The following is a 562,159-nucleotide window of genomic DNA, read 5'->3' on the forward strand; positions in this document are numbered from 1 at the left end:
GGGAGTATACATGGATACCCTGCTCTATTCAGCACTGGTGCAGCCTCACCTTGAATACTGTGCATGGTTCTGGGCTTCATAATTTAAGAAGGATATGAAGGTCCTTGAATGTGTCCAGAGCATGGCAGCAAAGTTGGTGAAGGGGCTGGAATGTCCTGAGGAACAGCTGAGTATTTAGGGCTTATCTAGTTTGGAGAGGAAGAGGTCAAAGGGCAACAGAATTGCTCTCTACAGCTTCCTGAGGAAGGGACAGAGAGGGAGGTGCTGAACTCCTCTCCCTGTGATGCAGAGACAGGGACATGTGGGAATGGCTCAAAGCTGCACCAGAGGAGGTCCAGACTGAACATTAGAAAACACTGATTTACCAAGAGAGTTTGGTCAAACCCTGGAACAGGCTTCCTAAAGAGGTGTTCAATTCCAAAGTCTGACAGTGTTCAAAAGGCCTTTGGACAATGCCCTTAATAACCTGCTTTACTTTGGCCAGCCCTGAATTGATTGGGAAATTGGATTACTCTGTTCTGTTCTAAACAGCAGAATGCACAGGTCACAAAAGCTCAAAGCAAGCCCTTCAGCTTTGCTGTGCCACCTCAGCTCTGAGACAAGAAGTTTCCTCTAGACAAGTCGGCTTGGCTGGCATAATATCCCCAGATGACTCAGAAACTCTGACTAATGTACAATACCACCAGCTATATTTTCATTTTGTGTACTTGGCTTCCTTCTCCACCCACTTCTTCAGAAAGGACTGATTTGCTGCTACATTTCACTATGAACTCCTGTATCCCTTTTCACTGCTGGAGCCGACCAAGTCCTTCAAACAAGGCTGTTGCATTTGACCTTCAGAATCCATGAGTCAAACAGTATGGTGTGCCATTCATGGGCACGTCAGTTATAAGGTTACTCAGACTGCCAGCCAGCCATATAACTGCAGCATCCTAAATAGCTTCCAAATCCAATCAAGACTTGTAATATATTGGTGACTTGACAGAGAAAAGCCCTTTGTTTCTGAACAAATTTACTTCTCTCTGAAATTAAGACCTGATTTCAATTTCATCTTCTCTGCTGCTGCTAAAAGCAAAGATGATGCAAAGCAATGTCTTTTTTGGGCTAGGCAAAACTTCACAATATACTGATGGAAAAACTTGGCACAGCTCATTCATTGGACACTGAGAAATAGGAGAGGATTTTCTTCTGTCCGTTTTCTCCTGTCTCAGATAATATCTGCCACAGACACCTTTCCCTGCTGCAGGCCAAACAGGCTCTTGACAGGAACCACAGGAGTACACACTTCTGAGCTATCAAGCTGCACAACAGAGAGTGTGCCTTTGAGGGCAATATGGAAATCATATGGGCACATGTAAAGGTGTATGGAAGAAGGTGGGCATCAGTTGGCCACAGCACATAAACAATCAAGTATGAGCTGGGTCCCAACTTTGTGTCTGCTATAAAGGAAAAAACAGGCTACACTACATATCATATCCTGAGAATAGTTGGGAAGGAGAGCTTCTTTAATCTCCTCACACATGCCTTTTCGGAGTGCAGCTACTGTGCAGAAAGATTTTGCTTATATGATAACTAGAGGGTTTTTAACATGGGTACACAAGCACACCAAATCCAGTTACCTGTGATATGCTTAAAGCAGGACTGGCATGGTCTACATATTCCTGCTACATTTATACAGTTTGCTGTGGCTGCAGTTTTACAGTAAGGGGGAATGAGGGGTTTCACAAGAGAGGTGGCCATGTAGGCAGAAAGATGAACTGATCCAGAAAAGAACTGTATTCCCTCCTGAACAACCCAGAAACTAACTAATTTTCTGCACAGATCAGTAAGCAGTTCTGTGCACAGTACAGCAAATGACACATACAAACTGCAGAATATTATTTGCAGCCTCATTTTGGCCTGCCATGAAAAGGGAAAAACAAAGCAAGACAATATTTCATAATAAAAACTTGTTAGAAACCTCCTCAGGCAAGGAACTGAGCAAGGACTAAAAGCTTTGACGGCATTTAGACTCCTGGCTACACAAATCTCTTAAATAAAGTAGTCTCTAGAACAGATAGTCAGATCAGACAGTGACAGATCAGTAGTTTTAAGTTCATGGTCTTTCAGATGAGACATAAAACTGGGTCCTGACCTTGTATGATCATTAAAGGCCTCATAACACTTTCTGCAAAAAGCAGGTTCTTAATCCCACTGGCCTGGAGACAATCCAATTTATGTAACTACTGAAATCAATCTTACAGATTTATCTAAATACAGCACTCTGCTCTCCAGGATAAAATAGTTTGTGGCATTTCTGTGTGCTGTAATATACTAAAAGAGTCCTTCCTATCTAAGCATTAGGTAAAGTGTTCTTTTTATATGCACTCACTGCCACTCCTACATGGGGGTTATGAACCTTAATATGTGTTAAGGAAACTGGACATGCAAAGTGCAGTGGCGTCCTAGTTTCAGCCAGAACAGGGTTAATTTTTTTACAGTAGCCAGGAGCGTGGTGTGGCCAGACCTTAATATTATTTTATACCACCTCACATCATTAGCAGGGTGGAGAAAGGGACTCTGGGTAGTAGGGAAAAGCCAGTTGGTATTTGCCATCTCTTTGTCCTATACCTCTTGTTATTAATATTGCTGCTCTTCCTCTTTGTTTTCTTATCTCATGTCTGTTTCCAGCATTGCTCTTGTCTCAAACCATGATCTCTGCCTTTTGTGCTTTCAATCAGAGTGGGGAGAAAAGGGAATAAGCAGCATCTGGTTTGGGAGAGTCTCAGTGGAAACACTAAATGTTGGAGTACCATTCCTAAATCACAACAAATGGAAAAGGCATTTATTACCATGTTCACCACAACTCAGTTTCCATTAAACCCTTTCCACACTAAAATACCTAGAAACTGGATGTTCCAAAATTTTGAAAGTTAACAAGTAAATGAAAAAAGCAGAAGAACAGAATGTTTATATTCCTGTGCTACTGAAGAAGCCTATAGAACAAGATTCAAAAGGGTAAGACTGAGACAGTTGGATATTGCCTCAATTATGGCCACTGGACACATCAATGCTCAGCAGGTGAAACTATAGGAGGTCCAAACCACTAGATTTTCAAAACATAAGGATAGGGTTCTTTGACAGGCATTTAAGGGAAACACAAGGCCTTCCCAAGTAGAGCTTCCAGCTTCCACCCAGGCAGATTCATAACATGCCCTGTTTTCAAAAGTTCTTTACATGCAGCACCACAAGATGTCCCAAAACTTCTCAGAGCGCATTCCATATGGAAATCCACAAGAGTGGATGAGAGAGCAGACAAAACCACACACATCAATTGTGCTATTCAGTATGGAGGTAGTCACCCAAACCAGTCAATAATTATCTCTTAGAGGAATAAAGCAGCAATAAAATCCTGAAGGCACACAGCTCAAGCTACAGAAGACTTGAAATATGGATGTAGTAAAATAGTGTGGATTTTTACTATAATAAAAATGTAAGAGGGCAATCACATCTGTCACCAGAAAGATTAAGATTTGAGAGACAGTGTCTTAACACAAGCATGCCTGCATACATATAAGAGTGCCTGTGTCAGGGTGCCTCAGTCAAGGTTTATTTTGAATTGAGCTCTCTGTTCACACCTATCTGTCAAGGCAAGTATGTTATTATTTTGCAAATGAAAATGAAAGGTTGTTATCAAAGCATCAGTCAATTATGTTACTTACAGCAGGCATCTCGCACCATCCCCTGGTTTACTAAACAGAGGCCATGATTCCATTCCCACTAAGATCTAAGACTGGATTCCCTGGGAAAAATATCAAGGTTTATATGCACAGCATTACAGAGATGTTCTCACCTGCATTTTGCCAAAGAAAAACCAAGGTTTCTTCACCAGAAAGGCCTCCTAAGTTACCATTTACCTGATCTTCACTATCTATTTTCCTCAGCAGTCTGACTATGTAATCAAAAGCCAAGAACATTTTATCCAAAAGGATCCAAGAACAAGTAATTTCTCATGGTGATACTTGCTTCTTTGATGAGATTACAGAACAGGAGCACACAACAGCTTTTTTTAATGCATGCAATGTTTTTCTGGTAAAACACTGTGCACTGGAGTCAAGAGAACACCACCCCAGTAGGATTCTCATGCTCACACTTTCTGGTTCCTCTCACACTGGGGAAAAGCTCACAAGCTGAAAAAGCACTGGTAACACTTAGCTTATAGTGTGCCATTATGAGTCTGTGGGGATATTCTCCAGTTACTGATTCAGTACAATTTGTTGGAAGAGTATGTGGTTAATAAAAGATAAGCCTGAACTAAGCCACAAAATATATTTATCACACTCTGAGGATATTTTCCTATAACAATTAATTTTTCATATATAGTCTGGTGAGGATGAAGCAGGAAATAAGAATTCCATTTTAGATACAATTTTGTCAGTGACGTGAAAATTGGAAACCTCAGAAAATCTGGAAAAGCTTTCACATTAGAAGAGCTGTTGACACAGTAATTGGGGTCTCCCATATAATGAAAAATTACCTTAACCTCAGGCTATTTGTCTTTCTGGAGTTTGTCATATTTTCTCCATGACCATCCAGGCAATTCCTTATCCACCAAATGGTCCATCCATCAAATCCATGTCTCTCCAGTTTAGAGACAAGATAATCTGGGACAGTGTCAAATGCTTTGCACAAGTCCAAGTGCATAATGTCAGTGCTCTTCCCTTAATCCACCAATGCCATAACCCCATCGTAGATCTCCAAATCCATCAGGCACCATCTGCCTTTAGTGAAGATGTGCTAGCTGTCACTTATCACCTACTTATATCTCACATACCTTAACATTGTTCCCAGGAGGATCTGTTCATGGCAAGGGTTTAGTCTGACTATAAAATTGCATTTTCTGTTTAAATAGAAGCAAGAACCACATGCTAGCGGTAGACTTATTGCTTCTTTCTTCCATTTGCAGTTAGCATAGGAATCACCAAAATAACTAACTACAGAAAGCAGAAGTTGTTTGTTCAAAGGGAAAGTTAGGTTGCAAAATTGAAAGTTAAGTTTCATAATCACACAAGTATCCTGGTAGCAGAAGAGACTCATACAAGAAGAAAATTTTTTGTCCCTAAAACAATATTGGCAAAAACATACTAACTCTAGAGAAGCTCTCCAAAACGCAGGTGGGCAGCTGCTAACTTTTCCAGCAATGTAATGGTTGGCCTTCATGGCACCAGTGTACACTGAAATGTAAACCTCTGACTTGCATTGCACAGGAGAAGTTATTTAGCCACTGCTGAATACAAATAGCCAAAGTTCTGCATCCTAACTTTAACTTGCAAATTGTACTGCTACAAAAAAATATAAGCCCAGAGAAGACTATAAAATATAAAACTTGCTGATAAGAGCTCATTACAAGGAAGCATGATCAGCAAGCCCACACTCTCCTCCATAAATATTTTCAGTGTTAATAGAAAAGTACCAAAGAAAGAAAGACACTAAAAAGTATATTTTGCATCCCCTTTCCTCCCACTTATTTTAACAGTGGACAGACAGGAGGAGAGCAATGGCAGCTCCTGCCCAAATAATTTCATCAATCCAAACATGATCAATCTTACAGCAGACAAGAGGAACAAAAATGAGCCACCATCTGTGGTGTCTTCTGGGTGGCAGCATAACTAGCATTTTCTGAGTGAGCTGACACTCATGTCAGAGACAAGAGATGCATGATGGTTTTAAAAAACTTTTGTATCATTCTAAATTTGTTTTTTATAATCTATATTGAAAGATACATTGATGCCAGGACTGACAAGCTGCTTTTTTTGTGAAAGATGCTAACAACATACCTTCTCAGTGGCTGTCATTGTATCATCATGGTGCGTTACACCCCTCTGAAAGTAAAATTCACTGCCAGCAATGTGATACCTGAATTTAATTCAGAGCTCTTTGCACTTCCTGTTACTTGGAAGATATTAAAGACCCTCCCCAGACATGCATTGTGCTGAAAGCTGCTAAGAAAAGTCCACATGCACTGAGGAAACCTGGAATACTGTTTTGGAAATACTCATTTTTTGAGGAAAAAGTTTATAATGCTTGAGTAAGTATCAGAAAATAGTCACTTGATACACAAGCATCAGTCTCCCTTTCAGAAGATAGATCCAATACATTAATTGCTGAAGTGTCATCAAATATCTGACAGATCAGACCCAAATGGTGTGGTGTGCTTACACCAGACGGCAATTTGAGTCTTCAAAGTAAAGCTACATACTTCTTTGCTGTAAGGTTTCCAAATGGGCATGTTTTGCATGTTATTTATGGACATCTGCCCAGACCTTCAGATGAACAACTCAAGAGATGTGAGCTTCCACTTCAAACTCAGTAACAACATCTCAGTTCTCCAGTTTAACTGTTGAATTACTGATCGCTTCTGCAAACAGCCAAAAGAGTGAGAAAAGTCAAGAGGGAACTAGAAGTTACTATAATGGTGGAAAATTAAAAATAAAAAGGCAAGCAGAGGGAAGGAGAGTCTAGTGAAGGACAAGAAAGACACAGAACACCTGAGAGTACTGAAAGAAAGGGACACTGAAAAGAAGAACCACAAAACTCCTCTCAACCTGAGAGACCCAGAAGCAAAAGCCAAGCCATGCTCCAAGGCCAGCAGCTCACTCCTTCTCTTTGTCTCTTCCCAAAGCTTCAGACTGGTCACTAAGGTCAGGGAACAGGGCTGTGCTGTGGCAGGACCTCCAGCACCTGCACTCCTGTCCCCTCAGTTACCACAAGGATTGGGCTTCTCCTGCCTCCTTTTTCCATAGCAAACAATCCAGCCAGAGCCCCCCCATTGCAGCCAGGGCCCGCAGACCTCTCCAGAGAGCCCTTGCTGAGGGCAGGATGCTCAGGAGGCTCGGGACTCGGGCAGCCCTCCCTCCTTCCTTGGGGGAAACGTGCGGCAGCACAGACCCAGAAAGACAATAACCACATCAGCCCCAGCACAACACACACAGTTTAACTTTAGCAACCTGATCCACGTTCTCCACAGCCCTTAGCCAGGTACCCACACTCCAGAGAAGCAGATAAGAGGCACGGAACACAGCATTTTCCTCCCGCGGACGCTGCCGCCGGCCCCTCCCGCGCCCGAGGGCCGGTGCTGGGCCCAGGTGTTCCCTGTTACCTGCCCGGCCCCGCAGCTGCTGCCCTCGGGACAGGCTCCCGGCAAAAACTTCCCACAAAACTGTCCTCCAGCCCGAGTCATCAACTAAAACCCCAGATTTCAGCACACATTGTCGTGTACGTGGCTGTGCTTTGACATCGGTGGCACTTTTACATCACAAACCCCGTTTCTGTTGTGGCCAGGACAAGCCGCTGCTTTGCGACGAGGAGTAACAGCGCTGCTCTGGCTTGTCATCCATGCTGGATTAGGGCAGGGGTGAGTGCATCGAGCCTTCCCCCTACGCCTTAGACTTGGTTCTAATGTCCATACCCAGTACTCCCTGGGAATATTTGCCACCCTGACTGGGCTTATGAGCTGGTTGCTCAACAGTCAGCAACGTACTGCAGCAAGCTGCGCAGAGTAAAGGACATTCATCTGCTCTCTGGAGCCGTAAGTGTCTGCTGGTTACACCTCACCTACAGATAAAGAACTGAAGATGGGCCAGGTGTTTTGGTCTAAAATGTTCTCTGATCATTAAACCTTTACAGAACTATTATTGCTGGGGCCAGGGGCAACTGGACTCACAATACAGCTGGTGCAGTGCCTGCTCCTTTAGCACCGTTCCCCAGCTGAGCTGGAGCTCTTGGTGCTGCAGCTGGCCAGAAACCTAAACACAGCATTGTAGAGCTGGCTTGAGACTCAAGATTATCACAATAAAGCCAGGGATGGAAGCACACTGTGGCAAACTTATCTCTGCTTACAGCGACCATGCAAAACACAGCAGTTATGAGAGCAGGGCTTCTCTGCACATTCTCGATTCAAAGGAAGAGGGGAAGCCAGTTTTAAAAACTAGGGCAAAGGCCAGTAAATTATCACAAAATTATTTAAACAACGAACACCAGAAAATCAGCTTTGTGAATGTAAAGTTTGTATGAGCTTCTCTAAGATGAGGGGAATAAACTTGTTTTGCCTCCCAAATATGATCATCAGCTGAAGGCAGCACCACTTCATCAGTGAGAAATTTCCAAGAACTTTGCAGAACTAGGAAGAAGTAAAAGCAATAATTAACATGACTTTCTACTCTACTTTATGTCTGACACTAAGAGTAATGTGCTTGTCTAACCCACAGTGTATTTATAATCCACATCTTATGCCTTGCTCTGTCCATAATTTCATTGGCAAAAGGTGTTTAGGGTTTTCCTGGCATTAAGTGGCCAGACAGAATGCATTAGTCTACAAATAGATTATTAAATTCCACTGTCAGACTGAAGTGGTCAATAAATACAGTAGAATGAAAGTTCTTCAATTACATAAAGCTTTATGTGTACTGTTAAAAAATTTCCACACAGTATGGTTTCAGTCCTGCTTTGATTTCTTTCTTGCCTAACCCTTTACTTTCTTCTGTCAGGCCTTGTCCTTCCTCAGTGTGTAGTACTGCCAGCTAGCAAGTTGCTTACATGTTTTTGGGAACCATCCCTACTCAGCAAAGTGAGCCAAGTCACCACATATGGATTCTAAACTCTAGGACTTCAAACCACTCACATAGTTGAAGAATCACAAATCAACTCCATTTCTTCTAGGCACAAAAGGATGTGCTTCCAAGCTGATGGAAGAACTCTTTCTTCCCTTTCAAAATGCAAAGGAAAATTCAGTAAAATGCTATTAAAGTCATAGGCTGCAAACCTGTGACAGCCCCACCCTCTTACTTGCCTACTCAGCAGCAATGCTAAAAGGATTATCTTCAACTCATCTTCAGTCCAATCAAGCACTTGTTTTTAAAACCACATTGCTGTTGCCTTTCAGCACATGATAAATTTGTACCAATAGAGATTCCACTGTTATCCACATGGTACACCATAAGTAGCTTAGATGAAACCAAGCATTCAAGCCACAAAGGACCAGAAAATGGGATGCCCTTTTTAGGAATTAAGACAGGCAAGAATTTTTATAGTTGTTGTTGCTGGTTTTGTTGACTTCTGATGAGAGATACTAGACAACATACGTTCTTCTGAGCTAGAACCATGTCAACACAAGAAATTTATTTGTGGGTCCTATTTCAGCAGAATTACTTTCTTCTCAAAGAAATTTTAAGCCTTCAGTAAGGAGTCCAGAAATCACAGCCATTTTTTTTTGACAGTTTTAATTGTTTCACCTCCTCACTTACCATGACCAGGATTAAACTGGATGAACAGAATGGGCATGTTCTGGTCCTGTCTCAGACTGCATTCAGCTTAAGTTTACATCTTACATTCAATGTACCATGGTTTTTCAAAAACGCTCCTGCTGTCAAAGCACTGTACGGTTCTCAGCAGCCCACCACATAAAATATTTAATTCTCCACACTTGCTCCAAAAGTATATGCAAAAATAAAAAATGCAGAAAATTCAAACAATGCACAAGGGTGGCTGGTTTTATTTCAGGTCCCAGAATCACTGAGGCTGAGAAATCTTGCATTTAAACCAGATAAAACAATGCCCTCTAGTGTTCTGTGGGGAAATCCCATACAAAATTGCCAAAAGCCTTAAAAACAAAATGTACTATTTCAGGTGACAGTAGACATTTCGAAAGTTTACAGCTCAATTGCAGCACCCTTGGAATTTTCTGTGTATCACTGTGGCCTGCAGAACTATTTGGGATCTGTTATTTTCCTTATCTCCCCTGCTGATACTTTCATCATAATTTGAAATACCATCTGTGGACAGTCTTCCCACCTGGGGCATGTATCAAATCACATCATACCACCCTGCACCTTCCCCAGGTACACACAGAATTTGGTACACTGTGTTACTGACCCATCACACAAGCAGGATGTAATTTTTGGCTTGAAGAGCTTTCTTACAGAGCTCCAAAGTTTAGTAGAATTCTTTAAGGCAGCAGCTGTCTTAAGATAAACTGCAAGCAGAACTATCCAAATTCAAGACTTGAGCAAAGTATTCTCATAGTTAACAAAAACTCCTACAGAGCTATCAAAATATTTATTTACATCCTGTACACATTACAAAATTCAACTTTGCATCCAAAAAGGACTGGAAGAGATTGATAACTGAAGGTCTGAAAAGCAAAAGTCCTTGATGAAGGCTGCTCTTAAATAGACAGCTAGGAGTCCTTCAATTTTACCATCCATTGCTCTGAAAGACAACTACTGGGCTCTCACCATCTAGACAGATTAAAACTTGAATGACTTTGATTAAACCTTTAATCACATCAAATACTTTAAAAATCATTAACAACAATAAAAAGTCCTGTTAGACCACTGTGCTTTTGTTATTTTACATGACATTGACCTGCTGCAGATAGAAACCACAGATCAAAAGGGAAGCCAAAAGAAGAAAGGGATTGGAAAGAAAAACCAGTTTTGTAAATTTCCTACCTGAAATACAGGGGAAAAAAGATGAAACTGGCTATTTTCTAACTGGCTATTTTCCACTTCCCTAAGGAGGGGACTGGTACACTTAGAAAACTGCCAATACAAAGACAGCATCAGTCACAGATGCCCTAAGCCCTATGTGATTATGCAGGCATTTGAGGGGGCAGCAACACGACTGTCAGGTGAAAGAAAATGCTGTAATATGGTTGGACACAAGGCCTTTTCTTTTCCAAACTCAATGATTCTTTGATTCTATTAAGCTGGAATTTGTTTCTTGTACAAACTATTTCAGTCACACAAGTGGGCCTATTAACAGTGATTCTCACTCCTCTTGGGACATCCACTGGAGTAACGTTAACACAGGCCTGGTTTTTCTTCAGAGGGAAGCTAGCTTGGCCTCTTTGATAGGTAGACAGAGGCTGATCTCTTCAGACCAGGTATCACTTTGCACCTTCCAGAGGAATTTATTCATAAGAACAGAACATCAGAAATCTCTTTAAGAAATTTTGTTCATAAAAGTCAAGTTCTGAAAACAAAAGCTTGCCAGAGTGACCATGCAAAAATATAAAGAGAACACCCAGTGAGAGCATACACCCAGAGGAAATTCTGGACGTGATGTGGCATTTGTAATAAGCCTTCTGTCTGAGGCTGCAATTCAGAATTTGGATGTAGAAGTGGGATCAAATTTGACATTTTTGAAATTAGGTTTGAGCTAGGAAATTCCAAAATTTAAATTGCTTTCTTCTCAGAGGGCAACCAAAACATATTCTAACGAAACAAGCAGATACTTTTTTTTTTTCATCTAATGAGGGGTGGTTACTGCCAAGCATTCTGGCCTGCAAAGAAATTATTTTTGATCTTATTATACACATAACCAAATTAAGGGAGAAAAGGAAGCAGTTTAGAGACCATCCGAAAGACAGCCAAAGGAGGATATTCAGTGTTTGTACCACTGCACTAGGAACTCATATTTCTTAGAGGTCTGACGCAATACATCTCTGAGTATATGCACAGAACATTACCTTGGAGAAATTGCTTGTATGCATATGTTAAGAAAAACCCTCTCAGGATCAGATTCCTCCCTGTCATACTGTCATTCTGTTTGCAAGGAATAGTGTGAGAAAAGGACCATTCAAAATCCAAGGTACAAAAAAAGCAATGGAAGGATCTGGGGAAAACAGACATTATCTCGAGAACCCGGTTTCCAGCCTGAGTGAACAAAACAGCTTTTTTCCAGGTCCTTCAGTTTATTCAACAGTCCAGTGCCTTTCAGACACATTCTCACCTCCTCTGGGAAGAAGCAGAATGACTTGAAAAAGAATGGAGGAAAATGCTCCAACATCCATCACAGAGAGGTCACACACATACATGCTCTCATATCTTGACAGCATGTATGTTCTACAGGGCTGGGAGCATTCTACTAGTGCTTCACCAGGCAAAGATGCCAAAAGTGTCCAGGTAAAACACTAAAACCATCTGAACTGAAAGTAGTTTCATCAGTGAAGTATAAATTGAGCTTTTCCATTCTTCACCTTAGCCCTCTTCTTGCACAAGTGCTTTGCTATGAGTCTAGTGCTGGTGCATTTTCTGTCATTTCTTTCTGCGTCACTCTCTGCAGGTACCCCAGTCGCATGGGAGGGAGCTGCTCATAAAGGTCAAATCCTAAAGGACTCTCTGCATTCACCAGTCTGTAGTACAGCAGGTGTTTTTTCAAGTTCTGAAAAACAAAACAGAAAGGTATCTAATCTTTTCCACTATCTCCAACACAACACAGCAAAACTGCAAATAGTACAATTCCATCATGCCCAAGATATTTAATTACATCATCTTCAATAGAAGAGCTATAAAAGGCAAGTTTCTTCCACTAAAATTCGCCTTTTTTTGCATAAGAATTCCTCTTCTAAACACAACTCCAGTCTCCTCAACAGCCCTTTACAATGACTTCTTGCCAGAAATCCAAGTGGATTTTTGAGTGTGATCTAATAATTTACCCTGGACACAAATCACGAGGGCCAAATGACCCAGCTCTGTGCCACAAAGGATAGATTTTGGCAAGCTCCTTGAAAAAAAGAGAAACCTTAATCTGTCCTGTTCTTTTCATGGGAAGCATCCAAGCAAGAGTTAAGAAAGATCACTGCTGGCCACCTATTCATAACTGTGCTACAATCATCCTTCTAATCCCTCTATCTATCCAGATATTACGCTGCTTGGACAAAAAGCATGGAAATACAGTATAGGAGATTCATCTAGGTTCCAACAGACTCAGCGTTTTGAGGTCAGTTACTAAAAGAACTAGTTAAGTGTATTTACAGATATTGCAGGCCAAAATCCTGCTGCAAATCTCCTCTCATTGTCAAATTAGAAATATAATTAAACACAAATTTCAAAGCCAAATATAAGTCTGAAAGAGTACCACAAATGGAAAACTTAATTCCCAGCAGCACAAGCTGAATCTGACAAATCCTACCTCATCCACCAACAGCCATGTCTTTCGCAGCATGCTTTTCCGAGCAGCATCTGTCTCCTGGGAACAAAACACATACTTTCCTTAATATGGTGCAGTAACACCTTTGCCCAGGGGCACACAGCACTCCAGGATGACTTGTTCATTATAATGATGAGTAACTTGTTCCAGCAGAAAGTGCTTGAGATGTCATCACTTAAATCCTGCCTCTCTGCTCCTTTCCCTGATCTGAATCTCAGCTGACTTCTCAACCTTCAGGTAGAATTGCAGATCAGAGATGAAGTCTTGCTGGCACAACGAATCATTGCTAGAAGCCTCAAGGCCATGGGAGGGCTTCTGCTTGGTTACTTAAACAAAGTCAAAGAAAAGAGTACTTTGCACCTTAAGACTGCTAAGGCAGAGGCCCAATCTATTACAAGCTCTCTCTGTCTGATCACCTCCCTTATTCCTTCTGCTTATTCTTCCCCCCAGACCACAGAACACGTAATTGCTGACCTCAAATATTTAGGTAGGACTAGCTACCATTAATGCAAGTGCATTAGGGTATAATGAAGAAAAGCTGCTGCCTTGTATGTGGATCCTCAAACAGCTGATGAGTCCTCAATGTATTTGCTTATAGTCTTTGTTTTCAAGTCCCAAAGGTCAGCGACTCATTGCAAGGCACACTGGACTTACAGGGAGAGCAGATGCAAAACCCAAAGACAGTAGTCCCGAAGCTCTGCTATCCATTACCCACCTGTGTTGTGCTTTCTTGGGAGAAAATAAAACTGTTCACATGAGCCACGGCCACCACGTACAGAACAGGGCACCAGGTGTGGCGCAGTGCACCAGTGACCAGCGTTCGGAAGTAGAGTCGCAGGAGGTTCAGGTTATCCTCAGGAGGGGAAGTGTAGCTCTCAAGAGGCACAGGAAACTGCAACAAACCCATCCAGAGGCAACATCACAATTTTTGTCAGGGTCTAAGTGGTAAGAGGAAGTTCATGACTTCTAGAGTGCCCTTCCTTGTGCATGCCCTCCTGTAACACAATGTTACCCCAGCAGCATGACCCCCATTTGCAGCAGAGCTGCTATGGCTCACCCTGACTGATGTGATGTGCCTTGACAAAGCGTTGTCAAACTTCTTCAGCTTTATGGATAGATGTTTTACTGGTCCTATCACTGCAGCTGATTTTTGGCACAGATAAGATAAGCACTTATAAAGTAAGAAGACAGAGTATTTTTGACAGCACTGCTAAATTCTATCTCTTGTGCTCTGCTCATTCAAAAGAAACGCAGTCCTACACTTGACAGACCAAATTTTCTTGCTGTTACCCAGAAGAGCACAACTCCAGTATAACTATATGTGGAAAGATGGTTGAGAGGGAAAATTACTATTTGTCTATGCATGGGCAAGGAAAACGTTCTCACCAAGGTGTGAAAACACTTATATAAGGGAAAGGTAATTGCTAGCAGAACATAGGGTGCAACAAGCCTTTCATACATACAACCTAAAAATTAGATGGTTCTCAATGGTTAAACCAAGCAAGGTTTGGGACAGTTTCCAGTGAAGACTGAGCAATTTCACAGCTCCTGCCCTCCACACATACACATAAATCAAGGTTGGAGAATCACAGGCAAGTGCCCAGTAACACAGAAATACATAGTGACAGGCAATTACCATAAACCAGAATTACCTGCTGTAATGGCACTCCCAGCGCCCGCAGGATATTTGTGTGCTCCCCAAAAACAGAGAGACGCAGATGAACACTGAAACGCTTCTGCAGAGGTAGAAGAACAAAGACTCCAAAGAGTGGATCTCCAAAGGAGACACCCTCAAATTGCTCCAGGAGACTTATATAGAGATCATGGAAGGATGCCAAACCAGGGAGAGGAGCATCCAAGTTCAGGGAGTCCAGGGCCTTGGGTTGGCAATACACAGAGAGAAGGGCAGCTGTGTAGCGGTGGATTGGTGCTTCTAGAAAGAGGTCACTGCCAGTGAGGAAGACACACATAAGCCGTGCAAGTTTGGCAGCAGTTGGGATGCTCTGAAGGATTTTAGAACGCCAGGTCTCCAGCAACAAGACCCATTGCAGGTTCCAGGTCACAGTGTTGATGAGATCAAGTGGGAGAGAGTTCAATATGGCCCCACGTGTCTCTGCATTAGTCACTTTGTTGTAGAGGCTAATTAGTGGAAAGAATGGCCAGTCTGAAGGCAGGATGGGCCCTCTGACCTCAGGAAGCAGCATGGACTGGATGAGATAATTCCGCCCTTGGTAGGACGCCTGAGAACGCATAAGGGTGGGCTGCAAGTGGACAAAGTGGGAGAGGTAGCAGGAACGAATGGAAGGCAGATTCTGGTATGATTCTCTCAGCAGGGCACCCCGAGTAACCTTTGGAAGAAATGCTGCTGCAGAGCCAGGCTGTGCCAGTTTGGCACTGGTGCCCAGATGCAGAATATCAGAGAAGTCAGCTGCTTCTGGCCCACCAGCTTTCCCTTCACTGTAAGATAAAGACAACAGTTTAAGAAACAAACAAAAAACCAAAAAAAAAAAAATCCTGAAATGCCAAACAAATAACACATCACACTAATTCATCTCTGTAGTCTTCCTGGAACTGGAACCGGAAGAGTAGCATAGGTAGAGCACTCAGCACTTTCTACACCATTGAGCTATTCTAATAGAGAGCCTGTAAAGTATCAGCTACCTTGGTATTTAGAGGGAATTCACAGAACCACATTTGGAGTCAGCAACACTGAGGCTGTGCCATGAAGATCTTCCACACAATGCCAGTCCAGTGTGGAGTCTGAAACCCCTTGTCCAGAGAGGCAGCCTACTTACCAAGACAGATATGAGAGTGCTGAGATTATATACTGCATATCAGATAAGGCCTACACAAACCAGTAAAACAATTCTCAAAACAAGAGCTTTGCAGCTGGCAGTGGCAGCTGCAAAGCTCTTGTTTTGAGAATTGTTTTACTGGCAGTGGCAGGGTCAGGGGAGCCATACAGACTGATAGAAACTGTGCATGTGGAGGGTGTTTGTCAAATCCATATGCCACAATTTCAGACCAAAGACTCACCATTTTGTTGAACCAACAAAAAAACCAAAACACCACCACACAAACAAATGCACTAACAAATTCTCCCTCTTTCTGAAAAAACATAGTACTTCCTTGCAGCACTCTGGTTCAACCTCCTACAGGGATACACCATGGTTAATTTCAAACAGATTGAGATGAACTACATAAACTGCCCACAGGGATCATGTCCTTTCTCCCAGAGGAATGGTACATATGCAAAACTTTCTGTGAAACCACAGGGCAAAGGTTTACTTCATATTTGCATTGCCTTTTTCTAGGTGAGAACTGGCATCGAGCTCAAATCCTACACTAACAGCTTCCGATTTTGTCACATCACTGCTGAACCAGGAAGTATGAGTAGATTATTATTTCTGTTTATTTTTTTTAATAAAGGAAATTTAAGTGATGTTTCATGTTGCTTAATTGCGGTAAAAGTCTGCTCAGTTCTTTTTTTATTCCAGCATCTCAGGAGCTTCTTGCCCAGATATGAGAGGATTCATATTTGAGATGCTCATGAGGTCTTCCAGTGTAAAGTGGAAGACATGACATTTGTCAAATCAGCAAACTTGATTAATATGGGTTTGAGGAAGATCCATTAAGCTTTTATGCTTTTTATGTCAAATTCTCATTTATTTTCTAGCCTCCCTACTCTCAGGATGGAAGATGCTAGACCTAAGGGATGATCAGTTCTATCAGAATAACACAAGCCTTGTCACAGAGAAAAGAAACTGGTCACATTTTGCAACAGCAGTACATCAGAGAAAAATATGCAACCACCGTGCTTGCCTGATTAGAAGGCTCCATGCCAGAAGAATATGCCAGTGAGTAAGTAAAATGTAACTACAGGCCCTGCTAAAGGCCAAAAATTATGACAAAATTGCAGAGCCAACATGTTTTTTCCATTTTCCCCATGTTTTCCCACATACCAGACTAGAAAAAGGAAAAAGTGCAAAGCTTACGGAAGAAACTCTGGATTAAAGGCAAGATCCAGCAGGACCTCGTGAGCCAGATGCTCGCTCCCTGGCAACAGACGGCTTAGCAATGCCATGGCAACACAGTGATGAAGTGAGGCATGCTGGGTGTAATCCGGACAAGTGCCTGCCTGTACAGGAAACAAAACCACAGATAAAAGCAGCTGTCAACAAAACAATCAACAAGGACAAGAGGGTCAAACAACACACAGATCTTGCTGCAAAGTGAAAGATTTAGGTAGACTGCAAGACCTGTCAGTATTCATACCTAGAGGTATTTGTGCTTCTCTGACTGCCTTAGATAGTCAGAATTTTTTTTAGCAACACAGTTGAAAACTTTGTTCTTACTTTATCCCTAAGAAAGCAAAAATATAATTTTTCCATTCAAAGTATTTTAGAACTAAATCCCCACATCAGTAACTGGAAAGACATTATTTGCTAATGGGTCATAAAAGTCAGCAGAAGAGTTGCCAGACCTAAGTCAGATATAAGAAAGAACAAGGACATGAAGACCAGCTGCCAGGGAAGTCAGTTCCTCGGGGGAAAGAAATGAAAGGACCAGTAACGATACCATTCTCCGAGCCAACGCTAACACAAAGTACTGCAGGTGATACTCATGGCGCAGGATCCACGCAGATGAAGGAGTCACAGAAGGAGGTCCACTCTGCCAGCTTTGATGCAGATAATCCTTCAAGCCTCTGAAGCCCAGCACAGAGCTGTACTATAAAGGAATCGCAAGTGGAGACAAGTAATATTAAGATTTGCTTTGGAAGAAAGAAAAACACAGGCCTATCCAAGGCCCACCCGCTACCGCCTCTCACATGACAATTCCTGCTGGCTACTCCAAAAGCTATATTTAAGAATAGCCTAATGAATATCTGCTTTTCTTCCTCAGGGCTCACCTGCATCCATCATGACAATCCCCATCACAGATAACCAACAGTCACTGTCTTACAGTGTTCTGTAAGGCAGAAATCTGACCAGTGGCTTAAAATGTTTTTCCTTCATCTGGCCAGATAGTTCTATTAGTAGCCAATCAGCTAATTCAACACAGGAAGGCTTTAAGAAACCTTATGCTACATATTTAATATTTCTAGGACATTTGCTCTTTACAGTCTGAAATCTTCCATAACTCATTCATTCTAAAAATTCAGAACAAACCAAAGGAAGTATCCTCATTAGTAGCACTCATTCTCTTCTTTAATATCACCCCATTTTTCTTTGTTATATATGCTTCAACCATGCTTTTCCTCCACTGACACTCAAGTTTTATATTTTGCTTAGCCAAAACACAGCTATTCAACTCTTCTCAGCATTCTTTATAAATACTTCCTTTAAGCATCACGTGCTCTGTAATTCCAGCTTCTTAGTGTCAACTGAATATTGGAATTCAAAGACAAGATATTTTTCTGATCCTCATCCCATTTTTTCTGAAAGTCTGGCTGTTTCTCTCTATAATGCTTTAATAATTTTAAAATAAAAGTGCACAACAATTTGCTTTCAACAGTCCTTCTAACATCTCTTTTATGCCAGGGAAGATACAAATACTAACTTCTCTCACAAGTATATCATCATTCACTTAGAATTTACAGTGAAAAGGTTTATTCTCACCTTGCTGGTCAGGCCCTTATGAATGTGAGTGATGTTATTGATGAGAAATAAGAAGGCAGTGAGGAAGGGGAAAGGTGACTTGGAGCCAACCAGGCTCAAAGGAGGTTTGCCTCCAGTGCAACTCAGAGATGCAATGCTGCTGACAGATTCTGGTGCAGGGGAACAGGACAGAGGGTTGCACAAAGCAGAACATGGCCTATGTGAAGAAATAAATGGAGAGAGGTTAGGTCAAAAGCATTCATAGTGCTGAGGAATTATCTTGTTGAAATGTTGCTATCTGTCTGAACTGTACCACACATTGCAGTAAAATGGAAGCCCTGAATACAGTGAAAGCCAAAAGCCAGTGTCTCAGCTGGTACACCAAGCAATACTGCCATACAAGCTCACACTAGTGAGCTGTCAGGAACTCTTCAGCTAAATTGGTCATGATGAGCAGAAATACTGATGTAGTGACGCATTTCTGATGTCAAATACTTGAAAGTGTTGGACCTTTGATTTAAAAAAATACGCTATTCCTTGCATACATACGCACACCAGGCTAATAAGGCTGCCCACCCACTCAAGACATTTCCATAATAAACTTGTAGGCAAAACCAAAAAGACAGATTATATCAAAAATTGACATTGCAAAAATGCTGCCCTTTATGTACTAATGAAATGCATCTTTTTAAACTGTACTGTGAAATAACGTAGCTTTAACGTACATGGACATGACTGTACAGACCACTCTCGGTGTGTGTGTGTGTGTGTTCTCTGCAGGTGAAACTACAAATTCCCACACCAGCAGTGCTTGCAGGGCCTAGAGTAGATACATCATGTCTGTAAAGGTAAACCACCACAAAGAGGAGTGATCACAAGCAAGCTGCTCAATGGTAATGGGGTAATAGGGCAAACCCTGTCAAAGATCTGTATCATTATTCTATGGCAGAAAACTAATTGCTTAAATGCATTGCTCTTTCTACCACTAGTATTACATGTAGGAGATGCATAAATACATGCGGGGCTCACAATGTACACTGAACTCTTGGACCTAAACTGCCCAGAAAGTTCAGACAAAATTGTAAAAATATTAGGGCAGAGATCAGCTGACACTGGTTTTTACCAGCATGTTAAGAACAGCTAGAATTCTTGTGGATGACCTTTTATAGCCCGACCAAATCCATTGTCTTCAGACCACCAGGACAGGCAGAAAAGGAGTGCTCTTGTGTTGGAAGCTTTGGTGCAAGGAGCTTCAGAGCTCAGTTTCAGTCACAAAAGAACATGGACCAAACTTTTTGGTGGCCATTAAAACACCACTTGAAAACAGAAGTTCCAAGTGCCCTTTATATCAGATATTCTCAGAGGTGGATGGATGCCTCTCTGACTGTAAGTCAGGCCTTTTAGATTCCCCACTCCAGAAGATTATCACAGCCTAGTAAGAAGGCTCCCTCTACAGCAGAAAGACAGAATATCTGCAGTGCTTAACTGTTCCCAGAGCCAGAGCTTATGTTACCCAAATGGAAGAACAGTTTGGAATCTGTTCTTACATTTCTCTGCAGAGGTTTTCAAAGCCCTAGTGAAGCTCTGTAGGGGCTTGAAGATTTGAATCTACTTAAATTCTTTCATAAAAGCAGCACCACACAGAACACATTAACAGTACATGAACACACACACACACACACCCCTCATCATGTAAAAGCAACTCAACCAATGCTACTTGTGCTATTTTTTTAGACAAGTGAAACCAAAGAAGAATTAAATCTAAGAGTGACTAAAATAATCTGAAATTGATATGAAAACCCCAGCTACATGGCAAAGCAGAGATGCAGCAGCACCAGTAGAAAAGGAGCTGTAAACCTCTGCAGCCATCATGCCTTTTCTGTGAGGGGTGAGAAGACAAAGCAGGGTGTAGACACAGCCCTACTGCACTTCCAATTCCCATGCCTGGGGCATATTGCACAGGGAAAAGAGGAGAGAGGGGGGAGAGCTGTCACACAGTACAGTATGGAAATGGGGCTCCCTTAGCTTCTGACAACAGCATCTTAGCAGTGATATGGTTTCACCTGAGCAAGTCCCACATGCTGTCTATGGCTGGCTGGCTGAGAAGGGGCTGCAGCACCTCTGATGTCAAACGTTCCAGTTCCTCTAAGCAGTCAACTGGATTGACTGATGGCTGTAGAAGACATGGAGAAAGTCAGGAAAAGAGAGTAAATGACCCCAGCATCCAGTGATAGCAAAAAGACAGACTGATTTATTTACTTCCTCTGGTTGTATTATCTTTTTGCCAGGTCCCATCACCTACATAGTGGTACTGCTCTAGGTTAGAGCTGGGCTCACTGCTCATAGTGTGGAAGTTGAGAGATGGCACCTCAAGGTATTCTCACACTCAAGTATTAAAGTGCATCCCAGAAATTCTTAATTGGCTGGAAGCAAGATGTGGGATCCTTGGAATCAATATTCCCTAAATAAAAACTTAGCTAGACCCTCCTCTCCCTACGATCTATATATTTTTATTTAAATTGAAGATGACACAAAGGTGATCAGAACTACCTTGAGAAATCTTGGCACCATGAGGGTCTCCAAAAAACAAAACAAAATCAGCTGTATAAAGTGTGATTGACCTACCCATCAAAGCATGACTGTGGATGAACACTGGACAGAGGAGGAACTGTGGCTTTTAGAGAATCATCAAAATTCTTCTGACCCTTGTAAGCAATATTCCAGGTTGAAGGAACATGCTGGTAAATTTTAACACTTTTAATCTTCATTAGAATGCTGCTCTGGGATACAGAAATACTCATTTCCATTGCCTAAAATTTGATTTTACCCCAGGTGAAATCTGCCTCCAGAAATCAGCAAAACCTTTGTGAAGATGTTAACCTTAGCTTTTAACAGTTTAACAAAAATATTCCAAGAAGGTCCCAGCATACACTAATCTAATTACTACAAGTTGATTTTTTTTGCACTAATCTATTCAAACAAGCTACATTTTTTTTAATCAGCTAACTACAGGTAGATGACCAAACTTCTCTTTAAGTGGAATTCAAAAACCGAGCATAATTCAACGACTGAAGAAATTGTTTCGTCAGTCACTCTTCTGGGATATCTGTAAAGGTTAAAAAGGAGCATTAACCTCTTGGCTGTCCTGCTTCTCTAATGCTCAGGACATAATCACAGCCTGTAAAAGGCATACCAACCTTCAAGGCCCTGAAGACATCTTTGAGAGATACTGGCAGTTTCCACCCGAGCCATAACTAATAAATGCAGTTGCTTTTGGCAAGTTTCAGAAGAGTTGCACAAGTGTGAATAACTACAGCCATTAAATTACCCCCACACCTTGAACACAGCTCTTCCAGGCTGGAACTCAGACATGTCAGTTGGGCAGTAAAAAGGAAAATTGCATTTATCTTTAGTACATGAATCTTTAAGGTAGCTAAGGTATAAGACATTATTCTTCAACAGCATCACACCTTCCAAACACTCATTTTAAAATATGATCACATACCACAATTGTGTGTTACAGAATTTGACCTTGAATGTCAGTGGTGCAACAAATAAATTTAACTTTACTATTTCCTATCCAAAGTTCATACAGCATGACCCTTTAAAGCTCAAGCTTCCACCCACATGATTGCAATGTAGGTGTCCATATGTAAGCTCTGAGACCAAAGCAAATGCAAAAATGCATGACTTGATTTATCCCACTAAGAAAAACAACTGCCAAATAAAATCACACTGTATTTGCTTCATGCTTTGGCACTCTGTAGTAAATCAGAACAATAGCAGCACTAACACATACCTTGATTGAGACTCTGATCCCAAAGGATGAAAGGACAAAAAAGGAAGACAGATATTTGGCACTGCTAATGTACAGGCTTAGCAGACTTAAGAGACCCTGAATACCATGCAGCTTAGATATGAGCTGTGGTAACAAAATCATTGCTCAGCTTGATGCCTTAATATCCATCCAGTTTTCAGAGGTAATACACAAGCTGATGCTGGTGAGATGAGAAGACAGTCTGTATTTTCAGGCCTTACCTGTTGGCTGTAAGCACTGTAATAAACTCCCAGAAAGATCACACAAGTCGTGGTTAGAGGCTGGAGAGTTTGCCAAATTTCTGTCTGGGATAGCTGCTGAAGGATTTTTTTCAGACTTGTCTCAAGGAAGGGCTGTAAACCTGACACTTGACTCCATGCTACTGGAGGAGGTGGGACTGGTTCACTATCTTCTGAGTTATTGCTGAAACCCAATGGAAAAATGACACAGGATAGCAAATAAGTATCAAGCAACTGTCTCTCTAAATCATCAATTTTAATAGAAATATGTAGTCTAGAAAATAGTATCCAATAACTAGGGGGAAAGTCCTTGCATACTCCCACAACCCAAACCATATAATTCAGGTAGAAAGGATAAACTTTAAAAAGCTGAAGTTTCTTCTCCTCCACTACTCTGCTCCTGAGCTATGCTCTAGCTTTACCAGCAATGCTACGAGTTTCTTGCTTTTCACCAGAAAAATTACCTGTGGCTGCAGCAGATCCTACTGCTTTGATGTCTATCAAAAACAATGATCTCTTAATCCTGACTCATCTTGGTTTCTGCAGAGAGGTTCTTTCCTCCAAACCTCAACACATTTACTTTCTTTACTCCCAAAAGAAGTTCAAAGCAGCTTCCTAGCTTCTTTCAGCAGGGCATTTGGCTAACAGTGCCCTTTATGCCTCCTAGCTTAATGTGGATTTTGACTCCTCCCTCTGGCCATGCTAGCAGGCATAGCTGTCAGACCAGACACTACTTCTGACCTTGTGTCAGAAGGAATACAACCCACCATGCAGGGGCTCACATGTTGGACAGTAAACAACTGAAAATGAGGGGACAAAAAAAAAAGATGACAGCCAGGTCTCCAAACCAAAAAAAGGGAAGATGGGATGCCAACTATTGAGATGCACAGAGTGGTGATTTAGCAAGCCTACCTGCTCAACTTGGCCTGCAGCTCTGCTGTGTATCCTGCTGTTTGTGTCACATGTGTCAACAGAGTAACCACTGCTGCAGCTCGCTGCACAGACAACTCAACCACAGGGCTCTTCTCACTGAGCGACTCAGGCAGGGACTGCAGTATCCTCACCAGCACAGGGTAGAGATCACTGCAGTATGAATTACACAATGGATATGGTTGGAAAGGATCTCTGGAGATGATTTGTACCTCAATTCCCTGTTCAAGACAGGCCAGCAAGGCCAAGATTGCACAGGGATGCATCCAGTCATATTTTGAGTATCTTCAAGAATGAAGAGTTCAGAACCTTGCTGTGCAACAAAGCAGTAGTTTGATCACCTTTACAGTAAAGTTAGTAAAGATTACAGTAAAAACACTTCAGAGGAATTTCCTGTATTTCCATTTATGCCCATTGGCTCTTCACTTTCCACTGGGAGAATCTGGCTTTATCTTTACACTCTCAAATAATTTCTTTATAAATATTGCTAAAATGTGATTATGAGAACCATCACCACCACCACAATAACAAAAATAAACTGACATAGAAAAAAGATGACAAAGACTACTGCTATTCCAATTTCATCTGAATGGGACCTACACAATACTCTGCCTCCAAGCACTCTGATTATCTCTTGAAAAAATTACTTTGATTTTATTCTTGCTGGGGAATAGTTCTCAGATTCTCAGTGACACTTATATTCTTCCAACCTTAAGGAATCTTCTGCTGTTTCTTTCCTCAACATTATTTAAACTGCTAAAGGAGTATGTGCAGTTTTTACTCTTTTTACATCATATATCAGATTGTGCCGAAGAACACAAAATGCTGCTGTGGATGAGAATCTCCCTTCTGAAACTCAATACCGGCCTCCCTTCAATGCCATTTCAGAGCAACCTCTCTTCTTCCAATTCAATGCAATTACAGGAAGAAGATTTAATGCTTGAAGCAGGTCAAACCTACACCAGGTGCAGACCTTGGTAGTCAAGCATCAGAACTTGTCCTGACCTGGAAGCTGATGCACCAGTCTTCCCCACTCAGTGTGGTGACTGCTGCCAACAGACTGTCCCTAGGTCAAGCAGATTCAGTCCTGGGTGTGCTGCAAACCATGTGTTTTGATGTCATACAAGTACAGATTATTCATCCCTTCAAGAAGAAAAGGATGCAGCCCTAAAAAGCTAAAGTGGTCTCCCACTGTAACACAGAAACAACAAAATAGCAGTGCTTAAACACAGGAGATCGTGAACAAGCAGAAGAAGGCAACACCCAGCATGAATACCTTAGAAAACGAGTTTTACTGCAGGAGGCAAGAGAAAGTGAGGTGAGATGCCCTGAAGGGAATATCGACTGAGCCTGGAGAGCCCTGTCTTTGCCCTTTGAGCAGGATGCCCGCTGCCCTCCATCCCCACGCCTCCAGCTCTGAGCCGTACCTGTAGAGGTCGCAGGCCTGCCCGTAGCCGGCAGCCACAGCCCACAGCCGGAAGGCTTCGGTGCTCAGCCTCGTGGCTTCCTCCCTCGGCAGAGGCACATCCAGAGGCTCCTCAGCGATAAAGCGACTCAACCGACTCTTCATTTCATATTTGTTAAGCTGCAAAACAAACCAAGGAAAAAGAAAAGGATGAAGACCAAAAAAGACAAAGGGATAAGGGGCATCAGCTGCATGCATCATTACCTCATTGCTCTGACACACAAAGAGCTGCAGATTTCAATTCAGCTCGTTCTGAGCTCTTCTTGCATACTCAAATCTGCTTTTATTTTGTGTAATCTTAAGGAGCAGATCATTAAATGGTCACTGGCTATTAAGAGAGAACTATCTCTGGAAAAGATGCCGAGGGGTACTTAATCCATTCCTAACACAAACCAGCTACACCTAAATAATTTCTGATGGAGGTTTGTCTGCCCCTCACACACTTCTGTTTTGGATGCTCTCTGCAGCATTTAACTGATTTTTTTAGAAAAATATATAATTATCCTTCCTTAAATAGTCATAAATACAACTCTCTTAGGCAAGCTTACATGTAAAGATGTACTTTGTGAAAAAAGATGTCTACAAAAGTACTGAACTGATGCTGACATTCTTTTGGGGAGGTCACAAGATGGGTTTCAGAGGTTCTACAACCTAAGTCTTTCTATAATTCAGTGTTTATTTTATGCAAAGGGTACCTCCTGCCTATTACTTTCATAAGGTTATAGAATTTTGATGCCTTGGAAATGTTCTGTGGTTATTTTGGTATTGAATTAAGCATGACATGACTCATTTGCAGTTCTCCAGAAATAATTTTTATCCTCCCCTACATCTGGGTATTTTTACTTAACCAGAAAAAAGAGCTTCTCTTTCCTTCTCCCACACATACAAAAGCTTCTATGTGCTCTGTCTAAACAAATGAGGTAACAATGTCTTTTTCACAGCACAAGGACATATTATAGGTAATTTAAATTTCAAATGCTTTAGAGACATCTTGTAGGGAAATCAATGCACACCAGCAAGAAAGCAAAGGAGCTGATGAGTCAAAACTATAAATTCTGACACCTCTTCTACAGAAGAGAGGACAAAGTCAAATTGACTTCCAGGAGGAAGATGGAAGAACTTTGTTGTTAGATAAATAAATTCCTACATTGATGGTTTTGATTTAGTTTTTTATTATCTTCCACTCCCAGGTTTAAATGCATGCAACAAAACATATGAGAGTGTAACAGTAGCAAAGCCTGAGCGTCAGCAACCTTCTAAGCAATTTTTGTATGCCTTGAAATACCTGGAGTACATAAAGCCTGAAGTAGAAAAATATCTGAATTTTACTCTGTTATGTTCCTAGCATGACTTAAACATTCCACTATCCATCACTGTTCTCTATATTTTACAGCACAGACTGGTGTTCTGTTGACAGTAGCATTTTCCTAGATAGCAACTTGTTAGGTGCTATTAACAACAGTGAACCAAAAAACCTAACAAGTGCTTTTTGCACTGTAATGTGTGCTGCTCTTGGTAGATTTCATGCATTTATAGCACCAGCATGACAATCTATATGAGGGAATGCAATTATATCTCTGTAGTGGAAAGCTTGTCCAGAAGTTAAGAGGAGTTGAAAACACTGATGAATTATCACACAGTTATTAAGGCAAATTAATGGCAGAAAAGTTCAACCAGGGTTATAAAACACAAGGATAGTGATTATGTCTCTGGTTTATGCAGTCTTATGCTGCCTATCACTGAAACATGTGGATCACATCACACATCAATGCATACTCTAAATATCTGTTCCTGGTCAGTACCACCCTGCTGGGCTCTGTGACTTTCACATGAGAGCATTACACAAACCATAAGAAAGCAGAGTAAAACTTGAGACAGCTCATCTAGCATTATGCAGGAGAAGCATCATTATTATGATGCTGTCAACAATTCCTTAAAAACACACTAATGCACCTTCCTCACCCTGATTTTTTCAGCTTCAGCTCACAGCCACCTCCAGTTAGCTTTCTGTCTTTATTTAGGCAGTAAGACATAGAGAACCAAGGCCTGTGCAATCAGAAAAACTCTTCCAGGAACCACTCACCAGCCTGGCTGTTGCATTTCGGCCTCCAGATGCCAACACCCTGATGAACTTCATAGCACTGGCACAAGCAACTCCATGGAGACTGGTAAGTAAAAACCCTGGTTCAGCCACTTTGGGATCCCACTGAGTAGGGAGAAACTCCCTGACAATGGTCTCAATCAATCGAGGACAGTCAAGCAGCTGCAGAGAAATAGCAGAGAGCACAAATAACTAAAGGTGTGCAGTCATGCAGACATGCAAAACAGACAAGTTTGTCTGATCTCCTTGCCATAACTTCACCTAATCTTTCTTTCCTTTCCAAACCTTTCTCTATTGTTCCCAAGCTCTTATACAATGGGAGATTTACCTGGCTGCATGCTTCAGAGGAGTGCCTTGCTATATGGGTGAGGATGTGCAGTATATCCAGGACTACTGATGGAACAGGTCTCACCACCTCTAGGATGTACCTTAGCCGGTGCTGGATCCTTGTCTTCAAAAGTCCCTGAAAGGTGTTTAGGAAAAAAAAAAAATCAAGCTGTTAGGGTCTAAACAAGTGCTCTTTGTACTTCAATTGCTGAAAGCCAAAAGGAGATTACATTTTCAGAGACTGTTTTAAAATTGGCAGTCATTAAACAAATAAGTTTCTGTGTATTTGCAAGTATGCTAGCAAATGAGCAAGAGTTATCTGAACAGAGCAGAAAAAACTTCAGTTCTGTTCTGAATCAGACCACTGAAGAGGTTTGGATACTTGTGTTTTCCAGAGTATAAAACTCTAAGTGACAGGGAAATAACCTTCCCTATAAAAGACTGTTAAAACCTACTGCTGGTGAAAAAGGTTCTCGTCCTTGAATAATTTTGGCTAGACACCACCTCCAGCTAATGCAGCCCTCCGAGAGTACTTGTCACATCAGAGAAAGTCAACAGAAACAGACATAAATTCCTATTTTGCAGTAAGAAAAGAGATGCATAGGGATGATGTGATTTTTTTTTATGATCGGTGCAGTGCCAGGAAACAGATCATCAATTTATGTAACTGTGTGATGCATTCCTGATTCTGGGAAAAGGTAAATCCATAATACCTGCAATCATATTACTGATACTTTTAAAAATTTGCAGCCAAGCAAGTTGTAGCTCTAGGCCTGACCAAGTTCAGCAGGTAGTTTAAATACTCCTTTTCTAACTGTGTGGAACAATTGGGTTGTAACAGCCAATAAGCAAGCATGAAATGGAACTGCACAGCAATGGGAACAGAGGGGAATTTGATCTCAAATACCTTTGAAGTTCAGGCCACTCAGAACAAGCTGAATTACGCTGAACTATGACATGGAGTACAGAATCACAAACTGATCTCCTATCTACCATTCTTTTGTTACATGTTTAAATGGTGCCACACACCTAGCAGAACACATCTGAAATCATGAAGTCTCTAAACAAAACCAAGTGCCCAAGTACAGTAATTCATGCACCCAATGATGCTTTTAGACCAAGTGCTGTTCAAACACAAGCTCAAGGATTAAGTGATGTGATCACAGGTTTTAATGATTGCAGCAGGCAAGAGGGGTGAATTGGCTCCACCAAGGCTGAATTTGAGATAACAAAGTTTGCTATTTTTACATCTCCTATGAAAAATACAAGATTAGGTCTAAAATGTGGGAAGAATTAATTCTGAACACTGTAAAAATCTTAATCTGAGAAATGCAAACATGATATTTGGGGAAATGGTAAATAGCCACCTTATGTCAAATAAAAAAAGTATCACTGTACAAATCTACTAGTTCTGAACTATCTAGGTGTAATATTCTTGTCTAATGTCTAAAAAGTGCATATAGACATTTTAATAATTGCTGAAACCTTTTCATTTTTAATTCAAGTAAGTGAGCCTGAAAGTCCTGTCTATATGCAGTCTTTCAGGACATCTTATCACGTCATCAGTGTGTTTGTTGTTGAATTCCCTAGAGGAAGATAAGATATATTAATAATACTGAAATTACACAAGTCAAACCTCAACATTTTTAGAGACCATTAAATTATCCTCCTGGTAACGTATAACAGAAACACAACAACCAACAGCCAGGAAAAGAGTTCTAATTCTTGTTCAGAATGGTCTTATCCAGCATGCACAGGCAGATGGATGTTTCAACAGCACATATGTCATTGTGCTGAGCCTATTTTCCTAAAAAGATTCTGGGCCTAATTCTGTGCCTACCTTTACAACATCATATCGGGCCACATCTGGGTCTGGCTTGTTTTCATCCTTTAATTTTTTATTTTGAGATTTCTCTGTTCCATTTAACTCTTCCTCTTCCTCCTCTTCTTCCTCCTCATTGTTAGGGACAAAGGGGAATGCAGCCATCCCTTGGTACCATGAGAAAGTCCAATCGAGATATTTCTATAAGGAGTGTTAAAGCATATAGAATAGAAGTCTCATAAAGAAAGACAAAAGGACAAAGACAAAAACTTTTCAGGGATGCTTTTGCATATGGAATGCTTTATTGATTCCTATACAATCCCAAGAAAACGTGAAGATGATAAAAGCTATTCTAAACATATACAAGTAGAATTCAATGCTTTTTCAGGGAAATTATTTTGACCTTACACACACATAGACTTTGAAAAAACCTGAAAAAGAATTACTGGGATGTGAATTAAATTTACTAGACAACTAACAGAAATTTAGTTTAACTGGAAAAAAATTAAGATTATAAATAAGTAAATAAATAAATAAAACAACTACCAAGGCTCTAGGCATTAAATGGAAAATTGGTATTTATCGGCTTCCTATTTTTGGACCTGTGTTGAATTTAGGTCACAAATAACACAGAAAGATCATGCAAAAAATTATTATGATAAAGACTGCTTAGTCTATTTGTTCATGTTTGCTTCACCTTTGCTTGAACATCCCTCAGCTTAAGCAAATAGAGAAACCTCTTTTTTGTTCACAGCTGATGACAGTGCAGGTATTCTCAAGTTCTATGGTAACAGCACAACTAGGGTAATAGTTCCAATTCTTCAGAGAGGGGATTGCTCTCATAACAGACTCACTTCACCCAAAATGTTTAAGAATATGAGAGACAGCCAAATCAAATGCTTACACTGCTTAATAACTGCTATAGTTTTCTATTTCCTGCACCCACAATCAGAAACAAACACCACATTAGACAGAAAAGTAGTGGCAGACTTCAATTGCCAAGTACCAAGGAAGCACAAGCTATTATCAGACTTTAAAAAAAACCCCAATGCAATATGAACTAAAGCTGGTGAGTGAATGGCACGGTCAGAAGAGGCCTGACTTGAGGGGATGAAGCCCTGAGTCCATCTGGAATACAGAGTTTGAAATTAAAGTCTTCCTTTGACCAAGAGAAGGAAAAGCTGTGAGATGAGGTAGCTGAGTCATCAAAGGAAGCAAAAAAAAAGTTGCTTCTTTCCCATAGCTATTGAAGGATGAACAAAACCTTCAGACAGCATATTTGTATGTGTGCTGATCTTACGTGTTTATGGTGTGGATAACTCCTATTTGTCTTACAAATCCTGGAGCAGAAGGTCAGGCTTCCAACCCTGTCCCTTTCTCAGAGACCTTTTGAAATTCAGCAACACGAGACTCTCGGAAGGACTCTTTGGGTCAGAAAATATACTGACACAGCATTCACAGTGATGCTTCTGGCAGCAAGAGTCAGCAATCCCCACTTACAGAAGACATCTCACCATAAGCTTTGATCCAAAAAATCAGAGCACTGCAGAGCACTTATAAAGCAGAGTAACACCAGAGGAGAGAAAAAGTACATTAAGAAGCTGATTCATAGTACTAACTACCCACGAGGGGTGGGCAGGATTCATGTAGCAGAACTCCATTAGGTTCATAGATAGAAAAGTAGGAAGATGTGGAGAAAGCTACCTACTCTGTCATTTCTCTTCCCTCCCACTAGGGATAGCTCTACAGGCCTGGCAGAAGTTGCAGGGTACTTCTAGTCCATCTCTTCTATCACCAGCCCCTTTGCAGTCAAACAGAAAAGTAGCTCTCAAGGAAGGTACTTGGAAGATAATCTACAGCAGACTGCTTTTATCCAACCAGGAGTACATCTGAATCTGGCTGCTCTAGGCTTTCTAGCAGCCTTGAAAATCTAAAAGAAGTCAACCTTCTAAAAGGTAAAAAAGCATCAGTGAGGAAATAAACACATGAACAGGCAAAAGTTAGGCATGCATCAGTGTTACAAAAACACATGGGAACAGCAGAATCTGGACAATGAGAAAAAAACAAAACAGCATTATTATGAGGCATAAAGGAAAGCACAGAGAATATTTAATCTTTTAAGAAGCAGAAAAACTATGAAATAAGAAAACAACCTAAGAGAACATCTTAAAAAAATAAATTCTACGTATACATTAGTAGTGGTCTGATGTAGATTGTAAAGATATAAAAAGAAGAAACTCAGCAGCGTGCACTGAGTTTAATCATAGCACAGAGGTAATTCAAACAGTGAGGAAAAAGATACCTGAATCTCTCAAACTGGGATAACACACTCCATCATCTGTGTCAAAGCACAGCAATGACATTCTATTCACCATTAAGCCAACATGTCCATTAAATCTTTGTTCAAGCTATTTACCATGTCTTCTCATTCTGATCCCTATAAACAGCTCCGCATTAAATCAAACCCAGGTTCTGAATGATCAGCTTACCTCATCATCAAGTGACACCAGCAGAGCATGGAGAGCACCAACAGATGCTGCCATGACATTTTCCACTGCATCATCCAGCGAGAAGCGCAGCAAGAAGAGAAAGCCAGCATCGAGCAGCAGACGCAGAACGCTGCCCTTCAACGAGGAAGCAAACTCTCCAGCCCTGGCCTGGAAAGTGCCAGACAGAGCCAGGGTTAAAGCTGTGTCATCTCAGCTGGATACATCTCTGGCCTCTCACATCTCAACATTTTACATCTTTGCCTCTTTCCACTTCTACTGTAAAGTTGCTAAACTGTGTGGACATTATTCTTCCTATATTTTATGCTCCATTCATTCTACAGAAGAACACAACTGTAGTTCCTTAGTGCAAGAAACCTTTCTAAATTCTGCACTCATCTTTTGACTTCATCCTGTTCTGCCCCACCACCCTTCTCAAAACCATCATGTTGCTTCTTCTCTGTTCCAGTGCCATTAGGGGGAATGTTAGCACTTCCCCCAAAAGTTATGTAGAAATATGCACAGAAGTATTAATTTTGCTTTTTCCTCTTGGCACATTGCTCTATGAGTAGGCTTGGCTCTTTCTCACCTCCTACAGAAAATGCACATCATGAAGCTGGCTCAGACAACAGGACTGAAAGGGTCAATGCCAAGAATAGGTTTGTCACAAAAATAACATTTAAAAAAAGTCAATGTGCATCCAAATTAACAAGAGAACTGAAATTGCACCACTGCTGCTGAACAGCACCTGAAAACCTGTTGGGAGAAAAATACTCTGGAACTATTCAGAGAAACCTGCATCTCAGTTTGCTACATCCCAACACTTATCTAACAGTAAGGATCCTCAGTGGAACAGAATGCCCTGTTGGTGACTTTGCTCATCTTTGCTGAACAACAGAAAACAAACAACTAGTACCAGAGAATCTGAGCCCTGATCCACCAGAAACTTGAATAATGGGGAGAAATTCATTGAAGTGACTTACCCTTTGAACAATACGACCTAAGACCTGTAGAGCCAGTGTCCTCTGCTGTGTAACTTGGCTGCGAGACAGATGAAAGAGCTCTTGCAGAGAATAACCAGCTCTCTAAATGGCAGGGGGAAACAAATCAAAGAAACCAAAAAATACCCTCAGCTACAGCTAAAAACAGGCCACTTAAAATAAGATTACCTGTAACATACTGCACAACAGAAGATAAATTGCAAGCCAATGTTACTTGCTGCTTTGTGGCAATTGCAGAATAGATTCTAATCTTACATGTCACAGGAGAAAATTGAACTTCTTAAGCAAAGGAAGTATGTGCACCCTTTTCCAACACCACAGAACTTTAATAACATTAAAAAGAAAAAGCATCAACAGTTTTCTGGAAGTAATGCAGCTCATGCATGCAGACACAACTTGTGCAGACACAACCACCTTCAGGGGTTTGTTTCTAAAGAAAAATTACTGCACTTTTTAAAGGGGCTTTTTGTCACTAAAAAGCTTGATACGAAAAGAATCTACCAAATCAAACACAGAAAACAGAAATGTGTGTGCCTTTTCTATTATATTACACCCACCTACCTCTGCCTCTTCTCCATGGTGGTGCAAGCCTAGATGTGTTGGCAAATCAGCATCTGCAGGAATCAATTCTCCCTTTAAACTGAACCAAGCTTGCATTCCCTATAGCAAAAGGGAGGAGGGAGAAAACAATTTTTTCTATCGTTGTCCACTTAATTCATCTCTTAAAATAATACTTTTTACAATGACAATTCAAAAACTCCTCAGGTCTCAGATTCTTTTTAAAAAATATACTCTTATCTTTCCTTTTTTCTCAGTTTTACACCTGTTTCATCCCAGATTACAATGGCTAGACTCTCACTTCCTAGCTCTCCTGAGTGCTACAGACTGAACTCATCCTGTATCATTCCATCCTGTGAAAGAAAATGGGGAATCTCAATCTGATGAAATTCCACAGACTGAGCAGCCAGAGGACTCGTTTTTGAAGCCTTGAAAACTGTTAGTGCTGAGAAGCATGATCCAGACACAAACATGCAAAGTATCAGTTTCTGCTTTCAAACCTTTTTGGTTTTCTTCTGCCGAGGTGAGGGCAAGTCTTTCATCCATTCCAGCTTCTCAAACTCTACACTGTCCATGTGAATCCACTCCTTTCTGGGCTTCACAGGCAGATCATCATCTTTGTGTGGGAAGAAAGAAACATCAGTCTTACCTTCCAAGGCAGTGATGAAGGAAATATTATTCCTTCTCTGCCAAGCTACTCAGCTTAAAGACTGTATCAAATATAAGATTATGTAAAATAAAAAGAAAACCATTTTCAAACTGACTGTTGTCTTATGCATAAACATCAAAGGTTTAAAGCTATTTTCATCTTTCATGAGAGCAAGAAGAGGAAGTAAACAGCATTGTAATGAAATTCAGACAATGCTAATTTAAGAGAAGTTGAACAGAAGTCAGGACACAAGTAAGGCAAAATTATCAGAACCAGTGCAGAAAAAATACTATCATCCCTACTTTTGAGAAAGCAAACTAATATCATCCAAGGAAGAATGTGTTGGGGGGACATGAAATTGAAAAGTATTAAATCAGAGTACCAGCAAATTATTGGAACCCAGTAAAATTTTAGCCTAGATACACTGAAGGCAGCCCAATATTTGTGCTTTGGTTGCATTTGTGATGCTGCTCTTCGGTATCCCTCCCTAAAGGCTTGAAGAGATCAGCTTGGGAAGAAAATATCAAAATGGCTGAAAATTTGCACAGTTTTCCAGAGACAGCTCAGTGGGAAAACTGGACAGTTGAACAAGAATTTCAAAAGTGCAAATACTAAAGGAAGAAATTACTAATTTAACTTTATAAAGAGTTTTGACTACAAGAATTTGAGAAACAAGACATTTGTGCCTGACATCACAACAGTTCCCCAAGGAAAGAGACATACCAGCATGTGGAAGAATATCACAAGTGAAGAGACCAGAGAGATATAACCAGGAAAGGTAAGGCTTTGCTCCTAGGATACCACCCCAAACCAGAATAAGAAGAGATGAGGTAAGAAGTCTGCTATCTCAAAAGGAAGCACATGTAAAAGGAAGTTTAAGGGCATGGAAAGCATTAGCATCACTTCTGCTGGAGCAGTCCAGAACTCATCTGCATTGCAGCTATTAATCCTAGCACTCTGGTTTTCTCTTGCAAGGAACAATGAGTCCCACAGAGATGCTCTTCTTTCATCAGATCTCTTCCTGCTGATAACTGGCCTGAAACCTAACCTTTTACTTTCTTCCAATTAGCAGATAAACTTTCAAGAAGGGCACTCATCCTCTCTAGAATGAAACTGCACCCTTAATGATCAATGTGGTATTGAATCAGGCAAGGAACCAAGCACATAGTTATCTTGCTCAGCCAGAAAGCTGTTCTGCAGAATTTCAGCCAAAGGCTCAGCATGCATTTTAATTGAAGTGAAGGAAAAAGCATCTGAAATGTACGAAAGCGGAATGTTTGTGGGTGGTAGATACAACATGAGAGGAAATAAAATCAGCAGAAAAACAAAATATATTGACATTTGTAATTTAACAAAATGTTTTCTCTATTAATCACTAAATTGACAGGGTTGAGCTAATCATTTTATGAATAAGATCATGCATGTTACTAGAAGCCCTTAATACAATGATCTTGTCAACAAGAGAAGATGGATATATATTTCAAGGCATCAACAGACTGTTACTGAGAAATCCCTTTACAGAGGCACAAGCTGGCAATGTGAACACAACATTTGCACTGAACTTTTTCAGACTTGGGTTACATTAAAGGCTACCACTCAACCCCTTTACTTTTTGCTTTGCTTCCTGTTTTCTCTCAGTGACAGAATTAATTTTTCCATTTTATAAGGTTACAAGTTGCTGGATAAAGGTTTCACCATCTTGTTTCTAATAAACAGTAACCTTTTATGTCATTAGAGAGTCAGGATTGACTTTTGAACAATCTTACTGATTTGTGTCATCACCAAAAATTCAGTGAGACCATTTCTGCTGGGCTATTCATGATGCATTTACTTCTGAATATAAACAGATGCTAAAATTCCAACAATAAGTGCTAACGTCAAATTAATTTTTACATCTCCTATTGGCCAAGATGGGCTGCAGGCATAAACTAAGGTACTGGAAAGGCTTCCCTTGTTTTTTTAACTGTGTTTCAGCTCACCCTTTGTTGTTCCAAGTATCCTGGAAAAATCATCTTTTTTTTTTTCTTTTTTTTTTTTGTGCTCTCTTCTATAGGAGGCAAAAGATGTCAACACACAATGTTTTAAACACTGAGCTATTCCCAAGAGCATTACTATTATTACCATTATAGGCTGAACAACATGCTTCTATTGCTCCCAGGAGATGAAAAGATGTCACTTGACCTGGTGCTACTTGTGCACTCAGTTGTTCTGGGACTAAAAAGAACTATAAATAATCTCTTTGATTAAGATGGATTTGTGGAAAAGTAAAACTTGAGGATAAACTGCAAAAGGACTGTTCAGTCAAGTGCCCTACTCAAAAAGACACCAAGCTTTACTTCTCCTGAATACACACACACAGATATACACTGACAGACTCATAGCTCTCAGCATGAAAATGGTAAATGCTTGTTATCTCTTGCAAACATCAAGCTGAAATCCCAAAGTGATTCAGAGACTTCTTTAGTCACTCTGCAGGTTACACTGGAACACAAAGAATGCATTAGAAGAGAGGATCAAGAGATGGAGAAAGGCAAAACTTTACATGAAATTGTGGGACAAGTATGTTAGCAACAAAAGTGTGAGGAAAATGTCAACGGGAGCTTAAAAATCACAACAGAGAAAATGAAATTGCTATAGAGAAAAAGCAGCAAGGAAAGCAACAATAAGAGCAGAAGCCTAAATGGAAAACTCTTCCTTTCTCAGCTATGAGAATATATGTGGTTGTTCTCGCTACTGGAGATAAAGCATCTTTCTCCTCATACAGGCACATATTGAGCATTAAAGGGTTCTGGTTCTGTCATAAGAGGCAATAGCCCTGTAGCACTCCACAAAAAGCAGGACATTCTACACCTTAATACTTCTCCCTCCATCCAAAGCACAAAGAAAAGAGCCCTATCCTGTGAAAATCACTGGGTGCCTTCTGAGATGCAAGACACAGAATGGGGCCATCAGGAGCCATGTCACACTAAGACAACATGCTCTATATGAGCAATTTCCCTAAAGTGAGAGCAGTGGTCACCTCTGTGCTATCCTGTGAACAAATCATTAACCCTTACCTACCCAGCATTCTCTTGAGCCCAGTACCAGTTAAATCCAGCTGAATCTCACTACTACACTCTTCTGTATCCTTGTTCACATGACTGAACACAAGAGCAATGATGCCTAGTTTAAAACACATTTTCCCTTCAGAGGTCTTAGAACAAATTTCAAAATGAACAGGTCACTTCCATTACATACTGTACCACCTTTCCAATCTGTGGAGCCCATCTAGAGATGTCTTTTTTTAAACCTAAAACACATATTTTTTTAATATAAGGATAAAATTCAGATTTGTATCACTAGGAAGTAGATTGATGTAAACACCATACAAATCTTTTATTTTTCAGAAAATTAACAATATGCACTTTGTTTCTTACCCATGATTTCTACCTTCATACTTTCTTCCTTCCTTTCATGTTCTTCCAGACTTGACTCCTGCATGGAAAGAGATGATCTTACACCATGCTGAGCCACAGGCAGAGATTCCACAAACTCCTCCAGTCTGTTCAGTTCCATTTTTAATTCCTTTTTCGGGCCTTCATTGTTACCACGTTGTGATTTTAAGAAAGCAACTAAACTGGGATCTGCAAGTATTGACAAAGAGACAGACAGAGATGTGAAAGAAAGTCTCAAAATACTTATAGGCCTATAGCTCCTACTATTTATGTTTCAGCCTTTTCTACGTGTCCTCTTTCTCTTACCAGCTGGCACTTGTCTTCAAACTGAGGCACTCCACTGCTTTATGACTTCTTAGACACATAAGGTGGGAGTAACTGACTGGTGAGGAGACACCAGAGAAAGAACTGACAAATGTCTTTCAGGGTAAAGCAACCACAAAAAAATTATTTTCCCAGCTTACAAATAAAGATAATTGCTTCTTTTCCCCTCACTGCCATTCAGATGTGACATCTAAACATGACTATCAACTGTGGAGAGAATTCTGGTCTGTGGTCCCTGCCTGTGGACTACACAGTGACATCAATCTGAACACTAGAAGAATACACACAACAGACCCCACAAAAGTAATTACCTGATCTTTATTGAATTGCAGTAGAACTGCAAGTCACAGCTCAGATATTATGTTCCAAGGTGATCTTTGTTTGTCCTGAACTAACTCCCCATTCCAATTATGGTCTGACAACACCCAGAAAAAAGACACAGCCATTCTCTTCATGCTTTGAAGAGAAACATTTGGGAGGTAGATGTGTTTTGAAGGATAGATTATGTTCATATGGCTCTACGACCATCATTTTACTTTCAGATCTGCTACAGATATCCCACATCATTTTGGATGGAGTGCACATTCTCTGAACAGTCTTCTTTAGAAGATGGTGCTGAGATGCTTATGCCAGAGGTGAACAGTGAGAGTATTGTGCATTGTGCCTCAACAAGGTACAGAAATACTCCAGTAAGCAGTGTCAGAGATATATAAAGTAGAACATAACACCTATAGTGCTTATTTATTCTTTGGAGGACAAAGGACTAGCAGTTGAGAAATGCTCTGTACCGGAGATAAGTCATCTGAAAAATGACTCCTATGTCTCTGGAACAACTATCCCACACTTACGATTGCTGCACGTTCTCCTCAATGATGCAGTTTAAACCGTCCTTGGTGAAGGACAGGCATTCAGCCAGTCTCATTAAAGTATTCCTTTTTTTCTGAATGCAGGCAAGAACTCTCACTTTCTTACACTTCACTGTACACAGAAGACTGTATTCATAATTTCATCATTTCACACAGTGACAAAAAAGCCACTGATGTCAGTCTGTGCACAGTATGTCAGAAACTAAGTCTACTTCTGTCCAGGGTCTCCATTAATAAAATCAGCACGGTACCAACAACAAGACACTGCCCGGCACAGAACTACATACTCATTCCATACTTCACACCACAAAGTATCATCTGCTTCATAACTAAGAAGTTAATTCAGGGACTGGACAGCACTTAACATGCACAAATTATTCACACTCCCGAAAATGGAGAAAAAGTCTCCTTAATTCACAGCTCTGTACCTGTACAGTTCCTAAATCTATCTGTAAGTCAGCAATTTAGTTCAGGAGTGTTTCATCACACAGATATTCTGGGAATTCCAAAATTACTCCCAGTTTCTTTAAGGCCTCAAAAGACTAAAGTATCTACTATTGTAATCTACAAAGCATATAGAAAAGACATTGCTTCAGAAAATCTTGTTCAAAAATACTTACAGTACATCCCATCCTTTTTAAACTCTTTAAGTATTCACTTCACTAATATCCCAAAGGACAGAGTGGTGGGGACAAGGAGCAAAAATCACAAATCACTCACAAGAAGCAAGTATGTAATCAGGGTATTTTTCACACTCGTGCCATTGTTATAAGCAGTGAAACCAAATAAAATACTCAGGTATCTGAATGAAGGATGGAGTACCTAAACAATCTGGCTGCAATTATTTTGTGTAGTTCCTTTGCCACCTTTCCAGTTATACCCATGTTGCCTGCAATGAAGTCAAGATAATTAATATGATCTTGAAGTTGAACCCACAAGAGACTTCACAGCTAAAATGCCGCTCACATCTAAATTCGATGCTAGAAGACCTGAAATCATGAGAATTTTAAAAATTCTTGTCTGCCACCTACATCTGTACATCTGCTCTTCCTGAGCACATAAATTCATCAAACCAATGCCAACAAGTGTTGCAGTGACCCAGATCACATGAAGTCTTATCAAACACACCACATTCAGTGTTCTCCTCTACCTTGTCATCAGCTGCCAGTGATAGGCATTCTCAGAATACCACTGTGGACAGGGCTCCAAACCAGAGATAGATCAGACCCCTTCTATGCCTGTATCCAACAGCCTGATAATTAAAACACTTTTTCTAAAAGTCAAGGCTAATTTCAAGTTTTTCTGCTCTACAAGTATAGGTTTGAACTGAAATCTCCCACATGCCCATATGTTCTCCCTATATGGGTACTGACAGTTCTGGCCCGAGTTTGAGGTATTCTGGAGGGGAAGACCAAGGGCTCTTTCTCACCTTAGCATTGCTATGACACTGCCTCTTATCAGCTTCAAAAAAATACATTTTAGGACCTTAAACATTTATGTGCAACCATGTATTCAGAGTGCAAGCCAATAAAGTGCAAGGATTGTCTTAACCCACAGCAGAGGGGTGACAGGAAAGACTTAAGCCAAACCAACCCTCACTGAAAAATAAACGCTCTAATTTCATCACACTTAGTTCTTAGTCGTAAGCCAGTGACATGACATGGAAGCAAGATTATCCAAATATGGAAGGAGCAGGAACTCCAAATTCCCATTGTTGACCCATAAATTCGCTAAGACTTCAGGACACCTACACATTCAATGAATTGCCTCAACTCTAGAGCTGACCCTGGGAAGCACATACCCAGCTGAGCCAGAAGCCTCGCCTGCTCCTGCAGGATCTCCTCCTCAGACATGGACTGCAGCTTCTCCAAGTTCTCTTTGTGAATAGCTTGAGCTTCCTGCTTACTCTTTTGGCTTCCAAGACCCTCTCCCGTTATGAGACAAGGATGCTGAGAGGTCCAAAAGTCATCATCTTTATCTGTAAGAAGCAGCAGAAAAAACAGTTAGTGATCTGTGTCTATAGCATCATGAATAAATCTCAACTCTGTCATTAACAGGCTTGCATAATTTCTCCTTTTGTTGTTTTGTTTTTCTTTACCTTGGTAGTAAAGTTAGCATAGGAGTAAAGAAGTTTAGTTTAGCTTCAAACAAAACTAAAACATTTGTGCTTTTATCCCATGTCACAACAAACATGTTGACATAATTTCCAGCTTGTTTCTTTGGGAGCTTGAGGAAGATGGCAAGGGAAAGGAATTATGTATCTTTAATGCAAAGCAACAGCACAAAAAGGTAAACTGCAGCATAATCCACAACTGATGCAACAGAGCATTCTTCCAACCTAGTGAATACTAGATTCTTTCCCTGCCCAGGAATGCCTGAACCCACATTCGTATGTCAGCTGAACCATGACCTAGTAAATATCTGCTAAGCAACACAGAAACTTATTTGAGGTAAACCAGCTTCCAGAGTGATACAGGATCAATTCTCAACACAGGCATGTTTGCTTCTAACAACGTCCTGTACTCACCTTCAAGGGTTAAACATATTAGCAGTTACAGCAAGGGACATTCTTCCTACTCTAAACAAAACTGAGTCACCTTTATCACCCAATCTAAATCCATTTTAAATGTTCATTTCATTTAACCATAGCACCACATAACATGTTCCTCTGGTCAGTGTGAGACCCTCCAGCTCTCCTGTAACCCACTATACAAGGACCTGACTTTGCAACTTTACTGCTTATGTTTTATTCATATGCTCCATATATTGACTTGGACCATCCCTATGCCCCTAAACTATCCAGCCCTGAAAGCATCAAACCCCTGTTCAAACAGCAGCAATGACTCTCAACATAACACCAGAACATTTGATGTCATTGCCACAGTTGTTTTGCAAGGTGACCTGGCAAAAGTTTCAGTAAGCTTCCCTGTTGGAAAGCCATCCCTACACTTCCCACCACCAGCAATTAAACTAAGGGTTGCAACAGACAAATACATTGCTACTACAAGAAATAAAGCTCCCCCTCCCTGTTGGAATTTGTGGTATTTATGATTCTGAGATTGTAAAAAGTTTCTGTTTTTCTGCCCCGTTGCTAAAGAAGAAGTTATAATTTGTTTGTGCTGGTTTTTAAGATTGTTTATTTTTGCTTATTTATAACATGTTTTGCTGCCCTGCCGCAGGTTTGTCTTGCAGGGCAGCGTGTGGGGCTCTGCCCCTTAGTGGGAAGTTATAAACATTATATATTAGAAATTATGTGTGTTATATTTATTATAATGTGCTAATATTTATAATTTATGTTGAACAGTGTGTCTTTAGTCTAAACTAATAGAAAAATGCTAACACTACAGTGAAACATGGAGGGCATGAAGAAGGAGAAAAAGGATAAACCACACCCAATTTCCTCCATCTTGTCCCTTTTGAACCCCTAATCTAGAAACTTAAAATTTTACTTTTGCACTTGTGCTGCACTTAATTACTACTCATATTAAACACTTAGAGCTTGTAATTCATCCTGTAAGATTGAAAACTCTTTTCCATGGACAGAGATCAGAGGCAGTGTCTCTCAGGGCTCTGTACAGGGGGGTTCCTGACCCCCTGCCAGGGTCCCAGGCCCTCCATGGCAGCCAGAGGGAAGCCCTGGATTCCCACACCTCCCTCTCTTGCTTCTGGTGATCCTGCCACAACAGTCTGGCTGAAGAGGCCAAGCCATTTTGTAATCTCTCTGTCATGTTATTACATTTTAGAACAGTTAATGTTCAAGAGGATGACAGCTATAAGGCTGCTCTATTTCCCTTTCAGCTTTCTCAGACAGAATTATACATGTCCAATTATAATAGGACATACAGTAAGCACATTAGAGTGACCTAGACTATGGATTTCTGCACACACAGCACAGCACACCTGCAGTTCTCTTACCAATTATTTAACAGGGGGCAGGGATGACACAAACCTTAGCCAAATGGTGATAATCTTCAAATTATATCTGCCCTCTATTTCAGTGCAAAAAATAGTGTGTCAGGGAAAAAGCCAGACTCAGAGTGGTCCTAAGCAAACTGGACTGCCTCAGACAACACAAATTTTAAAAAGCCTGGAGATGCTGGTTACAGTTGAACTGACTTCATCTTTCCTTGTCACGTTGCTGTCAGACAAGTGCTGGAGGTGGCACTGACTCATCAGCACTGCTTCACAGCATTCCTTATGGAGCAAAGCCACAGTCTCATGGCAGCAGATCTGGTGATAGAAAACTGAGCTTTCAAACATTTCAGTAGGAGTGAGAACCCACATCACAGTGGTCTCAAATGCTTTCAACACAGAACCACCCTCTTCCTAAAATTGTGGAAATCAGTGAAGAAGCAAGAAAAACTTCACATATAACAAAGAGAAAGGAGAAGGAGGAGAAGAATCTTGAAAAACAAATCTACTTCCCTGTGTGAAGTGAAAAGGAAACCAGTGAGAAAGCTAACCCAATTTTTAGAATGTATCTCAGAATTTTCTCCTTAGAATTTTTAGTTTGCATCTGAGACCATTTCAAATCCTTGCCACAATACAGACATTCCAACTGACCTTGAAATTCCTAAACTGAGGACAACAATGCTCCAACAATGCTACAATGCTACCAACAATAAAAATATGGTGCACTGACATTATGGTTACTAAGGCTATGCAAATATGGTCAGCTGGATAAGAAGAACCCTCTCCACTTACCATCCCTGCCGCTGGGGAGAGGCACCTCTCCCAGGGATCCCACAGGATCCAAGGCATCCGGAGCAGGTGATCTTACTTCCACGGACTCGGCAGCAGAGGGAGTCGTCACCACCTTTTCAGCAGCTCTTTTCGCTGCCATCTTCTGAGCAAAGATACTTTTTTTTCCAGATCCCAGCTGCACCTGCAAAGGGGGAAGCTACATATTCATTTTTCTCTCCAGAGTCTCCCTGCACACCTGCCACTAATAAATTTATAGATCTGATCCTCAGATCAGACTTTGGGACATGATACAGGGAGGCTTCTGGCAGTCACTTGCCCTTTTCTGTACATGTGTGACTCTTTTTAAACACATAGCTTACTGCTGTGACAGAGAGACAAAGACATGGATGATTTGGCACCTAGAGAAGGAAGATGATTAATTATAAGTGAATTCAAGCAAAGAAAATACACCGAAAATATCACCGAACACAATAGTTACAGCTTTCCTGCTGTTTGGAAGCTCTGCATAGCTGAATACCTTGGATTTCTGAGTATAAATGGAGTTGTACTTCACTGTGCTCACTACATGCTTGGAACAGGCTTCTTAAAAGGTGATTAGAGAGCAGCAGGGTGAAGAGATTTACACAGTAAGAAGTGGGCAAGTAGTGCTAAAATAATCCTGGCTAAATTACCATGTTGCTTGCCTAGGTAATGGACGGGCATGGCTCTCAACAGCCCTGCACAGGGGATGCACAGGAAATCCAAGGAGACTAAGCAAAAAATGTCCCCAGTCCAGAGAAGAAGCTTAAAAGGCAGTTTGAACATTTGGTAGCTGCTTTGAGTGTTTCTGCAACAGGCAAACAAAACTGGTAGTTTAAAAAGTATTATTCTTGTCTTTCAAAAAAGCTGTCCTTCAAAATAAGCTACCTCCTCAAAGCAACCACAGCTGTCAATCACATATTAACTCCCAGCATCTGACTCCCACTCAGCTAGCAGTCCTTGCTACAACAGCAACAACTGATAATAGCAACCATGTCTTACAGTTTTACAACCTCAGAAAATAATTATGTCAAAATCAAAAAAGCTGCAAAAGATAACTTGACCAACCATACTCAAATGTTATGCCAGGAGAAACCAGGTGGAACTTCAATTAAGAACCTGGTGGACAAATTAAAAGAGATTGCTCCCCAGAAAAAAACAAGCAGAACAGGATCAATTCCATTACAGCACTGCAGATTTGATCCTCCTTAGTGAAGTTAGCCAAAGACGGGTAAACCAAGAAGATTCCAATGTTACTTAACTTCAGGGTAGGGAGTAGCTACTTGATGGCAGCTTGGTAGAAGAACTTCTTCACTCAGGCGGCAATGCCACAGATATGTTGAGCAAGCTCATAATCTCCAGCATACTGAGTTGGTTATTTTGAGCCCTACCAAGCCCCACTAAGCATTAGGATATAATGGAAGAAAGTTTAATTGTTAATGAAGGTAGCATAAAACATCTGCTTCTAACCTTACCTCACTTTTTATCTCAGAGCGGTGAAATGCCCTTGGGAATGGGTCTCCTGTGGGGACTGGCATGGTCACTGCTACTGCACTGGTGTCTCGTTCCTGAAGAAAAAAATTCAAACCCTGTAAAACCATTGCAACAGCCAGACATGTTTGTCTGAGAGCAGGCTCAAAATCTCTCAGCTCTGCAGCTCACATTGCCGTCAGGCTCAGAATACCTTGTGCTTATTTAGAGACAAAGTGAGGCTATTTTCCAAAAGACTGGGATGCCAAACTCCACACATCACTCAAAGAATCAGATAAAGGAAAACCAAGGCCAGGGCAAAGCAAGGAGAACATCCCCAGTAGAGTCCAGAAACTCACCCAAATCCACACTACAGCACATGCCTGCATGCAATCAGTGTTACCTGTAGGCAGTCAGGGCTGGAAGGCAGATCTGAAACTGTATTTAACTGAGAGCAAAAATACACCCAAAGAGCTTTTTTCTTTCAAGGTGCTCCCGGACCTGGTCTACAGTGCTGCTTCATTACATTGTAGAAATAAAAAGCAGCCACAGAGCCCTTCATTCCTACTTAGTTCAGAGTATTCAAATAAGCAAACACTAGATCATCACATAAAGACAGACATACAATAATTTTGCTGAAGACTGCTGTAATGTGTCGATCATGACTCTCCAATCTTTCCTCTGGATCTTCATCCTCAAAGTGGACACTAGCACTTTTGATCTTGGACTTTTTTGGAGGAGCTGGAGTTAGAGGTGGGAGAGAATCAGGAAGACCTGAGGAGGGGAAGCAATAATAATAAAAGCAGTCAAGTTATTGCTGTATAACCACTGTGCAACAGGTACCACACCAATGCCTCCTAATAGCACCTTTTATTCCTCTGATGAGAAATATAAGATGATTAAGAGTCCCCTGTCTCTAACTTGAAGTGTGTAGTGGAGAGAAACATGCTTGAAGATTCTATTTATGTATTGGCACAAAGTCTTTCCAAAGAGCTCCATAAGCAGGAAAGGGTACTGAGATCTTACTGCAAGAATTAAGGGAAGAAGTAAGGCTGTACAGAACCAAATACTGTCCTTGTAGGTTGTGTTGAGGCATAAAAGAGCACATTTCCGCTGCGAGCTGTTAAAAGTGAGGGATTTGTATGATAATGAACAAATTCCTTTCCACCTGCTATAAACAGATGATTTCCTCTGTCTGGAACAAAGTACTGCAAGATTTATATTGCTGCTTTTAAAAAAGCACCCTGTGCTTCTGAGATGAAGCACACGACAAAAGCATTACAGCTACTATTGAAAGAGAAAACAAAAACAAGCCAGATCTACTGGCTGAAAACTGGAGCTGCTAGGAGAGGTAAATCTCAAAGACACCGAATCTGGGTAGTTGGCAAAATAAGCAGTGAGAGTCCAAACAGTACAAATTACAGAAAAGACCTCTTGCTGGCAAGGTATCACAGACAGCTGATAAATGTGGACTAAAGCAGCAAAGGTGGTTCCACTGGATGCTAGTAACATTGGACAAGCCAATTTCCAAGGCAAAGGAATAAATAATACTGCAAGAAGGGCACAAATGCAAGGGAAAAGCAACACTGGGTTGAGAGACCGAGAATCTTAGTAATTCAAAGAAACAAACAAATTTACCATCCAACATGACTACATCTTTGCTGTCCTGTAGCGGGGGTCTCTCAGCATCTGTGTTCTGTTCCTTCCCTTTCCTCTTGTCTGCTTTCTTCACAATCTTCACTGCAGGTGAAGCTCTGGCTGCCAGGAACTGGTTCTGAAAGTGCAGCAGGTCTGCCTCGGACTCCCCAGGCTTTGGTCTCGAAAGCATCCTGCCTTCTTGCTCTTGCAGCCCAGCCACACGTGCTTTTCACATAGGACACGAACACATGGAAAATGAGGAACACAGCCAGATTTCCTGGAGATAGGATGGGGACAGCAAGGGAAAACTACTCATTTTTCTTACATTTCTGCACAGACTACAGAGCCCCTACTTCAGGATCTTCCAAACACAAATACTTAAATGGGACTCCCACACGAATGAAACCCTGTTCTTTACTGTTGAACAAAAGACTACTTGACAAGTCTGCACAAGGTCCAACAGCCAGCTAGGAGCAGAATGGCATCCAGCCACCAAAATGACAGACAAAAAGTGCATCACTGCCAGATGCCAACAACATGGCCTGGGATTTGCAAAGTCAGAGTAACAATTTGCCCAAGACAACAGACTTGAGTTGCTCAATTATCAGTGCCAACCAAGAATCTCAGAGGCACAGTATCAGATAAACCGCGTGCTCCAGCATATCATCTTCTCCAGATCCCAGCATTAATATCCCTGGCAGGATGCAAGAGACTGTCCACACAAAGCTGGACAATGCACTCCCTGACTCTGTTTGCTCTCCTTCTCACTCACATTTCCCAAGTGAAAAATGTCTTTCTTCCTCATATAGACCTCCTCTTCTCATTCTCTTCCACTGGCCCCTTATTGGCAGAAGCTCTGCTATTTCAAACCATCTCCATTCACTGCCCAGGCCAATTTGGGGTTGAAAACAAAGGGTGAGATTTATACAGAGTTTTTTACACTGCACACATGACAACTCACCAGGAAGGCAACTACTCCACCTCTCATCTACCAGGCATGAAAATACTGGTGACTCTTGCTCCCCACTTCTGATTCCTAGAGCCTGTGACCAGCAATCCGTTTCTCACAGGCAGCAAGTAAACTGTTTGCAAATATATTTCACTGTACTCCTAGTAAAAGCACACACCTACTTGCTGTTTATTTATGGAGCTTGCTGCCACAACGGGGCTCCCACAGACAGACTTCACTTGCTTGGACCCTCTTTGATATCCATCAGGAGCAGAACACGCATCCCAAGCCAAGCATTCCCTGCCCTGTCATCACAGGCTTCAAAGCCCAAAAGAGGAGGATGCCTCCTTTAACAGGCACAAAACACACACTTGGAAGCAAACCGTGCTGCTAAGCTTTCTGCAAGAAGCCTCCTCCACACAGAGCTCTACATAAACTTGTCCAAGTCTCTCCCTACCAAAACTTAAGGAAGAAATACAGCGCGTCTTCAAACTGCCTTTGTTTCACTGGAAAACTGTCAGCACAAGAAGATGGCCAAGCAGCCATTGTTAATGAGGCTGGATGTTCTTCCAGAAATCCTTTCCTCAAAGACTTTGCTTCAATACACGTGGGACCTGCAGACAGAATGAATGCAGGGAAAACTCTTTGCTTTCTTCTCGGGCACCTTTTCCCAGGTCCCATGGAAGCCATTGCAGCACATCAGCAACACTCCCCTGGCCATCAGGAGTCCTCATTCCTACCCAGCAGAGCTCAGAGAAAGCACACAGGACAACTAACAAGCTCCTGAGGATCAACACTAACCCCAGCAGCCTGGTTACCTCCAGCCTTGCAACTGGCTGCTTACACCATCTGTTTGCCCAGAGAGACACCAGCCAGCCAGTGTAAGCAACACACTGAGCTACTGTCCTAGAACACAGCTAAGGGATCAAAACTGCTCAAGGACTATGAGCACCTCTGCGCTCCACTACATAGTGATTGCTGTGTGGACACACTATCATCTTACTTGATAAAATCCAACACTGGTAGGCTTTTTAATTTCTTCTGGTTCATCAGCATTTACAGTGCATTTTTCTTCCTCGGCAGCAGAGCCCAACACGCAAAGGCAGACAGTAACATCTGTGATGATGTTACTGTGTCAAAAGACATAGTCAAGAGAAAATTTGTGTATGTTGAAGTGAAAAAAATCATCTCTGACTGCTACCATAATTTGTGAATCCTGGGGAAGGCCTTTTTACCCATTCTCAAGTCTACAGCTTTGCATTATTTTCAAAAAGTTATCAGACTTGGGTGGAAGAGGCATACAAGGTCCTGCTGTCACAATTAGTGCCTCAAATTAACCTCTTTCTTCAGACCTTGTTGGTTGTGGCAAGAATTTAAAAGGAGAAGAAGAGAGTCAAATCTCAAGTCTCTCCTGGGCAGCCCAGTAGCCAGTGGAAAAGTACAATTTCCCCACTTGAGATCAGCAGGCAATGAAAGCCTCACTCTGGATTACTGGCTCCTTTGCAAAATGGCGATATGCATTCTCTGCTCTGTCACAAAAATGCTTTCTGCACACAATGCTATAATGGCCAACAGTCTTCTTGACACTTTTACTTGCTACAGAGAAGGCAGACACTGGAAAGACACTCACAGATGAAAAACCCCAGCCACAAGAGTCAACAGCTGCAAGAAATTCTCTTCAGAGAGGTTCCACATCTCATGCTGGTCACAAAAGACTCAGTAGCTGTGACTGCCTGTGGGGCACACATTGTGTGCATGCTCACAGCACCTTGCCAACAGAAACACTTCTGTCCCAGTTTGTCTCGAGAGTGTCTACAATGAATAGAAACCAGGACAGCGCAAAATAAAATGAAAAACAACAAACTGCTATTAACACACTTTAGAGCTGATGGTTCCAGCGTTCCCACCGCGTTCACAGCACTCATGGACTTTCAAAAACTACTCTGAATCAAGTCTCAGCCGACGGAGACTCGGCCTGGCAAGGCCTCTCTGATGGGGGAAGGGAGGGAAAGCGAGCGGGAGTGAGGCACACAGCGGCACAGACCCCGCAGCATCTCCCTGCACGGCGGCCACAGCCACTGCACCGGGGGCCGCGCGGCGCCCGTAGCCGCGCTCCTCCTTACACCAGGGTACCGGCGAAGTGCTGGGCCCCAGCTGGCTACACCGAGTGAGGCCAGGCCGGCCGTGCCCTGCCCCGCCTCGGGGCTCCCGCGGGCAGGAGAGGCCGCGCTCCCGCCACAGCCCGGCCACCACTCACCTGCGCGGCAGCGCCGCTCCGCCGCCACTTCCGCCCTCCTCCGCCACCGCTTCCGCCCGGCCGCAGGCACTTCCGCCCGGCCGCAGGCACTTACTTCCGCCCGGCGCGGCCCCGCCGCTCCCGGCGGGCCCCGGAGCCGCGGCTGTGGGCTCGGCCTGCGCTTGTGCGGCCCGAGGCACCGCCCGGCGTTATCCCGGCTCCGGACACCGCCACTGCATCCACAGCGATGTCCGCACACGCTTGTGCGGCCCGAGGCACCGCCCGGCGTTATCCCGGCTCCGGACACCGCCACTGCATCCACAGCGATGTCCGCACACGCACAAACGCGTTCATGTGCCTTGTCCTTATCGGAGGCGTGGCCGGGCCCGAGACTGGAGTGTTTTGGGAGAGCAGATGCATAAAGCTCTGTGAACATGGCTGTAATTTATTATTCATGACCGGTTGCTTGTAATACGTGCCAAGCTGTATTAGAAACTATAAGAGAACTGTCGGAACTTGCAGAAGATTTGATTTTAATGTTGGTTATTGATTTTAGTACTTGGTCAACTTTCAGCTTTCTTTACAGAATGTGTCATTTTTGGAAGGCACCACAGTTGGTCATCTGGTCCAACCTCCCTGCTCAAGCAGGGTTATCATAGAGCACAGGGCACAGGATTGCATCCAGGTTCTTGAGTATCTTCAGTGAGGGAGATTCCACAACCTCTCTGGACAACCTGTTCCAGTGCTCAGTCATAGGTACAACAAAGAAGTTCTTCATGTGCAGGTGAACTTCCTGTGCATCAGTTTCTACCCCTTCTTTATTTGTCCTATTTCTTGGCACCATCAAGAAGGGCCGTGCTCCATCCTCTGACACCCTCCCTTCAGATACCAATAGGCACTGGAGAGGATAGACCTGGGAAAAGAATTCTCTGAGCATGAGAAGAGGCACAGATCTCACTGGGGCTTGGTGGGCTCATGGGACCAGGTGGGCTCACTGGGAAGGACTCACCACAAGTGCCCTGATGCTGTTAAAAATTAACAACTTTTTCACAGTTTGGTTGGGTTTTTTAAATACCTTTATAAAGCTGAAATATTACTGAAAAATTGCAGCCAGAAACAAATTTTATCCATTTTGTTCACTGAAAGCACTAGAATCTCTAGATTTCTGTTCATCTTCAGGCCACACATGAGAGCACCGCTGGTTTCAGAAGGGTGGAGCAGCTGCAGTGCTGTGAGCACAAGATTTCTCTCTCCCCCTTCAAGGCTTTCCTGGGGCTGAGCTTGGGAATGGTTTCCCGTGCACCCCATGGACACAGTTCTGGTCTCCCAGCTGGACAGTAAGGCAGGGAGGCCGTGGCACTGCTTGCGTTGGGACGTGTTTGGGTGAAGGCTTGGGACTGCTTAGACTGCCTGACAAGTGCTTATGGTTCTGGTTCAAGACAGCCATGAGCATTTTCCCTCCTCTCACACTGGCTGCACAGCTTCTGTGGCCACACACACACAGTGTCTCTTAGCATGCAGGTGAAATGGGGATACAATATTTTTTGCCAGAAAGACATACAAATAGAATATATTTGATTTTAATTACTGCAAGACAGGAATGCTTCCCATCAAAGCTGCCAGAGTTGTATGTATCTTTCCTTCATTCCATTAATTATTTACCTTCAGTTTTAATAATACAGTTAAAGGTACTATATATAGCTTCTGCTCTATCAATAAATCATGCTTGTGTGTCTTCATATTTGTCCTATAAAATTGTAAGTACCAACATGCTTGCATGGATTTACTAAGCAACTCTAGCAATGAAATTCCCATCAGTGCATGTCTTGGAGTCTTTTGTGGTGAACTCAAATATTCCTCACTCAAAGAGAGCTATTTTGTGAGACTTCTTATGAGATATTTTTTTATGAGCTCACCAGTCTTTTCACAAATCCCAGCAATCTCCTTCATCCCCTTCTTATTGCTCTGTGCTGATTTAAAACCCAGCAGGAATATTAAACCTACTTGAGCTGCTCCCTTTCCCCTGCCCCTTTCCGGCAGTGGAGAAAACACTAGGAGAGATTATAAATTGGAATCACAGTTTACTGAAAAATTGCAATAATCACAACAATATTAATAAAACAGCGTACAAAAGAGAGAATCTTTTACCCACCAAAGGGTACCACTGAACAAACAAAAACACTTCCCAAAGACCACATCCAGTGTGGTTTTCCAAGACAAAGGCAAAATGATGGCTGGCCCTGTGCTGGGCAGCATGGTATATATGGAAAAACAAAAGCAGAATGTTGAAAGGCTTGCAATTTAACTTTCCCCCCTCAGACTGAAAACAATGGAAGAGCAGGGACAAGGCAAAACCTGGTAGGACCCGACAGGTCTCTGAAGCAGGTCAGAGGACCCTCTTCCTGGGCCTGACTTTGCAGGAGCAGGACTGGAGAGCTTGGTGGTTCCAGCAGCAGCTCCAGTGGCTGCTGTCACAGCAGCTGCAGCCTGGGCTCCACATGGCTCAGCTGGGCTCTGCCATGGTGCTGCTTTCTCTCTTTTCTTTTTCTCAGAGCCACTCACCAGCTCTTGGACTCACTGGCACTGTCTTTGAGCATCAATTAGAAAAGCCACATCCCCAAGCATAGCAAAAGCTGGCCACTCTTCCAGTCCCTGACTTCCTCCTGCTCCAACCCTGTTCTAGCCATTACATGAATGGTATGGAATTATAGTGCTAGAAATTCTATCCCTATAACCATAATTAACTCATCACAGTTTGGCATGACTTCTTGACCTATCACCAAACCCAAGAATACACACAGTCATAAGGTCAATGCACACAAGCCACCTTCCCCATCCCATAAATCCAAGGCACATGTGATCCACAATCCAGGCTCAGTCCATCAAACTAATCCTTGGGTTGCATTGCTTGAAACAGTTCTCCTGTTTGTTCAGCAATCTCCTTCATCTTCTGACGTGCCTCTTCCATTGTGGTGGTAGCATTATGGACAGTGACACAGCATTCTCCATCCGTTAGGTTTAGCATCCCACACACTCCATTCTCTTTCAGCAACAACATATCTATGGCTAATCGGTTCTGCAAAGCCATTTCCGGTGTCTGCGGGGCCTGCACATTCAGTTCCCTGACTGAACGTCCCGTCCAGTTGCTTAACACATGGACTTGCCTAGTTAAGTTCTCCAAGACATACTTGTGCTGTTGGATAACTCCACTGGACACAAAAAATGATTCTAAGTCTAAAGCAACATTTTGCCCCCAGGTGTAATAGTTGGGGACTTGAATCCCCTGAATCCACCCTTTTGCATCTGTTGGATTGTGGATTTCTCTCGGCACTTTGTTGTTACGATAAAGTGTATAATTGAACGTTTTAGATGGACACATGGTAGGAAACCCAATAGTACACTGGAGTCCAGCCATATCATACATGTTCAAGTGGGAATACATTTTCCCATCTGAACATGCCCATACCGTTCCCCGTGGAGCTGGATATTTGGCTTGTGAACACTGATAGAGGTCACCGTGGGGAACTTCCTGTGCTTCGCTACTTGAATTCCAGACCTTTCTTTGGTCAGGGCCATGTGTAATGGGAATGCCACAGGATAGTGCTGTCTCCGAATTTTCATAAGACCCATTGCATCGGGTGTCTTGGTTTAGATAGCCGTAGTTGGGATAATCCCAACAGGTACACATGTCCCGGATAAAAGTTCTCAGCTCTGAGATGTACCAGGTTTCTATAGGCTCACCTGCTCCTGTGGTACAATCTAATATACGGGAACAATTCAGAAAGGAGGTCTCTGATTTACTTTGGGTAAGGCTTCTACGGTTCCTCACTTTCCAGCAGATGCTCTCTCCATTAGGTAGTGTGGTTTGGTGGTCCTTACAGTCTGATTTCTCCACTTCCCATTCTACTATTTTCCCTGTGGGGACCCTGGAAGCCCATTGTAGAGTAGATATAGGGTCAAAGATTTGTTTCAGAGACCAGGCCCACTCATAATTTGTTCGGTTAACTTGGTGCGTGGTTCCTGGGTTATCAGGGATTTGTATACACCATCCTGCATCCCAATGTAAATTGTACTCATGTTCAAAAAACCCACCCTCAGCAGGAGAATCCCACCACGGTACCACCGTGCAAGGGATAGAAGTAACATTTTGCAATGTCTCAGAAGGGTTGGTGTCTAATGACCGATAGCATGTCTGATTCCATAAATCACTCCAGGTAGAGTCACGTGGGAGCTGGTAAAAGGCATTCTTGTATTCTACCCATGTCCCATTGGCATCCCATTGTTGTCCTTCTTTCTGGTCTAGGAACTGGGACTCCACCATTCCCCAGGTAACATTTCCACCTGGTTTTTTAAGATTATCCAGTTCTCTTGTTAATATTTCTGAAAAATTTAACCAAATCATCATAAATCTAAACCCCTCTGATGCAGAGTTGGGGAGGTTAATACATATTCCTTGATTTGTATGATTCCAAATATGCATAAATCCTTGTATCAATTCCCAAGCTAAATTTGGTTCAGTACTCGGATTCTCAGTCGCTTGAGACAAAATCATACATCCATAACATAAGAGTAAAAACTTTTCCCACACCATTTTTTTTCTGGTAAAAAGACAAAATAGGCTTAGCAAAATAAAACTAAAAAATACACAAAATGATCCGTCCACTCAACAGTTGATAGCATACGTCCAGCAGTGGATTTCAGATAATCTGTAAAACACATACATGCATAAAAACAAAACATGATTAAAAGGAGGGAACAATCTACTACCTGGCACACAATTTAAGTGGCTTTTTTAAGGTTGGGGTACCAATCCCACTCTTGGCAATTCTGCCAAAAACAGCTGTCCTAGGTAATGGAGAGGATTTACAGGGTCTTTAATTTCTTTTGTTCCAGGGAGCAAGGGTGTGGATGAAGACAAAAGGCTGTGAGTTATGGGCACCCACTAACTCCCCAGGAGCTACTGACTCTATATGTACCCCATTTGACATCCTTTTGCCCATTCAGGTTCATGAGGTTTCAGGCTCCTCTTCAAGAGTCCACTGGTGCATTCAACAATCTTATTTGGCTGGGGGTAGTATAGAGTGTGAAAGATCCACCAGATTCCTTCATCCTGTGCCCACTCTTGAAACACCCTTGCACTAAAGTGACTGCTGTTGGATTGGAGGGATTGGGGCCATGCAAATAATTAAACCACAGCTTCAGTCCCTTTACAGTGCTGTGCCCTGGTGCTCTTGCTACTGCCTCAGCTTGAGTGAGTTCTGACATTACTTCCACCCTGACTTCAGGAAAGGTCCTGAATAGTCCACCTGCCAGGTCTCCCAGAGGGCTTTTCTGTGTCCTTAGTGAAGCCCTGCAACCCCTGCAAAGGGTGTTGTTTCTCTAGCCCTGTACAACACTGGCCATGACAGTGTTGCACAGTTCCCAAGCAACAGGCCATTCTATGTTACCAGCTCCCTCAAAAAGATCCTTAAATCCTGAATGGTCTCCCTTGACAAGTAACCACTCTAGCAGTTGTTTCCATTTTTCTTCTCCCTTTACTGCCATATCTGCCACACAGGTCAGTGAATCTACCTGATTATTCAACAGGTGAGCCAGATTATCCCTCTTCTGGTGGGCAGGATTCCATCCCACCAAGAAACACTTCTACTTAATAAGTTTAGGATGTCTTCCCGTTTTTCTCACTGCCATACTGGCAACTCAAAAGATCACCCACTGGTTTTGTTCACAAAATGGGAGCCAATTGGTGCATCCCTTAAAAACAGCATAGGGCTTTGTATAAATAAACACTAGTTCTTTAGTGTCAGCCTCTAACAATCACCTGTGCATGGCTAACAATTCTCCCATCTGAGCACTTTCTTCTCCCCCTGTCACAATTCTGTCCCCTGAGTCACCATGCAGGAACATTGCTCAGTATTTCCCTCTCTTCTGAAGGATGCTTCAGTGAACCACACACTTCTCAGGTGGGGCTCAACTTGAGGGGTAGGTTTTATATAAGGGAGGCCCCTGATCCAGTAGACTGCCAGGTAATTCCTGCATTTGGACCACTCTGGGTGTTCCCTCCTCTATCTGAGGCATGTGACAGTGATCATGTAACTGATTAATACCACCTTTTTACTGCTTCTCCCTGCACAACCCCCACACCAGATGGGGTTCTGGCCAGTATGGGTTTCAAGACCTTGAAAGGTCCCACTAGAAAAATTGGTTTCTGCCATATGACTTTTTCAGCTCCCTTTTAGCCTAGCTCTAACTTTTTTAGAGCTAGACTAGCCACAGAGGCACTTCTACCAAACTGAATTAAGTTTTTTTGCATCTTTAGAGCTGTGCAAATAAAACCTGACAGGGCAGGTCAGACCTTCAGGTCTCCATTGCCACACATGAATTGATAATCCATGAATTACAAAGCCCCATTCGATACGCAGTGGACCTGCTGGATGCATTGGTCCTAAAACCTGATATAACTCTGCCTCAAATATTAACAATTTTAAGACTTCTGCAGAGACAGAGGTCCAGACACAGGTGGTCCTCTGGTGTGTTAAATCATGATGAGGATGGGATATGAGAGAGAAAGCCAGTTTTCTCAAAATTACAAGCAGGGCAACAGCATGTTTTAGCTCCTTCTTGTAGTTCCTTCTTGGATTGAAATCCAGGAATTTCAATTTGCTCAAGAAAAGACAAGGTTTTGGGGTGAACACACTGTTCCTCCCTTCCACCATACTCCCAGAAGCTTTACTTCAGAAGACGAGGGTTGTACCTTTTCTACTGAAATTTTAAAACCTAAATTTTCAAGGTGAGTAATTATCTCTGTTTGGGCTTGTCCTAGTATTGTGGCACTGGGGATGCCTACCAATACATTGTGAATGTATTGATCTGCTTTAATTCCCTCCACAGGCATCACTACAGAGCATGCTATCTTCTCCAGATCCCAGCATTAATATCCCTGGTAGGATGCAAGAGACTGTCCACACAAAGCTGGACAATGCACTCCCTGACTCTGTTTGCTCTCCTTCTCACATCTTCCAAGTGAAAAATATCTTTCTTCCTCATATAGACCTCCTCTTCTCATTCTCTTTCACTGGCCCCTTATTGGCAGAAGCTCTGCTATTTCCAACCATCTCCATTCACTGCCCAGGCCAATTTGGGGTTGAAAACAAAGGGTGAGATTTATACATAATTTTTTATACTGCACACGTGACAACTCACCAGGAAGGCAACTACTCCACCTCTTATCTACCAGGCATGAAAATACAGGTGACTCTTGCTCCCCACTTCTGATTCCTAGAGCCTGTGACCAGCAATCCATTTCTCACAGGCAGCAAGTAAACTGTTTGCAAATATATTTCATGCTAATTTCAGCCACTGATCCTCACTAATGCTGCAGACTTGGCACCCTCCCACCCTCAGTATGTTGAAATAGTTTGTGTGTATTTGATTTCTTCCCCTTTTAAAACCTCAACAGAACTCAGACATGATTTACTGAAAAATCAGAAATTTGACTTAGATTTTTTAAATTACTGTTATCTGTCATATGGATAGGCAGAACACATGAGAAAATGCAAAGCATGTAAGTAAATCCCTGCCACAGTCTCAGACAAAAACAGAATTCAACCATTGTGCAGGCACAGCCACTGCCCTGAAGCCAAGCTTTCTCTTATACTATTATCATAACTGATTGTAAAATGTGTAGGAAAAACCTTGTGGAAAAGTTGCTCAGATACAAGGGTTACTACCTGTAGAATTTATGACCTATCCTTGGAATATTTATACTGTTTTCAGGAATCTCATTCTTAACCAAGGCTAGTTAAGTGAGATGCTCTTGGTTCTAAGAGAAAAAAGGGGGCCAGGATGTTTTACATTTGTTTATTAGTTTTATGCAAGCTATTGATGTAAAACCATCCACCAAAGGCCACTTCAGGGCAGGAAGCAGGAAGGAGCACCCTGCTATGGTACCTTGCTACTGTTGGGGATGGGACTAACACAAAAACACCTGGGATCTCACTGCAGCTCTCACTTATGCTGAGAATGCAGAAATGCTCCCTTTCAGCCCACTCCCCTCGCAACTGCACAGCAAAAACTGAAGCCTCCAGAGACAGCTTCTTCTTTTTTTTTTGTGTACTCCTAGCAAAAGCACACACCTACTTGCTGTTTATTTATGGAGCTTGCTGCCACAACGGGGCTCCCACAGACAGACTTCACTTGCTTGGACCCTCTTTGATATCCATCAGGAGCAGAACACGCATCCCAAGCCAAGCGTTCCCTGCCCTGTCATCACAGGCTTCAAAGCCCAAAAGAGGAGGATGCCTCCTTTAACAGGCACAAAACACACACTTGGAAGCAAACCGTGCTGCTAAGCTTTCTGCAAGAAGCCTCCTCCACACAGAACTCTACATAAACTTGTCCAAGTCTCTCCCTACCAAAACTTAAGGAAGAAATACAGCGCGTCTTCAAACTGCCTTTGTTTCGCTGGAAAACTGTCAGCACAAGAAGATGGCCAAGCAGCCATTGTTAATGAGGCTGGATGTTCTTCCAGAAATCCTTTCCTCAAAGACTTTGCTTCAATACACGTGGGACCTGCAGACAGAATGAATGCAGGGAAAACTCTTTGCTTTCTTCTCCGGGCACCTTTTCCCAGGTCCCATGGAAGCCATTGCAGCACATCAGCAACACTCCCCTGGCCATCAGGAGTCCTCATTCCTACCCAGCAGAGCTCAGAGAAAGCACACAGGACAACTAACAAGCTCCTGAGGATCAACACTAACCCCAGCAGCCTGGTTACCTCCAGCCTTGCAACTGGCTGCTTACACCATCTGTTTGCCCAGAGAGACACCAGCCAGCCAGTGTAAGCAACACACTGAGCTATTGTCCTAGAACACAGCTAAGGGATCAAAACTGCCCAAGTCCATGAGCACTTCTACACTGTACAACATGTCAACTGTTATGTGGCCACATTCTCATCTGCTGCTGTACACCCTGTCTGTATCAGAAGTCTCACAGAAGAGTTTCCTGTCATGGTCTGGTCCTGCCTTGGAGAATTTGAAAAGTCCACCAGTTCTGCAGGAAGTTTTAAAAGCATGGTTGGGAGAGGTCTCAGACTAAAAGAAACCTCAAGAGCACAGAAGGCAATAAAGCCACAGATTGCTTCGAGGGCCAAGATCCACTTCTGAACCAACCAACTTCAGTCCAAGTGTGAGCCTGGGCAGGAAGGTCAGTTATGACAGTGAGGGACCCTAAACACCAGTGCCGCACCAGTGTGTCAGAGCGAACAGCGTTTACTTTACAGAGAAACGGAGCTCCACAGTGCTCTCCCAAATGCTTTCAGCAGCAGCGTTTCAGCTTTGAGCTGGCACGCTGGGCCGCTGCTCTCGGCCGCCACTCACCTGCGCCGGCCCCGCGCCGCTCCGCCGGCCCCTCCGCCCGCCCCGGCGGCGCTTCCGCCCGGCCGCCGTCACTTCCGGCGGCGCGGCCTGCCCGCGGCTGCCCGGGCGGTTCAACTGCATCGACTGAATGTTCCTTTCGGCTTTTGACGCCTTCACCACGGCCCCAGTTCCCGGCACTGTGCTTCCGCCGGCCCGGGGCCCCTGGAGGGACATCCCGCCGCCGAGCCGCGGCTGTGGGCTCGGCCTGCGCTTGTGCGGCCCGAGGCACCGCCCGGCGTTATCCCGGCTCCGGACACCGCCACTGCATCCACAGCGATGTCCGCACACGCTTGTGCGGCCCGAGGCACCGCCCGGCGTTATCCCGGCTCTGAACACCGCCACTGCTTCCACAGCGATGTCCGCACACGCACAAACGCGTTCATGTGCCTTGTTCTTATCGAAGGCGTGGCCGAATCCGAGACCAGAGGTGTTTTGGGAGAGCAGATGCATAAAGCTCTGTGAACATGGCTGTATTTTATTATTCATGATCCCCAGTGCTTCATTTCTTATGGCAGTGAGTCCTTCCCAAACAGTGAGCCCACCTGCGCCAGCCCAAGCCCCAGTGAGGGTCTGTGCCTGTTCTCATGCTCAGAGATTTCACTTCCCAGGTGAAAAGAGTGAAAGTTGACCAAGCACTAAAATCAATAACCAACATTAAAATCAATTTTCCTGCAAGTTCTGACAGCTCTCTCATAGTTTCTAATAAAGCTTGGCATGTATTACAAACAGTCATGGTTTTTATCCCTTCAGAAATCTGTGATACTAAAGCAAATTGCAATCAGGAACAAGTCTTACCCATTATAGTCATTGAAAGCACTTATATCTATGGAAACAAAGATAATCCTTCATCCTGTCAGCAGACAGCCAGCCTTAACTATATTGTCAGAGAGACAGGACTGTGATTAACTCATAAAAAATTGGAATGAAAATTACAATTTTTTAAATACTAGGCAGAAAACATCATCTTCAGCTTGATGTCCTCTGATGAGCAACCATGTTGCTGACGTGGTAAAGTTGACAACTGCATTATTTTAGGTCACTGAGCTTTTCTTGAAGTAGGAATTGACTTGAAGATGTCCCACTAGACGTAGTAGATAACCAAGAGTGACCATGAGTCTAACCTTCTCATCAGACATATGATTCTGGCAGAGATGTTCAAGCAGTTACTGCTGTTATGTCTGGTGTGCTTATAGATGCTCCGAGCAGGAGGAATAAATATATCTGCTCTTAATTACATTTTGGAGATTTACAGAAGGGAGCCTCGAGTGTTTGGAGTGCTTCTCCAGTGTTGCCCTGCCAGACTGCAGTTCATCAGCTGGGGGAGCTCTGCTTTGTGCTCCCTGAAGGAAAAGAAATCATATTAAAGTCAAACCTATTTCAGAAATAGCAGTGCCTGCTGAGAAATGGAGTGTCAAATGCTCCGTTTCACTGAAAATAACTGCTACCCTACCATCACCATCTGCCACTTAATATTGTTGTTCCCAATTTATGCTGGTTTGGGATACAAGAAACACTTTGAAATAATTGTGCAGGTTTCTTGCAGTTAAACTTCAAGAGCAGCAGCTTATCATCCTTTTTCTGTGGAACCACCCACCATCCTGATGGCTCCAGGACTCTGTTGCTACCACAGGTCTGGCTGATTGAAGTGAAGACTTCAAGGTGTCCTTTGGCACCTTTTGTAATCATTGCTTCTTGGGCAGTGAAGGTCAGGTGGGGCTGCTCTAAAATCTATTGAAATCAACAGATTGTGCCTCTGATTGAAGCAAAATGAGACACAAAGGTTTTAGGTTTTGCACTACTCATCTTCAGGCCACACATGAGAGCACCACTGGTTTCAGAAGGGTGGAGCAGCTGCAGTGCTGTGAGCAGAAGATTTCTCTCTACCCCTTCAAGGCTTTCCTGGGGCTGAGCTTGGGAATGGTTTCCCGTGCACCCCATGGACACAGTTCTGGTCTCCCAGCTGGACAGTAAGGCAGGGAGGCCGTGGCACTGCTTGTGTTGGGACGTGTTTGGGTGAAGGCTTGGGACTGCTTAGACTGCCTGACAAGTGCTTATGGTTCTGGTTCAAGACAGCCATGAGCATTTTCCCTCCTCTCACACTGGCTGCACAGCTTCTGTGGCCACACACACAGTGTCTCTTAGCATGCAGGTGAAATGGGGATATAATATTTTTTGCCAGAAAGACATACAAATAGAATATATTTGATTTTAATTACTGCAAGACAGGAATGCTTCCCATCAAGCTGCCAGAGTTGTATGTATCTTTCCTTCATTCCATTAATTATTTACCTTCAGTTTTAATAATACAGTTAAAGGTACTATATATAGCTTCTGCTCTATCAATAAATCATGCTTGTGTGTCTTCATATTTGTCCTATAAAATTATAAGTACCAACATGCTTGCATGGATTTGCTAATCAACTCTAGCAATGAAATTCCCATCAGTGCATGTTTTGGAGTCTTTTGTGGTGAACTTAAATATTCCTCACTTAATGAGAGCTATTTTATAAGATTTTAAAAGATTGTCAGTCTTCTCACAAGCCTGAAAATCTCTCTCATCCCTTCTTCTACCTCTCCACAAGTCGGTTTCACATGACTTTCTAAAACGTGGTTTTGGTCTTCCAAAGCAGAGGGAAGCAGGAGTGCCTACAGCTGAATGCATTCTCATTGGATGATAACAGGGGAGGGATCAGAACTACAAAAACAATATGGCAGTGGTCTTGGTGGGATTAGAAAGGTAAATCTGCAAATGTAGCAGTATTATCTGTGTTGCAGAGATAATAAATATTAAGATGAGTTTTTAAGAGAAGGTGACCATAGAAGCAGATAATTCTTCTGCCAAGAAGACAGAAACTGAAGTTGAGAACAGAGCAGCTGGAGAGCAGCATGATGAGCAGCACACAGATATGCTGGTGAATGGAAAACAAATTATCATAAGGGATCAGTCCAAGATATAAATCTTACTTTTGTTAGCTTTTTTTAAAGTTGGTGTACTTTTGGGGTGGAACCCTGGCATTCCATGTCAGCAACACCCCACTGAGTAAAGGGCATCCCTGGCACTAGGTGAAGTAGGAATATTTTAAATCAAATCTCTGCTTTTTCACCGATATAAACCACACATGCATGCTCAATGTGAAGTGATTTAACCATGTGAGAGGAAAGGATTGTGTATTTTAGAAACCAAAACTGCAGAGTATTTACTCATCCCTAGTAATGCATCTGCAGAACATTATGTTGTCTTTTGACAGTTAGCATGGGATTTCCTCTTTATTGTTTTTTTCATCTGTTGTTTCTATAGAAATACCATTTTTATCAGACTAGATGAAAATAGCCTGAAATAACACACCTCCTCAGAAGATACAGATATTTCTTGCTCAGTCTATATATTGTATCCCTATCGTACTAGGTTTTCCTCTCCTCATTACAATATCCAAATAAAAAACAGTTGAAAGCAAATCACTGTACATTTGGTACTCCAGAGAGCAGACTCCTGTGGAAATTGGAATGGACAGTCAAGCAAATGTATTTCTCGAGTCAGGTCATTCAGACACTGCCTCTGAAGTGTGTTGCAGGTGAAAATCCGTATTTGCACAGATGGTGAATGTGTTGTCATTGACATTCAGTGCTTCACAGGAGGCTTAAATGAAAATGGTCTTGAGCTGACCCTGCCTGACAGTGGCCTCTGCCCCTGCTATCAGTGAGGAAACCAACATTTCTGAAATCCAGCTTCTCTGCTCTGAGGACAGTATCTCCCTTAGCTGATGCTGTGGGATCTATCTGACAAAATCTGAGTGATGTAGTCAATGCATTCAAATCCACTGTCACAGACTTTAAAGGAAGCCTGTCAAAGTGCCTAAACCTGAGATTTCAAGTAATTTGAGACAGTTTAGAGCACTGGATATGCTCACATGATTACCCTCCATGGCAAATCTCCTGAAGAACTGAATGTTTTATTGGCATTAGAATTTGTTCCTTTCTTCTTTTCCGGTTATTTCTGTTGTATCATGGGGAAAACCTTATACTTTTCCACCTGAACAGGATGAGAGTTATGTATATATGGTTTATCCCAAATCCATCTGCACTAGTCAGCATATATACTGAAAGGAGTGCCAGGGAAGCTCATGTCTCCCAGGCTTCAATTCTCACACCTTGGGAACAGAAAAGCATGAAAACAGAAAGCATGGCCTGTGCAATGCTCTTGCTTTAGGAAGAGACTTTTATGAGGGCAGGTAATGACAGGACAAGGTGAAATGTCTTTAAACTGACAGGAGAGATGTTTAGATTAGATATTAGGAAAAATAATTTCACTATGAGAGTGGTGAAGCACTAGAACTGGTTTCCCAGAGAAGCTGTGGATGCCCCATCCCTGGAGGCCAGGTTGGATGAGGTTTTGAGCGATCTGCTCTTGTGGAAGGTGTCCCTGCCCATGGCAGGGTGGGTGGAACTAGCTGATCTTTAAAAGACTTTCCAGCCCAAAGCCTGCAATGATTCTGTGAATAGTCAATGTAGATGCCTGCACAGCAGCAATTTCTACTGCCAGTGGACCCAAGCCTGAAGTACTCAACTCTAAATAGCTGTGCTAGTGCAGCTAGATCTGCCAAGAGTTTTTAACAGTGATGATCACAATGTCCTGATGATTTAAGTGATCTGGCAGAACTAACTGCAGTCACACAGAGTTGGGTTTTCACCTTCGTCCTTGGAAATGTAAAGGGCTGTGATGGGTAGCTGTGCCTCATCTTCTTAAGTACTTTTCCATGAGTCTTTATTAGGCCAGAGCAGGTTTCCCATTTCCTTGGGAGCGATGTGAAAAGCTGTGGGTTCTCAGAGGAGCGTGCCAGTAGCATGCATTTCTGCTTCTCATGTAGCAACTCACTGCTTCACCCAGTTTTCTGGTAGGGAGAGACAAGCAGCCTAATGAGAAACAAAACGACAGCTCAGCAAAGTGGAAGAGATACCTGTAAGAGAGGTATTCTAAGGAAGCTGCCAGAACTGTATTTTTATCATACGAAATATCTAGTGCCCAGAGGTGGCTCCGATACATAGTACTGCATCACTTTAAAATTCTCTTGCCACCATATAAATAGAAGAAATTACTTTGCCAGTGTTCCACAGAATAGGAGCTTGCACACTGTATTTCCAGAGGCTCAGTGCTTGTGAGGTTTTGTATATGCATGGCAGCAGGACAGGACTGTTCTCTCAATGGTGATATTTTCTACCGGGCTCACATGTATGTATCTTTCTAGAGTACTCTCTTATGCTTATTTTTTGCCTGACAACAAGTTCTCTTCAGTGTTGTGGGTTGTTTTTTTCTTTTTAATTTATTTTCAGAGGTATTTATAGCTATTGTGATCTCTCATGACAGTTGCCTAAATCAGGAGCAAAGAAAAGGACCAAAGTAAAGCTCACTGGCAGAGAACACCCCTCCTGGTAATGGCAAATAGTACCATACCATTAGCAACACAAATATTAAAAAGCCCTTTTCTTCTGCAGCACAGTTACAGGAGAAATGTCAGAGATCACTGCAGTGTTTGCTCAGTGTCACCTTGTGGGAGCATTGATTGCTCAGGTGCATGTGTTGCACCTCTCCGTTATGGCTTGTCACTGAGGGCCATGCTTTTTAAAAGTCTGTTTGGCACTGGACAACAGCCCTGAGTGCTGGCAGACTGCCTTCTAGAGACATACAGCAGCAGCAACTGCCCAGCTTTCTTCCCATGGGAAAATGTTGGTAACTTTCCAAATTATTGACTTGGCTCTGGAATGACACTGACCAGATGGCTGTTTTGCATCAGAAGTCATGAGCTGTGGAGTTTAATGCATGGATTTGGGCTTTTGAGTTCAACTCGGGAAAGAAGTTGACCAAGCCAAGTTGATGGTTAGGTATTTCCTGATAAGAATGAAAAGTATTTCCTCATCTTCCAGCCACAGATGCAATACCTTGGAGCTGTTGGTGATTTGCCTAGCCTAGGATTGCTCCTCTGGTCAGCCACTGTGCCTGAGAACCAATCTTTCTTTAGAAAAGATAACAAAATATTGAAACAGATTCTTTCATTGGTGTTCCTTTTGATTTACAAAGCCCTGCAGTGCCACGGAGGAAAAAATCTGGGTGCTCAAATTTCTCATGACTGTCCATAGCACCCCATTAATATTGAGATGTTTTTACAGTATTTGTAAAAAGAGTTTTGTCCTCATTTTCCCCAAAACACTTTGCGGACAAAACCTTGCTAGCACTAGGCTGAGCTACCAAGTCCCACTGAAAAGCAGGGTGCATCAGGCTAGGCTTGGAATGATGTGAACAGCAAGCACCAGCTTCAGAGGATGCTGGTGGACAATCATAGACCTGACCTTTTGCTGCTGCCTGTCTCCTAGAACATCTGTCCTGTTTTGTGCAGGTCTTTTCTGCATACCTGGAACAGGAAATGTCAATACCTGCAGGAAACAACACCCCTGTTCACACAGAAGGACAGAGGCACATCTAGATCCCTCAGGTTGCCCTTGGCCCTTCCTGACCTATCTGTATCTGTTCCATCAGTGGAGGTTGATGAAGCAGAAGAAAAGAGTTGTTGGATTCTGCTTCAATACAGCAAAGGGATAGCTTTTGCTTACTCCCAAGTGCTGCTTGGGAACAACTCAAGACAATGCTATGAGGGAAGGTAAAGCTCTTGGTGACAGTGATGGGGAAAGAACTATGAAAGATTTCTCAGGGCTTAAAGGTTGAAACATCTGGGAAACAAGTTGGGAGAGTAGTGATTGTTCAGGTATTGGAAATAGCACCTCAGAAGGCATAAGGTAAGGGAAAGAGAGAAATAGGAGACAGGTGCCAAATTTGAAAGGCACAAGCCAGAGAAATAGATGAAAAGAGAGAACATTTCATTCTGAAAAGGAAGAGCAAATGTCAGTGCAAATTCTGGCATATCTGTGCAATGTGGCAGTTCCATTGCTAAATCTAAAGATTGAGCATAGGCATCACTGCCACTAGGAAAGAGATGGCAGGAGACAGGGCACAGACATCTGAGAGAGCAGGAAGGAAGCAAAAACCCTGACATGTAGAGATAGGCTGTTAAAACTCAGGCCCCTTGGAACACCAAGCCTGCTGTTTACAGCAGGAGTGCCTCTGTGCCAGGGTGGTACAAATACCATGTGGCTTACTTTATGCTGGTAATTGGAAAGACATCACATGACAATGGGCTTGTGGCTCATCCCACTGTGATCCTCAGAGCTGTGATCATCACAGTCGTTGTTAAAATGCCCCTCAAAATATAGCATCCTTTGTCAGAACCAAGAGATCAGAGCATGCTAAGACTTTACAGCCTAAGAGCCAGTATCGCCTTTGTCCTCTTTTTCTTCAAGAAGGCAGCAAACTACAAGTACTGGAGGATGTAATCCAAGTGCTAATAAATTATTGATGTCTCCCTTCAGCTTTTTACTTACTAAAAGGATATCAAAGCTCATTTTGTGAATGGTCCAGACAGATTCTCTTTTGCTATATCCACAATTTGATTCACACATATTTCACTAACCATTAATATTGAAACAACATAGTGCTCTCTCTTTACAGGTTTAGCAAAAGATAATAGACATGTTTTGGATTACACACTCATAAATAGATACAGTGATATGACACTTGTAACTGCAATAGATGTTTGATTTTGTAATCTTAAAAAGGCAGAGCTTATTATTAACTAGGAATACACTTTTTTTTTTTTTTAATATTGAAAGCCTGTTGAGATCACTGTATTTAGTCCTTGCAGATAGTCGGCATAGTTCTTTGGCAGGACATGCAAGTCATAGGAGGGTAAGACTTACTTTATATTTAGCAATAGCTCCTCTCTTCCAATATGTCTATTTGCATAAGTGAACTAACAAACCATCTGTATTGGAAATAGTCTTTACATTACTGTCAGCTTTGGGGCAGTATGTAGCACTTCCTTAACAGCATATATTAATTTATGCTGGCTTTGGAGCAGCAGAGAAGTAATTTGAAGCCCTCATACTGCAATTTTCTGGGTAGGAGTCTCCCCAGAATAGAAGGCATTGTTTTTCTCTTTCAATAAAGTATTCTGCAAGTTTTGATAGCCAGAAATGCTCAGGATCTTTATAGCTGTCTCATCTTAAAGACAGACAGCAGGCCTCCAGGTATATCTTAAAAATGGTGCCAGATCTTTGCAAATTTAGCCCAAATGCCATCTCTCCCTAAACAGCAGAGCAAGATTCTGCCTGCTAAGTCAGTGCAATGGCCCAGCTGAGCTCAGAGAAAGGATTATAAACATTTTTACAGTGGCATGCTCTGAATGACAGGGTGCTGATCTTAAATTGACACAAACTGCAGTTCCTGACTGCACCAGTTTCTTCTTGCTCTGAATAGAGGCAGCAAAGCTACACATGCTTCTAAAGAAGAAAAATAGCCCCTTCAGGCATCTCAGTGACACTGATCCCCTCCATTTCTGAAATTAAAAGATGAGCTTCTTTGCATAGATTTTTCAGTAGTCTCTTGAGTTCAAGCTTCCTTTTTTGCCCTGATCCTTCAGTTTGTGAGGGTGACCTTGATAGCGGAGATTGATATATTGAATCTGGAGCTATAGAGGTGGAAACAAAGGCACCTGGTGAGAGATGACATTTCCAAAGCTTAAATCTCGGGGATAATAACCTTCATTTTCCCTTCTCTAGAGCTCTTTCATCTCTAGGCTTTTTTCCCATGTTTTGGCTTCAGGTACCAGCAGAATTCTGACAGTATGGCAGGTGGGAAGATGTATATGCATGTGCCTTCTGGATCGAAAGCCTGAATTCAACTGGGGGCTACATATCCTCATAGACCACTTCGTCTCTTAAAGGTGGAAGGGCCAATTCGCCAGTCCTTGGTACTGCTGGCAGCTGTAGCCAAACAACAGTCAGGATTGGTTTAGATTAAATAAATCACAGTTTATTCAACATCAAAAACAAAGTGAATATGGAATTGAAAATAAATTCATGAAGCTGTTCAGGCATCACTGAAGTCCAGTGGGTATTAGATGTATTTAATAAAGAAAGCAACCATTTGGTCCGGGATGGCAGACAAATCTGACAGGCTGAAGTCTGCCAGGTCTTTTTCTTCTGTCCTTGTCTGACTCAGCTTTTGGATTTGATGCTTTTAGTCCTGGGCTGTGTCAGCTTGCCAAGCTGACACTTTTCTGGTGCACAGCCTCACCCTACTGCCTGTACAAATGGGGCCCCCATCTTCTGAAAATTGTCAACCTTTTTCCTTACTGAATGAGGATACTTCTTCATGTTCTGTGATACACTGAAGCCCATTTCTTCTACCTCCCTTCATGTTGCCTTTCATAAAGGCTTTTTAACAGAAATTTGGCACGAATATGAAGTTCATTCCCAGTCTCCCAGTGTACAGTTTTGTGGTTTGGCACATTTGCCTTCTAACCATAGCACCTCATGCCCTAGCACCCATTCCATAGTATATTTAAAGGTCACTAAAACCACTTAGTTAAACAGGTATGAGCTGACAATAAAGAACACTTTTAATACCTCTCTTGCTGTATAGATCTTGGTGTGTATGTCACAGGCACACTTTATGCATTTTCTTGGCTCCTTTGTGTGTTGACCCACTCCCTACCAATCTGCTGTCTTATCCTCCAGAGATTTTCCATTGTACCACTTACAGAAAGGAAACTGAGTATTTTAAATGTACATTCTCATGTGGTTTATAAACTGTCTTGTAGTCCCTTTCACTGTGCATCTCACAGGTGCTCTCCAGGTCTGAGAGATGTTGAAGACAGGCTACTTTGGATGTATATATTGGATGCAGCCAAACAAATGCCATTTCTGCCAGGAAGAGATGCCATTGGGGCAGGACAAGGCACATGTATCTGTAGCTACAGTGGCAGTCACTGTGCTGCAGTGTAAGCCAGAGACCTGTGAGGCCAAGGGACTTTGTTGATAGTCTCTCATGGACATCTTGCACCCCCAAGAATGGGTTGGTTTCGTAGGTTTCTCAATGTGGCATCAGCCAAGACTTCTGCAATGCAATGAATATCCTAAAATTCAGATTTAGCAAAGCCAAATACTTTATGAAAATCCAAGTTTTGGGAGTTTTGCTTTATGCATTCACACACCAAGCAGCGTTCTCTGCTCTACAGTCATTCTAAACAATCTCTTATGCAGCCTGAGTGCCTTGAACCTGGAGTGGCATTTTCCAAAGCAGCATGCCTGAAAAAGCAGCAAGCATGTTGTGACAGGAGTTGAAGTACAGGTATTAATGTGAAGGTTGATGCTTCAAGAGTGTTCACTTGCCTGTTTGTAAGATTTTTATGAAGGATTTAAAATATATGCTGCTCTAAGGCACACTGAGAGAAATGGATCAAATGAGATGAGAGTTACGAAAGTATAATGAAGCATGAAGCAAACATGCCAAGGTAAGATGGTGCAGTACACCAGTCCTGATCAGCAGGAGAGCCAATCATGACTGGATGCGCTGAACACAAGATACAAGCAGGAGGAAGAAATATTGACAGAGCAGTGAGTTTGCAGGAGGCTGCAATTTTGGGGTAAGCCTGTGCAGGAGGCAGATGAAACCAGAGGAGATGCTCAGGCCGCAGGGAGGGTAGGAAGGGGCAGGAGCAACTGGGTGCTTCCATTTCTTCTGCCAGCTACTCCTCCGAGAACAAGGAGGTGAAGGAGGGCAGCAGGGCCGGCTGCGGGGTGCGGGAGCAGCCCCAGAGCTCCGTCCCGACAGCGCTGCCCTCTGTTCCCGGTGCGCGGGTCCAGGACCAGGGAGGGCAGTGGGGCATTGCCGGGCTGCTCCGTGAGGGAGCGCTGCCGCGGGTCTGCTTTCCTCCTCCTGCCCCTTCTGCTGCCGCCGCCGGGTCGCGTCCCGCCGCCGGCCCGGGCGAAGTCCGGGCGCTGGGGAAAAGCGGGAGAAGTGGCCGAGGCTGAGCTGCGGGCGGCGGAGGCGTGAAGTGCGCTGAGACGGGGGTGGCCGGCGGCAGGGGTGCACCCGGGGCGCTCCCGGGGATGGGAAGCGAGGCTCCCCCTGAGGAGAAGACAAGACAGGGCACCCCGGAAGGGTAGGGGTTGCGAGGTCGTATCCAGGGAAGGGGACACAGCCGGCAGCTCCCAGACGCCCGCAGAAGCGCGCCGGGAGCCGCCGGGCAGTCGCCTGCCCACCTGGGGGGGCCAGGAGCGGCCGGGGCACCCCCCCACTCCGCCTCGTCTTTCTCTCCTCCCCTCCGCCGCCTCCTTCCCACCCTCCCTGCCCGCCTGCCTGGGATGGTGGAGGGAGTCGGGAGCACCCGGCAGGGCGGCCCTGGGCGCGGGGGGCGGCTCGCCCCAGCCCGGCCACGGCGCGGGGCGCGGTCCGCGGGGGGCTCCGCCGTCTCGGGGTCCCGCAGCCTCCGCCGCCGCCGCAACTGCCGGTGATGGCCAAGGATGTCCTCGGAGGGGGAAGCCGAGGCGGCTGCTGAGAGCGGGCCGGGCAGCACCCCCGCGCCGGGGGCCGCCGCCGCCGAGCGGGAGGAGGTGAGCGGCGGCGGGGGCGTCCGCCCCGGGCCGGGCCGGGGGAGGCTGGAGGGGCAAAGGCAGCCCCGCCGCGGGCACGGGCTGCGGGGCGGTGGGGTGTGGGGAGCCGCGGCGGAGGAGGATGCCCCGGCTGGGGGTGTTTGCGACGCGGGGAGAACCGAGGAGCGCAGCTACAGCCTGCTCAGGTACCTGCAGCCGCGGTGCGCTGCGGTGCTGCCCCGCCGCGCCCTGCAGTGCCGGGGCCGCCGGCGGGACCCCCGCGGCCGCCGCCTGCGGGGTTTTACCGACGGGCCCCGGCGCCCAGCCCTGCGCCGGCTGCCGGGCTCGGGGCGGCGGCTGGGCCAGCGGCTCTGCCCCGGAACGATGCAGCGGGGGCGAAAGGGGGCCTGCCCAGTGCAAGTTTGGGCAAATGAGCCCCCTTGGGGTTTGGCCTAGGAGAGCCTACCTCTTCCCGGGGACTTGTGAAATGGTCAAGGAGACTGCAGCTCTGCGAGGCGCTGGTGGAGGTGGCAGGAGGGGCACAAGGAGCTTAAGAACGGGCTTGCAGTACGGGGCTCTGTGGCGTTCAGGTGTTTGGGGGCAAAGGAGGAGGTCATGCCTTTCCTTTTCTCTTGGGGCCTAGGCACTCCTGTTGCCTCATCTGCAGCAGAAAACAGTGGAGAAAATACAACATGTTTCTTCAGATCATCTGTGAAGCACTTACTGTAGCCTTGCACATCATAGAGAGGGAATAATTGATGTGTCTGAGTGTTGACATGGAATCCTGAGCCATGAAATATTGGCCAGACAGAACTGCAGGGCTGTGTGACAGTAGGTGACAATGTGTGTGTGCTATCCTGCACACCTGGGACAGCAAGCTGTCCTATTTTAGAAATATCTGGGTTTTTCTTCTATGCTTAATGTAGTCTTTGCTTCCAACAGTTTTGACAGATCTGCCATTTACATCATGTAATCCATGTGCAGTTCATGGAAGTGAGTGAAGTTTCTTCATAATATGGAGTTAAAAACAAATGTACATGCTCCTAGGGATGCAGAGAGCAGCCTTGAAACAGGCTTAGAGAAGAGAAAATTGAAAACAGAAGTGAATGCAGCCCTGGAACATTGCTGTGTGCAGTCAGTCTGCTTAAAGCTTTTGTTAGCAGGTCCCATGGCTCATCAACAGTCATATAATCCTGTAGTCAAAATCCAGTAGCCTCAACAAAGCCTATATGAAGCTGCAGGATACTTAGCTGAAATTCAAACAGCAGTTGAAACTACCTATAATTGAATATTGGCTTTGCAGCTCAGGTTGAAAAAACTATCATCCATGGGTGAAAATTAGGGTTTTCTCCTGTTTGATTGCTTTTTAAACACCTGCTACACAGTTCACTGTGAAGAGCTGTGGCTGGATCCAAGATACAGCTGGTGTTCCAGCAGTAGAGCACACCAATGTAATTACAGCCCTGCAGATGATCAATAGATATTTAGTGCTGGAAGGGATTTTTAAATTTATTTGGTCTAGGACCAGGAGCTACTGAAGGCTTTCCAATGTATTAAGTCCACCATAAAAACATCTAAGCCATTTGTAGAAAGAAAGCACTTGATCTCTCTGCTAAGCACTATGTGTATCTTGCTTCATTCATCCTGTTCTCAGTTCTTCTTCTGTTCCAACACAAACATTTGCACATTTGACTCTATATCTCAAACGCCTGTGATATCCTAACACTGCAGTCCTATAATGTTGGTCTTTCCTCATGCCTTCCTCTTCACCATGTGAATAGCCTTTTTGCACCTGGGCCTGCAGTTGCATGTGAGTGCCCTGTATTGATATTAAATGAGCATTTCATGGGCTCCTCTGTTAAGCCTTATCATTTATGGATTTCACTTAGATCAAATGCATGGACCTAAACAGTAATAATGACTGAAAATTGCCTTTATTGGGTATTGAATCAATACAACCCTGAGCTAGTAACAGAGAATGTGTCTGAAGTCTAAGTTTTTATTTTTGAATGAAGGACGTGCGAAGGTGCAGCTGCGGAGCAGGAAGGAGAGCAGCAGTTCAGCTTCCTGCCTCAGCCCTTGTCCTCTTCTGCCAAGGACCACGTAGGTTTCCTGCTGACTTTGCTGAATATCAGAGCAAGCCTCATATTACCTAACAGTGTTCTGATTTGGCTTTTTTTCTAATGAAACATTAATTGCTTGAGCTGAATGACCTGGAACAGGTGTGCTTTTGTTATTAGTATAGGATTCTACCATTCTACAAACTCTTGTGAAGAGGAATCAAGATCTTTCAGGGGAGAGTATGCAAAGGATTCCTTTTTCCAAATGTTTCAGTAGTTATTACTGAAGATTGATTGTCTGGAGATACTTGCCTTTGCTTTCCTCTCTGAAATACCACAACCTGCTGCTCTGTACTGCCCTGGTTAAATAGTAGGCTGGCTGCTTTTCTCGTTACTGTGACAGTCTATATCTACACCAAAGATTTGATAGTGACTTTTCTTAATTTCTACCAATTCATAACTCAATTGGGAAATGGTCTTAAATATTAAAATCTTTAAAACTTTGTTGGAAATCAAGAGGGTTTTTTTCAGGAAAACAAAGCTGGTGAGTAAAAACAGCATTTTTTTGTTTCCAAAGCCAAGAAATCACTGAAGAAAGCTGAAAGCAGCAGCCACTTGACATTTTGAAATATGTATTTGTCTTGTCTGTACTGGCAAAGTCAAACAGCAGTTGTCCATGCCTGTTTTTATCTTCTCTTCTATATTTAAAAACTTAAATTGGGTATGACATAATGTAATCAGTTAAGCTATTTAAATAAAAAGGAAAACCTCATGGACCAATGTTCCTGCAACCCACAACCATTAGCTTTCTGATGGAAATTTTACAGAAAAGAGGGGCCTCTTAAAACTGCCTCATTTGCCTCGTGTTGCCATTGCAAAATGCAACAGGGGCTAATTTGTAAAGTGCTACTTGTGGTCATCACAATGCCAAAGGGGTGTTTTAAGAGACCATACTTAGTGCTTGTTTGCACGCTGCAGCTTTACAGGCTGTCGAGTCAAAAGGGTAGATGGGACCTTTCCTCTTCAGTGTGCCCCTGGAGAGACACCTTCTGCTTGGGGCATTGACCATTTAGTTATCCAGCTTTTTTATCCTTTTCCCCCAACATTTCTTTTATTTGTCAAGGCTTATTTCATGGCATTGAAAACACAAGGCATACAGCCCTTACTAACAGACCAGTTAACTTTAAATTGTCCCCATCTATGGGCTGAGATGTACCCAGGTGGGTGAGGGGTCAAGCAAAAGCTGCTGAGACACCATTGGTATCAGTCTCCAGAGAGGGGCTATTTCCTTGTAAACCTCCCCCTTCTAAAGCTGCCCAGGGCACTCACACAACAGACACTGTCCAGAGAAGGGTAGGAAATGAGTGAGGCATGATTCCTAGGAAAACTGTCTTCCTTCTCCTTGGCTCTTCCAAACCTCATGCAAAAACCTGCTCAGCTAATGCCCTGAATGATAGGTGCTGGTTAGCCTGGTGGAAGGCTGTCACCATCCCAAGTGAGTATGATTGACCAAACAGTTATCTATTTAAGACAAAATGCATGATATTCCCCCTCTTGAGTGGAAATCAAATAGGACTGTCTCCTCTCTTCCCTTCCTGCCCTTGGTCTATTCAGTAGACACAAACCAAAGAGTGCTCCTCATTCCTTGTTCCAAATTATCTCCCTCACAGAGACAAAGGAAAAAGTCCATCAAGAGTGTCAGTATTTTTCATGATCCTGCACTTTCAGGCAGTATTTGCATTGCAGATTCTGTCAAAAGAAAATCCAAGCTGAGCAATTGCATCTTTTTTTCTGCTCCTGTTCTTTTTGTTGTCCCACTTTATGTTCTGATCACATGTCTTTTCTTGGTGCCTTGGACTTGGCTGTCTTCTCTGCACTTCACATGAGAAACTGTCAAGAGTTTTAAAAAAAGTAGATAGGAAATACCAAATGAATGTGTCCGCGCTCTGGAGAGCAGCCTGGTCTCCAGTTGTGTTGGCCACTACAGGCAGAGTCTTCTGCTTCTCATCACTGTGGCTGAGAATGAAGTGAATTGCTCCTTCAGGCTGACTTTTTCAACCCCTCCAGTGGGAGAATTTTCTCAGTGAAGCACTGGACTGTAGCAACTGTGGAGCTAATGGAGTTCTGCTGCTGGAGGGTTACAAGGACAATTTAGGCAAATGGCTGTAAAATGTGCAGATGTCGCATCATGGGGAAGGGACAGACTAGGTGACTTGGTGGTAGGTCCCCTTCAGATTTGGTTTCTAATGCTGTTCTTTCAGGTGGACAGACCTGACACTGGACATCTCATACTGGTGGAAAAGCAATGGGTCTGCACACTTTTTGGAAGCCCCAAATACTCCCCTTGTTCTCCCTTTCTCACTTCAGAGACCCCAGAGGATGATCTCCCCCAAGAAGGGAAGTGTGGATACCAAGGATGCTTTGCAATCAGTGCAAGCCATTGCAAGAGTGAGGTAGGAGGTATATTCTCCCTGGGAATGCAGCACTTTACTTCTTTTCATCTGTTTCTGCACCTTGGAAGAAAATAGCTCAGCTCACGGCCAGTGCACAGGGACTTTGTGGAAACAGAGAGTAAAAGGACTAAAGTATCCCCAAGTAATCCACAGTGAATAGGGCTTGTTTCACCATGTGTCCTAGCACATTGTCTTGAATTGACACCAAAGGAAATGGCTGCTGAACTACCACCAGCACAGTAAGGCCCTTCAGTTGTAACAGTGATGCTGTTGTGACACAGCAGATAAGGCTGTGTCTGAGTTTTCAGAAATTCTACTTTTTGGATAAAGCATGGTTAAGTAGTTAATTAGTTTTTAAGTTCTAATAACGGAAAATGTAGTTCACTTTCAGACTCAAATCATTCATTGTGCTCCTCAGAGCTTAAGACCTGTAAAGTTAAAAATAGCACCTAGTGAAACTTTTTGAGGTCACAGTTGCTGTAACAGCTCTGTTAACTCCCCAAAACTTTAATGGGGCAGCTTCATTTCAGCAGCACTCTGCAGGGGAGCCAACCATGTGTTATAGTGAGGACACTGCTGAAGTGGAGCTGGGCAGGTCTCTGCCAGCAGCACCACATTGGGGGGATGGGGGTTGAGGCTGCCTTTGACAGGCACCCATGCCAGCTTCTCCTCTGCCCACATCTCCCCTGCAGTAAAAGCAAGGAAGAAAAGTGCCTGAAACAGGTGTGACAGATGACGAGTGGTAAGGATGGACGAGGCTGGCTGCGCATGGCACAGGAGGCTGGCAGCCTTCCCAGTGTGGAGTTAAGGTTGTGGAGCAGTATCTGATGTAGCTGGCAGCCTCTCTCAAGGTGCCACACATGCCACTGGAAGAGGATGAGGGGGCTCACACCCCCTGAAGTGTGTGAACTTTTGGCCTCCGTGGTTTTACATCAGGTGAATAATGCACAGAGAATCCCAACTCACACACAGCACTGTTCCTGTACAGATGCGGTGCTGCACATCCCAGTTCAGCATTCAGCCACCAGAGGCCTTGTTCAGGAAAGACTGGTGATACTGGGCTGGAAACAGCCACCAGCTGGTGAGAGCAGGGCCTGGCAAGGTGGGAGCTGACAGCAAAGGGCAAAGAGCAGGTCATGAAGCAGCTCCTGGCAGGGAAACCAAGGGTAGGTAATTGAGGTGACTGGCAATGAGGAGTCTGAATAACGTGACCTTAGCAGGGAAGGGAATGGGATCAGTCAGAGACTTCTTCAGGTCATGGCTTTGGGAAAGAACTGATTTGTGGTGATGGATTTATGGCTGGAGGCCTTCTTCATACTCGTGTGATTGATTGCCCTTAGGAATTGGCCCAAGAATTGCAGAGCACAACACACCCACAAGAACAAACCATGCCACCTTCCCACCCTGCAATGGGCAGAGGGAGCTCAGAGCACCACGGAAGCTGGGGTGGTAGCATCTGCCAGTAGAGTCCTGCCAGCACTAGAGTCCCTCTAAAGACCAAAACTGAAGAGATCAGCTCTCTCATGGCTTCCTAGAGGTGAGGTAGCCAGGCAGAAGTGCCACTACCTGGTAGAAGAGGAGTGTAGTGAGGGCATGTGCTGAAAAGGTGAGGGTGACAGTCAGTCTTCAGGCCTGAGGTGTTCCATGGCTCTCTGCAGGGGACTGCCTGTCAGCAGGCCAGGGCAAGGAGCTAAATCCTCTGCTTCCCACCAGCTGGTACTCAGAGTGCCAGGGTGCAACAGCTCACATGCAGATCATGCACCTTCCTGGAGTGTGCTGCTGCAATGCTCATGTGATATCACTTTTTAAGTGCTATTTTTTCAGTATCTTCAGGAGGTGTAAGAAGTGTACTGACAGCATGCCATGGGTCAAAGTCAAAGCAAGAAATAAAAGCCAGGTGTCCTAGCTCTCAGCATTCCTTTTAACCATTAGGTTTTTAAATGAATTTTCAGTGAAGTTTTCACCTGCTGTGCTGTCACATATTGCTGCAGAATGTGTCACAGAGAAGCAAGAAGGAGAGAGAAATTTTATTTATAATGAAAACTTGTTTCTCCCAGGGAAGCATTAGCTGCTGGGATACTCCCTTATCCTTAACTGGAGCGCCATTATAAAAACCTGACACGCTGAGGTCACAGCTGTGTTCAGCAAGGTGCAGAGATGGGGAAACACACTCCCCAAATCTGACAGAGCAGCTGAAGCCTGAGTAGTGGCTGGGTGTTATTGCGAGAGATGCTCAGCTCAGCAGCATGAAGGACCTGGCATGGTCACAGCCTAAGCTGCAGCAGCCCAGCACCGGGGGGCTGGCACTGCCTCTGCTGAGGTGTGGCTGGAGGGCTCTGGCTGGGAGGTCACACATGGGAGGGCTGGAAGTTGACAGTTCAAATCACAGAGCCATGTTGTTCTGGTTTAGCTAGATAAAAGGATGGCCTTGCAAATAAGTGAGGATAAAAATAAAACACCATGATTCTGGGCAAATCTTCATTCACAGATCCCTTTGAAAGACTTACCCAGACTTCACAGGAGCTTGGATCAGTCCTGGATCATATTTCTCCTGAGGACTTGAGAGCTGTTTCTATATCCTTCATTTAAATCTCAAGGTGTTCCTTTAGACTGAGCAAAGATTAAAAGGGATTCATAATCATGAACTATTTTTCTCATTTATGAAGTCTCTAAACAGAAGCATTCAATGAATAAGCTGCAAACTAGAGAACTGGTGTGGAACTAACACCTCTCTGGCCTCTTCCTCACAAGGATGTCTTTACTGGCTCTCTGCTTGTTCCCTCAGGGAAACTGATCCATAGCTGTTGTCCAGATTGGCTTCAGTCCCCCACTTCCCCATGTTGAGGCTGAAGGAAGGTTGGGCAGGACACAAGACCTGTGGCAGTGGTGAGAACACTAAGGCACAGGACATGCTCCTCAAGGATGAGGAGAGCACCAGTGACCCTAGGAACCTGGGAGCGGGAAGCAATGAGCTTCTGTACACCCCTGGACTATGGCACCAAGATCCCCTGCTGCAGGCTGATGGTGTGCACAGCACAGGAGAACACACACCTGCTGGAGCACAGCCAGCCCCCTCTCCCTGCTTGCTCCTCTCTCACCCCTGGGGAGCTGCATCTCCTGTGTAAAGGTGGGAACAAAGCAAGCATTACAGCATTTGTGCTGAACTCAGATAAGACTTTGTCAAGTACAGAGGCTGGCAGATAGCTATTCTCCCTTTCTCCCTTCCCTGATGTCCCCATCCCTCAAGGGCTGAAGCAGTAGGAGCTGGTCCCACTGTCCTTCTGTTTTCCCTTGGCTGGTGTCAATTTTCCCTTTATCTCAGCAAAGCCACTGAGTGGACACCAGTGCACCAGTCAGCAAGTTGCACCTGGCTGATCCCTGGGGCCCTGGTACTTTTGTGCTGCAGCAGCATGCCAAGGGTGCAGGGAGCTGGGTCTGGCTTTCACAGGCTGGAGCGCACTGCTGAGGATCACTCCACTCTGCAGCCACAGGATGAACAGATGGATAGATGCTGCCATCAGTCCTTTTTTAGGATGTCCCTGCAGTGTGGGAGAAGGGGCAAGGGCCCCTCTGTGCAGCATCGCTGGCTGTGGTGGGGGGCAAGTGGCTGCCTAGGCATGAAGCAGGCTGCAAAATAACCAGTGACACAGCCAGCTATGGCTTATGTAATTCCTTGGCCTTACTAATCCAACAGTGGCTGGAAACTGCATCCCAGGAGCTTTCTTGTAGCTGTGTCATGCTTTTATCAGTTAGGTGGTAAGTGTTGAGGTAAGCCATTTAGTTATGCCTGTAAAATTTACCCCGTGTCTACTGGAAAACACCAATATTCAGGGCAGGGAGTAAGTAATATAAGTAAGTAATATAAGTAAGTAATATAAGCTAAGTATGATAGGTTCTTAAAGCATAGAAAAAAAGAACTGCTCTTGGAGTTACTCTCTTGCTCTGAGGCAGTTTGAAACCCAGCCTTCCTTTCCTGATGAACTCATACCCAGCATTGGCATTACTGGGAAAAATCCTCTGCCTCCAAATATGCACTTTTTATTGGTATGGAGTCGAAATCCAGTGGCAGCAACATCAGCAATGTGGGGGGGGAAGCAGTAATTTTGTTAGTGCAGCATTTTGGTGATCTTATAAAAAGCTGCAACAAAAATAGCCCTGATTTCTATTTTGTAAATCGTGACCATTTTGTTGCTAGGATTCCTTGGCACTGAAGATGCAACTGCACAGTATTCCTTGGAGCAGCTTGGGGAAGCATCACTTATGGATGTGTTTAGGGCCAAATTCTTTATGACAATCACATATGCACCCTTGTATTGTACTGAGTGGCTTTCCTATCCTGCTGTAATGAGCAGCATATATGGTGGCAGGGATCCAAATGGCTTTTCTTTCTGTGATTTCCTTTATTTCTGCTTGAAGAACTCAGAAGTATCCTGCCGGACCTAATCCTGAATATGACATTTTAGAGTACTGTAGGCTCCTTCTGTCCTGACCTCTGCTTTCCTCCTCTTCAGATGCTGGCTTGAATACATGAGGATGATTAGTGTGAAATAACAGACTGTCTTTGTATAGTATTTCTGGGGCATCCTAGCATTTGAAATTCAGGTGGATCAGCAAGATTTGTGTCTTTTCATAGTTCTGACTTGTCCTGCAATAGGCTCATCTGTGGAAAGGATTTAACAGTACCATTTTGTGAACCTGCCTGCCCTGAGGTGTTCCCCCTGACAGCTCCCTTGATGGAAGGAGGAGATTATGTCTCCACAGGGATTTAAATCATGAGAAACCAGACAATCCCTGCTCACCACAGGAGGGCAGTTGCCAACGCCTGAGCCAGTGACGCTACAAACACATGGAGTGCATGATGCAGGTTCTTATTTTCAAACCTAGTAACAGCATTTCTGCTATACACTGACATCATGGCCCCTGCCTGCCGGAACTTTTTATTCTCACAGGAGTTCTGTGGCAGATGAGCAAATAGATGTGCAGCAACAAATCTGTGTGTTGAAGGACTGGAGGGAGATTATCTTTGATGCAAAATGGCTTTTTTTTTTTTGTTGCCTTCTATCCCTTGTGTTTCCCTTTCCGTGCTACTGGCTCAGCAGGAGCTAGGGGTAATGGGCTTCTTGCCGTTCAAGACGGATGGCAGGAGGCATTTTGTTTCAGCTCCCCAGGAGGGGATTGATGAGATGACTGTTGTAATATCTCCCTTTCTCCTTACCAGGCCTTATTACTGATACCCCATGTGGTGCCAGGATTGGGTCACATGGTGGAGGAGCACTTCTGCACACCATTACACCAAGGTCTGGGTTAGCACAGCCTGTCGGGCTCCTTCTCACTGTACTAATGAGCATCTGACCTGAGAGCTCATTTAGCCCTGGAAAGCAGTGAGAAGTTGCACTTCTTCTGCAATTGTCATCTCTCTTGCCACCCCAGATTTCTCAGGCTGGTTTTTCTCCAGGATCACCTAAGGAGCTGGAAGATGATAGATGCACCCACATCTGTTGTGACTGCTTGGGGACAGTGGATAGAAATCTCCTTGTTCTTGTATCATCCCAGTCCACTGCAGAAGTGGTGAAGCCCTTCTCAGCACCAGAGGTTGGTCCTGGTGTAAGGGTTCTCCCCAGTTCTGATTAATAGCACAGCCTAGGGCTTGTCTAGCAAGGAGCAAGGACTGAGTGGTCCTCTGTGTTATATCCTACCATCAGGAGGCGGAACATCCTCCCCTGCCCTGTCTTGACCAAGATTGAGGAGTCTGTCATAGTTAGAGACAAAATTCTGCTTTCATCTAGACTTTGGTCACCACCTGCCAAAGTGTATGACTTGTGGTTATTGATTACTCTTTCTCTCTCAAGTATCCCATTGGGATATATTAATCACAAGCATAAATCCACAGGGCCAAATTCAGTTATGACTGATATTAATTTATCCACCATTTCTTCCTTCTTTCTTAGCTGATTTTATCTCTTTTTTTGCAGACCTCTCTCAGTGTTTTCCCCCATTCCTTTTCCCCCATGGTCAGGAAGATTATTCTTGCTAAATAAGAGGAAAAAATACAAGATTAACTCTTTGCTTACATGAGTAATCACAAGATGTGGGGTTGTTTTGTTGTTGAAGACAGCCAAGTCACCTTGTAGCCCCAAAGCCAGGTTTTGGCAGACAGCAGGAGCATGCTGTGATGCCACATTCTGCTGAGACACAGCTGTAGCATCAGCCCTGCAGTACACTCTCACCTCTGTGGAAATCTCTGGTTCAATTTAGCACAGCCTTATCTTACTTCTCAGGCTGTGGGGAGGAGAGAGGGGCATAGATCTGTTTCTGGGGAAGTTCCCAGCAGTGAGAAAGCAGCCATTCAGGAGTATCTGCTTTCCAGGCCATGGATGGGCTGGGGTAACTGCTGGCTCACAGGATGCTTTGGTGCTGTCAGGCTCAGTGCTGCCTCCATTAATCTTCACCCAGGTCCTTTCTCTGGCATGATTGCCTCCTGCCCCTGCCCAGGCTGACTGGTCTCTATCCTCACCTGCCAGCACCCTCCCCCTGCCTCAGTGGCACTGGCATTTGGAGCGTGTCCTGGCCATCCTTTTCTCTTTCATTTCTTTCCACCTTCCATGTTTCCCTCTCATTTCTCTAATTCCATTCAGGCCACGTCTTTGCTACCCTCTGTTTTCTCTCATTCTTTCATTTCAGGCATGATAGCATTTTCCTTCAGCAAATTTGCAGTTCTTGAGGTCAGCCACCAAGGACAAATGCATGTGGGATTTAAAAGGACAGGAAATGCTTTTGACATTATCTCTCCAAAAGAGAATTGTAATGCTTTTGAAATCGGGGAACACAGGTACCTCTCTGTCAACCAGGCACAGACAGTCAAGCTTGGGCCCCAAACTGTCCACAAAGCAAACAGAATAAATTCATGCTGCAGCAGCATATTTTCTGCTTATACAGCTCGTGCTGGAGTTTTCAAGGAGATTGAAGTATGAAGTCTGACAGAAGAGGAAAAAGTCCTTTTGTCAATAGATACATATGAAGAAATAGCAAGGATAAGTCAAAATTATATATCAAATGTTTAAAGAATGTGACTCCAAGATAATTTGTCTTATTTTCCTTTAGACATCACAGGCTAATTCTTCCCCTTCTATTAGTGTCAGTTTGGCAACTTTCAGTTCAAATTTATTAATTAAAAATAAGTTATTTATTAAAATTGGCAGGGGACAAAACAAGGGCTTTTTCAGTGTCACCATAACCATTTGCATGCCATGAGCTCTACTGAAGCAGCTAGAATGAGAGATGCTTCAAGCCCACACTGCTACACATCTACTTCTGGAGTAAAATACAGCTGCTGCTGGAGGTCATACCTAGCAATATAGGTGATAATATGCTCTACTGAAGTTTTGGGAAGTTTTCTCTTAGTATTGTATGTAGAGCTGCTCATGGAATTATTCCTGGCAGTGAACCCTGGAAATGTGAGGAGCACCTCAGTGTCCATATAATGCTTACAGCCTTGTTTTTGTGATTGGCACTTAGCTTTGTGAAAACAGTTGTCTTGTATAAGTTAATGGGGTATTTAACTATTAGACTGGCAGAGATCTGCAGGAATAATTACCAGATTTGAAACTGTTCACTGGAATTAGGCATAAAACCACTGCTGGTAACATTTACAGTTGGCACAAACATTAGCAGGCAGGTCTATAATGAAGATATGAGCACAGTTCTGTTTAGACATCTCCTTAATTTTATAATTTTTTACTCAATCCAAAGCCAAATCTGAAGTTACACATTTCAGAGTGGAGAGTACAGCCAATCTTTCAGCTGTCCTAAAAAAGAGTGACTCAAAAAATACCTGGGAGCCAAGTGAGTGAGAGGTTGAACATGAACTCCTGGGATGTTGCTGGGTAGAAATATCTTAATGCAACCCTTGAAGACAGTAAAAAGGGGGAGTGAGTGGGAGTGGAAGGTGATTTTATTTCTTGGTATGATGCCAGTGAAATAAGTGCTGAAGTCCTGTATTTACTTGCAAGGTACAGATTTAAGAAGAGAGAGCTGAAGAGAGAGCAGAGCACCAGAAAGAGGTAGAGCAGTGAAGTGAAGGACTTGAAGACCTTGGCTCCTTTAAATTATCAAAAAGAAGGCTGAGAGAGATCATAATTAGAATGGAGAAGTCTCTTCTGAGTGAAAAGGCAGTCATATAAAAGAAGTCTTTCATGACTTGGAGAATGGGCATTCTCCTACCATGAATGGGGGCTGAAGCGAGACAAAATTACAAAGACAATAGAAGTTCATCACCAGAACAAATTTCAAAAGGAATTGCAGGTTCTTCATTGCTTTTATGCTATCAGTTAAAACAGTGTATTTATGGAAGATGAGCTTTTATCAGCCACTGGTTTCTGGGCAGTCTGTAGGAAGGCAGAGTGAAATTGCATTGCCTGTGAGACACAGGAGGTATGAGGAGAGGCATAGTGTCTCCCAATCTTAAAGTGTAAATGTAAATTGGGTTGTAATATAAGATGAACCTTCCTGACCCAGCATAAACTTGCAAAGTTGATAGGAGAAATTTCTGTGACTATCTGTAAGGGCTGAAGAACTGTCTGGTTGTTTATCCTCTAGTAAGAATCCCTGCCACTAGTGGATGGCTGGTGGCTGGGTCTTGCTCAGTCCATACCTGCAGGAAATCCTGGGCCCCTGAACAACGGACAAATATGATCAAGCAGAAGCTGTTTATTGTTTACATTACACACACTTTATAGATTCTACAAACTATTAAGATCACACTTCTTGATTGGTGCCTTTGTCTTGCTCCCTCATTTTCTTGCCTCCATTTCTCAGCATCTGTGATTGGTTACAGTCCAGGTGTTTCACAGTCCTGTTATCTAGTTCTTGCGATCCTGGTATTCAGTTTCTCAGCTTCTTCGTTCTTATTGCAGCACAGTTTATGTCTTAGTAACCTTATGAGTTCCACAGTGCCCTCAGAAAATTCTGGTAAGAACAGTTACAAGCAGTGTGGCTGGTGCACACTGAGCCTAAGTTGTTCAGATACATTGCTCCACACGCTTGTATCCAGAGGCCAGCAAAAGCAGTGAGCCAACACTGACAAAACAGAGGCACCAGAGTTTCAGGTTAGGCATTCAAAAACCTGACTGGTGGAATCAGTCTGGGCTTCTCTGAGTGTGGCCCTTCCTCCTCCTGCTAAGTGAGGAGCTCGTTTAGAAGAACAAGGATAGCCAGACCACCTTGGCTTCTGCCTTGAGGAATTAATTTGTTCTATGTATCCATCAAGAGAAAGGGGACCTAGAGTCATAAGCACAATTTACTTTTCCAGAAATGTTTTGTTCTCGTTCTTTAGCATCAGTGTTCCATTTTGAAGATGCCTTTTAAGGAAAAGTCAGGGTTTGAGGGAAAGTAATGTTTTTTTCATTTTTGGCTGCCCCCAGTGCAGTCACTTTCAGGCTCACTTAGGGTGGTTACCAGGTGCAACTTACCTACCAGTGTCCTAAATCTGGTCACTTGTAAGGAGTCAGGGGATGCGTCAGAGAGCCAAAATCCTGACCACCAGGCCTTTGCTCCTGCCACCAGAGCATACTCAGCTCCAGATGTTAAGCAGGGGATGTGCCAGGCTGTGCACACCCCCTTGGCTCTCTCTCTCCACCTCTTTACACTAGGCAAGACTAACAGCCCAAATCTGCACTCTCCTATAACACGGAGCACCTTTGAATGGTTTTAATTACAATTGCTGCAGCCAGAACCTGACCTGCCTGCTGTTGAGCCAGGGGGAGCTGGGTGGGTATGCCTGTGCAAAGGAGGCTTCAGCTCAGCCCTGGCACAAATGTGCTTTTGATCTTGGGTATCTGCCATCAGAGGATGCCTTTGAAGGCAATTGCCCTTTCAGCCACTGCCTGGATGTTTTATCCTTTGCAAGCTGAGTTTCTTAAAGAATAAATAATTGAAATGTTGCCAGCCTGGAAACTCCTGTCTCCTACAGGTGTCAGTTGAAATTCCAGTTCTCCATCAAAAGTTAGGGATTTCCAGACTATTTTCCAGTGTCTATGGCCCCAAAGTAAATAGCATCTATTATTTTAGTGCTTCAGAGTGCTCCACACCATCAGAGAGCAAACAAACCATATGGAGCTGGCTGAGTGGTACACAGCCTTTACTCTGTCTGAGCTTTCTAGAAATGATGGGCTGAAAAAATCAAGCACAGATCAGCACTTTGGGGCTGACTGACTGGCTGGGGCTAGGGACAGCTCAGGGCAAGTTATCCCTAAATCTTGTCACTCTTCACAAGGATCAAAATACACACCACAGCCCTCTCCACTCATGCCACCTCTCACTCATGGCATTTTTCTCATTCATGCTGACATCTACTAAAGAATTTGGAAAATATTTTTCGTTTACTGTTTTTAAGTGTGGAAGGGTTAAGTGAATTTTGGCATGTGATTATGGGTAGTTTCGGTAAGAGTTACCAGGAGTTTCCAATCCAGTCAGGTGTAGTGAGAAGGAAGGCCTCTGAAAGCAGTTCAGCAACATGCCAGAGACTACCAAGATGTTATTAAGAGCATGTGTATTTAACACAGTTTGAAATTCATAAACAGTGATACTGACAGCTCAGCTCTGCTGCTTCATGGCATTCCATTCATAACAGGGGATTTTTTACCATTTGTACTGTCATCAGAGTTGTTTGGGACATTTTGGGTGAAACATTTGATTTGACAAATCCATTCCTCTTCATAATATGTGGTTGTAGATCACAGAACAGTTAGTGTTGGAAGGGATCTTCAAAGCTCCTGTTGTTTCAGCCCCCTTCCATGGGCAGGGATGTTGCACTAGACCAGATTGCTCAAAGCCTGTCCAGCCTGGCCTTGCACACTTCCAATGATGGGGCATCCACAATTTCTCTGGGCAACTTGTGCCTCATTTAATCTGGCAGGATGTTTCTCAGGTCAATGCTAGAAGCAAAGCCCAAAGCAAAGCCCCAACAAGCAGGAAATGGAGGACATCTCTCTTGGTTTGGGTTAGAGAACCAAGCCCTTTAGTTCTAGCTTGCAGACAAAGTGCCTGACAACTGAGCCTCCATTTATTCTACTCTGTGTTTGGCTCTGGCTTTCTGTCAGGCTCTCTGTCTTTTCTTTCTTCATTTATTTCTTTCAGTTACGTTTCTCTATTAAGATTTTCCAGAGATAATGCTTTTATTTCACATTAAAACAATATAGATGCCACAGCATTCCTCAAAGAATGCAGCTCCTGTTCGCTGGCTAGCCCAAGTTATCATGGAAATTATTAGTTTCCTTAAGCATTTATTGTACTCATCCAGAAATACAAGCTTGCCCTGTTTCAATCTGAAACACTATGCACGGAAAGGAGAAAATTCCACACAGTACCACAAACATAATTCTTGTAAGAAGGTGGTATGTTAATTAATAAAGTCTGAGAGCCACTGGTTTAACATATTAATGAATTTATAATGCAGAGAGAGATGAAAAGATATATTTCCTTATTAGATTATTTAATGTCTGAACCTTTATTGTAGTTATGTTCTATTTTGTATCTTTCTTACAAACATTCTAATAGTGTTTCTAATAGTATAACTTTGCTAGATAATTAGTTCTGCAAAGAGAGAGAGAAATAGGGGGATATAGGCCAGATTAACATGGTCAGAACTTGAAACAGGCAGTACAGCTGTGGAGGTAGACCCTGGAAGAGAGATCATTTTATAACTGAGGACCTGTAGAGATTGGGCTTTGCTTAGGAACAACAGCAGTGACACAGTGGGCCAAAAGAGCCAGGTGAAAGAACTTGTGTTTTTTACCAATGGCTTTTGAACATGAAGACCCTGCTGAACTGGACTGGTAGGTGTCTGAATGAGACGTAGCAGTGAGCTCTATTGGCTGCATGTCTTCACTAATGCAAAGAGGAGAGAAGATGCCTGTTTTGTAGGCTGCTGTGAAAATTGTGGAGAAAATCTGTCTTGGGCTGATCTAGACCTTTAAGTGGGTTGAAGACCATTTTTGAAATGCCTCCAGAGGATGCATACAGAAATGTCATCTTGGACCTGCAAACCTCTGAGCTACTGCCAACCCAGATGAGTGCTGCTCTAGGACTGGTGGAACCAGAGCTATCTCATCCCTCAAAGGAGAGATGGCATTTCATAGAGATGAGCACATTAGGAGGAATTTGCCCACTGTGATATGGCCTCTGATAGCCCTAAGCAGCAGGGCTGGTTGAACCACCCCTTGAGCAGAAGCCAGCCTGTGGGTTGCAGATTGGACCACAGAGAAGTTGTTAGTCAAAGCAAGTGAGATAAAGGGAAGGTGGGATTGCAGTGCCTTTGGCAAATAGTGCCCTAACTGGTATGGGACAGCTTTCTTATGTGGCTGTGCCCAGGGCCAGGCTGACAGTGCTTCCAACAAGTCATAGAAAAAATGGGGTTCCTGGAGCTTCATGGATGACTTAAGCACTCACCTTACATTAAAACTGACTGCTGGGCATTTTTTGGTGGGTCCACCAGCACTGTTCACTCTGTGAACCATAAGTGATTTTAAATGAGAGGTACTGGCAGAAGTCTGAATGAGAACACAAATTTATGTGTTGGGAAATTGTCCTGCTGTACCTTCTGCACAGTCTCAGGGCGTGGAGTAGAGAGATGTTAATGGTTAAAGTTTTCTTCACCTCAGAAAACCTGCAGAGGAGGAAAAAAAAAGGATAGTGCTTCATTACAGCTTATGTTTTTGCATCACTGTAGAAGTTAAAAACTCTAGTTTCATGTCAAGATGAGACAAAGAATGAAAGTCAGTAATTTCCAGTGGGTTTCCCATGAGTCAGGAGGGCCTGGGGCTCTGACCTGGTCCAGTGTACAGCTGGGGCAGAAGCCTACATTGGGGCAGTAATCACACTGAGACTGGGCTGTGGGCATTTGACAAGAGTTTCAAGAGCTGAAACTCTGTGACTGCACATAGGCTGCACATAGGGAATTCACTTCCAAAACTTCTCTAGTTATTTTTCAGCTGATTTAGGGACTGCCTGAAGCCACCTTGTGGCTTTCCTCTAAGTTTCATGCAAAAGGCTGAGAAAAACAGACTTATTCTTACCTATACTGTTTTTTTTTTCACTGCCCTACCTACAGAAGTAATGTACTCCATACTTTATAACCCACTTAGCTTCTCTACATCTGTTTTAGCTGCTGTAAAGAGAATGCAGAAGCCAGAATATAGCCCAGAATAATTATACTTTATTCTGACACAGGTACAAAAGTTTTGGGATAAGAATATAATTTTTTTTTTTACAGATTCTTTCTGGGTGCATCAGGAAAAATCAAGGGCCAGATCCTGCCCTAAGTCCCTGCAAGTGTATACTGGTGTAACTTCTTAAAATAAAAAAAAATACTCTGCAATTACACAGTGTCAGATTAAAAGTTATGAAATCAAAACCAAACCCCATGAAATCTAGTTTTGCAGTGTTCATAGCAAGTTGTAAAATCTTCTGTGGTTGGGGAGAAATTTATCTACGGAGAAAGAAAGAAAAGACATTTCCTGAACCTAGCATCTGTTGGCATCTACGGAGCAGTTTGATGCATTAGAGGTGGGCCCTTGGGAGAAGGAGTAACAGTGTGCTTCTATTTTTGCATGAAATCAGGCTCGGCAGAGGGCATGATGATGCATGAGTATCAGTGTGTATCTGCTTTCTCACTGTCATTTCCTCAGTTAGGAGAGAGGCAGAGGATGGCAGTAACCAAAGGGATGCAAACAGCCCTCCTCATTACCTACTAGGGCAGTGGGGATCTTTCTTCATGCACTCTCTACAGACAGACAGCTGTCAGCCAGTGGTGTAACTCATGCTGCCACTGCTCTTTGCAGGGACACAACTCTGTTGGAGCTGCTTGGCTCCATTTGGCATTTTTCTTTATAGCTGAACATCGCACGACAATGCAGCTGATTCACTGCACCAGCCTGGTGTAAGGACTGAAGTTTTGCCCTCACAGGGATGAAGTGGGAGTACAGGAGTGTGAACCCAGCTTTGCTCTCAGCCCGACTTTTGGGACTTGAAAGAGGGGGTTGTGCTGTTTTAAATATTCACACATACACCCTTAGGTTCAACACTGAAGCTTTCAAGTATTTTAGGTCAGAGCTGGTGTAACCAGCCTGAATCAATGCTGCATCGTGCTGAAATCTTAACAATTTTTTCCACTAAATGTGCTTGAATCTAGTCATTTTCCTGATGGCTCATCTCCAAGAAAATGGTGTCGATCATTTGGTAGGTTTCAGGGTTGGATGTGAGTCAGCTCTGAGTCAGGCAGCAGCTTTAGCTTCGTGAAGTGCTGGTCCTCCTGTGCTGGCACAACCTGTGGGGCTGCAGCTCTGCGACAGACGCTGCTCCTGAGCCTCCCCAAGAGCAGCATGTGGGAACTTCCACACGGGGCACTCGCAAGGCAAAGGGGCAATTCCACAGCCCCACCTTTTTGGCTGTTCACCTGCTCTGCACTGTCGATCTCTGAAGATGGCAGGGTGTGTAAACAATGCTGGCAGCAGGCAGGGAGAAGGAGATGGGGACCTATCTTGCTCCCTGCAGAGGTGCCCATCTCACCAGGGCGTGGGCACAGCGTGTCACTGCTACACAAACAACTTCCCTCCCCAGAGCCAGAAAGAAGCAAGGAAAGACCTTTGTCCAGAGCCCTCTGTCCCTGGCAGGGTGTTTCTGTTTATATTGACATTTTTATTAAATAGGGTGGTGTCCCAGTTCTCAGGGAGTCGAGAGAAAAGCCAGACACAGCCTTGATGGCAAGCAGCCACTGTGTGTGTTGTGCAAAGCAGCGTGACTGACAGGTTCCTCGCTCTCTCTTTGTCTTTCTCTCCCCTTGCACGGTGTGATTGAAGCAACGCCCCGTGAAACAGTCCCTGAGCGCTTGCATGTGCCGAGAGTCCCACTGGAAATGCCTCCTTCTCTCCATCCTCATGTATGGCTGCCTGGGTGCAGTGGCCTGGTGTCAGCTGGCCAGAGTCACCAAGCTCAGCTTTGATAGCTCCTTCAAGGGCAAGTCTATGATCTACCATGACAGCCCGTGCTCAGACGGCTATGTTTATATCCCGCTGGCCTTCCTCTCCATGCTGTACGTGGTGTACCTGGTGGAGTGTTGGCACTGCCACGCCAAGAGGGAGCTGCAGTACAAGGCAGACGTGGACAGTGTGTATGAGTGCATCAACCGCATGCAGCAAGCCACTCCATGCATCTGGTGGAAGGCCATCAGCTACCACTTCGTACGGAGAACCCGGCAGGTGACCCGGTACCGCAATGGTGATGCCTACACCACCACACAGGTCTACCATGAGAGGGTCAACACACACGTGGCTGAAGCTGAGTTTGACTACTCTCACTGTGGCTACAAGGACATCTCCAAGGAGCTCCTGGGCTTGGAGAGCTATACAGCCACCAAGCTGAGGTTCACCAAGTGCTTCAGCTTTGCCAACATTGAGTCTGAGAACTCTTACCTGACTCAGAGAGCTCATTTCTTCACAGAGATTGAGGGGCTAGATGATTACATGGAGGTGAGGGAAGGCATGCAGCTCAAAAATGTGGATTTTAAAGAGCTTATGATGGCCTACGGAGACCCGGATCACCTCCCGTGGTACGTGTCCCATTATGCTTTCTGGGTGGCAGCTATCCTGATGATCTCGTGGCCGCTCAGGGTACTCATAGAGTATCGGACTGCTTACGTCCATTACCACGTGGAGAAGCTGCTGGGCCTGGAGTACACGGCGCCCACGACGGCGGAGGAGCCCTTGTACCGGTACCGCATGCCCCGGGACACCACGCAGGACAGCACCGAGCTGGAGTGGCACATCTGCACCAACCGGCAGCTGATCCCCAGCTACTCGGAGGCCATGCTCATGGACCTGGCCAACTCCCCGGCCTACAACAGCTACACGGTGTGTCGCTACGGAGAAACGGCCCACGGCTGTGAACGCTGCAACCGTGCCTCCAGCACCTCCTCCATCTTCTCCCGCCACGCTTTCCACAGCTGCAGCGGCAACTCCCGCCTCTCCCTCAACACCAGCCGCTTCTCCCTCTGCCGCATCCATGGCTCCCACAGGACAGGCCTCTGGCGGAGCCGCAGCAGCAGCATTGCAGATCGGGGCTGCCAGGATGAGCAGTGCTGCTCCTACTCCAGCCAGCTGGCTGTCAACGAGAACCCCCCAACCTACCATGATGCCCGATTCTTCCCTGTCCTGATCGTGCACAGGCCGGAGGGGCAGGACAGGCGGCATTTCTACATCAGGCGTTCCTCCTGCCTGGAAACCTCTCTGTGACATGACTCGGCTCCTCTGCTCTGGGACAGGGATTGCAGAGGTGACACCAGTGGGGAGCCTGCAAGTGTCAGTCTCTACAGCAGGTCAGCAGGACGAGTTTCAGCTCTTCCCCCTGCCATTGCAAGAGGACGTAGAGACTCTGACCAACACCTAATCTCATTTCCAAGATTTTCTCCCCCTCTGCTTGGTCTCCCATATCTTTCATTCCCCATTCCTCTCACTCTTTCACTCCTCACCCTTCCTCTGCTCCTTGATTCCTTGCCTCTCCTCCAATCCCACCCCCATTCTTTTTTTTTTTTTTTTTTTTGCATTTTAGTCACAGCATTTGGTTGTTGTGGCTGCTGGAGGATTTTAAATGCTTGTGCTTTGCCAGTACATTTTCCCTCCTGGATGCTTTGCGAGGTAAGAACCTCAGATAGAGCAAGGCACAAGGCACACAGCCAGCCAGAGTCAAGTCAGAAGGAGAATTCAGATGGGCAGGCGCTGAGTCACCTCCTGCAAACCCCAAACGAGGTGCTTTTTTTTAAATTTTATTTTCCCCAATCTTTTTTTCCTCTTCTTCTGTCATTCCTTCTCTCCTTTGTTCATGTTCTTGTCCTCTTACTTTACCCTCATCTTCCCTTTTTTTTTTCAGTTCTCTCACTTCTGCTTTACAGTTTTTCTGGGATTTTGCCAGTGAGGATATCTTTCAGGGCGTAATTATCTTCCATTGGGCAAAAGTAAGGTTTTCATAGCACAAATGTCACTGACTGCTCACACAGCCACAAAATGAAGCCCCTGAGAAATGCTGAGGAGTTTCTTTCAGGAGCAGTGATGTACACTGATATAGCAAAATGCCCTTTACTCACACTGCCCTGCCTGGTCTGCAGCAGAGATGCTGCTGCATTTCCAGCTGTAGTTTACCTTTGTTCAGCTCCCCCCCTGATAGCAATCATTGAGAGCCATAATGTAAATTAGTGCCCTGTTAATGCCACTATTTTTAGGACAGTAGGCCTGGTTTGTGGTTGTTTCATTCCTTCAACTTGAGTGCAGCAGCACAGGCTTGACAAGGGGAGAGGGGCTGGAGAGGGAAAGGTAAATATAGTATTAACCCTCCCACAGAGAGTCTGGAGCTGTTAGGAAGCTCTTCCACCCACAGTGTCTATTACAGCAGTTGTAGGACTGCCTACATTACCTTTCAGCTTTCTGTGTGCCCTGAGGAGGGCTTTTGGTCTGTAGCCCACTTCACATTCCCAGGTGAGATGTGGTGCAACCCCAGCCCCAGGCAGAGAGCATAGCTGGGAGCTAGCCCCACTGGCCACTCCTGCTGGGCTCCAGGCTCTTCCTGCAAGGTTCCCTCTGGAGCAGGTGTAGCACCTTCCAGAATTAGTGCCAGCCTCTCCAAATCTGGAAGGTGTCTGGTCCTGACAGAGTGTGCCACGGCACTCTGAGCTGTGGATTCTTCCCTTCTGGCCTGGCCCCCTCCAGGAGCCAGGGGCCAAAAACCTTGTGGCCACACTGAGAACCACCAGGGACCTCACACCTGCCAAACCTCTGTCCCGCAAGGGATGGTTGTATGCTGAGCAAGCTCCATACCATTTTGCCACATGGCTGGTGGAGATTATTATCCACTCTGACTCACAGGAGGATGCAATACAATCGCAATACATACGGTCACTTTCAAAACCAGTGTTGTCTCATGCTACCTTACAAGTAGGTAAGAAACTGAGCCCCCAGAGGGGCTGGCAACAAGTGCTTCTTCCCAAGTCCGTTTTGTGTGTATCAACATGTAATATGAAATTTGTAAAGTCATACTGATATGTGTAGATTATATGTAACTCTGCATACTTATATGGTGACTTCTTACGGCATTGACTGTTGCACCATGTTAAATACATTTTGGTCTTGTTTGATGACTCCGTTTTGATGTGCTGTGTTTATTTCAACTCCAGAAATGGAAACATTGGCAATACCTGGTTAACCTGCTGCAAATGATGGCACCATCAGAAAGGTTTTAAAAATTCTTATGAGTTGATCTTTTTAATGTAAATGCTTCATGTGTGATTTATGTGACATTTTCATTTTGACAGCTTGGCATTTATCACAAAAGACAGATAACACATATGATGTGTTAGTTTATCACCTCTAAAAAAAAAATAACCATCCCAGACGTGTGGAGGAACAATGTTTGGGCTTGGGGTGATGATTATGATTGAGCTGGGGCCAAACTGGATAACCTTGAAACTTAGAGAAAAATCCAAATTTAGATCCACCAATGTGACCCAATCCTAGTTTCCCTCATCTACACCATGCCACCTGCCACACCCAAGCAGAGTTTGGGAGAGTTTGGGAACTAGGAAAGGATCAGGCCTGAAATCAAAGCTCAGACTCATACCTGATATCCTTGTATTCTGAATTCAAAGTAAATGCAAGTCTTTAATTGAGTTCCTGTCCTTCTCTGTATTCACACAAAAAGTTAAAACCAGCACGTATAAAAGATAAGAGCTGGTCAAGGCTGAAACAGAGAGGCTGGATTATTTCAACACAGTTCCTTACTGAAGAAGGTAGTTGAGAGGAAGACAAGAAAGGAGAAGGGAAGAGATGGTAGAATAATATAAATTAAAAGAGAACAGAGTTCAGCTGTAGCTAAGAGAATTCCCAAATGAGCAGCATAACTCAGTTATGGTAAGCTTAGCCCAGATACAGGCAGGATGAGTTTCAGCTTTCTTGTGAGTTGCTGTTACTGCTGCAGCCACACATGGCTTTAAATACCATACCGAAGGTCTTGGGATGGCCAGTTTTGTCCCATGTGTATGCCAAGATGGAGAGTTATATTTGGGTCCTTAGAAGTGGTCACGTTAAATAGTATTATTATCTGACATGAGCAACCCATTATGATGGGTTAGGCAGAGAATGGGGACAGTTTATTCTCAGTTTAGTCCTTTTCAGTGACCTGAAAAGCCACTCCATTATCCAGTAGCTCTCAAGTTGCGTCCTTGGCAAATTTTGGAAAGTCCTCAGGGTTTGTTTCCTCAGTCACTGTATTCTGGGCCAACTTTGGGGCATTAATCTGAGAAGCCATCCCTAAGCTGCAAAAAACCTCACACACATGGAGCTTCCTCCTGTCACTTGCTGTAGCCTTTGGTGGTGACCAAAAAGCTGGGAGCAGCTCCTGTTCTAGTCTGAGACTAAATATGCTGGCTTTAACAGATCTCCCATTCAGGAAACACCTGAATAGCCATCCTGGGTCTCCTACACTGTAGAGTAGAGCTACTCCTGTACTCCTGCAACCTTTGAATGCCATTTCATTCTTGTTCTTGCCATTGCCACCAATTTCCGATGCAGGATGAGGGATCTGCCCCCTAGCAATGGAGGGGTTAATGCTGCTTTCCAAATCCCAGCTTGGAGGATGAAGCGGACAAATTCTTGAATCCCAGTGCAAACCCTGCAGCTCTATAGAAAACACCTTGTACAAAACACAAGGATTTTCTATCTAGTTGCAGACTGACTACTGTGACAATGGAGCAGTGGTATGTGTCAGTAGCTTTTGTTGAACTTTTCAGGCTATGGCTTCTCATATGGAAATGGGAGGGCTTGCTTTCTCACTGAGATAACGTGTTCCAGATGTCCTGTTGGGTCTTAGTAGTTAGAAGAGGCTGAACAGTAGAAGAAGGTGAGGAAGTTCCAGCAAATACTTCTCTTTCTTCTGCCTTCTCATTTTCCCCTCCCTCTCTTTTATCCTTTCTTCTCTTTTTCTTAATCTTCAGAAGTCTCCCAGCACTGGCCATTCACCTCTGGATTATTGTATAATAATAATAGGTATTCAGGCATTTTCTGGAATATACCCACACTTCCCAGCATGTCTGGTGAGATGTGGCAAAATGCTATTGCAGCAGAAGTAAGGAAAGAATGTAATCCAGAGAGCAAACAGCTGTGTCCTGTGTGTGTGATCAGTGAGCACTGTCACTGATGTTACAGCTTGAAGAATAAAGCCATGGTGCCATTTCAGTGCCACAAGAGGCCAAGAGTTTATTTATCTCCAGTTCCTTAAAACATTTAAGATTCACCAGTTCCTTTGCTTTCTGCATGGTGATACTGCACTCCTCTGTAAGTTTTCCCACTGCAGTTTGCACTTCAACTGGCAGTGTGTGCAGAATTTCAGTCCAATTTTCATATGGCTCTTCCTGCCTATCGCTGTTAGCACAAAGCCCTTCTCAGAACAGCTGAAGTCAGATTCCTTGATGGGGAAAATCCCCCTTGGTCTACTGCTTCCAGCAAAGCTTTGCTCTCTTACACCAACCCTGAACCTGGCGTGTGCCATGCTACAACTGGAGCACTTCCTGAGCCCATGGGACCAGTGTAGTGTAAGCCTCTGTAATTGTAGGGCTGGAAGAAATCCTTAGAAGGAAAGCACCATAGAAACATGTCATTATTCTAATGGCCATTATTTTTTTCTCATGAGATGACTAAGATCTGCAAAAGTAGCTACCTTCTGGAGGATGCTATTGCCCTAAGTGCAGAAACACACCGTGTAGCTGGATGGACACCTGGGGAGAGGCAGCAGTGACAGAAAATGTGCATGAAGCTTTTAGCAAGCACCAGCACAGAACCTCTCAGCCCAAGAGCTGCAGTGATCCTGGCGATTTCCTGTCCCCAAGTGCAACTAGACTTCCCACGAGCACTCGAGCACTGGAATGGAGCTACCTCATTGCAGCAGGAGGCACTGGGGAGGGAGTGACATTTCCATTCCAGTAATGAAATCTTCTTGGCATTGCTCCAGTCCCCTAGGAATTCCTATCAGAAATGCAAATGACTTGGGGGGGGGGGAGGGGTGAAGATTAGAGTTTGGAATTTAATTATATGAGCTTGTTGTGCCTCAGTTTCTCCTTCCCCCTCCTGGGGATAATGCAGTTTCCCTGCACTCCTCCATTTAGCCAGGTTTCCAGAGTGTTGCAGGAGCTGCTGGGCAAGTGCTGCACGCTGATGGCTGTGGCAGAGCTAAGAGCTGCATCGTGTTGTAATGATATTGCTCCTTATGTCACCTTTCAACCCAGATTCTCACCGTAACTCCTACGAAAAGGCAGTGCCAGATTTTTTTAAACAACTGTTCGTAAGTGACTTTATCCACGACGTTCTACTAACGCTGTGGCAGCAGAAATGTCCCTCCTAAACTCTCTCCCTACTTTTCCGCTAGCGGAAAAATGGTCAAGGCCGAGCCGATCCTGCTTGAAGGGCACGGGCGGATCTCCTCACCTTGCCGATGCTCCTTCACAGCTCAGCCGCCGGGATGGGGTGACCGACATCCCCCGAGCAGGAGGCCGAACGGTGAGGAGAGTGCGGCCGGAGCAAGGAGCTGGAGAGGGCCGGCCGAGGGAGATGGGGCTGGGGATGCTGCGTGCATGAGGCGGGGTTCTGCTCATCCCGGCAGAGCCTCGGCTTGGGGGGCTGAGTCCCGGTGGCGGCCCCAAGTCCGCCTCCCTTGGGGGGTTGGACGGTGCGCTGGGGCTCCAGAGGGGCCACATGTAAGTAGGGGGATGACCGGTGCCCCGGCAGCTCCCGCGGATGTGGGTCACCCGTTCCCGGCGCTCTGGAAACCAGGCCGCTCGGCGGAGCAGCCCTCGGGGGGCGCCGCCTCCACACACCTCCTCGACCGCTGCCGCTGCCGCCCCAACCCCGCCCCTCCCGCCCCGTCCCGCCCTCCCGGGGGCTCGGAGCCCCGGTCCCGTCCCGGGGCGGCGGAGCGGGGGCGGCGGGCGCCGTGATTCGCCGCTTCGGGGGCGGTGGGCGCCCGGCTCATGCATATTCATGATGTGATGTCAGAGGGGGAGCACAGCGCGCGGTGACCGCCCGAGAGCGCCATTTCCTGAAGGAGGCGGCGGCGGCTGGGCAGGGACGGACGGACGGACGGACGGACGGAGCGACCCCGCAGAGTGGCGCCGCGGCGGCCAAGCCGGCAGGGGGAGATCGCCCAGCGGCGGCGACCGGACCGGAGCGGACCCGACCCGACCCCACCGACCCGCGCCGTCGCCCCGCAGCAGGTTCTCCTGAGGCTCGCCCCGGCCGGAGCCAGAAGTTTGAGCGTCCCCGTAGCCTCCCGGGCGAGCCCGGTATCGGGCGGCGACGCGGGGCTGCCCCAGCCGCTGTCGCCGCCGCCTGCACGGGCGGTGGGAGCCCCCCGCGGCGCCGGGAGCAGGGGGGAGGATGGTGGTGCGGGAGAGATGGAGCTGAAGCGGAGCATGGCGATCCCGCGGCTCCTCGTGCTGGGACTCTGGGCTGCGGCACTCCGGGACGTCGCTGCCGTGGCAGGTGAGCGGGGCTGACAGCCCGGTGGCGGCGGGGCACTGTCCCCCGAGACCCCGGGTGCGGCGGGAGGGGCTGCGGGGCTCGGCTGCCGCCGCCGGGCCGGGTCTCCCCGCGGGCAGCTCCCGCTCCGCCACCTCTACGAGTGCCGGCAGCCCGCTGAGGGTCGCCGGGCAGGAGCGGCCGGGGGCGCCCGGTCCGCCCGGTGCGGCGGCCGCGGGGCCTCGGGCAGCCACAGGTGGGGTCGGGCCGGCGCGTTTTGCCCCTCCCGGCCGGGCACGGGCGTCTCCGCCGCGTTCGTGGGGCCGGCGACGTGGCGCTCTGGAGCCGGCGGGGAAACCGAGCTGTGCGAGCCTCGCCTGCCTGCGAGTAGAGTAGCGAGTAATCCTCCCCGGGGTTCGCGGAGGCATTGCGCTGGTATGTGCCTAGCGCGGGCCGTCGCCGAGGAAAGCTGGGCGCTAACGCATTCCTGAGTGGCTTTTGTTGGGTTTTTTTCCCTCATGAACTCATTTTCCGAAGTTTCACCCTCCGGTCGGCAGGGAAAGGCAGCGTGCTGGAGTGTCTCGGCGCCCCGGCCAGCCTCCTCCCGACTTCAGCGGGAGTTTGGGCTCCGCGCTGTATGTGGAGCGATGTGCGGGCAGTGACACGGAACTGGGGAGGCTGTGGCACAGGCTGGATCGCTGGAGCAGTGTCCTAAGCAATCTGAGGAGGAAAAAACCTTTACCCTGGCATGCATGAGCAGACGTCTTCCTCTCTCTCCACTCCCAACATCACAAAAAACGTATTCTGTTCCTAGGAATTAAAATATTCAGAGGTAGCAAGTTTAAAAAACAAACAAACAAATGTGTCATATATTTTGACAACTAGTGTGTTCACTTGCTGTCAATTCAGACAATTGCTTGATAAGACTTTTAAAATACTTCTATTTCATATCTATACATTTCACAATCTGTAGCTCTTACAGGTAGGCTTGGCGGAGCCTATTTGGATTAAATTACTTTTTGCACAGTTGAATCAAGGATTGTCAGATGAGAAATAGTGAGTGGGAGAGTAAAATGAGGAATAGGTGGAAATTAAAATTCTTATTTGCCTCCTATGTGATTCTTCCTGATACCTGCAGGAAGAGATGCTGCAGCCAAAACTGCGCTATTGACCTATGAAGTTATTAAAAATACCTGATGTGTAATTCTTCATTTTGGTTGAAATTGATGGAGGGATTATACTTGGACAATATGTACAACTCTGACTGAACACTTGTACTGTATGTTAATTTCCTACATCTTTGATTCCTCTGCTAACTGAAAACCATATAGAATCTCTAACAATATTACCTTGTTTAATTTATGGCTAACTCTTTCAGCAGGGCAGTCTGAAGCACGCTGAGTAGTTTGATTTTCCATGAAGGCACCTGTAATGAAAATGTCTGTCAGTTTGTGCGCATGTAGCAGCCTGACTATAACAGTTTTCTGAAACACAGAGAGAGCTGCTATGAAGCTTTCATGTTGTATTCCAGTGCTGTGAGTGGTGAAAGGGAGGATGCTTTCTGGCATGCACTGGGACATGTAGTTTGTGTCACATTTGAGTTAAGTAATGCGAGGTTAGATCATCCTCACCCAAGGTGATCAAATCCTTAGCCCAGCAAATGAGCTATAGCAACTAAACTCAAATGATCAGCTTGCCCATTTTCCAGTGCTCTCCATGAATTTGTTAAATGAGTAACAGGAGATAGAAAGGCAAAAGACTGAGTGCCGGGAAACCAGCTGGGAAATCTCATTAAGGAAAGGAGTAAAGATGTTCTGCCTGTGTTCTGGGTTTTCTCCTAGACTACGGGTGCTCATTTGGGTGCAGGCTGCTGGTGGCAGAGCACTGGCTGGTCCCACAGTGCTTGCTCCCCTTCTTCCAGCTGTTACAACCATGCTGTGAGTTCCTTTGCTGCTCGTCTGCCCTGTGAGGTGGTGCCCTCATGGCTGTGGGAGGGTGGTGTTTTAGCAAGAAGGGAAGTGGCAGATCAGAAATCCATGTTGGATCACCGGTGAGGCTGTAACAGAGTTTGAGAGCAACAGGGCTTCTTACTAAGCAGTGCCTTCTGACTGGCTCTGTGAGTAGCAAGGCATCCTGTGAGAAGCTGACCAACCAGTGGACTGGGTGAAGTTGTAATGTATGGTGATACGTGGCCAGGCAAGAGTGATGGAGTAATTTTTTTTCTGTAGATGTGGAGTCCACTGCCAGGGCATAATACTGGACTAGGCTAGACCTGTTCTGGTCTGTCAGTCCTGTGTCACTGCATAGGAAATAGCCACTCTCCCTAACAAAACTAACTTTACATTTGTTTTCTACCTTCCTGCTTTCCCACGGTCTCCTTTGATCTTCTGGTTCCTCCTTTATATGCCTGTCTTTCTTAAATGTGCTTAGATAGTTGGCTTCCGTGTCTTCTCATGGTAACAAATTCCATATATTCACTTCTGCTTGAGGGAAACACTCCCTGTCCACCCACACATGTAACAGTGCTCCGGGCCAAATTCTGATCACTTCTGTGTCAATATAAGCCTGAGCAGCTTCACCAGCTCTGGCCCTGCTGCCTTGGGGTCGCAATGGTGTAGCTCTGGGTACAGTGTGGTCCTTTGGCTGGACTGAAGGGTCCTCCAGGCGGCTCATTCAGCACACACCCACATCACGCGACAGAAATATCTGTTCTCTAACAGTTATGCTCCTCTGTGAGGTATGCTGTGGAATAGGCTTTGCTTTCATTGGTTTTGCAAATTGTAGAGAAGCTCTCTGTAAGGCAGGAGAACAGTGTATACTGAATAACAAAACATAATTGATTCTTTCTTATATCCACGCTCTTTGCAAATGCATACAATGGAGCAGACATTATGTTTTCTTAGCGGCACAAGAACACCATAGCTTAAATCCAGGTCTGGGGAAAAGAGGGAGGTGTGGTAGCGTGTTGAACAGATGCAGTTAGCATTGCTGGATCACTGACATGGCGAAGCTCCTGGCATTTCTGTGCGTCTCTGCTTGGGCACTGCTCTGCAGAACATCACCCTGCTGTTACACGAGTTGAAAAAATCCCCATGTACACACTGAACCACCACTTTTCTCCAGCAATTGTGCTTTCAGTGCTTGCATTTGCTTAGCAGACATAGTAGAGCAGTGCTGAGATTAACACACTCCTCTGCAGCGTGTGCTGGTAGGGTATGTAATTCCAGACCACCAACCTAGAGTAATTTGCTGTACTCCAACCCCCCTTCTTCTGGGGGTGGGGCGGAGTAGTATTTTTTTTTTAGGTATGAAATTTACAGGACCTCCAATCAAATTAAAGGTGTCCCAGGGTCAACCCGTGAAACTAAATTGCAGCCTCGAGGGAATGGAAGATCCTGAGATGTTGTGGATCAAGGACGGAGCAGTGGTGCAAAGCGTAGACCAGGTGTACATTCCAGTAGATGAAGATCACTGGATCGGCTTCCTCAGGTACAACAGATGCAGAGAAGGAAGACTATCATGGAAACTACTGCACAGTTTTCTGCTGTCAGCTATATCTCTGCAGTGCCCTCAGTGGGGCAGAGTCCTCATGTCTGCAGTTCACTGTGTGGCAAGGGCATAACTGAGAGCAGAACTGAAGCCACTGAGCGCTGAGTTTTTATCCACTAGAACCATATTGGTTTTCTGACTACTGTGGGGACAGGTGCTTTGCTAATGCTTGTGATGCTTGAGACGTGACTTCGAGGTGAAAGAATGGTCTTGCTTTGTTTGTTCATCTTGTTCTGCCGTGCAGCAGTATAAATAGGTTTTCTCTCTTGTACTTATCCTGTTCTCTTACTCTCTCTCTTGAGCTGTCAGTCTGCCTAAAAGGTGAGGATTTTCGATTTAAACTATACTCCCAGGACTACATCCCCTTCCTTTCTTTGGAGAGGAGTGTTTGTCCTCTGAACCATCCCTGATTCATTTTGCAATGAATCTTAATTTATTCTTAATGGATTTACAGTATCTGATATCAGTCCTGCCCCATTCAGATGCATGAAACTCTTGTGCAAAGCAGATCTCTGTACTTTTATTTCAGCAGAAGAGGGATGTCAGCTAGTTCTGGAAGTACTGAGATAAGCAAGACCCAAGGTTCTGCTCTGTCTTTTTTTATGCATTAAAAGAGTTTGTACAGGCAAACATACGAACACTATGAGAACTCAAAACTGTTGACTGACTGAGAGTCACTGTTCCCTGAGCTCTGGCTTCATCTCCTGTTACATTTCTTGGATTGACACTGCACAGGGACTCCAATTCCACCGACTAAAAGTTAAAGCTTGTCTGTAAGAAACATTTTGGTAGGAAAAAACATCTGTGCACAGTAAAACTATTGCATAACATTATGTTGTGGAAACAATTTGTCTTGAAACGATACTGTTTACTACCCCCAGTTCCACTAGTTAACTCTGTCCTTCACAATCTCATTCTGATTTCCTTTCTTGCCTCTTATTTTACTCTGCTGAGAACTCTCTCTGCAGCACCAGAGATAAGTTATGGTACTAAATCTGGATGGAGCTGAATCTCTCTCTCCTTTTTCCTTTCTTCTCCTAAAGAGATAATTTCTACCACCCACATGTGACTCTCTGCTGTGATCACTGTGTTTCAGAACATGGGCAGGACAGCTGATGCCATTTGAAGGTCCAGCTCTGAAAATCGGGCTGTAGTGGGTCCATTTTGTGCATTTCGGCAAACACTCTCCCCTTTCTGTCTTCCTTCCTGAGACATCCTTCCCCTTCTCCGAGGAGGACTGCCAGCCTTAGAAAGGTGGGCATCAGCTCTGCGGAGGATCCCTGCATGGCAGCGGACGCATGGCTGCATGTCCTGCGGGGAGCAGGCAGCGCCGGTGCACTGACGGGCTCTCCGAGTCACACTGTTGCCTTTGGTAGCTGAGACCATGTTGCTTTGGGACCAAATTCTGCCCTTGCTCACCATGCACCACCATAATCCCATGAAATCACAAACTGGGAAGCCCAAGGAGTCTTGCAGAGTGAGCCACTCTAGGGATCAGGACAGCGCTGAGCGCAGTTGAGGCAAGGGGGACCCTTTTCTGACCCATCTGTTCCTCTATGAGGCTGTTGCCAGTCCTGTCACCTGAGGCAAAGCAGTCGAGCTCGCTGGAGTTTTGCAGTGTGGAGTTTCCTGCTAGCTCAGATGTTGTGGCAAAGCTGTCACACTTGTAGGCTAGCTAGAGTCATGATTCAGGATGGAGATGACCCCTTCCTATCCTCAGAGGACACAGATGACTGGTTTTCTGCGAGGATGTTTTGGAGGAAGACTGTCTGCTCTGCAAGGACTTTCTCCACCCACTTTAGAGAGGAGCCTCCCATCTCTGCTGTTTTGCCTTGTGCTTTGTGCTGGCTGGCTGCTGATCTCCTCCCCAGAGCTGGCTGTGTCTCAGTGGGTGTTTTCCATGCATCTGGTTTGCCAAACACTGGAGGGTCCTTTGGGGCAAAAACATGCTTTATGCACATAAAATATCGATATGGCTTTTGACTTTTTTCAGCTTGAAATCCGTCGAGCGGACAGATTCTGGGAAGTACTGGTGCCAGGTTGAGAACGGGGGGAAGAAGGAAGAATCACAACAAGTGTGGCTCATAGTGGAAGGTAAGGAGGAGTAGTAGTGCTGGTTTCCTTTCATGGCTGACCCACCAATATGCTCTAGGTTGTAGTGGTGAGAGCAGATTGCTCCAGTGACAGGCTTCTTGGCTCTCAACCATTGCTGCTGACTGCAGGGAAATCACTACAGAGCAGGAGTAAGAACTAGGAGAACTGCTTCAAAGAGCAGAACTGTCCGTTCATTGCCTCTGGTTTTATGGAGGATGTTTTTCCTGGGATGTTAGGAAACAAGATCTTTTCGTGCAAGCACGTTTCTTTCCTGCTTTTAAATCCATTGTTGCGGTCATCTCTAAAAAATTCATAGAATGGTGAAGAGGGATCCATGGGGCTCATCTGGTTCAGCCCACTTCTCTAAGCAGGGTCACAGTCTGCTTCTGTGTGTCAGCCAAACAGGTCTTTGTGAGCAAGGTACAGTTTTAACACAGTTGTGAGTTTTGTGAGTGCTGTACATCAGCACTCCATAGCTGTGGCTGCTCCATGTGGCACTTTTCTGTCTGGGGTTGTCTGCTAAGAATGGCTTCTACGTGGCTGCTAAAAATCACCCAAGGCAGTGTGGATTGGTGGCTTCTTACTTTTCTAGTTTCATTTCCCTTGAGCCACGATCTAACAGAAGTTAGATCCTCTGTAAGAAGCTAGTAGTCATAGGATGGCTTAATATTTGGTGAAGAAGTCGACAGGAGCAATGCACTTGCAGCAAGAAGTAGTTTTTGGATGTTTTTGGTAACATTTCGGGCCAGAGCTGAACTGACAGTCCTAGGCAGGGGGGAGCAGGGAGGGTGTTGTGGGAGGTGATGTGGTCTGGATGTTTTACAGCTAACATCTCACTCACTCAGAGCATGGAAACATTCATAGCAGCTCTCACAGGAAGAGTAACACATTCTACCTTCCATAAATCCCAGGCTTTTGTCCACGTCAATTTTACAGCTTAAAACACTCTCATGCGGAGTTTCTATTTCTATCCAGTCACCATGGTCTGCTCCAGAGGTGGCTGCACTTGGATGGTGGGTGCATTGAGAGTGATTGGGTAGCTCAGCGTGCCAAGCTGTCTGAAATAAACATGCTGCCCTTCTGGACTGCACAGGCAAGAAGTATCAAAGTCACAAAAAACAGCTGCAGTTAGGTAAGGTGGAGTGTGTTGAGAATGAAGGCCAAAGTTTACAGCAGAAGTGGAAAAAATGCAACCAGTTGCCTTTATGAGAAGAACAAGTATGGCAGAAGGTAGTTAAACTTGAACTGGGCATGTAGTCATTTGTAAAGGGAGTTGGTGGATATAATTAATAATTAACAAGTAGTAATAAGGGGTGGAGTTTAAAAAATGTGTCAGCTCTCAGCATAAGAAAACACTTGGGATATCAGACCCACCTTTGCTGTTATCTCTGTGTATTTCTTCCCTGGATATGCCAGCTTTGTGTAGCAGTGATTGCTCTATCAATAACAACTGTCCTCTGACTGGAAGAGGATCTTTACTCTGGTGATTTGCAGACTTCAGGAGGTGCTGACATGCTTCACTGTGGCACGCAAACAAATGCGGACTATTGGTGATCTAACTTAAAGTGAGCTTGACTGGATTTCTATGCTGTGTGATATCTGCTTAGGTAGTTTGTATCTGCCAGATTTTCTAGCAATGGTATTTGAACTATCTTTGTAATAAAATGTTTGATCTTATGAAACATTTCTTAGAATTTACAAAACCAAAATTGTTTTGGACCTGTTTCCTGGTTTAAAAACTAGTCCCTGGCCTTACTAAGAACTTGATAGTGTTTGATGGTTGGAGAGGTGATCTCACTGTGGAGTGTTAAAAAACGGATTGTGTTTCTTACAGAACTCTCCGTCTGAAATTACACCTCTGACTAGGTGGCTGTTCCTGGGGCTGCTAGCCCCCATTGTGGCTACAGTCAGAGATCAAGCCACACCTGTGTGGACACATTCCCTTGAATCAACACTGTGTCAAAACTGAGCTGTACATAAGAATCAGCCTTAAAGGTTTGATGCTGTCTTGGAAGAGGGGAATTGGTGGGATCATTTCTTTGTTTTGCTGCTGATTTCCTGACTGCTTGCTGCTCGGTGCCTCCATGGGGCATCTGTGAAAGGGATGTGCTGACACTCACCTCTTGTACCAGGAGCTGGGAGGCTAAATGTGTCACAGGCAGCGAGCTGTCCAGGTAACATACGGATGGGGGCAGTGTGAGTTCCTCAGCTGGATGAGTCAGCTGCACTCCCTCAACTATTAAAGTTTTTAATTGTGGTCTTGTCTGCTCTGTTTAGCTGCTCCCAAAGTGAGAAAACCTGCCAAGCTGGGCAGGATCTTCCTGAAAGTTTACCTTGGGTGTCATAACAAATGGACAGGAGGCAGGGATCCTGCTTACAGGTAGAGAAACAGTGATTATTTTCCCTTCTAGTTTTCCTTGGAGAAGGAGGGCAAAGCAGGCAGAGGTATTGCAGCTGATATCTCAAAAGCTTACTCATTTTTATTGCTTATGTTTGAATGCAATAAAAAAATGAAATAAACTATGTCAGCAAAAGCAAGCAGTATGCCATGACAATGGATGTACCTGTCCTGAACATTAGCCTTTGCACAGATTGGCACTGTTATTCTTCAAGAGACTTGGGTTTAGACCTCTTTTAGTCTGTTCATTTACTTAGTACACTAAGGGAAGGAAGCAGGGAAGGCACAAAGGACCTGCTACCTGAAAGATACACACCATGACTGGACAGTTAGTGAAAGACTGAAGAAAGCACTTTTGGCTGTAGCTTGGGGGAAATGTCAAGAGTTAGGCTTCTAAATCCCTATTTAGGCACCTGTATTAATTGCCTGCTGGTTGAGGTGCTTGGGCCTGTCATCTTTGGCCAGGGACAGACAGTGTAATTTCAGCATGTGAATGAACAATGTTGTCAGCTGCTCTTTTTCTGTGAGGCAACAAATCAGCAGCCTCCAGAACATGCTTTTTTCAGCTGAGAATACCTGATTTTGGCTTGAGTAAGTGCTGTTGGTAGCAGCCATGTTTGACACACAAAGATTTCTGTATAGAAGGGAACTGAACATTTCCCTGGGCCTTCAGTTCTTTCACCAATCACCAGAAGTACATATTGTCTATCCTGCATGGTCCGCACTGCTGCTGATGGCTGGTGAAATTTGTTCTACTGGTTTGGAGCACTGAAACCACGAGAGTTTTGGCATTGCCCATAAGAGGAACCACATCTCTTGGTGTGTCAAATTACACTCCGCTATTGCCACTTAGAGATGACCTAAGGTAGGTAGCACTGCAGCTGTGTTCTGCTCCCCGTGGGCCTAATCTGATACCTGTTGTACCAATCAGGAGTCTTTCCACGGTGGGGAACAGATAATTACTGAGAGAGCTGTGTCCGTGGATAGCCTTCAGCTCTGAAACAAATTACCCCTGACTCCGAGGCAGCCCGGTTGTCGTGGTGTCAGAGTGTGCTGGAAGGCATCTCCATTCAATTAAGCTCCAGAGAGAGCACTGTAAATGCTCCCAGTCTCTCACCACAGGGATTCTTTCCTCATTCATGCGTTTGTTAAAGCCAGTAGTTCAACACTTTCTCAAACTTCAGTTTTTAATGCATGGCAAGAAGTATCTGCAGCTGGATTAGCTGTCTTTTAAAGTGGTGTCTGCCACCACTAAAGTTATTGACTGTTGCCTTTTTAAACTCCAATCTCTCCAGCTAAGAACTTGAGAAAATACTACCACTAAAAGCTGTTTAACCGGGGAGTCTTGAATTGGAAGTGGTTTTTCGAAGGCATTGGGGGAAGCAAACACTCTTTCTCTCTGACTTCTAGTTGTAGTAGTACTTAGACATTCGTGCCCTTAGGTGATGCAGCATGTCTGGCCCTTGGTTTTTGTGAAGGGCTTGGAGGGCATCAGATTCAGCCTACCAGCTGGACAGATGATGTCCAGTGCTGGGCACTGGTTTTAGTGGAAATAAACAAGAGGCAGTTGCTCCAGTTATTGTCACTTGTCTGTTGCTTTTCCAGGTGTGCCCTACTTTACTGTGGAACCTGAGGATGTGTCTGTGTCCCCTAATGCTCCATTTCATATGGCCTGTGCTGCTGTTGGTCCCCCTGAACCAGTGACAATTGTCTGGTGGATGGGAGACTCCAGAGTGGGGCTTCCAGACGTCTCCCCCTCCATCTTAAATGTGTCAGGTAAGGCTGCTGCCACTGCAGAGCATCAGAAGAGGAGAAAAGCTCTCTTTTGATCATGCCTGTACATCAGATAGCCACATAGTGTGGGAATGATGTTTAACTGTGCATTAAAGGTTGAGAGGTTGAGTGGTCATGATCACATACAAAGATTCTCTCAAGGGGTGGTGGTTGCTCAGTGTTTTTTCTGCTGGCTTGAGGCACACAGACTCTTACAGAGTTTGGGTGTGACTGACACTCTTGTTGAAGATGCTGTTGAACAGATGATGCACTGAGTGTCTCTTGTTCCACCTCGTGGAAGGTGTTCATGGTTATATGAAGTGACTCTGTTGGTGCCGTTTCTCTTGGAACTCTCCAAGCATTCGCATGTAGCAGATGCCATCCCCTCTTCTGTGCACAGCCCTGTCACACACTGCTTTCCCCTCTCTTACCCACCCCCATCTCTGTTCTTGCAGGCTTGCTGGATGCTCTTACCATTAAAATCTGACTGCTTCATGTAATTATTTGATACTTCAAGACTGATTGTATCACTGCTGAAATGGGCTGGTTGATACCCTTCAAGACCAAGGTTTGCCCCAGAGCAGAGCAGAGCTTTCCCCAGCAGGGTCAGCAGAAAAACTCCGGAGCCAGTAGGTGCTAGGGCCTCTCTTCAAACCACTTTCAGAAAAGGGTGATGTATCTCTACCTAAAACTGACTGCAGCTATTTTTGCAGTTACCTCTTAAAAGTAACCTCATTGTAGTTAGTTGCCCAACAGCCTTGTGTTGTGTTTTCTCTTTGCTGCTGTTTTATTATTCTCAACACTCCTGACCCAAAGTTTAGCTAGTTATTTAGAAAGAAAAGGTTTTACAACTAAGAGTCATCTCTAGGGCCTCTTTATCAATGTCAATACAGTTACACCCAGGGTGACTTTTTGTTTGTCTTTGACCATCCTTTGAGCTATCCAGTCCTATTCAGGCTTTACTTAGAACCTTATTTATTCACAAATAAAAACATGATTTGTGATGTGAAATGCTTTTAATCATCTGTTCCCTCTCTTACATAGCCACTGATGCTGTTCTAAGTTGGAAATGAAAACTGCTCCCTTATGATATAATCTGCCTGTTGAAATGCAAACTGAAAAGATGGATAGTCAAGAGGAGAAAGACAATAAAAAAATAAGTCACCCCTCCACCACTAACTCATCCCACAGTGCCTCACAAAATATCTGTTGCTGGGGGGCAGTGGCTTGGAAGCCTGAAAAAGACATCTACTCCTAGTGATTCTCCAAATGAATTGCTATTTTATATATTAAGTGTTCTCAGCACCTTTATTTGCTTCCAGTGTTTTTTGGGATGCCCTTGGGCACACCCTGTTTCAGTGCACTTCAGGGTATCCCTTGGGCATATCTTGTCTTTGCAATTTAAAACATATAGCAGGACGCAACCTTCATGGTTGGATTACCAAAGCATGTCAAAAGAGTCAGTTGGTAAGAAAACAAGCATTGCTAGCTGAGGAAAGTATCACACTCTGAAGAAAATAGTAACAAAATACTTGGTTAGAAAGCAAGCATTTAGAAGGTTCAGCAGTGTTGTATTTGGAACGCAGTGCTGGTATGGTGTTAGGGAACATGCAGTTCCTGGTTTGTGGTTTATTTTGTATTTTCCTCAGGGCAGGGCTGTGTTAGGTTCTCTCTTGGGACAGGCCTCATATATCAGGTGCTGTTGTGCTGTGCTGCCTGGCCATCAGCCTGTTGGCAGCATCTTCCTCTGGTTCACAGGGATGAGAAAAGCATTCCCTCCTCTCTCCCATTTCACCTTCTTTGCAGTGCTGTTAGTCTCAGGTTTGGGAGATGAATCAAAGGTCAGAGACACTGTGCAAGCTGCCCTGTGCAGCTCTGAAATGTTTTTCCTTCCTAAATTGTATGCCCACAGTGAGCCAGTCTTTAACTTTTCACAGAGTCTTTTAAGGCAACTGAGGGCCAAGCTATGTGACAATAGGTGCTGGACACAGTTCTCCAGGCAGCCTTGTAAATCTGTCTCAATTCCGATTATCTGCAATATCTATATGCAATATCTATATGGGACAGCCAGATGTTACGCCATCATGCCATGGGATGGATGGATGGTAACAGATTTGTGTCACCCCTGGAAAGTGTTTCACTGCTGATGCAGTAGCATTTAACTTCCACTTCCTTTATGTGTCTTCAGAAGTCTGATGCAAGGTGAGGGACAGGTGGGCATTGACTAGAAATAGGCAGCATTTGACTAGAAGTTTGCCTGGGCTTATAGCCCAGTTGGAAGATAAATGTTGCTCAGGTGTAGGCTGAGGCACAAAGCATTGGGCTTTGTGTGAGCTCACAGTTCATCATAATCCTTGCTTCAAAGATGCTCACCAGAATGTGAGAAGCAGACATCTGCTACCTGAGCACTATGAGCTGCTGTCCTGACAGATTCTTCCTTCCTTTTTGGTGTTTTCTGTCACTTCCATGAAAGCTTTTCTACATTGCCACACTCCCCCCATTAAAAATGCGTTTAGCACAGTAGTTACATTGAAATCTGCATGCCTTTGATTGGCACCCAGCTCACCCCTCCAACTGCCTGTACAACTTGAGCTGGATGTCACAAAGAATTGAAATTCTGCTGAAGGTTGAAGCTGGATTATATAGCTGTTTGTGTTTCCTTTCCTTTTCTTGGCTCCAGGTATTAATCAAAGCACAGTTTTCTCCTGTGAAGCTCACAACATAAAGGGATTGTCTTCATCTCGGACTGCCACTGTTCAAATTAAAGGTGAGAGCCTGGGTGCCAGAGACTGGGCAAGGGCCTTGGATTTGCTCTCTGGGGAGGGAAAGTAGGGCTCCTTAATGCAAGGAGTTGCCTCAAAGCTGCCAGCACTGATTGGAGCTCTTAGCAGTCAAAACAATGCTTTGTGTTCTAACAGCAGTTCCCACTTCTTATGCAGGGTCATATCCCAGGCTGTTGAAAATAATACACATCTGATTCAGGAGTGGAAATGTGATGTCAAATGACAGCTTTTCCTTGAAAAGGAGAGGGCTGGGGCGATTAAGTTGTTTGTGAGAGATGAAGCTGATATAAATTTGTAGCAGGGAAATCTTTCCCTCTCGGGAATAGATGGGTCTTGTTAGAGCTAAAGAGGCCATTACTTCTGCTTGCTTTTATTAGCATCACATTAGATGCTGAAAAAAGTCAAGGAAGGTGATCAGCAGTGGCCAGTAAGGTCTGCTCATCCACACCAGGTTTATGAATTTTATTTTTTAAATTCTTTGCTCTTTAAAAGCTCATTGAAAACAAATAATGCCCAGCCTGTGCATGATCAGTTGCTATTTGGAAGTCTCCAGGCTGATATGACATTTCCTCTGTTCCTCCAGGTAACTGAAACGGGGATAATCAGAGCAATCAGCTCTTCCCCTCTTCTTCATGTTGAGATGCTTCTGCATTTGAATTTTTGGTCATGCTTTAATGCACTTTTAATTATGTGATCATCAGTTCCAGGAGAGGCATGGCACAAAAATAATTTGTTCCAAGTAGTGGCTTATTGGTCAGCACAAATACAAGCAATCCTTTATGTCTGTATCAGTATCAGAACTCACAGTTGTAGTAGCTTGTGTTCATTAAAGGACAGATAGAAATCCAGCTGTAATCTACTGCTCTTGGATTGTGTGTTTTTGTTCAGGATGTTGTGTTAATGCTATGCCAAGAATGCAGTACGTTGCACTAGTAAGATTTATAACTTAATTTAAAACCATTTGGAGTTGTTGCCTTAAAGGCTTGTCTACACAATGCAGTTAGTTATTGTAGAATATATCTTCTATGGATATTTTATCCTGGGATAGAATTTTGTTCACAAAGCTATTACACTTCAAAAAATCATGTCAAGCCATAATTTGAAAAAACATTTAGCATAAACAAGCTCTTGAAGTTTTTAATGCTAATACAGATTATTATTTTTTAACCATTAATAAGAGGAAGGGGTAAAGACCTAAAAATTCTCTAATTTCCCAGCAATTATGTTTAGCTGAAAAGTGTTCCTCAAGTAATCAGGTAATGAATCCACACAGCCTATTTAGGAGGGACATACTGCCATTGCAAGCTTAAGTCACTCAGCTAACATTACACCAGTATGTGGCATGTCCTAGAGACAAAAATTCAGGTTTTGAATAGCAAGTCCAGTACTGTAGTCATAAAAGTTATGTCTAAAGTTATGTATTACTGAAGTTATGTATAAAGTTATGACTGTAGTCATAAAAGTTATATAGTACCTCAAAGATATGTCTAAAAAAGTAGTTATAAATTTACCTAAGTGACGAGGCTTTTCTAAATAGAAAAGCTTCGAAGATCTAGTATAGCCCATTAAAATTAAAAAAGTTCCTACACAGCAGAAGTAGGGCAGGCCCAAATAATGTTTATTTAGTTCTTGATCCTAGGATCATGCAGAATTCAATTAAGTTACTTCTGGAAGTAGTTGTCTGCACATGCATGTTCAGGGCCTTCCTCTCTTACACAAACCCATTTTCTAATGAGGACTCTTAAATCTTTCTACAATTTATTAAACAATTAGTTTCTTCTGTGTTTCCAGAGGCAAATATTTTTGCTAGAACATTGACAAATTGTTAACATTTCTTCCTATTTGCTCCTGTTGTTGTTCATTATCTATTCTCTGTAGTGCCCACAATGTGCTGGGTGTACTCCAAGCAGAAAATTACTGTTATTGTAGTTCACAGTCCCCAGCCATTACAAAGCCCCATTGTTCAGCCACTCTCTAAGCACAGAGGAAGCTAACTCTCTTATGTTAACACTCAAGGTCCTGTTTTCTGACAGGCTTTTCTCTCTATGTGTGCAGCTAACACTTTTAGGGTTGTATCCCGTGTTTCAGAGCACAACAGGAAACAGCCTCCCGTAGTTTTTTTCCCAGGAGATGACAGGACAATGCATCTGGCCCTTGCTCGCAGAGTTAGGGGAAGGTGCTAGCAAGCCAGCCCTCCTCAGCCACTGTCTCCTTCACACACGGGGTGTGTTAGCAGTTGATTATTCTCACTGGTGGCACAGCACATACCTCCTGTGGGCCTACCGTCCTGCATTGAAAAGTACACATTGCTAAGCCCAAAAGTTACAGATGTGTCTGCAAAAACTTGAGTTATGGATCATGTTTCAGCAATACCCTGTAAGCAGTAAAAGCAGGACTTTTTCCCCCGTAAACAGCTTACAGACCTGAACACAAAATATCAAAAGAGAATGAAACAAAGATGCAGGAAAGTCTTAGGTTAACTAATAACTCATTGCCTAGTTTCCATCCCAGACCCTTGATCTGCTGGCCCCCCCACCCCCACCCCCACACCACGTTCTTATCTAGGTGCCAGGCCCTGCCCTGGGTCCTGATAACTGGTTAACCAGACAACAAAGGCTTTATAGGGTTAATCTGTGTCACCATCTATTCGACTCCCCCAGGCCCTCTGCCGCAGACTTGAGTGTTTGGGCTCTGCATTTCTCTTGCAAGATGGTCCTGTAGGTATGCTGAAGGCAGCAGTATTGTGGTTGCCCTTGGTGCAGTGAAATACAAAGGTGCTCTGGCAACTTTCTGCATCCAGAAGATGCAGCTGGAGAAATCCTGGCTTGCAATTACTTTTCTATTGCTGCTTTCTGATGGATACAACTCAGGAGGCATGGAAAATTCAATCTGCAGGCGGAGCCTTGTCCTCAGGATGGGTTTCTGAAAGAGGACTCTTGAGGGTACAATTTGTTGAGGTGCTGCACGAAAACTATTACAAGCATCAGCGTACAATTTTTTAAAATGAAAAGAAGGTCAGGGGAGAGGTTAGTATTTGTGAAGCTGCTAATTTTGTCAGGAGTGAAGTGCCAGAATGAATACTCAAAGGTGAAAAAGAGATGGTGACTGGAAGGATTGGAATTACTTGTGTGGAATTACAGCGAGAGGAAAGAACAATTCAAAGGGAAGCATCGAAGATTCTAAAAGGAAGCCAAACAGTTTCGTGTTGTGCTGTGGTGGTAGGAAGCACAAGCATTTGATTAACTCTCCAGTCTTGGAATCATGTTTTTGTTCATGGCCCTGCCCTTAATTTGTGCAGTAGTATCAGCCATGTGTGGCAGTGTGACAGGCACTCCCCTTGGCTTGAGTTTCCCCTCTGTAAAACAGAGTTTATTCATCCCAAGGCTGAGGAGGCAGTTTTCAGTCCAGGCTCTGTCCCAGGGTGTTTCAGTGAGAGTTTGCAGTGGACACCTGGTGGCACCACATAGAGGTCTACTGCAAATCCAGCTCCAGGGCATTCAGGTCACTACAGCAAGCCACCTTCCACCTGCTGGTAGAGCTGGTGTCAAAGGCTGGACTAAGATCCCAAAGTGGGATTTTAAAGCCCTGATTTAGTTCACAATGTGGGTCCACAGGCAACAACTGTGCACCGGGCTGAGTCATGCCCTGCCATGTAGGGGGAAGGGAAGAGAGCTGAGTAGTAAAGGTGTAAACATCACACACTGGCATTGCTATAAAAGAGATCAACTGCTGCCCTGTGCATCTATGGACAATGGTGAATGGCTGACAAAGCTTGTCCAGTGTTAAAATAATAGTTTCATTCACAACAAGTCAGGGGCACTCTCTAAAGATGTGATAATTTACCACATTTCTGTTGGTGATTTCATTACGTAATTTTTAGCCTCAAACCTCTCCATTTCCACGTGAATACCTCCTAAGTTCTGTGTACACTGAAAGGTCTCTTTGTTTCCTTTCTAGCCATGCCTCTCCCACCTCTCAATGTAACTGTGAGCCAAGTCACCAGCAGCAATGCCAGCGTGGTCTGGGTGCCAGGATTTGATGGCCGCGCACCTCTCCATTCTTGCACTCTTCAGGTATGGCCTCTCTGGGTTGTGCCCTGCCCTGCATAAATAATAGGATTCTCCTAAGCCACATTTCCTGGGCTATCATTTCCTCTCCCAACTTATTAGCAGCATTCCAATTCTTATGTCACAGCTTTAAAAAATAAAAACTTAATAGGAGGCAACTCATAGGTGCCAAAGAGCAGGTCATGAACTTCATGCTCGGAAGTGAAGTGCTAAAGACTGGCCACATTCTCCTGGCTAGCAGGTTATCAGTTGCTTCGTGGCAGCTACTCCATACAGGTTATTACACTGCAGCACACATGAAGCACACAGTCATCTGTGGGAAGTGCCCTGGAGCAGCTGTGGCTGCAGGGTGCTCCCCCTTCCTGCATGGAGCAGTGGCCCGTGGTAGTTTGTTCCAGTGCAGGTGCCTGTGAGTCCCACGCCAAATCAGGCCTGTGCTGTGGGGTGCCAGAACTGCAAGAATTTGGACATACCAATGAATCCAAGGGATGAGGAGCTTGCAAAGTATAGGATGTGGTACAGGAAAGGTAGGAATGATGGAGGCAGGAGGCAGATTGGGCTTTTTGATACGAGATCAGGCCTATTTGCATGTTTCAGAGCAAATTTAAGCCCTGTAACTAAATCTTGATTGGTTTTCCATTGTCAAAGACTAGTTCTTCCAAGAAAATCAAGCTTGGTACTATTCTGTAGCTGTGCTAGGTGCAGAGGACTCCACATCTGTGAAAAACTGGTCTGTTTCTTGAAGTTCCTGAGAACAATGGTATGTGTACAACCTCAGGTAGAGTTAGTTTCTATCATTGTATACTTAGCTGTAGAATCAGATCAAAGAGCAGGTAGCCCAGTGAGAAAATAAATGGTGATATCCAAAGCAGGCTGTGCAAATACAACTAGGCACATTCCCCATGGATTTATTTGCCAGGCCCCTATGCTTTCCCCACCTGATTACAGCAGCATTATGAGCTGGAGTGGAATTTCTACGTGGTGTTGCCAACTATGCAGAGGAGGATTATAAACTTAAGGTATACTGGAAGCAGTTTAGCTAATTTACTTGTACTCCTCTTTTTATCTGGGGGAAAACCAGAAGTTTCATGTTCTGATGTTTATTATATTTCAGAAGTAAAGGAAATAATAATTTAGTTTCCACTCACTGGCAGAAAGAACTCCTGAATACAGCTGGCCCTGGTTTGTGGGTTTTGTTGCTACTTCTGTTCTTTTTTGCAGTTTAAAATGGTTTTCTTCCTCTGTTTTACAATGCCAGTTATCTCGAGCTGGAACAGCCTATTCTCTTTGGCTTTCGTGCTGCAATGCTAATCATTCTGGGGTTTAAGTTCTCTCTCTCACTTTTGGCAGGGGCAGGGGTGGGGGATGGGACATGTGGAAAAGAGGCTGAATCAGAGCAGCCCAGTTTCTGTCAACTCAGCAGTCTCTCACCCCTTTTCTAAGCCTTTTCTGTTCTATTTGGGGAGGACGGAGTTCCTGCATTTGAGTATGGGAGCGGGATAACTTGGCAATGACCCTGCACTGTCAGAAAACTGTGCTTCCTCTGACTCCCACATTGAGAGATTCTGTGTGAGGCATTGACCTACATTTCCATGTGAAAATGCACATGTTCCTGGCTCCTCATGATTGCACTTCTGCTGGGAGTCTCCCAGAAAGAGATGGGGGATTGGAAGTTTGCTGTGTTGTTCTGGCACTCGAGCATTGCAGCAGGTGCCCCAGGAGCACCGTGTTCAGACAAGCAGATTGCTTCTGGGGAGAGGGCAGGGAATGGCAGTGTTTTCTGGCTCCTAACACAAGCCAGGTTCCAGGGTGTGAAAGGGTCAGATGCATGAACACCAGCTCTTGGGAGTGTTGAACAGAAACATACAATCCAGCAGACAGGGTTTTTACAAAATAGTCGTCTTGTTTTTTCATGCTGACAACAATATGCTTTTCTATTCAGGAAACTTGAGATTCTTCCTTTCTAACAGCCAAATAAACCAGTGTGCCAAAAGTGTATGTGAGAGTGAGCAGAAGGGCAGTGAGAAAGGAAGAAAGGCTGCCATATAAAATAAATAAAGTCCATATGTCTTATTCACTTTTGTCAGTACATCTTACTTTTACTCTCTGCTTTGCTATTTTCTATGCACTTGAAGAGTAAGTCTGAGCCTGGGACCTAAGCAGTGAGTTCTGCTATTGTTAGTACAAAAGTAGGAACATTGACTATGTCTGTGCATTAAAAGCACACAGTGATATCAGATTTAAATTAACATTCATGCTGCTTCAAAGCTCAGATTAAGAAATGATAAAAAGAAGGGATGTAGGAGTGGTAAGAAGTTTCTTTACAGTTTAATTTGAAACAAGTTAGTTGAACCAAGTCACTTATGTCTACCATAGCTCTCATCCAGTACAAAGCTGAAAATATACAAACTTCAGGAAAAAAGGAGTTTGGCAAAAGGTGACAGTAGGCAATGGTTTTCATTGCCCAGATTTAAACAAGCCTCAGAAGCCAGCTGCTACCACTCAAAGTGACAAGTTTAGTTTTCTTTAAAGGAATAATAATCAACTGTAGAAATTGTAACATAGGGAAGGAAATGTTTTAAAATATGGAACCAAATTTTCATGTGGTGGAAAATTTTGATACTGCCCAAGTGACATCACTTCATGATTCTTAGTTTGACAACTCCTATTTCAGTATTTTAAGCACCACTGGTGCTATATCTATTCTTACACATTCCTAAACTGACAATTAAATGAATCCATGCGGACATGTTAGTCATATTGTTTATGCTAACAGTCATCTCATTTCACTCTTGGCACAGGTAGGTGAGTCACTAGATGGCCAGGAGGTGTCCACTGAAGTCACCTCAGTGCCACCCTTCTCCTACACCGTGCAAGGCCTGAAGCATTCCACCAACTACAGCGTCCGTGTGCAGTGCAGCAATGAGATGGGCAGCTCCCCTTTCACTGACAGGGTTTATTTCCAGACCCTGGAGCTTGGTAAGAAACATCAGACAAGAACAGGACAGCAGTTCTGAACCTGAAAAAGAGATTATTATAAATGTCATTAGCTCCTTGCTGATTCTGCAATATGGGAAACATTATGCTGTTAGATTGCTCATCCCCTCCGAGGGTCTCCTAGAACAAAACAATTGTCCACAGTCAAATGTGGTTAGCAGCAATGATGTGTAATACAGGGGTTTACCCAGCCAAGGGGCTTCTGCATGCTGGGCCCATTAGCTCTGTGAGATTCGTGCAATCTTGAAAGAAATTAGAGGTGCTGACCTGTCTTCTCCACTTGAAACCACACACAGAATGCTGGTGGTTTGCAGATGTTCTTCTCTCCCCTCACACCCTCCCTTTTCTGGATGATATCAGGAAAGAGGGTGAAACTGCTGTTCTCAGTGTGGATAGTGTCTTATTTTCCTGCACAAGTGATTGTGTTCTGTTCTCTGCTTTCAGCTCCAAACAGTACCCCTCAAAATATCCATGTTATTCAAAGAGATCCTGGTCTAATTTTGGAGTGGGAAGGTGTGGCTCCAGATGTGCTGAAAGAAAATGTCCTGGGATACAGACTGGAATGGATTCAGGATAATGTAACTCAGGTAACAGATTGAGAAGGTACTGAGCCATTGAACACAGAATTGCAGAAGGTTCATACTAAATTTTCAAGGCATTAAGGTCCCTCATCCATACCAGAGGATTAAATGCTGGCATTGCTTTTGTGTAAATAGATCTATTTAGACTATAGGGAATGCCTCAGTATTTGACTTCAAGATATAGGACCATTTCCTCTGTCCTGGCATATTCAGAATTCCTTCACTTGAATTTGAATATTCATCTGCAGACAGACCAGTTCTCTGCCATTCCTTGCACAAGCAGGACAAATAGAGAGAATCCACTTTGTCTCTCTCTGCCTCTTTCTAGGGCTGTCCAGCTCAGACAGTACAGGATGTGGGTTTTTTGTCTCCTGTGGCTGGGCCTTGGCTTTCCCCATCCTAGCAGCAAAGGTGTATTTAACAAGTGAATGACTTGTGCTGTAAATCACAGAAAGAAGGTTGTGGATTCTTTAGCTTAATTTACAATACTTAGAGAGTTGAAAGGACCCTGACAGGGTAGAAGGCCTTTCATTTATTCTTTGGCATTGACCTTTCCCAGGTATCTATCAGCCTTTGAAGTTCACAGCATTTCTTATGGTTTCTAACTTCCTAATTGATGTTTACCCAGTGCTTATTAATGAAGAGCAAGCCTGTAATAGTAGACAGCTAGAGGGAAAAGAGAATTATTTCCTATTTTGTATGACCCATTTCACACTAGGTCAGCGTCATTGACTTTGAGTGATGGTATTTTGAGTTCTCATTGAATTTACTCTGTGTCAGTGGTGGCAGCCAAATATTCATGGATTTGCTGTATGAAGAAGGTCCATAAAACTACTGAAAATATGTTGACCTTGCCATCCTAAGTGAAAACTGGGGCTGAAATTCAGAAGCCATTTAGGATTTGGTCAGCAAGTTAAAACAGACAAACAGATTCCTCCCTTGGATTAAAACCACCAGATGCTTTACAGTAAACCACTAGAAGGAGGTATATATTTTAATAGCAGAAAAAAACCATATTTCTATAGCAACGTGCATGGGAGGACCTCAAAGGAAGAAATTATTAAACCTTCTATCTCTCTTATGCCTTGGGAAACTACTAGTAATTTTTGGGAAGAGAAACCTAAGACAACAGCCCAAATCTCAGGCAAAACTGACATAAGAAGTCACAATTTCCAGCCCTTGTTATAGTGCCAGTGAAGTACATGTTTGGTACTGTTTTGGTTTAAAGGTGAAGTTTTACATTACATGCCTTTTAAGGCAGCTCACAGTTCGTTGTCATTTGCACTCAGGGGGAGATGATCGTGCAGGACACAAAAGCCAATCTCACCATGTGGAATCCTCTCAAAGACCTGATAATCAGGGTGTGTGTGCTGAACTCTGCAGGGTGTGGGCCCTGGAGTGACCTCTTCCTGCTTGAAGCCCAGGAGGTCATGGGTAAGTGTCCACTATTTTCTCCCTTCACTTGGGGAAAAAAGTCAGAAATACTGGGACTGCTGTTTTTCTGAGTCTTTTTCTTTCAGTGCTTACTACTTACTGAGACACATGGGCTTATACAACAGCCCACTTCATCAAGACTAGAAATTCAATAATCTTTAAAGAGCTGGTATAAATAAAACAACTTCTGGCCTCTACTGTGTCTTCTTAGAACAGGGTTTTATGGTGCTTAGTGCAGAGCAGAAGGGTAGACACAATAGAAAATATACAAATGAAGGTTTACACTGATTTACACAAGAAAACGTGACAGAAAACTCCTCTAATAGAGGTTGTCTTCTTTGCTTTAATTTTATGCCATTCCTGACTAGTTTTAGTGAAGCCTTATTTAAACTGTGGCCACATGGGGGTTCATAATGGTTTTACTGAATGTATTTCTATTAATCCAGTTTAGCTGACTCCAGGGAAAAGCTGAGGTACTGGTAGAAGAGGAAGATGATGGTACAGATGCTGTCCCATGCAATCTGGACCATGTGGAAGGGTTTGTTGGAAGCAAAGAACATGCACATGTGGAGCACACTCCTAGTGCTGAAGGGCAGTTGGGCTCACCTGGGGTGATTTCCTTGCTGCTTGTGTTTCACAGTGAATAGGAAATGGGAGGCAGGCTATGAAGCACAGCAGGATGTTATATGGGAGATGGGTAAAAGGGAGAGAATGCTCTTCCTTGTGAAGGAAACTGTAACAGAACTAAAAGGAAGATGTTCCAAATAAATATACAGATTGGTGATAAGAAGTCAGTGAGGTATGACCATAAAAATTTTCACATTTTCCTGAGGTTTTGTTTCCAAGTGGCCATAGCAGGACAAGATATCAGTCTCTAATTTCTGATGCTGACCCACCTGCTGCTGCTATCTTTCCACTCCACATGTCTCTGAGGAATCACATGGACATTGAGCTCTCCTGAGCCCTCCTGAGGGGGAGACTAGGGGGGACTCTAGGTAGGGGCTCCCAAGGAAGCAGGAGGTGGGGATATGGGCAGAGCAACCAGTAGAGAACTATACCCTTGCAGTAGTGCATTTAATGCTGGTTTTAGCATGCACATTACTCAGGTCTTTGGCAGCCCAGTTCCTGTGACAAAGTCAGCACTGAAGGTCAAGTGTGAACACACAGTCACTGTAGGATCAAAGCCCTCAAATAATTTAAAAGAGATTGAAGGGTTGTGAAGATTCAGAGCTGAACCTACTGAGGTTGGTCATTGGCTCCATTAATTTTTTCCTCCTACTTTTCAATCGAGTATTTTCTGTGGCACCCAAATACAGACAAAAGTATCTGGAAGAACCAAGAATTCCCTTTGGAAAACGGCCATCACTGGCAAGAAGCCCCAGGGAATGTTTAGGGTTCACATTTTACAGGGAGCTGGAAAGAGATAATCCTGAAAGCACTATATGTTGTTGCTTGATTGTTTTTATTTACAAACCACTTCAAAAAAGTAGCATCAGGAGTGGAGCTTGTTTTGGCCAAATGCTGTCTGGAAGCACATGCATTTCTTCACAAGCATAATAGTCTGGAAGTAAAAGTTCACTGTGGAAACACTGACAGGCCTTACGCAGCAGAGCTGCAGAAAGACTGCAGTTTTGTTTCAGGCCTGGTAGAAAACATAAGTCTCTTCCTTTCCTAAAATAGCAAACTGGCACTGGTTGCTTTTTGTGAGAAATGCCAGGGGTGGTTTCTGCCCAGCTCCCAGTGCGGCAATAAGGATGACTAAGCTCGTATAAACTTTAAGTTGAATTTGTCATCACAGCAAAGCTAGTGGGAGCTCCACCCTACTTATGCAGAGATCTGGTGTGCTATTAACAAAGATTGTTTCACTATTTTCAGAAACTTTCTCAGAAGAAACCTCTTTTTTTCATTGCAGAGCTAGGAACAGAGTAGTTTAATAGCTTTTTCCTACCTATAATCTTCACAATTGTAGGCAGAAGACTCTTAAATTATGTTCTTTGCACACCTTTGAGATACAAACTTTCTGTAAAATAAAAGGGTTCAATCATCAAAGGGCTCCTAAATACTCTTCTAAACTCTTCTAATAATACTGTCTTCTCTCTGCCTTGTGCAGTCTTAAAGCATATGCTGGTTGAAAAAGGTGCTGCAGTAGATGGGAGAGAGAGTTGAGAAAGGAGAGGCAACTTGTGGGCTGCAGCCTTCTCTCAAGCTCAGTGACACAAGTGGGAAGCAAGGATGTGTGGGGCAGAGAAGGAGGAGCAGTGAATTTCAACATTCATTTCTATTTCTGACACATTTACTATAAACTGTGAGATGGGCTTCTGATTCCCAGCAGTTTGGAAACAAGGAGAATAATTTACTTTAGTTTTGTTTTCATCCATAATCCTTTTGGAGGGGCTCCCCAGAAGTTGACCTAAATCGCTGCTCTCTCACCAGAACAGTCAATAGACAGAGACTAGAAAAATAAGCCAAAAAAGGTTTTTCTCACCACAGGGAGAAGGAAACCTTGTTGTTAGCTATCAGAGAGGACCTTTTTCATCAGTGTTTGTTTCTACCCTGATTGTTAGGCAGTATGAGACTAAGTGTTTGGCTTGGGAATTGTGGAGAGGGTTGGAGTTACCTCTATTTTATTTGAGAAAGACAGCTTCTGTTTCTGATCTCTCCCTCCTCATAAAAAGCCTTGAAGGCTAGGTTGAAATTATAGCAAGAGGGAATATCATAAGCCCCAGAGCCTGTAAAGCCTTCTGGGTGGTAAAAGAAAATGTGAGTCACTGAAGGAGATAAGATGCTGGAAAATAAATACTATAGATCTGATAATTTGCTTCAAGTGGAGAAGTACTAGTCTGCTTCCTCCTTTGTCCACAATTCTGTGTCCTTAAGCTCTACCTGTTTAGACTAATACTACTTTAAAAACTTGGATGATAAGGCTCCTCAATGTAGCTGTTAATCAAGCCTCAAAAGCCTCTTGCCTGCCAGGACTCTGTCAGTGCACATTGTCTGACTATTTTTCATGTGCATTTATGCTGAGATCCATCCAAATTACAGTCCATGAAGCTAATACGTCTTTTAACAACAGGTTTATTTATACTGTTATGACTTACAACAGGATTACTTACATCATCAAAGATGATTCTTCCTTACCTTCAGGTAAAGGGCAGTCAGCTACTGAGGGTAAGCAAGTGAGCATGAAGGGGCAGGAGGTGCTCAGGGACCCGGCACCTTTTCTTGTTAGCTCTTAAACAATTTGGAGGTATAAGGGATATCCTAGATTTTAATAAATCCATTCAAATTCACATTTAATCTTTAGTAATTGTATTTGGAGAAGAAATCTCTCAGGGTTGGATTAATTTATAATTTTTTTGCCATGCATATATAATATTCTTTTTATTCAGAACTGTATTGCTTATCTGCCTTGCCTGGCAGCTTGCTCAGCTTGGCAGCATCTCCATTTCTTCTGTAGACCTTTTGTAGTCAAAACTATACGTATTCTGGGAGCAAATATTCTTTTCTTTGGGGAGACACATTGAGAAGCTGCAACCAACCAAACAACATTGTAAAGTTACAGCTAATACCAAGTCCCTCGGGGTGCTTCTCTTTGTGGGAAGGGTTAGAGGAAAAATGTAAATATTTTCAGCCATATTGCCATGAGGCAATTGTCCTTCTCTGTTGTCTTTCAAAATGTTGCCTGGCTGACATTCAGGTAGTGCTGTGTTACTTGGTCAAGGTTCTTATGTCTGTCTCAAACAGGACAGGGTGAAACCCACACAGAAAATGATTATGCTAAGGAACCTTTTGACCTGAGGCTGCAGTTCGAAGTGACCCACATAATGAGCTCATGTGAAATAATATAATCTGGTCCAGCACCTGTTACATTCTTAAGGCTCAAAACCAATAGTTTCTGACAACTAGATGCTTCTGCTCTGCCTTTTCTCTGAGAAGGAGCTAGTTTTCCTGATGATTGGCTGAGTACCTGTTTATGCCAAATTCCAGTATACAAAGATCCACCAGTTCCAGCAGCATGGCTTTCCCATTTAAAAGCAAAAGGAGAAATTGGTTGGTTTAACATTGGCAGTCTCCTGTTTCCTGACTGGTGTTTTCTCCATCATCTAGGTGGCCAGAGACAACCTCCTTATGGGACATCCTGGGTTCCTGTGGCATTGGGCATTCTCACAGCTCTGGTCACAGCTGTTGCCCTGGCTCTTATTCTCCTTCGAAAAAGAAGAAAGGAAACTCGGTTTGGGTAAGGGAATTTCTCCTTGTGCTGGCTAGAGAGATCTCTGCTTTCTCTTCTATTGTGGTTTCTGACTCAATTATTTTTCAAAACAGCATTGTACTTTTAGCAGTTTCTTTGGGTAACTGTATTGGTTGTTTTTTTGTTGGGATTTTTTTTGAGGGTGTGTTGTTACTGGGTTTTCTTCATAGTTTTGGGGTGCCTGTCTTTTCTTAAAAGTGATAACACCAAAATACAGCAGGGAAAATGTTATGTTAATAGCAAGGCATTATTATACTATACAAATATTTACTCTATCAAGGTAATTCTTAGCACTGCTGCTTAAGAGAAGAGATCCACAGATGAAATATCTGTATTCTTATGGTGTGAGCCCTTTATCCATTGCTGGTTTTCAGTCTATCAGCTGATTGTAAATTCCTGACTGCCCAGAACCCTCTGGATCCCCAGTAAACTTTCCATAAACAAGGTTCTCATTCTTTCCAGTCTCATGGACCTCCCTGTCACAGCAGCATCTCTGTTCCTGTGACTCCTGCAACCTGCCCCAACCTACAACTTCTCCTGGCACTTGGGAGGAGTGATTCCCCTGTTTTGGAAGGCTGTAGGTGCATCAGCAAAGCAGCATAAACCCATTGTTCCTCCTCTCCAAATACACCTTCTTTAACAAAACAGTCTGAAGAATTTATATGGCATAGGGCGAGAAATCATCCATACTGTTCAACACACCCTTTTAGAAGTGAATGGCCCATGTAATCATGGTCCTGTGTGTCTTTTCTGCCTTCTAGCCATGCCTTTGGCAGTGTGGTTGGCAGAGGGGATCCAGCAGTCCATTTCAGAGCTGCCAGGTCTTTCAACAGGGAGGGCCCAGAGCTCATTGAAGCAACATGTAAGTAAAATGGCCTGAGTGATTCTGCCCGGGAAGCTGTGTTCATGCATTTACAATGCTCTCTCTGTTTTCACTGAAACTGATGTTTCTTGATCAAAAACATGGGATTAATTTACAATGAGGCTTAGACGCTGTGAATTGCAGAGGTGAAAGGCCAGAACGGCTGTTTCCATACCAATTACATAGCCCTTGCTAATTACAGCTACAGTCATTATGTATATTAATGCAAGACATAAATTCACCACTCCCTTGCCCCAGTTTCACTCTACAAGGATTCCTTCAACTGGAATATAACCCAGTGATGAGATAAATATGACTGAACAATATTAGCAGGACTCTTTTAAACTCAGTATGCTGAGCTGTGCTACAAGTATGAACCAATTAATCAGTCTTGGAAAGCCAGGAATTAGTAACTTATCAAAGAGGAGACTGACTCCCAGGAATGGTCAGATACTCCATTGAGCTGATCCATTTCTGTCTCCTGCTTCAGCAAGGGCATGGCTCTCTGTGGCAGCACTGCATAGCTGGGTTAGGATGATGCTCCAGACAGTCATTAAAATGGTGCAGCTCCATCAGCTTAAATTAAGCCATATGAACCAGTGTCTGTCAGTGGCCCTTCAGACTGGATTTTGTGTTCTCAGCATTCTTTACATTATTTCTGTATTCCTATAGTTCTTGGAATGTTTAAGGGTGGTATTATCACGCCCTCTCCCTTTAAGTACTGTAAGTACATGTTCTGGTGGTTGAAAGTTACTGGCTGCTTGTCTGTGATGAGGCTAGAGGATATGGAAGGGAATTCTGCCTTTTTCAGGTTTTCCTGCTTATGGTGTGGGAATCATATTTGAGATGGAGATTAGAACAGGTGACTCTTGATGTTGTGACAAAATATTTAAATATCCCTTATTTGATGCTTCATTTGTTTTGTTGTTGTTTTTTTTTTCCCAGTGGAGAGTGTAGGGATCAGTGATGAGTTGAAGACAAAACTAAAAGATGTCTTAATCCAGGAACAGCAGTTCACCTTGGGAAGAATGTTGGGCAAGGGTAAGAACCAAAACTGAACAAAGCTTTACTTGTGTTATTTTAACTGTTGAGTAGGAAGAAGCAATTACAAGCAGCCCATTTTCACTCCAGCATGTGGATGGAAATTTAAATGGAACTATCCCTTCCGCTGGGATAAAACATTTCAGAGGTTTAGCATAACTAACAGGATATTGGCTAAGCCATTCCTATTATATGGCTTTACACAATCAGGAACTGCAGCCTATGCTCTGCTTTCCAAAGTAGTGTTAATTCACTGGTCTGTTAATTTCTTGCAGAGATTTAAACAAAGGAATATTCAATTAAACTTCACCTTTTAATTTTTCTTTATAAAATTAGTTTTATTGCAGGTTTTTTTGACCCTTTTCCATAGGGAGCATTCTTCCACTCCATCGCTCCTAGAACAAATGTGTTTCTTTCAGAGCAGGAAGATGACCTTCCTGCAGAAGTGGTCTCAGAGGGATTAACAATGCTAGGTTATTAACAGCTGTGTAATCTGTTTGTGAGTGTTAGCTCTTGACCAGTTTCTGAGATCCTATTTCAACCCTTTTGGGCTGCTTCCATGGCAGGTAAACTGATATTGGCTGCAGAGGGTCCCCAGGGCATCCCCCCCCCACCGTGGTGTGAGGATGCCAGCTGGCAGAATCTGGTCTGTGTTGTCAGCCCCACTGCCATAACCCCAGGTTACATGTTATAAGATGACATAACTGCATTATTTTAGGCTCTGCTGGTTCTACAGCTGAACAACAGCTCCGTAGTATGGAAGCAGCACAAAATACCTTGTTCCTTCCAATTTTCCTGATTTGTGGTCAGATCCACTGCTCATGGTTTTTGTGAAGTAAGCATGTGCCATAGAGTAGTGAAGGACACTGTTGAAAAGCTAGTGGGAAGATAACACTTCTGGGGTAGGTGTCCTAATTGCCGTATTTTGCTTCCTTTTCAGTATCAGAGTTCCTTATACTAATGCACTGTGGGTGAGGGTGAGATAAGCAGTTACAAAATTAGCAAGAGCAAATCTAGAGCCAGATCTAATGCAAAGAGGCAGTTAAGCTGTAGTATAAAGCCTCTTTAGGCTAAATATTTTGAAGAGGTTTTGGCTTGTTGCATTTCCTCTTAACTCCCTTAGAGAATACACCCAGGCAAAATATTGCATTCTGTGAATCAACATATCACTCACACACAAGTAGATACTCTATGTTTTCTCTGGTCAGCTGTGATTCATAGAAGTAATTCTCTGAGTTTTGAGAGATAAGGCTGATTGTGTCTCAAATGGTTGAGTCCTGGCACTATCATTTGGCTCTGATGGCTGTCAATACTAAGAGCTTCCTCAGCCAACCCATCCACTTGCTGCTTCAGCAAAGAGCCTCCTCTCTGAACAGAACCTCACTCAGACTCATCCCTCATGATATGGCTTCCCCAGAAATTTCTGCCTAGCTTAAACTCTGTCTCTGCATCATCTATCTGGTCAGGAATTGCTTTTTTCCCTTCTCATTTTCCTTTTCCTTCTGGACTGCCAGCACAGTGAGCTCTGTCTACTGGTAGTGTTATCTCTTCTAGACACACATGTGCTAAAAGCTGCTGTCTGGAACTGCAGAATGAAAAATGGAGCATTTCTTATGGATACTCAGCTTCTTTGCCAGTGATCCCTGAAGTGAATCTGCTGTGAATCATACTTTCTTCACAAGAAGCTGTTCCCTCACTACCTACTCTGATAATTTTACAGGGGAGTTTGGGTCAGTTCGAGAAGCACTACTGAAGCTAGATGATGGCTCTTTCCAGAAAGTGGCAGTGAAGATGCTGAAAGGTATGTGGGAGCAAGGCTACCTGAATTACTTAAGAAAAGAGAGCTTAGAAGGATTAAATGTTGTCTGTCCAATTCTCAGCAAATATCCCCTAGTGCTCTTTATTTCTCTCTGAGCTTCCCACTCAGCCACTCTACCCATGTTGTCTCCCATCCCCTTCATGTCAGTCTTTTTTAATGGAACTCTTCAGGAAAAGACCTATACTACCTAGTTGCTTCTACAGCATGTAGCACATGGTGAATGCAACTGAAACCCCTACATCATGTAGCACAGACAGTTCAGACAGGTCTGCTCTGCCCTAATAATTCAGCAGTGAAAGAACAGTATTCCTGCAAGAACATATCCTGGAATAAACAGAAGAGTGTTTGGGCTGAATGCAGTGACCAGCTAACTCATCTCAGTCAGCACATTTCATTGGGCAGTCCAGCTCCCTTCTGATTTGTCATTTGGCGAGTGTACATAACAAGGGCAACTAACAGGCAGAAGTCTGTAAGAAGAAAAGCAATTAAGATATATGTAGAAATCAAAGGAAATGTGCATATGTGTGTGCTTACGTATGTTAACCTATGTTATTTGATCCCTTTAGCCTGTAAGGCAAAAATTAACTTTGACTGACTGAAAGCAGTCACACTCACTTATCGCTGGAGCTCAGTTTGCTGTCACAGAGTAACAGCTTGTACTAAATGCACTTAGTACCATTCTAATGTAAATTGTATCATTTTATCCAGTTTCAACAATAATTCTAATCAGTTTGCAAGCTTTTGTGCAGTCAGAATGTCTCGCTGCAGGCATCTAACTTAGGAACAATCTGTCAGCCTCCAGAGGCACCTTCCTTTCTTCACTGACTGTAAAAAGGGAATCTCTTTTTATCTTCTGAATTATATTGAAATTACTTGCCTAAAGTAGATAATGTGAACACTCCCCTACAGGTGTGAATCTGATCTTGCAGCAGGACTGGAGGACTCTTGCTAAATTCAGCAGTAGCAGTGGTGGAAGTAGACAACTGGGATACTTCTTGATTATATTGATATGTTTCCAAGAATCTAGAATCATAGCAATGAGAAATAATTTACTCCAGAATTTTGCTGATGCATATTACTGCTGAATTTGGTCCAAGCTGTCAGTAGTGTGGTTATTTGAGAACTCTTAGCTCTAGCACCTTATAAGACTTAACCAAGAGTCATAAAAGCATTTATCTTTCATGGCTTCCTTGTCAGAGATGAATTGGGCCCTGCTGTGCCAGTCATGGGCTCTGAGCCATCTCCTCAGTTTCATCATTTTCTTTCATTTGCGTGAGGTCTCCTCTCCTTGACAATTGTAGTTAAGTTCGTTCACCTAATTAGTTCTTACATCTTTAACCCTCAAACACAGTTTGCACAATTTCAGAGGAAGTTTTAACTCACAGAAGAGCTGCTAACCAGCAGTCCTTTACTCTGCCACGAACCAATGTCCCTGATATGTTCTTACTGCTTCTTGTCCCAGGAGAGAGTGTCAGGCTGTGCTTTGTTGTAAAATGGCTTATCTAGCTATAGGTCTGAGAAGATGTGCTGTGCCACAAAGAACAAGCTTTTGACAATCATTTGTAAAGCCTCTTGAAGCCACCTACAAAGAAAGAAAACTTATAATCACTTTTTCCAGCGGACATCTTCACCTCAACGGACATTGAGGAGTTCCTGCGAGAGGCTGCCTGTATGAAGGAGTTTGACCACCCTCACGTCACCAAACTGATTGGTAAGACAGTGCTGCTGCTCATGCCACAGAGCACCTCCTGTTCCTACATTATCCCACACAGCCTCACTCTCCCCAGCAGTGCTGGTGCAGCCTCCTCTGTGCTGTCTGGAGTCCTGCGTAGGTCAGCACTGCTCCTTCCCAGAGAGTTGGAGTGTGTTTAATGCTCCCTACACCTGCCTTCACACATCAGGAACAGCCATCTCCTATTTAAGCTTGTTCTTTGGTTCTTGCAAATACATCAGGGAGACTTTGGCTGGCTGAGACGTGTCTGAACTGCTGTGAAGTGTGAACAGGTGGGCAGATAGGCTATAAATAGGAGGAAGATTGTGCCTTTCCAAAATACTGAGTAAGAAGCAAGACATTCCTGGTTAGACATTTTGGAATGCAGGTATTTTTCATAATGTGGAGATTGCTCTGCAGAGCCTGGGGTTGGGGCTGTCTGGTCTGGAGTGATCCAAGAAACATTTATAGCTGGTCCTGCAAGAAGAGCTGAGAGGCACTAGGCTCTTAGTACAGCCTCTGATGCAAACAGGGTTAGAGGCATCTTAGCAGTACCTGGCATAAAATCATTGAAGCTTGGAGCATTGAATCTACCCACCAAAACTGCACTCCAGATCTGTACAAGGAAAGTGCAGCAGCCTGTAAGATTCTCCTGGGAATAATCTGCTTGCTAACACTCCTTTGTTGTGTGTGTCCTCATCAGGAGTCAGTCTACGAAGCCGTCCCAAGGGCCGTCTCCCAATTCCCATGGTGATCCTGCCCTTCATGAAGCATGGAGACCTCCACGCTTTTCTGCTGATGTCACGGATTGGGGAAAACCCATTTGTAAGTCTGTCTTACTGTAGAATTCCTTCTGGGAGGTTAGGGATTTTCACAGAATGAATTTGGAGCAGGTCAGGGTTGGTCTCCCAAAGGCACTGGCAAGTGATTGGATTTTAATACCAGAGGAAGTTGTGAGATGTGATCTTAAAGTATTTCATTCCAAGCATGCTGGGGACCAGCTCCTCCAATCCATCCCATCCCTTCCCTGTATTCCCCATCCCTGCTGTGTAAAGTGGCAGTTTTGTCATATGTGCTTGAAAGCCTCCAGGAATAGAACCTACACTGTTATTTCTTGCAGAATTTGCCTGTTCAGACACTCCTCAAGTTCATGATTGACATTGCCAGTGGGATGGAGTACTTGAGCTCAAAAAATTTCATACACAGGGACCTTGCAGCTCGGAACTGCATGTAAGTGATTAATGAGTTTTTAGAGAAAAGAAAGAACAGAGTGGGTGAGGGAGGGATGAAAAACCCTTTGCATTACAGAAGTGTGAGGGGTCCTGTCTAAGAATGCTGATCCTTGCATTAATTGACAATAGACATAGGGGAGTTGTGGTCATTGTGGGGTGTGTGGTAGTGCTTCTGGGAGCAGGGAGCAACTCCTCAAGTCCCACTGATCTTTCTAACAGACCCTTTTTATAAAGAGCTTTTCTATAATTGGTTTGCAGATAGAGTTTCATAGGGTTGATTACAGTATGTGTTTGTAATTAGCCACTCCAGTGGTTATGTGTCAGCATAGGCTATTCGTTCCACAATAAAAAGTAACCAGCAGGAAAGAATGGGTTTGGCTGTGTTAGGAGAAAAGAACTTTCATTATATCATGAAGTGTGTGTTTCTGGTATCTATTTTAAGGACTTGATTATCACAATATAAGAATTGTAGTTTCCTTGAAAGCTTGTGGAGAATGCCTCTAAAAATATTTGCATGTATGATCCCACTTCACTGTTCTTGACACTAAACTACCTTGACTGCTTTGAAGGAAAGAAAAGTCCTTTTTTTATCCTTTACACTCTGCTTCTTCCCTGAGAACGTAGTAAGGAACAGCTCATTGTGACAGCAGAACTCTGCCTCTGAACAAAACCACAACAACCAATAAAATCCACAATGAGACACAGATTTCCAATGGCATTTCTATGTCCAGATGTACAGACAAAGAGCCTGATAGTTATGATGAAAAATGATGGGTTAGCCTGCTTTGGCATTTATGAGAAACCCATACTGATTTTCTATTTTTGTAGACATCCGCCAGAGGAAGCTGAATGCCTATTTCAGCACATCTTCTAGGGAGTGAGTTCTTTATGAGGCCCAGGAGCATGAAGTGTTTGTGGCCTTTACTTGGACTATCTGCCAACATGTATAGGTTTAAGTGGGTGACAGAGCAATTCAGACCATTAACCAGGCCTGTAGAGGAGATGTTGCAGATCTAGCAGTTCAAGCAATTTTAGCAGGCAGTCTAGGCAACCACCCTGTGATTTTTTTGATTTCCAATATGGGGTGCAGGCCTTAGTGATAGCAGTGAGCATTGAAGATGTCCTCTGATAATCTTGCAAACAGACACTATCTGAGTTTGTAAGACTCTAGACCATCTAAGCCTAGACACTTCCTTACTTCCTTAGTCATGATTAGTTCCCTGTTAGTCTGAAGGAACTAGTTTGAGACCACTAAGATATTTCACATTGGTCACCAAGTAGATGAAATCATTCTCCTTCTGTGTAATTATTGGTGAGCCATATACTTTTTTTTTTTTCCAGAAATATCCAATAAATGCTTTCCTTTCCTCAACTGTGAAATTTTTCCCATAGGTTGGATGAGAACATGAACGTGAGTGTTGCAGACTTTGGACTTTCTAAGAAAATCTACAGTGGAGACTACTACCGCCAGGGCTGTGCCTCCAAGCTGCCAGTGAAGTGGCTGGCTCTGGAAAGTCTGGCTGATAATCTGTACACAACACACAGCGATGTGGTGAGGTTTGCTTGGTGCATTGGGGACCACTTGTATTCCTGCTGGAGTGGAGGAATCCCACTGAGGGTGGGAAAAGGCCCTGATGATAGGAAAGGGAGTTTACCTTGTGTTTGAGGGATGATGCTACTTCTGCCTTGGGTGCTGTCAGAACTCAAGGCTAAAACAATATGAGAATGGTTAGCATCAGAAGACACTAACCCTTTTCTTCTTGTTGTCCTTCTCTTCTTTATTTTTCAGTGTTTAGCCCATCCTCTTCTTCATCTTTCCCCTTCTCCTCTTCCTTTTCCTTTCTTTATGCAGTATCTTCTCCCTTATTCTTTTTTCTTTCTCTTCTGCCTGACAGTTTGAAGGTGACATTTGAAATGGTGTGACCCACACACTTACATACAAGCACCATGCAGCTGTGCTGCAGAAGGCATTGGTGGAACTCCATAGATCTGAATACATCAGTGCTTAGACACTTCCCATACCTTTGCCTCTGAGAGCAAGGCTAAACCCATTAATCTGAAACTGTTACTTATTTTCCTTTTGGGATTTCTTTTTCTTATACCGTCTCCCCTCTTTCTTGCTGCCTTTTGATCTATTTTCACTCTAGCTTTGTCCTTCAGTCCTGTGGTCTTGCCTTTCCAGTTATCCCTGTCACAATGTCCTTGCAGAGATAACCAAGAGTGCCTTGTAATGTGGCTGCTGCGTTGCCCAGCAATTCCTGCATCCACTGTAGACAGAGTTTAGTGATTGCTGATCACTAATTCACCCCTGTCAAACATTGGACAGGTATTTTCTTATAAAAATAATAATTTTTTGCACCTCACAAGCCTTACAGTTTAGTTGAAAAGTACAAGTACAGCTGTGCAGTGTAGAGCAGAAAACAATGTGAGCCATAAGTGTTTTTTTCCTTGCCCTGCTTATTGGCTAAATTCTGCTTTCACTTGTGCCTGTACATTACTAGAAACTCAGAATCTGGTTAAATGAATTAAGAAACTGATTTGTGAGCCCCAAACCAAAATATTCTTCTACCTGGGAACCAAAAAACTGATACCACATACCTTAAAGAACATAAGTAGGAAAGGGGTGCAGGTGGAAGACAGGAGTAGCTCCCAAATCTTCCCCTGCTCCACTGCAGGATGGGGCTGGACAGGACCTTCAGCTATCTCCTAAGATGATGTGCCAGCATCATATGGGTAATTTCTGTTTTCCAGCTAGAGTTTGGATAGTCCTTGCATGTCTGCTGCTCAGATGACATTACCCAGCACAGTCTGAGCATACTGAAACCAAGCCCAGCTAGCAGGGAACGGTCTGTTCACTTGTTCTGTGTGCTGTTTTCTTTCAGTGGGCGTTTGGGGTGACCATGTGGGAGATTGTGACCCGAGGGCAAACCCCTTATGCTGGCATTGAGAATGCAGAAATCTACAACTACCTCATCAGTGGGAACAGACTGAAGCAGCCCCCGGAGTGCCTGGAAGATGTGTGAGTACTTCCTCACCCTGCTGACATGATTTTTGGAGAAAGTTGGCTTGCTGGAAGGAAACAAAGGCAGCTGGCTGGGATGCTGATCTGAATTTCTCCACTTTCCAGTACACAGAGCCATTCACTAGAAAGTCCCTGGGTTAGCTACTAGATATTATTTGCTGGCAGAGCTCCCAGGAACCTGTGGTAACTACACAAGCAGCTAACTTGGCTCAATGGTTTCCAAAGTGTCAACATTAGCAGCTCTTGGCTTTGTGGAAAGTGTAATTGAGTTTCCAGAATCACTGAACCCTGCCTTCTCAGGCCAACATCTGAGCAAAGGGGTGAGTTCCATGACACAACCTGAAGGCTGAATAGAGAGGCAGTCTAGCAAGATTACAAGGAAACTGGATTGTAGAGGCAGTGGCCTGCATGTGTCTTTCAAAGCTTGGCCCAGTTTTCAAATTTTGATCTACTACTCAGAAATAGCAGGCTGAAAGAGAAGAGAGCAGATGGGACAAACTAAAGTTGTGTAGATCAGTGTCCCACTTTAAATTACATCTAGGAACAAATCCAGGACAATCTTGAAGGTTCTGGTTGCAGACATTTTCAGACTTACTGAAGGGTCCTAGGTAGTCCACAGGGCAGCAGGCAGCCATGTGCTGCAGCCTGTGCTCCTGCCTCAATCCTGCTGCCAAGGGAACACTCTTCTCCAGCAGGTCACAGGAAATACTTGCTCAGGAACCCTTCTTCCATGGGTGGTGGATGGAGATTCCTTGTGTCCTCACATTGGGCTGGGACCCCCAGAGAGTATCACCATAACTTATCCCAGGATAAAAGCTTGCCTTGCCTGGACAAGGTGAAATTATTTCTCTGAGGGCCCAAGCAAGGCTCTCGTTTCTGTATGTTGTGCCCAAAGCAAGATATAACTATAAGCACTGATTTTAGTGATCTAAGACCTCTTTCCTCCTTCTTCCCTCTTGCTCTGATGGTGGATTATTTAATGTAGTTGCTTTCTCCTTTCCCTTTTTTTCTACATAGGGAATAACCTGTACTCATGTTACTAAAGATGAATACTTTTATCTTCTGAGCAATTTATTTTAACTTTTACTGAGTATAAATGAAAACATTGTAATATCACTGCCTAAATAAATTACATGTCTGCATCTCGACTACTCTGAGGAGCTTTAGTTCCAAGTTGTGGAGCTTATGGCTGTAAGATGTTAGAGATGCAGGAAGTAGAGAAGATACTCAAAAACCTACTAGATAGGCACTGGAGAAAAATCCATCAAAAAGTATTGAAAACAAACACTTTTGGTTTTGTGAGGTGCTTGAGCTACAGGTTATTGAGATCTGAGAGAGTATATCAGAAAGATCTCACTACATGCTCACCCTCAGCTTACATGCTTTCCCCAAGTGTTGCTCCTGGATTCTGTCAGGCATAGGGTACTGGGGCAAAGGGACCTTTGGGCTGATTCAGTACAGCCAGTGTTTTTCTACCTTTCATTCAAATGGATTATTCTGATGGACAGCAAAGGTAAAAGCAAGTATTTAATTTGGTTGCGCAGAATTGGAATTTTCTGTTTTATCTGCAGCATTTCTACTGTTTGTGAGGGATGTAAATTGGGATTAAGACAACTGAACCATAGAAGCTTTCTGTAATAATAGTGTGAGATCAGAAACAGTCTTGTAAATCTGATTGCAAGGAGTACAAAAAATAAAATAAAACCCATGATGAAATGCTTTATTTCCCAGTAAAGGCCATATCAGATTTTTTTCCATTTACAAGTTCAACTGAGGTTCATTTGTATGCAGTGTTTTTCAGCGCCAGCACTGTGCTTTGTTCCCGTTCCCTGCAAAACTGGCAACAATAACACCATAGGAATGCAGCTGCCAGTCTTGTGGTGCTGCACAAAGAGGATCAGGACAATGGCTCTGGCCATGCTCCAGCACGGGAGGGCAGCCAGCGCAGACACTGAGCTGCAAACCCGGCCACAGGGCAGGAGAGCTCCTCTTCCCTTGCCCAAGCGCAGCTCAGCAGAGCCAGTGATTGTGTCCTCGTGCTGGCCCTGGGGCAGACAGAGCTGAGGTAGCTGGTGCTGGACCATAGGAGGAAGGCTGCGGGATGGGACCTGGGCCTGGTAATGGCCCTGAACATGTCTTCTGTACTGAGGTGGTACCTTTGTAGTTGAGAGGCCATTTTAACATCCCCCTTCGAGCACTGGAGCTGTTTCCCATTCTTTAACAGCCCTCTAAACAAACCCAGTGTGCCTCCTTCCAGTCCTGTTGACAACCTGTCAGGCAGCAACAGCAGCACACTTCCATTACTCTGGGAGCTGAGGTAACATGGCAGGAAAGAAAGGATACTTTGGAAATAACATGCACCTCCCAGAGTTTGATCTTTGTTTTCTTCCTGTGATTTATCTGCTCTTGAACTAGAATTTGGAGGGATGGCTTCAGCTGAGGCAGAGATTGTGAGGGTGCTTTTTGTGAATAAATTCAAAAGCTATTACAATTTGATGTCACACTCAAAGTCCTATTCTAGCTCCCTAGAGACAGCAGAACAAAGGCTTTACCAGGGAACTCAGCATACTTTGAGGGTTTTGGAGTTTTGATACTGTGTAAATAACATTTTTGACCAAAGGGAGAATGCCCTTGAAAATGGGAAGAAACAAGAAATTAGACCCATAATGGCCATCCATGCTGTGTGACCCGTGCAAGGCCAAAGCTGACAGGTTTTGGAGGAAGTGTCTGTGTTTTTTAAGCTTCACTGCCCAGACCCCCTGTTCAGAGGTGCAGGGCATAGCTGCTCCACTTCTCAGTGCTCTTGTGTCTCTCTCCATTTTGCAGCTATGATCTCATGTGCAGATGTTGGCATCCTGAGCCCAAGCTACGGCCCAGCTTTGGAGTACTCCGGTCCCAGCTGGAGATGATTCGTGGGAGAATGTCCACGCTCTCTTCCAGTCAAGATCCTCTCTATGTCAACATTGGGAAGGACAAAGAGGCATCTGCAAGTGACCCTGGCCTGCACACCTCCTTTGGAAATATGGATGCTGAAGAGACTGTTGCTGGGGCAGCTGCTGCTGTCACAAGTGACTATCGCTACATCATGAGCCCCTTGTGCCTTGGAGATGATGCTGAGGGTGAAAGGCATGCAGATGGACAAGAAGGGGAGGACAAAAGCCTTCTGTATGAGCTAGAGACGGAAGGAGAGAAAAGTTGCTAGCCTGTACATAGCAGTGACACTCTGCTTCCCTGGGACTGAATCTGTGCAGCATGGTGCTGTGTCTCCTGGGGCTCTGATGCTGGATCTGGAATGGCTTTGAATAGCACTGGCCAGGGCTCTTGGGCAGCTTCTGTAGCTTTCACCACCTGTGTGGGCTGAGGTGGCAAATAGCTCAGAAGAACTGCAACCCCAACAACCCCTTGGATTTAGGGAGGGAGGCAGTAGGGTTACATGTTGACCACAACATGCAGAAAGGAGTTCAGAGCTAAGGCGGCAGTCAGAGTCTGTGCTCTTCTTCTTCTCACTGAATGCTGGAGCAGAGCTGAATACACCTTCTGTTCAGTCAGTGCTTGCTCTTGTGTAGATGTTGTCTTCAATCCTGGCTGTGTGACTTTGGGACTGGTACCCCTGAAAACTCTAGTGGGTGTTTATATTGTCATTCAGGACAAGAGGGCAAAATTCCCCTTGTGTTCACTCAGCAGTACTGCCTGGACTTGTTGCCTACCTCAGTGGTTCTCAAACTGATCAGTGGATCTGCTCCTACCCAGCACTGAATTTGAACATCTGGCTCATTTCATGCAGTGACATTTGCTGCTTCCTCAGCCCAGGGGTCTTTTAAGAGTTTCAGATGTTTTGGTGAGAAAAGAAATTAGAAAAAAAAATGAAAATCCAGCATTCCTCTTCTCCCCATGTACCTTTTTTTATGTCTTTCTTTTTCTTCTGTTTGATGCCAGTTCAGGCCTGACTAGACTTGCAGCTGACATTAAAATGCAAAGGGAGGGAGAGCAGCTGGCTTGTGTGAGGGCAGAATCCAACTTCAAAGGAATGGAAAGGAAGCAGTGTAGAGAGGACTTAACAGCAGTATGGGGAAACAGTGTTAATTAATGCTAAGTGCTGCCCTCCAGGAGAGGAAGAAGACTGAGATACAGAATGACAGACTTACTCAGTTTCAGCAGGTGCGGGATTCAGCATCTGCTTCAAAGTTGGATTCTTTCAATCTTATGTCTTCTTCAAATAATGAAGAACTGTAGCTGCTACAGTGGCATGTGAAATCAATTTCAGGAAGATGTGTGTTGAGGGGAGGGATCAATTGGAAGATTTCTTTCGGAAGATAGAGGCCTGATGATGAAAAAGCTTGAGAACCACTGGCCTTCCTATTTAGGAGGCTTTCTGGCATGCTGTAAAAGTCACATAAAACATGGAGCAGTATCACTGCAGCCTTCTAGACAGGGCAAAATTAATGGGTTTGCTCTTTGAGTTTTGTTTTGTTTTCCAATCAGCATGTCTGACTCACTGTAACTGCAAGTGCTTGTGTGGTTTTTAATAATTTAATATTTTACTGTAAATCAGCATTTGTTTTGTGCAGTGGTTCCCAGCAAGGAAGTGCAGTTACATCTTACTCTACTTATCCTAAATATTTGCTAGATCTTTATTTCTTTTATTTTCACTGCACTGAAAACGTGGCAGTATTTCTTAGGATTCCACATTGCACTTCCTCAAACTAATACCACAAATGTCAGCATTTACTGGGTTGGCAAAGGTGGGACCAAAAAGTCAAATGAGATTGCAGACTTTGTATCAGAACACTCCACTCTTCAATACTCAGTATTTGCTTATTGTAAGGTTGGGGTCTAAATATAAAATTCAGGTCAAGCTTCAGCCCTTATGAGAACCCTTCCTAGGGAAGGGGAATTTCAGCCTGGGACTTGAGCAAGGGTCCTTTCTGTTAAGTTTCCAACTGAACAGAGATGTCCCAGAGGTGTCTCCAGAAATTCAGTATGGTTTCTCAGTCACAGATACAAATTTTACCATCTTACACCCCGGGCAGTACAGGGTTTTCTCTTCACTTAGCTGGAATGCTGTAAATGCAGGTGAGAAGATAACACCTAACTAAGGGTAACAAAACCCTGTGCAGTGCACTTTAGCAGTGAGGGCAGAAGGCTACACTCCCTGCAGCTGCCTAGGAAGTGCAGATGTACATATAGACTCTAACTCTGGGAAGCATGTCTTTAGTTTTTATGCATTTTTTAATAATAAAACCTGTACTGTGTTTGAGTCGCAGCCTCTTAACTGTGGCAGAACATGTGATGGTACTCACTGTGTGGGTCATAGTCAGCCCCAGCTGAAAGTCATCTTTCTTCTTTCACCAAGCATGACTGAGCTACTTCTTGGGGCAGATAACTGTTTGGCCTGCCCAGGTGACAGTTAGTCTTCATTGCTCCAGCCTTGAGATTGTGAAGGCCAAAATCTGATGGGCAGGGGCCACCGGTTTCACAAACAGAGGCTTTGTGGCCATTGCTTTGCAGGAACCTGGGGAAAAGCCCTTTCTGGGATATGGTGCTTCCTACCCAGGAATGCAAGACCTTGGCATCAGTTCCTCCCTGAAAATTGTCGCGTGCACCCATCCAACCCACCCATCCAGTGCTCTCAGTGGAAAAGAGGTTTGGAGGAGGTGGGTAAAATTCAGCTCCTGACTCAAATGTTCCAAGCACAACATAAAAGAGTCCCTGGATTTCCAACTTGCAGAGAAGAAAAGGCGTACCTCACGCTTTTATTCTTCACAAGCAAACAGCACACTGCACGCCCTCTGCCTGCAGCTCACACAGAGAGAAGAGTGATGGGAAACAGCACAAGCGCTCACCCCCACATCTGCAATGCAGGAAAAACTACTTCCAAAGCATTAAGCAGCTGATTTTGTTAATTTTTTAAGGTTCCAGTGCCCAGTTTTGTCCCTTAGATCTGTTTCAAACGTTTTCATCCTTTTGCATAAAAGCCTGGACAGACCAGGTACAAATGCGGCTGTGTTGTGGGTGGGAGAGGCAACACCAGAAGAAGAACTAGTGAAAAAAGAAGGAGGGAAGGAGATTTTAAAATGGGGACAGATGGGATGAGCTGTCAAGAGGGAGTCAGAAAGCAGAAATGTGAAATTTTATATATGACATACCAGAACAGAGATGGCATTGACTCAGCTGGGACCAAGCAGGTGTCTGAGGTGGGGGCTGGCTGTGTGTTTTGGTAAAGGATGAGGTGCTCTCTCTGGTCCAACCCAGGTGCCCTGCAGTATTTTGCTCTCAAATCCCAAAGAGGCTGTACAGAAGTGGCCTGGCCCTGCGTCTGCTTGGAGACAGCACTGTGATCCTGACCCCAGGGAAGCTCCAGACTAAGAGCTCTGATTTAGTCACCAGCCTGGCACACTGTTTTTCTAATTAAACAAAATATTTCTCCTACAGCCACCCTTTTTTTCCACCACCCCAGTACAACAGTGCAGTCCCTCCCATCTTCCCAAGCAGCAGCCCTCACCCGGTCTACTGGGGCAGTGGGATAACCAATATCTGCACATTTATGCAGAAGCACCTTCTGTCCTATATGGGTAAGCCTGACCATGCTCCTTCATCCGTATCTCCCTGAGACAGGGAGACGGGATCTCTTTTTTAACAGAGGTTCGGGCCACGTGGGGCAGTTACCAGCTAAGTTGTGAGGCAGCATGGCTCCACAGCACCTAGCAAGAGCACAGCAGAGGCTCACAGCACTGCCTGTTATAGAGTAGTTAGTGCAGGAGGAGACATGCCCCTGTTGCCTCCAGTGCCAGGGCTGAGTGGTGAGCCTCAGCCCAGCCTGCCGATCCGGGGATGCTGCAGCCTGAGCCGGTAGCTGGGCAGTGTGAGGAATGGTGTGCTTGGCAGATCCTTCCAGCGAGTGCATGGATATACCTTGGAGTTACTGCACAGCTACACTGGAACCAGCCACCCTCCTTCTTGACCTGTGTTTGGAGGGAAGTGTTGAAGTTTCAACCCTGTAAAAACACTCCCTAGAAGTGAAATGCAATTAATTTTGAGTAAAAATCTGAATCTCACTGACCAGTGAAAGGAACTCATATTTGCACATAGATATTTTTCTGATTTACATTCTATACCTTGCTGGTAGTATTTATCCTTCCCTGATGCTCAGCAATCACCAACTTTTGCAAATTTCTTATTTTTTTTACCAGGGATTTCTGTGAGGAAACCTCATAGACAGTCCTATTTATACTGATTTGTTATTTCACACCTGATGCACTCCATTAAAATAGCAAGTTGTTCTACAAACACTGGATTTCTGTAGATTTAGCTCCAATGGGTGATTGCAACCTCTGGGTGAAACTTGCCCCTAGTTAAGGTTCTTACAAGACCCTTTTCCCTTGGTGGGGTGTCCGGCATCTAATACTCATTGAATTTCCATCTGCAGTGAAGGTACTGATGTGGAAGTAAAAAGGTCTGCCACATGCAGACTTTTTTTTGAAATCTTGTAGGAACTTAATTATCCTTGAGACCTCAATCTTGCCATTGCATGTGGCTGAAATAAAGCAGTGGATTCAAAAGCTATGAGGGCCAACACGTGCAGCTGGTGATCAGAGAGCCTTGTTACCATAGGAAACAGAGCTAGAAATCAATTACTTAGTCCAAGAACAGAAAAGACCAATGGACATGGGTTTTGATTGCATTTTCTGTCATATAAAGGGAATTCAGTGTCAGTATGAATCAGACTTCAGTCACTGCATGGAGGTCTAGCAACAACAAAGATGATTGACTCCTCATTTCCTAATTACTCCATGGATCCTCCAGCTTGAGGCATGCCAAGCCAAGTCACTCCCAACTGCAGTTAGGTGAAACGGAATATCTTTTGGTTATATTCAACAGTAGGACTGAAATTAGGGAACAGCTATTTCAGCAGCACAGAAAGTATCTAAACAGCTTTTGTTTCCTCCAATTTCTTTTCACTGGCTTGAAATGGATATGAAGGAAATGTGAGACCCCAGGAAATAGACAGCACTTGTTGATTTAAGCTTTGCTCAGTTCAAAATAGATTTTATAGAACTGGACTAGTTTCCAGAAGAGTCTATAGGAGCTGGCTCTTGCCAGCATGTGGTGTAAGGAAGCACAAATTTGTGACAAGAGGGCTTGCATGCATAAATGATCCAGGTGGAGTAAGGAGATTGCAGCACATACTGAAAAGCATACAGTGCCAGTACAGGTGACAGAAAGGGGGAGCTGACAGAAACAAGGGGTCACTGGAGAGCAGCAGACTGCGCACTGCAACATGGCAGTTACTGCAGCAAATTCAGAAGGTCTCTGCTCTCTTAGTTAATACATAAGACAATGATCCTGGCTGCTATCCTGTCATTACCTGAGCTGCGTGGGAGACTGCTGCTGCCTCTCTGCTTCTGCCAATGAATGCCTCTGCAACAGTGACTTTTGCTTGTGTGACATGGTGCTAGCCAGAGCAGAGAGCCCTTTGGTCACTCACTGCTGCCTCTCACTGTTCCTTCTTATTAAATTACCTTTAAAGAAGCTAAAAGCCCCCAAGGTTCACATTGCTAGATGATGTAAAGCAGCATGCCTCCCCAATGTCAAGCAAGGTTCAGAGCTAATTAACATATTTCCTGGTATTATTTGTCTGCAGAATCCCTCTTCTTACACAAAGATACACAGAGAGAAAGAGGAGCAGAAATACTGTGCAGGCATGTGGCAGGGTGAATGTAACATCACAGCAGGGTATATAAGGATGGACTGAGCTTTAACAGCCTTTTGGTGACCATGAACCTTGTACCTGAGCTGCAAGGGTGTAAGGGAAAAGGAAGATGGAGACTTGGGGTTATGCAAGGGACCTAAACTGCATTCCAGAAAGAAGCAGACGCTTAGCTGTTGCCAGAAGCCCTTCAAAGTAAAAAAACCCATGTCAAATCTGAACTTCAAGCCTTAGCATTTCATCAGACAGCTGGGACAATTTCAGGCCCTCTCCCCAATATTTGTTTGCTCCCTATCTGCTGCAAGTGGGGACCCCATCAGCCAGGGCCAGCAGTGCTGGTACTGCTGAGGGTAGTGAAGATATACCTGATGATGCACAGAAAAGGATGAAGCACAGGCACATGTTTCTACCAGCACTGCTGAGGGGGTGGAAATCTCTGGCAGAGCAAACAGCCGGTGACTTCTCACACTCCCTCCCCCCATCTGATTCACTCCAGCTTCTCTGCCAACACTCCCAATTACGCCAATGCACTTCCATTGAAACTGATATGCTGGGCTGTACCTGAGGCAACGATCAGGCTTACTATGTGAAATCTTTTCCATATTTCCCAACTATTGATAAAGTCTCCCTGGGTAGCCACTGAAATTGATCAGGGCTGCTGCCCTATCAGCCAGTGGGTTTTTCTGCAGGCATCATCAGGCAAGGATCCAAATGAGAGGGGCTGAACCTATTCATTTATGGCAGAAATTAGCATGGCTCGGTATTTCTCTGATTCCTTTCACAATATACTCCACAAAATATTGCCAGTCTGCTGAGCTCTAGGGTAGGGAGCTGCAGTGCTGGAACTAAAGACACAGTTGGCCCACAGGGACTTTTTTTGGGGATTTATGCTCACACACTCGACTATTGTAGTCTCAGTGGAGCAGACCTCATCCCAGAGACCTCCTGCACTGCAGGTCTGAACCACCCATTGCTGATAGTAGTGTAAATCTGTGAGAAATGCACTGAGATCATTAGATCAGATTTCTGGCATGAAAATAGCACAACCGAGGGAAGGATGTGGTATGTAACCCAGAAAAGCACCCAGACTGCCTATATACCATGCCCTGACCTCTCCTGGGTGAAGATGATCTGCTGGGATGACACTGGTTTTCTTCCTTGGGCCCGTTCAGCTGCTGAAGCATTATGTAGCACTGCTGAGCCCTGATGCTGATCCCGCAGCAGGGGCACTGCGCAGCAGCTCACGGAAGTCCAGAGGATGATGCCGTCACAAGGCTGGCAAAGATTCAACATCGTGCTTTGCAGCTTGCCTGTTTATCAGAAATCTGTGAATGTAGAAAATATGCACTTTCCTTTGTTCCAGAAAAGCTCTAAAATTTCATGAGAAAAAATTAATGGATTTATTTTCTCAGTAAACATCTCACAGAACATCACTGACACTGAATTTGGCAAATAAAGGAAAAGCTGTTCTTAACACATTAGAGCAATCGGGCATTAAATCTTAAAGAAGACAAGGCTTTCTGTGGGCTTGCCATACAGTAGCAGGATGAGGTGTATCTGTCTCTTCCACAACTCTTTTCCTGAACCTGCTAGCACAGATGGAAGCAAGGCATTGCTTTGTTTTCACCAGGTGTGGTCAAAGGGCACAAATGCCTTTCCCTCAGTGCAGATGAACCCACAGACAATGGCTTCTGTTACAGCAGTTTCTTCTCACTTGAGCTCTTGCTTGCAGGGAGGATGCTGGAAACAGGAGCAAGCCTTTGTTGTGGCTTCCCTGGGCACGAAGAGCCCAGGGAAGCCTAAAGTGAGCGAGCAATCCTGAGGAAGTTTGGGGATCAATTCCATTTTGCACCCCCCAGGGCCAGCTGCTGAGGACCGGCCAGCGAGCCAGTGTTGTCTGCTCCAGAGGGAGGTCAGAGAGGGCAGAGAGGGGATAGTGTGCCAGCTGGGGACATTTTGTAGTCTCTAGCATGACATTTGTGTCTCAGAAAGCCAGTCTTTTCTCCTACAAAGCAAATTGGAGCTGCTCTTGGGACTTGTATAACAGCAGATTTTGCCTGATTTTTAAAATCCCTCACATTCGTTTTTTATAATCCTAAGAAATATGCCCAAAAAGGCAGTTGAACATAGGCCCTTCAGAAAGCTGAAGTCACTTAATGATCTGCAGGTCTATAGGGGAAACCATTCCCAGCAGGTTCTGTTTCCCCCGCAGCTCTCCCTGCTGCCAGCTCAGCCATGAAATCCTATTTTGCATCCCACAAAGGCAATCTCAATACCTCCCAATGGCCACACCTCCTTCCTGTCCCTGCCCCAACTCAGATTGAGAACATCCATCTTGCCTGGCTTGGGGCAGTCCCAGCACCACCAAATGAGCCCCACTAACACTTAGACCCACAAGGATGCTGTGTGAAACCAGCCGGATCCTTCCCCTTGCTGACCAATTCAGGATCTTTGTCACCATGCTACTGAATTGTTCTAAGGGTCCTTGGAAGCAGGCACATTAGTTGAGATGGCCTCATTGCTTTACCCTGTTTAGTGACCTTGCTAGTGAACAGTGAAGGGTAATCCTGCTTATGTTTCTGAATTTTTAAAATTGTGATTCAGTTGTCAAGAAGGAGTAGCAGATTGCTGAGTGAGAGAAAATTCTATATTCTAGCTCCATACAGTCTAAGAGTTGGGAGATTTTCCTGGCCAGAATTTGCCTCTGTTCAGTTATTACCTATTGACTCCTGCAAAACTACAGGGAGCAACTGAAATGAGAATTTGGCCCCAGACTAGTAATTTTTGCTTGCACTGACATTCAGCATGCAAAACCTGATGAGTTTTCTGGATAAAGATTTGGTGAGCTTCTCTATGAAGCAGGCTTGTGAGAGATGCGGAAACATCTTCAAGTGCCAGCTCTCAGACCATACAGAGTTCGTTGCTTGTTTGTGCCCTAAGCTGCTTGTGCAGATTTTTGATGTGGTGTGTTGTTTATCAGCAGCATCTATGAAGAAACTGCATATTTGATAATTGCCTTGTCTGTGCCTTTTTAGTAGCTTCTCTGGAAACATTTCAGTGAAATATGTAACATGAAAACACTGACTTGAAGTGGGCACCTTAGCATGTCCTTGTTTTAGGTAAGGATGCTGCATTCATGGTGATTGTCCTGACAGTCCCTTCTCACACTGATTGGGGGAGTTTTGACTGAGGCAATGCTGTGAGATGGGCTGTGAGAATGCATCAACTGCTCACAGGCTACCCAAGGGCTGCCACTTCCCAGACTGGTGAGGAGCTGGACTGAGGAAACCATCCCTGCTCAAATTGGTACAGCACAAGCAGCAGGCTGCTAATGCTAATGGCTTTGATCTGTGAACATGCTCTGACTGCACTGCTCACTGATGCAGCCGTAGCTTTTTGAGCAAGTTTCCTTGCCTCAGGCCAGACTCTGAGAGCTGGTGCTCTGCTGCTGGGTGTCTGAGCTGGTCTCTGCATTGCATGCCTGCCTCAGGAGCTTTATTTTTTCCTTTGCATCAGCCTCAGAGGTAGGATGTGGGTAGTAAACCCACAAAAAGTGCTTAGGGCAGTGAGTTGCTTTGAATGGCAGAATTGTCCACCCTGCTGCTTAGTCCTGCCAGGGCACTACTGCTGGGGCTGGGAGGTGCCCTCACGCTCAAATGGGGCAGCTGATACCTTTAGCTCCCCTCAGACATCCTTGAGGAGGGCAAAAATTTTGCCACTCAAACACTGTTGGGGAGGACAAAATTTTGCCAATGCATAGGAGCTTCTAGATGGTCTGCAATGGTCTAAGAATGGTTTCCAACCCACCCAGAAAACCTGTGACCCCACTGTTCTGCCTCTGAGCAGCACCCCAGCGCCTGATGCCTGCCTCATCCCTTTCCTCTACTCTTCCCTCTCCCTTTTCCTTCCTCCTTCTTACCCACCGGGTAGGCCTCCAGCTTTGGGGAAGTTGAAGGCCTTGACCCTAGTATGCCAGTGGCAGTCTGGGCTGGGGGGGCAGAGTTTGCCTCTTGCAGGAGGGACGAGTGTGCCTGCTTCATGTCTCCTTTCACCGGGAGAAGCTGCAGGGCACGGGTAGAGTCTGTCTGTTAGATCTGTAATATCGTTTGGGGCTCCCAAAACTGCTTTAAATGAGGATGCTGCAGCATGAAAACTACTGGCTTCACATATCTGAGAAATCACCGCCATTTTCAGTTTAAAAGCAAATAATTCTAGGAGCCAGGAGAGGCTCGGTGCTGTCGGGAAGTTCAGCCAGGCGCGCTGGCATCGGGTGCCTCCGCGCCGCAGCTGCTTTCGCACCGCCGCTGGCAGACGTGTGCGAGCGGTTTGCAGCCGGAGCTTCCTGCCAGGCTCCAGGACAGCTCCGTGCTCACGTGGATGCCGAGCGACCGGCGCCGGGGCTCCCGCGGCGCGTGTACGGCCGTGGAAGAGCCCTGGGCCGGGGGACGGAGGCGCTCGCTGGCCGCGCCCGCCCGCGGGCCCCTGGGGCGCAGGGCGGCCGCCGCCCCCATCGCACGCCGCGCCCCCCAAGCGCTTCGGGGCAGGTTTGTGCCCCGGCCCCCGCCCCATCTACGAGCGGGACTCGGGTCGGTAGCGCTGCGATAGCGATCTGACCCGGGAGCTGCTCCGGCAGCCTCCTGCCTCGGGCTTGCCTGGGGGAATGTTTAACCCCTCGCGTGCGGTGTCACCGCGAGGAAGGGGCAGCCCAGGGTCTGGGGATGGTGGGTTTGAACCATTCTGGCAGGAAAGGCTTTGTTAGGCTGCGGTCCCTTCAACACGGGAAAAGGAAGGACAAAAGACTAGGCTCGGCTAGGCTTGTGGCAGCAGAAGAGCCAAAACTGCGGCACACAAAGCAGTTGGGAAAGACAGCGAGGCTGGAAAAGCTCCTCCGGGGTGGTCGGGGCTGCTCCCCTCGGCGAGCGATAGCCTTTGGCCAGATCCCAAAGGTACCTTGTGCCCTTTAGGAACTCGCCTACAGCAAGAAAGCCAAATCCCAGCGTCTCGCCGCTGATGCATTCCCAAGGGGTTTCTGCGTTCAATAAACACCGTGCCGGGAGTAAACTGCAGAGACGCGCCAGCAGCTCCTCTCCTGTGGGTGCTGCCGCAGGTCCCCCAGCTCTCTGTGGAATGACTGAAGTGAGGAGCTAAAGTGCAGCCTTGTTTCACCTCTGCTTTCTTTGGGCTGGGGAAGGCAACATCTTGGGAATTCGGAGGTCGCAATTGTCCCTGGTCCTCGTGGAGGGAAGCTGGGACGATCCCTGAGAAGGAGAGGACTTGGCCGCCTTGCAGTCTTGTGTAAAAGAGAGAGCAGAAGCCCAGCCTCAGAAGCACAGGTTCCTTTGAGTGTCCAGAGACAGGAAGACTAAAGAGGGAAGGCTGCAAGGGGGAGCAGTCTGGACCTCGATGAGGTCTTGGGGGGCTTTATCACATTGTGAAACAAAAACAGCAATGAAGTTAGGGGCACGTCTTCTGCTTTGCCTGCCATTTTTCTTTGTCGAATTATTAAAAAAAGCTGGACAGACTTTCCTCCCAACGTTACCTCTCCAGTCCCAGCTGCTGATTCCTGGCCTCTGGCTTTGGAAAGAAGAACCTTTCTTGCTGTACAATTGCACTGTAATGTGCAGCTCTGGTGACCAGTATAAGGGGAAGGTTCGGGTTTAAATTGTGACAAGGAGGCACAATAGCAGCAGCTCCAATGTAACCAAGGGAAAACCTCAGAAAGCAACCATCATCAATGAACCCTTTCCATGAAGGTCATTATTTGGAATACAAAATCCATGCTGCAAAGCTAGTAAATGTCAGCTTCACAATTATCTCAGTGATCTTTATCTGGTTCCCATGTGTGTAATGCTGATTTCATGAAAAATTCACACATTATTTTCTTCATATGATCCTGACTCGCTCAGTGCCCAGGAAGTTCCATCCTTAATCTGACATTTTGCAGGCTTTGAGTGATTGATTAAAGCATTTACATAACATACTTCAAACATGAGGGTTGTGGTGGTTGTTAAATGAAATTATTGTCATTTAAATGTAATTATTTTTACATTTTGATTAATTATAAATGGATATTATTAAAAGGAGAAATTTGTTTATAGGGGTTGGATTTCTACAGTCATCATGAATAAACAGAGCAGGTAATGAGTTTGGCAATAAAATGCCAGCCTTAGGCATAGACCAGATTTAGCACCACCCTTTCTCTTTGTATCACACTTCCTTCCTCCCACAAGCTCAGCCCACTCAAAACCTGTGTAATTTATTCTTATAAAAGGATATGCCTGTTTCTGCTCAGTTTTTAAAAGCCCTTATTTCCTAAATATGCTCCTCGGTGGGAACAGTCCTATTGGATTTCCAGGCCCATTTTATAATTCTTAATAGGATGGGTGGGGATGGAAGAGCTGAAAAAGTTGGGTGTTGATTTCAAGTGAAGAGGCCCACAGTGAACGATGTGTGAACAGGAGAGTGGAGAGAAATGGGATAGTGAGTGGGCCTCTGGGCAAACAGATGATGTGGAAGAGCAGTGTGGTCCTCGGGCAGACAGGGCCCTGGAAGAACAGGTACTGACTGCCCTTTTTCACTTCCCCCTTTAAAAGGTTTTATTCAGAAGGGAAAGGAGGGGGAGAGGAGGATAATTCTTTTTCTTGCTTATTTAAGGTTCCTCAATCTCTATTGATCTTTACTTTCCCAATAATTAACTTTCAAAAAAAAAAAAATAGCCAACAAACAAGTTTTTTTCTGCAAAACCTCACTTGTAATTTGGGCACCTCTGTTTCAAATGATGTGTACATTTTTAAAGTTAGATTTTCTCAATCTAACTTGCATAGGAACTTCTTCAACACAACAGTTGTGAGATCTACCTCTTCCCAATAAAAGATATTTTTTGCACTTAGAGACCAAAACAACAAATTTTCTTTTTTTTTTTTTTAATCTGTTACACGAAGTTGGCTCATTGCTGTAATATTCACAAACACCATCAGGTTTCCTTCAAAACTACTGTAGTCATAATGTCTTTTCCTCCTGAGAGATTATTGAAAACTTACTTCCCTTCCATGTGTTATCTTTTATTTTTCCAACTCCAATATCTTTGATTGCCTTGGCATTACTTCTTTATCCTTTAACTGTAATGATGTTGCAAACATATAAATATCAAACAGTACATTTTATTTGGGCGGCGTTTCCTCTGTTTGGCCTATTAACTAAAACAGATCCCGCAGCTGAGAATTGGGCATTTTATCCCTTATAGCAGCAGAATTTCAAAGAAGCTATCCCTAAATCAGCCCAGAAATTCCAAAAAGACATGTCCTAAGTCCACCAGTGCTTTCTCCATTGACACCCAAACCCTTCTGAACTTCAGCTGTAAGACTGTAAAAGCCCAACAAAAGTTTATGTACCAGTTAATGTATCTGCAACCTTTGTATACAGATTCCTCAAATATAATGTAAGTTGTGAGGGAAGATATCTTTGATCTTCTCAGTGATCTGAGAACCAACCACTCAATTTGGTATCAATTCAATGCAAAGTTCAAGTTTGGAGAAATATGAATCTCTGCCTAATGAGACACTTCCCCTTTTACATCCCTCATGGACTCCCCAGCCATACTGCCACACATTCTCAGTAATGTCACAATGCCTGGGGAATGCAGATTGCTGTGATGACTGAGCACCTTTCCAGGCCAAGACCTCCAACACAGAAATTTCAGCCCAGGGCTACATTATGGTGCTGTTTGTCACCAGCTTTTCTTTAAATTTTAAATTGGTTTCCATTACATGTGACCTGCCTTTACCTTAGACAACTTGAAATTATTTTTCAAGACTGCACGGGAGGCCTGGCCGTACTCATTGATGCAGCTACTGCCCTCGGTTACAACTGCCACACAGCTCAGCCAACCTGCACACGTCCATGTTGCCCAGAGCTCACGGGGATTTCTGTATTTTTTTTTCCCATCAACATTTGTTCCATTATTTAACTGTACACCAAATAAAGGCTTTCTGGATAAGTCTCCAGAATCACCTTTGAGTACGTCCCTATGCTGACAGTTTTTATTTAACTCTTTCGGCTCACACGTAGCTTCCCGGTGACTCGGGGATGGGTGTGAGTGCAGTTGCGTGCAGCTCCACAAACACTCCCGTCCCCGGGAGCCCGGCCGGGTCCGAGAGCCTTGTGCGAGCGGCAATAGCACCCACAGCGTGGGAATCCTTCTGCACTCCAGCATCGCTCCTTCGGCGTTCGCTCGTAGCTCCAGCTACCGCCAGAACATCGCACCCCGCAGCACACGAGCCCCTCTTCCGTGATTCACGAATGCGGAAGGCGGAGGAAAGACGAGGAGCCGCGGGAAGGCGCCGCAGGCGGCCGAAGGCGGTGCGGTGCGGCGGCAGGAGCGCGCCCACGGGGCCGGCGCGGCCACGGGAGCGCGCTCGGGGCGCGGCCGTCCCTCGGGAAGGGCGCGCGCGGGGCGCGGCCGCCGGCGGCGCTACCGCGCGGCCCCACGCGCGAGCAGCGTGTTATCCCTCGCGCACGGCCGGGGGAGGGGCGGGAAGGGCGTGGCCGGCGGCGCCCTGGGAGCGGAACTGCGTCGACGGGCGGATCCGGCCAATCGGCGGCGCGCCGCTGGCGGGGCGTCGCGAGGCAGCTGCACCGCACGGCCGCCGCCGGACCCCGTTGCCCCCCGCGCTCCGGCACCGGCCTCGCGGGGGGGCGGGAGACAAGCCGGGGGAAGGGCCCGGGAACGTGCGTGGCCCACGTGATGGACCGCGGCGGCCAATGAGGGCGGCAGGAGGTCGCGCGTGGCGGGCGAGGGCCGCGTGGGCCGGGGCGTTGCCGGGCGGCGCGCGGACTCAGGTAAGAGCCGGCCGCCCCCCCCTCCCTCGGAAGTTTTTCACTCGAGGTGGCGCGAGGCGTGCGCGCGTCACGTGAGCGCGGCGGCCGCCCAATCACCCGCACGCGCGCCGCCTGCCCGCGCGCTGCCGCCGCGCCCGCGTTTGAGGCGAGGGGGTCGCGCGCGGGACGGGAGCGGGACCGGCGGCCGCTCGCACCCCTGGCGCGCCCCCGCGCCGCTCTGTTCAGGGGTGCGAGCGGGCGGGACCCGGGGGCGCGGGCAATGGGTAGCGGCCGGCGGTCACCTGACCGGGGGGATTGTTTAAAGGGACCGAGCGGCATCCGGGCTCTCCAGCCGGGAAGGGTCGGGTGAGGCCCGGCCCCGGGCAGCTGCCGCCGCTCCCTAAGCCATCGCGCTCCGAGGGATCGGCCCCCGGTGGGGGCGTGGCCGGCGCCACCTATGAGACGGGGCTGGAGCGCCGAGAGAGCCTTTCCCGGGAAGCGGCCCCGGTGCCCCCTGGGTGGCAGAGGCCGGCGGGCTGGGCGGGGCCGGAGCGGGGCCCCCCGGCCGGGGGCGGGGCGGCCCGCGGGCGGCGCGCGTGCGCCCCGGCAGGGCGCGGGGGCGGGCGCGGGGGCGCGCGGCCCTCGGTGCTGCCCTGCTTGGAACCGCTCGCACTGAGCTGGTGAGTTTAGAAGGGAGTCGAAGCGCGAAGGCGAGCTCAGTGAGGAGCGGCTAGGCACGAGGGCCAGCGGCTGTTTCAGCAGCCCGGGGAGATGAGTGGCTTCCCAGTATGTGGTTGGAGCATCTTGCCTGACTCATTGTCAAATCTTGCACAACAGTCACGCTGCCTTGCTCCCGACGTGAACTGTGTGAAGGCATGGGCCGTGTGTAATCGCACTTGATGAGATGGGCTACAGCTCCGAAGATTTGAAGTTGCTGCAGACTGAAAACCGAGGGCAGTTTAAAGAAGAGGGGCAGGCTGAAGCTTTGGTCTTGTTGCTTGCAGCTGTTCTGCCCGATGCAGCTGCAGCACCCTTTCAGTGCCCTCGGGCACAGTGCCTTGTGAATCTGTACAGATAACTGGAAAGGGAAATTTATTCTGCTTCAAAAGTGTTCCCATAGGTGAGCATTTTTGTACAGCTTTTTATAGGGAGAAAAAACCCATATTTCTTAGGTCTGGTGGAGATGGGCAGCATTCATTCACTTCCGTATTTCATCTAACAGCAGATGGCTGTTAACCTCACCCATTGCTGGCTCAGTATCGGTTCAGATGCTGTTGTTCCTGCCATGGGAGAAAACGTGCAACTAGAGGAAACCAGTGGTGAATAAACTTGTTTGGTTACCTTCCAGGAAAAAAAAAAAAAAAGGAAATTATTTTTGAATGTAGGCTGCTTCTTCATTTATATGCAAATCCACTAGATTGTTTGTGAAGCTCGTGATTGTTTTTAAAAACAACCTTAAGAAATGGGAAGTCCAAGACATTTTCCTTACAAACGCAATGAAATAGGTCTCTGCCTACTGGAGTGAGAAAGAGCTCTTCTTTGTGAGGAGGCTGTTGTCTGTTTGCTGTTTCATAGACAGCAGAGGATCTACAAAAGAACACTCAGTCATGGCATGTGCATAGGGAGCAGTGCCACTAGTTGTGGCACTAGCAGGGCTTTCCTCTTGTCTTTTTCTTCCATAACTAAGGATGTGTTGTGCTGTGTTGGTTTGCTTTTTTTGTTACTCTTTCTTAACACTGGATAACCTTAGAACAAATAATCATGGTGATGGTGGAGCTGCTCTTCTCTTTCCATACAAAGATGGTATGTACTTTCACTGTTGGATTTTGTCTGGTTTTAGTACCTGGGATAAATCCTTTGCTGAGCTGAATAAGGAAGAATGCAGTGAGAATGATATGTGAGAGAAGGATGATGAAGGTGTGTCATAAGAAGAAAGCAACCAGAAGAAAGCTCTTTTGTTTTATTTTTTTTAATCAAGCCCAAAACAGAAAGGCATTAAAGGAATGTGAACAGCATAAAAGAGAGAAAATGAATGGGAACTAGATAAAACCTATCTACAATAAAAATGCAATCTTTGTTCCAGTGACAATGTCAGGAAAAGCCAGTTTGGACAATGACAAGACTGTGACCCAGATACTGTTAAACAAATATTTGTGATGTTGGAATTGTGCTGTTTTGCTAACTCTTGTACAGTACTTTCTGTTAATTTGGTGTGGTCTTATGACCCCAGGGTAAGTCAATAAACAGTAATGAAGAGGGATATAAACCTGGAGCACATCACCAATGATCTGGACTTGAATGAGTGTCACGTTCTTTTTCCCCCTAAAAGGGGAATAAAGGTTCCTTGGCAGCTCTAACTTGCTGAACCACTGGTGACTCTGTAGCAATGAGTATTGCTATAAAATAACTGGATAAGTAGGACAGTCCTGAACTCGGGTGACGGCTTTTTATTTACGTCATTTTTGGTTTTTTCTTCTATGATGTGGACAAGATCCCCAGCTGAAGATTCATGTATGTGATAAATGTTCCTTATGATGGCCATAAAGGGATTGAAATTTATCAAAATGGTGCTATTCCTGCTGATTATGTCTGGTTTCTGCCAGTGTTGCATGGCAAAAAGCATAAAGCATTACTTCATTGTTTTATTTTGTGATTTTTGGTAGTTGAAATAATAGTATGTTAACAAATACAGCATTCATTGAATGTATGAGCAATGGGCATCTCACTCACTGCTGAAATATAGGAAGTAATGTAAAATACATTAACCTAAATATAACATGTTGTATATAGGTAAAAAGAGCATTTATTATTAGTTAACTTTACTTTCCCCCCTGGCCTCTCACCAGTGATTCATTCTTAACAGAAATCACAGAATCATTTTGGTTGGAAAAGACCTCCAAAATCATGGAATACAACCTTTGACCCATCACCGCCTGTCAGCTAGACCATGGCACTGTGTTTGCCACATCCAGTTGGGTGCATTTCCACTTTGCAATCTTCAGTGTTTGGGAAGTGTTTCCCAGAAGTTCAGGTAGCTCTTGAGAGATGCAAAATACTGTATACATTGTATGTTGCAGGATTAATGCTGTTTGAAAAACGACTGACTTTATGGGCAGCTGGAAGTTTGGATTCCATGGCATGGTATGGCTGTTGGAGTGGGGAAGCAGGAGTTTCTCTTTCCTCTGCCTTCCCAGGTATGTGCCTTGTTCCTCCAAAAGCAGCTGCTGCTCTTGCAGGCGTGTAGCTCTCAGTTGTGAAGCACTTTCTGAACTACCACCTATTCATCCTGCAATAGTTGAGACTCTGAGTGTGACATGAATTTGGTTTTAGTGTAAAGCAAGACTCTGGGCTGAAAGCTGACAGTGCACAAGCTGTGTCAGACTTTTTGTGAGCATAAGTGCTTTCTGACTGCAGTTGGAGCATGTGTTTCTTCAGCTTTGCATCAGCAAGAAAGCTAAAAGCATTTTTAAAATGACTGAAAAACTTTTTTCCTGCAACAGTCCATTTCTTTCAATAATTTTTTTTTCTTGATCTCAATTTTTGTCTAGATTCTGCCACCACTTTAATCTTTTGTCTTCTTGGCACTAATCTATATTTCTTTACTAAGGCTAAGAAAATAATTTAAGCTAGTTTCCTATCAAAAATAACATTATGTAAATTTCTGAAAGTAAATTTGGGCTGATTCTCTTGCATAAGAACAGAGATCTGTAGCTGATGGATGCTGAAAATTTTTAGAGACATCCATGTACAGCAAACATTAAGCTCTGGAGACTACTACTGGTCTGGAGAAGGAGTTGGAGGCCAGTGAGGCTGGTTATGGCATAGAAAATGGGACTAGATACCTTCCTAAATGCAAATTAATCCAGAGTTTTGGTTAGATTAACAGAATTCCTTGTGGGTTGCTACTGTTAATCATTCTCCAAAGTAGAAAAACATTGTCTAAAGAAAGAACGTTTTTTGTGTTTTAACTCTTTTAGTCTGCACGTTGCACAACACTTCTGGTTGTGGCATCACTAGGTTTTCAGCTCTTTAAATGCTTGTGGATTTTGTTTTTTTGGTTGGTTTTTGGGTTTTTTTTTTTTTTTTTTTAATGCCCAAAACGTGGGATTTTTGAGCCCAGTCAGGGCTGTTTGGTTGTAGTTAGTGGTAAACTTTAGACTGCTGTAATAAACTGCTGACTGCTGCTGTGGGTGTGTTACACTGGCACAGCTGGTTTTGATAGCTGTTGTTTCCAGGTAGTGAGTGTAGTTTCAGCTGGTGCTTGTTTTTAGCAAGTGAATTTAAGAGCTGAAAGCCTCCTTTATGCTCCAGTAATGCTTCTGTAGTAGTGTCTTTCACACTATGCTATGTGACAGAAATGTCCTGTCCTTGTGTAGTAGTAACCTTTGTATTCAGGGGATTGCCAACAAAAAATGTAATCTACACTTCTTGTGTGTTTTTCACAAATTGGCAGCTGGTCTCTTTTACTTAACTATGTATAGTTACATGTGTATACATGCAACTATATACAATGTATTTTGTCCTCTGTCGCAAAGCCTGGGATTTGTGACCCTCCAATTCCTTCTTTGTTACTGAATCTTTACCACAGGTTAAATATAAGAACGGCTGAAGAACAGTTTGTTGCTGCAGTTCTAACAGTTACAGTCTCTTATTACTTGTAGCAGGTAGGCTTGAGTGGGTGCTTTATAGGCATGTAGGTGATATGAAAACAGAAGCGTGATTTACTGGGTGTTGAAATGCAGCTTGTAAAGACTGTAGGTCATGCCTTCAAGGGAATATGTCTGAAAGAAGCATTTGGGAGAAGAGTCTATGTCTTGGTAGTGAACTTGGGCATTTGAAATACTTTATACTAGCCAGTAATGGGATGGTTTTAACTCCCTCTGATCAGGGATTCAGTAGGTGCAAGCCAGTTCATTTCTGTGCTGCCAGTTCATGTTTAGCACAAACCAGTCCTTAAAACTGGTGTTCATAGTGATCTAAACAAGATGATATTCTTTAGTGCAGCACTGCTGTTTCTTGTCAGCTTTAAGCTGCTTAGAACTGGGTTATTTAAGCTGGTGGGAGTCTGTAGTACTGCTGTGAATTCTACCGATGAATCTGATCTCTTGATAAACCAGGGGTTCAATTTTGGTGCAGGCAAGCCTGTCTACCTGCCTTAGGTAAAATTGTAGGAAAATCTCTGGCAATGTCAACAGTCTCTGGTTTGTTTTTTTTATCATGACTGGAACATGTGGCCTGTGGGCCATGAACATGGAGCACTGTCTGCTCTTTAGTTCTGTCTGTTCTCAATTTTACAAATTACCCTTTGCCTGAAAAAAAACCCTCACTTATTTCTGTTTTGTCATTGTTCAGAAGTAAACTGGTTAATACAAAACAGCATCTCTATCCTGTGGCCCTAAAACTTGATGACTGCTCTACAGAAAATGTGATGACTGTAGGTATAAAATGACTGCCCCTGGAATTATTTCTGACTGGATTTGTTACAGGAAAAATACTATGCTGGATCCAACACCTTGAGGATGTTACAGCTCCATGCCCCAAATATGACCAGTAATAAGGCTAAAAATATATTGTTGGTAGCTACAAGCCCATCAAGCGCCTGCACACATGACATTTACATGTAAACATGTCTGGCCACACCAATCAGACAGACACACAGAGAGCAGGAGTACAGCAGAGACAGCCATATCCTGCTCCCTTCCCTGTTTGAGCAGGATGAGGTCATACACGTACATGTATGTGTGTGTATATATATATATATATCTGTGTGTGTATACATACATATATGTGTGTATGGTTGATACCCTGCAGCAGCAGAGTTCAGACGCTGTTGGTTCCTGAATCCCAGTCTCCCTGGTTGCTGGCATGTGGACACAGCAGCTGCAGAGGCCACAGTGCTGTTCCTGGTGCTGGCACATGCTCTGTCTCTCAGGTGGCTGAGACTACCCTGCTTATGTCCAACACCCCTCCACCAACAAGACCCTGCCCACTAGAGACAGAGGTGTGCATACATGCATAGAGCTGGTGGCATTCCTCTGAGCCTCCATACAGACCCACCTGTATTAATGTTTTGATGCATATTCATCAAGTCTCTTAAAAACGTGTTTTCTTTAGTTCTGTGCTTCTGAGATAAGTTTTTGCTATAAGAAATTATGTTCCCAAGGAACCTCTAAAGGGATGCTGACCTTTTGTAATGTTGCTCTTCTGCCAATTTTCAAATAAGACAAAAAAAAGACAGATTGAGGAGCAGTCCTGAGAAAATTATAGTTTGTAGTAGGCAATGGGCAGTGCAAAATTTGAGTGTGTGGGTGAGCCGGGACCTTTGTGTTACCCTACTAGCTGATGTCTGCCTTCTAGCATCATGTGTAGGTCTGTTGTTTCATAGTGGATGCAGTGTTGATAAGATAAATTACCTTAATGGGAAAAGGGATGGGAGGGGGGCTTCATGGAGATGTTTTTGCCTGCAGCTGTGATGCATTTTGATGTGGATTTCCTTAATGTTCAGAACTCCGTTTTAGCGGGCTTATTGTCAGAAATGCCAGGTTTGTTATGTGTAATTAATTCCCTTGGTGTCTGTGAAGTCCTGCCAGGCTGGGCATGGGGCAGCACCTGAGCTCTGTCGAGGCCGTGTCCGGGCTCTCCGTTTGTCAGCGCCTCGGTAACACCGCCCAGGGCCCGGCTTAGGGGGCGCGGTATGACAGGTCTGTGTCTGCCTGCCCAGAGGCACCGCAGCTGCGGTGGTCAGTCTGAGCCGTGCTTTGGCCGGTCAGCGAGAACTTGCTCAGACAATGGAAGTACCGCTGGCTTCGCTGCTTCCTCAGCTGAGGGTTTCCGCGGGAGGCGGCCGGTTCCTGCCGGCAGCAGCGCTGTGAAGTGTGGAGAGGCGCGGTGTGCGTTGCCTGCGCGGGCACGGGGATGGCGGGGCAGCGCCGGCCCGCCGGGGGGCGCCGTGCGCCGCGGGCCTCGCGCGCACTCCTGGCGCGGGGGGAGGCGGAGCCGCGCGACCGGAGCCCCGGGGCTTTCGACGGCCGCCGGTGCGCGCGAGATGCCCGGGCGCGCCCGTTCGAGAAGCTTCCCCGCGCGCGCGGCGCTGCGCGGGCCGGGCCGAGCCGGGCACCGGGCCCTGCGCGCGGCGCGGGCACGTGATGGGCAGGCGGGAGGGAGGGGGATGCCTGCCTGCCGTGCGCTTGCGCGCGCTGCGGCGCCGTGACGTCAGCACGGTGCGCACGCACGTTGTCCCCAGCTGGCGGACACACGGTCCGCGTGAGAAAGGAAGCGGGACGCCGCGCGCGCTTCGCGCACGGTAACGAGCGGGGGCGCTCCGGGAGCACCGGCCGCGTCGCGCGCGAACCCCGCGCGCCTCTGCGCGCGCCCTCCGCCCGCCGCCCGAACTGCGAAAATTGACACCAGGCGCGGGCACGAGGCGGCCGGGCCCGGGCCCGCTGGCCGCGCCCCGGCGGCTACGCGAGGCGCCGCTGCGCGCGGGCCGCCTCGGGAGCGCCGGCAGCGCGCGCCCCGCCGGGCAGGGCCGTGCCGCGTCCCGGCGAAGAGCGGCGCGGTTTCCCCACGTGCGCTCGTTCCACTGCCCTCAGCCAGCTGGCGCGGCCGGTCCTTCTGGCTCCCGCCGCTCCTGGGCGGCTGCCGCTCCTCGTCCCGAGGTTTCTGGCTGGGGTCCGTCCGGCGCGGCCGGGGAGGGCAGCGGGGGGCGGGCGGGGAAGGAGGGCGTTCAAAGCGACAGGTGCTGCGCTCGGCCCGCAGCCGTGACGCCACCTGCCCGGGGCGGGGCCCCCGTCTGTCGCCGCCGGTCCCGGGGCGGCCCCTCCTGGTGCGCGCTCGGTCGGTCGGGGTTGAACGGCGGCGCGGCGCGCGCGGTGCCCGCTGCCGTTGGGCGCGCGCCGTGGGGCTCCCGGCGCAGCCCGCGGTGCGTGGTGGCGGCGGGCCAGCCCCGGCGCCCGCGCGCCGCCGTCGCTTCCCTTCCCACGGTTCCTCTCGGTGCCCGCCCGCCCCGGAGCGCCGTGCGCTGAGCCGCGTCCCGGTCGCCGCGTGGGGAATTGGGTTGGTTTTTTTATTTGAGAAGGACGCTTTCGCATCTGGCTGTCGTCCTGCTTTTGGCGGATCTTAGTGCGATTTGTGAGTGGTTTTGGCCGCTGTGCCCTGCTTGGCCGCTGCTTCTCAAATACAAGGTCTCTGTGTAGAGAGTAGAAATCTCTGACGCTGTTCAGAACTTTAGCTTACACAAATACACGTGTTTCCCCTGAAATACTGGATTAAGTCTATGTGCTATAATAAAACAGGCTCCTGTGTGTCACCAAATGTAACAAAATATAGGAAATTGCTTTCTGGTAACTGACTGTGCTAGTGCTGAAATAATGTAGATTTTGATTACTCTAATTGCCCGTAATCACATTTTAACCACGCGTGTCTCAGACTGACTTGATACTGTGCGTGGTGCTTGTGGTAGAAAAAGCTACTGCAGTACAACATAAGAACTTTGAGTGTTGGAGAAGAGAAACTGTTACTCTATACGTCTTTATATGCATAGAACTGCTGAATGCATGGTTGAGCTTTTTTTGTAATTTTTCTTCTGGTGTGTCTTAAGTAAAATAATTTAGTCAAATGACTTTAAAGGAATCAAGTAAATGTAAAGCTACAGGCATTCTGCATACGTTAAACCAGATCTGAAGCCACTTTGATAGTGTGCTTCCTTTATGAGCCAATACAGTTCTGGTGCATCCTGCGCAGCATTCATGTGAACTCACTTTCCTGCTGTATGTTTACTATACATATAAATGTGTTATATGTGTATATGCAAAGTTGGTGGAAAATCACATAGATCTTATGTGGTTCCTTTTTCACCACTCTGTGTATCTGAGTTATTTCTATTCTGTTCTTATGAGTGAATATGAAAGTGCTCATTTCTTGGGGATAACTTTTTGTGTTGCTGGGACTTGAGGTGTAGTCTACTGAAAAAGCAGAGCAATATACTTGAATTCATTTTGTGTCCTAGACTCTAAGGAGTCCTCAGTGGGTAGGTAGTTGTGTGAGTATGTTTGTGGGGAAGAATTTCCTCTGCAAAGTTAAACTGAAAACCAGACCTTGTAACTTCGCAGATATCAAAATCTGTGAAGAACAGTTTTGGTTTATTTCCTCCAATTTTACATTAAGTTTTAAAGTGTGAAGTGTAAGGGGTAGAAATGGCTCTCTCATATTTCCTAGATGTTAAGAACATTTGTCATATAAATGATAAATGGGGTGTAAATTGTCTTTTGAGCTTTGAGGTCATTTGCCACATGCATGACCGTTTGTTAGCACAGAAGGGTTTTTCCTCCTACAGTACCCCAGTCCTTATAAAATAAAGATGTCTTATTAAATATCCAGTTCGGTTAAAACTTGTGAATTAAGAGTTAATTCTCTGGAAAGAGATGTGGGTGTTTTCCAACCCACAGAATCATAGAATAGTTTTGGTTGGAAGGGACCCTAAGGGACACCTAGATCCAGCCTTTCTGCCATGGACAGGGATACCTTCTGCTAAAAACTCCATCTCCAGCCTGGTGTTGAACACTTCTGGTGTTGGGGCATCCAGAGTTTCTCTGGGTAATCTGTTGCAGTGCGTAAACACCCTTGAAGTAAAGAAGATCTTCTTAATATCCAATCTAAACATCTGTCTTTCATTTTGAAGCCATTTTCCCTTTTTCTATCACTGCCTTTGTAAAGGTCACTCTCCAGATTTGTTGCAGGTCACCTTTAGGTACTGAAAGGCTGCAATTATTATGTGTCCCCAGAGCCTCTTCCAGGCTGAACAACCCCAACTCTCAGCCTGTCTTCACGAAGGAAGAGGTGTTCTATCCTCAACATCTTTGTGGCCCTTCTCTAGACTTGCTCCAAGAGGTCTGTGTCCTTCCTGTGCTAGAGACCCCAGAGCTGGATACAGCACTTCAGTTGGGGTCTCAGCAGAACAGAGGGGCAGAATCCCATCTCTTGCCCTGCTGCCCACACTGCTTTGGATGTAACGCAGGATATAATCGGTTTTCTGTACTTCAAGTGCTGTGGCCAGGTCGTGTCCAGCCTCTCACCCACCAGCACCTCTCAGTCCTTCTCAGCAGGACTACTCAGTTTCTTCATCCCTCAGCCTGCGATTGATACACCCCATGCCAGGTGTATCACCTTGCACTTGGACTTGTCAAACCTCTCATCAAGCTTGTCCAGGTCCTTATGGACATGATTCAGGCATGTTAGTGTCACTTACCTTGCCAGTATGGACCCATGAGGGACACCACTTGTCATGAATGTTCCCTGGGAGTCAGAGTTGTTGATCACTACCCTCTGGATGGCACCATTTTACCAGTTTCTTATCCACATAACAGATCACCCATTAGATCCATTTCTCTTCAATTTAGAGAGAAGGACTTTGTGAGAGATTGTTTCAAAGGCTTTATGGATGTCCAGGTAGACAACATCTCTGTTGTCACCAGCTAAGATCACTGTCTACCAATGCAGTCACTGTTGTAGAAAGCCACTGGGTTGGTCAAGGAGGACTTGTTCTTGGTGAAACTGTGCTGCCAAATCACCTTTGTCCTCCATACACCTTAACATCGCTTCTAGGAGGATCTGTTCCATGATCCTCCCAGTCACAGAGGTGAGGCTTGACAGGTCAGTAATTCCCAGAATACTTCTATTTACCCTTTTTTAAAAAATGGGTGCAGTATCTCCCTTTTCCAGTCACCTGGGACTTCACCTGACTGCCATGACTTCTTGAATATTAAGGAAAGTGGCTTGGCACATCAGACAATTCCCTCAGGACTCTGGGATGCATCTCAGCTTCTAGCAGTGGTGATTAATTCTGGTCTCTGGCTCCCACCAGCTAGACATTTGATATAAGAATCAATAATTTTTTGCCAGTGCTATGTACCATATACAATAAGGATCAAAATACAAACATCTGGATGTGGAAATAGTATTTTTGTGCTACTAGAAGTGCATATTTTAAATTTTCACAGAGAAGAATATACAGGCTATTTGAAAAATGAGGTAGTTTATGATCTTTTGTTACAGTTGTTGACATAATCCTTAACCTGGGAGGTAGGTACACAAAAGTGGAATTGTGTATATGCAGATAAAAGTAACTTCTTTAGTTCCCTAAACAGTGATTATGCTAATCATAACAGTACAAATGTTTTCTTGTTTGATTTAAATTATTTCCATAATTGAGAAGATAAAGGAAGCTGAGGCTGCCCAATGCTTCACATTCATCCATTTAATCTTAGCTGCATGGTCTTTTGGGGGTTAGTTTGTGCCTTTTTTCAGAGCTTATCCATTTGAAGTATTTTGTCCCTTCTTTTTCTCTCTGCCCTTGACAGTCAGTTATAAGTTCTTGGGGTTGTTGGGGAGTGTAAGTAAAGAAACTCTAAACACACAAACTTTGACAATTTCAATAAAGAAATTAAGAGAAAATGTTATGAACATTTCTTTTTTCTTTCCCCCTTTAAATTTTTGACAAATTGTGGACCTCAGGGAACTCTGTCTTTCTTTCTGGCAAGACTTTTGTGTCAGAAATGTGCCATTTGCTTTCCTGAAAACTTTTGCATGTTCTGCCTAATGTTGTTAAGTGAATGATCTGCAGACTAGAGGGAATGTCTGAACAAAATGCTTAGAAATACCAAGCAAAGCAAGGAGTTCTGTTGGGGCAAAGCCTGTATGGAAAAGCAATTTAAAGGTGTCATAGCCCTCATGTGTCTATAAGGTCAAAATTATATATATAAACGCAACTTTGATTTGTTACACCCTGATTGTGCTCCGTTTTATAGTACTGCTTATTTTTTAAGTTTATGATGTGTAGAGCTATTGTAAAAGGGATGTCTCACGTGACTAAATTACTTAGACTGTGTTGGAATAATTTGAATTTTGGTTTCCATTTCTTCCAGAATGGTGAACACACATAGAAGATTATCAGAACTGTGTAGAATTTGCATTTGGTTTGAGAGCTTGTGAAAGTGCTCATCATGGAGAAACAGCAGATTGTCTTGACGAGCCGGGATAGTGGGACTATGTCTGGTGCAGCACCTGCTTTCTTTGTCATCTTGAAACAACAGCAGGGAAATGGAAAAGCTGACCAAGGAATCCTAGTAGCAAACCGTGATGCTTGTGCTCTTGCCAGCAGTGTATCAACTCCAGTCAAACCCAGAGTGAAGACCTGCCTCCCAGCTGACTGTGTCTCAGGGGGCATCACTGTCACCCTAGATAACAACAACATGTGGAATGAATTCTACCATCGCAACACAGAGATGATCCTGACAAAGCAGGGGAGGCGGATGTTTCCGTATTGCCGATACTGGATTACAGGGCTGAATTCCAGTCAGAAGTACATCCTAGTCATGGACATATCCCCTGTGGACAACCACCGATACAAATGGAATGGCCGTTGGTGGGAGCCCAGTGGGAAGGCAGAACCACATGTTCTAGGACGAGTGTTTATTCATCCAGAATCCCCTTCCACTGGCCAGTTCTGGATGCACCAGCCAGTATCCTTCTACAAACTCAAACTTACCAACAATACCCTGGACCAGGAGGGTCACATAATCCTGCATTCTATGCACCGATACCTGCCACGACTTCACTTGGTGCCTGCAAACAAAGCCACAGAAGTCATTCAGCTTAACGGCCCTGATGTCCATACATTTACCTTTCCACAGACAGAGTTCTTCGCAGTTACAGCCTACCAGAACATGCAGATTACCCAGCTGAAAATAGACTACAATCCTTTCGCTAAAGGGTTCAGAGATGATGGGCTGAATAACCGGCCTCAGCGTGATGTGAAACAGAACAACAACTTAGCATTGGAAGGAGGTAGTGTTTTTAGCACTCCTGGCATTTGTGGTGGCCCTGCTGAAGTTGATGCATTAGATGTGCACCAGAGAAGTTTAGATTCTTCATTCATTAGTCAAAACCCATCAGACACTGAGCTGGATAAGGAGTCCTTTAATGCAGAAGGAGACTTCTTGGGTCTCCTGAATAGTGACCTGCCTTCAGGTGTTGTGCCAAAGCTAAAACAAGAAGTCTCTGAAAGGTGGGTTAACACTGCACTTTCAATACAACCGCTGGTTAAGTGGGATGTTTTGTAAATAAATAACAGATGCTCACTGTAGAGGTTTGCAGCTAAAGTTTGCATGACCTGAAATGGCAGAACAGTTAATATTACTAAAAGCTTTTCTTTGCTCTGTTATGGTATCAGTCTTGACTTTCTAAGGTGTCTGGGGAATGCAAGAGCTCAGTATTATTTTCTGTGTTGCTTTAGTTCCCATTGTTGAGAAGCATTGATGGATTTCTGTTAACCCTTTTAGCATTTTGGAAGGCTAAAATTATTTTTTTCAGTTTCAGGCAGAGCACATGGCAGTCATCAAAACAATGCCTTTGTTTTTAGGGTTGCTCACCACATTGACACGCTTCTATCTTCAGTTTTCATTTGTGAAAGTGAATGATGTGTGGGTATTTAGGTTGCACATGTGTAGGGGTAGCTGCAAGGCAGTTGTAATTGGCAACAAACCAATGGTTTGTCAATAACTGCTTGGTGTGAATTCTTTATTCTGCAAAGAAGTAGCAGGTAGCCTGCCTGTTGGTAATCAGTTGCCTTGTATTTGCTATGAGGTAAAGGAAGGACTTCTGAGCAATTTGGTTTTTCTAAAGCAAACCTGGCAAAACCTATTATTTTACTGCACTTTTACTTAGTTTTGAAAATCCAAGCAATAGCATGGAGCAGACTTAGTGAATAGTTAATGTCCATGTAGAGATACTTTCAATGAGAAAAAATTATTTTGAAAAACCCCATAGAGGTTTCTTTTCTGCCCTGTTGGTTCATGTTAATACCAGGTTTGTTAATACCAGGCTTAATCTGCCGAAGATTTAGTGACTAAAGCAACCTTTGTAGACCAGTACACAAGAAAATGATTTTACAGCAGGATATCAGGATGATGTTAATGGTTAATGGTGAAATTAGAGGTCAGTTCTTACTGGAGAAAAGTTATATCTATGATGTAGTTATACAAAGGCTGTATTACTATCCAACTACATTGTGTTTTAGAGAGGACAGAGGTTTCCTTTGTTTTTTTGTCTTGCAAGAAGGATCTCTTTGCCTTTTGAGTAGCTGAAAAACTTCAGATTATGAAGTTATTTATACTTTGACACTTTATTGAATTTATTTGTAGTAATTCTTAAAGAGTACTAGAATTGTTTGGCGATCTAGAGTGCCCAAACCTTTCTTTTGCAGTATTTTCATGTGTCAGTCTATTAGAAAAAAGGTCTTCTAGACTTACATGACTCTCAAAGAACGCTGTTCTAACCCAACTTAAATACTGAAAAGACACCAATTACAGATAAGTTGGGCTTTTTTTAGTTCCTAAGAGCATGGAGAAAAGTTTAGATAACTCTACATGTTAGAAGTAAAACTCAGAAAATAATTATTGACAGCTTTGTTTTGCTTTCATAGTGATACTCATTTGCCTGGAGAGGGTCATTGAGGCAGATTCAGTTGAGAACAGTTTATTTCCAAGGAATAAAAAACATTTTAATGGCTCAGGGACCTTCCTTAAAAATAGGTGATGCAAATTGGTAGATTTGATTTCTTTCGGTCCAGTGCATGTTAGATTCCTTCTCTGGTTTTGCCTCCAAGGCAGCTGATCTGTGAAATATGGTAAAATCTGTGCAGACTGGAAAAGACTGCAAAGTTTTTGTTGTCTGGCTTGGAAGTATCTGTCATTGATGAATAAATGTTATTACCACTGTCCTAGAACTATGTTCAAGCATTGGCCAGCTTTTTGTTATGTTTTTGTAACCTGTGTGAAAAAGTAAAATTGTTTACTTGGAAAGAGAAAATTGATGTTATACAAGAAATGGCAAAACTATCTTCGTAAGTGCTGGAGTTTTTCAGAACATTAGTCCTTCTTCTTTCTTCTGATCTGTTCACAGTGTTTTCATGCCATACAGTTGAGTTTAGAAGTATGTCAGCTTTCAAGGACAGCATTGAGAGGGTGACGTTTTTCTTAAACCAAACACATTGATATTTACAAATTAATGAAGACTGGGAAGTTGTGGATTTTCTGTTTGTTTGTTTGGGGGTTTTTTGTTGTGTTGCAGTTTTAGGGGTATTTTTGTTTGTTTTGGTTTAGTTTTTTGTTTTGTGGTGGGCAAGCTCTTAGGTAGTACTTGATAGGAAGCAAAGTTGGGAACTCCTACCTCTATCCTCTGCAAAAGCAGTGGAGTCCCTAATGCTGTTGAGGGTGATGCTTCCACTCATACTCAATTCTTCTGACATTTTTGATAATAGAACCATGTAAAAGCTTGCATATATACCTAAGAGTAATTTTAATTCTGCGTTATTAGAGGACTTCAGAAATAAAGGACTGATTTTTTTTTTAATTCAAGGTACTATGTGTTTTTTTTCCTTCTGCTTCTGTGGCCTGATAGTATGTTTAATTAGGTGTACTGTAAAGAAAAAAAGTCCTTGAGTTGTGGATACTTCAGTAGAAATGCTTATACCTGGACATACTCAGATGTTTAGGCCATGGAACAAACAAACTTTACTGGTTCTTAAGTCTTACAGGCTAATGTACTTCTCCTCCTTTCAAAGGTCTTTTGAATTTCCTCCTTCAAAAATAAAAAATCTGAGGTTTTTAATATTCTTTTAGTCTTGTTATTGTAATTTTGTTGTCTTGTGTTTAGTCTTGATACTTTGAGGTTTTTTTCCTTTCTTGTCTTTTTTTTGGGGAGAAAGGCAAGTGAATATCCTTCAAACCTCTGCCGTAGATTGCCATAGATTAATTCCACAAGAAATCAGATTCCCCCTCCAACTCCTTCCTAGTGTATTTTAAAATAATGTAGCAAAAAACTTTATATATCTTGGTACTTTCAAAAAAATGATCAGCTTAATGGTTTTCAATCTGGAAAAAAATCAAAAAGGCAGTCTCTCTGCTTTTGTTGTTATATTACAAGAGTGCCAAATACATTACTTTGGGCTATAAAAAAGTTGGTTTAAATATGCACTGTTTCAAAGAAAGAGCTAGTTAAGACACTATTTCACCATTTTTACCTGATCTTGGATTGAAGATTTTGAGAGGACAAACTTCCTTGATTCATCTTCCCATAATTAGAGGGAGAGAAGTTTCTGTGACTACTTACAGTGCATGTAACATCAGAATCTAAGGCCAGATGAAATTGTTTCAATGCTTAAAAATAACTTTTTTATTCTCTGAGAAGTTGGTTATTGCATCAAAGTTTCAAAACAGGATTTTGTGCAAATCCTGTATCCTCTCATGCGTATACATGCATGGGTCATACCTCACTCTTGTCACCACCCAGCTTATGGTTGCATTTTCTGGAATAAAACAATATTTGGGTCTAGAAGCTTCAGTTTTACAGCAAGGCTTTTTAAAAAGTTCCAGATCCCAAAGAGAATCAAATAGAAATCCTGGCCTGCAAGTTTGCTAGGGTTTTATGCCTCTTGATTTTCAAGAATTTTAAAGTAGCAGAGCAAATGAGTCTTAATAATATTCACTTTAATTGTGGTCGAGCTGTGCTGAATCAACCTCTTAGCTTAGTGTTGTGGCAGCATTTTCAGCTGCCAGTAACTTATTAGTAGTCTGTCTTTTTATTACTTTCAGACTAACTCACTAACCGAGAAAGGCTTTTTAATCTTACATTGCACATTATTAATTACATCAAAGTTAGAAAATTTCTAATAGAAAACTCATTGTGTGGAGAAAACAGTAGACAAAAAAGGACTGTTATTCCAGTCTCCTACTGCCTACTGTTCCCTGAGGAGTAATGTTTTTGCTTTAAGCTTAATTCTGGTTACTTAGTGTCCTTATGAGTTGCAACAAATTTTCTGGGTAGCTTCTCCTTAGAATTTTATATGTAAATATATACATTTGTATCTTGACTGTCAGCTCCCTCTTTTAATACTGCAGTATTTCTTCATGGAGGGAATACTCCCAGCTCCATGTTGTGATTCTTGTGTGTCCCAGCTCTTCTCCCTGAAGTACGTCCTCAGTCTACACAAGAAGGAAGCAGGTTCTTCCCCCGCTTCTTTTTCCCTTTCTCAGTCCGAGCTGCGGGTTCAACTGGGCTTAGCACTTTTTAAAGGGGTAGGGATGGATAATATTAACGATAAAATAGACACACATACATATATACTTCCAGTATATATAAAGCAATATTTGCTTTCTATGTAATATAGTAGTACTACAATTATGTTAAATTTTACTTGAAATTGTTGTCATTAACAAATAATTTTACTTTTAATAACATTTTAATGGCATGAAGTTGACAACAATAATTTAATATAATATAATTATACATAGTGTATCATATAATAAGTCTAAAAGTGTTATTGGGATACTATGTGATACGTTGAGTACATAAGTTCTGACTTTTTTTCCTGAGTTTTATTTTGGGTATGAGTTTCTGGCTTCATACCTTAGCAGTTTTTTCTTATGACAAGGAGCCAGCTTCTGATACACTAAAAAAATACTAGTGACTGTAGTTCTTTGACTGATGTGTCTGGCCCTCAAAGAAGCCCATTATGAGTTGTCTGTACTGTTAGTCTTCAGTATCTAATGCATGGTATTTTGAATTCTGGTTAAGTTAGGATTCAGACCTAGTGGAAATGCAGCAGAATTCAGTAGGATGTTAGTATTCTGTAAGGGTTCAAACAACAGTTGAATTTAGGAATTTCTGTATGTGGCTTCAGGGTGCATTAACTAAAATTTTGGTGCTTTAAGGGCTCACTTGACTTCTTACTTGCAAGCACAATGGCTTTAGTGTCTTAATGAGATACACAGCAAACTAAGGCCAGTTCTGAGCATTTCAAATATGACAGCTTAGCATGAGTTCATGTTGAGTACAAGAGGAAAAAGTGCAAATGTCACCCTGATATTAGTAGGGAAGGAAGTTGTGCTGCTGCCTTCAGATAAGAAGTTGGATTATTCCTATTAATGGCAATTTCTTGGGGTTTCTCGAGTACTTCTAAAAATGTAAGCTTGTAAATGTCAGCTTATTTAGCAGACTTATGTCTGGGAGCATTTTAGAAGCTTTTTGCAATATAACCGAGAATTATGAGAGGTGGTGCAATTTTGGGTAAGGAGATTTGATAAAATAAAAATCTTATGTTGTATTTTTGTTTTGTCCCCTCCCTCTCACCCCAGTCCCATTGCAAACAGTTATGAAAGCAATTCCCATGTGGCATCTCCATTGGACCCAAATGGACAGTTTAATGTAGTCATTAAAGAGGAGCCAGTAGATGACTATGACTACGAGTCAAATATTTGCACACAAGACGTAACTGTGAAACAGGAAGACACAGATGAAGAAACTGATGAATATTCCAACACTGACGATGATGATCCTGTTGTACAAAAACACCTAATGAGACGCCGTGAAACAGATTGGGTTGCAAAGGAAGTCACACCTAAGAAGCATATACTAACAGGTCCTTCAGGTGTTGCCAAAGCAAAAATGTTAAAACTGGATAGTGGTAAGATGCCTGTGGTCTATTTGGAGCCTTGTACAGTCACAAAGAGCACAGTGAGGATATCTGAGCTGCCGCACACCATGCTTTCCTCTTGCAAGAAGGATAAATCCCCTTTGAGTGCAGTCCTGGATTCCGTGCCCCCTGTGTGTTTTGAAAATCACAAAGACTCTTGCTCAGGCACAGTCACTGTGCCTGAGGAGTTAGTTATGAAGAAAGAATCTCCTGGGAGTAAAATGTCACAGAAATACTGTTCAATTAGAGAGGCCCAGTGGGCTCTGTCCAAATCACCTAATTTTAATCTCAGGGGCTCAGTAAGTTGTGACTTTCCAGATAAAGAGATCTGTGGCAGGAAAAGGCCTGGCATAATGAAGAACTCTATGTCCCTCAAAGGCTCTGGTAACAATCAAAGCACCCTATCATCAGTTACAAATAAAAGAGGAAGGCCCCGGAAACTGAAAATTTCTAAGGCTGGTCGACCACCTAAAAGTATAGGGAAAAACGCAATAGCCAGCAAGAATACTTCTCTGGGACCTGGGAATATCCTTCCGGATGTTAAGCCAGACCTTGAAGATGTTGATGGTGTTCTTTTTGTGTCCTTTGCATCAAAGGTAAAAATTTCATTGTTGTGGGGTAAAATTCAAAAACCTTGTAAAGCCTTTGTGCTTACAGCTGAAGTTACATTTTCTTTAAAACTGAATTTGGAGTTTTGTGGCCTCTTTCCAAATCTGTTCTTATTTTGACCCTGTGTTATTCATAACATGGTGTTATTTCTTGCAGCTTAGAGAAATGTAGAGGGATCTAGAGTTCTGTATAAAAGAATACATGATTGTTTATTAAGCACTCTCATGTTTTGAATAATTTGGTGATATTTGATGTGGTCTACTTTGCATATAAGTGTTTCAAGGTATCTTAACTTACTCAAGGCTCTTCATGTATGTAGGAAGCTCTTGACATTAACACTGTTGATAGAGCTGGTGGAGAAGAGTCACAGAATCTTCAGGCTCCTCTGTTGACTACAAGTGATCCAGGTACATTTTTCTTCTCTTTCCTTTTTTTTTTTTTTTTTTTGTGAGTGGTTCTTTCCTGCAATAATGGAATTTGTAAAGACACACTTAAAAGTTTTTTGTGTGGCAAATGTTTTTATATGTTCTCTTTTTTTTTTGAGAAGATTGTCAAGCAAGAATACAAGTACTGGAAAAGGAGTTGATGGAAGAGCTGAAGACCTTGAGGCATAAACAAGTAATACATCCTAGCCTTCAGGAAGGTAAGTGGTCGTGTACATACTGCTAAGCCTGATTGATCATTACACGTAGTCGTACTCAGCTGATAATTTCCTACTGGTGCCAATACTGTGTATGCCTATTAAAGCTGGGACCTGGCTTCTTATCTGCACATTTTTGTTGCAAACTAGAAAATGTGAAAGTGGCAAAAGGTGACTCCTGAATCTCCAATAGGAGAGTAGGAGTCTGCATGTTATATGCCTCCTGTAGAAGATGCTGGGCCTTCTGACGATACCTGTTTTGTAATGACCTAAACCTGGTTGAAAGCAGAGTTGGTTTTACTCCTTCCTAAAAGTAGGCATTTCTTGGTGAGTAGAAAAGGTAGAGATCCAGCAACACTTAACAAAGACTACATTTATTGTGATTTGAGTCCCTATTCATCCAGTTCACTAGCCATGTTAAAGGGCCAAGCAAGGTCCATGTAGTTTGTGATCTTCTATTTATATACAGTGTTTTCCTGAGGTAATGGATGAAAGTCAAGTTTTCTTTTCTAATGATGTTGAAAGACATCAGCAATGGTAGTCAGGAGACCAATGACATTAATGTAGGCATCAGAGCTTCTGATGTTGAAGAACATTGGATTGTCTTGAATGCCTTATGCATGGTGTATGATGAGAGCTAGCAATGTTAAGCCATTTTAGGATTTTGTTGTGGACCTCCTAGGTGTTAACTTTTTACGCAAAAAAAGTATAAAATTACATTGTGTTGGCAGCTATGTGGTACATTGGCAACTACGGCACTGGCAAGGATTGTTTTACTCATGAGATGATCCTGCAACTGGGAACATGTACAACCCACATGTTTTTTTTCCATCTGAAGTATGAGGTGCGTTCTGTGGGGCTTTGAGCAGTTCACAGATACTACAAAATGGACAAGAAATGTTAAGCATTAGGCTAAGAAGAGGACAGCTGAAGAATTTTGATTTTCTTGATTGGTAGCAACCATAATTTCTAATGTTGGATGTGTCTGTTTCAATAACCATGCCTGAGATTTGTTTCATGTCAGTTGTTTTCAGGCTGCTGGTAATCTGGTCACTGTGTTTTCACTTGTGAACATAGATGTGTATGGCCAGCACAAGGTTTCTACTGTATTTGCAAATACAACTTTGTGCCTTGAGTCTTGTCAAGCCGTACATTCTCAGTTTCAAGATGCATACATTTAATGTATTCATTTCAGAGTTGTGGGCAGCAGGGGCAACATTTGAAAGCTTCTATAGCTAAAAGTCAAAATAGAATTCTCAGCTCCCAGCTGTGTGCTGAATTTTGTTGACAGTGGTTTCTTGAATTCAGTGCAATAATATTTCCTGAAAAGGTGCAATATCAATTTTCCTAGCTTTTTCTTTTCTCACCACTTCTGTATCTATATTTTTTCTACCATTGACAAAAATAGCTTTTATTACCAAGTAAGTTTTTCCATTTGAGTATTGGGAGTTGACAATGAGGGAACATGTTGATGCTGCCACAAATGCTTCAGTGCCTTTAATGGCATAGATTGTTTAATTTCTTTATAGCCATTTCCCCCCCTGTTTTGGGACCAAGTGAGTCCTGAAATTGCTGTCTAAACTCATACTTGTATCATAACAGTCAAACAAACACACACACATTCTTCAGAGCTAAGATGTGGTTTGTTGTCTCTTATTGCTGGTTGAAGCTGAATGTATGTGTGGTATATGTTCTTGCACGAGTTTAGCTCAGTACAAAAGGGGATGTGTAAGTACTGCTGGCAGGCTTGGTAACTTACAATGAAATTTCAACCAGCTGAGTTGGGTTCAGAGAGTAACTCTAGCCTTCAAAGACGTAAATGGTGCCAATTTATTCAGAAAAACAGACAGAAGGTTTTATTATGAGATTTATTACAACACTGGCACAGTGGTTAATAAATTTCTGTGGATTTCAATAGCAGTCAAAAAACTGATGAAAAACAATTCAGTTTTTTTCTCAAATTCCCATTGTGTAAAATGCTCTTTAATTTATACCTGTTATAAATTCAATATAAGTAACTGTTATGGTACTAATGCTTTTTTTCAGGTCTCTTAAAATGGTGGGGAAATGCCAGAAAAGCCCATGTTTATCTTTTAGTGAATATCCCTATTTTCTTTTTCCTAACATCTTGCTTCCTTGAGACATTTATTGTTACATGCTTCTTGTAGTGGGACTGAAGTTGAATTCTGTGGACCCAACAATGAGCATTGACTTGAAATATTTGGGTGTGCAACTTCCTCTTTCCTACTCAAATTACTCTCTGTGGAGCTATCCAGGTACCAACCCCAATTCTCCAGGTGGGTGAAATGTGAATTTGCTGTAATCTCAAGTGTCGCCTTTTTATTATCAATGAGAAGGAGAGAATAGCTATTTAGTTCAGCTTGGTATCTAAAGAGATTAAAATGATACTAAAATGACAGAATAGGAGAACTTCCGTAGATCATTTTGTGGTTACTAGGAAAGGAGTCCTGAGTAATTGTGGTTGGATTATTTTGAGGGTTCCTGTTTTGTGATGGTTGTGATCCAGTAATAGTATCTGCCTATTTTATACTGGCCTCTCAAATTGCTCAGGAAAAGCTTAAGCAATCTGAATTTGTCTGATGTTGCTCACATACCAAACAAAAAAAAAGTTGTCTTTCACAGAGCTGAGAATCATAATTTTTCAGAAGAAGGCCTTGATATGCCATATGGGGGCTACCCTATAACTTCATGATAATTATTTATTACAAAAGTTGGGACTGATTATTCATTTTTAAACTTGCTTGGTATCCAAACAAGTGCATTTCTTATACTGTGAATCACACTGTGACTATGTTTCTCATACTGTTGGTAGGTACTGTTTTCAGTAGTGAACTGGGTGAACAAAGTATAGCTTATCTTATGTGCTTAACTTATGTCTTCTGCTTAACTGTTTCTCCCGCTGTAATATTCTGATTACTTATGTCTTTCTTAATCTACTGCTTTTAGGAGCTGGTAGAGGCAGATGTTGAATTTCAGATTGTTTACACTGCAGGAGAGGAAGATTCAATTCAGAAGATCTCAGCTTAGTGTCCAATGCAATTATTTCTACCCTAAGAATATGTTACACTGCCATACAGATCCATGTTAATACTTCTACATTCCATCTTAATTCCCACAGTTGATGCATAGCTTGACAGACACATAACTATTTGCCTTTTGTGGTTATTCACTGGCCATGCCTCAGAGAGATACTCATCTGAATTTGACAGAGCAGTGAACATTAAATGAAGTTTCTGCAGGTGTTACAAAAGTCATTGGCCCAACTGAGGGGAGGGAATCAAGTTACTCTTCTTGCAGAGTGAGGCTACAGTATGAGCTCAAAACCTGCCTCTTCTATTTTAGCCTACTAATTACTTTATTGGCTCATTAGACTTTTGGAGCCGACTGCTTTTGTTCATTGCCAAGGATACTAGAACAGAAAATAAAGGAAACACTTTTTGCGTGGGATTGCAGATGCTTGGCCATAGAGCAGAACTCTACAGGAAACTTGGCCTTCTTGTTAAGTGTTCTGTTAATTTAAAAAAAATAGGAAAAATTAAGTTGCTTCACACCTTTTGGTTTTGCTACTGTTCACCTATCTCTGAAAAGGAATAAGCAGAGTTTGCTAAGGCACTGATGGAATTAAACTTGGTTCATAAACTGAGGCTAGCTTTTTTCTTTTTCAGATACTGGATTTTCTTTTGTTTCCAGGACAGGAAAGACAAATGATTTCACAAAAATCAAAGGCTGGCGAGGGAAGCTTCATGGTGCTTCTAGAAATGAAGGTAAAACAAAAGTAAAAAGAGAGAGATCAACATACATACTTCCAATGTGTGGCCATTTTCCTGACCTTTCACAGATCTTGCTATTTGGTATTTATGTCTGTCTTAATGAGAGATGCATTTTTTTATATTGAGAATGTTATGATTAAAGATTTTTTTACTACTGATTCCATAGTCAGAATTAGGATTAATGAGGGAAGAGAGAAAATTTGAGTAAAATAAAAATACATGTTCTCTTCTACATAGAAGGCTCGAGTGAAGATCAAAGCTGTAATAATTTTGGTTTTGTTTTTGAGTTTTGAGTTCATATGGAAGTATGGTAATTCCAGAATTCTGTTGCCTCAAAGACCCTAATGAACCTTAGTAATTTTCATTTATATTGGTGTGTTTTTAACTCCAGTTGGAGCAGGTATTCCTCACATATTTGATTACTTTGCCATACCTCAAATGGATTGTTGAAAATTTGTCAATATTTTACTTTAGATTAAATATTTATATTATGCATTCTGCACTTCTATATTTATCTGGAATATTCCAGATGCGTTGTGCTATACCAGGTAGGCCAGGTGTTAGGACAAATAAAGTAAGAATAGGAGCAGAGAAGGCCTGTAGTGTTTTTGTGAATAAATGCTGTGTGGCATCTGGCTGGGCTGGAATTAATTTTCTCCACAGCAGCTCTCACAGTGCTGTGCAGTGCACTGGCATCTGGAAAGGTGTTGGTGACACACCAGTGTTTGGTCTACTACTGAGCAGTGCTCACAAGGCACCAAGGCTGCCTCTCAGCATTCCCCCCTCAGCAGTAACCAGTGGGTGGGAGGGGACATAGAACTGCTGACCCAAACTGACCAAAAGGATATTCTATACTGTATGTCTGCTCAGCAATAAAATTTTAAGAGGATGGAGAAGGAGGGAGGACACTTGTTACTTATAATGTTTGTCTTTTGGAGTAACTACTACTTGTTCTGAAGCCCTGCCTCCTGAGAAGTGCCTGTACATCGCCTGCTGATGGGACATAGAGAATAAATCTTTTATTTCCCTTTGCTTCCACACACTGCCTTTGCTTTTACTTTATTAAACTACCTTTATATTGATCCATGAAGTTTTTTACAGCTTATTTTTAGCCCCCAATTCTGCTGAGAATGTGAGTGATAGAGTGGCTTTTCAGGTACCTGGAGTCCAGCCAAGGCCAACCCACTGCAAATACATGTGCAAGGTCTCCACAAAAACAGTTGTGCAGGCTGCTGGTTGTATTTCAGAATGGATTATATTTGGTGTGCCTATATTATAGACTGTTCTTGTAGAAGAGTGCATTTTTTAGACATGTGTTTACCTATTTGTTTGATTATTATAAAATTTAACTCCAGGAGTTAAAGTACTCTCCATTTATTTAGGTGGCAGTTCAGAAGGTTCATTGAAGAATCGCTCAGCATTCTGTAGTGACAAGCTGGATGAGTACCTGGAAAATGAAGGGAAATTGATGGAAACAAGTATGGGATTCTCTTCTAACACTCCCACTTCTCCTGTAGTATATCAGCTTCCCACTAAGAGCACTAGCTATGTTCGAACACTCGACAGTGTTTTAAAGAAGCAGTCCACTGTAATTCCATCAACATCTTACACATTGAAGCCTGTTCTTCCATCATCTACCTCTAGGAAAACAAAGACTCAAACTAGACAGACATCTACAAACAGTAGAGTAAAATCATCTTACAAACCTATTTTGCCTTCACCTTTTCCTCCAAAGCAGAAACAGATCTCATCAGTGTCAGGGGAAAAGGCTGCTAAGTCTGCTAGCAGTTTGAGTAACCAAGCAGATAGTTCTGTGCTGCCAACTGTGGATGAAAATACGTTTCCAAAACAGATCAGTTTGCGACAAGCACCACAGCATCATCAAGCACCTCGTCCACCAGGTTTGTCTAAATCCCAAGTGAAGTTAATGGACTTGGAAGACTGTGCTCTCTGGGATGGGAAACCACGGACCTATATTACAGAAGAGCGAGCAGACATCTCTTTGGTAACCCTGCTTACAGCTCAGGTACATCTGTCATAGTGTATTTCTTTTCTTTTAATCTGCCCACTTTCACACACTGGAAGTTGCATATGCATGTTGCATAGTGAAGTAGAAGATAAGACTGAAGCTTCTAAGGATCATGATAAAGCATGAGATTCCTTTGTGGTGTAGTCTTTGCAGTGAAACTTGAGGCATGCTGACTTAGCAGTATAAGAAAAAGCTAATTGTGATAATAATGTATTGATAGAAATTATAAATAATTTGGATTGTTTAAAATTTCACCATTAAAATTCGGGTTAAAACCATTCTTATTCAGTAATTGCATCTCCTTGCTATTTTCATTTTTATGTTTTCAGTTGAGTTAACTGCAAGAAAATCCTGGTCATGTAACTTGGTTGTCACATAATAACTTCCGCTTTTTTCACATCCTGCTTATTACCAGGATGGTTTTGCTGTCTCCAGTTGCCTCTCAAAAGACTTCAGATTCAAACTCTGCTTTGTGGAATTTTTCCAGTTTTCTGTTTTGTGGGTTTTTTCTGGTTTTCGTGGTATAGAGGACAAGGTTTTGTACATAAACAACGTAGCTTGAGGGGTTTTCTAAATGAACTTTGAATAGCAATTTTGCATATGCTTGATTACATTTTACTAAAATATTCCTCTTATTAAAATTTGAAGTTTATGCTTCTTTAAAACTTTTTTTAGGCATCTCTTAAAAGCAAACCTATCCACAAGATAATAAGACGACGAGCACCTCCTTGCAACAATGATTTCTGCCGACTGGGTTGCATATGTGCCAGTCTGGCACTGGAGAAGCGTCAGCCTACCCACTGCCGCAGGCCAGACTGCATGTTTGGTTGTACCTGCCTCAAGAGAAGGGTCTTGGTGGTGAAGGGAGGATCAAAACATAAGAAAATGATGAAAAAGGCTGTGCATGGAAATCTTGTGCTGTTTGGAACACAAGGACAACAGCAAGAGGATGAAGATGTGGAAGAGGGTGATGGGGAAGAAGAGGAGATAAAGCAGAAGGATAGGAAGAAGAGAAAAAGGGTGGAATACAGTGAGTATTGGTGGAGATTACATAGAGCAAACCACCAAAATTGGTGGGAATTTTTAATTAGGATGTAGTAGTGATGCCATTTCTAGAGCTTACTTACAGGAAATTTTTTCTTTTTTTTTTTTTAGTTCTTACTTACCTGATCAGCATTTTAGGCACTGAGTAGTTATTTATTTAATCAAATAGTTGGAATATCTTCTTGGTAGTTTAAACTCTTCAACTCTCCAAATATCTTTAAAGACTATGGTGGATATGGGATAATTATTGCTGTCATTGATGGTAATGTTCACTGTTACAGTGCTGTTATGTTTCCCTGATAACAAGTCAGGATCTAGAGCTGCATTTTCAGTTGCTGTTTATAGCTGTAGAGTTCATGGACTTCCTTGGAAGTATAGTTATTTGTGGTAATTTCAGGTCTGGTCTAAGGTATGCTCAGAAAACCAGATTGGTAGAAATTGCCAGTGAATTTACATTTTCAGTTTCTTCTTAACAATACTTCTAGAAATAGCTAACACAAAGTATTCTCATTCTCTGGTGTTCTACTGGAATAAATTAATTCTTTCATATATCTGCAGTATACAGGTCTGGGATTTTTTTTTTTTTTGTGTGTGTGTTTTGCAATTTTTCAGTAAGAAGCATCAGTCACTAATTTTCAGTGGAGGTCACTAATTTTCAGTGGTTTTGCAGATCTTCTATCATAGTAAAAGTGAGAAATGAGCATTAGTATAGAAACATCTTTATTTTTCATTTCCTCTTCCCTGGAGGCAAATCCCAGTCACTTTTGACTAGAACTTGAAGCAAGAAAAGCATCCAGAAGTGTTTTCTGGCGGTTTGGATTAGTGATTGCTGCATGGCTAAATTCTGTTACTGCTGTGTTAGATGGTGTTTTATTTGTAAGTAATTTTTTTTCTTTTTTTTTTTTTTTTTTTTTTTCAGCTATCTGTGATTCAGAGCCAGAACAACCTGTTAGGAATTGTCCATTGTGGGTGAAGGTGGAAGGTGAAGTAGATCCAGAGCCAATTTATGTCCCAACACCATCAGTTATTGAACCAGTTAAATCTATGGTACTGCCCAACCCAGAAGTCTGGATTCCTAGTAAGAACAGATCTTCCAGTGGAATAAAACCAGGCAGAATATATACTCCTAGACCCAATCCAGTGGTAAGCAAAAAAAAAAAAAAAGTATGTTTTTCCTTGTACTGAAAATTAAAACAAATACTGCCAAAAGCTTGTGTACTAGGCAATTGTAGAGAAGTTTGAGGGGAAAGCCTAGAGTACCTTATAGGTGTATTGATAAGCTAGGATGGATTGATAGTATACAAATCTTTACTATGTTCCTGTTCTGTTGAGAATTTTTATAGCAGTATGGAGATGGTGGAAGGTGATTATGATTCATTAGTAGCCTTATTTAAATATATAGTAATAGATGCTATTTTTGTCAAAATTATTTTTAGTCCTGTAATGTTTGTAAAAGTTACTAGCTACATAATGTAGCCTATCTAAGTATTAATTACTTGCAAAAAATGTTTAGATACGGAGTGTTCAGCGTAGATCTATTTTATTTTGTTCTTTTTTGAGATTTCACTGCCAGTGTTCTAAGAATCTGGCTTTGTGTGTCCCCTCACCTTAGTATCAGGCAAAAGCAACAACAGCAGTAGAGGATAAACAGCTGAGAGTGGAGCATAGTTATATCTGAAGAAAAATATACCAGAGTAGCTATTTAATGTATACCAGATAATGTTAAACAATGCATGGCACTTAGGATTTATTTCTTCACTTAGAGGAATATCTGAATTGGGTTTGAATTTCAGGAAGCTGGTGGTGGCTATGTGATGATACTGAGAAGGCAGATCTAGTTTTAAATGCTAGACTTTTCTTTCGACCCTTACTATGGAAGCATTTATGTTGAAGTTTTTTCAGAAAGCAAAGCTGTTTGGTGAATCTGATGTGCATCCAGAACATAGAAAAGAGGGTTTTGTCTCTTTATGTTTTCTTTTAGATTCGAGAGGAGGACAAGGATCCTGTCTACGTGTACTTTGAGAGTTTAATGACTTGTGCAAGGGTGCGGCCCTATGAACACAGGAGAGAGGAAAAAAAACAGAAAAAAGACAAAAGTGATTCACAGAGTTGTAGTATAAAGGTAAGAAGTCACACTGTAACTAGTGTGTATTATAGAATAGGCAGAAATGTTGAAAATGGTGAAGTAATTTTTTCCCCAGAAACTCCTGCATTACCTGAGGGCTTCACTTGCATTTGGTGGTGCAAGGTGGAGCCTAAATCATTTTGCAGTTACTGTGATATACATTCCTTGTCTGGGGAAATTCCTGTCTGCCACAAGTGCATTATTATGTAAGGCTTAAATGTTCATTTTTAATAGAGCTCTTCTAAGATGAAGCCTGTAACACAGTCAAAGACAGCATATTTCTGTGATTTGGGGCGACCTAGTTAATTTTGTGCTGTGATTTTTAGTGTGGAAGTAAGATGTATAGAGTGAATATTTTCTTGTATTTCTTTGCTCCAGCAAGAGCATGAACCAGAGCTTCCGTCTCCTGAGAAGGCAGCCTGTGAGGTAGACAAAGACACATCAAGAGGTAAGAGTCTGGAGTATAATTCCACTTCTTGGTAGTTACATGTTTTTGTGGCAATTCTTGAAAAAAAGTAGCTACTGAAGAAACAGAAGTGTGTTTGCAGGGGGAGTTGTAATAAAAATCTTATGACATGCATGCAGTTTCCTGTGTTCTTAGCAGCTGGAGGGGGGCACAGACTAAATATCCAGTGCTTGCTGCTGCTCTAAGTGTAAAATGTTTAGCGATAAAATATAAAACTGCACAGCAGACTTGTCTTCTAGACAGATGATTATATACTTGGAAAGGAATGGAGATGAATTGCTTTGCTTTGTCTGGGTATTTTTTTCTCCCACTTTTTTTCTTTATTACCACTTTGTAGTTACTGAAGAATTAAATATCCAAGTAGTACTGGGAGGATGAGGTCCTTGTGTTCTTCACATAGAACTGGTTGGGACAAGGAAGTGCCTATGCTATATTTGGAATTGTTTGATGTTGAATTTGTTTAGTTCAAGTTGAAAAATTGAAGTTTTGCTGTGTTAGTGATACTGGGTTTGAGTTTTTAGCTCGTGAAGAAATAGGCTACACATCCATGTTCTTTCTGTCTGAAGCGGCCCAAATCATGTTACAAGCTATAAATGAGACATATACTAGAGGCATTGTGTCATCCACTTATGAACCATATTTGCCTTTTTGAGCTGATCTTTTTACTGTTTAATGTATACAACAGCACATGCTACATTTAAGGATGGGAATGGAAAAATAATACAATTAGTTAAAAATGCTGGTGCATTGGTAGATGAAATTAAAATGGCCAGGACACAGGGCTCAACATCCTTAGTTTTGCAAAAAGGGGCGTTGTAGCTCTAATGACAACAAAAGGTCACACTTCTGTTTACACATCTTCTGCAAAAGACAGTTCTGCTAGTGGCATGTCCTCTTATGCCATTGTAGGACATGGGTGCTTTTCTGACTCAAAGAGAAAAGTGCCATCTCTTGAATAACCAGTGATGCTTTCTACCGTGTTGCTGTGTTTGGAGAATTTTGATCCATGTATTGAAACAACTCAGCTTTGTTTAGCTTGTGATGCAATGGGATACAACGTGATGTGGTATGGCTGCAGAGATTGAACCATGAGAAATAATTACATTAGTTTTGCAGTGAGTTTTTCTTGTTTGTGAAGCTCTGCAAGGGAAAGGGATGCTTTGAACAGTTCTTTTACTTGCTGTTTGCCAGCAGATGAGCTAAGGGTGGAGGTGTGGGCAGAATGAAATTGTTTGACTATCCAGGTGCTTAAAATGCCATAGTATTGCAGAAACCTATTTCAATTCTTTCTCAGAGAAAAGCTGGTGTTCTTCCCGTAGTGAGGGGGACTCTTTCTCCACCTCCTATGTTCATCACACCACTCAAGGTGAACCAACCAAACTTATTGAGATTATCTCTGACTGCAACTTGGAGGAAGATCACAATAAGATCTTGACCATCTTATCACAGCATATCAACAGTAACACGCCACAGTGCCTCAAAGTGGGTAGCTTCACTATTGAATTGGATTCGGAATACAAGGCCCAGGATGAGAACCATCCTTCTGTCAGCTCCTCCAGAGTGAAAATTTCAGTGCCGTCCTACCAGGACAAGGATGAGAAGCCTGAGATCCCTGTCTTGGAGACTTCTGATAGCACAGTGGCGCCATGCAATAACTCAGAAAATGTAAAGGTCATGCGGGCAGACCCAGTGGAGAAACTGCGGGAGAAGCTGCATGGGGGCAAAGGCTTGCCTTTTTATGCAGGGGTTTCTCCTGCAGGAAAGCTGGTTGTCTACAAATGCAGTGCTAATACGAGCCCCTCGGGTTTGATTCAGGTGGGTCTCTCTGCCTTTACTGTGGAGATTAGATGCAGTTTCATCCAGTACTATCCCAGAACTCCTTGAAGGGGAGAACACTTTAATATGTCTTTTGCCTGTCTAGACCAAAGTTCATGATATCTGGTGGCATTCGTCCCCAAAAGCTTATCCCTTTCAAGATATACTTAATAACAGGAAATCTGATCAGAATCCTGAAATCTGATAGTTTAACTTGTCTTTTTGGCAATTTGGGTCTTGTTGACCCAAGTGCAGAATCTCTTTCAAGGTCTTTTTAATTCTTTGTCAACTCCCTTGAAGGTGCTTTTGACACATAATGCTTCTAAATGAATGATTGTATGAGTCCACAGAAAGAATATTTCCTGGGGAAGTATACACTGGGACAAAACTTTAAAATTAAAATGGAAATATTAAATTGCTATTTGCTACAGTTTGCTGTTACTCTTCACTAACAGCCTGAATCCTCTTTGTAGAATATATATTTTTCATCAAGATACTTCATAATCCTAAATTCAAAGCGTCTTTTCCCTGCAGTTTTTTGTTGCTGACAATATTATTAGGTTAATAATTATTATTATGAAATATTATTCTGTTAATAATTAATAGCTAGGAACTACAGGATTAGGATGAAGATATTTTTTTTCCCATCACAGCTATTTGTGATTATAGTAAAATCACTTTGAGGAAAATAATATGAATTAGAAAATGAGAGTAAAATATGCTTTCCTGACGCTTTGCAGATATGACACCCTCAGAAAGAGAAGCTAGTGGAGAGAAACAGATAAGGAGATTTCTTACCTTCAATAAAATTTGATCAATAAAAACTACTCTTTATTTAGTAGTGTCTTAAATACTACTTCCAAATGGCTTTTAGAAGGTATTATCAAACAATGTGAAAGCAAAATGTCACACTACCAGAACTTCCCATTATGCACTAGGCATAAAACCTGACATTGGGAATGATATTCCGCTTTTTTTCCTGTGCAGTCCGTTACCACTACAGCTTGGAATTTGAAGTTGGGGAGCTCGTCATACCTTAATTACAGTATCAGACAACAGTGTGGATCAGGAAAAAAGTTCATGCAGCTTTTACAAGCTCTTTAAAGTTTTGTCTCAATGTATATGTCAGCATTATTCTTTCTTTTGTGATGCTAGGTCTTAATTAGGTTTGATAATTTTATCCAAAATTGTAATTTAATTAGGGAACCTTTTTTTATTCAGGACTACAGCATAAGCATGGGACAGGAAAAACAGGTGCTAGCTTCACTCTTACCTGATTTCAATGATTTCACATGTTCCTTGGACTCTTTGGTTTTATGTGGGAGTCTGAACAGCTTTTAAAAACTGTATTACAAAGATAAAACAACAGTTATTTGAAGTTCTCTTGAGCAATGAGGAAATGAGGAATTCCCATTTGGAATTGCAGTGTTTTTTTTGAAAGGACATTTAGAAGTCCAACGGAATGAAACACTTCTCCAGAAGTGGTGAATTAGCATTCTTTTCACAAAGTTTCCCTTTTCCCCTTTTTTCAGGTTAATGATAAAAGGTATCCTCAGGCCAAACTGCTTTTGGGACAGATGGGGGCATTACATCCTGCCAATCGGCTAGCAGCTTATATCACAGGCAGGCTGCAGCCCACAGTACTTGATATCGCAGCCCTCAGTACTGTGATCTCCAAGGTAGCACCCAGTGCTAAAACTCCTGCTTCTGAGACACCATCAGTCCAGGGGCCCACAACATCAGCTACTAAAACTACATCTTCCACCAGCACTACTTCAACCCCCACTGTGACGACTCTGAAAACCCATGTCCCAGCACAGAAAGAGATAGGTAGGTTGGAACTTATTACTGTGTTTTAAATTGCGTGAAGCTGAAGTACAGAGTGAGTGTACAGCATTAATGTTGATGTCTGTGCAACAGTGCATGCTGCCTTTGGCTGCATTGCCTACCTAAGATGCCTCTGCAATAAATAACCTTCTCAAAGCAGAAAGTTTTATTTTGATGTCAGAGTAAGATTACAGATGTTGACTATTAGTTGTTTTATTAATGCTACTAGAACATATTTTCAAGAGACGAGAGTGGATGGAGACTCTCCAAAGAAAATTTCCAGTTTATATTTGGAGTTTCGTTACTGTAATTTTTAATTGCTTTTCCTCAAACACAGATTAACGTCAAATGAGTAAAGTATCACTAATCTGTGGGTCTTAATTGATTAGATTTTCTGCTGATGTTGCACTCATAATTTTTGTGACTGCCAAAGATGTGTGAAGCGCCAGTGAAAGACAAGATGGTCCAAATCTGGATTAGTGAAACAGCAGGTGTGCAGCCAATAACCACGCCAGTCTCTAATCTCATTGACTTTCACAAGCTAAACAGGGTTGGATTTAGACAGCACTTTGAGTTAAAAAAAGCCAAACAAACCCCAAACTGGAAGATTCACGAGTTACTTGTGTATCTGTGTTGGTACTGAAATGGCTACCCCAGTGTGGCAAGAGAGGAAGTTGCCCTTAACTATTACATTTTGCATGAGTTTAAAAAGAGAAGTCTAGTACCTATCCACATATTCCCACACCTTATTTAAAGGTCTGAAGCTTTGCAAGGGAAAAGGATGTTACCTGTGTCCTGGAAAAACTTTAATTTCTGATTGATTTTCTATTATTCTTTCTGCCTAAATTTTCTTTGCTGCGTAAATGGGTGTGTTGTTTTTCTTGTCCTGTAATAAAACTTGTTGTTTCGTGTGTTTATGCAGTGTGAAAGAGCTGGCTGTGTTTCATTGATGGGTGAAGTCATTGCAACATAAGTGATTTAAGTAAAAGTACTCTAGCATAGTCTGGGTTAAAAATCCTGTATGCATATGAAACTGCAGTGTTTTAAGTTAGTCTTGCTCCATAATCTCTATTCTGTTGTACTCATCTGTAGGCATCTGGGGTGATGTAAATGCAGTATTCAGGTCCCTTGGAGAGTAAGGGATGAGGTAAAGGATCTTCCTAACAGTGATTAATTTCCATTGGTTAAATTTGTTCCATCTAGTCTGCAGTTGCATGAATGTCAATTAGAAGCAGAAACTCTGTATCCTTCTCATCCCTTTCCCCTGTGCCTGTGTAAGATGATTACAGTAGAAGGGGGATGAAAATAAAGAAGCAGTAAAAACTGAAAGATGACACAAGCTGTTACACAAATAATTTGAGATTTAGAAAATAGTTGGAGCCCATTATTTCACTTAGATGTTTGTTTTCCTGCACTGTTAGTTAGAATTGTCCATAGTTTTATGATGAACAACCCTTCAAAAACTGACTCTTTTGTGTATCTGGGAAGAAATGCAATTAAAAGGTACAGAAGTGGAATAAGGCAGAGGTCTTTCTAACATGTAAAGCATATCCAGGAGTGCCATAAAGGTTTTGTGTTAATTGCAAGGTACGTTGAAAAAGGGGGCTCAAATTCATGCTGAAATTACAGTTGTAGCACCTTATGAAAGGCAGAGAGGAAATTATTAAAATTTTGACCTTCAAGTTTTTATTTGCAGCTTCCCGACCCTCACCTGGTGGTGTGTTTGCCCAGTTTGTGATAAACAAAGCGGGAGCTCTACAGCAGAAGATTCCTGGAGCGAGCACACGCCAGGCTGGCTCAGGACGACAGTTTCTCAGTATCAAGCCCACACCGATCACGGTTATTGCGCCCGTGGTTCCTTCAGCGCCATCTCCAGCTCTGTGCGCAGTCTGTCCTGAGGTCACGGCAGCCACCACCACTTCTCCAGTTACTGTGGAAAGTACCAGTGTAGCAGCATCTCCTGTGACCACTCCTTGCCAGACAAAAGCTGGTGAACCTCCCTGCTCTCCTCCTGCAGTTGCAGTTACATCTGCTCCTGCAACACCTGGAATCAGCACCTGTACTACTCCATCCACCACTCCTCCTGCTACTGTGAGCACAACAAAAACAACAGGGACTGTCACAGCAGTAGCAACTACGGCATCCCCAACAACTGTAGTAACACCACCAGCTGTTACTTGTGCTGTTGTCACAACATCCCCTTCCACAGTTGTACTGACAACAGCTGCAGCAGCAACACCTGTGGTGACCACACTGACTTCCTCTGCTGTCTCTGTTCCAGTGATACTATCAGGAGTTAATTCAAGTCCTCCACAGAATCCAAAAAGAGGTAATGCTTAGGTGCTTTGGGTTATTACCGCAAACACTTGTTTTTTAAAATTCTGCTTCTTTTCACAACTATAATACAGTCTGCATCTGGTTTCAATTTAAATATGGTTTAAGTTTAAATTTACTCACTTGCCTTGTCCTGCTTTCCAAAACAGGATAAAAAAATCCTATTCATCACCCTAATGTCATCTCTTTAAGTTGCTTTTTGCATTCCAGACTGAAAGGAAAAAAATTTAACTGTCTGGTCAGTGACTGCTGTGAAGTGAGCTGGAAGCTTCACATCATCCCTTGACCTATAGAAATAGATAGGATTTAATGGTTGGCAGAGAGTTCAGGAATTAAGTAGGGAATTACTGTCCTGTGTCATGGTCGAAAAATGTCAGTGGAACTACAAAATAAAAACCCAAAACTGTCTTACCTGGTTGGTTCCATGCATTCTGTGGATAAAAAGAGAAAAACTTGCTTTCAAATAAATTTAAAAGAGATGCAGTTGTTTCCAAAATATTTGTACTTGTATTTATTAAGAATAATACCTGATTTGTCAGCAGTCTCTTAAAGTTTTTTTTTTTTGTAACTTGTTAAAATATTTCAGAAGATAGTGTTCCACAAGCTGCAAGTAAGACTCCCCCAAAGATAGCTCCTGGAACAGACAAACGTGTTGGACCCCGATTGCTGCTGATTCCAGTGCACCAGACAGCCTCTGCTCTGCGACCACTGAACTCGCAGGTGGCACAGAGGCAGAAGATGGTCCTCCAGCCTCTGAGGAGCCCTGGGGCTGTGAACCTCTTCAGACATCCCAATGGGCAGATCATTCAGCTTGTTCCCCTGCAGCAGGTTCGAACTGCGGGTGCTCAGCCCAGCGTGCAGCCAGTGGTGCTCCGCAATCCAGGTACAAAGTCCTGTGCTTCTTTTGTGACTGACTGGTGTGTTACTCAGAAATATACAATGAGATAAATGTCTCTGTGTTGCTTTCACCTGCTGAAAGCAATTGAACAGGGTCTAATTTGGTTTTGTGTGAGTAGTTGAAGAACATAGTGTAATTATTCAGATGAAATGCAATTTAAATACCATGTGTATAATAGTCAAAAAATGCAGTTAATAGCTAAGTCAACAAAATTTGGAAGCAAGTCAAAAAGCCTATATGGATGTGTGGCAGTGGAGCTATGTCTATTGTACTGTCACAACTTACAAGACTCAATCTGGTGATTCAAAAACAATTGTTGCTGGAGATTCTCTTAAAAGAATGAGCTGTTACCCATGTTTCATTGGATGTGCTGCTGCTGTGTTTTTGTTAGGTTTCCAGGTTGGTTAGTGTGTTTACAGAAGATACTCAGATGAATTGTTACACTACAGTACAAAATTACCAGGTTTTTTCCTCCTTAAGAGTGTGAGATGAAAAATAAGCTAAAAATATATTTTCAGCTATTTCTCTAGTACACAGTTGAAGACAGGGTTGGAAGAGTTAGAAATTGCAGGTTGGGTATGCTGTTGTACATATTTGTAAATTCTAACCCAAATGTACTTAAAACGCAAGTTTATTCTGTAGTAGGACCTTTTCTTCTGTTCCCCCTGTTTCAAAACATACCTCAAAGAGAGGAAGAGATAGAGTGGGGTGGAAGGGAGAGCAAAAGCAAGCACAGTAGATAAAACTGTGGGGAGGAGAACAAACAATAATGCTGAGCGTTAATTAAAGTTTGAGCATGAGGTGTAGTAAAGTCAACAAGTTTATTTAATTTCTTTCTGTTTTGAGGCTCTTGCTGAACAAGAGAAACTAGTTGCCAGTTGGTAATATTTTCCTCCTTGTTTATGGGTGTTAAAATGCTGCAGAAGAGTTCATAAAGGTAAAAAATATGGTGGTATAATTGAGTAATTTTGACTTAGTTTTTTTCTCTTTGGAAGTCTTTTTCTGAGAGAAAACAAAAATATTTTTAAATTAAATACTACTTTTTTACTTTGAAAAACCCCAATTTCCTTGTTTTCCCATAAATGTAAAATGGGAAAGTGCAAGACTTTCAATGCTATTTCTTTTTGATCAAAAACTTAATGCTGGAACTTAACATTGTCTGTTGGTTTTAGAGTGGGCAGTTAATGTGTTTTATTGTGGTGTTACTTAAAAAAAAAATCAAGTTTATCTGTCTTTATGCAGGACCAACTTTTCCACTGAGAACTTGTGGTCAAACATCTGATTCCATTATGATAGTTGAGAGTGAAGTCTGCTTCTAGTAGAGGATCAAATACTAAAACTGGAAGAAAAATTGCTTTGAGAAAGTCTCAGTTGATGTTTTGTTTTCCTCACAGGATCTATTGTAGGAATCCGATTGCCTGCACCTTCCAAGCCTCCCGAGTCACCTGTTTCTCCCACTTCCTCTGTGTCTTCCACTTCTCCTGCTGCAAATTCAGCTGTACAAACTGCAGTACCCAAGTTATCCCCTCCATCCAACCCAGCCACTCAAGCATCTTCTCTTCTTCCTTCAGTAACAAATTTTGTGTCACAGGCAGGCACTCTGACTCTTAGGATCTCTTCCTCTGCTATCAGCAATGTCACAAACCAAACAGCCTCTGAGTCTAAAATAGCATGCAGCTCGGGTGGTCTGTCAGCCACCACTGCTAATCTTATACCTTTACAGTCCGGAAGTTTTGCTTTACTTCAGCTCCCAGGACAGAAGACTGTGCCTAACTCTATTCTTCACCATTTTGCATCTCTTCAGATGAAGAAGGATTACAGGAAAATATGCAAGAAAGAGGACTCAGGTGCTGCTCAGCAGAAGGAGAATGGGAAGGCTCCATGCTCAGGTGACACGGAAGTTACGGAGTCTGATGTCACAGTTCCACATGGGAAACAAGAAGAAAATGAGTTGTCAATTGACCAGTTAAATGCTATCAAAGGGTCAGCATCTGGCACAGTCACACCTAGCGGTGATAGAAATTCCTCAACATTAGAGATAGTGGAGAAGAACTTAAAGGTGCTAGAGAGTTCTTGTGATGACAGCTTTTCTTCTCAGCATGTTTCTGCAGATGTCATATCATCTGACCATTCTTACATCAGTGAGAAGCCAAATGATGAGGAAGAAAAAGGGGCTTCAGAAGAGAAAGAGGATTTTGTCAGTTCTGAAACTGTTGTGGGGGCAGTTTCAGCTAACTCTGTTTGTGGGTCATCAGATAAGTCTTCAGTTGCTCACCTGGATAATGCACATTCACAGATTCTTGGCAATCGGGAGACTGCACAGTTGAAGAGCCATGGGCAGGAACAAACACATGCTGAATGGGAGGAGAAACCGGTAAAAGTGGAAGAGGCAGATGAACAGACACAGATGGACGAGGACAACAGAGTGAGTTCTGGACAGCTACATAGTCAACAAGAGCAAGATATACAGGTGAAGATCAAGGAGGAACAAAGTGAGACTGAACTGTTTGAGAGCAAACCGGAATTCCAGGGTGATGCTGCACAGTCAGATGTGGAAAGGAGGGAGTACAAGGGCTCTGTAGAAGTGGAAAATATAGGCGAGAAAACAAGAAGTAGGTCTGAAATTGGTTCTGCAAAAGAATGGGATAATGCTTCAGGAGAAGAGCATACGGTTGATACAGAGGAAGTCAAAGGAAACATAGCTAGGCAGGAAGGCAGTAACAACAAAGAACAAGGTGCTTGTGATTCTGTGGAAGAAATTAAAACAGGCCATGATATTCTAACACATGTTAACAGTTCTTGGAGCAAAATATCTAGCATTGTACCCCCTTTAGAAAATAGAAGTGAAGTAGGTAACAAAGCTGATACATCAGAGAAAAGTGACTTCCTGACAGCACCAGAACAGAGAGCACCCAAAAAGGGTTACATGCCCACTATTGATATAACTTCTGATGATATGGAAGAGGATGAAGATGAAGATGAGGAGGAGGACGAGGAAGAAGAGGATGAAAAAACTGATGATTCTGCTGATGAGATGCTGGATGGTGCTTCTGACTTCCCAAGTGAAGAGGAAATAGATGTTGAAAAAGTGGTAAGCATTTAGCTATTTATGAAGGGATTTTTTTTTTTTTTAATTGACCAACTAACGTCATAACCCATGGATTTGAAAGACAGAGTATGATGTTCGTGTTTTGGACTTCAGTTTCCTTAGGAAGTGTAAATCTCAAGTGAAAATATCTTCTAATTCTTAGTCACATTTTTTTAGGTAGCAGTGTAGTGGCCTTGTAGAAATTGCTTGTTTTTCAGAGAACAGGAGTTATATTGAAGATTTATAATAGAACTATTGCATGTTGTCTTCCTCCGGTATTTACTCAAATAATTTGTTTATTTGTAATGTAACTTAATGATCCAAAAATGTAGTGGCCAATCTAGTATTTCTGTTACTTTAAGATGTTTTCTTCTATTTAGTTTTTGTAGCCTTAGTTAACATTTATTTCTGGAAGGAGTATTTGAATCCATCCTTGAATTCCTTTTTAAAGTTAATAATACATTTGAATAGTATGTGAGAGCTGTCATCCCATATTTGGTAGAAAACAAATTGCTCCAGAAGTCATAGAAATGGGTAAAACTTTGTGGTTAGTGTAGTTAAGATACAGTTAGATTTTAATGTTCATAAAATTCCCATCAAATATAACCCAAAATTTAAAATAAAATAATCTAATGTAATTCCTTTACTTCTTACATATTACTACAAGACTTAAGAAACAGTGCATTGTAACTTAAAATGATGAAGCTGTTGTTTTATGAATCAGTCAAATGGACATATGAACTAAGATAGCCTTTTCTTGGACTGAGATACAAGTGAAAAGAGGTTAAATTGGAGAATTGAAAAACAGACAAATTAAAAACAGGAGAGATAATTGTTGTGTCTTCAGGACAGAATTCTTATAGTCCTTTTGTGTTAATGTAGTCCTCTTGCAGTTGAGAATCAGACTAGAGTTCTTTGGTACAAACAGGTCTAGAGGATTCCTAGAACACCTGGGCAGTAACTTCTTGGTACAGGTACTACAGGAACCAGCTAGGAAAGGTGCCCTCCTTGAACTGCTGCTTGGAAAGAGGGAGGGGCCTGTGAGTGAAGTGGCTGCTGATGTGGTGACAACAGACATGAAACAATCGAGTTCAAATCTCTGGTGACAGGAGGAAAAGTGCCAGCAAAACTTCAACCCTGGATATGAGGAGAGCAGAGTTTAGGCTGCTCGAGGAACGAGTTAGAAAGGTCCCTGATGCTACCCTCCGAGCTGACTGGTGGGAGCCAGTTGATTCGATCTTCTTGGATTTCAGTAAAGCTTTTGATAGTGTCTCTCACAGGATCCTGCTGGACTAAATGTCCAGCACTCACCAGGATAAACGCATCAAGTGATGGGTGAGCAGCTGGGTCATGGGTCAGGTGTGAAGGGTGATAGTGAATGGGGTGACATCAGACTCGTGGAGTGAACTAGTGGGGTTCTGCAGGGCTCCATCCTCAGGCCTGTGCTCTTCAGCATCTTCATAAATCACTTGGAGGCAGGACTGGAAGGGATGCTGTATACGTTTGCCAGAGATGCAAACTGGGAGGAGCTGTTGACTCTTAGAGGTAGAGAGGCCCTACAGAGAGACCAACTGTGTGAAGCTTAACAAGGACAGGTGCCAGATTCTGCACCTGAGATGGGGCAACCCTGGGGAATGAGAGGCTGGAGAGCAGTGCCATGGAAAGGGAGTCAGGGGTCCTGCTCTGTGGCAAGCTGGATGTGAGCCAGCAGTGCCCTGGCAGCCAGGAAGGCCAAGCCTGTCTTGTGGCATCAGGCACAGCATCACCAGTTGGGCAAGGGGTGGAATTGTCCCACTCTGCTCTGCACTGGGGCAGCCTCAGCTCGAGCCCTGTGTGCGACTTAGAGTGCCACAATTTAAAAAGGACATTAAGCTGTTGGAAAGCATCCAAAGGAGGGCTGTGAGGGTGGCGATGGGCCTTACAGGAGTGAGGAGGAGCTCTATAATGAGTGGCTGAAGTCACTTGGTCTGTTCAGCCTGGTGGAGACTGAGGGGAGACCTCATTGCAGTCTGCAACACCCTCACGAGGGGAAAAGGAGCGGCAGGCACTGATTTCTCCTCTGTGGTAACCAGTGACAGAACCCATGGGAATGAAATGAAGTTGGGTCAGGGGAGGTTTAGGTTGCGTATTAGGAAGGGTTTTTCACCCAGAGGGTGGTTGGGCACTGGAACAGGCTCCCCAGGGAAATGGTCACAGCACCAGCCTGACAGAGTCCAGGAAAACTTTGGACAATGCTCTCAGGCATGTGGTGTGATTCTTGCAGATGGTGCTGTGCAGGGCCAAGAGAATGGACTTCAGTGATCCTTGTGGGTCTCTTGTAACTCAGGATAGTCTATTATTCCATGATAGCCAAGTGGACAACTCTGGCTTTTGGATAATCTCTTCAACTTCCAGAAAAATTGACTTAATCAGTTCATATTCCATCTCACTGTTCTTGGACAAGATGATAGCATTTCAGCTGCATGAAGGTGAAAAAACTGAATACAGATGTTATATTTGGAAGTTCTTTTAAGTGGAAAACTGAATTGTTGCTGTCTTGCCTTCAGTTGGGTGATGGCAGTTTCATATGTCCTGTATCCTTTAATAACTTGAGCAGAGTTATCATCAAGTTTTGAGAACCACTGTTATTTCATTCCTGATGCCAGATAAACTTTCCAGACATGGTAGTCTTAGGAATTTGTTGGTAAACCAACAGTAGTGTTTGGGTCTCAGAGTAGTCTTTTATCAAGGTTGATGTTTGAAAACTTGTTTTCTTTCTCCTGCAAAAGGATGATGAAGCAAATGAGTAATATTAGAAATTATAAGAAATGTTTGTTTTGGAAGAAACATATTGCACAGGTTTTGACTAATATGGTTTGGAAAGCCATCTAAGGTATGTCTTCCCTGCAAGCTCACACGAATACGATAAGGCAGCTTTGGTTCAAGAGCAGTAAAGCTGAGGAGTGAGATCTTGGGGGACTGTAAAAACCTGTCTGGAATTTGGATTTGTTAATCACTGTTGCTGGCAAGTTGAGTTAGCACGTCAGTGCCTAATGGAGAAATCAGTTTTGGATTTAAACATGTTATTTTTCACAGGAATGTACTCTTCTCTCATTATAGTGGTTACAAGACAGGCTGCACTGGTACTGTTTGTCAGGCTGGATGAAGTCAGATCATGTAAACAGGCTAGTAGAGGGTGTTTATCTGCTTCATTAAATGATGGAAACAAAGACTACATGCAAGTTCACTAATAATTTTGTTTAGTGGAAATACTTAAGACCGCGCTTCCTATATTAGTTTGGAATGTGGACTGGTTTTGGTTGCTGAGCAGATGGCCATTTAAAACCTTAGAGAACTCCGGTGGGACTCAGGAAGGTTGCTGCCTACCTGTAGTAGCTATTACTGTTTATTTCTTAGCACATTTTACCACACTGGTAAATTGCTCTTTGTTTTGTACATCAGTGCCCCTCAGATTACTTTCCTTCTTTGTGCTGACTTTATATCCTTGACATAGAGACTATTCTAGTATCCTATGCTCAACAGAAAGGTTCCTGAGATGATATTTTTGCCCATCTGCATTTCTTACCAAGAGTTGCATCAAGAGAAGCTTAGGATGGTTAATTATTGTGGATTGGTGATATGAATGAAACCTTCTGGGAATATCTGTAGAAGTAGACTAATGAGTATCAGGACTTGCCGTCTGAACAAATTCAAGTGCGATGGTTTGGGAGGCAATGCTAAACCCTTGATCTCCAAGGCATGATGATTGTACACAGAGTTCCTGCTGAGAAGGACTGCTTAGCCTGGGCTAAGTCACAGGCTGTGGCTCCTAATTGTTCACAAGTCCTTGTTGGCATAAGCCAAGACCATGCCAGGGATTGTTCTGGTATTATAATGCTACAGGTAAGAGTCTCACGGTTCACCTTACTACTCTAAAAACAGGTTCTGTGTCTGGGAAGACACTGCATTCTAAGTGTTGTTTAAAAGTATTTTTCAGTCATTCAGCCAAACATTGAAATTATAAGGACTGTTACCAATTATTATAAAATGGTAAGCTTAATGCAAAGTGCAAGTGATACATTTTGCAGACAATATAAATTCTCTAACAATCTCTTGCATGTTGTCAGCTTTTAGTTCAGAGTATGTGTGAAATCTGCATGGAAGGCAGCTCGAGAAATTGCACATTGACTTGGGTAGTGTGCAATGGTGTCCTGTCATTACTGCTATGTAACCACTTCCCTCAGCACTGTTGCTGAGGATCTTCTACCATCAGGCAATTTGCTCTTTAGATATCAGCAACAGGGGTTTAGACTGCCTGGAACAGACAAAAATCAGAGGACAGGGCTTAGAAACAGGTACTGAAATGAAGAGAGGGAAAAAATGCTGTAATTTCCATAACAACTTCAGAACTCTGTTACAGAGTGATACTGTTCCTCTGGAGTCTTCATCCTATAAGGTATTTTACCCTTACTTAAAGGCATTTAGAATTTATGTAACTATAGGAAGTAGCTTGGAAAGACTGAAAGTAGTATTGATTGAGTGATGCTAGAAAGGTAGGGCTTCCACAGTCTTCAAAAATCATGCTGAACTATGGATAAGGTTCAGCCTATGGCAGGTTCTTCTATATACTTCTATAGGAATAGCTGTTCTCAATGTCAGAACTACTTATTTCTGATGATCTTCAAGAGTGAGATATTTTTCCTATTGCTAGGAATTCAGGGTAGAGAGGAAAGATTTACCAACTAGAAGGATTTTTCCTTTTGTTGCTAGATGTAAGAATGAAAAAATGAGTTACTTCTGTTTTTTCATATATCCACATTCAGAATGTGTAAACTTAAAGATATTAAGTTCTTAGTGAGCAGTGGAGTTTTTTACTTCTATTTTTTTTTTTTACCATCTTTCATGAAAATGATGCCACATACTGGGTTTTGAATGCCATTTTTCTAATATTGATAGCATGCAGACTGTTTCAGTCTAGAGCAGCTCTAGCCTAGATAATTGCAATCAACACTTTGATTAGCCCAATATAACTGACCAGCACTTGGAAAACTTTATGACAACAGTGTTTATATGGTAAGCCAATGGTAAGCTAATTTCCTGGGGTCCTTTTCCTCTTTCTGGATTGTAGCATCTTTTTTGAACTATCCTGCCTGACCATGTTTCCTGCAATGTAATGATGTCCAAGTGTTGTTTAGAGAGGTAGATCTGCCCACTGCATCTTTTGTTCATAAGCGTCACAGAAGTGATACTGTATAAAGTGGAAAAGCTTAGAGGAAGTATCAGGAGGCTTTCAGCATCAAGGTGGTTTTATGAATGAGCATGGGGAGCAGGCAAGAATGTGAAGTGCTCTTTGTATAAAGAAATGGGTAAACGTTGAGCGTACCTCTTGTACATGCAGTATTTTCATAATGGCAGTATCTGGTCAGTAGTTCTGTGATTTCAGTGGTATCTTTGTTTGAATAGTTTCTGTTTAGTCAGGGTAATTTAGGGAATTGGGTGAAATAGCGAACGGAAGTGTAATTACATTTTCATGCTTAAGGAGGAGTTCTTAATTATTCGTTGTAATCAGACAAAGATTATAATGTAAAAAACTTCACAAAAAACTGTAATACAAACCAATTTGTTGAACGGGCATGTTTTCTTGGGAGAGGGGTATCAGTTGGACTTAGAGATGGCCACAAGATTGATATTTAGCTCTTGTCGTTGCTACAGAACTGCAGTTGTTCCTTATCTCTCGCTTCACAAATTAGCAAGTTTTCTTGGTCCGGCAAGCATGGAGAAAACGTACTCTTCAGAATATAACAAACATGTAAAATGATTGGGCAGCATTTTGGAAAGAGCCAAAATCTTACTCTTCATCATGTAAGCAGTTTGCTATGTGATCCAAAAAGCCCGACTGTATGATATCCTGTCTTCTGCTGTGTTAGGTATGAGAGACCATTATTAAGGTGATAACTGTTTCAAATTCTGTAAAAAAGTGAATTAGCGAAAGTCTATGGTATTAGGTTGTAAAGGCAGTTTAATTTAACTTGAAAACGGGGGCAGGAAACTCTGCCCTGTGAAGGCTTTTCTCTCACCCATAGTAAGAACATTAAGGACAGAGATGGGTTCTGCCCTTATTAAAATGCTTTTTACAGAGTTGCTAGTGGGAGGAATTCTTGGGGGTGACAGTTAAAGTAACTCCCTGCTTAGCACTGTTTATTGACCAGTGTAGCTGGAGATGTTGACTCCTTGATGGTTTAAATGTTATCATGCAATCTCATATGAGACTGAAGTGAAACTGTTTTGGCCTGAGCGCTATTGCTGAGTAGATACTCATTTTAAAAAACCAAAACAAAACCTGTTCCAGGATGCGTGGGAATACAGAGAGGATGACGAGCAGGTGGACATTGAGACCGTGGAGGAGCTTTCAGAGAAGATTAACATTGCCCGTCTGAAGGCCACAGCTGCTCATATCGAACCCTCCGACCAGAAGTAAGCACCCCTGGAGAGCACTGCACACACTTGTGTATCCTACTGCTGGGCTGGCGTCGAGTGATCCCATTGAACAGCAGGTGTAATGTGGTGGCAAGATAAAGCAAGGCTTCTGCATGCCTTCCTCAGCACTGGTGCTTCCCAGTGTCTGTGAGGATGGTGCTGGCAGCACTAAGAGTAGTTTCAAGGTGTCTTAGCCTTTTTCTTTTTCCCCTCTAATGAATTTGTTTATGGGGATATACCTTGTAATGTATAATTAATGAACTAATAGCCTCCCTTCCTGCAAACTGAAAATTAGTAGGGTTGTCTTTGTTTTAAATGTGATTTTGCAACCTTTGTTTATTCTTGCTGGTGGACTTCTGGGCAGGAACAGTCATTAGGTTAATCCCTGGTGCTGTAAATGAAAGATGTCTTTGGGACCACTGCCCCAGCAAAGAAAGTATTTTCTTCTTGGCATATAGTCTGCCATGGTTGGATAGCTTGGCTTAATTTTTTTGGTTGGTTTGTTTTTGTTACTGTTGCTGCCCTTGCATTTATAATGACAAAGGCAAAATTAAAATATGGCTTACCTGAGGAATATAATGATAGTCATGGCTGTTTCTCAGTTGCACTAAACAAAAGAGTGGGGAATGTTGTATCTATCATTTTGTTTGAAGATTTTTTTTTTAGAAACTTTGAAAAAACTGGCGCTACTATATGTCTACAGAGATAGTTCTCTCTTTTTTCCTCCTCTTTAAGGATAACAGCTCAACTTTTATCCTTAGGTAGTGACTTTGCTTTAAGTTTTAAAGGTCTTTCAGTGAGAGAGAAAAACAGATGTCATTTTTCGTAAAAAACAGTTTTCAAATGTGTGTTTGCTTTGTTGCAGCTCCTGAAATATGAAGAAGCTGCTGTTATATTAGGATTGTAATAAATGTGAGGATTTTGATTGGTGGTTCTTGGTGGGGGAGGGATTGCTCTCCATCTATATTAAGTCTGTGTTTATTAAAAACAGAACCAAAACATAATTTAAAAAGATACTTTATGCAGCTAACAGTCACAAGCTGAATTTATTCTTTTTGGCATATAGTAAAATAGTTTGTCTTTTGCACTCTGAGATAATTTCACAGCTTTCAGAACAGCTCAGTTATTTCCAGGATGATGGCGTTGGAGATAAGAGTTCACTTTCTTGAAAACTGAACAGTATCCTGCTTTTATGCAGTCACACAAGAAAAGTTAATTTCAAGGCATAAAAATGAGCAATTCTAGACTGTTGGAATATAGTTAATGAGGATAGAATGTATGAGATGAGTAGCATTGGGAAAAACTTTTTACCTTTCTTCCAGATACCATCCTCGTAATTCTTCGGATGAAACATTATCAGAAAAACATTCAAAGGTATATGTTTGCTCTCCTCTTTTCTTATAGTATCACACCTCCATTTTAAAAATAAACTTTCATCTCACATTCAGCTCTTAATGTGATTTATCTGCCTTGCAGATACTTGTGATTAAATGCAAGAAACCAAATGTACTGGGCGGGGGGTGATTTGCTCAGTCCAAATCTCCTTAAGGCCAAAGGACTGGTGCTGGCATCAGTGGGTTTCAGATTCAGCTTTAGCCTCAGGAGGAAGATCTGCCTTTTATTTATGACTACACTTGCTTCGGTTTTGTATTCTTGGCATGAATAATTTTTACAGCACACTTAAAATAATAAATGAGCAAAATTTTCATGTGTTGAAGACAGTATGTAGAATTATATAGGCACAGCACTGGATGAAGTATTTCTAAAAACAGAAGTTTGAATATGTGTTTAGGCAAGTTAAGGATATCACAGAATCCTTTCAAACCAATACTCGCTGCAGTCCTTCAGAATCTTGTGCTGTATTTTTGGGTGGCTCTGAAGCCAGTTTCTGTGTCCATAACTGTCTGTGATATACTTGATGTCAACTCTAGGGCTTCCTGCTGTGGTGGGGTGGGGCTTTGAGTGTGGTGGGAACCTGGTGTATGTCTTAGCTATTAGAGCAGGATGGGATGTATGCCTTTGCCTGAGACCCCTGGATGGGGTCCAGGATGCTTTGTCTGCCTCACCTTTTCCATGTGTCCTCCTCTCTGCCCTTGAATTTACTTTGTAAGGCCCTGCCTTGGCAGGGACCCATGGCCAACACAGGAGTAGTTGCATCTGTACTGTGCTCAAGTCTGACACTTAGAGCAAAACATCTCTCAAGAGCCAAATTTCAGGAGACAAGTCTTCAGATTCCTCCTCATCCAGCAGGCTCAGAAATAGTATCACTAAATGTGAGGAGTCTTTTCACTCATGTTCTGGGGTTTGAAGCAGACCTCAAATTATCTAAAAAACTGTATTCATTACTTCCCCATTAAATAAATAGCATAGCTGTACAAAACTTGGAAGAGTAATGATGATATAACAAACTTTTAAATCTGTGGAGGTCAGTAATTTTGCTTATTGTCTGGCAATCTTTTTAGAAACTTAAGCAAATTCAAATCTTGGTTGCATTCAGTTTGTTGGTGGATGTCTGGGGTGATAAATGTCAATATCATCTTTCACATTCTGACTTACAATGTCTCTTTGGCACCAACCCATAATGAACCTATGAAAGAAAATGGAAATCAGACTAGTTTAGTTGACTCCAGGGAAAGATTGAAGTCTCCTGTATTTGATACTTGTAATTACTTTGTAATTATTTAATTCATTGGTAGGCTTTCTTGACAAGCAAACAAAAAATACTTGACTGAAACATACACAGTTTTGTTGTAATGCTGTGATTTTATCTAAGTAGTTTTGTGCTGCAAAAAATAACAGCTCATAACTGGAGGGACTCGTGCTCTTTTCCGTTAGGGTTGATGTGATTATGTTGGTCACTTCTTTGGACAGCATTTAATTTCTTACTGTGTGTCCTTCTGATTCTGAACTTCCAGGAAAACATACTAGCAGGATAGCATGACGTGGAATCTTCAGGTGTCTGTAGAAAGGCTGTATATCTCACATGCATTTGAACATTGTCTGCCATTGCGCTGCCGCCTTTGCTTACACTGGTCAATCTGGTTGCTCCTCCTGCAGAAGCATCAGACCTGGAAAAGAAAGCTGAAGTCCCAGGCTGAAGCCTTTGCTCATTACCGCCAGACACATACAGCAAACGAACGTCGGCGACGTAATGAAATGAGAGGTCTCTTTGACAAGTTGAAGAAAGTTTTGGGGCTGCTGAACCTTCCCAAGGTCTCCAAATGCTACATTCTCAAGCAGGTAGGTATTTTGGAGCTTAAGTGAGGAGGAGAATCATTTAATCTGGGCAGAGTAATTATGCTAATATCAACTCTTCAGGTGAGTCCCAGCGTAGAGGGGACTTCTGTCATTGCTGCTGGACTCTCTAGAGCAAAACAATACCTGAAAGAATCTGTATTCTGAAAAGCTTAGTCTTGATGACATGAACATATATTTTTGGATTGGCCCTCCCCTTGTATTCTTCGTGAACTGCAGAACGTTATGTCTTAATTCTTTAGTGGTTTACTTTAGTGGTTTAAGGAAATTTTTAAATCTATTAAATCCATTACTTTTTTAATGCTTGAGAAGATAGCATTCCATTAGGCATTATACAGACATTAAAAGCTTAATAGTAAATATGTAAATGACAGGAAACTAAACATGAATGGTAAGTATGTAATTATGCTTATCAACTGTGCCTAGAAACTAGAAGATAAAAGTTTGGGGTTTTTCTTAAAAATTGCTTACCTTTGGAGGAAGGGCAAACAAGATATTAGTCTTCAACTAGCATTTAGGGAAAGCTAGCATTCATGGTACTTCACATGCTTTCTCTCAATCCTATTTTCTCAGGATTACAGAAATTTGAAAATAAATTTTGTAAAGGTTTCTGTGAAGGAAAACTTATTTTGTGTGTCGTTGGTTTATAAATCAGTTCCCTGATCCTATTTTAGGCCTTTGAGGAAATCCAAGGACTGACAGATCAGGCAGATAAGTTTATTGGACAGAAGACGTTATTGACACGCAAACGAGATGGTCTGATCCGAAAAGTATCCACGCTTTCAGGTGAGACTGGTTTTGGATGCAAACTAGCTGTAATAATGAAAGAAAAGGCTTTTAGGAGTGAGAATGTATGGAGTATTTGGTGGATCCAGGTGTGTCATTGGTTCACATAAAATTCAGACTTGTGATGCCAAACAAAGTTGTGCTAAGGTCTGACTCAGTGATAGGGTCATCATGTTGCTAGAAATGGCTTTTGTTTTTCTTCATGCCTAAAGGAAGTGTGGAGCACTCTCTGTGCTGGGAGCCACAGGCTTGGGTTCCTGAAGCTTGGGGTGATGGTGATGGTGTCACTTCATTCTGTCACTGGTCACTTCCTGAAATGCCTTTTCTGCTCAGCTCTTCAGAGCTGTACTGAAACCTCCAACTCCTTGCAGAGCTTTGCAAGTGACTCCTTATCCTGTTTTCCCAAGAACCAGTGCTTCTATGGGCTAGAAGGTGTCATCTCTGTACACAGAACAAAACTGCAGTAGTTTCTAAGCTGCTGCTCATCTAGACATTACATCTTGTACTTACTGTGTCTTTCTGTCTTGTTTGGAAGGGTAGGAAGGCTGCAACACGTTTTCAACCAGTGTCAAAATGTGTGAACAAACAAAACATTCTTCTAATCTCACAGTCTGGGACTATAAACATCAGAATACCTGTAAAGTAGAAATTAAAAATACTTAAACCTAACCTTTGTATTTACATTAATCCATTAATGCATATATAAGGTATTTGATTTATAAAAAGTAAAAGGTGTTGTAGTGAAGTCTAGTAATCTAAAAATGTATAAGAGGCCTATTGAGCAAAGAATGAAAGCAAATAACTTCACAAAGTCGTTATCTGATCTTTTGCATTCATAGAGAGACCTCAGATTTGATGAGGAAAATGTCCTCTCTCAGGACAGTTAGTTAAATGTAGACTTACTTAAAGATATACCATGATGTTAGAACATAAACACTAAGCAGAAAACAAGCTAGTATAGTCACTTGAACTTGGATTATATAAAACTGTATGTATATGCAGAAAACAAATTATTTATGAAATCTGTTTGTCCAAGGTTAGAATTTTCATGGTAATGATAAACTCTGTGAGTTTACATTCAAATGTCATTTGAGTAACAGGGTTCATTAGTCCAAGAAATTTAATTCCAGGTAAAGGTAACATTTTATCCAATAGTCATATGTTTATCATTAGGAGATGTGGGAGGATTTTTTTATAGCTGTGGGTGTTTTCTACTAGTACTTGTTCAGCGAGAGGATATGCTTGTCCAGGCTGATTTCTGCTTATCAAAGTGGCAGAAAAATTCTAAAATGTGGGGATGTTTTTGAAGGGAAAAAAAATACTGGAATAAATAGGTAATTGCTTCACTCTGATATTAAGTATATTACTTACTTGGTGAGGATGATGGTTATCTGTTTTATAGTAATTGAATAGTGTCACAGTAACATTATTAGTTCTACCTTCAGCATTTTAATTTTGGAAAGAGAGTTTGAAAGTAGGCTGACTCTCTGATGATTTTTCTGTAGGAAAGACAGAAGAGGTTGTCCTGAAGAAGCTGGAATATATTTATGCTAAACAAAAAGCAACAGAAGCACAAAAAAAGAAGAAAGATCCTGAGCCACAGAAATCAGCTGCACCCTCCACTGCTAGCACCCAGCAGGAAGGATCCTCTGCTGCCCCCAGAGAGCCAGCCCCGATAGCGATGACAAACAGAAGGGGAAAGCCATTGATACTTGCCAGGAGAGGAGTCCGGGCCACAGGTGGGCTACAACTGGTGCATGTCCTGCATCAAGGGGAGACAGCCATTGAAGCTGCACCCTGTGGGAAGGCAGAATGCCAGCTGGCTTGTACAGGCAGCCTCACTCCTGAAGCAGAATTGTGCATAGGACCGGGAAATGTCCATATGATAGGTTTGGAAACCACTTGCTTTCAGTAAGGATGAGACCACTATGACTGGGGTCTTCAGGTGAACGTGACTTCAGAGTTTCAGAATGATGGGAAGTAAATTCTTAATAAGTTGTCCTTTAATCTCAGGGAGTTTCACTGCAATCCAGCAGTACTTTCTAAGAGTTGAAGGTGGTTCTTTTTCTGCTGACTCAAAACCTGAAGTTCAACCCCCCAGAATGCTGGGGTTGCTAGACCAGAATCTTTAAATCCTCCCTCCTCCCTCTCTCAACATGGTGGTAGTTTGCTCTTAAATTAAATGGCAGAGTTGTCAGACACTGAAGAGTTTTTTTTTATAGCTGAGACTTGGTAGAGAAGTGTTCAATATTGTGGAGACCTTCATGTCATAAATGTACAAAGGAACAAAAGAATGACTCCTTCCAGATCTGTACCTAATGCTGGCTCACAGGGTGCTGTGCCAGAATAAATGAGTGTTTTACATACTTCTTTTCTTGCAGAGGACTCCTCAGCCTCTCTCACACTCACGGCTGCAAGCGTAGTGATGACTCCACAGGGGCAGGTGCTTACGCTGAAGAGCCCTCTGGTCCCAGGGCAGGTGGCAGCTGTTCCTTCCACACTGCTGCAGGCTGAATTAAAGCCTCGAGGGGTTGGTACTACCATGACAACACAGCCAGGTAGGATCAGGTGGGATCATGGTAATCAGTATAATGCTGTTCAGAGATCTACAGAGCAATTTATGAAGTTACTAAATTTTGCTTTAGTATTTCAAATTTTTTTGCAACTTGGCTGAGGTAGAACTTGACTCTGATAAGAGAGATTAGATGTCATTAATTCAAACTGTCAGTTTATCAAGAGGTTAATAAAATGTGTTAAAACTTTGTTGTTCAGAAATTAGGGAAACATAGGGAAGAATTCCTAATCACATAACCACTCTGCGTTTCTTTTTTTACTACTTTAAGATGTTGTTGAAGTCTTGCCTTGAAGTGCACTGCTCCTGTTTTCCAGGAGTATCTGAAGTATCTGAAAGTACTGTATCTGAGAATCTGAAAGGCTTTTATTTCCACTTTATCCCCTGTTTTGCTTTTTTTGGATAAGGTGTTACTTCTGTGATGATTCAACTGCCAGGATCAACAGTTCCTGTCCAAGTAAAAGGAATCCTTACTAACTCTACCATTCCTATTACATTGTCAACTGTTGCTGGAAATCCAGCGCCCTCAACAGTGGTATCAACTACACCACCCCATTCAGGTAAGCTCTTTGCTTTTCATGGATCTTGGTGCTTGCATGTGGGGAACATTATCCTTGCAAAGCTGAAGGTAAATTGTTCTCTCACTAGGGAGTAGCCGTAGGTGTTATTGTGTGAGTATTCAAAGAAAATCACTATTAAATGTTTTGAACAGTTCAGAGGTGCTTATCCTCTTAACTTATCCTGACTTTCCTGAGGGGAAGCAGACTCAGTAGCTACTGGGATGTGTCTATGGTGTAACGCATCCTCCTGGGGAAGCTTCAGTTCAGAGCGATAGTGGGGCTGCTGAAAATCTTTGCCTGTAACATCCAGACTCTGACTGTAGCACAACCCCTTCCCATACCCTGCCAGCTCTGCTGCCCATGGGAGGGCTGTTTTTCAGGACCTCATGCTACATTGGGTCTTGGTGTGAGGTAGTTCCTGGCAGCAGGGTTCTGCTTGCCATCTGTTGTGCTGAAACCAGGCCACTCACTTTCTGCTTCCTTGTAGGTGTTTGGTCATAATGAAAAAGGAAAGTTCACTTCAGATGTAGGGCTGGGAAAAATCTTGAGTGCTATTAACAGGGAATGGCTTGGAGGCAGAAAATAGGTAATCATTTAGTCCCTGGAATGTCTCTGTAGTGCACAAAACCAGTACTGTAAGATGTGATCATAAAAACAAAGCATAAAAAAAACAGAGGGAAAATTCTCATTTTGTTTGCCTTGTGCATCACCATCTGAACTGTAGGCATTGCAGTTGGTTGCACTGGAGCTTGCTCTTGTTCTACAAGTTGAAAATTATTCTATTGGTGTGTTAAAGCTTCAGTTGACCAGAGTTGTTTAAGCAGTCTAAATTGCAATTTAGTTGAGGAAGACCTAAAAGTGAGCTAATTATACTTACTTAGGAATTACCTCACAGTTAGCACATACCCTAATGGATAATGCTTTGTGTGGTTTTGCAGAAAGTGAAGATTCATTCATGATGCCAAAGATTGTTAATGTAACATCACTGGCTGCTGAAGCAGGCATGAATCTAAACCTGAACCGAAACAAAAATTCTAATGCAACAGCAGCTGCAGGTACTCCAGCTTCTGAGCAATCCTTGGCTGCAGCACCCCTTGAAACTACAAATAGTGACAACGTCCTTTCAGAAGAAAAAGCCAAACCATGTCTGGGAGACAGTGGTGGAGATGGAAGAAATACCACAGGTCCAAAGAAAGTTTTCTTTGAAAATATAGATGCCCTTCCACAACTCTGGAATGTATCATGTAAAAAGGAACCTCCGGAGTCCTTCAGCAAAAAGCTCTGCATGGGTGAGTTTGTAGGAAGCCAAACCAGGAGGAAAGATGGTGATTCTGGAGGGGAAAGATTAAAATCCAAAGAATTGTCATTCCGCAAGCTGCAGATCAAAGATTCCAGGATAGAAATGGAATTGAGGAAAGTAGCCTCGGCAATGGAAGAAGCAGACCTGGATACAAGTGAGATACTGAGCAGCATTGAGGAGAGTGATGACACTGATGAAACCCTCACCTCGCTGCTCAATGAAATTGCCTTTCTCAACCAGCAGCTGAACGATGATGCCTCAGCCATGTCTGAGCTGCCTGGTGGCCTCAGCTCTGATTTCTCACATAAAGATGCAGAAGCTCGTCGGGGAACAGCCAGTGATCTCTCAGCTGCAGATGGGTCTTCCTTCCAGTTTGGCCGTTTGGGAGGCAGTTTTAAGGACCTTTCTGAAGTTCCAGGAGGTGGTGGCTCTTTAAGCCCCCTTCTGCTGCACCTGGAAGATGATGACCTTAGTGATGGGGACAAGAACTCTGGGGAGCCTTCATCTGAGGCAGATGTTTTAAAGATAGTGATAGGTACTGAAATGAAGAATCCACTTTCCAATCCGTCTGTAACTAGTGGTGGGAATGGCAAAACAGTAACAACCTTGTCAGATGCCACTAACGTGACCCCACCAGTTTTGCAGATGAAGACAAATCCAGAAGCTGGTAATGCTGACAAGTCGTGGAGGCCCATGCCGAAGCTAGCACCACTTGGTTTAAAAGTGCCAAGTGTGCCAGTGGACTCAGAAGGGCAGAGTAATAAAGTGATGCCCTTACTAGCACCTGTAGTTGGAAAACTGGCATCTAGTGGGGTAAAAAATTCATTACCTGCAACTGTTCAAGAAGGACAGGATAACAAAGTAATGCCCACATTAGCTCCTCTGGTTGCAAAGTTGAATACTACTGGGACCTTGCCTTCAAGTTCAGCAGGCAAATAAGTGCAGATTTTTTTATCAGACTGGAGCAGAGATCTAGAGCAGTATGGCCAGTGTCATTGTTCAGCAGCTTCCATTGTCTGCTATGCTTGTTTTCTGTATAGCATCAGTACTGTGTTCATCTGAGGGGCAGGCCCCAAATTGTCAAGTATGTGTTAGGAAACTTTAAGCTGATGATGTACTTTTACCTCACTGCTGTATTCTGGGTGTTCTCCTTCCCCTTCTCAAGACAACAAAGATGATCTATAACCATTGCTGGGCACATGGTACCCTTCCAAAATTGGGTTATTCACAGAAATAGTTTATCAAGGGACTGAGAAACTGAGGCTGTTGAGAGAGATTTTTTTTCTCTCCCCAATAGGGAGGCAGCTGTCTTGTTGGGGGGGAAAAAAAATATCTGTTTTTGTACCAGGCAAATTATCTATGCAGAAATGGCATTGTTCATATTTGTTTGTTTTAATATTTGCAGAATATGATAAATATGCAGAAATCAGGTTATAGTTACTCCCAAAGTTGATAACTAGAGCAGCAGAAGGGAAATTAGGGACTGCAGAGGGCTGAAGTGAAAAGGTTTTTTTCTTTGGTGCTAGATAGTTCTCTAGCAGAGACTTTTTAAGAGCTTATGCACAGAACATTTTAATAAACACTTATAACTCTCATTGCTGGGGAAGAAAAACACATTTCGTAATGTGATTAGAAGGAGGATCGTATTAATAATACTGTCCTCACTCTCACCTCCTGCCCTCACACAAATACTTCCCCCTCTGATGCTTAGGACATCAGTAAGAAAAAATTGCAGAGAGTTGAAAGAAAATGTGCACCCTATTGCTGTCTTTAAATACATTGCTGAAGTAGCTCGAGTGTTTTCCCAGGTCCTATTTTCTTTCCTTCTGTCATTCTTAAAGATGTTTGTGGTGGCTGGGAATGTTAATATCAAGTGTTGCTTTGTGAAAACACAGAATGCTTTCAGGAGTCTTGTAGCCTGGCATTAGTGAGCAAGATGTACATGTGAATGTAAATATGAAAATATGTGTATAGCTTTCCAAACCTTTCATTTCTTTATAAATTCAGGAAAGGTACTCAGAGGTTTCTCACTGCATTTGCACAAGCTGTGTATAGCAAAAAAGTCAACAAAAATGCTCATTACCAGGGAAATAGGGCAGTATTGAATCACAAGATGTATTTTTTATTCTCTGCCTCTGCTTACTCAATAACCTGTAGATGCTCTTCACTTTTCAGCTGTTGAACTGTGAGGGGCCTACAGACTGTAAAGATACTTATATTTTTGTACACAATTTCTGTTTTCCTAGTTTTCTTGACAAATGAAGTTTTCAGCCTTGGAGAGATGATTTGTTAATGAGTATACACAATCTTTTCCTATCAAGTTTGTAAATATAAGTTACAGTGCGCTTGGGGGGCTTCTTAACTACTCCAAAAAGGTAAAAAATGTTGCCATGAAAATTGAAAATCATACAGAATTTTGATGGTGCATGTTGTTTTATGTTTAGGAATGTAATTCCATGTCTTAACTGTTCCAGCAACAGTAGCTGGGATTACGCCCTGCCCTCCAAATTGCCCATCTTTGTTGATGCAGTAATCCAGGAGTTTCATGCTTCCAGCACTGAGGTTGTGCAGGTGTTGCAAGTGATGTTCTTCCACAGTGAGGGAACAGTGTTTGTACAACCATAGCCCTGTTCAGTACCTTGCATCTTCTGGATCCATGTCTAAGTTAGATCCATCAGGGAATAAACATACCTTGTGTGTTTCCTCAGCATTTTTATTATTTATATTATGCCGCAGAGGAGAGAAGCCCTTCAAGCTCAGTGTGTGTAAAGTTACTCCAGAGACTACGTTAAAAAAAAAGATTTTTCACCTGGCCATTCTAAACAGTGTGTTTTAAAGTAGTTGCATACAACTATCTATTGCCTTTTGCCTATTTACTATTCTAATATTTCATACAAGTCTAGTATTAGTGATTGGGAAAAGAGAGTTTAGGTCATTAGAAGAGTCCTGCAGAGTCTTAGAGTTGTCACTTAATGCCTTAGGAAAGGGGATTTACAATCCTAGAAAGTACTTAGACAAATGTTGCTTATTATTAAGGATTTTAACCTTATTTTGAACTAATAGAAACAAATGCTGCTTCTTCTTAGGGATTTAAACCTTATTTTAACCTAGTAGAAAATGCTGCTTCTTCTTAAGTATTTAAACCTTATTTTAACCTAGTAGAAAATGCTGCTTCTTCTTAAAGATTTAAATCTTATTTTAAACCAATAAAAACAAATGTTGCTTATTATTAAAGATTTAAACCTTATTTTAAACTAGTAGAAATCTGGAGTAACTAAATTATTTTACTAGCACTACATCAGACTCACATTTATTTACTTGGGAATCTGGTTCTGTATATTTCCAATAGGTTGAAATTGCTTATTGTTTTAACTTGTAGTAATTTGTTTTTCCAATAGATTTCATTCCTCCTGTGTGAGAAACAGCAGCAAGACTTGTGCTGTGATTACTTTTAAATTCCTAGTCATTAACCCTTGTTTCTGCACCTCACTTTTTTATGTTTCCCAACAGCCAGTTTTAATTAGCACACGGAATTGTGTGTTCTCTGTGGGACAGAGGGGCTGTAACATGATAACTGATCACACATGATCTAAAAGAAATAATGTGCTTTTGAGGATGTTCTGTTCATTATCTGGGAGTATAAAATTTCTCTACGTGAATTACTGTTTGACACTGGGCAGTAAAAAAAAATTACAGCAGTAAAAATGTAACAATGTCAAGATGACAGCAAAACCTTTTGGTCCCTAAATGTTACTAGTGAATTAACTAAGAACAGCCCCCCAGTGTGGCTGTAAAAAGTGGCATTTGGTGTGGTTCCGAGAAAGATCTTTGATGGGCTCTACCAGCCAACAAAGCACGTTTGAAAAAAGCTCTTGGGTTTTGCTCGTGTCGCTGTCTTATGTCTGCAACACTTTGTTTTGCTATGAATTTAAATGCGGACTCTTTGCTTTTCCCTTAAGCTTCCAACCATTTAAAAAATTACATATGCTGTCATTTGAGGCAATAATCATAGAATATAACACTCCATGAGAGAAGATTCTGGAAAAAGGAGAAACAAGGAAACCCCTGCAAGGAGCACGCTCTTGCTTGACCAAGAGACCTGGAGATTTTCTTTGTTTTTTTACACATCTGTAAATAGACTGGAATGTTTTTAAGAATATAATGAAATGTCAGATTTAGCTTTTTTCCTTTTATATATTAAAATATATCTTTCCCTCTTTTTTGCTTTTGGAAAATTGATATTTTTGTAGAAATCTAACAGTACAAGACTCTTAACTGTATGTGAGGGACAAAGTGTAAAACTAAAATAAACCAATCAAGGTCAATTAGAAACTGGCTCTGAAAGTTTGTTACAGGGAGAGAGAGAGAGCAGAAATGACGTGGTGGTGGGCTGTTGGTGACATGTGGCATTGGACCTGAGCAAGTGGTACATGAATGCTCCGAGGCCCAAGTTTTGGCAGTGCAAACATTGGGTTTTGGTTCAAGTGATCAGACAACTCAGAGATTTCTCCCTTTAGTCTTGGCACTATGCAGGAAATGTCATCCCTTACAAGAGGGGATTTTCACTTGCTGAGTGCAGAAAAGGCACCAAAGGGACTTTCTTTTCTACAAGATGTACCCTAAGCAGGAAGCCGAGGGGGTTAACATTTGACTGTGGCACAAAAAGAAAAAAAATGAGAACTGAGAGATTAGGCCCACAGAAAAAGCGCTCTTGAGATTCCTTACCCCAACCCCAAGCCTGGGTTTATCCTTTGTATCTGTTTCCTTCAGGGAAGTTGAACACAAGGGCTGTCCTAATGGAACAGCTTTGCAGATCTGCCTCTAAGTGAAGTGTCAGAGGAGAGAGGCTTTTTAAAAAGAAATAGATAAAATGCCCATAACAACTAGCTGTCTGTGGCTTCCATGTGCACTGATTGGAAGATAACACGTGCAAGTTTGTGTGGGGGTTCTTTGTTTGGTGGTTGGCTGGGGGGATTTTGGTAGGAATTTTTTTTATTTGTTTATTTTTTTGTTGGTTGGCTTTGTTTAGTTTTCCCCCCTTTTTTGGTGGTTTTTTTTCTTTCTTATGTAGTACATTTCTACAAATGAAAAGTTAGTCTTACAGACCTGACAAAAGAAAATACAATGAAGAGAACAACTACACATGAGGGTAAGCAATTGACTGGAGAAGACATGTCACAGAATTTATTTTTATTTAAAGAGGAACATCAGACCTTACAGGAATGAATTAATAAAAATGGTTGACACAGTCAACCTATTTTCTGAATTTTTTCATTAAACTCTTCAGCAAGGCCTCATCCTATTAGTCCTGATTTTAAGGACTAAAGTTAAAGCTTTTTTTTTTTTTTTTTCTAAGGGCTAAAGTTCCAAGCTTTTTCTTGGAATAGAAAGATATAAGTATGAAGTATATCCAGTCAGCCTTGCAATGGAAAGAACTTTCTAATAGAGGCCAACAGTCTGTGCTGGGCATCTGTGTTTCCCAGCATATTCATTGTTTTCTTGGAGATGCAGATGGTGGTACAAACTCTGTTGACAATAGAGAGTTACAGGGAGCCTGTGCAGTAAATGATGGTACAGCTACATTTGAGCCTGTAAATGCAATCCAAAAACGTGCAAGACCAGTTTATCCATAATTGGCAGTGAATGGAATCTAAATTAATAACTGCCATTTGGGGTCATGGTAGTGGAGGAATTGTAATGTCATATATTGTCACTTGAGCTGCTCAGTGCCTCATCTATTTGCCCTTTAACTGCTGCTACACAGACCAAGAAGGCATCATTACACCACAGTGTACTTGGCTGTTCCTGTTAATTTAAAGTCTGTGTTGCCTCAGCTTGTGCTTTAGTTGTCCATCTTGTGTCTCCTGGGAGTTGGAGGCATCTGATCAGGTGAGAGCTCTTCTGAAGGTATTCCTGTCTTCATTCTATTTAGAGTTCTACCCCTAGAAGGATTTAGTCTCCACTTACCTGGGTCTTTTCTGATGAAGAGGAAAGCCTCAGTATATCCTCCTGACAGCTGCCTGGGCCTCGCAGGCTGCCAGCATGAACCTCCCATGCAGTTTCAGGCTGCTGGAGAGGCCTTTGCCCCAGGCTTCCAGCCACAGCACCTCCTGCACACTCATCAGCACCAGCACATCCCACATCCTCGTGCCCGGGAGGCCTTTGGGACCTATGGCTGTGTCTGTCTAATCCAATTATACATCCAGCCCAGCAGCCTGGGGTGTCTCACCTTGCTGGTGTGTTCAGGAATGTCCCTGCTGTCCCCTGTTTTGGTGGGGCTGCTCTCTAGCAGCTCCATGCTGCCAGCAGAGCTGCTGTGACACAAAGCACAAAGACCTGTCCTTGCTTTAATGGTGGTCACTTACCTGGTTCATCTTGCTCTTGTGAGGGTTCCCTGTTTTTTGTAGGGCTGTCAGTGTACAGGATTACGGTTCCTCAGTGTTAGAGATCTTGGCCCTGGCTCTCTAAGGTAAGGTAGATGCTGGAAATCAGAGTGGATGGACTTGAACCCGAAGGCAGCATTTCACCTTAGCTGTCTCAGCTCTCAGCATGGGAGTGGCTGCCAGGGACCAGGATCCCTGCCTGTGTAAGATGTGGATGTGATGAGGGGCAGTCACAGCTATCACAGCTACGTGGGTGTGAGCAGGCAGGCTGCTGTGCTCTAAGAGCAGGGCTCGGTCTCTCTGCCAGCCTGATGGGACCAGCTCCAAGGAGGAGGAGACAGGCTTTCTTGCTGCCTTTGACTTCCTTTCCTGCCTGCCGAGCACAGGGCTCCCTGTAGTTCCCCGGTGTAGCGCAGAGCGGTGCCCCTGGCAAGTGCCCGTGCTGTGCCTCGTGGGCTGAAACCAGGCAATTAAATAGCAGCTAAAAAAAGATACGCAGACATAAGCTCTGTGCCATTTTTAGCGGCTTTCAGCACCGATTAACTCCTTAGCAGCTGTATGAAACAGCCTGCCCAGCTCCTCCTGGTCTGTCCTGCTGGCCAAACCCCAGGCCTGCTGGGGCAGGGCTGTGGCAGCCCACAGCAGAGCAGCAAAACTGGGTGTGCAGCTCTTCCCTGGCTCCTCCAGGGCATGGAGCTGTATGGGCACAAAGCCTCTGGGCAAGGTCTGTAGGCTCGTGTGGGTCTGCAGAGCTTACCCGAGCAAAGGGCTCCAGTTTGCAGCTGAAGCTACTGAGCATTGCAAGGATATCAAACTTTATGCCTCTGAGGTGCCCTGGACTTTCAGATCCAGTGATCTGTGATTAGTTTTAGATAAAAAATGTAAAGTAACCCTAGTGTTAATACCAATCATCTTTAAAAAAAGAGGCCAGAATTTGTTTTTGAAATTGTGCTGGACCTAATCTACATAAAAAACCAAAAGGGAGGATTGAATGCATGACACAAGCTCACTGGTTTATGGAACACTACAGTGTGTTTTCAGGCAATGGGGATGGGGACTGATGACCACCTCCCCTTCTCCTGGACCTTCTCAGAGTTAAAGTATGATCAAGATTTGTTTGATTTGTTCTGTTGTTCTTGCTTGATTGTTCTGTTTAACAAGAAGCCCATTAGCAGGACAATAAGAGCTTTACAGGTGTTTTTAGACAGCACACCACTGTCCACTGAAGGCTGTTGCAGCAGCACGTGCTGCTGTAGCCTCCATTTCAGTGCCTGGCCAGGATTTCCTGCAGCAGTGAGAGAAGAAGGGTGGGTCTGCACTGGAGCTGACTCAGTAGTTTGGCAGAAGCAGCTGGGGAAGCTGCTGCCAGTGCTTGCACCACCCATCCCTTGCTGCCTTCACAGTGCCCTGTGTGCCAGAGCCCCTTGCAGGAGCTGCACAAGCTGCTCTTGGCCTGAGGGGCAGGTGCTCCTCTTTCTCTCCTTCTTTCACCAGTCCTTCTGCCTCCTCAAGACTGAACTTTTGAGCCCCATCATCTGTGTAAGGAAAAGGGGCTTAGACCCTGCTGTTTCCCACACTGCTCCCTGGCCTGCCATGACACACACACACCAGCAGCTTAAAGCCCAGGCCTGTGGCTACACTTGCCTGGCACCAAGTCAGCTGCTAAGCATGTGCTGGGCTTTCTCTTCTGAAGAGCAGCAGTGTCACACCAATCTCTATGCCCTCTTCTGCTTCCCTCTGGCTCGCCCTGCCCTCTGCATGGCTGAGGGCTTGCCAGCTATACTCTTTTATTCACAAAACATTTTCCAACGTAAGGTGTCCTAAAACAGCAGTAAAATTTTTGAAGGGATCATGGAATTCCTTGCTGAGTTTCTTTTCTCCTTAAGGAAAGACCTCAATGGAGACAAGGTGTCTGGTTTATTTTGGTATTCAATGAAGGTTGGAGCTGTTTGTGTAAAGAGCAGCTAAAGGTGCCTCTTCCTTCAGGAGCTGTTGCCTGGCACGGGTGAAGCTGCGCTGTCCTTGGCCAGGAGCCCTTGGCCCCCGTGGCCCCCCATGGCCCATGGGGGAATAGCTCTTGATAAGACAACCTTGTCTGTCCCTGCCTAAGCCAGAGGCATGGACAGTGCTGAGCTTTGAGAAGGTGTGAACTAATGCTGTGCTTTATTTTGGAGACGTGCTGGACCTGGATATTACTATAAAACGTTATGTAGCTAGAGTAAAACATGGTTTGATCAACCATTAGTGTCCCTCTGGGGCCTGGCTGGAGCCACATTTGTATGCTCAGCCTTGGAAAGGCAGCAGGCCTGGACAAGGTGCCCCAGCCTGGGCAGCCCTGTGTGGGAGCAGGGCACTGGGATGGATGGGGGTCCGTGGGAGCCCCACACGTGCCCCTCGGATTCAGGGTGGGGGCAGCTGCTGGCTCAGCTGGGGCTGGCTGGGTTTGGGCTGTGTGGGAGGCGGTGGTGTGGCCTCTGATGGGGGGACAGGTTATGGGGCTGGATAACTTCAGATGGGCCAAGCTTCAGCAAACTTCAAGAACATGTGAAGGTTTCTGCATATGAGATGGATAATACAGCTGTACAATTTTCCTGGCCTGGTTATTTTGATACCTTTTGTAATGGTGTAAGTCTGATGTGATTGCGTTTTAACTCTGTTAAGGTGACTGGATATAAAACCATGACTGGAAAAGGAGGTGCTTGCAAGCCTTTTGCAAGGACAGTGGTTAACTCCTGCTCCCCACCCAGTGTCTGCACTTCTAGATTACAATGACTACTTGGTTTTAAAAAAATGGCTCAAGCAGACTTGCAGTTTGTGACTGCCTTTGCAAAGCTTTGAATTTGCTTCCTTAGCTTTTGAATGCCCATGACAAAAAAATCTCACCCCACAAATGTTTTGTGGCTCTGACATGTGGGGCAATCAACTTGAAACGGGAGGCTAGTCTTCAGGAAAAAAATTTAATAAACGGCTCCCACCAGGCGAGCTGAACTGATGGCAGCCACAGTGGGAATTGTTACTACTGTGCTCCAGTGTAGACAAGGCCTCATTGTCTGGCTTTGATGGGGAAAATGTCCAGTTTCGCAAAGTTTGCTGAGCAAGGGAGAAAATAATTATATTGCAGATCAGCTTACAAGGGGCACATTCATGTTTGAAAGAAAACTCAATTTTCATAGGGTGAGGAAGAAAATCATAACTGCCAAAGGAAAAAGCCAGCAGCATTGGTGACCTACTAAAATTGCCTCAAGTCAGAAGTTATTCCTGGCTGAAGGTGAGTCCCAGGGGGCTGGATCCTCTGCTCGGACTGAGAGGCAGACAGTGCAAGTGAGAAGTGTGCAGGAAACCAAGCTCTCTGCCTCTGGAGGTGCTCTGTGCTGCACACCTGGACGTGGCAGAGGGCAGAGCCCTTGTGTGGCTGGACAGAGCTGCTGCTGTAGCTGCATTGCCTCAGGCCCCAGTCTCTAGCATCCCCAAGCTCCCCCAAGGGCATTGCCAGGGCAGAAGCTGTGTAGCAGAGTCCCCATCCCCATCCTCTGCCTGCACTCTCAGGAGCCCACAGGGGCTTCGGGCACCCCCACAGGTCACACAGCCCTACCACCACCCCCGGGTGTGTGACCGACCACAGCAGCACTACAGCCTCAGATCTGCCCAACTCCCAGTTTCCAAATCCTGGTTGCTGCAGCTGAGATTTCATTTGCAGTATTTGAACAAAACATTGCAAGCATTTCGCTTCATGTGCTTCTATTGAGGAAGACCACAGGGCAAATGGTGAAGGAAAATGCTTTACAGCACTGGGCTGGCTGTGCTGAGCCACATGCAGCTGGCCCTGGCTGCTGACTGGCTGCCTCCCACTGGCACTGGGAGTATTTGCTGAAGCCATTTTGGTTGTCTCCCAAAGGGGGAGGATGTAATTATCTTCTTTTTGCAAGATTGCATGTAATTTTCTCTTCACTACCTTAAAAAAAAAAGGAAAATTGAAACAGAAGCAGAAATTAACAACTGTGCAACAAGCTGATAACCTATTAATTCTTTCACTAGATTGAAAACAAAGCTCTAGTGAACATAGTGCTATAAATCTTGGGGGTTTTGTGGCATTTCTCTCAAGGAAGAGTGCACTATTCTCTTTGCAGGAAGCTGCAACACCAGCAGAAACCCAGTTTGTTGTCATGGAAATGTCAGTAGTTGCCTTCTCTGTATGCCAAATCATAGGCACTCATTGGATCACAGAAAAATTCACATAGGAAAGGCCCTCTGGAGATCTATAGTCCAGCCTTCTGTCCAGGGCAAGGGCAGTCATGAGATCAAACTTAGACTGGTCAGGTCTTTCTCCATCCAGGACTTAAAAACATCAAGGGATGGAAATAGTGCATCTTCCTGGGCAATATTTCTAGGCTCTTGCTACCTACCTTCTAGCCTTCCTAATTCTAGTCATTCTGAGAGTAATATTTGGGTTTGCTGTGACTTTGGTATTTAGTCACTGTGTTTTCTCTTTTTCACCACCATGAGAGTGTGACCTGGCTATACTTTTATATTTCCCTCTCAGTCAGTCATCCTGCCAGACAACTAATGGGCTGCGTGCAATCTTCTTGTATTTGACATTTGTTTTCTGTCCCCATTGGCACTGCTTAAGGAAAGCATCCCTAGTTAGACCTATATTTGCACATTAGCAAAGGGAATAAATGCATCCATCCATGCAAGTTAAATGTGTGCTTTGGTGCTCTTCAGATAGACTTGCAAGCATGAAGAAGTTGCCATTAATCCCAGTCCTTCCTATTTGTTGTCATCTATGTGAAGTGTGCTGGACTAAAGAAAGGGGAGGGCGTGTATTTCTGTGTGTCCTTATCCTGAAGGGCACCCACTTGCCAACTGTCTTTTAACAGGATTGTTTCATGAGTTTTGTGTTTCACTCTCCTTCTGCTGGTATCGTATTTAGTATACCACGTCCTGTCCAAGGGCCAACTGTTGTCCAAGGTTTATCTTGCTTAATTGAATTATGGTTGCCATGGGGAGTGGAAAGTTCAGATTTTGTTCTGCATGGTGAATTTTGCAAGCCAAGGTATATTACAGAGAAAGGGGGAAACCAGGATATCAAAGTCTGTGTCAAGGAACAAGATGTTAAATGGAGGGGATTTTAAAAGGGGTTTAGGGTAATTTGTTGCCCTAGTTCCCAAGGAAAATAAGTTAGAATGGGGTACAAAATTTAGGCTTATTGGAAAACTCCAGTTCCACAACCTGTGCCACAGCTCTTGTTGTGCCTATCTCCATGTCATCTTTTGGCTTGCTGGCCAGAGTCTACCTTGGGTCCAAGTTGTGCTTTGCATCTGACACCTACTGAAGTCCTCTCAGAGTCTTTCTAGAGAACCAAGCACAAGCAAAGGGACAGGCATTGACTGCATACTGCTGCTAGGTAGGATACTGGCTACACGTCAGTAAAACTACAAATAGATGCAGTGCCAGCATTTCTGCTATTTGGTTTCTGAACAGCATGACATGTAGTTTGCATTTCATTCCCTGTGCCTTCCTCCAGCATCTCTAAAGGGAGGGCTTAGCGCTGTGGCATCCCTGAGAGCCTTGGTGCTTAGGGATGCCACAGTGCTAAGCCCTCTGCAGGCTCTGAGACTCATATGGACCTCAGTACTGACCTCTGTGCCAACCTGACATACGGACCCCAACACAGCCCTGCCTGCAGGAGTGGGACACAGAGATGGGCACCCCAGAGGAAGCAGCAGAATATTTCTGCGGGAGGGTCTGGAATACAACAGGAAGTTTTGCGAAAAGCTCTCTTGCAAGGTTTTCTTTTGATCTTTACTTTTGTCTTTTAAGGATGCAAAAGGCAAAAAGTAGTGCAAAATAAAGGAAACATTAATGAGATGTTCCTCTCCAAGCAGGAGTTCATGAGAACAGGTGGGAAAACTGAGGCAATAAACAGTGCCTGAAACCCATCCAGCTGAGTATTGCCCAACAGCATGAGAGATTCAGTGGGAAAACTTCCATGCTCTCTTGCATTTGATTTTCCAGCATTCACACTTCAGACTTCATGGGGAGGGCAGGGTTGTGACATAAAAGGAAATTTAGAACATCATCACTGTGCTAAGTGTGACTGGGGGAGCAAAGTGAGCAGTTGTGAAAACTGATTCAAATGGGTGTGTTTCATGGCTTGCAATATAGCGCTTGGACATCGTTTGTTATCAGTGTTTTCTTATTTGCTTGCTCGCAGTTTTGCTCTAGTTCTTTCATTTTGCTAACAGTAGTGACAATAAAAGACATCTATGGAGGCCATATAGCACAGTCAAGCTGTAATATCTGTCATGCTGTCTTTTTCTCAGGGCAAAACCCAAAGCTGCTTGAGTTCTGTTTTACATTGTCAGCTTGCTGCTGACCACCAAGAGCAGGACTAATTCCAGCCAGGGCACTGCCCGCTTTGGGCTTGCAGAAGATATTCATGCTGCATCATTCTTATTAATTACAGCTCTCTGGAAACATAAGGCATGGGATGGAGGAAAATGAAACAAACAGGCTTATTTAGGTCAATTACAAAAGTACGGGCTAATTGCAAACAAAGTGGCAAAACAGGAACGGTCAAGGCTCAGAGGAAAACAATGTGAACAGTGACCTACATTCTCTTGGGGAGTGGGGGAGATTAGACAGCAGGCCATTGGGAACACCAGCTCAGCAGAGAGGGGTTTGCAAGCATCTCTCCTTTCAGGTCTCTGGGCCAGGGCCAGCCTCTGTGCTGAGTGCCATCCGTGCAGTCTGTGCAGAGCTGGCCTAAACACATAAAAACTTTCAGGCAGACATCAGCCAAATGATGCAGTGGCATTGTTCCTGTCTGATGTTTAGCCCCATAGAAAGCTGCATGGCCTCTTCTGTGAGGGCAGAACCTGGAAAATAACAGCTCCCTGCTTTCCATTGCAGAACAGTCTGGGAGTAAAGCTGGTTAGTTTGCATGCTCTTGCTTACGCTGCCAGAGGGAGGACAAGTGAAGGACAATGAGTTGTTTAGACACATGCTGGAAAGCCTATCTTGTGATCCCTTTCTGTGCCTGTAACAGTAAGGAGCTTTCTCTAACCTAACCCGGCCCAATATAACATAGCTCAACCCAACCTTTCTACAGTGAACTGGCCTTTGGGTGATCTTAAAGCAACCAAACAGCAGCTTTCAGTCTCTTCTCAGTGAGCCCTTGCAAGTATTTTTAAAACATTTGTGGAAAGTAGCTCTTCTTGACTACCTTTCACAAGCACTTAAGCCCACTGCCAACAAGATGAAGTGTGTAGATGTTTGCAGCCCTGCTCACTGCAAGAAATTTAGGGGCCCAAAACTGGGAAAGGTATAAAGTGATTGCTCTAAGGGAGGCCTTTATCCCTCCTCATAGAGTTCAATGGTAATTTCATCCTGTGGTAGGTATTTCCAGAGAGCAATAATTAGGGAGAACAATGAAACACAAATAGCTCCTACAAACGGGAATAAGGATTTGGCATCCCCTATTTAAGTACCAGCTCAGTCAAATGCTTTCCTGTCATGTGGTTTTCAGATCTGGACTCCCCTTGCAAGTAGGAGTATCCAACATCCAATCTCCGTGTGCCTGCTAACCCTGGCACCTGTCCAGTCAATGGGAGACAGCCTTCTCCTATCTGTATGGTGCTGCTCTTGTCTCTACCCACATCCGAGGTCCCTACAGTCTAAAAGTGACAGAGTTCATGCAACACTGCAGTCTCGCTGAGGGCTTTTGAGATTGTCAAACCATTTGGCCCTGTGTGTAAATGGGGCCAGGCTCTGCTAGATCTAAGCTTGAAAGGACCCTGTGGGTTAGCCTGGGTACCATGTCATGGTTTGTCTGACCAAAGCTGTGATATGGCAAGTTCACTGGCCCAGGCAGTGTCCGAGCTGAGTTTTGCCTCAGTACCCGATGTTTATCCTCCCATGTAACCTCCACGCAGCCAGCAGAAAGCACAACACGTTTACATTCATTCACATTTGTATTAATGCTACCACTGAGAAATGGACAACAAAGACAGGTCCTGCTTCTGGTGGAAATTTAATAGAGTTGTAACATCATTTATCTCTCTCCGCAAGCTGGCTAATGCACAAATGTGTGGGCCAGGTCAGAGCTAGAGGGGATAGCTGTTGACACAACTAGTGTTGTACTGGTGTAGGGGCTGGAACAGAAGCAGTGGGGGCTGTGGCCTTGCTCTTAGGGAGCCACGAGCCCCTGCAGTGCCCTGCCAGGCTTGTCTGCCCCTGCAGCACCCAGGTGCTGGTGAGGCTCTCCTGAGCACTGCTCACCACATCTGCTGCCCAAGGGGGCTGTGGAAAGCCCAGCAACCATTCCTCCAGCCTTCAGTCAGCCAGCACAGATCTCTTTTTGTCATTCACATCTGCCACAGCACAGCAGGCTTGAAAGCACACCTCACTGTGCACCGGACGCACATGTGCCTCAGGCACCAGGTGAGTCAGAACATGGTCTTGCTTTGACAGCTGAATGGACACTTGTACACACTTTGCTAATTATGTTAAGAATAGTTTTAATTGAGGGAATGGGTTTTGCTGATCCCTTGAAATACAGGAGTGAGACATAAGCAGACTAGTTCACCTGTTACAATAGCAGAGTCAAAATTGAAATGGATTTGTAATTTTTTCCTTCAGTTTACGGGACATTCTTCTAATTCAGAAAAAAAAAAAGAGTGTAGCTGTGCCTGGGATTTACAAGTACATCTCTACACATTTTGTCTTATTCCAGAAACTACCAGTCCTTAGTGGATACAAGCCTTTTCTAAGCAGTAACTTTATGTCTTCAGCTGGACTTTCTATACTACACATTTTGTTAGCATTCCCCATAGTTTCTCTTTATCAGCACAATTTCCTAGCAATCAGCTGAATGGCATTCATGCATGTATATTTTTCCTTTTTTTAAAGCACAGCTGGGATCTATAATATAAGAATATTCTCCCTGGGTGCATTATGAACCATAGATGTCTACATGGCTTTTCAATGGGAACACATGAAGAAAAGATCCCATGTAACTGCTGGCTGGATTCTAAACATTTCAAGTCAGGTATCAGGAGCCTGATAAAAAGGCCTAAGCCATGATTGGAAAACAATTTCCAGAAACTCATTCTGCTTATCCCTTGTAGCTGTGGCAATAAATGAGAGAGAGGAAGGGACAAAGCTCACTGCCAGCAAACAAGGCAACAAAAACAACTAATTAACTCTACTTGGGTTTCATCACCTGACACACTGTACATTGAGCTTTGGAGGCCCCTGTATGTCCAGAAAAGAATTCTTGGTGCCTTTTGCTAGGGCAAATTCATATCTAATCAAGAGGTTAATAATGAAATTATTATTAAGTTCACAGTAATTTTCATGTCTGGAGAAAAGTTAAACTTTAAATGCTCTCTATATACTGCCTGGTAGCTGCTTTTCTTCTCTTACACTCTACTTGTCTAGTTTCTCATATATTGTACATATATGTTATTTTTATTCTGGACTAGACCAAAGACATTTATCTTTCCTCCTTCACCCTCTCTCTGAGTGCCTACTGTTCACTACTTTAACAAGAAGTCAACATGAGGAAAAAGCCATAATGAACCTTCTGAATCAACATCCTGTGAGGCTGAAATGAGAGTCATTATCCTAACTGGAAAGCAGCACTATGGTCCTTTGGAGGTTGGAGGGTAGGCAGCTCTTATAGAATAAGACCGAGTGCTTTTCTTCTACAGAGTTTAAAGCTTGTGGGGAAAAAAGTGTTCTCTGCTCTTCACTTGGCCTGAAAGCTGCTCAGGAACATAGCAGTGAGGGTATGAAGCAAAATGTCTGTCCCCAGTATTTCTGCAGGCACATGTGAAGGTGATCAGCCCATCCTCTCAGCTGTGTGGGAGTTATGAATCCGCATGAGTGTGATGCTGCTCCCTGACTAACTCACCTGGTCACTGAGCTGGCCTCAATTGCTCATGCTGGCTGCCACAGCTTCCAGTTTGGATCTCCCTCTAGTACCAGAGAGCAGGTCAGCTCCAGCACACTGGTGTCTGGAAAAATGAAATCCTTTCTCAGATCTGTTTCTCTGACAAGGAAAACAAATTTAAAATGGCAAAACCCCAAGTTGATCAAGCTGCCACCCAGGGGCTTGGCTGTGACATGGTATCAGCACATCAGGGTTTCAGAGGCACAGAGCACCTTGCAGCCCTGTCACACAGAGAGTTTGGAAAGCACTTAGTGTATCCAGTCATGGGACTACATCTGCTCTGAGCATGTCACCACAGCTGTCTGGAGAGTCACCCCATGCTCCCTGCTTGGCCACAGGTGGTGAGAAGGGCTTGCAAGGAGAACAAGTTCAAGGAAATGTTTAATATCACACTGAGAGGGCTCATGTAGCACTTCTGCTCTGTTCCTTTATGCCTTCTTTTATGTGCTCTTATTTTATCACTATATTCTTAAATAGGAAAGCATATTTTTTTTTTATCACTTCCAAATTGTTCCTTTTGTTCAGAGCCCTACAGGATTACAGAATGCTATTTCTTAGAAAAGCACAGAGGATTTCTGCAGCAGAGAAAAACATTTTCAGATACTTCATTACCTAGTGCTTAAAAATATGGCATTTAATTTGTTGAGGCATCTGTTCTTTCATTATTTAAGGCATGCCTCAGAAAGACTTCAATGAGAACACATAATTCAAGACCACAAGCTGGAAATGTCAAAGATAAATGGTATAATTTATTCATGGTACATTATCTTTTCTGTCAAGGAAGAATTCATGACTCCAGAGTGAAGATGAAAGTCCTTTTGCTTTTGGTTATCATTAACTGATCTCAGTAAAGGCGCTGCCCTGTGAAGATGGACCCTACAGGAACATACTGTAAAAACACAAGCCTTGTTCAGAAATAAAGGTAAACTGTGGCAATAGTGAAGAGGCAATAATGGCACAACAAAAGAAACAGCAGCAAGCGCTGGGGTGAATGAGCACAGAGTGAAGCACTTGCCCCAGCACAAGCCACACATGCACCTTTAATGAACTTCGACACAATGACTGGTCAGCAGATTAACAGCTTGACTGCTGCCACAGGAGAGGTTATTTTGGACACCACAAGCCAGAGCAACATCAGGAAGCTTGTCATGGAGCAGTAGGTCTATCAATTGCTTTTAGTCATGTCACTGGATGAAAAGCAGTTTCTCCATTTCAGGTGGTTTGGTATTTCTTGGAGGATAGGGCTGGGAGAACAGAAGCCAGGCAGGACAGCATCATCTGCTCTGGCTTCTCTCCAGCTAAAGCTCTGGTGGTTGTAGAGTCGGTGCAAGGGTTTTACACTGCCCTTTCATAAATTTGATATTACAACTGGAAAATCGTATACCTCTAACAATGAAACAGATGTGTCGTTAAGACCTGTACTGCAAAACCTTGAGCAAACTGGTGTTTCCTACCTGTTTCCCTTTTGTACTATTGAGATGAAAGAAAAAAAGAGCAAGTGTTTTTATTAATGAAACTATAGAAAATGTTTATTTAAAAACCACTGGTAAGATCTTTCTCTTTAGGACAAACTGAAGACACTGTGACATTTCATGCTGCTTCAAAAATAACTAGAAAGGTAGTATGCTTTAGTCTGAAAATCAGAAACGTTCATTCCCTGTCCCAGTTCCTTTTCAGGGAATTTAGAAGTCCAGTGATGTTTCAGAGTTAGCCTGTCTCTTCAGTCACTTCACAGACACAAAGAATTGTAATCACAAATCACATAATGCTGTGCTCAGCTTCCAACAAAAGAGGAACAATTCTACTTGCATGTAACAGCGTCTTCCAAGCATATATCTCAGCTGTCCCTTGTTTTCAAAGACATCCCTATCTTCTTTCTCAAATGTATACATAATTCTCCCAAATGTGATGACTCTGATGTTTTATTGTTGAACAGCATAAATTTAAGAACTATTGACTACATTTTTTTCCTGTGCAGTGTCAGGTCCCAGTCCTGTACAGGCTGGTGCCCTTCTCAAATTCCATATCCGCTGTGAGTAGTTCCACTCACTAGAATTGATAGTCTGGATTAAGCTAAACATATGTGTAAATCTTCCTAGAAAAGGGATTTTACTTCTGCTGCAACAGCAGGCCTGATTTCCTTCGTGATTTTCTCCTCACCCTCAACATAAAGGCACTATTATTGCACAATAAGACAACAGGTTTGGTGGGAATGGACAATATTCATGTTTTCTAAAAGAATCCTTTTCTTATGTGCCACCTCTTGGGTTGCAGACTGTGTCTGGGGCTGAAAGCTGAAAGACATTAGTATGATTCCATGATTCTGTATATACACTCTTAGCTCCATGGATATCAGTTACTTCCATTTCAGAAATAATTGCAATGTTACCAGCTCTTGCAATTTTATTGTAAATCCCTCAAAATCGGATATCTTTCAAAACACCATAGTTCCCAGAACCTTATGACATTTTGATGCAGGAACAAGCATGGATTTCTCTCTGGCATATGTATCAAAACAAAAACTATCAAAGGTTAGACACTGACATTTTAAATTCACTTCCTGCAAGTTACTGATAGAGCTGATAGAGATTAGAAGCATGCCCTATTATACCTCTGGGTGTTTTCATCAATTTATGGATGTTTCTGGCCAGATAAGCCTTAACATCCTAGTCCTGCAAGCCCTTGTACCTGCTCAGAATCCCACCTGGAATGCAAACAAACTTTTCCTGAAATTCCGGTGGTGCAGGTTCACACAGTCACAAGCTGTGATGCTGGCAGTGTGCTGGCTACCATGAGCAAGACCATAACCCATGTGGATCATTAGTCATTGTAAACCTCTGCCTGAACTTCAGCAAATTTTCACAGCCTGTATTTTTGCAAGGATCATCTCCAATTGCTATGAGCAGTATGGGTTTGAGTTGGTCACTGAAGACAGGACAGTCACCAAAGGCCGAAAAGGAAGCAGGTCACACACAGTAGGCAACAGGGAGCCAGAAAGATACTCCAAGGATGTAGGACAAATTGCAATAATGGCAGGGCATGTTAAGGAAGAGGGAGCTAGCAGGACTTTCCCATGCTACGAAAGGCTGGTTTCCTTTTCCCTCTTTAGGGCTGTGGTGTGACCAGTGTTGATACACACTGCCTCTTTGGGCTGAGAGAGAGAGAGATACATCCTAAATGTATGCCCTCTGACAGCAATTCAGGCTTGCTGGCTTGTGAAATCTGCCTCCCCACCTCCTCTCATGTGGTTAGTAGCTACCATGGCATGGTTGGCCAGCTGTCTTCCCACTTGGGAAGCAAAGGAATTAGCATAGTGCTTCTGAACTCTTCCTTGGGGAATGGGTATTAGACAGCTCCAGGGCAAAACCCTCTTGCTGGCCTGATAAGGATTTGCTTCTAGGCTCTCACCTGCTAGGAGCCAGCACACAAGTGTCCAAATTTTTGACTCTGTTAGTGTCCAGATGTACCAGTGAGCTGCCAGAATCCCAACAAAAACTTTGAAGAGCTGAGGGGAGAAAAAACTCCAGGACTTCCTCATGGCTGGGAACCTATGCAGTGGGGCCCTACCTTGCCATTGTGTGGTTGTGGGCTCCTGTGGTCATCCAGGAATACCCAGCTCAGCTGCTTATGGGCATGGCTTTGCCAGCAGCCTGCACACCACCTCTATGAACATCCTAGCCCCAGTAAAAGATCCACACACCAGATGTGAAGTGTCAGCCGTCCCACACTATGGGGCACAAGGTGACATCCTCTGTCCCCTCTCCCACCCCGGAGCAGCAGGGTGACACAGTCTCATGGTCCCCTTCCCTGTCATTCCTCAGGAGGCTGCTGTTGTGGCACAGGCAGGATGTGGTGACCAGCCAGGAATGGCCAGGAAGATGTGTGGGGCAGTCAGGACACTGTGACACCCCCAGTGACAGGAACACCCCAGGTGTGGTGTGCCAAGCCACTCTGGAGGGGAAGGAAGCACCCAAGATTTGTAAATGCTTTTGTTCAAAAGGAACAACCACAGCCAACCACAGAGGGTCAGCAAACAGTGCGGTTGAATTGCAGACACACTAATTCACACCAACAGTTCGACCTGTGTGAGACACCAAGGTGGTTTACATGACATCTGCTGTTGCCCTACTTCTTGTATTATGTATGGGCCACTTTTCCAAATTTCTGGTGTCGCTGTTCAAGGGATGCTCCAATATTTGCTTAGCTGTTGTTGGCAACTGTAGTTTGGTTATTTTTGGGAACTACCATATTAAGTTTGGAAGTCAAGCGAACCCGCGTTCCATTTTGCCACACTACAGCAACGGGTTAAACCAGGGAAGGGCTGGGCAGCCTGACAGGGCACGGCGGAGGCACAGGGCGAAACTGTGGGTCCTGAGGGGCGGCGGGCACGGTAGAACGGGCCGCTAATGTGCCTTTGACCTTCCCCCGGGCCTCACTTGGCTCTTGTGTGGGAGACGCGCCCTCGGATACCCATTAGAGAGCGCCAGCGCCGGCGGCCCGGCACGGGCTCCCCGGGCACGGCCCGGCACGGGCTCCCCGGGCACGGCCCGGCACGGGCTCCCCGGGCACGGCCCGGCACGGGCTCCCCGGGCACGGCCCGGCACGGGCTCCCCGGGCACGGCCCGGCACGGGCTCCCCGGGCACGGCCCGGCACGGGCTCCCCGGGCACGGCCCGGCACCGGCTCCCCGGGCACAGCCCGGCACGGGCTTCCTGGGCACAGCCGGCACTCTCCCCGGGCACAGCCCGGCACGGGCTCCCCGGGCACAGCCCGGCACGGGCTCCCCGGGCACGGCCCGGCACGGGCTCCCCGGGCACAGCCCGGCACGGGCTCCCCGGGCACGGCCGGCACTCTCCCCGGGCACAGCCCGGCACGGGCTCCCCGGGCACGGCTGGCACTCTCCCCGGGCACAGCCGGCACCGGCTCCCCGGGCACGGCCCGGCACGGGCTCCCCGGGCACAGCCCGGCACGGGCTCCCCGGGCACAGCCGGCACCGGCTCCCCGGGCACGGCCCGGCACGGGCTCCCCGGGCACGGCCCGGCACGGGCTCCCCCACAACCGGCCCGGCCGCCGCGCCGCGATCCCTCCGCCAGCGCCGCCCGTCTCCCTCCGCCGCCGCGGGTTGGCCCGCGCGGGCCGCCGTAGCCGTGCCGGGCGGCCGGGCCGGGCCGGGCGCGGCGGGACGGGCACGCGGCCCTGCGCTCCCGGGCTCGGCGGGCGGGTCCCGGCCTGGCCCCGGCGCCCGGCCCGCACCTGGCACTGCGGAGCCGCCCCGCACCTGGCACTGCGGAGCCGCCCCTCGCGGCCACCCGCTCCCTGCCGCCGCCGCCCAGGGGACGGCCCCCGCCCCGCCCGCGGGGGCGGCCCGCGCCGCGGCCCCTCCTCGGGGCAGGCCGGCTGCATGGGCAGGCGCTGCGGGGCACCGTGGGCGCCGGGATCGCCGTTCCTGGGCGCCAGGTAGGAGAGGTTCAGCGCGGCGCGGGGAAGAGGCGCGGCCCCTCACCCGCAGTGCTGCCGCCGCAGGGAGGAGGCTGCCGGCTGTGCTGGCTTGGACGTTTCTCTCTTCCCCTCCTCTCTTCTGTCTCCCCTTCTCTCTGCCTCTCTTTCTTCCCCCCGCCCCCATTTTGCACAGAAGTCGGGAGGATAATTCACTGCAGGCTCTGACTGCATCCCTCTTCTCCCCGGCCACCACCAGCTACTTGGGGAAAGGTGAAGGTGTTGGCCGGGGGTCTGTAATCCTTGGCAGCATCTGCAGTGCCTCCTTGATTCACTTTATAAATAGGGGTGGGAGGACGTGGAAACATCAAATGTCTTTATTATCTGGTATCACATACTATGTAATTGTGTGGACTTAAAACAGAGATAGATTTGTGAGAGTTAAAAACTCCCCCGTGTGTTTTCTCGGGGTTTTTCTGCGACTTGGTGTTTAATAGTCAAGTACAGCATTGTGCTTTCTAGGCTGTGAAGCATAAGGTGGAATGGACGTGTATGGGGCTAAAGCAAGGGGTGGGAATTTTTGTCTTTGTCATAAGATGATATTGAATTGCAAAATCTAAATTTTGGATTTGGAAATTGGTGAAGATGTGTTAATTGATACTAAATGGATGATAATTTATGTGAAAACCTCTGAAAATAGTAATGCTGCCTCCATCCTATAAGCTCTTGTGTTTATATTTCTTGCAAAGATTGAGACTAGAATTTAATTTACTGTGAATGTCGTATTGACTCACGGTGCATCTTTCAGTTTAGATTGCTGCTGATTTGATCCTCTGGAATCTGCAAAAGGAAAGTCTGCCAGCCTCTGTGAATAGCTTTGCAGTGTAACAGGAGTGGAGTTCCCGAGCAGAATCACTGAGAGATATGTGAATGCGTGGGAGCCAAGCTGAGCATATTGGTGTTTCTGCCTCAAACCTGGGCTCGTTCCCCAGGCACAGTCTGTGTGGGGTGAACACCTCCGTGGCACCTGGAGATGATGTCAGTCGAAGGGTCTACGATAACAAGTCGGATCAAAAATCTACTTCGCTCCCCTTCCATTAAGCTGAGGAGAAGCAAGCCTGGGAACAAGCGAGAAGATATAGGCAGCAAGGTGAGTGCTGTGTGGTGCAGCAGCATGCTTTAACTTTGTTATCTAAGTTTTCATCTGTACTGATGATGCTGCTTTGGGAGTCTTGATATAACTGAGCGTGATGCAGAGGAACTAACTGATCCTTGACTGATCTTTCTTTTAGCTGGGATCTTTGCTTTCCTGCAGATCCTTCTTGAAGCATATGCCCCTCTTTTGAAGCATTCTTTTTGCTTGTGTGATGTGAACCCAGTTTGCATCAGAAAGCTTTTGGAATTTCCCACACTGTGGTGTGTGGAGTTGTTACAGATTACTGACAGGAGAAATGCAGTGCTGCCTCTTCCTCCATGTTACCAGCTGCTAACCTGCATTACTGGGCACTGAGGATACAGAAACACCTCTTGTGTATAAGCAATTGCTCTCACCCTGCAAAGGAGAGTTCTGTGTGCGTGTGGGGAAGGGAAGGATGATATGAAAGATGAGGTGTCTGTTCAGATAGCATCTGTGTTCCACAGGTTGGGATGTGCTTTCCTTTGTGTGCCTCAAACCACCTTTCCTTGGGGTTATCTTCTATTGCATATAATTGGTTCTTAAAATCCATCATTCTTCTTGGTGTTTTGGAGAATTCCTGACAGACACTCATTGACTGGGAATTGACTGGTGTCACGAGGAGAGGATGATTTAAGCCTGGCTTCAGGGAGCAAAAGAGCTGGGTGGCATTGCCTTGTGCTGACAGCAGGTGCCTCTGACTCAGGGCACCCTGTTCTGTCCCTGCCACTGATTCACCTGTAACCTTGGGCAAATCACTCAGCCTTTGTGTAGCTCTCTGTCTCCATAAATAGAAAACTTAATCCCTCCCTTTTGCAAAGACTTGCTTATAAATAAGAAATGCTTGTAACGCATATCTGAAAAGTGTATTAATTGGTCTCAAAACAGTAATGCTTCTGAATTTCTCTCTTGAAGTGAAGAGTGTATATAAAACTTCAGGGGAAGTAAATGACACTGTACCTAAAAATGGTCTTTCCCCAGCATGACATCCTGTTCTTAGAACTCTGGTTCAGGTCAGAGTTTCCCTTAGATGGCTCTTTAATACCAAGGAACACATTATTCTTCTCTTGCCAAGCAAGAGAAAAACTTGTCTGGCTTCCTCAAAGTTGTCTAGGAGAAAGTCCTTGGTGCTTGTGCTTGACATTAGTGTGTGCATGTGCATGTCTGTGCATTTCATGCAGCCTATGCACTACCAGTGAAACATGCTTTTTTGGTGTTTGTTACTCTGCATTCTGCTGGGACCTCTACTGGAAGAGACAAAAGCCACTTGTACATATGGTGGGTATTTGATTCTGGCTCTGTGGTCTGCACACTTTTCAGGTCTGGGACCTGCTGCTACATGTAGTATTCTGTGGTACATGTTTCATTTTGCTTTCCTCACATGTGCCTTTTGGGAGAGCTCCATTTTATCCTTCATGTGGTCTCCCAGTGTGCAGCCAGGGCTGTCTGAACCCCTGAGGAGGGATATAATGGATTAATTCTGCACCATCACATTTCAGGGTTGTATTTTGTCTATTTTATTAGTGAGAGCCATTAATCAGTGAGGTGCAAAGGAACTGTTGGGGAGTTTGCTGGCAGAATCAGTTTGGCATTATGAGGAGTTAGGTGCAGGTATTGGTTTCCTGACGTGATTAACTCTGAATTAGCTCAGATGAATTAGGGGCTGCCATCAGTGGGCCAGATGGAGGGGGCAAGGTGAAAGGGAGTGGGCCCTTTATCAAAGATCTGACAGATGATGGGTATCTGTGGAGATACTCCCTCTGCTCCATGTGTGCTCCTCTGGTTTCCAGGGTGAGAAGCAGTTCTGTTTTTCTAAAACAGGTTTCAATCTGCTACTTGCTATGTATAAAAGCCTCTGGGACTAATGGTGACCATCATACACATAATTCCTGAGGGATCTTTTCTGACCTGCAGGAAGGAGTCTTTGAGGCATCTTTGTCCCTTGGATTTTTTGAGAAATAACTGCTCCAAGAGCTATATGAAACTGGTCAGGTGGAAGAATGGAAGGGCTGATGAAATTGGTCATCTCAGCTGGATGCTGCTTGGTTACATAGGATGGAGATGGAATGTTGCCCTAAATTAATGCCTGGAAGATGATATTGTGCTTTGCATGTGCAAGGTGAAGATGCAGCCCTCAACAGCCCTCTGAGTCTCTCAACTTTTTTTTACAACCAGGTGCTCAATTTAAGGTGGAAAAGCACCCTCAGTGGCACTACTTAAACTTCTGTGAACTGTGGTGATTTGGGTTTTTTCCCCTCCAGTGGAAAGTGTCCTGACTCTTTCCTAAAGAAGCCTTTGGGCATGTGAGGCTTGCCAGGCTGTCTCAGTGGTTAGGGACAGACCCCTCGGGCAGTTTGTCATGGTGAAGAGGAGGCCTGTGAAATTGCCTCCTTTCAGTGAAGCAGCCGTGTACTGCTGGGCTGGCCGTGGGCAGTCTGTGGGAGGCTGGCTCTGCAGAGACCTGTTTGTGCATTGCTGTGGAAGGGGGAGTGTGGGTAAGTAGAGATATTTTGCATGATGGCTGTGCAGGACATGCAGTGTGTTACTTGGGATCTGTACAAGAGAGAACTTGTTTTGTGACTTCCACTAGGACTAATTTCTTGCTGTAATTAATGCATGGTTTTACTGTAGAGCTCCAGGAGCTCTCTACAGAAGTAAAAGTAAGGAGCCAATAGATAATAATGGAAATTTAAAAAAAGGAAAAGGGGGAAAGGAATGGGAGCTTTAAGTAAAGCTTGTTGACAAATGGGATGTGGTGTTTGGTTTTGTTACTGCTTTTTAAAAACAGCTTTTGTTTTGTGGGACCTCTGATTTTTGTTGCTGCCTGACTAGTTTTGTGTTTAGACTATTTTTTTTGTGTGTCTTCTCATATTCATGGCTTGAATCCATGGCTCTCCAGATCTCTATTTTTTGTGTTGAACCAATATAGACCTAGAGTACTGTGACTTAAGTCTAAGGCTTGTTGACGGTTGGGATTTGTAATGTATTGGTGTGGCGGTTGGAAGCTAAAATTTCCTCAGATAAGTTGATTGGCCTGCGTTCAATTTCTAGAGGATTACTAGACCTGCCAGAAATCCAGCCGTGCATCTGGTCACCGTGCTTGTGATTCCAGTAGAGACACGGAGTTAAAAGCTGGGCACTAAGTGCCTTTGAATCACCCTGCAGAGCAATACTATCAGGACAGAAGGGAAGCTCAGGCCTGACCCATCTGCCATTGTTAAAATGTCCTGGTTGCTGTAATAATACCCTGCTCACAGAAGTAATGTATCTAAGCAAGTACAGTTCCTGCAGGGGTTGTTTGTATTGTTGAGCTCTACACTTGTAAATATAAACCTCTTTTTAGCTGATGTAGCTGTGCCTGTTTCAGGGGGGATGGTGTGTGCGGGTATCCTTAGTCAAATCAGATTGTGAATGTCAATGTATAAACAAATTGCTACAAAACCTGCTACAGGCTTTCCCTGAAACAGGAAGCCAGTGAATCAAAGAAACACATTTGGAATTTGCTGCTGTTTTCTTTGATCTCTGCTGGTTTTTTTTTCTAAGCCAGAAATATTTTAAGTTGCCTGTTTAAAACAGTGCTTTGACTAAAACCTGAATTCCTTAGTAGGAAGTCATTCAGCAGAGAGCTGTTGTGTTGTGGTCTCTCCCCTCTCCAAGTGGCATGCAAACATGTGCAGCTGGAGTGCCTGTTCCTGCCCCATGATGCTGAATTGGACTGGGTGGCTCTACAAAACCTTCTTGAGAGCTTTTGTTCTGAAAATGAGCCCTGACTAAGTTGCTCCTAGTGGGACAGGGTTTCCTGTCCTCCTTTGGTGAGGCATGGTCTGTTCTTACTGCCAGCCAGTAGAAACAAGTACTTCTGTGTCCTGGCAGTGAGCTTGCACAGATTTAAGAGGAAAGCAGATCCATGGAAGCTTCAGACCTCTCATGTCTTGTTATTCCAAAAAAGTTCTCCAGCTTCTTAATTCCCTGAGAAGCTGGAGGGCTCAGCTGGGACCACAGGCTGTCCTGGACACAGGAGAATGGAGTAATGTTTCTGGTCTGACTGTAGCTTCTTGCCTTCAGCACACAGTCCTTTTTGTTTGAAAATATTGTGCCTTCCAACATGAATTGGTGTCAGACCACTGCTGGTCTTAGTTGGATCAGCTGGGAATTGCTGAACCTGAACTGTAACAGAAACAAAAACCAGACAGGTTTGGTTCACTGATATAAATGCATCAAAAATTATCACCTCTTATTAAATCACTTCAGGTGCAGCTGAGGTTTGTTGCAGAGTGGAATTCTTTGTAAGTTGTTGGGAACAACTTTGTCCTGCAGCAGCAGAACCTGCTGGGTTCCCAGGGAACTGGATGTGGGGCTGAGCAGCCTGACTGTGAGGGTGAGGTAGGGAGCAGCCTGTCTGATGCTGACATAAGCTTTTCTTTTGGCAGGATTTGGAAGGGTCTTCTACAAAATGATAGCACTTTTGAGTAGCTAGTCAATGCAGTATTGCCCCATTTACCCTTTTTGTTCCACTGCAGTCTGAGCAGTGCTCAGCCCATCTCTGGGACCAGTGCAGCCAGGGGCACATCTGAGGGAGTGCCTGTAACCCTGGTTTGGATGTCTACTGTGCCCGTTCTGCTTCTGCATCCATGAACATTGCTTGACCCCAGGTGGTAGCTGGGGATCTCTCTCACTGCTCTGCACTGCTCAGTCTAAACACACCCAATTGCTTCCACAGCTTAGGGCCTGCTGCTCAGACACAGAAGGATTTCATGTCTGTCTCTGGTCAGTCTTATAACAGTGTCCCTTAAAGCACAGCACAAAGGCTGGTTGGGTTCTCCATAGCCAGACCTGCATTGCAGTGGTGTGTCTGTATCTGTAGATAGAGTCAGTGGAGCAAGTGAGAGTGTAATAGCTCAGGGGTTGAATGCTTCCCTGTTTGGGTTGCTCTGGTCCCCCCCCCCCATTCCATCCTTGGATATGTGGTGCTCAGGGTGACTCTGTTTGTGAATAGTTTCACAAACAGCATTTTCTTTTTCCATTCTTCACTCTGTGAATGATATGCCTTGTCCTGAAAATACAGAGATCTGGCTACCTCCCATGGTCTAAACATGAGCGTTAAATGTGACTTGCATTCATGAAGCATATCAAAGCCAGAGTTTTTCTGCTGGTGAGCTGCAGTGCCTGTTGACTTTGGTTCTTGAAGTATAGTGGATATAAAAGCATAAAACAATTCAATGTATTTGGTCTTGCAGCCTGCAGTTAGTTGTATCCATAAAATACTGATACTTTTTGCCAATGTTGAGGCAAGATTGCTGGCAAGATTAATTCTTCTAGCCATCCCTAAGTCATGTGCTGTCTTGACTGTGAAAGACAGCAGGATGACATCTTCATGGCAGGGGGAGCATGATGATGTGCTGTGGTGAAGTCAACATAAATAACACAAACCAGGTTATTTGCCTCGGGGGTTTTAATAGCTCTTGCTTCCTGTGGATGGTCATACACTGCTTACCTGGATAGCCTTTCAGAGCTGCTGTGGTCCTGCCTTGAGTGTTGTTCTTCACCTCCTTCAGATGAGCTGGGTCCTCTGAGAAGGCACATGGGACTTGGCTAACCTGCCTGGGGAGGCTCATAAGCAGGTTTCACACTGCTGTCCCTGCTGTGCTGGGTGAGCTGTGCACAGAATCCCCTCTTTTGTCCATGGGCTGTGAAGTGTGTAGTGTTTGCCAAAGACCTGGCTGGGATAGTAAGATAGCAGAGATCAGGTCTGTTCAGAGGCGTTGCAGGTGGTACATTTGCTGCTTGCTAAATCAGAGTTATTGTTCACTGTGGTGCTGATGGAGCTGGTGAAGAAAGGCATCCTCAGACACAGTGGAAAGAGACCTCCTTCAGAGTGTACCATCTGTTTCACTAGCTGCATGCTTAGCTCTTCCTGTGGTGTGTCACCTCATGCACTTCAGAAGGGCAGAACAATTGAAATGGTGGTTGGTAGTCAGACCTGGCTGGGCCATTATCTGATTTTCCATCATCAAGGATCTCTAAGCACCTGTGATTTGTATATTATTTTACTGTCCTCTGTGTCTAGTGCAAAGTAAGTACAGATCACCACCTCTATTTCTGGCTGAGAAAGTGGTGGTCAGCATTTTGATGGCCTGGAAAATTGAAGTAGATATTTTGTTCCCTGTTGATCTGGTCTTAGGGAGAATTTACTTGGTTAGCCTTGGTACAATTTTCTCTGTGAGTGAAAGCAAACAACATATACTACAACATAGTACAACTACTTCAACGTATACTACTCTTTGGATTTTTCAAACGTTTTGATGTTTGGTGCCATGAATGGTGCTTACATGGCACTCAAACAGTGCTTAGCCTTGACATCAATGCTGAGTGATCCCAGCTAAGGACTGAATAATTAACTATCACCAAGCCCAGTTTCAGTTACTTCAGGCTTGTGTTTGTGCCTGAAGTACCTGCCTCCACATAGCTGGAAGTTCCTGAGGGCTCTGGTATATGCGCAGCAGGGTTGTGGCACGCTCGCTGCTCTGATTCCCAGCTCCACATGTGGGCTGGTCCCTCTGCCTGAAGCCCTGCAGGCTCTGCTAAGGCTGTACCCACCAAAGGGTGGCTACTGCAATTCAGAAAACCCTCCTGCTATTTCCTTTCACCACAGGGCTGCTTATCCTTGCCCTGAGCACGTTCGTGTGTTGTGCAAGGAAAATGCAACTGAGGCCTGCAGCTGTTGTAATCAGCTGTGCTGTGTGATCTGTATTCAAAAATATCAATGCAAAGGTGACTTGTTACTAGTATTTGTTTGACCATATACTGCAGGAATATCCCATCTCTCTGCCTTGCTTTGGTGAGCACTGGACAGATGGGATAAAGTAGACCCAGTGGAGCTTCACGTTTAAAAAATTACAGGGATGGAGGGAATGGAATCTGTCTATACAGACATGGTTCCAAACTCCCACAGGAAGTCTGAGGCAGACCTGGAAATTCAATCTTGATCCTCTAGGGCCAAGTCCTAGCCTTAGTCACAAAGCCCAACCTTCTGGAGATTACCAGGGATGTTTCTCACCTCTCCCATGTGAGGGGGACTTGTGTTCAGTTAAGATTATTTGCTTAAACGTTCACAAACTATGCTGTTGTAAATGCTGACTTGGTCCCATTGTCACTAATGATTTCAGTACTTCTGGTGATGATGCCTTTCCAACAAGCTCAAGCAGATTAAGCACCATAAGAATTAGAGCTGTAGAAACTCCAGTAAGCCTTGTAAATTTGCTAGTGTCCCAGGAGACCAGTACTGTTGTTAGTTACTGTGAGGAAACTGATTGAAAATAGTACTGTAGAGGACTATGAACTGCTGGTGTATTCAGAGTTTCCAAGTCAACAGCTATGCAAGTGAGACGTGCTTGTTCTCCCAAATACAGTATTAAAATTCACAGTTGGTCAAGATAGCTAATGTGATATAACAACTAATATAAGATTTCTTACCCAATGAAATTTTAATACTGGCATTCTTTTCTTACAGTGATGCTTCTTTAATTTCTGCATCTCCCTGACGCTTTGCACAATTAGTCTGAAATTTCCCCCATCATAGGTCTAGAGAGACTCCTTTCTCAGGAAAAAGGTAGATTATCTGAGGTTGCATCATAGTAGAGAGTCATGGTATTAACAAATGTCTTGAGAGCAGGCCGATCAAGGAATTTCTGAAAGGAGAAAGCAACTATAAGGCAGTGCCCATGGATTCAAGGATATACAGCTGTAAAGCTTTCTCCTCCTGTTTTTTTTTTTTTTTTTCCCAAGTAGGCACTATGCTGCCTCTTCAGAAACCCTTTCCTACTGACAGACAGGCCAGCACAGGGCAGCTCTTTGAAGTGCCAGTATTGAAGTGTTAGCTAACTCTCCTGTGCTCAGAGTGGTAGCCTTTGAGGTCTCCCAAGGGCTTTGAAATTGGCTGCTCACCTTTGAGTAGCACATAAGGGGCTGCTTGCCTTTGAAGTCTTGTTTGTACTAGGGATGCTTTCATTTACGAAAAATAAAAAAGCACCATTACTCAGGCCAGGCTTTGCACCAAAGGAGCTTGAGTTCATTGCACAGTCCCTAATGCAATCTAGATGCTGGAGATGCTGAAACATTGAATAAGACTGAGGGTGAAAGAAGTGTCTGCAAGACCTGCCTCCTTATTTGGTGGCAGGTCTTGATGTTCAGAACTTGCTGTGCTCTGTGCTTTGGCCATAGTGTGACTGGAACCATGAGGGGAATAGGGATGGTGTCAGAGGTATCCTGAAGGGGTATGACTGTCAGGATGTACTTGGCTAAGCACTTGCCTGTGCTAGAAAGAATTAGCAATCTGAGATCCAAAACCAAGCTGTCTTAATTGAAACACAGTATCAAAAGAGTCAATTGAATTAACCTGTCCCACAGAGAAATAGGCTGTATCAGTGAAAGGACTGACGACTGCCAGTTATGTTTCATCAATACTAGTCTTTTCTGCAAGAGCTTTGTGTGGGCTAAGAATGAGGATTTTCATGCTCTTAACCAGTGCTTCTGTGCTGCTGAATTGTATAAAGGTAGAGTGAGCCTTGAAATAGAGCTGTGTAATTTTCTTTTAAAATGAAATTTAAGTTTTCAGATTCTGTGCTCTTCAGACTGTCTGAGCCTCTTCTTTCCCTCAGTGTAAAACAGTCAGGGTTACTCTTCCACTTTCTAAAAAGCATCCCAGTGTCCAGGTCTTTAAAACAGCTGCATAACTCCTTGTGTTTGGCTTATCTCCCAGTTTTGAACTATATACAGTGGTTCTGAGCACAGTTGTTTCAAACCTGCTTTGGGGGTATCATCCTTCTCAAGCAGCTGGGTCCAAAAGCATTGGTGAATGTAAACTGGAACTGACAAATCTGGGATCTGCATTTTTTGCTTAAGCCCATCTTGTCCCAACTCATCTACTCATCTACTTTTCTTGGACTGAATCATGGCCAGATAGGTTTTAGATACAGTTCTGTTTCCAAACTACGGGGGCTGGCAGGAAAGTGTTTGCCTAGTGTGTGCCCCAAACTGCTATGGGAGTGGTGGTTGAATGGAATGGATACAAGATGACATAAAGTGTTCTTAATGAAATGCATGAACAAATATTTCTGAGTCTGTGGTAGGCCTCAATGAACATAGCTGTTTCTAGGAGGTTGAGCAGCTTTTGAGGCTGGAATTGGAATTCTGCTGTCCTCTGCACCGGGAGGATAATCTTCCTCTCTGATAATCTGTGGTTTGTGCTGCCTGTCTCTGCAGGCTTCCCGAGCTAAGCTGTTGAGATGTATTAACACGCGATCAGCAGTGTGAATAACTGGTGCTGGGGGAGGATGAGGGTGAGGTGCTCTGGGTGAGAGGCAGCTTTCTTCAGCTTCCTTGCCACTGCCTGCTTTGGCTGTAACTTCTGAAAGAATAGGTCTCCTGCATCACCGTTGTGGTGAGTGGCTTATGGACACTTGCTTTGTGAAGTTTTTGGCCCATTTTCTGTAGCAGGCTGCAAATAAGCTTTTTGGTGTCTGAGAACTGCAAAAAATACTTTTCTGATGGAGCCATCAGTGGAAAAATGAGTGTGGTGCTGGGGAGAAGGTGCAGTGCCTGGACTATCTCTGCTGTGTGTCGAAGCTGCTCCAGGCCTTTGGAATGAATGTCTCTGCCTAGGAGTGTCAGTGTGTAAACATAGCTGTTAATAAAATGGCCAGGAGGCTGATTAATGAATTTCTACAGGGCCTGCTGGAGCTGGGGTGAGAGCCAGCCCAGCACCCAGGCCACAATTGCCTGGTCTGGTCTGTCTGCCTGCTGGCAACCTCACGACTTCTGGCCTGGCTTCTTCCAGGTGCTGCAGCCTCCTGTGGCCATGGACATACTGTGATGTGTTTGGGAAGGGACACTGTGACCCTGCCCATGGCTCTGTGGATATCCAGTGCCTGGGGAGGGCCCAGCACTGCCTGGGGCCTGTGGCCCTTGGTAGGCCTGCAAAGCTTAGTTTAAACATATGTTTGGGAAAAGGAGACAGCCAAGCTCCTAGTCTATAATATAATAACCCTCTATAATATACTTGGAGTCCGTGTTTTCCAGATGGTGCCTGGGCCTCCATAGTGAACTCTGGTGACCAAAGTTCTAGGCTGATCAGCAAGTCTGGGAAAGGCCACCAGGTTGCTGTGAGTAGTAACATTGCCCACAATCAATGGGCAATGGGGTAAGTAGGGGGTAGGGGATATGGTGCACTGGGTAGCTTCTGGCTTTGCAGTTCTGCCAGGGAAACTGAATTATCTCATTAGTTTGGAAAAATCTGCCTCTTTGGTGAAAGACGAGTGTTTTAAAGGACACCTGGGGACCTCTGAGGTTACCAGGGGTTGAGAAATGCTGCTTGCTGTGGACAGTCATGTGATGTTCCCCTGGGAAAAGAAGAGTGCTTGTTGCAATAAGGCATTTAGTTTTGCTGTCAGTATTTTCCAGAGGTTTAAAACAATTGGGAACACTCATCACCTATTGCCTAAAGGTTTGTTGGCAAGCAAAATAATCTCTTTCTTTCTGCTCCTAGTTTTTTCTGGCACTTAGGGCCTGTTGTACTGGGAAGAGCAACCCAGCCCTCCTTAGCTGGCAGCCCTGGCTGAGGAGAGGAGGAGGCTGTGTAAAGAGTACTGTAAGTGTCCAGACAGAGATGAGCTGGTGTTCCTACCCTGGGTTGTGGGGAAGGGAGTTGGGGGTCTGAAACATATTTTTGTAGCATTTGGGATTAGTTGAATTGAGGCACTCTCATCCTGAGGAGATGGCAGAACTATAAATCATTAGTGATCTCTGTAGCTGCAGAAGCAGTTAGGAGAGAAAGAAGGGCTTAGAAACAAAATCCATCATAGAATGTCAAAGTGGGTGGTTTCCCTTGCTGGGGAGAGGGTCTTGTCTCTGGACAGCAGAGGGAATGCTGCCTGTGCATTGCAGCCATCTCTCTGGAAGAAGAATTTGCTTCCAGGTCTTCTGCCAGTGTTTTGTCCTATGTCCTGCTCTCCCACTCTCTACTGTGATTTCATTTGGATGATTTTCTCAGATCCCCAGAAAGTACTGTAAAGAGCTACCAAGCAGGGGGTTTTTCCTTGTAGAGTGTACTTAAATGCTGAGGCCTGGTTGGATGATGGTATGTTTCTGTTTTTCTCTGTTTGTGTGTGTATGTTTAATACAAAGATCATATTCTGTTCTGGTTGAGTGTATGTTACTTTTCTTAGTGTGCCTGTTAGTACAGTAACTTACAGCCTGCTCTTTTCCCCTGCTTACAAAGTGACAGTGGTATTATGTTACAGCTGTAATGTACACAGTCTTACACAACTCTTTGTAGCATTTTTAAAGTCGTGATGACCTTGAAAGGTTTAAAAGAAAACTGAATGCAAACTCTGGCACCATTCCTGTGGGTGCTTCAGTATGTGCTTAATTTTGTGTGGTGAGGTAGTATGAGTGTGAGTGGTTCATTTCACCCAATGGATGTAAAGATAAGTGTCTCTGTGGCCAATTGCAAGATCAGAGTCTATGTGTGATGATTCATTTAAAACACGTAACTGTATCTGTGTGCATGCCTTATATGTATATCATGCAGTTGTCTTCATCATGTTTTGACCAGCTCAGCTGCACTTTGTCCAATAATCCATATTTCCTGAATGTGCTGCTTACCAGTCCTGTGAAACATGGAATGGAGACTGTTTCTCTTTCCCTATTTCACATCCACCAAGTAAGTAGTTGACCAGAGAAATTCCATTCTCATTTTGTACCCCTGAAATTGGCTTCCTCTTTTCTCCCCATCTAGAAGCTCTCTGACAGAGTGACAGAGCCTCCTCTGATCTAAGCAAGATACTGACCTGGCATGTTCAGGAAGGGCAGTTCCATCCCTAAAGTTACAAACAGGTTTATGCAGGGTAAAGCTGGGTTATTTATACACCAGGAGAAGAGATGCCTATCTCTTCAGAGGCCTGAGATTGTGGTCATTAACTTTTCCACTTCCCATAAGGAAAGGTGCTGTGCTTTTTTAGATACTTCTGAAGTGTTGATTATGCTTTCCTCCTCTTTAAAGTTCAGTCTCACTGGGCTCAGGCAAAATAAAGGCAAGCTTTTCTAAAAACATGTTAATCACGTATCTGTCCCCCCCTCTCCACCCTCTAGTATTAGGCAATTGCAGAGAAAAATGTGATGAAAGGTTGTTTTTATGTGTGTTGGGAAAACTGACAGGGCTGTGTTTGAAGCCTGTGAGAGGGACAGTTTGGTGAAAGGCATGGTAATTATCACCTCTTGCTTTTCTGCATGTGGGTTGCTGTTTGCAGCTTGGCTCACCTGAGGTCGTGTCAAAGCCTAGGCTCAGCACTGGCATCAGTAACCTGAGAGCTTTCTAGCAAACATCTTCCTTGTTTAAGTGTCACTGCAATCAGTGCTGAGGTAAATACCCTTTGGATGCTGGGCGGGGGCTCCTGCTCCTTGCCATTCTTGTTTCTTTTCAGTGTGTGAGCTTTTGGGTACTGGATTCAAGTCAGACTCATTAAAATATGGTAGCACTGCTGGTATTTTTAGTAGAAGGTTTGCAAATAGAGCTGTGCACGTCTAACTATCTTCTGTTTGTCCACCCTTAAGTTTACAAAATGCAAGTGGATACTGGCAGATGTTCTGTGGATTGCATATCTGCCCTTATGCTGGCCCACACCCTGGTCACCTCCATGTGGTGTCTTGGCAGTCAAACACTGTATCTCGATGTGACAAGAACTGGCTGTTAACTTACAGCTATAAATCTGTTGGGGCTACAGTGGAGGTCTGTCAGTGCTGTGCAGGTGGCAACTGGCTTATTTATCTTCTGGGTGGATAACTTTTTTGTTTTTTTTTCCTATCATGGTTTTTGTTTCTGCAGTTGTAGAGCCTGTTCTGGTTACAGTGGATCAGCAGTTAACAGAGTTTATGGGACATTGTTTCCAATTGCTGTGGTCTAAACATATGTATACCAGCATTGAGTTACTTCTGCCTGGAAATAAGCCACAGAGCTATATATAAAATATGTTTTAACTGGTGCAGTGAAGTTGTTGGTATAAATAGAAGAAAGTGATAGACCCAGGGCTTCCCTTCCTTACAGCTGATTCAAGAAGACTTTGCAGATACTCTATCTTCAGTGGAAAAGGCTATGGAAGGTGGCTGAAAGCAACAACAAAATGCCATATGTCATGCCTTTAGGGAAGAGCATAAGTCCTTGGGTCTGGAGCATTGGCTTCCTACTTGAAGATTGCTCGGCTCTTTTCTCTTGTGGTGAAACATCCGGCAGAAGTCCCGTAAGATTCAGTTTGCAGTGACCTGGTGGCCCAACACCATAGAGTTTGGTCTATGATACTCTTAGTTTTTTCTGACTCCAGAACTGTTGCTGAGTTTGCTTGAACTGTTGGATGTTTTCCTCCTCAAACTGTTCGATGGGTAGTCTGCGTACTTTGGAGCTGCCTTGATCATCACGATGTCACACATTGTAGGGAGCAGTGTTTTGAAGTGGCATCATCTAAGGTTTTTTGGGTGCATTGGGATGCTGCTATCATCTTTTGAACCATGGGGAGGGAGTATGCATAGGACTTCTCCCAGGCAGTACTTGTGAACATAAATCCTGCAATTTAAAAGTAGCTTTCTGGTTCTTTATTGAGATTGTTTAGTGTAAGTATTTGCTCAGTCAACTTGGCTGCTGTGGCAGATTGTACCAATTTCTGTGGTCTTTCCTGTCACTAATAGATTTGTATCTCACCTAAAGGAAATGTAGGAAATGACCTCTGTAGAAATAGCAGAAAGTACTGATAAGCACTGAGCAGCTAGTTTTAGTCTTTGCTTGTGGATGATGTTAATTCCATCTTTAAACTCTAAGTACTTCTTTTGTCTTTAGCTAATTTGTAAACAGAAACAGTAACACACAGTATTGTCTCTTAAGTGCTCTATTGCAGGTATCGACCTGCAGCAACATTTGCAGGTGGAGGTATTGTCTTTCTTTAAACAGACTGATGCAATTAGAAGAAGAGAGACAACACTGTGTACATGTGGGAATGTTTTGGGGCTTCAGTGTTCCACTAACAATTCTACAGTCATTTCTTTCTGCATTTTTGTTTAAGAGTTCAAATAATCAGCTGCGTTCATTCAACTCTGACAGGCCATCAGCTCTGGTTCATCCAACACCTCTTCTCTGATCGGTGGTGGGAATTGCAGCCTGGCTTCATGCAGGAGCCAGTTCTGGTGCAGGGGTGACAACAAAACTTGTATCCAGCAGTTGCCCACTACTTTTCTGCCAGTGCACCACAGCAGGGAGTGCACACAAGCTGCATAGAAGCTTTTTGACCAGGGTTAGCATGGTCGTTCAGAACAAATGTCAGTCAAGGGGGATGTTCTCTCTTGTGTTGCTTTGTTCTTCAAGTGTTTGCCTGGTTATTATCTCCTTTGTTTAAACTGCAGAAATGTACTTAGTTCATGTATTTCTGAACTACCTGTGTCATTCAAAGTTATTTCTCCTCCAAACAGATTCTGCTAAATGCTTCCAAGTAGGTGAATATGTCTAAAGCTCTTTACCAGGAAACTGGGAGGGTTGCCTCTCTGCTGAAGGCTGGAGTTCCATAATCTCTACTTTTGCATTCTGCTTTTTGCGACAGCAATTTTTGCTAAGAGCTAAGAATGTAAAATCAGAGTGCTTTGTGAAGTGTTGCATCAACAAGACTTGGTTGTGCCCTGGATCTAGGGTTTTCTGAATTTCTAAACAAGAGCAGTAAGAAATGGTGGTTATTGCAAAGTTTTGCTTTCTTGAAATGTGACAGAAACCACACGGTAACAAAACAAAGGCTTTTTAAAGTCTGTGGATAAAAATTGTTTCCTCTCAGCATGATTTTACTTCCTCAGTTCTCACATTTGGTAATTCTACCAGTTATCCATGTTCCTGAGCCTTAATGCAAGTTAGAGGAGAGTTCTTTTTGAGAACTACTCCCTCTTTTAGAGTTTTAGGGGACTTAGATGGCAGTCTACTCTTTTTTTATTTCCCTGTTAAGTCACTCTAACAGATACTCAAAGATGTCATTTTATCTTGGACTACGGTACACCACATTTACAGACTTTGCTTCCTTCAGGAAAACAAACTGAAAACATGCTTGGGAAAAATCACAGGAAGAAGCAATTTAAGGGCAGAGTAAGTGAAGAATGAAAGCAAGTCGAATGAACGACTTAATGAGTTGGTTTATGATTGCTTTGTAGTTACCTTTATAACATTTTGTCTTTGGTTTATTGTCTAGTGGTGGTTTCCTTTATGTGTGTGTGCAAAAGTGTGAGGATCGATGGTGTTTCTTGCTGCTGACTTACAGGAAGAGTATTCAGGTCTTTGGGATGCTGGGTCTGTGTCATAAACTTGTAAGAAATTTGAACTATTTGGAAAAGACTAAACTGAATTCTGCTTCTGCCGTGACTGTTGGATGATGATTGCTTCTCTTGAAGTACTATTTTGCATCTTTGGAGCAGAAAGATGGTTCAGTGGTGTGTACCTGAGTGAGCCCATATGGGTTTGCTGGAGTTGTCTGTGCTGGTGGCTGAGCAGCAGGGGCACCTGACAGGGGTACCATGTTACAGGTGAAGGGCTTTCCCCTGTACTGGAACAGGAGGGGAAGTGGCAGCAGGGTTGTTGAGGAGATGATGGAAGTCAGTGCTTCTGCTGCTCTCTTCAGTTTGCTTTCTCAGTCTTTGGCCCATGTTCCTATGTATTGATTCCCCTGGGGGATGTGGTCTTCTTTCTAGATGACAGGACAAATCTCTTGGGTGCTCAGTATGCATGTTGATGGACAGATGTGAAGAGCTTCTTAATTCCAGGATGCCTGAAGGGCAAGATGCTGATAAAGTCTATTCTATAAGAAGCTTATTCTTTGGGGCAGAGGGCAGGGAAGGGATTGCCTAGAGCTAGGCAGTGAGTGTTGGTGAGGGCGGACGGGAAGCTTGAATGTCTCCTTCTGTACATACTGATTGGCTTGGGCAAAAGAGAGAAATCTCTTATGCTTTCTTTTGATTAATTTTTAAGCATTCTTTAAAAATACTGTCCTTGGCCTCAAGCAGGAGAGAGGTACAGCAGTGGTGCAGCATAATCTGTGCAGTAGATAGCTGCTGAAATTTGTGAGAGAGTAAGATTATTTCCAGTTCTGTTGCTAATTTGTTGCTTGTTCAAGACATTTAACCTCAATGTTTGTGTGGTATTGCCCCCTAGTCCTCTTATACTTGGTTGTAGATTGCCAGCTGCGTGAGAGTACATGTTGCTGCCTGCTGTAAGTACAGGAGGGCTTTGTGTTTGTTGGGACTTCTTGCAAGCACCATGAAAAAAAATAGTAAATAGTTCAGACAATGTTTAGGGAGAGATGGAATACTAATCTCTTTACCTCCTGCCTCCTTCCACAGGGATGTTGTCTGTGTGATAAATGCTTTGCTCTTTCTCTGTCCTTCCTGTTGTATTTATTCCCATCTTAGCATCTTTAATTGCTAATATGTAATTTTTTTACCATAATTTAAATCAACTTATAACAAAACCATTTTCTCATTCCCTGAGGATGCAAGTATGTGTTTTTCCTGATAATATCACTGAAATCTTAGGGACGTGCATGCATGGGAGGACAAGGTGTCTTGTCCTGGAGCGGTTCAGGAGTTACAGGCAAGATCCTTCAGGTGACAGGAGAGGTGAGCTCTGAGATGTGTAAGGAATCTGGGCATGAAAAGATGGGGCTTTTACATACAGAGAGTCTCTTTAAGACTTGACTTACAGTCTCTTTAAGACTTCCTACAACTGTGCTCCTCTAGAAGGCATAGTGGGGTGGGTAAGGTAGGGATGAGATATGGCAGTTGAAGACTTCTAGGGCAGAATGGCTGTGCAAATCACTGGTGAAGGATGAAAATTAATTGATTTGGCATGGGGTCATGGGTGAATAAAGAAATCACAAACGAATTATGTGTGTTGCCTCAGGCAGGCTGATCAAAAGGCTTTTCTTCATCCTGCATAGCTCTGTGTGTTTCTACTCTTGGACTCAAGATGAACCACTAAGTTGCCCCCCAAGCCTTGTCAAACAGTTCACAGATCGGTTTACACCAAAAATAAGCCCCAGAGAAGAAATTAAGGGGAAGGAGATTATGACATGACGCTTTTCTTGAAGTGCTGAGATGTGGCTTTCCTTCTGTGGCTCCCCTCAGCAGGCTTGACTGTGGGGAAGGCTTTCTGCTCCCTCTCTTTCAGTCTGTCTTCCCTGTGTCCAAGTTTAGCTTGAATGTATGCATTGTTTATAGAGTTCAGCAGGAGGTGATTTAGGAGGGAGCGACTTGCCATGACGGTATCAGTGTTAGCAGTGCTGTGTTATGGCCCCTGTGTTTGACTGCTTCAGAGTCAAGAATTATGTGGTGCTGCCACAGTTTCCTTGGAGTGTATGCCCGAGAAGCTGTGGACTTTTAACTGTTGCCTGTTTGCATTTTGGAGCAGGCTCAGCTCAGGGTTGGGACCAAGAGGAGGGACTTCAGTAGAACCACAGAGGGAGCAACTTTGCCAGCCTGTGGCCACATTCCTACTTGGCTCTTTTCATTTTTCTTGCCTCTTGATTTTTGTGAGTGCTAAAGCCTGGGCAAAACAGAGGGGAAGGAGCCTTTCCTATCTGGGAAGTGATGATTAATGATGATGAACAGTGACCCTAATGCTGAGAGAACCATTTGTTCCTGCTTGATTTCAAACCCTTATATGAGTAACTGAAACTCTGCCCAGGGAACTATATTGGATTTTTTTTTTCTTCTCACTGAAGCACTTTCTTTGCCTATATTCAGGCTCCTGTGCATGGATTTAGAGGAGACCAGTATGTAAGACTGCTGGAAAGTCAGAAGTTGCTTCCACTGATCTCCAGTGTTGGGACATATTAGGGGAGTGTTGCAAGTTTGCATTTGTACTTAAAAGTTGTATAGGTAGTTCTTGATGCAGGGGAAAATTGCATATGTAGGAAGGCAAAAGCATACCCTATGTAAAGTCTGGTATCTTGTCTGCTCTCTTTCCTTATGAAAAAGTAATGTGCATTTGCAAAGTGGAAAAATCTGGTTCTTGTGAAGGAGTGATCCTGCAGAATTCCAGGTCCCAAGAGCTCAAGGAAGGGTTTCTTTGAAGCCTGCCCGCACAGAGGTGTCTCTGTTGTGTTCCATGGGGCTTAACTGCCTGTGGAACTGGTCCGATTGACTCCATGTGCAGATGCATAGTCTGGAACAAATCAGGATTGACTCTTTATGTACCAGGAATACCTGTAGCCTGTTTGATGTCACTGTTTCTTTTTGCATTCATTTCATGCATTTATCACTCAATCTTCACAAACTTTGCTTATATTAACAAAAAAGAATTAACATCAAAGGCAATATAGCATCATGACAACACTGACAATGGTTGACAATTTACACAGTCTTTTTCCCTGTTCCTTCACCACACTTTTATCTCTGAAGCTCAGGTTTTCTGAAAGTTTGGTGAAATCTCATTAAAGTCTGAGTTGATGTTGCTTTTACAGTGAGAATGATGACTGAATGGTAGAAGGAGGAGAAACTGCTGCTTGTCATGCCTTTGGCTGGAGTTGGTAAGGTTACATGCAGTATTTAGGAAGAAATTGAACTTAGTGTGAGAGGGGGAAGAGAAACTTGGTGGTCCAGGCTGTTGTCAAATGAAGGAACAGAAGATTATTGACTGATGGCTCAGTTGTGCTGTTGAAGCTGGTAGGAAATTAATCCTCTATATGTCCTGTTTGCAGGCTGCAGAAACACTTGCAGGTGTGTTCTGCTGCTAGTTCTAAGTTCCCTCACTATGGTTGCTGGTAGAGGTGCTTTTAATAGCCTCCCACCCACCCCCCGGGGCTGTACAATGGTATTTATGGCCTGCCTGGGACTGCCTTTCTTCAGGTGCATGAAGAAGAAGGCAGAGTGCAGATTCAGCACGTAGCCCCTGACAGCTGGGGCTGATGGGTCAGGAATGCAGCCCTGACAGCTGGAATTGGACTGAAGGCAGCCAGCACGGTGAGGAGGCCAGGAGGGGAGAGCAGGCAAGAGAGGCTCTGTGGAGAGATGGACAAATGCACGCACACTGTGGAAAGACAGCCTGTGGGGACCCCGGGTTGCTTGTGTTCTGTTTCTCCCACCATCATCCCTGTTCTGTTTGTCCAAATGTCTGGATAATTTTTAATAAATGTGTGCACACCCCAGTTATAACCCCTGTGCAACACACCTGCCAGAGCCATTAGAGCTGAGGCTCAGCACTTCCATTGGAATAACCCCCATCCCTCTGCTTTTATGCAGGTTTACAAATGTAATGTAATGCTTCCCATAACTCAGTGATTCAAAACCTTTCAGCAAATCAGTTCCTACTCTTGCCACTCTTGTGCCAAGGAGTGCCATTCATAACTTGTGGGAGATTGTTCCCTGATGTTCTTAAAGTGGTTATCTTGAAATCAAATTGCATCAAGTTGGCAACTGCTTGTGTCATACTATGATGGTCTGGTCAGGTGTTTTTCTGTTTTTGTTTTGCTTTGTGTTGTTTTTTTTTCTTCTTCACTTTATTTATTTATTTTTTTTATTGATTAATTGTGAGGGCTTGCTTATAGCTCTGAATCCTTTTTCCCATGAATATTGCTTTAAACTGGGCATTGGCTGGAAACACCTTAAATATCAGAGCATATCTGTGTAGTGGATTGCATGAAACGAGTTTCATGATCTTGCAGTAGTTCCTGGAGGGTCAATTGGGAAATTGGTATGGGTGTGCAATGGTGGCTGTGGGCAAGGCTTAGGGGGCTTACAGTGAGAGAAATGGAGACTGCTCTGTCAGCCAGACACCTCCTGAATGGGGGGTGTGTTAGAGCTTGGCTTGCTACTGTAGCCTTTTGCAGGTGGAATATTTTCAGTCTCCAGCTTGTCAATAAGTTACTCTTTCCTCTCACTGTTTGCTGAGGGAAGAAAGACTGGCTGGAGAAGAGGAAGAGGATAGAAAAACATCTTTAAAACATATAAAATACATATATGTAAAAGAAACTTAAAAGTGCATGTTCTGTATGCATATACAAAAGCAGGGGAATGCATTGGGTAGGTGAGAGGCAGAAACCAACTCTGGAGTTAAGTGGTTTTGTTGTTTCTGTGCTTTTGCAAGTCAGACACCTCCTTCAATTAATTCCATCCACCCATCTTCAGCCCTTCTCCTGCCAGACCAACAATAAAAACCCTAACTCCCCCCACCCCAAAAAAAAAAAAAAAAAAAAAAAAATCAGGCAGGGGAACCTGGTCCAAAGCCAGAGCTTAGCATGCAAAGCTGAAGTGCAAAATGAATATTTCACAGCTGTGTTGTAAAGCCCTGAAATGAAGGCTTTGCAGTGGAAATGCTGACAGCCCCTTAAGTAGAGCAGTATGCTGTAATTAGTGCTCTGTGTTTTATGTGCCAAACGAAGCTCAGCAGAACTAAATGTAAAACTTCAAGCCTTTGTTTTTCTGCAGCAGTAACAGGACATCAGACAGTGTGTTCAGACGATGGATTAGTGCCTACAACGTGTGCACTGCTCCCTGGAGGTTGGACGTGCTTTTTTGCGGTGGGGCTTGGGGGCAGCAGCAGAGATGTACAAACAGGGCCAGCTGTGAGATTTGGCTCTCTGTGTTGAATTTCACTTATGTAAGATAGACAGCCATTTCTTAAATGCTGACGCTGACAATGTACAGCTACATTTTCAGCATTTTCACGTATTGGATGCCAGAGTGTGTTGATACAACTTTGCTGTGTAGCAGGATGGAAAACATGTTGAAGGGCATGCAGAGGTGCTGAAAACTCTGGGAGCAGAATGTAGAGAGACACACAAACCACAGTGATGTTGTGAAACTCAGGCCTGATGTTGGAGCTCCCTGTGTGTCAGTGTATTGGACCAAAGAGCATTTGGGGTCTCAAGTTGATCAGTAAAGGCTTTTTTTTTTTTTTTTTTTTCCCTAAGACAAAAGAACAGATAACTATGTTGCTACTCCCCTCCCTTCGGTACCCCTGCAAGGTTGTTACTTAGTGACAACTCATTACTTGATGTGCTGGGGAAGGCTTTTCAAAGTAACCCTCCTGGGTCACTTATCTCAGGGATTTCTGTGTTCTTTGCTTTTTCAGGAGCACGTGCCTTTGCACATGCATTATTAATATGCCTATTTTCAAGAGTAGAGACGGATGAGGGCAGACACGCTGTGCACTGGACAGTAGATGAACTCTGATGGATGCTGTCTTGTCATGCTGATTCAATGCCGCCACTTAATTAAATGGGTTTGAATGTTAACTGTGTTATACATAGGCCCATGGGAAGGCTTTAAAAATAGAACTGTTCTGCTTGTGGACATTCACTGAAATAGCCATTCTGGAGTGGATTGGAATAGCTGTTCTGCAAGAACTCTCTCTGTGGATGCTCTTGATCATAAATGCTCACATTGGCATGGAGAGAAAGGGGCAGGTTGAAATCAAATGGTTAAATCAAGAATAGAATTTCCCATTCCATAGGAGAGCAGAATGAGGGCTGCATTTCCAAATGCAAAGCAGCAGCAGGTCTTATCTCTGACTTTTTTGAGTAAGGTGACCTCTTTGTTGCTCTATGTAAATTATCTTAGATTTCAGAAAGGCAGATTGAGAGTAAGGTATTAATAGGAAAAAATGGAAACCAAAACATTTGTATTATGTTATGTGGATAATACAAAACATTTGTATTATCCACATATCCACTTGCTGTGGCCATGCCTGGAAAGCTGCATGTGGTCTTGGTGTTTCCCCTTCATCTCAGGAAGAATGTAGGGGGCATGGAAGGGGCTTCACAGAAGAACTGATAAAGGATATGAAATGGCTTTCAGGAGAGCCATAAAGTAACTTCAAGAAGACTCTTATACTTGGAACACAGATGACTTGAGGTGATAGTATAGCTCCTTACAAAATCATGAACCACCTAAAGGTGATGGATAAGGACTGACTGCTCACTGTCTCTTCCCATACAAAGATTGAGGCATGTCAAATAAAGCTATTAGAAGTGAGGTTTAAAACAAATAATGAAAGATGGTTCATCTTGCAGTATACCAGATTGGTGGAGTTCCTTGCCAAAAGATGTGGTGAATGCTAAGCTTTTATAGACAGAGTGGATAAGCTCATGGTGGAGAGTTCTACTGAAATAAGTTAAAAATGGAGAATATCTATTTTGAGACTGGGAGACTGACAGGAGGTGAGAAAGAATGAAATTTATTTTCCTTGATCTTAATCTTTATCCATATATTTCTTGATACCATTCTTTCTGACTTTCCCCCTTTGCTTTTGACTGGAAATGGAAAAAGAAACCAGGGCTAGATATTATTAGTCTCTGATCCAAGGTGGCCAATCTTGTGAAGCCTGGAACAGGCATTTCTCCTTGCTGGACACGGTTTTCTTGGGCTGTAGCCTCCTGCTTAATGCTATAGGTACTAGAGTGTGTGGGCAGCCCTGTACAGTAACAGCAGTTTTCTCTCCTAAGTTGTCATTTTGAGCACTGGAGAGTAGCACAGATTCTTTCAAATGCTTTGCTTTTTTATTTCCATGTTTAAATAAATTGTGCTTGTAGTGAATGATGAGATTTGGGGCCCAAAAGAGAATGAAGATAGCATAAGAAGGCAGGAGGTGAGATAATCAAGTCAGAAAACTCTAATTTTTTAGCATATGAGTGTGAGGATGAGGAGCTGAAATACTGTTGAACTCCTATGTAGTCTTTTGCTGGTCTGGGGAGAATGGTGGGGTGAGTGGCAGCAGGCTATTATTCAGCTTACAGTCAAAGCTCTTTGAGGGGTGCCTGGTGGCCTAAAGTCTAAAGATAGCTTTCTCTTGAAAATGTCTCTTTCTCTCTTTGTTTTAAGATGAAGGCAGACCACAGAAATCTGCTGGTGTGCAAACAGGCACAGATACAGGAGCTCTTACCCAGCAGCAGGGATTCAATAGTGAAACTGTGCAACTGTAGGCAGAGTGCCTGTGACAGGTCAGGCAGGACTGTCAGTGTGATGGGATTGTCCCTTCTGGCACCCATTCTGGTGCAAATTATTGCTGTTCTGGGTGTGTTTACTACTGCTTTCTAACAGAGTCCTGCTTGGATGTGCAGGCAACAGTGTTTGTCTCCTGTAGTCCTGTGTGGCTTTGCAAGTGTAGATGGTCCCAAAGGAATTCAAGTGATGAGAAAGAGGAAGGTGTTTGTGGGTGGGGGTTAAATTGGGCTCATCCTTCAATGATTTCTGTGTTGTCCTTATAGCATATGGACGCAATTGTTCGTGATAACTTCCTCAAAACAACAGAAAGTGCTCACACAAGTACAAAACTCACTCTGAGACCTGGGTGCAGCTGGTCAGACATCGAGTTTTCTGAAAAGCCAAATGAAACTGGCTGGGGCTGTTCAGATCAGTCTTTCTGAAATGATTATCTGCACCTCAGTAGGAAGGCAGAGATGACATGTCTTCTTCCCCCAAGCATGGGCTTGCTCTGAGTGCTGTGTGGGATGTGCCTGATGGAAGAAAAGGCTGCTGTCAGATATGCCCTTTGACTTCCAGGTGGGATTGGGCTGCAGTGAGACCCTTCTTTCTGGGAAGGCCCAGCTGCTGTGAATACATATTGGTACCTTGAGTCCTGCAATCCAGGACTCTGCTGGTTTGGTCCTATCTGATGGTGTTGGGATTTGATGTGGAAGGAACAGGATAAGGGATCTGCTTCGGCACAAAAATTTCTTTGCATACATTTTTGCAGTTCCTAGTAACTAAATTTAGTTTTAAGCCTGTAAAATGGCTGAATATCAGATTTTGCAAGACAGGTATTAGTTGCACAGGTTTTGGTGCCTAAGAGTGTATATTGAGCGTAGAAATTTGAGTAAAAGTTGACCTCAAAGGAATGAAGGTGGAATGGTTTCAGATAGCAATGTGGCAGTGCAAAATGAGCTGCAGAAGTGTTTTGTGTGTGGATCAATTCAACAACTCTTGCAAGCTGCATAGAGAACCTTGACTGAAAATGCCAAATGCTATTAATAGAAACCTCAAGATGAATGCAGCTTGTCAGCCTCCTCTCCTGCATCTAATTTAGGTGCAAATGACAGGTTTAATCATGCAGTTGTTTCCAGGTTTGGTTGAGGGGGCCCATTAGTTGCCTGTGAAGGCCTGAGCAAGCAGTGACGTGTCCGACAACTGTAGGATGCAAACTGGGCAAACACAGGAGCCATTGGTAATGAACAGTGTCTTAGATCTGCAGGGGAACTCTCTAGATCCTGTGGTTAGCTCAGATCAGACTTGGGAAGGTGTGCAAAATAATGTATTTCTGACTGGGAAGTGCTGAAGTACTACTTGGGAGACTTGTATGAATGGCAGTGTTTCTGGCTGTGTAGGACTGTAACTGCCCTTACCACAGGAGGAACTGGTAACTTCAGAGATGGGATAATGGCAGACCTGTATCCGCTGATCCGCCCATTGCTGACAAATCTTAATTCCAGATTAGGAAGTTAAGGTTGATGTGTTTTTGTCCTAATTACCCATATTAAGAATTAATTTGTTTTAGCCGGCAAACTTCGAAGAATCCAGTTTATACTGTGTTGTTACCCGTTGTCTTTTTCTCTCTGAAATGTTTTTCATTCTCAAGTTTTGTGACAAGGTAACTATCTCCTACCCCTCTGTCACCTAGTCTGGAAGCTGGTCATGGGGAAAAAACTGTGGTGTATTGTGGGCATGTTCGTGGAGGTGGAGCTCACAAATCTCATAAGATCACATTTTAAATTTATGTGCACTCATTTTTGATGCAAGTTGGTTTTAATACTTGAGTATTATCAAGTGGATGTGCTGCCTTTAGATAGGCTTTGTGGCTTTCAAGTTCTTTACACCAGAAAGTTTTTGAAGTTAATACTGGGAGCAAAAGAGGGGAAGCCTTTTTTAGAAAGTTAGTTATGAATCTTTAGTCTAGTGAGGGTTATCTGTTTCTGTGGCACTTGGTCTGTGGTATGTACATATCAGAGGTATGGCCTTGACAGTTGTGTTTTTATAAAGGAACAGGTGGTCTGTTGGAGGCCAGAAGATACTCACTGGCAGTAAAATAACTAGACAGGAAGACTGAGCTTCTCCTTTTATGTCAAGCTGTATGCTGACCATAGGAGAAAGGTAGACTTTCCACATCCTAGCACAGCCACAAGAAGTCTCTTGGAAAAGCAGCAGGGAACCTCCACTGACTTTAGAGTGAGAGAGGAGGCTGGAGTAAGGGTGATATTTTGGTACTGGTGAGGTGAGGGTGTCATGACAAGTCAGGTAGTGCTTCTGTTTGCTTTCTCTTCTTAAAGCCTTAGAAGATTCAGATTGGTCTTTGGATGTGCAGCTAGATTGATCTAGTTGCAGGGAAAGGGTATGTTTTGGTTTTTTTTTTTTTTTTTCCTTTCCCTCCAAATTTGGTCTTCCTTTGGTTTTCCCAAGGCTAGCAAACAGGAAACAAGCAGAAAATTACATGTAGAACATGTTTTTCTGCTATTTTGGCCTTCTGGACATGTAATTGCCAGGGCTGTCTGGAGTGAGGGAAATGGAGGGGGCTGTCATTGGGCTGAGTAGGATGAGGGAGGAAGGAACTGTCTCCTCCAAGACAGGCTGCTGTAAGATCAGCTCAGCTGTGGTGTAAGACTGCACACTGAGAGGCTCGGTAAATGTCCTTGCAGAGCAAAAACATACCTGTTGGTGAAAGTAGGTTGCTGGGTATCTACACAGCCAAGGTCAAGCAATGCCTTTTAGGACAGTAGCAATTACAGCCAGACTGAGCTAAAGCCTGCACTGAGCAGTGTAATCACAGCATTGCTAAATTGATGTTTGCTGACAGCATCAAGTAATTGGTGCCTTATCTAGATGGAACTACTTGAATGGCACATGTCTCTTCCACTTCCTCCTTCACTGTCAAGAATGCATTTTCTGTAGGAATTTGAACCTCTTCTAGTTTGGGAACTGCTAATGCCAGAATCTCAGCAGCAGAAGCAGTGAGTTCTTTCTGCATGTTTTTGAGCTGCTTTAAAAAGATGTGTTTTGAAGTATTGTTAACAAGTATGGAAGAGTAGGTATCCTCCTGGCCTTCCCCACTCCTCTCCCCCACCTTGTTCCAATATTAAGTTGAAACAAAACTAGTTCCTTTCTTTATCAGTGGATTTGTAACTGCATTTTTAATTGCATGCTTTTTCTAAACAAAAATCCGGTGGAGTTTTGTAAAAGCCATGTTTTCAGAGGTTCTCAGTTTGCAAGGGCAGGGGAGAATTTGGTGGTTTCTCATAAAACCTTAAAGTACCTGGGGTATATTATATATATGAGGGAAAAAAAGACCAAGTTGTTCCAGAGATTAGAATATGAAATATTCCACTTTCCATGTCACTGTTTGAAGGCAGGCCAAATTTGAAATAACTGAAAGCATGGATGGCACCTCAGCCCTGTTTTACCTGCTGAATCAAGGTGGTTCTCTGTGTGGGGTTATTTCTGGCCCCTTTACCTAATAACCTGTGCCTTGAGCTCAGTGAGACCTTGTGTCTCACCCTGCAGTCAAACTCCTCAGGTCTGGTAAGGCTTTTGGTCAGGGTGGCGTGGGAAACCTGCCCCACCCCTGTCTTTTGTGATCCACCTCAGTATAAATGCAAGATGTTCGTCTTCAGGGCAGCTATTAAAGTCAGTAGTAATTATTACAATAGTAATTTCTGATGCTGTGTCCATGCCCCTAAGGCCTTAACCAAATATAACTTAGATGATGATAATTAAAAACAGAAGACTGTGACCCAGTAAAATCCTTGAGTTTGGCACAGACAGCAATGCTGAGGAGGAATGTATGCATCAAATATATAATAAATAAAGTGAAGCTGTGCAAATGTAAAGGAAAGAGAATAATTTTGTGTCGGACAAAATAACCCCAGGGCTGAAAACTGCTTTGTGCTCAGTGGTTGACTCCTTTCATGCCACAAACCAGATTTTGTGCAGTGTAATCCCACTGCAGCCTTTTTTTTTTTTTTTTTTTTTTCTCCTTTTATCAGCTTCTTAGTACTGAGGCCTTTATATCTTCCAGGTAGCTCTTCCCAGTCGCATTTCTTTTATTTTCCTAAAAATAGTGGAGATGTTTGCCTGAGGGGAGTATGGGGACATTTAGATAAGTCTCTTGCAAGGGTCATTGGTATGCAGCAGGCTTGTGAATCTTTATGATGTTCTGTCTCACCACTCCTGGCAAGGGATGCCTCAACCACTAGTTGTGATTTCCACCTCCAGCACTGGAGGAAAAAGGAACTATTCAGTTCCTAGGAATATGAGGTTGAGACCAGGCTGAACCAATTACTACTTGATGGAGGCAACAAAGACAATGTATCAACCTGGAAACTGTTTTCAGGAAAGAGCCAAAAGAGACAGTGGTATGTTGCTCTTATTGGAAGGATGGGAATCAGTGGCCGATGGATGTGCATCCCAGCTTTTCACCAGTACTATCTGATGCTTGCAATGCTCTGGCGTAGGTGGGTTGATAACTCGTTCTCTGTACCCCAGCAGTATTTTCCTATGCCTATACTGAAAGTTGAATGGAGTTACTTTTGTATCTGTTGCTTTTCAGTGGATTTCTGGGAATCAGGGAACCAGACCATCAGCATCTGTGTTATGGGTCTATTTGATCTGCACTCACATTTCATGGTACTGCCTGTTTTCTTTCTTGTATGCTCTAGGTGACTTTGGAGAAGGTGTTGGGCATAACCGTGTCAGGAGGCAGAGGATTAGCCTGCGACCCCAGAACTGGCCTCGTTGCTTATCCAGCAGGGTGAGTCACTAACCACATTCCTCAAAGCTAAAATAAACCATGATTGATACATTAACATAAAGATTCAGGGTGTTTCCACTATCATCTTCTGTAGGAAGCCTATTTACTGCTCTTTAAACACCAGAGTAGGATAAGACTCAGCACTGTTAGCAAGGGAGAAGGGTTGCATGAACAAATTTTAATGAGATATCTTTTAATGGAACTCCTCTCATTTGTCTTGCTCTAAGCTGGGAGTTAAATACATTTTATGGACTTTTCAGTGTGTTCTGTGGTGCGATGAACATAGGCATAACTCAGTGTGATTCTCAATCCAATAAATACCTAATGGAGCAAATGATTCTTTCAATGAATTGACAGTAGCCTTCTTGTAGATGCCCTGCAGTTTATGACTTGCCATGTTCCTCAGCCAAATGTGAGCAAAGATTTCAGGCTTACAGCCTGAACCTGCTTATATGTGGGTTCTTTGAAGTGAAACACATCTTTCAATTGTGGTCTAAGTTCAAATAGAGGTATCCAGAAGGAGACTTTGATGGAAAGCAAAGGAGCTACATACAGGGACATGGGTGAGAGCTGGAGAGGTCTGCTGCAATGCAGGAATCAATATGAGTTTGTCTCTCCTTTGAGCTTGTTCTGCTGGTCAGCAAGCTGAAAGAGCAGGCAAAGGGCACTATCTCCAAGTCATATTGCATGAACATACTCTTGAGACTTGAAAGCTGGAATTAGAAGACAAGATCTTCCACATCAGTTGTAAATTATGTTTTCAAGGGTACCATAAATATACTAGCAGCATTTAATGATTCTGTGTTTGTGGCTAAAATGAGAGATGGAGTCAGTGAAACTGGCTGGAAATCTTTGCCTGACCTGGTGATATCCCAGTTCACCAAATAACAGCATTGCTGTGGTTGGGGGAGCCTCTTGAGATCATGTAGTTAACCCTCATGCTTAATCAGGGTCACCTCTAGCAGGTTGCCCAGACCTATGGCCAGACACCTTTTGAATATCTCCAGACATGGAGATGCCACCATCTCTGGGCGCCATGTTCCAGTGTTTGACTACTCTCAAAGTAATACAAACAAAATAAAAACACAAAAATAAAGGGGTTTAAAAATGTATTTTTTCTTTGTGTTCAAATGGATTATGATATGTTTTAATCTCTGCCTATTGCCTCTCTTTCTGTCAGTGTCTGTTAGTTGTCTGTTAATTTGCAGACAATTAGAGGTCCACATCAGTGTTCAACAGCATCTGTTATGCTTGTACTCTTTGGAGCCAGGCAAATATATTTTGATGTGTTTTGCCTCTTCCTGTGTATCTTTTCTGATACTGAATATGTTGACACTTGAGGTCAGCAAAGAGAGAGAGAAGAAAATGAGTGCACTAAGCAGGTATTTTGTGCTCTTGCATAGCTGAAGGTAGGTTAGTTTTGTTAATAGCAATGTTCTTTGATGAACATGCTTAACATTGATTTAATCAAGTGTGAGTACACCTGGGGTTTCTTTTGGCTAATTAAGAGGTTAGGGCTTTACAGGGGAGTTCCTATCCTTACTTGTTGGTGGTAACATTTCATGGCCTGGGCAGGAATATACTAGATGTGTGTTCTAAAAGTTTAAAGGCTTGTATGACTTGCTGCTTTTGTGCCATGGCTGGCCTGATACTGTTGTGATATGGTGCGGTCAAGACAGTCTCAAGTTAACAATCTAATCATCTTGTTCAGCTTGGGTTTTGTTGGTTTTTGTGGGATTCTTTTTAGTTTGGTTTGTTGCCCTTTTTTTTTTTTTTTTTTTTCCCCATTCTGATTTCCAGTGAATGTCTCTTGATTTGGAAGAATCCTGGTCTTTCTGGTACACTGGCTTCATTTTGTATATTTCTGTTTCTATTTGAATTCGCAGACTCACAGAATAGGTAGGGCTGGAAGGGACTATACTGGGTCATTTGATGCAACCTCCCTGCTCAAGCAGGGCACAGGATTACATCCAGATGGTTCTTTAATATCTCCAGTGAGGGTGACTCCACAGCCACTCTGTTCAGTAAAGAACTGAACTGTCATCTGCACAGTAAAGAAGCTTTTTCTCATACTCTGGTGGAAGTTCCTGTGCATCAGTTTCTGCCCTTTGCCTCTTGTCCTGTTGCTTGGCACCACTAAGGAGAGTGAGAGAGAGCTCCATCCTCTGACACCCTCCCTTGAGACACTGATAGACACTGATGAGGTCTCCTCTCAGTTCTCTTCTCAAGGCTGAGCAGGCCCAGCCTCCTCAGCCTTTCCTCATAAGAGATGCTTCAAGTCTCTTAATTATCTTTGTAGCCCTTTGCTGGCCCCACCCCAGGAGCTCCATGTCTCTCTTGTACTGAGGAGCCCAGAACTGGACACAGCACTGCACATATGCCCTCACCAGGGCTGAGCAGAGGGGCAGGATCACCTCCCTGGCCCTGCTGGCAGTGCTCCTCCTGATGAACTCCAGGTTCCCACAGGCCTTCTCGGCCACAAGGGCAACAAGGGCTCTGTTGTCCACTGGAACCCCCGTGTCCCTCCTGGCAGAGCTGCTCTCCAGCAGCCAGCCCCAGCCTGTGCTGGTGCCTGGGGTTGTTCTTCCCAGGTGCAGGACCCTGCATTTGCCCTGGCTGGATTTCAGACAGCTCTTCCCTGCCCATCTCTCCAGCCTGTCGAGGGCCTTCTCAAGGGCTGCACAGCCCTCCGGGGTACCAGCCACTCCTCCCAGCTTTGTGTCATCAGTGAGCTTGCTGAGGAGGCATCTGCTCCTTCATCCAAGTCACTAATGAACAAGTTAAACAACACTGGGCCCAGTACTGAACCTTGGGGCACAGCAGTGGTGACAGGACTCCAACCAGACCCTGTGACATTGCTCAGATACATCTATGCATTTACTGGACACCAAACAACTTACATGAGTGTGATGTAGCAGACTGGGCATGGCTCATGCACAGTTTTTTCATGATCTGTGCATGCAACTTAGTCATCCTCAGTTGTACTCCAGTGATTTCCCCATCCTACTGCTTGTGTACAGAGGTTTTGCAATGCTGACATGCAGATGCTTTGCTCTTCCAGTCCTAACCCTAAAAGCTGAATTTACGTAACAATGCTGTATTTTCCTAAGAACACTTTCAACATACCTAGATTGATTTGGTTGAGATCAAAACAATTGCCCCAGGCATTGTGACTTCATCCAGGTATACAAGCAACTATGTGAATGAGGACTTCTGCATAAGAAGCTTTGGCATTCTTTGAGCATAATCTTCATTTGGGTCTCTGGTTTGCCTAAATATTTTTTTTTTAATGTGATTGTTTTTTCTGAGTTTTCTCTTTCCTGGAGTTTCTGAATCTCTTGGGAAGTTTCTTAAACTGATGAAAGAAGCAATTCCCAATGCAACAAAACTCATTCCAACTCCACTATTGTGCCAAAGAGCTGAGTGTTACATTTTTTCATTTTCTTCCCAATGGCTTTTGCACATATCCTTTCTCTGCTTTGACCCTAATGAGGCTCCCTCTCTGGCAGTGTGAGACAGCAGCTGTGCTGATCCTGGTATGTTTTTTGTGGGATGCTTTTGTTGTAGGAGACCTTTCTTCATGTCAGTGATAAAGGGCTAAAGGCATTGAGCGTTGCAGATATTCCAGGCTACCACTTTGATGTAAAGCTCTTGTCTTGGGAGATAAGACAACATAAGAGGGAAAATTGTATCCTCTGCAAAGGTCTTGCATCTGCTGCCTGCATTAATCTGTTTTTATATTGTCAAGTGAAGCAAACCCAAAGTTGCTTAATTGGATCTTTGGGTTTTGCAGTGACTAACAAAGTTGTTCTTGTGAGGGGAGTACAGAAGTATTCCTAATTTTTTACCTCTTGTGGTAGGACCAATGGTCTGGCCTTCTTTTATTTCAATTCCCCTGCTTTTCATTTTCCCTGCTCTTCTCAGTTCATTCTCTTTTAATTTTTTTTTTTTTTCAGTAGCTAGTTGAGGCTCTGTTTCCTAGAAACAAGAAGAGAAACAAAACTAAGAAAAGCCTCTGGGTATGACTAACATTAAAAAAGAAAAAAATGGGTCTGTAAAATGTCTATCATTTAAATTCTAGACCAGTTACTAAGATAGCTTTAGTCAGCTTATCTGGTTTTAGTGTTTTGTTTACTGCTGTTTTTTAGGCCTTGTAGGTTGGTATGACTGATTGATTTCACTTCTCATTGTTCTTCTTGGCTCTCAGCTGATCCTGATAGCTGGTTGGGAACCTGATCTTCAGGCATTTGCCTGCTTGAGGAAGCATCCTGTGCTTTTTCTTCTGAGGAGCAGGAACATAGCACTTTTTGCCTTTAGTGTGCAATGCCTTTTAAACACTATGCTGTCATGCTCTGGTCAGCTTAAGCATCCCTCTAGTTCTGCTCATCAATTTGGAGCCAATCTGATAGATTTCAGGGATTTTTTACATTAGTGTTCCTCGCTGAGAAAACTGGTATTTGATACATAGCATGTGTGCTGAGTTCATCAATCTCAAACTGCATATTCTTTTGTTCTTTCCTCCTTTCAGCTCTTTAATAGTTCTTTACATACAGCAACTCCTGTGAAAGGCAGATGCGTGTTTAATATAGAGATTTCTCTCTGAGACATAGTAAAATGAGTTTCTCTGGCTTTCTCTCAGAAATTGCTGTAGACAGTACAGACACAGGTCCCTGGCTAGCTCTGTGTGTGTGCACAGTACATTTGCTGAACATGTGATTTGGATGTCCCTGTATTCTGATCCATTTCAGAATGAATCATCCGTATTTGTAGATAGGGAGGGACAATAGGTGATGGATGGTCAAAGATAAAACGAAGATACTGAGTCTTTTATCCTGCTACTTTTTGCTGCATGATATGGTTGAGGAGTTAGACTTGTTCCTTCTTCAGCTTTATCACCTTGGGGTTTTAGTTAGTTGTTTTGTTTTTTTTTTTTTGGTGATAGGACAAGTAATAGTCCAAAATAAATAATTGTATGAGTGTTCAAACCAGAAAACTGCACAGTTCTTGGTCAAATTTTATTTTACTGCAATTGTGCTGTGCAGCTTCATGTGTGCCAACCTGCACTGCAGCAACATCTAGCCACAGTCTCATCTCTTCACTGTGACTTGCCCTGTTGCACCCCTCATCCTCAGTTGATTTGCAGAATGAAGTGGAAGCCACTAAACTCCTCAGCCCTTCTGAGTCATACCCCTCCGGGCTGTCAGGTCCTGCGCTGACTGGCAGTGATGATGGTTTTCTATCACAGCAAGGGGAGGAAGGGGATGAACAGGAAATGAGTGAATTGGTTTTAATCCATCAAGGAGCCTGTTCAACACATGTGTAGCTGTCTCACATAGCTGAGTGGTAAATCCCTCTGGAAGCTGAAAGAATGGAGATTTTTCTTTTCCAAAAGTGATTGTTGGTTTGCTCTCAAATACTTCTTTCCAGTTTCAGTAAATAGGCTGTAAGGCTGAGTGGTATCCAGCCCATCCACATGTGGATGGAAAACTTTCTCTTGGAAAGTGTTAGTCATAATTTTCCATCATTATATAGATAGATTACTGCACAAGGTAATAAATAATCAGTTTAGAAAAATTTCACTTTACCTTAAGCTGTATATAACCCACAATGGAAGAATAACACTTAGGACAAACATTGTGTAAGCTGAGCAGGTATAATGTTGCCTTGCTCCTTCTTTCTTCCTTAAAGTGGAAGGTTTTGGTCAATGAGGTACAGTAACAAATTTTGAGAGGCAAATCTAATGGGTGACTGATGGTGAATGAGGCAAAATGCTGTTCTGAACTGGGATCTTTTCAGGACTTATGGCCATTTTGGCCAGCTTAGAATTAGTGGTGACATGGAAAATGAAATCCTAATTTGTAACTTAACAAGTATTCCTGCCTTATTTCAATGCCTGTTTTTATTAACTAATTGGTCACATTGCTTGGGTGTCACAATGGTAGTTGCCTTTAGAAAACTCTGTGCACAGAAGCAATCTACTTCCTTATAGAGCCAGTACATGGTACATGTGCAGTTTGAGCACAGCTCTACTGCTCTGTTCTCTGTGCAGGTACAGTCCTTCACTATTTTTTGCTTAGCATAAACACTAATGCTATTGGGCTGTATACCAAATGCAGACTGAATTGGTACAGGGATTTTGAAATATTTGAGCTGCTGGGTTGCCAGTAGATAAATCCACTTCTGCTGGTTTTGGCCTCCTTCAAGTTTACTTACCAAAACCTTTGAAGGAGAAGTTTCTTTTTATGATTTTTTGTGGTCGTGTAAAAATGTAGAAACCTACCATAAAACGAAGAAAAGTTCTTGTGTATGCTTCAAAGCAGGTTTCAGCATCTGGTTACTTCAGAGGCAGCTTGCTTTGTCCTCTTTGAAAAAGGACAGTTGCCTTTCAAGAGTTATACCTCTTTCCCCTCATCTCCCAGGAATCTGGAGTTGTTAGTAAGTTTCTTCTGTGAGGCTATTGTGCTTAACATGCCATCTGGGGAGATTTTCCAGCTGGCACAATTATGATGATGGGCTCAGAGATGAAGATAAGAAGCCCCTGAACTGAGATCGTTAAGCATAATTAGAATCTGTACTGCAGAATGGTTTAAGTAGGGCTGCTACCACCAGACCAGGCAAAACTTTGTGTCAAAAGTGAGCAACAGGAGGTTTCAAAAAGATGTGTCCAAAAAGATGATAAAGAGTAGCCAGGCCCTTTGTTCCTTTTCCTTCCCCAGCAGTAACAGATTTCTCAGGAAGAAGCAGGGATACACTGTGTCTCAAATCTCCCTGTGCTAAATACCCACTGGAGAGAGAAGAAGTATCTGCACTGGGGCATGAAGACCGAGGTGTAATGAGACTTCGTTCACCACTTGCCTTTATTAATGCAGATTAGGAGGAGGGGAGGGTGTAGCTGAAGAACTAGCTGTAGAGAAGGGTGGGCTGAAGAAGGCTTGACACAGTCTTAGTTTCTGGCAAGAAAGTGATGTCTGTACTTGGGACAAAACAATGGAGATGTGCTTTGCAATCTCAGGCTTTATTCTCAGATCAAATAATTGTAACTGATATTTTAATTATCAGAAGTGAATTTAAGGGGGCTATGGCCTCTCTTCTGTTCTCTTGAAGTTGACCCATGACATTCACAAGTAACAATCATACAGTTTGGAGTAATTGCCTGTTTCAAATCTAGATAGCAGCTGGATCCAGTTCTGGATCCCCATCATTGTTCTTCAGACAGAAAAGGTCCTGTCTGCTGGAGTAGGGACAGTCTTTCTTGTGTGAGCTGTTTCCACACGTTCATAACAGCTAGACAGGAGTTTCTACACCCTGTTGTTCAGGGTGGTGGCAGCAGTCCCATGAAATGGTGGCTGCAGCCCTCCTGCAGTGGCAGCTGTGGTTCTGTGGGAGCAGTGATCCTGTAGAAGGGTGGAGTTTTCCTCTGAAGGTCCAGCGGTGGTGTAGATGGGCCTGGTCTTCCTCTGGGAGTAGAGTGGAGAAGACAGCTGCTCCTCTGGGAATCCAGTGGAAAAAGGCTGCTGTGGCATTCCAAATGCCAGATTCTCTCCAGGTAGGAATGCTTGGCTCCTCCCCCAGGGAAGTCTCCCTTTTTGGTCTCTCCTTTCTTGGTCTCTCCAGTGAGTACTGGAGACTCTTCCACATTGAATCCACATCTCTAATAAAACTGCATCTAAAAAAGTAGGATTGTTTGCTGAACAGTTGTGTATTGATCAGTTCAGCTGCAGGCTTGCTTGGTTTGGCAGAAAGCAAGACAATTTAAGCAAACAAAGCAGTAGTAGCAATCACCTGGAGCTGTAGGCAAACTCCCCTGGTTTAAGACTTTACCAGAATTGGAGTCAAACCTGTTAAATTGACTTCCAGGCAGTTTTCATCAACCAGTCCCCTAGTGTCTGTGTGTGTGTGGCTGCTTTTGATCTCTTGCCTAATTAATTACAATTCTTTACCTTTGACAACCAGCAGAGGACATACCATTTGGTAAAATCTTAAATAATGAGGTAGCTGTGAAGCTTCAGACCTGCAGCAAACCTGTTGCCCAGCAGAAAAGGGAGAAAAGTAGGACAAAACCTCAAAATAGCTGAGCAGAAAAGTTTCTTACTAAACCAGGGGGAGACTTAGTCAAGTCTGCCAAAAGTGCTGCAGCATACATTGAAGACTGCAGCACTGGGGTGCTGTCAGATGGCTGGAGGGAATGTGTTGGGAGCTGAGCCCCTGAGTCTGAGAGCTTAGCTGCTGGATGGGGAGTTGGTTAATGCCATCTTTGCCAACTGTGGAGTAGCTCTTGTGGTGGATGGTGGGAATCTTGTGGAATGCTTGGCTTCAGACCTTGTGTGACTTCTACGTTGTGTCACTCTTGGTCTTGAAAGATGAGTCAGGGCAGTGCTGATGTTTAGTGTTGCCAGGTCCCTTTGAGACAAGCTGCTGTTGTGCTGCACAGTGTTGTTCCCCTGTGCACAGAGCTTCTGGGTACTTGTCCTGAGTGCCACATGCTAATCCAGCCTTCAAGTTACAAGGGGTGTGTCGCTGCTCTGTAGCCAGCCACTACAGCTTGGGACAGATAGAGATGTAATGTGATGCTTTGTCCTACCGTTACTATTTGAGGATCTGGCATCGGCAATAGATCTGATACAGCATCCTCCTTCAAGCCTCCAGGTACCAATGTATCTTATTCCCTGTCTTTCAAGAGAAGCCATGTGATATGAGCCCTTTCTCCCAAAATTTTCTTTGTATACCCCACACTATCTGGGATCAGCTTGTGCTCATCCATGCTTTTGTAATTCCTCCTTTCTGTCAGGTACCTGGAAAAGGCTGGACTTTGCAGCTGAGCTCAGTGTAGGATCAAATTGCTGCATCCTTATCTGGCTACAAAACCTCCTGTCCCAGAAGGAGCACAATCTGTGCCCCCTCTTGAAGCCCTTCCAGTGCCAGGACCTGTGACAGGCAGTACCCAATCTCTGCACTCGGGGTGAATCAAAGTTGAAGTCTGGGGGCCCTTGGTAAAAGTTTGCTGCTATTTATAAAAACAAAACAACACAAACCAGAAAACCTCAACTCCAACCAGACCCCCAAAAGCTACAACAGGAAACCTTGACTTGTTTAGACTGGTTTTTGATATCTAGATTGAATTGAGACTTTTTCAAGGGAATGGTCCAACTAAAACGAAACATTTTGCACAAATATGTTCACAGGAAATCTGTAGAGAAAGGGAATAAATTAGAAGAAGCAGATGCCTTTCCCCAGAAAGAGAAGCCTGAGGATCTCCTTAGGATATAGGAACCCTGCTTTGAGTTGAACAGAAACTGAGTTCAGTTCAGAGGTGAGCTGGTAACTATTCTTTCTTCATGTTCTCACCTTCAAATTTCCAGAGCTGGGTCCAGGAGAGTCATAGAATGATAGAATTTGGGTTGGAAAGGGACTTTTAGAGACCATCCCACATGGCAGTGAACAGGGACATCTTCAACTAAACCAGTTTGCTGATCTATCACCCCTCTGGACAACCTGTTTCAGTGCTTTGCCACATTACTTTTTTAGTAAAAAAAATTTCTAATTTGGATCTATTATCTTTTAGCTTAAAGTCCATTTCCTACTAATACAGGCCCTAGTAAAAAATTTGTACCCGTCTTTCTTGTAAGTCATTGTTAAGTAGTGAAAAGCCGCAGTATGGTCTCCTGGAGTCTTTTCTTATCTAGGCTCAGCTCTCAGCCTATCTTCACATAAGAGGTGTTCCAGTCCTCTGGTCATTTTTGTGGTTTTTCTCTACCTGTTCTAACAGGTCCATGTCTTTATTGTCCTGAGGATTCCACACCTGGATGAAGTACATCAGGTGGGGTCTCACTAGAAGTGTGTTGCTCTGTATTCTTCATGTTGCTCTGTATTTGGAATGATATTAAGGGTTTGTCCAAAGGACAGGATGACTTTTCTAAAAAAGCCAGCAATAGGGAAGAGCCAGTGTATTGTAGGGCATGGGGAACAGACTTCTTTTATTCATATTTATAGTCTGTCATGGGACTGGATGGTAGAGAAAATCACTTTGTTTCTCTCGGCTTGCACCATTTCCTAAAAAAGAAAAGTAACATTTTCTGCCTTATAGATAATAGGAGTTAGGTATTAAATAATGTCTATATTGGAAAAAAAAGGGGATAATGGGAAAGATGCTGTGTTGTACATCAATCCTTACCTGTGCTAGTTTGGACACTCTTCTCCCAAGACCACACAGTAACCTTCCCTCAAGGTGGTAAAGCCTACAGACACAGGTTGTGCTGCCTTTCAGAGCCTCTGCAGCATGGTGCTCCTGCTGAAATCCCACAGCTGGTTCCGTGAATGGGACATGAGCTCAGCTGATGCTGTGGTACATGCACACACATAAAGTTAAGGATGGCAAAAAAAACCCAGATGCTACTGTCTCCACTCCTTCTGTATCCTTGTTTTCACCTGTTCTAAGTACTGAGCAAGCCTGGTTCTTAGAGAGAGGATACAAAATAGGGCAGTGGTGGAAAGAAATGCTCTCAGAATGCTTTGTAGAAGGAAATAGGATGGAGTTTGTGTAAGTATCCCTTCAGTGATATGTTTTACATTTCTCCCTTTTTTTTTTTTTAACATCAGAATACTTTTACATGCAAATTCTTTGATTACTAATTACCTTAGGACTCTGACCCTTCAGTACCACAGCATGACACACAATTGTGTTAGCTGTAGGAAACTTTTGAACTTAACTGATGGTGAAGTTGGAAATAGTTTTTAGTGTAAGAATGAATTGCAGGACTCTTATATAGACCAAAGAAGGCTCTTTGCTTGCACTGTCTGTGTAGGCGGTATGCATGTGCTTTTCCCACCAGTGATGGAAAATCTTGGAGAGGGGTTTTAGTCTGTATGTGGTGCTGCAGTGGTGTGAGTGAGCTGTAAATGAAGCTGGGTACTGTGGGTAGGGTAAGTAGCTAGGTAGCTTCTGTCCCACACTGTCCTACACAACTGGTGTGACTGGTCCAGGCCTGTGCAATGTTTCTTGGGGGGCCAAAAGTATTAGCTGAGTCCTCAAGAACATTAATGTTAGTGTGGATTCTTGCTGTTGCCAAAAATGTTAGTAATGAAGAAGGTGAGAGCAGGGAAATGGGAATGCTGTTATCTGTGCAAGGCTGCAATGAAAATTCTTGTTAGAGCAAAGCATTTAACTGCCTTTGAAATTTCTTTGTGCTGGATTCCCAAGGTTGTGAGCAGGGAGAGGTAGAGATTTTTGGAGGAGTCCTGCAAGTTTGTTGCTGTTTGGATTGCCTGACAAACCATATTAAGGAAAACTACATGCTTCTTACTGCTGCCATCCTAGTTCCAGGGCAAATATTCCAGTTCTCTCAAAAGGAAAGGGAAGTGCCATCATGCCTGTCACAATATCGACAGCAGTTGCTGTTTTAATGATTGTATTAAGAGAAATGCTGACTGTCCTCAATCTTAGAGTGTATCAATTAGCTTTTTAAATTGGGAAGCAAGCTGGTAATAATCCCATGTATATGGCTGGTTTGTTACTTTGTGCTTTGATCTCATTAACCAGCATATGAACTAAAGGGAAGTTGCTATTGAAAAGAAAAAAACAGGGGGAGGAGGAGGCCAGGGAAGCAGTCCCGTGGTGAGGGTCATAAACTTGCAGTTCATGTGTAAATAAATGGAAGCAAGAGAATAAGCATGACTGCTTTATTTAATAACAGATCTAAACACTCAGGTAGAGCTCTGTAAGTGGGAATCTTTGAGAGGTTTGGAAAGCTATTGCATGCTAGTGAAATAGGGAAGAGGAGTGTTGCAAAGCTCTCAGTACCTCAGCTATTTTGGAACATGTAGGCCTTTTCTCAGCTCTGCAACCTGCTGGGGTTTTCCCATTAGCTGAGAAAGGAGGGGGATGGCAGAGAGCACGAGCACTCAAAAGCCTGTGTTACCTGCAGGTAGCAGCCTGCTCTCTGCTCTACCTGCTCTGCATCTCTCCAGTTACACCTCCTAGCAACCAGTGCCTTGGTGCAGCAACACCACTGGCCTGTGAGCCAAGTCCTGAGCTTGCATAAGAGCAAGGGTGGGGGGGGGGAGTGGGGACTGAATAGCAAAGTCTGGGATGAAAATGAGATACCAGCTGCCTCAGCTGAGCTCCACCCTTTCCAAGAATCTCAAAACAGGCACTGTCTCCTGGCAACCTTGACACAAATCACAGAGTTTCAGTTAAAAGAAGTCTATACAGTCTAAAGGACATATCCCATCACCAGGTGTGAACAACAAGGAGTCACTCATTTTACTCTTTCTGGAAGATCTGGCACTATAGATGGTCTTGGGTTTCACTCAGTGTCAGAAGGCAGTGAGTTAAAGGTGAAAGAGCATCATATTAGGATAGCTAAGAAGTGCCAAGAAAATGGTGTATTTTGTTTATTGTAAGCATGCCCTGACTATTGCTTAGGAACCAGATGTAGGACTTGGCCCCCTCCCTGCTGCACTGGAAGATGTGCCCTGCAATGCATGCACACATTGGCCTGTTGTGCATCTGAACATGGTTCTTTCAGCTGGCAGTCAAGGACTGACAGAGCTGATACCAGCCAATTTCTTGCCTTTGTAGTGGTTATGCTTTTGCAATGCTAACCTAATACTTTTTAGGAAGTACTCTTAGTCTTGGACCCTCAAGTGGCAATATTTCTCTGTGACAGGAGATATACAAGAAAGCAAAACTGAATTTTATCATGATTGCTTCTCCTTCCAGGAAAGCTGTCTTTTTAGATCTCCTGACAGCTGATGCTCAATTAACTGCTCTGAAGAAAAATTTCTGTGCATTTAAAATACTATGTATTATGCTGAGATAGAGGTAAAGCAGAAGTAAATGTTCATCTTTTGTTAAAGGCAGGGCTGTCACAAGGCTTTTAAAAAGATAACATGGGCAGAATTTAACTTTGCCAATCTGGCAATATCTGAGCTGTTCCTTCTGTGAGAAGTGGCAAGGCTGGGAGAGGGAGTTGGCATGAGCTGTGGCTGTTTGGGCCTGGGAGCTGCAGCAGGCTTCCTGTGCAGTGTGGTGTGGGTAGTTGTGGGGAGAAGCAGGCTCCCCCTGCCCCTTCTTTCAGCATCTGCCAGCCTGACCTTGTAGGGTGCTGAGTAGGCAAGGCTGGCAGGAGGCTTTAGCGCCTTTTTGTGGATCTGGCAGCCTGCTGCCCAAGGCAACTGTGTGCTTTGCCCATGCCTAGAGAAGTGGAAAACAACTGGCTATTTGAGCAAGTGATACTTTAACTTCATGCTTTCCAAGAAGCATTCCTTTTGGTGTGTGTGTGTGTGTTTGGTGTAGGCTTTTTTTTTGTTTGTTTGTTAGTTGTGGTGGGTTTTTGTTTCTTTGTTTGGGTTTTTTTTTTTAATATGACACTCTTGCAGAGATATGGCCTGGATTATGCTTACTGAAGCATTCAAGGGGAAAAGCTGCTCCTGTTTCTTTGCTGCTGTGGGGGCTTTTGCTGCCTGCTTGGAATGTAGGAGGGATCAATAATGGGTCAGTGAACCCTGGAAGGTCTGCCCAGTACCTTACCCCAGGTGTGATGGTGGTGGAGAGGGGGCTGACAGACAGGGTTAAATTTCATTGTTTTTTTGTTTTGCTCCTTTGAATGATGCCATTTTAATATTGATACAATTTGTACTCGTGGTAAAACAGTTAAAGCCCTGAGCTGTCATGTTGGTCTGCCCCAGATGATTAGTTTGATGTATGGATCTTTCTCCCTGCTCGGGTTGCCCAGCACAATGAGGGAATACTCTGGCTGTGCATGCTGCTGGAAACAGAGGTGTTAGCCAACTGCTTGAAAGCAGGATATATTTTTCCTTTGGGACTTGGTTTTAAAGGAAGACACTTACTCAGCTTTTGAGGCTTCATGGCATGTCAGCTGCTCTTGCAGGGAAGTCGGTGCAAACCTGAAGTGTAGAGCCAGATTTCTCTGTGTAATCCCAGCTGGGTCTGCAAATCTCTGCAAGGAGCCGCTTGATCCCAGGAGGGCACCTTCAGAGAGCTCCCATCTTCTCTTGTTATACCATTGGACTCAAAAGCTGAATTTGCTCAGCATGTGATGACAGATTTGATTATTCAGCAGTAATTTTATTGTAAACTTTGCTTCTCTTTATCTTTTTCTTGCCTTTCCCTGTAAACTGCTCTTTGCCTGTTTTTAAAATTTTTTGAATTTTTTTCTTGAGATCGTCTTTCGTTGCTTTCTCTTCCCCTGTATGTGTGCCTTTTCTCTGAGGTATTTGCCTTGGGCTTTGTTGTTCATGGGCAAAGAAAAAGCAGCCCTTATATATGGGCCGTGTATGTGCATAAATAAAAAAGGCAGGAATTTATTGTTGGTATAACTAAATTCATAACACTCTAATTCATGAATAATTTTACTTTACCATTAATTATGACCTAAAAAAGAAGGACTAATAATGCATTAGGGTAATTCTATATAAAAATATCTGAATAATTGTGATAGTGCAATTAAAACTGTAATACATTTATTTGTTTCTGTTTGTTTTTTCTGGTGTTATGCTCATCCTTATACTGTTCCTCTGGATCTTAAAGTCAGTAGTTAAGGGTAAATCTTCAGCTTTGTAGCCCTTCTCTGGGAAGAGTATGAAGTGGATTTTACTGGATTCTTCTTTACTCCAGGGTTTATCTGGGTAATTTTTTATATGTTTACTAATGCACTTGCACATCTTGCACTTGTACAACTCCACAGTGCTTCTGGAATTCACTATATATGGTGTCTTGAATGCATGTTATATAATTTTTCTTTGTTTTATTTGCTACCCCTAAAAGTTGGTTTTTTTCAGCTCCAGGTCTGTATGTTTTTTTAACAGACAGTGGGTGAATTGTTTGCAGCAGTTTGGTCTCTAATAGCAAGCACGTGCCTCCTCTCTTACCATCCCATTCCTGTACTCCTCTGCACTGTGTCCTGCTTCTCCACTTCTCAAGGCCTCTACTCTTATATCATGCCAGCATTTTTCTTCATTATGCAGTCATTAATTGTAAATATCTCAGGCTACATAAAATAGCTGTTGGTCAATGTTGTTTTTATAAAATTATGGTTGTACTCCACAAAAGATAAACAGAAGTAAAACAAATCATCTATAGACACCTGGTCAGTTACAGAAATTGCTGTCACAGCTCAACCAAGTAAAACAGAGCTACAAGCAGGTCAAGAAAAGTTCAGAGCAGGCAAACCCAGGCAGCCCAAGGCCTCTGAGACTCAGTAAAAAGCTTGTGGACTGTTGCTGAAAATGGCAAATCTGGGGCTAATAGCCAGATACTGATTGTAGAGGGACTGGATCTTGAGAGCAAGTGGAAGGGTGGAGCACAACTAGGGAGCAAGAGATCCCCAAAGCAGGTGTCTTGGCTGGTCTGTCAGGACAGATTCTTTTCTCCATGTTGATGTTCCTGGGACAGCTGTAATTTTGGGAGATCTCAGCATATGGAAACAGGTCTTTCCCCAAGAATTAACATAGTATGCTGTGATTTTGTAGTGTTCCTTGTGGAAAAAGTTGCATTTTCTGTCTTGCATGTGAAGCTGTTCAGGTTTTGAGCCGTATTCTGGCTGTTTTATCTCTCTTGGTCACACCTTGAACCAGTCAGGTGCTGCTTGAGCCTCCATTTCCTAGGTCTTCTCAGTCTTTCTTGTGTGTCTGATCAGCACGTTTTCTGGTCATTAACTATCTCAGTGATCCTTTTGTTCCTCCAGCCTACCTATCATCAGTTGCCCATTGCTCTAACCCCTGTGGCTGCTGCTCATCTGCAGTATTCCGTGGGTGTTTGCCAAGAGTGCTGAAATAAAATGCAGCCCTGCAACTCCTAGCCCAGTTGATTTGATACTTTGTGTAGGTGTATTGCTGGCATTGCTTCCCTGCCCTAGGGAAGTGAGTGGTTTTGGAGAGAGGGAAGGAGAAATGTGCACTCTCTGTGTGCATGTAAATACTATAGTCAGCTGTGAGCCATATGTATGCATGTGTCTTTGTATATACCTGTGTGTGTGTGTGTGTGTGTGTGTGTGTGTATGTGTCTATAGAGGCATTTGTCATCAGTGCCCTGTTTCTTACAAAGCTCGTCAGATGTGCAGACTGACAGACATTTCAGTCTGTGTAAGTTCATGTAATGGAGCTGCTTTGCACGGCTCCATTTTCCTACCTACCTTTGTTGCAGGCTGGAGTACAGGTGGAATATTCTGCAATGCAGCAGAAATGGTCTGTCCCTGGTTCTGCCAGGACAGGGTTTTATTCCTTGTTTCTCATTCATGATGATTTTTTTCCCTCTCCTGGCTTTGACTTGTTAAAGGGAATGGGGTTGTTTTGAAGGTGAAGTTCCTGCTGAATCATTGGTGACTAGGTAGCCGTGAGCCATAACAATTAACTGGAAACATTTTCATCTTCCTTGCAATTGTAATGATTCCCAGTTAGTAAGCTGGTTTAAATTTAATGGTTTTGCTCTGAGGCCTTTTTTCCCCTCTGCTTTCCCTACATGCACTTCTTGCCCAAGTCTTTCACAATTTGTCTGGCTTAGCTCTTTGCCTCCCAGGAAAGGTGCCTCCTTATTTTGCAGCTCTGTAAAAAGCCATCGATCTCCTGAGGGTACTTCTGCCATGTCTCTGGCTCCAGTATGGCTCCTCTGGAGTTGTGTACAACTTATCCAGTGGAAGATGAGACCCAGGCTGTCTTTCCTCTGCATCTATTTCGTGTGAAGTGCTTTCCTGAGTCATCACCCTGCCTTGTATTTGCCCAGTGTCAGAAGGGTTGCTAATTTTAAAAATCATCCTCTTCTTTTTCACTACCTCCTTAAAAATAGACCTTTAAATAGCATGAAAACCTCCAATGGTAGATTAAGTATTTTCCACATGGAATAGTTGCAGGAGTGAGGATATGTTGCACTGAGATCAGCTGGACCTGCTAGAAATCACTGTAGCCAGCCCATGTGGACGGGCAGCACTTTCACTCTAGGAGGAGGTAGGAAGGGCAGGAAGGAAAACTTCTGCAGTTTCTCATCTGTGGTCCTGGTAAAGCTGAAACTTCAGTGGTGCCTTGTGTATGCAAGAAGAGAGGCCTGGGCTGATCAATGTTACAGTCACAATCTCTGCTCGTTATTCGATCTTTTTATCTATTCATGTGTTGAGTTTTTTAAAAGTATGTTTAAAATGTTTTGGATGCTGTTTCAGATCTGTGCATCTGTTCTCTGCCATCTGCAGCTTGAGACACAGCTGGTTGTTTTAAAGATGTAGTCTGGCAGGTGGAAAGGGGCTGCTGAGAGCAGCCAGTGAAAGCTGTCGGCTGTGTGTGGCAGGAATTCGTGTTGGCCCTCCCTGTGCAGGGCAGGAACTGAGGAGAAGCTTTCTGGGCACTCAGCCCTGTCCCCTCATCTGCAGCAGGGCCTGTTCAGGTAGACAGGCACAAACAACATTGGCTGCAGAAGATCATGAGGATGGTAGCATCCCTGCCATATGACAGGGAGAGAAAGCTGCTTGTTTTTTGGATGTCATTGGATCATGTAGGTATTGGTGGAGATTTTGCAGGGCTCTCAGCTTTGAAGCTCAGCTTCTGTAATGGACGAAGTGAATTCAGTAGGCTGAAATGGTAGTGAGAACAGAAGTTGCCCTTGTCTGTTTGGGGATTATCCCTATAAATCCTTGTCAGTTCAGCTCTGCTGCAATTTCCTCTACTTCTCTCTCTCCTCTCTCAGTGTGAGTGCAGTGTGTGTTTTAAGATGTCTCTGAAAGTCAAATTTCTGGAGGCTGAGAAAAAAGTCTGGACAAGTATCTTAAAATATGCCCTGTTCTTCCCTAGGACTGGACTGTTGGAGGCAAGAAATTGTACTTCAGTTTGTCACAGTTCTTCCTGTGGTTTTTTTTGAGCAGAGCCTATTGTTTGATGTGTTTGAGCTCCTGCTCCTGCAGATTTGGGGTGCCATGCAGACTTTTAAATAGAGCAAGTATGTCCCTGGTTGGCAATCAGAAATTTCTACCCTATTAGTTTAGTGACGCTAAATATATCACTGACTTTCTTTTTCACAGTGGGCTTCTTGTTCAGTATTCATGGCTTTTCATTAGCCTGCATTGGTTTCTGAAGCATGAATTTAGCTGCACCTCTCAGGCTTCCACCTTTTTAGTTCTCTCTATCACAGATTGGTACAGGGAGCTCTGGAGGCTTTTCTGCTCAGGCAGTGACACCCAGCTCTTAACCTCTCACTAGATAGATCTTTCTTCTCAGCATGCATGTAATTAATACAGTTTGCATGAAAATGCCTATTCAGTTACATAGTCAGTGTGCACATCCTCTCATCACTGTTAACCCACTCCCAGTACTGGCTATGAATTAAAGAAGCTTTTTGGCAGGAAGAATTGCCACATAGAAAATTAACACCAGCTTCTGTAGACACTACTTTGCTCTGATCAAGCTTGCCATGGCAACCAATGCAGTGTAAAAAAGATTTTGTTCTTATCAAAGTCTTTTTTTTCTCCCATGCGTTTAGTGCATAGAAAGCTATTTTGCACTCTCATTTGAATAGCTTTGGGTGAGGGGAAGAGAGCAAGGTATGAGCCAGAAATTGAGAAATGGACCAATTTTGAAGGGATGGGACTGTTTGCTCTTTTCATTTTTTTCTTGTAGTGGCATGAAAGGAGTATATTGTAGGGGAAAAAAAAGAAAGCTAATGTTTGTTTTCATGTTTTAATGGAGTTTTCTTTCCTCTGTACAGCATCCTCTTCATAGCATAGGCTCCATGCATTTGGGAGAGGAGGACTTGACACATGAGCTTTGCCTTCAGTCATGTGTCCCATGAAATAGGGCAATGCTGAGTTGGTTGGTAGATTGGAAAGGAATGCTAGTGCAGCATTTTAATTTTCCCAAACCCCTTGTAAAGGGAACCTGTAGAGGAAGGAGAAGGGAAAACAGACTTCTGCAGAAATTTGATTTTTGTCAGCTCGCTGAGGAAGGAGATGGCTGGGGTAAGGCAGCTGATAATAGGGGGATGTTCTGGGAAACAGGAGGACAATAAGAAGAGCAAAATATCCAGAAACTTTGATTTGGTAAGTGCAGAAGTGAAGCCAGTAGAAGAAAAGTCAAAAGTAAAGGTGCATGGAGTGACCCACTGCCACTGACTTAGTGAGTCAGATACTTTGTGTAAGTGTGATCCTGACATTTGATTCCTCTCTACTCCTAATATGATACTTAGCCCAGGAAAATTGCTCAGTTTTATATTTTGTGGGTATTTTTGCTTTTGCTGGAGCCAGTGGAAACTACTGTGACATTCCATACCTACCCCCTTCTTTCCTCTCCTTGTCCCTCTCCCCCCTCCATCCCTGTTTTTTATCTGCGTATATGATGCACAGCTGTGAACATATGACCTTCATGGAGGTTTGGGAAGTTCTGCAAGAAACTTTACTTGTTGGTTGATACAAATGGGCTCCCTGATGGACAATGCTCATGTTGTTGGTAAAAACCTTCGACATTGCTGTGACAGCTAATTCTGTCCTTCCCTTGTGTTACCTGGATGTCCCACAAGAAAAAGGCATACAGGGAAAGATTGCCCAGCTAAGCTGTTTATAAAAGCTGCTTGCATCAGGAAGGTGTGCTTAATGGTTGTGAGGTGGCACCATAGACCTAGAAATAATACCTTTCAATATGTGTATCATTGCCAACAGCCTCTGCAGGAACCAGCAGGCAAACAAACAAGACACTTGATCTTAGCTGGCTGATGTATGGTTTGTACAGCAGTAATCCATACAGCAGCAAATAGTTTCTGTAAGTATCTTGGAAATCAGAATATGCTTGTGGATTAAAAAGGTGCTGTAATTGTCAAGCCTTGTCTGCAGCTGCAGAGGAGGTAGGGTTTGTGCTGAAACAAGAGTGCTAACAATGTTGATATTCTCAAAAGCTAATGTGTGCCAGGCTCTGTAGGTCTCGTGAGGTGTTTCTGGAGCTAGCCTTAGTCTGCATGTTGGCACTAGCATTCAAAAATATCTCTTCAGATGAAGGTGTCTTGAGCACTTGAATTTGTTTTGAAAGCTTCAGTTTGGGAAAGGGGTGGAGTGTGTGGAACAGGTGATGTGACCATTATGGAACTTTGGGTTTGAAGTACTTTGCCCTGTCTACATACACAGTTGGTAGCTGTGAATAAAAAGATCAGTGCTCTCTTACCATTCATCCTTTCCTATCCCTCTGGCTGTAGAGTACTGAATGCAGCCTTATAAAGAAGCAGACAAAGGTGGAGGATGGTTATATGGGTGTATGCTCTTTGATGCAACTAATTTTCCATGGTAGTTATATTTATTATTTTAACTACTGTGAGATTAAAGCAAGCATAAATAGAAAGGTGTAGAAATTTTGACTCTTTCAAGGGCTTGGTAACCTTACTGGATAGGAGGCACTTTGGAGTAGGTGGGTCAGTAAATAGACCATTCAGTGTCTCCATTCAGTTTATTTTGTTAGACTGATTTTCTTTGCTAAAATGGAGCATGCCCAGAGTATTAATGGGCTCTGAACTATTTTATTTAGGAATCTGCTGCAGGTTCTGCTGGATTCAGCTGAGCTGTGAGTGAGCAAGCATTGGAGGCCACCCTGTGTCATTGAGCAGCTTAGGTTGTAAAAGAGCTTCAGACCATGGCCAATTAGCCTAACACTGCCAAGCCATCACTAAACCCTGTGTGCCACATCTCCACATCTTTTAAATGCCTCTGGGGATGGCAATTCAACCACATCTTTGGGCAGCCTGTTCCAGTGCTTGACAAGCTTTTTTGTGAAAAAATATGTCTTAATATCCAATCTAAACCTTTCTGATGCAACTTGAGGCTGTTTTCTGACACTCAGAAGAGATTAAAGAACTAGAAATAGTTTTTGCCTGTTGTGGAATTGTGCTCTTTAGGATGGAAGGGACTAGAAACCTTCCCAAACATTTTGAGAGGGAGCTAGTTTACAAACTTGGATGCTCCTGACTCCCAGAAAAGGATCTGTGCCCCGCTGTATGATTGATGGTTTGTGGTTTGCCATCTTGCTTAGTAGGGTATCCTTGGAGTTGGCCAAAGTCTTCATTGCCCTTGTGTGTGGCAGAGAGGAGAGGAATGGTGGAAAATCAGCATGGGACAGCATTGCAGTATGGTAGCTTTTATTGGGTAGCAGTTAATTTAAGAAAAGAAGTTCAGAAGACTAATTAATCCTGGCTAAATGGCTTGGCAAGAAGGTCATAACTAATTACTAAGTTGTGTTAATTATTAACTGACAAATCAAAGTATCTTCTTTTGCTGAGCTTATGAATTAAAATTACTATTTCATTATGTGAATCAGTGCATGTTCACCTGTAAGGAGATACTAATGATTTATCCCTCTGCCTCTCCAGGTAGTGTTTGTTAATATGGTCAAACTCATGAATCAAGCATAGAGTTGTCTTAAGACAAAGTTAAAACATCCACATCTGTGATAGCTGCCCTGGCACTGAGAGCTATGTGGCTCTTCAAATGGTCTGTTGATTTGCCTTGCTGTGTGAGCTGGGTGGTGGCTCTTACTTCCCCTGTAGGCTCTGGATTTGGCCAAGGTCTGGAGAGGGGGGAGGAAGTCTGATGGCACACAGGCTGTTCTGGGGTGCCACTGTGCTAAAATTCATGATTGTAAGTGGCCAGAAGTTCAGCCCTGTAAGTTAATAGTGGCAAAGCCCTGGACCTTTGTGGCTCACTACACTATTCTAGGAAGTGGTTTGTTTGCTTGCTTGATTTGAAGACCATGGTTTATGTTTTGTATCTTTCATCTGTTTTTTAAACTGTGTTCACTTTTCTGATGTCCTGTTTCTCTGCCGAGTTCCTCACAATAAAACAGAAACTTGACTTTAAGAGCTGCATAAGAAAGTCTTTGCAAAGATTTCATGTCTTCCCTTTATTCTTTCTGGTTTTTTTAAGCTTGTTTTAAGCAAAATTCATCCTTGTTTTAACTCGGCAGGATTTTGGTCCATTAACCCTATCAATCATAATGGGGTTTTTGCTTTGCTTTTCTGATTAGCTGGAAGCTTGGGATTAGATAGGTTTTCACATCTGCTAACTTCCTATTTCATATCTTGTGATTTGTAAGGCTTAACCTTCCCTGACTTGCTGATGGAACACAAACCACCTGCTTCTTTGCACTAATCCCTCAGAAATATGTAGCATGGCTTTGATTTGAAACTCTCCAGTTTGGTTCCCCAGGATAAAAAGTGCAAAAGGATCAATTCTGGTCTTGAACAAACTGCTTATCCATACTTTCTCTGCTCTTCCACAAGGTTATATCTCCAACCATGGCCATCTGCCTTTTAAGAAAGGCAAAAAAGTCAAGAAAGTTTGGTGCCCTTATTACCTTAGCCTTCGGGATAAGGTATGAATGGATAGGGTTGTATGAAATGGTATGGCTGGAGAGTAGACTGAGGGAGGGTACCTGCATATCCTGTGCATCCTTGGTGCTTTGGATGCTGGCTTTGAGCTAGCAGTGCTAATGGAGTGTGGGAGGTTCAGCCAAGGACTCTCAGTTTAACGTATTGGTGTGTCATTTCTCTTTTCTGCCCTCTTTTCAAAATTGACACTCCTCATGGCAGTGTTGCCTGGTCAGACCAAAGACCAAAGCTGCCAATGCTAGGTGAGGAGATGCCAGAGACATTTCAGGGCCTGTCTACGATGAGCTATGCCTGTGGCACTCCTGGCCCTGCCTGCTGCTGGGGATGTGGAGCAAGGCCTGGAAGGATGTGGCTCTTGCTCTAGGTGCCAAGGTGTGCTTTGTCCTGTGTGTGTGTGTGCACCGCCTGTCTTGAAATGTTGGTGAGGTTCTGCAGTGGATTTCTGTTGTGCCTCAGCTTTCTGCCCTTCTGATTTGCTGTTTCAGGCCAACTCCTCTACTTCTCCTGTGTGTCCTGCACGTTTCTCCCAGTTATTGATGTCTGTAGCCTGGCTTGTATTGCAAGCAAGCCCCAGGATGGTGGTGATGTGAGTGAAATCCTCAGTGTAGCAAAGGCTGCTGGGACATCCTGCAGTGCTCCCCCAACACTGCAGTGAAGGAAGAGCTGGGACTCTCCAAACTGCAGCAGTGTGTTCTTCTAGAGGGACAGGCAAAACCCACAGTTTCTGTTTTAGAGGTGAAGCGAAAAATACGGCACGAGGTCATCAGAACAATTGTTATTCTATTTTTTTATTCCCATAACAGCATTTTCTGTTACTGGTTGTTACTTTTCTCTGCTGCAAGACATGTGCTGTTAAATGAAGATTTAAAAATGGTGTATAAGGTATTTCTGGAGAGTGGGGAAGGCTGCAGTACCTGTGGCTGTTGTAGGTCTAGTTTTGGTGGGCTGAGACATGGAGGCAATGTGCTATGGGCAAGAATAGTGGGAGATGAGGTCTCTTCTCCTTCCTTTCCCCCCAGTCAGCATAGAGGTGTTTTGCTTACAGTGGAGCTGATTATATTGCTTACCAGGAGCTTAGTATTGCTTGCTTTAGCAGTTCATCTTACTGAGAGATACTGCAAGGTCCCTGAGCAAGCTGTTTATGCAGATAGACTTCTCAGGGAAATAGCTTTTTGGCATTGTGTGTCTTCACTTCTCAACCAGCCAGTCACTTGTGCTATACTCAGTGGTTTCTGTCCTGTCTATTGTTAAGGTCAGGCACAGAAATTCAGTGCCTTTCATTCCCCTTCATCCCCCCTGAAATCTTTTCCAAAAGATCCCCCCTTTCCTTCTTCCCTACCTTCTTACTCTTACTTACTCTTCTACCAGACATGGTGCTTTGGTGCCCAGCAGACAGGGTCAGTTTTATGGCAGGAGACATAATCCATTAGGGCTTTGCATAAGCTTTCATGGCCAGCCTTTCTGTCCAGCTGGAACAATCAGACTCGGGGGTCCTGGAGGGTGGAAAGGTAATTATTTATGGTACTAGCAAATGGTATTCCTCAACATGGGAGAGACATTATTTCCCTCTGGACTGCTCTTTTGCTTTCTGTTTTTTAGTTAACCTCAGCTCAGTCTGAGATTAGGGGATAAAACAGCTTTTTGGGGCTACTTTTGACGCTTTTTGTTCTTTTCCAACAAGGATAGCTCTTTGGTTATCTTTATATGTGTGGTGATGTAATCTCTTTGTTTTTGTGTTTCCTTTTTCTAGGTGTGTTGTTGTGCTGTTCAACCCTAGAAAAAATAAGCAACACCATATTCTAAACAGCTCCAGGTGAGTAAAGCTTTAAGCTGGGCTTGCTTTCTATGAGGTGAATTCAAGACTTTTATGGCTTGACTGAGGTTCAGGAGCTGCTGTTGCTTCAGACTAAATCCCCTTGGTTAGAGTTGCCTTGGGGACAGGCTGCCTGCTGCTTGACTCCAGCTCCTTCTCACATGAGGTGCTATTGCTGGCAAAGTACCACCTCATAAGCATTGTAATGATCATGGCATGGAGGGGATCTTACTACAGCTCCATGGTATCAGACATTTTTTTTTTTCTCCACCTAAAATGATGACCTCATTATTGAAGCCAGCAGTGTGACATGGTCCTGCACCTGGAATAAAGGTGCAGCAATGAACCTCGAGTTTTGGAGCTTTTCTGTTGCCATCAGCTGCTGTTTGAGACCTGGGCAGAGAATCCCCATGGCAAAGCAAAACCATTATGTCAGGCTATTATGGGTGACTTTAGCATTTTTTCATTTTGTCCCAGCCTACTCCCCAGTCATGATGTATTGAAATGAAGTCACATGTTGGAAATGTTTCTCAGTGTTATTTTCTCTGTTTTAGGAAAACAATTACAGCACTCGCTTTCTCTCCAGATGGAAAATACTTGGTTACAGGAGAGGTAAGTGTGAGAAGAGAGAGGGCACACCTTGTCCTTTGCATTTTGAAGTAGGGCAGAGTGGCTTAGAAGAAACAGGCTGTTCTCACACAGAGAAGTGAGTTCCAGTGTGGCCTCACTGTTCAGTGGACCTGTTGGCTTATGGGTGGCACTGGGTGCTCCTGCTGGGAGTTTTTTAACATGTCAGCTTGGGGGATGGGTCTTCTGTGGTGGCATCTGTGGGCTGAAGATAGAGTGGAAATAAGCAAAAGGACACGCAACATCCTTCTACTCTAGCATCAGTGAAGAGTACTTAGATGGTTCAGCATATTGGCCTGAGCTTAGCACTGTTGTTTCAGGATTTCAGGAAGTAACTCGAGCCAGAAAGTGTTGCAGGAAAAATGAAAAGTGCATGTGGAGTGGAGTTTTAGGAATAGTCACAGAAGATGCTGGTGCCTGTGGTTTGGCATTGTTTGTTTGGCTGGAGGCAGCAATTGCTTCCTCTTTCCCAACATGCCCAAGGGGGTGAATAAGGATGCGTACACTGTGTGTCTGTTCTGCATTAGAAATTCAAGACATGGGCTGTGTCATGAGGCTGGGATTGCTGAATGTTAAAAATCCACAGAAATGCTGACCTTCATATGTTTGGGCTGAGTTTGCTCTTGTGTTTGATTAATGGCAGTTTACCACTAATCCCTGTGCTTCTGTAAGAGATGGGGAGGGAGCATATGTGAGACAGGTCTCCTACTGAGCCTCAGCCACAGGGAGGAGAACTGTGTTACTATCCTGTGTTGGAGCTGTCAAGGTGGAGACTGTTCTCTCCAGAGGCCCCCAGTGTGGTCACTATGATGGCAGCTGTCATGTCACCAAGGTGGCTCCAAACCTGGTCTTGAATCCTGTATGGATCAGACTGAGGGTAGAAACAAGAGTGGTATTTTTTGGATGCACAATAAAAGGTTAGATTGGCACATAAAAAGTTAGCATAAATTTTCCATTATTAGATGTTGTGATTAGGTTTTTTTTTTTGGTGAAAACATGAGGTTTTATAGCTCATAGTATTAAGTTCTGATTATTCTGGTGCCTTTTTTTATTTTTCTTTTTTCTAAATATCTGGTGCTTGATGCTTTTCATGAGGGGTAAGAAAAATGGTAAAAAATGAAGTGGGAACTTTTCTTACTAACAAACTTTTCTGTTTGAAAATTTATTGGGATAAATGGCAAATTAAAATTATTTTTTAAAAAAGCTGTTCCAGTTACACTTGAACTTTGTAGGGGTTTTGTTTGTTGGGGGGCAGGGGGGGGGGATTGGATTTTTTGTGTTGTTTTGTTTTGTTGTTTTTCTTCCCCCTTGTTGCAAAACATGTCTTATCTTGCCCTATTGTAAAACCATTTATTTTTTTCAGTATCCTCCCACGTGTCTGACATTTGAATTATTGCTTAGTGTAGCAGTGTCCCCTGCTGGTGTCAGCAGTCATGTCTTAGTTCATCCCCTGTCCCACGGGGAAATGCTTTCTGAGTTCACTTTGTCAAGCTCCCGTGTAGCTGCATTATGCTAATTCTGCCTAATAACACCTTAGTTTACTGTATGGCTGGCTTTTCAGGGAGGAGAGCATGGAGGTTAGTTCTTGGCTGCCATACATATTAAATGTCTTTTACATATTTCAAATTCATAAGAAAACTCTTTTTTTTTTTTTTTTTTTTTAATGTTACTTTTTATTTCTCCGCATGGAGGTGTAGAGTCCTTGTGCATGGGGCTCACACAGAGCTGCCTTTTGGTGAGCAGTTCTTAAAAGATGAAATGCAAATTCAGTTTGTTTAGGTCCTGGGGTGTATGCTAAGTTACTGGGAAACACACACATATATGTGCGTGTTTAAGTATAGCAGTTGTTTTGAAGAGCAGCTGATTCAGCTCATTGTAATGTCTTGCCAGCCACCTTGAGACCTGAGGTGTGCATTGCAGGAGGGAGAACTGTACTGCAGTTAAATCTGACCATGGCATTTTTCCAGGCCACAAGCAGTTGCTTAGCAGAGCTTTTGAGGAAGGTAATTAAAACATGCAGAATTTTAAGCTGTTAAAGCTTTGACTTCTTCTTGTGATGAGACTCTCCCACACAAACAAATGACTAACTTAAAACCAATCAAAAAGGTACCATTCTGCCATGTTGTCATGGATATGTTATCTTACAAGCTACTGTTTTGACAGACTTCAATGTGGAATCATGAGCAGTTACTTGAGTAAGATTTGCCCATCAAGCACATTTTTTGGCCAGCGTTTCAGTTCATCTTGTGCACTTTGTTTTAATTTGGTCTAATAACAAGCAATTAAACAAAAGAATAGATATGTCTGACAGAAAGTGCTGAATTGGCATTTCTGTTTCTCTGGAGAGCAAACATTAAACCAGAGTCTCTGTTCCCTCCACGTCTTTTACTCTGACATTACCCTGCCTGCACTCTTTTGTGCAGAACACATCTGTGTGTTACCTTGTGGAAGAAATGATGCTGCTAGTCTCTCAGAGGCTTCTCAGATGGTGTGTGAGAGTTCCCACAACAGCCATGTCATGTTTTTGTATAGCATGACCTGGTTTGATATGTCAGATGTCTATGTTGTGTTAGGAGCAGAGGATGTGAGAGCTTTTCGTTCACTGGGTGTAGGGATAACAATCTATTATAATCCTTTTCACAAGGAGGCTGTAAGTTCCCATTACAAACACCAGGGGCGTGCATCAAAAGTATTGTTCTAGTCAGTGGCTAGAACAGGGACTAGCATTTTGTGAGTAGCATAAGAAGAGGTTTAAAGCAGGGGAGGTGGTACTAATTTGCACAGCTGTTGAAATGCATATACTCCTTAGGTTGTTGGTCTCAACCTGGGCTTTAAAGAATCAAAGGAACCGCTAAACCTCTTGTGAGTGCACCATCTAGACATCTTTTTCCAAGCTCCTGCACATTTACATGCTCAAATGTGTCAGAACTGATTTTGGGGTGTCCTTTCCAGAGTGGACACATGCCAGCAGTTCGGGTGTGGGACGTGGCTGAGCGAACGCAGGTGGCGGAGCTCCAGGAGCACAAGTACGGTGTGGCCTGTGTGGCCTTCTCCCCCAGCTCCAAGTACATCGTGTCAGTGGGGTACCAGCATGACATGATTGTCAACGTGTGGTCATGGAAGGTAAGTTTTCTAGGAGGCTGGGTGGACCACACAGTGTTGCTAAATCAGAAAGAGCTTCCAGTCTGACTGTAAACTACTTCAGTTCCCTCTTGCTTTCTGTTTTAAATTCTGTAGTTATTGTTTGGTTTTTGACATTCATAAACACAGACAAATTTGGACAAGAGAGAAAGCTATGGTCCCTTAGGGAAGGTCTAAGTAATTTCCATGAAGGGATGTTCTTTATGCTTGGAAATGTGTTACATTTTTCTGTCCAGCCAGAAAAGCCTGAACTTTGAAACATTGCCAAACCATTGTGTTTTTTAAAGGCTTATTAAAAAAATAATTTAAGAGGTTAAGGAAGGAAACTCTCATCAGCCAGAGATTTCTTTTGTAGTGTAGTGGATGCTCTTGGCTTGTTTTGATTTTTTAATGTTAGAGTTTGTGATACTCTGATCCCATCCTTGATGGGTGAGGAGGGGAATATAGGGAATTCATAATAGGTGAAAGCTGATGAAAGTCGCTCTGCCTGTCACTGGATTGAGGAAACTCTTGGTAGAAACAAAGCCTGTGTCTTATCCTCTAGTAAACATTTAAGCATTTGGTTTTTTTGTAGATAAGGAAATAAACATTTCTTTTTAGTAGGCTAAGAGTCTTTTGTATTAATAGATGCTCCTGCTACCTCTTCAAGTATTGTAACCCTCTCTAAAAGAGATATGATTTAAGAAAAAAAAAATATCAATGCATCTATTAAATTTCACAGGATCATAGAAGCATAGAATGGTTTGGGTTGGAAGGGGACCTAAAAATTACCTAGTTCCAATTCCCCTGCCATGGGCAGGGATACTTTCCACTAGACCAGATGGAAACTGCATCACAGCTCTATCCAGTCTGGCTTTAAATATTTCTGAGGATGGGGCATCCACAACTTCTCTGGGCAGGCTGCTCCAGTGCCTCACCACCTTCACAGTAAAGAATTTCTTCCCAATAGCTAATCTAAATCTACCTTCTTTCAGTTTTAAACCATTATCCCTTGTCCTATCACTACACTTCCTGATGAAAAGTCCCTCCCCATGTTTCCTGTAGGCTTCCTTTAGGTACTCAGAGCCTCCTCTTCTCTTGCAGCTTCTAAGTCCATACTCATTTAGTATGTTGTTCTCTTCATCACATTTGCTGTAATTTAATCTTCATCACATGCACTGTAATTTAAGATCTCACTGTTATCTTCTGTGTGAGCTGAAGTTTGACATGGCTATTTTTTCATATAGCTAAATACTGTGTGCAGTAAAGGAACCTGAGTGTGTATGTCTGTGTTGAAAATTGAGTACTTAGCCTTGGATTATTTCTAGTTGTACAAATGAAAGTAGTGACTTGGACGGGGTCACAATGCATGGCATGTGTGAAACAGTACAAGTAGTTTTGCTTTCCCTTGCTTATCCAGGTTTTTCTGTTGACTGTATAATTGTGGCCATGAGAACTTTTGAGGTAAGGACTGTCTGACTCTTCCCTGCTGAAGAGCACACTTTAAGCTATGCTCCTGACTATGATGGGAGCTCTAGCTGGCCTTTACTTTGTAGGCCAGACACCAAAACTAGTGATGCTTTACCTGACCAAAGTCGATAAAGACTGAAAATTCAGATCTCCTGAAGCATTTTCCTTTACTTTTAACCGCAACCCTTCTATCCTCTGTGCTGCTGCTTTGATTTCCCCATTTCATCTGACTGATAGACCTAGTCATTTGACTGTGATGGAAAAGTCATGTTGTCTGTAGGAAAATTCATATTGTCTGTGGGAATCACTTGATTCCCTAATAAATACCACAGCAATGATCCAAATGTTGAGGTCTGCAAGGGTCCTGAGCTTTTTTCTGTGCACTGTCTTGAAGTTATAATTGCTGCCTTTCCTTCATTCTGGGTTGGGGGATGATGCAGCAGGCTAGACTCCCCTTGTGTTGGTTTCTTCAGTTCTGCCAGCACACAGTCCAGCAGGGGCACTTGGTTTGTGTGCTGAGGGCATTGTGTCTGGAAGACTGGGAGCAGCTGAATCCCTGAAAGGAAGGGTAAAGGAAACACAGCAAGAATGAAAAGGGATGCACTGTTGTCAGCCATGTGCTGCATGCTTGCAAGCCCACAACAGACAAAGCAGAAAACCTTTTTATTCTCACTTGTAACTGGGGAAAGGCAGGGAGAGGAAAATTGAGCAGTGGCGCTGCGTGGTGCTGCTATCTGACCACTCTGCTTGAGCAGTGTCCATCCTGTTTTCTGTCCCTGAGTCTTCTTCCTCCTTTCCCAAACTTTGACATTTTTAGGTGCATGTTTGATGTATAACAGATTTTGCTTTTTCTCTTCCAGTACAGGGCTGGTCTTTGTGTATTTTGAGTCTGTTGATATAGTATAATGTGTTTCAAGAGAAGGAAGAACTTTGGAAGAACCAGTAGAGTTTTCTCTGTGAAAAATACCAGTTCCTCATCTTGAGTCCAATGCCCTCATTGCTGCCTGGGGGCGGGGGAGTTCTTCCTTGTGTGGGCCTACATCTGCATTTGCTGTTTAGGAAGGGAAATGGGTTTGCTCTGAGCTCCTGGTGATTATGGAACCCACATGTTTGTCATGGCTCAGATACCAAGTTCCTGCAGGCACTAGTGCCTGCTGATTTTTTTCTTGATCATAATTAATGTGGAAGAGGAATTGAATATAAATGTGAATTATACTGTCTGCCAAATCAATGTTCCCAGCTAGTGCTGGGGAGGTTGTATATGGAGGTGAATGGGGAATAGTTTGGGTTTAATCTTTTCCCTGCTGCACTGCTTGTACTGGATATGTGCCTGTTATTGAAATTAGTTTCCTTTGCTTCTAAGCCAAGAAATTAACCAATCTAAACAATTGTGTTTCCAGAAAAACATTGTAGTGGCAGCCAACAAAGTCTCAAGTAAAGTGACAGCAGTGTCATTCTCAGAGGACTGCAGTTACTTTGTCACTGCTGGAAATCGACATATCAAGTTCTGGTACCTGGATGACAGCAAAACCTCCAAGGTGAGAGAAAATGCATCAAGTCCAACCTGTAAACAGGCATTTCTGTCTTAGAGCAGGGTGGATTTTGCCCCAGTAAGCTATGGGAAGTGGAAATTTTTAAATTTTTCTGGGATGTGAGAGTAGCCTTCCACCCCTGGCTGTCAAGCCTCATGGGCTGGTAGCACCAAAAGCTTGTCTTATCTTGCACTGATGTGGGGATGTCACTCCTGGAGTTGCATTGCAGCATGTTTGTTCTTCAGTAGTCACATATACTGAAAAACAAATAAGCTAGAAAAGAGCTTCAGTCATCTAACTCCTTGGAGCACAGAGGTAGAGAGAGCTCTTTGACATTGGTATGAGCATCTCAAAAGGTTGTGAGTGTAATTTTGAAGTATCAGCCAAAGTGTTTAAACTTTTCACTGTTGTGTTATTCTCTTGGAGGCAGAATCCACCTATGGTAATTTTTCGGTGTGCTCATGAACAGTTGTAAACATGAACAGCAAGTAAAACCTATCCTTGTAGGCTGTTTACAGTTCTTTCTTTGAATCACTTCAGCACTCAGGGGTTGTTGTTCTAAAAAATCACTGCCTGAAGTACCTTGCTGTGTTTGTAGCAAACTCTTTTCTTTTGGTAGGTAAATGCCACAGTCCCCTTGCTGGGCCGCTCAGGATTGCTTGGAGAACTGAGGAACAACTTCTTTGCGGACGTGGCTTGTGGAAGGGGCAAAAAAGCTGACAGCACTTTCTGTATCACATCCTCAGGCCTGCTCTGTGAATTCAATGAAAAAAGGCTGCTAGACAAGTGGGTGGAGCTGAGGGTGAGTTTTGCATCCTCCTATTCTGCTCAAGTAGAGCAGGAACAACAAATCATAGGGACACTCAGAGGTACAGGCTGACCACAAGCAGTGAAAATAATTGTGCCTCTGCAAACCTGTTATTTACTCTAGAAGGCTGGTCAAAAATAGTGTTATTACATGGCACAGGGATTTTACTGATCGTTGAGGCTCTTTCATTCTCACACCTCAGCATTAGAGTGACTGCTCTACTGGCAAAGCAATGCCCTTATGACAACTCCTGTATGGTGCCTCTTGGCTTGGTTAGAGCAAGTAGGTGTTTTAGAAGGATTCTGCTTTCTATCCACTCTGCAGTGTCTTTACTTGGCTTATGCATCTCAAATGCAGGTTCCCAAGGTGCTAGTTGATTTGGCTATTCTAAACCACCAGGCTGGCCCATAGTTAAGAATTTGATCACATTTGTTTTCCTTTCAATTTAATGTAACATGCCTACCTGCAAGGATCCAATCTACTAAAATCAAGGGGAAAAGTCTGTCCACGCTTTTACTCAAGTGAAATGCCTCTTCTTTTCTTTCCTTTCCTTTCCTCTCTAAAATCTGCCTTTCACTCTCGCTCAGAATACAGACAGCTTCACAGTAAGTTGAAAAAACTTTTTGCATTGAACTCATCCCCTTTTCACCTCACTCCATTTTGTGCCATTTTCAGCCATTTGTACAGATCCCCAAGGTAGGGGAAGAAAATCCATTTTGTTCTGTTTCTTATCCCTCCTGACAAGTAATGTGTTGATGTGCTAGTACAGGGTGAAGTGCTGCTTGCCTGTCAGTCCTGTTGAATGTCACAGAAATAAAAGCAATGTTCAGAGCAGGACTCAGCTGGAGCAAATGGGTAGCTCTGCTGGCCTCCCTTCCTAGTGGGTGGTAGAGAAACTGGGCTTTTTTCAAACTATTTGGGATCTGCAGTGGACCTTGGCTGGAAAGTTCTTCAGAAAGGAAAAATGGATTTTTAGGCTTTTACTTATTCCCAGGGCTCAACTTCACTACAGCTCTTCTGATCATGACTCCTTTGTCTGTCAATTTGCTGTTCTCCCTGACGTGTCTGGTGACCTTTGATGTGAGAGCACATTTCTTATTTGCTGTCTCATCTGCTGTGTCCTCCTCAGACCACTGTGGCAAACTGCATCTCTGTGAACCATGACTACATCTTCTGTGGCTGCGCTGACGGCACTGTGCGGATTTTTAACCCTCTGAACCTTCACTTTGTCACTACTCTGCCGAAGCCACACTTCCTGGGAACTGACATCGCAAGTGTGACTGAGGCCAGGTACTGTGGAGAAGGGTGGAAGGGAGCAATGGAGGCTTGTGGGGATTAGAATTGTTCTCCAGAGCTTTGCCATCTGGAGCATGCTCTTTTTGTGGATTAAAATTGGCAGCCTGTTGCAGATCTCTCTGAGCTGTTGCAGGCTTCCCCTGTATGACTGGATTACAGTTGGATGGCAAGGAGAAAGACTTCTGCCATGGGACTTTGAGGCTTCTTTTGGGACTTTGGTTGTTCAAGAGACGGGTCTTCCTGGCCAGCTACTCTCTCTACATACAGATACCATTGTTCATCTCAACAGCACCTTATGGAGAATCTGAGTTCTCCTGTTTGAGCATTGCCCCAACTCCTAGAGAGCCCAAGTTAACCAGGCTGTTGTTCTCTTTGTGCAGCCGTCTTTTCTCTGGTGTGGCTGATGCGAAGTATCCAGACACGATTGCCTTGACCTTTGACCCCACCAACCAGTGGCTTTCCTGTGTATACAATGACCACAGCTTGTATGTGTGGGATGTCAAAGATCCGAAGAAAGTGGGCAAGGTGTACTCTGCTTTGTATCACTCTTCCTGTGTGTGGAACATTGAGGTATGTTGTCTGCAGACACAGGTGTTGCAGCTGAGAAAGTCATCAGACAAGCTGTCAAATTTGAGTGCAAAAGCTGACTGTAGAGGAAATTGACTCATATTTTCATCTGTGGTTACTGTGTTTGCTGCTGGGCTGGGAACAATTCTTTGGCTGCACTGCAATGGCTGACCAAATGTGTCATGCTACTGGGGAAAAAAAAATCTCACAATTAAAAGGTGAGAGGTGGGAGAAGGAGAAGAATTGAACAAACCTGAATACAGATCATCATTTTAGAAAACACACAAAAGTTTATTGCTGACCTCAAAAAACTGTTTGAGATCTGTGGTGAGCAATTGCTTCAAAGTCAAAAACATGAAATAAGTGATAAAATCTGAACTCTGGTCCTTCTTAACATATTCATCTGAACATGTGGAAATAGTTCTCAAGTGTCTGTCATCTTGCAGTCTGTCTAGTTGGCTTTCCCTCAGAGGGAAGAAAAGGAAGTATAGGAAACAATGGAGTTGTTAATATGTTGAAATATGTCTATCAGTGGTCAGGAGAGGGGAAAGTGGAAAGGAAGTGGGAAGAGGTTAAGAACTCTGTTTTTATTTATTAATTGCATCTCACCCTTTCCTTCTGAATTATAAACTGACAGTAGTAGATGAAAGTTGCAAACAGTGCAAGGTGGTTATTGCATGGCCATTGTTTGGGATTTGAGGTGCTCTCTTTGAACTATTAGAAACAAAAGATACTGGTTTGTTGCATGCTTTTTAAGGAGGCTTTCTGTGATGAAAGAAGCTCAGTGAACATTTGTTTGAAGTCAGTATGAAGTACTGGTCTGCAAATAAGTTTTTGTCAGAACTGTCTGGCTTCCACCTTTAGAAAACAGAGAGGACAACACCCCTTTTGTCTCATTTTGTTTTGAACCTTGCTACCAGTGTCTAGGGTGCCAGATGCCAGGCAGTATTATTCAAGGGTTGATTTTACTTGCCCATAGATGTACCCAGAGGTGAAGGACAACAATCAGCCCTGCCTCCCCCCTGGTTCTTTCATCACCTGCTCCTCTGACAACACCATTCGTCTGTGGAACACTGAAAGCTCAAACATCCACGGCACAGCCCTGCACCGCAACATCCTCAGCAATGTAAGATCCTAGGTTTGGATCACCTCCTTGTCCTTGAGGTTGCTCTTCTTCACACACAGATTCCCAATTTAAGGCCCAAATTTCTTCGTATCTCCAAGTCAACACAGGTTTCTGTAAATTGAGCACAAATCTGGTTAAATGTATGAACCTGAAGAAACATAAAAGGACTACTGGGTGGAAGGACATGTTGTCTGAAATGGTCCTAGAGACTATTACTGTTTTCATAAACCACCCAAAGATTCATCAAGCTTAATCTCTTCCATAAAGGCCATATGTTTCAGGAGAGCTGGTTCTCTTTTTCTGCATCTCTGTGATGTGTAACCACTTCTAAGATTTGTTTGGAAAAAGTGCATTAAATGAAGTAGAGATTTGGGAAATTGAATGAAAAAGTTTGCACTCACTTCATCTATAAAAGAGGGAGGCTAATCATACAGAGCAGTGATTACATATGGACACTTGCTTCTGTTCTCATCTGAGTTAGAAGACCTCTGGACGCAGCAGTCCTGACCTCAGGAATCAGGTGGAAAAAATTCTTGCTTTTTCTGTCAGTATTCAGACTGCTGATTTAGATAATCCCTAGAAGCCTTTCCTATTCCTGCTGTGTGTCCTAATATGTTGTAATCATTAATCCCAGAATTTGTCAATAGTGAAGGAGATGCTGTTAGTTTCTAGGTTGAATCTTTTGAAGCGGGTGATTGTGAGGCACAGCTGTGAAACTTTCATCCTACAATCTGAAGGGGCTTAGTGCTTGCTCCTAACTAAAAAGTCCTACTGATTACAGCATTGTTGCCAATAAAATGTTTATGTTGGCTAGGAGCTTAGTTTCTGAGACAGATGTTTTGCTTTAATATTTTGTAATTAATAAATATTTCTGGGTGTATTGTGTCTCCAGGACTTGATGAAAATCATCTATGTAGATGACAACACTCAGGTACTTCTGGACACTGATTACAACTCAGCAGGAAGTGCAGACAAAGCTGATGCACAAGTGCTAGATACGAAGGTGGGGATACGAACTGTCTGTGTGAGTCCCAGTGGGGAGCACTTGGCCTCTGGGGACAGGATCGGCACTCTCAGGTAATCCCATAAAGCTTCTTATGCAGACTGCTCAGGCATGAGAAAATAACCATGCCTTGCTAATTTTATTAAACATACTGAAATGAGCCATGTTATATCCTAGAATATATGAGTTGCAGTCTCTGAAGGAAATGCTGAAAGTGGAAGCCCATGACTCTGAGATCCTATGTCTGGAATACTCCAAACCTGACACAGGTAAATGGAATTGGGCTGCTTCCCCTTTGCCTATGAATGTCATTTTGAGCAAGTCAGAATGTCCAACTGTGGTATGTTAGAATTGTCATGCTGAACCACTTCTGGATTTCAGAGCAGGCTTCAAGTGTTCAGCCAGGAGAGCCAGGCTTTTAGAAAGTCTTCTTTCTCTTACTTTTTCTTGGATGATTGTATGTTGAGATTGCAGTTTGTTCTGTTTATTATTATAATAATGTGAAATTCAAGTGTGTTGCTTTGTGTCCATATATGCACTTAGCTACAGTATGATGTTTTGTCTCTACGATGGCTTGGGAAGCTATTTTAAAAATTACTTTTTAAGTCATGATCTTGCAGTCTTTTTCAATTTCTGATTCAGGTTTAAAGCTCTTAGCCTCAGCCAGTCGGGATAGATTGATTCATGTCTTGGATGCTGGGAAAGACTATAGCCTGCAGCAAACCCTGGATGAACATTCTTCTTCCATCACTGCAGTGAAGTTTGCAGGTAGCAAATCATGGCCTCGCAATCAAAACTGGATTTGAGCACTGCTCTTGTCCCCTTGTGGCTGTAATTTTATCTACTTGAATACTGGACTAAGTCAATCTGAAGTTGCAGCTGGGTCATTTGGTCATCTTTTTCAGTTGCAGTCTTAACAGAAGATGATACTTGTCTTCTTTTCTGATTTTGCTTTCATTTCCTCTCCTTCCTCCCTCTTAAGAAAACCTCTTCTCAACATTTCTTTGGAAAACTGTTTTTTGTAATGATTTACTTCCTCTAACTGATCTCAGAGAGAACTAATGTAGGAGAACTCTGAGCAGTAATTGTCCAAAAAAAAAAAATCCCAAAACACACCAAAAAAGAAGTCTTGGGTAAAGTAAATTTGTGATTGTAAGCCACTGTAAGGCTTTGCATTCCTGGTAATGGAGCTCATTTTATCCTCAGCACTCAGTTGCTACCAATAGTCAGACACCATAGTAGTCAGGGGACAGTAGTCTGTCAGGGGAAGTGAATAGCCAAGGGTGACAGGAAGACAGGCAAAGGTAGTGGCCTTTTCCACTGGCTGTGGGAAAGTACTGCAGGATATGAATAGGAACACATCAAGTCTAGATACAGCCAGTAGTCCAGGTCACCAGACAAATCCATAGTGATAAGACCATGGATTCAAGCAATTCAATGTCTTCATCAGTGTGGAGTGGTCAGGGTCAGCTATAGGTCAATGCCTGCCAGGCATTGCCTAGCAAGGCCACATGGAGTTGAGATCAGGAAGGTGGGTCCATGGGTTCGGTCAGGCTTTGGGTCAGTAGGGTGCATGTCCAGGCACAGGTGTGGCTGCAATGCTGCAGCAGTGTAACTCAGTTGGGGCTCCAGGATGAGAATCTCAGCTTGAAAACTGTTCCTGAGTGGAAGGACTTGTTGAAGATTCATAGCAGGGGCTCCCTAAAGCAACTGTGTGGCTTTTCCAATTTTTTTTTTTCTGGAGGAGTTCCAAGGCCAGCAATAATTTCTCTGACATATCCGTTTTATCAGTGAGCTGGCCTTGAATGCAGCCAGCTGAACTCCCAGGAGATGAGGGAAGTGGGCTCAAGGCCTGGCAGCTAAGGCCTTTTTGCTGGTCTATGGGCCAAGTGCTGGCATGCTCTAAGTGAGTGCAGTTCAAGGACCTGTGTGATATTGGATGCATTGTCATTACTTGGAGTTTTATCAGGTGTTGCTTTACTGCTTGACTATGGAAGAGTCCTAAGGGAAGAAGGGAAGCCTGACCCTGCAGTAAGAAAGGGCAGCAAGAAAGATGTGTCCAGCTCTAAGGTCTGAAAAGTGCCTATTGCCTGTTTTCAGCTTCTACTGAGTGTGAATGTGCCATATTGCCACAGAGTGCTGTGGCACACAGAGATATGAGCATATTGGTGAGGAAGACAGAATTACATCCTAATCTGTTCTGAAAAGCCTCTGTGTTTGGAGCCTCATGATCTCTGAGCATGAAAGATAAATGCTGTCCCTGAGAAGGGGCTTCTGTTTTGCTGCTTGGGGAAGAGTCAGTCTTAGCTAATCAGGACTGGAATAAATGAGCAGTGGTATAAATTGAAACATTTCCACCACCTTGTATATGTGTTTATCTTTTGTCTCCTGCGTTTTTAATCCAGCAAATGATGGGAAAGTGCGAATGATAAGCTGTGGTGCAGACAAGAGCATCTATTTCCGCACTGCGCAGAAGGTAACCTTATCACAGCTTTTTGTACACTTCTAATTTATAATCTCTCCACAAAGAAGTTACTTCAAAGAATAATATCAGAGTTTCTGTATGAGCTTGTTGCTGTTTCAGCCTCAGTGCCTCCCACTGACTCAATAGAGAGATTACATTCAGACAACTAGTTCTGTGAAGCATTCAACTACTCCCAGCCTGACCTCTTACAGCAGAAATAGAGAACTATTAGGATATCTGTTTTTCTTTCACCACCAGAGCTATTGAGAAAACTGGTGAAAGAGTATGGGCTGAAAGGAGGTTTCTTGTGCCTCCAGTCCCATCTGCTCCCAGCAGCTCCCTGGGAAGGATAGTTTTGTGCTGGCTGTGTGAGAAGAATCATCTGTATTTACTTGCTTTTAACAATGGATTAACTACTTGATCTTGACACAGTTGTTATCCATATGTTTAGACAGGAGAAGGGGTCCAGTTTACCCGAACACATCACATTGTAAGGAAGACCACACTTTATGACATGGATGTAGACCCCAGCTGGAAATATGCAGCTATTGGATGCCAGGATCGTAACATCAGGTCAGTTTTCTTCTCAACTTGAAAATATTTTTCCAGTCATAAACGAAGCAGCCTCATCTCCATCATTATTCCTCTAAGTTCTTTGATTCAGCATTTTCAGACAGACCTGAGACACTCTGAGTTTGAACTCTGCCTTTCCCCTCTCTGATGAAAAGCTGTGTATATGTGCAATTCCCATGGGATTTGTGGCCTCTCACTGAGTTGCTCTGCAGATCAAAGATTTTCTACGGGGAGAGCAAGTGTGCCTTCTTTGGCACATCATTGAACTGTGGGGCAAGAACTGCTGCACTGTGGTAATTTTTGGTTTTGAAGGTACTTGGTGAAAAGCTGCAAGGTCCTGTGGAATACCTGGGACTTATGGAACCTAAAACTGAACTAGATGTGACTGTCACTGAACAAGTGGAGTCCATTCTCTTCTCTAGTTTTATCCATTTCTCCAGTCTATCTGCTTGAAAGCAAAGGAATCTCTCTGTAGTTGTGTATCTCCTCCTATTGTAGCTATGTGAGATGTTAAGAGTTTTTGTCATAGCTAAATATTACTACTAGATGTAATTTGGTTTTGTATTCTAACATAGTGTCTTGCTTTCTTAATCCTTTGTTCTAATATGAAGGAGCCCAGGTATTTTTACAGTAGTGAGGACTGATTGATTATTGGCTTGAGAATAAATCCTCAATTTTAATTCAGATAATCTACCTTTGCATTTCTTTTGAGGTTGTTTCTTGAACCATTTAAATGATTGATGATAATACTTCATGGAGATAATTTCTCCACTTCCTGTAGTTTAGCCATATTTCTTGTATTTTATGTGGAATGAGAAATGGGGAGAAAAGGATCCTGGTGACCACAGCCCCAGTGTAGTTGGCACAATGAGCCATGTTAATTTATGTCATCCCCTCAGGGTTTTCAACATAAGCAGTGGGAAGCAGAAGAAGCTTTACAAGGGATCCCAAGGTGAAGATGGCACCCTTATCAAAGTAAGCTGTTTTATTTTCTTTCATTTTCAGGTTTTTCAGCATTTCTGAATGCAGCTCAGGGACAAGAAAATTAAATACAAATCTGAGTACAGTGATTTCTTTTTTATTTATTTTTTTTTTCTTGCTACATACTTTGTTCTTTACCCTGCTGCTGCTTCCTCCTACTTCCACCCTTAAGGGCTGGTAATGTATTTGGGTTTCATCATGCTAAAACAGGAAAAGAGTCAATGAATGCTGAAGCTGATCTTTGATTTTTCTCTCTGTCCTGTTTTTGAAGTGAGTCACAGGACTGTGCTGTAAAACCAAATAGAACTGCACCAGTATCTGTCAGGAGATGATTTAATCCATTTAATTTAATCCTTTACTTTCTACTCCAGAGAACTCATTCTGGTTTTCTTGATTGGTTTTGTTAGGCTTTTTAAAGTGGAAATACCTGTTGATCAGTGTTGGTGAAGTGGATTTCAGAGGGAAAATAGAAGGGAAACTCTTTGAGTTGATAAAATTAAATAGTATTGGTCCCGAAAGCCTGGGTCTTGGAATTCTGGACAAACATGGTACTGCTTAGAGAGAGTCTGTTGAAGTTTCCCACCTGCTGAGTGCATCCAGGCCTTGAGCCAGGGGAGCACAGCTGCTTCTGCCATTATCCAGGGCTTACCTTGGTAAATCAGGTGTGTTCAAGATTCACAGTGCAGTGGAAGAACTGCATTCTTGTCTATAAAGGGGGAAAGCCAGCTGACAAAATCAAAATATCTCTCAAGTTGCCAAACAAGCTTATTCATTGTATTTTTTTTCACTGATAATTTTCTGCTGCTGCATGGGCCAGCAGTATTATTATTAGGGACTGGAAGGAATGTCGTATGAGGAGCAGCTGAGCATTTAGGGCTTATCTAGTTTGGGGAGGAAGAGGCTGAAGGGTGACTACTTTGCTCTCTACAGCTTCTTGAGGAGAGGACACACAGGGGGAGGTGCTGAGTGCTTCTCCCTGGGATCTGGTGACAGGATATATGGGAATGATTCAAACCAGGGACTTTAGGAAGCATTTCTTTACTGAGAAATTGTTAATCAAGCACTGGAACAAGAGTCCTGGAGAGGTGGTCGATATTCCAAGCCTGACAGTGTGGAAGATGCATTTGATCAATGCACTTAATAACAAACTTTAAATGTACGGCCCTTATGGAAGAGACAGGTTGGTGAATCTTTGGTCAACTCTGAATTGGTCAGGCAGGAGTAGATGATACTTGTAGTTCCCTTCTAGCTGAAACCATTGATGGGTGTAAATAACTGGGTATAAAGGGGGGGGGATCAAACAGTTTTGTTCAGTGTCAGCTCTTCTGTTTTTCAGAGAAAGATAACTTCTTTCTCTTTGCCTATTATAATTTGTACAAAATTTTTGTATGCCAGAGCAAAGAATGAAAAATTGATGCTACACTTTAAATGGCTGATAAGCTTAGGTGCTTGATTAGATTTTTCTCAGACAAAAAAACATGAAATGTTCTGGGAGCTGGATTTTTTGTTTTTGATATCCTTTATGTTTTTCTGTGGTTTTTTTTTTTTTAATGTGTTTCTCAAGTGGGGAATCTCAATTACTTTTACTGTTGCTTTGCTCATTTTTAAGGCAATTATGTAACCAAGGGATTATGGTTGTCTCAGGAATTTAAACTTTCTTGGTGTGTTATTCTGAGATCATAATACACATTGCAGTTTAATGAGCGAAACTCAAACAGTGACACTGGAAGCAAACATCAACAAAATAAATATAACAGACCAAAGGAGCTTTAACAAGAGCCATAACAAACCAAAAGAATTACCATTACTGAAATACCATGTCTCCCTTGAAGAACACAGTTTATCCTCTCAGTTCCTTAAAATTCTATAAAGGACAGAGCAGGGCATTTGGTGACAGTAACTGTATTTGCTGTGTAGTGATGCTTTAGACCTGATGAGGCATTTGCAGGGGATTTTATATTTGATCCAAGATAAAGCAACAAATAGGTGGATATGAAGAAACAAACAACAAACAAAATACCTGAAAAATGAATTGCAAATATTGGAGATGTGACAGCATCATTATAAAAGAGTTTCTTGGCAGTGTTGAGTTCTTTTTTGCTTTCACTCCTGAAGACTTGAATCCTTTAATATTTCACTTAACTTTGTCAGTTCTAATTTTATTTTTTTTTTTTTTTAAATCTTAATGTAGAAGAAAGCAAGACCCCAATGGTTAAAATAAAGTAATAAAGTAGGGGAGAAATAGAAATCTGTCCATTGGTGGCAATACCTTCACAGTCATGAAGGCATTTAATTTAAGTGCCTTCAGTCTCTGATTAGGTTGGAGATAGTCTTAAAAGTCTAGTGAGGTTAGAGGTTTCTCCTGGGATACTGGATAGGTTGGTACTCAGTTGGACTCCTGTGGGGGCTACTTGCATTTTATTGTGACCGTCTTGGGTATTCTGGACTATTTTTATGTAGTTTGAAGGTAGTTTCTCACTAGATATTTGCATTCCTCTGGCCTCCTAAACCAGGTGCAAACAGATCCTTCTGGTCTTTATATTGCAACCAGTTGTTCTGACAAGAACCTCTCCATCTTTGATTTCTATTCTGGCGAGTGTGTTGCAACCATGTATGGACACTCAGGTAAGGCTTATAAACTTCTGGAAATTATTTTTTTTCTGCTGATGACTATATAGTAGGGTCTGATACTAGTCAAAGCTTTCTGAAGATTTCTCCCCACCAAAGTTTACCTAATGGGTATTTTTTAATACATTGTAGTTGGGTGAAGTTGTAATATTTTATTACAAGTTTATTATTTTATTACAAGTTTATTACCTGTCAAGCCATGTATTTATTTACCCAATTTTTCTGGCCTGTAAAGTAGTCTGTGGGTTTTTTTCAGTGTATATTTAGTTTCATTATGATATACCCTCAGCTCCTACCATACATTCTATTATGGGCAAAAAGAGAATTCAGTCTTCATGTATATTTTGCCATGGAGTACACTTTCCATGTCAACCCTAGATTCAAGGTTAAATGGTTGTGGTAATTGGGACATATTGATCTGTGAAGTGTGAATTACTGAGTGCAGACAGGCTATTTGGCTAATGATCTCTTCTGTCCTTTGAATAATTCAGGGAATATTGGTTTTTCTGTGTCTTATTTCTTACAGAGATTGTAACTGGGATGAAATTCAGTAATGACTGCAAACATCTGATCTCTGTTTCTGGTGACAGGTAAGAGGTTTTTCTTTTTTGTGATACTGGTTTATGCCATCTCATATTGGATGTAACATCTCCTTAGGAAAGGTAGATTTTTTTTTTTAGGAATGCTTTATGAATTCCAATAAATCTCAGAGTTTTCTGAATCCTGAATGTGTGCTGTTGGCAAAGCTCACAGAGCTTATGTTATCGTTCCATGGAATGAGACCCATGTGAAGTATTTCCCTTTTCTGGGAGTAAATACTGTTCTGTGCTGGAAAGGAGACAGACATGTGACCTGTTTCCTGACCAGCCTTCAGGACTATAATATAAGTCATCTTGGGCTAGTTTTGCTAGTGGTGCCAAAACTTTTTCTTGCAATACGCCTGTTGGTGAGGTTTCACCAGGTGAAAGAGTCTTTTTAGCAGCAAAAGGGACAGGCTGTCCTCACTTTTTAGTCCTGTTCATACAGTCCTTTTCTCGCTCCCCTGAGTCAGCAGTGGTGCAGCTCACCCCTCATTCAGCTAATTCAGGTCACTACATCACTACTTTCCTGAGATGAGTTTTCTGCATATTTAGTGAGCTAAATCAGTTCACTAAAAGCTTACGTAGTCATCAGACTGAGCCCAAGGGAAAAAGGAGAATACATGCCTAATATGATGATTGTACAGGTGAGTGGAGCCACTATTTGTAATCAGTGAATGCTTAAATCAGCTGAACTGAATAAAATTTTTCCTTTGAGAAAGATGGCTCCTGGAGTGCTATTGCAAGTTCAGAGCAACCCAGATTCTCTTTTTTTCTCAAATTATAAAACACAATTGAATTGGAAAGAGTGTTATAGAGGGTGAGTTGTTGTAGAACATACAATATATCACCTCATAAGTTTATTGTTTCTGTTTTTCAGTAATAAATAAATAATTTAGTTTTCCTCTTCTATGTGTTTAAATAGATTAGCGATAAAAGCTGTAGGAGGGAGAGTCCTTTTGTTGTGAACTTCTGACAAATTCCAGAAACATGGAAGGTTTGAAGTCCCCAGTGATGCTTGTGATTTAGTGCAACATCCTTTTGTTGGCATTTCCTTGAGCAAAAGGGTCATCTTCTTCATTAAGGGTATGCAGGAGGTGGATGAGAAGTGAGGAAAGAATTCTGAAGAAGTTTGCTGTAAGGAGATGAGAGAGCATCTTTCTCAAAGGAGAACAGGGAACATAGTCTATTCACACACAGCAGCATGTGCGATGAATAGAGCTGAGAATAGAGGGAAAAACAGGGATGAGAAAGAGCACAAGGACTGTGAGATTCATGTGAGGAAAGTAATGCAAGGTAAGAAAAAACAAAACAAAATCCCCTCCCCAACCCCAGCAAAAGGGGTAGGTGGGTGCTTGCTTCTGCAGAGTTTGTGTTGGATGCTAATGTGGTCACAGGCTTGGGTTGTTTGCTGCTTGTCTCTAGGTATGATAACTTTGGGGTGGGATAAATGAAGAAGCCAGATTTGCTTTCAGAATTTTGTTTCCTTTGTTTCAGTATTTTTTCAGCAGCAGATTATGGTTGCTGTTACTTGGAGAGAGCTGCTCCTTGAGGGGAAACAGCTGGCTGCCTTGGGTTGCCATGGCTCCCAGACACCATGCCTCACCCCTTTCTCCTGGTTGAAAAGCTTCAGTGGGATGATGAGAGTGTGTTCACAGGCAATGCCAAGTGTATGTGATTTCAGTAGCTGGGAGTGATGCTCCTGAGCATGGCACTGGGGACAAGAAGGGGATTTTTAGTTTTGCCTTAAAATCTCCACAGACTGCAAAGACAATATTATGGGGGTTTTTTGGTGTGATATGGAAATCTAAACCTTTTAAAATGTTTTTTTCATGAGAGAGAAAAAAATGAAGATTCAGGTATTCAGGATCCTGGCACTTTTGACATTTGCCTCAGGTCAGGGAGACCAAAGGTCATTGTTCAAAATGGCAAAGCAAATTAATGTTTACATGCTAAGAAAGATAGAAAAGTCAGTCATTGAAAAATCTGTGTATTGGAGTACCCATGAGTATACTGGCAGTGATGGGTCTTGAAGAACTGAATTAAATCTTCTTTGGATTCCAAAGTAGGATGCAAGATTTTATAAGTGATAGCCAAAGCACCATCTCTGTTTCTACATCAGTGTAGGTATACCCAGCTAGACAGGAAAGATGACTGAGATGAAAAGAATTAGTTAGGAGTGAGGTTAAATTTCAAAGACATTGACATTCATGACAGTACTGGTCATTTTACTTTCTAGTAGCTGAAGATGAGATACAATATTCTTTAACATGATGAAGAATATTTTTTTAAGTTGAATTTCTGAAGAAATTAATGAAATGAGACCACACTGTTGGTTTCTTTCTGTCAAATGCTTTTGAGTTCATTGACCAAATTCAGTCAAATTTCAGAGAATATTTCACAGAACATTCTAAATTGGAAGGGGCCCACAAGGATCATGAAATCCAGCTCTGAAGTGAATGGCCCATAGAGGAATTCAACCCATGGCCTTGGTGTTATTAGCACTGTGCTCTGATCAGCTGAGCTAATGGCTATGTAAGTTCTGTGCAAGTGTCCTGTAGGGAGTCCCAACTAAAATATTAGGAGCACTCTGCTGCAAAAAGTACTTCTACATGAACTTAACTGTTAATACTGCACAGAGACTCCACAGGATGGTGGACATTAGGAAGGCCTTGCCTTTGGGGGTATAGGCAATCAGAGATTTCAGCTTAGCCACTGTTAGAGGATGCAAGGGACATCTGTAGGCTCCACTTATCCTGCTGACCACGGAGGGACTTTTTATGGCATTTCCTTCAGCAGCTGGCCAGATAGTCAGAAAAGCTATAGGATCAGAGATGAGTCTGTGTAAATATCTCTGCAGTTGCTCTTGCTCACAGGGAGGCTTGACAGGCAGGTTTAACCCTTTCATCATGAGGCTTGTGATGGGATTGAGTTTCTGTGAAGCTGTTTCTGTGTGTGTCTCTGCCATAGACAGAAGGGTTCTTTGTCTCTGCAGTGGGAGTTAGTATCAATAAACTGAACTGAGACTTGATCCCAGCCTCACCTTTCTCTCTTTCAGCTGCATCTTCATCTGGCGTCTGAGCTCAGAGATGACCATCAACATGCGTCAGCGCCTGTCAGACATGAAACAGAGAGGGAAGCAGGTGGAGAAGTCTCCTCCTCACAAGGCAGCTGGACTCATGAGGTGAGCAGATCAGACTGAGAACAGGTGGCTGGCTGTGTAGGGTGGAATGTGAAAGTGTGGCAGTGGGATTCAGCTGTAAGGTTTTTGCTGTCTTCATTTTTGCTGTCTTCACTGATAGTGTTCTTATTCCTCTGTTGAATTTGGTTTTGTACCCCCCTTCTTTGGATATAGAAAGCAGACTGGGATCTTCCAGACAGACTTAGTGTGCTTCACTGATTGCAATATGTATGCAATGCCTCTTGTGTCTTAATTTAGTTTAATTATGTGGTCAGAAACTTTAAAAAGCAGTTTGCCTAGGAATATTGAGGATGGTACACAGAATTCCACCAGGGAAGCTGTGATCCTTCATGAGTAAAGTTCTCTAGATCTAAGCTGAATGCAACTTAAAGGCTGTTTTTTGTGGTGCTTGTACTGAAGTATACCTATGAACTCAATGAGTTGGCTATGTTGATCATAATTCTAAAAGAGTCCTTACACACTTTTGCTGTTTCTTTGTTAACTATTTTCTGGAGGCTGTGAAAAAACTCAGCTAAAATAATTATAATATGAATAATAATATAGAATAATTATAATATTAGTAATAAAGACAAAAATAAATGGGAAGAACTCTTGCTAGCTGAATATTATTTTTTGCTAGGTAAACAACATATCTAAAAACAGATTACTGCAGCCTATAAGCTGAATAGATCTAAATTTATCTAGTGACCTTTATTTTAAAAGTGGTTCTTCTGTTTTTAAACAGAACAAGAGTGACAGGGTATTTTTGATTATTAGTCTAATGTGTTTGGTTTCTCTTCAGTTTGTAAGAAACTGAGACTAGTTGGACTGTAAGTAATGCAGAGGAGAGTCCTGACCAACCTGAGATCCCAGTTGGGGGAAAAAAGGGTAAATGCAGATTTTTTTGTTCCTATGTCCTGAATAATTACACATGGAGTTCTGGATATAAAATTACCAAAGCATTGGAGGAATTACCACACTGGCTGTTGAGTGTCGTGAGGATTTGCCCACTCCCTTTGGTAGCAAGCAATGTTGTAACAAGTCTGTCTACATAGTTTTGTTTTGTAAAGTCTTGATCTGCTCATTCCTGAAACGAGTCTTATCTAGTAAGTGCTTTCTGTGACGATCTTGGGAAAACTCAGGAAGCCTTTTTTCTAGCCAAAGTTCTGGATCTGTCAAGCAATGTGCTTTTTATAGCAGTCTCTCTATTATTCCAGCAGCTGCAGCCTTACCCTACCATGGCTCAGCCTGTGACAGATAATCCCAGTCCTGTTCCCTATGAGGTGATACTTGTTTCCATCAGAGAGGCGCTGGCTGAAGGGCGGTGCTAATGCCACGCCAAGCCCAGAACTTTAGTAAACTTGTTTGGTAGCCTCATCGCAAGCCCGGAATCTACTTGTCAGCTTTGAAAGCTTGTTTTCCATTTTGATCATCTGCTGTGGTCACTGGAGATCAGCAAAGACATAATTCCGAGAGCATTTTGGATTGGTACTGACGATGGAAGAAGAGCCTGTTGGAACAGCATTATTGAGGTGGGAGAAGAAAAACTAATGAACTGAATGAGATTTGTTTTCCAGGTGCCATGTACCTGTTCTGATTGTTTCCAAAGCCTGTCTGTATAGGTTGCAGTAGAGAGTTGAGTTGCAATTTGTGGTGTAAAATTGTTGTCTCAGAAGACTAGCAATAGTATGAGAAAGCTCCCTGCCTTGTGATAATTAATTTCTTCTACTAGATCTTCTTTAGAACAGTATTGCTAGAATTTGGTGGGGGAAGTAGGTTTCTGCTAGTTCCATGGTATGAGTATATTACAAGATGAATAATCAAAATAATGCTGGGGTAACAAAATTCATCTGAGGAGACAGTAGGACATGAAGATATCCAATTCAGGACAGTTTATCCAGTTGCAACTGTCAGGGCAGGAATTGACCCAAGGGGGTAACATCAGCAGTGTAAATGCACAGAAGATGCCTTTTTGGGTCAAATCAGCGCTCCACAAAGCCCAGTATTCTGCCTGTGACCGTGGCAATGGAAGATGCTATTCAGTGAGACACTCTGTGAGCCTTGCTGTATGAACCTTTGTGGTCCATTTGCCTCATGCTCTGTTGTTATATCAGGAATGTTAGGAGGTACATTTCTAGTGTCCACTGAGTTTGTATAAATTCTTTTTGAACTTCATAATATTGTGTGCCTCTGCAGCCTGCTTTGGTGACAGCTTCCTGGAGCTCACTGCTCTCTGTGGAAAGGATGCTTTTTGTCTCTGTTAAAGCACTTTCCTACTAGTTTTGTTGAAAGTCTTTTGCTTCTGAATATTGTGAGCTCTGGTGATGTTTTGTTCCACAGCCAGTGGAACAAAACAAGGTTTTGTAAACCTTTTTCATAACTTCTTTTTATCTAACCTGTTCTCTGAACTGTAGAGTCCCTGCATTTTCAGTCCCTCCAAAAATTTTTAGAGACTAAAGTTTCTTCTCTGAATGATTTCTCTGACTCATCTTTATGGGACATTGTACTACCTCGGAATTGCTCTGACCTGTATGACCCACAGTTCTCCATAGTGTGCCTGAGAGCCTTTCAGTTCTACCTCTGGTTGTGGTAATTGCAGATGTATGCTTTTTTTCCTGAACACGAGAATCTTTGATAGTCCATAATAACAGAACTTCTACTCAGTTGATGTTGCTGGTATATTTTGATTTTAAGGCTTTTATATTTTCAGTGAAGGAATCATGTGAAGGCCATTTAGTAGGGCTTTGGTTTTGATCCAAGTATGCATTTATAGTTTAGAAAAGCTTGTTTCAAGTTTTAAGCTGATTTTACTGTGGAATGTTTGCAGGGCTTACAGTCATGTTTTAAAACTCACTTTATCTGTGGCTTTCCTTGACTCTTTAGTATAAATAGAAGGAGAAAAATATTTAATCCAAATTAAATTGTCTAAAAAGTTATGTATGTATACTGAAGAAGTACTGTGTGCTGTCAGATATATTTGGAAAGAAGAGCTCCTTATCAAATTCTCAATGGGTCTTATCCAGTCCAGAAAAGCTGTGTTGTTTCCAGGGCTTAGAATGGGGCAGGCTTTTGATGCCTTATGGTGCCTCAGTCTATGATGAATGACTGCAATTATAACACTAGGGAAACTCTGAAGTCAGTGCACTGTGATCCTTCTGTAGGAAAAAGCAGAATAACTTTCCTTATTTAAAAGTTATTTAAAAGGAATAACTTTTCTTTTAAAATACTTCAGCATTTGAGGGGGAAGCAGGAGGATATAATCTGCCAGTGATACCTACCACACAGGATGTTACAGTTTCATAAATACGTCTCTAAAGCTGAGGGTTTAAGTAGCACAAGATCAAAGTGGGAATGCTGATGACATACCTCTTTAAATGGATAGTTGCCATTCTTGTCTGCTTTGTTTTGTTTTGAGAAAGCAAAACAGGGTTGGGTTCAGATCATACAAAAGCATGCAGGGTACCTATTATCAGATGTCTGAATACTAGAACTGCATAATGACATGTAGAATTTTTAAGTCTATACCTTGTCCTGAAGACTTTCTAATTTAAGGTCCTTCCCTTCCATTCACCCTGTGCTGTCTGACCCTTCAAAAACTGGGAGCTGAAGAGCAACTGACCCTGCTGCCCCATATAGAACAAGATCCAGGTTGTGGTGAGCTGGGAGTTTTCCTCTTCCCTCAGGCAGCTAGCAATAGAACAAGGGAAAATTACCTGAAGTTGTGCCAAGGCAAGTTCATGTTGGACATTAGGAAAAGTTTCTTCTCTGAAATAGTGGTTAAGCATTGGAACAAGGTCCCAAGGGAAAATTGTTGAGTCACCACCCCTGAAAGTGTTAAAAAATGAGTACACATGACACTCCATGATAGTTGGGCATGGTGATATTAAGTCAAATGTTGGACGTGATGATCTTGGAGGTCTTTTCCAACCTTAATGATTCTGTGATTCTATGATACTAGAATGGGATAGTTCCTCAGCAAAGAAGATGAACAATTACAATTGAAACACTTGCTCTGAATCACATGGATCTTGAGAATTGGACATGTCTGTACATGCTATTCTGGAATAGCTACTCTGAAACATTCACTCTGGTATAATGATGCTTTGAGGTTTGGCTCTCAGGAGGAATTCAGCAAACCCCAGAAGTCTTACTCCTTAATTTTCAAAATGCTCTTGTATTATGCTTATTTGGAAACAGCTTCTGTGCTTGAAAACTCACTGTACATTACACTGACTCCCATCTAAGTGTGAAAAAGAACTAAGGGAGAGTGTTGAGGAGATGTGTGCAACAGGGGGCTTAGGAGAAAATCCACAGTACATGGGGGAAGGCAGGGAAAGAAAGGAGAAATAATGAAGTCTGAATAGAAGGGTTGACTTGGGCAAGAACAACAGTTAAAACACTCAAGATCTTGAAAATATCATTCATTCATCTGTTTCTCTTAAAGCTGCAGAATCAAGTTTGAAAAGCATATTTGAGTTTTAAAAATATGGATGTTGAAGAGGGGCATGCATTTTTGCTGGGATAATGCAAGATAACCATATATTTATATCAAATAGGTTACTTTATAATTTATCACTTCCTGTGAAGTATGAAGAAAACCATCTGACTTCCAAAATATGTTATGCATTCTCTTACTCTGCTACTTTAAGGGCACTGGAACATACTTCCCCCCCACCCCCCACCAATTTTTTCTATCACCATCTGATAGATAGGAGCTATCTTTCTATTTGTAACATAAAACAATCCTCCCTTCTCTATTTACACCAATGACAGTACACATAGGAGCTTGGTAAACACATAATCTTGCCTTGCCATATCACCTCATCATTGTGAGGTATTCAGTCAGCTCAATGTTTAAAGGTCTAATAATCCAACCCTTATGTCTCAATAAACTCCTCAAACAACTGTGATGAACACAAGCAGAAGGATGCTATCAAAGTTACTGATACAAAGTTAATATTACCTACCATGAATAAATGTAATTAATATATATCGTAGGATGAAACATGGCATAGCCTCAAACATACTGTGGTGCTTGGGCTTTGCTAGGATTCCCCTGCTTAGACACAAGAACCTGAGAGTGACAAGATGCTTATACAAAGAGACAGTAGCAAAAATGAAGAGACTGACAAACTCAAATGTCAAAAGAACATGTGGATGACCAAAATGAAACTTTTTCACTTGAGAACTCTGCAGGCTACAGTCAGTTTCACTTTTCTTTTTGTCAGAACACTTCAAAGCTCATCTGAAATGGTTGAGTAGTTATTACTCCTAATGAAATGGAAATTGATGTTCTGCCACTATACAGGAAAAGATTAAAATACCTTAACTGCTTCTTACCATGTTTCAATACTGCCTGTGATCTGTCAGCTGCAGGAGAAGTTGATCCCTTGCCAGACTGCTCTGTATTTGGTGGATGAGCTATTTTTATTTAATGAATAATGCTTGGCACTCAACACCCATCAGTGATAACCTATAAATGTCACTTAACAATGAGTTTGGCATTCTAGCTCAAGGCCATGGAGTCGGGGCTACTCAAATATTGGGGAGTTTTCTTTCTTCAATTATTGTCTAAAAGTTTATTTCTTCATTTAATTCTGTGCACTGAAGGAGTGAGCAGAGGGTAGGGAAGAGGAGAAGGAGGGAGGGTAAGATTTGATTTTATTGGGTGTCCTTGATTGGTGGTGGGAAATTCTATGCTGGGAGTGCCTCTGAGGTGTGGGTGGTAAAACTTGTCTTGATCTATTTAAACTGAAGATCTGCACAAGATATATTTTACATGATCCTTGTGCTTGAAAGTTAAAATAATCAGCATTGTGCTCTTATGGTGTGTGGCCTGTGCCTTCAGGGTTTGCCTGGAGCAATCCTTGACATGAACCTGTCTCTTATAGGATAATTTGCCATAAACCCAATTATTTTCAGACTATCTCTGACGTTTTTGATGTGTAAATCAATTCCAGAGAAGAAATGCTTCAGGGTGGGAAAAATATTTGCCTTTCAAATATAATCTTGCATCTTGACCTTATCCATTGACAGAGTCTGAAATGGAAGGCCCAGTTTCATTCCATTTGATTTTCTCACACTTGTTTACTTCTGATTTCTGTCAACCTTCCACATGTATGAGAACATTGTTGTGGTAGAATCTGCACATCTTTGTGAAGGGTTTAGCTTGTCCTGTTTTAGAGCTGGGCTGTGCTAGAGCAAGGGCTGTTTGAGAGAGCTGAAGCAGCCTCCTGAATATGGATGGAGGTAAGGTGGAGAACTGGTGTAAGAATTGAAATGGTGGGCAGTTCATGCATAAACAGTAATACTCCTCCTAATTCCTCCCTTCCAGGCATGAGTCCATCTCTGCACTGTCCTCTGTGCCTGCACTCTCATCAGACAGCGATAAGGATGGTGAAGATGAAGGCAATGAGGAAGATGAGTTACGAGGGCTGCAGTCTTTCCATATTCAGTCCAACTGCAATGCTGAAAGAGACTCAGGTATAAATGGGAGAGGGATTTATACCTGAGTCTGAGATGAGTAGAGTTGGAGGAAAATGGCATGATGTGAAGGGAGATGAGAGACACTGGCTTAGAAATAGCAAGGAATGGGCAGAAAGAGAGAGGCCATAACAGAAGCAGATGGATAGATACCAATGGGAAATATGGAGCTGCCCATTCCTACATCTGAAGAGGGGTACTTTTCAGAGTTCTCTGTGTAGAAATGCAGTTGTTAAATTGGCAAGTTTCTTGCTAGTTCTAACTGGCTGAAGAAATTTTGAATTAATTTCACGATCTGGGATCTACAAACTATTAAAATTTTGCAGAAACCGAAAGAGATCAAGAGATCTCCTCAAAAGAGAGGATTTTAGAAATGTCTGATAAAACTTACAGTAGAGATTGCTGTTATTAATTTGATGTATTTTTACCACAGATGGTAACAGTGTATTGGAGCAGATTTTTTCCCAAGCCTTTGGGAGGACACTGCACTGTGGCAAGTGTTCTGCAGTGGTTTGCTGATTCAGTGGAAATCTTACATAAAACTGTATGTTTCCATTAAAATTTTGATACAATGATTTGGGTAGTCAGTGAGAAAGCATGTGTTGACAGTGGTTCAAAAGGTGTAGGAATACTACCTTTGTTGAAAGATGAAGTAAGAGGTTGTTCAAAAGCTGGACTGCTGGCCAGGATGTCAACTAGGTGCATATCTCTTTACCTTTGCAGATCCAGACCTTACCCTCTCAAGAAGCCTTTCCCACTGGGAAATGAGGAGGGTGAGTTACTAAACCTTCAGATTGTATTTCTTGTTACAAGAAAACTGAAAAAGAAATTCCTAGAGAGATTAAAAACTTTATTTGCACCTGTGGGAAAGGTGTAGCTGTGGCAGGAAACCATTTGGAAGCCTTTCTATGAAGAATGGTTTGGAGATGGTGAAATAGAGCCTAATTTAAGAGACTAGGGTGTTTGGGGTCTAGAGCTGCACTTGGGATTTGTACATCAGTCTTTTTCCATCAGATGTTATGCTTTTGTCTTTTCATTTTTGATATGAATCTCATGTGGTGCTAAAGCTGTTCATATACTTGGATCTGAGCAAGGCACTTAACTGTTCAATTGTGCAAGAAGCAGCAACAAAAGTATCATTTTTACTTGATGCTTTATGATTAAAGCTGCCCTTTCAAGCTGTCTCTTAGACAGTTTTGAGGCTTTTGAGGCTTGTGGATCTTGTGTTTTTTTTCTCCTGTTTTTCCACCAGCCAATCTCAATCTGTGTTTTAATTTCCTTCAGGCCAAAGAGTTAGCAGCAATCCAGCGCTCAGAGGCACCAATGAGCAAGATGCCCCGGCAGCGTGGTCGCTGGTCCCAGCCAACCAGCAGCATAGAGATGACTGTGAAATCCATGCTTGACCTGCGCCAGCTGGAGTCCTTCTCTGTTTCCCGTTCTCCAAGTCGAGACTCTCTGTCTCAAAACAGCAATGGAGATGACAGAGAAGAGCACACTGACCTTCCTGTGCACATCAACAAAGTAAGGGCAGTACTACTCTGAGGAGGTGAACCCACTCTGAGTGCATTTGTCCAGCATCTATTTGTTATTACCTATATTTATTATTACCTGATGCCATTCTTTTTATTGTTAAAGGTCTTCTAAATGACTTCTGAGGAACTTTATTAGATAACTCTATTGTAATTGATACTCCTGCAATGTGTGATTCTGCTGTCTTATCACAGAGATTGTATGGGGTCAAGGTCTCTCTTTAATGATTGGAAGACCTCATGTTTTCTTATAGCTTATTGAATACTTATGTCAAAAACAAGCTGAGAAGTTGAGCTTGGAGATACAGGTGTGTAAAAACTTGGTAACCTGTTAAATCACTCTGCTGGGATGCAGTTTCTTGACTCCATAACCACTGGGATGTGGCTCACATGAAGCCCTTAGTTCTTGGCTGTGCTAGATAAGTACATTCTCTTTGATCTTTGTATTGATGGGTCATGGCAAGTAATGTGTGCTCATCCTCAGAAAGCTAGTGCCTATTTTCCAGTAGCAGTCTGTCCAGTGCCTAGCTTCGCTTCACTAGCTTTCCCTTCACTATAACTGTGTGACTGAGAAGAGGATTCAGATTGTTGTGAGCAGTAATTCAGTTTTTGAGCTGGAATGGCCCAGTTTTGTGAGTTGTCCAATCAGTCTATAGAAGGTAATGGAAGAACCAGAAGCCACATGGCTTACACTCCTGATGTGTGATCAAAGAGTACTTTATCAAAGAACTTTAGGGAATGGCAAACAGGAAACAAACCAGGCAAGTACAACAGTAGTTTGACAAGTTTATTAAATAAGGAACAGAAAAGACATAGAATTGCTCTGTTTTCTGATCTCAGATTGCAGAACATATTCTGTGCTGTATTGCATACTTTCTAGCGCTGCACTTGCTGATGTAAGGTGAAACATTGGTAATATCAAGCTTTTCTCTTTTTAATTAAACCAGGTTGGCAGCTCAATACCTCCCCAAGATAACGGGTCTTGTGTGCGACCCCAAGTGATTCGGCTTGTGTCTTGTGAAGAGGGGATTTTCTCTCAGGAGCTGGAACCTTCTGAGAGTGAGGAATGTGTAATCTACCCTGAGCAAGATGAAATCCATCCCACAGACTCTAGCAGGTTAAAAATAATCTCTCTGCTATGCATGGCTCAGATGTTTCTGTTCTGGTTTTCTTGCAGCTTGTGTGGTAACTTGGATGACTTGATCTACTGCCTAATTGATGTCAAGCATGTTTAGTTGAGAGTTTTATGTCAGATGGATGCTAGAGGAATATGAAACTAAGAAGGCACCATTAAAATAATTTTCCTCTGAGGAAACTGCGAATTAACAGTCTCCTCCAAGTTTTATTTTGGTTGAGTAAACAACTTGAAAGTAACCTTTTGCTTTCTCCCTTATCTGGGTTGAAAACAGCAAAGGAAAACTTGGAAGCTGGAAAACTCACTGACAGTGACACATATGTGTCAGTGAAATGCCTACCCAGGAGAAGTGACAGGACACTTATTTATGAAAATTGGGCAAGAATTTAGCAAATGTAGCATGTGATTACTCGTCTGTGGGAAATAGAATGACTTGCACAGATGGAATTGAAAAGGACACTGGAGACAGTAGAGACCTTTTTTATTCCTCTGCTGTTTCTTCTGCTTTAATTTTACATAATTTAATTTTTCTGTGCTCCCTTTTATTTTTCTTCCCCGAATTTTGTTCTTTCCTTCCCCTCTTAACCTGATGCTAGTAGCTGTTTAATTTCTTTTGTCTTCTGTCATGTTACAGAGAGCAGGGCTGCTAGCTTTAGACAGACTTTCATGCAAGAGTGCATGCCATGATTTTGCAGTTGAGGCTGCTAGGTTTTGCCTAGCCTATTTTTCATTTTTAATTTTGTGATGATAACATTTGGACAGAGTAGACCTGTGTGCTGCTCCATTATGTAAGAAAGGGAGACCCTCTGGTGATGTTGGATACAGACTAGACACATGGCAATGTTTACAGCGTATGGGAGCTGCCAGGGGTAGTTGCTGTTCAGTTCTATTGATTGACTTCTGCATCCTACCTTGCCTTGGAGTACATTTGAAACCAAAGTACCTCAAAAAGTGGAAAACAGAAGTCCTTAGGTATCAGGCAAAAGAACAGTGCTGGTGACATTTGACAAAATAAGAACCATGAAATCACAACAGAAATCAGTAACCCTGTTATAGAAGATTGTATTTTTGTATGATGTTCTTCAGTAAATTAGTCTTTCTCAAAGCCAAAATCTTGTCTATTTTGCATCACAGAATTTGCCCAAAGAAGCAGGTCATGAACATGGGAAAAATGTGTATTAGAGCTTAAATCTATGGCAAACTAGAGTTTCTCTCCTGCAGGTGTAGGCCTGGTTTTAGTCCCTTTTTCATCATGTAAACTTCTACATTTGTTCCTCACCTGTGCTGGAATCAAGCCAGAGCAGAGTATTTCTGGTGCCTGGTAATCCTGGGAACTGACAACGCCCAGAAAATCAGACAGTCCCCTTGGGACTTCCATGTCCAAGCTTAATGAAATGCAAAAAATATACTGTATTATGATGACAGAAATCAACTTCTTTTCTCTTTAAAGCCTTAAATTTGTAATAAAAGGTGTTACTAACACAGGTAAGGCCTCATTGAAGTTAAAATGTGCTTCTTTACATGTAAACAAATATGTCTTTTAGTGCTGTATTTTCATGTCTCTCTTGTAGTGAGTTCCAGGTAAAAGCATTGCCCCATGGGAAGCTCTGTAGAGGTTACCACAGTAATGGATGCCCAGACAAACACAGTCCAGACAGTGCCTGCTCTGTAGATTACAGCAGCAGTCGTCTCTCCAGCCCAGACCAGCCAAATGAAGGTAAGATGCAAAGCCATTATAAATATATTTATTTATATGTGAGCTCTTAGTGAGCTGACCTGAGGTCACACTCCTATTAGTCACTCTGGTACTGCTCTACAGATTCAGGACCATTTGAACAGACACCTCAATGAAGCCACTGTAGAAGCAGGAGTTGGTTTCCTTCTTTCCTTGTGCACCTTTGGCTTTCTCTTACCTTGCTAGCCAAGGAGGCAGGTTTAATACTAATTATGCTGTAGGATATGCTGTTTGTAAATTAGAGAACTACTGCATATAATGCTGACTGACTTTAACATTCTAGGCTCAATTTAGCATCTTTGATTTTTTTTTTTTTTTAAATTTGGCTAATGTTACTCTGATTTAGTTTTTACAGCACTGGGGTTTTTTTGCCTTTTCCCAGATTCTGAAGGCACTGAGCCTCTAAGTGTAGATGGTGTTTCAGACCTGGAGGGAGAAGAAGGAGAGGAGGATGTGGGTACTAGCGTGCCTGGGGGAGAAATTCCTCAGATACCTGATCAGGAAAAGTTCCTCAAGGAGCATTTTGGGACCCTGAGCAACACTGATGGAAAAGGTACATCTTTATTTTCAGTGGGAGGCTTTGTAAGTTCACTTCTGATTTTTCCCCAGTATAACAGCTACAAGTTTTGGTAGGCTTTTGTGGACGTGTGTATATGGGGAGAGGGGAAAAAATGGAAAACAGTGTAAGAAACTTAAAGATGAGTGACATCTGTTAACTTCATCGGTCTCTGTGTTAATTTTTGTAGATGAGATTGGGCTCTGTGTCAGTTTGTGTTAAGTATTGTCCCTGGGCTCCTAACGAGCTGTTACACTGGTTTTTCCTGTCGCAAAGGAAGGTACTGACGGCGCGTTCACCCCCGCCTAGGTGGCACGCAGTGGCCTCTAGTGGTGCACCAAGGCACAGCCAGTGTCACAAAGAAAAGGCTGAAATGCTGGGTGGAGAGAGAGAATAAGAAGAGACATCAGAGTGGCAAAGGAGCTGGTTTGTCTTTACCGACCAACTCCAGAACAAAGCATATCTTTTTAGAATTGATAATGGTTGCAGGCAGCAATATCTATGTGAGTTTTCCGGGTTCTTTTATTTTTCCCTTTTATTTTTTTCCTTTTTTTTTTCTTTTATCTTTGATGGGTTTGTTTTCTGCTTCATGCCAGTGCCTCACAGTCCTATAGGCAGGATAGGACACAAAGGGAAGCAAAAGAGGAGGCGTACCCTTAGGGAGAGTAGCAGCTTAAGGCAGAGTAATCTAAGTAGAACACTAAAGGCAAAGGAAATACAATTATTTCATTCTCTGTGGCTTTAGCTTAAAAAAATGCCCTTGGATATCAGGGAACACTTGATAGTCTCTATGATAAGAAAATTTACAGAGAATGCTCTGTAAACAAGCTGCTCATTTTTCTTTCTTCTTTAACCAAAATTTTTAGGTGGCTCATGTAGGAATCTGGAAAGAACGGAAAACCTCAGCATTTCCTCTCGCTTTCTTTCCCAGTCCCCGGCTCTCAGGTATGGCTCTGCTTGTTTTGAGTGTTTCTGTCTGTGTATTTATATTAATATGAGTAGGTCTCATGCTAGGTTCTGCGTGAAAATAGCTGAACAAACTTCTGGCCTTGGTGTGCCTAGGCACAACAAAGTGTTAGCACAGCCCTTGGCAGGCTGTTTGCAGACTCTTGTGATTTGGAAGGGTTGTCCTGGATGACTTTATCTGTTCTATTTATTCTAATGTAACACTATTGTTTGTTCTTTTCCCTCTTTCAACAACATGCTTAATTGTTTCATGATTAATGCCTTGGCTGATTAGGTTGGAGGAATCACTAATAATCTAATTTACTCTTCACTGTTTATGCTCTGCTTATTCTTTTGCATTTCATTCAGCTTGGACAATGAAAGTAGATTTGTCAACTTTTCCTTTGTTTTGCAATCCTTTCTTACTCAGCCTTGTTTCTCGGTCCCATGCCTTCACAGGGTGTTCTCGTGTCTCACAAAAAGCCTCACAGGGCTATTATTCTTCCAAAAATCTCTCAACCCTAATGCACTCCAAAGGGTCTCTGCAAGCTGTTTTCCTTGTTATTAAAAAAAATCCCAACGAAACAAATAATAAAAAAAAAAATTAGGTAAATGCTTTTGTTGATTTGGGTTCAACATTTTTTTTTAATTTTAAAAACAAACAAATACTCCTGTATTCCTCTAAAATGACCTAAAATCTTACCTCAAAGGAATTTCATTATCTAGGACTAAGCAGATTTGAATGTATCTTCTAAGGTTCACCAGCTGTGTCCAGATTCAGCATGGTAGGGAAATTTGTTTGCTATTGCTGTATTCAGCTGCTGTTGCTGCTGTCAGGAGTGCTTCTTAGTCTGACTCATGTATATTTGGGAAGAAAACCAATGGTTGCTATTGTGTAAGCTTCTGGAGAGTTGCAGTGATGAGTGAAGGAATTCACTGGTGATCTAGAGATGTAACAGGGGAGGTAGTTTTTGATTAGGAAAACCTCTGGGCTTTGAATCTGTTCAGCTGTTTAAACATGCCAGGTTGGAAGTTGCCTCCTTTCTTAAGTAAGCCCATTATGTTTCTCTGAAGTGGAGAGGAGGAGGAAATTAGGCTTTCCTCTTGGAGATACTGACCAGCTCTCCTAGTCTTTATGCTTTTGTAATGTTAGGAAAGTATATTTACTTCATCTTAGGGTTATCTTAGAACTGAAAAGATTTAAATTTTAGTAAGGTGAGCTGAGAAAAGACCTGACCTGACTTTTCCCAGTCTTTCCTTTGCCTGGAATTTTTCCTTCTCTTTTGTCTTCACTTTTTATGATGTCCTCCCTGGAAACAGCAACCCAATACTATCTGTGATTGCACAGTCTCTAGTCAAATGCCTGAAGACCAGAGCTTGCAGGATTGAGTAGAATTAAGTGGTAACAGCTTAGGGCATTTTTGACTCAAAAAAGTCCAGACAAGGAGGAGCTCTTAATTCCATAGAAACTTAATGCATGTTCTTGTCTATCCTGTCTATCTAGGGGAACACACTTTCTCGTTTTAACTGGGATTTCTTTATTGTGTTCTTTAGACAATTGTCACTCTCTTCATCAAATCTGACACTGGATTCAAAACCCATCGAGCCACCAACCCAGACCAGTCAGTTTACACCAAACCTTTTGAAAAATGACAGCAGCCATCCTGGTGATGCACTGGAGAACAGCCAGCTCGTAGAGAATGTAAATTCAAATCGAGCTACCTATGTGCAGAAAAAGCGCAGATCAGCTTTGGAGACCAGCAGAGTTGGTATGGCTCCTGGACGGGTTATTGCCTCCTTTCCAGAAGGCCCTGTGAATGCAGTCATGAGGAAGGCACAGTCAGTGCATGACCTCGTGCATGAGGGTAAGGACACACGTTGGAATGATGGTATGAAGCCACGAATGAAATGGGGACATATGAGTGGAGGATTTAAATTAAACTTGTCTTTCTGCATTCTGAACTACAGGCTTTACATGTCTTCCAACTCCTAGCCTGTCAAGGGAAAATATTTTTAATACTATTAAATTAAAATATTATTTAATATTTTAAATTTGTAATGCAGATGTTGGTCTTCTAATTATAGTCTCTGATATTTGACATCTGTGGGAGAAGCACTGGCAAGGGTGAAATGAAGTATTTGCAAAAATATTCTCCCTTGCTGTGAGTGGTTGCTCCAAAGTAAGATTGAAGCTCTCCAGGGTGGGGAGGAGAGAAAGAGGAAAGAGACAGTAACAGAAAACTTACTGTATCCATGTCCATTGTGTGAAATAACTCTATTTTTGAAACAAGTAAGTCACTAACTGTTAATAAGTCTGTTTAAAAAAAACAAACAAAAAAAACCCCAAAACCCTACATGATCACCACAACAGCATATATAAGTTTTTGCCTGCTTCTTTTGGCCTCTCTCTTAAGAGTCACAGTGGTCCGAGGTCTTCTGACCATAGATGTTAAGAACAGATCTCTCTCATGAGGAAAGCAGTGGTCTGAGCAGGATGAGGGATGGCAAAAAAAGCAAGCTGTTGAGGCTTGGTGATACTAACCTGAACTAGTGGTTATGTTTGTACACATCTCACAGGGGCTGAGCTGAGCCATGTTAAATTCCAATATAGGAATTCACTGCAGGCTCTTGTCTATTTTTGGTATGTTTATCTGTTTAATTTTCACAGATAAGGGTCCAGGAGTGATATCTTCTGCCAAGCAGCGTCCTCAGACTCTTTTGGTGGTTGAGAAGGATCCCAGACCTAACAATTGCAGGGTGTTATCAGCCAGTATGTTGAAGATGGATGGATCTGGTGCTCTGCTGGCCAAAGATGTCAGGGCTGCAAAACCAAAGTCCTACATGAACCCCACAACCAGCTTCCGGGCTAAGATGTCAAGGAGTATATCTGTAGGGGAAAATCTATACCTTGGTTGCTCCACTGAAATGTTGACTGATGGGAGGACTAGTCCTCCAGTTCCTGAGAAGACACAATTTAGTTCCGCATCAGATGCTGAGAAGATTAAGCTGCCAGTGAAAGAAAATGTTCCAGTGAAACCTGCACTCCAGCCAGTTGTAAACTGCTCATCTCCCAAGTCCTTCCACAGCAAGTTGGCATCATCAAACCGAGCACATCTGATTCTTGACATTCCCAAGCCATTGCCTGATAGACCCACACTGGCCTCCTTCTCACCCACTACCAAAACAAAAACCCTGCTTGAGCCGCAGTCTCCACAGTCACCTGCTGGGGCCTCTAAAAAGAAACCCTCTTTTCCCGAGGTCCGAGCTTCCAAGAGGGAGAATCAAACTGCTGGGTTTCTGGTTCCTGGTAGAGAAGTCTCAACAGGGCTTGCTAAGGAGAGCCCAGTGGATTATCCAGTCTCAAGGACAGATTGCCAGGATGAGCCAGGGGTCACTAGTCTAAAACTGAGGGAAGTGTCAGAGGGCCAGCACCTAAGGTCTCCTGAGAGCACACTGCCCAGGGGCAGGGAGCGGATCACCGGCATCGCCTGTGTGCTAGACAGCCAACCTGGACTTTGCCCGCTAGACCCCATCAGGCCGAGGTCTCCTACAGCTATAACTGCCTCGGCACGGGTCTCAGGTGTGCATGGATACCCATCTCTTATCTTCCCCCTTCTGTCTCCTGTCTTTGTGAACCGCCTCACGATCCCATCACATTTCTTTACGTCCAGCTTCTGGCCTGTCTCGTCCTGTCTGCACCTGTCTCGTTCCATAAACCATCCCCTCAATGGTGAGACACTTCTTCAATCTAACATCTTTTTCTCGGTCTTTCATTTCCGCTTCCTCTGGGTCTTATGTCTGATAGTACTTCTTAGCTGGCTTTGTAGACCTCAGAATTGTAATGATTTTAGGGATTTAGCTGTACAATTACCTCTAGGGGCTCAAACCTCTTTGTGGTCAATGCTAAAAGCTGATATGCTGGGAATCTCCTGAAGTGTGTAGGTGACATCCCCCACCCTTCTCTTGGAGCATGTTTGGCCAGCAAATGAAGGTGCAGGCCAACATGTGCTAACAGAACCAAGCAAGCCCAGATAATAGTAACAGTGAAGTTATGCCAGGCAGCTCAAACTTTCCTTTGTTAATATGCAAGTGTGCAGGGTCCAGAAGGGCTTGCAAACAATTGAGATAAAGCTCATGAAAGTGAGTTCCTTGCTGTAGCTGTGAGAGCAAGCAGGTGTGTGTGCTATCACTCTGCTTTGAGGACATGTCTGCAAGCTGAATATGTACAAGGTTTGAACATAAAAAATGTGTGTTAATTTTTGTATTATCTCTAGTTTGGAGAAAAAAGGTACAAGATTAAAAATTTTCACCTGCTGAAAACAGCTCTAAGATCTGTTACAGGTCTCAGTTTAAGGTAATTCAAGCAAATGAAAACTAGCAGATAAGTTAAAATTGAAGCAGAAATCCTGCCCTCCAAGGCAGGAAAATCTCCAGTGGCAGAGTTTGTGGCACTGTTTAGTTCTACATTATCTCTGAGGTTTTTCTTTTGTGTCAGAATCAGACAGGAAATACACCTTTCTAAGTTGTGCATTAGGAAGGTGAATGTTAACCACTGCATTGATAGCTTGTACCTTAAGGGGCTATGCAGCTTTTATCCCTTTTGTTATGTTGCTCTTACTCATGTCTGAGAAGGGATAGCTCTGTAATCCTGGGATCAGTTGCCTTCTGTGGTGCCAGGTTGTTGCACCATTCATCAGAATAGTGCAACACAATATGGTTAAGCACAATATTTCTGCACCAAAACATAGCAGAAGGTTTCATCTGGTTTTGATGCACTGTTATTTTTCTTTTTGCATTTCTAGAGGGATCAAACACCTTAAGATTGAAGCACAATTATGTAAATCAGGAAATGTGACGTTTTGTGTAAGGGACCTGCAGTTATACTGTTGCTGCTCTGAAGTATAGTGAGTGCAACTGAAATTTTCAGACCCTCCTCCTACAGGGGTGAGGTTTCTTCTAGCACCAGAGCAGCCTGAAGCTGTGGAATCACATTCTGCAGCAGAATTGTAGTTGTCTATGCTCTTTAGGCTGAGTTTTCTCTTCTAGATTTGTGAATCAGGCTACATAGCAAATGGTTTTTGGTCAGTTTGCAGAATTAACACAGGTAGCACAGAGAAAGAGCAAGGTTTTTTTCAGTATTGATTTTATTTTTTTTAACAACTCCCAAGACATAGCACACCCTGACAGACTATTTAACAGCATCCTTTAGTGAGTTAGAATGATATCGTACTGTGGGTCACAATGGTTTTTTTTGTCAGTAGGGAGCTATCAGCCTTAAGCTTCTTACAGACCACATTTCCCAAATTTTAAGTGGTAGATGCTGGAAAAGCTGTTTAGATCCAAGCTGATTGTTGCTGTGAACAAATTACTGTGGCTTTTGGGAATCACAATGTGGCAGTTTAGATTAAAACTGTAGGGTTGCTAGGTACTTGTTCTGCTTCTGACTTGCACTGCTACGTTGGATTTCCACTTAATTTTTCTGTCCTTCCATTTCCTGCTTGTATAACAGCTGCAAATAAAGAAACTTAATTGTTCTTATTAAATTGTTTTTGTCATCTACAGTTAAAATGCTGTAGATGTGCTTAACACTGTTACTATGTTTAATATTCTCTGCTAGTTTCTGAACAGCTCTGCTCTGCACACCCGAGAGGCAAAAAATACCTGTTACTTAAGCATTTATATTAGGTTTTGTGATCTTTCTCCTGACTGGAGCCTCCCAGAGCTGGAGACCAGCATAAAAACAATGATCAGAGGAGAAATCCAGAAAAGAGAAATGAGAAGAAACAGCTGGGTTTCAAACATAAAGAGGGAAGGAGGGGGTCAGAAATCAAGAATCTTGGATTGTACTGAAGCCCACTGTGCTCAGACTCCACGAGTGATTTAGGATCAAAGGATGCAGATGGAAGGATTTGTTCATGCCCCTTTGTTCTTTGTAGATGTTTTTGTTTATGTATAAGTAGATGTTTTTCTAGCTGCATTTGTTTATGCATCATCTAGATGTATTAATAAAATTAGCTTAGGTCCTCTCCAGTCTGTTCAAAGATGGTGTTCTTAGAATTGCAGAAATTACAGTGCTAATGTGACAAAATTTTGAGTTTGAGTAACTAAAGAAAGTTGAATATCCTTTGTCCAGGCCTTTGCAAATGGAAGTTTGTGTTTGTGTGTCTATGTTTTTGTTCATTGTTTATGTCTAACTCATAAAAATGTTTATTGTAAAAAGATTGCAGGCCTTCAACTCATGTTTTGGAGATAATATCTGGTGGGGACAGGCAGAAGATGTCGTTCAGTTGCTTGCTTTTATATTTTAGTTTTGGATTATGGTGTATCAGCAGTGTATGTCATGGGTTGCTCAGCAATGCAATTCTGTTCTGACTTTGCTTCTGAGTTTGCTTGTCACAGCTCCTCTGGAATTCGGTCCCCACTAGAGAATATTGCAGTAATTCAGTATAATCTGTCATCCTCTGTGCTTCTAATGCACTGTGCAGAAGGATGTGTGAAGGGAAGCTTGTAGATTTCTAACCAGGTAGAGGCTAAATTAGAGGCTCCTTGGTTCCAGCCCTCTTGCCACTAGAAGCCCTCATACAAACATGGCTTTAATTGTAATTGGAAATCACATGGGTAATCTGTGACTATCTTTGACTGTAACAAGAATTTGCAATCTGAGGAAAAACATTGTTGACTTTGTAGAGTCTAAAGGCTGGAAAAATAGGCCTGTTTGAAGTAAGCAGCATGTCTAAGTTAGTATGAAGGAAAGCTCATACAGAATGTGCCTATTTAATAATTTGTTCAAACCAGCCCTAAAAATTGAATGGCGAGTTGTGTGTACGTGGTCTTTCATACATGCATTAAAAAATTTGGGTTTTTACCAAACTATGAGGTTGTGGATTGTGGAGTGTCTGTGCCTTAACTTGTGCTTTTGTTTTTCTCCCTCCAGAGTCGGGCATCAGCATAGAGCAGTGTGAGCACGTGGTGTCCGAGCTCCAGGACAGCATGCGCAGAGCCCTTCACCTTTACCGCAGGGTGAGTGACTGAGTGACCTCACACACAGACTCTGGTACAGTAGCTGGGCTTTACAGGCTTGCTGCCTGAAGGTGTTTTCTTGAATGTGTGTTCAGTGACAGAAGCTGCCTGGCTGTCCACTTGACTGCACCTTCAACTTGAACCAGGGATGCAGTAGTTCCTGATTTCCAACTCCTGGATTTTCTAATGGTTTGCTATGGTACTCTGAGCAAATCAATTAAGTTTTCAGTCTGCTTAGTCTATCTGTAAACTGAAGATAATGGTATGCTCTTTTTCAAAGGAGTATTAGGGAATTAATTAATGATTATACAGTATTTCAGGAATATTAAATATTACAGGAGCTTTGAGTTTTGTTACCCCATCTGTTCTTTGTCTTTGATGCCTGGGAAATGGATTAGCAAATGTGGGATACCATGGGAAACCAGCTGTGAGAAGAACATGGAGCTGTTTGCCTGTCCCTCACCTCCAGACAAGAGTTACATGCAGAGCAGTCTAATAGCTCTTTGTTCCTTTTCTTAGCACTGATCCAACAGGTCTCCTGCAATAAGCATGAGACTTCGATGGTGAACATCTATCACATGGTCCTCTGCAGCTCTGGCCACAGCACTTGCATTAGCTCTCTGACTTTGTTCCTGGGACCAGCTGCATTTGGCAGACAGGAGGGTGACTATGGCCCTATGCTGCAGGGAGGAGGAAGTAAAACACAGTACCTCCTTAAACCCACTATAAGGGGAGCACTACCCAAAAATGTGCTTCCCTTCTCTGTCCTATTGGACTAATGCCTCTGGATTTTGTGCAACTAGGGAGTATATTGGACGCATGTTCTGCTATATGTCTAAATGGGCAGTCTCGAATATTGAAGAAAAGTGGACTCGATTGGTCTGCAAGTCTTTATGGTTTTACTTCCCTGAAGGGCTAAAATTGCTTACTTGGTGCTCTACCTGAACCCCAATGGATTGCTTGTTTTTTCCTCTTTGTTTTCAGGTACTAAATGATATGGAATCTTCAACTGACAAAGATAAAATAGCAGGCCTCCTGACAGAAACATTCTCCTCAATGAAGAAAGAATTGGACTCTCTGAAGGATGCAGAAGAACTTCCAAAAGACAAGGAGGCACTGGTGAAGCCACAAGATAACACTAGCCCACTGAATGAGGGATGTGGTGCCAATCCACCGAGTCCCAAGAGTTTGGGAGATGAGCAGACACTCGCTTTGTTGGAACAGTACTCAGAGCTATTGCTGCAAGCTGTGGAACGACGCATGGACAAAAAACTCTAAGAGGGGTGGCTTTCAGGTGTTTGTGAGCACGCAGAAGTAATTGCAAAAAGAGGACCACAGAGAGAGCTTCAGACCAATGCTACCATCAGCTGGTCTAGGGCTGGTGGGATACCTTTATAAATTGATTTCCTCAGGCTCTAACAACTGACTTGTTCCAATTCTTAGCAATGTGCTGGCCACAGTTTTAATGTTTGTTTCCCAATGGTCTTCAACTTCCTGTGTCTAAACAAAGTCTTGAAAGAGGAGTGTGGAGAAATTGCCTTGAAATTTCTTCATAGCCAGGAGGTCAGGATGTTTGACACCTAAAAATACAAAGAAAATCCAGTTTATCCAAGAAACTGCTGGCTAAAAGCAAAGGAGTCCATGTGAAGCCAATCCCTTCCTCTTCAAGACTCCATGAGAATCAAGAATCAGACTTTTAATGGGTTTATTTATTAATTTATTTCTCTTGACTGTTGTTCTATGCCACATTTGTGGCTGTTATCTTTGTCCTTTTAAAAAACTGTCAATCCCTTTGCCATATCCCAGCGAGAAACAATCTCTGTATTATAAATCCCCAACAGGGAGACAGGCTGGAGTGTCTGTGCAATTAATGAACTGTTCTCTGCTTCGATCTTGTCTTGCTGTTCTTGCTTTTCCTGCCTTAGTTTTGTTCCCTGCAGTAATCCTGCTGTTGTTATGACAACCTTGTCTGCTTTCCTATTGTCAAGACAGTCCTCACACTGTAGTTTATCTGCATTCGCCTCCAGGGGAAGGCTCTGCATCCCTTGGGCCATGCTTTGGAGATTGCTTTATGAATTCATCAGTGATATTTTTAATCTGGAATTTGAATACTTCAGACTGGGTTTTCTGCAGATGTTTTAAAAATTGGATTTAGATACAATACAAAAGTTTGTTTCACCCAGCTTTCATGATTAGGAATTGGATATTGACTTTGTTGTTATGATTTATTTTTGGAGAAGTGACATGGAAAAGCTGGTTTCCATCTCGTACAGTGTAGCTATGGGTTTGAGAGATCTTGAGTGCCTTGGCTCATCTGTGTCATTTGTTCTTTTCACTGTGGTAGGAAAATGTTTTTTCCTTGTCTTTACATGAAAACAGAATATTTACATCCAAGAGATTCTCTTACCTTTTGTAAACCTGTTTCAAATACCCTCACAAAATTATTTCCTAAGAACTTCAAATGAGATATTTTGGGGTGTGATGATCACCATTTCTGCTGCCTCTAGCCTCTTTGCTTTTCATGAATTTCTGGTCTGAGAAACAGAATCTTCTCTTCTTGCATTTGTATGTGCAATATTCTTCTCGCCCTGTGGAGCTTCTCTAAACCCATGCTAACTTGTGTCTCTTGTGGCTTAAAATTGTGCAGTGATATTTTTTAGGTCAATGATATAAGCTAAAAAAAAAAATTAAACCAATGAAATTTTTCAGCACCTTCCCCCTTAATCCCGCTCCTTCCAACAACAAGGGAAATTACACAAAGTGTTTTATTTCTTCTATCTCCAGTCTGTCTTGCATTTATTTTAAGACAGCGCAGTGTAATCAGAGTTCATAAAACTAACGCAAGCAACAAGAATTTGTTGGGAGAGAGACTGCTAACATCTGTGGAAGTCAGTCAGAGGCAGCCAGACTGCATCACTTGGTTACAGGGTAGAAGCAGTTTTTTTTTTCATTTTACTGTCCTGGCTGTTGTTTCTCTGAAACCCTGTGGCACTTGGAAATGTGGTATGTTGACTTCTCTTTCTGTGACTGCAGATCTGCAGTGCAGCCTTTTTTCTGCTGGTCTGGCCAGACTGGCAGAGGACAACCTGTTTCTCCTGAGTAACTCTAGGGCTGAATAATCAGCAGTTCTGTCTCTCTCCTAAGAGGTTTGCTGCCTGATCACTGCTGAGTGCTTCAGGACATGGCAGTATGGGAAACACTTTGAGAGTTTTCCAGCTCCTTCTGCCTGTAATTGAAATATGCCTAATCATGTTTCAGATGTCCTTACTAACCTTTCCTTCCATGGGCTTGTGCTGAAACTTTAAAGGAGTTATTTTCTAGTCCCATCTCTGCACTGTATTCTGCTGAATCAGCTGGTGTGCTCAGTCCCATGGGCAGCTTCTTTTGCACAGACAGGTTTTGCAAAGGAGGACAAGTTGGAAACCAGTGAGGAAGTTTCTGGCAGTGAAAAGGTGAGCTGGAGATGCCACAAGTGGAATGTGTGCTGACAGTCATGTTTGGGTCTGTGATGGGAGATAGTGTGGGTCAAGCTTGCTTTTGCGGTGACTGGTTCCTCCACTTTCAGACTGTGAACATATGTCCTAGTATACAGGGAATTTCTTGCTGTACTGGGGCCACAAGACACTCAGGAAAAATAGCAGCCCCTAGAACCCAGGTATATTTTGGTACTGTTGATAATGGTTTGAGGGTCCTTTATATAACTTCCTTGTGCAATTTTATACCATTTTATTATTTAAACATTGAGGTAGTGACAAAAAGGTCAGAGATGATACAGAAGAGCCAAGTGGTGAGAATAAAATTACTATGAAGGTAAAGGGCAACAACCAGCAAAGCTAGCATAGAGATATGAAACAAAGCTCCTTGGAAATAAGTTGTGTGAAGCAAATCTGATTTTTAAGCTGATCAGCATGGTTTTTGTTTCCTGGAATGGTTTTTACTTGGGGTCATGGATGTATACAGGAAACCAGACGTAAAATCTGATCAGAATGATGGCAAGAAAAGTTTTGGGCAAGTAGATCAGTTGGAGAATGGTTGTGTAGTTTAAAATAAATTTAGAATAGTATATGTAGGAGACTCAGGAAAACAGTAGAAGTAGAGGGTCTTGGTCTGAAGAACATCATTTGGCCAATACCTGTGGATGATACAATACCAAAAGGCTTCAAGAAAGTAGATATAGGACTTGGAGATGGTGATCTGTAATTGAAGGATGAATGGGAAGGAGTTTGTTTTTAAATATGTTCTATTGAGCCTCTTGCTTCTTCTCTTGCAACTGTTCTCTAAGCAACTTTTTTTTTTTTTTTTCTTAAATGGCAAAGTCCTGAGCTGCTTGTTCAAGGCTTTGATGTTTCAAATTGATTAGAAGCCCAGTAAAGGTAGATGCAGGTGCCACAAGTTTGTTGCTGAGAAGGGTGAGGGGATAGTGTTGCTCTTTATAATTTAAGACTGATTTAACTAATTTTCCCTGATAACTTCCTATTGCTGGCAGTAGGAAATATTCCTAAAACCTCTAGTTTACAGAACAAAAAGAGCATAAATGCATTGCAATTGCACCTTGTGAACATGTTTCACTGCAGGCTGTTCATTGGGCCAGGTAGAGAAATAATGAATGGTAACTGCCTGGGAAGTCAAGAGGCTTGTTGGAGGAGGTAATAAATTTGAGTCTATCCCTCTTAATGCTTTGTGATCCCTCTTGTTGGTTTGTGTGGGTATTAGCATAGGCACAGCAAGATACCTGTATTATGATAAGTTATCTGTTTAACATAAAACCTGAAAATATATTTTGGATCTACCTATCCTCTTTACATATGTTTTCCTCTCTTCAACCCAACATTTCTGGTCAAAATGAGAAGTTTTAGGTTTCTTTTCCATCTTGCAAATAGTACTGCTTTGCCTGTGGATCCCCTCAGTTTGTTTAAGGATTCTGTTGAACTGGGACAGTAGGAAGGGTTGCAGCCTGAAAGGGCAGCAAACTTGTATTTCCTGCTGCGAGCAGGTAACGCCTTCCTCCTCCCCATCCCTCAGCAGCACTCAGGAGCTGTGTGTATGGGAGTCCACCTTTCTTCCACCTCCTCTCTCAGGTTGTCTTCTCCTTTCCATGCCACCTCCCAGGGGAATACTGGGGCATGGTCTTACAGCAGCCCCCTGCCCAGCCTCCCCGTTTTGCAGACTTCATCATGACTCAGAGGAATTGGGACGTTTCTTTATGGGAGTAGAAACACACCAACATAATTTTTTAAGAAGAACGAATATGTATATAATTATATATAAGAAAAAAAAAATGAAATGCAGGTATTTAAACACCCTTGTTAAATTAATGCATGTATACAGTGTCTTCCCCCCAGCCCGTTGGATGTGTAGCATCCAGGACATTAAATGACAAAAACCTCATTGAAATGGTAGACAGGTCTTCTAGCAGCCCCCCGAGAGAGCAGGTAGTTCCTTCTCTGGGTGTGTCCGGAGTATCCCATGTTTCAGATCGTGCGTGTGGAAGCCGCGGGGCGGCCGGGGCTGTGTCGGTGTCGCACGGGGACAGGCGCGGGCAGCCGCGTTCGGAACAAGCCGTGTCCGCCCGCGCGTCCCCCTGCCCCGCGCCGGCCCCTCCTCACCCTGTTCCCCCTGCCTGCACTGCCCTTTCCCCCACTCCTTTAAAACACCAACAAAAGTACCCTTCCTGCTTTATTTATAAATGCGTGTTTTTATACTTTCGGCTTTAGGTAAAATAATACTTTGTCTTTTTTTTTTTTTAATTGGGAAAAGAATTTAAAATTCCGTTTGTTGTGGTTTTTTTTCTCGTTGATGCTGTTTTTTGTTCTGTTTTGTTTTGTTTTGCACTGTGAGGCTCTCCCGGGAGCTGTTTTTAACTCTGTATCCATTTGTACTTCGTGTCTTAAACCGTTTCAATAAAACCGCGACCATTTGTTACCGAGCTGCGCGACTCACTCGGGAGCCGCGCCGCGGTTGTTTTCCGGGGGAAGGGGCGGGCGCAGGGCGGGGCATGGCGGAGGGCGCGGCGCTGCGGGCCGTGCGGGGCTGCCTGGCCGCCTTCCCGCGGGAGGCCCGCGGTGAGCGCCGGAGCGCGGGGCGGGGAGCCGGGCGGGCAGCGCTGCTGGGCCGGCCCCGCCGCCGCCCCGGGGCCCGGCCCGCCCGGTGCTGCCGCCTCGGCCAGCGGCAGCGGCGTGGGGCGATCAGTGCCACCCGCTGTGCTGCCGGCACGGTGCTTCCGAGGTCAGGGTGGGGCAGGAAGGCCGCCGCAAGAAGAAAGCGAAACCCGATAAAACGGTTCTTTAATGGTTGTTTCTCTGTGTATAAAGTAGCAAAGCAAAGCACTATTCCAGTTTCCAAAAAATGATTCCGCGGTATCACCTCTGTATGGGAGGTGCACTTCCTGTATCACAGGCCCTTTATCCCTTTATCCTCAGGCGCTGGCCTGAGGTTCCATCTGGGTTTGAAACAGCCCTAACTCTCCCTGGGCGTTAGCAGAGAGATTCTGGATCCGTGGGGAGCACTGCTTGGTGGCAGCGTGGTGAGGCGCGGGAAGCCTGTGTGCTGGCAGGAGATGCTTGTCCCGGGGTGCTGAGTAACACTGTTTATTGTTTGCCTGGACAGAGCTGGGCTGGCCGGAGTCCATACCCTATCTTGATAGGCCTCCATCCCCACTGGAGTTTTACCGAGAGTGGGTGAGTCCAAATAAACCCTGTGTAATTCGCAACGCCATCAACCACTGGCCGGCTCTGAAGAAATGGACCTCAGCGTACCTCAGGTATGAGCGAGCTGTGGAGCAGGACTGGTGTTCAATTTCGAGTGACCTCACCAAAAAACCCCTGGGTTAATCTTTGCTTTTATTTATACGATTAGCCCAGATTCCTTCCTGGTTCTGTATTAAGGTGTTCAGTCTTCCCAAGGTGTAAATGTCTTTCTTGCACACATACTGCCCTCCCAGTTCAGATGCAGCCAGGAGGGTGGGTGTTCTGGCTGTGTGTAACCAACAGACCCAGGCTATTGAAACCCACGCAGCTGGAGTGGGGCTGTAATGCTATAAGAACAGACTGACCTGTTTGTGACTGAGCACACCTTGTTTTCTTCAAAATATAAAAGGATGAGCATTTTAACAATGGCTGAAATTTTAATGAAATGCCCTCTTTTAAGAGAGGATTTGTGGTTAGGCCTGTGTGGGTCAGATCTAATCCTGTGGGGTTTAAGCTAAATATCTTATGGAACTAAGGACTGTTAGCCTCATGGGATGTATATCTATGAGTTTCTGTCCACCCCTTCTCCTTACTCAGTTGCCTTTGAACATGAGAACCCTTGGATTTGACAGAGTTGAACAGCCACAATAATATCAAGCTCTGCCATGACTGGTGAAAAGAATTGGCCAAAGAGAACGCTCTGTCTGCATGGAGGAAAAGGGAGCTCCCTTGTGAACCATCTTGTTAGGAGAGAATTCAGAGAGGAAGAATAAGCTAGAGTTGCCTTGACTGCAGGGAGCAATTGGAGCAGAATGCTGGGGTCCTTGCTAGATAGCAGAAAATCTAATCTAGAGACACCCATCCATTGAAAGACAGGCATCTTATTTTTGCTGCCCTTGAAACATGTTTTTAAAATAACCATTATGTAATATAAGAGCTAATTGCAGGCCTGGATATAAAGCTTTGATTTGCTTTGCAGGGAGGTGGTAGGTCCCAAGGTGGTGAGTGTGGCGGTGACACCAAATGGTTATGCAGATGCAGTGTTTCAGGACCGTTTTGTCATGCCAGAGGAGCGCCAAATGCCTTTCAGGGATTTCCTGGACATTGTGGAGAAGAAAGTGACCTCTCCCAACGTATTCTATGTGCAGAAGCAGTGTTCAAACCTCACTGAGGAGTTCCCTGAACTTGTCTGTGATGTGCAGCCTGACATACCATGGATGAGTGAGGCACTGGGTAAACCCTCAATTTCTCTCGTATTCAGTAAATATTTTGTATGGAGCTTTAAAACAATCACATTAGGTACTACATGGTGAATACTTATTCTCTTTCCGAATGCCACAGCTGAGATTGGTTTCATCCTCTTTAGAAAGCAGAAGTGGTAAAATACCTAATAGAGAAATCCAAGTTTTGGGGTTGTATTACTCTGAAAACAGTATCTCTGTTGTGTATTGGGACCTTCACAATTGAAAAGATGTCATGTAACACTTTACATTGAGTGGCTTTTCTTTGATCTAGAGTAATATTTTGGCTTAATGTTCGCAGTGTAGGAGGTCGTTGTTGTTCACAGAGTGTTATTTGCAATTAATTCTATCATAATTATGAAGTAAATTATAGGACAGAATTTGGCAGAAAATTATTTGAAATGGTTTTTAAAAATTAAAGTTTGTTGTTGTCATCATTTTTCTTTCCCCTAACTGTACAGGGAAGAAACCTGATGCTGTGAATTTCTGGGTTGGCGAGTCCGCTGCTGTGACATCTTGTACGTATCCTATGGTGATTTGAGCACAAGTTTAAGCTGGCTTGTTTTGAGTTAGTGGCTCAGGAGAACAGTGTGGTTTTTCTGACAAGGCAGTTCTGTTTTAACATGCTTTTTTTGCATTTTTTATTCTGCTCTTCTGCAGCCTCCTGCTGCTGCTGTCTCTGGGTGCATCTACCTGGCAGTGTGTCAGGCAAGGCACTGACAATTTGCTTCACTGAACGCCTTTGCTACAGCATGATATTGTGACTTTCCTACTGGCTGCAAGAGGAAGAAGCAGTCTGATAATAATAGGGAAAGCTGATACTTTGTTTACTGTAGTTTCTGCTGCAGAGAAGGAAATAGCTATGATTTTCTGTCTTTCTCCCCATTTCTCTTTTTTTTCCTCAATCCTAGTACATAAAGATCATTATGAGAACTTATACTGTGTGGTATCTGGAGAGAAATATTTTCTACTGCATCCACCAAGTGACCGTCCCTTCATCCCATATGGTACATCATTTTGCTGTGCAAAGTGTCTGAAGGTTGGAAGGAGGACATACTGAAACACTGAAAGTTGGGGAAAAAAGGAAGCAGTGGTAACATTTTCATGTTTATGCAGTGTTGCACTTTCCAGTGTGAACAGAAATCTCTTCTACTTCATGCTGCAGGTAGTTTGTAATACAAATGTTATTCTGAGGCCAGGTTTTCCAGTCCGGTAAAGTAGTGAGCTTACCGGTTTGCATCTTGAGTCCTGTGTCCAGTTCTGGGCCACTCAGTTCAGGTAGGACATTTAGATACTGAAGTGAGTCGAGAAGGGCATTAAAGCTGGTGAAGATTCCAGAGGGTAATTCCTATGAGGAGCAGCTGAGGGAGCTGGGTGTTTTTAACCTGGAGAAAAGGAGACTCGGGGGAACTTATCACTCTCTAGAACGCCAAGAAAGGAGGTTGTACCCACATGGAGATCAGGATCTTTTCCCAGGCAACCAGTGACAGACGGGGAGGTAATGGTCTCAAGTTGTGCCCGGGGAGGTTTAGATTGGACATTGGGAAGAATTTCTTCACATAAAAGTTGATTAGATATTGCAATGGACTTCCCATGGGGGTGGTGAAAGCCTGTGCCTGGAGGTGATTAAGGAAAGACTGGATGTGGCACTTAGTGCCATGCTTTAGTTGACAAGGTGGTGTTCAGTCATAGCTTGGACTAAGTGATCTCAGATCTCATCTCTTGAGGTCTTTGCCAACCTAGTTGATTCTGTGATACTTGTGGCAGTCTCTTCAACTTTAGAATGTTTAAATTATTTAAGTATATTGTCAGTGTTGTAGCGTGTCATCTTTGATGTTTTACAGGTTTGGATTCTGCCTACCTGCTTTTCGCTAGAAAAAAAAGCCAGGAAGCTGAAAAGTGACTTGTATTTTAATGAAATATTCAAGCTACTAACTGAATCTCTGAAAACTGAGAAATGAAGAAAGATTGTCAAGGCAGCGTTGCTTCACACTGCCTGTTTTCTGTTTCTTTATGTGGCTTTCCTATATACATAGCAGTAGTTACTGTTGCAGTGTCATCTGAAAGATGGCCAACTTAAATTTGTGCCTCATAGGAATTTTCCCATTCCTTGGCTTTCAAACCATCAGACTAAGTGTGCTCTATGATGCAAATATAATTTTGCAAAATTATGTGAAATTTAATATAAAAATTATATTTTCATCGCAGAGTTCTCTGTGATACAAATATAATTTTGGCTAGATGTGTGCTGCTACAATATTTTATTTATGTTGTTTTTATTTTGTTTACAACCTTGAAGTCATAGAATGACAGAATGGTCTGAGTTGGGAGGACCTTGAATGCCATTGAGTCAATGCCCCTGCCATTCAATAGACCAAATTACTCAAAGCTCCATCCAGCCTGACCTTGAACACTTCCAGGGACAGGGCATCCACAACTTCTCTGGGCAACCTGTTCCAGTGCCTCATGACCCAAAAAAATTCCTCCTTATGTATTATCTAAATCTACCCTATCTCATTTGATACCATTAACCCTTGTCCTGGCCTTGGTAAAAAGTCCTTCTCTGTCTTTCATAAAAACACCTTTTATGTACTGGAAGGCCACAGTGAGGTTTCCCCAACATCTTGTCTTCTCCAGGCTGAACAACCTTATCTCAGCCTTTCTTGGACAGGTGGTGTTGTATGTATGTGAATGTATGAAATATATATGTGTTATAGGAGTCCTACTTGGTAAAGAAAGTTACTGTTAAAGCCTAAAACAGATAATGCTTACATTTCATAGTGTGTACTAAAAGGAGAATTCCGTCTTTTTGAGCGTTAGGTTAACTAATGGCAAGAAACTGTCTCAAGGGAGGGCTTGGAAAACCACATGTGCTGAAGCAATGAAAGAAAAGCAACCAGCAGTATCTGAAGCAATTGATGAGCCTTGTCAATTAAAATTAAAAATGAAAGGCTGGCCACAAGTCACTAATAACTCTTGTGAGTGCTTTTTTGGTAGACTGACCCAAGATGAAACACCCAGCTATAGAATGATGTGTAATTCAGGGGTGCATTCATGCCTTCTGAAAAGGAAAGAAAACAGTTACTGGAACAAAATAGAATTGGGATACAAATGGGCTTGGAGGACAGTAAGTATTATTCAGACTGAAAAAAAAGTATATTAAGAAACTGGATAAAATTTGAAATGGAAAAAGGGAAGGATAGTGAGTACAGTAAGTTGAAAGTGATTTTGTCTTAATCTTTATTGGTGAAAGTGTGACACGCACTGCCATTAGGTTCTCTGAATTGTGTAATTTAATTCTTTCTCTGGTTCCAGAGCTCTATCAGCCAGCCACCTACCACATATCAGAAGATGGTTCATTTGAAATTGTTGATGAGAAGACTGCAGAGAAGGTAAAAAGTTTATAGAGAATGCAGTTAGTACACTAGGGAGAGTTTGGGACATTGTTGAGCCCTCAAACTCAGCATATTGATTGATATTTAGAAATTCTTCATTATTGGAAAGAGAAAGCCCAGATATCTCACTTGTATTTTACTATTTGCAAAGCTTACCCAGCTTCTAGAAAAATCTTTTACTGCACGCTTGAAAGGATGGATATCATGAAGTGTTGCCTTGAACCAGACTTGAATAGATCCACTAAAGAACTTTTGAATGCATTGATAATAAAGGAATTTATTTCATTATGCCTGAAATAGACCCCTCTACATTCACTTTCTTTTTGGCCCTCTACTCAGGTCCATGGTCGTATCACCCAGTGCAATAAAACATACCTGTCTGAATGAATAAGTTGTATTTTCTTAGTGGTAGCAATATTTATTTAATTAAAATGTTTTGATCTGGAGGCACTTTACAAATTTTAGTAGAATCTTAATCCCTTGCCTTTTGCCTCTGCGAAGTGTGGGTAATGTTACAACAGAACTTGAACTGGGGCTTGTTCTCTGTTTCCAGAGTGGTGCTCATGGAATCACATTCCTTTAATGCAGCAAGGTTGGAATGCTGAGGTTTATAATTCTGTTGGGCAGAGAAAGAATTAATGCAGGCAAGAGGTACTTCCCAGAGAGGCGTGATGTTTCAGCTGCTGGGAGTAAAAATTACACCAGAGAGCCTAAGAGGAAGAAAGGAATTTCTAAAAAGAGTGCTGTAGATAAAGTATTTAAGTATGAATGTAGGAGGAACAAGCAACTTAAGGGGCTGGAGGTGTTTTGAAAGTATGCCATGAGACTGCAGTTTCATGGATGACATTTATTGTCTTTTCTCTAATTAGAAATGCATCCGTGAAGGAGGCACATCTTTGCATCCTTGACCTATTCCAAATTGAATTGGGAAAGCTGTGTAGCTGTACATGTTTTTTCTAGGCAAAGTACATGTTTTGTGACCTAGTGAGTTTGATTATCAGTTCTTTTTCTGAAGGCTTGCTGGAATTTTTTGCCAGGGTCAGTACCATATACACACTCTTTTGCCTTTAGGTGCCCTGGATCCCTCTGGACCCCTTGAAACCAGATCTAGAACTGTATCCAGAGTATGCTCAGGCAAAACCTCTGCAGTGTACAGTGAAAGCTGGTGAGATGTTATATCTGCCTTCTCTCTGGTTCCATCATGTTCAGCAATCACATGGATGTATTGCAGGTAAAATAGACAGTATTTCCAGATACAGTTTTAAACTGTGATGGGTGTGCAGGTAGATATCCCACGGCAAAGCACCAGTGGGAGCAAAAGTTCCTTTAAGGTTGTCTCTCTACAGGAGGAAATAACAATCTTTGCAGGTCCTATGGGGCTGCCTCCTTGCAGCCTGTTTTGTTTATAATTCATAGCTTTATTGAGACAACATAGAAGATACTCTGTTTTCATATGAGCTGAAATCTGCTCTGACCAAGTCTCTTGCCTTGCTAATAAGGTTGTGTTTGTGTTACTGTTCCCCTGCACTTACCAAAAGTCTTGTAATCTCTTTCTTTGTAGGATTTATCATCATCTCTCTTATCTCTTTTTTTTTCTTCTCTCCCCAAGTGAATGCCAGAATTTCCATCAGTGCTCATTTGGTACATGTGGAGGGGTGGGGATGGTGCAAGGTATTATTGTTATGTCATGCAAGTTTTGCAAGGTTTGAGGAAGAGATTTTTGTTGGAATTTTTGCTTGCCCTTTGTCTGGAATAATCCTGATAATGCTGTTAAAGAAAAAAGTATTTTGAGCAGTGTAATGTTAGTATTTGTATAATACTGCAAGTATTGCAAGCCCTTTTTTCAGTTCTTGTGGTTCTTGTGATAATAAGACAATCTAGCAATAAAGCAGTAATTATTATTTGTTTTTCCCAGTGCTGCTCCATCAGTCCTTAAAGATTTTTTTAAAAAAAGTAGAGTTGTTTCCAGCTGCGAGCCCCTGACCACTTCTTTTCTCTGTTTAGCAGAAATACCAAAGAGTTTGAGTTTATTTGTTCTTTAGTCTGTTAACTGCAGTACAGTCTGTATACACTCGAGAAGTCAATTTTCTCTGGGTCTGGTCCAGTGAATGTCTGAAGCTAGGGCATATCTTCCTCCAAGAAGCACTGGTATAATATTACAGTGTATGGCTTAATTCTCCTAGGAGACCTACCCCAAAATTAGCAAGAGAAGCAAAATTAAAGCACTGTCTGATTGATGACCACTGTGAAGTAGTGATGAATTTGCCATCTTTTACACAAGAAGAGAGGTTCCCAATCCAGATATTAAACTTTGCAGTTTGATATTTTTTGTCTAAATAGAAACATACTGTTCCTAAGCTGTTTTGCCATCTTCTGCTCCAATGACTCTCCAGTACAGAGTCTGAAGTTGTTTTGGGTTAAGATAGAGTTACATTTGCAGCACTTTAAAAGAACTATGTTGTTATTTTTAGCTGTAGTCTCATATTTGCTCATTTCAAAGTTCAGTCAGTAGCAAGGAAAAGCCTGTACTGAGCTGTGTAAAACAGTCTATGAACACATTTGTAAATCATTACATTCTAGCCTTAAAATGCTTTTCCCTTTTCTTGTCTCCTCAGTGAATTATTGGTATGACATGGAATATGACATTAAGTACAGCTATTATCAACTACTAGACAGTCTCACAAAAGCTGTGCAAATGCCATAGCGAAGGTGGGAGACTCGAGCCTGTGATGTCTGTTCCTGATGTGACGCAATCATCAGCATCTGTGACTGGAGTACAAATGTGAACATTAAATTGTGGTCAACAATGCCTGCTGAACACATCATGGCTATTTTTCTTGATTTCAGAGTCCAGACCAATTGGCCAGTTTTTTTGGCTTATAAGTAGAACTATAAATAAAAAGCTACACATTTTTAGTGCTGTTTCTTTTTTTTTTTTCACTGTTGTATTTAAACTTAACTGCTTTCTCTTGCATCCTGAGGGATGACTTTAGAGTTGCTCTGCCAGACCTGCAGTCAATCTGCACATCATCTGTGGTCTCATGGCTTGAGGTGTGATTCTGCAGCTTGTAAGCTCATTGTTTCATTCCTTTGCTGCATGGTCAGGCAAGTTAGTTGAACCAGGAGGCTGGTTCAACCAGCCATAATTCCCATTTGTATTTCCACAGAATGGGATAGGACTACTCACGTGTCCGAGACTCCCAGGGTAGGACAAGAAGGCTATTAAATACACAGACATTGTAAAAATGTAGTATTGTTGTTTGTGAAAACCAAAAGCTGGTGTTTATTGTCAAATCTTCTAATAGTTCTTTAGAAACATTATCAATATGGTGGAAATTAATTATTGGGAAGGAAAAAAAATATAGTAATTGTTTGACTTTGCTTCTTTTGCTTTTTAAAGGAAACATAGTTATAGCATAAGGTTTCACTTTAACTTGTGGTGCTTGTCCAAAAATTGCAGAAGCTCAAGAGGGATCAAGAGCAGGCTTTGTTTTGTGGCGAGATTAAGATTCCATGCCACTTAGCCTTTCCAGCTTGTCTGTGTTTACTGTGTCCTGGCAAAGGCTCCTAAGCCTTCCAAATCTGGGATTTCCGCGCTGGCGGGCGCGGCGATTTGGATATCTTTTCGCTGCTTTGGGGTTTTTAATTTAGTTCTCTCTCTGTGATCAGAAGTAAAAGCACTCGCCAAGAACAAGTGACAGCGTGTGCCCGTGCAGATGGCCGGTGTCACCGTGCCACCCGAGCCGGAGAGGCTGCAGGGAGGCGTGCTCAGAACTACGTCTCCCAGCAGCCCGTGCTGGCCGACTAGGGAAGTGCTGACGATGATTGCTCCTGGACTTAGAGCAGAGACTGTAATCCCGAGAAGGGGCGGGTGGCCGAGGCTGGTGTCTCTCGCAGTTGCCCGCGGTGGGTGCCCCGCTGTCCGTGCAGCCGGGCCGGGATGGCGCGGGTGTCCGTCCTGCCCTCCCGCAGGTGCCTGTCCGACGAGCCCGTGCGGATCCGTGTGGCCGGGCTGCAGCCGCAGCAGGCGGTCACCCTCCGAGCCAGCCTGGTGGACGAGAGCGGGGAGCTTTTCCAATCCCACGCTCTCTACAGGGCTGGGAGCAGCGGGGAGCTGGACCTCAGCCGCTCCCCAGCGCTGGGGGGCAGCTATTTGGGAGTGGAGCCGATGGGGCTGCTCTGGGCTCTGCAGTCCAAAACGCCCTACAAGCGGCTGGCAAAGAGGAACGTCCTGACCCCTTTCTGTGTGGACGTGGAAGTGTATGAGGGCCATGGGGACACGAGCCGCTTGCTGGGAAAATGCACCAATGAACGATGGTTTTTAGGAGAGGGGGTAAAGAGGATTTCGGTCAGAGAAGGTCGACTCAGAGCAACCCTCTTCCTCCCTCCTGGTGAGTTTTAATTCCATTTTGGTTTTCCAGGTATGTCTGACACACCATGTGTTATTCCCCTTGGTCCCCAAATGCACTTAGCCACCCAGAGCAAAGCCTCAGCAAACACTTCCCTCAGCCTGTGCCTGGATCATCGCGGCACAGCAAAGAGGAGCAGGTGCTGCCCAGGCGGGACAAGGGCCACGGAAGGGTATGGTGGTGCAGGGAGGGAGCAGTGGTAACACAAGGTGTCTCCTGGTTGTTCTAGTTGAGTGTCTTGACCTCTCCTGCAGTGAGAGCGTTGTCAAACGGTGTGTTTATTTCTTAGCTTTTCTGTTTAGCTGACAGGACGAAGAGGCCCCTGGTCCTTGGCAGAGCTGTGATGTGTGACGGCTCTGACCATGGAGTGAAGAATGACAAGGCATCGTGGGAGCACTGGACTCAGGCTGCAGCCAGCCTGGGCTGGAGAACCATGCCCTCAGCAGCTCCTACATATCTTCCTGCAGGTTCTGGACCTGTCTCTCTGTGTTCTCTTTAGCTAAGGAAAAGTCAAAGAAAGAAGTCCTGACTGAGCAGCTGGACTGCATGGGAGATAGGAGACAAATGGGAAAAGCAAGGTCTTTAATTAAACAGGTGCCATATTTTACAACTCTGTACACAGACAGTGCTGAGAATGGATCCTGTGCAAAGCTGCTTTAAGCCTGAAGTGTTTCTGTTCCTTGAGTAGCACTTAAACATGGCTGTCTTTCTCTGTAATTAACAAACAGCCCCTTTCAGCTGCAGTAACATCACATCTTGTAAGGGGAATCTGGCTATGAGAATGGGCAGACCAGCATGAGGAAAGGAAGGTCATTTTGCTGCAGGAGAGCTGTAGAGCTCAGGAATAGTTACTCAATCTTACTGAAACCTGAATTGGCATAGGTCAGTTCTGGCATTTGTGAATATTTCATAACCCAAGTATCCCCTCCGTGGCATACCTGCTAGCATAGTTCCTGAGGAAGAGCCACTCCTGCAGTAACACTGTTTCTTCATTGATCCTCAATGGCCCGAATACTTATAGGCCAATGCCAGCTGAAATTCACCATGAGAGAAGGATGTCCAACATGTGAACCTCCTATAATGAGTTCCTAAGAGAGAAATGTGCAAAATCATGTGCTTATGGTAATTTTATGTGTTCCTGAGAATGATACTCACCATGGAAAGCTCCAGAGGATGATCTTCTTCTGATATCTACTGTCCTGGTGTGTGCTGAGGAGGCACCACAAAAGGACACCCAGAGGAACTTTTCTTTTGGTTATGTGTACACCCTCCTTTCATTGCAGGACCTGGCCCATTCCCTGGACTTATTGATTTGTATGGATCTGGAGGAGGTCTTATTGAATACAGAGCAAGTCTCCTGGCTAGCAGGGGCTTTGTCACTCTGGCTCTTGCTTACATGTCCTTTGAAGATATCCCTGCTATGCCAGAGATCCTTGAACTGAGCTATTTTGAGGAGGCTGTGAACTTTTTGCGGAAACAGCAGCAGGTAAGAGACAAATTACGGTGTTTTTCCTGAAACTATTTTCCAGTTTGCTAATTGGTTCCTAGACTAGAAATATAAAGTTGCTTAAGCAGGAAACAGTAATTTTGTACTAGTTTTGCATATTTTAAGATTTTAGAAGGGAAAAGATCCATTGGCTTTTTTACTGTTTCTTAGATATTACAGGCTTTTGATTCTGAGTAAGTTTTGCAAGACAGTAATAAAACACTCTTAACAACAGAATCCTTTACAGTTGTAGCACTGTACGTGTGACATATCTTAAGAAGCTGAGGCTGTATCTGAACAAGTGTGTGGGATGAGAAAGATACTTTATGGCAATGTATCATCATACTTAACCCAAAAGTGACCAAGAGAAATCAAATAGCATTTAAAATTTTAATGCAATGCTACTTAATGTGTATTTGTTTTGCAAAGTTATTTAATTTCTATCACATGGACACCAGGATTGTAGGCAGTGTGAGAGCAGAAGTCAGCCTTGCTTGTTTGTCTTGTTCCTCTGAAACATCTAGAATTCAGTGTGAAGGGCCTTCACTAGAAATAAGTTGATTTAAACAGCTTTTGGGCTCACTTAGCCTCAGGTGTAATGAACATTATGTCTTCCAAGACAAAACAGAAAATAACAGGTCAGATGTAGGAGAGTATAGAAGAAACTGCAATGAAGAAATTCAATGCAAGAAAACCCAGGAAAAAGTGGCTTGAAGAGAGGAACAGTAAAAGATGCCATACTGAGAGTAGGCTGAGCTGGGATGTGGAGGGAGCAAGGATGCTTTTTCTATACAGGTCACCAGGAGGCAAATGTATTACAGGAGGAGAAATGCTGAGGAGCTGTAGAATTCATAGTCACTCTTTTGGAGGCTCAGCAGAGGGATAGATGAAGAAGTAATATTACCTGAACAGAGAGAGAGAAGGTGCAAAATATGAGTGGTCATAGTTGGATGAGTGAGAAAGCAGGACTGGAGAAGTTATGTCAGCTCAGGAAACAAAAAGTAGTTAATATCACTGCTTTCATAATTCTGTTTCAGGTGAAAGATACTGGCATTGGTGTTTTGGGCTTGTCTAAAGGAGGTGATCTAGCCCTTTCAATGGCCACATTTCTACCTGGCATCAAGGCAGCTGTCAGCATATCTGGAAGTAGTTTTAATTCCTTCGTTCCTCTGAAGGGGGATGGCTTCACTATTCCTGTCCACCCATATGACCTGGGGAGGATGAAGATCAGTGATGAGTCTGGAATAGTAGATTTTTCAGATGTCTTAGATGATCACATGGACCCAGCAACTTGGGCATGCCGCATTCCTGTGGAGAGGTCCTTAGCCAAGTTCCTCTTCCTGTCTGGACTGGATGACATGAACTGGAAAAGCGACCTCTATTGCCGGGATGCTGTTCAGCGCCTTCAGCAGCATGGCCGGGAAGTGGAGTTTTACTCCTATTCTGGAGCAGGGCACCTCTTGGAGCCACCATACTTGCCTCTGTGCAAAGTTTCAATCCACAGGGTGCTTGGGATGTTGGTGCATTGGGGAGGGCAGTGGAGAGAGCATGCTAAAGCCCAGGAAGATGCATGGCGCAGGATACAGGCCTTTTTCTGGCAACATCTGATGGACTCAGACATCCCTAAGAGCAAGCTGTAGTGGAAGCTGTCATAGATGCTAGCCAGGGATGGTATTTCAGCACTCACTGGATAGGAAATCACAGAAGTTTCCTGGACTGCCTTCCTCTAAAAACCACTGGTGCATAGTTGTTTATTTTCATTCCCCAAATAATTTCCCATTATTTTAGTTGAATTTCAGTTGACCTCTGACCCCGGCATCACAGTAGATTGGCACCATCTGTGCTGTAGTCTAAAAACAACCCAGCATCCCATCTAAATCACATTTGCGCTGAGCTATCTTTGCCCTCAATCTCTGCAGCCCTCTGCAGCCATCTCCTTTCATAAGAGGAAATACTCTCACAGGAGGAGTTATCCATTGAATGGTTTAGTCTTGAACCTTTAACTAACCTAGATATAAACAGCACTTTTGTTGAACAACACATTAGTACACTCATCTTTCCTCCTGGCATATTGTTTTCTCCCATTTCGTGGTAAAAAGGTTGCAGTAGTTCTGATCTCAGGTAATGGAAGAGGCACTCTTCTGGCTAAATCTGAAGCGCAGTGATAACATTCTTTTTTCTGGTACCTCAGAACCCAGAAGTGAATCTTACCTAGGTTACCCTGGTTGTATCTCCTGCTGACTCCATATGAGTTCCATATCAGGGTAAAGTTTTTGCTGCACTACTCAGTGAGTGCAGTGTACAGTGTATCTGTGTGTGCACAGTTTGCTTGAGATTTTCTGAATGAAACCTTCAACCATCTGTGCACCTGCCAATACATTAAGGAACAATCCTGGTGTAGCCACGAGCTGTTACTTCACTGATTGAAGAGGTCATGAGCAGAAGTCCTCACCTCATGTTGGGAAGACAAGTGATGGAGTCTGCAGTTTTGTGCAGTGTTCAACATGGGGGTGATACACATGTGCCAAGTATTTGCTCTTATATGGTGAAAGTTAGTTTGTCTCCATTTTGGGGGAAGAACAGAAAAGCCACTGCTGCTGAGTTCCCAGGAACCTAGTGGTAAGGTGGGCTGCCTCAGTGCTCCTGCCACTATTGCAGGCAGCTGTGAGTTCAGTGACAGCTGAGAAATGGCAGGTCCAAACCTGCCAAGGCAGGGGGGCTGTAAGCTACCTTGTGCTTTTGTGGGATAGTGACTAACAGCAGCTACATAGCAAATGGCATCAGTGGAGCAAATTCTCCCTCCTGGAGCAGTCAAGACTCACACCCTGACAACAGAAGCAAGCAGGAGCTGGAAGTCTCTGCATTGCACTGAGGTAGAAAAATCTTGCCTTCGGCAGTGTAGTCCCTGGTTTCCAGCTCCTGCTGAGACAAAATCCCTGCAGGAGCCTGGATCTTGCTGAGGGAGGAACCATGCCCTTAATTTTCTTTCTTCAGGGTGCAGTGGTTACTCAAAATGGGCACTTTGGGCCTCAGAGGGGTGGGGACTCTCTCATACAATACATTCAGCACAGACTGTCCCTTCAGGTACTTCTGGTTTTCCTGAACCCCCTGTTCCTCAGACTGCTAGATGGGTGCCACATAGCTGAAGGTGTGAGTAGTTAGAGTGGGGACATCTCTCTCCTTCTCATCCATACTGGTCATCCATCACGTTTTATGCTGTTGCCTCTTGATTTCTGTTTGTCCCTTGTAAGCCCATGTCCTGCATGGACTGTGGCTGTTGCAGATGTTTAGTGAGTGGGTGGGAACTGGCAGCAGAGTAACATGTAACAACAAGGAAAGTCAAACACATTTAAGCAGTTCCATCTGAGTAAGGAACATTTTCTTTTCCCTCATTTTTCTGTTTTATTGAAGCATTCAAAAAACCCCGGGCTGCTGATCCACATTTTCCTCAGACTTGGGGCCTTAGGCTGTGAATTTCTCTTTGGTATGAGTAATTATTTTGTTTTTACTGAACACAGTGAGGTTTATACAAAACTGTGTTGTTTTCCAGCCTGTGGGATAACTCACATCTATTTTAATCCCTTCTGAGGGGAAACCAAGCTTTCCCAGCCTTCAATGGGCAGTTTACAGACCTATACTTTGAATGACAAAATTGTGACCTTCCAAGAAAATTCATTATCTATAGGAAACTACTGTTACAAATAAAAATGCTTTCCATCAGTAAATCAACAGTGTGGTCAGTGATGCTTTCATCCAGTTATGTTGTCACATTTGACAGTCAGGTTCACGGAAAACAGTGTTGAATATAGAAGATGAAGGGAGCTGACTGACATCAATGACAACAGCACATAGGACCTCTTTCTTTCGTTGCTCTGGAATGACAGCTTTGCTACCCACTTAAAAGCCCTTTATTTATCACTTGGATGACATCTGACAAGAAAGACTGAAAAAGCTGATGTACCTGAGCAGCTCCATGCCATGTACAGGAAAATATTCAAGGCAACTCAGTTGTACTGGAAATACTTTTAAAATTAAACTCAAATTTGAAGCTTATCTTCAGGAAATAGAAACTGGAAACTGATGTGAGACTAACACAAAATAACTGGAAATGGCTTAATTTCAGGAACGCACTTCTGCTTGTTCTTAAGCATGTTCTTTAGCATTTTGTTGGAGACTTTGTCTGCTTAATGTTTTTTCTACTGAAGAGATGATTTAGACCAGTAGGGCTAAGATCACAGGTTTTTTTCAAGACAATATTCTACTAATAGCAGCTGTTGAATCAGAGTGCTTTATATAGTCTCTCCAGGCCTGCTGAATACAGACAACATTATTCAAGAACAGTGTGAAAGTTATAATTTAATTAAAGATAATAGACCTTTAGTTGCAAGAGATCCTCTGCCAAGCACAACTGATAAATCTAATAGAAATGGGATGGCAAAGTCTGTTCTTGTAATCCGCTTAATTGAAAAGTGCTTCAGATAACATAGTGTATCAAAGCTTGAACTGAAAGATCTCATCTTTATTCTTAGTCACCCACTGTTTAACTCTGCACTACAGTTCTATTTTGAGAATAAGAAAAGCTTCTGACAAGCCTCTTAAGAACGGAGAATATCCCCATATGTAAGCTGCTATGAACAAGTTTACTATAAGTTTACAAGCTTGTCTTGTACAAGTATGCCTTGTGTATCAATTTACAAGTATGTCTTGCAATGCTTTTTTAGGGCAGGATGATTTCTCTGGCTAACATGGAATCAGGTAACAATGGAGAGTGCTGATTTGCCCAATACATTCTTAAAATTTTCCATCTTTGCATTGAAAACTGACCCTGAAGCATTTTGGTACACATACAGTATAACTTGAAACTGCAGAATGAAAGTAGTCAAAAGGCCTTTATTAGCAAAAAAAAGTGAACCACAGGTGCAAAGGAGGTGAAACATTCTTTGAGAAAGTGGCTGTCTCTGCAGAAGTAGTGAGTATTTGAGGCTTCAGTGGAATTTTAATAAGGATTATGCTGAGCAAAGAGATTTTGATGCAAATATCCTTCTCTAAGCCTAGGAGCTTCTTTAAGTGAAGCAGTGTCTCCAGGTGGCTTCTGCAAGCAAGGTTGTTTCATGGCCACAGAACAGGAATGAAGTAAAAGACGAGAATAAATGTTATGTGGTGTAATTTAGGAGTCACTTTTCTCCATTTCTGGTTTCTCTTCCATGTGTGTCTTTTAAAGTCTAAAGATTTAGTTGGGTTTTTTTTGTTTTTTTTTTTTTTTTTTTTTAATTCAAAGCTTAGTCAGTTCTTTAATACATTACCAGATGTATTTGTTATTATTATTTTTTATCAAGCTTTGGGATAAGACCAGTGTTTATTGACAACATAGAAATAGTAAAAAATTTTTCTATATTAGTATTTTGCTAAAAAAATTACAATTCTAACATTTTAGGGAAAAACGTCACTATTCTGCACTTTTTAGTGCTATGTACATGTTATTCAGAAATGGAATCTGAGCCAAATGTAGTATTAATCACAGAGAAAGAGATGCTTTGTTTAATTTTGGGGAGAAGATTAATATTTCCAATGAACTAGTGCTCATTGCAGCATTTACTGCAAAATATCCCTGCTGGTTTTCATTGTTGAGGACAAAAATTAGAAATGCTGAGTCTTAAAAAATTGTGTCTGCAAAATTTGCATTAAACGTAAAAACGTCTGTACCCTGACTCTGGATAGCACTTGGAGAAAAATAAGTAAACAAGTTACATTCTATTTATTTGGGATTGGGTCTTTTCAATTATTTAAGCTGCTGAACTTTCAATATTTTGCATTTAGACTTGGAATTTATGTTTACATTAAAATCACTTCAGTAAAAGGTGTGGTTGCATTTTTTAAAGTCTTTTAAGAGTACCTTGCTGCAGAAAGGGACAGTCATGCCTTTTTTCTGGTTAGTGATCTAAGAGGTAATCCTGTGGAAAACAAAGCATAACAAAAATAAGATTAAAATGTTCTGTTGTATCAAAGAAGGATACAGCAGGAACATGTATGGAGTTAGCAGGAGAAGCAGGGGTGAGCTGTACTGTGCCAAGATAAATAAGAAGCTAGTACAGATTTTAGTTATGTCTGTAACAACTAGTCCAGCTGATTGTAAATCGTGGATTCATTTCTGTATCCAGTGAAGTGAGTGCTTGGTGGCTTATTGTGTGCTGCCCCTGTTTACAGTGGATCTGACCCTGAAGGAGTGAGGTATTTGACAGTAGAGAGAAAATTGTGCAATATGGATGTCAGATAAGAGATGAGCTGGATAGGTAGTTCAAAGGAAATGTTCTGCATAGGGAAAGAGCATGTGCATAGCTCTGCTTTCATCTAGAAGAGGATGTTCAAATGCCCTGCTATCATTTTAATATGCTATGAATCCAGCAAGTTTGTTTTGAATCAATAATCCTGTGCCACCTCCATGAGTCTGTCCCTGGACAGTGTCACTCTGACATCCTCAAACATCCAGCACTAACTCAGACCGGATTATTTTTGGCTGCACAGTGCTCTGACTCCAGCCATTCTCCTATCTCTGGGTTATTTCAGATCAGAGACGTCATCTTGAAATGGAAAAACTACTCTGCTACCTAAGAACATCACTGCTGTTGTAGTGGAAGAAAAGAAGGTCAGTGGTCTGTACTTTTTGGTGGAAATATGATTGAATCACTAACCAGCTCAACACTAACTGCTTCCATGGCAGTCTGATACCCTGTAAAGCTAAGACCTCCTAGGCTCCATTTAGAACAGCAGTGTGCAGGGGCAATCCTGCTCTTTCAAGCCTTTTAGGGAATCTTATTCTTTCTATGGCTGTCTTCCCTCACCTGAGGATATAATGGCTGCTTTCTTTTTTTTCTCTATCTTTAACAGTTTTTCTTCTGTCCCACTGACCGCAAACCAGGCCATTCCAATTCCAGGGTACTCAAAATCAAAACTGTAACCCAGCTAGACAAATCAAAAATTAACCAAAATATAGGTATAAATTGTATGTAAATTATGAATACAAAGAAAAGAAAGATGAAGTGTACATTCTAGGAGCACCAATTGTTAAATTTCTCCCCTCATCAAGAGAAGTATGTGAGTGTGGGCATATATAAATATCTGTTGGAAAGGAGATGAGGGAGTGAAAAACAAAGGAAAACCAAAAGATTATGATCACTTCCAAGTAGAGATGCTATATGATTAAAAAAAATATGGTTTGTAATGTTTTGTAATGTTAAAGAATGTTTTGTAATGACTTTTTTTTTTTTTCTGTAGAATGTAGGTTCTCCAGCAGAAATCTCCTTCAGGCAGAAGACAGACACATACAAGTGGAAGCACCATGGCTCAGGTCCACAATCCACTGTGTAGTGCCAGAGGTGAGCATACGTCAGCCTTCTTGCTCCAGGATTCCAGGGCTCTGCACAGTGCCCCTCACTGAGCCACAAGGTGAATCCTAACACAGGACACAGGATCTACTTATAAACAAGTCACTGAAACTCGTTTTGTTTGCTTTCTGAACTAAGAAGCTTTGCAATCAGTTATTATTAGTAGATTTATTGTCTTGGGACATTGAGAACACATGCTTTTATGAAGAGGTAATAAATGCTTTCCATTACTGAAGCTCCAGTGACGGGTTATAGAAATTTTCTCAATTCCCTCACTTTGAGGTCAATGCAGAAACCAAGGAACAAATTTTATTTATTTTATCTCCTGTTGATTCCATTCAGATTTTCCAGTCACTCATCAGACCTGCAAATAATCTTGTTTTTTGTTCTCTAATTCCTAGAGAGTTCTGAGGTAAGAAGGATATTAAAAAAAATAGGTTTTCTCCCACTGGGGAGAAGATTAGCATTTAGTTGTGCAACTGTTTTATCCTCTTAAGGACTGGTGGTAAAAGTCACCTTGAAATAACCATTAACCTAAAATCTGTGGTTCTCCATGGGGTTTAGAAGGCTGAAACTCATGCCTTGGCTTTGCCTGAGAAGGTTCTCCCATTTCCCAGATTTGTATTCTGATCAGCAGGTTGTTGTTTATTGGTACATTAGTGCTTCTGATGGGTTCAGGAGAAAGGCTTAAATTTTATTCCACATTCGACCAATAGGTTTTGAAATCTTGTTTTTTTTTTTCATGAGATGATAGTTTTATTTTACCAAGAGTTACCTTTCACATAATATAAAACAAAGTTAGTCATTTGGTATTCAACTTCCTTAGGATATGTGGCTTAAGCTGTGCCTTGTCTGTCTCCCTTGATTCATCTGGAACACTTTGCCCAAAAGAGGAGGAAGACCAGATATAAACATAACTTTTCTCTCTTTATTTTTCCCAGTTGTCTCTGGCTACTAAGGTGTGTTTTATATAGCCTAAAAATCACTGTCCACTAGCAAAAGAACTGTTTGGAAAAAGCCAAACCCATTCATCTCCTTACAAGCCCTGAGAGAATGCTAGTGCCTAATAGTTACCACACAGTGAGGGTTCAGTCATACTCAGGCTACATCTGTATTGCTCTCCTTCATTTGCTGCTTGTTCCATTTTCTTTCTGGTATTTTCATAATTTCTGTCTACCTTATTAGCCCTATAACAGACACCACACAGAGGATGATGATGGGCTGAGGCAGGTAATACCATTCTACCTTTCAAATCAACATTTAAGAAAGCTTTGACTTTTTAAGTAATTTGCTTCCACTTTGCATGTGCAGGTTCTCCCTTCAGCTGGGTTGAGAAGAGAGTAGAAGTTTTTAAGATTGTTTTATCCTTCTTCATTCCTCTTAGTTCTCCACATAAGGCCATTTGGCTTTCCAGTGCTTTTGCTTTGCTTTTCTTCTCCCTGCAGAAGAACATAATTTTGCTCTATGCATGAACATCAGTCCATATCCCAAAGGAATGCAATTTCCTGGGCTCTGAAGGGATTCCAGAGGTTAGTCTCATAAATCCTGTGTATACTTTGCAGCTCTTCCAGCTCTTATCCAGGTTTGGCAACAGAGTCATTTCATGTAGCACTCATGTAGTAAAACACATTTCTTTTGTGACCTCTGAGAAGGCTGTTCAGGGTACATCACTGTACATACGGTCATGACTTGAGAAGTGCCTGTGCATATCTCAGCTGCTTTCCTGCTATTCTGTCTGTAGATCAGTGCAGAATTCTCCTCATCAGGTGGTGTACCTGGAAGACAGAGGCTCCTGCTACACCTGAAAAACAGAGAGTGATTTTTCTGAGTGTCACCACATGTACAGATCCCCGAGTCAAGGAGATTCTAGATAGAATGTTACTTAGTGCGTGAAATACAGTTCTGGGAGCAGATGAGTGTTTGTGGATGATAAGGATGGTTTCTCCTTGCTGCGGTCCCCAGTTCTCCAGTGTGAGATTCCATGTGAGATAGAGCTATTTAGATTCAGAATTCAGTGAATCATAGCACTGTTTTTTTTCAAGCAAGAAAAATGTTACCATAAATATACAAACTTTACACTTGAGAAGATGGAGAGGAAAATTTTATCCTCAATATACAAAACTATGTAATAATTTATAGTAATGCTTCCCAGCTGTAAAGAATGTATTTTTTTATCTTGTTTTCAGTGTATACTGTAATTTTCAACTGCTGGCTAAATGCGTGTTTTGCTTTCCAGCATATATGAGTCTCTTGGCAGCAGGGGGATGTTCTTTAGCTTTTATTACAAACCTCTAGTCCCTTAAACTGTGTGCTTCATCCCCTCTGCAGGGTTGCCTCTACTCTCCACTCTGGCCTGTCCATGGACAGCACTTCCTTTAGCAGCCGTGTTGACACTGAAGGGTGCAGCCCATGAGAGACAGATAAGAAAGCTAAGGAGAGACAACGTGGGTCTGAATATAAAAGAGCTGCTTAAAGCATCATTACAACACCCCTGTAGCAGGGAGATCATGTACACTGTCCTCCCAGTCTAGGGGAAAAATTCTGTCACTTGGAGCTAAGTAAGATTTTACAGGTCACCAGATGGCAGCATAATCTCACTAGTCAGGGTGACAAAATTTGAAGGCTCAGGTCAGTAATCTTCCTCAACTCAAATTCCTGTTTGGAACAGTCAGAAAGTCTTGTAGTTGGTGCTTCCTAGACTCTAACTGCTATGTATATAGGTGAAACGATTATGAATGTAGGTGAAAAGCCTGTTAGATCACCTTTCAAATGAACCTATTTCATTTACATTCATATGCACTGTGATAGTATTGACATAAATTGCTCACCAGGAGTTCAATATGGAATAGAAAAAAACGACATCAGCATGTTATCTAACTAATCAGCAAAAAAGGCAACATTGATGGCACACTGAATTTGCAAAGCCTTTACAACTGGGAGTCATACTGTTGTATTTTCACTTCCTTTCTGCTCTTGAGAGCAAGGTGTTCTGAACTCTACCTCAAAATGCACATTTCTTAATGAACATTCATTTTTTTATAGTACTCCTGAGTGAATATATTCCCTGTGAAGAGCTAATTAATATATTATTCTCTTTCTGTCTGAGGGGTATTCTGTATTCAGTTTTCATCTATTTGCCTGCCTGTGTGTGTGGCTGTCTTTCAGAGAGATCTGCCCATTCTTACCACTTGTCATGAGCTGAAGCATTCCAGTGTGCAGCACCTCCTTTGGAAGAAAGGATTGTGGTAGAGAGAGATGATTCATCACATCACTCCCCATATTATATAATGCAGAGTGATAACAAACCTACTGAGAACATTCCTAGCAGCAATATTCCCACTTGTGACTTTAAATATTTAGTGCAGAAATATCTGTAAAAAATAAGTGGGGGTAACTGCATCTATTTGGAGGAAAAACAAGCCATGAGAGAAAGGCAAATATATCTCCATTTTAAAAATAATTTGCAGTTTTTTTGATACTACTGCAGAATTAAATCATAGATATTTAAGTGCAACTTTTAGATGCACTTTTTTGAGAATGTTGAATCATAGTCCTACAAGTTTCTTGCATCTGCCAAGTGAATATGATGTTTTGACATATGCTCAAACTGTTCTTATGGGTATTTACTTGCTGAACTTAGAGGTAGGTTTTACTGGATACTTTTGCAAACTTGAGACTTTTGAACATATGCTGAAATCCAAAATAGTCATTGGCTCTGGGTTTGTTTATCTGTCCAGATGAAGATTCTAACCTCGTTTGCTCTCAGTAGTTAATATAGTTTCAAGCATGCTTAAGACAAATTCAGTAAAGCCAAAGAAAAAGGAGAAAATCCTACACTGCCCTTTCCATCAGCATGTTGTTTCCATCCTAAGCGATTGGCCACATGGTGTCACTGTGTTTTAAGGCACCAAACACTCTGGCAATAAAGCCTAGCAATTCCAAGTTTTCAAAGTATCCCAACCATGTGGTATTATCTAAGGAGACATTTCAGCAAAAGTGACAAGGTCACAAAAGCTTCACGGTAGGAGAGTTTTAGGAAGATATTTTACACAAAACATCTCTTTCTCACCTACCTGGAATAAGTCAGAAAATTTTTAGCCCAGAAGCACTTTTTCTCCAAATGTCTGCATTTTGGAACATGCTTGTATAGAAAACTTTATCTTAAACTGTTTCAAGTTAGAAACTTAAAAATTCATCTGTGCTGAACTCATCCTAAACTTCAGTCATAGTTCTTCTTTTCTTTTTCTTTGTGTATCTAAATTTACAGCAGTCTTTGGCTCTGCTGAATAGAGCAAACTTGGCCTTACAGTGCTCAGAGCAATATAAACTTCATCTCCTGGGACCCACAAAATACTGTTTAATCCCTGCTAGCTCTGAAGAATGCATTGCACAACACACCTGCTCAAGAGAGCTGTGCCAAAAACTGATGTATTGCGTATTTAAGGAGTTTCATAATGTTCAGCTATAGCAACAGTGAGAGAAACAGTTGTGTACAGATACAGTCCAAGCCTTAGCCAAGGAGATGATATCTGGCTCAGGGTGTGTCAGAAGGCTGCAAAATCTCATGCAGTGCTAAGTGTTGAGGTGCACTATTTCTTCTGTGAGTGACAAGTGAGCCTGGGGTAGCAGGCCCTGTGCTAGCACCCCGATAGACCATGTAGGCTGGATTATTGTTTCATAGGAAGCATATGTGTCTGGCACTGGTTTAACACCCATGGAGGGTGCATGGTGCTTTGTTTTGCTGGTTAGCACATTAGGTAGTTGCAATGCTTTCCCTAAGCCAGCTGCTCTGCTTTGTATGGAGCTTAATCTCTGCAGAGCTTCTGAGAGTGATAGTGCTGGTTTAAGATGTGTATTTCTTAGTGATAATTTTACCACCAATTCTATTTGGACCAGGAATTCATTTGTAATATGTCTGTTTTGAGGGCCAAATCTTCAATTTTAAGTGCACAGTCAAGTCATATTTAGAATTACTAGGTCTACAAAGCATGGTGCTCTGAAAATTCGGGTGCCTCAGTATGAATTCATGCAATGGTATGAATTGAGGAATTAGCTGTGTTAGTCTGACCTTGAATGTGGCCTGAGATTAAATGCTGAATAAAACCTGGACTGCCAGATCTCACAAGCTACAGTGGAGCGGAGATGTTCTGTCCATTGCAGAGGCAGCAACAGTGCAATGGGTGAGTTTGGAGACTGTGAATCCATTTGTGTGTACATTTGGGAATAGCAGATTATTTTGTTTCCTCTTGCTACTTGCAAAATCAGCTTAGAAGTATGTCCACCGGTGGTTATTTACAAAAACTTACTTATATATGATTTTGGCCTATGATTTATTCTACTTCCCCCTCACCCTTGCTTCTGTGATTATCTTAACTGGAAGAATTTTCCATTGGCCTCTGTGCTGGTGGTGGCCTTCAGTATGGGAGCTTCTGTAGAGGATAAAACATGGTATGATTCATCCTGGAGGAAGAGCCTAAAGCAGAAGGTCGAAACAGTAATGCAGAAGAGCAGATGGGGTCTCCTGTAGGGGAAGGTGGTAGGTCAAGCTTGGGAGTAAGTTGGGCATATTGCCAAAACAATTTGTCCTTGTTCTGCAAATCTTGGAAATTGCTGACCTCATTATCTAAGACACAAACCCTCTCCTGGTAGTGTGCAGGTGAATCCTAACATAATTATCCTAATGGCACTGCTGCCATGATGGTATATAAACAGGAAAGACTGAAACCCTCTGACACAGATGAGATGCAAATGAAGGCTTGGTGCCTCTGCTATAGGATTACCAATAAGTAATGGAAACTAGCAGAGGAAATCCTTCAAAGTTTGTCTCCAGGAACTGCCTTCAAAATGTTTGCTCAAGGAAGAAAGCTGTGAAACAGGGGAAGGATGGGTGTTTCCTTCCCTTGTTTTACAAACCTCAGGCCCTGAAACCAAGGCTCCTTCTGAGGAAATATTTGTGTTGTCTTGTGCAAGGTGTTATCTGGGAAGCTCTAGTACTCCATATTTTTTGGAAGAGATGCACTGTATATCAGTGCCAAAGGCATTTCTGTGTTAGATTAAAAAGTGAGTCTTCTTGAAATAATAGGAATGGCTTGTCTCTTCACCTGAAGTTTTTTATGAAGCGCAGAGACCATCACTGTCGGTGGATATAGGGCAACTACAAGTTTCTAAAATGAGTTTGATATATAAGGAAAATATTGAATATGGAAGAAAAAGATTTTAAAAACAAAAGGCATCTATGAATATTTAGTTGGACCTACCCAATGTATGCATTTTTCCCAGTAATGCCTGAATCAAGTTCCTCATGTTTGATTTAGCTACACATAAAAGAGAATAATCTAGTTTTGATTTAAATTTAGTTATCACACGGTGGGGGAAATGTGGTGTGTAGGCTGAGAAAAGTCAGGGGTCACCATGTGAAAGGAAGGTGTAGGAGGGAAGATACATAGTTTAGCTTTAACACAGGTTTCAAGATCAGAAATAGAATTTATTGACATTTGTGGCACTGTGGCACTGTGAAAAGCCAAGAGAGAAATGATTTGTTAAAAGTGATAGAAGTTCTCAGAAAAGCTGTAGACCTAGCTCCAAAAAGGACTTGTAGTCTAAATAGAATGCATGAACACCAACACGAACACCAACACATATGAAAAAATAGAAGGAACAGGAGTTTAACAACAATTAAACCTATGAAAAAATGCAATACATTTGGTTTTCACAGGGAGCAGAGAGGGGAAAATGGGCTAATGTTTTGTGCATATTCCTTTGGTTGTGCTCCAGTTGATCAAGCATTGGTGCACCTGAGGTGGCACTTTACCTGTGAATTATCCTATTAATATCAATTAGACTGTTCCTGAGAGGAATGTGTGCAAGTGTCTGAGAATACCAAAGATTTTGGCTTTCAAAATGCATATGTTAACTACTAAATGGATAGCAGAAAAGCTGGAATTGTTTAAGCACAAGACCTAGCAGTGAATTACCAGTAGCTGCAGATCAGGAAGATGTCTCCTACTCTTTTTGGCACATCTTTTCCAACAGCAAAGATGTGGCTTTGAACTTTTAGCATTTTACTGTCAATTGTTTTTTGACTGGCTGAATTTTGACTAGCTCACCTGAGTAATCTGGAGTGGTAAGGGACAGGAGACAGCATGTAAGGAATGAGGGTTTCACTTCTGCTGAGCTCTACACAGCCAGCAATACAAACCCTGAGATGCTCTGCTGTTAGAATGTTTTTCACTGAACCCTGTTTTTCAGTGAAAAACATTCTAACAGCAGAGCATCCTGACACAGACAGACCACATAATGGCAATGACTACACATATCAGAAGGAAGGAAGCAGAGCTCAAATGATCATGACCAGAACTAGAATTAAGATATCAAATAGATATTCCTGTCACTAGAGTCTGAAATGGATTGGCATGGATTCATCTGTACAGTTCTTCTTTCAAATGTTGGGGATGAAAGGGGCTGTTAAGATCTACTCCTATTTAGGAAAGCATCAAATTTTTTCTTGGTTTTGCAATGGAGACCACAGTATCTTCTGTTGGAGTTATTAATATAGGTTTCCTAGTTACGTGAGCATAATGAATGCTGAGTATATTGAATATTAAGCTGCCTTGCTCACTGCTTCTTACAGACTGTCCCTGGTGCTATGTGAAACCATTAATTAGCTTTTTGACTCCCAGGTTATTCCCCCCAGAGCTGAAGGATGTTTTGCTTGGGACAAGTGAAGAGCATTTAGCTGCATCTGTAATAATGTAATGCAACCATTCATTTAATTTGATTCAGAGCCACATAAGGTTAAACAATGTGGAACAAGAAGCATCTTACAGTATTAATTCAGAGGGTGGGACATATTTCTGGTCTATATCATGACTAGTGCACCTTTTGGTGCCCTCTAGACCTTGGGTAAACTGATGCCTCCCAAAATATAGACACTTGATGGGGAATACACTCAATTTCTTGGTATACAATGTTGGTATACAATGTTTGTGTTCATAAATGGAAGGTGTATTCTATAACAACAGAATATTTTTTTTCTTTGCCATATTTGTTTGTCTTTTCTCTGAGTTGCAGCAGTTTCTGTGATCTCAGGTGAACTGGCTGTTGCTACTTCCATTTCACACAACAAATTTCTCATTAACTTACCTAAGATGTACAAAGGATTTATGATAGGGTCAAAGACCAGGGGGTACATGACCATTTTAGGTCTTCTTTCTCTCTGCTCTTTGTACTGTAAGCAAGTTGTTGCACAAGGCATTCTATGCTCCACATATCTGTCCATGTTGTCAGCTGTTTGTGTATCAGGCCTGAGGAGGAGGAGGAGGAGGAAATATGTAGTGTGTTATCAACAGTCAGGTACTTCCCATTCCCAGATATAGCATACATGAGGAAGCGGTGCCTGATGAACAGAGCTGATCATTCATTTTCTGATGCAACAGTTCTCTGGTTAAAAATGTTGATTGGGTTCTGTACTGCTGGGTTGGCTGGTTCTCCTGCTTCACGGAAACCTGCTTGGAAAGCGGTCGTGCTTTCATACACCTTGCTGACCCACCTGGCCTGTTCCTCTGGCTACCCATCATTCTGTGATGACAGGACACTGCTGGCTTCTCCCACTTACCAGGGGCTAGCCCCCAGGCTGGTCAGCAGGTGAATGAGATGCCCAATAGATGTTCTTAGGCTGTTGGTCCATTCCTTTGCTTCCAGCTTCCTAGATCTCGTAGCTGTGAAGCTCCCAGCATGCCCAGAGGGCTGCTGAGCCAAACAGCTGTGTAAGCCAGATCCTGGCATGTCAGCTGAGGCACAAACCCAGAAATGTTTCAAAATCTTTCTTATAGATGGGAGTGAAATAATTTAGGGAGGTGTGCCAACATGATTTCCTCTGTGGGATGAACATTCCAGTTCTCAGCACTGGTGCAGGACATTTTACCTTTTTGTGGTTCACACTTTGCTTGCCAATACTTGGATGACAAATGCATTCAGTATGTGTGTAACTACACAGTAGAGAAGTGCAACAATTAGTGGATTTGAATCATACAAAGCAAGGGTCTCTGCCACTTTGCAATGCGTCTATTGCGTGGGGAAGGGTTGCAGAGTACAAATTGTGTGTGTTGCAGGGAGGGCACCAGCAGTGGTTTGTGCTCTGCTGTGTTGGCAGGCTGTGGGTGAGCTTCCTGGAGCTGTTTGTGGGAGAGGTGATCATCTGAAATCTAGTCTTCCATCAGATCTCTGTCCCTGGAAGCTAGAGTCTCTGAGTGAATGCATCTCCCCCAGCTCGGGCTCTTCCTGGCTAGGGCCAGGAAATCTAATTTTGGGCCTTTGGCACATAGTTATGGAATCCTCTGCCAAATGAGGCAGTGTAGGTAGCTTAATTTAATGTTCTGCTCTGAACAGACTCAATACTTTTCTTGGCCTACACAAAATTTTTTCTGTTGTTGGCCATATCATGTCTTACCTGCCACATAGACCATGAATGTGGGAGGTCTGCAGTTAAAAACACCTTTGTTCCTTGAGATGCTGAAGGCTATACATTTCTCTTGGCTTTAGTATGATTTTCTATTCTAGGTTCTCAGGTTTCAAGAAGCACTTTGGAAAAATCTTCAGTTTCAGAATTCCCAAGGTATTATATAAGTTGAGAGGTTAAATAAGATTTGTGCCTGGAAATATATTTTTTCTACTAGAACCAAAAGCATTTAAAATTGCAGTGTTATGCAAGTGTCATGTTTTACGTGCTGCTGAAACAGAGGAATTAACCCTGACCTAATATGCATACACAGAGAGATTCAGAGATAATATCAGGCTCTGTGGATGACTCTGCCTTGGCACAGATTAGAGCAGCTTTCCTGAGATCTGCTGAGATGCTCACTGTGTTTCAAGTGCCAGGCTCTCTGCTTACACTTATCTGCCTTCTCTGCTGGTTTTAAGGGGAGCAGGTGGCAGAAAGCTGCTTTCATACCACTGGAATTAAGCTGAGAGTGCTTTCAGCAAGGCAAATTCCCAGTTGCTGTATTAGGAAAATTCTGACTTCTTTTTGTCACTGAAATAGTACAAGTTGAGTGGAAGAAGAGAAACACACGTAAGTGAGAAATTTTTCTCATCAGAAATATTTTCTACAGGGATAAGCACCAACGCAGAAGGAGTTTTTGTATTCAAATCCTCTGTAGAACCCCTGAAGTTTTCTTCTGCTGTGAGAAGTTATAATTCGCCAGAAGTGAGTCACAGGGCTCTTAATTGCTGTAAATAAGCTTGCAAGGCTCATAATAACTGTAATGACTAAGTCAAACTCTGGTTATTCTATTTTAAATTGTTCATATAGCTTGGTTGATGTCTAGAGTTTTTGTATTTAAAAAAAGGACATAAGTGAGCAAAGGAAAAAATTGTTTTCAAATTGGATGATCTTTCAATAAACTTAGAAGACCTACACTGCCTACAAAAAGGTGGTGAAAAGTCGTGACATTTTGGTAGCGGGATCAGTGGAGGGTAATGATCCACTTGCAGGAATGCGCACTGAATTTTCTAATGTGTTTTCCACCTCTGATATTCATTTCCCTTGGAATACCAATGCTTTAGACAGCTCTTACAGACAATGCTGCTTGTCCATGGGCAGATTGCCACTACTGAACTCAAGCTGAGGTAATGGCTGCATTACACTACAGAAGGGCAGCCCTGGAAATACCTCAGGAAAAGGAGAAGAGTAGTTTTCTGTTGCTTCAGCCCCTCAAATGAGCTTAGCATTTTGCCAGAGGAGATCCAGAGCCAGTACTGTGAGATAGGAGCAGGGCTTTCTAAGCTTGAGAGTTGATTGGAGCAAGACCTCCTGTTTCAGCAACAACTAGCCCTTAGATTTCCTGCTGCAGCATGAAACTTTGCCATTAGGAATTTTTAAAACTTGAGCATTTTTGGATATTCACTTGTTCTTGGTGGTCAGCATGCCTGCTGTAAAGGCACACTTAGCAGAATATTTCCAGAGCTACTGGTGATGTACTTGAATGCATTCAGTTCTCCCTGAATTGGCTGTTTCCATATTTCTTTGCCTTGCCTCTGCCTCAGTTCAATGGTTTTATTACATTTGAACTTGACTAAAATCTTCCAGATTACCTAGGCCAGGACTAGCTTTGGCTAGTTGGCTGATGTTAGCTTTACTTAAGAAGCCTACCCACTGGCAATACCAACCTACAGATAGCACGGTGATGATGCCTGCTACTGTTTTAGTCTTGCTATTTTTGAAGGGCTTCTTAGACAACAAGTTACTGTCAGGAATGCATTAGTTGAACCCTTAATGACTTCCATATTATTTGAAATAAATTATTGTATATATTTTATTTATTTCTCAGCTAACATCTAAGGGCTGTGCTCAGGTAAAGGTTGGACCTTTAAAAAACCCAGATACAGAGTTGAAAGAGAATTGGACAGAAACAGAAAGGAAGTGCTGCTTTATGTGTCATACAATCACTGTAACCTTTGTTTTTTAATTACTCTTGCCCAGTATAATAACTTTCAGTAGCAAACACGTCCTTAGTAGATCCTGCCCCAAAGAACATCTGGTCATAGAGACTGAAAAGCAGTAAGAGAAAGCAAGAGTTACTCTCTTGATTCTGAAAAAGTGACCATTAAATAAATACAAGAGGTAGGTGGTAACCCTACCTTTTGAAGGAAACCCTTCTTGTGATAATTTGAAGCTGAATACCATAACCATAAGTCAAGTGTTCCTGTCAGCCAAGTGGTGAAGTGTAATACTTACCTAACTCTTCTGAGGTCTTTGCACAAGCAATTTTTTACTGACATCAGTGCTAGACTATTTGAATAAGATCTAAAGATAAAGGTTTCAGAAACTGGCTTGAGTGGAATGACATTGAAATATCTGACTCAATTATTATTTCAATTAGATGCGCTGCAATTACTTGGTTTAAAATAAAAGAACAATTTCTAAACATAAACAGAGTAGATTTCAATGTGTGGCTTTACATTGACGTGTCTTGGAAAGGTAACACTGCAGTCCTCAGATACCCCAGGTAAGTAATAAGCAGCTTCCTCCCATGGTGAAGCTGCAAAGATCACTATCTCACCATATTTACAACCACACCTGCAAAGAACCTGAGGAAATTAGTAGCTCTCTTGCTCTGGCCAGGAAAAAGAGCCAGTGATACTGGATTTACTGTATGAAGTCTTTGTTTAAGATAACAGCGGTTCAGGAGATAGGTAAGAGGATATAACACCTTTTACTTTTCTGAAACAGGGCTGTATCTTGATAGCCAGAAGGACAGTTCATTTACAAATGTTATCACCTGATTGCTGCTCAGATAAACAGTCTGGTGTTTTCTTCTAATTAACAGCAGGTACTGAAAATGGTTGTTTGGAAAGGATTCAAAGATCTAAAATAATTTCAGAATGGCTATGTTGTTTGCTCAGAAAGGGGCAAGGGAGAAACAATGACAAATTAGAAATATTTTATTTCAAAATTAAATGTTACATGTCCTAAATGTGGCATTTCAGAAGCTTGCTTTATAGCTCCTAGTTTCACATGGTAATTCTGAATTGAAAAATTGAGATAGATTTTTAAAAAGTTTTTGTTGCTGTTTGGATTATTTTTTACAGTGGTTAAAGAAAGCAAACATGGAAAAATATTTTGGGGATGAGCTAGGGAAAAAATTACTTTTTTCTCAATTTCTGAGAACATTTAACAAAATGTGTTTTGAATTTGACTATATAAATTTATTTTCTTAGATAACGATAATTTTCCTAACCTAGCCACTGAGCTGAACAAGCTACAAACTTACTTATGAGGCAAAACTAAAGTGATTGTTATTTCCCATTGTCTGTCTGGCAAAACAATACATCTCAAAATGCACAGTCTTTCTCCTCTACCTACACAGTGGTGTGGCTGCATCTAGCCCTAGAAAGAGCCATCACTTGTCTCTATTTGAAAGCTTTTATGGAATGAATGAAAAACTTTTCTGAAAGAAAGTTATGGGATGTTTGTATTTATAGGAATGTGCTTTGGTGACTGCCATCCATCCTCATGAAGCTGCTGGGACCAAGGCTGGAAGGAGTCTGGGGACAGTGCCTCAGTGAGGGCACTTTTTGTATACCAAAGCTGAGTTTGAAATTTTGCCGTGCCATTGCTGGGGCAAATAATGATCTTCGCTAAATTAAACTTCTGTATCTTTTGCAGGGTCTGTCCCTGTTAGCTTTTCAGTTTATGCCACCAGTAGGATAGTCCAGTTCACAATCATTTGGAGTTTCTGCCACTCTATTGCTTGGTTTTTGGCAGCTCAGTAGCTTCCTGCAAGGGGCAGTTAGTGAGAAGTCCACTGGGTAAATTGCATGTAGCTGAACGCTATATTAATTGAATTTAATTTCTTTCCTGCTGAGCTTGCAGCATGGACTTACATTCCTTCCATTCTGATTTTGTTTCACACAATCTCTTGTGTGCATTACCTGAATACCAAGAGGTAGTGTATGAACTAATTTAACCCCAGTGTAATTTGATGTGTCTTTTTCTCTCTTCCCCCACCCTACTTATTTCCAAGTACTTTCTTAATAGTAGTTTAGAAAAGAAGTAAGATTCAGTCACAAATGTGAAATGAGATTGTTCTCATTAACAAGTAAAATCTTTCTAGAATATCTCTTCTCTTTGTCTTCTGAAATGTCTTCTTTTACAATCTGATGCTGCAGGTACAGTATCAGATTTTCTGAGTCTAACTCCACTAGTATAAGCCTGGCATGACTACATCCTCCCTCTAAAAAGGGGAGGGGGAGGACTTTCTGTACCATCTTGAAGTTGTGGCCTGGTTATCATCTAGTTCACTGACATATTCTGCTGTGCCCTCTTTGGTTCAGGTTTAACCTTTTAGTTTTGTTGTTCCTTCCTTACACAGCTGACTTTGACTTACTTTCCATGTGGTGTACATTTTTTATGTAGCAAGGCCTTGCAGCTCTCTTACTGCAAACCTTGAGCTGCAGCAAGCCCTGATGTCACATAGCCCATCTCCCTGATGTCCAGGAGGAAATGGATGTAGTAGCTGTCAATGTGCTTGTTGGCAAGAAACACAAAATGTTTTATGTATTTTTGCCATGCTCATTTACTGGAAATGTTAAGTTCTTGGAGGGGTTATTGGAAAAATTAGTTTCATAGCTCTCCAAAATAACTTTTGTACCTTGATTTGAAAGCATTCTGGGAACTTTTTTTCTTCTTTCCTGTTCCATTAAGATACGGGTCTCCCTGCATTAAAAACAGCTGTTCTGTTTTTAATGTGTTGTTCTGTTTCCAGGCAGACATACCATTCTTTGAGTGGGGTTCATTGGTCTCTGGCTGGTTTTTCACTTGCCTTCTCTTTAAGAGGTAAATTTGTCAAGTACTACTTTGGTCTCTCAGTTCACTATAGCAGCACACTGTCTGATCAAAGCTGCAACAGCAATACAAAAATGGAAAACCATGACTTCTCTCTGAGTAGGAGCTATTTTCCTTTATTCTCTACTCCTTTTCCTTATCTCTGGAAATGGGATGTTACAGACTCCTGTGTCCATGGAAGCAAGAAGTGTATGCGCTGCAGTCCTAACTGGTCCTATACAAATGCCTCAGTGGGGCTGTTAAAACAGTGTTACTGCAGGATTCCTGCAGGCTTGCACTGTTAAATGCTCTGAACTCCACGTTGCTTTAGAATGAGTTTTGGTTGATTTTTTCCATGAGCTTTGTAACTGCCCCTAGATATACTGCACATAAACACCAGACCTTTATTTGAGGTATATTTCTTCTTAGTATTTCAAAGGTTTCAACCTAGTGCACCTCACTGATGGTGAGCATGGTGCTGCTTTCTAGAGCAGAGTCTATGAAATGTTAATCAGAGTGGTTGGCTGTCACTTGCAGAAGCCCAGGAGCATCTGCCCAAAACTGATTTTAACTGGTGACAATTTTTTGTGGAAAATATTTTACAAAGTGGATGATCCACAGTGTATATCTGACTTTCATGAAAAATCTGAAGCCAAAGATTTCAGGTAAACCTATTTTTCTAAACAACTATTGTGATTATAATTAATTTTTTTTCTCGTGTCAAAAGCCAAATTCATAAGTACTATTTGATGAAAATTAACTCTTGACATTCTCCATCAGTTTAAGGTGTCTGCTGGCTGTTTTGTGAGGCTTGATCCTATCTGGTATTACTATGCCCCAGTAAGAACATACCTTACTGAAAATTTATGGTGGCCTCCAGGCCTTTTCCAAGTCTGGGTCTGTACACCATGAAATTGCAAGTGTGGATTAAGGTACAGACAGAGCAGATTGCCTGGAGCAATGTCCTGACAGGCACCCTGTCAGGAGGTCACAGTAGGCATGGGAGAAGTAGAGGAAGCCATGCCTCTGCCATCTTCAGGGATGCCTTAGGACCCAGGATTGTCAACAGCAAGTTGATGGGGTAACAGGATGGGAAGCTGGGAAGTGTCAAGTTATCATATTCATATAAGTAGCAGGTAGAGGGAAAAAGCCCAGAAGACATGCAGCTTTCCCTTTTCCTGCCAATATTTATCTCAATTTCACCAACATCTCTGCCGTGGCCAGGTTATCAGCCAATAGATACTTCCAGTTGAGGAGTCGTGATTTACTGGTTGTCAGAAAGATTCACAATATTATATTTGGAATATATTGAGTTCCTATTGTAGGAAAAGTTGAAAAGAGTACATGGAAGTGGGTTGGTTTCCTGCAAGACATTGTAATAGGTGAGACTTGGTTCTCCATTCCCTTTGTTTTTTTTTTTTTTTTTTTGTGAAGTATTTTGTGGAAGAACTTAAAAGCTACTGAAAATTAATCTTCTGACTAGACATGTGGAAGAGGTTAGAGTGAAGCAAGACTTTCTGAACACATCAGAATCAACCCATAAACCTGGTGGGAGGATGTTGGGGCAATAGCAAATTGTGAGAAATACTAAGTAAGTGTCAGCCTTTCTGCTCACCTCTGACATTGCAGATCTTTCCCTCTCAGATGTAGGCAGGCCCTCCTCCACACAGAGGAGGCAGAGGGTGGAGCTCGGTGCCTGTATAAATTATATGTGTTCTTCAGGTTATTTCAGCAGCAGCAGCAGCACAACAAGCTGCCAGCGTGTTTGTCAGCTGACAGATCTGTTAACCAAATTGGGGTTTCGGTCGCTGCCGCCATCTTCCGTGCCATGGGGAGCCCACCAGCCAAGGTAAGAGAGCGGCAGCCCCACGCTTCGCTGTGGCCTGGCACCTCGCTCCTGGGCCTCTCCGCTCCAGCTCTCCCGGCAAACTCCCTCTCCGTGCATCTGCTGGGATGCAGAGGCTGCTGTGGTGTGGCAGGGGCATCCCGAGCCTTGCAGACTTGCCGCTCTCCCCTTTCGCATCACAGTAACTGATACGTGAGCGAGCTTCAGTGAAAACTCAGAGCAAATGGGCGCTTTGCTTTTTTTACCCTTGGTGTACATGCCAGAGTGAGGTCTGTGAAGGAAGAGGCGGCTGCTCTTGAAGAGTTTACCTTGGTAAAATGAAAGTGCTTTAGCCTTCCTGCGTGCTTTTCTTTGGATAGCACATGTTCATTGCTTGCCCCAGCTGAAATAAATAAACCAACAGCTTTATCTAGCAACAAAGCATAATCTATATTACTTTAGCTGCAGGGGAGACATCTAATGACCTGTTTGACCTGTTTAGATCTAGCTATTTTTAACGTAATGTTTACAGCCTTTGCAATTCTAGTGGAAGTATTTCATGTCTGGACTTGAGTTTTTGAATAGTAGGTTCCATTCAGAGATTTTAACTGGTGGGTTTTAGTATAAATCAACAGAACTACTAGCTGAAAATTCTTTTCTCATGTGTATCTTAAAAAATAATGGACATAGTGTCTGAATGCAAGGCATGAATTGTTTACAGATAATCATTCTTTATGTATCAACCCCTTTGTCAAATTTTGCTACAAATAAAAGAAATATGGACATTCATGGGCTTAGAATATAGTGAGAAACAATCTTACATGCTACAGCCGATAGAGATCATTAATTGTGCCATTTTGCAGGCAAAGTTAAAGATTAGAAAAGTATCACTAACTTGAATGGATAGCTCAAGGGATAGAATTCAAACATTCAGGCAGAGAAAATAAATTGTAAATGCCATGTGCTTTCTGGATAAAATTTGTATCTAATCCATCTATCAGTAAGATACAGACATATCTCTCTATTGTAGCCATGAATATTATCTGTTGTTTTTAAATATCTATGTTGTATCTAGTAAGACAGTCTTGGAGCTGATAGATGGGCAGATAGCTCAGGTATAATTTTATAGAGAAAATTTCAATAACGAAGTTCTTGCATTTCATCTCAATGTTAATAGACACCACTGCCAAAAGGTTTGAGTGCAAGCATAGTCTCAGGTCAGAAAGCTTCTGTTGCCAAGGAAAGAGATTAATTCAGTACTGCAGGTAGCTCTGCTGTTGTGCCAGGCAACCATGTGTTTCAGTGTGTGTGTAAGTTGGTGAATAGATATGGAAATAAGACCAGAGTGGTTTTGTGGGCTTTTTTTTTCTTTTATAATAAAACTCCCACATATTTAGAAATGTATGGATACTTCAAACTATCTAGGAAGATCTCCTAATCTCCCAGTTAGTTTTTTGCATTTTAAGAAAGCTACCAAATTGACACAGAAGTGATTGTCGGTATTAATTTACAACTTCTCAAATTTGTAACAATGTCTTTTCTTCTGCTCAGACAAGAATAATCCCTCCTTAGAAATTTTATTTTGTGAAATATGGAATAATTTTCATCTGACAAAATGCTCAGAAATTTTGCAAATACAAAGCCCCCAGGGACCCACTCATACGTATGAGGAGGTGTCTGATATATGTGAACAGGAGATACATCCCAAATCCACAATGATTCTTGAAGTAATCCATCAGTGATTACATGAAATTACAGTATGTGTTTGTAAGGTGAATTAGATTTCCTCACTAATTGTTCAACTTCCAATGATAAAATTTGGGACAATTGTGATTGCCAAGCAAAATGAGATTGTCATAGTTTGGTATATTTCTTCAGTCAGTCACTTTTTCCACTAGAACCTTTCATCCCTTTAATTTTAATGAAAGTAGGCAGCTGGCTGGAGAGATAAATTTCTAGAAGTGTTCTCACTGATGGAAGGGCTAATAGCCCCTACTAGATGTTAGAGGATCTAGTGGAAGAGAGTGCTTTAGAAGCAGGATGGTAATTAAGCTTTCTTATCGTTTATACATTTATAGATTTAATCTCAATTTGGTAAATTGCCAAACTGTAGTTGGACCAAATCCTCAGTATCTAACATAAAATAATGGTATGAATATGCCAAATAATTACATTTGGTGTGAGATCTTGTAAGCAAGATATTGTACAGATTCTAGTACACTACTGGAGAAAGAAGTAATCCGTGAAAGAAGGTAAGTATTAATGTCTGAAATGTATGTATAAAGCTGAGTGACAAATCCTACAGCTATTTTCAAAATGTCAGAAGACAGCAAAATCCTCATCTAAAGTTTAATATAATTTGGCGTTATCCCATGGTGATATCTGCTCACAGAGCTGCCTAAGCTTTGTACAGGGAGAGTGAAACACTGACATTCCAATCATCCTTCCAACATGTACAAACCAAGAACTTATTTTTAAAAAAAGAAAAAGAGAACAGAGAGTTATGGGATGAGGTTCCCAGACTGCAGAAACTTCCCTAGAATACTGACTTTCTAGTGAGGGTAGCCATGAGATGATCTTCTAGTAGCAGCATGGAGAGGCAGTAAAGACTGAAATCAAACATATGAGCTCTTGGTAAGGTTTTCTTCTTTTACTGCCATCCACAGACTGTTTTGGTAGGCTCCTCAATATTTATGAGCTTTGAGAAGATTTCATATGCTAAAGGTTGTCTTTTTGGAATGAAACCTTAAGTGACTCACTGCCTGTAAACAAAAGATTTATGTATCCTTCCAAAGCTGATCAACATTCCTATGGAAGGAAGTCAGTGAGAATGTATTATTACAATCAAGGAGATGGTGGCAACAGATGTGAATTTTCAGTCTGCTAAGGTTTGATACCGCTGTGGCAATTCTGACATGCTACTTTTATCTCCTCATTACTGATTCTTCTGTATTTTAAACAGAAATGACTCTCTCAAAGCTTGGTTCAAGAGTATAGAAATATAGTTTAATGCTAAATACTGTCAAGTGAAAAAAAGTTTGTTGGTTTCTTCCCCTCCCCCAAGTTTTATCCTTCCCTTTGGTACTCTGGAGATGCTACAATTCATTGGCCTGGAGTGTTATTGCTTAGGATGCAGCAATGCACAGGTAGCTGATTCCTGCACTCTGTTGTTTGCCTCAGTGTCACACTAGTAATTTCCCAGCAAAAATAGAATGATGTGCTTCTGGGAAAGCTGCCTTTGACTCTGGATGTTTACAGAGGGGTTTTGTTACTCTCTGCATGCCTGTGCAAGAAACCATGTTTCTCCTAAGGAAGTGAACTAAAATCAACAAGACCAATAGAGCTGCAAGTCTGTCAAGGGCTGTCTGGGTCAGGTGTCTGCACTCATCAAGTTGCATTAATTGTGAAGTTACATGTTGCTTTTCATGTTATGAAAATAGCAAATGGTACCACTAACTGTAATTATTTTTCATAGAAGGATAATCTGACAGACCAGCACTTTCAGGCAAAGATGTTAATTTAGATCATCCAAATCAGACCTTAGGAGTGTGCTCTGGACTGTTGTTGAAGAAATTTAGCTCTGCCTTTATCTGATGAAAAGAGGAATTAGCCCACTTCTGAATGGTTGTCATGGCTGAAGTAACTGCAGTCCTGGGAGAGGGATTGTTTCTGGCTTCCTTGTAGGATTTACAGAGCCCTCAGGGTTTATTATGACCACACTTTCTCATCTGAATCTGTTTACCTTTTATCCTGCAATAACACACCAGGACTAAGCTGCACCGAATCAGGAGGAGTGAAAAGTCACCTTTGATGTTTCCATTGTTTGGCAAATGTTGACATGTTTAAGGAAAGTGATTCCTGTAGGAAGGGGAAGGGAGGAGGAGTGAGGCACTCTGGCTGTAGTGGCAGAGGATGAAAACATGACACCTGTCACATCTGAGAGTCCTCTGACATGACCTGCAGATGCTCCATCTTTATAAGTAGTTAGGAAATTTTCATCACAAAAAGTTTCAAAGCAAATTTTATGCCAACACGTTTCTTCAGTGAAGGCAGATGGTTTAGGCTTCTGTTGAGCAAGGGAGAAGTTGATTACAAAATGACTAAGAATTAACATATTAATTAAAACTAGTCACCTCTATAATTGTCTACATAATCCAATAATTCATGTAAATGAAAACCACTAAGAATGCTGAGTGAGTGTCCCAGCTAGTAGTTCTATGATAAATAACTATTTGCACAGGAAAATTGAAGTCAAATTCTTTCTGCCGGAATAATATGGAAGTGTCCCAATTAGAACTTGTAATGTCCACAATACATTAAACTAAGGAAGTTTTAAATATGTCAGTTTTAAATTTGGAAGAAAACATACAAGAAGGAGTTCTTGCACAAAAACGAATTTGCTTTGTGTTTTTATACAAGCCAAGAGACAGACTAAAGTGAATAGGTTTAACAAGGGTTTCTCTGGTCAGGACAGCTCTTAAATGTAAATCTGAATTTAAAAAGTATGTAGCTTTTAAGTGACACAATAAAACTTAATATTAAGCCTTTACTTGAACATGCTAATTCACAGTTCAGATGATATCCATATTATGTAACGTAGTTTACCTCTAAACAAACTTGAAAGAAGCTGAATGCAGGCTATTCTCATCTCTAATGAACAGGTCCAATAGTCTCCACCTCATTTTAAAAGAATTTCAGATTAACTGTAGTGAGTGACTCTTTCTGTTGAGAGGTTCCTCCTTCCCCAACAGTTTGTATCTACAGAGTTAATAATGTCCTTGTCAGGAAAATTAGTCATGGTGCTAACTTTCAAAATAAAATTGTCAAATTATTTAGTGACAGTGTAATGAGATTCCCTGTTCAGACAAATAAAGATATTATTTCAGTTGGTAGCTTAAGCTTTAAGTTTTAATTTATTAGTTGCAGTGGGACTGTAATAACTGCATGTTATTATTCCTTAATATTGCTGATAAGCCGTGCTACTGTGGCATGCAAAAAACCCCAAAAAATAAACCTAACAGAAAATTAAGAGGAAATTTAAATGTATCAAATTGAAAAAAGATCTAAGTATTTTCCCTGCTTATGTTATTAAGATTGCTATATTTATCTATGTGTTCATTCATGCTTACCAGAACATCTTTTGAAAATGGCAAGTATTTTCTGAATAGCTTAGCCTGGAAAGCTTTAACTGTTAAGAGTTAGGAAGAAGTAACTTGAAATAGTGTTAAAATGATAGCCTGCCTGTGATAGAAATAAACCTCATGTCCAGAAGGGAAGTGCTTCCATTCCCATTAGGTATTTTCAGGATACATAATGAAACAAATTCTGTGATATCATACCTGCAAAGCAGAGCAGTTTTTATTTTGTCTGAAGGGTCTCTGCTGGACCTGTGATCTGTTCCCTCAAAGTCAGCAGAGCCATTTGGTGAGCTTGCCCTACTTACGAACATCACAGAAATTTAATCTTAGTTCAGATACAAAGTCAGAAGTTTATAGTGCATTTTGGTACGTACCATGTCCTGGCCTAGGTAGATCAGCTGTGCCATGACCTGGGCAGGCAGCTGCAGTTCCTGATATCCCCTTCCAAAGGCCCCATTCTGACTTACGGGTGGCGCGGGACCCTTGGAGTGTTGACAGTACAACCATCACTGTGGCCATACATGCACTAGGTTACCTGAAAACAAATGCCTCTGGAGTGACAAAGAAAGCTTTTCATACCAATGTCTGAGCCCGTGGTTTCTCTCTGAGTCTTCATTTACTCGAGCTCCTTAGCAAACAGCCCAGTGTGCCACCGTGTTTTCAGATCAGCGTGGTGTACTTCAACTTGAGGGTGGTCACCTCACTTCAAACAGACACAGGCAGACTGTCCCCTGTACTGTTCAAAATACATCTTGTTTTTGTATTCTGAGCTGATCTAATTATTGCATTTCTTTTCTCTGCAGATGAAGTTTTGCCCCATCCACATGCTTTCTGTAAGAATCATACAAGCTAAGAACATCAAGTCAAAAGACCTGTGTGAGTTGTGGTTTGATTGTTTTTAGTCACCTCCAGAGTTTACACAGTGAGCAATATTCTTAAGTTCTGAAGGTATGCAAGCAACGTACGTAAAGCACAGCAGTAGAAATACTAATGCCAGAGCTATAATTAAATCAAATGTCTCAGGTATCATTAAATTAGAGTACATCTCTAGTGGCATTTCAGGGAACTGGTAAAAAACAAGACACCCAGATTAATTTTCTGGGCCAAGGAGTGAAGGTAGACTTCATTAGGACATTGCCATCTATGAATCTGCTTGGGCAGGAATTTTGCTATACAAGCTGTGAATTTAGAGACCTTTTGTTGAAATATACCAATTAGACAAAATAATCAAAGGGAAATTAGAGAACTTCAAGCCTTCTAAAATACCTTATCTTTGAGGGTATTTGCTGACCAGTCACAATAAATTATATTGATAATTTTGATTAAGGAGGACCTCTGCAGATCCAGATCTAAGCCCATGATAAGCATGCGGACAAAACAGACTTTTCTGTGTACTTTTGTGTTCAAGTGTCTTTAACTCATTATGTCCCCTTCACAGCCTCCTATGTCTCCTTCTCCAGGTGTGCTGTGGACCAGCTATTCAGCTGCCATTTTTGCAGAGGTCTCCAATGAGTTCCTCAGTTAGGACAGAGGCATTGAGCTGCCTTGTGTCAGTTTTGAAACTTCTGGCCTCTCTACTCCTCTAGTGAAAAATTACTCACTCAGCAAAAAAGTACATCACTTTGCAATGATTTACTTGAGTTACAGCTGAGACCATGTGTGCCTTGCAATGCAGGGTCGAGCCTGGATGTGAGGAAGAGCAGAGGGAGTGAATCCCTTGTCAGCTGAGAAACTGCCTGCCAAAGGCTTCCTGTGCTCCAGTGGCAAATGCCACGTAGCATCATCCAGAGGTGGACACTAGAAAAGTGTTAGTGTGACAAGGCCTGTATTGCTGAGTTTCAATGATCTCTTCTATCTACTCTATTGAAGGGACAGTTCCACTTTCGTGCCAAAACCTTGCGGGGCAATGTTATTCACTGCTTGATACCAGTCTGAAGTATTTAGGCATCTCGGGCTGCAGTAGAAATCTTCCATCAAGTCCTGACTCCAGCTCTGAAAGACATCACCCTGGAGATTTCCTTTCACACCGTTGCCAAGCTTCACAAAGTAAATGTGCTTCCCCACCCTGGCTCTCCCCAAAGGATGGCTGCTCGAGGCACTGACTGCACTAACCATAAGGAATAGCTGTAGGATGGAAGTGAAATGAAGATTTCTGACTTGCTTGTGTCCTCCAGCTCTTGGGCCCATGCTGGCCTTGAGCTGCAACAGATCATCTTGCCTAGTGCCTAAGACCTCTAGACAGCCATTATGTCCCCTCCGCATGCTTGTGTGACTCAGCTGAGCAAACCAGACTCTGATCTCTGCTGTAATACGTGTTCTCCTTTCCTGTAATCATCCTAACAGCCCTTTGTGGAACCAGCTGTAGTTTCAGTTTAACTTTTTAACATCATTGGCTGGAATTGTAAGGACTAAGCATGAGGAATGGTCAATGGGTATAGTCCACTTTCCTCTTCTCTTCCCATGGGAAATGTGGTTCTTAGTGTACTTTGTGTGTGCATGTGTACATATGCAGTTTGTAGTTACTCAGGAAATAGATGGTTTTCCTTGGTTGTTTCCAAAGGGTGATCTGATCACTAATTTTAAAAAAAAGTAGTAATATTTATTAATCTGCAAGATTATGGCCTAGCCCTACTGTTCCTCTATAGCATTGGCGTCAGGTTTTTAATTTTTCTCTGCTGCAGTGACTGCATCAGACTGCTATGTACGCTTGTGGCTGCCGTCTGCTTCACCTGGGAAGCTTCAGACCAAAACCATCAAGAATTCTGACAACCCTGTCTGGAACGAGACTTTCTACTTTAGGATCCAGAGAGAAGTTGAGGTAGTAAAAAAATAGAATTTTCATCAATTTAAATAGCTGGGAATCCTCAGGAGACACCATGTTGATCAACTGTGCTAAAATAACTTAAGAAAATGCTTGCTCAACAGACTAGTTTGCACAGAACAGTAGACATAAGAAGTAGTACTTTTCTTAGCTGTTTACAGACATTGGTGATGTAAATGCCTGTATCTAAGCTAGTCCAGACTCTTATTTCACTTGAGTGAAATAAGTGCTATTGTAGTATACTTCTGTACTATTTTGGCATGGCTAACTTTGAAAGAGCTTTCCCTGCACTGGTTCTAAGGGAAGAGTAGAGAAGTTGCTGTGGTGTAGACAACAAATGTAATCCTTTCCTAAATTATGGAATTTGGATAACTTGGGAATGAAGAAACTAAGTGTGTTCTTTGTGTGGGTTATCAGTGAGGTGCACAGCACTGGCATCTTTTCTGTCTCAGGAGAGTGGGAACCTCTGTTATAGGTAGTTGTTTTCCATTTCACAAGTTTCCCAAGATTAGGTGTAATAATGTTCTATTTTAGAAGACAACTGAAGGACATGCTTTTTTATTCTTACTGCTCTTCTAGTGAAACAGTTGCAAAAATCTATAATAATTTTTTTTTTGTTTCTGTCGAACAGAAGCTCAAGTGTTCTTACTTATTTTTTCTACTACCAGAACATTTTAGAATTGGCAGTGTGTGATGAAGATGCACTCACCAAAGATGACATGCAGTTCACAGTTCTTTTTAATGTTGCTAGAATCAGACCTGGGGAGATAATCCGCGAGACATTTGCTTTGAAATCAGAGGTAAGGGCTGAAAACACAGGGAGAGATTGACAAAACCTCATTGTCCACATTGTCTTCCATGTTAAGTACCTTCATGAACAGGTAGCCTTATATATCATTGTCAATACCTCATCAAAACAGATATAATTTTGCTGTAATTTTGTGACTTCATGAATCCCTTTTTACAAATTCAGAAAATGAAGCAGCTTCTGTCTCATGCTCTCTGAGGGCAACATATTTTAACAGAAAGCATCTGTAAATAATAATTTTTATCTTTTAGAATCCAAAAAAATACTTGTTTACCTTTCAGCTGTATGCCAGCTTTGCCACGCTTGGGGGAAATTTCCTCATAAATGGCAACTTATTTGTTAAAAATATGAAAACAATTCACTCATCACTTGAATTAAATGGTTCTTTCAGGCTTTTTTCCCTGTTGTTGCTCATGCTGGGTTTCCTTCTGGTTGATTCAGATTTCTCTAGCCCATAGTAAAGGAACATCTGTCCTGCTAACATCTTTGGTATTTTATTAAAGAGCCCATGAAAGAGGGTTGCTCAGTAAACAAAGCTGGGATAGGTCTGTGACAACTCCTGGGCTTGTCTGAGTTGCTGCTGAGGTGCTGTTGCTACACACTCATTACAGGAGGGAGACAGTCCATAAAAACAGCTACTTCCCACATGCTGAAAGCTGTTAATATGGATTTTCCTTATGACCGAGCGGGTTGGTGCTGTGCACTTCTCAGCCAGTGGGTGAGTCACTGGGAAATACAATGATTCAATAGCCACTTCAGCCACTTGCCTAATTCATCTCTTCTGGGTTCAGTTCAAGTGTGCTTTAAATGGTTTGTATGTGAAAATGTTTCTGGTCTTCGTGACAGTTTTTGCTGGGCTTTGATGCCTTTCCCTCATGCACATTATCTTGCAGAGAGCCATTATGTTTCCTTTTCAATCAAGCTCCCTCTCAATCAGAGAAAGAAATAGATATAATTCTACATATCACACAATGGGACACTATTAATCTTATGTGCCTTACCCAAGCCTGTGGTTTCTGTTGCAATTTCAGCTTTGGAAAGACACAAACCCAAACTTTTTTGGTATCATTTGCAGAAGAGATGTCAGGCCTTGAAGTTCTTTTTAGGTGTGTCTGTGCTGCCAAATTCTTGCAGCCCTCAATAATCTGTATTTATTTTACCCATATCTTTTTAGACAGAGAGTTGCCCTAAGAAATGGGAAAGTTTGGAAGTGGAATTCTGGATGGAAAGAATGTGAGTAAAATTCCAAAGCTAAAAGGTATAGAACGCATCTCAGAGGATGAGAAACTACTTCCAGCTCTTTCTCCCAGCAGTGAACATAAATTACAGTTTCAAACTTTTTTTTTTTTTTACCTTCCTTAGCTAATTCCACCTTTCATTATATTTCATACAAATCTTAAACTTCTGTTGAACCTGTATATCTAGATCCTGGAAATGTAATAAAATTGTCATGATGTGATAACTTTTACACAAGATGCATGTGCAACTTAATGGGAGTGCTCTTCAGATTGTTTATAGTAATTGAACAACGCCTAGAACATTATGGAATTTTTCAGAGACCATAAAACTTGCCTTATATTATTGTAACAATGTATACTTGGAGTTATGTAGACAGTACTAGAAAAGTCACACATTAAGCAATAGCTTAGTTAAACTGAAAAAACATACAATCAACAAATAATGAAAATAAGACCATCTGCCTCAAAGTGGTAATCAGCATTGTCTGCAGAAGAACAAGTCCCATGAGATAAACTTTAGCTGTCTTTTAAATCCTATGACAGACTTAGTTGAAGAGAACCCCCTAAACTACACATTCTGGAATATTTGAGTATAGCAAGAAAAAAAAAAAAAGAAAAACCCCAAAACAACAACAACAAAAATCCCTAAAAAAACAAAAATACCAACCAACCAACCAAAAAAAAAAACCCCAAAAAAAAGTAGTCAAATGTAGTCCAGTGAAAACTGGCTAACTTGCGTGATCAGAAGGAAGTGTAAGTAAGACAAATAAGACTTCTTATTCTTAAACATGAGGAAACTGTAAAAAAAAAAATCATTATTTAATTTACCTGTGAGAGGTACCTTAAGAGATGGTATCACATATAATGATGGTAATAATCTCCTGCAACTGTGGAAGCAGTCACAGTCAGATATATAAAAGGTCAGAATGTGAAGCAGTGCTTGGGAACTGGATTCAGACTAGAAATAAGAGGAACACCTTTCACCATTCAAGTTATAAGGCATTTGGGCGACAACCATTCCTAGAAGTCAAACCTAATTATTTAAATATATTTTACAGTTGAAATAGAAGTTTTAAGTCTGGAAATGGTGTTTGGTAAAATACCCTGCACCTACAAAGGTTATGTACTGCATAATCTCAATGGCCCTTTCAGATATATGAAAGCATTTATGAATGTGTGTAACATAGAGGTGTTGGAATATTTGCCTTAGTGAAAGATGCTGTTAGTAGACTCTACAGATTACTCATGTAATTAAATAACCACATTCATTCAGTGACAGACCAAGGTCTTACAAGGTAAAATATCTAGGACAAAGATTTTTCATTGCTTACCTCTCTGTTTTGCAGCCATACATATAGCCCAGTGGGAGTTAATTCTTATTTGCCATTCATTTTTGGTCAGCCATAAGTTATAATATGAACTAGTCAGAAATGTCTTTCCTAATAAATGTTTGCAGAACACATTAATAGCAGTCTTTGCTTTTCCCAAGTTATATGGTCATTTGTTAATAGCAGGACATGATTCCACATATACCAATATGCCTTTGTTCTGCTGTAACTTAGCACATAGTTTTAAGCATTAGTATTTTTATGGGCTTTCCTGTCTTTGTTTGGCTGATGTATTTTGGTTCACATACTTAGCATGGGATCATATATTTTGCCTTTTAAAAAACAAATTGTGATAACTTATCTATATTGGGAAAAGTCATATAACTGCTATTTAAAAAACTAAACAAAACACACCAAAATCCAGCTATTCACACAGCTTTTTTTGTTTGTTACTTGTTTTTGTCTTTTCAGTCCTGGCCCTCCAGAGCATCTCATTACCAATGATGTCCTAGTGGTAAGGTTCACATAATTTATCTTGGAGTGATATCTGCTTCATTTTGTTCCTCTCCTCTTCCCCCATTTCATAGAAAGAACAAAACCTAGCATAATAGATAAGAGTATGGTGTGCATTTTAAAGTCAGAGATATGAGACAGTGCCCCTGTGTTACAGCTCAGCTGTTGCTCTCTCCATAAAAAAACCAGCAGCTGTGAGTCCTTGAAGTCCTCAGCTATTACAGATGTCAATATGTTGCCACACTGTGGTTTGTTACTCTTGCAGAATCCCATATTTATTTGTGTTCAAAGTGAAAACTGATTGTGTTTCTTGTAACACAGCATGGCACTTGGCAGGAAAAACAAAGGTCATAAAACATCTGTAGAAGACAATAGTAGGTGTTCAGTGTGCTTATTACTGGAAGGGTATCTTAGTGTAACAGCTTATTGGGAAATTAATTTTTTAATAAAGAGTTATCTTAGTTGAAACATAGAGCCCTGTTCTAGTGCTAGTCAGCATGTGGTACATTGCCTGTTTCCTTGGGCTGGCCCAGCAGCTAAGGAGTACCAAGTACTGCATGCCAACTCCTCCAAGCTTGTGCATGGTTCCCAGATGCTAGCCCTTGATACCCCTGAGGCAAAGTAACACATATTATATTCTTTCCCCCTCATTTTCTGTGTGAGGCATAAGAGTTGCAATGACTGGCATGCATTGTTCCTGAAATGAGTTGGAAAACTCTACTGGCATGAGTTATTAAAGGTGAACTGGAGTGACTCAGGTGGAGGGTAGGATGGAATAAATCCATGATTTCCCTACATCAGGGCCAATAAGAAGATGCTTTGTAGGCTAATAATTGCCACAATACACAGAAACCCATCATCAGGTATTTTCCCTCACCCTTGCTAAACAATTATTAGATATATATGTTTGGGCACCACTGTGTTGTACAGAGTTTCCTGATTTTGGGATAATTTGAATGTGTTAACAACCTCTGACAATGCTCCACTGTATCGACACACTGAAGAGTGCAACTTGGGCTACTGTCCTGGAATAATGAGCTCTGAATTTTCGCTTGGATCACTCCTGGCACTGAGACCAGTTCAGTTGGCTCAGTATTATAGGTGGTGGCTGTCTGCATGATGTTTCATTATTTGCAGCAGATGTGTTATTTGCTTTCTTCACCCTTTTCCTTTTCTGCCTTTTGCAGTCCCGTGAGGTTTGCTGCTTGGAAGTGCATGTGGACATAAATGAAAGCAGGAAATACTTGAGAGGTATGGCAATTTCTCAGTGAACTGAGAACATGACCAAACCAACTCTATTATAGTAATTCAGACCCAGATAGAGGCATTTTAGAGTACAGAGACAACCAAGAATGTTCTTAATTATATATAAGTAGTCATACCCGATCTTAAATAAAATGCAATGCACTGAAATGCCCTGAACTGGTCTCTGTGTCTTTTCCTTGGAGCTATCAGGTTTGGACACAGTAGACCTTGCTGGTGGAAGTAAGAGAGGATGCTGACTCTGGGAGCACTGCAAGCTATGGGGGTAAAAGCAGGAGTACCAAGTCCTGTGCTGTAGGAGACTTGCTGGTAGTTTACAGAGGAGCTACCACAGAAAGTTACTCCATCAAAAAGTTTGCCAACTTTGCTAGCTCTTTTATCTGAACAGCAATATTATTCTCTAAATAAACCTGTTTTTACTAGAGGGTAAAAATCTCGTGCTTACGGTGCCTGCATCTCACGAGAGAACGCAGAAGACGACAGAGGACACCGATACTTTCTACTTCCACTGCGTGAAGGCTTGGGAGCCAGTTCTGAAAGTCAGGCTGCAGGTAAGGGGCACTACACAGTGCTGCTGTTCATACTGCTTGCTTATTTCTGGTGTGATCAAAATAGCAAAGAACTGCACTGTTTCTGTTCTGTGGGTACAACCCATGCTTTTTGTTTTGTATAGAAAGTTTCTGATAAGGAAGATGACAACAGCAATTTAAGTGACACCTTAACGATACCACTGAAATTTCTCCCTGTTGGACATAAAGTGAAAGTAACCCTTCCTGTAAGACATGTAAGTGTTTCATAATTTGTGTCTGGAAAGAAGAGTAGAATAGCCCTCACTATTTAACACATTAATATTAAAAAAACAAAACCAAAAAACAAACCCAAAGCAACAACCAAAGAGTATGCAGGGTGGTAGTGGTGGGACTTTTCAGGAGGCACTGAAAATCTAAGTTCAAAACTTCTCTTTTTCCCTCCACTCATTTTCCGGCTCTTATCTCTCTGTTTACAGAATGTGCCGCTACAGTTGTACCTCCAGCTAAATGCTTGGTAAGAGGTTTGTTTTTTTTCTCTAAAGGTTTTATTGCTTTTTGAACTGTGAAATCTAGAACAGAGTATCCTTTATTTAGATATAAGGAATGCACAACACTCTGGGCAAAATGTAACAATATTTCAGTCATTATTAAAGAGTCACCACAACACTCAAAGCTAAATGTCCTTGGGGCAAAGGAACCCCACCAAGATGCAAAAAAAATTATGAGAGTTTCAAATGGTGAGGGACTTAGTCACTGAGTGTCCTTTGCATCAAAGAATCAAAGACTGAGACTGGAGGCTTCTTCAAAAAGGGCATAGGAAGAAGGCAGAGGGAAAAGAGAATTTGAAATAACAAAACATCAGAGTCCATACATTACCCAAAGGACACATGTTCTCTTAAGAAAACAGACTTGTGGCTCTGGTGATATCAAGAGAAAGAAGTATAAACTAGGGAAGACAAAATGTTGCATTGTAAAATAATGTGTCAGACAAGAAACAAACAAAAATTATTTGAATATCTTTTTCATTTTACAGTTTCTGTATAAGTCTGCAGTACAAATGCCCATGAAATGCCCATTGTTAGGTTTAAGTCATCCTTTGCTCAGAAATCTTATGAAGCAGAAATAGAAAGGATTCAGCTTACAAAGCTACTGAAAGTCACAGAGGCCCTTCTTTGTTTTAATATTTATTATCCTTAGCTGACAGTAAATCTTACACTGAAACAATAAAGAGACCATGTAGAAGCAAAGAAGTTGATTTCTTTGCAAATGAAAGGTACATTTCTGTATAAATCAGAGCAAGAAATCAGGATTTTTAAAGAATTCATTAGATTGCAGTTGCTGAAAATAGATCCATATGCATTTTAAACACCAATCCTGTGCCTCTGGATTTATTTGTTTCAGCACAGAAAAACTGGATGTGCGCTTAGGGTATGATCTGTGCCAAGGAGAGCAAGAGTTCCTGCATAAGAGGAAGAGAGTTGTTGCTGGTGCCCTGAAAAGGGTTCTTCATCTGGAAAGAGATCTACATGGACATGAGGTCTGTGCTTTGGAATTCAACATGGGGTGTGGGTCTATTGAATTAGGATTGGCACAACTCCCCTTGAAATTTCTAGTAATATTTGCAGGTTGCTAACAAATCCATTGATTTGAATGGCAGCAGAGCAGAGGCTTTGTGGCATGCCCCTTACAGCAGAGCAGAGGAATACCCCTTACTCATGTAAACTTTCAGCTCAAGTATTCATCCCTCCAATCTTTTCAATGGGCCCAAATAACAATAATGTAATAATACCACTCTTCAAACACAGTTCCCAACAGTATGGTGCTGCAAGTCAGCAAGATATGAGGCATTGTGTTAGATACAGCCTAGTCAGGCAACCCATACCAATAGGAAAACAAGAGTATTGGAAATTCACCTCACATAAATACTTATTAAATCAGTGTAATGTCACTTCTTTAAGATTACTTTTTTTCTTTCTTCATTCTCAGAACACCTCTTACAAAAAGTAAACATTTTTTTTGTGGTGAAGAAAGAACATTAGAACATTTTATAACAAGCTGAAGTTTTTGTTGCCAAGATCCAGGGTGACTTTTTAAGGGAAAACTTCTTTTCTTCCTGGAATTATGTTTGTTAAATGAATGCTGTCCAAAGAATCAGCAGCATTCGAAAAACTCCCTTAATCCATTTTAATTGCATTTATCGCAATTTGTTGTTGTTTGTAATAAAATCATATGATTGTCTATTCTTAATCATTGCAATTCCAATTATAGAGAGCAGAGGCAAGAAGGAAGGTTAAAATGACTGCATATTCAAACTCATCCAAGCATTGGGGTTAAGAGTCTCTAGAGGTTAATTTCAGTAAGGTACTGGTAAAGATTGGCTATGTGATGATTTAATTCACTGTCCTCCAATGAATCTGCTGAAGAAATTCTGAGAGCTGTAATTAGTTAGACTTTTTCAAGTAACAAGGGAGTAACTTTCTGAGAATACTACTTGTGTTTTGGACAGGTCCCAGTAATAGCTGTTATGGCAACAGGCGGAGGTCTCAGGGCGATGTCAGCTATGTTTGGCCACCTCTTAGCTCTTCAGAAGCTAAATCTCTTGGACTGTGTCACCTACCTCACTGGGGCTTCTGGCTCAACATGGTGGGTATAGAAAATGAGACTGGATTTGGAATGACTGTGACTACTTTTCCACACAGTGGGAGATACATCTCTTTCAGACTTATATTGTTAACAAGTGGACATAATTCCCTCATGAAGCTCTTGCTGTGGGCTCTCAATTATTACTTCAGTTTAGGCTCACTGATTATCTTTAATTGATTGAAATGATTGTGTAAATGTATCAATTTTCCAAAATTATCTAAACAAATGGGTGATTTTCTTACATTTCTGCTCCTTAGGACCCTAGCAGACCTGTATGAGCATGCTGACTGGTCACAGAAGTCTCTGGAGGGGCCACTTAAAGCAGTAAAAGAGCAAGTGACAAAATGCAAACTCAACCTTATGTCTATAGACCATCTGAAATATTATCACAAGGAACTTGCTGAAAGGGCAAAAGCAGGACATGTGCCATCTTTTACAACTCTGTGGTCACTTGTTCAGGAGATGTTCTTACATGAACGGGTAGGTACATGGTCCTGCTACACATTTGGGAAACACCACTTTATTTAGAGCCTTATTCTTTGAGGGCACAATGTAATGTGTGTAACAAATGCAAAGAGACCAAGTCATGCCAACGTGGTCTGTAAGCTATGACAGAGGATCTTGTAACCAGGATTTTTCAGAGTAGATAATCATTTGAAGGTGTCTCTGTCTTAGGGCGCCCAACAGCTAGCAACTTCAGTAGGCAAAGTCCCAGAAAGAACTGAGGAATTCCCGCCCCTACCCTCCCTGAAAAGTCAGATTTTTAAAGTCTGCTTCTACTTTGACATTTAAAAGTTAGAGTAATCTGTCCTCATGTGAATATTAATCTCAACTTCAGTAAAGATCTGTGGGATACAGGCAGTCAAGGCACTGGGATATTCTAATGAAGAAGTTACTAGGTACCCAAAAGGCAACCGGGAAGGAAAGTGCAGGAACATGAAGGAAAAGTCTCTTTGAAAAATGTGACTTACAGATGCCTGTGTTGTAAAATCTCTGTTATCAATCTTTACCTTTTTACTTGGGTAGATTGTGCCAGTGTTATGCTCTTACAGAGGTTTATTGTGATTTTTTTTTTTATCTCAATGATTAGCCAAGAAAGTACAAACTCACAGACCAGCGCAAAGCATTGGAGCATGGGCAAAACCCACTGCCTTTCTATGCAGTCCTCAATGTGAAAGAGGAGAAGTTTGGTACTTTCAAATTTAGAGGTAGGTGTTCCTGGAGTTTCTTCTGATTCTGGGTATGGATTAAAGAGGATGTGGGGGGAGGTGTGTATGGGGGGAGAAAAAAAGGGGAATACGTGAGTTCCTTGCCCTCACTCAGTATTCATCTTTTAATAAAATGTTTATTTTTTGCAAACTGCTGTGTGTTGGCTAGAAAGAGCATGTCTGCTGGATAACATCCTCAGCTATAAAGAGGGTATTAATTAAAAATCTCTGGTGAAGTAATATTTTTACAACAGACACTGTGAGTGAGTGTGAGAAAATAATCTGGTCTTTTCTGCCATGCCTATAAAATGGCTATGATGCCCCATTAGTTTCTAGGGGTGCTGTGAAATGCAATTGTCACTTCCTAAATATGATGCTGATGAGTGTATGAAAATGGAGTGGAATATGATTGGTGTGATGGGTGTGATATGACATCCTTTGAATGGATACAGGCCTCATTCAACAAAAGGTGTTAAAAGCAGTAGCTACTGGAAAGAAAAACAATTAGTCCTTAGTTTATTTAGGTTTATAACTATAGTTCTACTGTAATGCCTGTACAGGACAGCTTGAGCCAGGAAACTGCACATCCATGCCACACTGTAATTTCTAGTGTGATGTTAATGTGTCTTCAGGCTGCTTTGTTATATCTTGTAGACTGGCAGTTTTGGCTTAATAGAGCCTTCATGACAGTCACTCCTTGCAATTCACACCACTCTTGCATGAAGCATAACTGATGCTCTTGATTTAGAGAGGCAGTGTGGCCCCAGAATCTTTATATAGAAATAGATATCTAAGCATTTGAACCTAATGTTAGAGCTTTTCTGAGTTGAAAAAGCTGGTTCCTTTTGGTTACAAATAATCTATCAGTTTGTATGAAAGTGGACAGTGCAGCTTGCAGTACAAATGTGCAGATAGTAGAGAGCTGCTGAGACAAGCAAGATCCTTGGGAAGGTTTTGGGGGTTTATTTTTATTGCAACAAACCTGTCTCATGTAAATTCTTTGTAGAGTGGGCAGATTTCTCTCCTTATGAAGTGTCCATACCAAAATATGGAGTCTCCATTCCTTCAGAATATTTTGACAGCGAGTTCTTCATGGGAAGGAGAGTGAAGAAGCTGCCAGAGTCTCGGATCTGCTATCTGGAAGGTGACATAGCAGTGCTGTGTAGTTAATCACAGCATTGTAGAAAGTGTGATATTTGCAAGCCACAGGCACAGCGTTCCTTGCCAGCACTTCTGCTTTAGCACTCCTACTTTAGCACTTTAGCACTGCTTTAGCACTTTAAATCAATGGGCTTTTTACCCCTTTCATACACTTCTGATCTTTGTGTATCATCTTTTCTCCTGTCCTCCCTTTTCACCTGGGTGGATTTGGGAAAGTTGCAGCATGGTTCCTGTCTAAACTGAACAAGATGGTAGAAGAGGCAAGTTGAGGAAATCATAAGCATTCCTTCCCTGATCAGTCTCTAACTCTTCACCTTCATAAACTATATTTCTAGACAAAGCATTACTGGAGTAAAATTGGAAGGAGCTGAGAATAAAATACGTAATCTCGAACAAGCCACAAAGGCAGGAGCTACCTGAGCTTTGTGTCTTGAGGATGGTGTCACTAACCTTCTCTGCTCATAAGGATGAAGGAAGACCTTTTGCCCTTCAGTTTTGACTGGCCTTTTTGCCACCAAAGGTGAAGAAAGGGAAAAATCAGCTAGTCAGAGGAACCCGTCTGTCCCAGGAAGATTTTAAATCCTTACAAGTGTTTTAGCTTTGATACCAAAAACAAGGGTAGAGGATAAAATCCCCATATTTATTTCACTGTGGAGTCTGATAGAGATTCAGTTTGTTTCTCACGTAACTACCTGGCACAGAGATTAATGAGGAAGGATAGTTCTTTTCCAAAAGCAGACTCACAGATGGAGCCAATTCTATTTTGAACCTGGACCAGCCGCACTCCACAGAAACAAAACATGCCTAGAAGGAAGAAAATTAGTCTTAGATCAATTTAAATAATAAATCAGTTTAAAGAAGGCCTTTATATTTATATGGCTTCACCATGCTTTCAAAGCCTACTTTTCTCTCACACGTACACAGGAAACTTTCTACATAATTTGGGTGACTGATAGCTCTTATTTTGTTACTCTGTACTATGCAGTGAATGTTCTGTGTGTAGTTACCTCCTGAGAAAGAGCACTGAAGTGCTTACACCACAGTGTTTGAACTCTGAGACCTGCTGCTTAAGTTGTGTCATGATAGGGTCAGGTTGGGTGGACTAATAATGTGTACTATGGATATTTGTAATAGTGGTTAACATGTGGTAGTGCAATACTTTTCCCATGTGGTTTGACTTGCAGGTCTTTGGACAAACATCTTTACTAGGAATTTGCTGGATGGCTTGTACTGGTCCTCAAATTCAAATGAATTCTGGGAACGATGGTCCCAAGATATGGTAGATATAGGTAAGAGTTTCTAAAGTGTTGCCTCACTGTGGATCTTCCAGCATGATTTTAATATGTATCAGAATGATTGCTATGTCCTTTTCTCTTCTCTCTTCTCTCTTTTCCCAGAGGCATGCTCCATGTTAGTACAAATGTTTTTCATTTAAAATTTCCTCATGGTCTGTTAAATGGCTCTGCCTGTTACTGCAAATGAGAAGCTTGGCTTTTACTTGTGGGCAAAAGTACAAAGCCAGCATGTCATTTGAAAGAGTAAAACACAAAACTGTGACTGCTTTAAAGAAAACTAAATATCTCTTTGGTAAATGACATGGGTCATGTGCAGATGTTTTCCAGCAGCCTGCAAGAAACAGGGATGACAGTGACCCACAGGAAGACAACAAGGGCAGCTAGCCAGCAGAGGTGTCTGGCAGGGCAGATTGCTGTTATTTTTTTCACTATTTCATGGTTTCTTCTCTATTTCAGAAAAGCATTCTCCTGAGGAAGACATTACTGTTATCGAGCCTCCATCTTGTTTGTCAGGAAAGTTGTATGAAATGTTTCAGGACATTATGACCAAGCGTCCACTACTGGGAAAGTCACATAACTTCCTGAGAGGCTTAGAGTTTCATAAGGATTATATCCATCAGAAAAAATTTATTGAATGGAAAGGTAACTGCAACAAAGAGTTAGCTGCACTGTGCAGGTAACATCTCAGATTTTGTTTTTTAGACTTTGGAAAACTCATATTTGTTTCAGGGTTTGGAAATTGGCTGAGTTGGACCTATGTTCATGGTATCTGTTTCTTTAGGGTAACAGGTTAAAATTAACTAGTCTTAACTGCTCTTTCACTTCCAGAAGATACCTGTAATTTGTGTCAAGAAATGCTTTTATACAGGAATTTTGTCACTCTGCATAGGTATAGTAGTCAAAAGATTTAGGAAGGGCAGAATCTTTTGAGGTCAAGAAACAAAGGTAACACCAGAAGCATAAAATAGCAGGTTATTATGTGGATCAGGTGAAGGAAAGGACTAGTTGCAAGCATGTGGCTTCCCATATGTCTGGTGTTTTTGCCTGATGAATTATCCATCCAGAGACCTCTCTTTTTCAGAAGCAGAAATACCAAAATCCAACTACAGAAAGTTAGTCACATAGGTTTAGACTTTAAATGTTAAAAAAACAGATACATAGACTTGATTTATAAATTGAAGAGCTATTGTCTATGACCTTTGCTCTGTAAGCAGGCAGCAATATTTATACCTCAAAACCTATTAAACAATCTGTGAAATTATAGCAAGGTGATGAAGATGATGTTTTCTGCATCAGAAACCTTCGATAATCCCAGCATTTTAATTTATTCCATGAACAGGTAGCAATGTGTGAGTACCCCACATTATTGAGGTTAATCTGTCTTCAGCAAGAAAGCACACATTCTCTGCCTTCTCTGAGCCCTTCTCTTGGCAAGTTGCATTTCTCTCCCATTTTAGGCAAGTTACAATGTGTTTTGTCCCTGCCCTTGCTACACAGTTTGCTGACAATGGCGAGAGATGGTGGTGCTTTTCTGTGGATTAAGGCAGAGCCCACAGTGTGCTATCTGCTTTTAAAGTGTTTAGTAAGCAAAATGTCTCTGTCCTAAAAGGGTCTGCACTAAGAAAACAAATGAAAGAAGGAGAAAAAACAAGTAGCATAAGAAGGGTGGGTGAGAAAAGGAGCAAGCAAGTAGCTTCAGAGGGTGGATGAAGGATGAAATTGTCAGTCAGTAAATGTTAAAAAACATAACTGTCCTTATATTTGTTGACAGTTTTGTAAAGACAAATGGGTAGAAGCAGATTTCAAGGAGAATTTTGAGGAAGTGAGCATAAAACCACTAATGACTATCTCAGTGTAGATATTCTACAATTAAGGTAAAATATGTGGAAAGCATGAAATCCAGAATGGGAAAAGGGAAAGTGAAAGCCTGGAGTGGAAAAATTATCAGGTTTTCCATCTCCTTTTTGTTGCCTGCATAATATCAAGCTACACCCAGGTATGGATCCATTTTTAGGAGTAAGAGGAGATGCCAGGTCTGTGAATAGAAATGAGTCTTGTGGTAGATGAAGTCTTAAGAATAGAGCTTTGTTTTAAAGGCTTCCCTGCAGCTCAGGTTATCTGACATATCAAAACAAGACTTTTCATGCCTAATTTTCCTGGTGAGAGATTGAACTAATAGTCTGGATTTAGCATAATCCCTTTACAGTAGTATTCATGCTTCCAAGGGTATTTCTGAGACAGGATTTATTTAAGATCTCTATTTGGATGTGGGGTGAAAGAGTGGATTCTCACAAGAAAAGTGTCTACTTGTATTTCACATACACAGTCATGAATAAATGCTACAAAGTTCCATCTCTGTGATAAGAAAAGAAGGGTAATGGAATTTCATCTAAAAATGTTCACCGGGCCAAATAAATCTAAAAAGTAAGCTCTGTTTCTTCTGTGGGGGACTGCAAGCAAATGTCTCTTATTACAGTTGAATCTGTGAATTCTCAGCAGCCTTGAACATTAAAATAAGCACATTTTGTAAAGACTTGACAGGGAGGGAATGGAAAAATTAGGAATTATTACTTCAAGCTGGTGTGAAACATTCCAGGCTATGGAGCAAGCTAGATTTACTCTGCATGGTTTAAATCAACACTACAGAATGAGGCCAAGGAAGCAGAGCAATTGAATGAATTGAAATGCAGAAACTTAGCAACAGTATTTCTGTGATCAACAATTGCCTAAAATGCCTAAACACAATGATTTGAGGCTCAAGTATTCTGCTCTGGGCTTTGCTGCCTCATTTTGTGAACTTGAGGAACATTCTCAAACCACTATTTTGATATTTAAAACCATGGCAAGATGTTCCATGGGAGTGAAAGTATACTAGAGGAAAAATAGAGGACTTGCTGTCTACAGGGCAAGATGGTGAGGTTGCTAGCAGAGAAGTAAGAATCAAGGTATCAGAAACTGGCTTTAGATTTCAACTTGCCAGTTGGTGTAATCACCTTTTGGCATTAATATGAGGTTTAATTAAATCAAGCAGTATTTTAAGCTGTTGGTAGGTGATGTTATATGCATGGTGTGGTATTTTTTTAAAGCACGGCTAAAATAGTTTATATGACATCACTGAAAGCAAGTTAAAGTCAGACTTTTCAGCCTGAGAGACGGGTTGAAAACAAACCCTGAGAAGGCAAAACAAAAAAAGAGCAATGCAAAAGTGCAATGATGTATTGCATTTGTTGCTTGTGTTGCTGCACTGTGAAATTGTTTTTGTTGTTTGCATTTTTCCCAGTTCTTAGGGGGGAAAAAAATCTGTTGAAGTCTGTATTCTGTGAAAAATGACTCCCCAGAGCAGCTGTGAGGTCAGTGGAGTCTCTGTCTCGCCTGTCCTCTGTCTGGCTGCCCCACAGCCTGCCTTTGTGAGTGTGCTTGGGAGTGTGTGGAAACAGGCCAGGTGTGTCCAGATGTGCAATTTGAAGGGCATGCTCCTGAGGCTGTATTTGTGGGCTCAGGTTGTGGAGGGAGGTGACCTCAGTCTGGAAGGGTAACCAAGGAGCTGCCCTTAGCATATAGCACAGACAGAATTGCTCACTCCTCCTTTCCTAAAAATGCACCACTAACTATATTAAAATGTTTTTCAGACACTGTGCTGGACGGTTTCCCTAACAATCTGACACCGCTGCAGAAATATCTTTGTCTGATAGATGTTGGCTATTTCATCAACACCAGTGGTGCAGCACTTTTCAAGCCAGAGAGGAATGTAGATGTCATTATATCCCTTGATTATGGTTTGGGAAATGTGTTCAAGGTGAGGAGATTAACTTACTCTGCTCTTTGCAGAGTAAAACTCATCTTATTAAAGCTTTTAAGTAAGTGGATGTCTAAATCTTAATCATATATCACCATACCTTGAGGAAGGAAAGAAACTTCCTTCAAGAACAGAACTATACAAACTGTTAGGCTCTTTTTTCTGTAGGGGATTACAGCATCCACTTCCTAGAATTCTCAGGGAATTGCAGTAATAATTGTTTGCTGAAGACATGCCTGTGACCTCTCCTGGTCTGTCATGATGAATTCTGAGTGTAACTTTGAGTCATTCACTTGGGCTTGTAAAAAATGTTACAGGGTGATAAGTGTCATTGTCTGACTGATGTGTGGTGATCGAAAGTAAGGTTGTACTGTGGCCACAATTTGCACTACACATTTCACAGGGTTTCTAGGGAATGGGTTAAGATGTCATTGTATTCCAGGATACCTGAGTAAACCTGATTCCTTCTTTAGAGCTTTAACTTCATGGCATTCTGTGTCCACAGCAATTAGAGATGACATATAAATATTGCAAGATACAGAATATCCCATTCCCCAAAGTGGAGCTAAGTCCAGAAGAGGAGAAGAACCCAAAGGAATGTTACATATTTGCAGAGGCAGAGGATCCCAGAGCACCTATAGTAATCCATTTTCCCTTGGTGAATGACACCTTTAAGGAATTCAAGGAGCCAGGTAAATGCAACAGAATGGTGCACTATGCTCTATCCCTGGTATGTATTACATGTCCACTGATGGCAGGCAGAAGAACAGCCTCCATACTCCTGCTGGTTGTTCTCCACTTGAAAAGCATGGAGGACACAGTCCTGGGCAACTCAGTGCCCCACTGCCTCCTCCAGCCCTGCCTGTGGCAGATGGCTCATGTCACTGTCCCTTGCAGCAGAGCTGCAGGTCTTCTTCACTTGTGCCTGACACTATGTCCTGCCTGATGTGCAGAGTACTGGAATTTTTCTGGCACTGGGAAGAGGGAGAGTAAAGAAAGGCCCAGAGAGCTGTGGGAACAGGGAGGTAAGGGCCTCCTGAAGGACCTGCTGGTGGGCTGGAAAGCAGCAGCAGGATCTGACCCTTGGGCCATCCAGCCCCAGAATTGGCCCTGCATCCCTGCCTTCTCCAGGCAGGTTGCCTGTGATGGAGAAGGAGGTGCCTGGGGCGAGCTCCTTCCAGCTTTACCCAAAATTCTGTGGGGGCCCTAAGTGAGACCAGAGCAAAATGGAAGTCTCTGATGGAGCATTTGGGAAGGGTAGGAATAGCAGCAAAAAGTACTTTTCTGCTCTGATATTCAGTGATGCTCAGTGAATATATACAGTAAGAGCTAAATCAAGAAAATCACATTTAGAAACTCAGTGGATGAAAAGAGGAGATACTCTATAGAGAGAGCTAGGTTTGTTCAGTGGAGGCTGGAAATGGTTCAAATGGCAACGTGGGGTGAGATCCAACCGTTGAGCAGTGGGTGGCAGGTAAAGCAGGTGAAGATTTTGGAATCTCTCTGAATGAAAAATAAATTACAGTGGCTGCTGCCAGTTCTCTGTGCTCCAGACCCAAACTGGTGAGCTCTGACACTCACCTGCGTGTCTCTGAGCAGTTGCTGATTCATCCATCGAGCTGACAACCAGCAGCTGATGTGGGTGGTTGGAGAAGGGGGTCCTTGGCAACCTGCTTTCATGGATTTCAAGTTTAACAGTGGAGCTTTCTGTTTCTAGGGGGATGAGAGACATCTTGTGGAATGTGGGTAGTTATTTTTCTTGTTTTTAACTATTTAAATTCTAAAAGGACTCAGCCTGTGAATTTCCCATTTGCAGTGCAGCAGTTACAGACTGTGCTTTGGTGTGCTTGAGGCAGATGCAGCGTTATCTGGATGTGGACAGCATAGATAATGCATCTTTCTGCGTATTGTGAGGCTCAGTGAAGCAACATTAGATATTTTTAATTCAGCCATTTCTAGTGTAGCCTGTGTGTAGCACCCAGAGATCACACTGTTCAGAAACCACTAGGTTAGACTAACACCTGCTGTGTGTTGAGCACAATTCTTGTGTCTTTTTCCTGAGGTTCTGGTTGAAATCATAAGGAATATCTCAGCAGTCTGTTTGTAGCCCTGCTGATAGTCATCTTACATTCTATTAGCATTTTGGGCATATTTGGTTCAGACTGCAAGGAGACAGGCAGAAAAAAAAAAAAAAAGTGAAGAAATGAAGCAAAAAATTTTGTAGAAATGTAAATATGTGACTGCTGAAATCCTAGGTGCAGGTAGTTAGGGAGTCCTAGCAAAAATATTGTTGTAACAGGGAGTATGGATGTCGCCAGTTCCAAGAGGCATAATCTGAGGCCAGGCTGGAGTTTGCTGAGAGTCTGATGTAGGATGCTCTGCACTCTGCAACAGGCAGTCCATCCAGCATCACAAGGTCTCCTTGTACGTCCACTCACTCTAGCTGGCAGACATGCATTTGTCACCACTAATCTAGGGGCAATCATGGATTTTGAAAAGTGTTCCAGGTGTGTGCCTTGGTCTGAGAATCAGACTTAAGGAGTTTGGGAATGGATGTGGACCCATGGGCATGCTGCCAAGGAATGGTATCTACAGTGGCAGGACAAGGAGGAATGTAAGAATTTGTGCCAGCTCTGCTGAGAGATTTCTGGGTCTGAGCTTTAGCAGGAGGGGAAGGAGGAATAACTGGGAAAATTGGCCAGAAATGGCTCTTTCAAGCTGTGGAGTGGGTTTGCAGTATTTCTTGTGGGCTGTTTTTAACATTGGGTCCTGCCAAGTAGGTCAGTCCGCTACAACACTGACTGATAGTACCCCAGATTCATCTCACTGTAGTGGCTTTTGTCTTTCTCTGCAGGGGTGAAGCGTGATCACTCGGAGATGGAAGAAGGCAAAGTAAATCTGGAGAACAACTGCTCACCATACTACCTCATTAGGCTAATTTACTCCTCTGAAAATTTTGACAAACTTGTAAACCTGAGCAAATACAACATCCTCAATAACAAAGACCTGCTCCTCCAGGCGATCAGGAGTGCTGTAGAACGAAGGAGAAGCAGAAGGACTGGGAATTTCTCCAGCTACTCTGGATACCCCTAAGCTGGGTTTTTGCACTGTTCCCCACTGAAGGCTATGGCAGCACATTGCAACACATCACAGTCATGTTGCAACATATCGCAGTGTTCATCGTTTGCAGAAAACTGATGAAACCTGTACATTTCTTACCTTGCTGTGTTCAAGCTCCCAGCTTTCAGAAGCATTTATTTTATCTCCTTCCCCCACATTTTCATCCCACAAAAGTCTCACAATGTGGTCTTATTTGTTAAGAAATAAGGGTCCTGGTTAGCAGGGACATCCCAGGATCTTCTTGATGTTACAGTATATGGTGGTGGTGGTGATAGTTTTTGTATGAGCCTGTCCCTTCAACCCTGAGCCCATTATTAATGTCCTTTCAATACTTGATTACAGATCAAGTCCTGGCCATTTACATTCAGTGATGTCCATATTTTCAGATAGGCTGAGCAACTAGAATTTGTGCTGAATTGGTGGGCTCAGCTTTGAAGTCGGGCATATATATGTGAAAAGCAGCCAAACTGCAGTGTGGACAATTGCACTCTGTCTGGCCTATTCCCCTTGCTGATGTAGAAGTTACTCCTTTTTTCCATTCCCCTGCAAGACTTTGGCACAGAAATGCTGCTCCAGACTACCACCGAGGGGGTGGTTACATTTCAAAAGAGAGGGCAGTAGCAGCAGTGAGTGAGCACAGTTCTTTCGAGCATTGGCTGCAGGAAAAATTCTAAATAAAGCACATGCAATTGTATTGATTTATATCAGCAGTGCCTTTATGGATTAAAATGTCAAGAGCCTGAATTGAATTTTTCATAGCAGAAGCTTGAGAGGAATAATTGCCATAGACTCAAGTACATTTAATTTAGTGATCCTGACTGATCACTAAAGCTGGTTCTCCTTCCAGATGTAAACTTAATGTAGAACAACATAACTCACTAACACAGTGCAGAGCCATTGTATTTTCACACACAGAAGATTTTTCCCTTTATAGTATTCTGTCTCTAACATCACAGACGAAGTATTTTTAATAGGTGCTACATAAAATAGAGCACAAATTTAAAAAAATAGGACACTCATTTTCCTCTTGCTGGTGGAAAATATTTGGAAAATGACACCTGGTTTTCATTCGCTTTGGAATGCAGTGAAAGACTTTGCCTTGAGCTAGAAGCTTGGAACATCTTTATAGCCCTCCACTAGATTAAAAAGATCATAGGGAAGGATGCTGAGTAATATAAAACAGAGCTTCACAGAAGCTGGAGAAGTTTGCAGACTTCCTTACACTGAAGAATTTGGACCTGCTTCTGGATTATTTTTTCCAAATGCAGCATATTCATCAGGACTTCCAAGAAAAATCTTACATATTTCTTCTGCATTGGAAATTCATTTGAAATCTAGAATTAGTTGTACTTGAAATCCAAAATCAGAAAAAGAACAAGGAAGAGGGGTATGTCTTTTTGGTATACACAGACAATATTTAAACTCAAAGGGAGAGCATTTACAAGAGACTCATTGTCTGAAGCCTGCATCTACTAAATGCTGCTTCTGCTGCAATGGCAATGGCTAAGGCCCAGCAATTCATGTACAATGCTTACTTGCTGAGGTAAGGAACACCATCCAGAACTGAGAAGTCAACAGCTGGAATGAAGCTGTACCTAGGGATTCAGGTCAGGAGAAGTTAAGAACTAATCGGATCCTAGCTACAACACAAAACATAAAGAGCCATTTTGAGTTGGGAGTTGATCCAGCTGGATCTGTTACCTTTGCACAGGAGAGCAGCATGTCCTGATGGAGCTCTCCGGGGCACCTACAAGCCCACATGGCTCTGTGCACACATGTGCACAGGGTGTGCAGCATTTCCGTGCTTCTCTGGCTGGTCCTAGAAAGCTCTGCTGCTGCAAAAAGATATGGCTGCTGTGTCCATGGGCTACAGAGAACAATTTGTAACCCTTGTGAACCTTGCTAGCACGTACCCAGCAGCAAGGCAGCTCAGCCACACTGAGAAAATTTGGTCTTTCAAAATGCTCCACAGACTAATAATTGGGGCATGTTTGGTGCATTCATAGTCCTGCTAATACAAACAGAAAAGCCCAGTAAAATGTGAAGGCGCCACAAACCCACAAGGTTTTCAGGTAACCCACAGCTGGTGGGGAATTACTGTTCTGAGGGATTGTTAAATCCTGTTACAAAGGGAGTGTGGGAGGGAGGGAGCTGTGGGTGGGGAAGGTGGTGTGACTCTGCTGGGAGAACTGTCCAGAGGTTTTGCCAACTCTTAAAATCAGGTTGGGAACTGCTGTCTAATCTTGCACCCAGAGGCACAGACAGGTATGTGCCCCTTCATTTCCTTGGTGCCCTACGTGGTACCTCTGTAGCCTTAAATTATAATAGCTTTTTTTGAAATATATTTTTGCATTTCAGAGCCTGAAATTATGTGAGGGCTGTATCATTGCCTATCGGAGTGCCTTTTTATTTCAGTTTGGTTGCCTTTTTTGTTTTTGTGACATGATGTGGGTGTGGCATATGGGAACACTGTTTAGTGGTGGACGTGGCAGTGCTGAGTTAACAGTTGGACTGAATGGTCCAACCTAAATGATTCTATGATTCTATGACATTGAAGGAGTGTGTTGCTGGCTTGATGGTGTAGTAGGAGGACCTGGAGGGCATTTGTGAGGACAGAGGCTGCTGGAGAATTCTGCAGGCTGGAGGGACCTACACCTTGTACAGTCTTGTCTGTGCAGCTTGTGGGAAGTGGTGGCTGGCACAGGTTGTCCCTCAAAGCACTTGTGAACTGTAGTTCAGAGCATGCTGATTTGCACTGCCCCCAGACCACAGAAATATAAGGAAGGTATTGTTTCAGTGGCATAAGGCTGATAGTGACCTGTGCTCAGGACTGGTCCTTGTTCCCTTTAGGGTAAACATGGAGTCTAAGGGCCTCTGAAATGCTGTGTGGTTGTTCCTCAGAGGCTGTGGTTTTGTTTTTTCCCTTGGCCCCATTCTTGCCTGGCCTAATACCATGTATTGTGCTGTGACTGAACAGAGTGCATGCAAACCAAAGCAGGCACTTCCAGGAGAAAGCTGCTTTTCTCTGCATCTCATCAAAAAAGGCATGTGCCATACTTATAAACCAGGCCTTGCTGGTCTGGTGTTGTGTTCACTTAACCACTGAAGATGGATGCATGCCTGCCAAAAACCTTATCCGAAATGCACCCCAGATCACTGCTCTTGGATGAACGTTTTGCTGGAAAACCCCCAAAAATACAGAGCTTGCTATCTGCTGCCAAACACAAAGGAAATGACACTGTTCTTATAACTATTACCTGCTCTTCATAGAAATTGCTTGCTTGTGTCTTTTAAGTGTTTAATAATATATTAATTAAAAATAAAATATTGAAAAAGAGCACCAGACCCATGAAAGTCTTTATGCACTTAAGCACAAAACAAGGCTTTTTCCAGGTGTATATGCTCTACTTATGCTAAATGCCTGCTGAGAACTTCACAGGGCATTCACTGGTTTCAAGATTGAATGGAAGAAATATGGGAGAATATTTTCTGGCTTACAATGAGAACCTGGAGAACCTGGAATAAAAGCTACCTCCTGTGGTAAAACCTTCTACCTTTTTCAGTGGAATGGTAAAAAGCAGGGCAAGGAGGCAGCTGTATTGAGCCACAGCCAAGGCACATATTTGTTCAATTAAATGGTAAGTTTAAAATACTGAAATGGTTTTTTTTTTGTTTTTTTTTTTTTTTAATCAGTTAAGAATGGTCAACAATAATGAAATGCATATGTTTCCCATTACTTTGATGTGCTGGGCTTTTTGTATTTCGTGACAGGCAGCAGCTCCAGCTGGGGCAAACAGAGGAGAGAGATGAACTAGCCAAAAAGATGAAATTATTAGCTCATGTATTGGATGCCTGTGACTGATCTGAATCAGACTGAATACAAACTCTAGATGGTGCATGTGCCCATAAAGTATTTACATAAACTCAGTGTAAAGTGCTCCCCTCCCTTACCACTGGAGAAGTAGTCAGTGCAGAGGAGAGGATTGCAAGCAGAGAGCAAGAGTGATGCTTCAGTCTGTATTAAAAGGGATGAAGGCAGAAGTCCTTGTGAGAGGAGTTAAGGACTTGAAGTTTTAGCTTCCACAAGTCAGGGAAGAGCTGCCAGTCACTACACTGTCCTGGGGGAAAAAATGCCATTTCTCTCCAGCTTCATGCTAGGTAACTTTTCCTTGGCTCAGAAACAGAGGTTGTAGGTAAATGTATATATTCTTCCCTATGATTACACCATACCTTAGCATGTGAAGCTTGCTGTCTGGGGACTAGACTTCCTCCTTGCTATTCTACTTCTCTTCTCCTTTTACACTGAAACACTGATTGTTCATGCCTTATTTAAGTTTCAAATTCCATTAAAAATGAGTAACACTGCAGGACTTTTTTTTCCTGGTAGCTTCATCCAGAAAGAATTGGCAAATAAAGAATTGTTGGTTAATGTGTTGTAAAAAAAGATTGTGGAGACCACAAAGTGCTGTAGGAAGCACATAACATTACCTTTGGTTGCACAGACCACCCAAACCTTGTAAATCTATTCTGTTGGTATCTGCAAATCTACTTGCACATGGCTGTAGTTAACTCACAGCTTGCACCTCATGCTCTGCTCACTGCTCCCCATTCTCACAGAATCATTTCATGTGAGCAGTCTGGCTTAAAGGTCCCCCTGCCCTTTGGTTTAGTATCTTGGAATAGATAACACTTGGGTAATAATGGCAAATGACAAAGTTATGTACACACAAAAGTATACCAGATGCAATCCTGTTTAATTAATTTAAAGATTTTATGAGATTAAATACATAATTTTAAAAGTTCAGAGGGAAGTGATTAACTTAAAACATATAAGTGTCTGAAATTCATTGAGGCAAATGTTATTTTTCTCTTACTGCTTTTAGTAGAGAGGGACGCAGTTTTGTTTTATTTCCACTCTGTTCTAGGCTTAAGGTGGTGATTGTGGCTTGTGTCACTGTAGGTCCACCTTAAAATCTCTGGAAAATTCTGCAGACCCTCTCTCTGGTTTGATTTTGAAGGAAGGTGTTCTCCTACAAATAAAATGCATCATCAGAAAATCAGGTATAATCTAGAGGAGTTTAAGTCTCTATATATGTAAGGTGTAAGGACTCATTAAGTGTCTAGCTCAGCAGCAAAAGTCTGCCCAGCTGTGGGACTAAGATTTCACATCATAGTCTGTGAGGTTTGTACAGACTTCAAATGCAAGAAAAATTATTTAAACAGGCCAGGTTTCTGAATTTGGCTGTAGCTGTGTTTTCCTTGCCTGTGTCTCCCCCGAGCCTCCTTTCCCCAGTCTCAACAACCCCAGCTCCCTCAGGGCCTCCTGGTAGGACTTGTTCTCCAGACCCTTCATTGCTGTTCTCTGGACATACTCCAGCTTTCCTGAAGTGAGCAGTCCAGGACTGAACAAAGCACTCGAGGTGTTGACTCACCAGTGCCAAGTACGGGGGGACAGTCACTGCCTTGCTCCTGCTGGCTGCATTATTTTTGTGACATTAGTGACAGAGGAGCAGGACTGTTTGACCTCAGGGCAGTCTCTTTGCAGGTGACTGCTACCTGAGCACAAACAGCACTGACATGTGTTCAGCTTTGTGGCACAGAGCCCATACCTCAGGAGTGAGCTTTTGCTGCTTAGTCTTTCAGCAGAGTCCCTGTCTGGAAAATCCCACATTCTTTTCTGGGATGTCTCTGTGCTTGAAATGAGAGTTTGAGCCATCACTGTAGAATAGGATCTGTTACCATGTCCTACAGAATTAAAAAAAAAAAAAAAATTAGATGTGGAGTATAATTTCCCAATTCTGGGTCCACAACAATTTTCTCTGGCCATCATAGTTATAATTATCCTATGGCTTCCTTCCCAGTAAGCCACTATGTAGAGAGATGTCCAGAAGAGATCTAGATTCAGAAGAAAAGCTATTGATCAAGATCCAATGCAGCTCCTTAATAAAAGGACAAATACCACACCCCTAGCAGAGAATAACCTGATGTTAGCCACAGTACAACTGAAAGACTTCTTTGCAAGTCACTCTGGACATTCCTCTGCCAGGTGACTACATCCCAGGTAGCAGGTGATTTGTGTATTGCTTTCTAACAGAGGATAAAGGATGGCTCAAAATGCCCCAAACTAAGGACATCTTGTCATTCTCTCCTCTTTCTCTTACCATCACTTGCTAAAAGCACAGCTCATTCTTGAAAGAAATGAGAACATACCTATATTATTCTGTAGTGATTGCAGCCAGTCCTCCATCAGTGTCTGAGAAGGTGCCGCAAGGAAATACTCTGCCCCATCTCTCAGCCTGTAAATAAGGATAGGAAAAGGTGAATTCCAGTCAGTTTTACCTTATACCTTCTATGCTTGTGAGTGTGAGACACTCCAGTTATGCCTCCTAACAACATACAGCCTTGGGTGACTGTGGGCAGGGAGCTGCATGGGCTGTTACTTGTGCCCTTCTCTGTAAGACTCACCTCAGCATGAAGGCATTCTCCTTCCTGGTGTAATTCACCAGCTTCTCACATTTTGCACCAGAAATGTCGAGGGACAGGACAGTGGATATGTTCTGAAGGGGGATAAAATTAAAACAAAATATCTTCTGTGTCCTTTCTGCTAGGATTCAATTCCATACCAACCTGCAGGCAGACTGCATACTCATCTCTTTATGTCTCTAGCTTTAATTCTAGTATCACTGGATAGGAAGAACCACAGCGGAGCCATGGACAATTGCATTACATCTTGAAGGCAATCCTTGAATAAGATATACCTTAAAAGAAGTATGTTTGAAAATTTCTGGAAGCTTATGAGTTTGTTTTCAGTTGTATGAGTTGAATAATCGCTGAAATTTCACTCAGCTCACATTTGAAAGGGAACAGATCACCCCAGCCCCAAACCAAAGGTGACATTTTAAAATTTATTTTTTTCATATGTAGACACAAAGGTTGCTAGAAAGATTAAAAAAACAAATTACCTTAGTTTCTTCTTTGTCATCATTATAGAAATCAAGCTTTAATCCATCAAGTTTTACATAGAAGGATTTCCAAGACCTTGAGTGTGGCTACATGAATAGAAAAGGTAATAAAATTCAGTTGTGAGGTATATATTTTATAGGAGTAGTGAAATCTTTCACATGCAACTTCCACAGGATGCCAGAATCTGTTGATATTATGATCACAGAAGTTCTCACAGTCATTGTTATCTCTTAGAAAAACAGAACCTATTGTGGTTTCTGTGTGGAGGAAGGAAGGATCTCTATGTGTCAGAACTGAACAAATGACGTAACCTGGTTCAAGCAAGTTCTACACCATGTGGTCAGCAACATTTCTGAAGGTGGACAATCCAAGTTCTATCTAATTTTTGGCCATTAAAACCCAATTTTTTTCCCCTAGTTGGAACATCAGCCCCTGCCTGCTGGTCACAGGCTTTTATCAAGTGTGTTGTTACTATCTAGTGTGGCTGCTGAATTCTTCTTCATTTACTGAACTAACCCCAGTGGAATGCTACTGAAAACAATGTGCAAAATTAGCAGCTATTTCCAACCCCAACTATGTACCACTGAAACTTATCCATGAGACTCTTCTTGATAAAGGATCCTTAACTTATATTCATATTTTGTTATGACAGTGAATAAAATTGACAATTTGGTCAGTCAGAGAAAAGAAAGGAAACAGTTCTGAGAAAGGTGAAGTCAGAGCTTTTCTTATTGGGTAATATGGAATTTCAGTATCTATGAACACTAAATTCTGTGTGCCCAGAAGTGAAGAAAAACTAAATTTATCTTCCAGAAGATGGAGTCCACACCAGATTAACCTTTTAAAAGAGGCCTTTCAAGTTAAAAATTTCAGAGGAAATACTCTATGGGACAAACAATCTTGTTACAATTTGTTCATGTGCAAACACTCAGCAGAAATTGCTGTCTATAGATTGGTGGTGAATATTAGAAAATTTCCTGGCCTGTTGTGATAATTAGGCTACTGGTTTGAAATGATATTATTTCTCAGGATAAGAATTTAGATTTGAGTTTCATTCAAACCAGTATTTAAGAAACCAATTCTTCAAAGATAAACAGAACCTTAATTCTGTTCTAGCACAGTTAGAAATTATGAATCTTGAGAGCATGAGGCTGAGGGCTTCCACTCCTGACAAAGTATCACAGGCTGTTACAGGATCATGAAGCTTTAGGATTTTTGTGGTGTGGTGGTTGTTTTTTGGTTGTTGTGTGGGGATTTTTTTTTGTTGTTGTTTCATTTGGTTTTTTCCCCCCCAATTCGGTTGATATATTGAAACCAGTTAATATACTGTTTATAATTAGGAAACTGTAAACAACATGCTCATACAGCCTAGGCTCTGGTTTATAAATCCAATAACTGTAGACGGACCCTGTTCTGTGTGATTCTCATTACAGGCAAAAATTCTATTGTCCCTTTCTCTGACAGATCAGGTACTGCCAAAGCCAATGGACAATTCCTCATGCATTTTAGGGATCACTGAAGCAAACCCACACTACTGAGCTCTTCTTCAGCAAGAGCTTATCCTGAAGAAGTCAGACCAGATCTGGACTGTAACTCAAGGAACAATGAAATAACCCAGAGTGATGGTATTTATTTCTACCTGTTGTCTTCGTGGAAGGAGCTGGTCTCGCTTTTCTAGGAAACCCTCCATGTTTTGGAGACTTGCAGAAACCTGAGACACACAAGAACATTGCTACTTAACTTGAAAACAGCCCTTAGGCCTATATTAAATTTCTAAAGGTATTTTTTAGGTAAATGCCATGCAAAGAAACTGATCTCTGGTTCCTCTAGACTTTACATTGACAGGACAGCTGGAAATCTTCATTAGGTTGCCATTGTATCTTTGATAAACTACCTAAATGAAGAGAATTCAAATCCTTCTCAAACAATTTACTTATGGAATTTTCTCTAGCTTAGTGTGTTAATTAACTAATATTATTTTTATATTATTACATGCATTTTACAACTTAAATCGTTCAAGTTATTCATACTACCTCCACAATTTTTGAGTTACACCAATTTATATTGTTGTACTGGTACACTTGAGTATGTGACAAACGTGCTCCTCTCAAGCATAGAGGAGCAAAAGGAAACAATTTTATCTGCCAATGAGTTAACAGTGAATTTCCTGCCAGGGTGACAAACAGGAGTTGTTGGTTCTAGTCTTGCATCTGGTCAGCTCTTTAACAAAGGTGCCATGAAGTCCTGCATCTCTCTGACTTCTAAACAGAGTGGACAGTAAGCACTACCACCTCACACAGAGGCTGTAGGTAAATCGTCCTCTTTGTGAGACACCATCTGTTTTTAAGTGCTCTGCTGAGTATTCAGCAGCAGGAATAGCCTCTAATTCAGGAAAAGAAAAACAGAAACCAATATAGTTGTTAAGACCTAGGCTATAAATATTAGTAAATTAAAAATAGTTTTAAGCTGTACATAGATGCTTAAGTCAACTGTCTTTGTGGAAAGTGTTTGAATTGCAAAGGCACATAAAATGCTTCTTGCTTGAATCCAGGAGTGTATCCACCAGAATTCTCATTGTATAGTGCTTTCTGTAACTTTCACACAGAACTTCCTGTTATTGCCTTACTTTAACCAGCACACTTCTCTCCACTAGTGAGGAGAGAACCAGAAATTCCTGGGACTTACCGAAGACGTGTTCTTTAATCTCTCCCAGGAGGAGCTAGACAGAAGTAAGTTTGGCAAGTTATCTAGCGACCTGCGTCCAGGCTCGGGTGGTGTTGCTGTTGGTTTGCTCTGCAGGCTGGAGAAAGAGGAGCCTATAGAACCTTTTTCCTGAGGAGATCTGTGGTCTGTGGCCTGTGATTGTGACAAATTGCTGCTGTGTTGCTGGCTTATAGGAGTAGGAGATAAAGGAGAGCCTAAAGAGCTGCGACTCTCCAAAGACACAGCCTGTGGGCCCACCACCTTTGGTGTAGCTGGAGTGATAATTTCACCGAGCCTTGTCTCAGCTTTCATTTCTGTTTTGTTGCTGCTTTGCACTTCAGGGACTTCTGAGGAAGTGAATTCTTGGAACCTTGTTGGAGATTTTTCAATAGGGGAGAAAATAGTTTCAAGTGGGACCCTCCATGACACGCTGTGTGTGGGCACAGGTGGCAGTGGCATTGTGCTCTTTGTCTCTGTCACTTTGGGCGGTGCATTCCTTTTGTCAGATGGTTTTCTTCTCAGAGAAGGAACCCGGACAACTTTGCCTTTTTCCTTCTGCTCACTCTCTTCTGTGTCCACTTGTTTCAGGAGATTCATCTCTCTCTGTAGGACAGCAGTATTAACTTTTTTAAAAACAGCAGTATTAATGTTTTTAAAATTGCCTTCATACATTCATTAATACTTACCTAAGATTTTTTTTTTTAATTTTTGAGCAGGAGCAGTTTTCTAGATAAACTGCCTCCTGGCGCTGAATCTTAAGGCCTGTACTTCCACTGGCATTCTTAGAGTTAGATCTAAATCTAATTGCTATGTGCTAAGCATTATTTTGTTGTCCAAATCATGAATACTAGTGGCCGTTAACCTCAAATATAGTGAATTCTGTCCTTAATACGTTCTCTGGAGGCTACTTTTTTTTTTTTTTTTAATAAGCTAAGGAGAAACTGTACTCCTTCTTTTTTGGCTCTGCTTCTTTACGTTTTCTGTAAGAACACTGAGTATTTGGGGTTGTTCTTGTGGAGAATTTTGGAGGGAAGTACCTTTGTCCCCTCAGCCAATTTGCAAGTCACTGAACAAAAGACAGATTAATCTTTAGCCTAAAGCCAAACACAACCACTGTGTTTTTATAATTATTTCAGGACAATAATTTTAAAAACCTCCCCCACATTGAAAGAGAATCTGAGAGGCTCACTGAATATCTTTGGTATTTAACACAATCCATTGTAAAAATCTTAAGCCATAAGGAAAAAGGGCTATATGTGCATTGGTCTCCATTTATTTTCAGCCCTTTGCTATCCTCTGTCACTTTCAGGTGGCTCCAGCTCCCTACTGGAAATCCTGAATGAAGCAAAATCTCTGCATCTTTGTAGCAAAGGATTACCCTGTTTCTCACACCCACTTTGCTGGTCCTGGCAGAAGAAAATTTCCACTTCTCCCCTGCAGCCTTTTCAAGCTAGCTGGTCTCTTTTGATCCACATACAGGTCTTGCTCTGTCTGAAATATTTCAGCTTTGGTTACTCATTTACCCATCTCTTACACTGAGTGACATTCAAACAATGACCTACATCATCTTGTTTCCTGCACAGCTCATCAGCCTTCTACAACTCACCTTAGTTTTCCTGCTTAGCTGAGCAAATTTCTCCTCCTGTGCTGCAAGCATCTTCTCAAAATCATGATGTTTCTTCAATAATTCCTCTACTTCAGACACTGAATCCTGAATGGAAAAATTGCCACATAGAGAAGTCCAAAATCAAGTCCATCAAAAGAGATTATACCTAAGATTTTCAGGTTGATCCATTCTATTCAGCCAAGTGAGGGTTCTGAAAATTTTGTAATTGGATGTCTAAACCTGTATTTGTGTATGAAAAAAATCTGAATTTACATTCTAAAAAAATGTCTATATCTTGCAGTCTGTCTACTGTGCAGGAGGAAAAGGGCTCAAACACCAACCTTATCTTTTCTGCAAGGCCATGTAGTACCATGGCTTCCAGCTGTAACTGTTTAGGTGCAGATTGAATACTTGGATTGGCTTGTGCTAGACACAGAGTTTGTTCCTACCCTACAACAAATGCATCTGTGACTTCTTTTATGTCCTCTGCTTAGTTTCTGATACCGAAGTTCATGACTTTGTTTTCCCATCTTATAAATTATCAGAAGACAGTCAAAAATGAGAGAAAAACCCCAGCAAAACAAACAAAAATATGGATGCTGGTGTTCAAAAAGGAATTTATAAGCTAGCTCTAAAGGTGCCCGTGTAAAACATTCTACCATTTAATAGGAATAACAAGGTGGGAAAAGCCCCCTTTTCCCCCTACAAGATGCAGAAAAACCCTTTTTCCTTTTGAATCAGGCTCTCAGCAAGACAGGGAAGATTGAACTTTCTGCAAGTTATGTGAAAAAATTATCTGGAATTCTTCCCAGGCTTCTACCACCCCCTGGACACCACCACTTCCAGGAGCCCATCACCATGTTAAATGCAGCAACTGCCCTGGGCTTACTTCTGCAAGAGGACAGAGATCCTGCCCTCTCAACTCTCAAGGGCACATTGCTGTTGAGATTGTGATTAATTTCAGGCCTGAGCTGGTCCATGAGCCAGGCCCTCTGCATATGCTGAGAGGCACACAGTGCTCAGGAATGCTGAAGGGTTGTTACTCACCCCATAGGAGGGATCTGAAAGAAAGCTCTCCTTGGCAGCCAGCCACGCTTCTGCTTGTTCAAGCTCTCTGCGGAGCAATTGGATCTCCCAGTTTTCTTCATATAACACTTTCCTCATGTCCCAGCTCTCCTTTACCTTCTTCATCAACTCAGACAGCTCTAACAGTTTTTCTTCAATCTAGAAAAAGAATATTTGTAATGCCAGGAGTTGAAAAATCCAGTCAGCTATCTGACAGTCACTAATCTGCCTTCATGGTTTAGAAGATGATCTCTAGATAATTTTGTGGTGGTAGCATAATTTAGAAAATATGTCCGAGTCCTCTTTTTTCCTATTTGAATTAATTTAACATGTAAATTGTGTAGCTTGATAATACAACTTTAGGCATATTCCACATCCTGTATGACAAATATTCTGCCATATGATTTCCCCATATGAAACTTTATACCCAGGCAATTTATACTACAAAACTAGTGAGAATCAGGAGATTCAACAAATACATGCACTTATGACAAGGTAACAATGGAGAGATTTCAACTGTGGAAAGTTTTCTTGCTATTTCTAAGTCTAGAAAAAGTCTAGGGCAAAGTCTAAAAATACACACAGAATAATGGAAATTTTAACATTCTTGCCCCTTTGGACATTTCTGAAGAATTACATATCTTCTGGTGAACTCAGGGCCATCAGCAATGCAAGGCAATAGCATTGTAATGTAACACAAGAACTTTAAAATGTGTTTTCTTTTTATGTGTGTTGCATGAAATATGTAGCTTTTAATAGTAAAGAACATGATTGTCCCATTTAGTTCTTCTGTTCTGAGACACAAAGCTGCATCTCTTGCCTGTTTCACCTCTTTGTTCACTCTTGTTGGTAAAATATTTAACTCTTCAACACACCTCTACAGACATGAAATGCCCATTCTTCATCAGGTCACCTCCTGCTCGCTGCATTTCTTCATATTTCAGCCACTGCTTTTCTATCTCACGCTTGTATTCCTCGTGGCGCTTGATGAGCAGCTCTGCTCCCAGGACATCGTTTGCCAGTTCCTCAGAGATCACCAGAGCATGCATCTCGTTGGCCCAGGCCCTGCAGAACAGGGACAAAGGGCAAAAAGGGAAGGAATCTGAGTCTGCTGGGCTTTTGGGAATTCACATATCCCATGGCTGTGGATTCATGAATACAGACCTTTATTTGCTCACAAAAGATATTAATATTGTCCTGATTTTGCGTGGGATAGCATTAATTCTGTTCTAAATGACTGGTGCAGTGCTGAGTTTTGCATTCAGTATGAGAATAATGTTGACAGCACGCTGCTGTTTGGGCTGTTGCTGAGTAGTGCTTACCCTGAGCCAAGTGTTTCTCAGTTTCCAAGGTTCTCCCAGTGAGGAGGTGGACAAACAGCCGGGCAGCGGGGAAACAAAGCCAGGACAGCTGACTTGAATGGGCCAAAGGGATATTCCACCCCATAGAACATCATACCCGTATGTAAACTGGAGAGCTGGCCAGGAGGGACCAATGTCTGCTTAGGGACAGGCTGGGCACCAGTGAGTGCATGAGCAATCATATTATGCATCAATAGTTTTTGGGAGGGTTATTTTCCTTTTCATAAAAAAAATATTTTTTTCATTATTAGTATTGTTATATTTTACTTTTTTTTCAATTACCAGAGTGTTCTTATCTCAACAAATGAGTTGGTTCTTTGTTTGTTTGCTTGTTTTTAATTTCTGATTCTCTTCCCCATCCCACTGGGAACCTGGGGGAGTGAGTGGCTTGGCTGTGGAAGTACTTAGCTGCTGACTGGGGATTAAACCACAGCAATATACAAAAATGTTGATGAAGGTTTACTCAGACATCTGGGGGATTTATAATATTCCCAATGCTGTTTCCATACGTAGCCTATTAAAAATAAAGATACCAAAGCATTGTGCGTTCAAATTCTCAGAAAGAACTAACTGCAATTGCCTAGGCTACACACTTTAACAGTATTTTTATACTTTGTAAAGGAACACAGAAACTTTCAGATGCCCATGAAAACCTTACCACCACACATAAGAGTACTTCATGTGCACAAAGAGCACTCATGAAAAGATGCATATTGATAGATACTTTTTAAGAAACATTTTCTACTCCATAATTCTCAACTGGCACAAACTTATGCATGATTTACCTGAGCTTAGGATCTATCCCTTAGCACAGTAAATGTCCAATAGTCAGTGGTAACCATTCCACTGTCTTTGTATTTCTACTCCTGTCATAGGTGATCTTTTTCATTACCTATTCTAGGAGATTAATGCAGCTGCTTTGACTCTGAGAAAAAGGGGCACTCATGTCTATGCAGGTGCACAAATTACTTTACTATCTAACCCTACCTTCCTACAGAATCAACACTATTTTCAATTGAAATTGTGAAATTTGTCCACAGGGACGGAATTCTCCAAGACTGTCTAGGAATTAGTCTAAAAAAATGTCTTTGTCATGCACACTATGCTGAGGCATCATGATCACCTCTGATAGCTGATAAATTCTGTGAAGTGCTGTTGAGGAGATGCCATGGATTATTATTCAAAGATATTTGAAAGCAAGCTGCAGAGCACCTGGGGCAGGAATCAAATAACTAACAGCTATAATTTAGAAAATCCTGTATGGGAAAGACAAGAGATAAGGCCCACTGCCAAACTCAAGGGGCCAATACATACATCAGCTCCCTGCAGTCATTGAAGTAGAGCTGGACTTGTTCTGCCTGGCTCAGTCTTGCCTTCCTCTCCAGAAACTTTTTGTCCAAGTTTTCCCAGCACTCATCCACATCTGTGAGTCTCTCCATGATGTTTTCCTTAACTTGAGGGTATGTGCGGCTGAGGTGCCAAGCGTCTCCTCGAATCCGTTCCAGCTCTTTCATAATGACTCCTAGATCTCTCTGGAATGGAGACAGAATGGATTGTAAGGCCAAGTCACTACTTAGTTCTATCAAAAGTGGATTTAACCATGATACATATATTTTCTACCCTCTGGCTGTACAGAGGCTGGAAATATTAATGCCTCTCAGTTTTCCTTTAATGCCTTGTTCACCATCAAATATAAAAGAAACTTCTTTAGACATTGAATTTTGGTTCAATGTCTTTAGACTGGTTGTTTTGGTAAATGTAGAGCTGAAGTTTCCTGCAGTTCAGCTGACACCTTTGCAATTTTAATAACAGCTTGGAATAGATTTTAGAAGAGAAGTTCATCCTTCAAAGCAAAAACATTAATAATATAATATCCCAATGTTAAAAACAGGAGGAAAAGGCCCTCTTCTGAGGCACAAAGAATATTTAAGGGTGCAATAAATTTGTCTTGCAAGCAAGGCCTTGAGAGGCATCCATCAAGAATCAATCTCCTTTTTTTTTTGCCATCTATGCTTTTCTGCTACTGCTTCATCACAGATCCTCTTACCTCTACTCCCTCAAGGTGGCTGAGAAGTGTCTGTACCCCTGGAAGATCATACCCATAATCTTCTATATCCACCACTGCCTCTTTCTCCTGCATCCAGCCCTTTACTTCATCCACATCGTGGTCATATTGGTGAACCTGATGGGCTGCTCTTAGGTTCTGGAATAAAGTAATTTAATGGTAATACTCTACAGCATTTTGCGTCTACAACAAGAAAAAAGGTAACCCTAATATGTCATAAAGCAGTACAAAATCACTGGGGATTTTGTGAGGGAATTAAACATCTTCCCCATTAAGTCACCTGAAAGTGAGCTGTTAACGTAATTTCCCCAAGTTCTGTTGGACAATGGAAAGAAACAGATGTCTCCAAAGAGCAATTTATCCCCCTACATAATGATCAAAATGGAGAGCATGAATTGCCCTCTAAAAGTAGCTCTCTACACCACAGAAGCTGTCTTAAAATACTTCTTGGAATAAAGTTCTACACTCTAAACAGTGAAAATAAAAGGAATTGAGCAAAAATAATGCTTTTTTTAAATGAGAGGATTAAAAAATGTTCTAATACTAGTTTATACTCAAGACTATGTAACAATTGTCAGGCATTTATTTCTGACAATAGTAGGCTCGAGCTACCTCACAAGCAACAGGTCATGCAACAATAGTGAAAAAAAGGATTGAGGACATCTGATGTTTTATATTCTCTTTAAAACAAACAAAAATTTTGAGTTCTCTGCTTTTCCATACATATGTGTGACTACAGTTTCCTGAGAGGGAGTGAGCAGATTTAACACCTAACTGCTGCCTAAAGTTAGGGGGCTGGCTCTGTGTCCTCCCTCACATTCTCTTCCATGTGCCTACTTTGATTTCAAGAAATTAACTCAGCAAAAAACCTGGAGAATTTTGGTCATGTTTAGTGAACTGTTACATAAATAGTTCCATAAAGAGACTGATAGGTGGCAGAGCCAGATTCCTGTTAGTGGTGGTAAACTGTTGGATTGGCTTTGTTTCTCAGGAAACTAGAGTTAGCAGTGAATTTAGGAAAACAATTACCCGGAGCTGATAAGAACTTTCAAGTATAAGCCTTGCCAGGAACAGTAGGGTAAGCGGTGGCTATAAAGAGAAATGAATCTAGAAAGAATGGAACAAAATGTACTTATTGCCCCTATAAACCTAGTGTTTCAATATGAGCAATGCACTGGCTGGGGAAAGAAAGTGCATGGGCGACTGCAGGGACATCAATGCCCGACTTTTTCATGCATTTCCTACCTCTGTCCTTATCTCAATGGCATTGCATAGTTTCTCCCACATTTCATTGATTTGCTTAGTTCTCTTCTGGATAACATCCATCTTGCTGTGGCCTTCCTTATCCAGTTTAGATGCTAACTCATTTAAGGAGACAACTTTGGAATGTCCCAGAGGTTTCATCTCACTTACAAAATCTTTAAACTTTTTCTCCAGCACCTGCAGAATAAATGTGGACACAAATTTCGATAAAGAATTTCCTCCTACCTCCATGAGAGAGGCAGAAGGAATCACTTTCTCTGCTCAGTATAACACAAAAGATATGCACTGCAATCTACAAGTGCAAATTGTTTGATAAAGCCAAACAATCCAGAGTCAGAAGAAGACATCTGTTGTCTTGATAATTTAACATTCTCTGTCACAGTGAAAAATTAACCACATCCTGACAAGCAGAAGTTCCTCAGATCAAAAGCTAATGACCAGAACTTGTCTATAGATGCAGCAGTTTCTAGGAGGAGTGGACACTAATTATAGCTCTCTGCACTGTGTACCCCAATGAGAAATTTACCCTTGAAATCAGCAGCAAGAGGTATAAATGTTTCAGCCCAGTATTTTGACCACAGTCTAATTTTTTAGGTCCTGTCAAATTTATAAGCAGGGCAAGCAATGGAGCGTGCTGACCTCACCTTATTCCAAGAAAGGCTACCTTTCTGATACATCTAATTTTCTGTTGGAGGGTGCTACCTCAGCAAGCTTGTCAAAGCAGACAGAAGCCAGTCTGAGTTCTTGCTGTAGAGATAACAGCTGTTTAGTTTTTGATATTGTAACATGCTTCACCATCAGCACCTACACAAAAATTGCAGCAAATATATCCTTGCTCTGCCACACAATACATGCAATACCTTTTATTTTCTTTTACCTCAACATCATCTAAGTCCTGCCCATAGTCATCGGACTCTGCTACAGACAGTTTACTGGAGAGCCATGCATCTACCAGCTGGAATTCTCTTTCAAACTGATAGAGCTGGAATTGCTCTTGCAGGCGTTTTCTCTGGGTGTCAGACTTCTGTAGGAGAGACTGATAGTCTGCTAGGATCCCCTGGAGCTTTGAAAGTATTACTGAACTGCAAAGAATAAGAAGCAGAAAGTATGTCTTTGTTTTATTGTTTTTTTTAAACACTGTTTTTTCTGACAGGTTTAATTTGCAACATCTTTAAAATACAGAATAAACCAGATAAAATCACAGAGTGAGTTATGCTGTGCCATTAAAGCCAACTAGCTCAGGAAATTAAAGTATATCATAAAAATGGCTGCTCTTTTCCCATCCTCCTCCCCAGATATAAAAACAAACTTTCAATGAAAAACAGTGAACTGTCAGGAATATTCATTTTCTTTCCCAAGCACAGTGGTTTTTGAACCATTTGTGGTAAATTAGAACTAGATGACAGTTCCTGGGAGTAGACAATGGACAAAGAATCTGATCTGCATTAATTGGTCTGTTGTTAAAAAAAAATATCATGCAAACATTAAAACAACCGTCAAGCTTTTGGGGAGCTCAGTGTGTGTGAGATGATGATGATGGAGGGATGGATGATCCCTGAAATCTTATTTCTGAATGTGCCATCAAACATAGTTGAACTTTTCTTTATTTGCCTTCTCTGGGCACTTCTGTCAGACCTGGAGGAGAAACCTGGTTTTACTTTCCTACCTCTCTGGACTGTCTTTGTTTATTAAGCTGGCTCCTGTCTCCTGTACTTTCTCAATCCGCAACCTGAAACTATCCATGTCCAGTTTGGTAGCTTCAAGTTTACGAAGTAAAACTTGTGTGGATTCTTCATTCTTCCCATAATCAGAGGTCTCCAGAATGAAACTCCTCTCTGCCAGCCATGCCTCCACCTCCAGCAACTGCATAAAATACAGGGATGAGCCTTAACACAGCTTGATTTAGGTCAAGACAAAGAAAACTGAAAGCAGTGGTGCCCTGACACATCAGTGAAAACAGAGAGCACCTTAGATATGTTCCTAGCAGACACCATTCCAAAAAATGTGTACCCAGAATCCAGTAACTGCAGTTGCATGTTACTCACTGCCATTTGTTGGGAAGATAACTGTAATTTCTCCACTGTATCCTTATTTACCAGATATGAAAAATCAGGGCAGTGTGAATTCTGCTCCTTTCTCAGCACTTACATCCATTCAACAATATAGGTGTCAGCTGTTTTAAGAAAAGAAAGGCCAAAATAAATCTCTCAGGAACCATCCTTACCTCATTTAGGAACAGATGGGCCTCATAGGACTGCATAAGCCTCTGTCTCCTCTCTTGAGCCTCTGCCTTCAAGGTCTCTACAGAAGTCTCAAGCTCCTTCAGCTGCTCTATAATCTTGCGAGAGGCTGAGTGGCCTCCCCTTACCAGTTTCTGTCCTGTACTGATCACTGCTTTGGTCAAAGCATCCCGACTGTTTATCTCATTCTCCAGGTTCTGGAAAGAGTAAAGTGTAAAATGATAGACCAAAAATTGAAGTTATCAAATTTTTATTCCATAAAATGTAGTCATGCAATTCCTTTATAAATTTGCTTTCTATTCACAAAAGTGGATCAGCAGTACAAAGTCTGAGTGCATGCTTGAAGTGAAGTGGAGGACTTTTTTGGGGGTGAAGGAGTGATCATAGAAATCAAATTTAGCCATGAAGGTTGAACTTTGATGTATATCTACCTCAGAGTCTGGAGGGAAAAGGTTCTAATTACAAATCTCTTGTTAGTAGATTTCACAATATACCCAGTTCCATTCCATTATATGGCATTTCTTGAATTAAAACATGTATAAAGAAGAATGACCAATTTGCCTGCACATTATTATTTATCACTTGCCAGTACTTTTGTAGAAGATGCATCTTTGCATTGTAAACACTGCGGGTACAGGAGTGCCAGGCAGCCAACAGGACAAGGAGAGAAGAAAACCACCTCAAGGACTTTACTTGAAATTAATTTTTGAAGTCTGGTAGATTTTAGAACTATATATACTTTCCCCTGAGTGGGCAAGGCTCAATCTGTGATTTTTTTGGTGAGCATACATACATTCTTTGGCTGACTGTGTCTGAGCACCAGGAGCACAAATAAACCCCACAATTTTACCCTTGTTCTGTTTAATTTCATAGCAATGAATAAGGAGGTTCAGAGTTAGACTGCAGTGCTCTGCGAATGTAGAAGAGATGCCCTCTATGAGGAGAGGAGCTGCTTTTTCAACTCAAGTGTCAAACTTGGCTGGAAAAAGCTCTGATTCTAATCTTGCCTTTAACTTCCCCCTATTGATTTCAAGATGTTGTTGAAAAGCAACACCATATCTGTTCCAAGCCAAGCAGCTGTTTGAAGGCATAATATATTTGTGTGTAAATGCTCTTTTGCAAGACAGCTTTTTTTTTCCTTCCTTAGGTTAATACAGTTCACTCACAATCTCTTTTGTGGTAACAAACCAAGGACTGAATTTTGCAAAGCTGGCTCATTAGGACAAACAACAGAGGGTGGAACCAACAGTTATGTTATGTTAATTCTGCCATTTGCTTGCTTGTAAACCATCATTAAAAAGAAGGTGCAGAGGCTGTAGCTAATAACATGTTGGGAGTTAAAAGCTTATATTTTTATCCTGTTTCCAGAACAATAGTAAGTAAAGTGTCAGAGAATTTTATTATGCACTGATTTTATGGTATATATCTCCCAGTCTCACAGTTAGTTGAAAAATTTCGAGACTTAACCAATTAACAAAAAATAATCATAGCCTAGAGCAGTATCTCCTCTGTTCCTTCAGTTCTTTGAAATATTTTTTCAGATTAATTCAGCTCAAGCATTCTTTTCTTCTTTGAACTTAATTACTTTTTTACCATGCCAATGAGCTCATAAATTTTAGGAGTAATTGCACACATAACAACGTTTATACTATTAACCATGATGAAACAAGCTTTTCATTCTTACTCTTTCACAATGATTGTACCAGATGCTTGGGCTTTCTCTCTTTCTGACTGTGTGTATCAAACACATTGATAATTTTTAGGATCTCCCATCTTTCCCAATCCTAATGCAGCTTGCACAGATATCTCCAAAAGGCATTTGACATGGCACTCAAATGTGATGTCCTATGCTAATATTATTATTAATAAATAGTAATAGCTGCTGGAAAATCTTAGCAGGAATATCTTTTCTTCCACCTTGTGTTTGCAAAGAGACTGTGGTCCTTATTAAAGAACTATCAGGAAGGTATTTATTGGCATTTGAGATGATAGTATTCCAGGCACTGCTTTCTCTGATGACCCATCTGAACCTTGTGAAATATTTCAGCAGCTGTCTTGACAGCTACCATTGGAGTGAAGGTCAGCTAGCATAATAATTCCCTGTTAACTCCCTCCCATCAGAGCATAAAGAATTTAGGGGAAAAATGTTTTCCTGGGAGCTCATCCTGAGACATCTGAGCAATGAGCTTTCTTGGATGTACTGAGTTTGAAAGAATTTTGTTAGGACCAAAGAACCTATGAAAATATGCACAAGTTTGTCAAATCTATTTTGTATTGAAAAGGCCAGGGTTTGAACTCAGTTCACAGAAAGAACCAACATATCCACAGAAGGCCTGTGGTATGGTACTTGCACCACTGCAATGGTAAGCAGAATGACATCCTGCATGTTGCCAAGTCATGAACACAGCCTTAAAGAAAAGGAATAAAAGTGATCCCTGGCATCCCTGACTCCTGTTAGCCAAAGCACAGCAGATGAAATTTGCTAGAGACAAATTGAGTTCAGTGTTCTCTGTTCGATTCTGAAGACTGTGAGTGGTTGTTACATGACCCTACCTGGTGCTTTTCTTGTAGACTCTGAATGGTTACCAGGGATTTGCCATAATCCTTGGAGGAAGCCACGGGGAGCTTCTCACGAACCCAAGCTAACTCCTCATCAACATCTCGGAAGAACTGGTACTGAAGTCTGCTTGCCTCCAGACTGCCCCGCCTCTCCTGCAGAGGATCATGTAGCCTTTTGTATCTGTAAATTTTAAAGATAATCCAGTGAGGACTACAGATTGATAAGGAATGAAGTAGAGAAGGAAAGAAAAAAGAATATTCAGGGAACAAAAAAGCTGGCAGAAGGCAGGCCAGGCACTCACACACCTCTGCACCAGTTCATCCACTTTCTCTTCCAGTTCATCAGCAAGGAAATGTTTCTCCTTCTGAAACTGCTGAGCTGTGACCACAAGCTCTTGCAGCCTGTCCCTATGGGCAGCAATGTCTTCCTCCAGTTCCTCTTGTTTCTTCAGGTGACTGTTCAAAACCACCAGATCATTGTCACTGTATGGTGCTTTCAGGTCATTTTCCACACCTTCCAACCATTTCTCTGTGTCCTCTACATTTCGCTGAAAATGAAGACCCTGAGAACAAGCAAGAAGAAAAAAATAACTTAAACTTTTAGGACAGATAATGTGATGTAAAAATCGCAGTCACTTTCAGTAAGGATTGCACACAAACATGGGGCACCTTCCCACTGCTCAGTGAACTTTTCACATACACAATGGCAGTGCAAATTAAGAAGAGAATTCAGTCATGGTGAAGATAAGAACAGACGCCTTAAACATCAATAGCCTATCTTACTTGTGTTGCACAAATGCAGATCATGGACATAACATCTTAAAAAAAGAACATTTAAAGGGAGAGGTCTGTTTTATAACCACAGATTTTCTGATAGTCCAAGCAAGCATAACTCACAGTCATGAGAATTCATGTGCCTGGAGCTAGAAGAATGAAAAGCATCTGTAAGCTTCTTTCTCAATACTGGAGAAAAGATGCCCTTGAGACAGATGCAGAGCTGGCACATATGAGTAAACATATTTTTCCTCAGTATCTCTGTCTAGAATGTGGATCTAAACCAGCAGCAGAAAGCAGAATGGAGCACAGCCTACAAATCCTCTTCCCTCCATAGGGATCTCCAATTATCCTGCCAATTCCATTCAGTCAGTCCACATTAAGTAGATTCTTTGCAGTAATGTCTTGAGGAATCAAGATTGTATCAAGTGACACACTTGTAGGTGAGACGTAGTAAGGCAGCTGTGCTGCCTCTAGAAAAGACACCCAGATCCAGCCACTGGAATCCCTGTAACCACTGGCATTACCTTGTAAGCATCCTGCAGTTTGGTCCATTTATCCTGGCAACTTGCTAGCAGCTCCTCCCATAGCTCTTCCATTTCTTGTAGTCTGGACTGAATGGCTTCTGGGGCATAGTGCCTTTCATGGAGCATCTTCTCCCCTTCCTATGTCAGAAGGAACAGGCAATGTATTTTTCCTTTGCTGAATGCACCAGAATATATCACTTTCACCTCCATAGCCAAAGTCTACTGGTACTCTTATGTAAAGGGCCAGCTGCAACCTTCACCTCCTAACATAACAGATGGAGGGATTGCAGAGACAGGGAAAAGTCTAATAAAGACAAAAGGGTTACTGAAATTAGGGCAGAAACTGCACAGCAAGTGAAGCAAGAGGAACAACAAGTGAAAGTTGCTATACCAGGTCAGTAGGTGTTCTAAAGAGCAACTACTAGGACTATTCCCAACAAAGAAGGCAGGGCACCATAGAATAATATGAAAGAGATTGTGCAAACAAGTATTTGAAATCAGATAAATCAGATAATTTTACTGAGGATTGTAACTCCACCCTTTAACCCTCTCTTGTTGTGTCTGCAAATGGGGGGGGGGGAGGGGGGAAGTGTTTGAAAAAAAAAGAAAAGGGAAAAGAAAATAAAAATTGAAAAAGAAAAGGAAAAAAGAAAAGGGGAGGTGTTTCTAAGATGCATCTGGATGGGCAATCTTAAATTAAACTTTCAATGCTTTTAATGTAGTAATTGATTACAAAATACATCTAGTAAGCACTGTGCTGAAAATAAAATTAATAAACATGTAACAGTCTGTCCTTCCAAACTTATCATCTGATCACAACTTCTGCCAAATATCTGACAAGTCTTGTCAGGCTTCCTTCATATCTCGCCTACTAACGTGTCTCTACAAAAGAAGCACTTAAAAACTCTCTCCTTTTTCTTGAATACATCTTATATGATTTGTTAAGGCTGTACATCCAATGAGGTAGGGTCTCTGCTGGAAATAAACAAGGATACCTGTGAAGTGACATTCACCCAGAGAGATGTCCCTAAAGTCAGTGGATTGAATCTTTTATTGCAGGCCCCCATCTGTTTCCATTGCATGCACAGTGAATATGCATAGCAAGCTCACACTAGATAGTAAGAGAGAGAGTGAAGAAACACATGGACACAGAAAATTCTTGATGGACCAAAAGAATAAGCTTCTCCATATACTCAGAGACAACATGGACAATGCCAGTGAGAGGACAATGACTCCCCCTCCCTTGTTTGAGATCACTGTAACTCACAGTCTGCACAAGCTTTCATACCAGTTGCCCCCCTTGCCCATAACCCCTCTTCTCTCACTGATTTGATGGAGTCCAGACGATTTCTATTGGCCATGATCTCTGCTTGGAAAGCCTGGTGCCTCTGCAGTTTGGTCTGCAGATTGCTTGGATCCTTCCAGCTATCATCCTGGGCAATGCTATTCTTCTCATTAATCCAGGCAGCCACCTGTGATGAGGGAAGAACAGAAGTAAACAAAATCTTCAGTGTTTCTTTAGTTTCTTCAGCTCCAGCCTGCCAGGCTCTCCTCTTATATGTATAAAACAGGGAACAGGTAAGTGGGGACCGAAATGAGTTCTCCTTCTGAGGTTCTGCCTCCCTCCTCCTGCCCTTCATGAAGTCACCCCTACATGTTTGTTGATGAGTGCTGTTGCCTGGAAAGGGAGCTTTCTCCATCAGATAGCCCCCATGCAGTGAGAAAATGCATGGGCACATGTGTGCAAGGGGAGCATAGACAATGATCTCCCTATTTCTAACCTATTGTTGGTATCTCACAAAAAAAACCTGATTTTTTTCTTCTTCTTTTTTTTTCTTTATTATTGGTGGCACATTCCCTTTAAATACATTTATTTCTTCTGCGTTTTGCTGTTGTCCAACATACAGTAGATCTTTTGTTTACTACACTCGACTAGAGAGAAGAAGAAAAAAATATCCCTTCATTTTTATCCTTATCTTTCCCAATATTATCTCACTTCGAGGCTCAGTTCCTTCATTTTCCTCACAGTAAATCTGTCTGGGGATTCCAATCTATGCAGCACAGCATGTTTTAAGAAACCAGAATATTATGAATCCTGTGTAATCATACCTCAAAAGAATTCTTCAGGAACTTCTGCAGAAGCCTTGATTCCTCTAGCAAATGTCTGCGAGCAGCAGCATTCTCCAGCAGTCTCTTTTTTCTGAGATGAAGACAGATGTGTGAGGTAAAAGTCTCAGAGTGAATTATATAGATCAGCATTTTCAAATTTCACCTCTGAAATGTGATCTAATCCTCCATTCCCTAGGAGGGAAATGTCCATAATAAACAGATTCCCTTGATCTGGGCTGTCAGAGGAGATGCCCAGGACACTGTAGGAAAGCTTGGGAACTGATAGATATGTTTAAACTGCCCACAAATTCTGTGTATATGGGATCTGCCTCTAGAAATCACCATTATTGCCTTTCAGGGTTCAAGAGAACATAAACTCAGCACATTTCTTATGGAAATCCTGCAAATGTGATGGTGATGGATAAACTAAAGCTACACTATCCTTTAATTTTTTTTTCCAATTTTGGACATGCAGCACTTTATTCGTGTTAATGCAGATGTGAGGTATTAATAGATCGTATCAAATTAGACAATATTAACATCAGTATGTTCACTTGAATTAAAGGGACCTTCAGTCTCTTTTCATAACTTCTGTGTAGCTCTTTTCTTCTACCACAGCAGTGAATACAACTGCTTTTATTTCAGCACTTGTTTAAGATGAACAATATACAAATTGCTAGTAGCAATAAAGTAATTCACATGAAAGGCCAAAATCTGGTCAGAAAATTTGCAAATGCCCTAATGGATAATTTGAGTAGGGCTTAAAGATCAACCCCATTAGAGCAGAGAAAAGCAGTTGTCTAGGAAATGACCTTTCTTGATGGTATTTAATGATGGAGTATTTAAGGGTGTGGCAGGCCTTCTGTTTGCAGCACGGTCCCCAAGGCCAGGCCAGAATACAGAATTAAACAGAAATTGCCTTTTTCTTAATCCTGCTCCCCGCTCCACTTAATTGCATTTTGGAAGCCTACTAATTAAATACAGCAAATTTGGGAGGCCCCCAGTGCAAAGCATGAAGTTGAGCAAATGCAAACCAGTTTATAGTTCTGTTAATCAATTTAAAGATAATGTTCACAGGAGGAGGGTCTCATTGCAGACGAGATTGGTGGCTGACATGAGAAGGATTTGACTTCACCTCCTCAGAACAGCTTGGCATCTGCTGCTGATATTTTCTGAGTCATAATGCTTGTTCTGTGTTAGCTGCTGAGCAAATGAAGCCATCTCATCGATTTTCTCCATCTGAGCTTCCAGGGCTTTTTCAAACTGTGTGTGTTTCCGCTGCAGGCTCTCCACACTAGACACTGAGTCCTGGATAGGAATCAACAAAGGGAAGCTGCTTTCAGTCAAAGTTTTTCCATCCAAATCACTGATAATCCAGAAGTAAATGGCATTTACCCCACATTTGCAAACTAGCTGTCAAGAAAATTTATTGGTTCTTTTGAATTGACTGGCATTGATCTGACACTTGGGACCTAAATAATGGTGCATGCAAGGTCTGAGGCCATTATTTCAGTGCTGGATGCTTAGCTTCTTGTGCATATTGTTATGCTGCTTAGAACACATAATTTCTCAGGAATTGAAACATCAGCCCCTAATTTTAAATCAATCTTTAGACAGATGCCATGTTGAAAGTAAACGTGGGATGCCAAACTGAAATCAGAGTTACGTGAACAAATATGTCACAGAAAGAGGTTAAAATTACAGCCTCAGTTTCAACTCATGGAATTTGGAAGAGCTCAGATCCAGATTTGAATTTGAGGATTGGAGTCTGACATTACAGTTAATCTGCAGAGAAACACGTCTTGTAATGTTTGTGAATCCCAAGATTAATGACTCAGAGTTCTCCTTTCAGCACCCTCAGCACCTTAATTATAGAACCAGTGGTGTCAAAATGTTGTTGTCCCAGTAAACTCTGCTTCTCCACTATTCTAAAGGAAGCAATAAGCTCACATCAAACGGATCAGAAAAAAACCCACTAAACTTCTGGGTGCTTACATGAGTCATTGGATGGGAAATTACTCACAGAGCATTTTCTACACATTTCTGAGCTAAATATGATTGGATGAGTCCTTCTAAGTCTTATATGCTGCAATGAAGGGACTGCAAATGGACCAAACTCTGAGATGTTTTTGTAGCCCCTGCAGAGACAACTAATTTAGTAGCACTACATATACAAGGTGTAGGGTGAGCTAAGTGTCAGAATGTATATTCAGCATCCTGAACAGCTTCTGCAGCTCATGCATCACTCTGCAGTTTCACCTATTTCAGTGTTACTGATATCTGTGGTAGGTAATTTAAAGCTACACTGGGTATGCCAGCAGTGACAGCAGTGATGACTTGTACATTGCTGGCAAATGTGTTTGGTTCTGATAAAACAAGCCAGGCTGAACAGGCCATTGAGCAACCTGGGCTGGTGGGACGTGTCCCCACCCATAGCAGGGAGTTGGAAATGGGTGGTCTTTCAGGTCCCTTCCAACCCAAACAATACCAGAGTTCATGTTTCTATACAGTCTCATTTTCCTGCTCCACTCAGAGCAGTTGGATTGTTCCATTACTCCTATGGCTGAGATTCCCACTCTGTGTAAAGTACCAAGGAAAGAAATCTGATCCTAAAGCACCAACAGGGCAGAGCAGTAACTTCAGGAGGAGAAAGAGCACAGGAAGATTCAGAGCATGTCATTGTACAGTCCCCCCTTCTCCAGACCAATTGCAGAGAAAATTGTAATTTCTCAGAGCACATACCCCTAAGTCCTCATTAGCTAGGAAGGCCTCTTTGCTGCTGAGCCAGCTCTCAATCTGTTCCACATAGCCATAGAATTTCTGTGTAGGGAAAAAATCCAACAGTCACAAACAGGACAATATGCTGAAATGCTGTAAAGCAGAAGCTAACCTGAACTTCAGCAGAGTACATTGAAAAAAAACCAAACTTTCATGTTTATTTCAAAAATTAACATAATACATGAAAAAGCACTGAAACTGCCCATACCATAAGATTTAAGTTCTCATATATGTGATGATTTTAGATGGGGCTAGTAGCCCAGCTCTTATTTAAAGTATTTTACATTCTTCATTGTAGAATCTCTGTTTGAGCAGAAATGTTTAAAGTGAGTTGACTGTTACAGGGAAGTATTTCTAGAAAACTGCAGCCAAAATAGTTATTTTATTAGGAAAAAAAGCCAGGAAAAGATACACTATTCCATCCATGCTAAATTTTTCTTCAGTTTTTAAAAAAATACTTGTCTGGCTCCATGCCTTTTTGGGCAGGTTATAGAATTTGGAAGAATAGTGATGTTGTGTTATAAGTATGTGTCTTTTTCCAGATGTATGAGAGTTTGACAAAGTTTTACAGTCTTCGAAAAACATATTAGCACCTATTCCACAGAAATTTCTATGATTTGTAGAGGTAAAATTTCACAAAGTCCTGTCACCATTGTGCTTGGCCCTCAGCATGCCTTCCAGAAACCAGTGAAATATAGATGAAACAATGGATATTATTATCTTTCATTCTACCATCTCATAAATTTGCTATTTACATCAAGAAAAACTGTCAGTGGCATGTGCATTCTCTCTTAAATGTCATTTTACTCACCTGTAAATCTTGTGCCTGAAACAATTTTATATATTGCTCTTTCCATGCTTGGATCAGTTCAGACCAGGCTTGCTGTAGTCTGGAGAGGGACTGGCGAATCTCAGGGGTTGCATAGTGACCAGAATTGCCAAGTTCTTTACCATAGTCACTGAGAGCATTGAATCTTTCCACTCGGGCTTCAATCTCCTCCTAAAATACATTGCTAAGGTTGATGTCAAGGGTTTATGAAAAGCCAGTTATTCAGAATACAAGCCTTAAGGGGAAGAGTTTGGGCTATAACTTTCCAGCACTAATATTTGCATGGAAAATCATTCATCTTTGAGCTATGTTACTGGAAGGGCATGGACTTGCCTAAGAGAGAGTAAATGTAAATAATAGATTACTTTATTGGTCCAGGAACAACTGTTTTCCTACAATGAAAATTGAGATTTAGTTAGAAACACATTAGAAAATGCTGAGATATAAATGAACACAATTTCAAACATCTATAACATCATCCCCCAGTCCTCCTGCATAAAAGTGTTGCTTTTAAGAAACAGTGCCTAGAATTTTTCCTCTTCCAGCAAAGAAGTGTGCTTCAGATTTTTATGTTAAAGGCATGGTTTTATTTCATTTTGTGTTGTTAAAATGAAACACATTTAACTTTTGCATCTGGTCTGAGGAATGAATTATACCCCTATACTCAATCCTTAAGGTGAAAGCATAAACAGCAATTATGATCCCTGCAAATTGAATGTAGAATTTCTAATGTAAGCAATTTGAAAATGAAAATAACTATGGAATGAAATAATACCACGTATTAACTCATAAACTACCTTAAACACAATGGTATGTTCTATTTAATTTCTGAAATTAGAGCTGCTGCTTTTAGAGATTTTTAGGGTGGTGGTGTTGCCCATTCATAGATAACACATCTATAAAATTGTAATTCAAATATTTTTGAAATTCACACAGTTCAACTCCAATCTCTCCTAAGGACTTTGGTTTGAGCCACTAACCAGAATGAAAAAAACCCTCCTTTTTGCCTTGTCTATAATTTTAGTTTATTCAGCATAAGAACATAGTGCCTGAATTCCTCCTTTTCTCTGCAACTGTCTCCTTAGAGCCATCTGGGCTTCTTGACCAGCAGATATTAAAGACTTAGATCTTGCCACCATTTAAATTTGGAGCACACTACATCAGTGGTTTGTGATATTTCTAATATGACAAAGAATTATTAACAAAAACATTGTTAAGTGATATGAGAAAGCATTGTTAAAATGGATGACTCTAAAAAAGAAGGGGATTTCAGGTGCTTCACATTAAATTCAGGTTTATGAAATTAATCAGAATCTACAAACTGTTTGTGTAAGGGGACCCACAAAGTACTGGGTATCAGTATTTCTAAAAATCCTGTTCACAGAATAATTAAAGAAACTGCAAAGAGAAGTAGCACAACAGGTGAAAGATAGCTATGATCCTTGGGAAAAAGTAAAATATTGGCTTTTTTCCTAATGTGAATTAAAATCTCACTCCTTTCAGAAAAGAAACCAAAAGTATTAACCAAATTAGCCACCAAAACATTAGCAAGGTAATTATTACTGGGATATGAAGTGTTTCAGAACTGAATGTGTAGCACCATTCATTGATAATTTGCTTTGCTGTGTGAAACAAACTGCTGATTTTATTTTCTTCTCACATAATTTAAGTTCTCATGACAAAATCTAGCTCGAAGCAAGGATTAACTGGCATTAACTTCTTTAGCAATATGAACAAAGAGATGAGCAGTGAGCATGATGTGAGACTGAACCTATTTTTCACTATCAGGCTTGAACAGCAGTAGAGGTGAGAGCTCTTTGAAAGACACAAGGTGCCAAACAGCCCATGGGACAGTTTTGTCAGTATGTAGGTGATTTCTCTCCCCAGCCTGGTACTGAAAACAGTTTTTTACCATGTTATTGATAGAGGTATGCTGTGCACACAGAAAGATTCCCAGTATGTGCAACTGGAGCCACGGAAGGTACTTGCCTTTCTCTCCTGATGCTCCTCTATCATGCTTTCGGCTTCATTGGCGCTTTTAGGCAGCGCCCCTGCTTCCATTAAAGCTCTGGTGTTTTGGGCCCAGTCTAGTATCTCCTTCATCTCCAAGTTAAATTTCTGCAACTGGTACGAGGCTTCCAGCTTCTCCTTCCTGCCACACAAGGTGCAGGTCAGCATCATCTGACATGGAATGATCTAGTTACCTCTCCCTCCCCATTTGCAGAGGAAAGTATCTTAACAGAAGCCAAATGAAATGAATTCAAGCTTTCCCTTATGTTAACCAAAACCACAGGAGATGCACACTGCCTTGGAGACAACATAATTACTAATATTTCAACATCAGTTCATTAGCACAAGAAAGGTAAAAAAGCCTTCATATCTGTTGCTTGCAGCAATTATTACAGATCAGGATTAAGCATTTCTTGTTTTGGAAAGATTTGAGAAAAAAAATCTTCAAGAACCATCCAAAAAGAAGTCTTTCACAAGGGCTTTATGATAGTTTACTTTGATAGTCTGGAGGCATTTTAATAGCATTATTTAATGGGATAAACCAAAAAACCATTGTATTAGTTTTCCCAAAGTCACACCAGTGGAACTTCTTGTGTATCAAGTCACACTTTTTCCAATGCAGGTGTCATAGCTGCCTATGTTAAATCTGTGAAAAACCCTTAAGAAACTTTAAAAGACCTCTGGCAAGTAGAGTTTGGGAGCAGCTTTGCTCCTTCTGAGAGATACTCAAACAACTCTAAGTCTTCACCTTTGTTTGGCCTGTCCCTGGAGTCGTAGCCAGTTGTTTTTCATCTCCTGTTGCTTCACAGTCAGTTTGTCATTTATGGATGGATTCCTTGTGGAGAGGCGGAAAGATTCCAGTTCCAGTGGCTGGGAAGAGATTTATAGTGGGGTAAATTTATGCCAAATACTTATATTCATTCCTAAGTTTGCCTTTCAGGAAAAATAGGTCATTTTAAGACCCCAACTCTCAAAGGCAGGTAATTAAATTATAGTAACAAAGTATGCAAAGGGATATGTATTATGCAAAAAACTAATAGACATGCATTTGTGAACAAACATCCACATCCATGCATTGCTTTGCATGCACAAAAGCTAACTGACAATTTAGAAAACATTTTTGCAGAATATGGACAAATAGATAAGAAAATGAACTGCTAATTCTAATTTCTACTAGCAGTCTGATGAACACTCATCAACTCAGGTTTAAAGTTGAAAACTTAGTTGCAAAACTCCATCAAGTTGTTGAAAATGAAGAATTTTAATTATGCAGAACAGAAAATATGCCAGGCTGGTTTTAATCCTTAAAAAAAGTAAAGTTATTATACTATTGTAAAGAAAAAGTTTTTCATATTTTCTATATGAAAGGGCTAATGGTGAAAAAATGTGAGAGATTGTCATTGGATTTCTACTACTGTTCAACAGGATATATATTTTTTAGTAAAAATATACAAATATAAATGAGCTTAGACCCATATTTAATGCTCAGTTTAATTTAGTCCTAGGTGATGCAAACTGACCAGTTTTTACAGAAGCCAGAGTGGATCAGGCAGGCAATTATAACCTAGAATTTCTGTGTTTGATGTCTGTGTCAGGAAACTACATGCAGTATGGGGTTTGTATTTAAGTTCTGAAGAGAAATTAAAATTGTGATTTTGGTTCAGCTGAGTACATGAACTGGAGGAAGATGGAGTCCATGCTTTCCAAAATGTATAGGACAGTCTGATCTGGCTTGTAGGTGAGGGCCAGAGACCCAGATGTTAAAAAGGGACTTTTCTTCTTAGATTTTTTGCATCAGGAAGAATAATATTTGATAAGATTAAGCAGCACAACATTTTCATGAGAAGCAATTTATGCTGCACTTGCATTGCTGAAAATTCCTGCAAATCAATCTGAAGAGTAACAATGATTTTTGCACCATATTTTCAAGAAGAAAAAGTGAAATTTTTTCAATATCCTTTGTACTTCCCTACTTTTTACCTCCATTTTGGACTTAATAACGCTGATTTCTCTCTCCATTTCTTCATGTCTTCGAATCAGGTTTTCCACACTTTCCACATCTTTTCCATAATCCAGTGCTTGTATCAATACACTCTGGAGAGGGCAATGGGATGTGGAAATGGTGAAGATAACACCAAGCAAAAGGATATGTATCTTTATTTAAAAAAGCCTCCTCCTTCACCTCTTTGCATTGCCACCTAAATGTTTTGTCTTTTTAAATATCAAAAGAGCACATTGTCTGCTCTCTTTACAGAGATGAAACAAGAATCCACATCTCTTTGAACACTCATAATCCTGCTTAAGGTGCCTCTGGCCATAAACAAAGACAGGCATGCCTCCTTACATTTCTCAATGTTTCTTTTCTGTTTTTTTATTTTTTTTCCATATACCAAACAGAAAAAACTATTTCCCAATAAATTGTTGCACAGAAATTCAGGTGTGTTATGAAAATAAAAAAATAAAATGTATCCTTGGGATCCTAAGAAATTAAATCCCATAAAATGAAGAAATACATTTTAGAAGTTGTTATGAAAATATCAAGCCAAAAGTCTTGTAACCTTAAGTAGTGCCACTTCTCTACTGACTTATAATGAAATAAATATAATTACTTACATTGATTAAATAATTGGTTTTTATATAACCTTTTTTTCTGTTAATATGAAAATTATAATTCAGGATCAGCATTTTACCCTCTATTTTCTGGATGAATAAGATTGATAGAGCATTTTTCCATTTCACTTAATCAAAATTGGAAACCTTACCTTCTCAGTAATTCTTTCTGTGATATCATCTATTTCTCTGATTAAGGCATGAATCTCTAGGGCTCCCTCTAACTTCTTCCTGTATGCATTTAGGTTACCATGAAAACTGTTCCACCTTTAATTGGAAATAATATTTTAGAGATGCATTTCAGAGGTAAGGATTTCCACAACTGAGTTTCATGATGCTCATATTTAAACAAAACCAAAAGTTTTTCTTAACTACCTCATATATTGATCTCCCAATTCTCATCACAGGGATAAAGCATTAGCCTGAGAAGACTATCTGGTTGTAGTTATTCCATGTCTCCAGGATGGCATGGGGTTTAAAAGCTAAAAAGTACTGATCCAGTTTCCCTAAATGCTCAGTAATCTCACAATCAATATTGTCATGCTTTTGTTTCTTAGACAGTGGGCTGTGGAGAAGCAAAAGCACAAGGCAATTCACCAGGACAACTGTGTGAATCGATGGAAGTGCCTAAGCTTCATGCATCTTGTGTGCCAAGTGATGTGAAACAGTATTTGACTCCAAGGCTAGAAACATGACTTTGGCACTTCTGGATTAAAAATCCTTCTAAGCTACTCCCTCTTCTACTCCCGCTCTGGGAGTATTGAAAGACAGCTCCAGTGTCTGATATTTGGTAGTTGTGATATTAAAGAAGAAAACAAATGTTCCAATTCCTCCATTTATCTCAGAAGAAAACACCTAATTTTCCCTTCTTGTTTTTGCTTTACATGGAACATTTGAAAGCATACTCACTTCTCATTGAGCTGCTTTCGGCGCTCATAGATCGTCTTTGTTTCTTCCTTGTTCTGTCTCTCCAGTTTCATGGCCAGGGCATTGATAGTCCTGATGTGAGCATCATCCACTGTTGACTCCTGTAAAGTGAGAAAGGAAACAAAGGTCCTTGTTCAAATTGCTTGTGACCCAGCTTTGCACTGAGATGTGAAAATCAACACAAGCAGCAACAAGAAAGGGTTTTACTCCACTAACATTTCAGACACACAGAGTTTGCTCTACTACAAGCACTGGTGTTACCATGTGCCTGATTATTAGACAGTAAAGGCAAGAAAGAACATTAATGGCTCTAGATGCAACAATGATCTTGGTTTAGGTGATGGCCCTCAGACCCTCAGACATTCATTTCTAAGGCAGATATTCCAGCAGGGGTTCATTTGGTGAAGAAAGACAGATGCAGTTGCTGGTTACACAGTGGAACAGCTGATATGTGGCAGATTGTCCCTCTGTCAGACAGGTAGTGACTCAAGGGCTCCTGGGCCTACTGACTGTTTTACCTAGGTGAGCTCCTGTCCCAGAGTGCCTTCTGTACTGTAGACAATAAGCTCAAAATCCATACAGCCTTGAGAATCCCAGACAACCTGTGCCACTGTATTTTCTTCTAAGGCTAAGTCTTCTAGGAGACTTGCTTCCCATGCATGTACCATAGAATGGGTAATATTTGCACATTGCCCATATAATCTAGAGTACAGTGGGATAATTTTTATATTGGAGTACTACAGATGGCTGAACACTGCTCCAAGATACAAAAACATTTATTTTTCTAGGACAAATAAATCACAAGTTTAGCAGGGAGACAATCACTGGTATAGAGAAGCACAGCTGCAAGATGCACTTTAAAGTATTCACTGCATTGTGTGTTTTGTTTATGCTGCATCCATACCAATGTGCATGATTCCACATGTACTTTCCTACTATGCACAGCCATAAAGTAAACTAGAGAAACCAGCAGACAGTCAGATAGTCTTCAGAAACCCTGCAGCCTCCTGTAATAACAGCACAATGAATCGAAAGTCTGGCAGCCATCAATGCAGGATGATTATTCCCTACCCTGATATCAGATTTTTCTAGTGGGAAAACCCAGCATGGATGGATGCACACACTGTGCCAGAAGCAGCCTCCTTCTCTTTGTATCACCCTAGGAAGCACTGCATAACTGAGCATCAGCTATCAGGGCATAACTGCATAATTCTCCCAGCTTTTTATCTGCAGGAGTCATGTTCAGAGTGTTACGGGAGCAGTGGCTACAAGCTGATACTATCTAACCAAGAGTTTCAAGAGCGGCACATAAAATCTACCTCAGTTTACGGAAAAACTTTCCTATTCAGAGGCTTATGCTGGCTGGAACACTGGGTTGTTTCTGCCCTATTAATCATCCTTTTTATGGCTGGTACGAGCTGTAGGAGAGCCCTTGCTCAATTCCCTTAGCTCATAGTCAGCTGGTCAATAAAATGAATGTCTCTTCAATTTACTAATTCCCTGGTGCTGAAGCCAAATAATTAGGCTCTCTGTCCAAATCCAGTGTGAATGCACTGGCACGAAATTCTGCTGGGCTCTGGAATAGGGAGCTCAGGGGTTTCTCCCTGGTGTCAGGCATATCTACACTACTACTTTGCATAGAAGAGGATTGTCTCCTTCTGCTACTAGGCAACAAAAGTAGAAGACAGGAGCTGCCATAACAAGAATCAGCAAAAAGATAACAGGCAAACAAAGGATGAAGAATATTAGGAGACTACATTAAATATCACTCACAAATTCATTACACATCTCTTTCCAGACGTCTCCCTCAATTTCCAGACTAGCAAATCAGCACAGTAATCTTTCCTGTGTGACACACACACCTCAGCCTTCATCTGCAGGAGTTCACACAGACAGAGAGAGCAAGAGGTTGTTGCAAATGCATCCCCTCAATATATGGCATTGCAGCTCTCGTGGTGGGAGCTGAACACACGACAGGGGGGCCCTGGCGCCCCAGGTTTGGTGCCTAAGTTGGCACACCTCACTGGGGCAGGAGAGGCACTGGCCTGACTCGGCACCATGAAAGAGGGACAGAGAGCTCAGCATGGAGAGGTGAAGAGTGCAGCGGTCTTGTCACATGGCTGTTATCCAAAGTGTAAACCATTGCTCTGTTTTACTGAATGTCTGGTTATTAATGTTATGATTCATGAGTAACCACATGTGCTGTATAAACAGAGGCCCCCAGATTTACGTCCTTAATTTGAATGAAGGAGTATGAAAATGAGACCATTACTCAGAAGGAGAAAAATTGAGAAATAAAGGATAGAAACAGAGAAAACAGTATTCTTTTTTTACAGGCTTGTTCATGGAAGGTCTAGATCAGTTCTCTGATTCAAATAAGCATGGCTGAAACAACAATTTTTAAACTACTCTTGGGTGGACATAATTGTGACTTTGCAGACTGCATGAACCAAGCAAAATCTGCTCAAATTCAGGCTCACACAGCAAGTTTTCCAGGCATTTAATGCAGTCTGAAATGTTATGCTGTGTCATGACTGCCTGACAGCTCTGCCTAGACATCTTCAAAGCAGAAGGCATAAAAAGAGAAAATTCTGTCTTTTTAAGTGACTTTTGAGGTAGAGATACTTCCTATCACTTTGGTCTTACACCTCCTCAGAGCACTGGAATTGTATTTGCTAACTGGACTGAAAAGTTACCTGCTGCTTGCAGCCTTGCAAGACATGAGCATGAAAAGCACCTCTTACCCCTGATGTTGCTCCACGGAACTCATTCAGCTTTTTCTTGAGCTGCAGGCAGTGTTCATAATCATTTCCCACATCACCTACATTAATCATGACCTCCTGGGGAAATAAGCAGTGAACAAATATTTAGGTGAAGACTACAAGAACACAGCAATTCCCAATGCTTATCCTGATGCAATAAGTTCTGTGATATGTCTATAAATCACCGACCTATGGCTTCTGAAATAGTCTCTTCTGATCTTTAGATAATTATGAGACTTGGTCCCAATTCCCTTTTCCATTTATTACTGGCTATGGAAACAACCTCTGAATGAAAGTGATTCTTCATTCCTACAAAGAGAAACTTTCAGATTTGATATACAATTAGAGTGAAGGCCAGCTGCCAAACGCTTCAAGTCTCTTCCATTCTAATCTGCTTTCATTTCTCTGTCCCAGTAGATACGCATGAGATGGCCCCAAATAATCGCAAACTCTTCATGTTTACATGAGAAAATGTGCTAATACTGTCCAATTGACTCTGGTATGGACAGACTCTATAGAATTTGTTCAGTCATTAACATATTTTGTAGAATATGTCATGATTCTTACAGAAAAAAATCACTAGGTGAATATCCTGGAAGATGACACATTTATGAGAATGTCATTGCTATATAGCAAGTCTTTAGTGAGCTGCTCAGGTTAAATGGTAAAATCCACTTGCCTTCTCCCTGATCCAGGCTTCCACTTGGTCCACCTTCTGGAGAAATTCTAGGAAGTCCCGACTGTCCTCCAGCATCTTCCCACGAGCAGCAACAGCTCTCTTCAACTTCTCCCAGTGCTCCTGAAGCATGCGGACTTGGCGACGGATCTCTCCTGATTTTGGGTGGCCTTTTGATATCAGGGCTTCTCCTTTCTTCGCATTCAGAAAAATAAATTAGAAATAAAAGTTGTGACGAATTTTTAAAGGGATTACCATCTTGCATGACCTTTCTAGAAGGAGTCTTTCACCTTCCTAACCTGGATTGAACAATAGATTACTACTATAAATTCTTATCACCCAAATGATAAAGCCAGCTGGAAGGCTCTTACAGTCCTCTGGAGGGACTCTAGAATTACAGAAAACTGGGATTTAAATATTTCCCTGCCAAGAAAGATATTAATGGAATGGGAACACCAAGTATTACAGATAACTGTGCCCTTTAGCTATATGATTCACCCAGTTCCAGCAAGAATATTCACAAATTTGGCATGAAATCCTATTTGCCTTTTGTAGGAATAACCATGTCAGGCAAGGAAGAAGTCAATGTATATTTTCCTATCTATGCTGTAAGGAAAGATGGAAGCTCCCTGAATGGAACCAATATCTCCCTGTTGTAAACTAAGTGCTACATTTCCATGGCAGAGCAACTGGGTTCTTATCACACCAGTAGGATAATTGATGCAGAAGTGATGACCAAGCTACTCTTCCTTCACATATCATCAATCTGTCTTTGGATGAGCAGTAATTATTTGTAAAAACAGTAACAGAGTGAGAGAGTTACCTTATTAACAGCTATAATGATTTCTTCATTTGCTAGAATCTCTGCCTCAAAGACCTGATGCTTCTGCAGCAACTTCATCTTGTCCTGCAGATTGCTGGGGTCTTGTATGGAAGGATCCTCCAGTTTCTGCATGCGCTCACTGATCCAATCTTCTGCCTGCAGCAGTGAGAGGCACCTGAGTTAGCACAACAACTACCTCCTCCCAGGATAGGTCTCTATTCTGTCCAAGCGTCTGTACCTGGGCTGGATAGATTGAGTGGGACCTGACAGCTGAGGTGGATCTCCAGTTTCTGAACTCATTCTACTTTGTTAAAAGCAGGTAGGAATGAAACTAATTTTTATCTGACCACAGGAGTAACAAAAAATTCCTTGAGTACCTCAGATTTTGTCAAAAGCCATTAACAGATTATACAGTCTTCTAGATTATGTAGAGAGAATCTTTGAGCCTTAACATGGTATATATTTAAAATGAGATTATGACAACTGATTCTGGGGACTGATTTAGGGCTCTGAGTTTCGTCTGGTATCTCTGCCATTGACGTACTTGCAAAGCTGGTAAACATTCTTTGGAATTCAGTGCCTCACCTATAAAACAGCACTAACATTTCCTCATGTCAGTGGTGTGGTGAGACCTAAATGGAAAATGCAATGCAAATAAAGATTTTCAGACAGGGCCCAAGCATTAGTCAAATTATTTGAAAGGAAATACAACTGTATTTGCTTTTATACTTAATAAAATTCAAAATGGTCTTGTCAGGAATATCAGATTCAGAAAAGCAGGTGATTTATGGGAGCTAACAAAGCAAAAGTTATGATTTTCTCTTAGGAAATTATTTTTAAGGGAATTTTAAAGTGTGCAGAATAAAACGAAGAATAGGATAACACAGTTTCCACAATTTTCTTGAAGTTCTGCTGAACTTTAGCCCTTAGCATTGAAGGAAATATTTTCTGTCCATCAAAACACCAGGAACTGAACACTTGACATAATGTTGTAACTGATCCTGTTTTCCTCAGAGTGCTGAAGTAATGTAATGTTTTGACAACACAAGAGCTGCAAATTGAAGGGCACCTTTATTAGTTTCAAAATATCTTGGCTGTCCTGGTGGAACTGTGCACTATATGCACACAAGACTTGTCAGCTGGAGGATTTTTTCTGTTAACTAATGATTTGAAATGTTGTTTCAGCTGCTGAGATTCCATAAACAATAACAGAAATAGCTTTCACTAGCATCATGCTCTCCCAAAATTGTTTCCCTCCAAAGCCCAGTTAGAGACTCAAACAGACCATGTCAAACTTGCCCAGGGCTACACATTGACAGGTACTTCTTGCATTTCCAACACCCTCCTCAATGGCCTTCTCCCATTCCCAGCCACACCCTCGTGCTTCAGTGTCACTTCAGCGACTCTTCGTTTGAATGGAGGCTCATCCATGCAATTGGAATGAAAAACAAACCAACCCCCAGGATAAAGTAACTTTAAAGTAGATTTCTCACCTACTTTTTAATTAGAAGCAGTGGCTTTAATGACAGATTGAACATCTACACTCTTAGTGCCTTTGTTTATTTAAGGCTTATTTAAGATGGCTCTAGAGAGTGAGGGTACCCTCTCCTGGCATCATGCCCACATTTGGATATGAAGCAAAGCTGATCTGTTTTCCCAAGACCTTTCTATGGAAAGATTTCATGGTTGTCTGCACAGCCATTTTCACTTCACTGAAGACAACAGAAAAGCTAGTGTTATGCTCAGTATGGGCACAGGACCAGACTTCTATGGGAGTCATAAAAAATGTGGGCACTACCAATTTAGAAACTTACTCTTTCAAAATATCAGTTACTGTAACCTCATGAGTACAAATTTCACTGATTTTTTAATGACAGAAGTATGTAAAGCATATAAAGGAATGTGTCTGATTCAGACATCTAGAGATAGCAACTAATTCTCTCTCATTCCCCTGAGATAAAGATGTAATTTTTTTTTATTCTTATGTACAGGGTGAAAAGAAATATTACTAATACCATGAGCAAGTTTTAAAGTTGGTGTTAAAACCCAGAGCCAACTTTAGAAGTCAAAACTTTTAACTTTATAATATTCCCTCTGCAATAACTTAAATACACATATTTCTAAGTAGCAACTTGCTCATTTGCCTTCTGGATTAGCACTGAGCTACAGACTCTTTGGCAGTATGGTGTAGTCTCTAAGTTCATCTCACTTCTTTGAGTGAGACAAAAGCACCAATTTCTACTGTAGAAGGGTGAGTTTTATTTTGTAAACTGCAGGTGATCTCTTGAGTTAATTATTGTGGTTTTTTGTACTAATGTGTGTAGTTCTCCATGTCATTACTTCTAGAGAGTAACTAGAAGAATTTTAATAATGACAGTGATCACTAATTTCTGCTGGCACAAAAAATTCTGCTTGATCAGTAGAAATTACTCAACATGTTTGGAGGACAGAGAGTTTTCAGCATAGTGGGACCTGAGCTATGGGTCTTGTTCCCTTAATAAGTAAGAATAAGCAATGACCTCATCGATTTCACAGCCAAACTCAAAACTCATCTCCAAATTTGACATTCCTGTGGGAACCATTCTCACATATGAACTTGTACACACCCAGAATATCATTAAAATGAAATTAAACATCCCATTCTATCCACCAAAGAGTAAGAACGGTATTACTGATTTGAGTAATATTTTTAAAGATTTTTGTTTTTTAATGCCTTGGTGACATTCAAATTCTACAGCAGTAGGCAATGATTCTAGGTTGGTGAGGTAAATGAGCACATAACCCAAGAACAAAAACTATCTAAAGAACTCCTGGCTGAATTTATGTGGAGAAAGTGGATGAGAACAGGGAAAAACAGATTCAAGAATGAAGGGGGACCACAGCCCAAGCACTGATTTAACAAGTACAGATTGATGGAAAGAAATGCATAAGTATTCCTACTTAATGGCTTGATTGTATCTCTAGAAGGGCATTGACAATTTCTCTACCAAGAGGATTTTGGGAAATTGCTCTTTTGGAATTATAACTCCTGAGCAATGCACCATCCAATCCCCTCTGCTAGTCTAAAAGGTGGACAGGCCATTACTGGTGGATTTTCATTACTTTTCTATCGTGAGATAGTAAAGTATAACCAAATAATACAAATTAATATTTTGGTGTATAAATGATTTCTGCTAAATTTGATTAAAAGGAAAATAAAAAGAAAAAAAAAAAAAGAAAAAGGAAGAAGGAAAAAGAAAAAAAATAAAAAGAGAAAAAAAAGTATAGTTCTGGTTTTGTAAACCACTGAGCACTTTTCATGGGACACAGCAGGAGAAGGGGTGGATACCAGACCAGCAAGAGTGCTTGGAAATGTCCCTGGGTCTGTGTGTTCTTGTTTATGCCAGTGCAGTTCTCAGTCACACATGTTGTGCTGCCCTTTGCAAGGCTGACCTAGTTTGTCTTTCCAACAGTAGTGACAGAGCAGAGCTACTCAGTTACAGGCCTGAGGCCAGAACAGGACACAGAGACCAGCATGTTCTGCAGAGCCAGTAGCTCAAGAGCTTTGCTGAGCCACAGCAGTGCTTTGAAGGCCTTCAATGAACACCCACTAATAAAGCTTGGTGCCCAGGCCATGATGCTTTGCACTTTGTGCCCATCCTGATTTGAAATACATTTTCTTTCTTACTAAAGGAAAAATATGTATTGACTTGCAGTTTTCCTTTCAACTGTTTTATTTTACCAGAGCTTTTGATGACTGAAGTGGCTGCCATGTGCACAATGCCACAACAATTGTACAGCAACAGGAATGGCATTGGAGCATCTTTTTGCATGAGTGTGTCAGGAGTTGCAATCTACCAGAGTAGATCATCCATCCACCCAATAATGTCTGGCAAGAGTGAGCACTTCATCCAGTAGAGGTAGGTGGTTTCTCTGCTTTACATCCCCATCCCAGTCTAAAACCCTCTTACCTCTTCCAAGTTTTGGTAGAAGAGTGCCAGAAGAAGGGCAGTCTGCAGCTTCTCTCTCCTGCTCTGGGATAGATCCTTGATCTGACGCTTCCTCTCATGAATAACATTCAGTTTTTGCTGAATCTTTTGACCTTCCAGTCCATCAGCCTTTTCCAACCTGCTTGCCTGTTCTTGAAGAGACATCATCTGACGAGGCAACAGATAAGAAATTACTTTTATGCTTCCAAGTAGTATAAAAGAAACAAAATCAAGTTCCTTTTGTAGTTAAAGTACTCTCTTTTTTCTGTAATGAGCCAAGAACAGCAGGGACAAGTTAACCAGCATTGCCCCTCACCCTGCACTGTGTTACATCTATGACATTACTGTCACTGGACTCTATAGTGCATCCTGGCTACATAAATTAATTAAAGTTATGCCTTTAATTATGCCTATGCCACTGATTATCCAGTGCAAGGAGTCACGGAGCAAGCATGACTTCCATGAGTGCTCAGATTTTATTGCTTTCTGGAAACCAGGTGTTGTAATGTAGCTCTCAAAACGAGCAATCAGTGAGGCAGGCAGCTGGCAAGAGTCCTGGGAGCTCATTCTGGGGAACCCAGGCATAGCTGCAGGTTTAAGCTTAGCCCTAGCCTGGTGAGTTACAGTAGTGGCCACCAGCCAGGCAGATTCCTTTACACACAGGTGAGCAATTCAGGATCTATTGCAAAGGTGCAGAGAAGCTGCTTGTTTGGTACAGCTTTGTGTACCAAATGGACATTTAAGTAATTTGACAACTTCCTTTAATGTCAAAATATCTACTGCATTTTGTAAAATACCTACTCTATTTTAATTGCTTTAAAAGTCACTATTTTTTAAATGAAAAGAGCAGAAAGTTCTGATATCCATAATACATTATGGGCTGCTTTACTTTCTTCTTGTAAGTCCCCCTCTTCTGCTTACAAAGTGGTTTTCCTGTGTGTTGCAAGGACTTGGGCATGGAATGTTTTGACAGTTCTCCAATGCTCTGCCTCTTATTTCCCCAAGCTTCCCAATTTTATCTTTTGTTCAAGCATATCAGGCATTTCATACCTGTCACCAATTCAAAGTGTTACCATAATTAAAAAAAAAAAAGCATATATATATAATTTTAGCTCATAGAATTCTAGCTGGTAGAATATTTGTTGTTTATTTTTTACCTTCTCATCTTGTGATGCCAGGAGCTTCTCAAAAGCCTCATGTTTCCTTATGAGTTGTTCTACTTCATCTACAGACCTTCCGAGGTCACTGCTTTTCAAATAAACCTATAAAAAAGTTCATTATTTTTCTCAGTGAATTAATTATCCCATAATCTTGATTCATAAATGGGAGAAGAGGTAGTAACTCTGCTGAGAGTACACTTGAGAGGGAACAAAAGGAACAGGAGGCAACTGAAGCTAGAAATTAATTATTATAAGTCCATGGTTTTGAGCAAGAAAGAGAAGCATTAACAGGTCTAGCTAAGGAAAGTGACTTCTCAGTCCTTATCACAATCACTAAGTCACAAAGCAGTGAATTCCAGAAATCTAAACCAACCTTGTAATCTCAAGGAAGATCACTGTCATGTTTGACAGATGTCCATATGATTCCTTCTTAGAAGATTTCCCAAAACAGAGACTTTGCAGCCTGTCACCAGTGCTTTATTACCTCCAACATTAGCAGGATTTTCCAACCATCTAGCCTGAAAATGCATGGCTATTGCTACACCTTGTTACATACTGCCCTCTTGATCACACCCATGAGATGATTCCTTTTACGTTTGCTTCAGGCTTGTGCATGTTTATAGACCTTTTGCATACTGGGGTTTCTGTCTTCTCTAGGTGAAAACTATAGTGATCTGATTGATTATTCCATAACAGCTGTGTCGTTTTAATTCTGGTTATTCTTATTGCTCTGCATTTTTGCCATTTCCACTTAGAGACTTGATATAACAAGTAATAAGAAATAAGGCTGCCAGAGTGAAGACAACAGACTGACTTTTGAGCTGCAATCTTCAGCATGTGCCTGTATATAGTGCTTGTCTTTTATACAACACCAGGAACTAAAGTTCACCTTGCAATCTACTATGAGCTTCCAGAAACTTTTCAGAAGTAATGCTGTCGATTTATGCAGCTGATAGTTCCTGAAAAATGTCATAGCCTGCATCTGTGCCAAGTGCATTACATCTGTCATTTTTTCAGGCCATCAATTCAACCTATCTGCATTAATTTTATTTATTGTCTGTTCTGCCAATCTCTAATGCAGAAAGACTGCATCCAAAACAACAAATAATAAATAACAAATGTGGATTTAAAGAATCTGATCTCTGCACCTTTTAATACTGTGCAAATGTGCACATTTTCCAACTAATTCACACATTTCAAAGGCACTGCAGTATTCACGTACCCTGTTCTGGTGTTAAGAAAAATGAATGCCCAATTACTTGTCCCATACATTATGCTATGTCCAGTTTTGCCAAAGAATAAAGAATATAGTTATCAAGAAAAAAAGATGCTTTTCTACAGTTTGACAGGAATTTATTCATTTTAATTGGATGTAATTGCCCACTGGATTTTTTCTTGTTCAGCAGTGAGACAACAGCAGGATAAAATCCCCAGTTACAGGCTCTGATGGGACATGAGCAAAGACTACTCATGGATAAGGTTCACAATGAAGTGACTATGGCTGGACAGACTTTGGGAAATCAGCCTGCTGTGAGTGATGGCATTTATCAGCAGCGTGTAATGTGTAATCCATTTAGTGAGCTCACAGAATCACCAATATTTGGACAAGGATAAGAAATTCCAATCAGTAACTTTGCCTGGGTAAAGTGCAATTAACAGAGATGGAAGAAGAATTTGAGATCAATGATATAGTGTAAAAGAATCACGAGGCAAGAAAGAAACAGAATCAGGGAAACAACACAAAATGCTAAATGTTTTGGAAAAGGGCTAGTAAAGGACATGGGTAAATCGGTGACTTTAAGCCATAGATGTGCACAGGAAAAAAAAAATCATCTACAGAGATCACTCTTCCTTTGCAAAACATCACAGTCCTGTAGCAGTCTAACAGGGTGGATTTTTATGAGGGAAAAGATGTTCTTTTAAAGCTACTTTAGAAAAGCAGCCATGATGGTCATTCTCTGGACAACTGCTTAACCCCACAGAGCATCTTCTGCAGGAGAGGCTTCCCAAGCCTGAACACATGTGCAGGGTAATCCACACCTACTTTCTAGGGTCTGACTGCACTAAAAGCCCTGGATGGACCCCTGTTCCCATCTGGGAATCTCTCTGAGGCTCAGCCCTGGACATCAGTCGTTCCTGAACTGCATTGAGGTGCACTGATCCTGCCCTGATCCCCTTGGACACACCCCACATCTCAACCACTACCTTGCTTTGACACTTGATTTTCAGCTGCTCGATGGACTTTTTTACTCCTGCCACCACTCAGCACTCCATGGTGGCTGTGGATAAGAGGACTGACAGCCTGACTTGGCCTGACGTTCTGGCCCATTTTTTGGCTGTGAATATTTTGCATGTATAGAAAAATGCACAGGTGAATATCATACCCAGGGCAGATTTTCAAACCACTCTATGCTAATCCATTCCCATCACAGCAATTGCAGTGAAGAAGAAAGGAAGGGCACTGTACAACAGGCCCTAAGTTTATAGTAAGCCTGGCTCATAAACCACCAGAATGTCTAAAGAAATAGATTAATGCCTCTCCTATGCTGTGTTTCACACAAGTGCCATCAGAAGGTGGACACTCTGTCATTTGAAGTTGAATCCTTTGATCTATCCTTCTCATCAAAGGTATGAAAGGATGAGAAATCTCTTTTTAGAAAGTTATTTGATTTAGTTTGGTCTTTTGAAGAAAAATGTGTGGGCTCCAGGTCTGTCTACTGAAATGCTTTATTAAACTACTTATATTTACCATTTGTATTTACATCACTGCTGCTAACACAGAAATAAAAAGTTATCAGCTAAATCTCTCCACTGCTGTTTGGGGTGCACAGACATAGAGCCATATGCTAGAGCTCTATTTGGGTGTTTTAAACCTTGCTTTAAAAATACTGTAGTTTCTTGATACATTTTCTGGTTTATCTACCATTTCTGGTCAAAAAAGATTGACCTCCAGGACTTTTATTTTGTAACTGTTAGCAGTGAAACTGATACCTGAAGAAAGGGTCAGTTATTAGTTTTCCTGCTCGTATACCTCTGATGGAACAAAAAGGCAAGGGACATCTACTGGTAAAGATGGTTATTTTCCTCAGAGAAAGAGAACAGAGACATCTGAGAGCAGGGCTGTGGGGTGGTGCCTCACAAGCAGCTGCCACCGGAGAGCTCAGTGCCTTTCTCCCACTGAAATCCACTGAGCACAAATGACACTGGGCATTTAAAGCTCAATTCCTTTGGATGTTACAGCACTGGGAAAAAGTCATCCTGGCTACTGAAAGCTTTGGACTAAGTCCTCCAAGTAGAAGTCTGTGCAAATGCTCTTGGCAACCAAGGTTTTGACACTGAGTAGGAGAACTGGTGCTCAGAAAGAAAATTGCTGCAAAAGGGAAGTGGCTGCATACATTGCAGGGGAGGCAATGGCAACGTGCTCAGGGGAGAGCAGCCCCTGTAGCACCAACAGTGCTGCTGCCTGGAGAGCTGCTGAGGCAAAACATCTCCATTTGTCTTCTGCACAGAAATATTACAACAGCCATTGCTATAATCAGAACCACAATGTTTTAAGCAATTGTTATACCAGTCTGAAAGCAGAATAAAAATTGGTTCCCATGCCACAATGCTGGCCTGTCACCAATTACATCACATTTTGGCACATTTTAGACAGGTCTCCTAACTTCTGCTCTGAATGAGACACATTGATTTCAAATACAACACACTGCAGAGCTCTCCTCAGGTAACCTACCGCGGTCTCTGACAGTAGTACAGCAGCTAGAAAATTTCTTTCAAGTTTGTTTCTATTAGGAATCATGGTCCATCAGTGGGAATTTAATTTTCAGCCACAAAAAGCACAAAAGACTTGGCCACTCACTATAAAACAGATTTGTTTTAAAGTGACAACTTCCAAAGATGCTTAAAACCACAAAATGATTTTTGAGATTTCTGTAACTTTCTGGAATAAATTTTCAAGTTACTAACATTGTAAAGCATAGAAACATGTTTTAACCCTACTGAACTGGAGTTTTTCCTTATATCTGAGCTCGTTGCATAGCTGCTGCCAAAAAGACCTTTCTCATACAAATTAATGCAGAATTAAAAGCAAAGCTCAGTTAAGAAAAAAAAAATTAAATAAATCAATACTATTTACATAGTTATGTGACGGCATCTGCCAGATCTAGCTTTTGTAGAAATACTGAACAAAAGATTTCTGTCATTAACATAACTATGTTTGCTGCATGCCACAACTTCACTTTTATTTGCTCTGGAAAATGACACAGCCCCAGAAGGAATTTGTATTCCAAAAACTGCAGTTTTTATTTCTCTAGAATAAAATATATTTTAGGTATCTGTGCAAATCCACTTCCTTCTTCTGCTTTTGCTCTTTCAAGTATAACAAGCTCCACAGAATTTGCCCCTCACTGCCTTCCATGAGCTTGCTGCTGAGATTGCTGGAACAACACAGAAAATCTTTCTGTTTTAACCATATACTAAAAGTCCAAATTAGTATCAGTTTTAAAAACCTTCATTTAGAGCATGTAAACAAGTCCAAACTATCTGCTGAGACAGAGAAGAATAAGGTTTGGTTTGACTTAATTCTGATAAAAGTAAATGCTAAAAATAATAATGAAAATAATCTGAAATTAGCTTTAAGAAAGTAAGTAAATGTTCTTAGTTCCATGACTATATAATGTTGACAAAAATGTTTTACTATGCTTCCTTTCAGTAAAAGTTATAAGAAGGTATCATACTATAACTACAAGAGGAATAAAAGACACTAAAATTGCTTCTAAAAAGAAAACATACATTTTTTTTCTATCATAGTGACATAATTGGCATCTGTCCTCACCATCTATATGCAAAATTCTAAAATTGAATGTATTTAAAATTTCCTTCCCTCCCCCCACTGCATGCTGTCTCCTGGGCATAAGAATATAGTTATCTGATACTGGAAATAAATATGGGAAAACCACAAAGATAAAACTGCTGTTTTTCTGATAACCGCTATGGTTGCTTCCTCACACCTATTTCCTCCTGCTTCAAAATTTGAAGTATTGATCCCTACCCTGTAAGTATTAGGTGTTAGACCAGAATCTTACACCCATACAGCATCATCATTTAAATATTTAGTTATGAAACATTTGACTGACAGCAGTCTGAAATTCCTTGGAAACTCCCCCTAGTTTTACTGCTAGAAACTTTGCTGGGCTATCCACATTTGACGTGCTGTGGACATTAAATTCCCTTTGTTTATTTTCCCTCAGGAAAGGGTGGTACCTCTCCTTTCCTAAGAGGGGAAAACAGTGATTTCTTCCTACATACTTAAATACTTTGACTTTTGAAAACAAGCCTTACTTTTAAAGTTACAAACCCAGGAATTAACCATTTAGAAATATAGCCCAATTTGACAAATAAGGAAATGAAAACAGTGAAACAGAAAAGAACAAAATAGAAAAACTACACGGAGGTTTTTTTCCAGGTCCCAGACTGACTACAGAGTCACAGAATTGATTAGGCTGGAAAAGACCTTTGAGATCATCAAGTCCAACCTAGCAGAGAATAAAATCAGCTTTTGACTCTAAAGACTTGAATCTTCAAAGTGCTGATCACTATGCCCCAGTCATTCAGAGTCTGTAAGCAGTTGCATGCTGTGTTAACAACAGCACTCTAATGGTTAAAATGAGCTCTTGTTAAGAGCTCGATTAGAGCAGAGTCCTTCTCTTCACTCCACGTGGATCAAGCTGTAGCTGCAGCCTTGGTGACAGCAGAACACAAGTAGCTTTGTCATTGTCTTGCAAGTCATCTCTAGGGAACTTGAACATAGCATGGATGCATACAAAAAGAAATTAATATGGCTTGGTTAAACACAACTTAGGTCTTCTGTTTGCAAATGTTCCTAGAACGGAATGCAAATTTTCACCACTCTTCTCCCAGTTCCAAAGGATGCAATGTTGACAGCGATAGATGGACACCCTGGACGCGCTGTGCCTCTGTGGGTTGAAGCTGTGGTGTGAGCTGGTATGTTTGTCACAAGGCTGTCAGGGCATACACTTTCTACAGTGCATGTTTCCTGGGAAGGCCTCAAACCAGATCTTGTCCAGTGGCTAGAAAGCAATCCTGAGCAGCAAACAGGGTTTATTGATAGAGAGAGGCCAGCCCCAATCTCCACAGGGTGAAAGGGTGGACCAGCTCTATCTGAATCATGTGTCTTCGTAAAGATCGTTGGATTTCGGCTTCTTCTAAATTCTCTTACCACCTGGATAGGCATAGCAGTCCAAGGAGTGGCAAGTATCAAGGTGATTTTGGAAACCTTGTGGTGAGCAGGTGTTAGACCATCACATGGAGTCTTCCTAAAGTCTGGCCTAGATGAGGGGTAATTCTGAAAGACAATCAGCTCTGGACTTAAATCCTTGCTCATGATCTCATTCCCACTTGCTGAATTTTCTCTTCCAGTCAGCATAGCTGGGGACAGCCATATGTCTTTGGATAAAGTCTGCTGCGGAAGGCCAGGATACTTGGAGGAAGTCACATGAAATCTTGTGATTTGAAGAGCTGGCGACCCACCTGAAGGAAAACCTTGTTTTGGTTTCTGGGATCGTGTTGGAAGACCAGAGGGAGTTTCAGGCACCTTCTCTAATTGTGGCACGAGAAGACTTGAATGAGTGTGACTGCTTCCATGGGAACCTGCTCGAAAAGGCTTTATCATCAAGCTGCACGTAGAAATGTGAAGCTTCATTGAAGTGTGGAGGTCTGACATTTGGACATTGCACTGGCTACAGCCTTGTTGGTGTGGCAGTGAATCACAAGTTTCCAGAGATGCATGCAGGTTTTTTCTGTGGAGCATAGAAGCAGCTGGAATAGCAGACAGATCAACATTTAGGCATGATGTCCAGCTTGACGGAGCTTTGCAGGAAAGAACATCTGAGGGCAAGGATAGGGCAAGCTTCAAGGGATCACTTTTTCCAGGGGAAATATGATGAACACTTTTTTCTCTTTTTGAATATTGCTTGTAAGATGCAGATGTTGACTGAGTGCCAGACCTCTCATATCCATGGTCCCAAGGATCCTTGCAAGCACTGGAACATGTGGATGTCTCAGAGGGACTGACACTTTGGGGACTAGCGCTCCCAAAACCTTTCCTCTGGTCTGTGTGTGCCAGGATGACATCTAGCCTTGAACAGTAAGACACACTGCTGGGTGGTGAGATGGCATTTCCTGGAGCAAGCCTGGCAATTGATTGACCAGTGGGAGGATGCCAAGCTGGTACTGGCATCTTTTGAAAAGGCCTGTCCTGCACAGCAGATTCAAAAGCAGGAGGTGGGATTGCTCTACAGGAAGAGAGCAGCACTTCCACAGTGGAGATGTAGGTTGCAGATGAAGGTTTGCAGCGATGGTCCCTGTATGACATTCTGAAGCTTAGTCCTAAATGATGCAAAATTCAAAGCCACAGAGCTTGCCTTTCCCCCTGTTCTTAAAATCAAGTCCTAATCCTTTTTCCTTTGGCACTGGAAATTTCCATTCTTCCTCTGAAGCAAAGGAATGAGAGTTGAATAAACATTCTCCAGGAATAAAAATGCGAACAAAAAAAAAAAATCCACATTCAAAATAAAAAATCTCAGCTCTTCTAAAACTGCTACCACTGCTTGTCACGTCTGCAAAGCGATATGAGTGTGGGATGGGCTGAAGGATAAATTACGGAGCACACAGCTCTGCTCCCTGAGTGTTCTGACAGTGAGACTGCAGACAGAGTAGGAGGGAGCCAAAAGTGCCTGCCAGAGACAGCCTGAAAACTTGCTGTTATTTCATCTGTGAAAAAAAGAAAAGTGGCTAACCTGAGCAGTGGATCTGCTGCTGTGAAAGATCAGAACAGAGCAGAGAGTATTGGATGCAGTTTCTGCTCAAAGCAAAAGTAATGTTTTTCCTTCTTTCCCTTTTCCAGCTGTTAATTGTCTGCACTCTGCATGACGAGATCTCAGTCTGCAGCTTTTACAAGAGATTCCTACAGAAGTTCCATTCCATGGCACAACTGAATTAACAAAAAAAAAAGATTTTGCCTAATTTTCTTCACATGTGCTCTATTTTCTTTAGCACAGAACAATGGTAGATAATATTTTGCAGAAATCTTTTGAACGCTTAAGTAACTTGGATGTAATATAAGATGCTGGCTTAAAGTCAAACCTGTCACAGTGGCACAGATAGCAAATGAAAGAGCAATTCTTAGTAGTAGTTCTTAGTTTAAAATACTCCTCTGTTACTTTCTTCCTCCCCCTGTTTCTTGCTTCTGGTCTATGGCATATGAAGTACAGCCAAACTAGCATTGAAAAATTATGGCATGCTTCCTTGCACAGACATTTTGCAGACATAAGAAGTGAAATGCACGTAACTGAGCCTTGACTCAAACACAAAAGTCAGAAGAAATGCAAAGGGTGGAGAGATTGCTTCTATTTCTTTGCCTGACAGGAATCTTTTTGAATGTGTTCTTCCTTTTGTCCTTTCTGAAAGCAGCAAATGATGAAATTCCCATGGGAATATGGTTTGAGAGTCTTCAGCTGATGTCCTGGCTGAGCTTTGTTTTAAAAACATGTTTGAAAAAAACTGCTTTCCTATCATCCCACTTGTCTGTATCACTATGCAGCTACAGTTTAACTCTATTTAGTAGTAACAGAATTCAATCCAAAAGGAATAGAGTTCTCTTTCAAGAGTTCTTCAGCTGCAGAAAAGTGAAATACAAGTAGTGACTAAGGAACATCACTGTCAAATTGTTTATTCTGATCTACATGTCAGATGGCAGCAGCTGCAAAAGACAGCTTGACTGTAAAGTGTGGTCTGCGTGAAGAGCCATTGGAAGGGACAACCAAGTACACACATTTTACTGTTCCACCTTCCGGATGCTTTGTGTCAGTGAAGAAAACTGAGTACCAGCGTCCTTGGAAGTTCATAGAGAGGATACTATGGGAAAAAGATTCTGATAACAGAACTGCTCTTCATGGTCCTCAAGGTCACAATCTTCATTCTCAGGCTTTTTTTTGGCTGATGAAACTTCTGGTTTCTGATCCCACCAGGAGAATGTGCCTAGCTTCTGATGAACACCCAGCCCTTTTGTGGCAGTCTGCATCACAGCCTATGGCAATGGCAAATTCATCTGAACAAAGAAGTAATATGAAGTGCCACTTACCTATAGATAAAGTGCTGGGGCCGTACCAGGAATGCCAGGTGCATTACCCTTCCATGTATAAGTAATACAGACTTTTGCAACCAAGACTTGCAAGTGAGGGACAAAAAAATCCCCTACCTACATACAGTAGCTTCCCACACCCTGCATTACACAGAGTAAATCAGATGCTGTAGTGATAGTGCTTCTGTGTGTTGGCTGACATCCATTTAATGAAAAGAGAAAAAATACAGTGGGCAAACTTTTGTAGTGTTTACATTTTCCCTGATAAGCTCCTATACAGGAGCTTGACTGCTTGGTAGGGAATTGAGATAGATATAATGCAAATCATGTCATTTGCTTTATAAGCAGCAAATAGTGGGCAGAACTGTGCAATATTTTACACCTAGATGAAACTCTCTGCTTCATGTCACAAAATCCAGAATGCAGGTCACACTTACCAAAATAGCCAATTATAAAGAATTATACAGTCATGCATTTCCTTCAAGGAAGGAGTAGCAGAAAGCTCCAGGCCCATGTACTACAAAGGGTTAAGTATCACTGCATGGCACAGCTCAGAGTCAGTTTCCAAAACGATTTAGTGCCAGTGGCAAAGCACTAGTGGAATGCAGAGCTCAGTGCAAAATGAGAGCCATTATCTTTTGCTCTCAGTGGTCTTGGAGAATTGTTATTTTTCCTCAATGAAAAATGACCCAGAGGTGCAACCTCCTCCAGCAATGCACCAATCCTTCAGTCTGGCAACCTGCAACCCATTGGTATGGTTTGTATGCCAAGTCTCAGTACAATTGCAGCAATCCATCAATTCATGAATTTTCAGTGACTGCACTCAGTTTTGTAACAGCAAATGCCAGACCTTGAAATGGAACCTTTTGAAATAGTTACAAGAATCAAAGAAAGTACAAGAAAGACAAAATATAATTCAATAATGGTGAAAAAAAAAAATCTATTTCAAAAGCTGCAAAATGCTTATAATAAGAACATCCTCCTGTCTCTTTGCATTGGTTATATCTGCCAACTTTTTTTCATGACAGGGCCTTTTTCATTAGCTCGTTTTCCTCAACTGCATAAAACAGAAGTAAATACTCCTTAAAAATTCTTTCATTGTTGTTCTACACACTCCTATCAATGCCCTTGCAGAACTGAGAAGTCAATCCACTTTCCTGTATTAACTCACACTGCTGACATCCATTTTCCCCTTGTTGCATTTTCCCAGCATAACTCTCAGCCTGAGGTGAGAATTCTGGCAACACCTGCAAAGTAAAATCCCTTCAAACCCTCTTTACAATTTCCTTTCTCTTTGAATCCTACCAAATTTGCCAGTGGTTAAGCAGCTGGCAAGCTGAGATCTGTTTGCAAAGTGGACTAATATTGGACTCTTGTCTCCCTCTTCTGTTGTGATGCTATTATGTTCCCTCTTACGTATATTTGCAGTGAATTATCTTTCAGGTAAGGATCATCTGCTTGTTTCTGTTCCACACCTAAGCCCCATAAGAAAGGAGATCTTCTTGCACATTGCTACAGCCTCCAAGTGATACTACGACACAAAAAATACCAAAAAAAGAAACTATCTTGTCTGTACTTAGGCACGAGGATTTTAAGCTGTAGGTGAACACTAGTGGCCTTTTTAGTTTGAAAGAGTTCACATGCTTGAAGAGTTCTAACTGCTTATTTCAAGTTCATAATTTGCTCACCTCCTGTGAGTTCAGGAGCATGTCAAGGTGATCCCAATCCTTGTAGAACATTTGTTCTTGGTGTATTTTCTCCAGCCACTCCTTCTTCTGTCTCCATGCATTGTATACATTTTTCTTCTCTTCCGACAAAGCCTGTAGCTTCTGCTGAATCTGAAAAAAATTTCCAATTAAAAACTTCTGTTGATCTTTATATCCCATAATCTGGGTAAATTGACAGAAGAGAGGATTAAGTGGAGTGGATAATCCCTTTAAATTATAACAAATTATCAAATAGAAAAAAAAGAGTAGAACAAGTTCTAGCACTGCTGTTTGGGCAGAGAGATAATCAGAGGTGCCTCATTTCTGCAATGGAGAAGTGCTTCTTACAGCATATATAGCAGTCCAAACTGAGAGCAAACAAAGGTAACTGTTTCTCAGGTGTGACTTTTAGAATCAGATCCTAATTCTTCATTATCTTTAAGCATTAAGAGCACTATTAGAGCAGTTCAAACTTTTCCATGACAGATATTAAAATATATATTATCAACACAGCATATTCTTCTAGTCAGTGAATTCATGTCACAAAGTCAGACTTCATACAACTTCAGCTTTCAAGCATTGTATATCCACAGGCCTTCTATGAATGATTTTTTCCCCCTGCCTTTTTCTACAGGCAAAGGACTTTAAAGTCAGCAAGATTGCTAGCTACCATAGTCATACAGTGCAGTCTTCAGCAAATTTTCAGGAAATAGCTTGGTGAGATGGAAGAGTAACTTGCACAAACTGCATTTTTCTGAAGGTATTCAAGTGACGTATTAATGAATTATCAAGGGAGAAATGAGCTGGTAGGTACTGGAAAAGAAATAAGTGCTGTGAGAATCTTAGAAGCTATTTGTCTAGAGTAAACTGACATTTTGATTTAAATCTTTCATTTCCAGGGAGTATATTTTACTAGTGTATATTTACTAGTGTAATATTTTTTTTACAGAAAATGTTTCAATCAATCTTTAAACTCTCTCATATGTTTGAGTGTTTTCATTCTTTGGTTGACAGGATTTTGTCCAGGCTGTCCTAGTGTGGGTATACCACTGCAATACAAAGTGTAGCATTTATGTGAAAATCCAGTTTGGGAAGTTGGCAGAATTGACTCCATGGCTCAGACGATGGTGAACTTCTTGAAAAAGTCCAGCTTTGCTGCAGGACACCTTCAGGAGATGCCTCCACACATCTGCTGCTGGAGTTAGACATGGAACAGATGTTTTTGTGCCCAAGACAGGTAACATACTGAGGCAGACCTAGATAGGTCAGGCACAGGGACAAGTGAGTGTACACTTGTATCTCACACTGGGATACACACAGTTACACTGGGGTCCAGTGCTGAATATGCATGACTGAGCTCTTTTTTCAATTACCTCTTTTGATGGCATTTCCTCATCTTGCAAGAGGGACTGTCCTAGCTGTACAACATGACTGTACTTCTCTTCTCGTGCTTCAATCTCTGCCAGTAGCTGTTGATGCTGGGTGAGTCTCAGGCTGCTGGTAGATATGTCCCGAATAGACTCCTTGGCTCTCATTTCCCTTATTATTTCTGCTGTCCATAAGAAATAGTCCCACACCTGGAACCCGAGAAAATATGAAAATTAAGGTTAGGGCTCAAGCTTAGGTTAGCAGGCAGGAAAATCTTAGGCTAACTCTTCAACTTTAACTGAATAATAGGTAATAAAATCATAGATAAATTAAACATTTAATTAGTGCTTGCAGTATTTCTATGAATTTTATAACGATGGATAACACAACTGTAGGAATTCCTATATACTGTGTTACATGGTTTTTAGTATCATAATCAAACTGTCACATCATATCAGTGACAGCATGATATCATTTATTGCTCTTTAATTCATATTTATTAAAGTATTTTCTGATGTTATTCCCTCATAAAGGATATATAAGTATCATCCTACATTTCTGTGAAAGCTTTGGCTAAAATACAAGTTTATTTGAAAATTAGGTTATGCACATATTCTAAAACAAGAGTGAGAATTTTCAGGTGAAAAACAAATGCACTCTAATAGAAGTGGGAAAAGGGTAAATCACAGGTCAGGAGAAATTGCATAAGCATATCATATATACAGATTCAGCTCTTGGTTTGTGAAACTATAGGACTGAGATTGGGAGGAACAAGTATGTCGTTCCAGCTTACTTTCAAAATCTGATGAACCAATAAATACATTTGCAATAACTTTAAATGTTTGAAGCAATTATGAGCATGAAAATGCTAAAACAAATCCCTGAGGTTTATTTTTTTACTGTGATTGAGGAAAACTGCAAGTAAAAGTAATTTGATGTTCTCTGAATGTCTTTTTCTTAATTTCATTCTATATCTTCAACAGACTCTTACTTTAGGCATTTTATTTGAATCTGCAGTAGGAGTTTTGCTCTTGTGTCAGTTAGTAAAACCTAGGGCTGTGAGTGATATACAAGGGATTATAGATGATGATTAAAGTTTCTTTTAGTTTAACTATATCTGGATTAGTTGATTCAATTTTTAGGTCTTTTGGGTTTATAAAATATTTTTAAATGCTATTATTTATATTAAATGTTGAAGAAAAATTCTCTTTTATTGCAGAAAACTAATTTTTTTAGTTACTCTTTTAAAATGGTTGCTGGCTTTTTCACTGAAGGAAACTATGTAATGGAAATAGATTCTTGGCTGCTCCATTCTACCCATAGATTTTTGTTCATATCATGAAAATCTCGTAAAGACAGCCAGGAAAAAAAAATTCAGAAAAGCACCACAAAATTGAAATTGGCCAATCTGGGGTCCTGACTTTAGGCTTTAAAGGCAAGATACTGCTTTTTTTAAAGCCAGTGAACACTACTAAATGACTCTTTAAAAAGACTGACCCTTTTAAAGGGGCCTATGGTAGTACACGTGTTGGCATAATTTCCAATTGTAGAACTACTTCATTCACACAGCTGGATGTCACTGTAGACACTGCCATTGCATTTGGCACTGCAAATGTCTAAAATTCCCTGAGACTTTGAGCTAAGCATTAGTAAAAAAATCCATAAGCCTCAGGATATATAATTCCATGGGACAAGTCAAGAGCTAGTAAGAGGTTACTGGACTACCACTGCCAGCAATATTTAAGGATAGAGTAGGCACCAGTCTGCACGAAACTCCTAAGCAGAGCCTGACTCTGATTGTGCAGATCCTAGAACAAACTTCAGAATAAAGCCTCAGATCATTCAGAAATATTTTGAGTCTGTGTCTACCCTCATCTTCCTTGACAAATTTCCATGGAAGAACTGAAGCCCTCTGCTGTGCTGTGTGTTGTCTGTTAGGCTCAGCTCTGCTTTTTAATTACATTAAAATCGTACTCTAGGTGTAAGGAGATACACTAGATGATTGTGCAGAATTCTCATTTTATGGAAACTGATTTTTTTGTTTGTCTCACTTAATCTGTGCATAATTTTTAAATGAAAAAGCATATATGTACTGCAAATGTACAATATAATGACAAAGTTCTCTGAGCAGCTCCTGCCTTGTCCTATCTAGGCAGGAAGAGAGGCTTACCAAATTGCAGAACCAGCCCTTCACTTCTTCAGGAATTATTGTCAGGAAAGGAGGTGAAAATTGAGAGGATTGGGAATACTTTTTGCCATCAGCCTGACATCAAAGAGACAGGGAGTTGCCTGAGGCATAGTCCTGTCTAGACACATCACTGAAAATATGGTTACATGGCTTTGTCATTTTGTTTTATGATGTCAAGAGTAATGAAGATCAAAAGACACACTGGCAGAGCAAGACATGAGCTATAGATTTGTCATTCAGATCACAGGATGTGTCACACATTTCAGGCAAAACTCAAACCAAAGGTGTTTTGTATCATTCTAGCAATAAAAATTAGACTAACACTCCCACAGGATGGGGACAACCTAACATTTTTTATCTGAAGTCAAAAAATGAATTTATGATGTAAGCTATGAAGTAAATCAATAAAGAAGTAAACTCTGAGTGACTACATTTCAATTATCAAATACACCAAGATCCACCTCCTGATGAAAATGCCTCCAGGCTGAAGACTTCAAGAATGCAATATATGATAGAAGAATACATTCTAAAAGTTTGCCTCATTCTTCCTATCAGTCCTAGATACTGCTAGAAAGACAGTGGGCAAATGAACTTTTCCCCTACATCAGTAGAATCACATGAAATTTCCCCATCAACAGTTCTGCACATGATAATGATACATGTAAAAATTAAAAAAAAAAACAACCCAAGAAAACCCTCAAAAACCCCCAACTGCCATAAACATCCTTTATCTCTAACTATATAATATTATATTACAATACTGATTTAAACACTTGTAAGAGATTTAAAGTGGATTAATTGAATGTGCAGATGACTCTCATGCTAGGAAAAAAGAATCATGTACACTCTCTTGTGATCTTGATCCCAGATCACAACTCTAAGACAAACCTGTAGCAAGTTTTTTCCAGGTGAACATACTCTGGGCACTCCTTGCTTCCCACTAAAAATGGAAGCAGAATGTGAACTACCAGAAGTATCTTGATTTGACACAATAGTTACACTTGGAACAGTTCAAGAATAAAAGAATGTAAAAGCATTCTTGAAATCTGCATTAGCAACTCCCTTCATGATATAAGGGGATACTCTTGCTGGTTTAGCACCTGCAATGCTTGCAGCAATAGTCTACTGATCTGCAGAGGTGTAGCTCAAGTGCCTTCACTGAGGCTACTGACATTTGCAAAGTATTCCATAGCAAATCACAGCTCAGTGGCCTGCTGAGTTCTTTGGAGATGAAGCTACTGTGCATTGCTGATTATGATGCTGTGCTGATATATCCATGTCACTGTTTGAGCAGCTTGAGAGGTTAGTGCAAAAATCATCGAGTTGTATTTGATACATTCCATAAGGTAAGTTAACCAAGGGTTATTGTATGCCCTGAGAGAGAGAACAAACTTTTATGCTTTATAAATGGAAGAGTAACATCTCTTTTTGTCACTTTTACTCAGTGGAAATTGCAAAGTCTTTGAGAAGATTACTGCTACTCTTGCAATGCTGTGACTGCTTCTGACAGCTGACATTCCTTATACCTCTGGATGGAAGCTTCTATTCTTACAGAAGATAAAAAAAATCCTTATCCTACAAAAAAGATCCTTATCCTCTAACTCCTTTCTAAATATCAATGAGCACTAAAAGCTTGATTGATAAGACAGAGAACACTTGCAGCCTTTTCCAGCTTGGAAGTTCACCTTTGATTCATATCCACTGCAGGCAACCTTCCCTAAGCAGCGAGGGATAAAGGGCAGATGTGCTTACATGTGCCTGAAATTCATAAAGCTTGTAGGCTTGTTCCAGGAGTCTCCTGCGCTGCTCCACTTTGGCCTTCAGGGCCCTCCAGCTGGTCACTATTGCCTGCTGCTTTGCCTTCAGGTCTTCCACCTGCGTCTGGGAGCAGTGGGGCAGCACGCGATCTGCAGAGCGGGTCAGCTCCTGCAGCTGTACACAGGGGGTGCAAGCAGAGGGTAAGAAGGAGAGCATCATGGAGATTCTGCTAAGGGCTGTCTTTCTTGTACATGAAAATACAATTCAAGCAACTTTTCCTGACTTAACTTTTCTCATATTAAACAAAAAATTTTATAATCACTGTTCTATGGAGAAATAGTGACATCCAGTGTCTGCCAAGGCTCATCACAACAGTAATTTTTCAGAGGCAGATTTCAATTTCCCTTTATTACCATATCATTTATTATATGAATAATGAAAGTACTATTATAATTGCTATTATAATTCAGGTAATAGCCAACTATTCCTTTTTTTACCCTCATTGACCATACAGCTTAACTGTGGCTACATTCTCTTCATGCATGTCTCATGCTTTTTTACCCTCAAAAGTAATAAGAAGCTGATGGGATCAATTCTGATGTTACTGCCCAGGGCCAAAATATTTGAGGCCATTGATAAGTAGTACTGGAATAAGCTCAGTAATCTCAGTATAACTCATATAACTTTTTTCTCACAGTCCAATTTGTACCAATATTAATTTTCTCCACACATTAAACAGATTCTGGATTTTTCCTTTTTATCTCTTAGAACACTTTGAAAAAGACAATACGCATATCACAAAGCCTATCATAATCCTACATTTTAAACCATGATCAAAAATATACCTGTGAATCACTTCAATAGTCAGTAGTAATTACAGTATGTGCCTTATTTGAAAAGTTGTAATTACCTACTTTATCACTGCCATCAGACCGTGACTATATTAAAAAAACCCAGAAAATGAAGGAAAGTCCAGGCTTTCTGTGAGAGACAGTAATAATTTGGTTCACAATACAAAATTATTATTATGCTTATCTTGGAAACTTGAACTTTGGCTACGCATTGAAGACCACAAATGACTGTCATTACCTGCTGCTCATTGCCAGAGAGCTCGTGCTCCAAGGCCACATGGTTCCGGAGCTGGCTTTGAACACCTGTCATGTCCTTAGCCACATCATCTGGAATACTTTTGGACTTCTCCTAGAAAGAAGAAATCAAAGAAAGCTTTGGGTTTTTCCGCATTTCTAAGCAAAACTCACTACAAGCCTACATTAAATAATACTGGGTACTGTAACTCATACTGCACACTTGAGGACATTCTGAATTACTCAACTATGATAGTTAAAAGGAAGCCAGAAAAATCTCTCCTAGTAACTCACTTAATGGCTAAACTATTCAAATGGACTGTTAGAAAGGAAGATTTGTGTCTTTCCTTGATCAGACAATACAAGAAAATATCTTACAGGTTTTGTGTTGGGAATCAATCTTGAATACCTACTGCAGTGACAGTAAATTCATAAAAGTAGCCATTAACAAGCAACAGTTTCAGTCCATTCTTTGAGATACAGGTGGTCTTCCTGTGAACAATGTTTAGAGAAAGTTTTGGTTATAGTTGCACAAGATGCAGAAGGGGAAGGACCACTACATAAATGGAAACCTAAATATTTTTTTAATTCAGCAAAGGTTCTGAATGGATGTAGTTGCTACCCAGACATGCATTGGAAATGCACGCAAAAAGAAAAGGCATTTCAGCTGGACAACAGAACTGTCACTAAAATTATTAGAAATTTGTTTCAGATCAGTTTAGAAAAAATTAGAAGAACACTTCTTACCATTGAAGAACTGAATTTCTGCAACAGAATAACAGGCTAGTTTGGGATACCAACAATGTGTCTTGGTAAGGTGCTATAAAAGGAGACACATGTTGTAGTTGCCTATACTATGATGGCAGTGGAGCTGATGACTTAAGCAAATCTTCTAGTACTTTGTTCCTCTGAGAAGGAAGGCTTTCCTACCAGGTTTTCCCTGGTAGTCTTCTGACCAGGGTGCACAGGGAGGGATGGACGAGATGACTGCTCTCCCTCCCTGGAGTGAAGCTGTTAACAAGATGCAATGCAAGAAGGGTGTAGTGGTTCCCTGGACCAAACTCAGCATGGAGATAAACCAACAGCTGGTCTGTGAAGTGTTTCTGAACCCTTACTTGTCACTGTCTCAGCATTAACTATTTAACCAGTGAAGTTAAATAAGCACCAGGTTCTGAAAATCCCAGCCGGTAAATCGTGAAATACTATGTTTGATTTTCTCTTCATGACAGGGGAAAAAAACAGGAATAACATGATTGAATGGGGCAGCCTCTGCCAGCACAAACAAGTAGAAAATTCATCACGTGTAACCAAACAAAGCCCTGTTGCCTTGCAAACAGTGGAACCCCTTGGATCACTGCCTCCTGTAAACATCTGCGTTAGGGAAACCACACCTCTCATTACAGCAAGGATGTGGTTTCTCTGTGAAACTCTTCAGGATGTTCAGATAAAACAGAAGGATGAAGATTTCTTGGGGGGACTTTCCTGCTGGGACTGTTTGAAATTATTGCCAGTACTGGGCACTGGAATGAGAGGAAAAGATTTTTGGCTCAGCTTTTCACATCAGGTCACATGATTGCCTGACAACCTTCCAGGCTAATGGTTATTGCAATCCAAACAAATGCCTTTTTCAGAGGAGAATTCTTCAGCACACATAAAACTACAACAGTATACAAAGAACCACCATAGTAAGGCAGTAGTTTCTTAGGGTTGATGACTGTAAACAAAATCACTCTATGCATTGCACTGTGAGGCACCTTAGTGCAAACACTGGTCTTCTCAGCTTTTCCCACAGATCAGCTTCACCTGGTTTCACCAGTGGTTCTCATAAGGTAACCAATCAAGTGTCTAAGGATTACCCAGAATTTCTTTTGATGCTATGAGTCATCACACTGGCTTATTGCTGATTTTTTTTTTTTTAAGTCAGCAGTATGAATGCTGAGAATCATAAGAATATTCCATAGAAAAAGCTGAAATAAAGTTTGCATTATATGAGATTTTCCTATTAATTTTTACCTCAATATGGGCCAGGGCATCTGTCAGATCTTGGTAACACTTGTGAATCGCCTCAGCATCTTTCAGCTGCTCACCTCGTAATCTGGTCATTTCCAACAGTTCCTCCCAAGAGTTCCTTCAAGGTAGAATGGGAAAAAGAACAATGTAAAACTAGGAATAAAGGAGACCATCAGTCTAAAGAAAGACTGAAAACAAAATGTGTTCTTGCTTTAATTCCTGCCTTTAAATTCTGTTGGAGTGATTCACTGAATGGCAGCATGTCTCTCAACCTACTCTGTCCTCCTGTCTGCTCCAGGAACTTAAAGAAATGGTCCTATTCAAGAGTTGCCCCCTCAATTGCACTTTTCAGGTTTCATATGCAGTACTTGGAGGACTGAGTCATAGAGTCATAGAATATCCTGAGTTGGAAAGACCCACAAGAATCATTAAATCCAGTTTTAATGGACTGCACAGAACACCCCAAGAATCACACCATCCATCTGATAGCCTTGTCCAAACACTTCTTGAACTCAGGGTGATGTGACTGCTTCCCTGGGGAGCCTGTTCCAGTGCCCAACCACCCTCTGGGTAAAAAACCTTTTCCTAATATCCAACCTAAGCCTCCCTCAGCTTCAGGCCATTCCCTTGGTCCTGTCACTGGGCATCACAGAGATCAGTATCTGCTCCTCCCCTTCCCCTCCCCTCACAAGAGAGCTGTAGACTGCAGTGAGGTCTCCTCTCAGGCTTCTTTTCTGCAGGCTGAACAGACCAAGTGACCTCAGGCACTTCTCATATGAAGGGCTTCCCCTCAAGGCTCTTCATCATCCTCAAAGCCCTCCTTTGGACAGTCTCTGAGAGTTTAATAACTGTCTCATACTGACCAAAGCTGCCTACAAATACACTTGTCCTCTGGGCCAGTTTGGACTGATGCCAGAGCTAAAAAGCTCCGAGCATCTTAATGTTATTTTGCAGAACAGTGCTGGGATTCAATCACGAAAACAAGAAGAAATAAAAAGCATCTAAACTCCACACCTGTCAGCTGGTGATCCTGTTTCAAAGAGCAAAGGAAGTTCACCTTGTAAAGCACCTCCAAAGCAATTTTCAAGAAGCCAGAGCAGCAAGTAGATGGTGTTTATTTTTAGATGAGGCTGGAAGCAACTCTGTATTAGTGAGCAAACCACATAGTTTGCAGTTAGCGAATCAGGAGAACATGGCTTATCCCTTCCTAGTTTCTTGTTACTTCCTCCTCCTTGAGAGCAAATGGAAAGCACAAAGCATTTTAGACCTAACACAAGGCTCCTACCTTAGCTGTTTCTGCATCTGCCGAATTTCCCAGGACTCAGAATAGCCTTGGTTCAGCAAGTTGTCTGCCAGCTGCTGGAATGCCACAACTCTTTTCCCAGCCGCTTCCAACTGATGTCGGAATGTATCATATTTGGCACAAAGTTGCTTTAGAAGGGAAAACAAGAATAATGAGAAAACCCCTTTTGAGTGCTCTCTTCTTCCAAACATAACTGCTCATCAGAACACAGCCCAAAAAACAGGTAATAAGCTGATAATACTTAGAGATGGAGAAACTGCAGAGAATGACTGGATTCTACCTTCAAAGACCATGAGAAGATTCAAACTCTTAGCAAAATATGAGGTTTGTGATGCAGATGGGAGGCAGAAACATTATTACTGGGGATAGGAACAAAAATTCTATGTACAATGAATTTCAATTATAAAACTATGTGTTTTTACTTAATGAATGCAAATGTGTATTCAGTACTGCAAATGGATAATGTAGCCTGATTTTAAGGTTTAGGACTATTTTGAAAGCTATTTTGAAATAAATTATAAAATGAAGATTCTGAATGGCTGGTGATTTGTAACTGGTTGACATTATATTGGTTTCTATGCCATGTGAAGAGATATACCTAGAGAGTTTGGTGTATATTAGCAATCACAAATTAAAAAAAAATAGGAAAAAAAATCCTAAATGGATACCATACTGACATATCTACTTATTAAAAATAGAAAATATTTGCTCATTGTAGGTGTAGACATTTTAGCATGCAGTTGTTTCAGACAGCTCAGCCCTCATGGTAACAGGGTGCAATGCTGCCTGTTCTTCAATCCTTCCCATCCACTTCACCCTTTTCTCTTCCCATCTTCCAGTTATTTATACTTACTTCTTACTTGATTTTTAAGTTTTCAAGGACAATCTTAGTATCTGTTTACAGTCTCACTGCATACAGTCTATTTGATTTTTTTAATCTGTTACTCAAAAAACTCACCAAAACATGTTCGTAATCATTTCCATAGTCTTCAGAGCTGGCTGTTTGTTTCTGCTGAGTGATCCAGTCTTCCAGATCTTCATATTCTCGTAGAAACTCATGCAAGACAAGAGTTTGGTCAAGCTTCTTCCCTCTATTGGGGGAAGGAGACAAGATAATACAATTATGTTATAATATAAGAGAAGGGCTAGCAAGAACTTTCTTCCAATGAATCCCCAAAACCTCTCACCATCAAGACTCAATGTCTGCAATGGAAGAGCTGATTATTTCTCAGATTTGGAAATGATGATTGTAGGATGACAGCTGTCAGCCAGGTCATGCTCATCTCATTAGCTGAATTTCCCAGAAGAGCACTGTGCCTATCTGAGCTCTTTCTCTGCTCTGTTTTTGACTTTGATTGGGATTTGTTGTTATTATTTTTGCTGGTTTTTTTTTTTTTTTTTTCATGAGAAAGAATACCCTTTATTTCTTTCCAGATCTGTCCTGATCTGTGTTTCTAAAGATAACTGAATTGCTTATGAAAATGAGAAGGAAGTACTTCCTGAGCATCAGGAAAGCAAATACTATGAAAGCCTTTGGATGCAATTCTCATATTGCCTGTTTGGTAGAATTGCTCCAACCTGTTATATATTTCCAAAGGTCTAGATTATTTTATAATTCAGCCAGACATGTTACAGGGCTTCAACTGCAAAAAAAAAGATATCAATTTTCCATCTGCTATCCTGCCACTGTGCAAATATTCCAGGAAAGAAGAATGTGGCTTCCCAGTTTGAGCCACAAATGTTCATCACAAGAGATGTAACTTGTTAAGAGTCCGGCCCAAGGCGAATGCAGATGAGAGGTGCAAACCAGAGCACCAATAAGGCACCACAAGACCCAGGTTAACATTTAGAAAGAATGAAAACAAAGTGTTTCTGTGTTAAACACACAGAAATATTTTGATATTTCTAGATTATTTCTTTTTCTGAACTATTCATTCACAGGTTTTTCTATAGATACTTTTACTTTTTCAACTGTAAACAAGATTAAAACTGAAAGGTAAAATAACAGCATTTTATTTGGGTTTAATTATTCAGATTAATTTATTTGTTATTCTGCTTGCAGAGCCCTCTTCCTTTTCTGAGTGAAATTTTTGTGGGGGAAAAATCTAAGTTGGTCAGACATATTTTCCTTTCTGAAAACAAACTAGAAGTGTTAAAACCCTTTGTACAAACCAACTGTCCTGTTGTAAATATGTTGCTGTAATAATAACTGAAAGAAAGTGAAATTAAAAGTAAATGATTAATTCAAGAATAAAAGCCTTCCTATAGTAGCACAATCACTGGGCATATAAATAAGTGTATCCATTATTGTCTCCCTTAAAATATGTAAAAATAAAGTAATTTTAAAGTAACATTAAGGGAACATTCTAAAAACATTTTTCCTATTAATAGCAGATTCTAAATACCATAAATGCAAGCCAGAATCTGGCACCTTAAGTCACTTTACAGGAAGATTATTAAAGATAAAGAGGAAATTAATAGATATAAAATCCTTAATATGTAGCAAAACTCCTCAAATAAATTGTAGCAGTCTTGTTTAGTAAAATAAAAAGTTCATAAATGCACAGTAATATAGAAACAAGCAATTTCCTAATTCTAATTGAAAGAAAAGGAGATAAGATAATTTTATTATAAAATTATAGAAGTAAAACAAAACTAGTAGCAACAACAACAACAATATAATTATAATTAATATCTGATTTATAATATAATGAATATAAATTCCAGTGAAGTAACTGGAGATATCCTTTATTGATTTCAGTGGATTTGAATCTAATCTAGGATCCAAGTGGGAGTTCTGGTTTATACCTTGCTGCTGCTAGCTCCTGTAACTCCTGGAGTCTTGAATGAACTTGTTCCTTTGGTGCATCAACCTCAATATACTGGATGGAGCCCACAAGAGGAAGAGTTTGGGCACTTTCACTCAGTTCTTTCAACAAATCTTGGTAAATGGCAATCTCATGCTCCAGTGCCTGACAAAGAATAACAGTGCATTGAGAGTCAGTTGTCCACAATAGCCACTTCTTGTGAACAACCTAGGGTGTAGTGATTGAAAAAGAAATACTTTTGGGAAGGGCATGACATTTCCAAGACCTGATTAATTTTAGATTATTTTCTAGCAACATTTAAAAAAATGTACAGAAATTCAAACAAATTAGATGAATAAAGACAATTAGAATTCCCTGATGGAATATTAGGTAGAGAAAAGTATTCCTGGATTAACACTTTATCTGTATCTTTGATTTTAGGAAAAAATTATAAGACTTCTGCATGCATCTGTTGAAACTGAAAAGCAGATAGTCAGATTTAGCCTCAGAGGAATATGAGAATATTCACCATCCTCCTTTACCCCCAGACTACGTTTTACTAACCAGGTTAGTCAACTGCACTGATCTCTTCTATCAATCTATCCATATGTAGACTTATGTCATTGCAAAATCTTGTAGATAGCTGGGCACTCAACTACCAATGAGACAAACAATTTTATGCCTGCAGAGAGACCAAAATATCAGACTAGCCTACAGAATTTAGGCAGAGAAATACCTTATGTTTCTTGATGAGTTTTAGTGTTCCATCTTCATCTTTACCGTAGTCCTTGCTTGTCACGAGTGGATATTTTTCTGCTATCCAAGCCTCCAGATCTGATGTATTCATTAAAAACTATCAGTTAAAGAGAAAACAAATGAGCTTCAACTTTCAAAACATTCATTACATTTTTTTCTTACTTAATAAATTCTAAATAAATGGTGCACTGTAAAAGCTTACTGTAATGTTTTATTAAGTATTTAATTCATTATTCTCTGTGAAATCACAAAATAATGATGGGGCCACAGATGGAAGACTTCAGTGCAGGATAACTAAGTGTATAATATCAGTGGGATGTTTCTCCCTCCTCTGCATGAGAAGTTCAAATCACTGTAAGAATCAGGCTTCATAAAGTCTACAGTACTGACAAGTGTTTTCATATACAGAGAAAATAAAGGCCGGATGATTGAATATCCCAGCAAACATACTTTAGCTGGGCCTATGAACTCCATGCAAATGCTGTTTATTTTAACAAAATTGTATGTGCTATCTGAGTAACTGCACTCCTAAATGATCCACTGATGACAGAAAATTTGGATTATCAATATAAATATTTGCATGGAATTTCTAGGGTTTTTTTTAACAAGCTAAGCATGAAGGTCAAGACGCCTATAGAAAAGAATAAAGTCAAAATCCCTAACTTGCTCTGAGAGTAAATGTATATTATCTGTTCCTCAGTGTCATTTTATTGCCTGGAAAATTGTTGTGCGAAACAGGTAAAGAATGGATAGCACAAGAAGTCCCCTCTTTTCTGATTTCCATGTCATAATTCTCCAGTATGAAGGGCCAGTTCGGGATCCATTACATTAATAAGTCAAAGCCTGAGACTGTTTAAAGACACAGAGAGAGGAGCTACTACTGGGAGAAATGTGTGCTCTGTGCACAGCCATATGGGATGGGTACAGAACCCAAGGGAAGCCTCTAGAGCAGCAGGTCAAGAGTGAGGGCTACATTCAGCTATGCAGTCCAGCCCCCATTCCCATGAGCCTGGCCTCAAGAAGCTGAAGAGAATACCAGTCCTACTAAAGCTGGTTTTTTTATTCACTTTAACACTTTGGTCCTCTTGTTTGTCTGAAGAAGCTACTGTGCAAGCTCTTTGCTTTAATTTGTACCTCCTGAAAGCCAACTGAGTGCTGCAGCTGCTTCATCCTTTCCTCACAGGATTTCTCCAAGCCCTGCCAGGCAGTCACAAGCTCCTGGCATTTCTCACTTATTTTCTGAGCTGATGGGTGCTGGCCTACAATCATTGTCTTTCCTTTATCCAGGATCCGCTGGACTTGCTGTTTGTGGGCATTCACTTCTGCCTGCAGTTCCTGGGAATGAGATAAAAAGAAGATACGTGAGGACAAGTAAACTCTGTGTGCTCCTAATCCTAAGCAAAACTGGCAGCTGGTGAGAGTGGGCACAGTACAACAAGTGGACACCAGGACTGTCTTATTTCTGCTATGCCTGCAGCCTCAGTCACTGGTGCCAGCCCCACTCACATAATGCTCTGCTCTTGGTCCTGCCACTGAGAGAGGAGGGAAGGATGTGTAAGGAAGCAGAACTTCCCTGCAAAGTTCTCTCTTCACCATGCTCCCATCCCTTCCCCTGTCCAGCAGCCATGGAGGTTTGGGAGAAGGAGCAGATCAGAGGATGAGACACAAAGCTGGGGGAATTAGAAAAAAATGTTGAGCTGATGATGGAAAAATAGAATATCCAAGACAATGAAGGGGCTGAAGGATGCAAAGAGAGACATTGTGATCAGTACCATGAAAACTATTGGACTACTGCTCCATAAATCCTCCCCACTGGTCTTATAAGCATTCTTGTGAAACTTGCAATTAAGGTGCTGCATAATCCAGCATTGCTTGTGCTGGACAGCTGAGGTGCCACCCCGGCTGTAGGGAACTGCTGCAAAGAACTGAACTCCCTAGAAATGAGTATTAACCTGTCCTTATAAATAGACTGACTGTTGCTTGTTCAGATCATTTAAAAATCTGTAGAGATTTAAGATAATTGCTAAATGCCTGTTATATGCTCTCCTAGAAAATCCCAGTATGCACAAACTTCAATATAGAATGTATCATGAAGCCATAAGAAGAAAACTACAACAGTTTTATTTAGTTTACTCTTTTCTATTTAGTGTCAAATGCACTGTTTTTTTGTTTTGTTTTGTTTTGGTTTTTTTTATCCTTTTCTAATGGGAAGAGCTATGCAATTTCTCACATTAATTATACTCCATAATCTGACAAATTTTGCAGTTCTTACAGGAATGTTGTGTTTCTTCTGAAAATCATCACCACTCTGTTGATTTGTGTCAATCCACTGAACCATTTTAGCTGGACCAGAGCTGGAATCAGTGAATGTACTTATTTGGAAGCTTTGACTGTGCAGGGGTGGATGCAGGTCTGTAGGCTGAGCTGAACTGCAGTGAGCAACCATGCTATGAAGCACTTGATTAAAGGAGTTACCTTGTGCTTTTGCAACAGGTTTTGAGCCACATCCAAGGACTTCCCACAGTTGGTGGAATGGGCAATAGGCAAACGCTCATTGATCCAGGTCAGTTCCATGTCATGATAATGGTAGAACTCATAAAGATCCACAGCAGCTTCCAGCAGCTTATGTCTCTCATAAAGAGGTGCTTGCAAAGACTCAAACCTAGGGGTCATCCATTAAATATATGTTAAAACACAGCTTTATCCTCATTCTTCCAAGGGAATTAGTCCACAACACCACCGTGGAGATTTCAAAACACTAGACAGTTCTTTGCAATTAAGTTTCAATAGTTAGTTCTGGCTGCATGTACAAGGATCCCTTGGCAAGCAGGCCTATATGATAACACTAAATGTAAGCAGAGAAAAAATTATTTGCACATTTCAAGTCCTAGGCTTGTCCTGTGATGTCTTGAATGCTGGATCACTGTACCTCTTACAAAGCAGTGGATGACCTGTGGATAAGAAAGGGACGAGAGGAGGAGTGCAGCTGGCAAGGAGCAATGTCCAGTCATTAAGGTTGAGGTGCACCAACAGGAAGCTGTGTAGATGCAGATCCAACCACAGTTGTGCTACAGCTGGGAGAAGAAATCTTTCCTGAGTATGGGTTAAACTTTATCAACCAAGAGAATTTTTTAGAAGGTAGAATAAAAAATGCTATTTGACACAAGAGGTGGGCAGAGACAAGAAACAGAGGGACACCATACCTTTTCAGGTATTTCTGTGTTTCATCCAGAATCCTCTGGGAGTCAAAGTGATTGGTGGCCATTTTCCTTGCATGAGATACAATGGCATTCATTTTCTCTGCCAGCTCACGTGTCTCATTTTCCAGCTGTCTGTGCTGCTTGAGTAGATCACGGCTGGAGCGCAAATCATGGCCTGTCTCAGATTCCTGAAGAACTTTCTCTATTTTTTCTATCTTCTTTTTGGCATCCTGCCAGGAAAAGATTACAGCACATTCATACTGTCCTTTCAATAACATTTTTTTACACTCACCCCCTCCTATGACAGCCTCCTGGACATAGTTTTTAAATCCAATTGTCTTTTCTTGGTAGCATGATGTCTGGATATCTCTAAGAGACATCTTCTGGGAATATTTTGTTTTTTGAACTATTTTGGAGTACTCTTCTCTCTGTGACACTAAAGCACATCATTGAAAACAGTCTGAAATATCTTCAGCAACATAATGTAAAAGAGTCAATCTTCAAAGACTTCAGATAGTAGCTATAACTCAAAAGCAGTTCCATTCATAATGGTCTCAAAACAGCTTCACAGCATATTCTCTTTGTTACAGAATTTGGATGACTGTGTGCTTAATACAGTGCCACGCCTGCAGCCCCAGACTGCCTCCAGGCACAGTTATGTTTGCACAGCATTGAGCCCTACAGAGTTTGGGTTGTTTTCCCAGTACAGGATGGCCACACAGATGCAGTGTTGAGCCTGAGTTCAACAGCCTGATGCTTCACTGGCATTGTTATCATGCTCATAACTTTGAAGTAAGCTTGGGCAGCATAATACTGAGGTTTCTTTCCTGGGACTGTAGACAGAATGGAGACCTTAAAAACCACTTCTATCTGGATGGTATTCTCTATTATATGATGTCCACACAATAGAGGAACCAGGCTCCTAGGTCATTCCTCCCCTCTGTTCCTCATGACTTCCTGACCTGCAGCAGTTCCATGAGCTGTTCCTGCTGTCCAGCTTGTCTCAGTTTATCACCTCTCTCTATCATCTTGCCATACAATTCCCTCCACTTCTTTTTGAGCTCTGACATCTTCTCCTGGACAGAAACTGCAGCATAGTGGTTGTCTTCAATCAATTTATTTCCTTTCTGGAGAAACAGAGTGCATCACTTTATTAGCAGTTAGCATCTATGAATTTTGGTACAAGATGGAAAACCTAGCTCCAAAGTTGCCTTCACCTTTATCAGTGTTGTAAAGTGCTCCTCATTAGCCAACATTTCCTTCTCAGCAGCCTCATGCCACTTCAGCTTGCGCAGAACATTTGTTGGATCACGATAGGATTCATCTGATGCGATCTTGTACTTCTCTTCCATCCATATCAAAAGCTCAGCAGCATCACGATTAAACTCCTTACAGAAAACAAACAGGATTAAATTGATTTAATTAATGAAGAAGTAGGATCTTAAACTATAGATGAGGTTTTAAGCCACCATAATATCTCTTGGTCCCTTTTTTACCACATTTACTAGTCTGTTTCCTGTAATTGTCAGTGAAGTTTTGCATCATTGATAGAATATTTTAACCAGAAGAGGACCTCCAGTATAACTTCATATCTCAGCATAGAAACTAAGTTTGGTGCCAAAACTTTGATTAACTGTACTGAGATATTGAGGCCCAGAACAACAGTAAGTAATGAGCAGAATAAATTTAACCAGTAGACAAAACATTCTGTTGATATTTTTCATTCAGAATCTCCTTTTTTTAAAAGATTTTCTATGGATATAGCTTTGTAAGTTTTATTACCAGTGCATCATCTGCTCCCTGAAAAACAAAGCTCTGTCCCACAGCCAAAGAGAAAGTGAGCTGCAGTAGGAATGCTCAGCAGTTTGAGGTTTTTTCTCGTATTAAGACAAGGGGTGAAATTCCAAATTCACACATGCCTGACCAAATCTGCATTATCAGTTACCTGTAATTGTAGGGAATCCAACAACCTCTGTTTTCGCTTGGTATTGCTTTGTATCAGCTGCTCCCACCTTCTCCGGAGAGTGACCATTCTCTCTTCAATACTACCAAGAAAAACAGGAAGTGCAATGCTGTACTAATATTGGTCCCCTTCCTTATTCTGCAGGCATGACTGTGATATAAATGTTTCTTCTTAGGTTCTACAACTTTGCTGACAGGAAGAAGGGATATATGGACCTGTCCCATCACCATGTTGTGCTCACCTGGAGAGCAGATGTTGCTTGCCAGATGCTCTGGATTTTCCTCTTTATGGCTGTGTCACATTAGTGCAGTGCAGCCATACATACACTGGAACACCGAGGCCTCTCTCTGCCCCGAATATTCCATAGTATTGTGTTATTAGTTATCCTTAAATAGCAACAACTTCTTTGGTGTAAGTGCAATGAGGCTTTGGAATAGCTTTTTAATGGTAGTAGTGCTGGCAAGAAATCAGATCTTAAGGGCAGTTTTATAAATTTGTGGAGAGGGTGTTCAAGACATTATTGCTCATTATCACCAGAACACAGTCTTCTGATCCAAGAGGTCTATTCTAACCTTCTATTTCTAGTTCTTGTTTGCAAAGGGGTTCCCTTACTAGATCCTAGTGGCTCTAGCACACAAAAAGGAATTACAGGTAACAGTTCAGCTTGGACAAAACCATGAAGGAGCTGCTCATGAAGAATTTTGATTGTGAAGTCTTCAGTAACTTTCTGAAAGCAAACTGTATTACTAATATGTGATACTGATAAATTAAGGAATTCTTTTTTTGCAAGCATTTAATAAGTTCACTTTAAGGAAATTTTATTACTATATGTAATTTATTATACCAAAAAAATTATTCTAGTGTTCTGCCAAATGCCACCTTTAACCTAAAGCTCATTTGTCCTAAGAGCACAGGAAATCTATTTTTTTGAAAATAATTCCTTTTGGCTCCATTTTCCATCAAATTTTGAATTGGAGGTAAACTAATTTCTCCTCAGAGCAAATTTTTCATTTCACCTGATCACACTGGATCATTTATTAAAGCTAAATGAAAAAGAAATGGGTTTGGACTCACACATGAGATGCAAAGTGCCTGCTCTCTAATAGCTTCACCCCATTTTCATTGAGGGCTTCCACTCGTCTCTTCAGTGCCATCAGCAGTTGTTCAAATTCCTGATGTTGCTTTAGCAGGCTTCGAACAGCATCTACATGGTCCTACATTTGAAAAAGAAAATTTGATCAGAACTTTTCTTGCTCCTACTGTTTCTGCAGTACTGAAAAAAAAAAAAAAAAAGTTGGACTGTACTTTCCTCTTTTTCTCTCAGGCAGGAGATAGAATGTACATTTTGAATGAGCCCAAGGATGTTCAGTGCTACAAACAAGCAGCAGGTTTGTATCATATCTGGTTTCTCTGTTCTATGTTTCCACTATGGTTCCATTTTCACCTTTTAAGAAAATCTGCATTCTAAATTTATGCCCCCACTCTGGCCCATCTAGGGATATGCAATCAATACAAAAGACAAACTTCTAAAACTTTATTCTACTCAGTTGATCCTAAAGTATGAATGTTTTTGGTTCACCTGAAAACATAAGAGGTGATGAGATATCACAACCTCCTTCTTCACTGATTTTGTTAATATTGTCTGCATTTGGGGTTTTTTGCTTCATATGCTTTAATATTCTTAAATTAATGAAAGAAAACCCTTTAAAAATATTACATTTTTACTTGAAAAATAATTACTAAGTTTAAGCAGAAACCTTATTTTTTTATGGATGAGTCAATTTTATACAAACCATATGGCATGTACAAACAGCAACAAATTACAACCCTAGTTGTTTTAATTTTTTTTTGAAGGACAATGAGCTTTGTTCTCATTAAGATGAGTAAGAACATAAGAATGTTAATAGGATCCTGAAAGTCTATTTCCCAAGCATGGAAATGCCGTGATCAGAAGAATAAAGAAGCCATTTTAATAAAGAAGGTTGCTGCTACTCCCTGGATGGGGAGGAGAAGCAGGAGAAAAAAAAAAATCAGCTGCTGTACGTACCCCAAGGTCATGGCCCCGGAGAAATGCCTCATGGCCAGAGAGGGCTGCATTGATACGGTCTCCCTCCCTGTTGAACTTCTGCAATTCCAGGCCATCCTGCAGCTTTTTCCATCGCTTTCCCCACATTTCCTCCAGCTCTTTGTTCTCCTTGGCAAGTTTCTCCATGGTCTGCTGGACATCTCTGCTCCTGTTGTTACTGGGTTGTTGGTGAACTACTTTGCGCCCAAGCTCTTCAAGCTGCAGAAATCTTCCCAGAGTCAAAAAGAAAAATGAGACCTCACTGCATGAGGGATCTTTCAGCACAGCTTTTTGCTCTCTTGGCAGCACCCATACACCAAGTTTCCCTCCCTCCCTATTACCTTTTCTCTGCAGGTTATGCACTACAAAGTGCAGCTGTTTCATGGTTCAGGGATATGTACTTGAGGCAGTAGGTGAGACTTCCCCAGCTGCACTGAAAGCCCACATAAGCAGGCTTTCAGGTTAAAAAGAAAAGAAGGTCTAACAGTATCTGGAAATTTATAACAGTGAAGAAGAACTGAAAATGATGGCAAATAGAAACATAAGGCCTGAGAAGGAATGGTGAGCTGGAATAAAGTACAGATGGCACTTTCTGAGAGTGTCAGGAGAGCTTGTGGAATTCTACTACTACAAACATACAGCTCCTCCTTACCCCTCCACCAGCCTTCAGGATAAGTAGGCAAAAGCTGACCAGATTTTATGTTTTGCAGTCTCCTTTAGTCATGAATATTCAAATGCATGTGAAGAAAATTTTGGCGTCACCTTCATGCACAGTTTATATACATGATTTACATGTTTCATTTTCACAGTACTGTTGTCATACCACCCAACTCTGCCCACCCTACCAGAATCTCTCTACCTTTCATTCTGAGAGGTAATTTCTATCAGCAGGTCTTGATGTTCCTTCAGCAATTGCTCTGCAGATCCCACGTCCAGGCCCATTTCTTCACTGCTCAGTTTCTCCCGAATGCCCTCTGCCCACAGTAGGAGCCTACGGCTGTCCTGCAGGAAGGACTTCTGGTTTTGGGCCCACTGCAGAATGTCCCGCTTCTTTTGGATTTCCAGCTTGAGCTCTGCCAGAAGTCTCTCCATATTTTCTACCTGTTCAGTGATGGCCCTGCTCTCTGCAGGGTTGGTGTCCTTGATCCTTCAATAAAATACATTCAACTGTATGAACACTTACTTAGAGCTTGAACCAGTACCCTTAAAAAGGAGTAGATTTGGATGCCTAAAGCTCCATTAAAAAGAAAGTCAGATAAGGCAACATATCCCCATTGTGAATGTACTGGAAACTTAAAGAAGTTAAAAACTTTAATATTTCAAATTTGAACTCCTGTGCACAATTATCTTCTATTTTCCTACCATCACCCTTGCTTCCCCTGATTACCCTCTTTCAGGACCTAAGTAATACCTCCACATTTTGAAGTAGGTAACTAACAGAAGAGAGGATTTTTTAGAGGCACAAACAATCCTGTGGTATTCATCCCTCTACAACTGTGAAGTCTGGAAACAAACACCTCCCCAATCACCCAGCCACACTCAAGAGAAATCAGCTCAGTCTGGCAGGCAAATTAGTTCTTTGGATTTCTAGAAAGAGAAACTTAAAAAGCTGTTCTTTCTTTTTACAGCATGATCTTAGAGAACTAGCAAAGAAAGTGAAAACATAAAGAAGGTTCCTTACGATTTTGCAACACTCCTCAAGTATTCAATTTTCCTCTCTGTCACCAGGACCTCTCTCTCAATTGTGTACAGTTTGCGCTTGTCTGACTCCAGTCCAGCAGGCAAGTTCCCTGGCTCCAGATCCCTGAGTTGGACCATCTTGTCTTGCAGTAGCACTCCTATGCTCTGACAGTCCTGAAGAAATGTCCTCACATCAGCCACTCCAATCAGCTCAGAGCCTTTCTCCTCCTTCAGTGTTTCCATGGATTGCCATCTTGAAGCGAGATAACAATTTATAGCCATTGTTATAAATGAACAGTACCTGTTTTCTGTTCAGAAAAAGTCTTGTATAAAGACTACATCAGGATTTAAATGGTTGGGCTGGGCAAGAGTGAACACCAGCACTCCCTCACAACATCAAAGTTCATATCAGTGTAATCTCAAAAATGGGGACCTGCTCAGGTGACCAGAACACTCTGAACACGATGCAATTAAACAACCATGGTCAAAATCAAGACCTGCCTATGTCCACTGAGTGACATGGTAGCAGGAATACATTCACAACAGGTACTAAACACTCTTGGTGAAGTAAAACATGGTTTGATGTTCCTTTCAAGATTTGTGAAATGTGTCCTCACCCTGATGCTTAAGTAACTAAATCAGCTGCAGAACTACTCTGAATACAACATTGTCACCCATGGGTGAATTCACATTGTGCTTTAATGTGCACACAAAAATTTTTACAGTTTAAGTGATTTGGTACCAGGGTCCTAGGTGCCCCCCTCAGTTCTGGAGATGTGGTACTGAGCTCAGGGCCAGCCTGCAGCCAGCTGAGGGCTGCCTCCTTCCCATTTGTGGCACTGTTGTCTAGAAGGGATATTAATGGTCAGCTCTCCAGTTATCCCCATTAAACAATCCTCTGCTTATCAATAGCACTTTTACCTGATGTTGATCTTTTCCATCCAAGTTTGGATCTCAAAATATTTGCTGGGACTGATCTTTCCATATTTAACAGCTAAGTTTTCAATGTCTTCCAGCTGGCCTTTGCCTGCAGCCAGTTCTGTTAAAAACCTCTGAAGTGAAAAAATACTAGAATGAAGAACATGAGGTTTTTCCATTTCTGTGGACACAATTCTCAATAATCTTTTATACCCACTCATATCCCATTTTCACAGCTGGCTTCTCTCCCTGCCTGCCTGCTGACTCCATGCACACCTGTGCCCAAAATTCCCATGCAGCCCCTTGACTTCCCTGGTGTGCACACTGTGCACCTATGTCCCACTCCACTGGGATGCAAGTGCATTGTTGGATTTTTTCATATTGGTACTTTTGTGAAGTGATGCAAGATAAACGACAGAAAGAATCCTTGTGTACAATGATATTTGTACATGATACCATCTTCACAGGAAGATAAAGGGAAAAAGTCACATCAGCTTCTGTAATTTGGCATAGTCTGTACAAAAGAAATATCTGATCTATGTCTGACTCTCTAAGATTAATTAAATGAAAAGGCTCTCAAAACATCTAAAAACATCTCAACTTTATGATTTCTCTTAATGTAAAATTGATTTAAAATGTGTCATCTGTGAAAAGGAAAAAGGGGTACCTGATATTTCTGCTGCATGACCTCCACATTGTCTGCTTGAGGTTGAAGAGTGCGGAAAATGTTCTCTTTATCTCTCATCCATGACTGAAATTCTTCACAAGAGCTGCAGAAGCGATAATATCCGATCATCTCCTCCAGAGCCTTTTTTCTGTTCTGTAAAAGAGATGAAGACTTAACTATTGTTGTAAAAACTCCTTACCATTTGAAGCAACAAAAAAAAGATCCTTCCATTTAAGCTACAATACACAGGTGGTAGCTTAGTAGTTTTCCCAGAAAATTCTGAAAGAGAACAGAACATGAAATTTTAAGATCACAATACTTCTTCCAGAGCAACAGTGGTTTAAAAACATAAGAGAATAACTTGGATACTTTGGATACTTTTTTGGATACATTTGGATACAGCCTCTGTACAGTAAGGAAGGCTGCTGTGCTACTTGCTGCTGCTTGCTGAAGACATAAGGCAGTAGTCTCTAGAATATGTAAAAGTCACAAGCAACATGTTTGTGTCAGCCTTTAGGGCATGATTAGAGCAGGTGTGAGTGAAGAGCAGCATATTAACAAAACACAGGTTGCAGTTTATTTTTTCTGGTGTCAGGCAAGACAGCCCAGTGATTTAGGAGCTACAACAAGCAAACATTAAGTGGAAGGGGGAAAAGGGTTACAGAAAAGAATCTGCTTTTCATGGACTAAAAATACTGGAATGTAAATGGGAAATTTGCCCACATAAAATTTGCTTCAATACAAAACTTCAGTGATAATCTCAAGGCTTGAAGTCCTACAGGAATTAACTGGATTGAGGCACATTATTAAACTGAAAAGAAGCCAGCAAAGCACTTAATTCCAATTTTCACTGGTTTGGACTTCTCCATGAGCTGCACAGCAGAAGGGGGAATTATACCTCAGCCATGCTCTGTAGATGTTCATAAAGTGAATCTATTTCTTCTTGGGTCTTCCAGATATTCTCTGGAAGAAAATGATCATCCATACTTGAGGTTCCAGTGGATGCAGTTTCAGATGTTGCCCAGGTTCGACTGAATGGTAGCTTAGTTGTCTTTTGATTTAAGTCACTTGGGGCTTCCCTCTTTGTCATCTGTTAAGAAAAATTTAACAAAATCAATAGATGAGAATTTCTGATTTGGATAAAATTGCATTTCAAAGGGAAACTTTGATTTGCTAATTCAAATCACAGCAAAACAAAACCAAAAACTTTAAAACAAAAACTTCCAGTATTTTTTGGGAACTGTTTCCACTGTTTTATTCTGGAAAAAAAATGAATTAAAAAACCTGAAAAATATTTTGGTTTTGTTTAAAGAAGAACTTTAATTTACCTTATTTCAAACCGTATTGATTCAGTAAAAATTCTCATTTCCTGCCCAAATCAAAGTTGTTTGGTTGGAGGAGCTTTTTTATTTTCAGAAGTTCCAACAAAGCAAGGCAATTGACTATGCTCAAAGTTCTCTTTGTGGTGATGTTTTAGTACCTGAACACCTCCAGTTTCAAAATCTGTGAGTGCCGTAGTGAATCAATGATTTTTGTGCACTAACACCATTTCCTCCCATGCTTTTTCAAATTTCACAGCTAAGTAATAAAATATTTTTCTAACAAAAATTAATCTCGAATTGACGAGGTAAAGGAAAGACCACAAGAGATGCCCACCACTCTCAAATTTATTGGGCTAAATATTAAGTGAATATAGATGTCTAAAGAAGGAAGCTATGAAATGTGTCATTCATTCATTCATCTCCCCTGAATTCAGTTATTAAATGAGCTGATCTCAAGTCAAAAGTTCCCTTTCTAGTCAGTGAAAAAGAGGGGCATCTGCAGAGCTTGACTTCATCTTATTTGTCTTAAAAATAAGGGATGGTATGAATTATTTCTGGACTTGTGGGATAGTTCTTCACTACATTAGAGTAGAAGAAGAATTTGTAAGGATTTTCTGATTAAATGTCTACTTTCTAAAGATAATTGAAATAAATAATTTTATGAGACTAAAGAGTGAGAATGTATTTGTGAGGACCAGTATAGGGTATTAACATGGATGAGAATATTTCTAGCACTTCAAAGAATACTAACTAGGTGTGCTATGAGCAAACAAGGAGCTTCTTTTTCACCTAAAAATTTTCCCCAATTCTCATTAAAAACTTAATTTGGAATATTTTATTTGGGTAAAACAAATAAAAAATAAATAATTGAAAAACCATTTTGTTTACATTCTTCAGCACAATGTGACACAATCCCTCCTCTACTTACTGCAGCTGGAGCCTGCTGTGCTGCAATGTCAGCCTGCTCTTTGAGGCGCCTCATCTCAGAGGAATAGGCTGCAATCTCCTTCTCCAGGCGCAAGTGACGATGCAGCAGCGCTTCGGCGCTTGATTCGTCTTTGCCATAGTCCTTGCTGGCAAGAAGGGGCTGCCTCTCTCGCAACCACGAATCTGCTTCATCAATGTCAGCAAAGTACTGAAGGAACATAGGGAGGAAAACACTTGGATTCATGCTGGCAGTATCATATCCACCTCCTTCCTCTTTGTAAAATTATGAATAAGGAGAAATTCCATTAGGTCTGTAGCCATAAGGTTACTTCCAGGTGTTGTGAAAACTATGGATAAGGTAACTCTAAACTTATGATGTATTTCATGCTTAAAACACAATTAATTCACAGAATTACAGTGAATAAAGAGATTCAAAGATTGCCTATATAGCTGTTTAAAAACTCCTAACTAGCTAAAACTTCATGGCGCCTAACAGCAGCAATGAAAGGAACCCACAATGTGTGCTGTTTGTAGGCATCACTATGTAATACCAACAGATATTTTTGTAATGTTTAAGGAACAAGCAATGAACTTGGTCTACAACAGAAGTTTACTTTTTTCCAGAATTTGCAGTCTGCCTGGGTATGGTTGTAGAAGGGTAAAACAAGGGTATGAGACATAGAATAAAAGTACAATGGGAAAAGGAGAATACCCATAGTTATGAGGGACAAAGGAAAAACTAAAACACCATAAAAGTGTCAAACTTAATAGAGAGAAGAGAGAATTTAGACTTTCTTAAGAAAAAAGTTGTTCAGTTTCGTTCAAACATTTAATGGATACAACAGACTGTGCAAAATCCTAAGAAGGGGAGAATACCTGAGATAATGTAATATGATTTAAGAATGTTGCATTTATACAAATTCTTTATTTGCAGATGTGTGAATGTTTCTGACCTAAAATTGTAGGAAGTCAGAATGGAAGGGTCAAACACTTTGCAAGATTTGTGAAGTTCATGGTCAACCTAAGTCTTACAGCTCGTTCCTTTTGTTGGTGGTCTTTGGAATTTTTTTTCATTTTTGAAATATGTCACACAGCTACCTGATCCACCCTCTAAAAAGACTTCATTAGTGCTATCATGTGAGTTATTTCCATTATAATTTTTACCCTCAGAGCATCTCCCAGCTGCTCAAATCTCCTGCGTGTTTGTCTTGCAGGAGGATTGAGATTTCACTGCCAGAGATTTTTTGAAGACCAACTGATGAAGTCTTTCCTGCCACTGTTGTCTTCCACGTGGGGACTTGGGGCAGAACAGAGCCACATCCATGCCCCACACATCACACAGAGCAGAACCCTCTTACCTGTTTGATGAGGGCTGCTGCCTGCAGGCGGCTTTTGCGGTCAGCCACCTCATCTTGGAGCTGCTGCCACAGCTTCTGGAGATTGTCTGTCTGCCTCAGGATGTCGTCCTGGCGCATGGGGTTCTTTTGGCTGAGCTCCCAGCCCCTCCTCATCACATCTGTACATATGGCCCTGTGTGAATTGCACTCCGCTTCAAGAGCCTAGCACAAGGACAGGAAACATGTCAGCACAGCTCATTCCCTACCAGCCAAGAGAAAAGAGCAGTTCCTACTCTCTGCTGCTGTCATGTAAATGTTTCCAAGAGCCCCATGTCTGATTTTTTCACCACTTCTCTCTTTATTCTCATCTCTCTTGGAAAAAAAAAAAGGTGAGAAACTAGCAACCTTTTTTTTTCTTCCCATCAAAAGTTAGCTAATATGGAGCTCAGTGTCTTCACAAGAAGTACCACTTCTAGTCTAGTATGAAGCGTATTTCTTCTCTACCCTTTCCTTCCACTCTTTGGGGAAAAAATGCCTACTCTACACATTTTTTAAAATTTCCAAACTCTGAAACAAGATAAGGATTATCTTATCCTTGAGATAAGGATTAGTTTGACAGCATTCTTATAAGTGCTGCACTGACTGAACTGAAAGACATGGATGTTCTAAAATCTTGCCTTAATACAAAGACAAGGCACCAGCAGCAATGTAAGATACCTTGTTTTTCTGAATAGAGGCTGTGATCTGGCTGACATCTTTCCCTAATGTTGTCATTCTTGCCAGCTTCCACTTCTCAGAGATCCATGATTCTTCCTCTTTGCAATCACGGAAGAATTCAAAAAGCTTCAAAGCCTCTTCTAGCTGAGATTTACTGAACCAAGGAAACAAACAGTGTGTGACTGTCAGAATTAAGATTCCATGAAGACAGTGGTAGATTGATCAAAGAAAAATTTAAAAATTGAGAATTTGAATGCCTCTAGTTACTCTTTGTCATATATTAATTTATTCATGGAATAAAACAAAAGAAACAAAATTATATTTCCTGCTTTCTCCAGGAGATGAGGAGATAACCATTTGCTATTCAGACTTCTCATAAAGCAAGTTATAATAAATGCTGAGAGTGAATCTGTTCTTAATTTATGAAAGTGAACGATCCTTTCACAGTTGCAATCAAGACACTTGAGTTGCTTTTGTTTTGTCTTTATAAATGTAGAAATGTCAAAATTTCAAATGCTGGGAAGCTGTGCCATTCTTTAATTCTTCTCATTAAAGAATGGCACATTGGGCATCCTAATCAGAAAGAACAGAGCTACCAGCACAGACCTACCGTGACTTGCTCTGAGCTCTGAGATTCTGGTACAGCTGACGAAGCATCTGAACTTTTGCATAAAGCAGTTCTGATTTAACTGTGCTGTCCTTGCTGATTTCTCCTGTTCTCTGGGTGATGTGTGTCAATCTGTCATCATAGGAAGAGATCTGCGAATCAACCAAGTTGTGATTCTGCAGCAAATCTACCACTTCAAGGAGCTGCTTCCCACAGTCCTGGGAATTCACTAGCACCTACAAAGTGAGAAGAAAAAAAGAGACATTTTCAGAGAGTCCATCCAGGGTCTCAGTGCAAATAAATCAGTTGAAAGGTTCCTGTTGTCTCTCATAGTTTCTCATAGCTGTCCCAGAGTGTCAGATAGGTGAAGCTAAAAACCTGCCTATTTAGAGAAATCATACTTGTTTTTTCAATTCCACAAGCAAATGGCAACAATACAGAGTTTTGATCTGCTGCAGTGTAAGTAATGTGTTCATCAAATAGGCATCTGTTTTTGTACCTAAGATATTTCTTCTGACTCAAGGTCTCAGCATTTGTGGGTGCAATGAATATCTCTTTGTAGACCCATCTGTAGGCAGGTTGATTCACACTCAGTATTTGAAGAATTCCACAATATCCCCTTCTATGGTATTTTCTAACTGTAATGTTCTTTTATTTGAGGAGCGTCTATGTAAATAATGAAAATAAGCACTTTATAGCACTTAATTGGTGACTGACGAGAAGTGCTTATCAGTCTGTCTTCTTTCTAATTCCGTCAGTGGATACAATTATTAATCCTAGGGTACTATATTTCCTTACCAATCTTTTTGCATATTCTCAGACTACTGCTGTTCCAACACCACTATTACCATTAAATAGTCTTTGCCTACTAATGCTAGGACAGAAATATTTATAACTTAGAGATAGCTCTTATCTTTAATTTGAAATTCACAACTTCATATAGCATGCTGACTCTTTCAACTTGGGTACAAAGCAACCTGTAGTCATGAGGATTTGTTTTCAAGGAAAAGGATGTACACATACTTCCTTCCATTACAAAATCAATATGAACCCAGTTATTTCTCATGCTGAAGAGTTTGTGCTCTGACACTCTGGTAACAGATGGAAATTCTTGCTAAAAGCACCACTATGCATTTACAGTGGAACTTTCCTTTCTCATGAGCTTATATACCTGTAAGCCTGAGCTGATTCCCAAGTGTTAAATTACTGCAGGAAATTCTAGAAGCTAATTCAGAAGAATTATGTGAAATGGAAACAGGAGGTGTGTTTATTTCACTTATGCTTTTGCACTCATAAATTTAGAAAATATTATTTTGCATTAATAGGATTCCTGGCTTTCTGATTCAGGAAATCCCCTATACCAAAGCCTGGTTTTCCTTGTGTAGTTATCTGTGATGATGGACCAAATGCTCAATTAGGTATCTAGGTAAAAATTGTGTATTTTTTCTATAGCTGGTAGACTTATCTCCTGTTGGCACCAGCCAGTCTCCTGGAACATGGGGACACACATTGGCAGCACTGCAAGTTGTGTGCTGCTGGAGAGGGCTCAGTACCTGCAGCTCTTTCAGCTCCTCTGTAATGGCATCTATGTCCCTCAGAAGGCCCAGAATTTCCTGCATGATTCCCAGGGATTGTTCTCGTCTCTGAAGCTGATCCAGGAGATCCTGCCATTGCTTTGAAATGCTCTTTTGCCTACAAAGGAAGAAAAAGAAATTACCAAAGACTATGAGAATCACTGGAGGATTCTCAGTGCTTGCAACTTTAGAGGGGCTAAATGAACACACTAATCTCTCAACATCAGTGTAAGAGGACAGGCCAGGGACACAAAACAGGTAAAAAAAATGTTATTACAGGAATTTTGACTAGCACATCAACTGTCATTTACTTCTTAAAATTTAGACATTGTTTTTAAGGATGTTCATAAAACATCCTTTTGTTTGCTACAGTGCTTTTTATTGATAAATTGGAAAGGATTGGAAACAAAGAAGTGTTCTTTAAATGGCTGCTTACAGTAAAACATTAATCTGAACCATATCGTAAGTCACAATCTGATCTCATAGTTTGATTTGCTCTTTTTAAACTGTTTTTCCGAGTTTTCACAGAGGGTCTCGATTTTGTCTGAATTTAGAAAAGCACTAAAATACCATGAGAGAAGTTATTTGTATGGCATTCTTAGATACTCACAAACCAGGTTATATAATAACACGAGACAATCAGACAATTTTTAATTGCTCAATATTTGCTCCAAAATGGAGTAAATCTAAGAATACCATGCCTTAACAAATTCATTTCTCCCCAGATTGCAGACTGAAATAGAAATATTTTTATTTGGGGAAAAAATAGTATCTCTCTAAGCATTTTTTGATGGCAGATAGAATATTTGGTGGAAATTTGTAGGTATATTTTCATAAATAACAAAAATACCTTAAAAATATTTTTCACCTTAAATTGGTCTGAGGCTTCGATCATTCATGGAAAAAAGTTAGAATTTTGAAGAAGATGAAGTGTTTGCCTTATCTGCTGAAACTATTCACAGGTAGAAGAAATTCCTGACAGTTTTACTCATGAGGAGCAAAGATAGGATTCACAGTTATAATTAATTTCCTTCCACCACACCACAGAGTTTCAACTAATACTCCACCACTACACAGTTTCTCAGCCATCACTCACTTGTGCAAGATTTGATCTTTGCTATGATAGTTCTCCTGGCTGATAACAGTGGCCATTTCATCCAAAGCTGTGAAGCGTTCCCTCCTGGGCAGTACATCTGCCACAATGGCTTCTAGCTTCCTACTGGCAGCCTCCATCCTGTCCACACTCTCTGGCCAGAAGTCCTGCTTCCCGATCACTTTCCTCATGTCTTCCAAGTAGGACTCGCGCAGGGCTGCCTTCTTCAAGAACCTCTGGGCTAGCTGTTCCAGCCTTTCCAGCCTCAGCATCTCCTTTTGCAGTGCTTTCCCACGGTTGTGCTCTGACTTTTCCAGGATGATCCAGCGCTTTTCCACATCCTGCAGCATCTTCCCCTCTGGGGGCAAGTATGGCCGTTGGTTGTTGGCTCTCTGCTTGGTCCTGATGTTGAAGAGATGAGCTTCAATCATGCCCTTCTCTTGGTACTTGGGGGGTTTCTCCACAGTGCGGAAGGTTTTAAAGTTGGCCATGAGCAGCCACATTTCCTGAAGAGAGTTGGGGAAATGACGGTCATCCAGTTCCATCACCTTCTGTTTTATCCATTTCAGGAGGTCAGAGACCATCTGCTCATACTGAAGCTTCAAGTCATCTATCTCCTTCAGGAAGAACACAATCTATGATGGGAATATAAAATGACAAGCCACATAAGAAACAGAATGAAGCACAGTAGGTGAACAGAAAGCAGTATCTTCAGCAGTCATCACATTTTTATACTGATGCGGTGATAGCTGTCACTTCTGAGGCTAGATTAAATCCTAGAACAGTCTTTCATAAAACAAAGATAAATCCATATTGTTTAATGTTTCATTTCAGTTTTTATTTAAGAAAACATTTGGGAATAAACAGCATGATTCACATTTTTTGTTTCACAATCAAAAAAACCCCAGATTTTTTTTTTTTTTACCAGTCTCATTCCTCAACCCCAAACAATTCTAGCCTAATGTGCAATTATATCCTTTCAGCTTCACCACTTAGGATCTTAGGAGACCATCTGACAAGATCCTGGTTCTCTCACATGTACAGAGCAGACTATGATCAAAATAGACCCTTCTCAACCTCTTCTATTGGACCTGTTTCTCTTTATAAAAATTACTAGAAAGTATTTTGTGGCCAAACAGGGCTTTGGTAAGGATGCTAACTCTGATTTAATACTAACTTTTCAAGACCAAGACATTTATCTGTTTCATTTGTGGCTGACCTGCCTTTATTTCAAGTTCAGGTAAATACTGGAGCAAACATCTAGATTTAAATCCTTAATGAAATAAAAAGTGCTAGACTGAAATAATCCTTTTTTTTCCATTTTACATTTCTTCTATCTTTGTCTCTTTATATTATTTTTTTCCTCACCCTAACTTAGTAAAGACACAGATGTTCACTCCTGCAAATGTCAGGTTTATTGCTGAACTAAATTTATTCCCTTCTGAATTTTCTGCCATCATACCCAGCTCTTGATGAAAGATCCTAGCAAATGCATGGTCACCTCAGATGGGAGAGGGAAAGGAGATTTGCCTGCCAGAGTTGTTTCCCTCTGCCATCCTGGTCACACACAGTCTGAACTCAAAGTCTTCCTTGACACATTCAGGCTTCCCTCCCAGTCCTATTAGTAAATTCAGAGCCATATATTCGAGGTGACTAAGGACATGAAGAGATTAATATCTGTTTCTTTCTCCATCTGACCGTGTGTGTCAGAAATGCTGGAAGATGGGAATGCAATATTAGAGACAGGCTAAAAATAGGGAAGGAGTCAAAAGGAGAAAAAGAAGCAGGTAAATGGAGAGAGAGAAAAGAAAGAATAACTATAACTATGAAAAAAATGTAAAAAGCAGTGTAGCACAATGAGAATTGAAAAAGGATAGAGTAAGCAAACTGCTTATTCATAAACTACAAAAGTTATGGCCTGCTTGCTCCTTACAGTTCCTCTAACACATGCTTGTGGACTCAAGGACTATTTCATGTTTATCAAAAGATAAATAATGTTTCCTGGCCAAAATCCAGTGACCCATGTGTAGAGCTGCAAAGTCCTGCTGCCCACTCTCCTCACTGATGCCCAAACTTAGACTGAATTCCAAGTCCTACTCTCATCTAATGCATCTCTTTGGATAACACACTGCTCTGATACATATAATCCTAGATATCTCTAGTTGGAAGGGACCCATAAGGACCATCGAGTCCAACTCCCCGCTCCTTGCAGGACTACCTAACATTGGGTCTTTTGACAAAAGAGCATTCTCCAGACACTCCTTCCACACTAATAGGCTTGCTGCTGTAGGGACACACTACAGGATCATCTAAGCCTTGTCCTAGACCACATTTTTAGCTGAACAAACCCTGCTTTGAAAAACCTTTTCATCTTGTCACCACCAAGGAAGCCTCAGTGTGGATTTTTGTTCCTCCCTCTAAGCAATGTATTTCTCCTCTCAACTGCAAAGGAAGTTTTCCAAATCCAGATGTTCATAGGACCCATCCTGGATGTGTAGGTTTTCTGCAGGCTATTTCTTTTGTAGTTCTGTCAAAACAAGAACAGATTTCTCTGGAGATAGAGAAATTCTCTCAATGGAAGTGGTCTTTGGAGGAACCACTACAAAATTCCTTTAGTTTTCCATCAGTGGGATGCAAGAAATTTTTAATATAGCTCATGTTTTTATGTGAGGTGAATTGTATGTGGAAACATAAAAAAATTAACTTAGCTCCAGGTACAAGTGTCAAGGAACAAGGTCTTTCAGATGGCTGTGTCTTTTGATTCTGTTCAAATGATCTTAAGTTGAGCTTGCACAAAGCCCCCCACACTTCCAAATTAAATTTAGCTTTATATTTTAACTTATAACTTCCAAAGATAGTAATGCACTTACTTTGTTAAGTCTCTTTTGTATTGTCTGGCCTTGTTTCAGTCTAGAGAAGTAGTGGTAATAGAGTGACACATAGGTCATGATGGATCTCTCATCTGGATAGGGCACTGCCACATCCTCAGCATCAAGCAGTTTGCTGATTCCAAACTCTTTCTCAGCAACATCAAAGGCATTGTTCAGGTTTTTAATGGGCTGGTCCTGCCTCAGTGAGCTATAGTGGATAAGATCAGGCCTGGGCAAGGAGAAAAAAGGACATGGAAATGAAAGAAGATTTATGTTTGTAGTAAGTTCTTTCAGATCTCATAAACTGTTTATGAGACTAAGTTAATGGTCACATAACTGTTAATGTTATGTGACATTAACACTGGAATTACTTTGACCCTGAACTTCATTCAAGAACATTGCCCCTTGCCTACATAGCAGGAAGAAAATTGTCTTCTATGAAATTGAATTGCCACTCCTAGCAAATGTCTGCCCTTACTTCTCCTCTTCCCCAATGGGTGAAAACCAAAGCTCACTAGAGAAACAGTTGTGAGAAGGGAGGTGACTCCCAGCTGGGGAAGTTCCACAATCCCACTATGGTATCCCCTATAAGATATAGCAGAACTGTTGAGGACAAATAAGTGTTCAAAGTTACCATAGGTGGTTTCTCTCTCCTGCTTTTGGCTATTTCCTTCACTCTTTTCAGAAGGACATAGAAGGGATAAAGAAAGAGACTGAGAAGTTGCTTACTCTATTACAATTGAACAGGAAGTTCATACAATAAAAGTTCATACAATAAAATCACTGCATAAAAAAAAAAAAAACTTTTAGAAAAAGAGCAATGGGAACATGACTGCGGGGCTAAGACCAAATGGGAAGTATTGTTCAGATATGTGATATTCCTCTGGAAATTCAATATTATACCCATCTAAAGGAGCCTCCAAGAAGGAGCTTTTGGTCCTTCCTTTCAAGGAGAGAAAACCCATTTAAGAAAGAAGAGTCTTCAGTGAGAAAGGGCAGTGACTATCTGACAGTTTCTTGACAAAAACTTGTAATTCAGACCCTGGGACAACTTGTGTTGTTCAGACCTAGAAATAGCAATGAGCAACTCTGCCTGAAGTGATCCATCAACTCTTACCTGTGAGCATGTATGAGAGCATTGAAGGCCAGCCCATCACTCCAACTTTTGGAGAAGTCCTTCACACTCACATTGGAATAGCTGGCAGTTTTATGCTGACACCAGAGCAATAAGGCTTCATTGGCAAATAGAACATCAGCTCTACCTCCAAATTCCTCCTGTGAAGAGAACAGGGAAAAGAAAAATCGCTGTCAACAATATATGAAAATATTATCAGTGACTTTACACTTATGTTCCCAAAGGTCTCTTCATATTACTATTTTCAATTCACAGATCCCCTCAAAGTCACAACTTACAGACTGTATCTGCCATAAAGGTAGAAAAATCTAACATGAAAATAGAAGATTTCTATTAAAAAAAGTTAATTTAATGAATGCAGAAACTATAAGGTGAAATGCAGGTACTGAAAAATTTTAAATGTTTCTCTTCTGTAAGGGCTGTAGAAAGCAGGCAGAAAGGAAAGTTCAGTTTATTTGCTTTCTTAGCTGTGAAATAGAATTCAGAAACAAAACACAATATATTCAGGTCTACTGTAAGCAATTATCGACTATGATTTCATAATAGAAGGTTCTTTATAGAACCTTGTTTTTAATGTTCTTAGAGTACATGTTAAATAATTTGAAAAAGCATGTGCTTCTTCAGAGCAGTATCATGGTATTCAAATCTAGAGGGAACTATTGACAGAGAAATTTAACAGGAAGTCAAGAGTCCATAAAAAATTTGCAGAAGAGGGTGAAGAACATGAATGTTCTTTCTATCTCCAAGTCACCGTTTTGTCCTTTTGAGGAAAAAACCACAACTGCACAAGCAAAAAGACAAAGATACAGTTTTACCTTATCAAGTTTTATAGATGATATCTGAAATCGAAGTATGATGATCCAGATAAGGCCCAGGATTAAGGTTCTGTCACCATCTACGATATTCTCAGGACCAATCACTTTTACTTGTACCTGCTAATAAACCAGTATCTGTTCAGCATAAATGCACTCATGTCCAGCTCTCAGTGTAACAAACTATTACTGGAGAGGGTGTTCAGGCCATTTTCTTAAGCAAAGAGGTTTAATGTTTACATCTTTTCATCAGACCACAGACCTGCAAGCTCCTATATCAGCTCATGATGAATTTTGGCAAAAGCCTGGCAAAGGAATAGTGGTCTCAAAAATTTAAAGTTCCAATGTATGTTTTTTGAAAACTGGTGGTTAAGGAGAGGAAAGAAGAGGAGAGGAATATTAGCTACTTCTAAGACACATTACTCAAATAAAAAAGAAATTAAAATTTTATTTTTATTTTAATAAAATTATTGGCCTGTCTTCAGAGGATATGTTATTGTATACTAGAGGGGGAAACCACAATGAACATGATGCTTTAATTAATTAATAACATATATAAACTGTTGTGATCTATAATATCAATATTAACTTACCTTGGATTTCAGAAATGTGATGGCTTTGCTGTTGTTTTCTAGAAAATGCACTCTCATCTTTCCCCGGCTTGGTTTGGGCAAATCTTCTCCAGAGAGAAACTCGAGGAGTTTCATGAGAGAGATGCCATCCTTCAAATCTGTGTAAATATCTTCTATCTCAATCTTTACCTGTAAAGACCAGCCAGGCAATACAGACTCCAGCTTAACAATTGGCACAGAGAACCCTCTACTTCTAAAATGAAACAAACAACACCTTCTTGATGTTTCACTGAGTTTTCTCTACGACAGTGCATATATCCACAGAGCAGTGAGTCTTAATTCAGAAAAAATGGATTTGTGGGAGGATTTACATTAGTTATGAAAGTAGTCTGAAGTTAAAAAAACCCCAATAACCAAACAAAAATGCAAACCCACAATGGAATAAAAAAAACCAGGGAGATTTTGAAAAATAACAAAAAAAAAAAATTGAGCATTTTCAAAATCAAACTTTTTGGAAATGCTGACTTTTTTTATTCCAATTCAAGTGAATCTTTTATTATATCAGAATAATTTTATTCTGAGCTGTACATTTCATTTAAAAGTTGAGCTGATAATCCCATTCAATGACTCATTTTATATTCCATAGTCTCAACAAAGTTTGTCACATCCTGCTTGGACCTGCACTACCACCCAAAGTCTCCATATTTTTAGCCACAGTCTCACACTAAGTGAAAGGTTAGGATCACTTACAAAAATGTGTCTTACTGCTGCCAGTAATGAGGTCACCCTGTGCTTAGGTGATATAACATGACACAGTTTGTACTCTGACCTAACAAGAACTTGCTTTGGGTGTTTCCTTCTGGCATCATGCCACTTGCCATCTAGAAGTGACATTAAAACCATACCACACACCCAAGAATAATTTACTGTGATTTTGCAATTACAGTAAATAATCTTTCCATCAAAAAAAGGGAGAGAAAAACGATAAGAGAGGAGAAGGAGAAGGAGAAGGAGAAGGAGAAGGAGAAGGAGAAGGAGAAGGAGAAGGAGAAGGAGAAGGAGAAGGAGAAGGAGAAGGAGGAGGAGGAGGAGGAGGAGGAGGAGGAGGAGGAGAAGGAAAAAGGAAAAAGGATAAAGGAAAAAGGAAAAGGAAAAGGAAAAGATTGCTCCACTGATTAACTCCATAAAAACAACTCCCTGTTTAGTTGACAACTTTATTCCTTTTGCATATTTAATAAAAGTTAAAATTCTGTCTATGATGAACTACAAAAAAAAAAAAAAAAGTTTGAGCTGTTATATGCTATGACACTTCCATAAATGAAGAATACTTCAGTTTGGATTTGTAAAAAGACAGGGCTCATATATCTGCTTTATGTCTCACCCAGCTGTTGTTTTAATAGCTTTACTGCCTCATTCTTCTCATAAAAATACCAGTCACAGATAGCTTAACAAATTCAATCCAATAGCATCCTTAGTGCTAAACTTGAATTAGTCAACAGTATAATTAAGAACACTGCAGTGTCCTGTAGTATGATCCAATCACCTCAAAGTGTGCCTTGGAAAGCTGGGACTAAGCTGCCAGGAAGACCTAGATAAGCTCTGTGCCGTCTCTACCGTATATGGCTTGGAAAGCTCTCCCAGGCTTTGTTCCCCAGACTTTTATGATATGTGAACAAGTACATTGCAGGAACTTCAGACTGGCATTTTTATCTCTGAACTTGAAGGCATTTTTAAAATGAGAAAGTATATGTCTACAGCTAAAGAGAACTCATTTCCTACACCACGAAAATCTAACTTTCTGCAGGAGCCAAAACAAGTATGTGTTTTACACTTGTTCGCTACCGTTACGAAAAATAAATTTGAAAGTTTGTTGTGCTCTGCAGCTGACTTTGTACAAATCACAAACTTAAAACATTACAGTGAAAAAACACATCTGATACTGAAACACGGTGATGAGCTACAGTGGACCCAGTGGCCTGGTCCTGCTTGGTGTTCCCAGCATCCGTTTTCATTGCTACCTACTACAGACTCCAAAAAATGGAATTGGTTTGGATGACATCATTCCTTTCTGTTCCATAGCTACATCATTTGTGCCTGAAATTTTATCTGCAGTAAGTCTGGAGACTGGAATATGCTGGCATTACCTTCCACATACATATCGACTGCACACTAGCTCTGAAGATTTTTTGAAGTCTGAGAGCTAGAGAAAACAAACTGATCTGTACTTGCATGGCAGTATGTTTGAAATTCCACAAAATTAAGGGTAATTTTTCAGAGCCTTTGAGCAGCAACTCAAACTGAACTAATCAGGCAAAGCACAAAGTCAGAATTTTTGGCCAGGCAATTAATAATTGAGCATTGCCTGGGGAAACTCTGATGTCTGCAGAAAATTTATTTACAGGAAAAAGAAGCAAATAAGGATTTTCCTTTGAGAGGATCACCAATGTAAAATGGACATCACAATGTGATGATAGAGTTATACAGTCTACATGTGACAACATTCAGAAAAAAATACATTAAAATAACATTAAAAAATATACAGCGGGTAAAATAAAATAAAACAGAAAAAAATCTTCAAATTGAAGGAGCTACCTACATTATTCCTGAAGAAGACATTGTTCATCCAGTTGGTGAAGGTTTTCTTTTGCATGGACATACGCTGCTCCTGCAGCTTCTTGATATGATCTTTTTCATATTCGGTGCCCATGGTCACCTAGGAAGTCAGAAACCACAGTAGGCTGATGAGAGCTGAAGAGATCTGCCAGGCCACCTACAAAAACCACTCACATGCCCAGTGTATATAGGAAACTCAGCACCAACAGGTACAAGATTATATACCACACCCAGTGTAATACCTTCATTTCCTTTTGCTTGCACTTTGCACTTTAATTTCACCAACTTTATTTTTAACTTGCTTTATCTCACCCTTTAAAAATACATCTCTAGCTTCAGGATGAAAATGTGACGTATCTCTGCAGCTTTGTTTTCTTGCTCTCAGCCTTCACCCAGTGTCCTTGATCCCATGAGGATCACCTCTACCTGAAAGCCATCAATAGCTTCCTTGGGTGTGCTGAAAGCACCTCACAGAGAACTGATCTCAGACACTGCCAGAAGGAGGAATCCACAAATCACTGCCAAAAGGAAAAAGTGTGTTGTGTTCTCTGAGGACTGGTTAAGATTCTGTCCTTGGCTTTCAGACTTTCTGTACTTCCAACAGAAATCAAAGAGCCGTTTGGAAAGGAAATGGAACCAACTTGATTCTTTCCTCTCATGGGTTCAGTTTTTGCACATCTGTCACAGTAAGGATGGTGACACAGATCCATAATCACATGAAAAAGGTCCTAGCCTGGGTGTCAGGAAGCATTATTCCTCTTCCCTGTTCTTATCTACCTCATCCATACCAGTGAAAAGTCAGGCTTGTAATTTCTACACAGAACCCAAGATGAATATTCAGAAAGATTAGAAAGGAGGAGTCTTGCCTTTAGAGTCTGTGACACAATAAACTGGATTTCAGCTCAGCTGAATAGCTCTTTTGAAGACACTTGGCTTACATTGTAAATTGTAACAGCAGTGGCCTTGCTGTTATGAAGGCAAGAGGATTATTAAAAAAAATAAATAAAAGAAAAATCAGTCTATGATTCATGTCTACAGACAATTTTAGTGACCAAACATCATATTATGACAACTACTGTCATAATACAAGTATTACCTGGATATCACCCTGGCTGGGAAACCAAGAAACCCGTTGTAATGATGGGAGAGGAGAGAGGCGTCTACTGCTCTCAACCCACTGCAAAAAGAGAAGAGAATGAAAAATTAAAACATCTGAGAAACTGTGAGAGTGTGGAGCAGTGTGACATACTTCCCAAAATTCCATGTTTGCTTTGTTTTCTGAACAGTTATGGGCTTTGTTCCCACTTAATTCATAAAACATAAAATACTGAGAAAGAAAACTTTATCTGTCCTAGCATGAGAGTGAACCAATAACAACAGTGAACCAGCAACGGCAGCCACTGTAAAGGGGAAAGCCCTTACCTGATAGGTTTCCATGCTCTGATTAGTACTAAAAACACTTGCTATTTTACAATATTAAGAGATGTGGAAAGTGCAGAAGCAGTGACTTCTTTCTGCATTTTTTTTTATATTTCTTTTTGGGGCAGATATTTCTTAACCCTCAGAGCCTGACTTCCTCAGAACAGGGACAGCAGTGAAGTCTGGTGGTTCAGCAACCACACAGGGAATGGTTATAACTGTAGATGAAAGCCTAATGAAAAGAAAAATTTAGCAAAATCTGAAATGGGATTATGGAGAACATTCTCTCTACATTTTCTTATCTTGTGGGCTAGTTCAGCACTGCCTACTTTCTCCATTTGAAGAGCAGATATTCAAAGAATTGCCTTTCCCTGCTGGAGAGGTGATATTAACTCTCTCCCATGTAATAACCCATCTCATAATGCCATTTCTGAGTTTGCCAAATGCTTCTTAGAACACCTGCAGGCTTCTTTTTTTTTTTTTTTTTTTTACGGATTCCTATCCAAACACTGCAGACACCCTGAATAATGACAGAACTGGTTTCATTTAAGTACAAAGGAAGATTATTTGTTGAGCTACTGCCTCACGTAACAGCTCATCTGTTTCATCAAGTTAGAAATGCTCTCTGGATGGGTAGACGGTTATCTAAAGACACATCTATTATAGATTACCTGCACTTGCAGAATGCATAAACAGTGCTAGGAACAAAAACTAGTCATAGTGGTACATTACAAGAAAAGAAAATATCAAAGAACATGAAAAAAATGGACTTACCCAGTTTTGGAGGAAGTCCTTTCTGACATCCAGCAGCTGGTTTTCCTGAAGAATGACTTCCACTGGATCCACTCTTACATTCACCTCATTGCTTTAATGCAGTGACCTTTGCTTTCAGGAACAGAGATCGAGTATTTATGATCTACCTATGAACCTCTCACCTGATCTGAAAGAAATTAACCCATCAGGACACAATGGGAAAAGGTTGTCACTAGCCTTGTCCAATTCTTATGCTAAAAAATAATATATGAAAGTCACCAAAATTGCTATAAACCAGTTGAAAAGTCATACATAGTTCTGAGGCTCAGGTAAATAGCATCTTGCACAATTAAACTGGAGGTTCTGACCTTCTAAAGAAATTCTTACCTTGAAAATTGAACCTGACAATGGACTCAGGAAATAAAGCATAGCAGAGAGTACAAAGATTATACTCTCAAAGATTGTAAAGAGAGTACAAAGATCAGAGCAGTAGCCAAGTGGTTAAACTGGGACACAGCAAATTAGAAGGTGAAACTGTGAAGTGTTAGGAATTTGCTCAGCACTGCTTTGAGGACACTTTTGTGCACAGATACCTGCTGCTGGCAGGGCAACTGGAGTCAAGCTGGCAGTGCCAGCTGATTCCAAAGTTTACTATCCATGGGCTTCTCATTAATAACAAAAGGGAAAATAATTCTGGTGACATATAGATAGCAGTGAGTCCCTTCTGGCCTTTACAAGGTCACAAGTGCACAGGTCACATTTACCTGGCATCATTGCCAGGAATCAGAAAGCTGCTGCTGGGAAGATGGGCAAGCATCTGAAATCAGAGGCTGTAAGGAAAGACATCAAGCTCAGAGATGAGGTAAGGGAATAGCAGTGTTTTCCCTTTAAGCAAGTGTAGTGTATCTAGCCTCCAAAAGACACAGGTGGAAACAGAAGAAGAAATTAGGAATCCACCCAAGCTCAGGATAGATAAAACTTTATCAGTAGATTCTGTGTCTTCATATACACATTAGAAAAATATCATACATAATGTGCACATAAAACATAAAACTACTAAAAATAAAAGAGTTGCACATTTATATTACAGGTATTTCTCAAAATATTCCTTCCAAATTCCTGGACTTGTGTCCTGGACTAGCCAGCTAATACTGTTGTGTCCTGACTAGCCAACTAAGGTGTTGGTTTAAATTTGGCACAGGTTGGCACGGTTGTGTGTGTTGAGAATATGTCCTTGCTCCTTTCAAATAGAAGGCAGAGGACCAGTGGGTGAATGGGCCCTGGATGCAGGTATTTATCCCTATTGCAAGTTAATTATTATCTATATAGTTAAATGTGCAAATCACTGTCTTTGCTTTTTATGATAACACAAGGCAATCAAAGATATGGTATAAAATTTTGCTAAATCCTGAATATCTATCTAAAGTTCAAAGTTAAATGGTGGACACTTATCTGACAGTGATAAATAAAGCCATTTCCTCAGTTATTTATATCCTAACAAAGCAAGAGGAAGGGCACAACAATATTTGCGTGCAGTTTCCTGGAGGGATCAGGAAAAAATCGCCCATCTAGGCTAATTATGGGCCCTCTCTTGCTGCCTTTGTAGAGAAGGAAAGCCTTTCCACCGACCTCAGGAAGAAGGGCCCAGAGTACCCTTCCCTTGCCTTGTTTCCAGCCTGAAGTGGTTTTCCATGATGGCAACGTGTTTCTTTGTTTCTTAACAGGAAGGATTCTGCTGCCAGATATCCCTCTACAAAATAGCCACCAGTAAGACATGTTAGGATTTCTTACCACCCTTTCTTATCTGCCCACATCTTGTCCTGCTTAAGAGGAAAATGGAGACTATGGAGATCAAACAGACCTAATGCACAAGCAGCCTGTCCCCAAAACTCCACAGTTCCCAGCCCATCCCCCACTGCTCCTCCCCTCCTGGCAACACCACATAAATCAAAGAAGGACATGACACTTATTTCTACTTGAATTCTTTTTCTTATATGTCATCATTGTCCTCCTCTCATAACAAGCATGTGAATTCTCATCTCCTCTCTCAGATGGGAAGAAATGTTTCATTCCCTTGCCATAAAAAACATAGAAGTGGCAGTCACAGGGACGCAGGTGCTGAATTTCCTGCTACCACTCCCACCCCTGATCTCAAGAGAGGGCTGATCACCATGAGCTTCCCCAGGGCAGCAGAGGCTGTGCTCTCCAGGCAGCAGCACTGCCTTCCCCTCCTCATTGCCCTTGCCCACGGGGATGGAGGAGTCTGCCAGAGAGGAACACACATACACGGTTGGATGCAGATGCCTTCCTGGGCTAAAGCATCCCCATCAAGGTCATTTGTAGCTGACAAAAGTCCTGTAACTTAATGAGCCTCTCATTGTACCAAGCTCCTACAGCCAAGCTCTGTGCTGCCACTGAGCAAAGCCAGCTCCGATTTCACAGCCGTGTGACCACACGCATGCCTGGGGAGCCCAGTCTATTCACAGGGCTCAGGTGAAAGGTTTGCCACAATCCATCACCCTCCAGTTACGTAGGCTGGGCTTATGCACCTTTCTGAAGGTACAAGAAAATCCTGTCTGATCCCTGCTAAGTTGAGGGTTCCCCAAATCTCAAAGAAAATAAGCATGTTAAATGAAAATACGTTCATGACAGCTTGGCCCTTTATCCCCCGCTGTGTCTACAGTCATGTTAGTTCCACAAGTAAGAGTCTCAGGACATTGGACTCCATGGGGTATAAAGGCAGCCCCCTCCCAGGGCTACAGTCTTGTAGCTCACAGTGTGCCAAGCAAGCAGAGAAATTATCCTGCTGCCTGGGGCCAGCAATCTCAGTCCCACAGGTGGTCCTTTCCCTCTGCCACCCTCCCCAGCACCAGCAAACAGCTGATGTTCAGTTTCATCAACATAGTGTGGACACAGGCGAGCTCAACCATGATCCCAGAATGTTTCTCAACCCCATCTAAGCACATTCCTAACCACCCACTACATGTAACTTTAGACCTCATTGCGGCACAGTGGAACTATACTTTGGATATCGAGAACACCGGAGAGGAGCAGACAGCAAGTTATTGCAAGAAGCTGTTCACTCATTTGGGAATGGAATACTGGAGCTGAAGAAAAGTTGGGAGGAGTTAGTCAAAAGCAGCTGAGGAGAGGCATGACAACCTCCAGCTCAGTCTGCAGAGACTCCCTGCTTTCAGAGGCCTCTCAGCTGAACTTCTGTCCCAAAATAGCCATGTATTTCTCTCAGCTTCTTTCCCCGAAGGACCTCAGCACACCACCCCCAGACACCCCCCTTGCCCTGGCCCCTACATACCTGCTGTGCCAGCACTGCTGTCACCAGCCACCCTGGGGTGCCACCCACCTGCAGGCAGGGGGGTCCACAGTGGATGAAGCCTCTCTTAAAGCTGGGCTCTGCCTGGGAGGATCTAACCCGGCATGCTGGGTGATGCTGGGTTGTTATAAACCTCAGCCTCCTCGTGCTCTAGTCTAAACTAGAAGTTGCTTTTCTCTTTGAATAGTTGGCTAGCAGCGACATGACATCAACAGGGAGCAGAACTCAAGCAGAACAGTTGAATTACATCATCCAAAGGAACTGGAGCCCCTCATTGCATTTGAAAAAGAGGACAGCTTAAAGCAAAATCAGATGGATTTATTTTTCCTGGCATGAAAAAGTTCAGTCATCTTTTTGAAACGGAAAATATATGTTTGCTTGTTTAGTCATGAGTTAAAGACATTTTCTGCTTGGAGCTGTTTATATTATCTGGAAATTTCCCTTCTGTTTCTGAACTTCAAATAGTTAACATAAGAGCTTCAAAGGCTTTTTGAGATGAACACATGGGACAAAGGACTTTCAGTCTCTTTCCACTTCATACAAACATAGATAAAAGGTTTCAAGTGACAGAATAGCCTTAATATTTTGAACATGAAACTGAAACTGGGCCTTAGAAATCACCATGTTGGCACTGCCAGATCCAACTAGCCGTTTTTATAATTTAATCAGGTATTTCCATTTTTTTCATTGCTAGTAATGAAGACTGTTGCATGAGAGTGAAACTTCTTATTCATAGCTGTATTTTCTGGAGTTGTTAAAGCACTCAGCTCCATTTGTTGATGGAAGAAAACTGTGGGATTCATATATGGAAGTGGCTCCCAGCACCCTTAGTGGCAGAGCACTGCACCTCCCCCCAGGGACAGTGCACACCATGGTGTGCTCTCAGGTTTTGGTCCCTCACTGCCCTGACCAGCAGATTACTGACTACAAACCAGCCCAGCAATCTCCATTTCCTTGTGAAGGTGTCCAGCCATGTGGAATGGTTGAAGGTCATTGGCAAAAACACTGTATAAAGGTTTAACAAAAGTGTATAAACAGTTAACATTAAAGGTCCAAATTTTAGCAGATGCGAGCTAAGACACGGTAATACAACATGAATAAAAATGGCAATTACTCTCCACTGTAGGCAAAAATTGCCAAACCTTGAGCTTACTGGTTATACTTACAGTTTGTTAAATTCTTACTTTCAGACTAGACACAAAATAATGCATTTTGAGAGAAAAAACTCACAGACTTGTCAGAAAAGAGAATCACTAAGTATGAACAGCATGTTTCAGCAGTTCCTTGTTTAAAAAAATTGAAAAATGGTGAATATAGAAATCTTACAGAATATCTGAAATACAGCACCTGGTGAGTGATACATACCATTCATGAGCTATTTTCACTACAATGAAATCTTCAGAGCTCCAGACTGAGGTGGAATATGGGTTGCTGAGCTAGCAAGACTTTGGAAAGATCATGGACAAACTCCATCTCAGAGAAAAGAATAGGTGGGAAAACAAGTTAGATGTGGCATTAGTGAGCTTCCAGTATTCACTGGACCAGAAACTGAGTCCATAGTCTATCAGCAGGTACAAATCTGTGCTAGCATGAAGTCCTCCAATGGGAAAAGGGAGAGGAATCTGCCTCAAAACTATGGCTTCCATCCATATTTCCCCCATAGGTCAGAAAAGCTGCATAGATCAAGAACTTCTGAACATACCTGTGAAAAACCACTTCATCTTCCTGATTGTGTTTTGATCACAACAGCTGTTTATTTGGTATGGATATTTATTTCCAGCTCATTGCTGTGATCCCTGAGTGAAGGAAGGCACTTTTAAGAGATGCATTTGTTCAACTGTCTGAGCAGGGCAGGGCAGCCAACCTTTTCTCCTGTGTTTTCCTTGCCAAGTCAGGCAGGCAAGCCCAGGGGCCAAGCTTTCAAAAGGTCCTCTGCACTCACAGTTAGTACTTGCAGCATGGCAAAATCAGAGAAACACAGAGCAGTGTCTGCTCCAAAGGCCCTACAAACGCATCAAACATGGGAGCAAATAAGGTTTGGAGAAACTAAGTGGCACCCCAGTACTCTTATTTTTCAAGGTTAGTACTACCACAGGAGTTAAAACAGAAATGTTTCACAGTTTAAGAGTGCAAAATATTAGAAGCAACAATTACTGCAAAACTTACAAACTGGTAGCATGGACAGTTGCCTACTTTTCCTATTATCCAAGTACAAATTGTGGATTAGAGAGAACAACTGCTGAAGTGTACTGTAAATTTTTCAAAGTCTGAAATGTATTATATGCGGAGCATGTAAAACAACATTCTATTAAAAATAAAACCCCAAAGAACAACCCTCCCACCTTTAAACACCACTAAAACCTCCCCTTCTTCAGATTATTTTTTATTTTTGTAAGGAGCAGATCTAGCAAGTCACCGCAGTTTAAGCTCTACGGAGCCTCCAGTCAAACATGTTGTTTGCATGTGAAACATTTGCTTTCATGTGACATATGGCACCAACACTGCTACACAGGAACTTCACAGCAGCTGAAACCTGACCACAGCAGGAGCAATGGCTAAACAGTAGCATCCTGATGGCACAGATATACCTTTGGAAATGTCTCAAGATGTGCACATAGAGGAGAAAGAAGGGGCTGGAGGATTAATTTCAGCACAATGATACAATGAATGTTCTATTGATGCCATGGGTTATTCTCAAGTAGTAGGCAGCATGGTGTGGACGATGTCTTTGGATTTTTTAGGACAAACACATTAAAGTGATAAGCTGCTATTCAATCAACTCTTACTTTTCAAGGTCAGTACTCCCACTGAAGTTAAAAGTACCACCTTTCAGATCAAGTTTAAAACTTTCAATCCACACAGGAAGTTTTAGATTTATGTTCCACACTTGGACTTTTCAGAACTTCCACATTTAGACATTAGGAAGTTCCAAAATTACATTCTGCTATAACATGCTAATTACAGAGAGGTTCTGAAGGTTTGTGGAAGTTTTTAAAATTTTTTACACATAAATTTAATTCTGGAACCAAGCAGTAATTTCAGCAACAAGTTCAAGGGCACAGAAAAGAAATAACCAAAATCTATTATGCATACATAAACTGAGGTGGGAAAATCAGCAGCTTGCCAAATAGCTACTCTGCCTATGAGCCTTAAGTAGAAGGATTACAAAATATGAGTCACTGAAAGATTATCTTCCAGAAAGAAGCATACAAACCAGAATCTCAGGTAATTCCATATTAGTTTATTAAATCAGCAATTTTTATCACTGCTTTCTAAAAATGATTACAAAGCATATTAAAATATATTACAGTATCTGCAAAGAATTTACTGTGTAATAAAAGTGCAACAATAATGAACTTACAACTTTGTTTGCCTAGTTGGACAAACTGAAGCACACTGCACAGATCAAGCCTTTCCTCAAAAGTCAGAGTGCCTTTTAAGTGAAAACAGTGTTTAACAAAAATATTAGAAAAGGTGAGCATGTGAAATAGAAAATGAAGTTTATGATCATTCCTCAGTGCTAAGTTACACATATCCATCAAACCATACACTTCAAACTCTGCTTGAGATCCAACAATTTAAAGAGCCACTAAAATGAGTGCACATATTGAAGGGAAGGAAGTGATGGAAAGAAAAAGAGGGTGCATTTCAAGTGCTGGCAATCAACAATGTTGAAAGCCAGGGACCACATACCTGCTGCTTTGAGACCAGGTCCCACAAAAATCCACACCACACTCAACTGACAAATGGGACCTCACCCTGACTTAAAATTTGGAAACTCTCCAATTTCAAGCTGCCACAGCTTTTAAGCCTCTCAGTGTCCTCACAGTGTACTGTGGTTATGAACCATAGCCCCACATTTTCTGTTCCAATCTACAACAAAAACTGGTAATTTCTGAAGGAACAGAACTAGACTTGCAAATTAAAACAGCAATGTGGAATAGTTGGAGAAAAGGTAAAAGCAGCAGTTTCTACTTTAGTTTAAGACAGTAGGCTACATCAGTGGGCACAGATTTCACAGACAGCTTTGGATGATCTTGCAGAAAGTGTTATCAAAATCCTAGGCATAAAATATCGAACCAACTCAACATCTTCACCTTTCTTCAGCAGACATTAGTAACAAACTGAACACCGAAGATTGCCTCGTACTGCAGTTATGAATAACTACATAGAGCATACTATCCAGAGAGAAGGCAAGCCTGCTCACTTCTCATGCTTCTAACACACAGATTCACTAACTCCACAGAACATTACCCAAACACTTGTGTGGGGCTGGTTTAACTGAACAGATTTGCAGACAGCCAGCAAGGCAAATGGGGGAGGCCCATGGACCTGTGAGGATGTAGTGAGAAGAGAACCCCTCCCCTGAGCAACAGCAACCTACTCCATCACTTTAGTTGTGCAAGAAACTGCTGTTTAAAGCTCCCATGAAATGTATTTTACTCCTATCATCTAAGTGTGATGCTAGTTCACTGTACCACATACCTAGAAATAGATTTATGTAGCTGTGGATGCCAACCATTAAACACTTCTATTTCTCCAGACAGCCTGAGAAAATCCACCTCTACTCCTATACATGCTTCATGCATTCAACTTCCAAATTCTACAGGAACACAAAGAAAAATACTACAACCCCATCTAGGCAAAACGTTTTAACATCTCAAAAGGATGTATTTAAATTTGTCTGCCTTAAGACAAAGCTTGTATATTGTCACAAAGACTGAAGAAAAGGCTGTGTTCTCCCTTTTACTACCAACAAAACTAGAAAAACAGAATAAAACCACTGAAACTATCCTGCTCTTCTCACTGAAGGAGGATATTTCTAATGGCACGGGATCACATGGCTCCAGTATGTCTGGAGCATCACCCCTGGAAGCTCCATGTGGTGGGAACTCAAGCAGGAGTCCACTGCTGCAGCCCTGCGCTGCTGAAAAGCGAGGTAAGGCAGAGTCGGAAAATCAGCAGCTTTCCACATCCTCTCAGCTTTGCCTACACTCCAGTAGTCACAATACACAAACTTGCATTCTTTCTCCTGGTGGCTTTCCTGATTAAGCTAGTCACTAGTACTAAGATGGTCAGTAGTGTATAAGTGGTACTGACTGCAGACACTACCCACAAACAAACACACATTACTACTTCTGCAGCCTTTTTCTTTTTCTTAAAACCTGCAATGTCTATAGACCACTTTTTTTTCAATCAAAAATAAATTACATAGAAAATAGTTACTCTGCAGATGTAGAGTCACACAGGTCGACTCAGCGTCAAGTTTCATAGCTCTACTACAGTGCACAAAGATGCACTAAAGTTAATTTGGCTCCTAATTTAGGTCTAACAGAAATAAAGTTGGTATGCTTGAATGATAGGAAAAACACCTAAAAATTAAAAAAAAAAATAAAAAAAAAAATAAAGTCCTCAGAATAATTCAATTATGCCAGGACATCCTTGCTACAGGCCCAGAAACCTGGCAAGGTAAAGGTGGTGTTCTGCCATTACTTAAAATAGCATCATTGTTTTCCCATGGAAGAGCCCTGACAAAGTTCATGGAAATTGCACCTCAGAATAGAACGGATGCAGAAAGATGAGAGGTCCAGACAGATGTGAAACCTGACAACTGACAAATACATGACTTGAAGAAAGAAGCTGAGGCTTTTCTTAGATCACCCACAAAACTGAACATGGAAGTGTGACTAAAATCTTAACTGGGAGACAATATCCAAAGTATTCCTCTCCCCACCCCTACTGCAAGGACTTTAAAGCACTTTTTGGCTTGCTCTGTCCCAGAGGGCATTAGTGCTGCCACTTACTGAGACTTAACAAGAAAGTGCTCAAAACTACAATACCTTGCATGTGTAGGGTCTTTCTTATTACAAATGGAATACAAGTCAATTCCTGTTCATACACATAGACCAGAACTGACTGCCAAATTTGATTTTATGAAAGAACTGGCCCTCCTTGAAAGACTCAAGCTCCCAGGGCCAAAGACTTGCCTTCTTTTAAGGTACTGATAAAAATCAGTTGTAAGGAGACATTATGTTCAACTTTGATTGTGTGTTGTTGGAAAATAAATGTTTATTAAGCATCCATTCCTTTCATGGATTATTTTCAATAAAGGAGTAATATTTGGAGGGATGAGTCTATAATTTATTACAGTCAATATAACAGTTCCTGTTAGCCTCCCCATCCTTCAAATCTGAGAATTGAATCTCTCTTTTGTGGTTGTCAGCTACCTGTTGGCAAAAGAGTTAAAAACTTCTCTTAAATATATTATATATTAAAAAATACACAGACATAACTGTATAATTAGCTGTAAATATAAATTAAATACCAATGAAAATATCCCGAGACAATCTGATGTGCTTTGAGGAGGCTGAATTTGAGCAATACACCTTTTCTGAACAGAAAGTGAGGCTTAATTTCAATGCAAACATGGTTTTTTCAGCTTAAGAAACCATTCTGCTGTCACTTTGAACCATTCAGAAATTCATTGTCTGCAGAGAAGCTAAGCTTCAACTGCAAAGAAAACTATAAATCCAAGGAACAAAGGAGATCTCAGTTCTTCTAATGATAATACTGAATATATAGAATCTGAAGTTTTAAAACAAGTTTGCTCATATACTGAGCACTTACAAGACTCTCCTCATCATTCTTCTATCTTTTTCTAACTCCAACTAAACAATAAAAATAAAGGATTTCCTTTTATATCAGCCTGTTCTTAGACTATAGAAATGCTTATATTCACTCAACGTCTTAAATATGTTTTTAGCATCTAAATATTCCTTGCATATGCAGGTGAATTTAACATTTTGAGCTTCAGCGTGCTATTTAGAATAGTTTTGAGACAGGGTTGGTAAGTATTTAGGTTTGACGAAGGTCAGCAATTTTTATGCATGGTCTTTTCTGCTTTATGGTTGTAAAGGCAGCAAGACACGGACACAGGACTACAAGAATATTTTCACCTTATGACAGAGCTATAATAAGGCACTTGTGATAAGCATGTCTGAGTGAAGGTCAGCAGGGACAGTGACACAAATGTTTCCCTGCTGCCATGCTTATAACTTCAGTAGCTTGCGTGAAATGTGCTGTGAGGTTTAAGTATTTAAGCTTAACTTCAAATTTTGGTATTTTCAACACATTTCCTGTGGGAATTTCAAAATCTTCACTCTTCTCCTTGTATTGTTCATTCTGCTGTCTGGAAAAGTTTCCTGTGAGATGGTGGCACCAGGTGGGAAGGTAGCGTGCCAGGCAGTTCATATCCATCCAGTTTAATCTTGATGAGATGTTTTGCTAATGCAAACTCTTCATCATCCAACATCCCATCGCCATCACAGTCTGCAAGTTTCCAGATCTTCCCCAAGACGCTATTGGGTAGTTTAGAAGTCACCATCTCCTTCTTTGCACTAATCCCAGATATTTTGCCATTGATTGGTGACAGAGTGTAGAAAATCTCATCATAAGCAGGTTTATCTTTGGCAACAACCCACTCCTCTTCATCAGCTCCTTCCTTAGCACCTTCCCCGTATCCATGGCCAAAAGGTCCTGCCATGGTGCCATCAAATGCTCCACCATGTACCATCTCTGTGGGCATGTTGCTCTCTTCCTGTCTGATAAGGTTCATCAGGGAGGCAATTTTGTTGGCCAGCATGTTATCCACAGTTTCAATTAGCTTTGGTTTCAAAGAATGAAATTTAGTGAAATCACAATTCTCCAACTGCTCCTGTGAATGACACAGAGAAAGTAGTTAAAAACAATTCCAATACATTGAAAAGTTTAAAGAACGGGCTTAAAATAAAAATAAGTATCTTTTGAAGCTGTTTCTATAGCTGAAACTCCTCTTGATAGAGAAACAAAACACATGTACTATACAGCCAATATATCTGATCAAATACACTAAGACAATTTTGCAACAGTGTATGAGTTTATTTATTAAATTACATTTACAATACAAATTTCAAAGTGCAGTGGATAAAACCACAGCAGTTGATTAATGTTACCCAGCAACTTTCCATTTGATGATTTTTTTCCGGGCATCAAAGAAAGCATGCAAGTAAGTCTTCAGTCCTGCTAGCATTTAGGCAAGTGTTTAGAGTTAAAAATAAAACCAAATATTTTGCAGGACTGATCTGATTTTATAGATTAGATTTCTTGGCTGTGGTTAGGTCAGGAAAAGGTGTCCTTTTAGCAATAAAAAAAAAGCTGAATTGAGATAACAGCAGCAGTGTTTTATAGCAGTGCTGCCAGAACTCATGAAGTCAGATGCTCCCTGCAGAATTTGTGGAGTTTTCATCCTACACAAGCCCAAGCATGTTTTACACCACAGCATCAGAAAATTAAAAATGCTTTAGGCAATTATTAAATTTTTTCTACATGCAAAATGCTTGCCGGGAAGAGAAAGTTACAGTGGAAAAGGTTAAAAAACTCAAATATCACCATCACCAACACCTCCCACCTTCTGTAAAATGATGTTAAACTGCTTTAACAAATCCCATCTATCACCTCAAGGAGCTGCTCCTATACATATCAAAATGATCATGACATAAACCCAAGAAACCTGAAACACGGGGTAAAAACAGCCAACCAAAAAACTCTGTTCAGGTGACATTTATACACAGTCACCTGATTTACAGTACCTGATCAGAATATATGTATGTAGCACAACAAATATCAAGCAGCAAAGATCAACTTGCTATCGGTTTTGGCACAATTTTGTTTTCACAAAATTCTGTTCCTCATTACAGAAGTGACTGATCTCCTGTACATATTTGCTGCCATCTGCTGCTGAGGCCTAACTGACATGTACTGTAAGTTTGAAAGAGTTTCATTCAAATTTTTTGTTTCAATATTCAGATCTCTCACTCTCTTACTCTGCATCACAAGCAAAAGCAGCAAGGGAAGAGTCAACTTTTGCCACAAAATCCCCTTTCAAAGCCTTAACTCATGAAACCCTTCCAACAATCCTGCCTGTGAAAACTTAGCTAAAATACATCTTGTGTTTCATCTGTGATTTGCTATCTCATGCCGATAGCTGACTCCCAGGTGAAATACTTTAGTTTATGAAAGAAACTTGTGCCTTCCTATAGACAATCAGCCAACCATCACTCCTGATGATGGCTGTGCAAGTGCACCACACGTACTGTCAGAATGATACATCTGGAAAACATCCTCCATCATACTCATTACTAGCCCACGGTCAGAACAAACTGCAGGCTCTTGATCTCTTGTTCTTCAGCTTTCAAGCTGAATTATCCTCTAATTCAAAGGTCATTTAAGAAGCCTATGATCCGAGATACAAAAATTGCCAATTGATGCTTGAAATCACTACTAACACAACATTAGCTGTTTTTCCCTGGGATATTTTCTAACTCATCTCAAATCAGAGAACAGAAATAAATAGGCAAGAAAGTGACAGAAAATTGGTTGAAATAATGCAGAAAGCCCAAAAGAGGAAGAGACAAGAGGTATTTAAAAATAAACTGTGAGCATAAACCAAGAACTTCTCTCTCTCTCCTTCACAGAATACAATCTTAACAGGACAGGAAAGGAGCCAAAGACTATTTTCAGAAGCAAGAGGTTTTAAGCTGGACTTTTCAAGTAACACACTGCCTTTATTACTCACTGGGAAAACAGTACCAGTAAGAACAGGTAGAGTAAAAATGAACTTATGACTAAAGATATCTTCACTTACACATATATTTGATACCATCACAAAAATGATAAATATAACCATATTTAGGATTCAAAAGAAGCCCCTTAACCTGAGAGTGTCCACTGCCATTTTATAGACAAAGCCTTTAGTACTTCCTGCAGTAGAGATCAAGTACTGACTAAAAGGACAGAAGGTCAGTCATATTCTTTATTCTTTATTTTCTTAGTCTTTATATAGTTCTGTATCAGTGAATGCACACTAAACAAGTTACCATTATTTTTTGGTCTGTACCACTTCCAAGTCACTCTAATATAATATCAGTCAAATGACTTATTTCAACTGCTCTACTGCCAAATGCTGACATACTCTGTTCTAACTTTTTCAATTTGGAAATTCTGCTACAAAGTTAAGAGATATTTCACTGGAATGGTGATCTACCATCTTACCTGCATTTTCTTGACTTCAGGGAAGTCCCCTGCTGAAATATGGTATTCCCTTTGCAGCTGGATGTAGATCTCAGGCAACTTGTTGATCAGTTCTTTCTTCTTATTCTCTTTCCCAAAGACAGAGGGCATCTCTTTTTTCAGATAGCTGATGATATAAGCATGAACCTAAAAAGAAGCAAAACTTAAATCAAAACTACTGTTTACTGACACTTAGTAGCGTTCCTCACCTTGGTCATAAAAATAAACAGAAATACGTTTCCCTAAGGAAAGATATTATCAACTACTGTTTCTGGAACTTTGTGTTTACATGAACAGTTAGCTATCTGTTAGTTATTATTAGCTTTTGCTGCTTTCAGCATTCCTTTGAGGGGCAGAGAGAAAGTAAACAAATTTCAAAGAAATACAGATACACACTTGCTCTTTTAAGGAGAAGCCTAGTACAGCATTCTATGAGTACCAACAGCAAGAGAAAAGGCAAGACCCCAAACCCCACGTCCTGACACTATACACAGAGCTCCAGCCATACTGGTCCATCTGTATGATTTGTAGCTCAATTGCCAGAACAGCCATTGTGGGCATCAATTATCAATGTGATAATTCCTCCAGTAATTCAAGTATGCTAAGTGGTAGGGCTATCTATTTGAAGTGACACTGCTTTCCTACCTATTTTCTCACAGAAAAGTGAGTACCTATTACCTATATTTATGCAGCAACCTATGCAGGTGACAGAGCAGCCAGTGCCAAGAGGAGCAGCATGCCATGGCTGCCTTGTGAAGCCCTAGGGAGAGAAGTAGAGCCTTTCCAGCTTATAAGGAAAGACATTAATTTAGGGTGTCTTTAAACACATTGATTCTTGCATTGCTGTCAAAATATCCATCCTGCCCACCTTCTTTATGCCTTTATTCTGAACTATTAATCTCTTCCCCCTTGCCACTCTCCCCACTACCTTTCCCCACCGAAAGGATCTACTTGGCCACAGAACAAGTGATCAGATCCGGAACAGAAACAGCGGCTGCACTGCCCAACTGAGGTGAGCTCACCTATCCAGGACATTGATACTCACTTTGCACACAAGAGGGAAGGCACCAGGGCAGAGCCTTCTTTTAGAAGTAATGCTGCCCTAAGCTCTGAGCTGGCCATGACCACGGCAGACAAATGACCTCCACAACAGGATGTCTTTACAGAACTCAGGTCTGAGTTCATTTAAAAAGAACCTAGCTGTCCACAAATCAGAAATTAGTTATAATTTTCACACACACACACACAAAAAAGAGTTAAAAATTAGGTATGTCTAACAAACTGTTGAGCAATAAACAGATGAAATTTTGAAGACTGGGGGAAGACAAACTGCCACTAAAAAGCATCAGTAAAACAAGTGATTGCCTTGGTGTTGTGCAAGTATAATATTTAATACCTACCAAACCATGACAGAATGTGTATTATAGCATTCTACACAGACCTTACACAATCTGCAGAGGGCAACTACCCATTCATTTCCTTACTTGTCAAGGAAGAAAAAGAAAAAAAAAATATTTGCTTTTAAAAGAAAAATTATGTAGCCAATTTTTACGTGCATATCTTAAGTTCGTGAATTTCACATAACAACACTTCCTTCTATCTAGAAAGAGTATATGCATTTTAATGGTAAATAAATTTACATTTTTGTAGAGGAGGAAAAAACTCCAGTATAAAGAAGCATAAACCCATAAACCCATTACATTTTCTAAGAGTACAGATACAAGTATTTCTCCAGAATTACAAAATTGATTCAGTAAGGGTATTTTTAAGAGCATTCCTAAATAATTGTGAGTAATTTTATGTATCTTGTGTCTAAAATAACATTTCTATTAAACTCAGAAAAGTATGTTTATAATTCATAAGTACTAACATTTTCACATGCGTATTTTAAGTGGTTTAAGGTCTGCCAGTATGCACATGTGTTTTGTGTAGATAAGAACAGTCCTCATCTTCAAAACGGGATAGTGAGTCACAGGACTTAGGGAAAAAAAAAAGAAAAAGAAAAAAGCCTAATGCCCAAATCTGACAGCATGTTAAGAGTTCGCTTTTGTTTCTATTTACTGTAAACGTGTTAGAAAACATAAAGAAGAGAGTAGCACAGAAATAGGGTAAAAGAAAACCCACACTCAATGCTGTAAAAAGCAAATTTTGACTGTCAATACTTCGAGAGCAGCTTGGAAGGCAGAAAAATGACACTGGATTACACTGCTGCTTTCCTGCAGATATACAGTTTATTCCCCTTCCAGGACTGTCTAACATATCCCTAAGACCACTATGTACTGTGTTTACCTTTATCAATTTTTATTTTACATCTCATAGAGATATCTAAAAATTACCCAACTGACACTCCTTCAATGCCAAAATGATTGTAACAAATGAAAACAAAATGCTGCCAACATTAACAAAACAGACTGGATCTGTTTTGTAAATGTTGGCAGTTTGTAAAAGTTGCTCTGGGATCAGAGAAACTTTAAACACAACATCATTGCAATTTTAAATGGAATTTTCAAAGAAGCAACTTCTACAGGGTGTCTAAAGCTCAGGCCACAAAACCCCCCCAAACCAAAAGCCCCCCTCATTCCCTCTTCCAACCCCCCAAAATAACCCCACCAAAAACTCCTGAAAGTCTATCTTCATATTCAGAAATTTAAATTAGCCAACACAGGAAGTGGTACACATCCCCAAACAACTATTCATATACTGATGGGCTTGCTAGGCCTCTTCATTTTTGATTAGTAGTTCACATTAAAATGAGTTTGAAGGAAAATGCATTTGGTTTGATAACTGCACAGGAAATTAGAGTTCCCGTCTTCTACCAATAGCTTTCTCCTCAAGTAACTATCTTTTCCTTGAAAAAGTGACAATTCAATCCAAGATTAAAAACTGCGCTAAAAAGACACATTTTATAGCAAGAGAAAAACTGGCAAGGTTGAGAAAGGACACACTGACAGCAGCCGAGACTGCTCATTCAATTTTGTTTTCTTCTCTTTTCTTACCTTTGCAAGTCTTGCCCTTTTAATGAGATCATTGAGTTTCCTCACAGCAGCCTTCTGCGGGAGACTCTGGATATCCTTGAAAAGATCCTGTGCCTCGGCTTCAAAGAGTTTTCGATTGTCCGTGTTTCGGAGAGGATGGGCCCAGAAGGAGCCAATGTAGACCCGCAGGACCTCTGGCGTGTCGATCACCTTTCCCAGGGACCACATGAGTGCACCATAGACCCTCATCAGCTGCTGGGTGTCCACTTGGTCAGCCTTATTAAGCACCACTCGGATCTTGTCATCCTGGCCCCGGAATGACTTAATGGCCTCTGAAAACTCATCAGATATATCCAGCTTATGGGCATCAAAAAGAAGGATGATTCGATCAACCCTCTCAGCAAACCACTGGAGGACTTGGCAGAAGTCATAGCCTGGAGGAAGAACACAGTTAGAGTCTTACCATTCAGAAAAGCGAGTCTTGAAGAACATAAGGCTGGGGATAGAGAACAAGAGGATAACAGCCTCTACCCAGGGGCAAAAATGAGATTTATTACTCAAGAGGACAGTATCTGTGGACAGTGAGGTCAGGACAACTGTATCCTGCATTTCCTTGAACCAGTCTCACTATTACCACCTTTTGCTTTCATCACTGCCCTTTTTTCTGTCTAATACCCACATTTGCCTCTTTCCAGGAGTCTGGTTCCAGCACAGCATCCAAGCTAAACAAGACTGTAAGGCTCTGATCACAATATTTCTTCATCACTGCCAATACTGGTCACTTTGGTAGCACTGCTTATCTGAATTAACAATGGAAAATGGTTCAAACGCAGCATTTAAAGCCATTTTCAAACTCATCTCTCCTTACCTTGTAACACTTGGTTGTTATTTTTACCACAGCAGCCTAAAAAGTACAATTTACAAGTAACATGATTACATTGCTGATGGCTTTGAGGACATGACAGGTTACAGAACGTGAGCAGTGACCTTACTGATAACCTGAAACAAGCTTTATCATGTTCTGAAGGAAAGTCTATTCATAGTACCTGCCTAAATGCTTTTAAAGGTTCAGCTGGTACCTAATCTACACAATAAACAGTATTCAGGAACTCCTTATTCAGAAGTGACACATCTAATCCTCCGAGTCACCACTGGTGATGCGGGTTTGGGTTTGGCATGGACGTGACTCATCTAGTATGAGTAAGGAACAGCTAAGTATGTACTGGGAGCTTCTTGCTTTTTTAAAAAACCAGTGTATGTTTTCCCCTGAACTCTTTCCCCATACTCTTTGAAACACTTGCCTTCACACCACTCAGTCATGAACGAAGCACCCCCTCCCTTCCTAAAAGGGGTTCCTCCCTACATCTTGCCAGACACTCATTTTTCCTTCCAAATCTTGCAGCCCACACAGACATTTCTGTCTGCAAGGGCGTGAACATCAGCAGCAACGCCGCGGGAGCAGCACAGGGACGGGCATTGTCTGCCCAGAGGACAATGCTGGCAGGCATCTGCACATTCTCCTCCAGCCACTTACACTGCCCCTGAACTGACAGGCAGGAAGCTTCTGGCACATCCTCCTGCTGACAACAGGAGTGGGAAAGGTGTGTCTTGAGACATCTTTGAAAGTTGCCCTCTGTTGACCCTTCAAGAAATCAGCTCCTTTATCTGTGGCCTGGATGCTTTCCAGACTTAAAAATGGAGCATACTGGGAAATAGTACATGTCCTCTAATTTTACATAGTCCCTTTACTGTTTTCCTGCATGTTAAAATGAAAGCTAATATTTGAGTCCTCTCTTAGTCTCAGAAGACTTCAACTTATTCCTAGTAATATCTGTGAAATTTTAATATTATACAGATGTTACATTCATTCATAGGTAAATAGTTAGGCAGTAGCTAGTGAGATGGGAAAAAAACACCAACAGCAAAGAGACACTGTGGCCCTGTAATGTTATTCTTCCATCAAATATTTTAAATAACAAAAGCTGCAGCTTACCAACCTTAGACACTAGCTAAACTTCTAGAAAGCAGAACCCTCTCTGACAGAGACACATTCAGGGATAGCAGAAAACACCTTGTACAACCCTGCTTACATTTACACACAATAATTTAGAAAGTCAACAAAGCAACTCAAACTTCAAAATGTTCTAAAGTAGACTTATAAATATATTCAAGTCCGACCAACTCCTTCAGGAAGCAGGTCAGACAAACTTTGCTATGTGCAGCATCACAGGACAAGTCAAGTTTGTGCTTGACTATATGCAAACTGCATAAGCAGCCCAAAAGCCATTTACAGGAAACAGATTTGACTGTGCAGTACTTCAGCCAAGGTTGAGTGTAATAATTTCTGATCATGATAGTGTGGAATATGCGCATGCAATAAATGCAGAGGCACTTTTAGATAACTTATTTTATGGTGATGCCTAAGTGTATGAAACCTTTATTTAACCTGCCCTCAAAGCCTGGGAGACTGAGAGAACAGTGCTCTAAAACCAACTCCCAAAACCTCGTATTTGGTACAACCACACTTTAAACATGATTAAATCTAACAGCATAGAGGAGAACCACACTTTGATAAAAGAACTATGACAAGGGACGCATTCAGGACAATCTTTATCACATGTAAAAAAAATTAATGGAATGCAATCTAATCAAGTTAAAGCCTGTGAAGCAGGTTAAGAGTTTGAGGTAATTACTGAACTACGTCAAATTAGGTGGAAGTCTTTCATATCAAAGGGCAGGCCAGCTAGGCTGTAACAATTGATAAGACACCATCAAGACAAGGAGTTTCTGAACAATAAGGGAACAAGAGCCATGTTTTGTTAAATCACAGGAGCAATTCCAAATGGTAGTGAAGAATCATGGTCCTTCAGGCAACACAGGACTACCAGTGAAACACAACTCTGTCCTGCACTTGGAAGTCTGGGACTTCCAAGCATTACCTAATGGTCTTAAATTTGGTTACACAGTTGCTCACTTTTCCAGTGGCATATATTAATATAACACTCTAGTTTTCTGCTTATTTCATGTTCCCTTCCATACTACTACAAAAGTGGCAACAGATACTTCAATGATGCCAAACAAAATTTTCTACTGATTTAACAAGCAAAGAAGGGGTAAGATGCAGTTTAACTTGAGCATTTAAGATACTAGTCTTAACTTGAGGAGGAAAAAGGGAGCTGGAATCTGCAATGGAAAAGCAGACCACTGCTGATTTTATCAGACTGTCTAAACTGGGATCTAAATATTTTGTGGACATTTTATAAGAAGTTTTTTTTCAGGACTAAAAAGCATTAGACAGAAAAAAAAAATTGTGTGTATAACTAAAGTAAGAGTGCCAACATGCAGTATTTGTTTTATTTCTGGTTTCACAACATTCAAGTCTTTGCTTGCAGAGATGTAGAGCTCTCATGCTCTTCATCATTATCTCACTAACATATCACATAAACGAAAGTCCAGCACTCTCCCCATGATGAATGCTTTACATGACTATGAGTAATAAAGAGGACAAAACATCACTGAACAAAAAAATCCAGAAGTATCTGGTAGATTGGTTTATTAGGTAAGCATAATTTAGTTTATAGTCCTAAGAAGTTAGTCCCTTATTCTGTCAGTTTATTATAACAACAAGACTATTGTTGCACAGCTCCATATATTGTGGTTGCTCCAGGATTTCCTCGAAAAATCCCAGGTGCAATACGTTAAATATTTGTTTATTTCCCCTGACAGAGACATGAAACACAAGTTTCCATCTCTTAGCAAAGGCCTGAAAACAGAGGGCAGCGTAAGCCACACCCTGCATCACTACCATTTACAATTCCACAGAAAAGGGACAGGCAGCTGAAGAATGCAAGGAAGAAAGTTGTTTACATTATGCAGTTCTGTTTAAATACTTTCTCAAGACAGGCTAATGTTTAAAACAGATTGGTAAACAGTGTCCAGTTCTCTGCAGAATTTTCATATTACTAAAAATATTCTCATTTGCTCTTTCTCCTTCTACCATTTGACTTCCTCTTTTGACTGTATTATATTATGGCATGACTGAGCAACCTTAAGAAGCACCTCTAGCAGCTGTGCCCATAAAAATCCACCTTATTTATAGCCCCACCCCTGAATTTTTCAGACATGACCAACCTACAGCTATTTCTGTAAACATTTCTTCAGTCATGAACTTCAATAGTGTGTATATATAAGAGTCATTATTACTTCATGGAAAGCAATTTAAATGATCAAAATAAGGCTTTTTCTTGGAAGTGACAAAGCACTAATTAGTTAACAGACCATGCAACTGTAGCCATTTGCAGCTATAGCAGCAGCATAACAGAAATACCAACCCCCACCAGCTTTCAAGAGAAAAAAATTCCAAAGCCAACATCCAGCCTTAAAATATGGGTTGTACAGGGCTTGCAGTACAAAAGTATGGGACAGACCACCATACAGTACCACTAAAACAGGCTCCCCAGAGATTAGGATGCTGATTTGTCCAGTAGAGCAGAAAAAAATTAGTGAGCTTGGTGCCTAAAAAGCTCTGCGACTCACCTCTGCTGATGCGCTGCTTCTCTCCAGAGAGAATGCCAGGGCTGTCAATGATACTGATGCTCTTCAGGACCTCATTGGGTAGTTGAGAACACATGAACCTGCAGGAAAGGAGGGGAAAAAACCATTAACAATAGCTGTAGCTCACATACAGATTGTTTCTTGAGAGCTCTCCATGATATATCTGATTTTAGAAAGACTCAAGCGAGACTGAAAACAGTTTCTGAATCCTGGCAAACCTCTATGTTTCACAGTCATACATGTTTAAGAAAAAATATGAAGAGAGCTTCTCCAAAGAAACCTGACAGGAAAACCTTGTTAAACTATATGTCTAAGTGCTGGTAAGACTTCAAATTTTGCAACAGCTAACAACCTGGGCTGTAAATGCAACATCAGAAAGACTCCATCAAACCCATTTTGCTAGGACCAAATTAGTACACACAAGAGAAAATTCTTCCATGTTCTCCAGCTTATGCCCAGACTCAAAGACTGAAAAGGGGAGCAAGCAGGAAGCCATACTGACAATATGTTTATGGTCCAGTCCCTGCCACATCTCCCCCTTGCCTGATTTAGCAAATGTTCGAGTGATCCCTACTCCTTAACCCACTGCTCTCCCCAGCTGGGGCTCCAGTGAAAAACACCAGTATTTCTCCCACAAACTCCCAGCCAAAACTATCACACTGTCAGAAGCAGGAGTTCAAATTACACACAGTATACTCTAAACAATAACCTCCTGCCTCTGCAACAGGAGGCAAATTCAATGGTGGTATTACAGAAGAATAAATAATTGACAAGGACTCTGAGAGCTGTGCAGAACACTTGGTGCATTACTTGCAAGCTACAGTGATGCTTCTGTGATAGTTAATGACTGAAGAACTTCACTGCCCTTCATCATAACCTGCCTTAAAGAGATTTGCATAAGAGTTTAATCTTCTTATCAGGGAGCAGCTGAAGATGCTAACAAGCACACAGAGTAACCCACCCTCCTCCCATGAGGCTGCCACACACAGGGTTAAGCTGCAGCCTCAGGCTCCAAGATGGGGCTGCCCTGCATCCACCTATGGCTTCACAAAGCACGCTGCCTCAAAAAACAGGGCACCACAGACAGGAAATTGTAGCTGTGCTGAGGTCAAACAAGACCTTTAAGGCCTTAGCTAATCTGAGTTAGGAAGAGTTCAACCAGTCAATATCAGATACAAAATGTAAATTATAGCAAAGTCTAGATGGTATTTTATACAATACAAATTCTTCAAAGGAAATTGGAAAGAAAAGAAGTCCTAACACCTCACTTCACCTTGCTCTGCAAGAGACCTTCTAGCAATGAACCTTTAACAAAAGCACACAGTGTGCCTTCTTGGATAAAACAGAAATGACAGCATCACCTGTACCTCCCCCTGAAACCCAAAAGGGCATGAGGAAACAGCAGCCATCTAAGCCTGATAAAACCTGAGGGTATGTAAACATAATGCAAAATGAATTGTTTGTTTTAGTGGGACACCAGGTATAAAAAATACCTCATACCTGAAGCAAACTCTTGCATTAGAAAGTTTTCTACTAGCTTAATAAATATTTTTGAAAGTGCAGAGAGGTACTATTTGGGAAAATTACATTTGAACTTGCCAAAATCTAAAGGCAGTGCTATGCCAAAGCAAACACATTATGTGGAAGCATAATGGATGTGCATAAGTGACAAAGAAAACATATTTAATCATGTGAACCATTACAAAAATACATATATCACTAGTATGTACAGCATGAAGTAGCTTTCATATATATTTGAAGACTGAATTTGCAAGTATATTTCATCCAACCTCAGAAACGCCAGTGCTTGGTATCATCAAGATGTTTCTAGACCTATCTTATGGGAAGAAAGGCACTGTTATGCCAGCTGAACAATACAGCAGTGTCTTGACTCAGGCACCACCCAAACTGGGACAGCTGTAAAAGACCATGCAATAAAATAGAGAATTACAGGCCTCAGAAATGCAGACACTGCCATCTTTGCAGCAATGGGAGGAGAAAAGTAAATACATGGGTAAACACATATGAAATAGAAGCATGAACTCAGAATGAACTGCTTGTTAGCTTTTACAGTATGTCCATAAGATAAAGATAAAAGATGGGTTAAAAGTCTTGCCTCAAACTAGCATTTTAGACGACTTAAAACTGTAATGATAGTGGTACTTGAGTATCTCTTTTCAACACTGAGACTTATTTCTTCACATAGGTCATTTAAGTGCTACATCATAAAAAACAGAACTACATACTATCCACCTGAATGAGAGATTTAAAAAAGAAGTGTTACAAAAACAACTGTATGAATGAGATGATTGTAATTTCTTATGACACATCAAAATAGACCCGGACCATGCATTTCTTCTCAGCAGCACTAATTTATTTACATGCTTTTCTGGTATAATGCAGTATTTTTCCCTCACCAGCTTCTAAGGGTACACTTGGTCCTGTCCCTCTTTGGTTTCTGACCCAGCTTTTCTTAAAAGTATACAGGATAAGTAAGAGATTAATAGAAGAACATCTCCTACAAGTAGTGAGTTTCAGGGGACAATTAGAAGAGGTCATGGAAAAAGACAAAAGCAAGGTAACATCAATAAATGAATGCAGCTGATTACCAAGTACAAGCCTTGATTGTGATACTGTGTTCTTGTTTGCTTCATTTTTTCCATTACCTCAGTCCCTGTTTCCTGTTATTTGGATTGTTAGACTTGAATGAAAAGGATACTCAACTTCATAGTCAAGTGTTCATAGCCTTAAGTTCCTCCATAAAACAAAACACTAGGGTTGGGAAAGCATTTAAAAAATAAAATTGGGGGGGATGGGACAGGGTGGGGGGAAGTAGAGAGAAGTCTATTAAGGCAGCTGTGAAAAATGTAATATCAGATAAAAAGAACTGTCAGCATGGCAAATGAGAGAAGGCAAAGTAAAATATGTGCTACGATTACAGGTAACCTGGTAGGGATTCAAAGACACTGAGGCCTAAGACAATTTCATCTAAGTGAAGTCATAAAGAGAAAGGAATTGGTGAGTTTTGAAAAATGCTAGGGAAAGATAAGCGCCTAGATCTCTGCTGAATTACTAATGAGTAAGTGTAACTGTTGGGGAAGATGAGTGCTCACAGCACTTCAATACTACAATATCACATTCACCAAAATAACTGGAATAATTCAGTTACTTTTAAAGTACATCTTTTTAACTAGCCAATAATTTTGCTTGCACAACAGTCAGAGCCTGACATAACTAGTTAGATGATTTAGGCAAAAAATTACATTGCCACTCATCTGAAAAAACACATACCATTATTAAATGTTCTGTGTAAATATTTAAATGTTATGCAAAATACTAGTTATATAATTTTTATTATAAGCATATTCATTTTTTGCAGAGAGAGCACAATGAGGAAAGAGAGAAACAGAATAGTGATCTGGAAGACAGAATTTAGCCAATCATCTCAAAATTGTTATTCAAAATGGGACTTGACTACGGTTTCCCACAGCACATATTCTTATCTCTGCAAAGTGATAACCAAGCCAACTGTAAGCAGCTACAAACTTTCTTCTTTGAATAAGCACAGCAATAGATAAAATTGTACATGATGAACTTTTAACACGCATGCCAATATTTATCAGCCAAACAGGAAAGTTTATTGTTAAAAAGAACCAATTTAGATTAATTGGCCTGCAAAGTGAGGTCTCTATGTCAAGCTACCATCAAATACAGGAAGAAAACAAGGTGATTGCTCAGACAATAAGAACGGAGTTATTAGTAACTAACTTTCAACTGGAAATACTCAGCATGCTACTTAAGTTTACTATCAAAATGTTCTCAGCCCCAGAACAACTCTCCCCTTTTTACAAATACACAGCAGAAGCTAACACTATATCCCTGGTCTATGGAAATACCTGAACACCCAGGTAGTTAATATTAAACACTTAACAGCTTGAGTTTTTATTTTATCCATGGAGTACATGGTAATCTTTTCCTTTTTGTATGTCTTTTTACATATCCCAGCAATTCACAATTTTAAATTGCTATATCCAGTGATATCAGTGGAAAGGGACAAGACAGGACCAAAGGGAAAATATTTTTTTAATGGTAGTTTTAAAAAATAGTACTAACCTATTAGTTTTATTGAGTAGAATTTTTCCATAAACTTATCCCGAGTTCCACCTAGTGTCATGCCTCACAAACAAGTCACCCAGTGGATAATTTCTACAGTTTTCTGTGAACTGGCTTTAACAACAATTTTCTATTCAGATAACTGAATATCTCTATTGTAATGCCACCCTACCTAGTGCTGCCTTTTTCCATTTAATTCACCTGAAATGCCACCACTCCTGCTTGTATTTCAGTATTTATTCCATGCTGTTCAAAACAGAACATGGCAAAATTTAAATGTAATCATCAGAAGACAGAAAGCAAGATGATCTCACCTGTTCAGGAACGCATTTCCAAAACGGCCGAGTTTCCGGAATGGCTTCTTAGGATCAACAACTAGGGCATTTCCAGGAACGTTTCCTTCTGTTTCTCCATACATTACAGCAATAAAGGAATCTGTGGTAGGCTCTGGACCAATCCTCATGCCTGGAAAGTCTTGCTCAAGCAGGTATCTGGAGGTGGAGAACATATAAATACAAAATAGCTATATTTGTACTTAAATATTCAAAGAAAATGAATGATTGGGATCCATGGCAAAAGCAAATACCTACAATTTGTTTGAAAATTCCAAAGGATATGCATATTCTATAAGAATACTATTACATTTTTCCTGCATTTCATTATTTCTGTTAACTGGGGAAGGAGGACAAGAACTGAATTAGTTTTTCACAATATCTAGGTAGAAGGATAAAGTAAATTCCTTTACAAAGAGTGTGGAAAGCACTTCCTCAACTGCAACACCTCAACCATTTAAGTGGATGTTTCTACCAAAGATCTGAGTGCTGTAGGCTGGCTGCTTTTCTGAGTGTTTCCAAGCCTATACCAGTGCTGCTGGTACAAAAAGGGAATGGTTTGAAGCTGCATGTGAGCAGATTCAGTTGGCTGACAGATCCAGCCCTTTAATCAACTCGGTATGATCTCACTAACTTTAACTCATCCTATCAGAAGCAAAGAGAACCATTACGAGACAATAAAATTTTATCTCTTTGGGAATTAGCAAATTTTTATTTTCTTTTGACCTGCATATCAAAAATTAATTGTTAACTAAGTGAGATCTGCAGATATTTAAGCCTAACACTAAAGTACTTCCAAAAGGCACCAAATCAGGCAGTGCTCTACCACCAGAAACCATTGTGCACCTCCCTTTGAGTAGTCCACTGACAGAAGACACAGCACATACTCCAAGGGCCTTGACTTTCCAGACAACAAGGTATGAAATAAATTAAGTGTGTATTTAAGTATTAAAACTTAATGGAACCAGGGAGTTTATTTACATAAAAAGCCTGTCTGCATCCCTTCATGGAAGGCAAGTGTGAAGTAAAAGCAGCCCCAAGTCCTTTGAGCAAATCTCCCTCTAGCACACGTTCTTTGACAACTGCCATCCTTCTCAGAGACACAGACAACACTGCTTAACTTTAAAGCAAGAGTGTTATTGTCCTCAGTCACAACAGCACCATCTTGGCGCTCAAGACTAAAACAAAATGTCTTCAATGTCACCCTGCAGTTCTTAAAAAAAAAAAAAACAAAAACAAAAAAAAAAACCACCACAATTTTAATCAACTACACTTCAACTATTTATACAATCAAAATTGGATTTACATGAGAATTCTTCTTCAGGCACGGCTGGTAGTCTTGCATGCAACAACAGCACTAGTTATGCTTTAGTGCATCTATATTAATGCTGCTCTTTTAATAAAGGTTTATTCTGGATTTAATCCAACAGTGCTATGCCTATTCTGCTATAGCTTCCTAAATCAATAGTGACTTGAGAGGACTTGATGGCTGCTTTTTCTGCAAAAAACATTTTACTTGCTGAACAATCTCTGTCTTCAAATAAAGTACCCAAGCATTCAAAAACTATAGATCAGTGGACAGAAGCTGAATTTAAGGAACTAAATATATGTTACATATTTCAAGGACTGTTTTCCACTAGCCTTAGCAAACTGGCTCCAATTAGCTCAACCTATGACAGGGAGCATGGAACAGTTATTTACATGAGATTTTCTGTAGCTTTCTGCTTCCAAAAAAAGAAATTTAAAAAATGCCAATACTAAAACTTGTGAGGAAGAAGGAACGTAAGAACAATCATGCCATAACACACAAATCTGTTTTATCTCTAGAATAAGCTGTACCTAACTCACAGTAACAGCAAAATAAAACTGACCCCTCTCCAAAAGCAAATGAAACACTCAAACCTCTCTGGCCACACAGGTTTTTAAAATGGAGCAGATTCCCCACAGTACAAATTAAATCATGACATTTTCTAAATGAAGTGAAGACAAAACTCCTTTAATTGCTCACCAGTTGAAGCCCTCATGGAAATCGAGGATTTTCAAGCATTGTGGCAAACAGCGGAACACCTGAAACACGAAAGTGTGTTGCCAGCTCTTCACAGAACATACACCATGCACACCAGAGTTCTTTAAAACAGGATGCCAAGGCTAACTCACAAGAGTCACTAAAATTTTCCAGATTGGACTTATCCATGGATTTGATTTTGAAAGATCAATTATACTTTTGTCTTCTAAAATAAAGTTTTTAACTTGCCATGATAAAATGTTTGATTTGAAACACTGCTCTTCCTCATTGTCCGTCTTTCAAAAGACAAAGGGTCTCTAATAGACTTGTAAATAAGCTTTTCTCTTGATACAAAGGGTCATTCCCAGGCTTCTGCTGACAGAGGTAGCAACTCATAAGGTGACAGACAACATATCCAAGAAGATGTTCCAAGAGCAGCAGTAAAGAACATACATATATGGAATCAAATGCACAGGAATGAAGTCCCACACCCCAGGTCAAGGAAATCTACATGGTGGGATCTAAATGCAGCAGAAGATGCCTCCAGGATAACAGGATAATTGCCATCTATCATAAGCTCATAAATGACAGCATGATTACAGAAATTCAGTGGTGACAATCTTTTAGATGCATAAAGAAGTAATTTCATGTCCTGTTCATGAATTTGTTGCACGTTTAAAGAGTTAAAAGCATAGAATACCTTTCATGATTTCCAACATCTCTTTTTGCTGCTCTGAACTTGATAGTGCAAATTCCAATTAGCAGTTTATTGAAATGACCAAACCAGAATAAAGTGCTGCTGAATTGCAATGATACTCCCAAGTTAATATTATAATGGCAGCTCTAAAAAACAGGCTCTTATAGCGATAACAATCCAGGAAGGCAAGACCTCCTTCCAAATACCAAACCCCACCCAACAGTCACAATGCTCTGCCTGGTACAACTATTAACAGACACAGAAATCACTTTGCAGCACAGGTATTTTCCATTAAGATTGGCTCATAATTGCAGATCGAGAATTAGTACAGACTAAAATAAACCTCTTCTTGAGCACTGTCTGTGCTCAAGTGTGATGGGTTTGGCTTGGACAACAACTACTATGTGACTGTGTTTTAGATCAGTGCTGAAAAGTGTTGACAATACAGGAATGTCTTCATTACTGCTGAGTAGCACTTACACTCAAGGCCTTAAGAATGAAGGCTTTTTCTGCTTCTCACCCCATCCTGTGAACAAAGAGTTAAGAGGGGACACAGCTGGGATAGCTGGTCCCACTGACCCAAGGGATGTCCTGTACCATATGGCATCATGCTAAGCATATAAAGCTAGGGGAAGAAGCAGACACTTGGAATGATAGCATTTTCTCTTCCCAACTCACTGTTATGTATGATAGAGCCCTGCTTTCCTGGGAATACCTGAACATCTGCCTGCCGATGGAAAGTAGTGAATGAATTCCTTGCTTTGCCTTGCTTGTGATGTTTTTACTGTACCTACTAAGCAGTCTTTATCTTAAGCCATGAGTTTTCTCAGTTTTACCATTCTGATTCTCTCCCCCATCCCACTGTGCAGGGTGTGAGTGGCTGTGTGGTGCTTGGTCACAAGCTGGAGCTGTGGGGTGGGCTAAGCCACAACACACTTATCACACTTCTCAGTTGAAAGAACAGTTTTATTTACCCACACAAAATGTAAGAGCAGTCTCCTGTAAATTGAAGAGCTACCAATGCTTCTGTACCAAATGCTTCATTAGCAAAGGAAAATACCTGCATTTTCAGCATCTGCAACTACATGCTCTTCTCATAAATTTTCAGCAGAGAAGCAGTTCAAAAAGGTTCACAGGAAGAATACTTAAAATAGCCAATGCCCCAAAGACAGTCTAGATCAAACAACAGACATCCTGTTGATTCTTCTCTCTTTGTTTTTACCTGGGCTATAACCTTTCAGCTTTGCCAATAAACATTCATCTAGGTTCCTCTGCAAGATGTATAGCCACACTATGGGGAACTAGTTTATAAAGTTCCCAGAGATAGAAAAGATTAATCACAGTTGCAGATACCCATTGTCATCTGAAGTCTAAATGCATTAGCTAGGCCACACTAATGCACAAAAGCAAGTGAGCTGGACAGAGCAGCACTGAACAGGGATACCCTGTGATGCACTGCAAATAAACTCATGGCTCCTTTATAGGGTTGCTCACCTCCATACCACATACTGCACAAAGCATTCCACTTTTCTTTTTTAACACAGAAAAACTAGCAGATATTTACTTTTGTGTAAGAATTCTACTCTAAATAATCCAAAGTTTTCATGTCAAGCTAGTGAAGAAATCCAAAGAAATTAAGAGGGACCTTCCTCCCATTTAATCCCCAAAGAAATAGATCCAGCTGCACAAGTTGCAGACTCCAGACATTATTCATACAAAAAGGTCCTTTCACAAAAGTCAGCTCTGGCTAAGTTAGATAGCAGGAAGTTTACAATTTTTAACCTCTGAGTAATACCTGTGAGCAAAGTAAAAGCACAGCCTGGCAATCTGAGGAATTTACTTCTGGTTTGTCTCATGTTGATAAGTTCTTTAAAAAAAAAAACAACAAAAAAAAAACAGTCTCCTACACTTCTAAAACAGAATGAAAGAAACTACCTATTTGCATTGACCACCTCTTATCTCTTTTTCATACAAGTCTCCTCTCCTGTCCCCACTTTCCCCACATTTTTTTTCCTAAAACAGGCACGAGAAATTGAGACAATTACAGAAACTGCAAGGCCAAGAGCTCACATGTAAGAACAACTGGCTCTCCCCATACTCCCACTTCATTAAACACAACTGGACAAGTATTAACATTTTGACATATTTGTTTGAATTGTCAGCATTGTCTAATATGTGAATAAAACTATCACCACACTACACTTTAGACAGCAAAACTGACTGGTTTCACTGCATTGTTCCAAGTGCCAAAGCGGATAAACAGCACTGAGTGAAAAAACACAAGAGCTGTTAGAAACCTGGAAGTGTTTGTTTCCATATCTTAATCCCCAGGGACATTCAGTCACTGGTACATCAGTGTTTTCCATAAAGACTAAGTGGAAGGAACTGGGTGGATATGGATGTGTCAGAGGTATGAAAATGTGAAGTTCTCACGATAACGTCTCACTCAAAGTAAATCCCAAATGTGTATTTGACAGCTAAACAGAAGTGTTATGTTCACTCCTAAACCCAACAGTAAACACTTAGGTAGACCTAATATGCCTTCCTGGCTATGAAGTCAAGAAATATGAACAAAAACTAGTTTTAATTTTTTTAAGCAATTTTAAATTATTTATTTAAAATTTAAAATAATGTTTGCTTATTAAAGGTTTGGAGGAAAAAATCCCCTATAATGCTACTTCATCATAGAACAAATAAAGGATTATAACAATCTTGAGAGGGTATGACATTTTTTCATGGGAGATTCAGCCTATAAGAGGCTGAATTTATTTCTGGCTGACCTGGACACTATAATACTTTCTCAAGTCTTCTTCTAAGTCTTGCACACAGCAGACAAAAACTTCTTTTTTTTTTTTTTCCCTTCTTTTTCTTCTCTAAATTGGATTTTGAGTAACAGTCACTGTGACAGTATGGTCTAAGTTACTGCCCATATTCAGAGGACCATTTTTTCATGCTGAGTCAGCCAATCACTATCTGCTATAGAAAACACTGAGGTAATGAATGCTGGTCATAGTGAGAGCCTTTAGAAGCAATAAAAGACATTATGCTACAGATTTGGACTCTGCAGTCAATGCCTGTCTTCTCCAATACCTTGTAGAAGATTAAACTGCACTGCAAGCTACCTAAAACGGGCACAGCAGAAAGGGGTAAGAGAATAAAAAGAAGGATCACAGTAGAAGCCACCTCTTGCATCAAGTCAGGATTTTAATAAAACACATAAGAAACCATCTTTGAAAACTTCATCTCTGTCAAAATTGTCTAGGCATCTTCATCTAGCACTGACAAATGCTGAAAAAAGCTGGCAAGAGCTATAATAAAGCATAGGTCTTTTCTCATTCAGACTGTACATTAGTATCAATCAATCCTTTTGCTCAGCATTTTATTGTTACAGTGATAACAAGTTACTCACAAAGTAACTTGTTATCAGTAGCAAAAACACACATAGTAACTTGTTAACAGTAGCAAAAATACACATAAGGCACTGCAAGGAATACTAATGTTTCTAAGCACAATACTGACTTGCACTTCAGTCGAATATGGGCAGCTATAAAGGACAGAAAAGCTGAATGTCCATAAACCAAGAACCTGTGTTCTCAGCCAAGACAAACTTACAGGAGGGTAGACACAGAATTTTCCATGCATTGCAAATAACAGAACAATGCTGCTGACAGGCAGCAAGTTCTGGTATGCACATATCTGTGACAATTCTGCCTCCTTCTCTATTACCTGTGCTCTCCCCATCCCTTGTCCATAAGCCAAGTAACAACACTTACCTGGAAATATATACAGACTAACGAAGCAACTGTAATTTTAAAGAAGAAAATGAATTAATATGCCGAGAGAAACATTGGAAAAAATTCATCTCAACAACCCTTCCCCCCACTCACAACCTGTGACTGTCTGTGGAGATCCTGAAACAAAGTTTTTCTTTTAATTACAGACCTATTTCTATTTTTAAAATATTCCTCCGAGCAGCATTTCTTTCTGTGTTTGTGGGAGTTCAGTAACAATCAATAAAGAAACCATGTTCGACTTCAAGCTTTCAATTAGCTAGTTGTAAGATCTGAAAAGACATATTATTAGTTCTGTAAACATATGAAAAGCTCTCAGGTGATTAAAGGTAAACATTGATCTTCAGCGGAGAGGGGAGATAGGTATTTTGCCGTGGAAAAAGAAAACAGTGTTATGGAAAGGCTGCCTGTAATCTTTGGAACTAAAAGATAAATACTTGTAAATTTTACAGAAGGACTATAATGAACTTCAGATACAAGCAGGTCAAAATGTGACCCCTCAGTGTCTCTTGCAGAGTTGGGCAAAACATTAGACGGATTTTTAAGGGGCATGTGAGAGGGACAAACATATGCAAAATAGTTACAGATTCATAGCATTGTGCTTATCTGAGATATGCTCCAGCTTCCTAAAAATGAGTCACTAAGAAACCTAGAAATAAGGATACAGGAAAGACAGAAAATACTACAACATGAACAACACTGTTAAGCTGCCTTAGTAGTGATACTGCTTCTTCAATGTAATCGATCAAAATAAACACACATGGAAGGGAAGACTTTCCAGATACCACGTGATTTTTGCCCAAAACTCTTGTCACCTTACTCCTCTATGATCACATCCGATTTGTGCATTAAACTACTTTTGGGAAAGAAAGGGGAGGAGATAAAGTTAAGTGATCCTCATGGCCAGCGCAGTCATACAGTTTTACCACGAAGTCCCTGGTTTTCCTTTGAAATAACTTAGGGATTAAAAGAACTACGAGGAAGTAGACAACGGGGTTGCACTTTCTCAGCAGAACACGAACTAGGGATAATATTCTCGAACAGGAAGCAAGCAGCGAGCTAGAGAGCGTGTAACAGGGTCGGCAGCGGCGCCACCCTCGCCAGAGCACGGAGGCTCTCGGTAAGCCCCGCTCGTTGCGGGGTCACCGGCCGCGGGCAGGCGCCAGCGCTGCCGTGTCACCGCACGGCGCTGCCCGGCCTCGGCCCGCAGCCGCGGGGTGCTCGGCCAGGGCGTGGGAGGGATTGACCGCCGGCAGCACCACCCGGGCAGGGTGAGCCAGGATGACCGAGCGGCCGGCGGCGGCCGCGCACGCCGGGGGTCACCTACCGGATGAAGGTGGTCTTGCCGGTGCTGTACTGCCCCACCAGCAGCACCATGGGCTTGTTCTCGAAGTCGGCCTCCTCCAGGGCGGGCGAGTGGAACTCATGGAAGCGGTAGTGCTCCTCCAGCGGCAGCAGCTTGCGCAGGTAGAGGTCCCGCAGCCCGCCGGTCACCGTCTGCACCACGTCGGTGCCGCCGCCGCGCTCCCGCCCGCCGCCCTGCTTCCCCAGCCAGCTGAACATCCCGCCGCTGCCGTCCCGCCGCGCTGCCGCTGCCGCTGCCGCCGCCGCCGCCGCCGCCGCGCCTCCCGCGCACGCAGCCGCCGCCGCGGACCCGCCCGGCCCCGGCGGAGGCGGTGCCACGGCACTGCGCGCTCCGCTCCGCGGCGCGGCCGGGCGGGGCCCCTCTCCCTGCAGCACACACCCTGGGAACCGGGGGGGTTTGGGGTGCTACTGAAGGGGAAGTTCGTCTGGTGGGTTTTTTTTTAACCCTATTTTTTTTTTTTTTTTTTGCCAAAAGTACCCCTCTGGATGTTAATTGTGCCTGCTGCTCTTCTGCGCTAAACTCTCAGCCCCTTGCGATGAAATCCGGAAACGCTTTGACAGCTCCGATCTGGACGTAGAATCGCCCAAATGCTTTTCGTGTTTTTCTGATGATGGTTGCTGTCTTTGGATGCAAAAGAAATGTGTGACTAAGGGCCGTGGTGTTTAGCTACGACATCGGGCAACTGCTTTAAGCACAGTGAAAAATCTTAGTATAAAATGGAAATCTTTCTGTGAGACGTGTGTAGAAGATACGGCCATTAGCTCTAACCTTAGGTCCTGTTGTGTTAAGCTACCTTGCCCATTGATTTTACAGGAGATTTTAGTGGAGTAACACCAGATTCACTACAACGTTGGGGAAATCAATAAGACAAGTACTTTTTGTCCTTTGACATTAAAGTTTGTGCTCAGTAAATAAAAAAAAAACAACCAACAAACAAACAAACAAACAAAAAACCCAACAAAAAACCCCCCACAAATAAAAAAAAAACCCAAAACAAACAAACAAAAGAAAACCAACTTGGGATCTCAGTTAAAAGAAAAGGAGTGGAAATTTTTGCTGAAACAGTGTTTAAACACTCTATTACAACTATGCCTTTTGTGTGACAACTTATGGCTCCTTCAGAGCATCCATATAATTTAAATCCCCTTTTGCTGGTCCAGTACATCTACCGTTTCACATTTTTATCCATGTACCTTTCCTCATCCTCATTTCCATATTGAATGCTGTGTTTACTCGATATGCTCTGGGATATGCTTTATCACATCAGCAGGTTTAGATAAGCTCTTTTCATCTCCTTCCTCTCTATCCTGTTCCTCAAAGAGCAGATGTTAGACTTTAGCAATGCTCAGTTCTGGGCATTTAACCACTTTGCTTTTTTTTGGTTCCTTGATTTGCATTTTATTTAGGGCTGTGCATATATTTTGCAATTCTCTTGTTGCAATTTCCATGCTGAGTCAAAAGATTTTATACCATTTCACACAGGGTCTTGCTGACTGGTTTCCTCAGTTTTTAAAATCTCCTTTTCATAATTTATTTTTGCATTCCTTTAATTGCCATTCATTTTCTCTATGGCTTAATTAATATGTAATTAAGTTATCCTTGTAGTTACTTACACCTTCTCTATTTTACTTCAGTAATTTCTTTTAAATTAGTCTTGTATCAGCACATCTTTAGAGGTCTGACTGCTCCTAATTATTAATTATCTGAAAAAAATATCTGAGCTGTGGAAAACCTAAGTACTGCAGTATGGAGTGAGGTTCCTTTCCCCCTCATCTGTGGTGCTAAATCCAGTATTTAGTGACTGGAGAAGCTTACATAGCTCACAGGGCAGGTATGATACTGCCTCAGACTATCATCCAAGTCTCTGGGAATTCATGATTCAGTGCAGGACTGAGGCAGTTGCAGAGCCATTGTATTTTTCAGTCCCTAAAATTTTTCTAGTGAATGCCTCAATCAGTTTTTTGAATGCATAAAATTTTATCAACAAGAAAACTTTAATTGCATGTGTGCAGAACCACCCCACTTTGTTTAAACCTGCTGTTTGCTAGTTTTGTCTGATCCTCTCTAGGTCATGTGGTAGAAGAGACGTGCACAGACTTTTTGTTCCTCTCTCTTCTCTACGTTTCACTCCTCCTGTTTTTTTCTAGGTTGCAGATTCCTCAGCTATTTGTACCTCGTGTGGAAGCAGTTCCACCTCCTCGATCAGGCCTGACATTTCCCTCTGTATTCTTGTTGCACATAGAGTAATTATTCCACACAAGATTTCTGAAATGGGGTAAATGCTCATTGTTCTCCATGACCGTTTCATGTCTGCTGGAAAGCAGCAGGAAGGGCAGGGAAGTGTCTGCACTCACACACCTCATTCTGCTTGTCTTCAGACTTCCTGCCTAGATGCTTCCTGCTGTTGGTGAAATAATTTTTGCCCTTCAGACAATAAAGCTCTAACTGTATATGGGAACCTGGGAGTGCTTCCAAATTCCCAGGTCTGGCTGTGCCCTCTGGCTACATCCCATCCCATACTATGATGAGATCCAGCATTCATCAGCATGACTGCTGTCTTTGCTCTCTCGTTTCCATGGGAGATAAACTCTGGGCATACCCCCCAGGAGCTGTACGGGCTCCTGTAGCATGCTCACCAGGTAAGTGTTCATTGACCTAAGTGGCAAACAGAGGGGTTACATCCCTGTGCACCACCTAGGAGACCCTCGACCTTGAGAGCAAAGGAACCTGTAAGACTTCCATTTCTGGCCCACAGTAACAGGATTTCTTGACAAAGAGTACTACAGCAGAATTCAGGAGTGGAGAAGCCTGTAGGAAACATGGGCTTGTGGATACAAGATGTCTAATAAATAAAATCATAGCATTGAATTTAAAAAATTTGAAGAAGAATGAATGTAGACTTTTACAGATTCCATCGTCAAAAACCCAGACTGCTTGCTGGAAAAGAGGCATATTAGTCTCACAACCAAAGCATCAGAAAATTGAAAGTTGATTCTCTGTTAACTTCACTTGCTATACTCTAAAGCAAGTTTAAAAAATCACATTCGCATGAGTGATATTAGGTACACAATTTCTGTTTTGCTTTGTCTGTGTTTCTTGTGTTTTTGATGTAATAGTCTCAAACATTTTAATATTATCAATATTAAAAGACATTTGTTATTATCAATAGCATTTAAATTCAGCTTGCTAAAACAAATGAATATGAATTGATTCTTGTATAGATGGGTCTTAGTTGTAATCCTAAACTCAAGGGGTCCCAGAACCTTGAACTAGCTTACATCTAGGTCTGGAGCAGGTATACATTCTTCTTCAATGATTTTTTCAGCAGCTATGAAATATCTGTATGTTTTCTTTGTCTTGCTAGTTGAGGAAGAAGCACCTAAAATAAATGGCTGAAACGTGTATTTGATAGGAAAACTATTTATTTGCTGTAACTCCTACTCAGAAGTAGTGGTTTATTATATAAATTTAATATTTATTTACATTCACATAAAGATTTCTTAGTTCACAAATGGCTTCCTTGATATTTTTTTTTCGAGACAATGCGTTTTGTTCTCTGCTGCATTTCTGGCCCGGCAATCCTTGGTTTCTATAGCACAGCTAGAGCACAAACAGTCAGTGTAAACTTCCTCACACTTCCTTGTGCACGCAGTTTGGCCCTGGCCTGGAAGGTCGCTTCTGCAAGTATGGTGGAGCAGAGCTTCATCTAGCCATGCTTCTGAGGTTGTCAATGAGGGAAGCAAATGAGTTCATTAAGGAAAAGCTGGTTTTTTGAGTTTATTCCCTCCACTGATAGACAGGCTTAACATTTTTTGATGACAAATGAAGTGCTATTCTTAGCGTTCATTGGCTTTTCTTCACTTCCTAATAAAATTCCTTTTCTTCTTCACCAACAGGATGATGGTTTATTTCGTATGCCCTGGTGCTGGGCAGTCAGCCAAGTGCTGGGTTCCCTCTCTGGCAGGCACACGCGTGCTGCAGCCACCGGGTGGTTTTTGCAGCGCTTGCTCTTTCTTATGCTGCTTTTTCCGCTCCACAGCGGTACGCAAGGCCTGAAGAATCAAATCTTTGTTGTTCTGGACATTGTAGTAACTTAGATTCACCAGTTTGTCGAAATTTTCCTCTGAATAGCTCAGATTGTTTATGTAATATGGGCCACAGGCATTGTCCACATCAACCTCACCCTCTGCCATCTCTGAGGGACTACGCTTCACACCTAACAGACAAGCAATGGCTTGGTTAATTTGCAAAAAACAATTAGGGTCTGGGTGTTTCTCAGGCATGCACAAACAATGGATCACAAACCTGAACTAAATCAGTTTTTTGCTCGGCCCTGCACCGATGGGACATGGCATAGGAGCAGGCTGAGCTTCTATCTATCCACTAATACATGGAATAAATAGGTTCTTGGAAGGGAAGAGGTAAATTAATTTTGTTGGATTTTGAAGATTACTGGATTTCAGTACGTGCCTTTGACTGCTAAAGGACAGCTGAAGATCCCACCCATGGGCAGAGACTTGAGGAGGTGGAGATCCACTGCTGTGTCCTGTAATCTCACGCCATGGATTCACCCCAGCCAGCTCCTAAGCAACACAGCTGCTTGCTCAGTACCCCCTGACCACTGGGGGAGGAGAGAATCAGAAGAGCAAAGGGAGAAAATGTGGGTGGAGATAAAGGCGGTTTAATGGGACAGAAAAGGAAGAGCAACACAATTCTCATTTCAGATCCCAAACAAGCACTATACCAGCTGCTGGGAGGAAAATTAACTCTTTCCCAGATCAAACCAGGTTCACATATGTTTTTATGCTTCCTCATCACTTCCACAGACCCTTTTGTTTTCTGACAGCTGGCGTGAGGGAAAGAGAGCATTGGCAACCCAGAAATGGTAGGTAATACTGTCAGAGAGAGTATCAGAAACATAAGAATTTTTCTGTCAGCGTCCAGTGAGACCATCACATTGCCAAGAGGGCATTACTGTAGGAAACAAGCACCCTCCACAGTCACAATACCTGTGCACCTGAGCCACGGCAGGGGAGTAGGCACTGGGAAAAGTCAGCATCTCCCTGACAGGACCTCATGCATTTGGGGAATCTTCTCTACCAGCATGTATCTAACAACATCAGTCAAAGGGTTCTGATTTTCTTTGAGGGGCTTGTTGGAGTCCAATAGATGTACTCCTCTCAGCTTTGCAGACAGAGTTACAGTGAATTGGTGCCACTCAGCTGAAACAGTCTAAGGTCTCACACAGAGACCCTTTATACTTGATTATGGAATAGACTAATAGTAAGAAGTTAACCAGTTTGAATATGTCTGTTTTACTTGTTTACTGCCCAGACTCTAAATTCCCCTTCAGAACAAGGTGATGGATGAACTGCCTATGGAAAAACTGCCTGTTCATGTGATTGTACTAAAACCTTGCATGTTGTACAATTTAGATCTGGGCTAGGGCATGCTACTGAAGCCCTATAAGTTACACTGATCTCTGCCTGTCACTAACAAAAGGCAGACATCCTTTTCCAGCCTCACAGAACCATCTGCAACATCCATCCTGCTGCTATGGAGGTCAAGTCTCAGGTGCAAGGTGTCAGTCCTCCCAAAAAAAATCTGCCTGCACAGAGCCCTTTCATGCCAGCTCAGCTGACATTCTGCTCAAGGGAGCATGAGAGGACCTCTTCTTTCTCTTCCTGTTTAGTCTCATCTTGCAGCTACCAGCTGAACCGGTTGGGTAACACAAGCTTGCCTCAAGTGTATGCAATATGTAGATATTGTGCAGGTCTTCAAATTCATTTTCTTCATACCTAGAAACACCCCTTTTTAGACTCACTGATGATATATGTTGACATTTAACATCTGCACATCATCAGATGTACACCTGATAGTAGATAACTGACTTAGGCTAGACATCCCTCATTTCTGGAAATTATTGAGGGGAAGAAGGTAAGCAAACCCTGTCACAGAGAAATATAAAAGAGCAGTTCAGTATAGAAGAGCAGTACAGAAATCAAATCTCAGCTCTCCTTCTACTTCTTTCTTCATTTTCCCTCTCTTTAGTTCTGTCTACAAAAGGCAACTGCAGAAACCAACCTTTGGGCTATCTCATCTTTGGTGAGAGCTGGAGTAGAATGGTGTGTGTACAAGCATAAATGTCTTTAGTCTATTTGAATCCTGTTTAAAACCCCGGTTGTACACCTCGAATGTGCAATGAACTCAATTGACAAAACAAAAGTACCATATTATTTTTTACAACTTACTTAATATAAAAGGATAAGGATTGATACAGCTGGGCCAATAGTTTCTGCATTTGTTTTGGTTTTAAATTGAATGTACCATGTACTAACCTAGAACTTCTGGCTTTCAAGTATACTGTGGGGCTTTGAAGTGAACTCACAATCTGAGTTAGGAATTTTAGCATCTGGAGAAGGAGTAACCAAGGCTTTGGTAGCAAGAGAATATTATGGCATGTGGGATATGGTACCAGAACTTAGAATTCATCAGTTTAAAAGTCTGGCAATGTTGCTATTGAAACTCTTTCCATTTCAAAGGGAACAGACACTGTTGGAATGGCTCAGTGTTGTACTTTCATCATGTCATTATGCTTCACTGTTACATTTTCATCACTTTGCTAGCTCATAGTTTTGTTTTCAAGGTTATCTGCCTAACTGTAAGCCTAGAAATTATATTAAACAATGAAATCCTTGGACTCCTTGGAGCATTCTCTAACAGAAGAGGATGACAAGTATGAGAGGAAATTACCCCTGGTAATTTCTGCTACTGCAGATAAACAAAATATTGTTTTCCTCAAATAACTGCAATCTGCTTATGAAAAGCCAAAAAAATCTGAAGAGGAAAATATGTGCCAAAGGCTAATGCCACATGCTTCTCTACTTGTCCTGTAAAAATCACATATTTTAAGTTTCTTGATATGGTTCAGATCTAAGCAAAGAGAGTTCAAGTTTATTATTACAGTGTGATCTGAAAAAAGATATTATACAGTAAAAAAGAGGAAGAAAGTGGCCACTGGCTGTAATGTGATGGGTAACTGTTAACTTACCAGGTGCTTTGTATTCCCTGAAGGTGTCATTTACTAGAGGGAAAAATATCACAATAGGTGTTTCTGGGCTCTCTTTATCACCAACTATGTAGCATTCCTTCAGACGTGGAGTTTCCTGATCGTCTGGCACCTTTGTAGGGAAAGGAATTCCCTGTTTCGCAAAGTATTTAGAGGCATCTTTCAGGGGCTTGTTGCCACAATAGGAAAACAAAACAAAAGAAAACATCAGAACATATGGGAAGAACTTTAGATTTGACCAAAATCTAATCTCACTGGGAATATTTGTGGGGCAAGGGATAGGTCCTGACAGATTATGGTACATATCCAATTTAGGTGTTGGCTGTTTATGGAACCAAGCCTTGGAAGGCCAGAGTTAAGTGAGATGGATCTGAGTCCACATGCCTGTATCTGAAAATCTACATTGGCTGTGTTTCACATTTGGCTATGAAAAAATTGCCTTTAAACAACTTTTTATTCCTAAGGAATTTAACATTCCTAAATGCAAACTGTTCTTGCATTTATTTGCATATCTTGTCTTCTACATCAAACCCTTCTATTGTTGCAGTTATATTGTCCTGATGGTACATGTATCCTTTTATAGGAATATGTATGGTTGCATTGAGAAATATTAGAAAATGTTTAAAGGCAATTAGCTTTATTCATTCTACTTTTGACAGCCTTCAAACCATCTAAAACCACTTACATGTAATAAGGGGCAGGTACAGTTTACTAAATTATTACTTTCTGATAACATTTTTACTGTTCCATAAAGATAGGTGACCCCCAGTTAACAGTAAACTGTTAAGTTATCAACACTTCCCAGATGTGGGGAAAACCAAAAGTTTCTATGAGTAGAGGATCAGCCATTCTGGGGACTCAGTGATGAAACAGAGAAAACAGTGAAGAACAATCTGCAAGACTCACCCCTGTCTGTGAGCCTGAGCTGTAGTTGAAATGCAAAATGACATCCACTTTCCTTTCTGGCCTCATAAGGGGTGGGTAACTGGTAGCAAAGGCAAATGCAGTATCAATCAGGATGAGGTAGTCTGTTGCTGTTGTCAGATGGTTGGGCTGGGAGTCCAGCTCACAGTCTAGGAAATGAGCATGTTTTTTCAGAGAAGGTGCCCAATGCAAGGGAAGTGCTGAGGGAATTCTACTGTTGACAAAAAGGGCCTTCAACTTTTCTTGGGTCCTAGACCTGCTTATATAGCTGGTGGCTGCAGTTCAGTAATTTCTCAGTTCCTCATATGGCTTCCTGTTTTCACTCTTTACTCTGCAATTTCTTTGGTTTTCCTCTGACTACAAGGCATTAACTTAGGGCCCAGGAGAATAGACTTAATTCACCTTGTGTGTGTGACTCTGATCAGGTTCGTGTGGTTTTTTGTTTCCTTTTTTTTTCTTTTCTGTTAATCTGAAACAAATTAAAATGGCACCTTGCTCTCTCAACACAGTAAAAAGACTAAATATGTTGGCTGCCTTGCTCACTATGAGAAGCAGCACACAGCTACAATGAATATTTAGTGCCAGACTGAACAAAAAAATTCCCTACCTGGATGACAGGGAATACTGTGATAAAGATTATATCTTACTTAGAAGTAAAATTGTAACAGGAAACTAAGCTTTCTGCCACATCCCTTGAGCATGGGTGACTTGGGATTCTTCTCACCTATCAGTCGTGAGACTTTATGAATTTTTTAAAAGAACTTATTTTGAAGCCTCTCCTGCTACATATTCTTAGCTTTCAGTGACAGCTTCAAATTCTATCAGAACAAAACAAAAAAGCAGCTTGATAACTTTTAAAGGATTGTTTCTTTTTCACAAGGATGGTTTAAACTATAACTCAAAGCAGGGTGTTGTTACCATACCTTTCCACTTGGAAAATTCGCTCTCTAGGTAGTTGTTGTTTATCTGGAGGCCTTTCAGGAAGTTATGGATTTCTGAGGCTGCTGGACGTAACATTGCAACATCTCGGAATATTTCTGAAAAGCTGTCAGGAGGACAAACCACTCGAGTATCCAGCTCATTTGGTCTTGTGGGGAATATGGCTTCATCATCTGCAGAATAAAGAATAACAGATTATATATGTGGTTCCACTGTTGAAGTCAATCTAAGCAGTCATCCTTTGGTTTAATATATTTGGAAAACTTGGACTTCTTTATCTGTTTACTTCCAGGATTTTCACAAATCTCTCTCTTTTTTTTTTTTAAGCTAAGCTTTGAAAAATCCCTTTCTTCTTTTCATATCACAGTGATAAATTCTTTATTTGTACTGCAAAAGACTCCATCTCACCTACTAGAAATTTCTTTCCTTTGCTATGATTTTATCCATTAAATATCTTGTACTTAACTTTGTCTTCCTTTGCTACCCCATGCCACATTTTCTCTCTCAGACACATAAAAGGCCACACAATAACAATCTCTCAGCCAAACAAACATAATTAATGTTTCTCACTAGCAAATACAGAATCCTTGATTTAACAACCAGAAATTACTCCCTTACAAGTACTAGAAGATAAAATATGTAAGCCTTTTTGAAATTCTTCTCTTCCTTGTAATCTTTTCTTTGTAATGTGTTTATCTTGTGTATTTGTCCTTGAAATCTGATCCTGCAGATATTTCTTAATTTTGTATCATATTTTGCAAATCTCATCCATATGCTAGTTTGGAATGACTGCCAATAATACTGAAATTTGTGTCAATGTTTTGTAGAATTCAGAGATGCAAGGATGTTGTTTACTCTCATTTCTCTGATGCTTCAGCTTCTGAGAGACGAGCTGGAAGGTTGTGGAATGCTATGTGAACATCTCCCATCTACAGGGATATTTTCCTCTAGGTGTACCCTCGTGCTGAGAAAACATAAGAGGGCCATTGTCTCTCTTATTTTTCTGTGATGGATCCTATGGGTACTTTTCACATACAACTGAAATAATTGCTATACATGGCATGAATTTCCTTCTGGTTTGCATGTGGATAATTGAAATTCCTGAAGAGAACATTCTAAAAGGGATTTGAAAAATTCAGGAAGAGAGTAGCAGCACAGAGGGGAAAAGAAAGATAAAACAAGAGTCACATAAGAATAACCCACCTATGTCAGTAATTTTGTCTCGTGTCCATTTGTGCCAGAAGTCTTCTGAATTAACAGATATATACCAAGCATCCATGAGATTCAAGGAAAATACACTGCTCCAGATCCCTGTGGCACAGGATGTATTTGACAGAAAATAAATGGAGTGCAAAGAAATTTGATGTAAACCTTTCAAATAACTGTGTCACTAGACACTTCAGGAAACTGGGGCAGAAATGTCCCCGCATCATTCTAGAGAAGGTAGGAAGAAAGTGCCAAGGTGTAGAAAGGGGTTGGTGACCTGAGAGCATTTCTGATCACAGAAGGGAAGACCTGGGTCCTTACCAGAAACTGCAGCCAGGGACAGAGAGATTCTAAGTTGCTTCCTTACACCTCACCATTAGCTGTAGTGAAATCTCCACACAAGCAAAAAGTTTCAGCTTCTCAAAAAAAACCCTGAAACTTCCTTTTTCCTTTATGCAATAGGTGGAAGTAGAAAGAACAATGAGGCAAGAGATTGCTTTTGCAAAGGGAAGAAAGATTTCCTTACTGCTTTCACTTTTTTATGCAAGAGGGGAAAAAAGATAAATATTATGACCTATTTGCACTCTGAAATGAAAATTTTTATCTTAAGAATTAATCAGAGCTAGATGTGGCAGGAACTTTGTAGATATAAAGGTATATTTTAGAGACTCAGGCTGCAGGAAAAAACAATTATTTTATTTAGCAGCAATGATGCATAACTTTTGTTGCTGACAAATATATATAGGTGAAGGTCTCCTGTCAGTAAGCATAACTAGAGATTAAATCAATAAATCTGTTAAGATGAATAAGATCACAGAGAAAATGAAAAATCCTGCAGATTGTGACCTGTTATGAGTTCTGGTTTTTTACCACATCTGCTATTTATATCTGCTATTTATCTGCTCCTGGCAGATAAAAACACAATAATTGTTTAATTACAGAAGAGAGGTTTGTGCATTAGTAGATTATATTATACTAATTTTTCCCAGAACAACAAATCACCTTCCAAAAAGCAGATTCTGGATTCTGGGACTTTCTTCATCAGGCGGCCCATGAAGAACTCGCTTCCAAAATCTTCTGCAGGAATGAAGGCGCCATATTTTGGGAATCCTACCTCATAAGGGGTGAATTCCACCCATTCTAAAAGAAAAGGCATAAGACAGACTTATTACAACAGCAGAGACACAATTATTTTAATAAAACATTATATTGGCCATGTTAAGGCAGACTGGTTTCTAATTAATGCCCTTTGCAAGCAGGCATGTATTCACTGTACATTTCACAGTGGTGAGCATGCAGAACAAATTGTCCTCTTACATCTGTATGTCTTTAGAAACTTTTTTATAGTTTCTACAGAAGGGCATAATGTCTTCTATTGTCCTGCTTTTGATCCTGGATACTGAATTATACTAAGGTCTTCAAAATATTAACTATTAAATTGCTCCTCTGAGGTGTATTCGCCTGTTAGAGTATTTGTGCATTGAATTGATATCCTTATCTAATCCTAAATTGACCCCAATTGGGATTAAATGTTGAATGCAATTCTGGAGTATTGTTACCTCTAAAATCCTGGTCGCTGATTTTATCTTTCACATTGAGAGAGAGGTAGATGGGCAGGGGGTTTTGACCCTGATTTAGTGCCTGCTGCTGATCTGTGAGCTTATGGCAGTCCTCCTGTTTGGAAGAATGACAGTAGCTGAGGACAATTGGATGACATAAAGAGCCTCTCACTTCATCTAAAACTGGTTTCTGACAATGAAGTGCATATATGACTCCAACAAGGATGCTCCCTGGTTTCTTAGTTCAGAAGGGTGATGTCAACCCTATCCCTGCCCCAACGCTTCTGCACACAAATAATCCTAAATTCATATGTTGAAAGAATATTGTAAGGAGAAAATGCTGTTACCCACATTTTTTATTTCAGAAAAATGTCTGGGAATATTTGGAAAGCACTCTTGACAGGAAATATTTCATTATGAAAGAGTAAAGCACTCTGTGACTGCCCAGAAAAACACCTTTTCCTCAGACCTGTGACAGAGACAAGGCTCATGCAGAGTTAGTGTTCCACAAGCCTTAGCCCTTCTGCTGCAGAGCTCAGGCAGGGTGGAAAGGGTGGGATGGTTTGGGAGCAGAACCAAGGTTTCTGAGTGTGCTCCTACAAGCAGAGCTGCAGGTGCTCCCCCTCAGTAGAGCAGCCCATGGAAGGATGGCTGTGTCACCAATGCCACCAGGCTTCCCTTGGGCTATAGTTGGTCAGGGGACAGGGCTGGGGGGACACTCTCAGCTCCCTGCTGAACACAATCCCAGGGAGTCTCTACCACTGTGCTGTGACCAGGCAGTAGAAATGTGGATGTGTGTGGAGTTAATCATATTACAGGGGGAATGTTTTCTCATTCTAAAGTATAAATGGCCTAGTGGGAAAGAAATATTAATGAAGATTAAAATAGAGCCTGAACACAGCTCTTGATGGAAATGTTTGCAGGGTGATGTCTTACTAACAGCTCAGAGATACTGTCTTCAGACTTGTGAATTTCCTTTGCCTTGCCTTATTGTGCAGCTCTTTTAAAAGAACGGCAGGATTTTCATTCAAATATTTACATGTGAATTCACAAAATCACAGAATGGTTGGGGTTGGAAGGGCCCTTAAAAGTCACTTAGCTCCAATCCTATGGCCATAGGCAGGGACACCTTCCACAAGACCAGTTTTTTATCTATCCAACCTGATCTTAAAGACTTCCAGGGATGGGGGTCCACAACCTCTCTGGGAACCTGTTCCAGTGCCTCACTACCCTCATAGTGATGAATTCTTCATAATACCTAATCTAAATCTACCCTCCTTGACCTTAAGGCCATTTCTCCCTTGTTCTATCACTACATGCCCTTGTGAATTGTCCCTTTTAGATTCTGTGAGGAATAAATTAAAAGATGTTCATACTGTAAGTTTCCTGTTATTTCTTTTCATTCCCATCCTTTCTGTACCAGAAGAGGTACCTTCTGTGAGGTTAAGATCTGTATAATACAGCTAACAAACATAATGAATGCCAAGGCACATGCTTTAGGCATCTATATGAAAAACAAACAACAAGCAAAAAAACCTACTTTGAATAAGAGTGAAAAAACATTGGCATGTCTTGCCGAGAGAATTTGTGGAGTCTTCAGCTGTGGAGTTATCAAAAGCCCATAGTTCAGGGTAGCTGTCCCTTCCTAATCCTGCTTGGACAAGATGAACTCCAGAGGTTACTTCCAACTTCAACTAGCTTTTATTTACTGTCTTTCCCCACTGCTGTATTCACTAGACATTCAAATCTGAAAAGTGTTGTTACTGTACCTTATCATGTAACATGGTTTCAATGATGAGTCCCCATAGATCCGTGAAACACAGCTGATGTCCTTCCTGTTTCCTCTGGCGCAACTCTTCCAAATAGTATTTCAGACGATCAGGGGCAAAACAAGTAACAAACTTATTTTTAAGTACATGCATTCGGGCGTCATTGAGGGTTTCCTTGAGATCCTTTTGGGACCAGTCAGGATCTTCATACAAGTTTGACATGGTCCTAAAAAACAAACAAAAAACCCACAAGGAAAAGTATGAATTGTGAAGCAGAGCTTTGGGAAGTTATGGATGTTTGTGTATTATGTCTTCACTTATATGAAAAAACAACATGTGTTTGGTACTATCCACATATTTAATTAATTGCAAATGTTGTAAAATATCCACTGAAAAAAACAACAACAAAAAAGCCACAGCAGAAAAAGAAAGCCTTTTCTTGATAGTCAATCTCATATAACTCAATATCACTCCTTTATGTCAATTATGGAAAATTCCTGTGTTCTTATCTTGGTCTTACCATGTTGTTCCAGACAGACCAGTGATATATGAGACACAGTTCAAGACATTCATTTCCTGCACACTGAGGAGGTGAGCATACAGGGCTGTCAGAGCTCTGGTTCCACCTCCTGTTGTCATGATTGCCACCACAGGTACCTGTTCAATCCCAAAATACACACATTTAGTGACAGATATGAGAAGGGGCAGAGACATCTCTGATTAGAAGGAGAAATTTACAGCACTGATAAAAGTAGTGAAACCATGCCGCCAGTCCAACGTGAAGAAAAACCTGAATTAATAATGAGGCATGAAAGGAGTAAGAAATACTTCATATTTTCTTCTATCAAGCAGCTATGCAATGGAACATGAAATCCATTATCACATTATTAGTGCTCTGTTTGAAAACCCTTAACACAGAGCAGCAAAAAATTAGAGGAAGTGGTACCTTCTTTCATCTGAATTAGATTATTATCAGACCAGAATATATCAGTGGTATCTCACAGATTCCATGTCAGCAATAATAATTTCTCTTTCCCTGAAGTTTGCTGAAATTATTGTACAGTTATTCCACAGGCCATACTAGAAATGTCATGATTGATGGATTTAAGAGCACAGGCAGTTCAGAACCCCTGAAACCAGGGGCTGGTGACACCATTCCCTTTTAAAGTTTCTGGAGGGACAGAGAAACCATGCTCACTCCACCTACCACATATGTATATACAGTACTAGATATGCAATGAACTGCAATTACTTGCTTCTGTGATTATACAGAAATCCATGGACTGGCAGTCTTAGAAACAGAATTGATTAATAAACATGAATTGGCTTCTTTAACAGTAAAGACAGCTAATGTGCGTTGGAGTGAATGAATGTCGCATACAAATCAGAAGAATATAGAGAGATTGCATGTTCTGCAGGGAAGTATGGGCTTTACATCTGAGGGGACTGGAATGGCCCATATGTCTTAGTGCTGGCATTGAAGGGCAGAGTCTTGTGTCTGAAAGGTCCAGCTGTGCAAGAAAAGCTGAACTCAGTTTAGGTCAAAACAAGAAAAATATATCATGTCTGCATTTGAGTTTAGGCTTCACACTCCAGTCATTTGTGCATAATTAAAAAGAAGAGAAACATGATTTTTCCCTGCCTTAAAATTTCTGTTAACAATCCTGTTTGCTGAGCAAGAACATGCTGAGCAGATGAAGTCAGACTGGCTGCGTGCTATGTTCACACAACAGGAACCTAAATGGTGGCACAAAGGATACACAAAATAAAATCCAGTTTTAACTATGAGGGAATGAAGTGCTGACTCCACTGTTCAGATTTGGCCAAAAAAAAAGAAACTTTGGCCTTGGTTCTGAGAGCAGCAAGCCCTTCTCTACAGTTGTGGGACAGACTGCTACTGAACACAAGGCTAGATTCTCTAGCTTCAGGGCTAAGCTTTTTATTCATGTTTATGATGAGTACTCATTTCTTCCCTAGAACAGAGAAAAGAAGTCAGCCACTGAGAAAAGAACTCAGCTGTAGCTTGTACATGAAACTACAGGGTTTCCAAATAAATGTGTTCATCAATGCTATGTTTTGACACTTATCTGTGCAGAAAGCAGAGAACAATTATGTCTCAGATACCTCATCATCCTGCAAGTCCTCCTCCAGGTGGAGAATGTCCTTCAAAGCAGCTGCAACCACCTTCTTCCTCTTGCGGATGAAATCCTGTTCCTGGGCACACAGATCAAACCCCAGGCGTACGTCTAGGTCTTCCTGGCTGGAGCAAGGATCAGGTATCATACATCACATTTGGAGTCTAAGCCAGCATTTTAATTGCTTTACTTCAAAAATAGACATGCCTTCACTACAGGTCTATATAAAGCAAAGGAGGATGATATTAAATTTTCTGGTTTTTTCTTGGAGAAAAACAGTCCATCTGCCTTTGAACTGAAAGGATTTTTTTTTTCTCTCTGACAAAGATGCCTGGAATTAAATATAGCTATAAATAACAGGCGTTTCTTTTCAGACATAAATCCAGAAACCTGAAGAGGGCAGTGTTACGAAGGTGGCTTTTAAAAGTTGTGCGAACTTCCACTGATACCTGTGGAAGTGTTCTACTGAACTTGTATATTTGCATGACCAGATGTTATTTTGATACTTATAAGCACTACAATTGTGCTTTGAAAGCTGCTATGAAAATCCTTAGTCTTCTAAGGAAGAAGTTTTTAAATGATACCTGTAAAGTGCATTTATTATTTCATAGCATATTTACTGAAAATAAACAGCATGATGGAAAAAGCATATGCTTTTCTGGAAGTTCTCATCTATTACAATATGGATCATAATGTAACAAATCCATCTTATAGATTTTACTAAGGCCTGAGCAATATTCCAAAACACACAGTGTGTTTCCTTGGTTTAGAAATAAGCAATCACTTCACTGAATTTATTTGCACTTATCTCATTGAGTAGACATTAAAACAATAAACACAGGTACATTTATTATTTCAATTTTTTTTCCACATCTTAGAGTACATGTATGTATACCATATACCTGTATATACACAATACACAGTATGAATAGAAAATTGGTGTGTTCTTTATAAAACCTTTTCTTGGCTCCCTGTCCCACTACAAAATCTCCATTGCTAAAAATCTTTGCATTCTGTACTGAGTGTATTTTATTTAATAGTCTGAAATGAGGATGGACCAGCATCCAGGACAAAGGCAATAACAAAGGGATTGGAACTTGATTTACAACTATCTAAATACAAAGAACCAAGGGGAAAACCACAGGTGTCTTACCATTTTTTCACCTTAAGGAGCAAATCAAATTTTCTGTGCTGAAAATTGAAAAGGTAAAATGATGAAAATTGATCTTTTGTTTAAAAGAGTTCATTTCCCCCACTCAGACTGAGACATAGATATTTTGAGTCATCATTATACCTACAAAAGTCTGAATCCTAAATAACCCAGATCTCTTGTCAATTTTTCAATAGTAACCAGAGATGTGCACTGATTTAATACACTGTCATCTGTCATCCACATGTTATCTCTCTCATAAAACTCAGTGTAGCTTGCCTGGTACTGGTCAGCTACACAAATAAATACTAGAGGAGCTGCAGTGCTACAGCTCACCTCCCTGGAAGGATCCCCCACTGAAGATGGGTGTTGAAACCAGAGCTTCTCACATAACAATGTCAGATACAAGGGGAAGCCCAAGAGGCTGAGCATCCCACATTTGTGGCTCAGGTTTGCTTCCTGGGGCAGTGAGCCTGGCTGCAGCCTTGCCACTCTGCCCCAGTGGCACCCAGTCACCTCCAGCTTGGTGAAGTACATGGACAGTATAAGGAGCATGTACAACAGCTTAGATATTTTTCTTCTTCCTCCTTTTCCCATGGATTTTCCATTTTATTTTGTTCCAAATAATTCACTTCACTATGCATTGCCCTAGGTTTGGAGGGAGGTTACAAAACAACTGTCTCTGTAAGAAGAGAACTGGCCCTTGGTTTCTGCTTCATGCAAATCAGAAAGAATTCTAAAAAGCTTGCAAAGGATTTTCCATGGCCAGCAGACACTCACCTCACCAACTACTTCCTGCTCGGAGGGGAGTGACTTCAGAGGGATTGTCAAGGGGACACTTCTCCTTGGTCCACATGACATGCAAGCACACTGAAAAGGAACATGGAGTGCTTGTTGGTTAAAAGAGAAATTTTCCTCTTGCTTTCTCTTTACTCACACATAAATGTCAGGTCATAGAACTGTGTCTACCATGTTCTGGGGTAACGTACAAAGGTGGGAAGCTTCCTCTTCTTTCTGAGTGCAACATCCAAGGAGGGTTGCTTGTATCTGGCATAGTGGAAGAAAGTGGGATCTAGGAGAGGGGAGCGAGAGTCACAGCCCACTGAAACTGTCTGAGTTTCTTCAAAGGATCCTCTCACTGTAAATGTTAGCTCATTCTCTAAAACAATGAGATAAAATGCATAGACAAAGTTACTTATAATTGTAAATTAAAGAGAGAGGAGAAAAAAAGAAGCAAAATGTAGCTTTGAACAAATTCCTTCTCCTCTTCCTTTGTATTTGGAAAACTATCTTCTAAAAGTGATCCAAACCCCAAACATTTCAGGTGACTGTATCATTATAAGGTGCTGAGCAAGAAGTCAGATGGGAACGTGACATGAATAGCACTGAAATTTAGATTGCTGCTTTTCTGTTGCAGTTTCATCAAGACACAGTGAGTACAACCAGGTACTTTGCATAGTAAATCATCCTCATCCCAGGTGAAATAATGAGCTGAAGAAGTTCTCAGTCCCCTAAAATAAGATCTGACTCTTATGAGCAGCAGATGACCCTATTTATATGAATAGTTCAGCTAATCCTGCCAGTGTGCATTATGCATGCTCTGAGATTGCCTACCAGATCCAGCCCCTCAGGAGATGTGGGCAGAGGAGCTTCTAGATTCTGAATCTTGACCAGGGTCAGGCAGGAGCCAGCTGCTGAGTGGCTAACGCCTGCAAAAAATGAGGTGTTTCTGTGCACATGTGTAAGTTGAAGTGACAGAGATCCTGAGCACAGTTAATGCTATAATATAACCATAACACTTTAAAAAGGAATTAAGCTTCTTCAGGGTTTAGCAGTAATGCAGCAGAGGTTTGCAGAATCTCAACTTGGGTTTTAGATACCTTCTATATAATCATCTGATTCTAGTTGTTTCTAGTCTGGCACAAGACTCCCCATTAAGTCAGAACCTTGAACCTATACCTGCTGCAGGACTGGTGACATTCCCTATTGCACATTTTGCACAGATCACCTTAAATGATCAATTGAAGCCTTAGTATTTTGCTGATGTAATGTCCAGGCCTTGTTAAGAGGCAGTAATATCACCAATATTTATTTTAAGATGTAATAATCTTACCTGAAAAACGCTTCTTTTGCCTCCTGCTGTCCAAGTGAACTTCTAAACAGGCTTCTTCACGACACTGCGGTAGGTGTGATGAGGACAGAGAATTAGGTAATTCATCCAGCTATCTCACCACCAGTACTGGTAGATGTTGAAAGGATCATTGTAGGAAAGGTCATTGTTTGAATGGGGCGGAGGCAGCTGTGTTGGACACTTTTGCCAGACACAGTGAATGTGAGAATTAATTTATTGTCACATGGGAAGATGGTGCTATGCTAAACACATTGTCATTTTCAATGACAATGCAGACAATGGATGCAGACAAAATTAGGGAAAATTATAATAGTCAGAAGACTCCTCTAAGATCATGCTGTTCTCCTTAAAGATAAAGCTCCTAAGAGAAAATATCACTAAAGAATGAAGACTTGCAATGTTTCCCTCACTGACATTATAGCCAGCTATAGTAAGGAATGATGTGGGAAAGAAGACAAAAAACCAAAACATTATTTTACCACTATTGCCCCATTTGTGATGATGGTTTCAGGAGGACCCTGTCTGGAAAACAAGAACAAATAATATATATTTATAAACAATACATTCTGGATACTGTCCTGAATAGGACACATTAGTTTCTCTGAATTTTTTATTACTATTATTTTATTTGCTCCTTGTTATTTCTGTAAGTATACTCCCTTGACACTAGATGCCACATAATGACCCAGCAGAAATTATTACATTCCTGTAGGGCACCTGGAAAATACTTGCAACAGCCTTAGTAGCACAGGCATGACACAAGTTGGGTAGCAACATTCTTCTCACCCAGGATTTTCTCAGAGAACACTGTCCAGTAAATCTGCAGACTTACTGCAGTGGGGCTTGCCAGCCAACTGTGAACTACATAAGTCAAAAATCTTAAGAGAAAGCCACAGAACTAAAAATTCTCAACTCTTCTCCACATCATGGAATTTTCCCTTTCATATAATGATTTTTTTAATGCACATGTTAAGTCTGGAAAAACTTGTCTCTGGCTATTAAGGTGGTACTGGATCTATGGAAGGTTTCCCTGCACTAATGCATAACTCCAAGCTACCAACAGTAATGGGGTTTTACTCACATGGTCTCCAATACAAACTCAACTTCCAGCTTCTCCTTCCCCTGAAAATAAAAAAAAAGAGAAGCTGTCTCAAGTAGCATGTATAGAGATTTTCAAAGTGACTTTAATTTTTGCAGGCACCGTGTCCTTTAAATTTAATAAGTAAAAATATCCTGTTTTGTACTTGCTATTATGAGCATAAAAGGACAGAGGCAGCTTTTTCTTCCCCAAGGAGCTCAACTGTACTTGAAGAACAAAGGATGCTTGATGCTTAAAATCTCCCTTACAAATGTATTTCACACTTTTTTCTCTGCCAGCTTCCATGTGCTGAACATGATATTCTAAGGCTTAGTGTTTAGAAAAATATTGTGGAAACAGGCCATTTCCCTGTGCTTGCATTCTTTTTGTTTTTATAGTCTTTGTGATTATTATTTTCTATCAGATTATTGAAAGTGCAAAGCTTCCCTAAAATTGCATCTACTCTGCAGCTTGCAAATTTGGCTGTGACCTGTGCCAAAGGAAACTAACAGGAATTTGAGAAGGCCATCTATTTTGCACTGATGTGCAGTTTCCAGGATGCTAATAAATTTTGCTACATCTTTACCACCAAGCTGTTCCTGGTGGTAAAACCAGAAGAGAGAGTGCATCTCTTTAACAGAGGGGAGAGAATGGACATCAAGCTGTACTAAATGTCTCACCAAGCTCTTACCTCTGGGGTTAGTGGGAATGCTGTAAAAACTCTTTCCCCAAGGGGGATTTTAGCTACATCAAAAAGCACAATTGCTCGGTCATCATCATGAATGATATCATCATCAGAAACAGTAATTTCCAGAACATTCTAGGAAAAAAAAATAAAAATATCCAATTCACTAGCATGTATGACATACAAGAAATATGACAATCTGCAGCTCTTCCAGGCTTAGTGTCTGCTTTACAGAGAGGAAATAGAGAAGAATTAATGAAAAGGTGTGAGAAGGAAGAGTAAGAAAGCAAGTAGAAAGAACCAGATCTTATCAATTAAAGCTGAACTGACATCTTGTTTGGGTCAGCTGTTATGCTTTTAAGTAGATTTCATTAGAAACGCAATATTCTAGGGAAGAATATGGATGACCAGAAGTCCTATATTGCTTCATATCAGCAGGGGCAGCAGAGATTAATTATTTCATATCAATAATCACTCTTCTAGGTACTTGGACATTCTGCTTTCAGCCACCTGTTCACAGGTATTTGAATGTAGTTCAATTATCAGGAGCAAACTGAGTAAAGATTTTAATCATACTAGAATTTGGCATCATCCCCTGCCATTACTTTATGTCCTTTCAGAAAAACATGTGGTTTTCTGTTACAGTGTAATTTTATATTTTAATTTCAGTTTCTCTGTGTTGTCACAGTCATGGGTCCCATCAGCCTTCCCCAACGAGGTCAGACTATCATTACCCATACATAAATAACAACTATCTGTTAGGAGTAAATTGGATTCCAGCTAAGCCAGAATTGCTTTGCTTCAGCTTGTATGGGGAATTTTAAGTAAATTCAGAAATATACTAGAAGATATTTCTAGTTTAGGGGTTTTGGGATAAACTGAGAGGCATTGTGCAGAGATTAGATATAAAAGAGAGGTTTTGGGTTGTTTACCTTGACTTTTCTCTGTATCCGGAAGTAGAAAGTTTCGTTCCACACAGGATTTCTGCAGTTTTTGATGGTTTTGGTGTGGAATATTTCATCTGAAGCTGTTGGCAACCAGAGCCTCACATAGCAATCAGATTGGCTCACTGCAGAAACACAAGCACAAAGTATCAGGCAGAGGAGGCACGATACAAGCAGTGGAGACATTGAAGCGGTCTATAGCTCAAACATGGGTGAGAGATGACCAGCTCTTTCTGATAAACATTGGCCAAACCAATAGTAGATGTCTGACATACCTGGTTATTAACTCCTTATGACAGAAAATTAATTACTCCAGTGACCTTGATCCTGGTCTCCCTAGGCAGGGTAGGAAGGGAGAGGCCTACCAGCAATTCAAGAGCCCAGCAGGAGCTGGGACCATTTCCTGGTGTTTGCTGATGCTTGAAGGACCAAGAGTCTAATTCCTACTTCACATCTCTTCCCAGGAAAAGTGAAGTGGCAGAAAGGATTTGCATCTTGTGGATGGAGGGAGTGGAGTAAGGCTGTGCTTGCTCTCTGTTACCATCTCCCACAGATCCTGAACCAAGTGAGCACCAAGGAGATTCTCAGACCTTGGGCATGAACTTTTCCAGTGGCAGCTAGAAGGGCTGATCCATCCTGCTCTGTAAACACAGGCTTTTGCCAGAAAAGAGGAGGAGTCTGGTGTCGTGGCAGTCAACAGAGAGAGCCACCTCCTGAAGAAGAAGAAGAGGAGAGCACCTACTATCTGTAAGCATGGTACAGGTCTTGAGTCAGCTCCTCAGGGCTAGAAGTGAGCTCATCCCTATGTCCTTCTTCAGGATACATTGCTTTGGGATATTTTGCCTAAAAATAAGGTGTTGCCTGAAATCTAGAGACCCTGTGACATTCTTAGGGGAGGGTGCCTGTCAATTAGGGAGATCCCCATGTAACACTTTGTGCTGAATTTTGAAGGAATTTCTTGACACTGCCAGGAGTTTTATCTCTAGAAAGCAGTAAATTGCCTGTCTTTGAAATTATTTCCACTGACAATATTTCAGAGTCTCAGAATTTACATAATGATGCTGACAGGATAATATGTTGACTTTGGCAATTACCAGTACAATACTTAATTTACTAGGAGTGGGAGGGCTATGCTTGCTGATCTCTCTGATAACTGAAAGTCCTGCTCTCACTGTGCTGCCTGACAGCCTGCTGAGCTGTGGTGTACTTATCCTGATAAATGGTATCACTGCCTCTGATCTAGAGCCAAGAACTAAATGTGGCTTCAGGGCATCTGGACCATCCCTCCTCTCATTAATGCTCACACAACTGCCAATCTCAAGTGTACCAAAAACATGAATCCAGCATCTCCAAAGATGCCAAAGTGGATGAGGGGGGATGTAATTCAGAAATTAACATTTCTGAACTGATTCAAGACATAATTTCTCTCCCTTTAATTTCTAGATGTCATAGAGTACAGAAAGGTCACATTTCTATATTTTTGCTGCACTTCCAAAGGCACATTCTTTTCCTTTCTCTTTCTTCCAGAAAACCAAAATGGTCTTGAAAACCAAAATATTATTATTTTATTTTAAATCTCATTTTTTCATCACACACTGTATAAAATAAGATTTGTGATAGAACTGAGAAAGCTGGCAGTACAAAAGCTCTGAGACAACCATGAATGGACAGCTGCAGGATTTATTAATGTCATTTGTTACTGTTTTATCTGGAATTTACTGATTTTCTGGAGTGTTTTCTTTGGCAAAATATCTTCATGATGCTACTCCCTAAAATTACTGTTCAGTATGTGTCTTGATTTCATAAATATTTATGTCAAATCAGCAATTGAAAATTCTTTGTCAAACTGATGAAGTACAGGATAGATACATAAAAAGTGAGGTGGATTAAAAACTGGTTTAACCAGCAGGGTCACGTAATTGTGGTTGGCAGCACAAAGTACAGTTGGAGGCCAGTGTCTGCTGGTGCACCCCAGAGGCTGATAGTGGAGCCAGGGCTGTTTAACATCTGTATTAACAATGTGAGCGATGAGACAGAGGTCAGCTTCAGCACATCTGCAGGTGGAACAACACCTGGGGGAGCAGCTGACACCCCAGAAGGCTGTGCTGCCATTCAGAAGGACCTGTGCAGGTGGGAGGCCAGGCCAACATGAGCCTCATTAAGTCCACTGAGGGAAATGCAAAGTCCTTCACAGGAGGAGGCAAAACCCCAGCACCAGGATGGGCTGAGGCTGAGCAGCTGCACAGCAGCTCTGCAGAGAGGCATCTGTGCGTGTTAGTGGACAGCAGACTCAACATAGAGTCTGAGCTGTCCTTGGGGCAAGTGAGGCCAAGTGTTACCAGCATCTGGAAAGGTGGGCCTTCCTCTCTGCTCAGCACTGACAAGGCCACATCTCTGGGTTCCCCAGTACAAGAGAGGTAAGGATGTGCTGAAGTGAGCTGAAGAAAGAAGTCCATAAAGAGAATGGGGGAATGGATCATCTGCTCTGTGGGGAGAAGCTGAGAGAGCTGAGACTCTTCAGCCTGACACAGAGAAGGCTTATGGGGTCTTATCAATTTCTGTAAATACCTGATCAGGGGAGAGGAAAATAAATAAGTCTGAGTCAGACCCTCTCCGTGGTGCCCAGTGAAAGGTAAAAGGACACAAACCAATATGCAGGGAATCCCACTGAAACATAAGTAAAATTTTGATTTTTACCTTGACATTGTAAACACCAACACACACTGTCACAGACTGCCCAGAAAGGTTGTGAAATCTCTGCCCTTGGAAATGTTCAAAACCCAAATGAATATGGCTCTGAACAACCTACTGAAGACAAACCTGTTTATGGCAGCAGTCTGGACTACACAATCTCCAGAAGTGCCTTCACACCTCAGCCACTTTGTGTGATTCTGCTGTAACAAGGCTAGTTGGTCACAGACAAATATATTACATAATAGTGTTAGTAACTCCTATATAGAAAATTTGACCTTGAAGGTGGGGTGAGATGATACCACTAGGACAAAGTACATTCTCTTCCTGTGAAGAAAGGGGACTATGACACAACTGGTTTTGCCACAATTCATCAACAGTCCCTACCAATGTGGAGAGGTTATTGTTTTCCATAGGATTCCTGTGATTTTCTATGTTTTCCTTTAATTTTACAGACAGTATTCCCATGCTATGGTTCTGACTGAGCTTATGTATTTCTGTAAAAGTGGCAGTTCACTAGAACTGAGGCTAAACTATGAGGCAAACAGTGAGATAAAAAATTACTGGATAGTTGAATGACTGCTGAATACTATGATGATCATGATACCATTATTTTATAGGAGCTCTTGAAATTACTAATCATCTTACATTGCTCTCTCTTATCCCTGAAAAAAGTGTACAGGAGAGCTACTGAAAATGTTCCAGTTTATTCATTGCTACCTGAGAGCTAATGCTTAAAAATTCTATTTACATTTTCTTCATGTTCCAGTTATAATGCAGTTGCTGGGCTTCATTAGAAGTTTCATGCCATGCCAGGCCCTTACTTCAGTGCACGTGTTGCAACTTCCCTGATGACATAATGTCACCTCATGTGAATGCTGAGACATCTGAACTTACAGTCTCTTTGAAAGTCAGCACTATGACCCTGGTGTCCTTTTCCAATTTGTAGCTTCTGATTCAATTTTTATGATTATGAGACCGCTTCTGAACTCTGTCTTAGAGCTAAAGATCAGTTAAAAATACAAGACCAGAACAAGTAGTTCAGAACTGCACTATGTGTGCTGCTCTGTGAGAGTACAGTCCTGTGAGCTGTACTTGAGATGAACCATCACGTGCTAAAATCACTCATCTCCATCACAGGTAAGGAGAAAATTACAGCACTGAAAAGCAAAGCATATAAGAAAAACAAGTCTCATAGGAGCAATGAATGTAAACTACTGAATCCCATCTGTCCTGTTACTGCATTTTGCAACACCAAAACAAAGAAATCATTTTCTTCTAGTGAAATATTCTTCACCTGCACAGACAGGTTCTCCTTGAATTCTAGTTTACTACAGTTCACCTAAGAGGAGGAGGAGGAGAACTGCTCCCATTTCTCAATTGCTGGACATGGTCTTTGGGAACATTTTCTCAGTACAATACAAAAAGGATTAAGGATTTACCTCCCACTGCTATCTGAGAGGAGATTTGGGCATGGCTAAGAGCTCTACCACTATCCTGGTGCAACATTCTTTTGTAAGCACAATATTGCTCTCTGTGGCTTACTTATGGAAATAACAAAAGCTCATTGATGAACTGTGCTTAATCAGTGATGTCTTTGACCAGGGATGAGCAGAGTCCCTAAGTGAATGAGCCCTTTACCCAGTCTAGCCACTTAAGTCAAGTGGCAAAGTAGGATTTTCTCCCTGGAGCAGATTCAGTGGGTGCAGTCCCAGCTCAAAGTTTCATACCCTGGGTCACCTCTCCCTCCTGCACCACTGTGCTCCCACTTGGCACCCTGCTTTCCTGGGACAGGGCCATTAGTACCACCTGTACTAGCTGTAATCTCTCTAATTTTTTTTTGCACTTATTTTCTGTAGCAAAAACAACCCTTAATATCACTGGAGAATGACTGATTTGCAAAGGTTCCAAGTGTACTGTTGCAGAACTGACTCATTTCTTCTGAAGTGATAATATAAAAGCTTCCACAAAATAATTTCATAAGGACATAATTTCTTAGAGGACAAAGTCTCTGAGCTCCTCTTTTATAAATATGCAAGGTCTCTTCATTCAAGGATGAAAACCCAAAAGAAGATCTGAAAACAGAAGGAAAGTTGAGGAAGAGGACTGATTGTTCTGATATTCCAGCTAAGACTAACAGGTTTGTTTCCACAAGCTGAGAAGGTTTCCACATATGTCAGTTTTCTACAGTAGAAAATATACCAGAGTGCAGTCACATTTTGACCCAAGAATAACTTTCCTACCTCATTTCCAACAGCCCCTTGATCTGGCAAGACTTCTCTCAGAAAAGTTACTGTGTCCCAGAAAAAAAGCACCTGTCAACCTGAAGCTCACTCCAGGTAACTTCTTATTGGGGCACAGAGCTCAAATTCACCTCTGCAGTCCAGGAAAAGCGTCGCAAACACTCAGCACCAGTGAGGTTAAATGTGTCAAGCCAGACCTGACACCACCACTCTTCACCTCATCTGTGTTAATGAGCCAGAATGTGCACTCCAGCAGGAAAGGTCATCTCCTGGAGTGTGGAATCAGCTGGTACCCATGGAGGCTGCCACAGTTTCAGAGAGCAGTACTGTCACAGAGACCTCTTTACTCAGATCTTCAGGATTAGGTGAGATCCAGTGGAGTTTTGCTCTTTCACATGGCACTAAGTAGGGGGGCAGAAATGATGTAACTGCAAGTCTGTTCACCTGCTAAGAATCTGGAAGAGGTTTGCTTCCACTTCTGTTGCCTCAGCACAAGTCCCCTCCCTTGGTGCCTGAACTTCAGGCATGCCACATGAGGCAGATCCCTCACTCATCCTCTGTTTGTCTGTGGAGCAGGCAGAGGATGCCAACTTCAGCCACGGGGTTTAGGGGCTGCCATAAAATGAGTAAGCACTAATGATGGTGAAAATGGGCCAGGCTGGGAGCTTGGTGCAGCTCTGTATGGCCACCTAATAACTCACTTGTTTAAGGAGAGCTGCCAGAAGGCATCGGAGAGTCTGTGCCACCATGGTCCTCCTCTCCCATCACCCAACTCCTTTTCCATTCTTTTGAGAAATACTGGAAGGGGTGTCATTAGCAAGAAAAGAAGCTAATACACCATTTCCCTGCCATCTCATCCTGACCAGATATTCCTCCCAGACATGGGGAGTTCTGTAGAAGAAGTGACACCATTAACAAAGTTAAGAAACATGAGTTTTTGTAAAAGCACCAGCACTGACTTTCAGCTGAGAAGGAGCAAATGAACACACCAATGACCTAAAAAGTCATTCTTTTACCAAAGTCTGCACGCACTCTTGGACTGAGGAGGGGAATACCACTGCAAAATAGGCACCAGACTGCAAGAGACTCAAACTTTAATGGAATTTATTCCTTTCTAGTCCCCCCACAACCTTCACAGCCAAGCTGCATAGAGCACTGGAGCCGGTGATGACACAGTTCCTGCAGGGCAGCAGGATGAGTGCAAGTGATCTTATCTGGGTGCCTTTCTCTCCCTTGCCCACAGTGAGATCAGGGAGTGCCAGAAATGTTTGAGTCTGACCCATGATTAGTAATTGGCATAAAGGTTAGTTAGGAGTACAGTGCAAAATAATTAGCCCAGGTCTGTCAAGAGCATTTGCATGCTAAGATAAGACAGAAACCAATTATATGTAGCATGAAGCAGATGTTGGAAAGGAACATCACTCAAGTATAGAGGACACTGCAAAAAAGGTGAGGGGACAGCAGGGATATGAAAGGGGCCAATTGACCCATTCAGGAGGAGTGAACTGTCTTCGTTTCAGTTTAATTTTTTCTGTGCCAAACTCCATCAGCATGTGTTGTCTACAGGCAAAGGTGTAACATCAGATTTCAGGATAAAGTTGGATTTCATCCCAGGCTTTTGAAACACACATCCCATGGATCTTGAGGTGTGTATTTTAAGAAAACAGCCAAGATTAAGTTGGGTGCATGTGTCAGTGAGGACTATCAGTGGAAATATACAGAAGTCAGGATCTGGCAAGTAAGCCAAATTAAAATGTAGAAACTCTATGACCAAACGACCTGATGTGACTGCACTTGCAACAAACAGAGAAAAATCATGGAATGGAGCACAGCACATGCTGAAAAAGATGGGAAGATAGCATGCAGGTAGAAAAAACAAGTCAGAAGTGGTTGCTCTTGATTGAAAAGGCGGCTTGATACAGGGAAACTGAAAATCTAGGGAAATTTGAAAAATGTTATTACAAAAATTGTCAGTCTTCTACAGATATCTCACAGTCAGATAGCATCTGTACCAGATGCTTCTGATGACTTTTCCAGGGGAAAGATCATATTGCTGAGAAAAGGCTAGGTAAATATAATTTTATTATTCACACACAATAGCATGTGTAGTTATTTTAGTTTTCTGATACTTCACACACATTCAAATGTTAAAATAAAAACCCTAAGCTGAAAGAACATCAATAGCAGTGCAAAATCAAGCACTTGAAAGCTACAATATATATTTTTTGAATTGTACTTAAGTTTTAAAATTCCAGAGTATCATGTTATTTTTCCTGTGAGATTTCAATTTCTTTGAAAGTAGAGATAGCTCTTTGTTGTCTAAGTAACAGCCTATCTGATGTTTGTTTATCTTCCTTGTTCAACAGCATCCTGGTCTACAGTGCTTCATTCTACAACACCCTTAAGAAACTGGCTCAAACAGTCTCGCAGAGTAGCTGGGGAATTACTGACAGAAAGAAATGACAATTTTCTTCACCAACTGGTCCCCAAGCCTAATTTACTGACAATTAGCAAAAGAATCTTAAAATACTTCCCACTGTCTCTAGTTACCTAACATCTTAAATTAAAATCTCTCTACAATAGTAGGAGATCCAAAATGAGCATGTTGCCTAAATAGATAAGAGACAAACAAAATGTGTTGGAGAAGATACTCTATATTTTGTAGACAGGGCAACAGAGTCACAGAATGTTTTGATGTGTAAATTTATCTAAACTTCTTATGCAACAAGTCCGTGAACAGACCTAAGAACTGAGCCCACATGTTTTGAGCTCTACTACAGCAGTGTACATGTTGGTGATAACAGGAATTTTCAAAATTCCTAAGTGACACCTCTCAGAAATCTCCCTGTCCTCAGGATGGAGGACAAGGTCACAACTTTAACACTGTTTTCTGAGAATGCAGCATCATTTTACTTTGTGCAATTCCTTTGCATAAGCAGCTGAATCATGGTTCTTATCTGGTTCAATTTTCATTCTAGGTCAAAGGTGGTATTAAGAGAAATTAAATCAACAGTTCAAAGGAATGAAGGTGAAGTCTTGCACATACATGCAGTGTTTCATAGCTCTCAAAAGGAATAAAAAATTAATTTGACCTTTTCTTCTATACCATAATATTTCTTCTATTTTCTGCAGCCTGATATTACAGACAATGTGAACAGAGCACTTCTCTTCACTTGATTGGAAAATTGACAAGGGTGACATCCATGCTCTTGAAACACTGAAGTGAGTGAAATACAAAGAGATGGTGAGAAATTTTATCTCTAGGATTTTATGGCTTCAGCAACCTTCATCATGATCTCCCAAAAAGGAAAGAAAATGCAAAACAAGTGAAGGAAGAACAGTATGGTAAAAGGATATGTAAAACTGTGATATTAGTGGTGTGCCAAGTTCATGAGACACATGTAGGAATGGCAGGACAAAATTCTCAGAGAAAAATCTGGGAATGTGAACCACAGGCAAAGGCTGTCCAAATGTCACACATTTTCAAAACACTTTGCATGACAGATGAAATGTACCATGTACCACAGTCCCCAAAATATTTCTGTCCAACATCTTTCACTGGGGGGCAAGAGTCAGCTGATGTCATGATGCTCAGGATAACCCAAGACTGAAGAGAGACTGGTGTGTAAGTATTTCAGCTCTATAATCTATGCATTTTTCATGAACATGTTATATAAACATCTGTGTGTTAAAACTGGTGTTAAGGCATTTTCAAGCCCCTGAAACAGCCAACTTGTTAAATAAATAATATGGTAAAAAACCCAATAACCAAATAAACCTCTGAGATTGCAAATAGATATTCTGTGGCATAAATTGCCTTCAACTGTGTTTTCTTAGCTAGTATGACTTTAGTGTTTTGCATTTGCGCAATATCTAGCAGAAGCAGGGGCTGATACAGTAATTTGAGAATGATGTAACATCAATAAAACAATCTGGTACTTACAAAAATCTGCCTGATGAGCATTTTTCAACTTTATGATTCTTACAGTAAGCAAGGAGTAAGGTGTCATTTCTTCCTGCTGAAAAAAATAACAAAGGAGATGTATCTTAAAGTTTTTAATATATGTATTGACCGTAAAACAACCAAACATGAAAAGAACCAAGGTTCCGCTAAAGTTGTCTCTTCCAGTTGGCATCACAGCAAAAATATAATAGGCAGCAAATTCACTTTCTTCACAAACTTCATTGACTCCTAAATCCTGTAGCTATCTAAGCACGAAGAAAAAGTGTGGAAAGAGAGGATGAATAGGAAATTTAAGTTGGTATAAATAAGCTGAAAAAGTTCATTTAGCTAGTAATGTTAAATTGTACACAGGACCATCAGCAGCCAATATGAAGAAAAAAATTCAGTGAATCCGGAAATCAGAGACGCTTCAAATTTGGCTTGCTATTGACCAACAGCCTGTGTTGTGCTGTAGGTAGAATCAAGGCCTATGCAAAAAATTTCTTCTTTTAATGCAGTGCTTGGATAATTGGAGAGAAGATGTGTGGGGGGCGTCTTTTTATGTTTTCTTGCTTGTTTTTAAAGCAATCATTTTCATGAGAGAGGGATGACTGAGTGTTAGCACCTTAGGGAATGTCTCAGGACTACGCAACACATGGCTTTGGACAAACTCTCCTAGTCTGCTTTGTGGGAACAGAGGTTTTCCTTTCCAAGGATGGTTATCTGATTGATAGACATGGAATAGTTTTGACTACAGTCCTTAATTTCAAAGAAGGCTATCTGCAATTCCTTGTTGAAGGTGCCAGGCCTGGTCATCTGAGTCTATAAAAGTTGTGACAATCATGTATGCCTGATGGATTTTACACCTTCAGAGAACATTCTCATCATGTCCCCTAGCAGCAGCTAGAGCAAGCAGGATACCAGCAAAAAGAAGGAGAAAACAGACAATGCTTACTATGGCTGCAGCACAGGTGGTTGCATTGATTTTTCTTACTGTGGGAACAGTTGGGGAATATTTATCAAAACAGCTCAAGTTTATAGAAAGCAAAGAGAGTAGAATCATGATTGTACTAAAGAGACTGAATGCAAAGGGTAAATCAGCACTGGGGATGGCTCCCTCTCTCACTGTTTAGGAACTGAAGCAGAAGAAAAGAAGGAATTTCAGATTTTATTGAGTAGCCAGTTCTGCAGTTGATGTCTCATTATAATAGTAACAGGTCTTATTAGATAGGAGTAACATAAAATGACTGCAGTGAATGTCTGAGGATGAGGCTTTGCAGGGGAAAGAAAATGCAAACAGTCAAATCCTGAGGTCTGACTGCTACTGCTACATGAAGAGCTTTAATCTGCATACAAATATGTTATCAGCAGATCCTGAATTGGGTATCTCCAACAAAAGGGGAGGTATAAATAGTATATCTATATATAATATGCATTTTAAAAAGTCACCTTGAGTTAGTCAGGCTATGAAATAATAAAGAATGTTTTAAGGACTTCTGAGCAAAGCATTAGTGAAATAAAATATTATAGCATTAAAATGAGGCAGATTTAGGAGCAGGGCAGTGCAGTTCTAGTAGCATGGATCTGTGTAAGTTATAAAATGGCTAAACTTATTATGATGCCACTTGTATATTTGCAAAAAGACAAATAATACTGAAGGCACAGGATATAGTAGGTCAAGGAATAGGTGGCAACTTCAGTGACCAGTAGGTAGGTGGCCACTGATATTCAGAAAGAGCTCAAGGAGTTCAGATAATGGCAGAAGACTAATAGATCAGTAATTCTTAGTAAAGTCACAACCTGAAACATCATCAACAAGAAGGGGTGGCCAAAGAAAGAAGCTATTATGAAAGCTAATGACCAAAATTTGGAAAAGACAATCTGAAGTGAAATAGAGCAGAGCTGGTTGAAGATTATGAAATAATTAGGATATGTTATCTATTTTATGAGACTTCAATTAAAATAACAGGGAGTAACTCTTGAGTGAAATAAGAGTAAGAACATACAAACATGCTGCTACTGTGACAAAAGTCAAAGACTGATAAAAAGGTCAAAGTATAAGAAATTAGTAAGACAAGACAGTACATCAGATGAAGTGTGCAAAGCATTGGACCACAGGGAATCCATCATGATACAATTTAGCTTAACCTCTCAAATAATTTCCATCTCTATAAGAATGAAAGACATGAAGGTTATCAAGGGAAATTGCCCAAAAAATGCAGTAATTTCCAGGCTATGAAGTTGTCCCAAAAAATGGCAAGATTGATATCTTTATAAAACACTGGGTAATTGAAAGGCATGTTAAATAGAAGCCAGTGCCTGATATAACCATCAGGTTTGCCCATGAGCTCAAGCTTATGACCAGGAATCATACCAGAATGTCTTCAGTGAGCTGACTGGTTAAAATGCTAACACTTTTTGCTGTGAGCAGCATATCCAAAACAACAAATGGGCTAAGTGCCAAAAAATACATTATCTTCAGCAGACTACAGAGAATAGAACTGAAAAATAAATCAATCTTCGTTGTCAAAGTCATATGTAAGGCACATGATATTTTATGTGGCTATGTTCTAAACAGGGGAGGTAAGATCTCAGCATTACCAGAACACAGGCTGAGCCAGCTCCACACAATTGTGAATTGTTGTTTCATTTTCCTGAAAATTTAGCAGTGGAGTATATTTGACTTTGCACTACAGATAGGGAATAGCTAAATTCCATGCACAGCCCCAGGCATGTTTTCCTAACCAAATCCAGTAATTATTTGGTTTATCACACAGCTATGTAAAGTCCTCTCAAATTGAAACAAGTGCTTAGGCAAATATTTGAGCTTTTGTATTAAGGAAAGTTTATACTTGTTTACATCTCTTAGAAGTCAAGGTCTGCTACAAGAATGTAATCCTTTCTAATAACTCTCTACTAATGATTATCCTCCTGCTGAGGATGGCAAGCTATGACTTACAAAAATTGAGGCAATTACCAAAAGCTACCCAGGAAACTCAATACCTGTAGGAGGCAGAAACTGGCCAGTTTAGACAAGTCTGTGCCTTTAGTGCCAGTTTTTTGCTAAGATTAATTACAGAGAAGACATTAAAAATCAGGAGGTAAATAAAGAATGTCTGAGAATGCCTTTGTTGTTAAATGCCTGTACACAGTAAACAGAACTTTCAGAAGTTCATTTGGCAGGAAGAAATTATGGCATGAATAATGAATTGAAGCTTTGGGAAGGGTCCCATATCCCCCTATACACTGGAGATTATGGTCACAGGATCACTTTTTTGTATTACTTCATGTATTTTCTAAAGTGCATGCTGGATTCTTACAGTCTTTATGTAAATGTAACTATGTTACTGGTAAAGAGGAGTTGGTTGCTTTTAGCTATGGATATTCTAAACCAAAACAGAACTTCAGTATGAATACATTAAATCATTACAAAACTGCTAAGGTGATTGGGTCATCATTTCCCCCAACAGCTGCTTTTCCTGCTTTAGTACATTCTGTTGCTGAGCTTCAGCACACATACACACACACAGAACAAATTAGGAACACCTAAATGCCATGTCAGTTTTGGTTATGCTGCTTTGTCCTTTACAGCAAGTTTCACTCCCTACTGGTAGTTTGTACCTTTTGTACACTCATACTCATCTGTAGGAGCTGCCAGCATGCTGTTAACAAGAGATCAGTTTGATCAATCAGTTTGATATGGTTATGACATACACAGGCAAAACAATGTTTGTAGTTTTCTGTTCATTTGGTAGTTTGGTTACACGAAAAAAAACCAATCAAACATATATAACCTATAGATGTTTGAATCACACATCATTTAAAATGTCATCAAAAGTAAGTTTTCTTTTCATTTGGAGCCCCCATGTTTTACTTTGAGGCAGCTTGGCACAATGCCAGCAGCAAAAATCATCACTGATCAAGCTGCTATGTGTTTGATGCTACTCTATCTCTGCCAGAGGCCCTGCAAACATGCCCAGAGCTGTTCTTTCATTGTGAGTAAGTGCACAGGGATCAAAGTGGGCATTTGTTCTGAAAATTTGCAATAATGACCAAACCCCAAAGGTTAACCAACAACTATGCTCTGACTTTCTGACTCTGACAGCATTCTCCATTCATTCTGGGCCAAAGCTCCATGAAGTCAATAGATAGCATTAGAAGAAAGCCAAAGTCAGTCTCATTTTAACAGCAAATCAAGTGCATTTTCACCAAGAGATTTCTGTAAGGAATAAAACCATGGAAATAACACATTCTATGTTATTAATGCTATGCAGATACTGCATTAAAGAAAATTTTCTTTCATTAAATATTCCTATTTCTACATAACCATGTGAATTTTTACTAACCAAATTGGGGGATGGGGGGGGGAATACCCTACCCTCCTCAAAAAAGTATTGGTTTAGTCCCCCATATTTTTAGTTTGTAGAAATATGATACCTTAGCATCATCACTTGGGGCTACATAGTGCATCATCCATTTTCTTTCTTCATTTTCCAAGTGGCTTGATTTTCTGCTTGAATGCTGCTGAGGGAAGAAGAACAGGGGATGAAGAAGAGAATAAAGATCAGATTTTTAATTAATTCAAATCCCCACTGTAACATTCCAATATGGAACAGGCAATTTGCACCTCCTCATTGTGGCAAATAAAATGAACATACCAGTTTTGTGCTATATGGAATGATTCTGACTCCAGGTCCTGGTAACTGCAAGTACCCAAGAAAGAATAATCTTTTTTCCTGGAAATTTATGTCCTATAGATAACAGGGGACTAGACCTGTTGTAGTTCAGGGACAAATCTGAATCAAAAATCCAAGATTCCTGCCAGGGTTGTTCTGTTTTCCACTTACCTGGGATAAGGCAGAGGTTGATGCCATTGAGATCGCTGCTACATTAAAAGCAGCTGCTGTGAGTGGCACCTTAGTACTGGGCTCCACAGGTGCCAGTGCCTCCTGAAACAAATTTACAATCTTGACGGAGTCTCAGAAGTTGCTGAACGGGTGTTTTATTGCACTGAGTCAGAGCTCCACGCCTCCAGCTTTCTGAAACAGGGAAATTTCCCACCCACATTATTTGTCAGAGAGCAGCTGCTGTAAGGTGTGAACCTTCCCATCTGCAGGTCTTGTGGCTGAGTGTGCTGAGGGACCAAAATCATTCCCACCTGGGGCTCAAGGAAATGCAGTAGCTGCTGTAACCTGGCTGATGATATGATAGAGATCATCCATGCGAGACAGCCTTACAGTGATATTCTAAAAGTGAGGACAGCAATAGCCTAATAAACACATCAACATATTTTCTCCATGCAAACACCTGAATTCAATACATTATTATATCCATAATAAAAAATAAATTTAAAAACAGCTATGGAGATGATTGTTAGAATGAAGACATTTACATAGGAAGATAATAAGAATTCTTTTGAAGGAATATTTTTCCCTGAAAAGTGCTGTTGCATCATGATTTCTGTGTACATGCTCATTTTTCTTGTAGTGTTCTATCTCAAAAGAAATAAAAGAAGTTATGATGAACAACATTTCTCTGCATCCTAAACCACATTGTATAATTTTTCCATTTGAAATGTCTTTCTTATTTCTGGGCTTCACATTTAATACAGCATGCAACTTAACAAATTTAAATGAGATTCGAACATTTCACCTTGAAAAATCATTAAATGTTTCTACAAACTACATTATCAATTTCTGCTACAAAAAAGCTCCAGATTCTTAGCAATTGTATTGAAATTGTCACCCGGCTGGATGCTATTAGCAGATTATTGGAATTTAATGGACTGATCCAACAATTTTTTTGTTGGAATTCTTTTAATCTAATGAGGATCTGCATGTGTTCAGCACACCTCTAGGAAGCTCAGTCATTACATTTTCTAAGACATTATGCAAGCATTATTAGGCACACATACATTTGCACTGAAAGTCCTCCTGAATGATTAAACGTAATGCTTATGAAAGAATTTGAGATTAATAGGATGACAAAGCATCCTGCTTCCTCTTAGAGATGGGCATACGTGTGAAATCACTGCCACTCTGACTGTGGATATGAGTTTGTATTAGGACCTTGACTAACAGAAAATAGAAACAAACCCAATGACTTCTAGAAGTCTCATTACATACTTTTCTCATGTGAACACAGGAAACAATATGAAAAGTTGTTCTTACAAGAAGAACAAGTTGAGACAATCTGATCATCTTACATGGAGTATTCCATCCTTCCAAAAGTTCAACTTATTAGGTTTAATTTTATATCTACATTATCTTTTTTTTGTTCCTGCTTCTTGAAATAAGCACACTTATTTTATCATGAAATGCAAGTGCTAAGTTTGCTTTCAACTTCCTTTCTCACCTTCAGTGTATTGAAACTTTCTGGAACTGCTTAACTGAAGCCAGAATTAGAAAACCTACCCAGTAGGTAAAGGAGAGCCACAAGTCTCTCCCAATCCTTGGCTGATACTATAATTAATGTGAGTACCTGCATTTCTGTAAAAAATTTGGAATATTTTTTCTGTGAGAATGGTGACAAGAAACATTTTAGACAAAAGTAACTATGCACAAAAGCACACACATGTTCTCTTTCTTCTGCTACAATCTCCAATCTACCTGTGTCCCTGGCTGAAGTGCCTAGAAGAGTTTCAATACCTCAACCGAGGAATGGGAACATTTGTTACAACTTCTTTGTAATTGTGCCACACAAAGGCTGTCAGATAGAGGTAATGTTTCTGAAATGTATGGAAGCTAATGGGTGTGATATTTTTGCATGGGATCCTGTTTTCATTTACCTTCTCATATGGCACCTTTGCTTTTAAGACAAAAGGAAATGAGGTGGGGAAGAAGCCTACAGCATCTCTTAGGAAGCTGACTGAGCTGCTTGTTGTCTGACAACTAACTTTTCTTTCCTGAATTAAGCCTTCCCTATATGAAGTATCTGTTCTTTAAGCTCAAGCCAGAGGTAGCCAAAAGTACCTTTGACTCAAAGCTGGCACTGGTATTAAATTTCCTAAATTAGTTCAAAGTTCAAATCTGCTTTTTACTATGAAGCGCTGTTCCTTTTGAGACAAACTCATCCTTTTCACAAGGTGTGTACTTAGGATACGCTTGACCATTAAGTCATCTGAAAGTTAAATTCATAGTAGAAGCTGGTTGTGTTTTCTTTGTATTAAGTGTATGAAAAAAAGAGTGGCAACTGCAAGTAGTGACTAAACACCTCTACCCTGGATTCTTCTGGAGAAGCCTAAACGTCCAGATGACACTTGACACCTAACTCTGAATGTCTGAAAGTAGCTGAGATGGATCTCACCCTGGGTAATCAGCATGTCTTCTTTAGTAATTTATTTCTGAAGTTACTGATGCTGAGGGAACCTGACATTGAGGAACCTGGTTTTGTTGTTAGCACGTGATTCACCCTGTTGCAAAACACCCTTGGGCAAAAGCTCTATTAGCATATAAATGAAAAATCCTCTCTGGTATCCAGTCAAATAACAAAGAAGAGGTTTTGTGATTACCAAAGTGGCAGAGAATGCAAAATTCAACGAGGCTAATACCAATACAAACTTGCAGCCATATTCAGGTTAAGGATCACCAAAGCCCCCCCGTGGTGGTAAAGCAGACAGCCTGACTTGGGAATGCTGTCCATAAAGCACAGGCTGTGCAGTGGTAGTTTATGGTCTCTTACTGCATTAAGGGAGCAATATCAAACTGGGTTTTCTGTGAAACCTCAGGCTGCAATCTGCAGAAGTTCAGCAGCAGCTTTATAAGCATCTGGGACAAGTTTGGGACAAATAGGAAATGTCAGAGGGAAAGACCGACAGGAGAGGGCTGTGACAACTCTGAAGAAATGCACTCCTGACTTGTGGGGCAGAACCCCAGTGGCCAAATGATACATTCAGTGCAGCTCAAGGAACAGAGGAACATGATGGACCATCCCAAGATACTACACTTATGGCAATTTTGGGGTCTCTCTGCTGATGAGCAGTGGTGGGATGCAGTTCACCCAAAATTGCTGCGCCTTGAAACTATTTTCATTTCAGGTTTTTTTCTGCAATGATTTTTTTCCCCCTGACTAGTCTGATGGTGTCTAAGACCACAATAAACACATCCTAAAACTACAACTGCAACTAAGTTAGGAATTCAATATTAATGCTCAAAGACATGCCTTGGATCAGATTTAATTATTAAAAGATTCATTAAAGTGACTGCTTAGGACAAATAAAAGATCAGATAGATTTTGTGTTTTCTTTCCACTTTTGTCAATCATTCTTCATGATTGCTCTCTTCAGACTTTCCCATCCTTTACAGGTTCTCTGCAGCCTACAGAACTCTTCATTATGTCTCATCCCTATACCATGGGCTTTTGATGTTAGATGCTTCAGCACATGTTTGTCTCAGATTTTTCAGACCACCTTTCTGAACACAGGAGAAAGGGAGCTTCACTGAAATCCCTTCTGGTTTATTCCTGATTACTATCTTTACTAGAAACAGCCATGTTCTATTCATGGATATAAGTAAATGCAACTGATGTACATCAGTGTGATGCTTCAGACATTCAAAGTATTATTACATCGTGGCCCATCTGAATAAAAGCAAAAATGTTCAAGTCCAAGTCAGAAATCAAGAGATCATAAGAATCTCCATGAGTGCAAAGCTGAATATCACTCACAAAAATCAGGCTTTAATAGGGTAGTTCAGTGAAACTGTGCCTAATCCACACAACAGCTTCCATATGGTGACCCATATGGTCTTTATTTGAATAAGATAAATATATATATGTCATAATGAGAAAGGTATACATAAATACATTTATCTGTAATTCAAATATAGATTAAGAGAATCTTTTAGGTTGGAAAAGACCTCTAAGACCATTGAGACCAACTGTTAATCTAACACTGCTGAGTCTACCACTAAACCATGAAGGCATTAGGATAGAAAAACTGAAATGGCTTGAGAAAATTTGAACCATAAGGTAAAAATCAGCAGAAAAAGAAGTGTTTCTATCTACTAGAAATATTAACTTGTTTTTAAAAGGTCTCTGTATGCTCCTTCCCATGACAAATAGGGAGTATCGATATGCTACATATATGCTAACTTTATTCAGACTCAGAAAAAAATGTGTATTCAGAAAAGATTTCAGAAACTCTCTAAGAAGTACCTAATGTCCTGGGCAAATACTCATAGTACCTCATGGTTGCAGGGTTATTTGGTCTGTTTATTCTTTCACAGAACATAATCTCTCTTCTGATTTGACTCATAGAAGACCTGTACATATGCACCTCTTTATTGTAGAGCTTATATGTCTATTTCTTAAATTATTCTTTCTTTGTAAGGCACTCCCTGCCTCAAGTATTATAGTTCTTGCCAGCATCACTGCAATATCCCATCAAACACTAAAAGACATTGGGACTTCTAAAGCAACTTATCCAGAAATAACTGGCCTCTAAATCTTTTCAGCTGTAGTAGGTTAATGGTATCTTCTTGTTTCAATAAAATCAGCAAATGCTGGAGAGCTATGCCTTTGGGTTTACTATCCTTGTCTAACATATGTGGCATCATATGCTAACATCAGCTTTAAATTTCCAGTGTTCATTGCAGTTAGCTCCAAGGGATAAAGTACATTACAAAAAACTAGTTGATGCATAAATCTGTTGGTTACCAGAGTGCATTTCCTGACTATAGAGAGAAAAATGCCATTTCCCATGAGAACTTGAGAGTTCCAGGCAAGATCAAGGGAAACCCAATGCAGGCGACAGGTTCAGCCCTGATTCTGGCAGTTCCTCCAAGCCTTCCCCATTATTAAGCAGAATCTCTTTTACCTCCTCAGTGTAAAACTAGCCACAGCACCTTTCTGAGTGCATTGCCTTTCCAGCCAAAAGATGTATAGCCAGCGTGTTTCAGCACACATCAGGACACTGCTTTTCTCAACACGGCAATGACTCAGGATTTGGTATAATGAAATTCATATTTTTTTTGTCGTTTTCTAGTTACAGAAGATACTAGAACGTTGCATTATGAGACCACAGCTCACATCTGATGCAGATGTCTCCAGTGTGAGAGCCCTGGTGAGGAAACACAAGCTATGGGAAGAGGACATCCTTAGGAAGGCATACCCAGATGAGGACAGGCTGCCAGCCACTGTGGGCATTTCCCACCCCATTTGCCAGCTGAAGAGGAAAAGGAAGCACAGGGTTAGGTGATGTACTCACTCCAGCTCATCTTGCAGTGCTGAAATTCCTTGTGCCTCTTCCTTGTATGAGAAAGGCCTGGCTGTTGCAGAAGCTCTCATATCCAGTATCTCCCTGTGTGCTGTTCATTCATTGAGCAATTTGAGCTGGTGTGCATGGCAGCCAATCTTGCCCCATATACAACATGTTGTCACTGGGAAGATGGAATGATAGCCTTTCCAGGGCACCTGGTAGGTCATGTAAGCAGTGCTTAACAAACCCAGGCTCTGTTGTTCCATCTGAGCTATCACCGTGCCTTGTGCCAGCTGCCCATGGGTTGGAGTCTCAGTGATGCTACAGCACATGGGTATTAACAAAACAATGCCATTTCTCTGAGACTCCACATGGCTTCACAGTTGTCTGTGGAGCCAAGTATGGGAGAATTTGGGACTAGTAAGCAAAGGAGTCTCACCATCATTTCAAATGCTCCAGCTGAATAAAATACAAAACTGTGCAGGAATCTAGTGTGGCCACTTACTCACAAAAGGGCTGATCACAAAGATTAAACTATGTCGACAGCTCTGTATGGAACAACTTTAAAGAAACCATTGCAAAACATCTTAAGGAAGTGTTTCAGAAATGCGTAAGGAAAGAAACATTCTCCAGATCGAGATAGGCAACTTTGTAAGTACATCCTATTACATGTGAAATTAGATCAGCATTACAACATTAGACAATGCTAAAACTCGTAGACATCAAAGTCAAGCATGACTCCTAGGTCAGGTCAAGAAAACAGATTAAAGAAGAGCAAATTCTTAGTGGCAAACATTGCTGAATATCCATTATAAGAAATGCAAGGGAGCTAAACGTTACTAAAGCATGTGGAAACCTGTCTAAATAGCTCTTGCATAAACTATCACATGTGTTTGATATTTTGACCCTATGTGATGTAACAACTAAAACCTACTCATTTAGATCACATTGCACAGATACGACACAAAAGGAAAATTAATTATTTGCTGTATTTCCACAAGTCCAAGAAAATAATAAGTTCATATGTGCAAATAAAAAGGAAATGTTTCTGAAAAGAAAGCAAAATGCTATCAAAAGTATGGACTTATTACTTCACATAAAAAGCTAAATAGTTACTAATTATGCAGCTAAATCGGGAATGATAATAAAACACTTGTATTCTCTGTTCAAAAAGAAGACACTTTACTTGTTTCATCAGTGAATAATGAAAATTATCACATAGTCATACAACACATAATAAGACAGAACAGAGATCTTTCTTACCAATTAGTTTCTAAAACATAGTCTAGGACTCTTGACTACCTATGCTTCAGCTATTTTAATTCTTGGTATTGCAGAACTACCAAACAAATGTGAATATTGTACAAATTCTAAAAAGTATCAAGGGGGATGTAGTAATGTGCCAGTAGTTTGTTTACCCTGGCTGCCATTGCCATAATGAACACAATATCTAACAAATTGAAAATCAATTTTCATATATTACCATTCTGGGTTCTCTTGCTATTCCTCAAAATGTGGGATAGTAGTCGTGCATGCCAAATGCTCCATCATCCCTAAAGTAGTTGATAGAAATACCTGTGTTAAATGGAGAGTTGGTTTCAAGTTGCTTACATTCCGTACATTTATGCTTCATACATTTTGTACAGCATTTGTTAATGTATGCATGTTTATATGATATATAACTTTCAGCATACAAAGCAATTATACACTGAATACTGCACTCCACCACACAAGGGAGTGTTTTGCCAAAAAAAGATTGTTGATGGGTAATTAGGTGGCCTTAGGACAGTCATTAACTAGCACAATTTGCTGTCTGGACAGCAGATGGTTCCACCCAATCAAATTCCATATATATGTGTGTGTGCGTGTGTGTGTGTGTATAAAAACACCAGGGGAGATTTGGAGTAAAAAATTATCTCTGGAGCACTTTGCATGAAAACAGAAGCAAGAGACCTACCTCCCTTGCATGTGAACTGAATGCCTAGCCATATGGTTCAGTAAAGAGCTTAAGAACCATGTAGCTGTGAAATAAAAGAACAGGGTAAAAGTGTAGGAAAGATGGTGGAAATTGATACTAATAAAGAGATAGAGCTGTCCTTTTCTTTTTCCTTTTCCTTTTCCTTTTCCTTTTTCCTTGTTAAAATTTGCAGTATTACTTATATTTGGACTATGTACAGAAATTCTTCTTTAATGTATTTATTTTAGGTATGTTATAGAGGTGATGCCACTGTGAGACCAAAACACGTGCTGTCCTATGTGTCTTGCAAGGCAGGTTACTGAAGCTGTCTTTAAGTGACCAGAGTGCACCAAGGCCACAAAGGATGTCAAAGCTATTACAGGATGTCCTCCCAGAAAGGTTCATGGCATAGCAAAATGGCGATGCCAGGTAATGGCATGGAAAAGAGATCCTTCTGGGGTTAGCATTAGCCAGAAGTTCCCCGTAAGGTGATGAGCAGTTTTGGTAAGCCCTGAGCTGCCTCTGGTAGCCAGTCAGTAGGAAATAGTGTTTTTCAATAAATCTGAAGAAACAGATTTTATTCTATCCTGAAATATCACTTTTTTTTAGTCTATTGTGCAAAGATATTTTAATGCAAAGACTAATGAAAAGGAAGTATGTATTAGGAAGGTAAAGAATATTTTGTCTGATTTCAGAAGTAGTCCTCGGTGACAAATATCACTGAAAAGTTTTCTTTTGAGGAATTTTTAAGAGTTTACCAGTCTCAAACTCTATTGAACATTTTCACGAGTGCTTTGGAAGTAAACAAGTCACCCTGACTGGCCAGATTTGCAGAAGAACAAAGATCGAGCGAGTAATACTAAGGACAGGGCAATCATAAAGAATGATCTGACCTGCTTGATAGACTGGCCTGGTTAACCATGGTAAAATCTAATACACTGGAGTGTAAGCTATGATTAAAGAACTGCTGAATGTATGGTTCAGTTTACACCCCCATGCAAAAGAGAAGACTGGAGTGTGGAAAAATCTAAGTGATCAGCTTATGGAAGACAAACAACTGGTGAGAAGCCTTTAAAGGCAAATGAGGACAACTGGATTCTATATATAGAAATTGGGAACTCATCTACATATAGGAATAACAAAGCAATGTTAATGTCTCAATGTCTAGCAGAAGTGGGGGTACTGGAGTCTGCTTTTGATAAAGGGACAATGAAGAATTGGAGGGAGTGCAAGAGCAGAGAAACAGCTAGATACATCAAATAAAGGGGGTTTTATAATCAGAATCTGAAGGGTTGCATCTACTGGTTTGACAAAAAGAAGGCTGTGATGGAAACTATTTTATAAAATTGATCCTAATAAAGAAACAGTGGTTATGTAATGTGCTAGTATCTGGGCTCTGGCCAAAATAAAT

At 41.8% G+C, this 562,159-nt stretch overlaps 12 protein-coding genes across 50 annotated transcripts; 7 read left to right on the plus strand and 5 right to left on the minus strand.

Annotated features, from left to right (window-relative positions):
* Positions 1-9,500: 9,500 nt before the first annotated feature.
* Positions 9,501-49,666, minus strand: RPAP1 (RNA polymerase II associated protein 1). 5 transcript variants are annotated; one of them, XM_021533468.3, is made up of 25 exons: positions 49,622-49,666; positions 46,416-46,640; positions 45,403-45,551; positions 44,783-44,875; positions 43,290-43,470; positions 40,387-40,563; positions 37,378-37,584; positions 33,813-33,928; positions 33,316-33,414; positions 32,737-32,838; positions 31,757-31,924; positions 29,286-29,468; positions 27,447-27,581; positions 27,101-27,280; positions 24,980-25,137; positions 23,535-23,705; positions 22,605-22,806; positions 20,630-20,739; positions 18,588-18,783; positions 17,548-17,697; positions 16,965-17,107; positions 14,622-15,426; positions 13,685-13,861; positions 12,952-13,008; positions 9,501-12,201 (listed from the first exon to the last, which is right to left on the minus strand). In XM_021533468.3, the coding sequence occupies exons 2-25, from the start codon at positions 46,603-46,605 to the stop codon at positions 12,046-12,048; spliced, it is 4,305 nt and encodes a 1,434-aa protein (XP_021389143.3). In that variant the 5' UTR covers positions 46,606-46,640; positions 49,622-49,666; the 3' UTR covers positions 9,501-12,045. The 5 variants fall into 5 exon arrangements, with proteins under 5 accessions (XP_021389143.3, XP_021389142.3, XP_085436409.1 ...); XM_021533467.3 differs by having other exon boundaries at positions 46,416-46,692; XM_085580283.1 differs by having other exon boundaries at positions 46,416-46,692; positions 49,243-49,666.
* A 1,498-nt stretch (positions 49,667-51,164) lies between these two features.
* Positions 51,165-69,282, minus strand: LOC146767327 (uncharacterized). Its single transcript, XM_085580297.1, has 2 exons — positions 58,975-69,282; positions 51,165-54,306 (listed from the first exon to the last, which is right to left on the minus strand). The coding sequence occupies exons 1-2, from the start codon at positions 59,497-59,499 to the stop codon at positions 54,298-54,300; spliced, it is 534 nt and encodes a 177-aa protein (XP_085436423.1). The 5' UTR covers positions 59,500-69,282; the 3' UTR covers positions 51,165-54,297.
* A 259-nt stretch (positions 69,283-69,541) lies between these two features.
* Positions 69,542-93,185, plus strand: LOC110472108 (transmembrane protein 151B). 4 transcript variants are annotated; one of them, XM_077784154.2, is made up of 2 exons: positions 69,542-69,601; positions 89,860-93,185. In XM_077784154.2, the coding sequence occupies exon 2, from the start codon at positions 89,893-89,895 to the stop codon at positions 91,288-91,290; it is 1,398 nt and encodes a 465-aa protein (XP_077640280.2). In that variant the 5' UTR covers positions 69,542-69,601; positions 89,860-89,892; the 3' UTR covers positions 91,291-93,185. The 4 variants fall into 4 exon arrangements, with proteins under 4 accessions (XP_077640280.2, XP_077640281.2, XP_021389153.3 ...); XM_077784155.2 differs by lacking the exon at positions 69,542-69,601 and adding an exon at positions 69,912-70,064; XM_021533478.4 differs by lacking the exon at positions 69,542-69,601 and adding an exon at positions 70,145-70,515.
* A 3,814-nt stretch (positions 93,186-96,999) lies between these two features.
* TYRO3 (TYRO3 protein tyrosine kinase) lies at positions 97,000-138,420 on the plus strand. 4 transcript variants are annotated; one of them, XM_085580289.1, is made up of 19 exons: positions 97,000-97,575; positions 100,843-101,040; positions 103,094-103,194; positions 107,198-107,368; positions 110,046-110,132; positions 114,106-114,221; positions 117,017-117,194; positions 117,657-117,799; positions 119,083-119,227; positions 123,335-123,464; positions 124,238-124,338; positions 125,284-125,379; positions 127,100-127,180; positions 128,817-128,909; positions 129,613-129,734; positions 130,030-130,139; positions 131,534-131,693; positions 133,024-133,160; positions 135,990-138,420. In XM_085580289.1, exons 2-19 carry the CDS (start codon positions 100,859-100,861, stop codon positions 136,363-136,365), a joined length of 2,529 nt encoding a protein of 842 aa, XP_085436415.1. In that variant the 5' UTR covers positions 97,000-97,575; positions 100,843-100,858; the 3' UTR covers positions 136,366-138,420. The 4 variants fall into 4 exon arrangements, with proteins under 4 accessions (XP_085436415.1, XP_021389147.2, XP_085436416.1 ...); XM_021533472.4 differs by having other exon boundaries at positions 100,857-101,040; XM_021533475.3 differs by lacking the exon at positions 97,000-97,575 and adding an exon at positions 102,197-102,354 and having other exon boundaries at positions 100,899-101,040.
* A 12,148-nt stretch (positions 138,421-150,568) lies between these two features.
* Positions 150,569-209,143, plus strand: MGA (MAX dimerization protein MGA). Of its 9 annotated transcripts, none has more exons than XM_021533481.4 (26): positions 150,569-150,708; positions 153,765-153,881; positions 162,609-163,750; positions 168,879-169,812; positions 170,145-170,232; positions 170,373-170,468; positions 172,634-172,762; positions 174,152-174,250; positions 175,639-176,282; positions 176,961-177,315; positions 178,249-178,472; positions 179,311-179,451; positions 179,833-179,902; positions 181,215-181,735; positions 183,268-183,565; positions 185,259-185,891; positions 186,483-186,779; positions 188,189-189,885; positions 196,211-196,335; positions 197,661-197,712; positions 199,396-199,578; positions 200,268-200,379; positions 201,885-202,118; positions 202,761-202,937; positions 203,359-203,511; positions 204,450-209,143. In XM_021533481.4, exons 3-26 carry the CDS (start codon positions 162,687-162,689, stop codon positions 205,748-205,750), a joined length of 9,627 nt encoding a protein of 3,208 aa, XP_021389156.2. In that variant the 5' UTR covers positions 150,569-150,708; positions 153,765-153,881; positions 162,609-162,686; the 3' UTR covers positions 205,751-209,143. The 9 variants fall into 9 exon arrangements, with proteins under 9 accessions (XP_021389156.2, XP_021389157.2, XP_085436424.1 ...); XM_085580298.1 differs by lacking the exon at positions 150,569-150,708 and adding an exon at positions 151,686-151,807; XM_021533482.4 differs by lacking the exon at positions 153,765-153,881.
* A 17,303-nt stretch (positions 209,144-226,446) lies between these two features.
* MAPKBP1 (mitogen-activated protein kinase binding protein 1) lies at positions 226,447-327,013 on the plus strand. 7 transcript variants are annotated; one of them, XM_031505018.3, is made up of 32 exons: positions 226,447-226,605; positions 227,393-227,734; positions 255,469-255,560; positions 279,668-279,730; positions 280,285-280,342; positions 283,310-283,480; positions 286,348-286,485; positions 287,099-287,281; positions 287,875-287,892; positions 288,417-288,577; positions 288,964-289,153; positions 290,130-290,276; positions 291,169-291,353; positions 291,457-291,548; positions 291,922-292,047; positions 293,685-293,755; positions 294,195-294,316; positions 295,216-295,291; positions 297,811-297,922; positions 298,452-298,515; positions 301,562-301,687; positions 308,019-308,167; positions 308,891-308,940; positions 309,452-309,688; positions 310,644-310,813; positions 312,403-312,548; positions 312,949-313,119; positions 313,989-314,067; positions 315,622-315,932; positions 316,736-317,797; positions 321,002-321,087; positions 322,072-327,013. In XM_031505018.3, the coding sequence occupies exons 2-32, from the start codon at positions 227,618-227,620 to the stop codon at positions 322,363-322,365; spliced, it is 5,067 nt and encodes a 1,688-aa protein (XP_031360878.2). In that variant the 5' UTR covers positions 226,447-226,605; positions 227,393-227,617; the 3' UTR covers positions 322,366-327,013. The 7 variants fall into 7 exon arrangements, with proteins under 7 accessions (XP_031360878.2, XP_021389161.2, XP_085436428.1 ...); XM_021533486.3 differs by having other exon boundaries at positions 316,736-317,647; XM_031505019.3 differs by having other exon boundaries at positions 226,463-226,605; positions 227,398-227,734.
* A 64-nt stretch (positions 327,014-327,077) lies between these two features.
* On the plus strand, positions 327,078-335,325 carry JMJD7 (jumonji domain containing 7). Its single transcript, XM_021533493.4, has 8 exons — positions 327,078-327,149; positions 327,694-327,847; positions 328,753-329,006; positions 329,476-329,532; positions 329,926-330,021; positions 332,330-332,406; positions 333,481-333,640; positions 335,025-335,325. The coding sequence occupies exons 1-8, from the start codon at positions 327,083-327,085 to the stop codon at positions 335,111-335,113; spliced, it is 954 nt and encodes a 317-aa protein (XP_021389168.1). The 5' UTR covers positions 327,078-327,082; the 3' UTR covers positions 335,114-335,325.
* Positions 335,326-335,465: 140 nt separating this feature from the next.
* On the plus strand, positions 335,466-340,346 carry LOC110472113 (acyl-coenzyme A thioesterase 1). The gene is made up of 3 exons (XM_021533492.3): positions 335,466-336,800; positions 338,102-338,304; positions 339,342-340,346. Exons 1-3 carry the CDS (start codon positions 336,350-336,352, stop codon positions 339,942-339,944), a joined length of 1,257 nt encoding a protein of 418 aa, XP_021389167.1. The 5' UTR covers positions 335,466-336,349; the 3' UTR covers positions 339,945-340,346.
* An 859-nt stretch (positions 340,347-341,205) lies between these two features.
* PLA2G4B (phospholipase A2 group IVB) lies at positions 341,206-388,816 on the plus strand. Of its 12 annotated transcripts, XM_031505022.3 has the most exons (23): positions 341,206-344,947; positions 345,577-345,677; positions 361,732-361,858; positions 367,776-367,848; positions 368,842-369,018; positions 369,654-369,790; positions 370,462-370,593; positions 371,776-371,834; positions 373,639-373,681; positions 374,868-374,931; positions 375,367-375,494; positions 375,617-375,727; positions 375,950-375,987; positions 376,875-377,010; positions 377,980-378,116; positions 378,374-378,596; positions 379,207-379,324; positions 380,331-380,468; positions 381,670-381,774; positions 382,237-382,422; positions 385,410-385,576; positions 386,082-386,268; positions 388,431-388,816. In XM_031505022.3, exons 3-23 carry the CDS (start codon positions 361,838-361,840, stop codon positions 388,667-388,669), a joined length of 2,619 nt encoding a protein of 872 aa, XP_031360882.1. In that variant the 5' UTR covers positions 341,206-344,947; positions 345,577-345,677; positions 361,732-361,837; the 3' UTR covers positions 388,670-388,816. The 12 variants fall into 12 exon arrangements, 10 of the variants coding, with proteins under 10 accessions (XP_031360882.1, XP_085436430.1, XP_085436429.1 ...); XM_085580304.1 differs by lacking the exon at positions 361,732-361,858; XM_085580303.1 differs by lacking the exon at positions 361,732-361,858 and having other exon boundaries at positions 342,180-345,677.
* On the minus strand, positions 361,415-485,657 carry SPTBN5 (spectrin beta, non-erythrocytic 5). The gene is given in 70 exon segments (XM_077784151.2): positions 361,415-393,662; positions 393,665-393,726; positions 394,306-394,441; positions 394,907-394,992; positions 395,162-395,253; positions 395,659-395,745; positions 397,299-397,370; positions 398,345-398,965; positions 399,969-400,073; positions 401,016-401,192; positions 401,909-402,098; positions 403,709-403,926; positions 404,442-404,597; positions 405,705-405,899; positions 406,600-406,804; positions 407,389-407,585; positions 407,947-408,159; positions 410,516-410,702; positions 410,828-411,084; positions 411,823-411,960; positions 413,148-413,294; positions 413,932-414,022; positions 415,067-415,239; positions 416,674-416,751; positions 417,521-417,709; positions 419,528-419,690; positions 420,297-420,418; positions 421,529-421,642; positions 422,311-422,425; positions 423,068-423,186; positions 425,830-425,925; positions 426,527-426,718; positions 427,347-427,502; positions 431,297-431,482; positions 432,472-432,576; positions 443,323-443,472; positions 444,714-444,917; positions 448,649-448,828; positions 449,744-449,854; positions 451,753-451,867; positions 453,035-453,180; positions 454,011-454,143; positions 455,861-456,024; positions 456,596-456,712; positions 457,750-457,950; positions 459,091-459,277; positions 459,819-460,045; positions 460,778-460,942; positions 461,033-461,203; positions 461,761-461,860; positions 462,853-462,992; positions 463,826-464,072; positions 464,703-464,990; positions 465,525-465,776; positions 466,445-466,575; positions 467,109-467,261; positions 468,007-468,198; positions 469,359-469,565; positions 470,716-470,916; positions 471,412-471,565; positions 472,022-472,254; positions 473,572-473,710; positions 474,689-475,320; positions 477,556-477,784; positions 478,673-478,830; positions 479,506-479,625; positions 480,096-480,263; positions 482,671-482,787; positions 483,784-483,864; positions 484,881-485,657. Coding segments are annotated over 68 exon segments (11,673 nt in total). The 5' UTR covers positions 482,782-482,787; positions 483,784-483,864; positions 484,881-485,657; the 3' UTR covers positions 361,415-393,555.
* A 5,754-nt stretch (positions 485,658-491,411) lies between these two features.
* EHD4 (EH domain containing 4) lies at positions 491,412-518,403 on the minus strand. 2 transcript variants are annotated; one of them, XM_021533626.3, is made up of 6 exons: positions 518,092-518,403; positions 510,254-510,430; positions 505,809-505,906; positions 501,294-501,706; positions 498,280-498,444; positions 491,412-495,904 (listed from the first exon to the last, which is right to left on the minus strand). In XM_021533626.3, the coding sequence occupies exons 1-6, from the start codon at positions 518,325-518,327 to the stop codon at positions 495,368-495,370; spliced, it is 1,626 nt and encodes a 541-aa protein (XP_021389301.1). In that variant the 5' UTR covers positions 518,328-518,403; the 3' UTR covers positions 491,412-495,367. The 2 variants fall into 2 exon arrangements, with proteins under 2 accessions (XP_021389301.1, XP_085436441.1); XM_085580315.1 differs by lacking the exon at positions 518,092-518,403 and adding an exon at positions 512,977-516,676.
* Positions 518,404-521,534: 3,131 nt separating this feature from the next.
* LOC110472153 (cytosolic phospholipase A2 epsilon) lies at positions 521,535-554,340 on the minus strand. Of its 3 annotated transcripts, none has more exons than XM_085580313.1 (21): positions 553,444-554,340; positions 553,034-553,120; positions 548,597-548,672; positions 539,708-539,844; positions 538,782-538,910; positions 538,094-538,134; positions 537,492-537,534; positions 536,995-537,058; positions 535,871-536,040; positions 535,662-535,751; positions 534,885-534,922; positions 533,721-533,856; positions 532,117-532,253; positions 531,597-531,822; positions 529,828-529,942; positions 529,271-529,408; positions 528,266-528,373; positions 527,047-527,235; positions 526,106-526,272; positions 525,182-525,368; positions 521,535-522,346 (listed from the first exon to the last, which is right to left on the minus strand). In XM_085580313.1, the coding sequence occupies exons 1-21, from the start codon at positions 553,468-553,470 to the stop codon at positions 522,036-522,038; spliced, it is 2,616 nt and encodes an 871-aa protein (XP_085436439.1). In that variant the 5' UTR covers positions 553,471-554,340; the 3' UTR covers positions 521,535-522,035. The 3 variants fall into 3 exon arrangements, with proteins under 3 accessions (XP_085436439.1, XP_085436440.1, XP_085436438.1); XM_085580314.1 differs by having other exon boundaries at positions 553,034-553,117; positions 553,444-554,339; XM_085580312.1 differs by lacking the exons at positions 553,034-553,120; positions 553,444-554,340 and having other exon boundaries at positions 548,597-553,015.
* Between the last annotated feature and the right edge of the window lie 7,819 nt (positions 554,341-562,159).

Source organism: Lonchura striata, chromosome 5 (assembly GCF_050655825.1).
Source record: "Lonchura striata isolate lonStrDom1 chromosome 5, ASM5065582v1, whole genome shotgun sequence".
Classification (NCBI taxonomy): domain Eukaryota; kingdom Metazoa; phylum Chordata; class Aves; order Passeriformes; family Estrildidae; genus Lonchura; species Lonchura striata.

Coding starts and splice junctions, on each gene's coding strand:
- RPAP1 (XM_021533468.3), bottom strand. CDS start 46,605: ATGCTTTCGAGACCAAAGCCTGGGGAGTCCGAGGCAGACCTGCTGCAC. Junction 33,929..37,377: donor TATGAAGGTAGAAATCATGG/GTAAGAAACAAA, acceptor TCCCACACAAAG/ATGATGATCTGCCTGTGAAG. Junction 13,009..13,684: donor CCCAAGAAAGCACAACACAG/GTGGGTAATGGA, acceptor TTTTGTTCCCAG/GAGACAGATGCTGCTCGGAA.
- LOC146767327 (XM_085580297.1), bottom strand. CDS start 59,499: ATGAATAATAAAATACAGCCATGTTCACAGAGCTTTATGCATCTGCTC.
- LOC110472108 (XM_021533477.4), top strand. CDS start 74,714: ATGGCTGTAAAATGTGCAGATGTCGCATCATGGGGAAGGGACAGACTA. Junction 75,008..89,859: donor CAAGCCATTGCAAGAGTGAG/GTAGGAGGTATA, acceptor GTGTGATTGAAG/CAACGCCCCGTGAAACAGTC.
- TYRO3 (XM_021533472.4), top strand. CDS start 97,488: ATGGAGCTGAAGCGGAGCATGGCGATCCCGCGGCTCCTCGTGCTGGGA. Junction 103,195..107,197: donor AGTGTGGCTCATAGTGGAAG/GTAAGGAGGAGT, acceptor TTGCTTTTCCAG/GTGTGCCCTACTTTACTGTG. Junction 133,161..135,989: donor CCGGAGTGCCTGGAAGATGT/GTGAGTACTTCC, acceptor TCCATTTTGCAG/CTATGATCTCATGTGCAGAT.
- MGA (XM_021533481.4), top strand. CDS start 162,687: ATGGAGAAACAGCAGATTGTCTTGACGAGCCGGGATAGTGGGACTATG. Junction 176,283..176,960: donor TAACCCTGCTTACAGCTCAG/GTACATCTGTCA, acceptor AACTTTTTTTAG/GCATCTCTTAAAAGCAAACC. Junction 178,473..179,310: donor CTCCTAGACCCAATCCAGTG/GTAAGCAAAAAA, acceptor GTTTTCTTTTAG/ATTCGAGAGGAGGACAAGGA.
- MAPKBP1 (XM_031505018.3), top strand. CDS start 227,618: ATGATGTCAGTCGAAGGGTCTACGATAACAAGTCGGATCAAAAATCTA. Junction 279,731..280,284: donor CATATTCTAAACAGCTCCAG/GTGAGTAAAGCT, acceptor TCTCTGTTTTAG/GAAAACAATTACAGCACTCG. Junction 312,549..312,948: donor CCCAGACCAGCCAAATGAAG/GTAAGATGCAAA, acceptor GCCTTTTCCCAG/ATTCTGAAGGCACTGAGCCT.
- JMJD7 (XM_021533493.4), top strand. CDS start 327,083: ATGGCGGAGGGCGCGGCGCTGCGGGCCGTGCGGGGCTGCCTGGCCGCC. Junction 329,007..329,475: donor ATGGATGAGTGAGGCACTGG/GTAAACCCTCAA, acceptor CTAACTGTACAG/GGAAGAAACCTGATGCTGTG. Junction 332,407..333,480: donor ATGAGAAGACTGCAGAGAAG/GTAAAAAGTTTA, acceptor TTTTGCCTTTAG/GTGCCCTGGATCCCTCTGGA.
- LOC110472113 (XM_021533492.3), top strand. CDS start 336,350: ATGGCGCGGGTGTCCGTCCTGCCCTCCCGCAGGTGCCTGTCCGACGAG. Junction 336,801..338,101: donor AACCCTCTTCCTCCCTCCTG/GTGAGTTTTAAT, acceptor CTTTCATTGCAG/GACCTGGCCCATTCCCTGGA. Junction 338,305..339,341: donor TTTTGCGGAAACAGCAGCAG/GTAAGAGACAAA, acceptor ATTCTGTTTCAG/GTGAAAGATACTGGCATTGG.
- PLA2G4B (XM_085580303.1), top strand. CDS start 345,543: ATGTTTTGTAATGACTTTTTTTTTTTTTCTGTAGAATGTAGGTTCTCC. Junction 370,594..371,775: donor CATTTGCTTTGAAATCAGAG/GTAAGGGCTGAA, acceptor ATATCTTTTTAG/ACAGAGAGTTGCCCTAAGAA. Junction 375,495..375,616: donor TTCTGAAAGTCAGGCTGCAG/GTAAGGGGCACT, acceptor TGTTTTGTATAG/AAAGTTTCTGATAAGGAAGA.
- EHD4 (XM_021533626.3), bottom strand. CDS start 518,327: ATGTTCAGCTGGCTGGGGAAGCAGGGCGGCGGGCGGGAGCGCGGCGGC. Junction 510,431..518,091: donor GGCAAGACCACCTTCATCCG/GTAGGTGACCCC, acceptor CTCCACCTCCAG/ATACCTGCTTGAGCAAGACT. Junction 498,445..501,293: donor AAAGGGCAAGACTTGCAAAG/GTAAGAAAAGAG, acceptor GCTTCTTTTTAG/GTTCATGCTTATATCATCAG.
- LOC110472153 (XM_085580312.1), bottom strand. CDS start 548,789: ATGCCAACTGGAAGAGACAACTTTAGCGGAACCTTGGTTCTTTTCATG. Junction 535,752..535,870: donor AGAGGAAGCTTCCCACCTTT/GTACGTTACCCC, acceptor GTTCCTTTTCAG/TGTGCTTGCATGTCATGTGG. Junction 534,923..535,661: donor AGCAGGAAGTAGTTGGTGAG/GTGAGTGTCTGC, acceptor TTCAATTTTCAG/CACAGAAAATTTGATTTGCT.